Here is a 490,212-nt window from a genome sequence, read left to right as displayed (position 1 = left end):
CCGCCCGTGCCGCCCCCGCCCCGCCGGCTCGCGCTCTCCCCCCCGCGGCGAGTCGCGAACCAGGAAGCAGCCGCGCCGCATCCCCGGCGGGAGCCGCGCGCCGCCGGGCTCCAAGTTCAGAGCGCGCAGCGCGGCCTCCGCGCCTCCGAGCCGCGGGGGCGTGGCGCCCCCCCAGGCCCTCCCCGGCGGGCGGGCGGAGGCGCCGCCCGGGGACCCGGCGCTCCCCGCTGCGGGGGTCGAGCCGCGCGCCGGGAGCCCGAGGCCACCAGGTGCCGGCCCTACACGGGGGGGGGGGGGGGGGGGGGGTGCGCGGCCCAGCCCGAGCAAACACCTGAGGCGGGGGAGACGGGCCCCGAGGGCTGCGAGGTGCCCAAGGGCTGGGGGCGGGGGAGCCAGGGGCCCACGAGGCCGGGAGCCGCCCACGCCCTCCCTCCCCGGGTGAGAGGCGGGCTGGCGACCCCGCCGGCCATCTAGGAGAGGCTCTGGCCGGAGGCGGGCGCAAGGTTCCTTTTCCTAATCTTTACTGGGATGGCTCATCCCGGGTTCAGCTGCGGCCCATCCTGTTTGTGCGCCTTTCCTGCAGAGAGTAATTACACGGTTGGTGGTGGTGTGTGCGTGTGTGCGGGTTTTTTTTTTTTTTTTTTAATAGGGCAGTAGTAATGATGGAAATCCTGTCCGCCTCCTTCCCAGGAGAGGTGTGTCTTGTTGCACAAAGAGCAGGAAAGATCGGTTTTGAAGACAGTCGTGGCCAAGACATTAGGCTCTTCCTCTGCGGAGGGGTTCCTGGTCCACCCAGCCCTGCACGGCAGGGGCAGAAGATGTTCACACGCACACTGTCCCTGACACACGTGCGCTGAAGAAACCACCTCTTCTGGGACCACGCGGGGTCGTTGCTATGTTTGCCAGTCAGAGTGGGCAGCTGCTGCTCCTTCCTGCCCGTGGCTCCTGAAAGGGTCCCCAAGGAGACCCTTTCCTTCTGCTCTGCTCTACTGCAAAGCTTGCGCCCAGAGTGCCAGCCACAATCAGTTTGTCTCCCAAAAATCCTAAGCCATTGTAAGATACTTAATTACATTCTGTCCAGCAAGTCTGGTTTTCTTGGGAGCAGGTTCATCTTTCTAGACCCCTTCCTCCCGGTGCCCTCTTAAACTGGGTATTCTGCAGGACTGAATGGAGAAGGCACACTAAAGAATGAAAACAAGAACGGGCTGCTGGAGCACCTGTTTTAAAATTACCAAAACTTCCTTAGGAGCAGAGAGGCAGCACATCATCCTAATGATACCTTTGCTTCAAAAAGAGCTTGTAAAGCCAGCTTGCAAACATCCGGGGAGCTCCTATCTGCCTCAGTGCTCCAAGGGGAGAGGTCAGGTTCACCATCTGGGTCAACTTTGTTGCCTTTCTCCTCCAAAGAGCAGGGCTTTAGCTAGAAGAACCACTGAAGGATTTGCTGCTGTTGGGCTTTGGCATTTAAAGAAGACAGTCCCCAAATGGGGGGCAGCTACACAACTGCCCTGGTATTGGGATGTGTGAGACACCAGACTCTCCAACTTGGCCCTATCATTCTGCACCAGGCACAGGTGAGCAGTGCAGCTGTGGTACCTGCGCTCCTTGGGTTTACAGTCCCACCGGAGAACAAACAAACGGAAGTGACACGTGGAGGGTGCAATGAAAGAAAATGATGGGACAGTGGAAGGTGTAGGGAATGATTAGGGGAGGGGCCCCTGGAGAGACCCACAGAGGAAGTAGTCATTTATTCAGGATTCCTTGGGAATTAGGGCAATTTGGCCTACTTGGGGACTAGAGCACCATTCTCTGAGATAGGAGGTAAAGACCGTTAAGGGAGAGTGACTGAACAAGCCAGAAAGGGTGGGTCAGGATCCAACATTAAGCAAACTGGAAGGTCATGGCAACTCTCTGGACATTATCTATGGACAACAGAAGGCCTCTGAAGGGCCACGAAGCAGGGTCATGACAGGATAAGATTTGTGTTCTAAAATATCTCTCTGTGAAGAACAGATTGAAAGCACAACTACAGGACACCAGTTAGGAGGCTGTCGTAAAGTCCAGAGGAGAGAACACTGTGACTAGGACTTAGGTGGTGGTAATGGAGATGAAGATAAATAGATGGATTTGAGAAATGTTTTTGGCGTAGAATTGACAGGTGTTGGATTGAATGGAAAGAATGAGGAAGAGGAAAGTATCATGGATGACTTGCAGGAATCTGGCTTGAGCAACTGTGTGCATTGGGGAACCATTAGAGATTAGGAAACACAGAGGAGCAGATTTGTGGCGGGAGATGAAGAGTTTGATTCAAAACATGTCAAGTTTGCTATGTCTTTCATATATTAAAGTGGCAATCTGAGGTGGGCAAATGCTTTGTGGAGGTGAAGTCTGAGCTAAAGACAGAAATTGAGGAGCTATTGGTAGACAGATAGTAGATAGTGGATAACATTGCTGTTAAAGGGAAAGATAGGCATAGAGAGAGTATCATGAGAAAAGAGTAGATCTAAGACAGAGCCCTCCAGAAACCCATATTTATAAGTGGAGAGAGGCAGGCAAGAGGGCTAAGAAGCAGCAGACAGGGATTTGAGAGAAAAACCAGGGGGATATCCAGATATTGTAGAAACCCAACTCCAGAGTTTTTAAGCAGGAAGGAATTGGTCAGCTATGTCAAAGGATTCTGACATTAAGTAAACAAAGACTCAAAAGGCCCTGAGGAGTTGGCAAGGGACAGATCCTTAACACCCTTTGACAACTTCAGTAGAGATGTGGGAGTGAAATTCTGTTTGGAGCAGGCTGAAATGAAACTTTAAAGAAGTAAAGAGAAGGAGGATAGACACTCTTCCAAGAATGAGGTATAATTGGAATGAAGTGGAAAATGATTACTAAGGGGAAAGATGGAATTGCTAGATGGAGGACTTTTTTAGTAAGGTTGCATCATGCAAGAAAGGAGAGAGAAGACACAGTTCTGAGAATGCAAGAGGGGGCGGGTGGATGTCACCCTGACAGAAGTGAAGAAATGGACCTGACCTTTTTTTTCTTTAATTTTTATTACCCAATCACAAGTGGCTCTCCAAATCTGGGAGTGGCCAACTCTGTATTTCTTTTTTTTTTTTTTAAGATTTATTTATTTGTGCATGCAAAATCTAGGGTGTAGGCCAGAGGTGTTGGGGGGGTGGGGGAGTGAGAGGATTCACCAGAGACAGAGTGGGGAGCAGAACAGGCTGGCCGATCGACTGAAATATGCTGCTGAGGGGAGCAGTTGGCAAGACAGAGAGGTCTGCTGCACCATATATGGGTTTGCTCCCTGACCAGGGATTGAACTCCTGCTGCAGTGGCTGGGGATAGCTTCATAGTGCTGACACTTAACCCCTTGCACCACCAGGGAGGCCCCTGGACCTGACTTTTAAATGAAGCATTTATGTTTATGGCTTTCAGCCTGCTACCCCAAATTGCCAGATTTAAATCATTAATTTACAGTGAAGTATTTGAACACTCAAAAGCCTCAGGTGAAATGCAGGTTACTTATCACATTAGTCAAGCTCCTTTCTCACTCTCGAACTTCACCTCCACCCCCAATTTCTTGCAGGTTTTGCTTTCCTTTCTGTTTTCCTCATTTTCTATTCCTGCAACTGGCTCCTCCAAATGCCTAAGTACAGCAAACCCGACTTCCCAGATTCCCAGTTAACAGTCCCAGAGTAAGGATTTTTTTCTACAGTGTTCCAAATTCAATCTACAGGAAGACTGATTGTCTCCTGCCCCTAACAAGTGTCATTAGGTAGTTTTTGGAGGACACTAGACAATTAGTAGATAGCATGCAGGACAAAGTCCCTGTGGAAGGGATTCCCTGTCAATACAAACTTCACCTACTTAAAAGCCTTTATCCAGAGCTGGCCCTGGATAAGGACTTATCCTTATCTTTTAAGGAAGTCAGGGAGGTAGAAGCCCTCTCAGTCTATACATCCCACCCAGCTCACTGGTGGCTCATACACAATGCAATATAGCAACTTACATATCTGTATCAATTGCTTTAAAATCTGTTTCCTAGGGCCTTTTATAGCCTTGAAGTTTGTTTTGTTTTGTTTTTCTTATCACTACTACTGTTTCTTGGCTTAGTCACACTACAAACTTTGGAATTCTTTATCTACTAGGGATTGATTGATTGCTTATTTGAGTTACTGCCATTTTTCTAATTTCTTAAGGAACATTTCACACAATTCCCAATTCACTATAGAAGAGACTCTGCGAATAACACAAACAGGTAAAAAATCCCATGCTACTATAAAACGTCACAGCCTTTAGAGAGAAACTTGACAGCATACATCAAAAACTTCAAAGTAAGAAATCAGTTCTTCGCCTAAAGAGGTTCAGCCACAGCAGAATGGTTAATTGTAGAACAACAACTCAGTGGAGTATTATGTAGTTATTAAATGATGTGACAAACAACATCAACATAACTATTAAATAATGTTTAAAAGGTAGAATAAAAATATAAATATGCTATGAAGTACATAAAATACATATACCAGTGGATAGAGATCAGAATGTAACAAGCAAATAAAAACAGTTCTTAGGGTGTTGAACTTACAAATGGATAATAAAAATATTTCTCTAAAAAGGCTCTGATGACAACAATAATTCACATAAAGCACTAAAGGTATTGCTAGGCACATGGTACATTTCATCTGTCACCTTGGCAGCTACTAAGCATCAGTTATTGAGCATCCACCATAACAAACACTATTTCATTTGATCCTTATGACAACCATTTGATATCAGTGTTACCATCTGTAGTTTATAAATTAAAAAACAAGGGTCAGAATGGATAAGTAAATTGTATCACATGGTTAATATAGGACATGGTTGAGATTTGACCCATTTTTTTAAAAAAGGGATACCTAAGTCCCATCAAGGGTCATTTTATGGAAATGGAGAAGCTTTAATATCTGAGAGTAAATGAACTGTTATATTCCAATTATGGTCAAGTAATCAATGTTTTTAGTCAAGCAAGAAACAGCCTGTTGTAGTATTTCCAATTCAGGTGTAGTCGTGGCAAAGTATCTGAATGACATTTAGATAAATTGTGAATTTTGTCAGACTTCTATTGATTTTCCTTGTGGTATTCTTCCATACATATTTCTCTTTTACTACATATTGAAAGTTTCCAACCACTTTTTAAGAATATCCTAAGTACAAATTTTTATTTGATAAAAATCTCATACTAAGATTGAAAATTACTCCTAATACTGAGTATGAAGAGGGAGAATATGGAGATTGCAGCAGAATGCAGGTGGGAGCTACAGCAAAAGTGTTCCTTTTTGAACTCTCCTGCACTGTTGGTGGGAGTGCAAACTGGTCCAACCACTATGGAGAGCTGTGAGGAGATTTCTGGAGCTACTAAACATAGAGCTTCCATATGATCCAGCAATTCCACTCCTAGGTATTTACCCAAAGGACACAGAAACATCAATTCCAAAGAGCACCTGCACCCCTATGTTTATAGCAGCACTACTTACAATAGCTAAGCTTTGGAAACAACCCAAATGCCCAAAAAGAGATGACTGGATCAAGAAGATGTGGTACATAGACACCATGGAATATTACTCAGCATTCAAAAAAGATAAACACATGCAATTTGCAGCAACATGGATGGAGCTGGAAGGGATCATGCTCAGCGAAATAAGCCAGAAAGAAAAAGAAAAATACCGGATGGTCTCACTCATAGCAGGAATCTAGAAAACTTAAAAAAGAGACCGGGAAAAAGAATAACTATAAGAAAGAAAATATCAAAATCAACAAACAACTATGAACCAGAGACACTCTATGGGGGGTGGGGGGCGGTGGAAGGAGGGATTGGGGTCAAAATAAGGGGGTTGCAATTGTATGGGGAATATAAAAATAAAATTTAAATTTTAAAAATAAGTGTTCCTTTTCTATTTTCAAATATGCCAAGTTCCTTATAATGGTATGTGTACACAGTATATGTAGTGTGGCAAAGGTGAATCACAATTTCCTATTATAGATGTCCCCAAAAGGATGGAAATAGGTAAGATAGTCACAGATAGGATGACATTTCTCAGATTGGAAAACAAACACTAGTCTCATGTTGAAAGGGACATAGTGTGCTAAGCAGAATAAATAAAATCAAAACTCATCATCGTGAAGCTTCTGGATAACAGGCTGAGGGAAGATCTTCAGTGCCTCGGGCAGGATGAGATTAAGGTAGTGGGGTCTTCAGCGGCCAGATGGCTCTGACACACTGGTCAGCATCAGTGGAGGAGCTTCTGAGTGAGGAAGTGAAGGGAGGAAGCCTGAAGGGGAAAGTGTCCTACAAGGGCTGATGGAATGGACCAGCAAAGCCTCTCACACTTCTTCAGTCTTCCTCAAAAGAAGGACCTTAAATTACCATTTCCCTCCAAAGCCCACTTAAGTAAGACAGATTCCAGGGATTGAGAGCAGAGCAGAGGGACAGGCATAAAAGCAATATCTCCATAAAATGCAGTCAAGTTGGTAACACCATGTTCTGATAATTGCCTAGACGTAGGCTGGTGATCAAGAGCAGTGACTCCATAAAACGTTCCTGCCATCATTTTCTAACAGGAAAATGGAATGAGGTTAAATATTTTGTGTGTGCTGGCGCAGCAGACCTCTCCTGACTCGCCCGCTGCTCCCCTCAGTAGTGCATTTGTGTCGATCTGCCCATTCTGCTCCCCACTCTGTCTCTGATGAATCCTCTCACCCACCACACCTCTGGCCTGTACCCCAGTTCTTGTATGCATAAATAAATAGATCTTTAAAAAATATATATTTTGTGTGTGCAAAGAGAACCAACACAAATCTCTCCATGGCTGTTTTATATTTTGACGTAGCTCACCCAGTTTACTCTATCCTTGTTAGAATATTTTGATTTGGTATCTTTTCTATTACCTAAGTGCCTTTCTTAGTAAGCCTAGGCAACCTACAGGCATTCTATTAAGAAACAGATTCATGAATGTTCTCAGTCTGAATTTTAGTTTCGTGGGCTGAAAAACAAAGACATCCTTCACAGACAGTAAGAAGATAGTTTAGGGGAACCAAGGTCAATTATATTTAGTTACCTCAAATATTTCTTTGTATCCACTTTGGTAATAACAATGTAAAGCAGCATGTCACCAAATGAGGAAACACTGTCTTTTCAAACTAAAAGTGTTTAAAATGTCTTCATTTTAAATGCACAGTTTACTATGACTCCTCATTTTTAATATTTTTCTTGGTATTTCAAGAAAGCTCTAGTGATAGCAGCAAGGGAATGTGGCTTAAAATAGTAACAATTTTCTCAATACTGATGATTAATGTAGTGAATGGTAGGATGTTCCATTAATTTTTCTTATTTGATTCTAATCCATTAACAATCACAGTGATTATTAATGATGGATAACAACCAAGCTATTTGAGTTTATGGATTGTGTAAGAAACCTCTGAGAGAATAAATGATTATTTTGCTCTAATAGCATCTTTCTCTCTCACCCTTTACTGGGTTTTCTCCACTCAGTAAACCATCTTCCTGAAGATGCTCTCTGGTTTACTCAGGACCACCCAATCAATAATTCTAGTCTGACCACTGGCCATGATATTCAGAAATTTCAGAGTCCCCTGGAATTGCCTTTAGGTTGTTTGTAAAGTCCTCTACAACGGTTCTACGGTTATAATATTTAACCAGAAACTGGTTTGCATCAATTCAGATGATCTTAATATTAAGATTACTTGGGTCTTCTTGGCTTTTTTTCATAACTATAAGAGGGTGGGGAGGGCAGAAGGGGCCTCCCTTTAAATAGAATATTTTGCCAGGATGTAGCCATAACTATTTACCATAGTAGCCATTATATATTTCATAATCTATTGTTACTTTAAAAATGCAGACCATCAAATTATAGTTCAAAGGGATCCTATTTGGTATAAAATATGCAATGTATGTTGTATGAGTGTGTAAATTTGGAAAGATATAGCCCCCGAAATTGTGAACAACATTATCACAGATGATAGATTACAGTGCAGAGTCAGGCTAGTGTAGAGGTTGAATGCAGGGGCTCTGGAGCCAGACTATTTCCACTTAAATCCTATGTCTGCCTTTGCCCAAATCCTCTCTCCTATTGCTATAGGATGTTAGGCTCTACCTCCCCTTACTATAACTCAGGATTCTCATCTATAAAATGGGCTGCTGTGAGTATTACAGAAGTAATTTTTTTGGAAAGCACTTTGTAAGTATTGATTATTTTTGGGTGATAGTATTAAAAAAATTACTACAATGTTGTTATTATAGGTGGCTTTTTCTTTACCTGTATTTTGTCATTTTATCTGTAATAAAAATTCATTTTTTTAAAAGATTTATTTATTTATACAAGAACCAGGGTACAGGCCAGATGTGCAGAGGGTGAGAGGATTCACCAGAGACAGAGCAGGGGACAGAACAGGCAGACTGACTGAAATACACTGCTGAGGGGAGCAGCGGGCGAGGCAGGAGAGGTCTGTTGCTCCATGGTGGGCCGGGATTGAACCCTCACTGCAAAGGCTGTGGACAGCTTCACAGCACTGCACTCAACCGCCTGAGCCACCAGGGAGGCCCTGTAATAAAAATTTAATAGACATTTTTAGCAATTTAATCAACATTTTAACACTAATATTTAAAAAACTGAACACTAAATCACAGATAAGCTTGGCTTTAACCCTTTCAATTTATAATCATTTCCTGTCTTTCTGGTGAAACTTGAACGTTTTCTGATTCTTGGAAATGAAAAAGCAGTTTGGTGCCTGTTCCTAAGAGTTTATATTCATAAGAAGGAGGCATTAAAAAAGATCTCCTGTCTTTGAAATCCTGTTAACAAAGTGTAAATTTTCCCATCAATCATTAACATCTTTTTCAAGCAAGGAGAAAAAGTTAACTTTCTACAAAACTGATCTACAGTGAAATCCCCTACTTCCTTCCCTTTATCGCTTTCCAGACGCTGAATTCAGGCATTTGTTTTGAATACTGAAAGATAGCAAATGTTTACTCTAGATAATATTTTAGAAGAGCAAAGTAGGTAAATCAAGATATTACTGATACTCAACAGTTTTAATGAAGTTCCACTGTGCAGACCACATAATTTTAGCTTTGGAAACCAAGTAATGGTAGCAAGGCATTTCAGACTTTCTGACTTTTGGGGCAAAGTAAGGAATGGGATGGTCTGTGATTTGTTATTTTTAACAAAATTCAACAAGCCCAGGAGATACTTATTCACTCAAGTTTAAGAACCCCAGCATGAGAGTCAATAGCATTCAAAGATTTAGACTTGCATCCTCCAAGAGCAAAAGATAGCCTCAGACAGGTCACAGAATTAAATTAGAACCAAATTAAAAGCACATCGTGAAGTCCTACAGCATTACAGAAATGTTGTCAGGTCTTCCTCATCCTGCTGCTCACCTTCCCTTCCCTCTGCTTTATCCTTCTTGCTTCACACTCTGTGGCCCTCTGGGGTAGGGTATGGGTGTTCACAACCAGGCACAGCCCCCACAGTCATGCAAGAGCTGACCCCTGCCATTCAGAGAGCACTGCCTCAACTCACAGGAAGAATTTTCGACACATTCTTTTAGTTCAAATGTAATCACTTAAATTGGGATCCTACATATGAAGGGCAACTTGAAAAAATAACACCAGTTATAACAAAACAGAAAGCAGTCTGGTGGGTATAACATTAGAAAGAGAAAATAAGTTCATGGACTAAATGGGCATAGAAATACAAAACCACATATAGTACTGAGATGAAACTTGGGCTTGATACAGGAGAAAGGAAGCCAACAAAGGAATTTTACACATTTCCCCAAGTTACTCATTTTTTAAGTCCAAACAACTGAAATCAGGAAACACCTGTGCTTGTTAACATTAGTTAGGAAATGACTCTAAAAACTTGGACTCAGTTTGAGATAACTGATGGCAGGCAGTGATATCACTCCAGCGTTTGCTTCCATGTAAATGTACAAGTTATTTCTCTTAGTTAGGGTCCATTTTTGTAAAGCAATCAGAGACTTAATATGTTACATTTACGGGATAATTGTTTTACTTTTTAAATTTGGAAATTACTTGGCACTTTGCCACATGTTTGTTTTTGTTCCCATTTATAATTATCTGAAGATTGTTATAACCAAACAGAAATATGACTGTTATTACCTTCAGATGAAAACAAATATATGGAACAAACATTTGAAGATAAAGGACAAAAACACAGCCTTGTAATAAGAAGATGTATCTAAAAGGTAAAAATAAAAACACAGAAAGGAGGGGTCCTTCAATCTGGAAAACATACTAAAGAATACTAAATCAAATCTTTGTTTTGCAAATGAGCAGCCAAAAGCAAAAGTTGAGTATTTTCAGGTTGTTTCTTACACATTCCCTGGGTCTTGAGAATGTGGCCCAGCTCTTCAGAGCAGAATCTAAGCTCGAGTAAACTACTGACTCAACATGCCTTTCATTGATTTATATAAACAGCAGTATCAGTAATATTGCTTTGACATGTTTTGTTAAACAATAAAATAAAACAATAAATTATGATGCAGTTAATGATTTATATCAGTTATCTTAGAAATACAGTGTGAGGCAAATTTGCTCTGACATTTTCTTTTGCTATACCAGTTAAATTATAACCAGTGAAAAGATTATTATAGTTGTTTTTAAGAAGTTCCCAAATTGAGTTTTGTGCTGGTAAGCAACACAATTTGCATAGATCATTTTATTATCTTATAATTTTATTGAGTCCAGCTTTTTAAAATAGAAGGATATTCAAGTACACTTTGTTTTACATGAATTTTGTTTTAAACTCTTGAAAAAAATGTCTTTTCAATATTTGATAAATGTTATAATAAATCTTACAGATATTAATGATTATTATTAGTCATTGTGATTTTGGAATGTTCAATATAAAAAATGAAAGAATAAATAAAAAACATAAAATGAACAAAAATTAAATTTTTAGAAGAAAAACTTGAAATATTAATTATAATTATTTAAATGAACTTCAACTAACTGATTATTGAAGTTATAGCAAGAGTAGATAGATATCGAGCCTCCCTGGTGGCGTAGCGGTTGAGTGCTGGCTTGCAAAGCTGCCCGCAGCCCCTGCAGAGCCGGTTCGATCCCTGGCTGCTCCCAGGCCACTGGAGGAGGGTCCCACATGGCGCGCAGACCTCTCCTGCTGCCCACTGCTCCCCTAAGCAGTGTACTTCGGTCCTTCTGCCTGCTCTGCTCCCCGCTCTGGATCTGCTGAATTCTCTCACCCTCCTGTGCTTCTGACTGTACCCAGTGCTTGTATAAATAAATAAAAGTAAATCTTTAAAAAAAAAAGAAGAGTAGATAGATATCATTGAGAACAGTGATCCAACACAGAAATGAATCAAAGATCTTTCAATAAAAAAAGAAAAGTCATTTCTTGTTTTAATACTTTCTTAAGGAGTATACACTACACCAAAACATACATAAGAGAGCATCCACTTTTTGCCAAACAGAGCAACTGATACTGGACTTGTCCTCCCACTAAAAATAACTACAAATATCTGATATAACTGATTTCAGATACATGATAATAAACACTTTGGGCTATGATCCTCTAGTGAAAAGAAACATAAAGACACCTTCCCCCTCTTCAGTTTTCTGTCTAGGGGCACCAACTAAAAGGAGGCAGAATCTAGGAAACACAGAAGTCTTACTGAGCTGAAGAAGTACAGAGTTAAGGGTGGCTGTGGTCTCTGGACTTCATAAGGCAGGATATCAGAAAGGAAGGAGATGTGCAGAAGAGGGGTGCAAAGAAGACTTTATAAATGTCCTCTGTAGCCTGTGTGCAGTCTGAAACTTTATGAGGTCTAGCAGAGAATAGCTGCCATAAGGAAGGCTGCTGGGCCAAGATGTCACAAGCTATGCAGTGCTGGGAACAGGAGAATATTGGACTAGCCAAAGTGAAAGACTTTACTAAGCACCCCAGGCATTCAACTGAAACTCTAAAGAGGCCACACCTCAGGAGTAGGTGCCATGTCCCTGGGAAAGGGCCATGCCCCAGAAGAAAGAACAAAACTGAAGTAGAACTGCCATAACAAACAATTTTTAAAGGCATAAACAAATCAAGAGCATTTTCCAGTAATTTAACAGTCTAATAGCAGAAACCTCAACATCCTTTAAAGGAAGATAATTCAGACTGTATTTAACTTCCTTATAACGACATTCAAAAATAATTTTTAAAATATTGGATACATGAAGAAAACAGGAAAATGCAGCCTATAATAAAGAAAAGAGAATAAAAGCAAAAATCCGAGGTGACCCAGGTGTTGTAATTAGTAGACAAGGTCTTAATAACAGGCTATTACAAATGTGGATGCATGGGATAAGATGGATGTACTGAATAAACAGATGGGGGTATCAGCAGAGAAATAAACCAAGTGGTTATGTTGGAAATAAAAGGTAAATAGCTGATGCACAGACACACAATTTGGAGTCCTAGTAGGAAAGAATAGGGTAAAATAAAATTTGGAGAAACAATGATGGAAAATTCCTCAAGGGGCCTCCCCTGGTGACACAGCGGTTGAGCACTGGGCTGCGAGGCTGCCCACAGCCTCTGCAGCACCGGTTCGTTCCCTGGCTGCCAGCGAGGGTCCCACAAAAAAAAAAAAGAACAGAAAAGAAAATTCCTCCAGTCCGGTAGAAAGTTTAAGCCCAAAGACAGAAGAATCAACAATAATTTTTTTAAAGATTTATTTATTTATGCATACAAGAGCTGGGGTACAGGCCAGAGGTGTGGGGGTGAGAAGATTCACCAGAGACAGAGTGGGGAACAGAATAGGCAAATTGACTGAAATACACTGCTGAGGGGAGCAGTTGGCAAGACAGGAGAGGTCTGCTGTGCCATGTGGTTAGCTCTCTGGCTGGGGATCGAACTCGTGCTGCAGTGGCTGTGGACAGCTTCATAGGTTGCGTCTTAACCCCTTACGCCACCAGGGAGGCCCCAACAATAGATTTTTCTGATGAAAAAAATAAATTAAAAAAAAATAAACCTAGGTACATTATAGTCAAAAGACTGACAACCGGGCCTCCCTGGTGGCACAAGGGGTGAAACACAGCGCTATGAAGCTATCTGCAACCTCTGCAGCACGACTTCGATCTTGTAGGGCTTTTAAACTATGTTAAATCATCAGACAGATCATGAATTCAAACTTCCTCTTCCTTTTTATCCTATGAATGAATTATATGAAACCCACATACATGGGAGATAGTCATCCAGTTGACACAGCTCACCAATCAAATGCCAATCTCCTGCAGAGATTGTCTGTGAGGATTCACAGACATACCCAGATAAAATATTTAACCAGATATTTGGGTGTCACTTAGCCTAGTCAAGTTGACACTTAAAGTGAACCATCATGATCACCAGGATAGATCTGAGGCCAAAACATAAAATATGACTCAATGAATTTTAAAAGATTTAAAAATACAACATAACATAATGAAATTAGAAATCAACAACAATAAGATAGCTTAAAACTTCCCAAATAGTTGGAAATTAAACAACGTAATTCTAAATGACTTATGAGTCAAAGAAGAAATCACAGGGAATTTAGAAAATACTTTTATGTGAATGATAGTAAAAATGAAATTGTCAAAATTTGTTGGATACAGCTAGAGCAGTGTGTAGGGAGAAATTTAAATATTTATATTTTTACATTGGTGAAAAAGAAAGTTTTAAAAAGCTAGAGCACAGAAGTAAATTAAATCCAAAATAATTAGCAGAAAGGAAATTCTGAAGAGCAGAAATGAGTAAGATAGAAAACAAACAAGAAAATAAAGTCCAAAGTTGATTCTTTGAAAATTAATAAAATTTCCAATCCCAGAGCAAGGCTGAGGGGGGGGAGAAATCACACACAAATTACTGATTTCAGGAATGAAGAGGATACCTCACGCCAGATAATAGAGAAATTGATAATAGAACACTAAGTGGGTATTATGTATCATATTATGTCAAAAATTCAAGAACATATAAAAATTGAGCAAATTTCTTGAAAACGCAATATAGAAAAACTGACATGAAAAGAAACAGAAAATCTGAACAGTCCTATCTGTTAAAGAAATAGAACATGCACTACTCTGTGGTGATAGAAACCAGAGCAGTAGTTGCTTATGGAGTAGGCAACTGGGAGAGGGTTTGAGAGAACTCTCTGGAATAATGAAAAATATCCATATCATAAACTTTTTGTGGTAGCTATAAAGATGTGTCATTGGCACACTCATAAAATTGTACTCTGAAAAGGTATACACTTCATTCTAGTACTCTTTACATGAATTAAAATTTGCATCCCTAACATATTAAGCAAACCTATAAAAGTTGAAACTCTCTGAAATTTTAAATATAATTGAAGTTAAACATTCCATAAGATGTGTTAGCATCATGCCAAAATGATTCTATAGCTTTATCTGGAAAAGGTATCTTCACATTCTGAATAAAAGTTTTAAAGTTCAAATTATGCCTTTTTCTTCTTTTGACACTTCAAAGTAATTGTTATGGAACCAGCAAGAAGATGTAAGATCTTTTTCTCTGCTCCCTTGCTTCCCAGGGTGGCTCTCCCCTATTTCACCTAGACAATGTATTTTACTTGTTTAAATAAAGTTAGTCTTCCCTACTCTATACTGTGAATTCTTTGAAGAAAAGATTGTATTTTTGTCTCATTTTTCTAGTGTCTGTCATATTGCCAGATTTTGTAGATGTTCAATAAATGCTGGTTGATCAACTAGTCGAATGATAATCATAGGGAAGGTCTTTGAGCAAGAATATACCATTGTTCTTGAAAAAAGTACTCAAATATTTTCTCTTTAAATAGGATTCCCTTCCTGTTGTATGTTATCTAAGGAAGCATATTTTTCCTATTATCAAATAGGAGATAATAAATACAATGCTCAAAAATGCCCCAATTCAGGACTAAATGAAATATAGGGAGAAAAGGAAAACTATACTGTGAGATAAAGTAAAGTGGGGAGCTAAAACCAGGGACATATAGCTCACAGGCTTTGAACTTATAGGTGGGATGTTTTCTTAATAAATAATTTTTCAAGAGGTAAGATAGTATCCAAACTGTATGAAATATTTATCCTTGAAACATTGATTTTTAAAAGTCTTTCTAAATAATGTATAAATATATACGACCACATTTTATTATACCAAATAACAATGTGGTTAACTTCTAAATCTGTGTTGTGACTGCAAAGCTTTAGTTTGATTTTGGTTTTAGTGGAGTGTGCTCAAATACACATGAATTTCTAGATACAAGACTTGTGATATATAATTGACACTTGAACATCATGGGTTTGAACAGCGTAAGTCCAGTAATACATAGATTGTCTTGCCAACAGACAACCTGAACTTAAGGTATCGATACAGTACGGTACAGTAGATGTATTTTCCTTCCTAATGATTTTTTTGTAATATTTTCCTTCTCTACCTTACTTTATTGATATATTATATATCATATATAATATGTATGAGACATACAAAATATGTGTTAATCAACTGCTTATGTTATCATAAAGTATACTACTACAAACAGTCAGCTATTAGTAGCTAAGTTTTGGGGGAGTCATAAGTTCTACATAGACTTTCAACTGGGCAGAGTCAGCATTCATAACCCCCATCTGTACTATTAGCACAGTATATAATATTTAGCAAGAAGTCCTATAAAACTTAGGAAGTCTCTAAATTAGTAGGATGGAAGGAAACTAACTTAGCAGTTAGAGATATATGATGAAGAAAAGCAAGAAAGAAGGCTCCCAGTATATAGAGAACAGAACCAGAAAACGTGGTATGGGAAATGAAAGAGAAAAGAGAGTTAAAATCCTGAGAGGCAAAACTTTGCCAGGGAATATTCTGGAATACTCTGGACTGAGGCAGAGGAGAAAGAAAGTTTTGGTAATAAACTGCCCACTTATTCATAGATATCTCTATATTGAAACAGATCGACATGACAGTGTCTAGTAAATGGCTGCTAGTAGCCTCAATGAAAACAATCAAAACATGTATTTCAGAGCTGAGTTTTCTCTACAACATAGTACATAAATCATGATCTGGAGTCAAACGGCCTGTGTTCAAATGGCAGCTGGTCCTCTCATACCTGGCAAGTTACTAAACTTCTCTGTGCCTCAATTGTCTCATCTATAAAGCCAGAAAGATAACACTTGATGGTTCCTGTCCATAAGGGTTATTTTGAGGATTAAATGAGTCATTGTATGAGGAGGGCCTATAATAGTGTCTGACACACAGTATTGTTCAAGAAATATTTTGTATTGCTATAGAATGAATAAGGATTCTCTCCCTCTGAAGGAAGTGAGCACACCGAGTGGTTAGAGGAGAGTAACAGGAATCAGAACATGTACACACATTCTTTACACAATCTGAAACTTAACAACCACACTTGACATTATGGGACTTAACATTCTTGAAAGATTGCATGAGTAATTTTCACCAAGCAAATGTTTGAGGTTTTCTGACATGTTCTTTATTACTTCTTTCACAATGTTCTTTCAAACATTTACTTATTTAAGTTAAATGATTTTTTTAAAAAAATGAATATTGAAAATAATAGTCATATAAACAGAATTAGACCTTAAACCCCAAATTAAGTGAACACCATATTATCTTAACCATCATTTGCTGCATGATCTTCGGAAGCAGAAAAATATGTTCCTTTTATAAACACTACCAGGGAACACCTGATGAGGACACTACCTTGGCCGAGTCTAATGGAGAGGGTTTGTACAATTTCGGCCTCCTATTGAGCTATATGCTAAGTGCCATGGCAACCAGTGATGAAAGGGACTCACTCCTGCCTGGAGGAAATGAGTTATAAAGAATGAGTATAGGGAGCTCTCCAGTCTAGTCTTCATGCATTCATTCAGAAGATATTTACTGAGCACCGAATATATGTTAAGCACTGTGCTGGATGGTGAAGTTAATAATGGAGAGTAAGGTAAATTTTTTCATTAGACCTGAAAGGTAAATACACTGACAAACAATTACCACACAATGTGCTAAGGGCTGTAGTAGTAACCAGGAGAGCCCATTCCACAGAGGCAATGACACCTGAGATGATTATAAGAGGAATTATCCAAGCAACAGAGTAGAGAAAAGAACTGCCAACAGAGACAGAAGGCCAGACACCTGATTTTCCCATTTGCCAGGCTGAACGGTATGTCTAAGGACAGTACAGAGTTTGAAGCAGAGGAGATGAGGGCAGAGAGGTAGGAATGACACTAAATCTTAAGTTGAGCTCTTAAGGAGTTTGGACCTGTCTTAAGAGAGATGAGAGGCTATCAGGGTTAGGAGCCAGATATGATGAGATCCACATTATCCCAGAATCACTCTGGCCAACAATGAGTTGATCAGGACAAAGACCAGAGGAAAGTTAACCAATCATCTGAATGAGAGACAATCCAACTCATGGCCAGGACAGTGGTGATGTGAATGTCAAGAAGTGGGGGATGTGAAAGTCAGATAGGATGTGGGGCATGAGAGCAAGAGAGGGTAGAGCCTGACTCTCAGATCTCTGCACAGGCAAGTGCATGTGTTAGAGGCATCCCCCAAGGGGACCCTGGTTTGGGTTGGGGATGTTGAGCTCTATTTCAGGCAAGTTAAAATTAAAAGCGTCTGGGTTTTCTGTTTGGTTCCATTGGTCCGTGTGTCTGTTCTTGTTCCAATACCATCTTACACCAGTGAGAATGGCACATATTAAAAAAAAACTAGCAACAACAAATGTTGGTGAGGATGTGGAGAAAAAGGAACTCTCCTGCACTGCTGGTGGGAGTGCAAACTGGTCCAACCACTATGGAGAGCTGTGTGGAGTTTCTTCAACCTACTAAAGGTAGAGCTTCCATATGATCCAGCAATTCCACTACTAGGTATTTACCCAAAGGACACAGAAACATCAATTCCAAAGAACACCTGCACCCCTATGTTTATAGCAGCACTATTTACAATAGCTAAGCTTTGGAAACAACCCAAATGCCCAAAAATAGATGACGGCACCAAGAAGATGTGGTACATATACACCATGGAATATTACTCAGCAATCAAAAAGATAAACTCATGCAGTTTGCAGCAACATGGATAGAGCTGGAAGGGATCATGCTCAGCGAATAAGCCAGAAAGAAAAAGAAAAATACCAGATGGTCTCACTCATAGCAGGAAACTAGAAAACCTAAATAAGGGACCAGGAAAAAGAATAACTATAAGAAAGAAAAAATCAAAATCAACAAACAACTATAAACCAGAGACACACTATGGGGGGGGGCGGGGAAAGGAGGGATTGGGGTCATAATAAGGGAGGTGCAATTGTATGGGGAATATAAAAATTAAAAATTGAAAATAAATAAAAAAAATCAAAAGCATCTGAAGACATTCAGGTGGAAGAAGTGGTTATGTGGACTGAAGACTCACAGTGAAAGACATCGACATCAAATAGGTAATTGGAGTCCAGGCCACAGGTGAGACTGACTGCTCAGGGACAGCTGTGGGAGAAAGGGAGAAAGGGGAGGGGAGAGAGAGGAGGGGAAAGAAGGAGAAGGGCACTGGAGATGTTTATAAGGGAATTTGCATCCTATTTGTAAGCAAATGTTTCCAGGGATAAAGGAGACCTACAATGAGAAAATATGACTACACTCTAACAAGTTCATCAACATTATTAGAAAATTAGCAGCAGCGACTGGAAAGGGAGGGGCAGGAGTCATATTATCTCAATTGACTTAGGAACTCCACACCCAACCCTAAGTCTGAGAGGCATGATTCTTCTGTCACATAGGAAGGAACATTTTCTTAACGCAAGGGGAATTTCACATGGGGTCCTGGAATTATGTTCTGAATTTCTGTTTAGCAAATTATCCTACTGGCACATTTTGTGTGTGTGAAAAAAATCAAATGTTTCTGCTCTCATTGAGACAAAAGTGTGACAGCTTAAACTACGACATCTTAACTCTCTTCTGCAAAGCCTAGCATTAGAATGTCAGTGCTTTTCTTCTTTGAAATGCACAGTGCCATCTAATGGCCACAAATCATAAATCCAAAGAGACTGGGGAAGGATCAAAACTGAAATACTACTTAATGATAACCCTACACCCACCTCCCTCCATTCCTCTTTCCACCCTCGTTCTGTGCTGCTATAATGGTGCACAGATGTCGTGGACCATGTTCTCAAGAGCATCAACAGTGCTGGAAAGAGAGGGAGACCCCCGGTCCAGGTTCTTTTTTTTTTTTTTTAAAGAACAGATTTATTAGGGAAAGGAAAGATGCTTGCACAAACACAAGTGGGCAAAAAAGAACTGCACTTCAAAGGATAGGTTTGTTACAAGACACCTGCACAGACAGGTGGGGAGTCTTGGGACTGAGAGCTGCCAACCCCTGGTTCTCACTAGGCCGTGTTCCCCGGTCATAGTCTGGGTTCTCACCATGATGATGAAATGCGGTGCTTACATTGGAAATTTGAAATCATTGATGATCACAGGGCTGGGAAAATTGTCATGAAGACCACAGGCAAGTTAAACAAGGTGGTGTGATCAGCCCCACACATGCAACTCAAAGAGCTAGGAAAATGGCTGGTTACCTGCTCCTGTCCCGTCAGCCCCACTTCACTGTACTGACAACCTCGGCTGGCATGAACCATGAAGAAGCAAGAGGAAAACACACAGGAGGGGAAATCCAGGGCTTCGTTCTCTTTTTTTTTTTTTTAGGAATGTAATGCATACATCCAAATAAAATGCCTCAGTGGGGCCACCGCACACACACATAAAACCCCCTATTACTAGTAATAGTAGTAAAATAATAACAATAATAAAGTAAAATCCAATAAATTTCAAGATCTAAGGTTGTTCAGTCAACTGGTCTTGCAGACAACAATTTTATCTTCTCCCTGAGTTACAAATGATTGTACTGTATAGTTAACCATGGATTACACTCAAGTGAAACATGATAAAACTATAACCATAAATTATATGCCTTTTTTAATTACAAAATCACTAAAAATACTTTGGATGAAATAATACGTTCAACAAGGGCAAATATATTTTTGAAAAAGAGATAAAATTTGGGGGATAAATAGGAAAACTTGTTTTGATTTCTGTAAGAGTGATGTATGACTGTTGTTCTGTGTGGAAAATAATGATCCCAAGCATTCTCCCTGCAGCCCTTCAGGCCTGAGGAGATGATGGGACTACAGAATGAATCTTGGATTCTAGAAAAAGAAAGTGAAGCTGGCATCCACTGATTATATTTTAAAGCTATAACATGGTACATGACCTTCCACAGCCCAGCTCTGGGGTCTAAGGAGCCTTCTGTTGCTCCCACATGCCACCCAACTCTGGCAGTATAAGTGAGAGAAGGGGTGGGAGCAAGCTGGCCATGTACCACCTTAGACAACCTCCTTTGAAGAGCAGCCAAGAACAATACCTCTCAGACTTACACTTCAGCCTAGAGTTGCTGAGTCAAATTAGTCACCTTCCCTTCTAGTTCAGAGGCCTCTTCAAGGCCACATCCCTTTGATCTTCACTCTTCTGAAGCACATATTATAGAAACTGGGAACTCCCCATAAGATTTGCTTTTAAAATATCCTGCTCTAATTGAAAAGGGATTGAAAAAATATATATATATAATATGCTGTTTCACTCTTCTTTCATCAAGTAGGATATTTAAAATGACAAATATACCACTAAAATGGCATGATGTGCAAAACTGGTATTTTACTGTCTGGCTTTAAGTTCTTTGGGGAATGAAGATGACACATTGCCCTAGTTGATTGCCTTATACAAAATTGCAAATATTTCCTGAATTAACTTCACACACACACAAGCAGCAAAGTGTTTAAACAGAAGAGTTAAAACACATTATTTATCAAAGGTTTATTGTTCTAGATAGAGATCATTAGCAATGATTTTTGCAAATTGGCAGCAACAGTACTTCAGTACTAAGTTACTACTTTCCTTTCTTGTTGGATACAGATAAGACCTACAATGTGTTGGAAAGGGAGAGGAGGGAAGAGATGTGATAAGAAATGAATTACGGATAAGGCTGAGAATGTGGGCCAATTGCTACAGAGACCAACAGCCCTAAGCAGGCTTGACCACGCACCAGAGCTGGGTGGGGGTTCTGTACACATTCCTCCACTGAAGCCTCACCACCACGCTTCAAGACAGATGTTAATACTCTATCTTGCAGCTCACAGAAACATAAAAGAGGGGCTTGGGGCATTTATATTTCATCCCCTAGGAGAACCACCAGATGGTGATGTTTTCAAAGTTCTCTTCCAATAATTCTGCTCAGCAGAGTAGTCTGAAAAGCCCTCTACTGGACCTGGAGAAAAGTCTTTAGAGATCTGATATAGAACTCTTTATTTTTTCTCCTTATTTCTTTTGAAATTTTTAAAAAGCATAACATTCTTTGTTGTTTCCTCTGTTTATGAAACAATTCAGGTTTATTGAATTATTTTTCAGAAGATACATACACCTATGTAAAGGTAATGAAAAATGACTAGTTGCCTGCCCATGCAGATAAACATTCTAATGATTCTTGGTGCATCTCCTTCCAGGCTGTTTCTATGTTTTCACACACATACTCATTTGTAACGGTAATAGAATCAAAAGTGCACACGATTCCATGACTTATTTGCAGTTTGCAAAGTCTTCTGGCCTTTTCCCACATGACAGAAGCAGAGCTGCAACAGCACTGTGAATGCTCATTTACACTCTATCAATAAGCCTATCACCACAGATCCCATCCTTGTCAGTGACTTGAATTAGGGGGTATGCTCATCATATATTTGAGTGACACAAAGTTAGGAGTGATGGTTAGGATTCATAAAGAAATCAGAATATAAATCATATTCATATATGGGAATTATGGACCTAAATTAACACAAAACTAACAAATGTCAAACTTCCAACAGTGTCTATCTAGAGTCTCTCTGTCAAAACCCCAGATTTCCATTGGAGTGGGGATCATACTGACCCTGGGAAGGAGGCGAAGGTTAGGCAGGCACATTGACTGATCTGCCCACCTCAGGCATCAATGAAAAAATAAAGTATAGTCAGGTTTGGGGCCACATAAGCAATTTTGAGTTATAAATGGCCCCATAGGAACATATACAATATAAGACTCAGTATAAACATACCATTACCTGGGAAGAGCTTGGTTATCTTCTCCATGAATAGGCAGGCTCTGGGGCAGTTTCCCCAGGAAGCTCTTCCTGGGATAAGTGCTGGCATTCAGATCATGGGTGCTGCCTGGGAGGTTGACTCTTCACAGCAGCAGCAGAGGTTGCCTCCAGGTTTGCAGACCAGTCAGATAGGGACCTAGTAAGACTATCTCCTATCATTTAGAACATTTTGTTTTTTCAATGCTTTTTTAAAGATTTATTTATTATGCACACAAGAGCTGGGGTACAGGCCAGAGGTGTGGGAGGGGTGAGCGCATTCACCATGACAGAGTGGGGAACAGAACAGGTAGATTGACCAAAGTACATTGCTGAGGGGAGCAGCAGGCAAGCCAGGAGAGGTCTGCTGAGCCATGTGGGTTGCTCCCTGGCTGGCCGGGGATGGAACTCATGGTACAGTGGCTGTGGACAGCTTCACAGGCTGCATCTTAACTCCTGCGCCATCAGGGAGGCCCATTTAGAACATTTTAAAAATCAAACTAAATAAAACTCTTGGAGAAGACTCAGTGCCCACAAACCACTTCTGAGACCTTTGATCTTAGCTAACTTATTCACTAAAAAATATTTTATTTTCAGGTGTTTTGAGACAAAGTGATTTAGTCTCCTAGGCAAGTGCTGGGTGTTTGTACAGCTGGGCAGGGCAAGTCTGCCACTTTATTGTTGGGTGAAGAATTCATGTCCCCAGTTGGATAGATGGACAGCCCAAGGTGTGAGGATGCCCCTGCACCTGGAAGGAAGATATGGCACCAATCCTTCACAAGCCTGGCCTTTGATGTGTCATCTTGTTCCCCAATCTGTGGCGCTTTGGAGATCTGGGTGCTGTCCTTACCACTGTGATATTAAGATATTCTATTCTGTGGGCAGGCAGAGCTTCTGTTTTTGGAAGAAGACAGTGCATATAGCTGCAGTCAATCAGGCATTTTAGATTCCTGTGTCATCTTGGGAGGTTAATAAAGATTAGCTTATGTTTAATTTTCAACTTCCCATGTTCATTCTCATATCATCTGCAACTGTCATACAAAGGGATTTTCATATATGTACACGATTCCCACTTGTTGGTGGTATTTTAATGAGAAATTTCTCTTTTTTGATCGGCTCAGAGTTCAGTCTATCACATTTTGCCTGAGGTTAATGACTTAGTCTCCTAATTTACTAGGTATTCTATCTAAAGTACGTGTTACTTTCCTGTTTAGGAACTTGCTAATTGTAGCTTCTGGGGCTCTTGGCCAATGCTCTATACAAAGTCAGCTACAGGCATAGCTACCCCACCATTGAGCATTATGAAAGTGTTTGTCAACCTTGTGGAGCAATCTGATAAGAAAAACCTGAGAGTGTTTGCCACTTTATCAATTTTTTCATAGTTTTTGACTCTAAGAACTGAAATCAGTTATAGGCAGAGCAACATAAGCTTAATATTGACTGCTCAGGCCCACCTTCCCTCCCTTTTGCTATAAGACTCATAAGGAAATAACACTCAACTCCACTGTGTTTCAAAGTCATAAATAATGTCTCTCCGATACAGTTTTCATTCCATTTGCAAAGGATAGGGAGATGGGCTTTCTCTGGTGGACGCTTTTCTATCAAGAACAGGTAGGGCATTCATAGACAACAGATTCTATTTATTATCCAACCATCAACTTCTTTCTTATATATAAATATGTATTATATTTTCAAGCTTATGTATACCCTTCTCAGTATAAAAACTACATAGTCTATGAAAGACCCAGTGATAGTTGTTCCTGGATAAAATAGATATTTGTTCTTCAGAGATTTAAATTTTTTCAGTTGTAAACCAACACTATATCAATTTTAAAAACCTGAAGAAAAACGAATAATAAAAAATAAACAAATATTTTTCAGGCTAAAATAATTGAGGCTCTACTTGTGTATCATTGTGTGATACACACACTGCAATTTATTTCTCAAGGAGAATCTGAGCACAGACGGTCCTTTCTTTGCCCACCTCCACATGGAAGGACAGTGGCCTTCTGCCCACCATATGTCCTTGCTAGGTACCTCAGATTTCATTAGAAGTTGTCAATCCCTCCCTAGCCTGCTTGATTATTAAAACATATGGCTCTGAGTTTCACCAGCAACACTGAAATTCTGTGCTTTAGGGACTTAGCAGGGTGTTTCCCCTTGAAATGCACTTCTATTCTTTAACTATTGCAAATTTTGGGAGATGAATAATACTTATGGAAGACAGCAGTGCTCCCATTCTTTTAGATCAAATTTCAAACTTCTGTTTTCACCACAGACTCCTTGTTCAAATCATGTTTTTATCAGAAGCCCAGAGTCAGAGAAGGGAGATTGGGAAGCTTAAATGCCACCACCGAGAGGCCCCAGAGCCCAGCTGAAAACCTCCTCTAGATCCTCTAAAGCCCTTTCAGTGACTGTTCAGAGACAGCCCAGGCCCTGCAGTCCTCCAGTGTTCTACAATCTCCAGACTGAATGCTAACAAGCCAGTACTGATCAGCACACAGGGCAAGTATGGGTTCCCCAGGGGCTGGGCCAAGGTAGTGAAACATTTGAATCAGTGACCTAGATCATGAAATTGAAAGTATGTTTATTTAGTTTGATGCTATCAAACAGGGACAGGCATCTAAGTACCTCTTTGTTAAGCATCTCGGTTTTCCGGAGATGCCAGCCCTCCCTCCTCGGTGTATGGATATTCATGTGGCAAGAGACAGCTAGTTTGTTCCATTCCAAAATCTGATAACTTTTTGATAAGTTTTAAATGTTTAAGTATTTGTTCCTAATACAAAAATAAGAAATTCCTAAAGTTTCAAATAGATACTATCACGTTGTGAAAGGGAAAGCCAGCACATAAATTGGGTTCTCCACTGGGCCTTCCCCATACAGGGAGTTTACTGCCTGGGAGACAGGGATAAGGGTGGAGGGGGTGGTGGGGGGAGAAGAGAGGGGGAGGAGCATGGGGGAAGGGGAATGAGGGTAAAGGGGGGTCATGGCAGAGAAGGGTGGCCTATAGCTCAACAGATGGGCTAGTTCCTTGGACTCCGCTTTGTGTAGGAGTCCCCACCTCCTCCAGGCCTCACCCACAGTATATTCCTCCTCTCACTTTTCACACTGACAATCCAATTCAGTTTGCAACTTCCTTTCATAGATCCAGTCACAGAGATCCCCTTTTCCCTCCATGACAACCTCACCTCCTCACATTTTAGGTGTTCCTGCCGACTGAGCAAGCACAGCTACCACAACTAAACTCCATCTACAAAGTTCAGTCCACCCCCATTTTTGCTGGTTTATCCACGCACTGTCTTTTAACCTGACCATTCCATACCCAATGTCGATGCCACTTGAGACCCACTGTTACCTATCTCCCTCCCATTTTCCATTTTGACTGATCCCTGAAGCTCAACTAACCCGACTCTCCTCATATGTGACAGCACTTGTTTTCACTAAAGTCAGCGACAGAACCAACAGGCTGCAGCCAAGAGCAGAGAGTGCCTCCCTGTTTCCTGTGCCTCCAGAGCTAACGTACTCCATCACAGAAGTTTCTCTACACCTTCCACTAGGGGGTACCACCCCATAATTTTTGATACAGGAAGTCTGCTGAGCACAGTTCTTAATGAAAAATGAAGTCCAGGCAGAGTGACATTTTTTCAAACTTTTCTGAACACATGCTGTAATTTTATGAAGCAATTTAATTTGATTCCTTTTAAATAAAAGCTGGCCCATGGGCAGAGTAATAGGCAACAATCCCAAGCAGTATAAATGTATGTAAGGGAACGCCAATTAAAAACCCTGGCTCTATTACAGTAAGATAAATAGTCATGAATTAAATGAAATAAATGAGAAAACAGAGTACAGCCAGACAAGCAAAGTTATTTTTCCTTTAGTGAAAGAAATGGGCATGCTAAATAAAAGCTGGCTTCAAAACAAAAGGTTTTGTTATACAAAAATAAAGGTAACTCAAGTTTTGGGCTCCACATATGGAGTAGACTTCTCTTTGGGGTATGAGAAGAGATCTGCAGCACTCAAACCTGTTTCAAAAGTAAGGTCTTTGGTTCTTTTCGATACTACAGTCTAGTGATGAAAACACAGGGCCCTAGAATTAAGCTGGATTTTGATTCCCTGATTTCCCACTTACCTCTCTGAGGCTTTCACCAGTCTGTTTCCTTAGCATAAATCTTAGTTCTGTATCAGTTCAATGTCAGCAGTACCTACTGCCTAGATTTATGGTGTGAGAAAGACAAAATAATGTATATAAAAAGCCAAAGAGTGATTGGCCTACAGTAGGTACTCGATCAATGCTATTTATTCAATGAGTCTGTGTAAGAAAAACCTCTTGGGATGACTAGAAAAAAAAATCTTGGCATGGAAACAGATATTCAATATTATTTTGGTAAACATACCCAGAGAGATAGATAAATAATCAGAGATTAGATAAGTTAAAGCAGTTTGACCAAGGTCACACAGTCATTTCCTGATGAAGTCTAAAGTAGAACTTGGACTTCCTTAATGTCAGGCAGCATTCTGTCCTTATGCTGCTTCTCCTAGTATCTGCAAGCTTATTAGCATAACCTAGATATATTCTGTGGTTAAAAATCGGTTACTTGGCAAAGTTTTGGTGAAAGCGGCAAAATACACACAATTGTGCAACGTCAGATGCTAGCGGTGTGTATATTTAAATAACTTGGTTGTTCAGCCTCTTTCCTGCTCTTAGAAATTGATCCTAAGAAAATAATCTAAAAGAAACGACTATATGCAAAAAGATGTTCACTAACATATTCTTTGGGATACTGAAAAATGGGACATAATCTACATGCTCCAAATAGGAGACTAGTTAAATGTGGTCTTCCCATGAAAGAAATTACAGAGACTATAAAAAAACACAGAAAACATTTATTTTCTCCTTTACCTCATTCCAAAGAGAGGTAATTTAATAAGTAGAATGACCATAACTGTACTTCTACAACCAATTAAAAATTAAATATGTAGGGCCTCCCCGGTGGCACAGGGGTTGAGCGCTGGGTTGCGAAGCTGCCGGCAGCTTCTGCAGCACCAGTTTGATCCCCGGCCACCGAGTGAGGGTCCCACATGGTGCACAGACCTCTCCTGCCACCCGCTGCTCCCCTCAGCAGTGTACTTCATCGGTCTGCCTGCTCTGCTCCCCGCTCTGACTCTGGTGAATTCTCTCACCCTCCCGCACTTCTGACTTTACCCAGTGCTTGTATAAATAAATAAATAAATCTTTAAAAAAGAATAAATATGTATATGTATAAAATCCAGAAGACAAAATGGAGAAATGAAGTGATTGTTAGGTGTATTTGCATTTGGAGTGTATTTTTCTTTTATTCTGAGATCCCTTCATAATAAAGAAACATGATAAAGAATTGCTTAGAAAAAAAATGTTTCTTGATTTGTTCTGAGAAGACTTTACAGGATCCAAGTCTCCTTGCCTGCATCATGATAACATGAATAATTAAGTGAAAGACTCAAGGTCAGAACTCTTGTTAGACAATCAACTCTGTGGAACACTATGATGTCTCTCAGTCCTTGGCCCCACAGGGACTTACTCCATGAGGAAACATGACATGTCCGGGGGTCTCAGCACTGGCTCCAACAGTCCATCTCATACCAGAGCTGCTCCCTCCCAGCTTTCATGCCACCTGCTTGTTACCATCCTTAGAATCACCATTGTACTGGCCCCTTCATTTTCTTCATATCCACTAACTTGCCTGCATTTTCTTTGCCATTTGCCCTCAATACCTTAGCCACCTTCCCCCACAAGAACCCAAATCATCCTGAACCTTTATCTTACCAATTCACCCATCCCGAAGACCCCCATCCACCAAACATGTTCAACCACTGGTGGTCTTCCAGTGGGTGGCAAGGCTCCCGAAGACAAAGTCACCCAACGCCCCTTCCTGTGTCCCTCCTTGATCTTCCCTACATGTCACACTAGCCTTTCTCATCTGCCCCTCCCCCTGGCTCCATGTCAATGATCTTGCCTTTTACTGCATAGAAATAAATTCTTACATAAAAATTTTCTCCTTTTGAGCTGAGCCCAAAGCCAAGTTGCATTCTGTACCCATCCTGACTCCCTGCCCACCAATTTCAGAGGTGAGTGACCCTACACCTGTTCTCTGGACCCAGTGCCTCCTGCCTGCTCCTGCTTTGTTACCATTCACAAGCTTGTCGTCTCTCTTCAAACTTACTTGAACTTTTATCTTTCTCCTTCAGAATAAACATTTGTCTGTCATCTGTAAAGAAGCCCTTCCTCTAGAATACATGCTCTTTTGCATGATCACAATTTGGCTTTCTCCTCCTCACCCCTCCCACTCATTTCTGAAGAGTCAGCCTACCTTGTCTGCCTCCACTTCCCCTTTCCTTCACCTGACTCAAGCTGGCTCCTCCCACCCCACCACCAAATTCTCTCCACAGATGTCAAATCCAATGGAACCCTCAGCTGTGCTTAACCCTGACCTTTCTCTGTCTTTGACATTTTCTTGCCTTTTGGGATACTCCGGATTTATCTAAAAGAGTAGAATAAACAGATGTCTTCAGGTGATGTAGGGGTAGGTGAGCTGGAAAGACTTAGTTCAGGAGTTTGCATTTGGGGAGCGGTAGCATGACAGGTGTTAGAATTAAGATCTACTAGATTGAGTTTTGAGAACTGAATTCCTCTCTCAAGACTAATTTTGTGGACCCTATATCAAGCCAACTGATGACTTAATGATATATAGAAACAACCATAACAATATAGAGAATTATTTATGATTTTATCTTATTGAAAAAAGTGCAATGAATACTGGATCACACTTTATGAACTTGTAGACAATGTTGGCATTTCTTCTCTTAGGTTATAATTAGAATTGGTGAAAATAGAATTCAAGTCAGGTGGGTCTCCCTCAGTATTCTCTATCAGCTAAGGCTTCCAACCTGCATTCATTCTATTCAGTAAAATGGAATTAATTTTTCATTACTAAAATATTACTTTTAAATTTTAGTATTATGCTTTTAAAGCACTATTTGGTGCATGGATGTATACTACCTATTGGCTATTTTCCTACTTTTGTACTCTTAAATATGTCCCCTGTCACCCTGCAAATGCTTTTAGGTCAAGACCCTTTTTGGGCTTCCCTGGTGGCGCAGGTGGTTGAGTGTAGCACTGTGAAGCTGTCCACAGCCTCTGCAGTACGGGTTTGATCCCAGCCAGCTGGTGAGATACCCGCACGCACGGCGTGGCAGACCTCTCCTGTCTTACCCGCTGCTCCCCTCAGCAGTGTATTTCAGTCACTCTGCCTGTTCTGCTCCCCGCTCTGTCTCTGGTGAATCCTCTCAACCTCCCACACATTTGGCTTGTACCCCAGTTTTTGTATAAATAAATCTTAAAAAAAAATTTTTAAAGAGCCCTTTTTAGTCTAATTCTCTTCTGTCTCCTACATTGCCTAGCATGGCATTGAACACTTGGAAAATGTTTTTTAAAAAGTTATTTAGTTAAGCAAGCATTTTAACTTTCCAAATTTCAATGGGATCTGAATGACTCCTGAATGTAATATATTATTCTAGGTGCAGAAGTGTAATATAGAAACTATTTAAGTTAATTGGATTTTATGAGCTGGAGGAGAAGCAGGAATACCTCAGTACCTAGTGAGGATTTAGCACAAAATTGAAATGGCCAGACACTCTCTTGTGTATGTTGTACCAACCTAGATATAAAAGCCATAATCTCAAGGAATGTTCAGAGCTAATTTGGGCTTGCTTTACAGTAAGTCCTATAAACCCCTGTAGTTCAGTTCCTTTGCCCAAACATTCCCAACATTCTTGACTAGGGATAGCAGCTAGGTCTTTTGGGACCTTGGGTCAGGCCTTTCTCCAGACAGGTAAATAATCTGAAAAGAAAAAGAAATCTCACATAGGCCAGTACCTTTTTTCCTACGTGTGTGGTTTCTCCACCAGCAAGAGTGATATTTAAAGGCTCCGACTCTCTTAGAGTCCATGATTCTCCTTCCTAAGGGTTATTTTGTTTCAAAATAAAATTTCCACTTTTCTTATATAGACTGAGACACCTGCAGGAAAACCACTTTCTTTAAAGAAAATATGCTAGACTTTGATTGCAGGCATTGACTTCAAAACCGACTGATTAGAGTAATTCCTTGTTCATTACAAATTGTGGCTGAAAGTTGACTGAGAGGGGGGGTCCATAAGTTAACCTACAAAGACAAGAGGGTCTTGAGCCCCCATTCTTGTCGTCGGTCTCCCCCCATCCCGGCCAAAAGAGGAGTCAAAATCTGAAATCTTCGCGTCTTCAGGACCCACGGTGCAAGTCCTCTGTGGGCCTCTGTGCTGGAGGCTGCGCCTCCCTTGATTTCGGAAAAGACTGGCCCAGGCGCTCTGGAGGGTAGTACCTGAGCAAGGTATGACCCACTCAGAGGCAGCCTGGGGCTGCCACTCACTTGGGGGAGGAGCTGACACCCGAGTCACCCCTCCCAAGAGGAAACCTGAGCCGGGGTGCGCCAGGTGAGGCCAGGCACGCCCACCCGGTTCACCTCGGAAGAGGCGGGGATCCGACTTCCATTACCGGCCTGGGCGGAGCCGGCTGGGATCACCTGGGCCGAGGCGGAACTGCCGGGTCCGGCCTCTGCGACGCACAACCAGAAACTAAGAGTCACCTGTGCGGGGGCTGGAGGCGGGACCACAGCCAAAGTTCACCTGGGCCTCTGGGAACCTGACCCGGCGTAGCCCCGGAATCGCCCAGTGCGGAGGGGTGGGCGCCCCACGCTGGGCCCAGCCGAGTGACCCTCCGTCCGTCGATCGGTGCGTGAGTCCCGAAGCTGCCGCCATGACCTGGAGCGCCACGGCGCGGGGCGCGCAGCAGCCGGACAACACCGCCTTCATGCAGCAGCGCCTCCCCGCCTGGCAGCCGCTGCTGTCGGCCAGCATCGTGCTGCCGCTGTTTTTCTGCGCGGGCCTGGCCTTCATCGGCCTGGGCCTGGGCCTCTACTACTCCTCCAACGGCATCACGGAGCTGGGGTACGACTATAGCGGCTACCCCGGGACCAGCAACTGCACGGTGTGCGCCGAGGCCCCCCAGGGCCGCGCGCCGCCGCCCCGCTGCACCTGTGCCTGGTACTTCACGCTGCCCGAGCTCTTCCAGGGCCCCGTGTATCTCTACTACGAGCTCACCAACTTCTACCAGAACAACCGGCGCTACGGCGTGTCCCGCGACAACTCGCAGCTGAGTGGGGTGGTCAGCTCGTTGCGCCACCCGGCCAACGAGTGCTTCCCCTACCAGTACAGCGCGGCGGGCCTGCCCATTGCGCCCTGCGGTGCCATCGCCAACAGCCTCTTCAATGACTCCTTCTCGCTGTGGCACCAACGCTGGCCCGGCGGGCCCTACGTGGAGGTGCCCCTGGACCGCACCGGCATCGCCTGGTGGACCGATTACCACATCAAGTTCCGCAACCCGCCCCTGGTGAACGGCAGCCTGGCGCTGGCCTTCCGCGGCACCGCGCCCCCGCCCAACTGGCACCGGCCGGTGTACGAGCTCAGCCCCGACATCAACAACACCGGCTTCATCAACCAGGACTTTGTGGTGTGGATGCGCACGGCCGCGCTGCCCACGTTCCGCAAGCTGTACGCGCGCATCCGCCATGGCAACTATTCAGCCGGGCTGCCGCGAGGCTCCTACCGGGTCAACATCGCCTACAACTACCCGGTGCGCGCCTTTGATGGCCAGAAGCGCATCATCTTCAGCAACATCTCGTGGATGGGAGGCAAGAACCCCTTCCTGGGCATCGCCTACCTGGTTGTCGGCTCCCTCTGCATCCTCATGGGTTTCGTCATGCTGGTCGTCTACATTCGCTACCAGGACCAGAACGACGAGGACGAGGACGAGGAGTGATGCCCCCTTGCTTTCCTGCAAACTTCCTGCTGGCCAAATTCCAGGCGTGTCCTGCTTTCCCTGGTGGTTGTGGATAGGGAGGCCAGGGAAAGGAACTTCACTCAATTGGGGGTACTTACTTGCTCAGGTGTTTGGACTGCAGAGGGAAACATCCTTGCAAATTCCCCCCATGTCCTTCACGACTTAATCAAATTGACATGTTAGTCTTGAAAAGGCTCTAGCATTTGAAAGCAGAAGGGACGATAGAGACTTAACCAACCCTTATCTGATGAACAGACTGAGACCTAGGAGTGCTAAAAATCGCATTCAAGATCCGACTGTCAGTCATTGGACTCGAAAGCCATTACCACTGCAGTACAGTGATTTTCTTTTCTTTTTGGGGGGGAGGGCTGTGCGTGGCAGAGAAAAGCCCACAAGTAGCCTGCAGCTATAGAGAGGGGTAGGAGAGGATATATTTGTTTAAAACGTACATTGACTAGGAGGCATCACCCCCCAGCAATTCGAACACACAAGAAAGGCTGGATCAAGACCTTTGACGCTGCCTTTAACCATCTGGAGATCATGCCGATATTCCCATCAATTTGGGAATCACTGCCTGAACCAGGGAGCATTTTAGGTTATAAAAATATGATCAATATATGTATGTGGAGTAATTTTATTTAGTATGAATGTTTGATTGAGCAGCTCAACAGCCCAACCGTTCTTCATGTTGGATAAAAGAATTCATTATTTTTTTTATTGTGTACTTGAGAGCAACCATGTATTCTGTCATTTTTACAGTATTTAGTCCACTGCTATAAGACTTTAAATGAGACTGTGACCTCTAAGGTATTCTGATTAAATCAGTAAATATGGATCCAGGCCCTATTCTCTGGATTTTTTAAAGAGAATAAAGGTTGTGTTTGTCTTACCTTTGTTATCATGTTTGCTTAATTCTTCTGAACCTTGATCTTAAAGGCACAAGCATTATCAACCACTTTGCTCATTTGTTATTACCAAATTTATATTGCAGTAAGATAATCATCTTTCAGAGTAAGGCTCAGTTAAAAAGTGAACTCAGTCTTTCACTGTTAACTTCTTAAATCAGATTTGGAACTTATATTAACATCAACATGTAGTGTGAATTAAACAATCTTCACCTATTGTTTGAATTTGGTAATATGGAGTAAATTTAAAAATTTGAATACTCAGCGTTATTACAGAATGTGATTATAGCAGTCAGCAGTTTTCTCCTTTTCCATATTTTACTAGGAATGTAAATTTAAGTTATTTGTTGGATACTTTGGCCTATAGAGCGGTATAAGATTTAAAAATTAAAAATGAAAACATTTCCCTATACGGTAGCATTTTGTCTGGATTCTAGCTGGGCTTGAATTTTCATGGTGTCCTGTAAGTGCTTCCTAACTAATGTGTCTTCTGGAATGAGAAAGAAAAGGGTAAACTTCAGTGATCAGACTAGAAATGTGCTTTGATCTAACTTATAAAATAAACCACAAACAAAAGAGAAATTAATGAGGTCAGGAGGAATATTACAAGAATATTACAAAGCAGAATATTACAAGAAAGATTTTCCAGGTATCTCCACAATCATATCAACTAAACAGTTCACTAAGAGATCTTTAAAAATCAGAGACAGAATAATCCGGGATTTCCTTTATAACCACAGCGCTTTCTGCCCTACTTTAAGTCTGTTGCCCTCTTGCTGTCACTGGCAATCTTGACAATCTTAAGTTCTCAAAGAGAGCTTTCAGTAGAGTTGCAATGTAATCAAGTTCTTACGCCCTTGTATATAAGTCATCAGTTACTTTAATAATAGTAAATTCCCTCTTCATTTTCATCAGGCATTTCTCTGCACCCTAGTTTCACTTTCTGTAGCTAAACCATAGCTGATTGATTTTACATAACAAAATTTTTAAAGTTTCAACTTCAATTTGTTCCCTGTGAGAATTTCTTAGTTCTCTTCCCATGAAAACAATAGGTTTAAAAATGTCATGAAGAAGATCTTTGTGAATCTGACCGAAACACATTAAGATCCTAAAGAGATCTTACCTGAGAGCAGTACTTTGTATAAATAATCTGCTAAAATTGTGAACAGTGTTGACTCTAGGTATACAGCCATAATTACTCTGATTAAGACTAATAACATGTATTCAGGGAAAAATTCTTCCCCACTGAAATGACACCTGGCATTATGGTTGCCACCTTGATGATATGTAAATTAGGTAACTGCAATGTTCCTTTATTTCACTCATGGGGCAAACAGCTCACCACAGACTGAAAAATCCTGAAGTCATGAAACCGACATAAATGTATGGGGGTGCAGACATAGGAGGAGGAAAATTCAAAAAAAAAAAAAAAAGGATGAGGTTTGGCGCCTGGGCCACCAAGATGCCCTGAAGGCAGGGTCAGAAAGCACTGGAGCCCGCCCAGGGCAGAGCTCACTCACAGCACTCTCTGATAACAAGGGCTTTGAGAAATCCAGTGAGCGGATGGTGGCTCACCTCCTTCTGAACCCCTCAGCTTGTCTTTTTGATCAATCTGAGTGTGATTTATCTTTTTCCTTAGAAGCAAAAGGTATTACTGTCAAGAACTTTTGCTAATAGCCTTGGCTTCCACATTGAGCTCTTAACTAAGTTCCCATTTAAGTGGCTGAAACCTTACATTACTGATGAAAACTGTAAATGATGTGTCATTAATAATGATACTTAGTTCTTCTAAAAGGCCTTTGTTCTGAAAGTCCAAGGTGCTCACCACTATGTGGTCTCATTAATCTTTTCCATCAAAATGCTTGTACTTTTAGAAAGTCATCTAGACTGAAAAAGCAGAGATAGTTTCCTTTCTAATATGCTCAGTTTTGTTCAGACTTCTCCAGAATAAAAGCATAATCATCAGGTACATGGATTGCGTGAGTAATTTCAAATGAAGACTTGGTTAATTCTCATTATGATTTCAATAAGTAAAAGATATTTCCCATTTTTGATAGACTCCAAAGTGGAAGATGCAATGCTTCCTAATCATTGCTGGGTAACAGAATATAAAAGTCTTATAAATTTTTCCTTGTTTTACTCTTTTTCCTCTGATTTTTTTCCTACAGAGCTTTAGGGTTAAGACTTATCTGTTACATCAATTTACAAATAGCTGAATATATTTCCTAAATTTTACTTAGAGGTGGCAAATTAGCATATAGAATCACTTTCATGAATTTTTAAAAACAGTATTAAACATCATATATAAAAATGGCATAGTCTCCATCTCCAACCCTAACTTCTCTCCAAGCTCACATCACCTCTCTGACACACCTCAATGTCCTGCAAGTTGACACAGTTTGGCCTTTTCTCCAAACCCATTAGTTTGGGTTTGGAGAAATAGTTCCAGATGCTGAAAATGATTCCTCTGTTGCTCTCAGTCACCCACACCAAAAAATCTGAAGTGCCTCCTTGAATCCTCCCACAGATTTTTGTTCATATCAAAATGGCTATCAGATCCTATTGCTTCTCTATCCCAAATGCACTTTTAATCAGGTGTCTCTTTGTCATTACCCTGGCCCAAGAGATTGTTATTTCTCATGTGGAAGCTGGAGGAGTCTCCGAACTGAGCTTCAGTTTATTCTCCACACCTCACTCTGAAAGAGCTAGGCAAAACACTAACCCCATCACATGATCCCTTAACTTAAAAATCTCTCCTGCCTATACGTAGCTTGCAGGAGGAAGTCTATATTCCTCACAGGGCATTGAAGACCTTCATGGTTGACTCATTCTAAATCTTCGTCCCCTTTTGCTCCAAGGCCCCAACGAAGTCCAGCCATATTGAATGATTTGAGGAGGACTGAAGCGACATGCTACACGTTTGCCCTGCCGGTCCTGCTCCTGACCGCCTGAGTCTCCATCCTTCCTCCAGAGTCAGCTCCATGTTTGTGCCCTCTCTACTCTGGCAGGTCCTCCCCATACCCCCTGTGCTTGCTTCACTCCCTGTCTCCAGCCTGGCTTCGCCTTTGAGCTCATTTCATTTCTCTCCCAGAGCACTTACTGTGCTACCTAGAAATAATTTATTTGCTTATCTATCTCCACATCCAGACTGTTCTTTGAGGGCTGAGTATCTTTTTTTCTCATTCACCTTGAGGATCACCAGTGTCAAGTTGAGTGACCAGCACATGGTGGGTCCTCAAACATGTGTTGACCGACTATTAGGAAGCCAGTGATTCCATCATTTACTACCATTGAACATATTATTTCCTACCATACATTTGAATGCATAGAAAATAATTGAGGAAACAAACAGGAAGCAGAGATGGTCCCCTAAACATCTGAAAATCTTAGAACAGGGAGCGTGGTGGACACACATATATTCTGTACAGCACGGAAACACTAAGCTTAGAGACCCATTTGGATAACTGAAATGTGCAATCAGGTTTTCCTCCATAAACTGATTTGCAGAAATGAGTAGCAGATGGGTTACATTAGCCCATTGATAGGGGGATTGTTACTTTCTACTCAAAGGTAATCGGTGTCTTTCCTGTTTAACAGCAGTCATAGAATGTTCACATTTTACTTCCTATAGTATCCTACAATAAAACGTAAACACATATTGCTTTCCCCTGCCATGCAATTACCCAAGAACCCATTTAAACAAAAATAGCATTTGTGGAGAAATATCCAGAAAGGAAAGCAAAATTAAATGGAATCATAGTTGTCCCATTTGCAGGCTGGTGTTTGATTTATAACATTTGGCACATCTTGATATCTACATAATAGTAGTTTTAAAACCATAAATAATATTTTACAGAGGTCACACCATAGTTATTTAAGTTCAGGGGTTTATTTCCCTGAGCACTAAGTAGCTATGAATGAATTATGTTTAGTCTGATCTGCCACAGAAGGGCCATAAACCTCCAAGTCATAGCAAACAGTGGAATATTACTTCAATACGTCAGGAAAATTGTACATGTAAAAGAATAATGTATGATAAGGGAGAGGGATTTTTATTTTTTTTTAAAGTAATATATGTTACCAGGCAGGAGCTATAAAATTTTGTTATGTTAAACTTTCCTCTGATTCTGGAAAACAAGTTAAGTGACTGCTTTGCACTGTGGACTCTATGGCAGCGAAGCTGGTTATGGAACCAGAAAAGGGCCTGGAAAGGAGAGTCTGGCCCTGAATCAGGACATGCGTTTCCTCCTCAGCTCTCCACCCTTCGAAAAGATGAAAACAAAGAAAACCTGCGAGATCACAAGAGGTGGTTTTGCAAACTTCTCTTTTCTGCCAGCATTCCTTCCCAGTGACACCCAGATCAGAGTTTTTATAGCTCCTCAGAAGTGGGAAAAGAGAAGTTTTTAGTCCGAAGGTGAATTCACTTTGAAAACGAAATCTGGTTAAAACGTGCCCATGAAACTCTTAAGCACTTACAAAGTACCAGACAACATGCCAGATGATTTCCCTGGCTTCTCTCCTTTAATGTTTACAACCACCCTAATCTTATTCCCATTTTACAAACATGGAAACCAATTTGGAAAAAAATAAAGAAACTGGAAGATTTGGTGGCGGGGAGGGGTGACTGTCCCAGGCTTCTGGCTGAGGTGGGTACTTCAGAAGCCCCCTGACTACTCAAAATCGCTAGTGCTGTTTTCCAGGCAATGTTCTAAGCTTTTCTACCTACACTACCACGTTGTAATCCCGTGATCTAGTGAATAGATGCTCATGTGACCAGCATCTCACAGATGGGGAGCTGATACTCAGAGAGGTAGAGTTAGCAGCCTGAGGCAGCAGAGAGAGCGTAACAGGGTGGTCCCAGGAAAGGGGGAGGTTCCCTGCCCCACCCAAGGGAGGGTGGAGCTGAGCAGGAAGAGGAGATGCTGCAGAAGAGACTGAGGAAGGAAGCAGGATGGAGCCAGGAGACCTGGAGGAGGCGCATGGAGCCTAGAGACACGTGAAGAAACTGCGCTTGTCTTGTGGTCGTGGACTGGGTGACACAGATGTGGGTGAGACCCGTGGGGAGGTGACAATGGCAGCTTTTATCTTGATGTTGATTTTGCTCTTTTCCTTCCGGGCTTGTCTGGTTATTTCTGACCCTTTGCTGTGGGTCCCCACTGGAAGATGCTTTAGACTTGTGGCAGGCTTTGGGGCTTTGCTCTGGGCCAATCCCATTTGGATGGACTTTTACCCACGAGGGGACGGGTAACTTTGGGTGCTTCATTTAGAAACTAGACTCTTTGCCTTACCTGTATTGTTTCCTAGTTTTATTAAAGTTCCTTCCCATTAAAGTCTTATATGTTTTGTGCTGATGCGGCGGATGGCAGAACCCATTTAGAATAGGCAGGTTTGCAGGGTTTGGGCTGCCCCTCTCCCTGTCCTATAACAAGAGGACCACGGAGCCAGGATTCAAACCCACCAGCCAAAGGGCCTCAGTAAGGCCCTTGACTTCTCATCCTCTGCTTTTCTTTTAGTTTTGGGATTAATAACGATTAATGGTGAATATTAAGACTAACCTAATGAAGGAACAAGATTAGTCCAGTCACCCTGAAAATGAAGTCCACGGCTAGAGGAGTGAAGTGGAGGAGGGGAAATCCTCTGGCATGCACAAGACATGGAATTGTAAAGCTTCAGCAATTTAGACAGGATTCTCCAGCCGGGACACACAACTAGACCAGGGGAGCTAGCAGTGAGGGATTTACACTATGAAGAAGAGCACAGATGGGACTGCCATTTAGAAGTGGGTTAGCTCTGAGAGAGAAGGAGCAACTTGGAGCAGGGAGGGGCAGGACCTGCCCATAGGGGCCACGTGAAAAGGTTCTAGGGCATTTGCATGACAATTTTAGAGTCCACTCCTTTCCGTGTTCTTTCTGATGCTGCGACCAACTCAAGTAAGGCACAAGGTTAAGATAATCCATTATCTCCTTGAGGAAGTAAAAAAAAAAAAAAATTAAATCTAACATTTTTATTTGACATGAATAATCAAATTACCAGAGAGGCTACTGCCCAAAGCGTTGTATTTTAATTGAAAGCAGGAAGGAACACCCCTGCTAGTCCCCTGGGAATTCGGGGTTCTGATAGTCCCAGTTTGACCAAACACTGTGTGAAAGAAGCAAAGCTCTGAGTGCTGTAGAATGGAGAGGCAGTTTTGGGGATTGGAATTTGCCCCTACAAAAAACAAAGCCTCCACATCTCCTCCTTGTTGTCTTTGATCAGAGCAGAAGGAATATATGCAATCTAAGTGGAAATTAGCCCCAAGACAGAAATCTTGGAAGGGATTGAGTCCCAGTTTAACTGCCTTGCCTCGAATGTGTCACCAAAGTTAAACTCCAGGCCCAGACTCTGTGCCCTTTGCGGGCCTGAGTCGAGCGTTTTCCCTGCATTGCACATTCTGAGGCTGGGGAAGAATATTCCGCAGAACTGGGAAGAGAAGGCTTCAACTCTGCCACCCAGTCCCCCCGGACTTGCCTGTCTTGCCAAGGACTGTCACCAGAGCCAGAGTCCAGAGACACTGAAGGCAGCAGAGGTTTTTCAGTTGACGCGGGTCCAATCCGAAATGGAAATCCCTAAAGATGTGCAATACTGCCCTCCTCTGGACAGACACGGAATCACCAGCACTTTACCTCAGGGCTTCTCTGGACGGGGAAGGAAATAAATCTGCTTTTTTGCGTGATTTGTATGCACATGTGAAGTATTTGTTTTAAAGATGAAAGTTCCAGAGAGTAAATAAATAGAAATGCTTATAAATTGTGTAATAATTCTATGATGTTTAATACCTTCTTATTAATAGAAAAGGAAACTGCTATGAAAAGACTGCCGTGTTTTTCTTTCATTTTGATTCAAATGACGTAGAATATTTTCTTCAAATATATTTCTAATAGTTACTTCCAATTTAAGTTTTTTCCTCTAAAAAGGCTGTGTTTATTTTCAATCTATGTCATAAAGAAAAGATTCTTGATCCTAATGTTGAAAAAGAAAATACTGTCTACTTTGTTGTAAGCTTAGTCACACAAATAGAAAAAGACTGCCACTTTTCTTATTTTCACTAGCTAACTTTGCCAAATAGGCATGAATATGTCATTTTACATTAGAAATGTGGGTTTTTTTTTTTAAGTGAAAACTGATAAATATTGGCAGCTCCCTCTCCCAGGAACTCTATGAAATTGCCTCAGAGACTTGACATTCAGATAAATCCTGTCAATACCAGCACTTTACCAGCACAAGTATGCACTTCTTTCACCAGAAAGCCTGCAGAGTCTCTAAAAGCAAAATCCGTGTGCTCATGTAGAATCCCATGAATCACTTACACCGAAGCTAGCTCAAGTGTGGATGACTTGAAACTGCATTCTTTTCTAAGACAGATATTGAACATAAAAACAGAAATGTTTATAAAGTCATTTTGATTTTGCATATGTGAATCTTGTACCATGCTTCAATACCAAAACACATCCACTTTCATCCTAAGATACATTTTTTCCTCCATGTCTTAACATCTCTAAAATCCAGATGTGTCTCAAACTCCTGGGTTCTTACAACCATGGAATCTTAAAGTTACTGTCATTTAGACACCATCTGTCAGGCAAAGGCCATGTTGCTGCTCTGCAGTATCTGGGGGCGAAACAAAGCATTGTGTACACTCACACAGACATCAAAGATTCTGTTCTTAGAGGGATTTAAATGACTTAATCTCTGACTATGAATACATTTTAGGAGAACCTTAGCCAATTGATTTTACATGTATTTTCCCTTTTTGATGTCTGTGCAAATAGGATACATAATAAAATCTAAATAAATATAAAAGAATCCTTTTAATAAGGATAAAATAGTTTTTATTATAAAAATTCCTATTTTTTACAGAGCACAAAATTGTTAATGTAAGGAGTTGTTATGTCCTATTTTAATCGGCAGCATTTTTTTTCTCTTGTTGGTACATAAAATACAGTAACGGTACATCCTGTGATTGATGGCATCTTAAATTCAATAAATTATATGGTATAATAACAAGGCAGTGGAAAGAATGCTTCTGAATTCCAAACCAGATGACATAAGATGGCATTAACTGAAAAGGCATATTCACTCAATTTCCACTGTCTGCACCATCGATCAATTTTGAGAAGGAAATGGAATTTTTAAAATTCTCTCACTCCTCTGATGTACCCACGTATTAGAAGAATAAAACAATGTGCAGATGCCAGCATAGATCAGCCCCTCAGCCTTCAGCATCTCACTGTAATTATTGGATACAGGCCAACCAACCTTCTGGATCACAAAAAGGGTAGGTGAGAGGCCCAAAGATCAAAGCCGACACGTAGCTCATCTGAGGCCCCTGTAATATACCTCACTGGAAGGAGGCACAGGGGGAGAGAGTGTCAGAAGAGTGAGAATGTTGAAGTGTCTTTCTCAGTCCCTGAGGCCTCCTTTGGACCAGGAAGCTTTGCTGGACAGGCAGACATCACGATTTGTGTATTACATCTCCCTGCTCTCTCAATATGAGTTGTGTGTGGGTGTGTGAAGTTGATGACCAAGTATAAATCAGAGTTATTTCTGTTGACAGGAAATAAAGTTAGACCATCAGGCATCTTCAGAGTCTATATCTGCTTTCATGTTTTTCAAAGTTATAGGGAAAAGATGGCTTCCATTATGATGACTGTCTTGTCAGAGCTAAGACTGAGCCAATTCCATTCCGCCTTAGTTCTTTCCTCTGCCAGGAATGGAAACCATACTGTGATAAAAACATTGCCAAGGGAGAATTCCAAATAAAAACCTCGAAGTTGATTTCAACTCAGCTTGGTTGAAGGCTCACTTCAACCCCACCCTCTACCACCCTGCCCAAGGAATCAGGCTTTTGTTTTTCCTTCATAAATTGTATTTCTTGTTCTCTACCACCCAATCCCGCTGTTCACCTCTCTCCCTCGGCTTCATTTCAGCCAAGTTCATAGGATCAGATTTTTTAAATCATCCACAGACTGATATGCCAATGTTCAGGTCTTTAGCAGTATAAAACATACATAAAATATGAAGAATAGCAGGTTTATAGATAACTCAGGAATATTAAGCTGTTTCTACTTATACATTTGTATGAGACAATTCCTCTGCTGGCCCTTTGGAAGACAAATTTCCATCTGTCTTCATCCTGGATCCCTGTTTCAGTGCTGAGTCCAGACACAGGCTCAAGAGGCTCTCAAACAATTCTCCTGAGGATGTTTTCGCTGCAAAGCAAAACACCTTTTCTGCACCTTCAAAAGTTCCTTGAGTTTGGAAACTCTCCTACCTGTTTGCTTTGTGCAGCTGCAGGGCCTATTTGGCCCTGTACACTTCCTGGGTCCATAATTTTTCAAAAAGCTGTAATGTTCCTTAAAAACTCGTCCCCACCCTGGACTCCCCTATTTTCTAGTTCTCAGGGATCTCATCTTACAGCTTTTTCTGGATACTATTCTCCTGAGTCAGAACAGTCATGTAGCAACACTCTATGTACAAGAATGAAACAACATGCAGTTTTGTATCTTCAGCCTGTACTAATTCTAAATTCACAGATGATTTGGGATGATGGAGGTGCTTTGGGTGACAATATAGGCAAGCACTGACTTGGGAGTCAGAAGCCCTGAGTTTGTTCAATTTTCTGTCACTGTGTGGGCAGCTGACTTAGAAAAAGCTATTTATGTTTTGAATCCTCTCCTCTGTAAGTGAGGCTGTTGGACTAAACTGGATTCCTTTCCAGTGCTCAGATTCTGTGACTTGAGATTGAAATGGACATTTTTACAGTGGATCAGGCATAGGAGTAATGTTGAAGGACCCATTCATTTCCTGGCAATGTCTTCTGTCATTATTCCTATTTTCATGAGATACTACATATGGTTGTTTCACTGCAATGTAAGAAAAGACTATGGTCAAACAAATTAAAATAAAGTTTCTTTCCTGTAGGAATTTTTGAAAACTTTAACACACTAAGATGCTTATGAATCTCCAGGAAAGAGATCAAGTGTTGCAAAACCAAGCAAACATAATTGAACAAGTGCCTCTTTTTTATTCAAGCACCAATTACCATCGTGGAGACACTGGTTTATACACAAGGCATCTTGGAGATTAGTGCCCAGGGCATGGTCTCTTGAAAAGAAAGACAATTGTCAAAAGTCCCAAACATACAAGACTCCTATTATTTTCCACCAAAATTTTTTTTTAAAGATTATATGGAGGTTTATTTCATATTTGGTTCCTTTCAACATCATCTTCTAGGCTTTTTTTTTTTTTTTCAATGCTATTCTTCTTTAGTCCCCAGCATATCGGGAGAAGGGACACTTGGCATCTACAGTGATCTTAACCCTCTTCCTGCTCCAATGCCAGCCCACATGTCTCTAGCCCTTATGAACAACACACTCAACTAATATGCAAACTGAGCTGCATGGTGGCTTAGCTAAAATAGAAGGAATCCAAGTCTCTGTTTCACTGCCAAGCACTGTTCCAAGAAGTTCACCGATCTTTGAAATCAGCCAGCCCCTAAACCCACTGAAGGAGGTCAAGAGAGTTAAAAGATCCCAGATGGGGCTCTGGCAGCCTATACAATTTCTTCCCCCTCTATTGCTCATTCAGAGTGTGACCTGGACAGGTCACCAAATCTCTATGTGCTTTCAACTCCCCATTTATAAAATGTGGCTGATAAATAATGATTGCTGGGATGTTCAGAGATACTTGAATTAAAGTCATTACAAAGAGCAAATTCCCTACCTGATGTTTGTGTTATTACCATCAGAGGCCAAAGGAACAATTCAACGGTCAGAAAGCAGCTATGGATGAGAAAAGGCAGGAGTGGTCAAATGAGGTGTTCTTAGTTCTGGAGCCTCTGCTACTCAATTAAATCTGCACATTCACATAGTACAACATCTGATTTATAAAGACAAATATTTAATTAGTGGGACCTCAGGCCCAGCAATGCTACTCCTAATACACGTAACAAGATATCTTAAGCTTGCAAAACAAACCCTGTAAACGTAAACTACTGCAAAATTACAAAGTTTAACATAAAAAATGGAAAATCTTTAAATAGCTGTTTTGTACTATGTTCTTAACAGACAAAACTGCCACACAATGGAACTGTGTAACAACTAGCAGCAGGCACTCCAGGAAGATAAAATAAACTGGCTTTATGGACCCAAGGAATTGATTTTTAATGAGATTCTGCTTGGCTGTAATGGCATCCTGAGAGAGTGATCCAGTTTCCATGGCCTCTGGTATACAGTTATAAGGTGCAGAGCAAGGACTTGGTTAAACAATGCCCATGCATTTGCCCTTTAATTGTATGAGATTAAGTAAAATAAGGATGTTGTTCTAAGACACACTCCAGAAAGTGCACATGTGTATGAAACTCATGCTACTATACCTTCAGATGCTGAGATATGGGCTTGTATATTTTAATTTAGAGGGTTAAATCCCTTGAAGTTTTATGCATAAGTTTATATTTCTCTACATGAATATAAGGACTCCTAAAATATTAGACTTGACTGATTCTTTCATACCTGTAACATAGACATTTGTGTTTTTATGTTTAGTGGTAGATATGGATAAAGACAGGATAGAGATATGGCTATAGATAACAGGTAATGTAGAATTGAGAAGGAAGGGCAATATACTGGTAAAGAGCTTCAGATTATCTTGCCTCTGCCACTTCCTGTGTGCCCTAGGGTATGTTAATTAGCTTCTCTGAGCCCCAAACCTATTTAACAAGGTTGCAAAAAAGATTAATCAACACAGACACACATAACAATTTAGACAATTCTTAACAATTCAATATCAAGTGAAAAGGTAAACCTCCAAAGATTATATATAGCATACATTTTCATAAGTTAAAGCAAAGTAACAATTAAATGTGTAGGTTTAAAAATACAGCATAGTAAAACTGTAGGCAAAAAGAAAAGGAATGATAAACATAGGATTCAGAATGATGATTCCTTTAAAGGGGGAGGAAATGGAGCTAAAGAGAATCATATCACTTGCTAATGGTAAATGTTCTAGTTTGCCCTTGAGGGGTCAGTTTGCGGGTACATATTTTTTTAAAGATTTGTTTATGCATACAAGAACTGGGGTACAGGCCAGAGATGGGGGGGGTGAGAATATTCACAGAGACAGAGTGGGGAGAAGAACAGGCAGATTGACTGAAATACACTGCTGAGGGGAGCAGCGGGCGAGTCAGGAGAGGTCTGCTGCGCCATGTGGGACCCTCCTCCGGTGGCGGGGGAGCAGCCAGGGATCGAACTGACGCTGCAGTGGCTGCGGGCAACTTCGCAACCCAGCGCTCAACCGCTGTGCCACCGGGGAGGCCCTCTTGTATGATTATTTTTGTAGATGTCTCTTTTGCTGAGTCTTGGATAATACTTAGGAGTGGAATTGCTTAGTTGTAGGGTAGAGATAACTCCTTATATTTATGAGAAATTGCCAGTTTCCTAAAGTGGCTGAATCATTCCAGATCCCTAAGTTTATAACATCTACCTCTATCAAAAGGTGGTTTAAGTAATCATACCACCAGTGACCCATATGTGTCTTTTATCAAAAGGATTCCTAGGCCACACACACACAAAGATTTGAATGTAAATGACAACAGACAAATTTAGACTTGTCTGATGGTAGAATGTACAGCCAGAACAGCAAGAAGTCACTTCCTTTTTGATGCAGACCACGAAATAAATCATTTGTAAGCATACTGCTTGGAAGAAGTATGAACCTTTATCCCTAAATTATATACAATGCTGGAAACCAATGTTACCTTAGTAAAAATAATAGTTTTTTAAAGATATGGACCAAATCTACATAATACAGATATATTATTCTATTACTTAGAAAAATATGTGTAGAATTGGTAGCTAAAATAAGATGACTGGATTAGGATTACTCAATTTAGAAAGCTGAAATAGAGGCAAAAATCATCAAAATGAAACTTAAGATATAATCACCAATCTATATTCTTGTTTAAAAAAAAAAAAGAATATTCTTTGGGTGAAGTGTAAGTCTAACTCATAGCTTCCCCAGCTGGGCAAATGTCCCTTTCCGCTCTTGACTTTAACAAACTGAAAAACTTTTTTGGGGAAGGGGTGGATAGCCAATGATAGGGACATTAATTGCTGTCCATTGGCTGGTTGAATTGGGCCATAAAGAGAAAGGCTTGTCCTAGCCCCAAAGAGCTTACATCTGTTTCTCATACAGCACAGCCACCCATGCTGCTACAACCATCCTTCTGGCCAGGCTACCACTTTATTGATTTTTTTCCCCCTGCCCTTTTAAAAAGATGAAAGTTCCTAAAAGCTTTTGGAATGCAAGAATGTGTGTTTGCATGCATGTGCATGTGCGTGTTGGTGACAACAATGGTTTAGGTTAACAAACTCAGCAGCAACAAGGTAAGCAATCCAGATTTTGTGTGATTTTTTTTAAACCAATTACTCTAGGATTGTGCACTCTGCTGAACAATTAGAACGTGATGACAACGACTTAAAGATAATTAGTCGACAATGACTTGAGACCTCATTAACCCCTTTAACACCTCATGGTTTATGATTAAAATGTAATACTTGGGGATTGTTTAAAGGACATCTTGTCTACAACCAGAAGTTGTTCAGGTATAGCTACAGCATTTGCTTTTTCTTTGACATGTCTTCCATTATCTTGAAACCATTAACAATGATTATCCAAAACAGACTTATCATTATTCTGTGAGACTCAATGGATTAAGGGTTTTTGCTTTTACCCAAAAATCCATTATTTTGCTTCTTTCTCCAATAATCTCCTACTCCTATCCAGTTTTTTTTTTTTTTTTTTTAGTTAAGTGAAGTTCAAACCTTTCTTAAAGTCGATTCCTTTGTTGTTATAAACTGCATGGATTGATAAAGTTAACTGGAATTTTTACTGAAATGATCCACTTAGGAGTTTAATGACAAGATAATTGTACCACGAGATTTCACAGGTGTGTGTATGTTTAGATGAACGTGAGATATTTACAGATCTGCTGGCCTCAGGCTTGAGTAATATAATTTTCTTTTTTTTTTGATGGGTTCTCAATATTTAATAGATAGATTAATGCTGAGATTCCATCCACAATCCTCCAGTTTCTATTCAGTTCCCTGCCCCTTCCTCCAAAATAAGCACCATTTTAAACCAATAAAGCTAAAAGCCAGTGGTTCTGTTCTTTATTTCCAACTATTTTTTTTAGAAGTTTCAGTGCTTCTGGGACAATCCAATCATACTGCTTGTTAAACTGCAAATATCAGACAACATCCTAATATTTGAGAAGGCTTGACATAATCTCATTGTGATTATTAAATGTTAATCACCTATAAAATTATAATTTCAATGTCAGGGATACGTTTTAGACATGTAATCAGTTAGGCTATTTAGACATACCACCTGCGTATTTGATGCTGAAGTTTCATAACGGAGTCAAACTACTGAGTTTGTCCACTTTCAGGAAAGTGGTCCTGAACCTTTTGGAGTCTGAGGCCTGTATGGGAATATGGTGAAATCTATCTTTCCAATCCAGAAAAGGGCTCTAGTCACTTGTACACCAAATTGATTCCATTTTCAGGGACTTATAGAACCCAGACCATTATTCTCTTATTATTATGAAATCTTGGGGTGACTTTAATCTTTCAGATATATTGGTGATAACTATTCTATAAAACAAATGAAGGGAAAATGGACCAATTGTGAACAGATCATATTAAAACTGAAACAATGATCAGAGAGAACTACCTGAGTTAGAAATCTAAGGGCGGGGTGGGGGGGTTAGGGGGTTATGGGGGCAGGGAGAAGTGCCTTAATATAAAATCTGGGACAGTGGCTATTGATTGTAAATATCAATTGACTAGAAGTTCTGCACAGGTGTTTCTCACAGTATAATCTGACTCCTTCAACAGAATTAGCAGAGATGCTTGTTTAAAGCGTGTATCTCAGGCTTCATCTCAGTCAGCTAACTTGGCATCTCCTTTAATGGGGACTGGGACCCTGCATTTCAGCTTAACAGGACCTCCAGATGATTCCAGCACACAGTTAATTTTGAGACCATCTCTGTGTGTACAACATTGCAGAAGCTGAAATTGCTCTCTTATTCTTAATGTCTTTTGCAAAGCAATTTATTTATTACAGTATTCTCAGTCAATCAATGTGCAAGAAGATCTTCCAAAAACACCCAGAAAATGCTCTTGATAATTCCACTTTGGAGAGTGGATGTCATTGGGGAGAGAAGCCTTGGAAGGCATCTGCAAGCAATTGTCACTCCAAGCGCACTCACCATCAACGAGCCAGGCCTTTTTAGATTGGCCCATCACATTGTTTCATTTTTTGGTACTTAGTCATTTGTTACAATAAAAATTAAGTTACAGGGAAGGAACACTGTGACAGGATAATGGACTCCTGCTCAGAAGAAAGCAGCCTGTCTCCAATTCATCATGGTGTTTATAGTGCATTAGAAGACATTACAGTGACAGCATCATTCCTTTGGGGCAGGAAGAAAAACCAGATTGAGTGGGAAAGAGGGAGTTTTCTTCATTAACTTGGCAAAAGTGAAATAAAAATAGAATCCAGGGGTGGTTTGAATGGCTATGTTCAGCAACCGACAAGGAGAAAGCCAACAATCTCTGAGACTAACATTCCAATACGTTAAAAAATTAGCTTATTTCACCTTGCATCACATGAGCTATTTGTGGGTTAAAATGGAATGGTTGCCTGAAGAATAACAGAGAGGCATGGAGAAAATGGGCAAAGTTAAGGCAATTTAAAATGATTAAAGCCCACAAAATATTTTGCAAATATAAAATCCTGGAGAGAAACTTAATAATAATATTTGTCCAATGGACTGGGCCAAAGATATCTATATTGTCTAGGTATTTTAATTGGGGCCTGAAGTATCATTATAAAATCATAAGAAATCTATGTTCGGTGTTCTCATAAAAGTAAAAATAGTTGTTTGATGTTGGAAAGTAGTGTTTTGAAACGTAGGAGCTAAAGGAATGTGGCGCTGGGTAGGCATGTCTGCCAATTTAGACCTGGGAACTTAATAACCGTATAGTGTTTTTACTGTTATACCCTACACTAAGTTGAGAAAAAAACGAGAGGGCACCAGGCAACTTGGGATGATGGGAACAATGTCTTACTTCTATGATTTTCTAAGCTAACATTTTTCTACACCACACTTTGTATTAAAGTAAAGCTACTTCATAGATCGCAGTCTCTTTTTGGGGTCTAGTTTGCTCCTTAATAAAATCTTTAATTCACTTAAGAATCAATTTGAACACAAGCCTGTGTGGTCTCATTTTCTTTCCCCGTCAATCTGTGTTATTTCCAGGGTGAAAGGTAATTTTGACCATAAACATGGTTTCTATCACACATTTCTAATTTTAACCTATTTGTCTCAGTTTGATTTACATTGGGTCCAGAGCAAATTAACTATTGGGAGCTTTTATTGAAAATTAATTAGGTGGCTAAAGTGCCCATGGCAGACTCTGCCAGTACATGTTTCTCTCTGGGTCGCCAGCCTTCTCCAGTTAAAACACCTAGCAACTTAAAAAAAATCTATAAAACGAATGATATAATTAGTTCCAGAATGGAACTCAATCTCTTTGAAATCAGATGCTTTCTTCTAATGCTGAAGGGCCATGCTAGAGCAAGCATTTTATGGTATCAGGGGATTTTCCTGGGGTAAGAGTAGCTCATTCTAGCTGAATCATCTCACATGACTTACAAAAGGTGTCCTTGTGGTACTTAAATATAGCTGCACCTATGGTCCGCTTCTAAGTCAAAACAAGGAGAAAAAAGAAAGCTGGGTTTACAATACAGGAAAGATTAAAAAAGAAGCCACTAAGGTTGGAATATAGCCTCCGTGAAAGAGCGAGTGAAAGCGAGAGAGAGAGCGAGCGAGAACCAGGATATAAATGTGATTTATTGTAAATAGTTTCACAACATTAAAATGAGTTTTTATTTTCTATGTATGCTGCTTCAAAGAAGAGCTCTGTGGGCTCATAAAAATGCAGAGAACAAATAGGGGCCTCTAAGTCCAATTTATATGCCATGCCCACTGTGCACTGAGACACATATAATCTGTAAAATGTCAGCATCAAAGTTCCACCGAGATCGGTGTTAACCCTGACCTCTGGCCTTGCCGCCTCTGGCTGGGCCCGCGTGCTTTCTTTACCAGCTGTTTTAGATAAATGTGTTCCATTTTTAAGAGATTGTCTCAGCGTTTTTTACATGAGTAGTGGTAATATTATGAACTCTCACTGAAGAAACCACCTTTTCTAAGAGGGCTTAACAGAGGAACCAATCATTCCTTGCCCCATGCAGAGAGTAGTGGATTAATAAATATGTCATTGTACTGAAAATATTTAAACAACACTGGGAGAAAAGAGCAAGGCACACAACAAAAGGAAAGCATATTAGTAGTGTTTCCTGTCAAAATACACAGAGGAAGCACTTTATTTGGACCATTTTCTCCATAAAGAGACATGGCAGGCCAAGATAAACACAGTGAAGGAATCTGGTTTATCCCACTTTGGAGATTGGAGACCATCAGCTCAACCAAAGTTATGTGACTACAGCCAGGTTTTCTCTCTCGAGGCTGCTAAGAGAAGCCATTGACAGAGGCAAGTGAGTAGCCTCAGTGGATCGAAGTGGCAGTGAAGTGACCCACACGGTTTCTTACGTGGTTTAGTGGCACCGTTCACTTATTATAAGTAGAAAATTCAGAGCACCCGAGACAAAGTTTTAGTGTAGAGGATTTACAAAGCCAAAAATATAAACAAAAGTTTCAGTCAGTGTCTGGGACTTTTTTTCTATTTCAACGGAACGGAATGAAGTAAATCCTGAATTGATGTTTACAGAGCGCTCTCTGGGTGCAGTGGAGTTCATAATGGGCAGTAACTGTGAGGACACAGAGAAAGTAGAATGTCTGCTAAGCCAAAGAATTTAACCTCCCAGGACCAAAAGCTAGACTTCACAGGGATGGGCACTCTCGTGAGGAAACGTGAGTGAACAGAACTGAAGTGATGATAGGAGGAGGCGCGCTCCCAAAGCTTTTCTGAGGGAGCCACGCCCTGGAACCGCCTCTAAACAGCAACTCTCAGACCTGGGTGAGTACCTGGGAAGTGGAAGCTATTCCATTTCCTGAGGAAAACAAAGGAAGGCCTGGACACAGAATAAAAACAGGCCCTCCTTTTGTAGGAAACATTCAGTGAGAACCTATTCCGAGAGGAAAATGGGGCAGGAAAGCCAATTTAATACACTCCTGTTCAGCTTTTACCAGTGGCCAGGGTCTCTCACCTGGAAATTCTGGCTGGTACCCATTTTGACAAGTCCTAGAACTATGATTTGCATTATGCTCAGAATTTAGGATGATGACAGAAAATACCACACAACCCTGAGATTCTCACAACCCCTTCATATCCACATACAGTTGAGATAGGATCCCAAATTCCCACCATTAAACTAGCACAGTTTGGAATTCTTTCATGGGTAGGGTCTCACATCATTTAGGTGGAATAAGCCACAATAAGTATTTTCAACATTAAAAAGTTCCTCAAAATAGATAAGAATGTCAAAAACCACTAAAGAAGTCATTTTGAAAGGGCAGATATGCTCACTCTACGATATCATATTATTAGTAAAGCTGGCACTCCCAAATGGGTTTCCCAAAAGTATTAAGTCTACACCAGGTGAGAAGGTTGTTTTTGAAATTGATCCTGTAGAACTGTCCCTTTTAAGTGGCTGCTTTCATGAACCAGCCAGTATTTATATATTATTATAAAGATAATACCCTTACTTACCTCACAAGCCTGTTTTGAGAATTAATTAATGTTTGCCAAGTAATTTGAGCTCTATAGATGAAAGGTGGGCTGGAAATGCTAAGTAGTATTATTATTTTCATCTGTATTTGAACTTGCCTCTTATAAGACAATCTTTTTTTTTTTTTTTTAAGATAATGATCTCTCCTTTGGGGAGAAAAGGCAAAAACTGCCACATCCACAATCAAACTCTCATAAAGAGGACAGGTGTGATTATTAGGATTTGGCCTAAAGAATACATTGACACTGGCGGCACACTTCAAAAGAAAGTAGTCCCAACTCCTCAGACTTCTTCTAGGAGTCCCACAAAATGTCAGGTTCATCCTATAATCCCTCCTGAGATAAGGCCAAATGTAAAGGCCAGAACCAGTTTGTATTTAGGTGGCATATAAATATCAACCCAAATGCTGTCAATTAACCTCTTTGCTGCTGGGTGGTAATGAGTCCACAACTGCTTACAGAAGAGAATAATATTTCCCTAATCCTACCAAGAGGTTAAAGGACAATGTTGGGGCCTCCCTGGTGGCCTAGGGGTTAAAATCTCAGCACTATCAAGCTATCACCAGCCACAGTAGCATGAGTTCAATCCCTGGTCAGGGAGTTACCCATGTGGCACAGCAGACCTCTCCTATCTCGTCCGCTGTTTCCCTCAGCAGTGTATTTCAGTCCATCTGCCTATTCTGTTCTCCACTCTGTCTCTGGTGAATCCTCTCACAACCCCCCCCCCCCACACACACACCTCTGACCTATACCCCAGATCTTGTATGCATAAATAAAAAAAACTAAATATTAAAAAAAGTAAAGGGCATTGTTGACAAATTACTTTGGTCAAACTCATCGGCTTGAATAGAATTCATTTTTCCTGTTCTGCATCCTCAAGTTGAACTTTAGTCCTACTCAGCACAGTGAGAACAGTTGCCATAGATATGGATAGACTGAGTGTTGCATGAATGATGGGTTGGGGAGCCTGTCTACACCAAAAAAACCAGATTTCTCCTAGAAAAGTAGTTAAATACTCCCTGGAGGTATCTGACTCTCTCCTCTGGTAGAAATGCCCATATGGCCAGAGAAACTTAAATTTGACTACCATGAAGTTCTTCCCTCTCAAAAATTGACATATGATTGCCCATCTCATTGACATATGATAGCATTTTTTGTCATGATTTTTTTGTCTTCACCTTTAAGATTGGACATTTTCATCTAAACTTAATTGGGATTATTCTGGGGTGTTAGCAAAGAAGTTTTTAGCATTAGTAACCTATATTCAAATGATAAAACATCGGGGAGACTGAAAACATCAAGGAAGGAAAAGTGTCTTTTTTCAGCTTCTTATGCCCCTCTCTGTCTAGCATAGAGTTGCGTATATAATAGATAGTTGTGTATATAATAGATTCCATAAATATTTGCTGAAAAATAAAGGGAGGGAGGGGAAGTGAAGGAAGGATATAAGGAAGGAACCTGTTTGTGGCATACAACTTTAGCTCACTTTCAAGAATTATACCTGTGGGCCTCCCTGGTGGTGCAAGGGCTATCCGCAGCCACTGCAGCACGAGTTGACCCCTGGCCAGACAGGGAGCAACCCACATGGCGCAGCAGACCTCTCCTGACTTGCCCACTGCTCCTCTCCAAGTGTACTTCCGTCAGTCTGCCTGTTCTGTTCCCTACTCTGTCTCTCGTGAATCCTCTCACTCCCCACACCTCGGCCTGCACCCCGGTTCTTGTATGCATAAATGAATAAATCTTAAAAAAAGAATTATGTCTTGTATTCATTAACTATCATCCAAGTATACATACACATTATCTCATTGAATCCTCCCAATAACCTTCCTAAATGGGTATTAAAAGCAACCTCATTTTACAGTGAAGGACACTGAGACTTAAGAAATTTAGAAAACGTGATCAAAATTGCCTAACTAGGAAGTGACAGGGTCACATTAGAGGCCAGTGTGGCTAGGCTTTTTAATGTGGGAGGCAGAGAAATGAACTGCCTCTGAAACAGAGTGTGTAAAAAGGACACTGCAAATCAGAGCATATTTTAATGCATCAGGATAGGTGGGGTATATTTACTGGCATGGGAAACTTACTCTTTTTTAAAGCACTCACCCTCCAACAAGGGTTCCATGGATTCTGAAGATACTCTTCAGCAGTCAAGGGGAAAAGTTTGGCAGGATGTGTCAAGTTTGCTTTCAATGCTTTGCCCCCATTGACTTATCTCAAACACATCTCTTTCCCCCAGGCAGTTCTGAAAACTCAGTTTTGAAGCCCACCATATGCTTTGAGGTTTATCAGAAAGACTCTTGATCTCCAAGCAGATATATTCCTGCTTGTGCACAAAGAACTTCCAGCACTGGCAGGCAATTAGATAGAAAAGAAACAGTTCAGCTATTAGGCAGTTAAGCTGCTTTTAGAACCCATGCACAGACCATATAGGGCTCTTAAAAAATCACTTAGCATAAGTTAATGTGCCCTAGAAGAGGAAAAAGCTCAACAAAGTTTATTCCAAAAGAGTAAATCTTACAGGTTTGTTTTTAATCCAATAAAGTTACAAAGGTATTTAAAAAAAGACATTTTTTCTTCTTCCCAAGAAGCACCTCTTTTAAAACATTTTTCTTCTTTTTGTTAGCTCAGTGTCCTGTTAGTCCTCATTCATCCAGCAGGGGTCACTCTTGCCCATCATACTCTTCAGAGGCCTATGCTTGTCTATTCTGTACTAGGCACATTATTATGAGGCTGCAGAGGGAAGAAATATCGGTCAAGGCACCATACCCGAGAGACTGAGGAGAAAAGAATCTGTGGTTTTGGAGTAAGGATTGTAACGCTGAGGAAGTGGATACTTTAATAATGACTGTATGAAAAGCAGCTTTTGTGCCCATGCTTTAAACTTCTCAACCTATTGGACAAATCGGTCAGTTCCTATCGCCAAATAATTAGCTTGGTTTCACTCTTGCTGTTAAACCTGAGTATATGCCATGTCTCTCTTCCATATGTCATGATCAAGGGGCCAAGGAGGAGTTGGGCTGCATGCCTTCCAGCTGTCCAGCCACTCTTAGCCAGATGAGCATCTGTCTTCAGGCTGGCCTCGGCGGAGGCTCAAACCTTGCTAACCAGCACGTCCGTAGTGACTGTGCAAGCTTGGGTGGAAGTTATTCTGAGCCCTAACACCTTCCTCCTTCAGAACTCAGGGCACTTTGACAGGGCTGTTAGAGTCTGCGTGTGAACAGAGAGGGGAAGAGCGGACTTCCTACCACCCCACCCCTCAGCTCCTTCTCCTGAGGCCTCAGGCCCAGCCCAAGTGGAAAACAGTTGGCTGCATGGACAGCTTGAGATACCATGGAAGGCAAGAGAGGCTCTGGAACTGAGGACGGTGGTCTGTTGAGGATGGGGATGCATCAATAAAGACACACCAGAAATAAAGCATTTCTTTTTGGCCAGTCTACGTAAATCTCTTAGTGGCTGAACTCTGATATTTAGATCCAGTGTTTAAACCATTCATATTTACTTTCTCTGTATCTTGTTCTTTTTAATGCATTGGACTGTTGAAAATAGACTGGATCTTTTAAAGCACTGTGATGTTCACAACCAAGTAAGAGAGAATGCCTTTATGTCCCCTGCTCCTACCCTCAAACTCCTCCACCAAACACCCCCCACCAATGTGGTACATGTGTTACAATTGATGAACCTATAGTGACACATCATTATCACCCAAAGTCCAGAGTTTATACTAGAGCTCACTCTGGGTTCACTTTTTTAAATTTATTTTTTAATATTTATTTATTTATTTATACAAGAACGGGGGTACAGGTCAGAGGCGCGCGAGGGTGAGAGAATTCACCAGAGAGGGGGGGAGCAGAACAGGCAGACAGACCGAATGTTTGATGACATGTGTCCAGTGCTGTGATATCATATGGAATAGTTTCCCTGTCCTTTCCATTCCTGCTTCCTCACCATCTCCTGGCAACCACTGATCCTTTAACTGAATGTCCTTTAATTGGAACATTCCACGATGAGAAATAAGCCAGTTTCATACTGTAGAGGTAAAACCGGTAGAATGTGGTGTGTGTTGGCTTAGAGAAGTCAGTCTTCATGTTGGCTTAAAATCAGTGTAGCCACTGACACCATCTGGGGGGTCTGAACAAGGAAAACCTGTATGATAAAAAGGAGCAAGGACATAGACATTCCAACTCTTTTGGCAAGTATCAAATGCTGGGAATCAAAATTGACCTCAAATTATTCAATAAAGCTCCCCCTGCCCACCACTATCACTGCAACACATTATTTTCTTTATGTCCAGGCGCCTTTCAGAAGCCAGTTTCAGACTGGCTTCTTTCTCACTGGAATATGTGTTTAAGTTCCCTCCATATCTTTCAGTGGTTTGAGAGCTCATTTCTTTTTAGCACCGAATCAAATTCCATTGTTTGACTGTACTACAGTTTATCCATTCACCTACTGAAAGACATCTTGGTGGTTCCCAAGTTCTGACAATTATGAATGAAGTTGCTAGAAATATCTGTGCGCAGGTTTTTGTGTGGATCTAAGTTTGCAATTCCTCTGGGTAAACAGCAAGTGTAGTGATTGCTGATCAAATGGTAACCTTGAGACCTTTTTATCACAGACTTCACAATTGTTGGGTCAACATTTTACCTTCAATATTACAGAACAGATGCTTCCTCACATGTGGAGCTTTTGTTTAGTGGGTGACTGCTCCTGCCGCTCCCTGACTATCGCATCAATTTCTGGATTTCTGGAGGGAAAAAAACATTCTTTTATGTCAGCAGTTATCATCAGAGAAGAGGCCAGTGAGCAGCGGAGACTGCAGCTCTTGATGCCTCTCCCGCTGGAGATGTGAGTAGATAGATGGTTTCCGAAGTCATTTATCCAGAATTAGACCAAACCACGTACATAAAATACAATGCTTATAAGGCCAGGACTTCCATTTGCCTAGTGTTCATATCCATGGAACCACTGATTTATTTTAGTTTCAACTTCATATTCTGGACATACAGAAAATAATGTGTTGCAATGATGGTGGTGGGCAGGGGGAGCTTTATTGAATAATTTGAGGTCAATTTTGATTCTCAGCATTGGATACTTGCCAAAAGAGTTGGAATGTCTGAGTTATTCTTTGCTCCTTTTCACCATACAGGTTTTCCTTGTTCAGTTCTCCCAGATGGTGTCGGTGGCTACAGTGTTTGTAAGCCAGCGTGAAGACTGACCTTTCTGAACCAACATACACCAAGCCTTCTGCAGGTTGAACAGTACCAGCCAGTATCTTTGTTCTGGTCTCCCTGTCATTAATATCCTTTTTCTGTCTGACACTTTTTTTTGGTTTTCAGCAAATCATTTTCCAAAAAATAAACCAACTCCAGACTGTGTTGATGGTTGAGGTAATACGCTGAATATAAAAATGCAAGTCTCCGGTAGTTACAGGTGGGTGAGCTCTTGTTGAATGGATGAAGTTGCATTACAGATGTGGGCCCATGCACCATTCCAGGAGTGCTAGGGAACACCAGGAAGATAAAGACATCTGTAGGATATTGACTTTAGATGATAAATAATGTTGTCTGAGGATAATAACTCGTGAAAACTGAGGTATGCTTGACCCCCTTCACATGGCCCTTCCACTTCTTAGAAACAAAGCCCCAAGCTAAGCAGGGTAGTTACTGTGGCCACACATTTGCGAAAGGACACCAAGCAATTATATCTCCACTAAGCACTCCTAAGTAGCCTGTGTTTAAAAGTCATTTTGGAATCAATAGAAAAATAATACACATGGGCACATGGAGGTCAGCCTATCAATGCTGGTCCTTCAAATTATCTCTGCTGTCGTCTTCAGCTCATGGTGCAGCCTTACTTCTATTGGAGAGCATTTTATTTTTTTAAATTTTTTTTAAAGATTTATTTCTTTTTACAAGAACTGGGATGCAGGCCAGATGCGTGGGTGGGTGAGAGGATTCACCAGAGACAGAGCAGGGAACAGAACAGGCAGAGTGACGAAATACACTGCTGAGTGGAGCAGCAGGCATGACAGGAGAGGTCGCCATGTGGGTCCCTCTCTGACCAGCTGGGATGGAGCCGGCACTGCAGACTGCAGACAGCTTCACAGCGTAGTGTTCAACCACCTGCGCCACCAGGGGAGGCCCTATTGGAGAGCATTTTAAAGCCTCCTTACATAAGATGCTCTCTGGGTTATTCTTATTTCAGTCCTTCTACTAAAACATCCTTTAATCAATCTGCTTTCAAAAATTTTCAGTTTTCGTTTTAATCGATTCTTCAGGGGCTGAGGTGCATATGGATGAGAAAGACCTTGTAACGACAATTATATAAATTCCTTTATCAATTGTGTTTCCACAGACTTTTTAAAAGTGTCTCATGCCCTAGAGAAATTTGTTGTGGGGGGATGCTTTCTTTTTGGCAAGTCATCATTGGTTTTTAGTTCACCAAACTCTTGCCAGATACTGTAATGGGAGGATTAGTTTAATGGAGAGGACACCGTCCCTGCCCATAGGTGGTGAGCCCAGGCCAGAGAGCAATGGGGCATTTCAATGCAATGGGGTTGAAGGCTATGTTGGCATCATCTCTGCATCTCAGCCCAGAGGTCTTACTCCTGAGCTGCCCCTCAAGATAACCAACAGGAGTCTGCTTTTTGATGAGGCACAAACCCTAAAAAGGATCTCATGTGTCTCAAATGACAGAGCCCAAGTTCTGATGTGGTTGATATCTGAAAAGCAATGAGAGTAGTTGCATAGAGATGGGCTATGAAAGTACCTTTGGGTCTGTTCATGAGTTTTGCCTTCTATGCCTAATAGAGAGTCATGATAGTGTTTTTAAGCAGGGAACTTTTTAAAAAGATTACTTTTTCCAGAGGTAATACTCTGATGGTTCTGTGATTGTGGCTTAGAGGGAGCTAGATCAGAAGCAGAGAAATGTTTGAGAAGATTTTGTTGAAAGTTCAGGACCAAGATGAGGGTCAAGGATTCATGACTTACTAAGCAAGCTCGATGAGAACACTCTTTTTTAAAATGCAAATATGCTACATTACACTCCCTATTTTTCCAGTGGATAAAGGCACTTTACGAGGGAGGAAGTCCTAACACACCACGTGTATCTTGTCTTACTTGGAAACTCTCCCCCACTTTACTGAGCATCCCCAAGATATGAGGTCACCGACTACTGGGTGTGATTTAGGAAACAGAGACAGTTGCCTATTTACACCCCTCACAGATATGCCCAGTGATGCTGGAAAACCTCACTGGGTTCAAAACAAAATATCCACACGACATCTAACTTTTCTTTTATACTTTGTAGGCTTGGATGCTAAAGATTCTGGGCAAGATAATAGAGTACATCATCTGATGTCAGATCCTGTGCTTCCCCTCCAGAGGGATTCTCTACCATTCCATGGCCTCTTCTGCCCTGGGTGGCTGGCAGCTATAGAGGGCACCACCAGATTCCTTTCCAGAAGTTCTTGCCTGTTCTCCTATGAGCTCCTCCACCCTTGATCCCTTGGTGTTGTGGTGAGAACAGCTCCTTCAGTTAATTCTCCTCAGTTAACTGTCAAGAATTTCCTGCCATTCCTGCATTTGTATCATGGTAGGGGAAGGACACTGAGTCCTGTGGCATGATGGGTAGCCAATGAGAAAAGAAGGGATCTAGGAAGAGGATTCTGGGGTCATAGAAGATCTCCTTCCCACCTATTTTCGAGTTGCTGACTGCTCAAGTGCGGGCTCCTCCTCTGCCTCCAGCTCATGTTGCCTGAGGAAAGGCAACCTCACAGATCTGGTTTGAATTTATGTTTAAAAAAAATTCTGAGTTGATTTGTAAGCTCCAATGTGTAATTCATAAGCACTCCATCAATAGGTACTTCTTGTCTAAGTGTGTAACTTAGTAGACTCATCACAGGGAAGGAAACAAGCAGCACACCAATGTCGTCATGAGAAGGGGCCATAAGAGCATCTTCAAGGGTTAAGAAACAGCCACGCACTGAGTCGCAGGTACAGTAGGTTTACCAGAGTTTTTCTTTTGTGCTTAAACAATAAAGTAGTTGGTGGTCTGCTGGCTACAGGCTGTTACACATTCCTTGGTTTTATTAGGATAACCATAAGCCTCAAAGACCCACCCTGATGTCAGTGGCAGGTTTTATAGAACACTCACAAGTTTCTTCTTGTTGTGTTCGGGGGGTATATAAAGTGTGAGGCATAATAGGTAACAGGTTGAAAGACCAGTTGAGGGCCGACAAAGGTCTCAATTCCTGATGTGAATATTTAATAACTCCTCATTACAGGAAAGGGTTGACTACCACATGCCTCTTACTGCGGCTCCAGAGCCCACTAAACCTTTAGTTACTCCAGCAGCAGGAGGTGCTTTGGCAGTTACTTCTGCCGTTTCAAAAACCCAGAGGTCAGGCTGTACCCCATTGACTTAGAAACTGGAGAGGAACCTTAGCTGGAAACATCTCATGTTCTTCGTAGCAAGTGGCTAATTACTTCTGATACAGTGATTCCCTAAGATGGTAGAACACAGTAGGTTTGTTTTAAAAATGAACTCAAAAGCATCCCCCCAAAATGTAAACTTCAGGTGCTCATGTTAGTATCATTAATACACTGTTTGGGGGTGGGACATGTATTTCTAGTTGCCTGGGATCACTGCCTGAGGAGGAACTATAGTTAACTTTCATGACAGTGTCATGACAGAGTCCTGCACCCCTGAGCTGAAGGGCCCCCTCATAATTTTGAGGTTCTACATGCTGTAGTTTGTCCAGCTGTGTTTTGGGTGCAGCTGGTCGGGCAATGGAATTGTTCTGCATTTCCATGGCGCACGCAGCTCTACGATGGCATGCTCATTGGGGGAGGGAGAGGGTCTCATGCCTCAATGCCCTGGGGCATGGGGGAAAGGGGGTGTCTTCTCCCATTTGCTCCCAGCTTCCTGGTCTGCTCCACTTCCCAGACACATAAGAGCCCACCTGCAGCACTGTGCGGTCATCCTCACCCCAGGTGCCCTGTATCGGAGGCTAATGCTTCCACAACAACCCCCTATGAAAACATTTTTACCCAATATTTTAATATGTAGGGTAAGTATATCAAATTGACCTTAAAATCCACTCCTAAACTAACAAAATAAGCTATTTGAAATACTTTTGTTGTTTTCTTTCTTTGAAAAACAAAAAAAAAAAAAAACCCACACCAGAAATAGTTCTCCATTACTGTCTTGTTTAAAACCCCTGGCTTTTTATTCCTTTCAGAATCAAATACAAAAATCATTAGCACAAGCTACAAGGCCATGTTTGCTACCCCCTTGTCTTCTACAAATTTTCTCCTCCCCCAAACTGTAGCCACTTAGGTCGGCTTTTGGCATCTTGAGTTCAACATGCCTCAAGGTCTTTGCACAGACTATCCTCTACACTTGGAATATTTCCTCTTCATTCCCTCTATAGATTTTAGATTTAATATTATTCCTTCCAGGAGGCCCTCCCAAATGCTAGGTCAAGTCCCCTCCACCTCTCTGTTGACTCTATTGTCATTGGAAGCAATTACTAGTATAATTACTCAGTGCCTGATTCCCTTCTAGATTGTAGGCATTAGGAGATAATGGAAGCTGTATTCTAAATGCCTGGTGGAATACCTGGCATATAGATGAATGTCTAATTGCTGAATTAATTATTTAAACAAATTACAGAAAGTACAGAAAAATACAGAGGAAATTAAAAAAAAATACTTAGCCCTCCATTCCAAGGATAAAAACTATTAGCATTTCTGTGTATTTTGTTGTGCCCTGTTTAAAAAAACAAATGCATATGGCATATTGATGAACATAACTTGATGATAGCTTGAACCAATGGCCATTTAGAAAAGTCTTCTTAAAATGCACCAGTGGAGAAGAGCTTCTGGTAGAGTTATCACTATTCATGGCGCTAAGGCGGATGATGCATGGGAGATACAGATTGAAATCCACCTCCTGGGAGGAAGTTCTGGGATCTTCTAACCATGCTCCACTGTCACTTTAGTAGGAGTGTCTACCTAGACCTTTTGGTAAAGTAACAATTTCTTAAATATTTTGGAACTATGTTACCCCACTGTTTAATTTTTGTTGCTGTTGTTTTCACTCTTTCCGGGCAATTCATATTATAGGAGGCATTTTTTTTTTTTTCGAACTGGGGTACCAGATTGCCAATTTCTGGTTTTCTTTGTGAAGGAAGAAGTGTCTGGAAAATTGAGTGGGAACATTGGGATAATCTCCATTTTCAGATAATGCTGTGATTTCTCACCCTCTGCATATCTGAGCTATACCCCAGTTCTTGTATGCATAAATGAATCTTTTTTTTAAAATGCTGTGATTCCTTTGCCACAAGCACCCGACAAGTTGTGTGCATGCAACTAAGTAGAGAGAGCATTGAACTAAGTCAACAATGAACTAAGTCTACATAGCAGGTGCTGTTGCTATTTCCATCTCATCCATGAGGAGATGTGACTTAGAGAGGTCACAGAAAATGCCTATGGCAACACAGCTAGTCAGCAACCGAGCTGGAGTGAAAGCCGAGTCTGCCTGACCCCAGAGCCCAGGGTCTGTGGCACAACAGCCCACTGTTCCAGGAGGCACCCTTTAATTCCACCAAGAGGGTCAGGAACATGAGTGGACTTTACAGAGGCTTGAAAACACCTGAACATGTATATAAGTTTTGTGTGCACGCAGATTTGTATTTCCTTTGGGAAAAAGATCTTTTTGGAACAAGAAAAATACAGATTCAGCTGGATTAACAAATACAAGTCTTTGTTGACTGGTTTCCAAGTACTGGTCTAGACACTTTGTGTAATGCAATAATTTCATCCTTGCAATAACCCTGTGTAATAAGTACAATTAGGCCCATTTTTTGATGGAAGAAACTGAAACACAGAGAGGTAGTTACCAACCCAGAGTCACACAGCCCACCTCGGGTGGATGGTTCCCATCTTGGAAGTCTTCCCAGTCTGCAAGCTCATTCAGCCATTGTGAACCAATGTTCCCTTCATAGATATTTCAATACCTCCCCTGAACTTGGGATGCATCTCCCTGTTAATATACACAACCCATGTAGTAGTTTTTCCTTTCCTTGAAAGCTATTAATAAATTGATGGTGGATCTCACAATAGAGGACATCCTTGGCAACAGGATGATTCAAATTAGTGTTTCACATCTTTATAAAAACTATTCTAACAGATTGTAGTGCCTCTGGTGTGAAATTTAGACAAATTCCTAATGGAGGTAGAGTTCTGCATTAGAAGGAGGTCTTTTTGATAGAGGCAGGGATAGAAAGGTGATGAGAAAAGAGAGGGGATCCCACTGGAAAATATCTTATGTAGGGTGGGGTCACACTTTGCACTTTGCTGATCTGTAGTGTGAGCAAGTATGAATATACACTGAACTGTTATCCAGATAGACTGCACACATTTGATTGATATATAGAGATTGAGATGAATTCAATTTGGTTTACCTGTAACTCTCCATATACCTTTTAAGATAATAAGACACTACTTAAGTTGTTCCCCAATGAATTTCAGGGGTTTCTACATTTAAGAACTAAACACACTTCATAGTTTCTCCCTTTTCAAATAGAAAAATAGAGATAAGAGAGTCTGGCTACTTGTTTAGGGGAATCTAGGGATTTCATGTAAAGCTACGAAGAGACAACTTTAAATTAGCATTTTCCTGATTAAGTAACAGAGTATAAAAGATGAGAACTGAGTCTCCCCCTGGGTCCATATCAGGAGGAAGACAAAACAGGAAGCCTTTGCACTTACAACGAGAGTTCCTGAAGTCATCCACGCAGCCTCCATGACTGAAGCTGAGCAGGTATGGGAGAAAGGCCTGGAAAACACACCCTAGGCTGGCTTTGGAGAAAGGAAGATCTTGTACCTTTTCCCTGGGAATGTTAAAAATTCTGGCTGACTCCTACTTTCAGGCCCATTAAAATTCAGGAAGGAAAAAAGGGGAAAAAAATGAAATAATTTTCAAAGAGGAACAAAGACAACAAACACACCCACTCTTGCAAAAATAAAATCCCACCCCGAAAAAACCTTTATGAAATGTTTTTGATCCTTAAAAAACAGAAGGGGGTTGGAATGCCAATGGGGTGCAGGCCATGGAATGACTATAAAGTGTGGCCTTCCCCTGGCGCCCCGCAGACGTGTGCTAGCCCAGTTGGATCCCCAGAGAGGAACTGCCCTATTCTCTCTCCAGAAGAAGGAATAGAACCCATTTCTATCACTGGGCTAGATGCCACTGGGTGTTAATGCGACTAGGTGGAGTGTGGGGAATAATTTGTTCTAATTCAGTGCCTCTAAATAAGAGCCTCTCTGGAAGTTTACTTTCTAACCCATCCTCCAATGCAATCAACAGTCCTGGCCAAATCCTTCCTTCAGTCTCAGATTTCGGTTATATAAACTGTTCTAATCAAACTCCTTCCAATTCAGAACAGGATAAAATAGCCATTTACACAAACAGCTAGTGGCTTATGTAACCAGAGCCTCATACGCAAATTATGAGAAATCTGCTCACTCTTTCAGGTGCCTCCCGTAGACAATGGCAGGCGGATTCCATCACCCTGCTCTCACTGACCTGGCCAGACTTTGCTCTGCAGCTGGAAGGCTTCTTAGAGACCAGTCCTTCTGGCGTCTCTTTCCAGGTTGAGGAGTCCCATTATAGGGGGCACATTAATCCCCTGCCCCATGCGAATTCTTGTTCTTCTTAAGGAAATGGATTTTATATTTTCATATCAGGGCTAAACTGCGAGTGTGAGTTTTTCTAATGGCAAAAGCTATATATATTCAGAATTTTAAAAGATTAAATTCACCTGTAATTTCACTCCCCAGACCTAGTTTCTTTTAACATTTTGAATGAACAAATGAATGAATGCATCTTTCCTGTCTTTTTAATGCATATCATATACATACATACATGTACATATATATAGTATTTTTAAAAATATTGTGGTTATACTGGATATTGTCCCAAAATTTGCTTTTTTTCTTTTTTGTTTTAATTTTTATTTTAATTTTTTATATTAATTTTTTATATTTTTTAAATTTTTTACATTATCGTTCATTTTTAAACAATATTTGCTTCCCCCCACCCTCACAAGTTCAGTCCCCATAGAATTTCCTTCCCCAAGGCACCCGTGCACCATCACCACAGTCCCCTGTGCTCCTCCCTCCATCCCTCTGATCCTTCTCCCTCCTCCTCCCCTGAAGGATGTCTCTGATTTATAATTGTCCATTTTTGCTTTGTTGTGTTTTGTACTGTTATTATTTTTTTTACACTGATGTCTTATTTGGTTCCCCTATATTCCTGCTATAAGCGAAACCATCCAATATTTTTCTTTTTCCTTCTGGCTTATTTCACTGAACATAAATCCTTTAGTTCCATATGTGTTCCTGCAAATGGCATGAGTTTATCTTTTTTAATTGCTGAGTAATATTCCATTGTGTATATATGCCACATCTTCTTGACCCAGTCATCTATTTTTGGAAATTTGGGTTGTTTCCAGGTTTTACCTATTGTAGATAGTGCTGCAATAAACATAAAGGTACAGGTGCTCTTTTGTTTTTTTTTTTTTAAAGATTTATTTGTTTGTTTGTTTATTTATACATACATACATACAAGCACTGGGTACAGTCAGAAGCGCGGGAGGGTGAGAGAATTCATCAGAGCCAGAGCCGGGAGCAGAACAGGCAGAAGGACCGAAGTACACTGCTGAGGGGAGCAGCGGGCGGCAGGAGAGGTCAGCGCGCCATGTGGGACCCTCCTCCGGTGGCCGGGGAGCACCTGGGGATCGAACCGGTGCTGCAGAGGCTGCGGGCAGCTTCCCAACCCAGCGCTCAACCGCTGCACCACTGGGGAGGCCCCAGGTGCTCTTTTGAATCAATGTTTTTGTGTCCTTTGGGTAGATCCCTAGTAGTGGAATTGCCGGGTGGTATGGTATGAAATCTCCTTTTTTTACCCAACAACTGTCATTATCATTATCACAATGATCTCATCTTTTAGGATTGGCCAGGGCAGTGCCGAGTGCTTTATCTTCTTCACTTCAATTACCGTTGTAACACCCCTTGGGCTTGGCATTGCTATGTGGTCTTAAGTTCTGCCTTTTATCTCACTGCTATTAAGTACTTTGCTAAGAAAGTTTTTATTGGCTACTTCATATTCCCATTGTATTCTCTTTAACTCATTCCCTATTTCATAGTGCTTAGATAATTTCCATTTGCGGGGAGGGACTCTATTATAAATAATTTTGTGAGGAACATTCTCTTACATAAACAATATACTACTATTCCCACAGTATAAACCCCTAGCTATGGAATTTCTGGTTCAAGGATATGCCCATTTTGAGGGCTTTTTATTACATACTGCCAAACTGCCTTCCAGAAATGGATTTACATTCCCACAAGCTACTGCCTGATACTCTAACTGAAGTCATCATGTAGCTTTTAAAAAATGGTTAAAAATAAAGGCTGGGTTTCCCTGATGGCGCAAGGGGTTAAGACGCAACCCATGAAGCTATCTGTAGCCACTGCACCACAAGTTCAATCCCCGGGCAGGGAGCTACCCACATGGCGCGACAAACCTCTCACCCACTGCTCCCCTCAGCAGTGTATTTCAGTCAATCAGCCTGTTCTGTTTCCTACTCTGTCTCTGGTGAGTACCCCAGTTCTTGTATGCATAAACAAATAAATTTTTTTTAAAAAAGAATCTTTCTCAAACTGCTTTCTTTAGGAAAATAAAACACATGTAGAAAATGTTTAATCATCTGATTATTTCTATAAATTCATCTCTTTTTTTTTAAGATTTTGTTTATTTTGTGTAAGAGAACTCGAAGCAGGCCAGAGGTATGGAGTAGGGTGGATGATTCACCAGAGGCAGAGTGGGGAGCAGAACAGGCAGGTCTACTGAAATACACTGCTGAGGGGAACAGCGGGAGAGACAGGAGAGGTCTGCTGTGCCATGTGGGTCAGCACCCTAGGCCTCCAGGGAGGTCCTCTAAATTACATCTTTAGGGCCTCCCTGGTGGTGCAAGGGGTTAAGATTACACTATGAAGCAATCCACAGCCTCTGCAGCACAAGTTCGATCCACGGCCGGCCAGAGAGAAACCCACATGGCGTGGCAGACCTCTCCTGTTTTGCCCGCTGCTCCCCTCAGCAGTGTATTTCAGTCAGTCTGCCTGTTCTGTTCCCTGCTCTGTCTCTGGTGAATTCTCTCACCCCCCCACCCCCCCTGCATCTCTGGCCTGTGCCCCATCTCTTATATGCATAAATAAATAAATTTTTAAAATAAATAAATAAATAACATCTTCAAAAATTTCTAGAAAAAAATATTGGGAGGACTGAAATTCAGCTGTGAGTTGCTACTAGACTGATGTGATGGATTCACCCCCCAAATATAAGCCCTCTGCTTGTTTTCCCCCTTTCTGATTCTCCTTGCTCTGTAGACTCCAGCTGGCTGCAGTTTCTGACCACCAGTCCTACAGGGACCCATGGGGAGGGGAGAGGTGGCCTCTCATGACACAGCAGAAGGGAACCCATAGGATGGGAAGAGAAGGGGCTCCGGTTCAGTGTTGTCAGCAAAAAGTTCCTATACACAGAGTACATTACATTAGGCCCTTGCTGTTAACACGCTGACTAGACTTGAAAGATTGCTTTTCTGTGTCTTCTAAGCCTCAACTTTTGACCTTAGTCCTATCCTTGTCTTTGTGCTGGACTCAAGCACAAAATAACCTCCTCCTTCCCTCCCAGAGGAGCTTCCATAGTTGAATTACTTGTCACCCATGTGACTGCAATGGCCAGTGTCAGCAGAACCCTAGTCACTTTGCTACCATGTAATGAATGAAAACTGACAACACCTGACCTGTGAGGCAGAAAAGGCAGGCAGCCCCCTTCTTCTGTTTTCAGGGTAAAATGATACTTGCAGAAATTGGAGCAGGCAATGCTTTTCTTGATTTCAGATGAAATCCTGGATGGAATTTGAGGGAGGGTTCAGGAGGGCCTGTGAGTGCTATACTCAGGGATAGAAACTAGTTGCTAGCAAAATGGTTGCAAATCTTTATTTTGAAAGTTCTACTCAGGAATGTTTCTCCTTCCCCTGCACATTACTGGGGTTTATGTACCCTGGTGCTAACATATGGTTGCTCAAGTCCCTCTCTAAAACATAATATCTATTAAGCGCTATCTGTATGCCAGGCATACTTATGCATTAACCATAAGGTGTTTCCATTTGATCCTCACAACTGCAATCTTTTGACATCGGCACTCATTATTCCCACTCCCGTTGTGCAAAAGAAGAAACTGTAACAGTAAGAAGTTAGGGAACTTGAAGATCATCTTGCTAGTAAAATGAGAGGAGCGGTCTGACTCTTATCCCATGATTTTAATCACTACTCCATTCTGCCAATCGATCTAGATTTGATTTTTGTTGTAGATTTTTTTCTTCGATGTGATAAAAAAAAATCATTTGCCCTTCCCATTCTATCTGGACCTTGCTAGGGTGGCTAAGTTAAAAAAAAAAAATTTAGTCTGCTAACGGCTCATGATGGAACAGTGAGTCACCCATCTCTGTAAATAAATGGTTCACTAGAACTTTCACTGTCAACAGGTTATTGGTGGCAGCCAAGGATATCTGAGAAAGATGCGGTTGGGAGAGCCGGGCAATAAGAGGGGGTAGGGTGTGGAGGGGACCTCTCCCACTATCGGTCAACAGAGCACTCAGCATACAAGCCTAGACAAGCTCTGGATAGACTATGCAGTCCTTTATTGGCAATAGGCAAAAGTTAAGATGTTTACCTTCACAAGTAAAACAACTTGAAGCTTTAAGAATGATGACTGTCATCTGCCAACCACTGCCAAACACCTTGCTTTGTAGGAACCACATAATTCCACAGTGTACCCACACATCCAGTTTTCTGGCACATTTTTGTGATTAAAGAAAGCAAAAGAAGTTTATGACACGGTTGCCCTATACAATCTATCTGTCAGCTTAGCCTGGTAGAAACCAGTCAAAAATCACAAACCTACATCAAGTTGTCACAACCTTTTTATTTGATTGACCCTTAACACCCCACAACTGCTTTCCTCTCCTGACTCTCTTTAAGGCCAGAGTAGCTTGTAGAAGAGAAAAGATAACTTGCTAAAGGGTGTGGCCAAGAAATAATATACTCTTTGGCTTCAAGATGTATGTTTTGGTCCTGGACAGATGTACTTCAAAGATTTTAACTAGTCAGGAAGTTAGTGCTGACATGTAGAATAATATTTTTTAGATTCTTTAGAATGAATAACTAACACAGTGCCTGCCTTAGAGTGGAGGCCAATAAATGCTGGTTGGTGGAAAGGGTAAGTGGGTACTGAGGACTTCACATGGTATAATCCACCCGCACTAAAGCCTGTGCTGTAATGGGGGTAAGTCTTTAGTGGAGTCTTGAAGGGGCTCTTGGACCTTCTTGGCAAATGACTTTTGTTTTTTCAATTCTACAATCTGTATCAGTTGACCTAGGTATTTTGCTTCTCATTAAAGACATTTCCACTCCTGAGATTGTATTTATTTTGTTTAAGAATATTTCATAGGTTTTCATCAAAGTAGGTTGTTTTGCCTTGTTTATTTTTATAAAATAGACTGAAAAGAGAGGCAATGTCTCATGATCCTGTTGCAGGAGTAATGCAGACTGTGTCTGCTTGTATGCAAGCAGAGTTCCCTCTCCCAGACTCTCAGGGAGGGCTCCTGCATGCTCTAATGTACCCCTTGCCCCGTGAACTCCTCCCAGGAGGTGGGGGCAAGTTCTGTGCTCCAGATTCTTTGTATCACCTCATCTCTGGCATTAAGAGCTGCCATCTGTTGTCCATCAATCTAGTTGGCAAGGTGTGTAGCAAGATGCTCTGCTGGGGTATCATATTGTCCTCTCCCCTGGGCAGGTGGCACTCAGTCCTAAAGTCCCAGGAGGCAAAAATGAATTTCCCAAGCCTATCATGCAGGAGTCAGTGGTAAGACAGAAATAGCTTCAGAGATTTTCTTATTTCCCAACAGGAAGTTCTAGCTTCAGAACTACAAAACATGCTTGCGATGACAAGCCCATGTGCTATGTAATTTACCCCAAACACTGACTATCCTGGGAGCCACACATTCTTTTTAAGGACTCAGGTCAAAACAACATCCAATGCAAAATTGCTCAAATTTAACAGAGAGAGTGTTTTCCTAGTTCATACAGTACTGTGGTGTTTGCCCTCGTAAAAGTTGATTTTGATGCAGAGGGGTGGCTATAAAAGCATGATTAAAATGACTGAGTGAAAGCCTAGTAATCTGCTAAGTATATGAACTGCTTTGGAGAAAGTGGGAGTCTTGTCAGGAAGTAAGATCCTGTAAGAAAATCTGCTTTTAGAGCCTGCTCTTGGAAAAACAGTCTTAGCATAAGGTTTGGGAACTCCTAAGGGCCTTGCCAATTTACCAAATACATACTAAGAAACCCTGCAGAACCCCCAAAGTATCCCTGCCCTTGCAGACTTTCTTTCAAAGAGCAGAGGATGAAAATGGTCTTCACAAGGGAGAAGACCAAAGACCTGCAGAGAGGACTTTGGCCAGGTGATGGTCAACGTCAAGAGTAGTAAGTCAGCAGATAGGGTGGGTCTGCCCTCGCGGTGTGATGAGAATAGCAGCACCCTCTGTGTTCTTCCTCCCAGCTGAATCCTGAGAAAAACAACAACCTTCAATTGAGGCATATTCTACAAAATACCCAACCCAGCACTCCTCAGAACTGTCAAAGTCTTCAAAAACAGGCAAAATCTGTGAAACTCTAAGAGCCAGGAAGAGCCAGTGGATACAGGATGACAAAGGTGGATCCCAGATGAGATCCTGGGCCCAATAAAGGATATTCGGGGAAAATCTAGTGAAAGATGATTCAGGAGTGTAGTTTAGTTAATAGCAATGTACCCATGTTTCTTTTTTTAGATATGATGAATGTACCATCTACAAGATTCTGTAAGATAAGGATGACAAGATAATACCGATAGAAGGAACTGGTGAGGAGTATATGAGAACTTTTGGTATTGTCTTTGCAATGTTTCTGTACATCTAAAACTCTTCTAAAATAAAAGGTTTAGGGCCTCCCTGGTGGCTCAGGAGTTAAGTCTCAGTGCTATCACGCTATTGCCGCCATGACTTGGGTTCTTGCTGTGGCCTAAGTTCAATCCCCAGCCGGGATGCTAACCCACATGGGGCAGCAGACATCTTCTTTCTCACCCATTGCTCCCCTGTAGGGTGAAGAAAATGTCAGGCTTTTCTGCCCTCCCGCCATCAGGACAGATGATGGATCCTTGTGGTCCTGAATGCATGCCTGATGGCGGGCACCTGGAGTAGGGTGTGGGCATAGGTAGATGGGATTCACCCGGGGTTAAGACTGGGCTTTTAAGGGCGGCGTCACGGGGACGCCAGCAGTAGCCAAGAAGCCGAGAACGAAGAGAAGCCGGGAGAGAAGCAGAGAAGGCCGGAGAGCCCACATAGAGTGAAGACTTGCTGGGGGCCGGGAGGCCTGCCAGCCTCCTGGCCCCCCAGCACCCCTGCCTGCTGTGTACCTGGTAATCCCAATAAAAGACCTGCAAAAAACCACTGAGGACTCTGACTCCTCCTTTACCGGGTCTGCATGGGATCCTAGAAAACCTGCACCGTGTCCATTCCTGCCATTTCATCCCCTCAGCAGTGTATTTCAGTAGGTCCGCCTGTTCTGCTTCCCACTCTGTCTCTGGTGAATCCTCTCATCCCCCCACCCCGTACCTCTGGCCTACACCCCAGTTCTTGCATGCATAAATAAATAAAACCAAATAGTTCAAATAAAAGGCTTATTAAAAACCAGGTGGAAAAGCGAAAATAAAACGATGCACTGAAAGGATATATAAAAAACTAATAACAGTGGTTGGTACAAGGGGTGGAAATGGGTGCAAAGATCAGAGTGGGAGTGAGACTTCTCAATGACTTTTTATTTCTTTTTGAGTTATGAGCCAGGTGAATGCATTACCTGCTGTAAGAAAGAAAAGTCACGCTCTACGTCTATAGCCTGCTTAAAGGAGAACAATGACAAAGCTTAAGCTTATTAGCAAAATGTTATTTTTTTTTTTTAAATAGAGCTCTAGTGTACTAAATGAGGGCCAGACATGTGGGTATAAAGTTGCCAGCTGCAAATGCACTCCCCCACAAGGAGCTGTTTGTGGCTGCCTGTCTGGACTGCTGGATCTTGAGTGTGAAGTTTTGAAAAAGCAATTTGGCTCTGAGCAGCCTCCAGGGAGTTGGTTTTTTTTGCAAGCCTCTGGCCCTTCCTTTCAGGGTGCTGACTTTCTGTGACTGTTTATGACAAGCAGCTCCTCTCATGTGCTCTGCTGCATAGAGACTGTGTCAGACAGGAAAGGTAGGGATATATATTATAGATCTAAGTCCTAATAAATAAATTCAGAGGCAGATAGCATGCTGTATAATGGAGTGTGGGAAAAGAGCAATAAAGATCAGGCAGTAGAGTCTTCCCAGGAGGCTGGGGAGGAGGGCAGGAGCTGGAGAGACTGAACTTGCGCCAAATGGTAGGAGTCAAAGATGAAGCTGTAGTCACGGGCAGGGGAAATTGTACTAAGTTTCTCTCAGCTGGGGTCGCAAAGGCAAGACACTCTAGACTGCCTAAAGGCTGAAGACAGGGGTTTTAGGGAAACACTGTTACTTTATTTTAAACCCAAACCAAAAGTCAAATCTTTAACCCACCAGCTCTTTCCTGTCGCTTTGATGTGAATCATTTCAGGGTACTTGAAGGAATCTAGAATGTGAAGGTTGAAACAACCTTTTCTTTCTGTGTGCAGCCTCTCCTGGTGTTGGAGGATTCCTTCTTCTACCTGGAGCCTATCCTGCGTTGAAACTGTTGAAATGTGTGAGACTAAATGACCTCTAGGGTCTCTTCCACATCTAAAAGTCTGTGAATGTCTTTGCTTAGGGGGAATTGGATTTCAGAGCTTAAATCCACTGGGATGATCCAACAAGACTAGGAGATAGACTGGTGGTGCCAAATTTAAAAATGAGAGTTAATAACTCCTTTTTAAAAGCTAAAGGGCTGTGGGGGCGGGGAACAGGGTGCTGAGAAGGATAGCCTGACAGATTGAAAATGCTGTCCAGGTTTTCCAAGTCTCTTAAATATTATGGGTGTGAAGCTGGCCACTGGGAATAAAATGTGGAAACAGGAATAGATCAATTAGCTAAATCCTTGAGGTTCAAATTTCATGAACTCATGAGAGCCCTTTGGTCTTCTGAGAAGAAAGAATATATGCATGAAGCTGAGAGCTTTTTGTCCACGCAGAGTTTATTTTCTCCAAAACTCCTTATCCACGGCAAAAATAAGTCCTTGCTGAAAGACCATCTCACAAAACATTTCAGGTAGAAGTAGAATATTTTATACAGTCATATCTCCCCATGAGGAAACCCTTCCAAAGCACAAATGCTTCACACACAAAAACATTCACGGAGTTGTCTGTGTCTGAATTCAATTCTCTGGAGACACATTAGCTTGTTTGATAAGCCAGGAAGAACTGTGTTTTTGTGCAAGTGTTTTAATACAGGAAATAGGAGTCTAGTCTGTATCTTTCTACATACATGTGTATGAGGCAATGTTGAAGTAAAAATGCCACTTATTGTCTTAAGAACACAGTTAAGAGAGATTCACATGAGGATACTATACTACCAATATAAACACTTCTCTGGTCTGTGCCACACTGAATAGTATTTTAAAAACGCATACAATCTAATAAAGGTAACCCATCTGAAGCAGGATGCTGAGCCTCTGACCCCATGACAATCTTTTCCTTGGCTCTGGAGACTCTCCTTTTGTAATGAGAACACAACAGTACACATCCAATGACATGGTAAAGACCAGAGCCCATGGGGAGACGCAGAACCAGTCTGGCAACTTTTCTGAGGTGAGAAAAGGAGAAAATATCATTTTACAGAATCTACTTTTCAGAAGATGGCATTTACAATCTGCGGAGGGCCAAAATAATTCTTAGACTGTGGAAAAATACACTGGATATGAGGAGATGGGGTGGGAGAAGAGGGTGGGAGAGAAGTGTCTAGGGTCTTGGCACTGGAGCTCTGGTGGAGGGTGAGTGAAGTATGAGTACACATGGAGGGGTGAGGATGTACCCCCAACATTCCATAGTTGTGTGGACAAAGTACAAATCGATAAAATTTGAGGGGGAAAAAAATCTGTGGAGACAAGGTCAAGGGCAGGCAGTGCTGGGGAAGGAGTACCGTGGGCTGTTCTCAACCCTCCCCTCTGCCAACCTGGGGCCCCAGAGAGCTCTTAGCTAATGAGGGTGTCAGGCAGGAAGACAATCTCTGTGGAGCACTTGCATCGTAAATGTTCTCCAAGGCTGCCTTTTAGCAGTCTCTTGGGGAAAGAGGTACCTGAATCGCTTCCTTCTTCCCTCAGGCGAATATTTTCGGAAACGATTCTAGCAAGCGGAGGCAAGAAGGAAGAGGGGAGAGAGGGGGCCCAGCCCTTGCTCTCCTAACTGCGAGTGGCTGAGAAGCTGATGGACAGCAGCATGCGCAGCAGTGAGGGTCTGCAGAGGGGCCTCAGAGCCTCCCCTGGGGAGCAGAGTGTATTCACAGAACCAAAGTAGGGAAAGCATGGTTGGTGGCAGCTAAGACCTCAGAGAGGTGTCGCCCTAAAGATGCCTCCATTCCTCTCACCAAGAAGCTGAAGGGGAATAAAGGAGAGAAGAAATGGGAAGGAGGTGAGTGAGGGTAGTGAGACCCGCCAAAATTTGCCAGGACAAAGAGATTGAAAATTTTCTTAAAGCAGCACTAGTCGCAATAATATCGAACATCCAAACAGAGTACAACGATTTTGTCTAAGCTTGTGGCTGAGAATGTTAATTTAATAGAAAATCCCTAGAGAAGCAAACATCCAAAAAGACATTCCAGGAAATAAATGTCTCGTGTCCGCTAGGGAGAGGGCAGAGGACTGCAGTGTGGGTAACTGGCAGGTTTGCCAGGCCCTGCGAGCCCTCTGCTGTCTGGGGCGCCCACTGTGGCTTTGCCTGCTGTCCTATTTTCCTTCATTTCCTTCCAACTAATCCAAAACCCTCACCTTTGTCCTACATTTGAAGCCCAAGATTCGTTTTTTTAAAAAATGACCTGCCACGACTGCATGTAATTTTTATAAATGTCTGCCCTACACAAACGGCACCAAGTAATAAGATTCAAATCCCCAAAGCGACATTATTCTGCCAACTCCCCCCACCCCCTTACCCCAGACTCACCGGAGTGTGGGATGTCTGCCAGGGAAATGCAATAAAATGTGGAAACAGGAATAAATACAAATAGAATTTTTAATTCCAGATCCTTGCCTTTTTTGCTTGTTTTAATCCCTTTCTTTCCCTTCTTTTCTCATATCAGTGCACTATTTTTTTTTTTTTACCAACTTTGATTTTGCCTCCTGTGTGCATGGTGTTAATGTATCAACCCTTTGCTTATGAATTTTCTGGCCAAACAGGCTGCCTGCTCCATTAGAACAATGTCTTTTCTTGCCTTTTCTTGTCAGTGTGTCCTTCAGTGTGGCCAGAAAGTTAGTCGTTCCTTGTCCAGCTCCTCCGTGTTTCTGGTGGTCTGTGCTGTGATGCTCTTTTCCTCATTGTTGGCTTTTGTCATTCTTGCCTGGTTTTTCATTGTCACACATTTCCCTCAGGTCACTGTAAGGTGTCCCCCACCTCCTCCCACCCCCCATTCCCTGTTGTATTTCCTGCCACTAACCACTGAGCTCAAATACTGGGACACACACACACACATACACACACACAAGCTCAATGGTTAGTGGTAGGAAATGCTGCTATGGTCCAAGGGACCCCTGGAAAGGCACAGTCCTGGGGTCCTACCATGTCCCTTTTCTCCCAAACAGAATAAGTTCACCTCTAAAATGGTTGTGCCCTGGTGCATGTTCCCAGTTGTCCCCTCTAAAGGATACCTCCTCTGTTGGATGATAAGTTCCTGCTAGGAGGTGTGCACTGGAGAGGGCCACTTTTTTTTTTTAAAGATTTATTTATTACGCATACAAGAGCTGGGATACAGGCCAGAGGCGTGGGGGGTGAGAGGATTCACCAGAGACAGAGCGGGGAACAGAACAGGCAGACTGACTAAAATATACTGTTGAGGGGAGCAGCAAGCAAGTCAGGAGAGGTCTGCTGCGCCATGTGGGTTGTTCCCTGGCTGGCCAGAATTGAACTCGTGCTGCAGATGCTGCAGATATCTTCATAGTTTGCGTCTTAACCCTTGCGCCACCAGGGAGGCCCCAAGGGCCACTTTTTTTTTGATCACTCTAGACAGAGCTATAGCTAGTGGATTAAACAGGAGGGGAAAAACACTGTCCAAAACCCATGAGATTGAATAAAGGAAAAGGAAGCTCCAAATCATTCCTCATGTCAGCTAGGAAGGACAGCGCATCCAAGGATTAAAGAGACTTCTCAAGAAACACACATAATCAAACATACAATTACTTACACACACACACACACACACACACACACACCAAGGCATGCCTTAATCCCTTAGGAAAAGAAAGTACTCTGAACTCTTCCCAGGGACATGGCAGGTAGCAGATTCTCTGCTCTGACAGCCCCCCCACCCCCCTACCTTGTGCTTTCTGGCTCCTTTCTCAATATTATGACACAGCACCTCTGCCATCTCCCCATCACCTCTCACAAGCTATTTTGAGAAGGTCCCTAAATAACAAGGATCAATAGGATTTACAAATTTTTGTTATAAAATTGAAAAATATGACTTCATTCTCAACATTTTATAGTTAGAGGAAATGACAGCAACTCAAATGTTCTTTTTTTATGTTTTAGTCAACAATGGGTAGTGGTTCTTTTGAGTAATGTCAAGGAATACAACTGGTAAAGTAATAAAGCTCTAAGCTAGAAAGGAGCTAACCCATATAAAGACAACGTCTTAAGCATTCAGCTCCTTGCTGAAAGGTGATGGTGGCACCTAATGCTAAGGTTTATGACAAGGTTAAGTCTAACTCCTCCCCTGGCTTAGGAGAAAACTAGTATTAAGAAGAAATCATGGACCAGCAGAGACAGAAGTGACCCAAGGTTTTCAGGTAGGGCCTCATGGAAGCTTTGTACCCTTGCCTCGATGGAAGGAAGTAATTTAAAGAACAGCATGGCTTCTTAAGTCAGGGAGCATTGTACAGCTGTAGCTACCATGCAGCATTTGGGACAATTATACTAAGAAATATGTGTTAATTATTTGAAATTCAAATGTAACTAGGCATTCTGCATCTTATCTGGCAACTCTAATGGCACGTACCCACCACTCGCTGCATTCTGTTCTCATGGGGGTTAGAGGACAACGTTGCATCTGCTCATGAGAACCTAGAATACACCTCAGCTCCAAACCAAAGAAGGTTTAGGAAGTCCAATTTTGGGTCATTTCCAGTCACTGGGCAGTTTGCTTCATCTCTCACAAGGAAGCCTCCCATTCCACTAATTCAAAGCAGCTGAGCAGTTGTCCTGCCGGCCAGGCCTCATGGTGGAGCCTCAGGGGGGCGCTGTGCTTGGGAGCAGGAGGAGGGCACTGTGGGGACAGGGTTAATAATAATGGAGGACCTGTCTTCATGCTCTTGAGCAAGTACTCTTTATGGAGCCTCAGGTTACAAAGCCCCCAGCCAGGTGGGGGGTGAGGAGGGCTGTTGTATAGGGGGGCATCGGAGAAATCACTGCAACATTTGAGGATCAAAGAATCCAGCCTGTCAAGTGCAATGATGTTTTTTCAATGAGGAAACAAGCTCACATTTTCCCCCTGAGGCCTTAGAGACAAAGCAGAGGTTCAAGTGAAAATTTAAGACTTTCTTAAGCTGCCAAACTATGTATACGTTTCGCTTCCATTTTAGCTTTTATTTTTTTCCTTGAAATTTGGGGTCACGGGGGAACATTTTGTTCTGAGACATACTGATAAAACTAGTTAGGTGAATTTGACCATTTGGGAATGTACAAAAGCATCCATTTGATGCCCATAAATCTGATAAATGTGTTCATTTACTTAAGCAAAGCTTATTCCAATACTAAGGAAGGATGTTTAACCTAAATCTACAAGGCGAGGAAGGGCTGACAGAGGGCGTGCATGTAGCTAAGCCATCCTTCCTGTTCCTTGTTTCTGTGTGTTTCATCCTTCAAGTGTACCCGCACAGGCAGGGTCAGAGAAGAGGCTATAGGGTTGGAAGATGAGGAGAGAGGGAGGCAGAAGCCAAGAGCATGGAAAGAAGATTGTGATGAGTGAGGGGGATATCTTTTCTCTCCCTTTAGCAAATATTTCAAGTCTTGCTTCTTTGGAGGGAACCCAGTTTGCTTTAACATCATTTTCCGGAAGATAATGCTTCTATGAATTTGACCCAAAGAGAGAACAGAAATGAAAGCGAAGTCAAGGTAAGCGGGCTGTGGGCTGATGTACGGGTTCAGAGTAGTTCCGCGTTCATGTCTGTGGACCATAAACACAGCATTCGCTATGCCAGAGAAATCAACAAAAGATAAGATCAAAACTTGATCTCCATGTGGCTCCGAGGCAGGCCCAAGATGTGCCTTACCACAAGGCTTGCAGTCCTCTGTTCCAGTCTGATAAAAGTTAGGAGACTTTCTAACATACAAGAGGGATTTTTGAGAGCGGAGATTGCTTGAGGAAGATCCTAGTCAAGATTTAGCTCAGCTCTGTGAAACCAACCCTGTGTATCACAGGACAAAAGTGAACTTTTCATTCTTTTAAACTCCAGAATAAACTTCTTCCTTGTCCTGACCACAAGCCTTTCCATATCTATCAAGAAGATTCTAGTGGAATTTCCCTTAGTTAGTGGTGAAGGAAAAGTTGATGTTTCTGTTGTGGTTGAGCTGATATTACAAGAGGTTAGGACGACTTGGGGAAGCAGTACAGGGAGAAAATTGGAGAAAGAAGACACAAGATTCCTAAGATGAACTCTGCACCAATCCACCCTCCACACCATGAAATCCTTTAAATGGTTTTCATTTAAATAAAGGTACAGCAAACAGCTTGCTTTTAGCCAAGGGCTAAAGTATACATCCTATCTGCACAGCTTGATGACTTGTCACAGATGTGTGTGCTCACCTCACCACACCCAGATTCAAGGTCTGATGTTCCCCAAAGGAGCAGTCCTGACCACAGCATTCCATGTGCAAGAGTTTCATACTTTAAAATGCCAGAATAACCTTCTTTCCTGGCCTGGTCCAAGTCTTTCCCAGGGAAAATAGCCATATTAAGTTAGTTGCATTTTTAAGAATGATCTTAATTTTGTAACACAAGGCTATAAAAAAACAACTAAAAACTTTTACTTTCACCTTTGAGCCTCTCAAACCATCTCAGTGACAGTATCTCAAAAACCAGCCCTTTGCCTGCCTAACTTCTTTTAAGCCCGGAATTCAGCAAAGGGTTTCCAAGTGAGCTAAGTTGAGTTTGGAATTTGTTAGGCCCTCCATCCTTCACAAGGTCTGCAAAACTCTTCTTCCAACTGCTTGTCACTACTTCTCATTCCTTTGGTAACCCTTGATTTTTCTGACTTTTAAGAAAATCCCCAGTGGGTTTTTTTGTTGTTATTATTGTTGTTTGCTAAATTAACAACAAACGATGGATATAGATCCCAAAATAAATGTAGAGAGAAATGGTCCAGAAGTTCTTTAAACCTTGTATCACACATTTTATTGGCTAGCAGAGTGTGCCAAGAATTTTATGCCACAACCTTGGATGGAGTAGATTGTGTAGTTCCAGAGGCCCTGCTGATTCTCCTGCATGTTGAAAATCTGTGCCAATTCTGAAGTGTCTTGCTTCTGAGACTGGCACAGAAGTCTCCTATGTTACAAAAGTTGAACAGAGGTTGAGGAACAGGATCTGAATTTAAAAATATCTCCCAAAATGTTATTGCCAAATGGAAAATGAAACATAGTTGAAGCAGATTGCCTTCTTTTATTAAAAAAATGGCAAGCTCTATCAGAGAGGCAAAACTCAAGGTAGAAACTTTGATAAATCAAACACTTAAATAGCAAGCATTTATTAGACATTTGTTGTTCATAATGATGTTCAATAGATATTATAAATTTTTGTTGAGCATCCTCTAGTCAGGATTTTCCAAAGATACAAACCAAGAGAATTTATCTACATGTAAAGAGAGTGATTTATTTTAAAGAATTAGTACATGCAATTATGGGGGTGGTAAATATGAAATCTGTAGGGAAAGCTCACAGGTTAGAAATTTAGGTAAGAGGGCCTCCCTGGTGGTGCAGGGGTTAAGACACAAACTATAAAGCAATCCACAGCCACTGCAGCATGAGTTCAATTCCTGGCCGGCCAGGGAGAAACCCACATGGTGGGACAGACCTCTCCTGTCTCACCCTCTGCTCCCTTCAGCAGTGTACTTCGGTCTGTCTGCCTGTTCTATTCCCTGCTCTGTCTCTGGTGAATCCTCTCACCCTCCTCATCTCTGGCCTATACCCCAATTCTTGTATAAAAATGAATAAATCTTAAAAAAAAAAAAGAAATTTAGGTAAGAATTGATGCTGTAGGGGCCACCCTGGTGACACAAGGGGTTAAGCACTGCCCTATGCAGTGACCCACAGCCTCTGCAGCACAAGTTTGATCCCTGGGCGTCCAGGGAGCAACCCACACGGTGCAGCCCACACGGTGCTGCAGACCTCTCCTGGCTCACCCGCTGCTCCCCTCAGCAGTGTACTTCAGTCAGTCTGCCTGTTCTGTTCCCGACTCTGTCTCTGGTGAATCCTCTCACCCCCCTGCCTCTCTGGCCTATACTCACCCCAGCTCATGTATGCATAAATAAATAAATCTTTCAAAAAATGTTTTTTTTAAAAAAAGAGTTGATGCCGTAAACTTGTGCTTGAAATCCAGTCAGCAGACTGGACATTCAGGCAGGGTTTCTACACTTCAGTTTTGAGATAGAATTCCTTCTTTTGTGGGATGCCTCAGTCTTTCCTCTTAATGCCTCCAACTAATTCATAAGGCCCAAAACCTTTTTGGAGGGTAATTTGTTTTACTTAAAGTCTACTGATTGTAAATGTTGATCACATCTTAAGAATATCTTCACAGCAACATCTAGACTCACATGACATCATTATAGTAATAACGACTTAGTTCCATAGCCATGCAAAATTGACACATAAAATTTACCACAGCATCTAATTGCTTAAACACTGCTAGGTACTGTGGATGACACAAAGAAGGATTAAAAATAAACTTTCCTCAAGAAGGTTATTATTTAATAATGTAGAGAAGACATGAATGCCTTCTCTTCTCTTTCTAGAAATATGGTCAACTAGATAATCTGAAAATCTCTTATCATTTACCAATTAAACAAATTATGATCTAAACAATGATTTAAGTGATGTGTTGAACTAAAAAGCAAGCAATGAATCTATGGAGACAATGCACTAAAAGCAGAAACTCTTGGAGGCTATCTCTCCAACTCTGGTGACCCTGGGTTTTTATGGTGATGAGTGCACAGAGCCTGGGATAGGAGGTAAAGCCCAAAACCATTCCAGGCGAGTAATCAAATAGGAGACCTTCACATAACACTGGGGTCCCAATGAGTCACATGCTAGAGTTAGTGTAGGCTAGAAATAGATGCTGTGTACAGGGAGATAGCAAGGAAATTTGACACAGTACGGAATCAGCTTTCATCTATGTTTATAACCTAAATTCACTATCTCTGTGGCCTAACAACCTCAAATGGAGAACTTAATTAAAAGAAGTTCCGAGTTGGCAACAGACAAGCAAACTCCAAGTTCAACTCTTCCGGAGTTGTCCGTTACAACTCAGGATTCAAAGAATTCCCACAGATAAAGTACCAGAACATGAAATGGCAGTCATAAAACTTATAAACAAACAGGTGTTATGAGTAAGAGTCTGCAGAATTAGACCTATGAAGACTTCAGGCACTGAAATCATCAGATACAGAATATAAAATGCTTTAATATGTAATAGAAAGATGTGAAAATATAAGCAAAATACAGGACATAATAAAAATGAAAATTCTAGAAATAAAAGGCCTAAAGGGTCCTGCACACAGGAACTTCTGTCCCTGCGGTACTGGGGTCTGGACACCCAGTATGTGGATATGTTCATCCACCGAAGTTCTCTGAACCTGACTGTTAAAGAGGTTTTGTTAGAGTTCACTCTCCACCCCCTCCCTTCCTTTCCCTGATGTCAGGGGTGTTGCTGAAAGTCCCAAGTCTCCAATCACTTGGGGACCAGCCCCAGGCTGAGACTGTCTAGGGTCCCCAATCTAAATCACTTCATTAACATAAACTTGAGTGTGACTGAAAGAAGTTTATTATGAATAACAAAACACTCTCCTATCACTCAGGCATTTCAAGGGTTTTCAAGTGTTGCGTTAGGAATCAGGGACAAAGATCAAATTATGAAACCATAGTTACTTAGTTCCCACAGAACACAAGAGAGTAGCATTGCTAAAGTTCAGGTGTTTCGGTATTGTTGTAAAGTTGCTAACTGAGATGCATTTATGGATATACCTACTTGAAATTTATTGTCCAGGCTGAAACTATCACAACTATCACAACAGTGTTGTGGGAGTAGAACAACATTTGGGCCTTGCTAGCTCTGGCTTCTGCCCCAGGTTCACCACTAAGCACAGGCAGTGGTGGCTGATTGACACCCACATCTTTAACTCTCAGTTTTTGCGAAACCATGTACAGTCTCAAAAGAAATGTTTACTAAAGGTGCAAGGTCTATATTAAACTGGAAATGAGAATAACTGCAATTGAGGTACAGAATAAAGAAGAAAAGTCAAGTGCATTATGAGTTAATATTTAGCATGCATTCATTTGCAAGAAACAAGGAAGGTTGCTTGAAGAAGAACATCTATCCTTTTCCAAGCAATACTCTAGAAGGTGTTCTAAAATCTATCCGGATCAAGCAAAGGCAGCTGAGACCTGGTGACCTGGCCTACAACATATCCACCCCCTCAGTAGCATTTGGCTGCTTTGTGTTTTTGTTTTTGTTTTTTTGTTTTTGTTTTTTTTTGAGGCAATGTCATCAGATTCTGTCTGTGAGGATCATTATTTAAAAAACAGTTGAGGGCCTCCCAGGTGGCGCAGCGGTTGAGCGCTGGGTTGCGAATCTGCCCGCGGCCTCTGCGGCGCCGGTTCGATCCCCGGCTGCTCCCCGGCCACTGGAGGAGGGTCCCACATGGCGCGCAGACCTCTCCTGCCGCCCGCTGCTCCCCTCAGCAGTGTACTTCGGTCCTTCTGCCTGTTCTGCTCCCCGCTCTGGCTCTGGTGAATTCCTCACCCTCCCGCGCTTCTGACTGTACCCAGTGCATGCATAAACAAAACAAACAAACAAACAAATAAATAAATAAAACATGCCTCTATAAAAAAAAATAAATAAATAAATAACAATTGAGATTCTTTTTTACCCCTGGATAATAAAAGCCCTGGAAGATATTCTCACCCTATGACAGTGTCTAAAACAGTTGACCTTCTGAATTTGGGGTTTATTTTCTGAACACCAAATTGCATAATCCACCAAGTTTCCCATTCACATTATAGCCAAGCGTGTGGTCCACCATAGAGTGGGGGTGGGGGGGTGTTCTGCTCATTAGAGTACACGTTTTAGCTCCAATCCTGGCTTCTTTTTTAAGCTCCTCCTCTGTTGTCTTTCTTCTTTTCTTAGACATATATGCAATCTGGTAGTATCTTACATATCTCTAGAGCTTGCCTGAAATCCTATATGGCGCAAGTTTGGTATAAGTAAGGAAATGGACTGAAACAGTCTAAGATGTGTTTCAATTCTTCTATAGGATCAGGATGATGTGCCCTCTGTGGAATTTTGCCTAAAAGTCACCATCTTGCTTAACTTCTTTCCCTTCTGTGTTTTGTGGCTCCTACCTGAGACCACTTCCTTAACAAACCACAGCAGAAATATCTTTGTCTCAAATGGGCCCCGTCATGGAATCTCTCTCTCCTTCTACTTTCAAATGATACTGAGTCTCCCTGATTCTCCCTCCTAAAGGTCATTGAGCCTATCAAGTTCTTTCCTTCCCTACTGTCTCCACTCTACGCCAGATCTACCATTCCCATTCCTGCTGGGTCACGACTACAGCCTCCTGGGTTCCAGATTTGTTCTATATGAATCCATTCTCCACATGGGAGCCAAGACAAATCTTCCCAAATAAAATTGTGCTCACATCATTTCACTGCTTAGAAGTCTTAAGGAGGTTCCATTGCCCTTAAGTCTAAACTTTCAAGCTTACCAAACTCTCCAATATTAGGACCCATCCTTAACCAGTCTCCTGCCTCCCCCTGCCTCCACTCCCAACATGGTTCTTCTCTCTCCAGCCTACCTCACTTCTTTCTCACCCCAGCCTTGGGGAGTATCTGTTCACGCCTCCTGCTCCCTCTACCCATTTCTTTGGAGAAGTTATTCATTTAAACAAAGCTTCTTGAGGTCCTGTCAGGGACCAGACATGAGAAGGATCTGAGGGGTCCAGCAAAGAAGCAGACACACTGGAGCTCTCAGACAAAGGCACTTTCCCAGAGACACCCTCAGTCCACCCATGCTAAGGTGCTGACTGTGGGGCTGCTTTGAGAGCCCATCATGCCTGTCTCAGTCCCATATTCTATGCTAACTCCCTGTCCTGTGTGTGCTGCTAAGTTGTCTCTAAACTGCAACCTCCCAGAGAGTAGAGTCTGGATCCTACTCTGCAGAATCCCGAGATTGTAGTCTAACAGCTAGCTTGTCGTAGGTGGTCGGTCAATGATTATTAGAAGAATGAATTTCTCCAGTGTGTTACAAAGATGAGGACTCACATCGTCAGTCCTTTTTTGCATGAGTCACATTTGCTGTAGACCCAGATGCTAGGAGAAGCACCAGAGCAGATGCACCTGGTCCCCTTCTAAGCCATTGTTGCAGACAATCTGGATTCAGGAATAATCCAAATGCCCTTGGCCAGAAGTTATTTTTCACCCCCCACCCCAATTTTCATAACCTTATTTGTTTGACAGGAAATTTGATCCAGATGTTTCAGATTCATTTACATTAAACTCATCACCACGTGACACTATAACAGCTTTTGATGGCCGTGAAGTCCTTTTTCACAAACCAGGCAGTTGCCTTCTGCCAACTGTAAATGAGTGCAGGACCCCAGTTCTTTGCACTTGGGTCCAAATTTAGCAACATTTGGGGGAGTGTGAAGTTTGGCAATTGGGCATTCTCCCCTCCCTGCTGAGACATGGATGGGATTTTATAGACTTTGGAATGTAGATTTCCTAATGATTCAGGGGAGTGTCACAACGTGAAGGCTTAATCACCAAAAGGACAACAAGACAAGAATCCTTGTTTTTGTAATTTATTCTGTCCATTTCAAAGAGAAGTGGGAGAGAGAGGAGGGAAGGAAGGAGTTTTAGAAGCGTAGGCAATTAAATGCACACATGTGCACACACACATCCAAAATTCTTAACAAACTAACAGTGCCAGGAATGTAAATGTGCTAGTCCCTTGGCAGGCGCGGGGCCAGGCCCCCTCCTCTCTGCCCTCGGCCTGTGCTTTTCTCCAGCCCTCTCTCCTTGACATAAGGGTAGGTTTTGGCACAGAAAGACAAATTCCTCATTCCACTGAATTAACTCAACAGTGCAAAAGTAACTCAAAATGATCTCTAAGGGTATTTCATGGCTCAAAGAATGTACGAGGGTGGTTCTCTGAAACAACTGGGAATGATATCTAAGCAGGGTAAGTTTTTCCTCCTCTGCTCATGAAGCACTTGACTGTCTTTGCTCTTAATATGTGACAATTTCTCTGTTTTAAAGGTTTTTCCCTACTGTTAAGATCCAACATAGACGTTGTATCTCATTTATTCCTGAACAGCCAAAACTTAGCACACTGTCTAGTATATAGTAGTTGCTAGACAGAAATGTCTGATGAATTAATGAATAAATGTGCAACCCTACACTAACCAGAGCTTCCAGATTATTGTCCCACCACAGAGAAGTAGACAGACAGACTGGGAGATGTAAAAAGACAGACAAACAATAAGGAGCAATCAAGGGAAGGAAAGGGAAATCTTATCACTTGAAAATCGAGGAATGAGAGGAAGTAGAGAATTTTAAATAATGGAACTAGAGAATTTTAAATAATTCAAGCCAATAAGTAGCAGCGATACGTAGATTAGAGCTGCCTATCATTCTTTCACTTGGCTCTCTGTTTCCATGTTGCATTGACTTTTTATGATGGCAAATCCCTGAAAATGGACACATCTTAACCTTCTGATGATGCTGTAATTAACAGCCATTTTGCAAGAAAATTCTGTGTCTTCAACCATATTAATGAGCATTCACAGTGCTATTGGAGAGCCAGGGCAGGACCAGGGTGCCCTTGCTTAGATCCAAAGTTAATGACACTGTTTATAAAAGGGAATAAGGGATCATAATTTTTTAACTGTGTTGTTCCACGTGCGATTGGATCTTCTAAGTCAGCCCCAAAGCCACATGCTTGCTGGGTCACAGCAGTGCTCTGAGTAGAAGCGGTGAGCCACGTCTGAAACCGAGGAAAGGGTGATGTCATCCCCAGCAGTTAAGGACTGAAGGGATTACAAGATTTGAAGTGGGATTTGGAAAAATCTCTGGTGCCAAGATGATTGGGGGCTGCCGGCAGTCTCTTCCCCTGGGCTGAAACGCCTCGTCTCACTCCCCCAGATACCGTGGCTGTGTTATAATAACCGCCCTCTTGGCTAAGACGGTGACAGGTTATTTTTTGTCATTTTTTCCACTTCAAGTTTCAAGGGCTTTTTCTGAGTATCTTAATTCCCTCTCACCCCTCGCTTTTCTTCAAATCTTTTTGACAATGTTTTAGATCATGAACAATCTTAAGTGGGGAGGGCTATTAAGTGAGTGGTGCACTTGGCAACTGGGGAGCTGTGATGGAGAAGCTATTAAGAAGAGGAATGGGCCCTGGTGTTCTGGGGGTTCACTTCTGCACTCCACAGGCTGCACAGCTGTGTTTGGCTTACTTGTGCAAGTCTACCAGATGGATATTGAAATTACTTCATAAAATAATGGAACCCATCTTGGAGTGTCTACTTTGTATGAGACGCATCCTCCTAGAGGTTGTATAGAACCATATTCACTAGCTGACCTTTCTTATCACCACTGTATTTGCAATCCAGTAAAACCGATGGAAGAACATCCGGTGGTTTGTGTCATGTCCATGTAGCCAAGATGAATTATTTTCCTCAAAATTCCCTTCCTTGTTTGGTACTAGGATGACTACAGGATGAATCTGGGGATGAGAGGGCACCTGAGGTCAGGTACTTGGCACTGCTCCACTGTCACTCATACTGGCTCACCTGGCAGCACCGGGGAACCACAGGTCCTCTGGCAGTCCCTACAGCATCCCCTAGGTCACATGCCAGTGCCACTCTGGGGCAAGGGTGCCAGCTTCTCCTGCAGGGTAAACCAGGCTGAAATGGTTGAAGGCAAAGGCACACTCTAGTTTGTCCTCATGAGTTCCTGATGTCCAAGTAGGTTCCAGTTTTCCCTTGCTGTTATCCATAATCATCTTGCCTTTCCAACTACAAGCCCCACTGACCTACAGCCACTTTAGGCTCAACGCAAGAGGCAGAGAAGTGGCATCAATCACAGCCTGGCCTTGATTCCTCCTCTAGCTGCTCCTGCAGTTGCAGTGTTCTATCCCTTTCCTAATTGTCCTGTTCCACATCACTCCAGTGCTTCTGCTGTTCTAATCTAATCTGACTGCGAAGGAACATAAAAGCACATAAGGGACTCTTGGGTCCTATCTAGTGTGGTCACCTGGGACTCCTGTGCATTTTTTTCCAACAACACGGGCTGACTCAGCTGTTCCAGGACTTGGAAAATCACTTCATCCCCCTTGACTTCATGTGTAAAATGAGGGCTTGCTCTAGATCGGTGTGCTTTTTTATCCTGGTCTGATCATTAGGTTGTCAGCACAAGTACAGAACCTCAAAGCCACAGTTCAGACCTACGGAATCAGACTCACCTCGGGGGAGCCATTAGGAAATCTTTTTCTCACCAGCATCTGGTAAGATGGTCATTCTTACCATCAGGTAAAGGTGGGGCATGTTTACCAGGTATGGTAGTTTATCTGATGCCCAAGAAGACAAGAGGAAGCTGGACTTCTGCATGAGCCCTACTCATCCAAACCGTAGGTCCTGGTGCGGAGGCACGTTTTTCCACTCTGCAGAGGCTCAAGGCATCTTCTTATTCAAAGTCAGGGTTGCACACAATGTGCAAGGTCTGAGAGTGGGTCTCGGGGCAGTCGACACCCTTCCGGTTCTCACCACCGTAAGCACCCTTCCTATTGTGGCCAGATAATGCTCCCTCCAGATAATTACGGGTCTCATGAGCCTTATGGGATGTCAGGCAGCTTTGTTTCCTGCATAGAAAAAATAAAGCCTTCCCCACAAAAAAACAGGTGCACTGGTTACTCCCCATTGTCCCTCCACCTGATCCCAGATAGTCCTTCTTTTCTGACATGTTCTGGGGTTCAGATGCTGATGCTGCTAGTGCATCTCCTAATTTCCCTTGCCTCTTGTTTCTGGTTGGGTTTACCTTCAGGAGACTGGTGAATGATTGAAAATGGAAGTCCAAGTATTCCCTTGCTTTCCCCCAGTGCCCTCCTGTCTTGTGCTGAATAATGTCTCCCCTCCATCCAATTCATGTCCACCGGAACCTCGGGATATGATCTTGTTCAGAAATAGTCTTTACAGATATAATTGATTGAGATGAGGTCATATGGGATTAGGGTGGGTCCTAAATCCAATAAGAAGAGAAGAAGACACACAGAGGCAGAGTTTGGAGTGGTGCAGCCACAAGTCACGGACTACCAGAAGGTACTGGAAGCTAGGAGGCAGCAAGGAAATATTCTCACCTAAAACCTTCAGAGGAATTGCAGCCTGACAACACCCTGATTTCAGGCTTCCAACCTCCAGAACTGTGGAAGAATAAATTCTGTTTTTTAAAGCTACCAAGTTTGTGTTTAATTTGTTGTAGCAGCTGCAGAAAATGAATACACCTCACTTCCTATTTTAACTAGCCCCACCACATACACATCCCTGCCGATTATAGCTTCTATTACTCCCCCCTTCCATGGTATCTTGGTTTGACATCTTTTTGCTAAAAAAAAGGAAAAAAAATCACTGAGAAAAGCATTTGGCTAAAGGTGATATATTGGGAGGTGATGTCAGGTAGCACTAGTGAGGAAAAGGAGAAATTAGACAAAGAAGGAAGAAAATCCCAAAGAGGAGAGATTAATGAGCAGTTACCACTGTGGGTATAAGAGCCTCAATCCTACTGAACCTTCCAAGGAACACTGTAGAATCCTCAGAATCTTCTGACGATGAGATGGGGGAGCAGGGGCACTTAACCACTGACTGGCATCTCTGGTCAGGATACACAATGGGATATTACTCAGCAATCAAAAAAGATAAACTCACGCCATTTGCAGCAACATGGATGGAGCTGGAAGGGATCATGCTCAGTGAAATAAGCCAGAAAGAAAAAGAAAAATACAGTATGGTCTCACTCATAGCAGGAATGTAGAGGGATCAGGAATAAGGGATCAGGAAAAAAACTAATCATAATAAAATAAAAACTAAAATCAACAGGCAACTATAAACTAGAGACACAGTACGGGGAGGGAGAAGGGAGTAGGATCAAAACAAGGGTGGTGGGAATTTTATGGGAACTATAACCAAGATGAAAATGTATACATTGTACAAAAATAAAAAATGATATAAAAATATATATATATAAAATAGGGCCTCCCCTGGTGGTGCAGCAGTTGAGCACTGGGCTGCGAAGCTGCCCGCAGCCTCTGCAGCACCGGTTCAATCCCTGGCCGCCGGTGAGGGTCCCACATGGCGCGCAGACCTCTCCTGCCAGCCTGCTGCTCCCCTCAGCAGTGTATTTCAGTCAGTCTGCCTGTTCTGTTTCCCGTTCTGTCTCTGGTGAATTCTCTCACCCTCCTGCACATCTGACTGTACCCAGTGCTTGTATAAATAAATTAATTAATTTAAAAAAATCTAACTTTAAAAATATATATATAAAAAATAAAAAAGAGTTGGCACTGGGGCGTCCTGTGTTCAGCATTTTCGCTCTGTCCCCTGCGAGTGCTGAGCCAGCACCCTGGAACTAAGGGGGTGCCTGAAGCAGAGAAGCAGGGAGGCTAGTGCTTAGGTGGGCAGCTGTCAACTTGAAGGAAACTATTCATCTCCTACAAGGAAATTCGGATTGGGCTGAGGAAATTCAGGGCAAAGCAGCCACCATGTCTGCTGCACAGGCTCTCACGGGACTCTGGATCTCACAGGACTTCTTTCTTGTACCCCAGAAGTGGTGACTGGGCTTCCCACAGTCCCCAGTTGCTTAGCCCCCTGACAGTTGTCTTTATCGTGCTGCTACCTTTGTACCTCAGCTCTTCATTACTATTAGCAGCTGAGATTGTCTTCAAACTCTCAACTGCTTCCATTTCCTGCCAGAACTCTGACAGAGCAGGGCAGAGCCTGGGGGCTCACAGGGACTCTCTGGCTCCCCATAAGGACACCCACCAGCTCCCTCGCAGTCAAGCCCATCTGTCGCTGTTTGCCATGGAAATAGTTGTGCCAGGTGTGGTGGGACCTTGATGCCTGCTGTCTCTAATTTGCTATCCTCTCGGGGGTCAGCTGCTTCACCTTAGTGTCACCCCACTGTTGGTGATGTTGGTCAGGGGGATAAAGCAGGAGTGTTGCTTATCTAAGAAAATCCTAAGTGCTAGGAAAGCTCAAGGTTTTTTATTTTATACCTATATTAGAATTAAATTTGAATTAAAATTTTATCAAAATGCTTGGTGGTGGGTGGGGTGGGGTAACTCCCCTTTGAAGACGTGTGCGCCTATGCTCCCAAAACGTAAGGTGTTGAAAACCGATGTTGCCTCAATAAAATAAAATAAAATGGTGATAGAAATGTTTAAAAAGTACGACTATTACCTTTACTGAGAAAAAAAATTCATGAAAATAATAAGCACATGGTAACAATATAGAAGAGCACACCAAGTTTCACTCCCTAGAAACAACTTATTTTAACTTCTGTATTTGGTTGTTTTGGCAGAAACTTTCACAATTCTAGGTAGTGTGATTATTCCCCTATTTCTTAATTTATAAATTTTAAGCAATATCTATTGCCCCTCCAGTGTAAAAGATTAAATGATCTCATACCATGCCTCTCCTTTACCTCCTCCCAATATTTAATATTCGTATACTTATTTTTTATTTGTTGCCTTTGAAATTTAAGCTTTAAACAACATGATACATCACTATTTCTCACTTCAGCAACTTCATTTTGTATCTACAAATGTTTATTATAAAATATAATATATAGAATATAATAAAATATAAAATATAATATTACATATAAAATATAAGTGTGTAGGGAATAAGGTAATACCTATATAACTTCTTAAATATATTTTATATTACATTTGAGTGGCTCCATAAATAACATATAGTATTGTTAAAATGTATATAGTGCCATTTTCCTAAACATCTTATTTTATAATTTGCTTTATTTTAACTCAACTTGATGTTTTAAAAACCTATCCATGTTAATATGTGTAATCATAGTCCTTTTATTTTAAATGCTGCCCAGTCTCCCTTCTATAAATGTACCACAATGTATTTATTCAGGACTTGTTGATGGAAAACAGTAAGAGTAAGAGCAATAATAGTATTGGCTACCTACTCTGTGCCAGACATGGTTCTGAGTACTTTACATTGCTTAACTGCTATGAACCTGGAGCAATTCTCATTTATATATGAAAAAACAGATACAGAGATGTCACTTGCTTAAAATCTTGGCTGCTAAAAAGTGACCAGCTAGCCCAAGGGTCCTCTCTCCTAACCACGGTACTACTTCTCCATCTAGACTGATTCATTTGCACCACTGTGGCAGTGAAACTCTTCGTACTCACGTGTGAGCAATTCTCTAGGACAATTTTGGGGATGGAGGACAGGGACATCTTCAGTTTGCTTAGATATATTGCCAAATTATTCTTCAAAAATGTGTTCCGATTCACATTCCATTTACTTCACAACCTTCCATTTACTTCAATCAGGACTTCAGACTCCCTACTTTATAAAATGAGGGGAATATCATTCGATTCTGCCTTCATTCCTTTCTACTTTTTACCTTATGTTGGTTACATTTTACCTTTTACATGGCTAAAGTGTTGACATTAAATTCTGAATAACCTCTGCTAACTTTTCTCTGCTTTGTTCATAGGTTGACTTGAAAAGTTAAATATAATGAAAGGTATGTACACATTTATAGTTATTTAAATATTGGTCAAAAAATACCTGTGCAAGCAGTGTGCTGGGGTTGTGCTTCCTTGACTGGGCCACATCAAGAAACACTCATAGTATCAGGGCCAACATTGTTTCTTTCCTTGCAGTTAGCATGTGCTTTAAATCATGTCCTGTTTACTTGTGAAATACTTATATATATAGTTTATCCTAGAGCCTGGAATTTGTCTTTTTTTTTATTTTCATACTATTTTCCATGATCATATTCTCAGTTTCCCCAAACGCTCTATCACACTATCTCTTCTACTGAGTTGGCTTCCCCCCAAGGACACCCCTCCATTTTGAAGTCTTCTCTCTTTCTGCACAAACCTGAATTTGCCTTTAGCCTGCTATGCTGCTCTCATCCTAGAACCTTTGGTCTATCCCTGCTCTCCTGGGTAAATGTGTTACTTTATAGATTAAGGCTCTTTTTCTTTTTACTATACTCCTTTATTTTGCTGAAGTGCATCGTAAAGTAACTCCCCACAGTAGGGGGCATGGAAGATAGACCTTGTATGTCCTCACAGGTCTGAAATATTTTTTATCCTCACACTTAATAGTTTGACTGAATATGAAATTCTGATTAATTGTAAAATTTTATTCAAAGAAAAGGAGCAGTATTTGTAATGGGAAGTCTTAGTTTTCTCCCAGACTGTCAGTACAAATTTTTTAGAACAGAGCTAGCAGACTTTTTGCTCCGGGTGAGAGTCAGTTGCCAACAGTGATGTTCTAGGAGAGTCAAGGTCCATCCACATGCACCAACAGGGACAGCTGTCCAGTGGCCACTCCCCATTATCAACCTGATCATTGGCCACACCTGTTGATTCTGAACACAGAACCACTCATTGCTTTTGTCAGGCAGATTGACTCCAATCACCTTTGTAATCCTCCAGGGAGATGATGTGAGGGCTCAACTTTTCTCCACCTATTTTTATTCAGCAGCCTTTCCCATCTACATTGCATCTTAAAGAAATCTGATGACCATGTCCTTCCTGTTTTTCTCTTTTGTCATTTCCCCATTTATTATCTATGTGACTGAGAAAGTTATGTAACATTTGTGTGCTTAGTTTTTTCAGATACAAAATGAAAGATAACGGAACCTATTTTATTAAGGTTGTCATGAGGATTAAAGGAGTTAATATATGTGAGGCACTAGAGCAGCACTCCCTGCATGCATAGGTCTATAATGCCAAGTTGTTCTTGCTCTGATGGTGGTGGTGGTGGTGATGACATGTTGGTGTCTTGAGGAGGGATGGGAGTCAGGATCTTAGGCTAAAGTATGTACACAATTTACTCGGGGGCTCTGGTCTCAAGTGGAGAAAGCCCCTGGCAAATGCTCGCTTGTGATTTGCAGGCATGGTTTGTCCCCTGGAACAGTGTTTCCTAAGCCTTAATGTGCAGCGTGATTACCTGGGAACCTAGTTAAATTGTAGATTTTTATGTGGTGAATTCTGCATTTTTAGTTAACTCCCCAGTGATGCTAATGCCATCGGACAGTGTGTAACTGTTTGAGTATGCATGCTCTGGTATGCAGCTAGGTGTGTGCATGTCCATATGAAATATACTTTTACTGTGGGTCATGGTTAAAAATGTTTGAAAAACATTCTCAGCTAGTTCCACAGAGACTCTCTCATAGCAACGCCAACTTTAGAAGTCAGGGTTTCATTTTATCCAGGAAAAAGAGGGGCTCCGTACTGCTCCAAGTCACTCTGCAATAAAAGCTTGTCACAAATCCTAAATCCTGTTATTTGAGGCCCCTTTCCCACAGTGCCTGAGGTGTTACCTGGATTATCTACATTTCCTTGCTGGTTTTCCCAGCCCCAGCACTTTCAGGCTTCTGACTTGGCTCCTCTTTCTGACCACCAGAGGCCTGACATCCCGCCCCCCCTTTCCTAGGGTATCTGGTTTCACTCTTAGCTACTGGTTTAGGATTTCTCTTCCTTGGGAGACAGGGACAGCTGGGAATGTGGATCTCATCCTGTCTGGGTTTTCCCCCTGACAAGTGGAAGCAGTAGCAGGATATGAGGTGCCTGAAGACCACTCCTGATTCTGTGATCATGGGGTGCAGCCAGTAACAGAAAGAACAGGTGCAGTGAACTGGATTTTTTCACAGGCAAGTGCGAATAGCCAGCAGGCAAACATGAAAATCAGGACTATGAAGGGTTTTTGAAAAATCATTTAGGGGGAGGAATGAATAGGTGGCACACAGGGGATTTTCAGACTAGGCAAACTATTCTGTTTGATACTCAATTGCTGGATACATGTCATGCATTTGTCAAAATCCACAGAATGTCCAATACTAGAGTGAACCCTAATGTAAACTATGGACTTTAGTGCATTGGTTGTAACCAATATACCACAATGATACAAAATGTTTAGTAATAAGAGAAATTGGGAAGAGAGGTGTAAGTAGATAAATGGGAACTTTGTGTTTTCCACTCAATTTTTCTGTAAATCTAAAACTGCTCTAAAAAGTAGTCTATCATTTTTTTTTAAAGGTGGAATTAAAATGAACCTTGGGTCTTCCTGGTGGTGCAGGGGTTAAAGTCTCAGCATTAAAGCTATCACTAGCCGGTGAGGCATGAGTTGGATTCCTGGCCAGGGAGCTAATACACATGGCCCAACAGACTTCCACTGTCTCACCCACTGCTCCCCTCAGCAGTGTATTTCAGTAGATCTGCCTGTTTTGCTCCCCATTCTGCCTCTAGTGAATACTCTCACCCCACCCCACCCCAGCAACTCTGGCCTACACCCCAGTTCTTGTATGCATAAATAAATGAAAATAAATCTTAAAAAAAATGAAACTTGCAGCACTATTGTGATGATTAAAATGGATAAAACATGTGAAGGCACTAAATAAATGTCCATTACACCAAAAAAAAAAAAAAAAAAAAAAACAAAACCCAACCAACCAACTAAACAAAATCAATTACCTGTGTCCTACATACATACTTTTCTTCTCCTGCATTGCTTTCCCCAGAGGTGTCTCCTGCTGTTGAAATGGCCTGTCTCCTTGCAAACATTTTCCTATGCATTTATTTATTAAAGGGAGATAATAATTTTTGGAACCAACCTCCAAAATCTCACCCTTTTTTTCTGTATATTGCTGTCCGTGTTTGTACCCCATTTACCATGAAGGTTTTGAGGTTTATGTATCCAGGATCAGAAGGACAAGACACAGACACACCTGCTCACTGGGATGCATATGTGAAAGAAAAAGGAGAATAAGAACTTCAGACAGGAGGATCTTTATTTCCTCCATCTCTGGCTATACCTTGGGATGGGGGCGGGGAAGGGGGGTGGTTTAAGAACATTCAGGTTGATACAAAGGAAGCCCAGACCACTGGGGGAGTGGGGTTTACCCAGCATCCCCTAGTAGGGCTGTAATTTCAACCTTTGGAAGAAGTGCCTCATTTTGCTTGTAGTCGCTTCTACATGCACGTGATGAATATTTTTCTGGATGGAAACCTGGATGTCAACTTACTGAAGTGCAGAGTAGTGGGTATGTTTCTTATTAGAAGATGTAATGTGTGCATGTGGAAATAATTGTTTAAATGGAAAGATAGAAAACAAAGAGCAAAAATCTCACTACATGATTCTCACTCCAGGCCCACTTTTCATAGGTAACTGATCTTTTTGCCACTTGTTGATAGTTTTTTGTTTTTTGATAGTTATCTATACAACCCCAAAACATAGTTATACTGTCTTCTGATTTATCAGATTAAAGAAGAATCAGTTGAATGCTACTTTGAAAAATAAAAAATTTGGTCTACTTAGATTAAACGCCCTTCTAACTCTTGTTAATTTCTTTTTATTTTTAATTCTTTTTACCATTTTTATAACTTTAAACATATTGTTCTTTTAATGCAATAACATTAAATAATACCTACTCCACTGTGAAATATAAGGCAATTGGTGCTCCTATCCTTCTGTTCCCTTCTCCTGCTTTCCTCTAACTTTCTTTGAATTATTGTCTTTAAGTGACCAAGGTAGATAATGTTTGCATTCTCTTTGGTAATTAAAATCTAGTTTTACATGCTGTTTCTAAGAATGATTCAAAAAGAAAACAACAGCAGAATATTTACATTAATGATTGTGCAAATGGGCCACCTGTGTGTTTCCTTTGGAGAAGGGATCCTTCAGAGCCACAGGCCATTTCTAACTCACTTGTTTATCCTTTTGTTGTTGAGTTGTATGTGTTCTTTATATATTTGGGATACTAGGTTTTGTAATTCTTATGTCATGAAACTTGTACCAAGCTAAGGAGAATATTCCTAATACCAAGGTTACATGGATTCTCTCTCTGGAAATTTCAGCACTTCGCCTTCCTGCCACAGTATAATTACATCATTTGTAGACCAGGACTTTTGCATTTCCTGACACTTCTAATATTTTTGTTGTTTTTGAGTAAAGAAACTTATAATTGGCTGTATCATTCTGTGATAAGAAAGAAAGAGCTTGTGCAATCTCAGAGAGAGAGAGAGAGACTGTTTCCTAATTTGCAATTCACATCCACACATGACCTGGATTTTTCCTATTCCTCAGATACCTTAAAGTATCCCTATCTGATCTTTGTGATATTTCTCCTGTTCTCCCTTACCCATACTCACCTCCATTAAAAAAAGTATCTTATGTAGCCTATCAGGGTTCCCGTGTCCTGAAATACAATGATGTGACAGAGGGAATTGTAGTGAATTCATCTAGGAACTCTGCCAAATCTGATTTTTTTTCCTCTATGGTTTTAAGCTTTCCTGGAGGTCCACATATCCCAGTTTTACACTCTAGATAACTTACTCTAATTTGCTCTTTCTCCACTGGCACCCTCACACATCTTTCCTATCGAAACTGAAAACAACCACAAAATGCCCTCTACCTTGTGGCAAGGATTATTTTTGCCCTTTGTCATTACTCCACCTCAGAGTCATCCTCTAACTCTAAGAAGTTACCGACTGTATTCTGTAATACATTTAAATGATGTATACCACATAAAAAGCAAAATTTCAATACACTGGATCCACAATTATCATGGGAAAAGAAGAAAGAGCTTTTTTTTTTTTTTTGATAAGAAAAAGTAGCTGGTCATTCTGTACATCTTGGCAGGTACAAAATCAAATTTGGGGGTGGGTGGGATCCAATCCAAGAGTCTTAAAATGTCCTAGGAATGAATATCCTTCGGGCATAGCTTAATATTTTACTTCATGCCAAAGTTCCCTGAAGACCAAAGGGGAGGGGTCATAATCACAGTAAGCTCTCTACAGGGAACGAGCGCCTGGCGTTTCCTGGCTGTTTCCAACAATGCAAATGGTGTCAGTTCCCCTACATTGACTGTGGTGTTTTAATAAATCAAATTATCAAAGCCTTATAGATGTAAAAAAAAAAAAAAGAAACAAAAACAAGTGAAGCAAGCATAGTTTGCTACTCTAACATCAAAGAACCCCAAACCGTAAATCCATAACATTCACTTTCAAAAGCAGATGATGAAAAATATGGAATGAGTTTCTTAGATTTAATTTTAAAACAGCAAAAGTATGTGAAAGCAGAAGAGAAACGCTGAAAAGCAGAAACCAGAGCAGAGGGCACTTCATTTTAGAATTTTTAGCTTCTCCGGGGAGCAAAAGAGCTTATTTCCTTGATGGCTGGAAAGCCATAGGCAAAGTTTGCAGGCTCTTTTTTTGTATTGAGTCCAATCATTCAGTTCAAGTCAGTAAATTAGATACCCAGGGGGTACATAACACATTATTAAATTTATGCAAGAGCTCTGAGTTCATCAAGAAAAATAAAGAAAGGTGCTAAATGTCATGAATGATTTTGCTGGTAATCAAGCCATCCAGTATCAAATTAATTTTTAAATCACACAGTCTCCCTTTTGGAGTTCCATTCATAGTAATAAACATTGTCACACTTGTCCCTTTTTTTTTTTTTTTTTTTTTTTTGGTAAAACTCATCTCATTCTGCTTCTGATAACATCACAGAGTCTTTTCAAGGAATTGCTTTTCCCTCAAGTGCATGACCTTGGTGTGAAGTATTGCAGGCCTTGAGCCTCCAGACCGATAAGTTAACGAGGGTGGTCTACTTCAGACCAGTCTGTTTTTGGAGTGAGCAGACAGAAGGTGGGCCTGTAACATAGTTTCGGTCAAAGGGACACTGTCCCCAGCCTGAAAATCCCATAGGAGGGGTACAAGGGTATGAATAGCAATAAGAATGTATTTGTTCTTGCATTCACTGTCATGGATGCCCCTTGTCCTGCCCATTTTCCAGACCTGGTCTCCTAGGCCTTCATTGATTTGACTCGAGTAGCCATTAACAAATTCTGTCTTTTTCTTGAAGTCATCACAGTGTATTTCAGTTTCTTGTGACCAAGTCTAGCATATTCCTTCATTAAAGAAAACATTTCTTGAATACCTCCTATGTTTGACACTGAGAATGCAGACAGGCACCTGCCCTCAAACCTACTAAGACTGTTACCTAAATAGATCATTACAGTGCAATACAGGAGACAGTGCTACAGAGATGAATAAATATCATAAAGGAAGACATCAGTAATTCTACTTAGGGAACATAGGGGTTTCACAGAGGAGGCAAAACATGAGTCTGGTTCTGATGGGCAACTAGGAGTATGAATTTGCAAAACAGGAGGGCAAGCTTTCTAGCAGAGGGAATAGTACACACAAAGGCATGGAAGTTGGAAGAACAGGACACGTTTGAGGAGCTGCCAGAATGAGGCTGGGGCAGCGCCTATATGGGTGAGGGACTTTGAGTGAGATTGAAGCCACATCATGAAGGGATATGTATTCAGGGCAATGGATTGCTGTTGAATAGCCAGTAGAATGGCTAAAGCACAGAAAATCAAAAGCACTTCCTTCCTAATATACATGAGATCTCAGAAATAGTAGTGGGAAGTGGACAAACAGATGTTTCAAATCAGTCATGAGTAAATTTTCCCAAAGATCAATTCAGAAAAAAAAAATATTTTAGGCCATGTTTTAAAAATAAAACACTCGATTTGAATCACATGGGATTCCATTTTTGATGATCTACTTTATTGATCCAAAGAATGTCAAGTAGATAATTGATGACTCTTATTAGTTGCTAAAACTTGGGAATATTTCAGAATGGAAGCATTGGAAGACAATGCTCTGCAGGTGTCTCATATTTCTTGCAAGCAGAGACACTACACTGACAGCTCTTTGTTCGGGATTCCCTTTTTAATGTTGTGTGTATAGTGGACAGCTTTGGAAGGGAGAGACAGTGTCCCTGCAGAGCGAGGATGGAATACTGAACACCTGCCCAATGCTCAGTGCTGAGCTAGTCCTTATGAAAGCTAAGAAGAAGACACACAAAACACAACCCTTCCTTTCATAATATGTAGGGAGAGGTGACGAATGCACATGAAACCAGAGTAGTCAACACAATAAATAATTGAGCACTACAGTCCCTAGCAAAGTAGTTGTTTTATTTCTATTGTTTCAACGCTCAGTAAGATGTTTTGAACACTGTCCAATTCAAAGGAGTCAAAAACTGATGAAGACTCATCTGGCACAGGAATCTTCTTGAGCTGGTTACTTAAGCTGGGTTTTGAAGGATGGGGGGATTTTCATGGGAGCCAAGAGAAGGGAAACATTTATTATGAGAGCCAAGAATGAGATGGCTAAGGAGCAAATTGCTGGATATTGGTCGCCAAGGTTGACTCCTGTTTTTATCCTCTAGGTGTCTCACTCTCCCTATTGGTAAAGTCCGGGTAATAACGTGCCTCTGCCCAAGGGAGGTTGTAGGGGAACAAAGACCTGGCAGGTGTGAAGGCTCTTTTAAAGTAGAGCACACAAAAGACAAGATAAATAGATGGATTAAATCAATAGTTATTACAGCTTCGTGTTCTCCTCTCCAGACTGAATGACCCTCGGTGTCTATACCCAGGCGCCACACTGCAAGGTATGAGTCCACTCTGTTGTTCTAGGGACCATAGCATGGTTCCTGTTCTTCTTAAAGAGTGGAGCTCAGAATTCTCCAATTATAACCTGACAGGTACAGATTGGAGAGGAACTTTGACTTCTGTGGTGAAGATGGTGCATTTGTACTAATACAGACAAAAAAATGCAATGTTAGCACCATTCTCTTGTATAGTCCTGTCAACTAAAGCTCCTTTTATTTTAGTGTGATCTGCTACTATATTTTCTCCATCCTGTACTTCTGGATTCAAAGAATGGATTTCAATTCAAACTTCAATTTGCTGTCTCTAGCTGATGGCTGATACACAATGGCTTTAACATTGGCAGATGAACTCTCAAAGATGTATAAGGTGATTACCTAAATCAGACAACATCACCCCACTGGGAAGACTGGGCCATTATCCATCCACAGTCTCCTGGCACAGCTGGGCTTTTAGCAATCACGCTTCCACCTTTCTCTTCAAACCCCTCACTCCTGACCATCTCTTCATTCTCAGATGACTTTTTCTCCAACACCAGGCTGGGATTTCCTCCCAGAACACTTACAGATGCATTCATTTCCCCTGCACCAATCTTTTCCCCCTTCCCTCTGTGATCCAAGGCTGGCTTTTTATGGTGATCATTCCAATAGCCCACATTTTCTCCCCTGAGTCTCTAATATTGTTCTTTTTACTAGCTTTTATATCTCAGCACACAGAAAGGGGGGTGGAACCCACCAAAACCCAGAACATGTATATGACCTTTTTGGCTTTTTCTTAAAACCCATCTATTACGGATTGAGTATTTATGTCCCTTCAAAATTCATATTTTGGTTCCCTAACCTCCAGTGTGGCTATATTTGGAGATGGAGCCCCCTGTCTCTATCTCTACTCCCTTACCCCCCACTAGCAGGCACTCTGGAAAGGCCATGTGAGGACAGCGAGAAGGCAGCTATCTACAAGCCTGGAAAAGAGCTCTCATCGGAATCTGAATTTTCCATCACTTGATCATAAACTTCTAGCCTCCAGAACTATGGGAAAATAAATTTCTGTTATTTAAGCCTCCCAGGCTGTGGCATTCTGTTACGGAAGCCGCAAAGGATGAAGACACTGGCCCTTGACTTTCCCTCATTCCATCTGCTATCCAGTTGCCCCGTTTTGGTCAGAGCCAATTTTCTAGAAATAGTGCCCCATGTTCACAGGCTCTGCTTTCTCACTTTCCATTCATTCTTTAGCCCGTCATGTTGTAGTTTCAGTCTCCTCTATTCCGCTGAGGCTTTGCATGACCAGTAATAATACAAACCACAATGCAAACTTTCTGTACCAATCACTCCTTTGGGGCCTCCTTCCCTATCAAATGTGATACTCCCGATTTTTTCTTCTAACTTCCCAACCAGTCCTTTCAGTCTTTTTTGCAGCCACACATCCTGCCCCAAACCTTTCAGTGATAACCTGCTTTTCCTACTCTATACTTCAATACCCAAGTCACTTCAATCAAACTTCAAGTCTGATGACACTCAAATGTCTATTCATGGTCAAATTCTCCCTGTTAAAGTGCTACATGCCTAATGGCCTAAAGCGTTTGAATGTTCCTAAATTACCTTAAACTCCAGTGTTTCCAGTACTGAACTTTAAACCTTCTCCTCCTTGATATTCACCAACTCATGACCGCTATCTACCGTGTCACCAGAACCTAAAACCTAGAATGTTCCTAGGTCTATTCTCTTCATTTAACATTAGCATTTATATACTGTATGAGTATATTCATGATTAAATATAAAGAAAGAACTGAATGTTCACCTAAGTCAACAATCTGTATCATATCATCTAACCCTATAAAGTACATACTACCCCCCACTTCCCCACCCTTGATAAATAAGGAAAGAGACTCCTAGAGTTTGATTAACATGTACAGATAGGAAATAAACTTAGTACAATCTTATTTCAAAGTTCAACTGTACTTGCTGGTAGTTATTGTAAATATAGCTCATATGCATTGTTATATTTTGAGCTCCATGGTTACTACTTCATCCCTTTATGTCTAGATTATGTAATAGATTCCCAATTATCCTATTTGACTTCAGTCTGGATCACTCCCAAGCTAAGACAACCTTGCCACCAGAGCAACCTTTTAAAACCACAACTCTGACCACTACCCTTCTCTATTCAAACCCCTTCTGTTTGCTCATCATGGCCTGACTCTAGTATCTTGTGATCTGGCCACTGTCTGCCTTCCTAACCTGGCTGAGCATGCCCCGTTTGTTCCAGAGCTATTTGCAGTTCCCCAAATACGTCTAAAATTTCACAACACCAAAGTTGTACACATTTGTTCCCTGTCTCTGAAAGGATCGTCCCCACCTCAGATGTGGCAGACACTGTGGTTAACTAATCCAACAGCCCTTCCCAGTGCTCCTCTCCCTGTGACCTCCCTCTTCAGAGGCTAAATATCAGATACTCCTTGCCAACAACCTTGCTGCTAGAAGTATCCACATGGCCCATTTCTAGCCACTGAAATGCAAAAGGGAGTCTGTGGAATTTGCAAGAAAACAAAGATAGTTATAATTGATACTGCCTCCCCCCACCACTTTCCCACCACAAAGAGGAGTTTCTTTGGTTTTTGGAGCTTCAGCAGCCATACTGAACTCATGAAACCACAAAGCCCGAGGATGAAAAGCCAACACACTAAGGATGGCAGAGTGAAGTACATAAATGGATGGCTAAATCAATGTCGAGTGCCTCTGAACCTCTCATCTAAGCCACTGATAGAAATGTTACCTGCAGCTAAATGACTCTTAATTGATACATGGGTCCAGCAACCTCTACTCTTTTAAAATTCAATTCAAGGCATCTCTTCTGGGAAATAGTCCCTGCTTCTGAAGTCTGATTCAGAAGTTCATCCTTTGGGTTGGGGAGTTAATGTATGCATAATTCTAACACAGAGCTTTTCACACTTGGTTTATTTTCTTGTCTTTTCCTCTAGACTATGAGCTGTTAGAGGACAAGATATTCATGTTCCAGTGATCAGCACAGTGCCTGACACATGGTGGGCCTTTACAACCTGCTAAGTTGTAAGTTTTGATTTGTAAAATGCACTTTGAACCCCCCTTCAAATCATAAAGTATAAATATTTCTAATAATTATTGTGATCTATCCTTGAAGGTGTGAAAACCAATTTATTTGTGTGTATTTGGGCATAGAAAGTGCTGCAAGTTGAAGAAATACTCCTAGAAAGGCCATGGAGAAAGTTTTCAAAACAAAGACACTCAGAAAAAAAAGAAGACAACCCAAAGAATATGTTGGCAACAGATATTTTCTTAAAAGAAATACTAAAGGAAGCAATTTAGGCAGAAGGAATATCAGCCCGGATGGACATATGGTAATGCAGGAAGGAATGTAGAGAAGTGGAAAGGTGAACATGTGGATAAAACATAATGAATGTCTACTGTTTAAAACAACAAAAATAAAGTTTTGTGGAATTAAAGGTATATAGAAATGAAACACAACAACAATAACAAATCACCCAAACAGGGAAGCTGCTCACATGTTGTAAGAGTCTTTCACTGTCCAAGAAGTATTAATGGTATTAATTTATAGTAGACTCTAATAAGACAAGGATGTATGTTTGTAATCTCAGTGGTAACCACAAAAGAATAACTAAGGAATGTATAACCAACAAGCTAATATAGGGGGAAATGAAAAACATTTTTAAATGCTAAAGCAATATAAGAAAGGACAGAAGACGAGAATGGAGAAAAAGCAGGAATAAAAAATAAAACAGATGGGACAAATAGTAAACAAAGAAGAAGATGGCAGATTTAAACTCAGATATGCGGCCCTGGTGAGCAGACTGTTCACTCAGCAGAAAAACTTAGCCTGAGGGAGAAATAGGGTTAGCAGGGCGCAGGTGTGCAGAGGGCGACAGGGCAGAGACGGCTTGTGCCTTAAGATAGAGATGGAGGGATGAACTTTCTAACCCAATCATGAGTTTATGAGAGTGAAAGCCTCCTGTATCCTTACAATAATTCTCCTTTCTGAGCTAATTTCAGACAGTTCTGTTCCAACCTTCTGTTGCAAACAAATGACCCCTGACAAAGACAGCGGTCATGGTTAATAGGAACTGAGAAATATGGTCTCATTAGAATGGCCTCTGGGGAAAGAAAGCTAGTGTCTTGGTCATGAAACTTCTATCACAAGAATGTTTTCATATTCCCAGTTTCTACAATGATCATTTCTGGGAATTTTAAGTATTCTGGAATACCAGATCACTCCTTGTGTTAATCTTAATAGGAAGGTGGCTTTGCGTCTATATAAAAGAATACTGAAATTGGTAAAGTAAAAATGTTTCATGCTACGAAAACAAAACAAAAGGCTTCTTGGTTGATTTTTTTCACCATAACCATCTGGTTTCATAATTAATGTGTTGCCAATATACTAAAATATTTTCTATGTAAATCTTTTAAATTCTCACTGCATTTTCAATTAAAGTCTCTGAATTAAAACTTTGTAGCATGAGTCAGCAGTTAAGCAAACATGTTTTTTCCATTTCTCTTCCTTTGGGAAAACCCAGTCCCAAATGCAGAATGCCTGCCATCCTTTAGTTCTTTTCATCAATCCAGATGTCCATAATTACTCCTGGAGGTTACCACAGTGGTGTGCTGTGCCATCTGACACCATCTTTCCCATGATTGCCTAGTATGGCTTTCCTGCTTTCACTGTTCCCTATAAATACTCTCATTCACAGTGAAGAACACAACTGTGGGCTGCAGATCATAAGATCTGGAGACACCTCGTGTTCACGGTGGCTTCAGACATGGACTACCATTGTTGATCTATGCTGGGGCAAAGACATTCTTTATATCCTATTGCAGAAGTGGTTACCATTGTTCGCTGAGCTCTACTGAAGAAAGCTGGCATTCTAAGGAGGGCAGATGAAGTTCTAAAGATCACATACACAAAAGCCAGGAGGTTCACGTAGGCGTAATTTATGATGACATCCTCCAAAATGTGGCCCTTAAGCCATCACGACCTCATCAACATGTGGTTTGCCTCGGACAAATGGTCAACTGACCATCTGCCATAGATGTGGGTTTATAAACATACTGAGCTCAGTAGTGTCTGAATATCCAGGCCAGCAAGCATGGCTTTTCTTGAAGAAGCGCTTATGAAAACAGCTTGCCTCAGCCACCTGGTCACTCCATAGGCATCCTTTCCTCGGCATCTTCTCTACACACTTTATATAGCCAAACTGGTGAGGATACTGTCATATACAATTTCAGCAAAAATACTACCAAAGGCAGATAGAGAGGTCATTACCATCTGTTGAAATTGTACAGCTAGCCATATGCTGCCCTAGAGTTTTACCTACATGATCTCTAATCCTTGCAACAACTCTGCTGATGGGATGTCTTTACCCCCGCTTCACTGAGTAGCAAACCCTCAGTGGGTAACTTGGAGTGGTTAACTCACTTCAAGTCACAGAACTAATTATTTACTGCTACTGGCATGGCTTTTTAACATGGGACATTTTATCTATTCTGGATGTATTTGCTCAGGATTTGAATAGAGAATGGAAAATCTTGAAATGCCATCAGAAAAACAGAAATGACTTCTTCTTTTAAAAAGATGGAATTCATCCATTAAGATCTGGAACAAGACAAGGATGTCCACTCTCACCATTGCTTTTCAATATAATACTGGAAGTCCTAGCCAGGGCAATAAGACAAGAGAAAGACATCCAAGGAATCCAAATAGGAAAAGAAGAAGTCAAACTATCACTATTTGCAGACGATATGATATTATACATAGAGAACCCCAAAAACTCCACAGAAAAGCTAATTCAACTCATCAATCAGTTCAGTAAAGTGGCAGGATACAAAATCAACACGCAAAAGTCAGTAGCCTTCCTATACACAAACAATAAATCTGAAGAAGAAGAAATCAAAAAGACCATCCCTTTTGTTATTGAAACAAAAAAAATCAAATATTTGGGAATAAATCTAACAAAAGAGGTAAAGGACCTATACAAAGAAAACTATAAAACACTGTTAAAAGAAATAGAAGAAGACACAAAGAAATGGAGAGACATCCCCTGCTCATGGATTGGAAGAATAAACATTATTAAAATGGCCATCCTTCCAAAAGCAATATACAGATTCAATGCTATTCCAATCAAAATTTCAATGTCATTCTTCAAAGAAATAGAACAATTATTGATGAAATTCATATGGAATCACAAAAAACCCCGAATAGCCAAAGCTCTCCTGAAAAAAAAAGAAGGGAATGGAGGCATCAGACTCCCAGACTTCAAACTATACTACAAAGCCATAATCATCAAAACTGCATGGTATTGGAACAAGAACAGACATACAGACCAATGGAATCGAATAGAAAATCCAGAAATAAACCCACAGATTTATGGTCAACTAATCTTTGACAAAGGAGCAAAGACTATGCATTGGAGCAAAGAAAGTTTGTTCAATAAATGGTGCTGGGAAAACTGGGTCGCTACATGCAAAAGAATGAAGCTTGACCACCACCTCACACCATACACAAAAATCAACTCAAAATGGATTAAAGAACTAGACATAAGACCTGAAACCATAAAATATATAGAAGGAAATATAGGCGAAACACTACGTGATTTGCACATCAAAGACATCTTTACAGACACATCACCCAAAGCAGTGATAGTGAAGGCAAAGATAAACAGCTGGGACTATATCAAATTAAAGAGCTTTTGCACAGCAAAAGAGACAATAACAAAAACAAAGAGAAACCCCACCAACTGGGAGAACATTTTTGCACCCAACACTAATGATAAAGGACTGATCACAAAAATCTGCAAAGAGCTGATGAGACTCAACAACAACAAAGAAAATAATCCAGTCAAAAAATGGGCAGAAGAGCTTAAAAGAAACTTCTCTGAAGAGGAAATGCAAATGGCCAACAGGCATATGAAAAAATGTTCAACATCACTTGTCATCAGGGAAATGCAAATCAAAACTACCATGAGATACCATCTTACACCAGTGAGAATGGCACATATTAAAAAAACTAGCAACAACAAATGTTGGCGAGGGTGTGGAGAAAAAGGAACTCTTCTGCACTGTTGGTGGGAGTGCAAACTGGTCCAACCACTGTGGAAAGCTGTGTGGAGATTTCTGGACCTACTAAACATAGAGCTTCCATATGACCCAGCAATTCCACTCCTAGGTATTTACCCAAAGGACACAGAAACATCAATTCCAAAGAACACCTGCACCCCTATGTTTATAGCAGCACTGTTTACAATAGCTAAGCTTTGGAAACAACCCAAATGCCCAAAAATAGATGACTGGATCAAGAAGATGTGGTACATATATACCATGGAATATTACTCAGCATTCAAAAAAGATAAACACATGCAATTTGCTGCAACATGGATGGCGCTGGAAGGGATCATGCTCAGCGAAATAAGCCAAAAAGAAAAAGAAAAATACCGGATGGTCTCACTCATAGCAGGAATCTAGAAAACTTAAATAAGGGACCAGGAAAATGAATAACTATAAGAAAGTGAAAATCAAAATCAACAAAAAACTATGAACCAGAGACACTTTTAGGGGGGCGGGGGCGGGAGGGGAGGGATTGGGGTCAGAATGGGGGGCTGCAATTGTATGGGGAATATAACAATAAAATTTAAAAAAAAAAAAAAAAAAAAAAAAAAAGATGGAATTCAAATAATATGTAACTGTATCATCTATTGCTTAAAATCCTCCCAACTATTTCACACATCAGAACAACACCTAACTATGGGAGTTGCATACTTAAGACTTTGAGTTAATGTGCCATCAATTTCTGGCACACATATAAAAGTATCTTAAAAAAGTTTCTTAGTCTTTACATACTCTGAACATGTAGCCCCATGCCAGTGATCCTAGGATGGGATGAGAATAAATGAATGTAACCACATGGGTCATATATTTCTGGAAAATATTTGAGGGGAAAGAACTGGGGGGAAAGCTTATTTGGGGGATCAAAACCAAATTACTCAAGAAAATATTTAAAAGACAGATACATCCTGAAACAGTACAGCAAACTTTCAAAATCATCAAAACCAATGGCCATCTAAACCACACAGACCAGGTACATTGGAAGAGCAAGACAGGACTTTAAAAATTGCAGACCTAGTTGCTTAGTGTATGTTGTTTCCAAAATTTTCTCTATGGAAACCAACATTTTATTTTCAATTTAGAAAACAAGGACATTGGTAGGGCCAAAGAAAAAGTGAGTAAGCAAGCAAAAACAGATTCTTTTTACAGACTGGGTCAGTGTAGGTGTGAATACACTTGAATTTATTATAGTTAGAATAATAAAACCATTCTCTCCTCCCACTTTCAATGAAATTGCATGGGGAAATATTTTTTCACCTCCTGCAGGCTGAGATGTCAGATTTTCTCACTCTTTTGTAAGTTCTTCAATAGTCTGCCTGTGGACGGATTATATCTACCCAAGCCTGACTGTGGCATCAGGTTTCTTATCAACAACAATCTTTTTGTTATCTTGACCTTAGAGACTGATCAGTGCTGTGATTTTGTCTTCTTGATTTGGAAACTATTACATTTGTTTCTATGGTCTTTGGGCTTGAACTGACTGTTTATAACTTGCCCCCTTCTTTAAATTGTAGGTTCATTCATTCAATCAATCAATGAATAAATAATTCTTTTCCATGCTATGTAAATAAACAAAGTGACCCAAGTATAGGGCCACTGGGAGTGAGGATCAAGTAGTGGGATGGCATCTTGGAGGAGGTGACATTGGAGCTGAAAGTCAAGCATTTAGGAGAAGAGTTTCAGGCCCAGGAAACAGTGAAGGCAGAAATTGAAGGCAGCAGAAGGCTTAATGCCCTCAGAGAATAAAAAGGTGGCCATATAGCTGAAATGCAGAGAGACGGCATTCACATCTTATTATAAGAGGAAGGGGAAAACTTTGAAGGGTGTCCAGAAAAGAAGTGACAAATCTGGGGTATCTGAGGGTGGCTTTTTGTTGTTGTTTATTTACGTTTGTTTTCCATTTCTACGTTGAAATGGTCACCTTGGCTGCTGTTGGGAGAATAGACTGAAATGGGGCTAGAATGAAGACAGATTGTTCAGGAGGCTGAAACAGATGTTGGGGGTTGGGTGGGAAGGAAACCACTGGTCTCCCTTTTGGGGAAATTATATGAATATTTAAGTTGAAGATCTTTGAAGATCTGATTGATCTAAGATCCCAGAGCCTGGAAACTGTTAACTTAAGTTTTCTTCAACAGTAGAGAGCAGGGGGATTAGAAAACTTTTTTTATTCAAAAGACCAGCACCTATTATTAAAACTGTCCCTACTGAGTGTATTCTATGTGTGAGTGTATTATTACAGTTTGCGTATTTTATCAGTCCAGCAATTTTTTAAGTTGGGTATCATTAACTCCACTTTTCAGATAAAGAAATAGAAGCTCAAAAAGGCTAAACAGGACCTCCCTGGTGGCACAAGGGGTTGAGACGCAACCTATGAAGCTGTCTGTAGCCTCTGCAGCATGAGTTCGATCCCCGGCCAGCCAGGGAGCAACCCATATGGCACAGCAGACCTCTCCTGACTCACCTGCTGCTCCCCTCAGCAGTGTACTTCAGTCCATCTGCCTGTTCTGTTCCCCACTCTGTCTCTGGTGAATCCTCTCAACCCCCACCCCCCGTCTCTGGTCTGTACCCCAGCTCTTGTATGCATAAATAAATAAATCTTTTTTTTTTTTTTAAAAAAAAAAGGCTGAATAATGTATCCAAGATCTCAAAGGTAGAAATTTAAAAAGATTTTCAATTGAGATTGAACAGTTCTTTTTCTGGGGACAAAGGGGGCAGGAGAGAGAGAGAGAGATAGAGAGAGAGAGAGGTGATCAAACCATTTACATATGAGCGACCTTATACAAATTATATCATTGACTTTTGGGAAGAAGAAAGGGATGTTCTAAACATGCACTAGAAATTAATTTTAAACATTTGCTTCAATGCTTGGTTTACTGAGAGTGATGGGGGAGAGGGAGGGAATAGGGGAATAGAAAAAGAAAATGATTACGTCCAAGCTTGCAGAAAGCAAAGATTTTTAAAGAGCGTAGTCATTGCTGGGGAAAAATGAACACATAGCATTTAAGAAAAAAGGCATCCAGGAGGAAGGAGAGGCAGAAGATGAGGAGGAGGAGGGAGAGGACAGGAGGATGGAGGGACCGGAAGAAAATCGTGCCTCTTTCCAAGAGTCAGCTTTTCCAGAGCTGAGTCTCGGCTACCAAGGAAGCAACTGGAGCAGGGGACAGGGGAGCGACCTCTGCTCAGACAACTCAAAGAGCAGGAACATATTCTAGAAGGTCACAACTCATTCCCCTCTTTGCCTGTGTTTCCCACAAACAAAACCAAGGATTTTGCAAACATCGAATCCAGGGCTTTGCTGTTGCTGTTTTTTAAAGAAACAGTGACCTAGTAGAGAATCTCAGCAAGGTCGAGGCGGGGTGACAGCTCCTCGGGGCCTCCTGCTGGGATCCCCAACACCACTGGCCCTCCAGTCTGCAGGGAGCGGGCTTTTCAAGGCCCCTGCGCGCGTGAGGGCCGCGCTGGTTGCTGCAGCGCATTTGGTTTTGCTCTGAATAAGCAGACTGTCTTTGAGTCACATTTCCCTCGGTTGCTGTGGCTTTGTTTTGTGCACTTTTTTTCTGTTCAAAATACACAAATGTCTGCGGGTAGGAATGCCTTGGCAGCCCCCGTGGCCCCGTGAAAGATTCCCAGACGCCAGGGGCCTGCTCAGTGCAGATCGGAGATGCGCGCAAGCAAGGGCACCGGTTCGCCTGAGCAGGAGATGCTTCCCGAGCCAAAGCCCAGGAGCCTCCGCGCGGGCGACCCTGACACCTTCTTCTTTTTTTTTTTTAATTTAAATTTTATTTTTATACTCCCCATACAATTACAACCCCCTTATTTTGACCCCAATCCCTCCCCTCCCACCCTCTACCCCCCATAGAGTGCCTCTGGTTCATAGTTGTTTGTTGATTTTGATATTTTCTTCTTATAGTTATTCTTTTTCCTGGTCCTTTATTTAAGTTTTCTAGATTCCTGCCATGAGTGAGACCATCTGGTATTTTTCTTTTTCTTTCTGGCTTATTTCTCTGAGCATGATCCCTTCTAGCACCATCCATGTTGCTGCAAATTGCATGTGCTTATCTTTTTTGAATGCTGAGTAATATTCCATGGTGTATATGTACCACATCTTCTTGATCCAGTCATCTATTTTTGGGCATTTGGGTTGTTTCCAAAGCTTAGCTATTGTAAACAGTGCTGCTATAAACACAGGGGTGCAGACACCTTCTATCCCAGAGCTCTTCCCTGGGGCCTGGACCCGGGAGACACCAATTTGTCTTTTTTTCCCATGGCTGAGAGAGGAGAGAGCAACCTCCTCCCACCTGCTCCCCTGCACACCCTAGACTTGCAGATAAGCTGAATTGTCACAACTGCCTGCTCTCCTTGCTCATCTGGCCAAGGCCAAGGTGCAGCAGCTCTTGTCCCTTGGACGGTCCCCTCAGGATACCCTGGGACAAATGCAATGGGGAGTAGACTATGCACAATATATGTGTGCATTATCTCAATAATATAGATCACACGACCATATACAGTATGGCATGCTTCGTCCTACCTATTCTTCCCAGCATGAAAAGGTTAATTAACCTGCCCCAGGTTGTACAGCTAGTAAATGAGAGGCTGAGATTCAAGCTCAGTTATTGACTCCAAGGTTCTGCCCTTAATTTGGATTCATGAATGATTCAATAAACTCATGGAGAACCTGCTACGGGACCTCCCAGGTGGTGCAGGGGTTAAAGTCTCAGTGTTACCAAGCTATCACCAGACACTGCAACCTGAGTTCAACCCCCAGCCATGGAGATAATAAACATGGCGCAGCAGACCTCTCCTGTCTCACCCGCTGCTCCCCTCAGCAGTGTATTTCAGTCAATCCGCCTGTTCTGTTCCTCACTTTGTCTCTAGTGAATCCTCTCACCCACTGTACCTCTGGCCTACAGCCCAGCTTTTGTATGAATAAATAAATTAAAATAAATCTTTTAAAAAAAATTAAAAATAAAGAACCTACTATGTGCCAGAGAGGAAAAAGACCATTGGAGTGCTAAGACTCTTAAAAAGAGAATGGTGATGGGCCTCCCCTGGTGGTGCAGCGGTTACGCACTGGGCTGAGAGGCTGCCAGTAGCCTCTGCAGTGCCGGTTCGTTCCCACAAAATAAAAAAAAAAAAGAGAATGGTGATCCCTCTGCATCCCAAACACTGTGGAATTTGATTTATTTTAAGGTTTTGACATGTATAAGTCTGCTGAAAGTAAGATAGTAATTCAATTTTTAATTTGTTTTTCCATCGAAAAGATCTAAGTAAGTTTGAAGATAAACTTTTCTCTCTTAGCTATGCATGCTCACAAATTCATGCATCAAGTAATCTAATCTTCGATATGTTGTAAGCAAGAAAGAAGCAGCACCTCGTCTTCAAGGGCCTGGAGCTGAGCAGAGGCAGGCATGACACCTGTCAACATGCAACATTCTGAAGGGAAAGCTGAGGTCTAGGCTTCTCCCCACAGATCAGAGCTCCTGATATTCTTTCTCTCCTCCTCCCACTCCTATTGTAAGACCCCACAGCAGATCCAGAGGCCTGGAAGCAGGGCTGGCCAAGCAGGACTTCCTGAGTCATTAGTCTGGGGTTGCCCACAGGGGCTCCACAGGTGGTCTCGGCCCCCAGCGATGACCTAGGAAAAGCCAGGGGACCACTCAATGGCAGCCAATCCTCTAAGCTGCCAGCCTGTCTTCTTGAAATTGTCCAGATTTCACTTATTAAATATATTAGCCTGAAGTTAACAATTTGTGGTCATTTCACTAAATGACAAAGAATGCAATGACAAAGAATTTGATCTGACGAGAAGGTTTAACCCTGAAGTCAGGCCTTCATATCCTGACTTTGTAATAACTGGGAATGAAGGGGCTTTTCACTGAAAGCAAGTCTGAGGTGAACCTATCTTGCATTACAGAAACAAACAAACCCATCCCTTTCTTGGTCCGAACCTGCCATGTGACTCTCAGCACATTGCTTACTGCAGTGACAGCATTTTAAACAGCTGCCCAGAGGGGTTTTTAAATAGACCTGATGTAATTCAATGGTTTATAGAGCATGGGTTATCAAAATATTAAAGTTCTGAAATGTCCTTAACTAAGACCATGGCCCCAAAGAACACTCTGCGCTCCGAAGCAAAGAACAGTCTGCTCTTGCAGTGTGGAATGTGTGGCTCCTTCAGAAAACTGGCTGCTCTGAATGAGGGTCCAGAAACAGTCTCTGATGAACAGACACTTGGATGCATTTACACTCAACTCACCCGGGATCACTGACAGGGAGAGGCATGTCCAAAGTACATGAAGAATAAGAAATTTTTCCAAAACAGCTTGTGTGTATGTGCCTGAAATGAGGGCACAGTAGCTCAGATCCTAATTAGGCAACTGCAATAGTTAGGTACTGTCCTTCCATGTGAAAACATTCTCCCAGCCTTTAACAACTCAGTTCATGGAAGGTATCAACCTCCAGGAAACTAGCCAGGCAATTACTCTTTAATTGCATATCAAATCTAAGTAATCAAGAAGTTGCAGGGGCATACACAAAAAAATGAACCTGGCTAATGAAGTGCCCCCAGGCCTCTATTTTATCAAATAAGCCACAATTATGTAAACATTTTACAGCCTTAATCAATAACCCCCTCAAGTACGATGTTCTAAAAGTGCACATAAGTTTGGAATTGGAGATCAGTTCTGGTCTTCCATTCTGCTCCTTTCATTACCTTGGAGCAAGCCTCCTTTAATCCTTATGCATCTTCTCGGCCTCAAAGAGAACACCCTGAGCCAAAGGCAGCTCTCAGAGAATTCTGACAGTTTTGTTTATATCAGAAATAATGAAAGATGACAGGCTATCACATTTTGACTCGTAACATGATCATTTGCTTTAGGACTCCCTGCTAAGATTAATTTGGAGACTGGGGAGAAAAAGGAGGAAGGGGAAGTAGAAGAGGGGGTAGCAGAGGAGGAGAGGAGACCCTAAATGCTCCCCTAAAGGCAAGGAGAAGGAATGGCAACCTGATGGTTGCTTTTTCCTTAGCTCAAGGGACAGGGAGGAAAAAAACAGAGTGAATCTGTGTGTGGCTTTTACCCAGAGTCCCTCATATGCTAAATGCTCGCTGTGCACAGGAGCACTGCATTGAGAAGCAACAGAAACTATAGAAACCATCAGTGGTAATTCCTCAGGTATGAAAGATAGCAGTAAAAACCCTTTCCTGTGTGATGTACCTTCACCACTGCCACCATCTTCAGCAATCACCACCACCATCATTACCCCCACCATCTCCACGATCACCATGGGCAAATCATCACCACCACCAATAACCCCATCATCATTACCTCCATAATCATCACCACTGCTTTGACCATCACTGCTGCTTTCATCACTAGTACAACCATCACCCAAACAAAGAAGTGCAATTTCGCTGGGGTAAATGTGTATACCCAAAATCGTTTCTTTCTTTCTCTCATTCCAAACCAATTAGGCTATAGACTTCAACTTCTCTATTTTTCTCATCCTCAAGCTAAGGCCCTGGCACACCAAAGGGAAACTGAGTTTCAAGGAGAGGGATTCTTGTGAAATGTGCCTTGGCACTTGGTAGTGGGGAAGGAGCCAGGAGAACATGACAAGCAAAGGCCTTCTCTCCCTCAGATGGGTCTAAGGGAAAGTCGTATGAGATTTTGTGCTAACAAACCTGGGTGCAGAGAGAAAACACTGAAAAAACTTTTGATCTCACATAGAAACCAACACGCAAAAACTTCTTTTGAAAGAAACACAAAGGCACTAGCTCCAAGGATGCAATGAAAAGGTTTCATGTCAAAGGCTAATTTCCATCTATTGATGGTGACTTCCTGAGACTGTATTTGAAAATTTGTTTTGTTTTCTTAGGCTCAACCAGAGAAAGGAATATAAATACATCACACATACATACATGGATTCGTTGCATGTGGTGGGGGAGAGGGGAGAATAACAAGACTTTATTTTCTACCCTTTCCTAATCCCCACCAAGACATCCTATGTACTTAAAAGTCCACATTATGTATGATCATATCCTAATGCACTACCTTCGGAGGCTTAATACCATCTTCTGAAAACCAGGAAATCCATTGCTAATACATTGATTACTGATTCGTATTATCAAATCATATAAAACCAGAGGTGACTGCAACAAAGGTCTCAACACCATCAGGATGTACCCACTTTCATCTCTGTTTCTCTCATTGCTCTCCCAAACTCACTTTCTTCGTGCCACTGCAAATAACTACCACAAGCATTAGAACCACATTCATGGTCACAGGAACAGAGGAGAAAACCTTTCTTTTCCCCCACACCAGGTTTAGTTTGGTGGGGGGGATGGTCCTGGAGGAAGAACTGTGATTGGCTCAGCTCAAGTCATGGGCACATCACTCAACCATCACTTGTGGCAGAGAAAGGGCACAACAATTGGCTCTGCTTAGGACAGGTGTCCCTCCCTCAACCCATAATTGTAGACAGAGAGATGAAGTCCTACAAGCTGGAGGCTAGTCAAGCTGGGCCCTCTGCATGGGTTGAGGAGTTTGGTTTCCCCAAAGAAGAATAAGTAGTATAGCCATGGCTACTAGGGTACTCAGAATGACTTACACAGCCAGTCCAATTGGAGCTTTCTGCAGAAGTGATTAGAAAAATTCACAATATAACTCAGCTATGCAAATACTATTATTAAGAAAAATACTCATTCCTGGTTCTGAAAAACTTGCCAGTTCTAGAGACAATTTGGCAGAGACCCAGCCCCTTCCCTGCAGGCAGGGCAACTCTGAGGGGCAAACCTAGGCCAAGAGCTTCTGAAGGATTAGTTGAGTCTAGTGGCAACCACAGTTACTGTTTAATCCTTCCTCTGTTCAGTTCTGATTCCTTCACCCCCTCCCACCCCCCAATTCCACCCTCAGGTGTTTTCTGAGGGTCCTCTGCAATCAGACCCTTCCACTCTCCATCTCAGAATCTGTTTCCTGAGGACCTGAACTAAGACCCACCCAGCCCAAGTACCCCCTCCTCCATGTTCTCCTTCTTATTTTTCAAGCAGTAAACAAGTTTAGCAGAAAGAGGATGGGTTTGTCTTGGAGCCTGCAAGGGTAATACATTGGCATTTCAGAAAAACTTTCTGGAGAAAGAAAGATTACAAAAGTGGACTTACAGGGAAAAACATTTTGATAAAAGCTGGTCAAATCACCTCATAGTTTAGGTTCTACCCATGTCTGAGTAGCCCCTCTCCTAAGGGACCCCACAAGGCAACTCAGGCCAAAGAATGTGTGTGTGTGTGTGTGAGCACACACATGTGTGTGTGCATGTGCATGTATGTGTGTGTGTTTTTAAATGCCTTTCCTGGAAAGGACAGGGAGGGAGAAGCCCTTGGGGGACAGAGGACAGGCCAAGAACTAATTAATTCAGCTCTGAGAGGAAATGTGATGTGCAGATGGAGAATGAGCAAGGATTCCAGAGCCTTGAGGTCCAGTAACAGCTCTGCCAATGCCAGCAGCATGCAAGGGTCTTCATTTCTTTATCTGTGAGATGGAAACAATGACTGCCCAGCTCCTCTCTCCAGAATTCTTATGGCAATTAACAAAGATCAGGTGCAGAAATGACTCTGCTTGTGGCAGAGGTACTTCCATGACCCTAAGCCCCATGTTCCTTACTGTCACTCCTGAACACAACTGGAGTGGGGACCCACTGCGTTCCAAAGTGCTTTGGGAATAACAGTTATGTCACTTGCTGAGCACTAACAAGGGACACTTCCTGACGACAGAGCAGGGAGCAAAGTGGTGACACTTGTCTCCCATTTGAGATGACAGCCCTGGCAGAGAGTGTTTTCCCCTTCTTCCAGGTGAGGAACCTGAGGATCAGACAGTTTATCAACCCAGAACCACACATCTAGTAAAAGAGGAAACTGGTAATTGAACTAGCTTTGTCTAGCACTGAAGCCCTTAACTGCCAGCAAGTGTCTGAAACAAGTGACCAAGATGACAGCTCACAGCACCCCTTAACCGTGTCATTTCACGGCAAACTTCTGAGTGGCTGACTGGAGTCATGGAGCCAGGTTTTTCACTAGGTTTGGAAAAAGGGTTAAAAATGCAGGGTCCTATCCAAAGCACGCTAGTAACTTTCCCCTTCTGTTGCATTCCAAGCACACATGCACGTCCCGTCTGCTCCAGGAGCTGGAACATCCTTGCAGAGGCTGTGGCTTATGACCTATCATCACCTTCCAGATCAGCCTGGAAAGTAAGAAAAATATTATGTGAGAGGTTTTTCTCTCTTAAAGCCAGTCTTAGGGAACTAGCCATTTTCGGAGGAAAAGCAAGATTGTTGAAGGGCCAATACACAGTGGGTTTATTTTAGCCCGATGTGATGCAATAATAATAATATATATTTTTAAAAGTGTTGCTTAAGAAAAGGCTAAGGAGAATTGGGAGTCAGTTGGCGCGGATTTTAGAGCTGGTATGCGGCAAAGCAGGCCAATATAGTTCTTTGGGGGAAAAGACTCTAAAAAAGAAAAGAAAAAAAAACAAAACTCCCTAGGTTTGGGAAGGGGCAATAAAGCATATGAAGGTGTGTGGTGTCGTGCCAAAAGCAAAAGAAAATTTCACTAAAACCACAAACCCCGTCATATGTTATTACTTATGCTATGGCTGACAATGACTGGCACAGGGCATGAAACAATCATGTCTGGTGGATTTGGCATTGCTCTATGTTAACAGGAAACCGTGTTCTTTTGATTCCATTGATTGGTTTCCTGCCGAGGCCATCCATGACAGAGCAGGGAGTATACAAGACTATTGTCCAATTTCCATTTCTCCCGGTGCCTCTCACTTCTGGCGGGGGATGCTGGCAGCTTTCATTTGAAGTGAGCTGGTCCCAGCCTCACAATAATGCCTGCAAGCCTGGTTGGAAATGCTGCATTTAGCAGGTTGGTTAGGGAAGGAAGAAATCATTGAAATGCAGGAGCATGTATGCGTCCAAACAGCCACCAACACAGCCCCATTTGCTCAGTGGTAGAGGCTCGCATTGCATTCACTCCCTGCCATCAACATGGAGGAGCTGTGTCATAATGCAGCGGAAGGCCTGCCCCCCAAGGAGATCTGGAAAAGTTCCAGTGGGATAGACTGGCACAGGGAGAAGAATGGGAATAGAGAGGCTTCAGCTGAGCTTGTGGGTCTCCTTCCTCCTTGGTTTCAAAGTCAAAGCATCTTGAGAGGTGACAACAACTTGGTAGAGGGTACAATGGTGGCATCTGAGCCCGGGAAAACCCTCGTTCATCAGCCTGCGTCCTCTGTCAGGCCATGTCCATGTGCTGGGGGTTCTCGGTACCATCATGGATAGAATGTATATTTGATGGATGTCATGCATATTTTTCGTTGACTTGGTCTCAGGATGGGATTGGGAACAATTTTTGCTTTGGTTATTTTAATATTGTATCTATAATGAAAAAAATTCTTTTTAAAGATGATAAAGGAAGGCAATTCATGTTAATAATGGGCTTTGACTGGCCCATATTAGACCATATCCCAACTGACAGGGCATCTCCACCCTAAGCTTTCCTTTCTGTCCCTGACTCATTTGACTGCCAGCCCGATGCACGGTGTTTCTTCTCTAGCCAGAGACTTGCTGGGCTCCAGAGGCATATCCTGAATGTCTCCTAACTCTCCTGACTGACCTGGGCCATCACCACGTCACATGCTCTGTTTCCTGTTTCAAGCAAAAGTAACAGCAAATCAATAATAATTTATTTCACTTCCAGCTAAGGAGTCAAATCACACAACATATATGTGAGGTAAATTGATTACGGGTATTTACACAATCACAGATTCTGCCGGGGTGACTTAACTCGTACCTTTGGATCACTGCGCAACTAAGAGATCCTTTCTAGTCTCTGATCTATGAAACCCAAGTCCTTTTTGTCACAGCTATAGGCACAATATCTCCACTCCCCCTACACACACACACACACACACACACACACCAACACACACACACACACACACAAGCACCTAGTTCTAAGCCAAAGCCATCCTCTCTGCTGCCATCAGACTATGATCCGGCTGTTCTCTTGATTGGCCTTGGTGGGTATGTCTGGGGACGGTGTCAGCGAGGGCCAGATGGATGGAAAGAGGCCTTGGAAAGGGTTGCTGAGATCACTCCAACAGGATGAAGCTTCTTGGGAATGTACAGAAACAGGAGGGAGAGGAGAGCCCAATCCCCACCTAGTTACTGTGGCTGGGTGGAGAGTGAGACCACATGGGGGCAGCGATTAAGAGAGGAGTTGTAGGGAGAGGTGTGTGGGGCTGCACCTTCTATTGTCTCTAGAGATCAGCAGGGAGCACAGGACTGGCTGGGCTCTTAGTTGGCATTATTCACCCTCACACACACTCCTGCCTCCACTAGCCCCTGTCTCTGTCAGCCTTTAGCTGAAAACTTCATGCTGCTGTTTCTCCCCTCCCCGCCTGCCTTTCCCCTCTCTCTCTCTTTAGTACAATGTTTTGCTCCTGTCTTTAATAAAGACTTTGCTGCAAGGCTGCCTGGCAGGGAATGATTGGTGTGCGGTGATGGCTGGAGGTCAGCTGGGGGGATAGGCCCGTGAAGGATAGGCCAGAAGGTAGGGTCAAGAGAGCAGCCAGATGGCCAGAGGTTATGTGTGTGGGGGTGTCAGTGAGTTCTGACCTGAGTTTAGAGAACACAGGGCACCAGTGAGACAAAACTGCCCTCACTCGTAGCAGGAGGGCCGCCAGGCAGCCGACCGATCCTTCCTCCAGATGCTCCCAGCCTGGCCTCCCCTTAGCCAGGGTCATCCAGGTTGCAGGAAGCATCTCAGTCCTTTACCCTCTGGCTCCTTCAAGGTTCTGAGAGATGCAGCCATCCTGGTCATTTGCTGCAGCCCCTGCCTCGATGCAGCTGACTTCCGATCTCTCAGGTGCCCAGTCTCCTCCTAAGCCCCAGCTCTGCTTGGGCCTTCTCTGCACCTCAGATGGCTGTTTCCCTCTCCAGGGTTTCACTGAGTGGCAAGCTCAGACTCCTGGATTCCTATCCTTAACTCTTTCTGCTCCTATTTTCTCCCTCTACTTCCCAAACTGCTGTCTGTTGGCTATAAACGGTCCCTTTGCAGGAAATGACCTCAGAGACATTAATACAAGTCACACAGAAGTAAAGCCAATCTAGCAAGTAAAGTTTTCTGTTTGGTTTGGTTTTTCTGTTGGTGGTTTGGGATCCCTTTGGAGCTGGGACATTGCTTTTCCTGTTTCCAGACACCATTTTGGAGTTTATGACTTAACCAAGATCTGCATTTACTTGAAGAGGATTCTGAACCACAGATGAGGTTTTGAAGATGCATAATGGGGTGGAGTGATCAAGGGTCCTAAAGGGGCTCCTTAATTTCCCTCTTCCCCAATCATCCCGTGCTCCTGTCTGTTCTTCCAGGACAAGGGAGATGCAGGGGTGGGACTGGGAGCCAGGACTCCAGACCCATCTTTGAACGACTGAAGCTGGGGCCCTTGGTGGAGCCCTCAATGTCTCCTCCCTTCGTGCACTACAAAGCGCCCCTGTTGCAGCATTCCGGAGCTGGCTGTTCTGAACGTGCTTCTTTTAATTAGTCAAAAGGGCTGAATTCAATGATGATTTTGCTTTGCTATTTCATTGTCCTTCTCCTCCACTGAGACCAACCGGCCAGGACAGGAGTTTGTATTGTTCCCATTGTATCTGGTGCCCAGAACAGAATATAGATTGTCAACGGTGTTCAACAAATGCTTGAGATATAAAGGAGTGAGTGGCAGTTCATCTCTACATTCCAAATTTCTGGAATCACAGTAACAAGCAGGGGGCAGAGTCCATCTGTGCTGCCCGTTCCTTCACCACCAGAGACCCGCTTCTCCCTGCTCCTCTGAGAGATGATTCCTGCTCTTTAATGTCCTTCCTTTTTTGCCTTGTTTTTCTTTCCATTCTTGCATGTCTTTAACTCTCCTACTAATAACACAAATGACCCCATTTCCGCTCCTATTTCCAAACCACCATCCATGCCATTTTCCTTCAACTTGCCTCTGGTGAAAAAAAAAAAAATTCCTCCGAGAAATGTGACTCAGAGGTAATCAATGTAAATGTCACCCAAGGCCATAGGCAATTTCTCAGTCATGAGTCACATCCCCTGTGCTGAGAACCTTGGGTTTTCAGTCAAGGCAGAAAGTTTCAAAACCAGCCCCTGGAGACAGACACTTCCTTCTAGGGTCCATGCCCAGTCAATGCCTGCAGGAACTGTTCCTTGTCGTTCTTTGTTGTTGCTGCCCTTGGCCACATCAGGTGAAGGCTCAGGCTGGCTTCCCTTCCCAGTGAGTTCCAAGGCTGTTGCAATGGACTTAAATGCCCTCAGCAGGGACCACCAGGCTGTTTCTCCTTCCAGCTGCTGTGGCTGCCACTGCTGATCCAGGACTGGGAGACACAGCCCACAGCCAGGTTTTGCTGTGGGCTTGGGGCCAGGGCACCTGAGATTTTCTAGCTCCAGCTGGAAACAGGATTTGAAATGTACAGGTTAGGGAGGAGCCATGGCCACTGAGTTCAAAGGACTCCTTCATGAAGTTAAAAAGAAAATCTCAGTATTTAAGTCAGTCTGTTTTCTTTGCTCTTTCTCTTCTACAAGTTTGTGGAGTAAGTCTCAGCATAGGAATTTGAAAATATGAAAGAAGGAAGGAAGGAAGGAAGGAAGGAACAAATGAAAGGTAGGAGGAAGGGAAAGAAGAAGGGAGAGCCACAAAGGTGACATCGGGCACATTCTATCTAGGTGGAAGGGAACTAAGTCTGTCCCCACACATGGAAGGCAGTAACAAGTCAAGAAATAACAATTTCAGGTCATAGGAAGGTCATTGACAAGTGTTCAGATCTACAGTGAGTAGGAAATGACAGACTGGCTGGGCTTCTAACAAGCGCATGGACAGCCTTGGCCAGGAGAAACAGGCAGCATGGAGCTCAGTCTCTGGGCTGGGCGCCATCTGTTCCAGGGTTCAGACTGTAAGAAGCAAATGAAACAACCCACAGAAAAAGAATGATCCTGGCACATGATGGGCCCTCAACAAACACTAGTAGCATGAATGAATGCATGCGTGCATGAATGAATGAATGAATGAATGCATGAATGAATGCATGCATGCATGAAGTGTTTCTCAGGGCTCAGGGCACATGGGGTGCCATAGAAACACTGTTTCTACAGCCATAGAAACAGCAGTGCTGGTTCCTGAACTCATTTCTGGAAACAGTTGGCATCCCTTCCTGTTGCTGAGCTGGGGTTCGACCGGGAACTGTTGGGACACCAGAGCAGGCTGCTGATGAACACAGTCTCAGTGACCATGACAGGGGCAAGTGAAGGGTCGCTGTCTTCACAGAGAGCAATGTCTACATAATGTAAACCGAGTCAGACCCCCCTCCAAAGGAGGGATGAGGCTGCGCTGCTGGAGACTCTCTTAGCCAGCCAATGAGGAAGCAACAACTTCCTTTTACCCTGTGTCTGCAGCACAGCATGGCAGAGTCAGAACCTCCTATTTTCAAGGGCAAATTTGAAATTTCGGGTGCCCTCTACTTGGAGATGGTTATTTTACAAGTCAAAATGTGGCAGAAATGGAACATTATTCAGGCAATGCAGCAATTGCCAAAACCCTGCATTGCTCAGAAACCACCTCAAACTAAGTAAAAGAAAAAAATTTGCTGGCTTAATAAAACCAAACTTCCAGGAGACAGAAGTAGAACTGCCTGTAGGCACACTCGGACCAGGGACTTAAACACAGTCAGAACTCTTAACTTCTAGTAGTTCCAGGCTCACATCCAAACTTTGTTCCAGCTTCAGATTTTAAAATCTGTATAATGAGAATATTAACATTCCTTAACTACAGAAAACCGTGTCAGCTGAACCAAGTCTTGAAGGAATTCACAGAACACACTTGTGCACACAATTCCCATATATATCACCTATTTTGCGTGTGCCTAACCAGGTATGTTATCCTACAAGATTTGTTTTACTCTTCTTTCACACGTGTGAAATTTCTTTTTATAAAAGTTTTTATTTAAAAAAATACTCAATTCACATCTAAAACTTGCCCAAGCATCCTGATTCAAAAACACAGAACATTTCTTGAAAAAAAAAAAATGTATTGACATTAAAAAAGAATTTTGAAAGAATCAAGAGGACATGTGATATTTCCCAAGGAACGGGCATAAAGAAATCCACAATGCCATGGAAATTAAAGAAAAAAAATCTATGATAGAACAACTCTTAAGTGCTGACACCTAGACATATTGGATGAAAACAAGGCCTGAACAAATAGAAGAGATGGAAAGAGGAGCATTGTTGAGCCTGAATAGCAAACAGTGAAAAGGCAGGATGACCTTCTGCATAAGGAGACACTACAGTCTACATGCAAAGATCTTCATGGAAAATGTTGACTTTTGTAGAAGTAACACCTTCTAGTATGAGTTGCTTAGTTTGGGGATATCAAACATCCCCACCATTTCTAAAACTGGCAGCTGGTGGGGAAGCCCCGAAGGCAGATGAGAAAGCCATGAAAGAATTTCCAGCAGGTATACAAAAGTTTACTGAAAAAGACTATACATTGAATCAAATCTTCAATTTTGAAAAAGAAGGCGTCTATTCCAAATACATGTTTCAAAGGTCCTGTTTTTCAAGGATGGAAAAACAAGCTACAGGATTTTAAAAATGCAAATCTAATAACCTTCTTCTGCTACTTCATGATAATTTGTAAGCAGCAACACTCAAACCTCAGGTCTTTTTCAAGCTCTAGTGCCATCTTTATTGTAGCATTTACACATTTTTAATTGTTTAACATGTGTGAAACTGTGCTACTATTTTTATTAGAGTCTTACCTTACTTTTTTTAAAAAAGATTTATTTATTTATGCATACATGAGCTGGGGTGTAGGCCAGAGGTGCTGGAGGGTGAGAGGATTCACCAGAGACAGAGTGGGGAGCAGAACAGGCAGATGTACTGAGATACACTGCTGAGGGGAGCAGCAGGCGAGACAAGAGAGGTCTGCTGCACCATATGTGGGTTAGCTCCCTGGCCGGGGATTGAACTCATGCTAAGTGGCTGCTGATAGCTTCATAGTGCTGAGACTTAACCCCTTGTGCCACCAGGGAGGCCCTAAAGTCTTACCTTTTTTAACATCAGGAACAGTTTTTCGCTTGGGGATATTTTAATTTTAGGTGGCCCCATTTTTCTCAAAGTCCTGTGGTATTGATTTTGCATAGTGAGGTGAGGTTTCCAGAATATATCTCTTGTTATAGCAGAACTGACTCTACTGTAATGAAATATGTGAGTGTACTAGGACCTAGATCTTTTAATTCCTAAATTTCTCCCTCAACTGTTAGTTGGCTACTACAGAATACAGGAGTGAACCCCTAAACTGAACTTGGATCTTCCCTCTTAGCCCTAAAACAACCACCTCCAAGTTCTTCATCCTTAAGACCCTCAGAACTAAATCAATTATCTAGTCAACTCTACACTGTGCAGTTCCTTTTTGATGAACTCCCCAAAATCCCATTTGTGCTCCTGCAGCAACTCCTTGCATCTTCAACTCCATCAATCTTGTCCTTTCTTGAGGCTACCACTAGCAGTTTTGTCTATCTGTGTGGCTCCTATTCAGTCCCCATTGAATGAGTGCCTCTTCTCCTCCATCATCATGCAGACCCAATTGAAGCTGGTGCCCTTTCCTAGGTAATCAAGAGAGAAGCCACTGAAAGCTAGCAGAGCTCTTCTTTCACACACATTCCCCAAAAGGAGCCTGGGCTGTGGGCTGCACATCCTCCAGGACGTCCTTGGCTTATTCTTATTCTCAGTCTTGGCTCTCCTGCAGGCGCTGCAGACCTGTCTCTGCAAGAGCAACCTGAGACCAGCCCTATGGGAGGTGAGGCAAACTGGATGGAAATCAGACCCGTGGTCACCTAGAAAATCACATTTTAACCACTGACATTTGTGAAATGCTTTTCCTGGGGAATTTTATTATTCCTTCCTGAGTCCCTAACACATGTCAGAGTTTAGAGAGTTAAGGAAATCCCCCACTGAGTAAGCTTTATTTTACTTTAAAAAGTCAGTTTCTAGCCCTTCCTGTTTCTAAACTCCAGTAGCTTTGTCTACATAAGGACACCACTGTGTGGCTCCGCTAAGACAACCCCAGAATGAAAGGTGTAAATTATGTCACTCCAGTGAGGCAGGAACTTCAAAACTGTTTTAGTACCAGAGTCTAAAGGTGGAGATCAATAGATCAATCCTGAAATATGACTTTCTTTTAACCCCTTAATTCAGCTGAATTGCATGTGGTTTAGGTGCTTTTCAAAGGGATAACATTGAACTTGGCTAGCAATTAGGAGAACTGCATTTGATTTTAATGCATCCCTGGACCTCTTGGCATGTGGATGCTTCAGCTCTAAATCACAGACTGTGATAACATAATGTTCAAAAGTATCTACCACCAAAGTGGAAAATGTTGTGTTTGCAATGTGAAGGAAGTGTGTGTCTGTGTGTTTGTGTGTGTGTGTTGGGAAGGGTGGATCTGCAGAAACATTTGCATAAGAAGTGCATTCTTTTCCCAGCATGACCAGGCATATCCCTGAAGGTCAGGGTTTGGCCTAGGAACATGACTTCTTAGGAAAATGGGAGAGTTCTCTGTACATAAGGGCAAGCTTTGGTGCCAGAGTCCTTGGGTTTGATTCTTTGTTGTACCATCAAGTGGCTTGACCTTCAGGAAGTTACCTCTGTCCTCTGTTTCTTTAAGTGCAAAAAAAGAATCAGGGTAACTCCTGACTCAAAAATCATTATTAAAATTCCATGATAAGTGTAGTTTCATTCAAAAGTACTCACTGTGGTTACTTGTTTAATAGGTGCAATTCTCCTAATCATCGTATCTTTCTCACAAAGTTTTAGTGAAAATAAATGAATCGATGCACATAGGCATGTAGTACAGAGTGAGCACTCCACAGAGAAAACCTGTTCCTGACCATTTTAAACTGTATGTGACTAGATCTAGGATAACATTTGAAGGACACTCAAAAATATTTATTTCTGCTCTTTTAAAAGATAGTCCTCAATCCTTTCTGTCTCTGGCTCCAAATACAATTTCAGTTCAGGTAAATGACTTATTTTAAACCCTGAGTTCACGAGGTCATACTTGAAGGAATCATAGATGAATGTTGGCATTTATGTTGAACGAGGAGAGGAACTATGCAAGGAGGAGGAATCTACAGGAAAGACAGCCATTCCCCCAGCAATTTTCTGGGTCCTTCCTTCCTCCTCTGAGAGGGCCTGCCCACTAACCCAGGCCAGTGGTGAGCTAGTGCCCGCTCCTGTAGGCCTGCCAGAGTCAATCTTGCACATGTCTTCCCAATTCCTCTTTCAGCAATTCCTTGTTCAGGCTAGGAGCCCGATGTTGGCACTGGTGAGAATGTTTATACCATGAAAATTGGCCAATGCTATAAATCAGAGATTTTTTTCTAGATAGCCGTTTGTTAAACATTTATTAGCACATACAGCAAGCTGGTACCAGAAAGTTGTTCTCTCTTTGCAGAGATCCCTTTTCCAGACATCCCCACAGGCTAGGGACCGTCTGCCACCCCTGCTGCTGGCTTCCCTGTGGGCGCCTATAACCATCTGGCCTTCTGCAGAGCCGTGTCCTACTTTTCCTTGATGGGGGGCGGGGGCGGGAGAGGTCGATGACTCTCCCTCTTGCCACTTTGTCCTCTCAATCACCACAATGCTAACATATAAGCTGCAAAGACACTGGCAAATTTCTTTACTAATGGGGTAATAAACTCTTAGAAAGGAAGTATAGCTGAATTTCCACAGAACAAAAGCTGAAATTGAAGTCAACTTGGATATTCTCTGTGGGTCTAGGGCCCATCCTCAGAGAGAAAACTGAATTCTACCCTGGAAAACATTGTGCTAACCCTACCCATAGGAAGAAACCAAGATCTCACTCTCAAAATGGTTACTGAGAGCTGCAGTCTGAATAAATCACTCCCCTACAACCTTCAGCTGAGTGTACATGGATGTTTATTGCCACCTCTAAGCTTGGGGGGCAGGAAGCAAAGGAGATATGAGGAGATATCTATGCTTTCATGGGTGAGGGTAAATGTTTACTTTGCAAGAGTCCTGCCAGTAAAAGAGACACAGAATTTTCATAGTTACTGGTCTCTTAAAGTAAATACCTCTCCAAAAGACAAAAATTATTTTTTCAAAAATTATGCAATCTAAACCAGTTGCTATCAACTCCAATTTCACATTAGAATCTCCCAGAGAAATTAAAAAAATACTGATGCCTTTGTTTCACCCCAAGTTGGGTTTGGACTCCCTGGGTGAATCTAAATGTAATCAGGTTTAAGAACCTTTGGTCTTGGGCCTCCCCGGTGGCGCAGCGGTTGAGCGCTGGGTTGCGAAGCTGCCTGCAGCCTCTGCAGCGCCGGTTCAATCCCCGCTGCTCCCCGGCCACCGAGGGAGCGTCCCACATGGTGCGCAGACCTCTCCTGCCGCCCGCTGCTCCCCTCAGCAGTGTGCTTCAGTCCTTCTGCCTGCTCTGCTCCCTGCTCTGGCTCTGGTGAATTCTCTCACCCTCCCACGCTTCTGACTGTACCCAGTGCTTGTATAAATAAATAAATGAATCTTTAAAAAAAAAAAAAAAAGAACCTCTGATCTAAATCTACAGTGAAGGACAAGAGTTTCCTTATTGCAGGCTTGGTCTCAGTGTAGCGGGCCTCCAACGTCATGTCAAGGCCCTCGTCCTGATTACTAGAGCAAGGAATTGATCTTGATTGAAGTATTTTCATTCTGATTGCAGTAGGAGGTGATCACTAGTCCTACCAACATACACAGTTTACTTAGTCGCTGAGCTTTTCATTTTACCTAGTGACTCTGACATGAACTCAAATTTTTGACTGTAGTGTAGCTGTCCATGTAAGCACTCTCTCTTTTGCCCTGTCGTTTCCTTTTAAGGGAATAATCATGAGTTACAAAGAGGTCCAATAGAAACAAGTAGGACAAAAACCTTAAGGATCTGGTTGATCATTGCCATGGTTACAGGTAACTGTCCTTCACCTGTCTGTGTTTGCCCGTGACTGTACAAATGGAGGAAGTGTTCATACCTACCAACATCCTGACCTGAAAATCAAATATTATTGGCCTAGGTTACCCCAAACAGAATTTTCCTTGTCTTAGTCCCACTGACAACAGCCTCTGGAAATTTCTGCATCCATTCATCCCAGACCAGCAGGGATTTCTCTTCCCAAGTCCTTGCCTCAGAATTCATTCAGGTTTTCATTGAGTTCATTGGAGTCTCAAGGGGTGGCTATTTCCTTCCATGACCAGTGCAGGCCAGACTAGGAGTGAGCTTCCACCCAACAGGGAGTTGGGTGACAGGGGAGAATGGAGCTTGTTCAAAGAGCCAGAATCGGAGATATCCTACTGAAGTGACCCAGATTCAAAAGAGCCAGCCAGTCAAGTTGGAACAGAGTGTGGAGAGCGGAAATTGAAGATGGGAACCCCATGGTCTAGGAGGGTAAGTGGAGCGAAGAATGAGAGAAAAAGCTACATTCATAAATGAGCTCTCTGAGCAGCGAGTGCCACAGCACGGGACCCTGGCTTCCTGTCTCAGGAGGCTTGGGCACCTGCCCAATATGCTCTTGGATGACAGTCAATAAAATCTCTCCTTCTCTAAAAGCTGATTTCATTTCCAGGAAAAAAAAAATGAAAACTTTCCTATCAGTGTGAGGTATAAATACAGAAAGCAGATTCACATTTGTGGAGGCAAACCCAAGTGTTTTATTTCCCATCTAAAATTGAAACAAAACACCAAAACAAAAACATTTCAGTTTGGAATGCAGTCTGTTTGAGTTCTCTGAATGTTTTGAAATGGTTTGTCAGACATTCAAATCTAGTCCCCAACCTAAAGTATGTTTAGGTAATTCTTAATTATTAAAATTTTGGGTAAATTTGAGGGAAATTTTATCCATACATTGCTGATCTGTTTGCATTCAACTCATCAAAACAGTATTTAAATGCTACTTCAACAAATCTTTATAGAATCAAAAAACAGGAAGTTCTATTTTAGAAAAAAGTAAACAAATTTAAACACCAAACTGTTCTCATTTGGTGGGATTTGCCTAGACCAAAGAGATTGAATTCTAAACTTGGCAAACACAGTTCTCCCTGCCTCCTAGACTTATTCTATCATATGCAAAAAGCCACAAAGTGCTCATAGGAGAAAAATGTTAAATGTATCCCTGATTTGCGTACAAAGCTTTGTTCATATCAAACTGAAGTAGAAACTTTAAAAGCATGAAAAGTTTTTCTGTTCTTTGTGTTGTGGTTTCAATCTCAATTTCTCACGGGATGCCATGGAACTGGGCCAGTTTTATCATTTTGCTGGAGCGCAGGTCTTCAGAGCAAGAGTCCCAGTACAGATCACTGCATCAGGAACATGTTGAAGGATTTCATTCATTGACTACAGTGCCTGCAATCGCAGTAATTTATTTTGCTATAAATTGTCATGATCATAGGAACTGCCTTGTTACATTTAAAAAGAAAGTATATAAAAAAATCTTTAAATGATTTTCCCAGATAAGAAACTCATTAGCTTTCTTTTCTTTTCTCTTTAGTTGTCCAGTTTTCCACTGGGAAAGGATAATACGTGAAATGTTACCATTGCAAATACCAATGAGTTTCAGATCACTTTTAGATCAACCAGGGGACCATCGATTTTTGAATCTTTAGTCTTTTAGAAACTACAAGACATCTAAGCACAGACACATAAGATTTCAGCTCCAAAAGTAATAAGAAATGATATCAGAGGGCTGGTGAAAAGCTGGAAGGAAAGAAGACATAAAGATGATGGGTGTGAAGTAACAGATCTTTATCAGGGGTGATTTTTTAAAGCTCTAAAAAAGGCTGTGTCTTTCTACTTGCTACATAGGATATGGTGTGATTTGTGAATTGTTTGAGGTGGGGGGGGAGGGAGGGAGAGAGAAAGAGAGAGAGAGAGAGAGAGAGAGAGAGAGAGAGAGAGAGAGAGGAGAGAAGCTCCAACAATGGATCAGTGTTGTTATAATCAAATCCAATATAGTAGGTTGATTTCATCAATTGCTCTCATTGTTCACCTTTCCCCGCAGCCACACTTTGCTATGCAACATTTCACTGACCACTCAGCTGTGAGCTCTGCACCTAGACTCTGTTTTTTAATTGGCTTTACTGTGTTATAATTTATATACAATAATGTTCACCCATTTTAAAATATATAGTTTGATAAATCTCCACCATGATCAAGATAAAGAACATTTCCACCTCTCAAAAATTACGCTTATGTCCCCTGTACAGTTAATCTCATGTCACTATCTCCAGCCTCCAGGCAATGACTAATCTGGTTTCTTTTACTACAGCTTTGCTTTCTCTAGAATTTCATTTACATTGAGTCATACAGCATGGAGTCGTCAACATCTGGCTTCTTTCACTTAGCAGAATGCATTTGAGTTTCACCATGTTGCATGTATCAGTAGTTCACTTCTTTTCTTTGCTGAGGAAATATTGCAATTTGTTTATCCAGTCACCAGTTAATAAATGTTTGGATTGTTTTCAGCTTTTTGTTACTGCAAATGTAGCTGCCGCAAACATTCATGTACATATCTTTGTGTGAACACATGTTCTTATTTTTCTTCAATATCTTAAGAATTAAATTGCCAGGTCAGGTGATAAATGTGCATTTAATTTTATAAAAAACCAACAAACTGTTTTCCAAAGGATTGTACCATTTCACATTTTGGTAGTTTGTGTTGTTTGAAGAATTTGTCAGATTATCTAAACTGTTGAATTTATAGACATAAAATTGCTTATATTTCTCTCTGACACAATTTTATTCGTTGAAGAATAAATGACACAGAGGAAAATTTGCCCTTTTAAGATATACCATTCTATGAATTTTGACAGACTCACACCTTCATAATCACAACTACAATGAAAACATAGGACATTTCCATCATGATGAAAAGTTCCCTCATACCCCTTTGGAGTCATTTGCAGCCCTTCAAGTTCACGTCCCTTGAAACAATGATCTGATTTCTATCCCTATTGCTTTGCCTTTTCTACATTGTCATATTAATGGAATCGTATAATAACACAACGTATCATGCAGTTGTATGCATCAATAGTCTATTCTTTTTCACTGCTGAGGAGTACTCTATTGCATCTCTCCATGACAAGTTATTCACCAGTGAGAGAAGATATGGCTTGTTCCTAGCTTTGGCAATTTTGTAAATAAAGATATTATAAACATTTTTGCCCAAGTTTTTTGTGAAGACATAATGTTTTCATTCCATCTCAACAAGTAACCAAGAATTTTTGCTTTAGGGTTTTTGTTTGGAGGTTCTAGAAGCTACTTGTATACACTTGATGGAAGAACAGTCCGTTTCTATTCTGGAAAGGCCATCCTCGACTGAGCACACAGCTTGGGGAGGAACACACATGGAGAGGTGCGGGAGGAAGGGTACACCCACCTAGCCAGCCAGGTCAGCTGAATCAACTCTGGTGATCAGTGGGATGACAAATATTGCATCTGTCATATACTACATCTGACATATACTGCTTGATGGTTTTGTTTTGTTTTTTTGTAAGGATTTATTTATTTATGCACACAAGAGCTGGGGAAGAGGCCACAGGTGTAGGGGGTGAGAGGATTCTTCAGAGACAGAATGGAGAACAGAACAGGCAGACTGACTGAAATACACTGCTGAGGGCAGCAGCGGGCAAGACAGGAGAGGTCTGCCTCACCGTGGAGGTTGCTCCCTGGCCGGCCGTGCATTGAACTTGTGCTGCAGAGGCTGCAGATTGCTGCATAGTGTGGTGCTTAACCCCTTGCACCACCAGGGAGGCTATTTATGTTTTTTGAAGTTCTCTAGTCAGGTGCACACACACCTAGGATTGGTATGTCTTCCGAAGTTACTCCATTCTCATTAAGAAATGCCCCTCATTGTCACTGGCATTATTTTGAGTTCATGGAATCATCTCTTGAAATATCCTTAGAGGTTTCTGGAAGGTCTTTCATCATGAAGAGCCATTGAGATGAGAGCTATCATAGTTAATGGGGGCAATCAGAGCCTAGCCAAAGACAAATCCAGTTAGCAAGAAAGTGCTGGATTGTCTTAAACTATTTTCAAATATCAGTTTTGAATCTCCTCAAACCAACAGGAAATTAAAATTCATTGAAAACTCCTATATCAAGGCTTACAAATCAGAATGAATAAAAAACGAGAAGATGAAATGTCAGAATTGACTTGTGAGGTTTTGATTCATGAACTTTTCAGTTACTCCTTATCCTCTCTCTCTTCTGTCTTCCTCGGTGTCTTCTAAACTGTCCCCCAATTCATGTACATGATGCCTGGCTTTGCCCATGATTTCCACAAATGAAGTGGACAGAAAATTATCTGAATGTCCTCTGTCATTTCTTTCTCCATCCTTTTTTTTCCTCTTCTCTTTTCCCCCCTTTGCTTTCCTTTCTGTCATTAAACATTTATTTTTTAAGTACCCACTTGTCTTATTACTAGAGGTATCAGTCTTTGGGCTGCCTGAATAAAATATCATAGGTTGGGTGGATTGCATAACAGATAACTCATCTGTAAAATGGGAATTCTGATAGTATCAATCTCATATGGCGATCTGAGAATTGACGAAATTAACAACTGGGATTGAAAATGTCTGGACAATATACACTGTAAACTGCTATATTAACTAAAGTCATGTAAACTGGTATATTAACTAAAGTCATCTCTATTTATATTTATTAAATATTTTCAAAGTTGGCTACTGTGCTAATTGCTTGAGATTCAGTGTTATCTATTTGACCCTTTACTACATAAAGAATCACAGTTTCCATTGTTAAACCAGCTTAATCTAGTTTGGATGTTTGCACATAAAATGGCCCATTTCAGTATTTTGATTGCTAAATACTGTTTTCAATCACAAAGGAATTCTACCAGCAAAAAACCTAATTTCCCTTTCAATTAAAAAATTTCAATATAAAGAACAAAACACGAATCACCCATAATCCAGCGCCTAGATAAATACTGTTAAAAGATAAGCATGTACCCATCTGGGGCTGCCTGCTACAGTGTACAGGGTACCAGGCAGATAATTTTTGCAGACAAATAATTTTTGCAATGTCCCTTTCTGTATGAAATATTTGCATCACCCCAAATCAGCAAGTTACTACCATTCTGGCTAACCAATGTCAAGCCATGCCATGAAAACACACCTTGCCAGCCAGCAGAACAATCCGGTCTCTGAAAGCATGGGCCTAATAGGACAAGCCCACGAACATGAGATACTGGTTCTCTTCAGAGCATCTGGCTGACCCCCACCCCATCCCACCCCCGCCCTGTCACCCCCACCGACACGTGCACACAGGAAAGGAGATGGCACAGGGTGATGGTGACCTGAAGGGTAAAAACATGGACCCTGGTTTACAGGAGCCCCAGTCTCCAGGCTGAGACTGACTCACTTGGACCTCACATTTGGGGTCACATACAGAGCAAGGACTTCCTTTGAGAAAGGCACTGAAAGCAAAGGAGTCAGGTAGGCACGAGGCAAGGGGCCTGGGTGCTGGATCTGAGGGAGGTACTCCCTCTGCTTACAAAATTGTGTGCACCAATCCCAGAACCTCTAATTCCATTGGTGTGGAGCAGGATTCAGCTCCTGTTTTTAAAGCTGCCTAGGCAATTCTCATATGGAATCAGGGTTGAGAGTCAGTCAACTTAATAGTATTTAATGTCCTTCCATCGCCCTCCCTGGGAAGCTGAATTCAAAATATCAAAGAAATTGACCCATCACCCCACAGGTCAACACCAGAGGCGCCATGTCCTGTGTGTATCTACACTGACCCCTACTACACACCTACAGAGGTTGATATTAAGACAGCTCCATGTCCTCTACCTAACATAACCTGAGAATCCCTGTCTTTGCTATAGTTTTCCATTACTGTACCTACCATTAATCTCTCTGCTGTTGCTGGCTCTTGATAACCTTTATGCTGTCAAGAGCCAGAAGGGTGCTAATAGCTGAGAAGGATCTCAATAAGGACCCAGCATTTTTCAACCTTTCAGCATTAATCATTTCCTTTGGTTAAACTAGTTGAGACAAAACCCAGAGTGGGGCCTGCTCTTTTTTGTAATTAATGAGACTCCATGAGGAAGTGCAGGTGATGTGACATCCAGGTCTATTTCCCCATGCGGTAAATACACGCTGAGAGCAGAGGAGAGGTGAGGAGAACACACATATCTCCCTCTGCTGAGGGCCAATTATAGGGCAGGTCTGCAGACAGTCGACATATCTGGTCCAGTCATTATAACTCAAACTGGGGAGTGGATTCCTTCAAACAATCCACACATAAGAGAAGGGGAATGCCAACATGATTTTCTTTGACACTTTCCCCCAAGTTCCTTTTCCATTATTATTGCTAGAAATTCCAGAAATAAAACCACTAAATTAAGCATTACGTACATTCCTCACTGGAAGTGAATTGGGTGTGTGGGTTTTGGCTTTATGATTAAAGTTCTTTGTATACCAAAATACTTGGTGACCCAGGAAAAGCCACAGAAACTCCATGCCTGGCTTCTTTAGCTATAAAATAGGGTCAACACATTGACTTCAAAGGCCAAGCTACTAACTCTAGCCTGGATTGAGTTTTCCTGATTGGATGTTCGGATGGTGAAAGAAAGAAGCTCACAGGAGTAGGAATATCAGCAGAGTATTGGTAGGAAGCTTATAGCATCAACTAGAGAGAGTTTATGAATGGATAATTTGTAGGGATGTGGTTCAACCGAAGAGGGATGAAGAAGCATCACAAGGCCATCCTCAGGCCTGAAAGGACAAGGAGAGGAAGCAGTTCCAGGATCTGGTGAGACCTGTCATCAGAGCTGTGGTCTTCAGTGGAGGAATGTAGTCACTGCCAACCCACAGCTGGGCAGGGCAGGATGGAGGAGTAAACACACCAACCTCACTCTCCCCCACCCTGGAGCTCCTGCTGTGCCTCCCTTTGGCTGAACCCAATAGGATACGAGGGCACAAGAGCTCAACTGATGCAATCCACACAGACCAGCACCCCAGGGCATATAGCAGGGTAGAGAGGGCAGAAAGTAGATTGGAAGGGCAAATAGAATATTTAGTAGAACTAGACAAACAACCCCAGACTCCCCCAAAATGAACAAATGCCCCCAAAATATGCATCTACAATGTACAGACCTCCCTTCAACTTCGCGTCATGATGTATGACTCTTAAGTTGACTGTACACAAAGAACATGATCAATCACATACATATTCCAATGACATATTCCAATTCCAATGACTGACAGCTACTACTATTATTGAAAAGGGAGTCAGAAAACTCTACAGTCACTGATGTCAGGAGTTGGGCAAACAATTTGAAAACTGTAAGATACAGAAGCTCTTATCCAGCTGCCTCCCAACCTGTGCTACACTGCATTTCGCCCCACCTGAAATACCAAGTTATCCCACTGGAAATTCCAATAGCCTAAGCTATGGTCATGCAGCCTGCTCGCTGTTCATTTTCCTCTCTTTTCCACTCCTGCAGAGTGGAATGTCAGCTGAGTGGCAGGGAGCCTGCTCACCAAGGGGCTGGCTGATTGCTTTGGAAACCCATCCCTCTACTGGAATTTAATAAAAACCACCCACCAGATGCAGGGTGGGGGTACTGGCTCTTTAAATGATGCTTTTCTTTAAGGAAAAAAAATCTATCTGTGCCAGTAGAGCAAGAATCTAGTTATTCAAAGATGGAATAAAAAATGGTTTTAATTTGTAACTTTGCTAATTTCATTCCCCTGCTCAAAACTCTTTGATGATTATCATTGCTGAGGGAATAAATTTCAAATGCTTTAGCCAGAGCTCTGCGCCTCAGCTTTTCCTATCCAAACTCTCCTTACTCTCCTTAAATTATCCTTCTTCCATCAAAGTGATTGACTCAGAGGACGTTTGCTGGACAATTCTAGGTGTGTTCACACGCAGAGCTTTTCTTTACTTTAGACCCGTAGTTCTCAACTCAGGACAATTTTCCCCTTAGGAGACATCTGGCAATATCTGGAGACATTTATTGATTGTCACAACTGGGCTGGGGGAGGTGGTACTACTGCCATGGAGTGGCTGGAACCTGGAGATATTACTCAACATCTTGCAATACGCAGCCTCCCACAACAGAGAGTTAAGCAGCCCCAAATGTTGAAAGACAGGCTGGAGACCAGAACGGGGTGTCCTCCTATGTCCCACATCCAAATTCTGTCCATTCATTGAAGTCTAGACCTGTACCTATGGTGGAGTAGTCTCTCGTCATCCCTGGAAATGCAGCTCGTCCCAACCCAGATGTGCTGTCCCGAATACTCAGCAAATTTCAAAGACTCAGTAGAATGACGAAATGTTTCACTAATAATTTTTACATTAATTACACGTAGAAATGATAATATTTTAGATATTCCAGGTTAAATAAAATACATTACCATAATTAATTTATTTTTATTTGATTTGTGGTTACTAGAAAATGTTAGACTACTTATGTGATTGAATTCTATTTTAATAACACTGGTCTAGGCCAGGGATTTCTGTGCAGGACCAAACCATAAATATTTACAGCTTTGTAAGCCAGTGTGGTCTATAACATACTGATATCTTCTCCTTCTCCTTCTGTTCTTCCTCCTCCTCAATCCTTTAAAAAAAAATTCTTAGCTCCAGCACCCTACAAAAACAGGGCTTGGCCCCAGATTTGGCATATGGGTCACATCTGGACGGATTGTGGAGGTAGTGCCCTCAGAAGCAGCCCTTTCCTTTTGTTCTTTCACAGTGAACTTGGACTTCTCCACATCCTATACATTCTAGTTGCTGCCTTTCAGATCTTTCTAAATCTATTGGCTCCTAGAGAGGTAATACCCTCTGTTTCTAATGCAGATCCTCCAGAGACACTGGTAAGATGCCCACAGCAAGCCTGGCATGATGGAAAGTCAGTGGCAAACAAGGGTGAGACACCCGAGCTCTGGCTAGTTCCAGCAACCTCCATGACCTTCCATTTCCCTTCACTCTAAGTGGAGCCAATGGTAGAACCTAGTTCAGAGAGTGTGTGTGCGGCTCGAGGAGTGACAGGCAGATGGGGCATTCATTGGGCTAAGCTGTGCTTCTCATTATTAGCATTACTGTTTTTTCTATGAGTTATTATTAAAACTTAAGTGTTTATTGAGTTACAGAGATGAGAGAAATACGACAATGATTCTTGTTAGTCTTCTTGTTGCTATGATTATTTTTTAAAGCCCAAGTATTTATGAATTGAATTATAAAGTCTATAGAATTATGGTCTACTCTTCCAAAAATGGGATTGTTTTTCCAGGGAGTTACACACACGCACGAATGTGTATATGTTGGCAGCTCAGAATTAACAGAGTATTTTTTTAAGTTCTAAATTCCTCTCAAATGAGAACGAAGTGTTCTCCTGACCCTTCCTACACTCTATATTACTGTCGACATCTGCAACTAATTGGTGATCTATAAGTCAAAACTGTGACCAATGCAAAAAACCTTTAGCAAAGCCTGCCCGGGCTTGGCTGACCCTTCTTAATGTATTTCAGATTAAGTCTAAAACAAGCCACCTTTTAACTGTTCAACTGAGTACCAAACAGTAGCAGTGAATATTTATCAAATATCAAATAATAACATGATCAGATAACATGCTTACCAGTGAAAATCTAATTTAGAGCATTTAAAAAATTTCATTTGAATTTTTAAACCCAGACATATTTGAAAGGTTCAGAGGAATATATTGTCAGCATGCAATTTGATTGATTAAAGTAATCCTTTAAGTCAACAAAATCAAATTATGACCATGTGAATATCTTTGCAGTAAATGAACAATACTTTAAGAAACTGCAGGAAGAGGCAAGATAGTATTTTGGGAAAGAATTTGGCTTCTGACATAAACAGACCTGAGTTTGTAACCCGGCTTTGCCATTTGGTAGTTGGGTGACACTGGGCAATTTACTCAACCAACCTACGCCTCTGTTCACATCTGAGCAATGGGGAGAAGAGAAGAAGGAGACAATTGCCCTTGTGAATTATGGGGGAGAGGTAGGGAATCTTTGTGAGAATTATATGAGATCCATTTGAAAGGAAGTTTTGGGCACATTGCAAACTGTGTGTTTCAATCATTAATAACCAAAAGGCCAAATGTACAGTCCAAAACAAAATGTACAGTCTAGACAAGTGACATCTTTTTAAAAATTAAATAACAGATAGGTAATGGACTTGGTAGCCTATGTGTGTGTTTACTAACTGGCCTACATTGTGTTCTTAAAGAGATTGGTTAAATAAATCTCTGTTCTACTTACTTTGCAGCCAACTGCATACAATGCCATGTGAGAAGCAGCTTGTTGCAAATCAACAACCACATTCCACTTGAGGACTCTGTGCTGTCTTGGCAGAGCATCTTAGTTCTGGGGCCAGGCCCACCAGCTGCCAGTCATGGCTACCTGCCGCCAAATTCAGTTTCATTCGCTCTGTAAAAAACAATGGCTTTTATAAATGAAAAATGATGTAAAGAATAAAAAAAAATTAATTATTTTTAAAAAGATTATATAAGTGTTACAACAAATGTGATTACAATTCTTTAAAAATATATCAGGAAATTGACAATAAATAAATAAACAAATATTTAGGGGGGGGGGTGGAAATAGCTTATCTCTTTGAGATTCCCCCAGGGCAGAGCCTACATTTTCTGTTATATCACCTTCACTAGCTCCTCAAATTCTATAAAAGTGTATCCTGTTGTTTCCATGGGATGTGATAAAGTCAGAGACAGAAACATCATTTCTAATTACAATTTTGTTCTTTTATGATGCATATAATTCCAAAAACAGATTTGACCTGAAAAACATTTATGGATTTTTTTTTAACCTTCAATAGGCTTGAGATTAATGGGCCACAGTTCAGAATTTTTTCATTGACTTCCTGCATATCAGGAGCTTTGGGTCAGGTTATCTATTCAATACATAGCTATAGACATGTTCTTCCATCTTAGCTGCTACTTCTTTGCTTTGGATTGCTAGTCTGCGAAACCAAGTGGCCTGCCAACCTATATCTTTACAGATGCAGTGTCCCCAGAGCCAAGGGTGCAGGCCCAGTACCAAAGTCACCTCAACAGCTGCCCCTAGGACTGCTGCAGAGCAGGCCAGGCGGGGTGAGCCTGGTCTGTCCCCACCCATGGCCACCTCTGTCAGGGTCATCGTGACCTTGTCTTTGTTCCACTGCTGAATGTGCACACAAGCACGTGTGCCCCCTGCCCCTCGCTCCTCCATCCCCCACCCCTGTGCCAGAGGAACATGGCTGTTTTGTTCTGCTCTGCGTTTCCTGAGACCACTGGAGTTCTCTGCTAGGCTTGCATTCATTCTGAGCCGAGAGCTGGCCAGGCCTCAGAAACACAGAGCCGTCCATCACTCATGTTTCAGGTTTGCTCCTCAGAGAGCCGGACTTGACCACAACTGCCTTGGCACAGTTCCACTGTGAGGGAGTCACAAAACTGGCATTTAAGTCCAGAGCGGAAAAAACACCCCAAGCTTGTTCGTTTTTCTGACAGGTGCTGGAGCCCATGAAAGGTCAGATTCCAGCTCTCAGTCACATCCTGGCTTAGCCGGCTCCCGGCACACAAAGGCCTGTCTGTCTCATCCCAGCACCGGGAGTGGGGACCAGGCCAAGGGCTTAAAATGGCTGCCTGATGGCCCGCGCCTGCTGATCCATTCCTTCACGGGCATTGGCATAAATGAAGCATTGGGAAGCCAGCTGCCAAAGATGTGTGAAACAGGCAGAATGAAGAAGAATGCAGGCTTTTTTCTTATTTGTAATTGCAAGAGATATTAACCCCCTGGCAGCTCAGGAATCCATGCTCCGACATCCAGCCTGCTGTGGCTCATTTGTACAAGCCCTGGGACACTTCTGTTTCATGTTCAAAGTCTTGCCGGGCTGGAAAATTGAGGGGGAGCTTGCTCCAAGCCCCAACAAGGATGTTGGGAAATGAAGAAGCTTGTTTTCTTCCTTGCTGATGCATCAGGGATAGCTCAGAATTGCGGTGTTGTTGAAACACAGGGTGTGTGTTTAAATGCACGTATCCACATGCTTTTAACCAGGAACATTTGTTTTTGCAGCCTTTATGAAAACATCCCCAATTCAAAATGGCTCCAAGGACCTTGCACTAAGTTTCCCAATAGCAGCTATAGGCTGAAGCTCATTAACACCTCTAACTTCTTCAAAAGATGGTCACAACCAGCTCCCCAGCCTGGTTCAGTCATGTGATTCCTTCTCTTCTCCTTCATCCACCTTCTCCATAACCTTACACCAAACTGTGCTGCTGACAGGAAGCCAAAACTTATAGTGATTACCGCACGTCACCTCTGTAAAGAAATAGGGGCGATATTGATGGAGTAAGAACTTCATTTGGACCTCCTATTTAATAGCAGCTCAAAGTACCAATAAAATTCTTAAAAAAAAAAGGGGGGGGAATAGAAGACATTCATTTTGAAATATTTATTCCCACCAGTTGACAAGAAATTGGCTCAATAAAATACAACACAGATGGGAGACTGGGGTCCCGGCCTCTTGTCCTAACTATGCCATGGAGTTCCTCTCAGTCAAATGTGTTCACATCAAGGTCCTGGGGAAGATCCATGTCTAGGGAGTAGCCACTTGAACTCAGTAGCCACCACTTTGGACTCAGCCACCAATGTCTAGGAAGTTGCCACCACTTTGGACTCAGTCCAAAGTTCTCCCTCTGTCCTAGCTAAGAGAGGTCCACCTCTCCACCCCATGTGTCTGAATTGTGTCCCCAATTCCAAACAGCCCTGTTCATGCCACCTCTGTTTGTAAGGTTCCATCCCATAAACTCCACCAGCAGTTTGACTCAGTGGACTTTTGCTAGCAGCCTCTGTGAAAAGGCAAGGGATTCTTGGGGCCTGTCCCATATCCAGTCTGTAATTGAATCTCTCCATCTCTCACTGGGGAACACAAACACTTAAAACCCTAATAAACATGTTGACAATGTACCAACTATGTGTCCATGTAGTGTGAAGTTCTTTCTGGAATGGTCATATTATTTCCTCACCATTCTGTGAAGTTGGTATGATTTATCCCTTTTAATAGGAAAAGAGTCTGAAGCTCAGAGATGTCCCAGGATTGGACATAACCAGCACGCAAACCCACACAAATCTGACACAAAAGGTCATGCTCTTAGCCATATTCTACAAAAACCATGCTCTACACTATCTTTCATCCTAACTAGGGTGATGGAGAGTAAATAATTCCCAAGAATATATTTTGAAAATATAGTGGAAAACACTGGTCAAAATAACTACCCTTTATTGGGTTCTCAACGTATGCCAGGCACTGCTAGGAGCTTTGTAAATCTCTTATAACATTTCTGCAGGGTAGGTACCATGTCCTGATTTTATGCCAATGGCTTGAGACATAAGACACAAAGCAAAACCCTAAGCTTGATCCTAGACTCAGATGACCTAGGCAATGCAGCTGGACTTCATATAATTTTGGCAGCATTCAAATGACTTACTGATACACTGCTGTGCTTATTATTATTAGAAATAATAACTATGACATTTATTGAGCATTGAAGAAACTTATGCTTCAGAGTTCCCTTCTTGGTCCAACTTTGGGGATATCAGCTTTCCCAAAAATGTGACTTCTGTGATTTCCCAGACTCTCTGGGATTGTGTGCGTATGTGTGTGTGTGTGTGTGTGCGCGCGCGCTTACACATATCCTCTATGTGTGTCTGTCACACTGCAGGGAGTTTTTCCTCATTTAAACATCCATTAAAACCTACTTTGGCACTTAACACATGTCACTGCTTTTTGGCCCTCAGCTGCCTTCCCAGCAGGCCTTTAATTTGATAAAGAGGTTCTAATAACGACTAACAGAAGTCCGGTAAGTTAATTAAACCTTGTCCTTTATTTTGCCTTCAAGGTGTGCCCTCCTTGTAAAAGGCCCAAGGTTTGTGCTTGCAAATGACTTCAGACAATGTTCCATGCTTCAATGAGAAAAGTATGTCTGTCATGTCCTGGCAAGTTACACTTAAAGTCTCAATTTCAGCATCATGTCAGGCTTTAACGGAGGCCAGAAGCAGATGGAAAAAACCTCTGCAACCAATTGCATGGAAGCCAGACTTAGCAATGGAAGATGAGTTTCCTCTGAGAGTATAATGCTGAAAGACGACCTGGCTGTCATATCGAACTCCATTTATCCCATTTCTTTAAAGTAATTTGAGAGCCCAGATGGGTTGTATAAACAGAAGAGGAGGTTCCTGGGAGTTCACTAGCTTAATGAAGCCCGTATGTTTGACTCATGTAATAAGTATTTAATCGTGCTGATGAAATTCATTTAAACCTCAGCCACACACGCTGCTGCTAAAGCCCTGATAATGCCCTACATCACCCATGCTAGCAGTGCTGAAGCAAGATAGGCGAGACAGAAAGTTGGTGACATATCACATGGTAAATGGACTTTGGAGAAAAGAACAGGGGAAAAGATAATGAGCCATGAGAAGCTGACTTGCAGGTCCACTGCCTCTGATTCCTCGAGGTTCTGCTCTGCATCCACCATGGTGAGGTGCAAAAGAAAGGGTGTTAACTCATGTATGTCCTCTTCTTAATCTCTGAGCCATCAATGCAGACAGATACATGAGCTGGGAAACTTTCTGCTCTACTAGAAACCCCAATAATATAGAAATTGTCTGGACGTGCATAACAAGAAGTACTGATATAGAGAGCGATCAAACTGGCTCATTCAACTCAGCAGCTTGAACCCCACCCCAAGGACCCAAGTCTTTTCCCTGGCTCTGTTCTGCAACCCAGGATGTGTGCAGGTGTGCAATGGCCAGTTTCCTTCATGAACACAAGATGGCTGCCAGCATGACATCACAGTGGAAGGTGAATTATTGCCATTCGGTCATGTCCAATGCAAGAAAAGCCATCATTCCTTTCCTCATTAATAAAGAAAACTTTTTTTAAGGGTCCTAATCCCACCCCAGAGAATTTTTTGCTCACAAGATAATTACTGGCAGAGGGATGGAATGGCCATGCCTGACTTGGACTACTGATCCCTGAGTGGGAACAGGCTAGTGTGGTCTGGAACCAGCTCACACTGGTTTGCAACAGCTAAGAGTGTATATCTCTCCCCAGTCCTCCATTTAGTGACCTGGGGTTGGTAACTGAAAATTGGCCTTCGTGGGCATATTTGCCCCACAGGAATGGACAAACACTATGCACAAGAGTTTTTTCCCCAAGAGCCAGTGGATTTAGCAGGGTGACCTTCCTTAAGGCTGGATGCCGGAACCAAAACCAGAGTTCCTTTGGCTAGAAAGAACAGGGAAGTGGTCTCAGAATGAGCAACTAGCTTCATCCGTCTGAGACAGGCTTGGTTGCTCACATGGAAAACAGCACATGGACTCTGAGTCAGATCATAACCACTTATAAAGAGGAGAATCCAAAGTGACTTTTAAAAATCCTAGTGGGGCCCACTCAGCTAGGAAGCACTTGTTTTGTTAGTTGGCCTCATTTTTCTGTCAAAATTGAAAAGCTTCTTTAAGAAAGCTCTTGGGTTCCTTTTTGGCTAAAATAGTTCTCTACGCTTGGTGTGTTTCACAATCTCCTCAGAATCTGCTAGAACTATAGGTTACTGGGCAGTTTCTCCGGTAACTGATTCCATGGGTCTGGTGTGGGAACCAGGAAGCTGTACTTTTAATAGGCATTCTCCTCCACCCTTCAGTGATTCCAATGCAAGTTGTTCAAAAGTCATTTTTATGAAGCAAAAGAAACATCTTCCCCTTGGTAGACTGATGCAGAGAATGACAAGTTACAGATGAGGAGCAAAGATGTTATTTTGCATTTTCAAAGGATCCCAAAAAGTCAACAGAAGAATATTGTTTTGTGATATTAAAAGAATGTGAGATTCAAATGTCAGTGTCCATATCAAGTTTTATGGGATCACAGCCATATGTTGCTCACTGTCTGTGGCTGCCCTTATACTACAGTGACAGGGTTCAGCACCAAGACGGCGATCACAAAGTTGCAAATCCTGTAATACTGTCTCTTTACTGAAAAAAGTTGTCCCCACCTCCTCATTCTAACCTCTTCTCTTCGATTGAAGAACCAAAGGAATGAGGAAGACTCTGTCTACCAACCTCCTAGCACACGGGTTCTCATCTGGTTAAGTACAAGCCACTAGCCACATCAGAGCAAGGAGTCCTGCTAAGCTCTGCTTGTTTTGGCTTAGGATGGATAAAAATGGCCAGGTGTCTCTTCCTTTGACTGGTGAAGAGCTCTGAATGGTGTAGAGAGCAGGTAGTAGGGTCTTTCTTAATCATATGTCCCCCATTGTGTAACTATCGTGTCCATAGGGTCTCTGTGCACGCCATCGAGCTGACCCAAGATGGGGATGAGTGGAGAGTGGATGCAAACGCATGAAATGCATGACCTCTGCTCTCCTGGAACTTATGCTTTAGCTGGGAAGGAAATACAGAGAACCTTCAGTCAGGGCTAAAAATAGCAGTAATTCCATTTTGAAGTATGTGGCTTTTCAGAATTGTGTTTAACCATTAACTAACCCAGGTCTGTGACGTTAACGCCCTTCATGAAAGAGGGACCCACAAAGAAAAGCTTCCAGGATTGATCTTGACTATGGATTCTGGAAAGTTCCACTCAAACAATATTTGTTGGTAGACTGCCCCCGACGAGGAAGATACCTATAGCACACTCCAGTAAGAATACTCAGAAGAAGAGGCTGAATGTGGATCAAGGAAGAATACACAGAAAATTAACAAAACAAAAATTTTAAAGGGAAGAACATATCTCCATCAGACAAAAGATACAAAGGCAGGAAAGCATAGGATGGGTGGAAGGGATAGTGGGACATCTAGCAGGCCTGGATGGTTGTAGTAAGGCTGAGAAGGCAGAGCAAGTCATTGTGTAGAAGCCCCTAAATGGCAGTGTCAGAAATAAGCACTTAATTCCTTATAAAAGGGGGACAAATTTTATAATAAAATAAAATGAACAAAAGGAGCACAAATTTCAAGTGACTTTTCACAAGCTTTGACCTTGGACAAGTCATGCAAATTCTGGAGCACATCCAGGTAACCTGTTCTACTTTCTACAATACCCCAATCTGTGGGAAGTCTCTATTTTTGGTATAAAATGATAACAATGATCATTATGATTTACATTTATATAAATGTTATGATTTATAGATATTTATTTGCATGATTTAAATCTTCAGAATGATGTGATAGATAGTATTGATGGTATCCTTGTTTGATAAAGGCATAAGATCATGTGAGTATTGCACAGAAATTGGACTCTACTCCTTGTATCCTCACCTCTTTAATGATGCAATCATTAGAATTATGTTATAGATATGCATTTATTCACATAGAAATATGGTCAAAATTATGGAGTTAAGAAATTAGGTTACAGAGAACCATTCCGTGTATACCTAGTGGGGCATATCATGGAGCAGTAGAAAATACTAGAGTCAGATCATCTGTGTTCAAACCCTGGTTCTGGCGCTTAGTGGCACTGTGACTGCTATGGTGTCCCCCCACAAAAACTCTTATGTTGCAGCTTTAATTCCAGTATTTGGAGGTGTGGGTCTTTGGGGTGGCTTAGATGAGGCCATCAGTAGGATGGAATGAATACCCTTATAAAAAGAGAAAGAGACATGAGGTCTCCTCCTGCCCCCTCATGAAAATGGCCATCGACAAACTAGAAAGGGGGCTCTCACCAGATGCTGACTCTACTGCCATCTTGATCTTGGACTTCTAGCCCTTGGAACCATGAGAAATAAATGTCTATTCTTCCAGCTTCCCAGACCATGTGTATTTTGTTATAGGAGCCAAGAAGACTAAAATGGTGGCAGATCTTGGACAAGTCCTACAAATTCTGAAAGCCTCACTGTTGCCATCTGGAAAATGAGTATAATAATTTATACTTCATATGACTACTATGAGGACTAAAGGTGAGAACGCGAGAGTGGTAGCAGAAGAACAGCAGCACCCAAAGACATCCATATCCTCGAGGTTTGGGCAGCATGTATTACTTCAGCCTACACAGGCCATAACCTGGAGACCGGAGACTTCTAAAATGAGTACAGTGGTGCCTCTCCCACACTCTGTGAGGCCCCAAAGCACCCCAGAGTCTCTAGCACGCACTTGTGCTTAGCTCTGCTCACAGAAGAGGTGCGGCCAGGCTGGCGGAAGCCACCAGAGACTAAAGGGATGGCAGCCACATGTCGTGCACTGGTGGATGCAGAGAAGTGACCTGGTGTCCCTGAGACCAGACGTGTCCTGCTGCCTGGACAACGTTTGGAACTGAAACCCAGTTGACCTGGCTTGTGTCAGTTCTCCTGAGGAGGACGCAAGGGGTCTGCTGTGGTGAAGGGAGGTCTTAGTGCTGGATTGTCAGCCCTCCTTCAGCCCACCTATCAGGGCACAGCCGAGAAGGAGTCTAACTCCACAGGGTGGTCACACTTCCTCTTTGCTTGTGATTTTCTGAACCTCTGACCTCTACCTGGCACATGCCAAGCAACCCCTGTGGGCTTCAGTGAGTGAAGGTTCTTTGCCAAGGAACTCTGGCTTCCAACCTGTGAGGCTGGAGGCTCTTCCCACCACCCTCACCCCCAACTGTCTTAGCTGTGCCTCGGCCTCTTCCCAGACGCCGAGGACACCACCTCCCGGCACAGCACAAGAGCAAAGCAGGCTGACCCCAGAGCAATAGAGAGGTGGAGGCCTTTTTCTTGTTCTCCTTTTGACCTGTTGCAACAAAGGGATGTTTTAGAAAAAAGCTCAAGTCCTGTCGCTCATTCAGCACAAACATACTGGGTTTCAGGCCCCTGCTGCTTGGTAGCCACAAGGAAGGCCAGGTTTCATGACTGTTCTCTTCTTAGAGAAGGAAACCCCAGCCCCCTGGGCTTTCATGCCAAGAACTTGTGTTAAGATTTATGAGTTATTATGAAGGGAGGAAGGAAGGAGGTGCAGGGGTGCGGAAGGAGGGAGGATGGAAGGAAGAACAGGAGGAAGCGGGGCAGAAGGGAGAGAAAAACTTGACCTCATAGTTTTCAGCCAGGCTGCCACAGACTGGCGGTAGATCTGGGCACCTGACAAAACCATCACAAGAGCACCATGCGGGTGCTATGGCCAAGCACCCTACAAAGAGCAAAGTGTGCCGGCACATTGGGGGTGGCTGCTGACCAACAGCCATTATCCCGTGATGGCCAGTGTGGGAGAAATGGGCAGATGGAGCCTCTCCTCCCCTGTCATTGCCCCCATAGTTCCCGCAGTGGTGTGTAACCCACTTGTCCTGGAAGGAGGGGGCAGGAAGAGGAGAAGGGAAAATGACTGGCTCATTCGGGACCCATAAATCATGGGGAGAGACCTTGCCCAGTGAGGGTGGAGATTCTACCTGGCAGCACCCTGATGATGACCCGGGCGTCATAAATCACCAGGGCTCTGCCCACAACAGCCCTGCCGGCCGGCCCGGTACAAAGACGGTGCTTATTTCCCTGGTGCTGGGGCCGAGTCTGCCCGCCAGTAGACACCGGCCCGTTCTGTGTGCTTTCCCCTGGGCCTGGTGAGGAGAGAGCAGAGCGGGTAGCTGTCCCTGGGAACTTGGCCCAGTGACCTGGCAGAGCTGGAATGTCCTTGGCTGGCTCTTTGTGAGCAGAGACAGTCAGGAGATGAGTCTCATGATCGGATGGCTTGGGCCTGCTGGAGGATTTTCCCCAGGTTTCGGAATCATCTGAGGTCACTTGAGTGTCCTTGCTGCCCTTGTTGGGTCCCTCAGGTAGCTCTCTGATTTCTAATTGTTCAGCTCCTGCTGCATTTATTTGGCTTGATGGGCTTGCCGAGGAAGTAGACGTGTCACAGCGGATTTTAGTAGTTTGCCTCATCCCAGGCACAAAAGGGACACACTGCTGAGAGCAGAGGGCTATTTGTATCCTCGCTACACACCCTTCACGTCGCAGTAGCATCCCTGCTCTTAACAGCTGCAGCGGCCCTGGCATCTGGCAGCCTTAATAGTGCTACAAGTCTCCACTCAAATGTCCTGTCTTCTGAGAAGACTTCCATGATGCCTGCCCCACCTAATACCACTGACCATGGAGCCCTCCGTCCCTTCATTTGCAGTAAATGATTATTAGGTCCCTGCTATGCCCCCAGTGCTGTCAATATAGAAGAAAAAAAGACAGAGTGTCTTTGTTGTCACAGAGCTTACCTCTTGGATCAGAGAGACCAAAGACAGAACTATATAAGATGTCACTTCTGGTAGGTGCTTTAAAGGAAATAAACAAGAAGCTGAAAGCAAAGGATGAGGAGGAGTTGGAGAAGCTGCCCTAGGTGGCGTGGTGGGGGTAGGCTTCTTTGAGGAAATCATGTTGCAGGAAGCTGGACGGTGAAAAGGAGTCGGTGGGGCATCTCGCAGCGGGGACGGGACGTGCAGAGAAACCTGTGAGCCAGAAAGACAGAGGCCCATGCGACGCAGGGAGGCAGGCTCTGCTCTCACAGGGCTGGCAGGGGAAGGAGTCAGTTGGCAGCCCAGGCTCAGGGGCCCCTGATGGTTTGATATTTCACCTTCCTTTGGCAGGTGTTCTGTTGCTTTGTTCCATCCGTTTGCTTCCCTGCCTCCCACGCTGAGCGTGAGCCCTTTAAGAGTAGGCTTGCGTTTTGCTTCTGAGAGTATCTTTGACAGCAGCCCGGTCAATGAATGGTGAGGGATGAGATGGGCAGCTGGTCCCTGATCACCTGAATTCATTTCATACCTGTCCACCCTCTCCCCTTCCTTGCCCTGCCAAAGGAGAGAAAGAAGCCCCTTCGACTCCTCCTTCCCGAGCAAGGGGGTACAGGCAAGCGGCCCTAGTAACTGACCTTTGTCCCGAGGTAACCCTGGCACCTGAGACACAAAGTCCACAGGCCTGAAACTGCCGCAGGCTCGGAGTGCCTTCCAGCCGCTGACGACGCCAAGGGCTCTCAGCAGGACTGAGCCACTTTTACGGACTTATCCATGTCTCCCACATGTGCCCGACACTTGTGCTCACTGCCTGCCCATTGTTTAGGAAGTGTCACCGCATACGCTCTCTGGTAAAAATCAATCAAGTAATGTATGCTCCTCAACATGATCGGATCTGTGACAACACACTGATCCGATGTACACTTCTCTGTTTCAGTTCAACACATACCTTCAGAGCTTGCAGTCTAGCTGGAGGAAAAAAGGCTGTAAGCAAATACCTGCTGGGGGTGGGGGGGTTTAAATTGTGAAGATGTGGGCATCAGCTCAGTGTACAGATAAAAGGGTCAAAATTAGCTGGGAGGCACTGGAGCGGTCTCCATTCAAGAGAAAGTGAGTACAGGTCGAGAGGGAATGGTGTAGGCAAGAAGGAAAAGGTCAGGAAGGGTGCAAGGCATGAACTGTGAGTGTGTTTGGCAAGGCCGGAGCTGGAGGTTAGGGGAGCGGAGCGGGCAGTGGAGGGCGAGAGCATGGGATTATGAGGGATGTGTGCTGGCCTGGGAGACTGGAGCTGATCCTGTTGGCACAGGAAGCCCCTAAAGAGTCTTAAGTAGGACAGGGGGTGGAAAGGTCATATTTACCCTGGGGAAAGGTTGCTGGGCTGGCAGGGTGGAGACTAGAGGGGCACAGATCCACTCGGGAAGCCAGGAGATCTGCGCAGGCACTGGTGAGAGTTGCACTGGGTAGTAGCTGAGGGCTGAATAAGGAGGATTCTGCCATGTGAATGAGTTGGAATTCCTTGGACCATATGCTGCTTTGGAGATGGATGAGCTGTTCATTCTTAGGGTTCCTCTGGGGGTGGATGAAGGGATCTTTCATGGAAGCAAACACAGGGGGAAGGGCAGACTTGGCAGGATACTCGTGCTGGTTAGGGCCACTGGAGTTTGACATACTCAGTACCAGATTTAGAATTGTGCAGCTGGGGTCTTGGTCCTGGGCCCTACACTTGGGAGCCCCCACTCTAGCCCTTCCGGGGCCATGGGACTTTCTAGGAGCCAGTGGGAAGTCTGTGGGACTAGGGGGGACATGCCCACCTGGACACAGTGATGCCTCAATCTCAACCTTGCTCGGAGTAACCAGAACCTGGGCAGATCCCTGCCCAAATGAGCCCAGCTGCGGCCTCTTTCCTTATCGGTCCTCCCAAGGGCAGAGACAGGTGCACTCCTGGGCCCAGGCTATGGCCACAAGGCAACTGATTGGTGGGGTGTAGAGAAGGAGCTTGATGGGCAGCCTGGGTTATTCACACACACACACACACACACACACACACACACACACACACGTGCAAGGCCTCTTGCAGTGTGCGACAGAGGAGGGGTTTAGAAGAGCAGGAATCTCCATTTGGACCCCACAGACAACAACCTGTAGGTGTTCTGAAATCTCTTTTCTAGACTAATGACAACACCTGTAATGAATGCCAGGTGTTGACTTGACATTTGGAACCTCCCCCACATTATCATGGTCTTTCAATTGTCTCTAAGTTTTGCATAACTAGAAATCCAGATAACTGTCATGTAAGTGCACGTTCAGAAGTGACCAGGGAGTATGAATTCAGTGACATATACTAACCCCGCCCCCCATTTTCAATGGCTGTAGAGGTGACTCAGGGACTGGCTTTGTGGGTGCAGAGAGACAGAAGGGCTATGTGGGGAAGGCTGGGGCTGCCTGCTGTGAACCCAGGAGCAGGTAATGCACAAAAAGGAGAGAGAAGGAGGAAGGAGCAGGCCCTCATATGGCCCAGAAAAGACAAAGACCCACTTCACATCCCACAGGGGGCAGGGCAGGCAGGAGTGGGGTCCACTTCACGCTCAAGCCTGTGGGCCTGACCCAGGCGCCCCTGCAGGGTCTTTGTTTTGTCTCTTTCATGACTCCAGCAGCCGCTGTCCCTTGGCCTTTCCTCTAGGGCAGTGCAGCACCTTCCCCGAGGGGAGCTGCCAGCGGGCTCATGCCTGTCTGCCCACCTCACCGGCTCATCACCTTTTTAATAATCTCATCTAAGAGCACGGCCTTTCTCAGTTGTCACTTCATCTCTCCCTCCTCCAGGAACTTTCTTCTGTTTCTTTCTCTGAAACCTTATTATTGTGACTGTACAGAACACAGGGGATCGCTTGCCCAGAAATGTGCTCTGCAAAGCAAACGCAGATGGCTCTGGCTCTCGGTTGTCCAGACCCAGCCCAGCTGTGCAGCTCCCGGGGCCAGCTGTTGCTGCGCAGCGCCGGGCAACCTCACGATGTGGGGACTGGTTTAAAGGCGACTCTGGCACCAGCCAGGCGCTTTCTGCCATGGTTACCCTCGGATCTCTGCAGAATCGGTGCAGAGGCCTGGTAGGTCACCCAAGTTAGTCCCCCCCACCCCCACTCCAATGTGGGCTCTTGCTCCAGCCCAAGGGGGGAGCAGATGTTAATTCCAGGCCACCAGGCAGTTGCCTGACATCGGCGTCCCCATGGTGTTTCATAAGCCGGCCAGCTCTCACCGTTGTTTCGGAGAAGCAGGGCCTCTTCTCATTTTCCCACCCCACCGCCTTCCCTGGAAATGAACGCTCTCCCCCCCACTTGGAATCTTCTCCCAGACGAAGGAGGGGAAATGACTGCTCATATCAAAAAAAGTCAAGTGTGGTCCGACAGAAAAGGGCACACGGGCGCACAATTTCGCAACAGCCTTTGCAGTTCCTTTGAATTAGCTGCTCTGTGTTCTCCTCAGGTGGGGAGAGCCCAGGATCACTCTGTCAACAACTCTATCTATAGCAGAACCTGGGCGGGCCCGGCCTTCACCCCGGCCTCCCCCTTGCCCGGCGCACACTGACCCTGTGGCTCAGCTGTGAGAATCAATCATCTCCTTCCAGAACTCATCATTCAGCAGCTGTGGGGCCTCAGCTATTTTTATCACCCCGGGAAGCTGGTGGCCAAGGACGTGCCGGGCTACCTTTGCAGGAGGTGTTGCTGTAGAAATGAGCTGCAGGTTGTCAAAGCAGCTGAGCCTCTGCCTCAAGGTTAAATCCAAAGTGCCTGCCCTGGAACAGGAGAGCGCTTGATCTTCTCTGCCTCAGTGAAAGTGCCCCAGAGGCTTATGCTAGGGAAGCAGATGTCCCAAGGAGGGAACAAGCCAAGGACACCATGGAAGGACTTGGGATGAGAGGGAGAGCAAAGCAGGCCGGGCCTGAGTATGCATGTGCTGGGCTGCTTCAGCCCAACAGGGATATCAGGGATCGTGACCTCTGGCAGCTGGCCTCCGCCACCTGTGGCCTCAGCCACGGAGCGCCCATCTCTGCATGCCCACCCACAACCAGCACTCAGGGGTACCTTCTATGGAGCATCACCAAATGCAAAAGGGCCCCTTGCTTCTGAGCCTGCCTGTCACCCCAGGGCCCTTGCGCAGCCCAAGTTTATAACTAGCTTCTGGCTTCATTCCCAGGGGGCGGATCCTGGACAGTGTAAGAGCAGGTGACGTAAAGCTTTTTATATTTGTAAAGGTTCACCTGATACCCTAAACCAGCCCCTTCAGCACAATCCTCTGAGGTAAGTCAGTATTTTTAGTCAGTTTAAAAATAATCTGGCCAGCCAGTGTCTTGGCTGCTTGTGCACATGTGTGCTTTGCTCACAGAGTGCGGGAGGCAGCACTGACAGGGGCCCAGCAGAACAAAGAGTGGAAGACGTGTCAGATTCCCTGGAGTGTTCTCATCTCCAGAGAGGGAAGAAGGGGATCTGGAAAGGAAAGAGGAGCTCCGGGGCTTGCTAGTTGTATGCTCCTGCACCCTACGGGATAGGGGAAAGTGGAACTCGACACACTCCAGTGAAGGGAAGGGATGATGGGGTTGCTGATCTCCTTGTTCCTTTCCAACCTCCAAGGAGGGAGAGAGACAAGTCTGGTGGCTCCAGAGGCCCATTTCCCTAGTGATCTGGGGAGAAGACTGGGGATCCCAAAGCCACCCTTGTTGCTGGGGAGAGTGACCAAGCAGCATGTCCAAGGTGGAATGAGATGCCCCAGGGAATGTTACATCCCCGACAGCAGCAGGCATTGGTGAGGACCTGCTTGGATTGCATGAGCCAATGGGTGACCTTGCTTGGGTGCCCCCGTAGAACCAAAGTTCCTGAGAGATTTGCAGATAGCCGCAAAGCCCTGTAGTCCAGTCCAGCCAGCCCAAGAACCCCCTCAAGTGCCCCGGGCTCTGGGGCTGTGAATGACCAGACATATTGCTACCATGAAATAGCCTCTCATAGCCAATGTCAAATTAAAGAGTAAAGTCACTTGGCACTCTCCTTTAGAACTGAGGAGCATGCAAACTGACAATTTTTGGAGGACAATGGTAATTAGAATTGGACCTTAAAAATATTCACACTCCCTGAGTTATTTATTTGTCCTTTATAAATTTCCCCAAAGTAAAGAAAATCCAACAACAATGGAATAGTGACATGAAAAATTGTGCATCTGCTTGAAGAAATACTGTGTTATATATTTAATGATCTGGGAAAGTGCTAAAAATGCAATGCTCAATTAAAAAGGAAGAATAAAAGCTATATATAGAGTATGAGCTCTAACGTTGCTATGAAAAGAAAGGTCTTTGTTTAAGAAAATTCCTTCATAATTCACTTGCACTAGAGGGGAGACCTTGAGGGTCAGGTGTTGACAGGTACAAAGTAACAGGAGAGTTTTGGGGTGACAGAGGGTAGAAGTGGGAGTAAGGGTACAGAGAAGGGAGCAAGGAACCAAAGGGAGAACAAAGCCCCTGCAGGTGTGGGTCTCAGTCCTCCCAAAGGGAAGGGTCAGACATTCCTATGGAGGCGGGGGCACCCATAGGCACAAAAGTCCTGGTGTTCCATTTGAAGGTGCTACTGTGGTTACAAGGTAAACCCCAACTCTGTCCCCTCCTGAAAGTTTCAGTGAAGTCCACTGTTCAATAAATGCTGTGTGTGAGTGGGCACTAGGGGTGGGAAGCCAAAGACAGACAGTATCCATCCAGGGTCATGAAATGCAGAGCACCACAATGAAAAGAGCTGCAGAAGTGGATGCTTGGAAGCAGAAATCATAAGAACCTTCTGGAATTTCCAGATACATTAGGAGAGGGCATTAGGCTTCTAGAGAGTTGACTATCCCCAGGACCAGAATAGGCTGAGTGACCTCAGTGACGTCTACGCTTGTCTGTACACACATGTGCAGAGGGAAGGCATAGCACCAGGATTTCCACTGTGGCTACTCTTGGGTAGTGGGATTCTGATATTTACTTACATGGCTTCAATTTTCCAACATTTATATAATAAATATACATTTTTATAAATATTTCAAGAAACACTCAGCATAAATGCAAAGCAGCCCCATTCCATGTAACACATGCAGTATTTATCCTCTGTGAGACTTTGCCTCTGGGTCCATGCAAAGTCTTTTGGCCCAGATGCTACCAGGGGCACTGAATGCGCGTGACCTGGCTCAGCACTGGGTGCCATGGTCCCTGCCTCCTCACAAACACATCAGAGACCACATGACATCCCCAAGCTGGAGTTCCAGGCCATGCCAGATGTGACCCAGTTTCGTCACAGACCCCAGTCACATTCCCCCATCTGAGAAAGGCAGCCCTTTCCTTGCAAAGCAAAGCACAACCACTGTTGTTGGAAGGACCTCAGCCACCATCTACTGCCTTCTCTGCCTTCCTTTATCTCCTCTGTTTACATGCACCACCAAAACTTGCATAAGATATCATTTTATGCTGATATTTGTCTTTGCATATCTTTCCTCTCCAGAAACCTGGATTAGTTCTCTTTTCTTTTATTAAAAGGAAATTTTGCACATAGTAAACAGAGATGATGATATAGCTGATTCCCCACTGCACCTTTGGGTGGACAAGGCCAATATTTCTTAGAAGATAAAATACATTTATCATGTCACATTTAGAGATTTGCTACCACTGACTATGTAGGGATCTGAAAATACTTTACTGTCAGCCATTTTGAGGGAAAAGAGAGGACTGACAAAAATTATTTTCAGGGTCCTTTCTCTAGATGGTGCCATGAACTTTTTGACTGTGGACAACTTAGCCTTGGCAGAAGTCCCCACAGGCCATGTCCCCTGGTCTGGTCCCTCTATCCAGAAGGGAAAAAATCAAAATCAGTAAGGAACAAACAAGTATTTCTTATTCACTTTCTAAAAGTATCATGAACATACACATTATTTTATACTAAATTATTTCTATTACATGTAATGCTTATTTCTCATTTGCATATATTTATAATAATGTCAACATGCATATATTTACATTGTACTATATTTTATAGTATGAAAAATGCTTTCTTCAAAAGCTTAGTATTGCTTACTAAACCTTAGCAGGCTTTAAGTAAATAATTTTTGGCAGTCCCTAATGATGAGAATTTATGCATCGTTTGCACAGAAGAACTTGGAATTTTGGATTTCGTAATCCTCTCAGACATTTCACTGACCTCGAACCTTAACTAAGGACCGTTCTGTTCCTGGGAGACAACACATGGGCATTTTGAACACAGTCTCTTTAGTAGAGTGCAGCTCACGTTTGTAGAAAACAGACACTGTAACCACAAGTTTTCTCTTTGAGTCTTCCAAGACAACCATCTCTCTAGACCCATCAATGCTTTTTCCAAGCCAAGGACCTTGGAGGCAGTGGAGGGAAAAGCACCGGAAAGAAGTGGGCAGTAAACATCAAGAAGTTGTTTTGCCAATTTCTGCCTCAAATGCCCATGGTCTTGTCCAGGGTCTTCCAGGGAGGATCCTGAGCCCTGGGAAGGAAGGCGCAGGAAACAGGGGGGAGTTAGAGAAAGACCAAGCCACATTCATTCACTGATAGGACTTAGAAGAGGGAAAAAAGACACGATGTATAGGTAACAGGGGCATGTCAGAGGCCACCTCCCCGCAAGAGAACCGCTCGTGGGACAAAGGCCCGTGTTGGAGAACAAGCAGCCACCTCGATCCCCACGGTCCAGGGACATACAGAGAACAGCACTCGGACTGCGTAAGTGCTGCAATCCTCGAGGGCCTGGCAAACTTCCACTTCCTTTCCTTTCTTTTCCTTCTCGAATTCAGTTGGATGCAGGTTTCTCTGGGATTCCAGGAAATCCCAGGCCTCTAAGAAAAAAGATTGAGAGAGAGCTCCCTAATCCTTGTTAACTCTAAAATAAAACCCAACAGAGAGGACTCCTTCCTTTCATACTTCCGTAAAGATTTGGGCCCATTTAAAGTGACCGGATTCTCGCATGTGTAAGACTTGCGGCAGCACTAACCCTCTCCCCATTCTGACAGATGAGGGCACTGAGCCTCAGAGAGGGTGAGAAACATGCAGAGGGATGCCCAGGTAGCAAGTGGCAGAGGCAGGCCTGGTCCCCTGGTCTGATTCAGGACCTAGTCTCGTTCTGTGGGAGCGTGGACATCAACTACACTTCGTGAATATCCTTAGGGATATGAAAGGAGGGTGCCAGAGGCTGACATGGAAGGGCAAGAGGAAATCATGGGATTGGGGAGCCTTGAGCCACCATAAAGGAACATGGTCAATCCGAGTTAACACCAGGTACCACCTTGACTCTGCCCCTGAGCCAAGTGCTGGGAGGGCTTGGAGGAACCAGAGGAGGGGACACTCAGCTGATCAGCAGGGACAGGTCAGTGAAGTCAGAGGGTAAAGTCACTGCAGGGGTGAGAAGGGGAAATCTCAGGCTCAGCATGGGGAGTGGGAGCACCCCCGGTGGAAGACATGTGCTCTGGGGAGCACGTGCATGAGGACAGGGTTAGCCCTGGATGCCGCTGTCAGTGCATTTCACAGACCACACGCAGGTGTTCCTGAACAAGCTCTGCAGACACCGGTGACCCTCGCACCAGGTTGGACATATATTTCTTCACCTTAGTAAAAACAATGTAACCTATAGATTGGCTTCTGGGACTGGCTGTTTTTACTGTAATATAAAAATGTAAGTACTGGGATTTTTTTAAGAGAGAAAATTAAAATAAAGAAACACCATGAACCTCTGGGGCAACTCAGTGCACATGAATATGAAGCTTCTCAGTGCAAGATCAACTGCACCTCTGTCCCAACACTCAGTCCCCCTGTATCAGTCAGGATACGCTGGGGCCCACCACCCTATCCACCTCAGCCCCCACCCCATTCCCCATCTCTGGGCATGTCTTTGCAGCAGGGAACATTGCCCGTGTCAACCTGTTCCTCTTACAGGGCCCTGTCATACATCCTTCCAGGGCTGGGCCTGCTCCCCAGGAAGGACCAGCAGAGGAAAAATGTACCTCTCACTTGGGTATTGTCCTGGGTTCTGTGGCCTTCCGTTGCAGCTAAATATCTGTCTCCGTGAAAGGAAAGGCTTTGCTGGATTCTCTCCCCACTTTTTACATTCTGCAAGGAGTAGGCCTTGTGCTGGTGCTCTGGAAACCTCTGTGAACTTGGTCTAGTCTTGCCCGCACACAAATGGAAATGCCTAGATGGAACCAAGGCCAAAAGAAAGGGTTTGGCCAAACTCCAAAGAAAATAAAATGATTCGACCCCAAGGAGGCAGACAGTCCTGATTCCGGGCACACGAGGTAAACGCCGAATGGAAATCCAACTGTTGCAGAGAGTGATTGCTCAGATGGAGCAAATGTGCTGTGAAATCAGCCCTTGGAAAATCATCTGGAGTTCATCTTAGTGAAATCCAAAAACAATAACTGACTCCCTAGCCACTCCGGAGGGAGCCTCAGGAGCTCCCCTTGTCAGAAGCCCGGAAAGCCACAGCAGGAGCGAGGCCCCGGGTCTCCCTACTCTGCCCTTGTTTATTTACAAACCTGCTTTTCTTTCCCACCTCAGTTCATCCCTCAGTTTGCCTCCTGGGGAGCTCAGAGCATCCATCATGCCTCTCACAGGGCAGGGGCAAAGACACAACTAAAAAAAAGGGAAACAGCTCCACCCCTGCCTTCCTAGCCCAGAGCCCAGGCAAAGAGAGCCTAGTCTGAACCCCCAAAGAGCTCCTGCTTCATGGGTGGGTGGTGGGGAGACCAAAGACCCTGATCTGGGCCATTGCACAAAAGTTGGAGCAGAGGAGTATCAGAAGGGAGTTGCTGAGATTTCTTAGAAAATGACCCTTGGGTTGGGCTTTGCCCGTCACCATGCACGTTCTAAAATGTCAGAAGTGACTCTAGTTCCTGGTTCCTGGGGCCTGTTTCATTCTTGCAAAGTGGCCTGAGCTCATCCACATTCTCAGGGGCAGCAGCCGTCAACCAGGAGAGCTTGCACCCCCACTAGCCAGGGCCCCAGGCGTGCTCTGGGCCGTGTATACAGCCCAGCACTGTGATTGCTCCTGCAGATGACGTGGGAGCTGGGAGGAATGCAGGGATTAGCTGCCTTATGACAGACCCTTTCAGGTATCACCAGAGACAGAGTGAACAGGGGACTTTCCTGAGGATGGATGGCTCCTGTCCCCAAACCTCTTATCTGCCCTGACGCCTCCCAGAGCCCACTCTGGGCCTGTGATCTCACTTGGAAAATTCAGATGGTCGGGATGAAGCAAAGAAGTTGGAGGGAAGCATGGGAAGGAATGGGGGAATGTTTGTAAGCTGCTTAGCAGATGAAAGTGACAATGTGTCAAATTTTCCAAGCTGGTTTCCAGAATATTCTGTTAATGAGTCTTCCAGAAGCCCATCTTTTAACAACTTGAAATAGGTTTGGTTCCCAACTTTTTCTGCCACCACATTTAAGATGTTGCCACTCACAGGCCAGCCCACTCCCAGTGACCAACCATCCTGGTGCCCAATTCCCAGAACACCAGCTGCCCTCGTCCCTCTCCCCCCCCACAGGAAAATATGCTGGGATAGAAGTGAGCACGAGAAGCATTAGGATGAAGTAATCTAGAAGCCACTCTAGTTTTTTTTTTTTTTTTTTCACTCTAGTTTTTTTTTTTTTTTTAAAAAGTAATGAACAATCATTCACAGTCTCTAATACGTCGCTAGAAGGGGCAGGGGCTGCTGCCAAGGGCAGCCTTGCAGGGGCCATGCTGGACAAGGACTTGGACCTGCACCAAGCACCAGCTTCCAGTTTGTGCTTGACTCCCGAGCAGGGTTGGCTGCCCCAAGTTTCAGGGTCTGGTGTGGGGGTGCTAAAGGGTGCCCCGTCTTTCCAGGCCCGAGTCTCTGGCTTTTCAGAAGTGGTGGCCGCCCACTAGGGAGCATTTCCATTTTGTGCATTTCCACTGGTGAGAGCTGAGAATTTCCACGTCTGGCGGGGGTTGCTGTCACTGCAATCTATTTACACCACGGGGATGGCCATGATCACGTGGCCAGGAGAAGGCAGAGAGAGACGTAGCTCCTGGGTCGTTGCAGTGTGTAGATGAGGTGGAGGAAGGTGGTTGTAATGAGGCCTCGGGCTCTGCAGGGGAGGGAGGGCTAGAGAGGGAAACAGGGGAAATAATGTCTATGAGAGGTAGGATTCTCTCAGAATCTAGTATTTGCTTTCTTTGTTCCACATCTCAGGCCTCCAAAAAGCTGGTAACTTTGTTCCCTTTTCTGCCTGCCTCCAGCAGAAAATACAAGCAAAAGAATGTGTTTAACGTTGAGAGTTAAACTAGCAGTTTGCCATGCCACATGCCGCCTGCCTCCCCTCTACACACCCGGCTTCTCACGCAAGGTCTGGAGTTCCTGGCCCTGTCGCTCACTGACCTTGGGCGAGGGACAGCAAGGCTTTTATCTTAGTTTCTTTCTTATTCATTCCACATTGAAATGGTGTGAACACAGCCACCGCCTTGCTTCCGTGTAGCTACCCTGCTCCTGTGAGGTTTGGGGGACAGGAGCCAAATTCAGAAATGTCAGAGGCCAGCTCCAGGACAGCAAGGGTTTTGGCCCCCCTAGAAGAGTGCTGGGCACATAACAGGTGCTCAATAAGTGAGCGTGTGCATTGCCACAGAGTGGTGTCAGAGCCCTGTGAGCAGGAGGGTGTGCAGACCTGGCCGGGGTCACCTGCTGGGAGAGGAACCTGGTCACTCACTGCTCATCACGTGAAGTTTGTCTCATGCTTCTGGAGGCTGGAAGTGCGGGGTAGAGGCGTGGCAGGGTTGGTTCCTTCTGAGGGAGCCTCCCCTCCAGGTGTCTTTTCTTGGTGGGGCGGCCGTGTCCTCACTGTGTCGCTTCCTGCTGTACGTGTCTGTGTCCACATTTCTCTTCTCATAAAGACACCCGTCATACTGGAGTAGGGTTCACCTGAGAGACTTCATTTTTAGCCTGATTGGCTCCATAAAGCTTCGGTCTCCAACCAGGCCACACTCTGAGGTACTGGGGAGGTTAGCAATCCAACATATGAATTGTGAAGAGGAGACATAATTCCACCCATAAATTTTTCATCAATATTAGCTGTTATTGATGATGACAATCACAAGGAGAAAGTAGAAACAAAAACCAAAATGAAGCCACTAATAATTAAGTCAAAACTTTTGCTTTATTCACTCAAAATTTTCCAGTTGCTCCTTGTAGCCCAAGAGATGAAGGCCAAGTCCCTTGGCCTGGCAATCAAGGCTTTCCACGAGAAGCCTTCACCTTCTTTTCCGGTCTTCTGCCTTAGCCAATTCTCCAGCCTTCACTCAGTCTCTCCCCGAAACTTCTACTTGGGCCGTGCTCCCCCAGAAAGCCTTCTCTCCTCTTCTCTGCTTATCCAACTTCAAGTCACCCGAGACGCCTGCTGCAGGCTCTGCTCCTAGAGGGGTCTTTCTTGACATGGGTTACCACTTGGTGTCCCAACATAGTCCAGGGGCTCTGAAGAATAGAGAGGCTCTTTTCAGAGGCATAGGAAGCACCTAGAAGCCAGCAGCAACAGGAAGCCATCACCTCCCTGGGTCCTCCAGGAGCCCAGGCCAGGACCACAGCAAGACCAGGAGGAGTCTGGAGGAAATAACTCCCCAGTCTCACTATCGTTCTGCTCTCCTTCCTGTGGCTTTGCTAGCAAACCCCTTTGGAAGCCGGGGTGAGGGGCCAGTGGATACTGTCCACAGGGGTCAGTCCCAGGACACCAGAGGGAAGGGCAGCTCTAGGGGTGAGTAGGTGGGAAAACCAGCACTCACACTATCAACACAGTCTGTCCTGACTTCCTCTGACTCCACACAGCATTTTCTGTCTGGACCACTTACTTATGTGACCTGTAGCCAATCAGAGCCTCCCTGGCTAGTGAGTTCACCTTCCAAAGGGCTGGAGCCTGAACCCAGACACAGGGAGCAGAGAGCATGTAGATGCTTCCTCCACTCCCTCCCCGCCCCTCCAGTACACAGAACTGCACTTGTAGTACGTGCTTAGTAAATCAGAGCTGAACACAAACTGGGGTTTCAGAGATGAAGCGTGGGTGGGATTTGTACAAATACATATTGAAAAATCACCCGCTCTGGAGGAACAATTGTCAGGCCCATTTCCTGCTGCAGATGGAGCCAGGAGACGCTCGGGGCTTGGCAAACTGACAGCTGAGGAGCAGCCAGGGAATTTAGCAAGAGACAGAGAAAATGAGCCCTGTGGGTCTGGCCCAGCCCCATCAAAAGCAGACTCAGGGCAGAGACTGTCTTCCCAGATTCGGGGGCCAAGACGGAGTGGGGGCTGGCTCTGCTTGCTCAGGTCTGCTACGAGCCAGAGCATGGTGGGTGGGGGAGGGGGTCAGAAAAGAGGCAGATCATTTTGGAAGCTGGTGGCTCAGCCGCTATGGGCAAACAGAACTTGAGGATTTAGAAATTGACGCTTAAAGGGAGAACACGGATGTGTCAGCTGCAGCACCTGCCATTCCCAAGCTCCTCTCCTGGTAGAGACTATCTGCCTTTGACCTAGACTGGTCTGGGGCTGAGGTGGCCACTGAATCGACTGGCAGTGAGCACTCATCTCAGTGACAACCTATCCATAGGCAAGTCATTGGTGTGTATGACACTGTGGTTGCTCCCCTGCCCCACATCCTTTCCTGGCCAGAGTACCTTCCCAGTCAATTCATTTCTTTCCAAAGATTGCTCCAGAAACAAGCACGGTGCTGAGTTTTGGCCAATGGCATTTACAGGAAGTCTGATGGGGGCTTCTAGGAGAAGAGAGAATGACAAAGACTGTCTCTTTTCTTTCCCTAGATATGGTCTCTCATCATGATGCTACGGCTGCCACCATCTTGCTCTGACCTAGAAGATTAAATCAACTGAGGCTCTGAGAACAGAAGTAAAAGAATTTCAGTCTTTGATAAGGAAATTGAGGCCCTACAATGGCCAGTTTTTAAGCCACACTTTCCCAATATTTCAGTTGAGTGAGATAGTAAATGTTCTTATTATTAACTTAATACCAGTGGGCCTTCTGTTACTTGTGGCTAAGAACACTCTTTTGGATATAAGATGTGAGATGATCAGCTAGCCTTCCAGGAGCTGAGCAGGACAGGGGGCCACCAGTGGCTCGGGAGATGGCTTTAACTGTTACACAAACATTTATTTTAACAGTTGGGTGTTTGTCTTAACATCTACTAAACATATAAGTAGAATATCAAGCCCATGACACAATGTTTCCTTTTAAAATTAATTTGTTTTTGTAAACATGTGAATTATTTGAAAGCAGAGCATTAGGTAAATAATAGTACATGTGGCACCAAATAAAGTGTGGTGTATGGAATATGACTCTGAAATGTAAGCAAACCGGATCAGAGCTACTAAGACTGGTCACTACAGGAGAGGAGAGGACAACAGAAACACCACGGGTGAGAGACCTTCCACCCAACAAACATGAGGTAAGTATCTTCAGACTTGAGTCAAGCACTGGAAAGGCAGCAAGAACCAGAGGACTGTTTGCCTGTGGTCCTGGTGCTTCCAGTCTAGTGCAGAGAAGGACATTGGAAAGAACTTTATAACACATCATTTAATGACACTGGTAGTAAATTCTATGAGGGAGACAAAAGGGCACTGGGAGTGTGTATAACAGAAAGACCAGACTTCATCTGGAGGGAATGGAAAGGCCATCAGAAGAGAAAAGAACAAAATAACTCTGAAGCTGACCCCTTGTTGGCCCAGCTCAGGTCTGGGCTCTAAGAATCCTTAACATAAGATTTCGTTCTAAGAGGCTGAACTGTGGCCCTTCAAAAATTCATATGCTGAAGTCCTAACTCCTAGGACTTCAAAGTGGCTGGATTTGGAGCAAGGGTCTTTTAACGGTCATTAAAATGAGGTCATGGCGGGGGGGGGGGGGCTCTAATCCAATATGACTGTTATCCTTATTCGGAGAAAGAATTTGGGCACAGAGACATGCGCGGAAGACAGACAATAGGAAGACACACAAGAGAGGGCCACCTGCAAGCCAAGGAGAGAGACCCTCCCTCTCGGTCCTCAGAAGGAAGGATCCCTGCTGACACCTTGATTTGACACTTCCAGCCTCCAGAACTGTGAGATAATAACTCTCTCTTGCTTACGTCGCCCAGTGTATGGCGCTTTATCACTTCAGCCCACGCACTAATACAGAAGCCTGCGTGGCCTTTGTTTGTTACGACCCAACTGGCCATGAGAACAAACAGGCTTGAATTTGGGGAGGATGCTGGCTGGTTCTGGGGACTTCACAAGGTGCCTCCTTTGTGCCCAACTGGCCTCATGGTCCTTCCCCACCCTCGCCCCCACTAGGGATCCACATCAGACGCCTGCCTTCCCTCTGGGGTAGGGGATGAGCTGGTAAGGAGAGTCCCCCATCCCAGCCGGATTGTGGGGTCTCTGGTGTTCTGACTTTGCATCAGTGCTAACAGTCCAAGAGGGACTTGGGGTTTACTGCCAGGAAGAGAAACCCTAGGAAGCCAGACTTTCTGCTTCTTGGGATAGTGGGGGCAGTGGGGTGGAGCGAGATTCTCCAGCTATGACTCATGCAAGGCTTCATGGGGAAGGGAAGTTAAGAGACTCATAATGACCATACTGAAAAGCAGTTAAGCCCATTTTCACGGCAGCATTACAGAGAATTACAAACTGTATGATTTGATCCTATTTGCTACCAGAGGCGCCATGAGCTAATACACAAACTGGGCAGAGCGAGCCTGGCCCTGGCTCAGGCTGGGCACATGTGGACCCATGGCGTGAATCCAAGGCGGGGAGTCCTTGAGCTTCGCAGCAAATGCCCTCACCCTTCTGTTCCAATCCTGTTCTTCGGGCCCCTTGAAATTTCTTGGGTGCCGTACTCGGGTGGGGACACCATCCCAGCAAGTCCCAGCAATGGGAGAAGGGCAGGGGCCTCAGTTAACCAGCCTTGGAGAATGAGACCCCTGTGCTGCTGGTAAGAAGAAACCCTCGGGGCTGCTGGGGGCGCGGGGAAAGTGTCCCGATGCCGGCCACTGACTAGCTTTTCCCTTCAGCGTTTCTGCGTCTGAGCAACACGTCCAGCAGCAGCAAGGCCTGGACAGACAGTATTGAGGAAATCCTGGAGAAATGGGGGGCCCAGCAGGGAGAAAAACAGGCTCTTTCACAGAGGACAGGAGATTGACAGTGCTAAGTGGGGGGTTTGGGGCTTAGCCAGGGCCGTGCCACACACTGAGACTCGGAAGCCCGACAGACTCCCTCCAGCAGCCAAGGCTCTGGGAGTTGGGCGGTCAGTATTTCAGGCCCGCTGGTTGGCATCAGCGCATCCATCTGTCTGCTGGCATTTATTGAGTTCCAAGTGTTTACAAAGTGTATTAAAGCACAAGAGAATCTAAAAAAAAAATAGGAGTAGATAATTTTTTTGGTGTCATTGTCTTTGAGTTTGGTCTGAGTGTAAAAAGGCATCCTATGCCCTCCTACCCCCTCTTCCAAAGGTGTAAGCAAAAGGCGGGAATGGTCACAAATAAAGGAATTATTTGTTCAACCTCTTTAACTGTCCGTGAGCTCACGTAAGCCATATTTGCTTTGTACCAACCGGCCTCTGAAGTCAACCAACCAACATGTGCCCTGTGCCCTGCTGAGGATGTGACATACAAAAAGCAACCCTGACTGAGTACAGGTCTATGAGGAATTTTTTGACCTAACTTGATGATATTTGCACGAATAGCATAGGCACTGCAGGTGAGGGGCCTGGACATTTGTGAGTCAAGGAGAAGCTGTTTACTCACCTACCCTCTCAAGCCACCCTCAAATGTCACCTGTCTTACTTCTTTTATGATGCCAGAAGGAGAAAACATTTTAGAAACAAGCACATTAAAAGATACCATATTCTTCCAGCAGCTTCCATTTCCCTGCCCCCTGTCCCAGGCAGATTGTCTCCAATCTTGCCAATTATCCTGTAGTACAAGCAACATCTCCCCATTTTACAGATGTGAAAAGAGTAAGTCACTGACCAAGGCCCACAGCCAGGGCCAGGATTTCATGCAGGAAGGTATGATGACAAAGATTTCCTCCCTGCCTGCCTTAAAATTGCTCAGTGTTTCCATAATCAGTGATTACAACTAACTCAATTTCAAGAATAATAAATTTGGAGTGTGTCTGAAAGGGAGTTGAGCAGCTATAAATAAATACTCGTGTATATTTCTTTTGAGCAAGATCCAGCAAATTGCAAAGAGCCCCAGTTCTACCTAGAACGTGTTTTTCTTTCAGGACACAAGTCAGCCAGGGGCTGATGGTTCTCTGGGCAGCACGATGCCAGCAGGGAGAGGCCTTCAGCACTGTTTCCTTGACTCCAGCTGGGCAGTGACAGTTTATTCTAGGAACCACGCTGCAGAGCGTGACCGAAATAGAAATGCGGGTTTTGCTTATTTGACTCCCTGATGCTAGCTAGCACTCTGACAAAGTCCATCGTGGGCTGAGTGGCTGCTGTGATGAATCACACTTTACTGACCCTTAACGTGTCCCCAGGTGGCTTGAAATTCCAGGTGTCTCAAAGGTGACAGTTACCTTCAGAAAAGCACTTTTTAAGCACTTTTATCTCACTCAATGTGGTCAAGTTTCTAAACCTCAGTGGGCATTTAGGACTAATCCGTTCTTCAAAGCTTCGGCCGGCGTGAAGCACAGATTTTTGACTGAATGTTTGAAAGGACGAGGGTGACTGATTAAAGAGATAGGATGGAAACTTTACTCACTACATGTCCATTTAGATCCATTCCTGACTCTGATGGTCTAAGCAGATCCTAGAGATCAAGGCTGTTTCCATCATAGTCACATGCTGGAGGCTGATAAAGCTGAGTTACCGCGGCACAAAAAGATCTAGTGGTGGAAACGGAAGACATAAACAACAAAGAAAACCAAGACTTTCCCGGTCTGTCCCCACTCCAGAGCCTGTGGGTATCAGACATGCTACCAGCAGGTATCATCCCGTCAAATTAATGCAGTATTTTCCAAACTACTTGTTGCTGCTGTTGTTAAAATATGGTATCTTTAGGAAGTACTGGTGATATTAGGTGGGAATTTGTTTTCTTTTTAATGTTCTTACTTGGCAAAATAACAAGTTTGAGCTTTGTCAGGGATTGCTAAAATTTGGGGGAATTTTAGTGGTGTGGGAATCTCTGCATTAAAGCTTTGCTCTCAGAAAGTTTGCCTTTAGCAGGCAGACACTGCATGTTAAATCCAGACCGGTCGATGGGGATATGTGCTCACAGGTTCCTCAGGCTGTGGAAGGTGGGAACCCGAGTTCAGTGAGCACTGGGAGAGCTGATGAGGTGGGGGCGGGAGAAGGCCAATGTACATTGTGTTTACTTTACATTTTGGCCAAGGCTCCTCCTAGCTGCCTGTCCATCCAACAAAGAGGGAAGGAAGATGAAAATAAATCCCCTGAGGAAAAAGAAAGGGACCCGGGCAGATCACAGTCTGGAAGGGAAGTTCACTATGGATGACTGACCACTCCCCAGAAAAGATGGGTTATTATCAGGGCATCTCTTATCAGTGTTCTCTATCTCTCCAAAGTCCTGAACGAAAGGAAACTGCCTCAAAATGAAGTGAGATTGTTCCCCCTGCCTGGAGAGTTCTTCCTTCACTGTCCATCTTTTGAGGCCCAAATTCGACTTCTTCCTGAAGCCCATCCCAGCTCCCCACGCAGGCCCAGTCCTTCTTTCTCTGGGCTCCCACAGAACTCTATTCATACCTTCTGGTGTAGCTGTAGCTTCTAGTATAGCATGTCTCATTAAGTGTTTTCAAACAGCCCACTTCCTTCTTATTATGAAAACATGAGTTAAAATTTTGAAATAACAACAAACTTACGCAAAGCTCACCATGACTCTTCTAAGTAGTTTATAGGTAGCAACTCTGTTAGCCCCCCTCGATAACCTAGCAGCTCAGCCATTCAAGCAACCCCTACTTTCACAGCCAGACCAGGCCCTATCGGTCCTTCTGCTTGTGCTGCAGACACAGGGCTGGCCTCAGTCAATACCCGATGAAAGGACTGTTAAGAAAGACAACAGTTTCATTTGGATATTACAAGTGTTGCCAAATTTAGGAGCACAGGGCTGATGGGAGGTTTCTCCAGTTCCTTCATTGTGGGAACCTGTAGTTAATTTGCACAACAGTCTATAGTCATAGCTCTTGTATAAGTGTATCAATACACTCATAATTTACCAATTTACTGATCGCTGACTGGCGACAGTGGGTGGGTGTGTAATTCCATTACCACCTTGGACATTTTGAAGTCAATGGTTGTGTTCAGAATTAGCTATATGCGTATATGTCCCCAAAGCATTAGCAAATTAGTACAGCATGCCTGTGTCAACACATCTATTTTTACATGAAACTATTTACTTACTTAACTAGCTTTTGGCTTTACTAACAGCTGTTAGTACAGCAAACTGGTATTTAACAAAGCAGGAAAAAATAATAAACGATGTTGATGTTATTCCCCAAATAACTGCTTTTTAAAAACATCTCTTTGCTGGGAAGGCAAAATCGACCTGGAGAAGGTCCAGCAAAATGCAGTAATACAGTCAAGAAAATGGAATAGTTCCTACACAGCCAAGTAAGAAAAAATAGGGCTCTTTTTCCTGGAAAGATGAGGGTTGAGAGAAAACGTAGTTAAAAGTTATAACATTGGGAAAGTTACAAAGAAGATAAACATGGAGATTTGGTTCCAAATTCCAAAATAACAGAATGACTATTCCTTTCTATTTTGGAGATCAAGTTAAATTTCGGTATGGAAAAGGAAATATTGTTGCTCATATATTGTGTAGGAGCATAAACCGCAGTTAATACTCTTTACACGGTGACAACTTGGCACTGATCATTGGTTTAGCAATGGATGGATTAAGGAATCATAATAAATACAAGGAAAAAATAAGGATGAGAGTGAGAGATGAGAATAAGAAGAGAGGTGTCTCCTAAGTGGACGAAGTTCCCACTGCGGCTGATAACTGCCCTGCTGCCTGCTGTGCCTACAAATATTGGACTCAATGACCACGAATCAACACATAAACATTTCTTTGGACTTACATTTCTATACTTCCTACTGTGTTTGTGTATCAGATGTGGAATTTGATTTTCATAGTATGTAGGCATCATCCTCAAGTGGCTGGTTTCATAACATTGCTATTACATAAGAACAGTGATCTCCTACTCAAAGGCCTTACTTTAGAGGTGAGTGGTAGCCTCCCTCCACCCGCAGGACACTAGTTATGTCACAGGCTGGCTGGCTGGTCTCTTGAACATCAGCCTAAGTTCTGCTTTTGGCCATAACACATCTTACGGCCATAATGTTCCTCTTTCCAGTGATCTCAAATCACTGAGTCCCCATGTGATGCAGATGTGACAGTCATGTCACTGGCCCCTCTGTTCATAAACTCTCTTTAGCCTTGGGCTGAGTCCTGGCACCCATGCCATGAGGTTCCCAGAGCCACATGTCCTAGCACAGAGAAAAGAGGATGATGAAAGGGTAGGGACCCCTGAGTGGGTTTGGGTTCGGCATGCTGTTGCCATTCCTCTGGCTTTCCGACAGCCTTCCCTTAGCAGATAATCACATTTCACCCCTGAGAACATGTGATTTGTATTACTGCTGCAGCACAGCAGGGCAGACCTTTTTCCCATGGTCGCCAGATGAATGTGGTGTATGTCCACGGGCTAGGGGCAGCCGGCATCTTCATCTCCAAGAGAAATCTTGGAGATCTCTGCCTTAAATGGTAATTATTCTGGCTGGGGTCGTTTCTACCTTGCTTGGAATGTTTTTCCCTCCAAAAGCAGAAAATGACTGTGGAAAGTCTTGTTTTTGTTTTCTTTTTTAATAGTTTAGTAGAGGCATAGTAGCTTTGGAGATGGAATATGTGTGTTTTTATAGGCCATTATGAAAAGAACTTACAGAAACTGTTAATTATTTTTGCACACCCATGTGCCTCCTTTCAGAGACCCTCCAGGATTCAAGATCCCAAAGTAAATACAGTCTTATGTGTTCCCATACTATTTTTTTCTCAGGGTTAAAGAGAAATTGCCATGAAGCCTCTTTCTTCCAGGGGTGTAGTTCCATGTCCATGCCAAAGAAAAAACATTTAAAATTGTTTCTCAATATTAGGGTACATTATGGATATGAAATCTTAGTCCAAATCCCCTTGGTCATATAAAACATGTCACATAATTGTATTTTTGGTCGGGTTGGAGTGTTACAAAATAAATATTTCCCCATTAGCGCATACTGGGAAATGTTTGCTGACACCTACACTCAAACCAACAGGTTCCCTTGGAAGACTTTGGCAAAGAACAGGCTCCACCTTAATGAGGTGCTGGAGTTGGTTGAAAATTAAATATTAATTTACAAAAAAAATTGTTGCATCTTAAAAATTCAAAACTGAGGCCTGCTTGCGGGTGTCTGTGCCTTCTATGTTCTTCTGGGTTCTGGTCTGTGAAATGTCCTGGGTCAAGCAAGGATTGTCATCTTTTATTGGATTGCATCATTCTTTCTCTAAAGCAGCCTGTGGAAAACATCAAGCTTTTTTTTTTTTTTTTTTTTTTTTTTTTTTAATCTTTCAGAATATTTTCTTTCTCTATTTTGCCTACTGGAAAATTCTTTCTGTAACTCTTGATGTTTCATTTGACTCCAAGATATTCATAGATGTGAGGGCCACAGGAATACAAACCAAGAGGTGTGATAATTGCTGGTTCCTCTCTCAGAGAATTTTTTTTTCTTCCACGTACCCTGGCTGGTCCTTGTCACCCAATCAAGTCGCCTGGCTCTGAGGAGCCCCGGCTCTAGTTGTCAGACTAACATGTGGTGAGCACAGAAGAGGCTGTGGGCTTTCACCCCCAATGTGCCTCTCCTCACAGGAGGGTTAGAGTTCTCATCTTCAACTATGCAGGGGTTCCCCATTCTAGATCTAATGATTCCCCCCATCCTGCATCCGACTCTCAAATTATTAGCAGAATCCCCAACTGCTTCACCCACATATTCACACAGTCACTCAATTCAAAATTTTGTCCAGTTCTTTCATTTGTAAGTAGAGTGATGGTTGCATTAGTTACTGAGGCAAACTGCATGTATTTTAATCCCCTAAGGTTCTGGAAACATTTCTCTTATTTCTAATGCTATAATTTCAGGCCATTGGGGTTTGGAGGCTGACCGGCCACTAAGATTCTTCTCATCACAACACCTGCTCTGGCTGCTCTACTCAGATCTTGGGGATAGGAGTGTCCACACCACCTAGGCCCTAAATTAGTCTATATATTTTAACACCATCTAAATATGAAAAAAAAATTATTTTGAGAGATTGACAAATGAGGAACTTGACAAAATGGTCTAAAGCGCAATTAAGAGAACACCTGAGAAAAGTACGGGAAAGCTGAACAGAAGAGGAAGCCCATGCTTGATTAGCCATGAAAACATGAGTTCTGCTCCAGCCTAATATGTGCGTCCCATTCCACAATAACAGGAACACAAAGAGAAACTACAGACCATAAATCTATCTTTCGTGCATCAGAGAAGGAGGGTCAAACAGAATGAAAGAGCCTGAGATCTTCCCTGAAAGTCCCTTTGAAGAGAGATGGGACTTGTTGAGTACAGGGAGAAGAGACATTGGAGACCAGGGCAAACAGATTTAAAGAATTCAGTTAAAAGTTGTAATAAATTGCTAGAAGCCACATGTGGAATAGCATGAGAGTTGGCCCCACTAGGAGCTGCAAAGGTAAGAGGACTTCACAGTCGCTTGCAGGTCTCTTCCCCATAGCTTCCACCATTGCTTGTGGGAGGACTGACGGCAGGGCAGGAGGCCGAAGAAGCCCCTCTCCATGTTGCAAGACTATGGAATGAAAGCAACACTGCAGAGGGGAAAGGCGTGAGGGTCTGCTAATCCTAAGTGGCTTGTTCGGCCACCATTTTGTTACCTACAGTTCTAAATCCTAAGCAAGGCCAGAACGGCCTGGTCATTTAGGTACAGCAGCCCAACCCTGCAAGGTGCCTTTCAAACCAATTGAGAACACAAAGCTGGATCATGCTGGGAAGGCTATGCATCACAAGGAATGACCAGGAACGCCTAGGGGGGCTAATGACCAATGCATAAAACATATTCCCAACTTATATATCACCAGGTATGACCGGGAATGCCCAGGGGGCCAAGGACCAATGTACAACAAGGGACCCCAGAAGCTGATCAGTGGAAAGCCTTGCTGATAAGAATGAAACCATGGCTGGGGAACTAGAGCTTTATCTCAATTATAATACCAAGTCATCAAGCAGATGAGAAGTGTCTGGAGGGCAGACTCACAACCCCTGATGCTATAGATGACAGAGCACCTTTTCTAGTTTCACCCCTCTCTTTTCTCTTTGTCCTCCTTCCTCTCAGCTGATGCTGTCTAATTCTTTTATCAATAAAAAAGCCAGGATCTTGCTCTTTAGTAGCATCTTGCATTATGTAGCCTGTTTCATGACTCCCATATCTTTATCAGTGTGGTGTTGCCCAATGCAACAAAGCCACAAAGCTACATCCAGACACATCTCCCCATTAGCCGAGGGAAGGACGGTAAACTCTGTTGCACTCAGGGCACAGGTGAAGACCTGCTGCAGCTGGAGAAAGGGGCAAGAAAAAAGTTCCTGGACCTCAGATCCTTTAAGAGATCTGCTATCAATGGGAGGGGCACACAACAGTTTCTCTTACACATGATCTAAGGCAGAGTTCAACTGCTTCATGGGGAGGACATAAATTCTGATAAAGCCCCATTCTGAGACCCAGCTATATGGGTCCTGCCTAAGCCTGAGGCTATACTAGGAGAAAATACATCCCACACTCCTTAGCGCCAGTAAAAGCAACAACAATCATGAGGGATGGGGCAAAAGTATGCAGAAAGAAACTTTCTGAGGTACAGATACGTGAAGGATGAAATCTATAAGTGAAAATAAACACTAGGGCCTCCCTGGTGGCACAAGGGGTTAAGCCACAACCTATGAAGCTGTCTGCAGGCACTATAGCATGAGTTCGATCCCCAGCCAGGGAGCTACCCACATGGAACAGCAGACCTCTCCTATCTCGCCCACTGCTCCCCTCGGCTGTGTATTTCAGTCAATCTGCCTGTTCTGTTCCCCACTCTGTCTCTGGTGAATCCTCTCACTGCCCACCTCTGACCTGTACACCCCAGTTCTTGTATGAATACATAAATAAATCTTTAAAAAAAAGAAAATAAACACCTAAAAAAATTGCTCTTATACCCCAGTCAAGACCATAAACATAATATAATGCTAAAGGAATATGAATCTGGTAGTGCACTGAATAAAATCAATAACAAAACCTAGATCCAGTTCAAACTCTGACTCTATTCACTCAATCTAGCTCATGCATTTCCAGGCACAAATACCATTTACCATCGTCTTCTCTGTCCTGCCCATCTGGCACTCAGTCAAAAATTAGGAGAAACACAAAAAAGCATGAAAAAGATAATCCACTGCCAAGGGACAATGCAGTCTAAAGAACCAGACTCGGAGAAGATCCAGATGGTAGAACTATCAAGTAGGAAACTTAAAATAACTATGATTGGTATATTAGAAAGTCTAGTGGAAAAATACGGACAGTCTACATGAACAGATTGAGAATTTTATCAGAGATGAAGCCTGTAAGAAAGAATAAAATGACACTGTCAGAAATAATAAATATAGCAGCAAGGATGAAGAATGTCTTTGATGGGCTCCTCAGCAGACACAGCTGAAGAAAGAGTCAGTAAACTTGAAAATAGCCAACTGAAATAGAAAGGGGAAAAAAAAAAAGAATCCAAGACCTGTGAGATAGTATCAAACATCCTATTGGAATTCTAGACGTAGACAGGAGAAAATATGATACAGGAGATATATCTGAAGAACTAATGTCAAAATTTTCCAAAAATACTGAAAAAACATCACATTATAGATCCAAGAATCTCAGAGAACTCCAGGCAGAACACAGAAAAATATGAATGAAAAAGCAAACATAGTAAGATACACATATCCAAGATCATATTCAAATTGCTGAATATCAAAGGTAACAATACTTGAGAGTCAGAGAAAAAAAGACATTAAATAGAGAAATAGATAAGAATTTTTGCAGATGTCTCATGAGATATTAAAAGTTTACATTTTAAATAGCTTAATTGAATGATTTAGCTCTAACAGATGACTGAGACAGTAAGGAGAGCAGAAACAGAGCTCAAATTCTAAGATGTTTAACAATTTAGTGACTTCAAAGAAAATTAACTTAGCTAGCAACCTCACATCTTCTAACAAAATTATTTCTGTACAGATTATTTTAGTAAAAAACGAACTGGATAAGAACCAGTAGAAAACATAGTTATAAATATTGTTATAACTTTAGAATGGGAACGTTATTTTAAAGCCTAAACCAAAGGTGGAAATTGTAAAGGAAATAAGATTATATAAAAACAAAAAAAAATTGTAAGTGAAATAATGTTCCAAGTACATTTGAAAAGAATATTGTGTATTGTTGGTGGGTAGAATGTTAAATAAATGTCAACTAGGTCAAGTTGGTTGCTCATGTTGTTAAGTCTCTATTCTTATTGACGTTCTCTCTACTCCCATCCATTTGTTCTGAGAAAGGAATAAAGATAACAACTATAAAAATGCACATGTTTATTTTTCCCTTTGATTTCATCAGTTCCTGCTGTATTTGTCTGCAACTTTCTTGCTAGGTACATGCACATCTATGATTGTTATGTCATCTTTCACACTTTGGCATCTTTATCATTATGTAATGTTTCTTTCTTTTCCTGGTAACACTCCATTTTTGAAATCTACTTCGTCTGATATTCAGATACCCACTGCAGCTTTCTTTGGGTTAGTATCTGCATAGTATAATTTACTTTTAACCTATTTATGCCTTTCCATTTAAAAAGTATTTCTTGTAGACAATAGATAGTATTGCTTTTTTAAGCTAATTTTGCAGTCTCTGTTTTTCAATTGGTATGTTTAGACCATTCACATTTAATGTGTTTATTGAGATGGTTCAATTAAAATCTATCCTATTGCTCATGATTTTTTCAATGAGTTCTCTCATTTTTTCTTCCTGTTTTTTAATCTTAGGTTGAGATTTTTTTAAATGAATGCATTTTATTGTCATTATTTAATTTATACCTTTAAAAAAATTTTAGTAGTTGCCCTGGGATTTATAATATATATCTTAGTTGCATGGAATTACCTTCAAATAATTAGTTGCATGGAATCTACCTTCAAACAATATATTATTTCATGTGTCTTAAAAACTATACCACTGGCCCAAAATGGAGTTGCTTTAGCTAAACCCCACAGCACTAAACCAGGACAACTTAGTATCTGTTCTCCCATAAATGGAATCTTAAATCAGACTATCATGAGTCATTTCACCCGCTTAGGTGATCTGCCTGACCGAATGGTACCATTCTCTTAAGTAACTGCAATAACCAGTTACTTTTTCACTTCCTATAACTTCCTTGTTCTCCCTCTCTTTTGCTAATGAAAATCTTTCATTTGTACAGCAACACCGAGCTCCTTCCTACCTGACAGATTGGATACTGTCTGATTCATGACTTACTGAGTAAAGCCAGTAAGACCTTTAAATGTTACTTAGTGGAATTTTGGTTTTTAGCATGTGTACTACAGGATCTTACAGTAGTATATTACCAATTCTCTCCTAACACATGTGTTATTATACATTTTACTTTTGCACATTCTGTACCCAATACATTGTTTGCTCTTGACAGCCATTTGTCTTCTAGAACAATTTGAAAAATTTAAATGTAGTCAATCTTACCTTTATTTTTTCAATTTCTAGGCCTCTTCATATCTTTATTTAGATGCATTTCTGTCTTGTATCAACTTCCTCCCGCTTGGAGAACTTCTTTAACATTCCTTGTAGAGTGTACATGTGCTGGCAATAAAGTCTTAGGTTTTCTTTTCTGTATTCTTGCCTGTCATTAGGGTACAGGGGTTTTGTTTTTGTTTTTCTGTTTCTTTCTCAGTTTTACCAGTGCTCCTAGGGAAACTGTTTTTCCAAAAGGGAGGTGGGGGAGGAGACGGGAGGTTTTCATGGCCCCCTGCTGCTTTTCTCTTCTGGAGACCTGCACTGTCACTGGATTCTTTCCCTGGACTTGGATCGGGCTGATGGGATTGAAAAGGGTCAGGAATGACCACTGAGCAGGTTTTCTGATCCCATGCAGACCGGGTGAAGGAGGAGTCAGAGTCCTCAGTGGTATTTTTTGCAGGTCTTTTTATTGGGATTTACCCGGTACACAGCAGGCAGGGGTGCTGGGGGGCCAGGAGGCTGGCAGTCCTCCCAGCCCCCAGCAAATCCTCAATCTATCTGGGCTCTCTGTCGTTCTCTTGGCTTCTCTGCTCTTCCGTTCACTCTGCTGCTTCTTGTCTTATCTTTGGCTTCTGCTTCTGCTGGCATCCCCGTGTCACCGCCCTTAAAAGCCCAGTCTCAGCCCAGGTGAATCCCATCTACCTATGCCCACACCCTACTCCAGGTGCCCGCCATCAGCCATGCATTCAGGACCGCAAGGATCCATCATCTATCCTGATGGCGGGAGGGCAGAAAAGCCTGACATTTTTCCTTACCCAACAGGGATCCATGGGGAAAAGCCAGGAGGATGAAGCAAACTCCTCCCTTCTTGTATGTCATCGCCGAGATCCACACCATCAGCAGCCCACGCTCACTCTCCTCCAATTCTTTACCTACTCCAGGTTTTCAGGTCATGTCTTTTACTAGCCACACCTGCACCCAGTGAAGCAGGGGCCCACGTCCCGTGTTCTCCACAGGCCCCGTCAATCCTCAGTTCAGTCTAGTTGATTGCCCTGTGACTTCAGCCTTCTGATGGGTCCAAACTGTTGTTTTTTTTTTTTAAATAAGCACAGAGGCGACGCTCCTCAGTATATTTTTCACACCCACAGGTCATCTCAATGCCTGCCCTTAGTTAATGAGAATTGCATGGAGATGATGCACCAATGAAAAGGTGCTCCCATGGCCCTAGAGGTACATCGGTCAGAAGCCAGCTCCGCTTTGTGGAAAGCAGGAGGTCCAGCTGAGGAGGAGCGGGGTCTCCTGCCCCACTGGGCCAGTGAAGACCACCTTGAAGAGATGACGAGGAGGACATGAAACCCCACTTGGGTCCCTTTGTACTCCAAACCCTGTCTCAGTCTCCAGCCCGTCTGTCCCCTCACACTTGCCATCTGGAAGCCTGGACCTGCCCCCCTGCTGGCAGATCCCCTGTGTGATGCTCCTTTGTACCTGTTCTCAGCAGTGAAAATCATTTTTCAGCTTTTGCACGTGATGGTAACAGGGTTGAGAAGCCTCGTTGTTGGAAACAGAAAGTGTGATCAAAAAAACACCATCTAGGTGGCGCAGGCGGTTGGGCGCCACAATGTGAGGCTGTTCGCAGCCTCCGCAGTGAGGGTTCGATCCCGGCCAGCCAGCGAGAGTCCCACATGGCGTGGCAGACCTCTCCTGTCTCGCCCGCTGCTCCCCTCAGCAGTGTATTTCCGTCAGTCTGCCTGTTCTGTTCCCCGCTCTGTCTCTGGTGAGTCCTCACCCTCCCACATATCTGGCCTGTACCCCAAAACTTGTATAAATAAATCTTTAAAAAAAAAAAACTAAAAAAAAACCAAAAGACACCATCTACCCATTGTACACATGTTCACTTATTGTATGGATGGAGCCTGTGTCCATATGAAATAAAATTTCCTTCCTTCTTTCTTCCTTTCCTCCCTCCCTCCCTCTCTTCTCTCACTCACTTTCTTCCAATACAGACTTGCTGAACAAATAGCAGAATCCCACACCCCCCAACTCCCCCACCCCTACAAGAGGCAGGGCAATCATCCGTAGCAGGAATCAGCATCCCCCTGCCTTCCAATTTCAATGATTTCTGTATATTTATCAGTGAAATTGCTTACAGATATGCTGCTGAAGAACACTTTGTTTCCTTGTAGGGCTTTCTCAGATAATCCAACACTTAGAGAGGTAGCTTTTGTTATCTATACGTTCTGACAGAAAAGTTTAAGCCCTTGAGGAGTGACTAGGCCGAAGTCATTCCCAAGGAGAGAAAATGCCTTGGAGTAGGCCTGGAGCACCCAGGCAGGGGGAAACTACTTGTGGGAGCTGCTTTCAGGGATGTACTTTCCTGCCTTTGTCACTGGTTTCTTGTTGCAGTATCAGTCAGGATATCTCAGCAAGAAACTGAGGACAAAAGCCCAGGAGGAAAGCTAAGTAAAAAGACTTACACAATGTAATAAGCAAGGAACGATGAAGTGTCCTCAGGGCTGGGGTATTAGTTTGCTAGAGATTCAGTAATAAAATGTCACAGACTGGATATAAGCAACAAATTGATTTGCTCACAGTTCTGTAGGTTAGAAGTCCAAGACCAAAGTGTTGGTAGATTTGATTTCTTCTGAGACCTCTCTTCTGGGCTCACAGAGGGCTACCTGCCCGCCGTGGCCCTGTGTGGTCTTTTCTGTACACACACACTCTTGGTGTCTCTTTTATGTCCTCTTCTTAGAAGAACACCACTGAGAGTGGCTTAAGGTCCACTGTGATGCCTCCATTTTAACTTCATCACTTTTAAAGATCCTATCACCAAATATGTTTATATCCTGAGATACTGAGGGTTAAAGCTTCAACGTAAGAACTGGGGGAGAGGAACAAGATTGAGCCCTTAACATCCCCAATGAAGATGGGGGCTATTACCACCCTATGACTGAGGGAGCAATATGAAGCAGAAATGATGAGATCCAGACCCTGGGGAGGATGGCTACATGGAGAGGTCACCTGACAGGAGCTGTGCCTTCGGTAGAGGTGCAGCCAGTGGGGCCTGGCAGGGAGGGAGAGGGAATAACCACTCTGACATCACTTTTCTCCCCACTGGTGGCTGACTGAACCCAATGGGAAGCCAGAAGCAATGGGCGCCATTTACATAGTCCACTTGAGTCAAACTCCAAGGCTTAGAGCAGAGTGTAAAAGAATAGAGAGGCAAGTATAAGATACTCTGCATGGTTTGCGAATTGAACACAAAGTGCTCTGAAGTGATAGTGATTTACGAGAGGTGCTCACAATTGCCTGGCTTGTCAGTGAGAGTCCCACATGGCGTGGCAGACCTCTCCTGTCTTGCCCGCTGCTCCCCTCAGCAGTGTATTTCCGTCAGTCTGCCTGTTCTGTTCCCCGCTCCGTCTCTGGTGAGTCCTCACCCTCCCACACATCTGGCCTGTACCCCAGCACTTGTATAAATAAATCTTTAAAAAAAAACTATTAAAAAAAAACAAAAGACACCATCTACCCATTGTACACACATTCACTTATTGTATGGACAACGGAAAAAGGACGAGGAAGCAACTGTATCAATAGGGTTATTCTGAGGAGACATTTCTTCAGAAAAGTCTTCAGAGACATCTTCTCTTGGGTTGGGGTCAGGAGTGCCATCCACATTATTCAAATGGACATTAGAGAAGCATCAGGAATGACCTAGGCTTCTCCCCTCTACTCCGAGACCTTTCTAGTCAGTCCATGTGCATTTAAAGGTTTAAGGGCTCAGACATCTAGGCCTTCGTTCATGCTGCTCTCTCTGCCCATCGCTCTTCTTTTCACTGACTGACTCATACTTATCAAGAGGTATGCCCACTCCCAGGCCATGTTCTGGACTCTTACACCAGGTCATGTGCTCCTTCAGTGTGCCCCATTCATAGCCAGTGACATTTGCACCACAGCACCTGTTGGCTTGACTAAAGCAGACATGTAAAACAAAAAAGCCTGCTTGGGGGGCTCACTTTGGTATCAGGCCTTGGTCCAAATACAAAGACCAAGTCAAGAAAGTCAGTCAAAAGACAAAGAACATTCTGTGAACTTACTGTAGGAGACTCCCCTTGGAAATATAAAAGGCAGTCCAGTTTTACTGTTTTCGTTATGTGTCAGAGGACAACAGCAAGTGATAGGGGTATTTATCCAATGATTTCAATGTTCTAATGTTTTTAGGTAGGAAAATGTGAAGGTAGATGCGGGGCAGACCCACAGAGCCCTCTTAGGAGATCAGAGGATACAGGAAAGCAGGTGATGGTACCTGCTCTGTAACTACCTAGGCAGCAAACACAACACCTACCATTGTGGGTCAATAGATACCACTGCTGTACACTCCCCTGTGGGGTCCTGAGATAGTGTCCCTCCCACGCTAATGCACTCAGTGCCACTGCACGACAGCACTCCTGCACAGAAGGCAGTTTACTCCAGTGGTTCAGGTTCTGGAGTCAGTCTTCCATCCTGACGCTTACTGGGTGTGACATTGGACATATTATTTAACCTCTCTGAAGCTGTTTCATCATCTATATAAGGGAAATTAGTGCTTTCACATGGGATTGTTTTGAGGGTAAAATGAGTTAATAGCACATATTAAGCACTCAGTAAATGTTGTCTTACTTAAGTGTCAAAAGTACTTAGAGATTCAGAAGAGCAACCACCGAGAGCTGAGTTTTCAGGAAGGGCTTCATAGAACATTAAGAGACTTGAATTGGGCCTTGGGAAGATGGGTTTGGTATTCCATGGATGGTGACAAAAGGAAGGTCAAGTAATGATCTCAAACACTGGCCAAATAAGAATAACTCCCATGGCTTCTGGGCCCAGACCCTTGTTCAACTTACTTTGGTTTCTATTCCTCCATCAAGCCTTCCACCTCAGGCAACACCCCCTCCCCAGGCCCTGCTTCTAAGTCTGGTTAATTCCCCTCCTGCTTAAAGCCTCCATGATTTGCTACATGCCATGTGGCCCTCTAATTCCATCCCAAGGCTCCAGAGGTGCAGAGCTGCAAACCAGCATGATTAGCCACCACTGCTGGCTTCCCATTCAGCATATAAATCTAGTGCCTGGGATTACCTCATGCCAGAAAACTGAAATCCAAGTCAGATGGTTAAGGCATTAATAGCAGTGAGTGTTGTAAAGACTCAACAATGTGAACCTTCCCAAAATGAACCATCCTGACCTCCCTTGCGCTGACAATGCGTGTGTGACATCATGTGTAAATGAGCCTTAAATTTGAACCAGGTGCCGAGAGCTGTCTGGCGTCTCCTGGCTGCTGTATTAACCACTAACATGCACAGGGGGATTCTGAGGCAGTAAAATGGAGCGAAACCGATGGCAGTGACCAGGCCGGGTGCAGCAGCTGTGGCAGTGAACATTCACATTACGCCCACCCTGTTGGGCTCAGGCTCCCAGGCCCTGTGAGCCATATTTCCGGAGGGCTGGGGAGCCCAGGGAATTTGGCTGGCTTCGCTGGTTGCGACAAAAGCTCCTCCATGCAAATCGGGTCACTGACTTGCTTCCCAGACCAGATTCTGAGCTCTGTTTTGATTTGCATCCATGAGGTGGGATGCTGAAGCTCAGCCTGAAGCAGCAGTTAGTGACAGTCAAAGTTAATGCATGCGGGGTCAGGCGGCCTGTCCTGTGCAGGAAGGAAGCCTGTCCTGTACTTTTGGAACACAATTTCCAATGAAGAAAGCCAGCTCCAAATCCTCAGGTGCGATGATTTTTACCAGGCTGGGATCAACAGGTTACAGGATGCCTTTGTCCATCTGGCATCACAAATTCCCTCTGCTGGCCCTCTCCCCTCAGTGCCAACAGGCTCCAGAGAACACTAAAATTTAGGGAGAGAGAATTAGGTGGATCTGAGGGGTTGGGTGCCACTGCTACTATTGGTCAAGGTCTGGGAGAGTAGATGAGGAAGGGTAAAAGTAAGGAAGAAACAGTTCCTAGAAATTAAGCCTGGATAAGAGTTTTTTTTAGTCCTTATGTTTGTTCATGGTGCCCACTTCTAGGTTAACAGCATGAGCACATTAATAGCCTGTATTTTGATCAGTTGCAGACCCACAGGAACTGGAGACAGTGAGGATAGGAAAGAGGCATACAAAGTGATGGTGCTAGAAAACTATATATGCTGGTGAAAAGAAGCTGGGGGTGGGGGAAGGAGAAAATTCACCCTTCACAGATCCCATAAAGCTTCAGCTCCAAAGAAGTCCTTGCTGTTTGGGGCAACTTCTTACATCTCCAGTACTCACCAAGAGTCCTTTACTGTATTGCGAAATTGGGTAGATTTTGAGGGGGGAGAGAGGATGTAAGTCCTAGATGGAAGATATCAAAGGACTGTTAGACATATCCTTCCAAAAGGATATTTCAGCATGGTTAGACATTTAAAAAGGCAAGAATTAATACATTTTATAAAGTAATTAAAGGCAGTATCAAGTTGTTGAGGTGGGTTTTCTGAATAACAAAGCAAACAGAATTACAAGAAGTCCTGGTTGTTTAAGTCCTTCCAGATGAGCTGAGTGTGAAGTGAGGTTTTCAGGAAGAGGAGGAGCTTTGAAGGGGAGTGAGAACATAGCATGAACAGCTTGTGAGAAAGCATGGAAGTCAGAACTCCTGGGAGTTCCTTAAAATGCCAGGTATTAATAGGATCTAGGGGCATGAGGGATTTGTCAAAATTCCAAAAACAGTTCATCATGCTCCCTCCAGTTGAGACTTTGGAACAAACTGAGTGTGGTTTTTTAGATGACCAGCCTTTGCAGACTAAAAGTGCTTCTTTTCATCAAGTTTGCAGAAGAGGGTGATGGTGTCAATGTATAAAGGCAATTAACGTCCCTCTACCACCATCTTTGACCATGCCTTACTCAAAGGGCTTCAACTAAGACACTATTTTCGGTTTGATGTAAAGTCCAAACTCAGCCTGGCATCCAGCATCTTGTACAACCAAGATGCTACCTGCAGGTTTATTTCTAAAACTGTCATTTCTAAAACATTCTCGAAATAGATATTTTCTTGTACATTTCTTAATTTCCTCCCTCTCATTCTTATTTCTGCTTTATTCTTCAATTTTATTTTATCTTCTCTTTCTTCCACAAAATCTTCCTCATGCACCCAGAAGGCAGTGACCCCAGCTCTGTGAACCTGTCCAGCAGAGCTCTTATTAATGTTCTTATTAGTCATCACACGTCCTTCTCTCAAGCACCTACAAGGATGCATATGGCCAAGCCCTGTCCTTTAAGATACTATAATTCAAGTTATTGTATACAGATTACCCCTATTAGACTATAAGTGCCAGGAGTGGTTAATCAACTAAAGAACAAACACGACATGTAATGAACAATGTCATACTCCTAAGTGATAGGCAAAAGCATCTATTCCTGATGAAGCTGGAAATGGAGTTTAAGAATTTTCTTCTCATCAAAATAAAGATCTATGACTCCCTGACTTACTAAAAGCAAGTTTCTTTTTGTTTTACTCTGTAAGTGGCAACACTGTGAAATGTTTAAGTTACTAAGTCTGGGAGTGATTAGACAGTTTGGGGGGCATTTGATTGAGAAGAAAAAATCTGGGAAAACCATTTTTACATTGACATTAAAATGCATGAATGCAACTCTGTTCAGTTTGGCTAGCTAATAAGTTGAGAACTATTCTGGATGAGTGAAAGCAAAGAATTTATTTGCATGCAAATGAATGACAAATCCTTAGATGGGGGAGTCTACAAGTATTATGCTTCCCTGTTAAATGTAAATATTATGGTATAAACATTACTGATTGACTTTAGACCTAACATACAGATCAATCAAGGTTTATAATAGAATGCTGTTGTTTTTTTTTTCCCCAAAATCTTGAAATGTTGGGGAAAATTTGTAAATTTGTAAGCTGGAAATGAATTATTTAGGTATTTTTCCTTCCAACTTAGAATCAGCCATTATTGAGGAGAAAACTAAGTCAATTTTTGTTTGCAACCAAGATTACTTTTTATATATACTTCCTTCCAAATATAAGAAAATTGAAGTCAAAGAACACTGAAAGTATAGAAATTAGTTTCCAAATGCTACCCCATGAGAAAGTTTTCATTAGTCCACAATGAGGGAAATAAGGACTATAGAACAAATTTTACTCAAATCTAGATCTACTGAATTTAATAAACTGTATTTTATGTTATGGCCATCCTTATTTTTTATATGAAAGGATGACAATGAGGATAGTGGCAAGTTTTGTTTTTTTTTTACTGTCCTCTTGTCAATCAACCTGTAAAATAAAAAGTTGACAACCGTGAACATCCCCCAAATTTACTCTGAAGTTCTAAAGATCCAAAAGAAACCCAGAGTCTGAGAAATACTAGGGAATTCGGTTGTTTGATTGTCTGAGCTATATTTGGGGTTTTTAATTTAATTTTTTTATTTGGATTTTTAAAAAATTATATTTGTAGAGAGTCATATTAAAATAGAAACAGATTTCTGACACTAATTTTCAAAGGTTCCAAGTTTTCTCAAAGTCTGACTGACAAATATTTGAACATATTCCTGCTCTACTTAAAAGCCCAAATATACCTTTCTTTTGCCCAGAAATTCCTCCAAAATACTTCACAAGCAAAATAAGGATGCTGTCATTTGGCTAGCAGACGTCTCCTGTCTCGTCTGTGGCACCCCTTCGCAGTATATTTCGGTAGATACCTGCTCCCCACTCTGTCTCTGGTGACTCCTCTTACCCTCCACACCTCTGGCCTACAACCCAGTACTTGTATGCATAAATGAAAAAAAAAAAGGATGCTGTCATGAATCAGAGGACAACTCAAAGTATACACTTGGGTGCAACATTTTAAGACATAGACTTAAATATAATTTTTAAATGAATAAAACAACCTTTAACACAGTCAGTATTGACTACATACCGCTATGAGCATATGTGGGAAAGACTCCAGTAGATGGATATGTGTAACTATTAGCATGATAGCTAAGCACACTGGGGCCTTAAAGTCAAACTTAAGTTTACGTTCTTAAGTTTATTAGTCCATGGTGGTGTAGTCACACATAGGAACGTAGCTTCATAACCTCTCTAAATTTAACTTCTAACCTCTTAAATGGGGAATGTAAGTGTACCTACTTTACATTACATGAAATAACACATTTGCAGGGTTCCTGGTCCATACATAAATGGGTGTGTTCATCATTGCCATATTGAGATTGATGATCTCCCATTTATTTAAACCGAACCCTCAGATTTGATCAGAGAACTAAATAAGAGAACCAGTGTATCATAAAAATAATCTTCACTTCCCCAAAGGTGTGCTCCTTCTAGAAGCCTCACTCCCTGTGGTTCCTGCCACCATCCAACTAGAAGTAGGGTTAAGACTTCTGATCCCAAACACAAAACACCTCAGGTTGCAATAACGCAAGTTCTGAGAGCCCAGTCTTCAAACAACTAGAGTCCAACTTGATAACCTCGGAAGGTGAATCCAAGGAGAAGTATTAGGAAGTGTAGTGATATCCCCAAGATCCACTTCTTTGAGATTTAGTCTTTTGTTCTTTTTTAAAGAGAGGCATTTCCTGACAAGCACGATTGATGAATAATCAATAATAAGCTGGTAAGTCAATGAAATGACGCCATTTATCATTAAAGTTACCTGCATTTTGAGAGTTAGGCTATGTTGGTTCAGTCACATTGTCCTATGAGGACTGTCTCACAAACCTTTTGATGTGCCCACAGACACATCTGGCAGGGTTCCTCTGGCTATCTCTGTTTTGAGGTTCACTTTTTGGGAGGTTTCTGGAGCATCTGACTAGCACACAGGCTAGTCTTGTTTTGCCCCATGTTGCTCTAGGAAGGGTCTGCAACATACAATTCTGTTCACTTAAGGCATTTCCAGGATTACTATACTTGACTTTAATTAGTTTCAGGAGACAGAGGAAGGTAAATTAAAGCTGAATATCAGACATTTTGTCCTTAAAATGCCTTCAGTCACTTTCCACCCCGTCCCCCACCCCAGCCTCTAGATTCCTAAGTGCAGGCTGAGCACCACAACCCCATCACTTTGCTTCTCATCAGCTCCTAAATCCAGGTTGTTTATCACAGTGCTCTAGCTATCTCTTTACTTCTTTTTCTCCTGCCAACCCATTCCCATAGGGTCTTACCTTTGTTTTTAACTGAGGTGAAATGCACATAAAAATATAATCAACAATTTTTAAAGTACATAATTTACAGGCATTTAGTACAATCACATTGTGAAACTATAGTCTCATCTTTCATCCCCAAATAACTTATCAAGATAGTTTCTTTTTCTTTCTTTTTTTTTTTTTTAAAGATTTATTTATTTATTTATTTATTTATACAAGCACTGGGTACAGTCAGAAGCGCGGGGAGGGTAAGAGAATTCACCAGAGCCAGAGCGGGGAGCAGAACAGGCAGAAGGACCGAGGTACACTGCTGAGGGGGGCAGCGGGTGGCAGGAGAAGTCTGCGCGCCATGTGGGACCCTCCTCCGTTGGCCGGGGAGCAGCCGGGGATCGAACCGGCAACGCAAAGGCTGCGGGCAGCTTCGCAAACCAGTGCTCAACCACTGCGCCACCGGGGAGGTCCAAGATAGTTTCTTTTTTTAAAAAAAAAGCAGGGCCTCCCCTGGTGGCACAGCGGTTGAGCGCTGGACTGCAAAGCTGCCTGCAGCCTCTGCAGCGCTGGTTCAATCCCTGGCCACCGGAGAGGGTCCCACATGGCGTGACAGACCTCTCCTGCCGTGCCCGCTGCTCCCCTCAGCAGTGTATTTCTTTGTCAGTCTGCCTGTTCTGTTCCCCACTCTGGCTCTGGTGAATTCTCTCACCCTCCCGTGCTTCTGACTGTACCCAGTGCTTGTATAAATAAGTAAATAAATCTTTAAAATAAAATAAAAATAAAAAATAAAATAAGACCTTTAAAAAAATTTAAAAAATTAAAAGCAAACATTAATAATATTTCCCTTACTAAGAGAAATTCTGGTGCCAGCTGTGTTCCCACTTAAACTCTATTCTTTCATGGATACAAATCTTTTGGCATTTGAAGAAATGATACCATCAAATAGCATCTTATTCTTTTGAAAAAAGAGATATAATATGTAGGAGAAAAAATTCGTAATACATTTAAAGCAGATTTGTTCTTAGATAATGATATTTACAAATTAAATTACAGCTTTATCACTCAATGGAATATTAGCAACTTACCTGCAAATCATTCAGTAAATATATAAATTTATATGTAGGTAGCAAAGCAAATGTGAAAAATGTTTGGTTTCAGTGGTGGGTATAAGGACATATTATTCCAACTTACATGTATATTTGAAATTTTTCATAATTAAAAAAATGGGAATCACTCCATTCTTTGTTTAGATAATGTATGTATTTAAATATTTATATACATATATATTTTATATAATACATAGAATTCACAGATATCAAGATATAAATGTATTCATACACTATTTATATACTTTTTAATATTTGTTTTCTATTTTATACCATATAGTAAAAGGTATAAAAATGTGTTATATACTACGTTTTAGGAGATAAAGGGTACTCAGCACATGTTTGGTGTCACCTACGATCTTTATATTGAGTTATTGAAACTAACCAAGGCTGACAATAGAGCTAAGACTAGCTGACTTTTCTGAAACGATGATAATACAGAATCCTGGAAGAGCAACAGCAATGGGTGGCATCTTTCCTAGGAATACAACACACTGGTCACCTCCTCTCCTGGAAACAGGACACAGGTAATGGAGACAACTCTTACATGGCTTTCATCAGAGTCCTAAGAAAGATCACTAAACATACAATGAAGGAAGATGTAACAAATATTTACTGAGAAACACTTAAGTGAACCTATGGTATTAGGTGCTATAGGGGAATGTTAAAATGTACAGGACACAGTTCATTTGGGTGTTAATTACAATTGAGTCTGGGAGAGACTCAAATGTGAAAGGTTAAATGATACAACAAAATTTAAAGAGCATTTGCTACATTGCTGATAGGAATGTAAGTTAGTAAAGCCTTTACCTCTTTTTTTTTTAAAGATTTATTTATTTATTTATACAAGCACTGGGTACAGTCAAAAGCGTGGGAGATTGAGAGAATTCACCAGAGCCAGAGTGGGGAACAGAACAGGCAGACTGACGAAGAAATACACTGCTGAGGGGAGCAGCCGGCGTGGCAAGAGAGGTCTGCGTGCCATGTGGGACCCTCGCAGGTGGCCGGGATCGAACCAGCGCTGCAGAGGCTATGGGCAGCTTCGCAGTCCAGCGCTCAACTGTTGCACCACCAGGGGAGGCCCAGTAAAGCCTTTAATGGAAGACAATTTAGTAACATCTATCAAAATTAGGAATGAACATACCATTTGATTCAGAATTCTGGTTAAATGGGAAGAAATTTATCTTACTGATATGCATATGTGTGCTAAATTATATCTCTACCTATTTACAGATAGTAGGTAGAGCTATAAATAGATATAAATATAGATAGATATCACTAATTAGGGAAATGCAAATCAAATCCATAATGAGGTAGTACCTCATATCTATTTATTAGGATGGTCATTATCAAAACAAACAATCAGAAAACAATAAGTGCCAGTAAGGTGGAAAAATTCACCCTTGTGCTTTGTTGTTGGGAATTTAAAATGGTGAGGCCATTAAAGAAAACATTATGGAGGTTCCTAAAAAAATTAAAAATAGAATACCACATAATTCAGCAACCTACTTCTGGGTATTTACCTAAAAGAACTGAAAGAGATATTTGCACTACCGTGTTCATCACCATATTATCCACAAACAACTAAGAGGTAGAAACAAACTAAATGTCCATTGAAAAAGAAATGGATACAGATATTGTAGCACACTATCTCACACAATATACACAAAAAATCAATTTAAAATGAATTTAAGACTTGGATGTGATACCTACAATTATAAAATACATGGAAGAAAACATGAGCTGAAAACTGCAATACTGGCTCCAGTGAAGCCATGAGGACTCGATTATAATGGCAAAGGAAACAAAAGCAAAAATAAGCAAATGAGACCGCAACAAATTAAAAAGCTTCTGCACAGCAAAAAAAAAAAAAAAAAAAAACCCACCAGTAAAACCAAAAAAACCCACCAGTAAAACAAGAAGACATCTGACTGAGAGGATTTCTCCTGCTTGGAGAAAATATTGGCACATCATACATCCAACAAGGGGTTAATACCCAAGATCTACAAAGAACTCATACAACTCGGTGACGACAACAAAACCCCAAATATGCCAATCAAAAAATGGACAGAAGAGGGCCTCCCTGGTGGCGCAGCAGTTGAGCGCTGGGTTGCGAACCTGCCCGCGGCCTCTGTGGCAACGGTTCGATCCCCGGCTGCTCCCCGGCCACCGGAGGAGGGTCCCACATGGTGCGCAGACCTCTCCTGCCGCCCGCTGCTCCCCTCAGCAGTGTACCTCGGTCCTTCTGCCTGCTCTGCTCCCCACTCTGGCTCTGGTGAATTCTCTCACCCTCCCGCGCTTCTGACTGTACCCAGTGCATGTATAAACAAAACAAACAAATAAATAAATAAACATGCCTCTATTAAAAGAAAAAAAAATTTTAAAAAAAAAAAAAAAAAATGGACAGAAGAGATTACTAGACATTTCTCCAAAGAAGACAGACAGGTGACCAACAGGCACATGAAATGCTCATTATCACTTATCAACAGAGAAATGCAAAACAAAACCACAATGAGATATCACCTCACACTTGTGAAAATGGCCTATATCAAAGGACAAAAAAAACAACCCCAAAACACCAAAAACAAGTGTTGGTGAGGGTGTGGAGAAAAAGGACTCTTCATACACTACTGGTGGGAATATAATGTGGTCCAATCTCAGTGGAAAACAGCATGGAGCCTTCTCAAAATATTAAAAATACATATGCTATTTGATCCTGCATTCCACTCATAGGTATCTATCTGAAGAATATAAAAACATTAATTTGAAAAGATACAGGCACTCCTATGTTCACTATAGCACTACTTACATTAGATATGGAAACGACCTAAGTGCCCATATATTAAGACAATAGGTATGAGGTGAATAAAGAAGATATGGCATATATAACAATGGACTATTACTCAACTATAAAGAAAGATGAAATCTTGCCATTTGAGGCATCATGAGTAGAAACAGAGTGGGACTATGCTAAGAGAAATAAGGAAAAAGGCAAATACCAGATGATTTCACTCATTATTGCCATATAAAGAAACAAAGCAAAGGAAGAGGTAAAACCAAACCAAAACACACCCTTAGAATTCAACTGCAGAACTGAGGTGACCAGGGAAGGGGAAGACCAAGGATGGAAGGGGTCTGACCAGTGGACTGTGGTGGAGAATTATAAGCATTTTGGTGGTGGGTATGGCATGGCAATGCTCATTGGAAGACTGTGAAACTGTATTCTAAAACACAGTGCTATAAACCACCACTGCCTCAATAAAAAAGGAAAAAGAAATTATGGAACATATACACTGTGACATAGTGTTCTGCCTTTTTAAAGAAGGAAACCCTGCCATATAGGCCATAACATAGAGGAAACGCAGATATTATGCTAAGTGAAACAAGTGAATCCTAAAGGCCAAATACTGCTGGAGTCCATGGTAAGAAGTAGCTAGAATAGTCAAAGCCTAGAAGCAGAAAGTAAAGTAGTGGTTACCAGGGGTTGTGAGGAGGGAGAAATGGGGACTTTTTGTTCAGTGGACAGTCACACAAGATGCAAAGTTCTGAGATCTACTGAGCAATACCATATATGTAATTAACAACAGTATTATGTACAGAAAGTCTGAGAGAGCAGATTTGCTGTTAGGTACAGAGGGTTGCATGTAGCATGCTCACATCCATGTATGGGTATATGCACATGTTCTATATAAACATATGTTTAACTGAGTTTAGAACATAGGTGGAGGAATAGAGAGACAGTTGTGAGAGCGGTCGTCTCCACGGAGGGAAACTGGGTACTTAGGTCAGAAGCAAGAGGGAGACAATTTTGTAAATTCCAAATTTGTACAATACACATATTACCTATTTTAAAATAAAACACAAAGGTAATTTATTAAGGAATTTAAAATATTTACAGGTACTAATGATATATGCCAAAAGAATCATGTAAAGGGAGGTAGGAGTAGAGAATAAAGTATTTACAAGATAGGATCTAAGCTAGATCTTGAAGATGGGAAAGTATTTATCTAGATAGAGAGGGGCTATAAGGACATTCTGATGCATACATGAAGTCAGAATGGGAAGAGGATAGTAGAGGTAAAAAATGAAGCAGCAGGGTAATGAAAGGCAAAGTAAGGTCAGATAGTAAAAACAGTTTTTGTAGAATGCAGTATATTGTAGAATGTAGGTAAGAAAGGATGAAATACAGTTTGGGTGGCAGGAAAGAGCCACTGAGGATTCTTGAGCAGGAGAATCATACTATTAAAGCAAGATTCCAAGATTCAATCATACTATGAAAGCAAGATTCCAAGCAAGAAATAAAACAGACTGGAAGGCAGGCACCTGTCAGCAGACAGGAGTAATAGCCCAACGATTGCCCATTACAATCATCTGGGAAGTTTTAAAAATACATATTAATGCTTGGGTTCCACCCCTAAGATAGCCCAAACTTAGTGGCTTTGAAGTGGAGCCTAGATGTAGTAGTTTTTGAAAGCTTCTCAGGTGATTCCAAAGAGTGGCTTGGGTTGAAAATCACTGCACTAACCCAGGCACAAGGAGATAAGGGTAAGAATCTGGTGCCAGCAGGAGGCTAATCTAGAAGAAATTTCAAAGGAAGAACTGATATAGTTATAGACGAGAGGATCTAATGATAAACAAGACAGACAAATCCCAGTTCTTGTGAAATATACTTTCTAGTGGACACAGACAACAAATACTAAGATTTCTGGTAGTGACCTAACAAGGTAAAGTTTTATAAAGCGTGACTGCAAATTTTGGGGACCTCTTTTTTATCTAAGGAAGTCAGGGAAGACCTATCTGAATGAGTGATAACTGAGCTGAGGTTTGAGGGTGAGGAGTCAGGCTTGCAAGAGTTTTTGAAGAGACTGTGCTAACAAGGGAAAACAGTAAGCACTTGGGAAGAAGCTTGGTGTGTTCAAAGGACAGAAAGGCCTGTGTGGCTGGAGAAGTGTGAAAGATAGACATAAGACGAGGTCAGAGAGATAAGTAGGTACAGACAAAATAGGGCCTTGTAGGCCATGACACAGATTTTGTTCCCAGTGAGGTGACAAACCCTTGGAGGAAATTAAGCAGGATAGTGACATGATCTGATTTACATTTTTAAACAATTACTTTGGTGGCAGTGTGAAATGGATTGCAGGTGGCAGGAATGGAAGCAAGAAAACCATTTGCAAGGTTAGATGAAAACAGTAGGGCCGCTGACATGGGAAAACCATGGAGGGGAATAGATTTAAAATGTTGATTTCAAGGTAATGGTGCAAAAGCCAAGCAGACATGTCCCAGAGCAACCAAAAATATGGAGAATACCTAAGAATTTGAGGTGTAGCCACTGATTTGGGAGACATTTCCAGGGGGAGTTGAGGAAATGCAGGTTAGATGATATTACAGAATTATTAAAAACTTCACCTGAAAAGGAGATTAATGATGGGACAATAAAGGATGTCAGCCTCCCCTGGTGGCACAGGCGGTTGAGCACGGTGCTTTAAGCTGTCCACAGCCTCTGCAGTACCACTTCAATCCCAGCTGGCCCGTGAGGGTCCCACATGGCGCGGCAGACCTCTCCTGTCGCGCCCGCTGCTCCCCTCAGCAGTGTACTTCGTCAGTCTGCCTGTTCCATTCCTCACTCTGTCTCTGGTGAGTCCTCTCACCCTCCTGTGAATCTGGCCTGTACCCCGGTTCTTGCATAAGTAAGTAAATAAATAAATCTTTAAAAAAAAAAAGGATGTCAAAACAGGAAATAATGACTATACTAGAATGAAGATTTTAAAAAGATTTCAACTTCTAGAAAGATGACCTGACACTAACAAGATGAAATATGACATATATAGCTAAATAACAGATCTGTGTAAATACATGCATATACACATACACATACGAATATGTATTCATTCATGTTTAAAAAAAATTGAAAGCAAGAACACAAGCCTAGAAATCTGGCTGTTCAAGTGAAAAAGACTTGGAGCTTTATTTTACCACATACTTTATAAGCCTAAAGTATAATGTCACTGAGAAAAAAAGTGATGTAAAATCAAGAGTATGCTGACAGTATTTATTACAAAACCACAAAAATTTTTTCCTGGGGAAGAATACATTAATAGTGAAAATAAACTCCCATCAATCAGGGAACTTCTAGAATGCTGTTTTCTGAGCAGACTGCTGACTAGGTAGCTGAAGCAGAGAAGGGAAAAGAGATACATGGTTTGGGAACCATGATTTGAAGAAAGGCCAAGTAATAAAACTGTATGTACAAGCAAGTCAGTGTTTAACAACTTACTCAAGCTTTCCCAAAATACCATGCGACCTAACTCAAAGAAACAAGGTATATATTCCTCTTAGTTAACAGAAAACTCAATCATCAAACACTGAAGATCTTCAGTGAATTCAGTGAGCATGGTCCCAATTAGAAAGAGATTGAGCTGGGATTGAAAGTAGGTAAATTTGACTCCAAAATCTTATATGTTTGTGTGTATATACATATAGACGTGTGTACATAGGTATACCTAATTTTTCCATTAAGTTAATAATTTTCTTTCTTTTTTAAAAAAAGATTTATTTATTTATGCATACAAGAGCTGGAGCACAGGTCAGAGGTGCGGGAGGTGACAGGATTCACCATAGACAGAGTGGGGAACAGAACAGGCAAATTGGCCGAAGTACACTGCTGAGGGGAGCATTGGGCGAGTCAGGAGAGGTCTGCAGTGCTATGTAGGTAGCTCCCTGGCCAGATATCGAACTCGTACTGCAGAAGCTGTGGACAGCTTCATAGGTTGCATCTTAACCCCTTGCGCCACCAGGGAGGCCCTAAGCTAATCATTTTCATTCATCAATTTTATCTGAAAAGTTACAGTTAGAAAAATCAAAGTTGTGTATGAGTTTTTTTTAGGTGGGACGTGTGCCTCACATCTTTGGGAGAAGCCTGACTTCTACTATGCAACATGATCAGTACATATTTGCTCAATGAATTAGCCAACCCCTTTGTTTCTGTTGTGCATCCTTTCACTGATTAAACACAATACACCCAAACAAGTGAGAAACATTTCTCTGCAAATCTTATTTTTTCATATAGCATTCCATATTACAAAGCCTTTTAATCCATCTTTCTCTCCCTAGCAACTAATTTCCCTCTCCACCCATTTATTTGTCCCATAGGTGGAAAAAACTCTCACTCCCACCTGTCCACCTGGCCTTCAGCCAAGCTGAGACTTCCTGCTCCTCATAATTGTTCACTTTGATTGACAGACTGATAAACAAGGACAGAAGATCAGATATAGCAAACACATATATCAGATTATTTAGAAAAGGTGAGAAAACAAATTCTGATCGCAAGGAGGAAACCACATCCACAATACTTTTACTCATCCTTTACCAAAAGGTAAGAAAGGAAGATTATAGGAGGACAATAAATAATTTGTGTGCTTAAATAATTTCATGGTATTACGGAAAGTTCTGAGACGTTCTAAAGCCAAAAACTATGATCCCTAAATCTTTGCTAGAAGCAGAGTATACGTGCAACAGGGCTAATTCTCACACAGCCACAGATTACTACTGATATGCCAAGAAGAAAAACAGGTTAAAATTAATTGAGTCTCTTTGTTTCCAGGATCTATTTTTCATGTGTATACACTGCACTGGCAATGTTAGCACAAGAGCCTGGTGAGCAGAAATACTCTCCACACCCAGCTACCCACAGATTATCTAGTAACTGGATCCAGCAAACACACAGGACAGAGCACAGAAAAGAGAAAAAAGTATTTATTTTCAAAAAAGAGATCTTCCCAATTCATTAACATCTTGTACCATGCTCACCAATCAATAACCTTATCCCTGGTTATTAACCTCATATAACCTTATCCCTGGTCTCTAAAATGAATCCTTTCAGGTCCTATGTCTGTAGCATTACCAACCCCCCCCCCCCAACTCCACCCTCACCCATGGAGAGAACACAATTTTCAAATACAAAATAATACTGGTGCCAAGAATACACTGAGAAATGAATGTTTTCCAAGCGATCTCTGCTCACTTCACACCTCCCCACTTCCCTGAAAGAAGGCAGAAGAAAGTTCTTAAAGGTGAATGTTTATATGTAGGATAATGTAGAACACGAGATTTTTGCAAAGATAAAAATGATTTTTGGGGCATCTGAAGGCCAATGATTAGCTCATAACCCATTAAAGGCACATATAAAGTTACCCGAAAATGGGTGGCTTTATTCTCTTTTTTTTTTTTATCAGTGAATTTATCATAAAGATGCCATGGTAAGAAGAGGCTACAGGAGCAAACAAAGACAGAGAGGTTGGGCAGGTTTGATTATGTGCTACCCATCAAATGTCAGATGGAAACCGCCAGAGAATAGAGAATCTAGACTCAGGACTCTGCCTTCAAGACTTCAGTTCTACACCTAGGTTGTACTAAATTTCAGACTTTCCTTCGAGGTAGAAAATGGAAAAAAAGAAAGATTTCCAGGCCTTGGGTGTTTAAAGGGCCTTCACACAGTAAATCAACCTATTGCTGTCTTGTTTTCTCCACAGCCAGACTGAAATAATACAGCACCAGCAGAGGTGTGAATTACCCCCATTCATCTTAATGGAGTGTTAACTTCAAAGGCTTGTTTTAACTATTTAAATGCTAAGCTCATGAGTAAACATTACATTTTTAAAAAAGTACAATTTAAACATTCACCCTCAACATATGAAAGTAATTTATATTCTTAGCACTTCGTCCTTTAATTTAGCAAACAAGTCTCCAAGTGTTAGAAAAGTATATACTTTGTGCTTTACTTAGTTTTATTTTAAATAGTTATTACCTAATAAATTATGAACATTAAGCCCATTATGAGGAGGCCTAAATTTCTCAAGAAAAATGCTGAGGAGTACTTGAACATTTTTTTTTTGTTTTGTTTTGTTTTTTTGATAATCCTGGTAAAGAGGGCACTGCTTTCAGCAGCCATCTTATTAGCTTCTTCCAAGCTCACAGAAAGTTGTGACTCCAAACAGGCAACTAGATAAGGCAGGATATTAAAGTAAAATGGAAATAAACACCTTCACAAATGATTCCTCTTGATATTTACTAAGTTTTGTACAGATTGTTGAATAGGTTACTTGTCCCTTTTCCAAACCTTCTATGATCCTATCCTGTGAGCAGGTAACAAATGTATTAATTGATGCCCAGCTGTCATCACACTTAACATCTGCCCCAGGGGCATCCTTGCATCTGTTGCGCTTATGGTTATTTTGGTATTCCTGGAGTTAGATTCATTTAAGCAGCTGAACACCTATTTGTACTTCGATCTATAATTTCATAAGCAGAAAAAGAGAGTACAAGAATTAGCTTATCAGACTGATGGGCTCTGGCTGACCTGAAGTCATATGCGAGCCATGCTTGGCTATGCCCCTGGGACTATGCTAAGTGCCCAGTTCCAGGAAGGTATTAATAGAGTACAACTGGCGTAGAACTATGAGAAAGCACTAAAATCAGTGCACATGGGACCAGTTCGCCTCTAAGTGAAGGCTAAAGAAAGATTTTAAATATATCAATTGAGCAAGATGCAATATGAAAAAATTCAACATGTGTTTTCACGTCTCTGATTGAAAGCAAATTCATTTTACTGGTTCAGATGAAAGAATAGTGATAAATAACTAATCCTAATCTATTAAGATAGCCTGTTTGGGTCTGTACCTAATTTATACAAGGTCATTTAATCCTCTCAACACAACCCTGTATAATTGGTATTAACTCCATTTAATACCTATGTGAAAGTGAAGGCTTAGAGAGGTTAAGTAGTTTGCCTAAATTCACTGAGATCTGAATCTCAGTCTCTCTAACTCCAAAACTGGACCTTTTTCCATTATAGCATGTTGATCTCAAGTTGCCAAATTGTCTTTATTCAAAAGAAAAACTCAGTTGTCAATTTTTCAGCCCATTTCCCAAGTGAGAAGCAAGGTGGTACCTGCAAAGGTGTGTATTTCCATACATGCAAAGTGACACTTTGCATGCGGTTCCCTGCTTTATATGTGCACCAGGGTAGGATTACATTTTTACTGATACACCCTGGCTCTGGTAGGCTATGGAAAAGATGCTCTGCACATAGAATCCTCAAGTGGAGGAGAGCCCTAGTTTCTGATTTCCAAACAGAAACAAGCCACAATCAATGGAAAGACTGGAATGATTTATAACCTCCAAACAAAATATGATATAAATTATCAATATTTGTCTCTGCTTTCCAAGTAGAAAAGCACATGTTTTAGTGACAAGCTGCAAAAGTTCAGAGAACTTTCAAATCCACAGCCAATCATAATAGCTCTATCTCATAATGAACAACAGAGGAAAATCAGGAAAGTTCTTTAGAAGGGATTTAGAGGCAGGGCCAAATAAAATGGACTAATCCCACAGTTTTGTTATTAGTGATTAATGTTGACAACATTAACCCACAAGATTCAATTTTGTATATAAACTTTAATATACTGCTTTCTTAAAAAACAAACAAAAGATTGAGTCAATATATTTAATAACATTAAAAACTTTGGCTCGGCCAAAGATACTTTTAAGGAAATGAGAAGACAAGCCACAGACTAGGAGAATACATATCTGATAAAGTACTAGTATCTAAAATATTCGAAGAATCTTAAAACTCAGGAATGAGAAAACAAACTAATTAAAAAACAGGCAAAAGATCTGAACCTCACCAAAGAAAACAAACAGAAGGTACATAAACACATGAAAAGATGCTCAAAATCATATGCCATTAGGGAAATTTAAATTAAAATAACAATGAAATATAACTATACCTTTACTAGAATGGAGAAAATCCAAAACACTGACAACACCAAATGCTGATGAGGACGTGGAACAACAGGAACTCTTATTCATTGTTGGCAGGAATGCAAAATGTTACAGCCACTTTGGAAAGCAGTTTGGCAGTTTCTTATAAAACTAAACATATTCTTACCATACGGTGCAGCAATTGTGCTTTTTGGTATTAACCCAAATACGCTTAAAACTTCATGCAAATGTCTATAGTGTTATAGTTTATTTTTGTTTTATGTTTATGATTTTATTTATAACTGCCAAAATAATAAATGGATGAATGGATACAGTACATTCACACAATGGAATTCAATGATAAACAGAAACAAGCAACAAGTTATGAAAAGACATAGAAATTTAACTGCATATTACTAAGGAGGGAGGCCAGTCTGAAAGCTGAGATAATGAGTCCAAATATATGACATTCTGAAAAGGCTCGTAGGGAAAGGTTCACAGTTTTTGTGGATAAAGTAAAAAGATCAGTGGTTGTCAATGTCTGCATTGTCTAAGAGGACTTTCTGCATTTCTCCTAAATATATCTGTAATCATTAAAACTACCCTAAAAAATAAAGCCTATTAATTTAAAAACAACAACATCAAAAAGATTGACCTACTATATTTGAATACAATGAGTTTGTTTCTTATTTCGGTTAAAGCAGCTATATGTCCCCTTCCCTTCCCTACTCCCATTTTGTTCCACTTTTCTGTTAATAATGTTTACAAAAATATTAATGATACAAAGAAAATTTATCTCATGTACCTTCCAGACTTATTCCTTTTTGCAATGGAAATAAATTAGTCCTCATAATAGGTGGGAAAATATATCTTCATTTATTAATCCAATCAAAAATGATGAGTGCTAAACTAAAAATTCCAACCACAATTCCAAAGATGAGCAAAACACAAGCCTGTCAAAATAAGGAAAAAGATAAAGAACAATTAAAATTCTTCTTAAACCTCAACCTTCTCTAATAATGTACAGTGTAACCCAAAGTACTTTAATTTCCTTGATATAGATAAAATACTTTATTACAAAATTACAAATTCTTTCTTAGAATTCTTAAAAAACAAAACCTAACCTACCCCAAACTTTTTCCATGACAAAAAATCCTCTCTGCTAAGTTTAAGATAAAATAGTCCAGGGAATACAAAAATCAAACATGTTGATGTGCTGGAACCTTTCAGGAGGAGGGAAGAAAGAGAGAGAAGGCTATCAGATTCAGACATGAGACTGGACAACAATTTGATCCATTTTATCATAAGGACCATTTGAAATAGAAAACTTACCCACTACACCAAATACATTCCTAATGTCAGGAACATAAATAGCAAGTAAAACAATGATAATGTTGAGTGCTAGAGTGACCACAGTGTGGTGAAGCCACGAGAATGGAAAATTGGAGAAAAACATCATCATTAACGCTTTCCTTGCCTGTATAATAGAAAAAGAAACAGCTTCAATCAAGGAGGAACTGTTAAAGTCAAAACACTTGGGTAGAAAATACATGTACTGTTAGTCACCATTATATTCTTGCCCCCTAAACTACTGAGATTCCAAAAATACAGCATAAACTTCTATCATTTTTATCATACATAAGCAAAGAAATGTATCTTTCTGTGTGTGCTTCATAAAATGTATTTTGCTTTAATTCCAGAAAAAAACTTTCACATGCAATTTGTTTTGGTTGCATAATTTTCAGAATTACCAACAATAACACTTTGTGATGAAATCTCAGTGAATCATTTCATTAAATTCAACAGATAGAATAAAAAGTTTAATAGAAAAATAAATCATGCCATGTAAAGAAATAACATTTATCATTTGATTTTATATTATCTGCTTCACTGCATGTAAATATGAAAACTAGTTCATGACACTTGCACTGCTAATGTGCAGGCAGTCAGTCACATCCCACAAACATTTATTGAGTCCCCACTGCACTCCTGGGGCTACAGTCTACCCAGTGAAGAGGTAAAATATTTTAAGGCCCAATTCTCTTATTTATTTATTTATAACTGAGGTGATATTGAAGTTCCCCCATCAGGTATTACTACCATAGTGTAACCAGCACCAACTCACCCATATTCACCACCACAGACCCTTGTGCTTTCCTCCCTCTTCATTCTTCCCCTCCCCTGCCCCTTCCCCTTGGGGCTTCAGTTCTGGAGTCAGCTATCAAAGATTAGCTTTTGAGCTGGTCTTTATCTGACTGTTAATTTAGTTACTTCATATTCCAAATATTAGTGATACCATCAGTTATTAATCTTTCTCTGCAGGCCTAATTCTTTACAAACTCACTGGTTAGGGAGGGATTCAAGACAGCCACGAAGAACCATTTATACCCAAAGCTTTTGTTCACAATTTCTCAAAAATTCTTAAGATTATTATGAAGAGCAACTACATGCAGAATGAAAATCTGTTCTGCCCCTTAAATTATAATTCCAGAGCAAATAAAATATTTTGACTGTGCTTAAAAACTAGAATGTCTATGTGAAAATAAATTTACAATACACCAGAAGGAGCTTATTTTTGCTGACCTGACTTTTTCCTCTTCATGCACATTCTTTTGAAAACAGAATACAGAATTAAAGGGGGAAAAAAACCCCAAAACTTTAGAAGAACTGTAGTCTCTAAATTGGAAACAATGCTGTGGGAGAGCATAAATCTAAACTAAATCTCAAAAAGCACAAATTAGCTTAGTGGTTCCCTGTTATTTTTGTGCTTTCATGGGGCCATATGCAAGTATGAGCTCTTTGATCAATTACTTGACAAATGAATAAGATATACAAGACTAGATGTGTTTCAAACGCTCTAGTCTGCAAAGAATTAGTGTTGCCATATTAGGGAGCCACTACACTGAGCAACAAAACCTTTAAGAGTACTTACAGGGAAGTGGATTAGAGGGACTGTCAGAAGCACAGCAAATAGTATGCATAGCTTCACAGTCATGACAACAACATCATGTGGCAAGTATTTACTATAACCTTGTAGTAATTCTGACGCCACTTTGTCTGTAAAAAAAAAAAAATAAGGATCATATTATAAACTACTAAGATGTCAATAACAACAAAATTATTTTCCTTTGCACAAATGGATCTTAACAGATTTTGAATTCTCTGTATCAAATCCATCCCTGTCCTTTTTCCCTATCTATGAAACACAGAGACATTAGTTAGTATCTCCTGGAAAGCTATAATCTTTTCTTTCAATGAATTATACCAGCACTGGACAATGAATAAAAGTTCTCATTACAATTTTTCCATAATCTGAAGATTCTGAGCAACATTTATGTTGTTTTGTAAAGTGCTTTCTCACATACTACTGAATTTGGCCTCATGGTAACAAGACAGGCAGCAAAACTAAAAAAAAAATATTAATTGACTTGCCTAAGATCACACAACACAATGGGGCAGAGCTGGCACAGTCATAGACCCACATTTTTTCGGTGCCAACCAATACCTTTTCCTCAATACGACGATGTTTTTTAGAATCTCATAGTTTTGCATATGTTACCTGCTTCATCAACATTTCATGGGCAGATTCATCTTTCATAAAAAGAGAATGTAGCCTTAGGGAAATGACAGTGTGACAGTCAGTGACAGAATCTATATATGCCCCATGGTGTTCTTCCATTTTCACAATGTCATCTCCACCTGACAGCAGATGAGTGGGGGCGCTCAAGAACACTCTATGTCACTGTCTTATAGGGGAAGATCAGAATGGTGATTTTTTTTTTAAATTTAAGCATATACATTATAGAAAATATGCTTTGGATAAAAAAACAATCAAACATCTCTGTTTTCAAGGATATTAAAATTTAAAGGGGAGGTAAGATGGATATATACACATCAGTAGCAGAGGACTAAACAAAGATGAGTAAGAAGGAAATCCAGGAGACTGGAGGGAAAGGCATCATGATATAATGAGCAGCAGTTTGGTAGAGATGCTTGAACTCCGGGGCCACAAGACAAATGTTCAAACCCCACTACTTACTAGCAACTTAAATCCTCTGATTCTCTCAGTTCTTATACCTGTAAAATGGAGACTATAATATATTGACCTGTAGAATTACTGAGAGCATTAAGGGAGTTAGTATATGTGTGCTGGCATTCAAAGATGTGGGAAAGAGATCCTTTCTAGGAACAAAGATCAGCACAAGCAGAAGCTACGAGCAGCAAAGGGAATGCACATCTAAGAAAAGAAGCAGTGCAGTCGGACTACAGTGACTGAAATACAGTGTGCTACAAAGCCAAGACAGTAGTGGGTGACATGCTGGAAATACTTAAGACCCAGCAACAGTTCTTTGTTGGGTGTAGACTCAACCTGGTTGGCCACAGAGTTGCAATGACTTATAAAGAATAGTGTATTATGGTCTGAACTGAGCAGGAAGAAATACTAGCAGAATAAGAAACCCAAAACAGGGATCATAGTTAGAAGTTTACTGCCATGATCACTGAGGGTTAATGAGAATCTGAACTACACTCGTGATAAAGGAAATGGGAGAGAGACAAATTGTCTAAAGTATCAAAGACATATTTTATGCAATATGGGACTAATAGACTAAGTACAAGATTAAGAAGAGCCAGCAAATCTGGATTCTATTTCTAAATCAGTGAGATACTTGTGAGTCTTTGGAGAAATATGGCAAACTATTTTATTTCCATTTTCTGAATCATAAAATCGAGCTATTAACACTTATTGCTTAACAACCTTGTAGACTTTTAAAATGGTCTGGATATTATGCAACATTTGGGTACTGACCTTGCTCACCAGAGAACACTTTCTCTAACCTTATAATGCTTTAACCTCTGTAATCAGAGTCAATATTATTAATCTAGACACATACTTATAGGTCCCTATAATATGACAAAATTTAGATATTAACTATGCCTTGGGAACACCAGGTAAGAGGATCCCAAAGCAATTCCAGAAGCCTGAAGAACTATTGCAAATTCAAACTACATGTTACATATGTTCATGTTCTACTTTTCCAGAATGAAAACCTTTCTTCTGAACCAGCTAAATCTGTGTTCTCACTCTTAGTTGAGCCTTAGCATATGGTAAGAGATGAAATACAACATACATTCACATGTGGTAACAGTACCACACACTTCTCTGGATTCAGACAAATCTCTACAAATCATAGTAAGGACATGATGGTGATCTCTGCAAGTTATATATGTCACTGAAATCAGAAGGTTGTCTGTCCTATTTGAGCTAACATTTATTATATTTGAGCTAACATTTATTATATAAAGAATAAAGTTTATAAAGATTACCATAGATAGCAGAAAAATCACTGGATTAATCAAGAGACCTGTCACTAATTGTGTGACTGTCTGCTTCACCTTTCTGAGCTTTAATTGCTCATCTATAAGTTAAGTTTTTTTTTAAAAAAGATTTATTTATTTATTTATACAAGCACTGGGTACAGTCAGAAGCACGGGAGGGTGAGAGAATTCACCAGAGCCAGAGCAGGAAGCAGAACAGACAGACCAAGGAAATACACTGCTGAGGGTAGCAGCAGGCGGCAGGAGAGGTCTGCATGCCATGTGGGACCCTTGCCCAGCAGCTGGGGATCAAACTGGCGCTGCAGAGGCTACGGGAAGCTTCGCGGCCCAGCGCTCAACAGCTGCGCCACCAAGGGAGGCCCAAGTTGAAGGTCTTAATGCAAGCCCTTTTGATAAGGTCTCAGATCCTATAAGCAATTTCTTTTCATAAGACATAGAGCTACAGCTGAGACACTAGAAATACATCATAAAAGGTTTACCTTGGATATGATTACAAAACAAGAAGGAATTACTTTTATATCTATGTATCTATCTATCTGCCAGTCTCTATCACCTGCCTACCTCTCTACTATGTGGTTTTTCTTAAATGTTTATTTTTCCATTATATAAAAGTGGGACAAATCTGAAAAATTAGCTTTGGTGGGGAAGGATTAATTCAGACACAACAACTTAATTTGAAAATCAAATGTAAACAACCTAAATGCTCAGAACAGATGAGTTTATAATAAGATGTGGGATATATGCACAATGAAATACTACTCAGTGATAAAAATAGATAAACTCATGACATTTGTAGCAACATGGATGGAACTGGAAGGGATTATTCTAAGTGAAGTGATCCAGGAGGAGAAAGATAAATACTGGATAGTTTCACTTACAAGTGGACACTAGAGAAATCAAAGGATCAGACAAAAACAAACTAAGATCAACCCTTGAAAGCTGACCATAGATATGAGATACTGGAAGGGAGGGAGAGGGGACAGGGAAGAATAGAAGACAGAATGGGGAGGAAAGCACAATGGACTATGATGGAGAATTATGGGTGCTTTGGTGTTGGGAAAACTATGGTGGCTATGCCTGAGGGGAGAAATTCTATATTGTGAATAAACAAGGATGTTTTAAAAAAAATTTTTTTTAATTAAAAATAAAACAACAGTGGGCGCAAAAAAAAAAGAAAGAAAAATCAGTGCAAGAAATGTTTCATTCACATTATGAAAATGCTTAGTCTCTGTGGTCAATCAATGATTGGTAAGTAGGTATATCATGGATAGATGGATGTATGACAAATACACAGATATGTCAGAACTTGAGAGTCAGATTTTTCAAAAAATTCACTTTGACAAAATCTTGGAATGAAGTAAATATGAGTTGTGTGGCACAATTCCTGAAGAGGAAACAGAGTAATAAAGGAACTGATTTTGGAGACAGATAAAATTAGATTCAAATTTTCACTCATTGTTCATTAACTGCAGATATATGGCCAGATAATGCCACATATATGGACCTATACACAAAGTTGTAAGAATCAAGTGAGGAAATGTATGTAAAATATTTTGCACCTATATAATAAATGTTAGCTCAATAAATGTATTAGCATTCAGTGATCTCTACTTCCCTTTCAATCAAATGTTCTCTATAATTTAATACAGGTGAAGCACCTCATATTAATTCATGTAGCTATCTCTCAGCTACCCTGAAGACTGGTTTATCATTTGAGATTTCTGAAACATAAGGAAGAGTAGGAGGCTCTTTTGTGGGGGGAGCTTTTATCAATGTTGAAAATCTCCTAATTATAATAATTATAATAGTATTTCAGCCAGGTGAACAATTTTAATTTAGAGAGATACACAGCTATTCTGCAAAGCTTCTGCTGGGTCCCAACAGTAAACAGAATTCATGCAGGAAAGTCTTATTGAGTTCAAGTCTACACCAAAACTAACAAGCCTAAAAACTAAATATATATTTCAGGAACATTTTTTCGTAGGTGGTGATCAAAAAAGTTTAACAATTTGTTTTAACTTTCTTTAAAGTATGTCCAAAAAGGTACCATACACATGTTGGAAATAATGTTTTTCTTGATGATGTATACAAAGCTCTACCACTCTTAGCCTATCAGTATTAAAAGGCAAGAACAGAATTAGATTAATGGATGACCTTTAAACTGAATAATTACAATTTTCTTACACACTGAAAACGCTAAGGCCATACTCACAGCATATACAAAAATGTTACCATATCTAAAGTAAATCTCATAAAAGAGAAAGAAGATAAGGAGAGTGCTGAAAAATAGCACCAGAAATCGTGCAATAATCACATTAATAGTGATAATAATGATAGTAACACACCACCAGCAGTAGTACTCCTTTGTGGAAGACAACCACCATATACTGTCTTCCTTCCTAATACAACTTTTTGTAATTATCCCCATGTTACAGGTTAGGAGGTGAATACTACAAGAGACGTATCTTCTCTAAGGTCCATACCTAATTAGAATAGCTCTAGAGCTATTTGAACTAGATTTGCTGAAATTTCAAAACTATAGTCCTTTTTTTTATAAACTATAAGCTAATTTATCATTAACTAAAATAAAAAATTTCTGTATTGTTTTAACCAAAATACTTATTGTATTGAATTATAGATTTCTTTTTTTCTTTTTTTCTTTTTTTTTTCTTTTTATATTCCCCATACAATTGCGACCCCCTTATTTTGACCCCAGCCCTTCCCCTCCCCGCCCCCCACCCACCATAGAGTGTGTCTGGTTCACAGTTGTTTGTTGATTTTGATTTTTACTTTCTTATAGTTATTCTTTTTCCTGGTCCCTTATTTAAGTTTTCTAGATTCCTGCTATGAGTGAGACCATCCGGTATTTTTCTTTTTCTTTCTGGCTTATTTCGCTGAGCATGATCCCTTCCAGCGCCATCCATGTTGCTGCTATAGTCTTCTTTTGCCAGGCTGAGGGAAGGTAGCTATGCAAGTAAACACTTGTCCAAAACTTGTTAGACTTGGAAAAACTCTGGGTGATAAGCAAAACACCACTTCAAGTCATCACAGATGTCTAAAAATCTGACACTTCATAAGACTATCAACCATGAAATGCCATGTCAGTCACAGCAGCTAAGTGTCATCAAAGTAATAATAGTCATTTACTTGGAGAGTTGTTATGAACTGAAAATTGTATTCAAGATTTTGACAAACTGAGTATAATTTGTTATATTGTGTTTGTTTGCAAATTAAATAAAGAATTAAACATTTTTTCTTGTTCTAGATTTTATAAGTTTTGTTTCCCTTGAGGTTTTTTTAATCAGAAAACAAAATTAAACAAGTGGACAATTTTTCAAAAATAAATGAAGGAATATTTTTTATTTTATGTTTAAAATAAAAGTTTAAAGAATCATTTTTAAAAACTAAGGAGAAAGATTATGGTGCAGAATAGAATGCACACCTGCTGAATCGTGTGAATAAACTTTGAAGGTATAGATCTCTGACACCTAAGTGTAAAAGCTATGGTTCAACGTAAAAGCCTTTCCTTTCTCAACTTCTCTTCTGCAATTAAGATGATCAATTTCCCCAAACTTACAAATTGCTGAACTGTAGTCTAGTATATAAATTCTTAGTAGTTAACAATAAAATTAGTACTGCACATTTTTTCTGGTAGAAAGACATAATGTTCCCAAGCCTGGGGTTTTACTTAGATGTTTAAGATTTTCATATGAAGTTATCAATCTTGAACTTGATCCACATTTAAAAGAGAAAGAAAAGCAATTATTCAAAGCCTGGAGAATCACCACAGAATTACATTGAATTCTGAATGCATGCTTAAATTAATTTAGTAATGAAAGGCAGAAACAAAACCCATATTCACATATGAGATGAGCTATAGAACAGTTTACTTTGGCATTTATAATTAAATTATATACTCACCATAAAAAGTGAGGTACCCAAAAAGTGCAGATATAAAGTAAATGAGAAAACTTAATGCAATTGCTGTATTGGTTACATTCTGCATTCTTTTCTTTGAAGGCCTAATTAAAGACAAAAATGACAAAAGGTGAATTAGTAATATGAATTATATTTAAAGAAACAAATGCATCCCAAGTTGGTGAAGAGGATTCCTCAATCATTTAAAAACTAGTGCATTAATAATTATATACCAGAATTTGAAATTACACTTCTGGGAAACATTCTCAACTTAGACAGAATGAACTCTTAGTTTTTTTTTTTTAATTTATTTTATTTTACTTATTTATTTTGTGGGACCCTCACCGGCGGCCAGGGAAAGAACCGGCGCTGCAGAGCCTCGCAGCCCAGCGCTCAACCGCTGCGCCACCAGGGGAGGCCCAGTTGTTTTGTTTTAAACTAATACTTAGAATCCAGTGACAGGAGGAAAGAAATAATAACAGAGAAGTCAATTTTAAAGTGCCAGAAATAAAAAGACATACTTAATATACTTAAAATACTCCAAAATTCTACATTACCTTTGAAGTTCACAGTATATGGGCAATATTGAGGTATGACAGAGAAATGAAAAAGCCATGGTTGGTATGGCATAAGCACTCTGAAAAAAATTTTAAAAGATGAAATTGTTAAATGCTACTCAAACCCATGACTTCATTAGATAATAAACTTAGATCTTCAAAAAAAGGAAATCAATTAGTTTAAATTAATTTCATTTTTTATGAATCATCTCTTTAAAAAATAAGCACTTGTTTTTTCTTACGAGGGACAGAATTATGATCACCAGTAAACTTGATAGCTGGACTGCCTGTTTTCACCAGAATATTTCTTGGCTGACTTCCATACCGTGTTGCTTGTACTATAGTCACTACTTCTACATTATATGGGTAAGAGATAAATAATTTAAGTAAGATTAATGATATTTACACAAGATTAAAAAGAATAACAATTTAGAAATGAACTTATTATGATTTCTAGTCTTTCTTAATGTATGCATCGGGAAACTTAAATACCTCTTACTACCTTAAGCAGCAATAATAGTTAACGCTTTTGAACCTGCTTTCACCAATTCACTCCTAGGGAATACCGAAACTATTAATCACATTTTAGTATTACTATCATCTTTGACTAAGGTCTCTTTCAATGGGCATGAACATAATGCATTATAATAGACCAACACATTCTTAGAAATCTGTTGAAATACATGAGCATCAGTTTTTTTTCTTTCTTTCTTTTAAGAATATTTATGAGCCAGGGAAAGTTACAAAGCAAACAAATGTTACCATCTAAATGAACAAACAAACAAAAACCCTGTCTTTATACAATGGATGGGGATGATTTAATTTCTCTTTTATATGCTAAAAAGATTTCTTTTTAATTAACTTTAGGCTCATCAGGAAAAGAAGCTCCAGATGAGTGAAAACCTATTTTAGGACATTATGTCTCTTAAAATAAAATGCTACACTAATAGAGTTATACATGTGTGGAGGAGGTTCCAGTATCTGGAAAAAGTGTAGTATCAAATAGATGAAGAAACTTGTAATAACAGAGAAGACTGAGTTCTTCTCAAACGGTAAAGTATACATTTTCCAGATGGGAACTCCTGTCTCCTCCACTGATGCTCGGAGGCTATGGTGGGCCTGTCCCGTGTCCTAGGCTCTTAAAGGAGGCAACAGGACTTGGTCTTCGAGTCTCCACTCCAGGCATCATAAATTTCCACTTTGGAATGTCAGCCAGAAGATATATTGGCAGCGCTCAATCGCTGGACCAATGATGAGGCTGTTTAGCTACAGACCAAGGTTCTACTCACAGGGGAGGAGTTTTGATATAATTGGCTATTTAGCTTTACAAGTCCAGAGGGCAACAGGAAGTCTGTGTCCACAGAGGACCTTATTGGCCAGACCAGACGTTCAGTAAATCTGTTCTTTTAGGCAGTGGCCCATTTAAAACAGGCTCCATTTAAAGGCATGCCAAAAAAAAAAAAAGTGGCTGTTTCATAATGGGCCACCCTGTGTTAAATAATATTATTCTTCTGGTAGGCAACCCTATACTTAGCACTTTCATGAAAATTAATTAGTTACAGGTACAAAGACCTAAGAGACCCTGTTACACAAATCTCTTAAAACTTGAAATGTGAAAAATCAACCAGAAGTATCTGTTAATAACTTACACACCTCTTTGGAGAAATGAAAGAGCTTTGGTTTACAATCATCTGTTGCATTTGAAATCTGTTTAAGAGGATTGAGGAGAAAAAGAGAAACCAACAGCCATTAAAAGTCAGAATACGTCAACAAAAATGATGACTTTATTACTACTTAGCTTTCAAATGAAAATATTTTAAAACAAAGTTCCAAAATACTATATAGCTATTATTTTTTTTATTTGAAAAAGAACTATTAGTCTGATTTTTTTCTTTCTAACTTAAAAAGGAAGAAACTGAAAAAGATAAACTGTACCTGGAAGTATTGCTCTGCATAATTCAATGTCAGAGGACAAGGGATGGACCATTTTTTAATTATTACCTGTAAGAATAAGTGGAATCAGCTCTCAGCTTATGCCTTATAAAATTCATGGCAAGAAATTGATTTCAAATACATCAGCATTATTTCAATTAATTTAACATCATACCAAATAAAATGTTAGCTTACAGAAATTCTTTGCTCATATGTTTCCCCTAGTCAGAATGAGTAATCATTTAGCCTGGTCACCTATGACAGGGGAGAAGGGGAAGCAGGAAATGCTGCATATCTGTTTAGTGGGGGTGCTCCCCTACTAAAAGCTAAGAGTACTTCCATGCCAGTTGTCCAACTCCAAAAGCACCAAGGCATTAAAAAAAAAAAGTGCAATTCAAAATGGGAACATGGCGCTTTTAGTGACAATGAAACAAAAATATGATTATATTCTTCTTGGACCTGGCATTGGTAGCAGATAGAGCTATATTAATAACAATTTTGGAAACAGTCACACACAGAAATAAGTAGAGACCTTATGCAGAGGGAGAGCTCAGGGATTTCTGATGTGTAAGTGCTACCTCTCCTTGTTTTTTTCAGAATTGCTTCTGGTGAATGTGGATAAAGGTAATGAAGAATAAGAGCTAGGGAAGTCAGCTATTTTCCAGAAATAATCAATGAAAATTTTGCAGGATTTCACTCTTAATTGTGGCCATCCTGTTCCTAGACCTGCAGTTGTGGTTGTGTCAACATTACCATTGTTGTAGTTGGTTAGGGCACATAATTACTCTGTAAATGTTTGCTACAGGCTGAAACCCAGCATATAAAAGTATAAAAGGGCAAGGGAGAATAAAGGAAGCATCTATCTTTTGTAGGAGACCAATAAGTAAAAAACTATCTTTTGTAGGAGACCAATAAGTAAAAACTATTCTTATTCCTATTTGGCATTTATCTAGTTTTGTATTATTAACTAAGACATTAAAAATTTACATAGTGAAAAAACAAATCTAAGGAAAACAAAACTTTTGGGATTAATCAGTGAATTAAAGAATTACTCTTAATTAAAGCCCTTACCAAGATAAACAATATTAGTTCTTTAATATTGCTATATATGTTTTTAATATGCAATAAAACTAAATGGCCAACTTACCAAGAGGTGAGAAAAAAAATCAAAAGCAATAATCTCATGAACATTGATGTATAAATAAATAAATAAATAAACAAATAAATAAATGGATGCTCTCACCATCTTTTTTCTGATATGTTTTCTAAAAAAGGTGGGGCAGTAGCTAGACAAGAAAGGTTGTCACTTATGGAACACTCATTTTGACCAGGTACTTTGATAAGCTCTATTTGCCTCATTTTATCAGTTATTACTACCAAGCTTGCAAATCAAAATATTTCAAAACAACTCTCCCAAATGCAATATAATCATGACTTCTTCATTAATTAGAAAATATCATTAGCAGCCTTACTTTTTACTGATATAAAACTCAGTTATTAGCCCAACCCTGCAGAGATCTAGCCCGACCCTGAACCTGCATGGTAGGACAGAGTGGAGAGAGATGATGTCTAATAAAAGCAGAAGTACCGGACAGGAATGGGAATAACCAAAAATAAAAAGTAACATGGAGTCCTTGATTTCAGGCTGAAGAACAAAACATGGTAAGAAGAAATAGGAAAAGGACTAATTATGAAAACTATTTGTTCACTTGCACAGAACCCCTTCCTCTTCCTCTCTGCTCCAAGTTCTTCCCATCTTTCAAGGCTCAGCTCAAGTTTTATTTCTTTTCATATCTTTCTTTACTCTAGCTTTCAGTAGTCATTCCTTCCTTTCAGCTCCTGTGATTCTTATTCTGAAATAAATAAATCCATACATAATGATGAATTGCCTACACTGTTCTCTATTTTGTTCAATAAATTTCTCTGATATCCTATACTGACAGATCCTTAGAAGTTAAACTCCCACCATTCCATTGTACTCAGTAAAAGGAAAGCTTCTGAATAAAATCAATTCAAATTATCTTCTTGATTACTGACCTATTAAAATAGTACTTAGAATACCAATCTCTATGCATAACAGAACTTTGGAAGGAATGGCAATACACGTGTGTTCTAAAATAGAGCAAGAAGAGATAAATTTACTGAAAAAGGTAAATCCATCTGGTTATTGTCATTCTGAGCCACTACTAAAATAAAATTTAATTTTAAAATGTTAGCTATTTTATTGAGGTCAAAAATTTCTGCTAAAATTTTTCTGCTAAAATTTTTAATGCAAAATAAGGATCTGAGGGGGTATAGCTCAGTGGTAGAGCATTTGACTGCAAAATAAGGATCTGGGACAACAGGGAACTGTATAGATTCTCATTTGAATTATTTGAAGAGTGTAACTTAAGAAAATAATAGTTTTCTGGACTGAATTTTTATATTATATGTCTACAGATTTACAAACATATTGACAAAATTATTCACACTTGAAAAAATTAGCATCCTTCCAAAAAATCTGGATTAAAATATGTTTTCTTGTATTCAAAACCTAGTATTTAAGAGAATCTAAGATAAATATGACAATTAGAGTATTTTTAAAAAGGATGTCTTCATTGTCCTATCGCAGATCTATTTAACTTGTGCTCACAGGTAAAAATCTGAGCATATGGTTTGCAAAGCATTTATAATAAATGCAGAGTAAGGGTATTATTTCCATATGACTGCTACAGTAAAAATCTGTATTGAATTAAAGAGTATCTGCCATGATGGTCATGTGAAATAATACTGTGAATAATGTGAAAAATACAATAGTCATATCGATATAGCTCACCTGTTTTAAACTATTGACTATAAAAACCAAATTACTTCTACCTATGCAATGCGTGGACTGCCAAATACCTGTGAGGAAAACAATTCAATGTTATCTATACTGATTCTCTTTAATATCTATATGGTTCATTTACCTATGTAGACCACTTCTAACCATGTATATGCTTCTCAATAATCAGATTATGATGAAAATATTTGTTGCTTCCCTCTACAATGTAGAGCCTAAAAAGTATATGTTCATGAATGTTAACTAAACATTAGGTAATCATCTCACACATATGTAAGTCAAGTCATTATGCTATACTTCTTAAACTTATACAGTACAGCATGCCAATCATACTAGAGAGGAGAACGTACTCCTCTCTAGGAAAAAATTTTTCTTTGAAGAAAAGAAAAAAAATTTCTTTGAAGGTATCTGTGCAGTGCATACTTGTAAGATATTTCAGACAACTGTAGGGAGGGCAATGACTTTTATGTTAATAAATTCAACAAACAATTAACTGTGGACACATTATGTACTTTTAGTTTTAAAAACATTCATTAAAGTATAAACAATTCTGTACAATGCAATTAGGATCACTTTCACTTCATTTAGGTATTCTAAAGTTGCTTTATTATGTATTTTAGAAGATAATTTAGGCTATGTTAAAGGCATACTACATTGTTGTAACAGCTCAGAAGTCTAGCAGTTAATATGGTTTAGTTACTGACGTGCTGTCTTGCTCTTCTGGATAGCATTTTTCTTGTATTCATTTCCCAATCATAAAGGAGAGTTTAATCAATCTTATGGTTTTAAGAGTTCAATCAAATCACTTAGAGACCTATGTTCTTGGCAGGTTTAAAATGTTTAATCTGACCTAAATTGACACTTTGGTACTGATTAATAAACTGCTATGCAAAATCTTTTCAAAACTTCACACCAAGATACTATCTTCGGGATATTAAAATCTTTCTCTGAGTAGTTGAAAGGATATACTGGACATTCAAATTCTTTTATCATATTATTTTATAAATATCAAAATAAGTTAAGTTCACCATCCAATAGATATCTTCCCTGTGTATATAAAAATGAACTAATTTAAGGTAAGAAGAAATGTATTCCACATGTGAAGAAAAATATTTCTTTGCAGTAGTCTTTCTATGAGAACTAATCTATGCTAAATAAACCAGACCAGATAGAATTCAGGCAGCCTGATCTTATTAGATGTCCTCAACCATTAATACCCAGAAGCTCTGGTTTCATTGATGGAATAACAGTTCAAAATTAAGATGACTAGAATCAAACTGATTTTACAGATTAGAACTAGCCTGATTCTCATGCTTGAGTGCCCCACACACATACATACATACACACTACTATACAAAAATGAACCACTATACACACATACACAAAGAACTTTACTCATCTAAGGTTTCAACACAATTAGTACATTCTCCTCTCTAGTCGACCATAAGAGATACTGAATTTGAAGTACTGCCCTAGCTAAGACTCTTCAAAATAGATACAGAGAAGGAAATAATTTTGTGGAACAAAGTGCTTTCAATAACACATTAAAATAAAATGGGATGCCTTCCCAATACAAAACAGAACTAAAAGAAAAAAAAATAATACAATGAGTTCAAATTTAGTGAGATAAGCAATACACTGTATTTCAAACTTACCACAAGAGCAAAGAACACCATAAAGAAAAATGATAAACTACTTGTGTAGCCAAGAAATCCTGTAAAATAACAGTAAAATAAAAAGCAATTTATAAGGAAAGTGATCCTAACATACAGCTAAAGCTATACATCTTGGGCATGTTTTCTATTACAGTGTTTGGTATCTGGGGCTTAGGGTTAAGAATAACAACATTCCAACTATCTGTCACAGATCATTTGTGTAGCCCTGTAGAGCAGAATTGGAACTGGCTTACCACTAATGGTACACTGTAAGGAAAGGCTGCTCTTTAATGTTCCACTGTAAAGATTTTATTTTAGTGGGGCAGACAAAATACTACTGCAAACCAAGTAATAGGTTAAGTGGGCAGGGCTGAAGGCTGAACAACCTAAAGTATGGCCAAATTTAAAATTATTCACAACCACCACTTCTACTAAAAATGTGGTACCATGAAGTTTTAAAGCCCCTTAATATTTTCTTTCTATTTTCCTTTCTACTAAACAAATCATCTCCTCTTCTAGAAAGACTTACCTATTTTAGGAAGAAGTGCAAGAGGGAACACAATGCCAACACAAATGATAATTAGTAGTGTTTGTCCATCAAGATACCACGACCTAGTAGAAAAAACAGTCCTATTTTAGGCACAAGATTCTAGTGTTTGTGTACACACACACACACACACACACACTCGCTTACTCACACACACACCCCCAAATCATTAAAACCACCCATTAGGAAAAACTGACTTCCTTTTGTTAAAATATATTCTTGTGGGATCCTGCTATTGTTATTAATGAATTCATATTTAAGAAATATATCAAAACAATGAGATATCATTTCAACTACTAAATTAGCAAAAATTTCAAAATAAATTTATTAAAAACATTTAAAAGAATGGAAACTGGAAACAAACATGACAACTTTAAACAATGGGACTATGGGACAATCATAAAAAAGAATATTTTTCATGTGATAATAACTACTTATTAAATATAAATACACATAGCATGATAGCAATTTTTTTAAAGATTTATTTATTTTTGTACAAGAGCTGGGGTATAGACCAGAGGTGTGGGAGGGTGAGAGGATTCACAAGAGACAGAGTGGGGAACAGAACAGGCAGAGGGACCATCCCACTGATGATGGGAGAGGCGGGCGAGGCAGGAGAGGTCTGCTGCACCCATGATAGCAATTTTGATGAAAGAATTAATAAAAATGAAAAGAATCTGTAATATATTTGTAGATATTGTAACAAAGTAGTTCCATATTTTTCAGATTTTCAGGAAAGATCATGAATTACCAGTATAAAAGGGTATCAAATATTTTATATAAAGGCACTAGAATATTGAATGAAAAAGGGAAATTAAAAGTGTGATGGTATATTTTGATTGGTTTTTTTAAAGTTGTATGCACATAGAAGTATAAGAAGATATTCTTAAAATACCAAAAGCACATATTTCTATGTTGTACAATAGGAACAATTTTTATTTCCTCCTTGTTTTCATATTAATGGTTTTTTTCAGTATAAAATACATGTGTAGAAATTTCTAGAAGTTCAAGTTAACTTCCTAAGACTAGATTAGAATAAAAAGAGCAAATAATTCACAAAAGAAGTACAAGTAAATACATCTAAAGAAAATCTAATCTCTGGTGCCAATTAAAGCAATAAATAATGAGGCTGTTAAATTAAACAGGTAAAATTATTTTAAAAATAATATTCAAGGGCCTCCCTGGTGGCTCAAGGGATTAAGACGCAACCTATGAAGCAATCCACAGCCACTGCAGCCAGGGAGCAACTCACATGGAGCAGCAGACCTCTCCTGACTCGTCCGCTGCTCCGTTCATCAGTATATTTTAGTCAATCTGCCTGTTCTATTCCCCACTTTGCTCTGGTGAAACCTCTCACCCCCCCATGCCTCTGGCTGTACCCGAGTTCTTGTATGCATAAATAAATAAATCTTTAAAAAAATAAAAATAAAAATAATATTCAAGGATGAGGCTTAACTGGCCCTTCATATATTACTAGTGATCTTGTCAATTAACACTATCTTCTAGAAAAAACATTAACAATATGCAGCAAGAGTAATAAAAGTATGGCAATCTACTCTAAGAAACTAAGAAAATAATTGAAAATTCAAATAATTTTCTATGAACACAATAGTAATATAATATTAAGAAGCTGGGAGAAATCCTATAATATTTAGGTCAATAATAGCATATTCAATAGGACACTAAGTAGCTTTTAAAAAATAACAATTTAGTAAAATGAAAAATGTTAAGTCATAGAAATACAAAATACGTGATTATTAATTATGTTTTTAAAATTATTTTTTTGGAAAATCAAAGGAAATAAAATGGTAATAGTAGTTAGGTAAGAAATGGCATGTATAACTTTCATTCGCTATCTTTCTACTTTTTGTAAAGTAGCTGTCATATTTTCACACTGAAATACACACATGTGTACAACAGAGACAAAGTAAATTTCATGCTAATATGAAAGCTGGGAACATCTAAGGCAACAGGGATACTTTTACTCTATCAGGTAGCCAAGTCTCCCACTATCACATTAAATTAGGAAAAAAACACACAAAATTCCAAGACTGAATCAAGAACACAAAACATGAACGGACCAATAATAAGTAAAGAGACTGAATAAGTAATGAAAGACCTCCCAAGAGAGAAAAACTCAGGACCAGAAGGTTTTACTGATGAATTCTACTAAACAGTAAAGAAAATTAATACCAATCCTTAAGAGGAAGGGACACTCCAAAACTCATTTTCCAAGGACAGCATTACCCTAATACCAAAGTCAGAAAAGGACTCTGCCCCAAAAGGAGGGCATTATGCTAAGTGTGATAAGTCAGACTAAGAAAGACAGGTAGTATAAATCAATTACATGATGAATCCAAAGAAGTTGAACTTGTAGAATGATGGGTTATCAGGGGCTCGGATAATAGAGATATATTGATTCAATAATAAAAATGTGCAGATAGATTAATAAATTCTGAGCAAATAATGTACAACATTGTGATTATAGTTAACAAACCATATTTATACTTGAAAGGTGCTAAGAGACTAGATCTTAAATGTCATTGAAAATGAAATATTTATGTATCATGATAGAGGTGTTAGTTATGGTGGTAATCAAATTACAATATATAAGTGTATCAAATCAATACTTTGTACACCTTAAACTTACACAATGATATATGCCATTTATATAGAAAAAGAAGGCACAAGAGAGGGAGGGAAGGAGAGAAGAGCTTTCCTCTATCTAAGTTTCAATCTTTCCACCTCTAATAAAGGTTTTATGATTCATTGTGTCTTTTTTACAGCCTAATTTATAAGGGAGTCATCTCTAATGTATCTTTAATGGGTACTACTGGGTACTGACAGCTTCTTTAACAGAACAAGAGAAGGATCAACAGTAGAAATAGCACCATGATCATACCTTTCTCTTCTCCACCCTAATTTATGTCTTAGAAATTGCACATGCTGGAAGCTATAACCTATGCACAAGTAGCTCTAGCTCTAATGGATCAAAAGCTGGGCTCTCTGCATTGTGCACGTACCCTCTATTCCTGGTATGCAGGAGCTCTTAAGAGAATACACATATTAAAAATATAAAATGATACTGGGCATGTTCATCTTCTCATCAGTCTTGAGTGAGAAACAAAATGGGTACTTCAAAATATCCCTCATTAAGGAACACCTGGCAACTAAATTTCTGAAGCTGGCAAAAAGCCCAGGGCTCTATGTCTGAAATCTCCTTCCTTCTGGGATCCAATATCAGATCTAACAGTTGCAGCACCAGGAGAAAAAAGACCCAAAGGAGCACCAAAGCAGATTCCATCTGTTCTGCTGTCCCTGCTATTGTGAAGGCAGAGCTGTGCAAAGGGAGCGTGTTAATTCTCAGGATGAGAGCCTCTTTTCTCTTTCCTAAGAATAAAGGAACATTTGAAAATCCAGAACTTTGTAACTTATAGTCAACTTTGTAACTTATAGTCTGATAGTATACTTTTTTACTTTATACCATTTCAGATCACAATTCAGCCATGTCCATAGAAGCCACTTGACTATGCAAAGCACTGAACTGTGCATCTGAAAATAACTTCACCTCCTCTCAGCAGTTATCTCAGAATCATAGCTATGGAATGTGAGAGCTAGGAGAAACACCACAGATCATCTGGCTCAACAGCCTCACTTTATATGTCTGTAAAATCAGCAAAAGGATGATGGTGACCTAGTGACAGAAGCAGCAGGAATACGCTTTACCTTCCATCGTCTGAGTTTATGGTATTTTTCAGATACTGCCTCATTTATTTCAAGATTATGCTTTCTTTACACTTTGTTTTTCACAGGCTTGAACTTTAAATTCCTACAAAAAAGAACTTTATTGTAAAATATAACTTCTCTATTTCTGGCTTGACTACTGTTTATTATTTCTTTCCCTTATTAAGTTATCTTAACAAGGCCAATTACAAATACAGTGCTTTGCCATTCACCAACAATAAAGGCAATACAGTAACACGTAGTAAACTTACTATAGACTTCATGAGTATGTCACAGTCAACTGAATTGTGTTTGGCAAGGAATATTTTCCAAAGGACAGAAATGATTAAACTTACAAAATAAACCCCAATCTGAGAAATAAAAACCAATAAAAAGAAACCCCAAAAAGCAAATATTAAGTATAAATACAGATATAAATATCAATCAACATTTCAAAATTATATACTATACTAACCTTAAGTTTTTTCCTAAGGGGGGTTAAAAAGGGTGATATAACAGAACCGCTGTTTTCCTACTGTGATCTAAATATGCATTCTCTTAAAGCCAAAATAATTAGAGTAAAAAGTTTTATACTTCCTAGAAAACTTGTTTGATCTGTGGATTTAATCCTATATGATAAAAATGTTCCAAGTATGAAATATAGAGCATAAATCCTTAGCTGTATTGCAAATGCTTTGGCATGCACATGGTTTTTTTTCCATATTCTAATGAAAACCAGATTTATTTATAAGCTGCTTTAATTTCATTCTCGAATGGAATGGAACAGGAGTATCGTATGTTCTGAATTAGGATCTTACTCACATCCCATATCAATTATGTAACTCAAATGCAAGACAACTTAATTGTGTCAATCATATTCCCCTGACAAGATCATTAAATGTTAACAGAGAGCTTCCAACTTTTAACAGCCATAGATTTTAAAAATGCAAGTTATTCTATTTAAAATATAGATGTCTCATAAAATTTTGCTACAAGTATTATAGCTTCTGACTTCTAATAGTGATTTTTTAAATTAAACTATTACAAACATAAAGTCCCTCTTCAACATCTTCATAAAGGTTAATATTTTACGAAGGTACATCAAATCTCACAGATAACCCAGAAAATAAGCAGACTTGAAAAATCTTAAATACAATTTATTGTAAGTCAAATCCTAAAAGTATATAATATCTTATTGATTTCAGAAGAAATATTGCTGTGAAACTCTAGAAATAAATTGCCCTAGATATTAAGTCAATTATCATGACATTTGTTTCTTAATTATTTTACAGCAGTTTTAAAAACCAGTGATCTATCTGTGGTCTAACCAATTAATATAATTAGCCCTTTACTGTTTTTCAAAACTTTAAAATCCAAAAGAAGTTAATATATTACATTTAAAAGAGGATGAAGCTGTTAAAAGATGTTCAATTTTAAAAGATCATAACAGAGATGATGTAAACTAGCCACAGTATGTTGAAGCATACAGTTCTAGAAGCCCATTCTGACATATAAAAATAACATTTTTGTAAATTTTCTAATGTGAGATGGGAGTTAACTTTTATTTTTGCTTGTAAAACAAATGGTGAAGAACCTACAGCTTAAACTAAGTTACATCGCCAAAAGAAGTCCAATTAATTTCCTGAGTTTCTGAATATGAAATGGATAGAACACACATCTCCTTGTTCTGAGTCTAACATTCCTTATTCCACTTCATACTGGCTTCAGTTCTTAGCCCCATATTATAAAAGAAATTTATCACACAGGATTTTTTTTTTTTTTTGAGGCACAGAAGTTGTTCTCAAAATTTTTACAGCAAACACAAAAGGGATTTTTATAGAACTATTTCTTACAGCAATTGTTTATTAAGACCATAAACTTAAAAGTAGATAAAACAGGTAGCTGTGAACATCAAATGTGGTAACAAATGTGGAAATCTTATAAACTGTAAAGAACTATGTAAAAAAGCACAGTATCTTCTGACGATGAACAATCTTGAAGACATCTACCTACCTACCTTTTGTGCACCCACATTTGCTTGATGATTCCTAGTTGATCTAAAGTATATCATATTTCCCTTACAAATGTTTATTTGCAGTTGTCATAGTAGAATTCTTTAATGAAAGCCAAGTAATGCACTCTAAAAACTAAATTTGGAAAACTTGCCCTGCAATCCAGAACAAGTTCAAATACTGGAATAATACAACCAAATATGAAAGTCTAAAAGTCAGACAGGTTTTTATGTTGTTCTATAGAAATTATATTAAATACCATTAAGAAAATTAAATGGATTTTTCCTGCCTTTTCAAGTTTTTTTTCCCCCTCAGAATTCTTGTTCCATGTAGTTAAAGGAAAAGTAAATTTAATTTGTTTTTCCCATAAAAAAAGATGAATTAAGTCTTTAGAACCCAGTGGTTTTTTTTTTTAAATAAGGAGAAAGAAGGTATACTGTGGTTTAGTATTATTTATAATATCATTAAAAAACAGGAAATGAAATAATTAAGCTCCTGCAAATGATTTTTTAAATCATGCTTCATAGTAGTAATGTCACATAAATACAGTTGTAACTTTATCACTGACTTACTTTATCACCATAGTTTGCTGAGAAGTGACAGCAAAATTATCCATTTACCTCTTGTGTGTAAGACCTTTACTATTAGTGGTTTCAGCCTCCAAACCTGCCCCCAATCCAATCTTTCATATCCCCAGGAGTTTCTCCAATATTCTTCTCCAAGAGTTTGTTCATACCTGTCCTGTCCAATTTTCCTCTGCAGAATACAAGGGTACACCTGGTGCTTCACATGGCTTACAATACAATTATTTGTACGTAACAGATCAATAAATGTCTGTTGAGAGTTTTATTCTCTATGACTACTATGTCCCGGCCTAATTTGCAAGTGTCTTGAAGATAGGAATAACATTTATTTTATTTCCCACTAGAGTTTAATAAACATTGAATTAAGAAATTAATACACACAGAGTGAAATTTTTTTTTCTTACCCACTATGGTCTCCAGACAAAAATTCTGAAATAGCACCAGGGAGCTCTGTTTTAATAATGAAAAGATAAGATGACATAGCTGCAAAAGAATTAAAAATCTATCAGAATTCCATAAATTTTAACCATTTAAAGAATAATCCATACAGAAACACAGATGTCCACTAGGCCTATGACAATGTGTGACAAATTAACTCATGCTGTACCCTCCTCACAGACATACATTCACCAGGAATAGAGATAGGCCCTGCAGAGAGGAATGACTGACTGGTAGTTCATTAAGTATCCTTCATTTCCATTACAAGGAAAAGGCAAATTATTTATCAAGGTAAGAAAGGAACTTGATCATAAGCAATTTATAATTGAAATTTTGAAGTTTTTTTTTTTTTTGCAAAAACTCATGTGTTATCATCCCTTCCAAGATATTAGAGATGACTACAGCAACAATTAATACAGAAACAGAACTTTAATAAACATAGCTTATAACTTTATTTGTTCCTTATTACTAAAGACCTCCCTGTACATTTCTAAGAATCTCCCTTCCCCTTTCCCTCTCCCTCCTCCTCTCCTCTTCCCCCCCTCCCCCTACCTCTCTCCGCTGCTATTCCCCCAACCCTGCCCAACATTATGGACTTATATTATTATAAAACAAAAACAGAATGCATGAGTTACATTTAAAATCATCCTCTAAAATAGACTATAAAAGATTCAAGGGAAGGCACTAAGTATTATAAAGAGACAAAACTTACATTTTTTTTCCATTTTATTAACAAGGCTCATCTGTATTATGCAATCTAATTCTGAAGCTAGTATTATTTCTCACATTTTATCTGACTAGACCGAACATTTGCCTCGATGGTTCTGGATTTGAACTTGTTCTGGATTTCTCACATTTTATCTGAGAGAGACAGCTTTTATAGCATTTTAATAATGATTCTACTTATAATGCAGCTATTAGGAAAAAACAATCATAAACCTTTCATCATATTCTAGGAAGTGTTTTAATATGGTTACAAAATACAGAACTCATTTGTTTGTAAATACTTGACTTTAAGCTCAAATGCTTAAGTATATTGAAACCCAGATGATTTCAGTCAGAACTTCAGTTTAACAAAGTAATAATCTCTCTTACCCCCAACTAATAAGAGAGATTACCAAGAGCCAATAATAGTATGTCCATGAAGAATAAAGAGTATATTGTTTGCATGTTAATTTTATTGCTTATTTATATTTCAGGAAATATTTCATATTTTCCTTGGACCTACAAGCACTAAGTACACAAATGAAACATCAAGTCTGAATAGCAAAAATCTGAGGAAAATTGGTAAGAAGTCTCAAATAGTTTAAGAGGAAGAATGTACATTTCTCAATCAACATATTTAAAAGTATTTGAACTTCTTCACAATTATTATAGTGCTATGTGACCACTTAACCCTGGAGAATAAAAAGGATAAATACTAGGTTTTTGTGTAAATTTATATGAAGATGACAATACTTACACAGACACAATCTAGAATTTTTTTAGTAAAATAACGTGTCTACGGCAAAGCAAAATTTAGAACAGTTAAATAAATAATCACTTCTCTGTAACAAAAACATACATGTGCACATTTTCCAGTTTATGACTATTTCTTTTTCCCCAGCAGAAGCACAGCTGTTAAAGTATAGCTTTTTCCCCAACAAAAGTAACAGTGCATTTCTGCAAACTTTTTTTAGCTACAAGGCATTAAACTTGACTCTATGTGAAAAGGTGCTGTATATTACTCATACACTCCTAAAAAAAAAAAAAGTGAAATCATTTGGGGACAAAACAGAAAGAAGATTTAAATTAAACCCCCCCTCAAAAATTTGGGCTCTTTGTTTATAATACTTTTATCTATTTCAAAGAAGCATACACATATGGAATGATGATGCAAATCATGAATTAAATTTTCTGAAACTGTCCTAGGGCTACTTAAATATATCTCATAGGGAAAAAGTACCTTGAAAACAAGGAATGCAGACTTCCTACACAATGCAATTTATTATCTGCCCATCAGTCTTTTTGTTTGGATTAATCCAACACCACATGCATTTCTAAAGTTTCAGACATTCATCTCTTTCAGTAATTTTCTATTATTTCTTTTAGATCTTTAGTTGTAAAAAGCTTCAATGAATATGAGATCATATTTCTTTCTAATATACAATCTGTCATTCTTCCCAGAATTTCTATTAGCCCCTGGCTAATCATTTGATCGCTTTTATCCTTTGCTGTAGCCTTAACTCTTCGGTTTTTAAACGGGAATCCTATTTCATTAGATTCCAGTCTGAAGAATCATGTATATTTCAAGAAATACGACCTCACTAAACATATGTTTCTCTCAAAAAAGATCTCAGTATACATGATATAAACATAATAAAACATGCAAAATACTGCTTCTTTATTAGAGAATGCTGGTGCTTGTTTTAAGAGCTACAAAACCACAGAAAACCTCCACTGATTAGGTAAAACAAAGAAGAACACTATCCTCTTCACTGTCCAAATTATTTTTTCTTAACCACAAGCAATAAGACCTTCATGTAAGGACTAACACATTATATATAATACAGAGGTAAAACAAAAAAGATTACCAAATACACATACATAAAGAGAACAATCAGTTCAATAAAATACACTGGAAAGTTTTAAATATTTATAATCAATAGGAAAACTCATATATCCATTGCTTATAACCAAAATGTTCACTAGATCAAACAGCTGTCTGCCACACCTTTTGCCTCATGTCTTCTATTAATGGCATAAGGAAGTGTTTAAAAACTTGTATTAGAGACAGGTCATAAGCAGGAATTTGTAAATGATTTTTGCTGACATCAATACATAGCATAGACTCCTAATACAAGACATACCACGTTGTACTCTAAATTAGTAGCTGTAATAGCATCATCCATAAGAGCCATGGTCACAGTTAAGTAGTTCTGGCCTCCACACCACCAAAGCCAGAATTAGTGCTAGAAGACATACCTTGATGACAGGTTTCAGCCATTACAAATCATTTAGTTTCACCACATTAACTAAATAGGTATTCTTTTCTCCTTCTTTTTAAACACAACTAATAGAACTCATTTAATGGAAACTGCCCTGGGAAGGAAATTAAAATACCTGTCAACTTAACCAAAACACAAAAGTTAAAGAGTATTCTTTCAGAACCATGTGAAAAAGCAACTGATATATTAAGAAATCACTAAAATAGGGTAAAATTCGATTAGGTAATAGTAAGGTCTTAATATTGGTTGATCTAATCATAAAGAGAAACACATGAGTTGAGAGCATGAAGGGTGAGGGGAGAGAATTCAGAAACAGAGAAAAGGAGAAAGGACTCTGAGAAAAGAACCATGAGACCAGCAAACACTTTAGGTTTTTGGATACTACCTATTATACACTTGACAGTATCTTACATGATTTGTAAGTCATTTCTTTGTTTGACCTTCACCAGAAACCTTCGGGGCTTTTATTTCACAAATGAAGAAATGAAAGCTCAAAGAAGTAACTTTCCCAAGCTAAGCTAGTGATGTTGGAAATAGTCTGGCTTAAGGAAATAGCACTATTGACTACAATGGTATGGAAAAGTATAGCATGAAGAAGAAATCCACCACAGCAAAGGAAAATCTATCAAAAGGACCATTCCCCAGAATTATTCCTTTCTCATCAGCACTTAAACAAGTTGTTTCTGTATGCTGACAGCTGGGTTCAAGGAAAACAAAGATTCTCTATTACATGAAACATTAGTTAGAAGCTTTAAGAACACCTAGAATGTTCATTTCACTTTGAGATATATTTTCAGTGTATTTCATTTCTGTTCTGTTGCTGGATTAGTGAAATGACTAGTCCCAGATTCCTCCTATAAGCTGAGTTTTGCGATAGCACTCTCCTACATCTACCACTATGGTTCTACTGCATCACAGCTGTGATTGTATTTCAGAAAAGAAACTTTCCCATTCTCACAGTTGAAATATTAACACTACACTGAAATCTAAAAAAAAAAAAATAGCAATAACTAATCACTTCCCCCACAAACCCTATATTCTTATGCACTATTTTTCCTAGGACTCCATTTAAAAAAAAAAAAAAAGACACTGCCTCACTTGGAATTTGGGCCTAACAAAGCATTAATTTAGAAAATTAATGATTCTTTTTATTAAACACTTAAAATACATGGATGAAGATAAGATTACATACAGCTATTTTAAAAACAGAATTAGGTTTTCAGCACTTGGAGGAAGTTCAGCAACTTCTTAAAGGATTAGTCAGCCAGCCCAACAAAACCAATGTACTAGGGAAGAAAATAATTGTTTCCCACTAAATAAATTCAATTTTATTTCAAACATGGCTGGATAACAACTAGTTTAATCCAGTCAATGTCTTATTAACCTGGTGCTCCTACTAAATGCCCAAATGCCATTGAAAATCTATTCCTAGATTTGTACACAACAGTTTCTTTTTTTTAAAAAGGACTACTTTTTTTTAACCTCAAAAACAATATCATTTCTCTAATATGTGCAGATATGAAAATTAAATATATGGGGTGGGGAAGAGTTCCCCCATAAATCCAGGAAAATATGTATCTCTGTTTTTATTATTTACCAAGACCTTAGATTTTAATAGTGACCAGAATATTCACTCTTCTGAAAATCCTATAATTAAACTTCAATAAAAATGATTAATAAAAAATACATTGTTTTTAAAATCTTTTAAAAGTTAAATGTTATCAATAAATTTTATCAAAAAAAGACTCTCCTAAATTTTCTATACTTCTGTTCTAAAGCAGTGCTTTCTTGAATTTCTGGATAAGACCATTGTAGCTCAAAAAAGATGCCGTTTTAGCGCCTCCCTGGTGGCGCAGGTGGTTGAGTGTGGTGCTGTGAGGCTGTTTGCAGGCTCTGCAGTGCAGTTTCAATCCCAGCCAGCTGGGGGGATACCCACATGGCGCGGCAGACCTCTCCTGTCTTGCCTGCTGCTCCCCTTAGCAGTGTATTTCAGTCAGTCTGCCTGTTCTGTTCCCCACTCTGTCTCTGGTGAATCCTTTCACCCTCCTGCACATCTGGCCTGTACCCCAGTTCCTGTATAAATAAATAAATCTTTAAAAAAAAAATCAAGAAATAACTGAAGACATCTAGGATGACCAAAAAAAAAAAAGAAAAAAAAAAGCAGTTTGACTACAGATGAGCCGAGCAGCAGATGGCGCTGTAACAGCATGCCCAACCTGTTTCTCAGGAGACAACAAAAAGTACTTCTAAGATTTCACTAGCCTACAAAAAAAAAATTATAAGAATACTTATTAGTTTCTAACTTATCTAATATTAAATCATGAATGTAAAAATACTGACAATTTGAAATATGTATAGTTATCAACAGAAAATGATTTTATATATATTCTGTTTATTTCAAAATGATGTACGATTATGTAAGAGGGTTGCTGAGTTTCTCTTAAAACTTAGATTCCCAAACTGAGATGTTAATAAAAATTAGAGTAAGGTTTGTGGTCTCTGTGACATACTGAAAAATATGGGTTATTCTAATAATTTCAATAGGCTTCAGTAACACTACTAAATGTTTGGGTTTCTTTCACAATATGTAGCAGTGACTCAATCTTTAAGTGAACTAAGAATGAATGCATTATCTTAGAGATCTGTCATATGTTATAACAGCAAAATATGAATTTCACATACTCCTAGGAGCCACTCACATTTCCATGTTTTGAGTTGGGCAAGATTTGAAACCTGAAACAACACCAATTAACTTCACTTTCATCACATACTTGTAAGAGTTAATAGGACTTTCTCCGGCTTGACCAATAACGACTTTGGGTTTAATGAATGATTTCTAGGGATACTTTTGTCTACAAAATGATCTGTTTCAAGATTATGACTGTGAAACTAACTTCTTACCTTGGATTTTAGGAAAAGAATATCATGCAATACAGTGAGACTAACTATATGAAAACCATCTATACTTGTTATTACAGTTAATCATTTTAGTAGTAGCCCACCAAACTCAAACTCTCTCAGTCAGAGTTCTCTTGCCTGAAACAGCATTAAATGTTAAAACTTCCAGATGCCTCTTTTCTGATTTTGTGTCCCAGCAGTAATGACTATTGGCAAATGCCACTCTAATTCCTAAGGAAATGGATGACTGGGGGTTATCTCTGGCTCTGCCTATTTCAGGCCCCCATTCATTAGTGTTGGGAGGAGGTCAGGAATTTTTTTTTAAAGATTTATTTATTTATGCATACAAGATCCGGGTACAGGCCAGATGTGCGGGAGGGTGAGAGGATTCACCAGAGATAGAGCAGGGTACAGAACAGGCAGACTGATGAAATATACTGCTGAGGGGAGCAGCGGGCGAGACAGGAGAGCTCTGCTTTGCCATCTGGGATTCTCGCCGGCCAGCCGGGATCAAACCGGAGCTGCAGAGGCTGCAGTCAGCTTCACAGCACTGCACCCAACCGCCTGTGCCACCAGGGGAGGCCCAGGAATTGTTTTTAAGAAGTATTTTACTATATGGCTCTTCATTATGCAAATTTTCCCATAATCTTAGAATAAGAGCACTAAATTTAGTGAGTTCATTTTTTTCTATTATAAAGTACAGAGATTATTTAAAGACAGATTTTTTCAATCAGTTGGCTAGACCATATTAGTGTCCTGTGACTAACAGCACCTTACTGATCTTGGGGTGTTGGGGGAAATTGTTACATAGATTCTTTCTCAAAGAAACTACATGCTTATTTGTATATTCTGTGAAGACTTCTCTTCCCATTTGATCAGCTCTCTCTTCCTACAAGGATACCAGGCCAGGTTGTCTCTCCTTCTCTCCCTTCCTTTTTCCCATAATAAATATGCTAGTCATGAAAGACATGAATGAATGAGCAAATTACAAAGATTTATGAATTATGGAGATGTAAGGGATAGGTTTCCAATGAAAAATCCACACAACAAATATTGGTCATTTATTGACTATGCAACTCAAGATCATTTTGCTTTAAAGGTCTCTTTCATTTTTCTCATAGATTCATCAGAGGTACAGAATCTCAAGAAAACTGAACAATGCTTAAATATTACAAAGAATAAAAGAATTATGAAGCATCAATCTAAGACATATTACCTAACATAACAACACCAGATTTCAAAGTACTTTATTACCTATTTACATACCAAAGATCTAACTCTCTCCAACACTTTCAATCTTTTAAACTTATATAATTTTAAACTAAATTGTTCCATGGGTCTTCAAGTTTATTCCTGCCATTTATATAGCATATAAAATTACCTCTGAGGCAAAATTTTAAGCTATTAAGTAGAATTTAAAAATTTTTCTCAATTATTCAAATATTTCCTACTGAGTTACTCTACCAGAAGCAAGGTCAATTTAGGAAAGCAAATGAAAACACTGAGTTCCTGACCCCAGGGAGTTTTTAAAATCCTCAATATTTAATATTTTCACAGATTTTCAAATATTTACAATATTATAGCAGAAAGAATAAATGCTTTAGAAGTAGACAGACAAAGCAAGGTTTGAGTCTGGTTTTATTAAGGAGTAAAGGTAAACAAGTTACGTATTTCCTTTGAGTACTGATCTCTTCCTCTATAAATGAGAATAATACCATCTACCTTGAGGAGTTCTTGTAAGTATAATTAAAAGATCTAGTAGAATACTGTACCTAAATAGAATCTACTATATAATTTTTCCATTCTAAACAATGTACAAACTCAGACCATTTATATTAATAATGAACGTTCTATCTTGGAAAAACTGCTATGTGAACTATGTTATATATATATTAGGCATATAAGAAGTGTAAAAATTCAGCCTAGGCTACACATTTCACAGTATCTTATAAACATTCATATATTTCTGATTAAGAAAGAAAAATCAAAATCCATTTCAAAGAAGTAACATTAAATTCTATGCACAATATGTTAAAGATCCTCCAAAGTAAGTATCCTGTTTTTTCTCAAGCATACATTTCATTATCTAGTAACTGATAAAACTTCCATTATATCTATCAAGTATGTCAACCAAGAAACTATTTCTTGAGACTGATGTGCCGAGACTAAAATCTCAGAGGCTCAGACTGTCCTAAAGGGTAGTTCTAAAAACTGTTTACATTTCTGACTAAAAGCAGCTGACTGTGAAAGCTGTTAAAGCAATAGTTTCTGATTTGTTAAAGATACCTAAGGAAAGATCAAATCATCTTTTAAACCAAATAAAATCATCTTTCAACCCTCCTAGTGAACATTCCTGTAACAAAAATATTCTAATTATCTGGAAGAATTAAGATGCTTCCCAAAATGCCTTAATAAAATTTGAATTTTGGGGAAAAAAAGGACCTTAAGATCCCTATTCCCTTCCTACTCCTAACAATTAAACAAAAAGGAAAATGAAGCCAAGAGTCTGGGTAAGGGATTTCCCCAAAACACATGGCTACTCAGTGCTAAGACTGGAGTAGACAGAATTCCAGGTACCTGTCTTTCAACCCAATTCTACTTACAAAGACAATACTCTATTTCTATTATAATAAAGGAGTGACTGATGTACATGTAATACCAAAGCAAAAATCTGATATGTTTCAGTTATTACTTAATGAACTCTCAATAAATAAGCTTTTAACCAATGTAAAGAAAATCATGAGATCATTATTCTAAAAGCTTAGTAAGTACCATGAGCTTTTCCGAATTAAAAAGATAGTAAAAATTGTTATGAATGGTTCCAATTTACTTTTAAAGAAAAGGTTCTAAAACAAGCAAGTAAGCAAATTAACAAACTTAAAGAATTTATTTATCTATCACTGAATGCAGGAATCCTTTCCATGACATTCTGACAAGTCCCAGGTATTGTACCAGATTCTGAGAGTGGAGGGAAATATGGACGAGCTTACGATGTAGTAGGGGAGAAAAGCACATACAGAAATAACTTCAATCTAATAAATAACAGCACGTACCATAACAGAGTCATGTGCAATAATAATTATATACAAGATTAGAGAACAAGGAAGGAATCAGAGTGAAGAATATACAGAATACAACAGCAGGGATTGTGCCCAGGTCACAAATTTAGATCAAAATTCCTGAATTGAAAATTCTACATAAATTACTTAATAATAGTTCAACATATTCTAACAAAACATGATGGTTCTTCATACCCATATTGAAAGAATAATGAGGGATTGAAAATATCAAAGTATATATCCACAGTAGAGACATTAAATAGTATACAGTGAAGCAATATATACTTGTTAAAATAAAATAAATTATTTTAAAGCAGATATTAAAACCAGTGACACTGTATAGATTCACAAAGTAAGAGACTGGTTTTTCTGACATCTAGTCTAAAAAGTGAAGTGTTAGAGTGAAGAGTGTTTGTGTGTTAAGGAAACTATTTGGCATGGCATCCAAGACAGAATTCTTCTCATTCAATAACATATTTTTTCTATGAAATTCAAACAAAACATGAATGTTCAGATTTGCAGAAAATGGCAAATACAATTTATTGTAGGAATGTCAATTTTTGACCAAGAAACCCTATTGGAATTTGTTTTACAATACTTAGAGTAAAATTGCTCAAATCTGTTAAGTATCAGAGTTGAACTTTATTAAATGTCACTTTAAATTTTGAACTGTTACATGTAAAAAATGAGATTAAAATGTATTCCCTCCATACAATCTAGTATAAGAGTCAACTTTCTCTGTGTATCTTTCTTTAATGGCATTTATTTAGCACTCAAATTAATGGTAAAAAAAAAATTAAGACATATTCAGAATTATGTACCTTTACAAAACATACAAACATGATTCCCACATTTTAGATTTAAATGTTAAATACATTTAGTCAACAACTATCTATAGTTAAACAGTAATTTTTGTTTCCATGTGATTTTCAATATTAAGATCATTTTTCAAAGGTAACAAGATAAAAGAAAAAATTGAAAATGTATCTTATTTGCCCCCAGCTCATTTAAAATTTAAACCACTTGGTTATTTTTAACTTTTCGTTATAAGCAGACATTTCATGTTTATACCTGATTGTTTACAGTTCCTTTACTTTAGTGTCCCTAGGACACTACTCCATCTAAAGTAGTATTCACCAAAAGGGATGATCAGAGCAAAAGTAGAGGGAAAATATTTTCGAATCACTAGAGGGATTTTTCCAAACTGTACCTCTCCCTGTCAAACTATAGAAAGCCAATATTTTAGAAGTGTGTTACAGACCCAATACCAAAATTGGTATCAATGATTTAATTATAACAAAATTTAGAATCTATTGTCCTAAAAGGGCTTTAAAAAAAAATCTAAAGGATTTCTGAAGATACTTAAGCCTACAAAGTTCAGGTTTCTAGCTAGACCTGTGGTACAGCAAGAAAGCAAAGGAGGAAATCATTTCTATCACATCTCTGCATAAGTGGCATATTTTCAATGCTTACCTCCAATATTTTGAATTACTATGGTGCCTGCCACCACCACCTATAAAAGAACAAATGTATTCAGAAGATGAAAGGGGAAATAATATAAAAGGACCAGTATTTTATTAAAATCCAATAACTACTACTAAAAAACAGATGCAGAAGTTGAGTGAAGAAAAATTGGAAAGTCTGCCAGCCATTTGTAATACATAAAACTAATAATCATCACATAAAAAAACCTTTCTTTAATAGTTCCATGGTTACTATAAAGAACACTTTTGAAAGTTTTCTTGGCAGTCATTTTTAAACAGTGAAGAGTGTTAAAAAGCTAGTAATCAGTGATTATCAAAGTGCAAAAAAACTGAAATTGAATCTACCTGGTCTCATTCTTCATTTTTTACTGGTTTTACCAAATTGAGGTAGATTGCGACAGCTTGAGGTGTGTTGTGCCAATGATGTATTCCATACATGGAAATTCTATAGTCTTTTGAGTATATCAGGTTAGAATACACCAACTCTCTGAATATCCTTGTTCCAGTGACTAGAAAAACCAGTAGCAGAAAATTCTAAAGCCCTAACATTGTCATATCTGAAAATTTAAGCAAAATGTTTCAAACTCTATAATATGAGGTAAACTGGTAAAAGACAATGGGAGGGAGTAAAGACTAGTACACTGGGAAACTCCGTCCCTTTCAAAATGGGGCAGTTGCTACTCAGCTCAAATCAGATGGCAGCATATGAGAATACGATCCAGTCTAGCTACATCTTCTGATTATCAAAAAGTCAGAAATACAATTCTTTCAAAATTTCATAATCAGTTTAATATTTAAAAAGATATGAATAAAACAAAATATGCCTAATGACTAAGTTCAGCCTGCAGGCTTGCTGGTCTGTGATCTTTATCCATTGTTGGTTATCAGATGTACTAAGAGGAAATGATTAAATGATTAAACATTCTGCTTCCACTTTGGTCTTTTGATCATTTAAATCTTGGTGGATCTATATCCCTAATGTATGTTTGAAGCTGACGAGCTACTTAGGACCATTCAGTCCTGCATGGATTGGGAACAGATCATCCTTCAGATCCATCTCTACCAGGAATTTCATCAGTGGCACAGCATTTGTCTACTGGAAATAATCTAAGCTCTGGGGACCTAGTGGCCTTAGGGTCTGCAGGGTTGGGATAAAGATGGAAAATACAGCCAGATGCCTATGGAAACGTGGTATTTGTTACCTTAATGTTTTCCAGAAAAAAACCTTTGTATATCACCCCATCTAAAAATCAGTGCCAAAGTATCATGGTTATTTGAGGAAATATAATTTTGACTTTTGTACACTATCTTTCATATGTACTTGACAACTATTGCCAAATATGAAATTTGGATCTCTTTTCTATTAACATGTTATAAAAAGAAATATCAACTTAATTATGATTATCTTTCCATTTGTGGGGTAAATATAAGAAATTAAGATTTAGAAAACCAGTCTGTATTTTTATCTACGTATGTCTTCAGTTGAGTAAATAAATTTATAGACAATTTAAAAAATCTTCCTTAAAAGTTCAAAACATTTCAAAACTATTTCTTCAATTTTTGTAACAATGCTATCATATCATATCTGTATCCTATCTAGGAAGAAGAAAACTGAAGTTTCAACCCAACTGTAAACAGGGAGAGGAAATATGAAAAAAGCAAGCAAACAACAAAACAATCCTTCATTTAGTGTATCTTCCGTGTACCTACCTACTAAGAATAGGGTACATACACTAAAATGATAATGCAACTACTCTAGAGTTTTAGCTAAAGGAGACTCAACCATACATGATTTTCTTTTAGGAATGCAGGAGATACTAATATGAATAATAGAGATGACAATGATGATGCTTAGACTCAGTTTAATTTCCAATTAAATTAATTGTTAATGTAGGAAATTGATCATGATTATTCCAAACATCCTGATCTTCAGGAAAGAGAATTGTTCACAGAGATGATTAACAAAACAATTAATCCTTAAATAAGATATTCTCCATTTTGTTCAAATTTCAGTTTATTAAGTTCCCAATCATGAGGCTACATAGTGTAATATAAATAGCTCCTTCAGTATATTAAAAAACAAAGTTAATGTAAATCGTTTTCCCCTCCCATTATTTAGTTTTGTTTTTTTCCTCCCAGACTCACTTTTAACTTATAAGTTAGTTTAGCCATCTAGAAATATAGTATCCTTTTAGATTAAAAACAAAATAAACAAGCAAAACATACAAACAACAGATTTACAAAAGAAAAGTCCTGTTTGGGGCCTAGATAAAAATGGCTATAAAAATGATAGTTCTTACAAATAAATACCACAACATAATAATATTTAATTACTGATTATCTATAGAAGATATATTTCCCCTCATTCTATTCTTAATTTAATATTCCAATTACAAATGATTGCCCAATAAATATTACTGTTGTCTCTCTTACATTGAAAAGGAAAAAGCTGATTTAGAGTCAGGAGTCCTAAGATGTAATACTGGTTTTATGTAACTGTGTACAAATAGGTCCTTCCATTTCTCTGGGTGTTAAGTTCCTTCACCTATAAATGAGGGGATTGCTAGATAATCTCTTAGCACAGTTCAGCACTTAAGTACCAGTTTTTTAAATATTCATACTATAATTTTAATTCTATGTTTCAGGCTCTGTAGGGAGTTAGAAAATATAATAAAAATTAATAAGGAAAACCTAAAACAGAAAAGTGTTACTATTTTTGAAAATATTCACGGTATCACTCTCTTTCATTAAAGGTGAAACACTCTAAAACAATTAAGTGCTGACTTAATATTTATTTTTCCTTTTTTATAGGAAGGCATAGAGAGACTTCTCTTGCCCTTCATGTTCCCATCATTGTCTTTCTTCACTTTAGTATCCTTTTACTCATCTAGTTTCTTTTTTCATATATATACTTGTCTCCTTTAACTGGAAACAGAAGGGGAAAAAATGGGTTTTGGACACAGCAAGAAAGAAAGAATTTACCTTTCCAGGCAATCCAAATGCAAACAGTCCAAGATCTTCATAAGATGTCACAGCTGTTAAAAGAAATTAATTTTCATTTTTACACAAACCTATTTGTGGCTCAAGTCTCAAGGGGAAGAAAATTATTCCACGACTACAAACTAAGCATAGTATAATTCTTATGACCCAGGATAGTCAGGACTAAACACAAATAAGAAAAAAATAAAATTCTTCCTAACACCCCCTAATAAAGATAATAATAGAAAAATGTTTGACTTAATTAGGAATTTTATGTAAAGAACTTGAATAATTTTCTTTACCAAGCTTTGTAATTTTTACAACAAAGTATAATCATATGCTTAAGATTTTCAATTTTTACTTAGCAGTGATGGCTTTCATTTTTTCTAAATCACCAAGGACTCCTTTCATGTTTTCTTAGTGTAGCTCATGTTCTGAAAGATTTTCTCTTTCAAACTGCACAAAATTAATAATTATCTCTCATTTTTATTGGGCAGAAATTTCTGATTAGTACAAGGTAATCACTGTCAATGCAAGATTAGTGTAATTTTGGTTACCATCTAACAACCTCCCTACTTGACATCTATCTATGTTTATGTTAATTTGCATAGGCTGCACATGGTAAATTTGTGATTTCTCATAGACATTCTAAAATATTGCCAATAGCTCAAATATTCCCATTAACTTAGCAAACGCCTAGTAGTTTTAGAACCCTAAGTTAGAAACAACTGACTTATAGCTATTAGATAGTCAGACTAAATTTAAAGCAGAAGTGACCTCTTCAGGGGGAAACTTTTGAAGGCTTGTGGTCTGAAGGATATAGTCATCTTGGAATAAGCAGAATTTAGCAAATACCCAGGTTGTCCAAGAACTATTCGTATTGCATTAATTCAAATGGAATAACTACTTGCGAACAATCCCACTTCTTACTACACCGTAATTGCACATACTACACTGCCCAAATGTAACTTTTTATTGCCAGTGGTTTCTGAAAACTACATATGTAATATTAGAGAGAGTATGAAAGTTGTATCATACTTTAAGAGACATTCATTTTTCCAGACTACCTAACATGATGAGACTGTGTTCATGATAGAAAAAAATAGCCTTACCCTACAATTAGTAGGGCATACATTTTCTTTTTTCATTATAAAGAAGTATGAAATTACATTTTCATTCTACATGTTCAAGAAATATGGTCTCAGAAAAAACAAAAGTTAAATGGCCCATAGTAAAATCAAATCATGCATGTGTCCCACATAGTTTCATGTTCTAACTAATTGAGGACACTGGTAAAAATAAAAGCAGTTAAACATTTGTATAATCTTTTAGTTTGAAAAGTGCTAAATTTTATAGTGCTTACAATAAAAAAAAGTACACTAGCAGGTAAAAGGGCCTCAAATAGCAATACCCATTTCCTATTAAGTCAAAGATGGCTGGCTCATCATTTCCTAAAGCAAGTTTTAACATACCCTTTCAAGATATACATAAGTTTCCTTAAAATTGTTACTAAATTAACAACAGCAACAACAAAATCCCTTTATACTTACATAAACAAAGACAGCAGGGATATAAAAACAAGCATTTTTAAACAATTATTATCTTACACATTACTACAGAAAGAAAAAAAACTGAAATGTTAAAAAAAGTTTTACTTCATGAACAGCAAAAATTTAAACTTTTTTTTTTGCCAAGCATATATTTAAAATGTTAACTTTCATCCATTATCAGTCAGAAAATTTAGAAGCTTTCCAGACAGTTATTTTTGTAATGTATTTACATACTGCTAAACACAATGGGAAAGTATTGACGCAATTTTGTTTTGAATTTGAGATATATAAGTAGGAATCTTCGTGCTTCAACAATGAAAGATCTCAACAATAATCTTATTGGTAGATTTTGAATATATTTAGCACAGAAGAGAGTTATGAAACTAAACACTGATTTTTTATGTGAAATGCCAAAAATCTTTTTCTCAAACACACACATTCTAAAGTGAATTTCATCACAAAAGTTAATAATTGCTTTAATCAATAAATCTTTACTTGTTTAATATTCCTAAACACACATAGTAGTAATGTTACAAAGGGGTAAAATTCCTTTTATCTGGAACTCTTGGCATATGTATTAAGACAAAAAAGTCTCTACATGTTCATTTATATCTAACACTGAGAAGGTAATTTTACTATATGTTATGTTAGATGTATGTGAACCAGGTCTCTCCAGAAGATCTCTGATAAGACACTATGAGGAGTGAGATTAAAGAAATATCATTGCTGAGTTTTAGCATCCCTCTTTGATATTATAGTTAAATGTGTCTGTTCATTCTTAAGAAAAATTTTCCTTCCAAGAATTTAAAGAAAGGAGACTTTTTAACATTATGTATGGAAATACATCACTTCATTCTTAAAATGACCTATTTTGCACAGGTCCTAGCCATAAACAAATTATCAATATACTACTCATCAAAATTTTAGCATTTGTATGTTTATAGCAGCACTATTTACAATAGTTAAGCTATGGAAACAACCCAAATGCCCAAAAATAGATGACTGGATCAAGAAAATGTGGTACATACACACAGTGGAATATTACTCAGCAATCAAAAAAGATAAACACATGCAGTTTGCAGCAACATGGATGGAGCTGGAAGGGATCATGCTCAGAGAAATAAGTCAGAAAGAAAAAGAAAAATACCAGATGGTCTCACTCATAGCAGGAATTTAGAAAACCTAAATAAGGGACCAGGAAAAAGACTAATTAATACAAAGTAAAAATCAAAATCAACAAGCAACTATAAACCAGAGACACACTACAGGGTGCGGGGAGGAGAGGAGGGATTAGGATCAAAATAAGGGAGGGTGCAATTGTATGGGATATAACCAAAATGAAAATGCATACATTGTGCAAAAATGAAAAATGATGTAAGAATTATATAAAACAAAATATTAAAAAATAAATAAATAAAACTTAAAAAAAACTTTAGGATTTGTTTTATTTTTAAACAAAACAAAACAAAAACAAAACAAGTATAGATTGGATGATAAGCAAATAACTTTCCCATAAGTAAAAATCATAACATTGAAGGATTCAAAAAAGAATAGATATTTCAATTCCCTAAACTTACATAACTTAAACATATACTCTTAATTTTTTAAATTGAGGCAAAACTTTATTATTCCAGAAAATATAATCAAACAGCTTAATGAAGATAGTTCTAACTGTAATTTCAGACAATACTGACATACACTTACACAATCTCAATACCTGCTGTCTATGATTTTCTAGTTTTGTTTTTTTTTTAAAGATTTATTTATTTATGCATTCAAGAGCTGGGTACAGGCCAGAGATGTGGGGGGGTCGGGTGGAGGTGAGAGGATTCACCAGAGACAGAGTAGGGAGCAGAACAGGCAGACTGACTGAAATACACTGCTGAGGGGAGCAGAGGGGCGAGCCAGGAGAGGTCTGCTGTGCCATGTGGGTTTCTATGGGGCTGGCGGGGATGGAGCTCATGCTGCAGAGGCTGCAGATTGCTTCATAGTGCAGTGCTTAACCCCTTGCACCACCAGGGAGGCCCCTATGATTTTCTAGTTTATTAAAATCTCTAAATACAGGAAACTTCAAACTTTAGAGTGAAAAAGGTTTAAAGTTTTAAATGGAAACTGAGTACAATGTTAAATTCTAACTCTGCCTTCAAGTCAGCATATCTAGCTAGTCATTTAGTCCTGCCATTGCCATTATACTATTTTTATCACATGCAAAAATTAGAAGTACGTTTTCATGTCTGAAACATCATGAATATGAATAATGGCATCTGGTTTAACATTTGGGTTTTACTAAAATAAAATATGTACACACTCACCCAAATGCTTTATCTCTATATATTCATTTATTAATGGTCACCTCAACATATAAATCAAAACAATATTCTATTATTAGGGTAACAAAGATACTTGTTAGCAGTGTAAATTGGTACTGACTTTTGATATGCAATTTAAACAATGAGCTTTTAAAATATTTAAATATTTGACTCCTAGGAGCTTGCAGTTTAGTAAACATAGCTAAAATCAGAAAATTATTATAGGCACACCTTGGAGACATTGCACGTTGGGTCCCAGTGAATATAGCAATAAAGTGAGCCACACAAATCTTTTGGTTTCTGGGTGCCTAAATATAAAAGCTAGGTTTAGAGCATAGTGTAGTCTGCCAAGTATGCAATAGCATTATGTCTAAAAAACAAGGACATACCTTAATTCAAAAATATGTCATTCCTAGAAAATGCTAGCCATCATCTCTCACTGTTGGAAACATGGCTCCAACAGGTCTGCTATAAAACTTCAATTTGTACAAAATACAGTATCCTTGAAGTGAAATAAAATGAAGAGCAATAAAACAAGTTGTGCCGATAGTTGCAAACATATTCATCATGCATTACTCATATTGAAAAAGACTAAATGTTCAAAAATGGGAAAGTAAGCATATTATAGTAGACATACCTGATGGAAGAGTATGTCTTCCATCATCTTCCAGCCATTAAAAACCATAAAGTCAATATTAAGTGAAAAAAACTGAATTCACAAAATTCATTAAAAATAGAATTCTATAAAGTAAAATACATGAGAGTAAAACAAATTATGAACAAAAGATAATGATCATGTAGCCTTTTTTCTTCTTTTTTAGGGGTAGGTTCAAATATTCTTTAATAACTATAATGGGATGGTGAAACTTTACATTTAAAAACCTTGTCACTTCAATAGTGACATTTCCTCCACCAAGTGTCTAATAGGATTTATTCTAAAATCTCATTTATAAAGTGAAAGATGCTTTAATAGATATCAAAATAAGATGTGATGATCAGTCACATTACTTAATAGCACATGCCTATAAAAAAGAATAACATTAATTATGAAAATTATAAAATTAATTCAGTCTTTTACAGGAATTCATAGAGCAGTACTTGGCACAATCTTCCTTAAATAAATAACTGACTGCAGTCATTAGCAATCTATTTCAGGAAATATATTTTGATATTAAAGAAATCAATTCTATGCTTTGAGGGGGCAGAAAGGCTGTAAATCTTAATCAAGTAAATTGGGGGAAAATTTCTTCTTTAATGTACCATCAAGGCATACTCTAGTGCTATTTTGGCTAGACCATGAGTTTAGCCTCCACAGGAATCATTTGGAAAGCTGCTTCCCATGAAGTAGTGGAATATTTCCAGCTAGTTACTCGAGTGTTCTGTCTGCTTTGCATTTTTCCCTCAATGAAATAGGACAATTAATAAACTCTGGTTACAGTACAAAGACCAAGTTTCAGCAGCAGCAATATTATCTTTGGAGCTGAATTGAGGGACATGTGTTATTCAAATACAGTTCAACTCTCAGAAAGTTAGCCAATTGGAATGCACCCTTATTATTTTTAAATTATTTTCTTTCTTGTGTTTTTCATCACTTTCCTCTAGCCTTTTTTTCCTCCCAAGTAGCATTGTATAGGTTATTCATTTACTGAATATCTACTATGCAACAGTATTACCACCTCTGATCTTTCTTAATATGTATTTAAATAGAAGTTTATCAACTGTGACATGATTTTAGAGGAATTGCAGTGAAAGAAAACAGATTACTAGAATATTAGGAACACTCTCCTTTCAAATGGTACAGAGATACCTATACATTCAGGGCTCATTTCTATAACTCAAATGGCACAAAGGCTATGATCATGCATGCATAGAGAAAATGCTGAGGTCCTAATAGACCGCTGGGCTCTGCAGTGAACAGTATCTCACAAATACTACTCATTAGTTTTCAACTTTTAGACTCAACTTACAGATAAAACATGAAAGACTTAGTTATAATTAAAAAATAGAAAGTAAATATTGATGTTCTAAGCCTGACATTGTAAGGGTGTAGCAGAAAGACTGGGAAGCAGGAAAAGGTGAAAGGATAGGAGCACTAAAATCAGATAACACAACAGAGTCGAGAGATAATGTTTCAAATCTAAGCAACAAAAATAAAGCTTAAATACATTATTTATTTAAAATTATAAAATAATCAATGAAAGAATTATTGAACATAAACTAATGAAAGTTAGATGGGTGAAGATAGGATTAGTACACCCAAGTTAAATACCCACCTTTCATAACAAAGTATCAACAGAAAACATCTTAAAGCATCAGCAGAAGAACATTATTTAAACTAAGAAAGGTAAACACCAAAAAAAAAAAAAAATTAAAAACAAAAACTCTAAATGTTGCTACTCTTGGGAAATGAAACTAGAAGTGGGGAATAATGAGCAGGGAACTACTCCAAGTTGTCCTGCCTAAATGTGCACACACACCTACATACACACATATCTGTGACCATATGTTACTTTTTTTAAAAAAAGGGTTAATTTAAATATGTTTAAGGGCCTCCCTGGTGGTGCAAGGGGTTAAGCACCACACTGTGAAGCAATCCACAGCCTCTGCAGCATGAGTTTGATCCCCAGCTGGCCAAGGAGAAACCCACATGGCGCAGTAGACCTCTCCTGATTCGCCCGCTGCTCCCCCCAGCAGTGTATTTCAGTCAGTCTGCCTGTTCTGTTCCCCACTCTGTTTCCGGTGAATCCTCTCACCACCACCACCCCACATCTCTGGCCTGTACCCCAGTTCTCGTATGCATAAATAAATCTTTAAAAAAATGTTTAATACTCAGAGACTCACATCCATATTTTCCCTCCAATCCAATAATAAAGTTCAGCTTTGATACAGGAAGTATTTTCTCTAATGGCCACACAAATATGAATGAATCACTACTTGAGCAGAGCGCACACACAATCTGGCCCAGAGTTTCTCAACTTTGCTTCCACTGACATTTTTGGTTATGATAATTCTTTGTGGTGGGACATGTCCAGTGCATTGTAGAATGCGTAGCAGCATCCCTAGCTTCTACCCATTAGATGCCAGTAGCACCTCATACCCCCTTCACCCCTTCATCCTCAGTTGTGACAACCAGAAATGTCTCTACCCATTGTCCCCGGGGGAGAGAAATCAAGTCCACTCATCAACAAAAAGGATGAAAGGAGAATACCAATTCACTGAAAATGAAGTCACAAAATCAGCCTACTTAATTAATTGTGGGTCAACTGAAATCTATGCTTGCTAATCAAAATAAGAAAGAGATGAGAATATAAGTAGTTTGGATAGATGACTAACATTCCAAACAATAAACAATGCTCACTTGAGTTCTGAGATGGAAAATAGGAATCTACTGTTTTTTAGTTGGTCTCAGTTCCTGTGTGTTCTCACAGTAAAGGCATGTCAAAATACTGAATGGGATTCATCATGGGACTAAAGCAATCCATATGCTTTATATGATGCCTACACCAATGCTGGGCAAAAAAAAAAAAAAAAAAAGACTCAGCTTTGTTGACAAATGGTATGCTAGTGTTCAAATGTTCTGTAAATGTTGAACATTCTGTTTTACAAACTATATAAGACATTTTCAAAGGTAATTTTGACTATACATAATTTTTGCCTTGCATGTTGATTTTGGAACGTTCAAAATATAATCCCTCTGTAGCTCTAATACATCCATCCATTCATCACCCATGAATCCAGCTTTTATTAAATACCCTCTGTGTGACAAGCACAATTTGATAGATGCTGAGAAATGGTTTGAATATACACTAAATTTTCTGGAATACAATTACCATGTAAATCCATGCTTGGAACTTGGCCAAAACTTGTTCATCATTTAGGAAATCACATCACCAATAGCATTTGCTTTGTTTTTGCTTTTCCTTTATTTTACTGTATGGCATTATATTTCATATAAATAGTATGTTTCCTACGGCTGCTGTAACAAATTATCACAAACTTGGTGGCTTAAAACAATTGAAGTTATTCTCTTCTATAGGGTTCTGGAGACCAGAAGTCCAAAATGTTTCACTGGGTCGATATCAAGGTGCCAGCAGGGCCACACTACCTCCCAAGCCTCTAGAGAATCTATTCTTTGCCTCTTTCAGTTTCTGGTGATGGTTGGCACACCTTGATCTGTTACCCTCTCATTCCCCTCTGCTTCTGTGGTCACATTGCCTTCTCTTCTGTGATTATCCACTGTGATACATGTGTCTACATTTAGTGTCAACCAAGATACTCTCCCCATATCAACACCCTTAACTTAATGACACACACACAGAATACTTTTTTTTTTTTTTGCCATAAAAAGTAATTTTCACAGGCTCCAGGGATTAGAATATGGGTATCTTTTGGAGAGAGTTATCAGCCCACCACAGGCAGTCTCCAGGAATTTCATTTCAGATAGTAAAGGGAGCATGTTGAATTTTTTCTTTATTAAAGGAATGGGCACTGCAATGGATAGTGTTAAGATTCACTGCTCTAGGTAGTTTAAATTTTTTAAATGGAGATAACAAAGCGAAAATTTTACTCCTTGTTTGTTTCCTTATTGCTGCTAAAAATTAAAAGCCTTAACAAAGTTATAATCTTACTTTAGAAAGAGGGGCGTGGGTACTGTATTCTGCTTCTCAATGGATTCTAGGAAGTACCAAAGTTGTCTTTGAAAATAACTGATGTGTCTCAGTATCTACCTTGACTCTTTTCAACCATCTCAGTGACGTCTCACCATCTTAGCAAAAACTCCAATTTCCTTAGGATCTGACACTTGCTATCTCTTTAGTTTTATTTTCTCCCTTGTACTTATGCACTAATAATTTAATAGTAATAAACTATTTTTGGTACCTTGAATAAAATATTCACTACATGCCTTTTACTTTTGTATAAGCTGGAATAGTCTGTCTTGTTTGCTAGTCAAATTCCTTTTGAGCTCAGTCCTCCAGGGTATTTACTGACTCTTAGCCCCCCAAACCGACAAACACTCTCTCCTCAGTGAGCTATCATTGAAATTTGCACATATTTAAATTATTACACATCATAATACATTATAACTATATACTGACTTATTTGTCTCTTCTAATATAAGCTTTTTCAGGAAAGAAAGTCAATTTTGTTAATTTATCTGCCTCTTCCTGATAAAAGACTATTGAATGAATGAACTTCGATCTCCAACTTGTGTTCTAGAACATGTCCATGAAGATATACTTCACAATTCACTTATCCAAAACTGATCCATTTTTATTTTGAACCAATGCCCTCTGTTGTATTATTAGCTTCATTAGTGAAACAAGGAGGGGAAACTATGACACCAGGAGATGTCCTACATATCTTCTCCTTTTCACATTCAGACAAAATCTCCTCTCAAGTCTAATTCCCCCGCATTTTTTAACCTGTTTCCTTTATTCCCCTTATAACTGCATTGGTTCAATTCCTCTCTCCATGATTCCTACACTTCTCTAACAGCCAGGCCAGACTGTTAACCTACTCAGGTACTGTTAGTGTGAATTAGAGCTAGATGGACAAATAAGAAAGGCATTCCTCTCAAGAAGAAGAAAAAAAAAAAAGGGCTCCCATCCTTAATATGTTGACATAAACATGGCCTGGGGAGAACTAACCATATGTTTGTGACAACAACTACTCCAATGTGGAGACGGCTTTGAGATCTACTGCTCAGTTGTTATCCTGAAAATTCCATTTGCTTCTCTCCTGTACTAGATCGTCTGTTTTTTGGTTACACTTGACTTTGGTAAATGGCATCCTTCATTGCTCACTAAGATAATCTGTTAAAGTGTTGCATGTATGTCATTACTCTACCTTAACGCTTAAACAATAGTCTAGCTAGGTATAGAAATCTATATTGATATCATTTCCTCCAAGAATTTTATAACTATTGTTTCATAGTCTTCTAATTTACAGTGCTGGTGGTGGGATGTCTTCTGCCATCCAGTTCTTGATTCTGTGTATGAGAATTTTATTTGTTTGCTTCTCCTCTCTGAAAGCTTTTAGGATATTCTTTTTATGACTGGGTTTTTGATTTTTCACAATTGTGTCTGAGTATGGATTCTTTTATGATTATCACAATGGAAATGAAGAACACTTTCAATCCAGAAACAAATTTTCTTCATTTACACAAACATTATTTTGTAGATCATTTTCTACTATACCATACTATCCCTTCTCTTTGTGAAATTCCTATTATTTGCATGTAAGACCACCTGGACTGCATCTCTAATTTTCTTATCTTTTCTCTCCCATTTTCAAGCATTTTATCTTTTCCCCCTGTTCTGACATATCCTTTCTGACACATTCTTTCAACCCAACTATACTAATTTTTATCTTCTAGGGCTCTTGTGTTCCTGAATATGTACCTTTTTACAATTTCTTGTTCTTGTTTAAGGACTGACATCTCCTCTTGCTTCTCTGAAGCCATTAAATAGAGCACTTTTTTTTAAGTTTTCATCTAGTCTTTTTCTCTTTTCCTCTGAGTTTTTCAATTTCTTTTCTTCCTTGTTATTTTGATAGACTTCATATTTAGAGTAGTTTTAGGCTCATAGCAAAATTGAGCAGAAGGTAAAAAGACTTCCCACATCACCTTTGATCCCACACATGCTTAGTCTACCCCAATATCAACATCCCTCATGAGAGTGATATATTTGCTTTAATTAATGAACCTACACTGACATATCATTCCAAAGTTCAAATTTACATTAGTCTGCTCTTAGTGGTGTACCCTTTATGGGTTTTGACAAATGTATAATGTATCTACCATGATAATATCATACAGAATAGTTTCTCTGCCTTAAATATCCTCTGTTGTTCTGTCTATTCTTTCTTTCTACCCCCAATCCCCTGCAACAACTGATATTTTTATTGTCCTCATAGTTTTGTGTTTTATAGAATGTCATATAGTTGGAATCATAGGAGATACCATTTTCAGATTGACTTTTTTCACCCAGCTATAAGCATTTATATGGTTTTTCTGAGCCTTTTCATGGCATGATAGCTCATTTCTTTGTGGTGTTGACTAATATTCCACTGTCTTGATTTAACAGTTTATCTATACACCTACTGAAGGACATGTTGGTTGCTCTAGGTTACAGAAATCATGAAAAAAGCTAATACAGACATCCACGTATAGTTTTTGTGTTGACCTACATCTTTAACTCATCTAGGTAAATACCTAGCAGCTCAACTGCAGGATTAGATGGTAGCTTCTATAACTTTTCATCATGGTTTTCAGAAATGTGGATCAACATTTAACCTTCAAAATTAAAAAAAAAATACTTTTTCACATTTGGAGTTTATATTTGGATATGGGAATAACAACAAAAAAGAAGTGTCCAGAATAACTCCAAGATCTTTGGCTTGATCAACTACAAGGAAAATGATTTCATCTATTTATATGGGGGAAAAAGTACAAAAATAATAGTGCACAAATGGAGAATTTGGTCAATTTGAAACATGTTAGATATCCAAGTGGTGATGCCTTCATGAGGGCAGTTGGATATGACACTGATATTCAAGGGAATATCAAGCTAGAGGTATAAATATCAAGGTCATCATAAGCTAAGAGTGTAAAAAAAAAAGAAGAAATTAGAGGAATAGTCCTAGGGGTATTCCAATGTTTAAGGATAGGGAGAAGAAAAGGATTAAGTAGAATTGAAATATGAAGAAAACCAGAAGAGTGTGAATAAGGTGTTCCACAGAGAAGGCATTGCCTACTTACCTCAGCTACTTATTTTCATGGTCCTTCTACTGATTGATCATTACAAAATTGCATCCCTTCCTAGACAGCACAGTAAAGAGTTTCAAGATTGGATAGGAGTGGGAGATGAGTTCAGAAAAGCAATGGCAGAGTTAAATGGAATATCTAGAAAATTAAGGATAACAATGGATTCTTGAAATGACTGATATAAATTGAGACAGTCTAATGTCATTAATACAAATGATCTCAAGGTAAACAATGGTGATGATACAGTAAGAAATGGGAATGAAGGGCTGGGGAGTGAAGCTTTGACCAGAAACATGCAGAATACCAGAATTCTCATTTTTCTACTAGTGATAGTGATGCAGAGGTCAGGAGAAGAACTGTCTATGGGTTTATTCCAAGAGTGTAGAGAATTTTCCTAAAGATCACAATAAGCCAACTGTTTCTGAGATTGCAGTGTGTGCAACACCTTGCAGTTCTCAAGGATTTTGTTCCATTGAGAACTTATAGTAATAACTTGTAGCATTTATCAAGGATCTGGTATTTTATACACACACATACACACACACACAATTTTATTTCATTCTCATAACAATCACAAGAGGGAAATATTATCATTACTATTTTACAGATGACAAACTAAGGCTACAGAGATTAAGGTACCTCATGTGCCAAACTATGTCCCAAAAAAAGTTTCTGACCCTATATAAAATCTAAAATAGCAGAACTTAATGTGCAGAAATTCTTAACTTTTATAAAGATAAAGCTTTCACATCACCTTTTACCTCCAGGATAATAATTAAATTATTTCGTAAAGACTTCTGATATTCTCTTCTCTGACCAATGAATCCAATGTAAGCATGACACTCCTTAATAACAATCCAACAAAATGAGAGGAAAAATTAGCTACATATTATTCTCTAGTCTTTTGTAAATAGATAGCTAGCTTTTTGAAAAGCCTACCTCCAGAGAGAATTTTACACTGACTGAAGGAATTCAATCAACAGAAGACAGGTGCATCACTGTGTACGAAGAACCATGAAGAAGTTAGTTCATGGACCAAATAGGCTATAAAAATCAAAGAAAAAGAAAAAAAGAAAGAGAAATAGAGGTTTTCACTTTATATGTCCCAAATTTATTTAAAAAACAGCACAGTATTAGAATTTTAAAGCCAAATTTGTTAAATTGAAGAAGAGACAGAAAATTAGCATTACTGGGAAATCTTCATAAATTGAATTATTACCCCCAAATAATTGAACTTAATAGAGCAAAGCATTATAGTAATGAAGACATAACTGTCATGTAATTGATAACATTAACCTTTAGGAGAATCTGTCATGAAATAATCATTAAGATGCTAACTATCACAATTAAGTAAACATATATTTTTACACAAAGAAGCAAAATTTCAAAAGGTCATTAAAATTCCAATCAAGTTTCAAAAGGATTTAAAATAAGTATATTTAATGCTATCATTTCTGAACTTAGAATGCTGTTATGAATAACTTGTTACTTTGAGATTAGTTTTATTGCATTGTTTCCTAGTATTTATATCTGACTAATATTCTATCTAACCCAGGCCTCTTAAAAGAAGAGGCATACATTTGTAGGCTGGAAGGCCAAAAGCAGTGATACAAGTTATAGCTATGAACTACAGATCCTAAACCAGTTTGGGTTAAGATTTACCTGGAGGACTTGTTAATGATATATTTCTGAATCCTACCTTAGATTCTAGGCATTAGATTCCAGGCTTAGAAACCTCAGTTTATAAAAAGATACGCAAGTGTATCTGATGCATAAACAGATTACAGCAATGGATTTAGAACTATGTTCTTAAGAGTCTTCAAATTCTCGAGAAATACCTCTAGGCTACTTCAGTCAGAATAATCCCATTTTTATTTATTTTACATATCAATTCTACTTCTTAAAGTCTGAAAACTACAAGATCACATAGAGCATAGTGAATTCACCCACATATGAATTAAACTCATGATTCTAGCATCATAATTGACCTCATCCAAAGACAGAAAAGAATAGAGAGATAAAAAGACCAGGATGGATGGACGTATATTTGTTAATGCCAGAAGTTCTAAAATTCATATACTTTTATTTAAAAGTACTACTTAAAAAGAATTTATTCACTATGACTAAGTTACATAATAAAGTTCCAAGTGGAAAAAACACAAATACATACATATATGTATACATATACATATATGTATAACAATTACATACACTTCCGTCACTTACTTAAAAACCCACTTTATTCTAGACTTGCAAGTAAAAAATATAAATCTCCATTTTGATCATCCTACCTAGTAATAATGTATGCCCACTAGAAATTAGATTTGAAACATCTAATCCTACATGTAGATATAATCTCAAGAGGCTGTGTCATCAAACGAATCAGTATAATCAGTATATATTACCTGTCTGTATACACATACTAAGCAGAAGATGAACTGAGTAGGAAGCCACAAGAGCAACTATCAGCAGCAGGAAACTAAAATACAAAAGAGTACATGGTCATCAACCCCCACAAAGCTTCTTTTGAATGATATTTTTTACAAAACAAATTTTTTCACATTCAAAGGTTCACAGAGACTGTCTTAGAGTAGATGCAATGATCAAAGAAAGTAAGAAGATATTCTTCTCTACTTACCAAATTTTATTTAAATGAAAATATGCTGCTTTTAAAATCAAAACAGAAATTAGAAACTTTACTTAAAACAAAACCAAAATTCCCCCTTTAGCACGCTTGTCTGCTGACTGCTGGTTTAGCCTTTCAATGATCTTATAACATTTCCCTCTTATGACTACTTTTTTCCTATTCTAAGTCTTAAGAGAAGCTTTATTTGTAAAATCTCACAGACTTCTTCCTTTTTTCTTCTCCTTTTTTCATTTTTCATTAAACCACTTCCAATTATGTGTTTCTTCCTAGCATACCTTCATCTAACAATATTGAATTAGACTGCATTTCTTAGCATCTATCTAATACACACACACTCACCAAACCAAAAATTGCAGTTAACACACTTTCTAATAACACAATGTGAAAAATGTGCAAACAATGTAATAATTGGGGTCTCCTCACCAAAGGTGTGAAAATAAACAATATGAATAAACCCCTACTTGTTCTCAGGATACTGTCAGGACAAGTTTTAAAGACCTGCCCCCAATGGAGTACCTCAATATTTGAAGAAATTATCTCTTTTTGGTCCTCTTAATACTTATTAATAAGGAATAAACTGAGAGGTAAAAGTACACTTGTCAGCTAAGTGTCACAAAATAACAGTTTGGTGTCACCAGTGAGCACACATTCAGTCATATACCATTACAAGTACTAGGATTAAATATTGCCTATGGGGTCACATAAAGTTTAGAATTTCTAAAATTGTCAAAGTCTGTGAGTACACTCAAGAGTAAAATGCAGTAAAATGTTACTTAAAACTTGGTTTGATTTATCAAGAAGTAAGAAATAAAAGCAGAAAACAAATCTAAGTGAGACTCAATATATTTTAAATGTCCTAGTAAATCAGATCTGTTTCTGACAAAACAAACTTCTTCATTCTATTAACCTCAGTGCTAGATGCTAAGGGAAGGTCCAGTGCTAAAGAATTTCAGAGTTTTGTGCAGAAACCAACTTGGAAAAAGTCATTATAACAGAATGCATATACAAGTACCATGGAAGCAGAGAAGCCAGAAATGAAAGACTGGTCTAGATAGGGGGGCAGAAAAAAGAACTTAATAATAGGAGAGGGAGCAGAATGAATAGATTAGGTGTTGTATCTACAGTCACAAAATTGCTTATTACTTATTTATAAGTAATCTGCATTACTGAAACTGATTCTCTTTGGTCAACTTGACAAAACAAGTAAGAATTTCCTTACAGTTATAAACAAATATAGATCAAGTTTCCATTTTTTTAAACTAGCTGCACTTTTAGATAAACAATACAAATTATATAGCATCCATCCAAGCTACAGACTAGTACCACTATAAAATTAACAGGAAAATGCTAAAACCACTGAAATAAATTTTACTAGAAATTGTACAACCCCAACTTCTGGAATAAAAAGTTCCTTGTCTCTTTGCTTCTCAGTGTTTACCATCAAAATGAAAAGTACTGGTAAAAAGAGAAAAAAAAAAAACTTACCCAAATCCAAGGATACCAGTATTAGCCATAATATAAGCTAAGGTAAGGATGCCACTTCCCATGATGGCATTCATCAAATTAAACACTGAGAAACCAAATGAAACACCTGAGGATTGCCGTCTGTGAAACTCCTGTAAGCACACAAAAGTTCAAATTTTGTCAAGAAAAGACAGATGAGGGGGGCAGTGTCCTGCAAACCACTGGGAATTTTGTGTCACACTAGTTGCTCAACCAGATTGGTTTGTTTTTTTCTACCCTTTCCACCTCCATACTAAGTGCAACTCCAGGAATTTTGTTTCCTAAGAAAATCATCTCCACCAGCACAGGGCCCCAGTAGGCTTCAGAAAAAGCCCTGATTAACCTTGCAATTGCAAAAGATGAAGCTATGATAGGAATGTGGCGGGTTAGGAGAAGAGGGCTATGGCCTCAGCAGCATGTGACCCTGAAGAATCCCTAAATCAGCCTGGAACTGCTGTGCAAAACTATCCCTCCCCAATTAGTAGAACTGCAAAACTAATATACTTAATGAATTAAGTGCATTCATTCCAACTGCAAGAATGGTCAGGGACAACATGCAGAGAATGGAAACAACTTATGTTGCACTGGTCAGGAAACTACTGAAAACACCCTCCCCCAAGATATCATTTGAGAGCAAAGTTCCAGAAACTGTTACAGTTCAGGGACTTGGACGAAAAAGCTGAGTGCCCATTGCACAAGCTTTAGGCACAGGGAAGTGCCATGTACGCATTACTAGACCAACAATGTCCATATTACCAGGCCACCTCCACTTCTTCACTAAGGATTTCTATATTCTATATTAAGATGTTTACAGACCCCAATGACTAAGTGGAGAAAAGAAAAATCTTATGACTCTTGCGAAAACTCACATGACTGGTGGAAAAAACAGGAAGAGGACTACTACGACAGTAACAACTATGAGATACAGAACACTAAGGCTGCTCATCTAGTCGGGTCCAAGCTCGACTCAGTGTTGCACCCCTTCCACCTGAGAGTGCACCTGTGCTTCAGTTTTCCTTCTTTGGGCACGTTAACTGCTAACACATTCACGGACACTTCGCGGACCTCCTCCGAATCTCGGTTGCCGTCTGGGGTCGCATTCCCCAAGTATCAACCCCCATCCAGATCCTCCTCTCTCCCCGTGCCACCCCCCGTCTTTTCCCGCTCATAATTTGGCAGGCACTTCAGAGAAGCCCACAGGCCGTCAGCTCCGGGAAACTAGCCGAGCCCACTTACGTTGCTTAGCAACGGACTCAACTCTTCAGCCTCCGCTTCTTCGGGCTGCTGAGTAGAGACGTACCAGCCCAGCTCAGCATCGATAATCCCCCTGGGCGCCTCCATGATGCTCGCTGGCCGACTACCAGGTCCATGTGAGAGTCACTGTCTCTATCCTACCGTCGTGAGTCGCTCCAGAGGCGGAGCTGTGGGCCTGGCCCCTCCGGCTTCCCGTACCTCACCAGGGCGGGGAAGTGGGGGAACGGGACCTACTGACGCTCGGCCCTCTGCGGCGACCAGTAATGATGTCATCGAGGCCAGCCCACTGCCCGGCGGCCCATTTCCGAGCTGCACCCGGGCATGAGGTGAGGTGCTGGTCTTGGAGCCAGCTGCGGAGCGACGCCGTGGACTGGGATTGTGACTTTGGTGCCGTTGAGCAAGGTCGTCGGGATCGGGGAGGGTCGGGTGGCAGCACCCAGCCCACCCCGGGCTTTTGCCACACGCGCTGCCTGAGCGCGGAAACGTCACCCACCGGCGTGGGTGCTGACTCTAGGGTCTGCGTATTGGACAGTGAGGAATTTGTTTAATCTTTTCGAAAACTTTCAGGTAGACATTGTAGCCACATTTTGCGGGTGGGAGACCGAGACTCAGATGAAGTAATTTATCCCAGATCACATGGTTAATTGCTATATGTATTTTGAACCCTGTGGAATTTCAGTTGCTTTACAGGGTTGCAGGCCAAGATCCTTTCCACTTAAAATTATTTCTTGATATTTTAGAACGCTAAGCGAGTAACTGTTGCTGTTTATGGGACTTTGCAAAGTCTTCAAAATGCTGAAACCTAGTTATAGGCAGGGCGAGTTAACAGTAGACCATGGAACCAGGTAAAAAATACAGAAATATATGTATTGAGAACACAATTACTGAGGTCCATCATTCCTGAGTTTTAATCCTTGCTCAATCGCTTAGCTTCCAGGAGATTTTTCGGTGAATCAACCTACTTCTGAGCTTTCATTTATTCACTTAACAAAATGAGAATGTGATACTACACAACTCCTGAGGTTAATGACTGTGTTTAAAGCATTTGGCAGAGCGGCTGACACAATAAGCACTTTAAAAGAATAGCCTAGTAAATATTCCATTGATAACATGGTAAGTATAATGACCATTTCATTTAGAGATGGTTCTTTCACTCGAATTTCAGCCTTTCATATATATTGTATAGAAAATTGAGGGTGGAGAGGATTCATTGACTATTGGAAAGCTGATGGATCATTAAACCCCGACCCAGCATCAAGTGGTTTAAGGTGGAAATTTACTTACCACTAATAAAAGCCATCCCTATCCTGAAAGAGTATATTTCTCCTATATCACTAAAAATTTTAATTATCAGCATTTAGTAGTTTATTTAAACAGAATTTAGATTTTTATGCTCAAAACCTATTTATGAATATGTAAGTGAATTTGTAGCCTTACCGGTTTTTTTTTAAATGAATACTTTTTTTAGGAACTTATGGACACCATTTGGATTCTCAAGAAGACTTTTCAAAGTGAAAAGCTGTAGAATAATTGAGTCAGTATGGTTGATTCCTCTAACTTGGTCATCACTGATAAAAAACCTTAGCAAAGCACCTGGTATATTTTCGTTGGGTCAAAGAAAAAGATTCTCAACCATGTCTGAAATAGAAACAACTCAGAGAGACTCTGAGTTGTTTTCACCACCCTCTGAAGTGCGAGGAATGACAGAACTTGATAGAACAGCTTTCAAAAAGACCATCCCCATCCCAGTGCTGAGAGTGAAAAAAGAAATAGTCAATAAGTTGATGCGATTCCTTAAAAGGACAGCACTGCAGCGCCCAGGCATAAAACGTGTGATTGAAGATCCAGAAGATGAAGAAAGTAGGCTAATTATGTTGGATCCCCATAAAATGTTTACTGTTAATTCCTTTGAGAAAGCAGAACTCAATATTTTAAAGCAGCTTAATGTCAATCCACTGATATCCAAATATGATTTGGAACTAACTTATGAAAACTTTAAGTCAGAAGAAATCTTGAGAGCTGTACTTCCTGAAGGTCAAGATGTGACTTCAGGATTTAGCAGAGTTGGACACATTGCCCACCTGAACCTTCGTGATCACCAACTACCTTTCAAGAATTTAATTGGTAGGTGTGTCATAATAGTATTAATGTGCTGTATAACAATTAGCAAGTTCTAATTTTAATTAAAAAAAATTTTTTTTTAAGATTTATTTATGTATACAAGAACAGGCCAGAGTGTGGAGGGTGAGAGGATTCACCAGAGTAGGGAACAGAACAGGCAGTTTGAAGGGACTGCTGAGGGGAGCAGCAGGTGAGTCAGGAGAGGTCTGCTGTACCATGTGGGTAGCTCCCTGGCCAGGGATCAAACTCATGCTGCAGTGGCCACAGAGAGCTCCATAGATCGCATCTTAACCCCTTGCGCCACCAGGGAGGCCCATAGTTTTAAACAATTTTTTAAATGCCAGATTACAGAAGCAGTACACTATCATTTTAAAATCTTCCCTTTCATACCCCGCTTGAGGCCCACTCTGGGATACCCTTGAAGTCGTAACATGCTCTAAATACCAATTCAGGTTTTTGTGTATGCAGTTTGTAAGTATAGATTAAACTTCAATAATCAGCTTTGGTAAAATAATTTGGTGAGTTGTCATGTAGGTACACAGGACTTTGTAGGCCTTTTGGCCTATCCAAATGCCAGGTTTTATAAATTTGAGTATTTTGTAATAAAAAAATGTGAGAATGTTTAATCATGCTTTTGTTAATTCAGTTAAGTAAGTCTCTTCTGTATGTCTGGCACCTTTGTTTTTTAGCGTTCCTTCTCCTAGCCTTTTAGAGCCAGTGCTTGTGTATGTACTACTTTTAGCCCCAGGATTTAAAAAAATAGAAAACTTTTTTTATAAAAACTATTGCATTTGTTCTTACATAAATATTTAATGTTCATGCATTCTCCTGATTAATTTTTTTTCATAATGTAGAGTAATTGTCAGAACTTCTGGGAATTATTTTCAGCTTTATCATATAGTATTTTGCATGGTTAGGATTTCAGAAATATGCTATTGTGCATTTCTGTTGTTTATATTGATGACAGGGGTTGATAATACCTGGTGATAACATAATAAACACTTAAGCAGATCTTTATCACTGGGTACAAATGTCAAATTTAGGCTGTCCTGTGAGTCACTGCATATCCTAACACAGTAATGCTTTTTGGCATTCCCATTTTATAACCTGTCTGTCCAAAAGGGGCACTCAAATTTAAAGTGAAATATTTTCATACAGTAACAATTTTAAAGCTTTTACTATAGGCCTTCAGAATAGGTCTTTTATACAAAAATTTAATATCTGTTTTTACCTAACTTATGTACCTTAAAAATTGAGTTGTAATAGCTGAAGCAGAACTAGATAAAAGTAATGATTGACTAGAATTTATTGATATTATCATATTCAAAATCAGCAGCTAATTATGAGAATTGGACAAATGTGGTTATACTTCAGCATTTGTATTATCAAATACTTTTTACTGACTTATATATCATTATCTTTCCTTATGCAATGAGACAACATATAGAATCTTATAAATTGTTAAAATGCTGACAAAAAGTCAACTTTGATAATAAGTCATCAATATACCATGTCTTTGTATTTTATTATTTTTGTAGCTTTTCCTACTCTGGCAAATACTTGACATGAAGGAGATTTAAGTAAATGAACATTAAGACACAAGAATATGTTCATTTTATTTGAAAACATTTTGCTGACATTTATTTCCAAAATGGAGGCATGTGGGCATGTGTTTTAAGTATGCAGTACACAAACATTTGGTTTGAGGCTAATGGGGACAGGCTGATGTTTTAAGACCATTAATTACCACAGCACTTATATTTCTTTCCATTCTTTGCCAATTTCCTATAGTCTGGTTTTTCTGCTTATTGTTGTATTGGTACATTTTAAAAGATTTATTAAACACATAAAAATAAAGTTGGATATATCTAAATCAAAAATTTTTCTTTAAAAATGTACTTACAGTTTTTTCTGTGTTTCTATTGGAGGGTATCAGACATTAACATGAGTAATCTGTTGAAGTTTTTTGCTTCTATTATATACATGCTAGATAAAGTTTTTTTTTAAATATAAACCAATAGAAAATTCATTTCCATTTTATTTTGGAACCAATAGCTTGTATTTATTATAAATGCTTATCTCTTTTAGGCCAAGTTGTGATTGACAAAAATCCAGGAATCACCTCAGCAGTAAATAAAATCAATAATATTGATAATACATACCGAAATTTCCAAATGGAAGTACTCTCTGGAGAGGAGAACATGATGACCAAGGTATAAAGTATTTTATTGTCTCCTAGTATGATGTACATCAAGATTAATGTTTAGAATGAGAATGGATGACAAGGATTAAAAATATTTATAATAGTATTGATGAGTATGTGAGAATTTACATCTACTCTTGATGGGAGTACAAATTTGATACAGACATTTGGGAAGAGTGTCATAATATCAACATACTGCTGTTTTGAATGGGTATGTCCTCTGACCTAGCATTCCATTTATTGGAAGTTATCCGAAGGATATAATTGTAATTATGTATATCGGTTGTGTGTGTGTGTGTGTGTATGTTCATCATCACCATTTTTATAATAGTAAATAAGCAAACAAATAAAGGAATGGAAACAACCTAAATATTCATTGATAGAGAATTGATCAACTCTTACATAATAGTTAAATAAAATACTCCATTATTAGACTAGCTCCATGTTTATTAAAATAAATTGTCCATTGACAAGCAAGTTGTGTAACATTATATGTAACATAGTTCCATTTTAATTAAATATCTCTATAAATATGAACATGTATCAGAATATTAACAGTGGACATATTTTTTTATTTAGTATTGTGGCCCTTATGATCACCTATATGCTTTTCTAGGGAGCACATATTTCTTTTTTAAGAGAAATAAAACATCTAGTTCAAACAAAACTTAAAGCATGTAGGAACAAGATTCCTGATCTAAACCACTTTCTCATCTTACACTCCTAAAATACTGAAGCATACAGAATATAATAAACTTGGTTAAAGCCAAAATGTGGACCTTATGTGAAATTTTGTACCCAAGCTAGGAAACAAATTAAACACTCTGCATAATTTAGCCAAAATTTGAAATAGAAAGGCCACATAAGACTTAAGTGATGATTGTAAGTATTATACTTTTTCTCCATAGTTTAATATCAAAATACTGAAATACCACTACTACTTAAGCCCTGAACTAAATGTTTTAAATGTAACAAATCCTAAGGAACCTAAGGACTAATGATGTTACTATATTCTCTTTATGAAGTAACAAGGAATGAGCAAGGTATTTGGAGCTAGGCTATTAACTCTACACCTTATGCATGGTTCTCTGTATACCAAACTCCACTGCCTATTGCTGGTGCGTAATTGTGAGATCTTGTATAGAAGATTTGAATGTGAATCCCTTGATAACAGTGCTTATCTCAGCTAACACTAAGGCATATGCTTTAGGCATAACCAGACTGAACATTATGCATTTTGTTCACTTGGTATTGACTTTTGGGATTAACGGGTAGCAGCCCTCTCACAGAGCATCCTAAAGCTCTTAGAAACTTCAGTAATTTTACAAAAGCCTTGCACTTGGTTTCGTAAATCAACTAAAGTTTATCCTTTGGATGTATTTTATAGTAATATTTATATTATAAAATGAATGTAAAGACTGAGTATAATTTCTCTGTTCCAAACAGAATCACACTTCAGTTTACTTTAGGAACTCATGCAACATTTAGGTACAATATGTACCCATGTTGTGATTAGAAAGATTCCTGAAAGTGAATCTGGCAGAAAAGTAATTTAAGGAAGTGAAATTGAGATATAAAAGATAGCATGAGTAAAGCCAGGATACTTAGAATGTAGCTGGGGTTTGTTATTGTTTTTTTTTTTTCCTGATCTAGTGCTTCACATTAAGAAGCTTAAAAAGGCAAGTAGATTTCAGGAAAAGCATCCCAAGATATATATACCTAGAAAGACTTTTAGTTGACACAATCTGGAAACATTTTCAACTCTGAAACATTAATAATGTGGCCAGAGTATCTGATGTGGTTGAGAGGGGAAAAATATGTATAGATTTGGAATTAAGGTTCATAAAGGCAGAATACAAAAGATGTGTCTCTATTAGATTTATAGAACTGAGAATTCGCTAGCCTTTGATTCTTCACCTGTTAAAATAAGGGACTGCAGATGATATTAAGGACAGATTCTATAACTTTTAGTTTTGTTTTCCATTTTCTGTCATGTTTATGTTCTTTTGGAGACAGATAACCCCAAAAGATATGGTTGAAAGTCTTAATTTTGTTCAGGACTAAGCTTCACTGTTATATATTTAGTTAATCCATGAAAACTGAAGTTGAAGAAAGGAGAAAATAGGGCAATGATTTGTTCTACACACCGGCTCTGACTTGTGGATGTGAAATTTACAAAATCCATGAAACTCTAAAAAAATAGTAAAATACCTCAAAATTAAATGACACATAACACATCTATATATCATGCTTCTCTTACAAACTGAACACTGAATAAGGAAGGAGGTTTATTTGTTGTGTGGAAGTGTTGTTTGCAACTTAGCACTCACCTTAGCACGTGGTTAGCACTAATAACCACATAAAATTATGAATAGTGTGTTGTTTCAAATTAGTTTTTTCCACTCTCCATTAGATAACATAAGAGAAATTTTTTTTCATATAGGCCAATTAAGCCTGTCAACTGACCTATCTGAAAAATTCTTAATGTCTTTGGAAACCACTTTATGGCCCTTTAGAGTGAGGAGAGCCTTTTGGCCTCGAAGAAATGACTTTTCTCAGGAAGAAATCTCCTGTGAGAGATTAATTAGCCTCAATAATATGAACACCAGAATTCTAATTGAAATGTTTAAATGCCTAGTTATTTGCTTTTAATAGTAGTAAATTTAAATGTGGGTTGGTGGGTGGGTACACCCATCCAATATCAATGGCTAAGATTTAAAACTAATCAGATTAACAAAAAAGCATAATACTTTTTTTCAGGTTCGAGAAAACAACTACACCTATGAATTTGATTTTTCAAAAGTCTACTGGAATCCTCGTCTCTCTACAGAACACAGCCGTATCACAGAACTTCTCAAACCTGGGGATGTCCTCTTTGATGTTTTTGCTGGGGTTGGGCCGTTTGCCATTCCAGTAGCAAAGAAAAACTGTACTGTGTTTGCCAATGATCTCAATCCTGAATCCCATAAATGGCTACTGCACAATTGTAAATTAAATAAAGTAGATCAAAAGGTAAAGGTCTTTAACTTGGATGGGAAAGACTTCCTGCAAGGACCAGTCAGAAAAGAGTTAATGGAGCAGCTGGGGCCACTGTCAAAAGAAAGAAAACACTCTGTGCACATTGTCATGAACTTGCCAGCAAAGGCTATCGAGTTTCTCACTGCTTTCAAATTGCTTTTAGATGGGCAGCCATGTAGCCATGAGTTCCTTCCCATAGTTCACTGTTACAGCTTTTCCAAAGATGCTAATCCTGCTAAAGATGTTCAGCAACGAGCTGGAGCTGCACTGGGCATTTCACTGGAGGCGTGCAGTTCAGTTCACCTAGTAAGAAACGTGGCCCCTAACAAGGAGATGGTATGCATCACCTTTCAGATTCCTGTTGCTGTTCTGTACAAGAACCAGCCCTTAAGCCTAGGTGAGTGATACTGGGAGATTAAATGTAAACTGTGATATCTTTCACACATTTTTTTTTTTTCAGGCTACATAGGTATTTTATATTTTGTATTAAAGTTGGATTAGAGTAACTAAACCCATTAGATATTTCAATTTAAGATCTCTGCCATTTATCTGTGATCCAATTTTATCAATTCTAGTATGATACACTGTTCAGTGTAGTAGACTATTTCATTAAAATAATAAATTCAAGTATAAGTTAAACATACTAAAAATCTTTAAAATCCCCATATTTTTTAATATTGATTTTTACACAAGAACGGGTACAGGTCAGAGGCATGGGAGGGTGAGAGGATTCACCAGAGACAGAGCGGGGAGCAGGACAGGCAGACGACAGAAATACACTGCTGAGGGGAGAAGCAGGCACGCAACAGAAGTATGCCACACCTTGTAGGAATCTCCCTGGCTGGCTGGGAATAGAACCCAAGCTGCAGAGGCTGCGTACAGCTTCAGTGCTGCGCACAACCCACTGCACCACTGGAGAGGCCCCCCATATTATTTTTTAAAAGTATTTTCAAGGATGAGAGGGCGGGAGAGGAGGAGCACAGGGGACTGTGGTAATGGTGCATAGGTGCCTTGGGGAAGGAAATTCTATGGGGATTCAATCTGAGGAGGTGAGGGGAAGCAAATATTGTCTAAAAAAGTTTAAAAAATGATAAATCCTAAAATAAAATAAATAAAAAGTATTTTCAAATGTTAGTGTCTTACCTAATACAGGTTTTCTGCATTTGTTACAGAGACTCTTGAAGATCCACCTCTTAAACGTCAGAGGACGGATTAACCCTTTTCAGAAGGAAAAAAACCACAAACTGCTTAATTGGAAATTTTTCTTCATCTCCCCACTAAACTTTTACATAGTTAAATATAATTTGTATAATTTTGTATACTTTTAGCATTTAGCTACTTGAATATTAAACCCCCTTTTTTCATCTTTGATCTCTCACAGTTTGAGGATTATTAACTGAATTATGCTAATATATTAAAATAATTTTATAAATTATATCAAACATTTTAGTAGACAGTAGAAATACTGTCTACTATTTGGGAAAATAATTTTTGAAGGCAGAATAATTGCATACTAAAGTAGGGACGTTTAAAACTAAAATATTATTTTGCTATTATCCTTAATTGAAGAATGTAGCTGTGGTTTATATAACTACCTCTACACCACCATTATAAATAATAAAAAATGAGATTATTTAGATCAGAGATAGGCAGATTATGTCCAGCAGGCCAAATCTGGCCCCTACCTGTTTTTTTGTATGGCAGGTGGCCTAAGAATGGTTCTCATATTTTTAAGTGATTGAAAAAGAATCAAGAGTAGCATTTTGTGACATGGAAATTATATGAATTTTGAATTTCGGTGCCCATAAATAAAGTTTTACTGGAATACACCATGCTTTTTTGTTTACATACTGTCCAGCTATTTTCATGGTTAACAACAGGAGTGAGTAGTTGTAATCAGTCTGTATATGATTCACTTTTCACACTGAGCTCAACACATTGCAAATTAATAGAACAGTTACAACTCAATAGCATTTTGATGCTGCATACAGTAAGCTATAACATCTGATTTGATTATTACCAGTGTGTATCCATCCTGTCAAAACAAGAAAAGTGGACTTCTGATATTGTGCCTTTATGGCACAGTGTAGTATGAATTATTTTGATACTGTATTAGATGATAAAAGCATATAGAACTGAGCTAAAACTATATTTTGACATTACCAAATGATACACCACCGTATTCCCAACAGGCACACAACTGTCAGAAAGATTAGGTTTAGAATAGAAATATCTCAGAATTCTTCACAAAATAAAAAATGAAAATGAAGCTGCAACCAAAGTTCTCTAAGTGATTCTTGTTAGCAAGCAAGGAAAGCCACTTGCTGATGGTAAATTGTGTGGCTGTCACTGAAGAAACCCATGCAGAGGAATTAAGACTATTGATCTTTTGGCAACAACAGTTTCTCAAAGGATTGATGACAGTGGGAACAATATCAAGTCAATTAAAAAGGTACATGAATTCAAGTGGTTCTTTAACTTGTGTTGATCTTGTTGACACTGCCTACTTCTTGTTCATTTGAAGTGTCAATATTGAGTTTGAGTTACTGAAAATACATGAACAACTACAGGTGAATATTTTCAAAGAAGTTGAGAAAACCTAATTCTTTACAACCTGAAGAATTTGCTATGTTAAGTGTGAAAGTGTGAAATACAAAGACTTGGTCAGACAAATTAACAAGCAACTATAAACCAGAGACACACCATGGGGGGGTTGGGGGGGGACTAGAGTCAAAATAAGGGGGGGTGTGCAATTGTATGGGGAATATAACCAAAATGAAAACGCATACATTGAGCAAAGATGAAAAAAGATGTAAGAATTATATAAAATAAAATATTTAAATAAAAAAATATCAGCCAAAAAAAACAAAAACAAAAAAAAAAACACCTCTTGTTCTATACTAGACATAAGACCTGAAACCATAAAATACATAGAAGGAAAGTCACCCAAAGCAGTGATAGTGAAGGCAAAGATAAACAGCTGGGACTACATCAAATTAAAGAGCTTCTGCACAGCAAAAGAGACAATAACAAAAACAAAGAGAAACCCCACCAACTGGGAGAACATTTTTGCACACAACACTAATGATAAAGGACTGATCACAAAAATCTGCAAAGAGCTGATGAGACTCAACAACAACAAAGAAAATAATACAGTCCAGTCAAAAATGGGCAGAAGAGCTAAAAAGAAATTTCTCTGAAGAGGAAATGCAAATGGCCAACAGGCATATGAAAAAATGTTCAACATCACTTGTAATCAGGGAAATGCAAATCAAAACTACCATGAGATACCATCTTACACCAGTGAGAATGGCACATATTAAAAAAACTAGCAACAACAAATGTTGGTGAGGGTGTGGAGAAAAAGGAACTCTTCTGCACTGTTGGTGGGAGTGCAAACTGGTCCAACCACTATGGAGAGCTGTGTGGAGATTTCTGGACCTACTAAACATAGAGCTTCCATATGATCCAGCAATTCCACTCCTAGGTATTTACCCAAAGGACACAGAAACATCAATTCCAAAGAGCACCTGCACCCCTATGTTTATAGCAGCACTCTTTACAATAGCTAAGCTTTGGAAACAGCCCAGATGCCCAAAAATAGATGACTGGATCAAGAAGATGTGGTACATATACACCATGGAATATTACTCAGCACTCAAAAAAGATCAACACATGCAATTTGCAGCAACATGGATGGTGCTGGAAGGAATCATGCTCAGCGAAATAAGCCAGAAAGAAAAAGAAAAATACCGGATGGTCTCACTCATAGCAGGAATCTAGAAAACTTAAATAAGGGACCAGGAAAATGAATAACTATAAGAAAGTGAAAATCAAAATCAACAAACAGCTATGAACCAGAGACACTTTTTGGGGGGTGGGGGGCGGGAGGAGAGGGATTGGAGTCAGAATGGGGGGGTTGCAATTGTATGGGAAATATAAAAATAAAATTTATTATTTAAAAAAAAATACATTGAGAAAAGCAACAGAATAGACCCTATGAAAATGGAAGCTACAGATAACACAGATAAGACTGCTCTGAATTTAAATTAATGAAGTATAAAACAAAGTAAAAGAGATGCTTAACAGTCATAAATTTTCTTTGAAATAATAATAAAATTGACAATAGTAGGCAAAATAAATTTAAAAACTGACCAATATAACTAATTAAAAAATAACCAAATTAGGAATAGGAACATATAATTTTTATCACAGATATTAGAAACATTTATAGTAATAAAGATATTAATATATATCTTAAATGTATAAATTGTTCATCAGACCCATTAGAGATAAGAATAAATGCAAAATAAATAAAACAAAAACAAAAACACAATTTTGGAAAATATAATTTTAGTTAAGTGCTTGCCAGTTTCTATTAACTATATCAAAACAATATTAAACAATATCAAAATAGAAAAGTGCAATTATATGTTAAAATGTGTTAAAAAAAAAAACTCTTGTTCTATATTATAAAATTTCCATTGTACAAATTGGAGTCTTTTCTGAGTTAAGCACTTTTGGGGTCTTGGGGTAAATGCAAGGGTAATTTTGGAATTCACTTAACTGCAGTTGAGGAGCTTCCACCTAAGGACTGAAAGGATTAATATGCTAAGTAATGACATACTACAAGGCAAATATAAACACAAAGAATCTACTGGGGGAGGAGGGCCTCCCTGGTGGCGCAAGGGGTTAAGACACAGCACTAAGAAACTATCTGCAGCCACTGCAGCATGAGTTGGAGCCCCAGCCAGGGAGGTGACTCACATTGCACAGCAGACCTCTCCTGTCTCACCTGCAGCTCCCCTCAGCAGTGTATTTCAGTCAGTCTGCCTGTTCTGTTCCCCACTCTGTCTCTAGTGAATCCTCTTACCCACATCTCTGGCCTGCACGCCAGCTCTGTATGCATCAATAAATCTTTTTTAAAAAATTACTAGAGGGCCTCCCCGATGGTGCAGCGGTTGAGCGCTGGGTTGCGAAGCTGCCCGTAGCCTCTGCAGCGCCAGTTTGATCCCCGGCTGCTCCCCGGCCACCGGAGGAGGAGGGTCCCACATGGCACACAGACCTCTCCTGCCACCCGCTGCTCCCCTCAGCAGTGTACATCAGTCCTTCTGCCTGTTCTGCTCCCCGCTCTGGCTCTGGTGAATTCTCTCACCCTCCCGCGCTTCTGACTGTACCCAGTGCTTGTATAAATAAATATAAATCTTTAAAAAAAAAATTACTAGAATTTTACAAATCCCCTTCCAAGTGATGAATATGTATAGTTAAAAAAATGTTCCTGGATTGTTACCAGTGTCAGACAGTATTTGTATGAAAAGACATTTTTAAAGATGATATGGGTAGGAGTTTTTCTGGTGGCACAGGGGTTAAAGTCTCAGCACTATCTATCAAGCTATCAGCAGCCATTGCAGCATGAGTTCTATCCCTGGTCATGCAGCTAACCCACATGGTGCAGCAGACCTCTCCTGTCTCGCCCACTGCTCCCATCAGCAGTGTTCAGTAGATCCGCTTGTTCTGCTCCCCACTCTGTGGCTGGTGAAGCCTCTTAACCCCTGCACCTCTGGCCTACACCCCAGTTCTATGCATAAATAAATAAATGTTAAAAAAGATACGTGTAAAATCTCATTACAGATAACCATTAACAGTGGTTATTTACAATTCATTTTGTAATTCCGCAATTAAAAGATGTTATTCCCTAAAAAGGCATTACAAAGAAATATACTCAACTTTATTTTGAAGTTTAATTTTAAAAAGTGCCAATTTACTTTATCATTATTTAAGTACCCATATAATGTTCTCAATTTTATCTTAGTAATATTCAATGTTTGTCTCTGCAGAAAAAAATTCAAGAATGCATGTAATCTAAATTAATCAAAACCCGCAGGTCATATAAACAGATGAAAGCAATAAATAGAAGTAAAGGGAAGAAATGAATTGGAGCCCCCATTTTTTATGTAAAGGCACAAAGTCAAGTTGCTTTGAAACCCACCCCACCCCACCCCATCCTCTACAAGGTCTAGAGGATAATTCAGTCAGGAGCTTCTACTTTGAGACTTCTAATTTGCTCTCTCTACCTCCTGAGTAGAATGTTGTGTAGGGGTCAGCAAACTTTCTGAAAAGGGCATAATATTATATTACGCTTTGCAAGCCATAAAGTTGCTGTTGTTCTCAACTCTGCTATAATAGCCCCAAAGCAGCCATAGATAATACAAAAAATACTGTTTCAATAAAATTTTACTTATGGATATTTATGAAATTTGAATTTTATATGCAGTTCACATGATACAAAGTACACTGTTTTTTGGACTTTTTTCAATCTTAAATTGCAGAAACTAATTTTATCTCATTAGCTTACAAAACAGACAGCAGCTGGGTTTGGTCAGGGGTCCATAGTTTGCTTTCTCCTGATCTAGGTGAAGTGAACTAGCAAGTAAGAATAAGAAATTTTTCCCCGAGTGCTATATATTGATGTTCTAGGTTAGGATTATTAAATTTAGGTACAAATAGTGTTCTTTTTCATACATGTAAATTGATAACATTCTTGTCTCTATTTAGTCATCCCTTAATTACATAAAATATATCATACATAATTTTAATAAAAATATTTCAATGCTTCTGCTAATATATGAACCCTTCCCCTCTTTTCTTTCAGAATGGATTAGTATTTAAATCTAAGCTTTTTTGATGTAATACCTTTTGACTGAATTCTGGATGAATTCATTAGAAAATGATAGCTGGAAAGTTCGTAATATAATTTTTTAACTTTGTTAGCTTTTGACAAGTTTTTCCCACTATACTTGGATTTGGAAGTGATTATCTGATCACCTCAACACCCTAAAAGGTAGACTCTAAGTTTAGATCAAATATTGAATGAAACTGGGGAATATACAATATTAATGCATTCTGACTACACTGTAAATACATATTTAATACTATTAATAAATGCTTAAAAGGGAATGTAGTTAATAGTAAAATAATGTGCCATGCAATGGATTTCTCAGAACTTCTCTCAAGGGTACCAGAAAAGGTTACTTAATGTCACTTAAACATTAAATATCTAAAAGAATGCAACACTTGATCTATAAATTTTGCTGGAAGTCTTAAGTTTGACTATACTCAAATTTGGTTTTACACAGCTATTGTTTGTAAATTTGACAGTTTGACATTCGCCTTTAGCGTATAGACTCTGGAGTGTGGCCACTTGGATTCAAATCCCAACTCTGCTTTTAAATTGGTAATCACCTTTGACAAGTTGCTTGACCTCTGTATGCCTCAGCTTCTCCACCAGTTAAAGAGGGGGAAAATAATAGTGGGATTATTGTAAGGATTATTTATACATAAAATGTGAAGCACAGTGCTTGGCACATAGGTAAATGCTCTTTTGTGCTAGTGTTGCAAACTGTTAAAAATTTTAATTGGTGTTGATGGAATACTTGTACAGTCTTTTATCTCCAAAAGAGAGAAAATCATTGGGAAGATAGGGGAAATCCAATTAATTTACAACATTTCTGTTTAGTGAATTATCATTAGGTTTTCTTTCGATCTAATAGGGTCAATTAATAACTACTAAATTAGGTCTCGAACAAAGTATGGCAATAGGAAAGGCAAAATATTTACAATGCACTATGGTTTGAGAATTTGTCAGATCAGGTACAGGCAGTTTCCACAAAGTAAGATAAGTTAAAAAAAAGTTTTGAAAGCCTTTTTATTTTATGAAAGCCATTTAAATACATTATGCAAGGTACTAAGGAAAAAGTAATATTCTTTCTGTTTTAAAGACTGGCTACTTTACTTTGGCAGTTGAGCACACAAAGCTTTATCATAAATCCAATGTTCTCACTATGCTTTGAACAGATTTAAAGATTGTACTTAAAACACGAGATATGAGAAATAGGATGTAGCCTGTATAGTACAGATTGACTATACTTAGTATTCCAATTTTGGTTTTTTACTAACCTGTGTATATGATCTTGGCCTACTCAATTATTTAATGCCTTCATTTTCTCAATTATCAAGTATGGTTAGTATTGAAAGATGAAGATGTACTCTGAAATTAATATCTACTTAGTCAAAATAGATGGAGTTGTTACACAGATGAAGTGGAGCCACCAGGCACAGGGCAGGCAGCAGGGCAGGGGGCCAGGAGGCTGGCAGGCCTTCTAACCCACAGTGAATCTTTAGCTTTCTCTTTGGGTTCTCTCTGGCATCATCTCCTGGTCTCTTCTTCTCTGTAGTCACTTTCCACAGCAGCCGTTCTCCACCATACACCATCCTCTGTGTGACACTATCCTTATAGCCTCTGTCTCTGCTCAGATGTGCCCACTTACATGTGATCACACAATATTCCATGTGTCCACAGTCAAGCATGCATACCCTGAGCCCATGTTCCCACGTACCACCTGCATTCAAGGCTGCAGGTGATAGTACCTTCTGCATTCAAGGCCAGCAGCACAAAAGCCTATCACTTACCCTACAAAGCATATTCCAGCTTAATGTAACTACAAATCTTGTTTCACATGACTTTCTACACATGAAAGTAACAATTATCGTAATGGAGATCTGATAGGAAATCCCTTAATTTCCTTGAGAAGCTATGTCCCATATCTAGCAGTCTATGTAACTGATCCATACAAGACTGAGATGCTGCAAATATCCATCCTATCCAGATCCAAACTCTATGCAAAATCATGGGTATATTAAAAAGCCTTTGAAGTTTTAACAAAACTCCATCAGAGTCTGCAATTTACACACAGGGAAATTTTATTTTGAAAGTATCAATTCTAATCTCCAAATCATCATAAAATAAGTTCAAATTTCTATGAAAAGTGCCATTTACATAATAAATTCTATTAACTTACTTCTTTGAATTTCCATTAAAGCAGGTTAATACTCTACTCTGGTTTATCCTAAGTGTGGCTCACAGCTGGGAACTATAATACCTTGCTGAAAGTTTGTCTCACTTTCCACTGCTCAGAACAGGCACTGAGTCCTTAATATTGAGTGACATTATCACAGGTCAGGTTTTGCTTGTCACAACCTGCTGGTAGAAGGAAATATATCCACTTGTCTGAACTAGTATTAAGAAAACATTGCAGGGGTGAGGGTAATGGTGAGGGTGGGGGAGGGGCAGGAGGAGGAGCATTTTATGAGAAGAAATAATAGACTCGGATATTAACTGTAAATGTCATTTTCAAAATGGCATTTTGAAATATGTTCAAGTAAAGCAATGTAATAAGAAAACCCCACAAAACTTAATATGAAGTCTAGCTTTATTTTTAAGGAGATTTTTAACAAGTCTGTCAACCTCAAATATACATAGGTGAATTACTCATATCTACCATAAAATGAGGCTTACAACTTCAGTCCCTCTCAGAAAAATATAGATAAAAAATAAATCTTTTCCACAAATATTTATCCACTATATTACCTAGCTAAGTTCCAAAATTTTCTCTTTATAAATACTTTAACATAGCTGCTAGTGGTAGTGCTATTGTTAAACAGCCACATATGGCTATAATTTTACAAGTCTACTTTATTTTTGCTCACTCCCTGGTTCGGCTCCAAGGTCCAAAGCTCATAAAGGAGAAATAAAGGTTACATGGGCTGCCAGAAAAGTCCACTGAATGCATCCTGTAGCGCTCTGTGACAAGCAAGAGAAGAAGTATAGCCTCCAGCAAGGTCTTGTGGAGAGGCAGCTCTGACATGGTTTAAATACCTGAAACAAAACAGAAAGTATAACATTGATATAAAAAGCACATATAAAATTGGTAACATTTTAAAAGGCAATAGTAAAACTGATTCACATTTTAAAGAGGAATTCTGATTGAAATGTCCAGACTTTATAAATGGATTATTACCTCTTAAAAGGAAACATAGCAACTGTATGTAGAATGCTTAAACTAGTATTAAATTATAAAGCAAATTACATTTAGATCTAAAAGCAGCTCTGAATGAGGCTTCAAAAATAATGCTTGCTATTAAAATAGTCACTGTTCCCAATCTTCAGAACTAATTTTTTTTTGCTGACCATTGTTTGGATACTTAACTGGCTGACATGCTCTTAATAAATGAATATACAATATTAACACTATTGTAGTACTAATATTTTTACACATTGAACCAATTTCAAAAAGACAGTGTAACAGATACTACTTTTCTTCAATCACACAATTACTTAGCAATTAAAACTTTCTACCTTGACAAAAGTAGACAAACAGGTCTGAAAAATAGGACAATTCAAGCCAGAAAGGGGCAGCTTGTTAGCATGACAACCAGTACTGCTGAAAAGCAAATATTTCCAGCTTTGCTTTAATGCCTAGTTTAAGAAACCACATTGTTTCTTCAGGCCTCAGGAAGTAAAGGAGCTTCACCCGCCTTAGAATTACGGGTATAGCAAATGAATAAATCAGGTACAAGAACATTTTAATAACTTGGAAACTTTTCTACTCATTCATTCAAACTTCCTGTATGTCAAAGTCTTGATGCATGAGCAACTTATTATTTCTAACATAATAACAAGTCTGTTTTTCATTTGTATCCATGTTTAATAAGCTTGTGTGATTAAAAAATATATGGCAATATATGATGCCAAATAGAAAAAATGGTCAAAGTAAGATACAGCTCCTGGATTAGACTATAATTTATTCACATTGCCACAAATCAAGGTGTTAACTCAATTCTTTGCTTCTCTGCCAAGGGTGAGAGGGGAGAATGGAAGGAGAAGGGAAATTGGTATTTACTGAGCAATGATCTCCAAACATTTTTGATAGTATATTTATAGCAGTGAAAAATATTTGAGCATACAACTCCAAAACCTGTATACCTGTTTATAAATTATATCCACATAGTATTAGCATGTAATATACTATTAGATTATATATAATTATATATAGCAATATGATAAGCATGTTATTATATATATGTATACACACACACACAAACAAATGCTTAAGGGATGCAATTAAAAATATTTTAATAAAAGTTCTAATATACTCTCTCCCTATATCCCAAGTTACATACACTGGTGAGATGCATTTGACTTTGGACACCCCTGTTATAAAACAGTCACTGTCAAACTCTTGATAAAACCTTAGATCCCAAAGAATCTGAAAATAAGGGTTTACTAAACCTACCACATGGCCATAAATCCATCTGCTTATTACCTCCAAGGACACAATAAAGTATCAACTGTTAAGATGTGATGTATAAGAAATGAGATGTTAAATCACCTCAGATAATCAAATAATCATCTGGGAGCAATAAAATTGATTTTTTTCACTGGGAGCTCAATGACTATCACAAAAATAATAAGTAATATTTTTAAAGATATCTTGAAAATAAAATGTTTCATTCCTAGCACAAGTGTCCAGATAATTTTTATCCAAATCTTAGTGTGTAACTTTTTTTTCCTTTCATCAGACCCTGAAAAGAAAACCATAGGCTTAGGTCCAATAGCGGCTCACTCATGGCAAAATTCAAGTACCACAGTAGAACTCTGTCAACCTTAAGAAACAGCCAACTATCATAAATAAGAATTGGTCTTCATAGCCATAATACAAACCACTGTGCAACTAGTTGTTTTGATTCATCACATTTTGGTACAACTTGCTTCTGGGAAAGTTGAGTCATACCATCTCTGGCCTGGCAATTCAAACATAAACTTGCAGTGCACATACAGTTTTTATATGTTATCCTGAGAAAACTGAAACAGCTGCACTGCTGGCAAGAAAACACAAGACCACCAGTAAAATATCCAAAACAGTTGCATCTTTTAATTTATGACTGCACTGTTTCCACAAAGAGTATATAAAACAGTTCAACTTTTTTATAGGTAAAATGTAATAAATAGTCATACTCACTGATGCCAAAAATGTGTAAAAAAAAGTTTATTTAAAATGATTAATTAATTTTTGAAAACAGTATTTCTTGAATAGTCATAATCCAGAGCAATGAGCAAATATTTTAAAATCTGAGTTAATAATACTAAGTTGTAGATTCTCAATGCCAAAATGAAGTCAATTAAAATTTCTTTGCTTAGCATTGAAGAAAATGCATTTCCCTTCTAGCAATTATTTTCCCTAAAAATGTGCATGAGTATGATTCTTTAAGGAGACCTGCTTGTTTACACTGCTGTTTTTGATGTCTAGGACCATACAAAACAGTTACTGTTAAATATTTTAACTTATTGCCACCATGGCAACCTGTATTAATTCCAATTTAAAAAATAAAACATAGTTCATTCTTGTTATTCTACTATAAGCTTTTGTTTTCTAGGTATTTTAACTTAATGTTCTTAAATCCTTCAATTATTATGATACACCAAAGTATTTTAAAGGATCTGCCACATTAAAACCACACAATGAGAATTTCGTGTTCTGCCTACTTTTTCATATCAGTCCACATCTGTGTTGTTTTAATTCTTTTATGACCATTACAAGCACATCACTGAATAGGATCCCTGGGATTTTTGGCATAGGTCAGTATCATTTCAGGTACACCTTTATAAAAACAGAATGAGGAAGAAATCTTAGCCAAATTTATTTCCAAAAGTCAATCTCAATTGGATTTTGGAGCCTGAAGGTAACTACTCTATTCAGCCAATCCCAGGACAGTATTTCTGTTTTTCATGGGTTTATTTTAAATACCTGTAAATCTTATAAGCAAAAACCAGGGAAGGAAAACAAAAGGGGGGGGGGTTATTTTGATACCTATACCATATTTTTACTGAAAGCAGACTAAACTCAAAGGTTTAAAAATTAGATTTTTGAATATTTCCTTAATAAAGATTTTAAAAGGCATGTTTTCAAAAGCTGTCTGAGATAATTCCTAAACAAAGGGCATCTTATGCCCTCATTTATACTCTCTCTAAAGTTGCCCTTTTTTTCCATTACCCATCAAAATCCCTTTCAAACAGACTTTGGAGAGGGGGAGGAAAAGGATCTAAGAGGAAAGTCAGAGAGTATTAAGTACTAGAAAATCGAAAACTACACTTAAAAATTTGTTCTTGAACTCTGATTTCCTCCACTATCATTTTCTTTTGTTACATTTAGCAGCATTTGTTCTCACAGAAGGTGGTATAATTTACACTGAGTTTTACAGATTTCATTTTCTCAGTTCTTTAACAGAAGAGTGTTTCTCTGAGGTTACTCTTTTACTATCTCCCTCACTTTAAAAGTCCTATGTTGACCATCTGGCTAGAGTCTTTGAGCTCATTTTAGTGCTATTCAACAATGCTTTGAGTTCTCAGCTAGGGGCAGAGGGCAAGGGCTGTCACTCAAAACCATTAGACTCTTCCCCTCCAGTCACAACCTGCTCATGATAACCCTTAAAAACCTTGACTCCAAAAAATCAAAGGCTTTCAGAATTTACATTGAAATAAAAATGTGAAGTTCATATTAGTTTCCTCCACCTCAAATTACCAAACACTGTAGTTAAAAAAAGGGCCTCCCCTGGTGGTGCAACGGTTGAGCACTGGGCTGTGAGGCTGCCTGCAGCCCCTGCAGCGCCGGTTCATTCCCCCAGCAGCCGGAGAGGGTCCCACAAAAAAAAAAAAAAAACCAAAAAAATAAAAACAAACAAACAAACAAACAAACACCAACTTCCATAGAGTTGAAAACTTGAACTGATTCAAACTAAAAAAGGGGAGGGAACTCTAGAGAGCAAGACTCTTTTTATAAGGTGGTCAACATTTTTAAGTGTGCATTTACTGTGTCCAGAAACAGTAACATTTACAGAAACATTTACTGTGTCCAGAAACAGACCAGTTTCAAACAGTTCTGCCTCCCAATCTACAAAAGTCAAATCTACTTGCCATTAGGGGATCATCCAGCTGATCTCAGCTGTCAAGACCAACAGCTCTTATAGGAAATTTAAGTCAAAGCTATGACCATTTACATTAACTACCTGAAGTCTATCTCAATGAGATTTAAAAACAATCAGAGCAATAGCCTGCTCAGACAATTTTTGCTGAAAAGCAGAAATCTGAAAATTGAGGTTAGTGGTCAGGTATCCTAACCTAGTCACAATGTCAGAATAATAGATAAAGAAACTGTCTACAAAGGGGAATGGATGGCCATATATAAAAGGGTAAAGATTACAAATCGGACCACTGTCCAAAATTCTGAGGGGAGTTTTGTTATAAAATCACAGGTTTCATGAACTCCAACCAACAATAAGACAAACTTCTACAATCATGATGTTACTCTTCGCTTTATTATCTAGTCAGCAAGTGAAAATACAACTTTAATAGGCTAATTTTATTAAATCTGACTTTGAATTTATACCAATTTATACACTGGGAATTGAATTCACAATTTCTCCAGACATTTAGAACATCCCAATGCTAAAATTCAGATTTGGAAATTAAAAGCCACAATCGTACCCAATGGTATAGTATAGCTAAACAAACTGCTCAGATAAGCCTTTCTAGATACAACTTAAGAAAACTGCAATTTATTGTTATAAAAAACACATGGGAATTTAGGGCAGGGTAGTTACCACTGAAAGTTAATATTAACTACATAAGGAAAAAAACCTTCCTTGATTTGAATGTGAACTACTGAACACACAGAAGATATACAGCTATTTCATGTAATGCAGTCCATGGAAAATATTGTAGTTTTGGGTCTCTCAACTGATAGATCCCTAAGGATAGATTCTACCTATTTAATACAGACAAACAATGGAATATGGAGGAACTAGGTACAATGAGGTAAACTAAAAAAGAGACATGAAAAGCAATAATAAATAGTAGCCAATGGATTAAATGATTTTTCATAAACCAGAAGATGTTTCTCTCACGACAGATTACTATAATGTTTAGCTAATATCTTTTTTAAAGATTTATTTATTTATTTATTTTTGTGGGACCCTTGCCAGGGGCCGGGGAACAAACCGGCGCTTCAGAGGCTGCGGGCAGCCTCGCAGCCCAGGGCTCAACAACTGCGTCACGGGGGGGGGGGGGGGGGGGGGGCGCAGATTTATTTATTTTTTATACAAGAGCTGGGTACAGGCCAGAGGCACAGGAGAGTGAGAGGATTCACCACAGACAGAGTGGGGAACAGAACAGGCAGACGACAGAAATACACTGCTGAGGGGAGCAGCAGGCGAGGCAGGAGAGGTCTGCTGCACAATGTGGGATTCACACCGGCCAGCAGGAATCGAACCCCACTGCAGAGGCTGCGGACAGCTTCACAGCGCGGCGCTCAACCAGTTTCGCCACTGGGGAGACCCTGTTTAGCTAAATTCGGTATTGCTCTTACATGCTTATATGAAATTAGTGAAATGGTATGAATAATGCTTCTTCTTACGGATTCTTAAAGCATAATACTAATTCCTATACATTCATTCAAGATAATAACTAGGGGAGAGGGGGAAGCAAAGTTTCATGAAAAATCTAAAAATAACAAATCATATACAGAATCTGTACATGACAGTGAGGACAAGTTCACTTTTGTAGAAAAACATGACATATTATAAAAATAAATATCTCAGTTTCTGAATTTCTTAAGGTTCTAAATAGATCTAGTGCCCACATACGGCTTGCCTAATGTAATTTTTGACTATGAATTCAATGTTAGTAATGTGTGCCAGACTTTTATCACATGTTTATAAAGGCTGGATGAGTAATTTTTCTCCAAGGATGGACAAAATATCGAAATTCATTCATTCTTTCAAAAACTAAAAAAAAAAAAATTACAGAGTGGCTACTATGTGCCAGGTATTAAAGCAACTCTAAGAATAAAGCACAGCAAAGCCTCCACATTCATTAACCTTATAATTCAACAGAGAAGAAAGATGTTAAATAATGAATCTTCTGAAAAAATCAGAGTTCTATGGGTGTGATTAAAAAGAGTCCCCAACATAAAGTTCAGAAAAAATAACTATCTCATTGAATAGCTAAACTGTAGGATATGTATACATGGTGGGGAAAATGGAAAATTGTGAAGAAAACACACAGAATTTAGCAGAACTAAAAAGATGGCAAATGTAAAAGCACCACTAAAGTAGATATTTCAGCAAGAAGAAAATTAAGCCATTATAGGAGTAGCAGGATAAAAGCAGCAAAGAGAATCCCAAAACACCATCACTAACTGGTAACAAAAATAGCAAGAAAAACACAAGGTGAAGTTGGGGCTAAACTTTCTAAGACCTGTGTTTCGTTCAGAAGGAAGAGAGGTGTTAACTTTAGACTTTTGAAAATAATATCGGTTAACTCTGGAAGGCAGATTTATAATATTTGTTATATTTCTCTACTTTTCTGCTTGAAATAATTATCATTTTTAGATGCCACCTCTGTTAGATTGTCCAAGTAGAATTACTTCTTTCCTCTGAATTCTCACAGCATGCTACATTTCTCATAGGCACCACAGCTATTTATAAATGTTATCCATTTCCTGGCAGATAAGTTCTTCAATAACAAGATAAATATCAACTTACTAGACAGTCAGCATTTTAAAAAAAAATCATCCCATCTTCTAAAAAGAGAGTAGAGAATTATAAAAATCAAATCAATATTCTACTTAGTTATGATAAAATTAAGAACAGCCATCATATTTTGGCAACTAGAACTAGAGAATATGGTAAGAGTTATCACTACCAGTTATGAACCTGTGGAAGAATATGGCAGAGGGCTGTTTAGAAAACAGACTGTACATCAGTCACTGAGGAGAATGCCAAGACTTCCTGGATTACAAGATGCCCATAATGACAAAAAGAGGAGAGGTATAACGTATAGTGTAAAATAACTTTACTTAAAATGTAATTATTTGTATTTTCTTAAATGTGTGTGTTTGAAAGTTGCTTTGAAATTTTAATTCACCTCTGTCTCATATGCTGAACTCTCAGTTTGTTAACCAATTTTACACTCAAAGACACATACTATAATGGAATATAGTTATGAATGCAAAGAAAAACAAGAAATTCAAACTGAACTGGATACACCCAGAGCTAGGTATTTCGTAAAGATATTTATTTTCCATTCAAAACACTTTCTGAAAAGCTCAATTTCATATACAGGAATCTGAATCATAACAATAACTTAGACAAATCTCTAAAGCAAACAATAACAAGCAAAGACAAAGTCAAGTGGATAAAATGAGGATTTCTCCTAATTATGGAAAATTTTATTTTCCAGCAAGTAAAAACAGGTTCATAAAATGTCTACTTAAGGGACCACTAGCTATAAGCAATAAAATCTGAAAAAGTTCCAAGAGTTCTGGTTTAATGCATAACAATTTTTAGTTTTTAAGAAGCATTTTTAATATTTAAGCCCACAGAAAACTTGCACTCTCCTCCAAAGGCAAAACCACAGCATCACTTTGGGGGAAAAAATAATCCATGCCCATTATCATAAATAATGTGCTAATGCAATCAATTTTACTAAAAATGATGCTTTTCTGGAATAGAATGCTTTAATAAACTAGTCAGTTAGATGGTTAAATATCATTTGGACCAAAAGCTTCATATGTAAAGAAAATATTTTCCTCTTATTTAAAAAATCATAGCAGTATTTTTAGTATTCTGTTTTAGTTCCAGACTACATTTTTTGGCAATGTGTTATGACTCTGCATATGTTGGTATAATATTTTAAATAAAAACACTCTAATCAGTTACATATGACTTGTTTTGAAAATCATAAGTTTTTAAAGTTTAATTTTACAGAACCTACTTCAATAGATTAAAAAAGTTCTTTATAGCTAAAAACCTAAATTTCTTATTTCATTACTTTAAAAGATTAAAAGACAGAAAAAGTGCTGGTGTTTTCTTGAATTCTACCTTTACAGGGGAAAATTATTTTCACCTGTCACTCCAAAGTTCATAAAATAAGTTTTCTTATCTTTAGATCATGCTTTGGATGAACCTGGCATAATGAGTCAACAAAAAGTAAAAAGAAGCAAAACCCCAGCAAAGATTATTCTTGATATATTTTGTTCCTAACTGACCACCATTCGTAAAAACTAACGTTTTATGGAACAAGAGCTAGAACAATTTTATTTGAATGATATAAAGTAAACTGCAAAGGTATAAAAATCTTATCTTTCAAAGACATACTTACAATTAATCCTACATGTGGTTACTGAAAACAAATTTCACATTTTATAAAATAAATGAGAAAAATAGTGGGTAAAGACAGTATAGACAAAACAGTGGGGGGAAAAAACTCAGAATCCTAAAAGTGGAAGGGAACATTAGAAATCATTATCCTATAGCCTCATTAATAGATAAAGCAACTGGCATCCAGGAAAGTTAACATTTTTTTATCTTCTTGGGAAGAGTCCATTTATTCGATGAAAATTTACTATGCACTGGTATTGTGATAATTCCCCAGGTAATAAAGAGGCAAGAAGGATTTTCTAGAAAGAAGAGTATATAAAATGGTCGGAGAGCTAAGTGAACATGGTGTTTCCAAGTGTCAAATTTAAAGGACCATGCGCATCTTGACTATTTTAAAAAATATATAATGAGAACCATTAAAAATGTTAGTAGGAAAGTAATGCAATCTGACCTGAATTTTATCTCTATGAAAGACAGATTGGAGAGAGAGTGAAAAGGGAAACAAAGTAAATGATTATGAGCACCACTAGGGGCTATGACTCTAAGGATCTTAATTGTCTAATTATATGTAAGATAGAAATAAGAATAAATCGTTAACAGCTCCCTATCTTGGGCATAGAAGACAGAGGAAGTTTCGCCACAACAAGATGTATAACAGTTGGAATAGCTCTCACAAAGAAGATAACTTCCATTTAGGTACAAGGAACTGAAATATTTGTCAGACTTATAGGTAGAAAGATAGAAATGTCCAGGATCCTGTTAGAAATCTGCATTTAAATCAAAGAAAATGAATACAAGTTCATTGGATATAACAGCACACCTTTTCAATTGTCTTTCCCAGAGTCCTTGGAATCAGAGCAGTGCCTTTAAGGCACCATAAAGGCAAAATGGTAAGTAGGGTCAGCTGGAGCTGTCACCTCCTCTGTAAGAGTAGTTTTGCTTTCTGCTGTTTTATATTTTGGACCCTGCTAAATTTTGCATTTAAAAAATGATTCTTTCTTTTAAAAAGTTTGTAAACTATTATTACATAATTTTAGAATAAAACAGATTTTATGTTAGTTACTGAATATACCTTTGGTTGTGGACTCAGGAAAGTTACTTGGCTGTTAAGAGTGGTTACAAATGTGGCCTGCATTTGTAGTGGGTTGAGTGCAGCGCTGTGAAGCTGTCTGCAGCCTTTGCAGCACCGAATCCCAGGCGGCTGGGGAGATTCCCACATGGCATGGCAGACCTCTCCTGTTACGCCCACTGCTCCCCTCAGCAGTGTATTTCTGTCATCTGCCTGTTCTGCTCCCTGCTCTGTCTCTGGTGAACTCTCTCACCCTCCCGCGCCTCTGGCCTGTACCCCAGCTCTTGTATAGAAATAAATAAATCTTAAAAGAGAGAGAGAGAGGGGGGTTTTAAAAAAAAGTTGTTACAAATAATCAGGAACAATGTACAAGTGCCCAAGACAAGGAGTGGCACATAGCAAGTACTCAGTAAGTAGTAATGAATGAAACCAAAAGATCAAGGAAGTACCTCACACAATAGCAGCCTCAGCAGAGGAAGAATTGATCAAAAAGATTTAGAATGAAAAGTCAAAGGAAGAAAGAAAACTAACCATGTCACGAAACAAAGGAAATACACAGTTTGTAGGAATAAGAGAGTGGTTCCACAAGGTTTAAAATAAGATTAGGTCTATAAAATAGCTACCAAATTTTGCAATTGGAAAGTCAATAGTAAAATAGCTAAATCAAATTCTAAGTAAATGCCAAATTGCACAAGGTTGGGGAAAGAATTAGAAATAAGGGCGTGGATATAGCAAGCATAAGAATTCATCAATAGTTTGTTGTTGGAAAGGGGAAATAGTTAAAGGGCAAATTTTTTACATTTACTTATTTATATACATTTTACTTCATTTTAAACAATGTCTGCTTTTTTTCTATGGGTGTAGTCCCCATAGAATTTCCTCCACCAATTCAACTCTGATCCCTCTCCCTCCTCCTCCCCTGCAGGATGTCTCTGGTTTATAAATGTCTATTTATTTTTGTTGTGTTGTGTTGTGTTTTGTATTGTTATTACTTTTTCCCCCTGATATCTTATTTGGTTCACCTATATTCCACCTATAAGTAAAACTATCCGATATTTTTCTTTTTCCTTCTGACTTATTTCACTGAGTATAAGTCATTCTAGCTCCATCCATGTTGCTGCAAATGGCATTAGTTTATCTTTTTTCATTGTTGAATAGTATTCCATTGTGTGTATATACCACATCTTCTTGATCTAGTCATGTATTTTTTGGGCATTTGTGTTGTTTCTAGGTTTTACCTATTATAAACAGTGCTACAATAAACATAGGGGTACAATTTCCAAAATGTATGGGACACAACAAAAGCAGTAATAAGAGGAAAATATATAGCAATACAAAAGCAGTAATAAGAGGAAAATATATAGCAATACAGGCTCACATTGAGAAACAAGAAAGAATGCAAAGAAACAACCTAACCAATCTCACATCTCAAAGAACCAGAAAAAGAACAACAAAAAAACCCTAAAACCAGCATACGTAAGGACATAATAAAAATCAAAGCAGAAATAAATGAAATAGAAATGTAAAAAACGATCCAAATGATCAATGAAACCAAAAGTTGGTTCTTTGGAAAAATAAACAAAATAAACAAACAAACCTCTAGCCAGGCTCACAAAGAAAAAACTGGAGAAAACACATATAAATAGGATCAGAAACAAAACAGGAGAAACCACAACAGACTCTGCTGAAATCAAAAGAACAATCAGAGATTACTATGAACACTTATATGTAAACAAATTCAACAACCTAGAAGAGATAGACAAACTCCTAGAACAATATAATTATCCAAAGCTAGATAAAGAAGAAATAGAATACCCAACAGACCATTTATAAGCAGCGAAATTGAAGCAGTAATCAAAACACTCCCCCAAAACAAAAGCTCAGGACCAGACGGCTTCACAAATGAATTCTACCAAATGTTCAGAAATGAATTAGTGCCTGTCCTAAACAAACGCTTTCAAAAAATTGAAAAAGAAGGAATACTACCAAGTACGTTCTATGAAGCCAACACTACACTAACACCAAAACCAAACAAAGACAACACACAAAAAAGAAAATGACAGGCCAATCTCCCTAATGAACACTGATGCAAAAATCCTCAACAAAATCCTTGCCAACAGAATTCAACAATCCATCAAAGGGATAATACACCACAATCAAGTGGGATTTATCCCAGGGGCACAAGGATGCTTCAACATACAAAAATCAATTAACATAATCCAACACATCAACAAAAAGAAAAATTACAACCACATGATCATATCAATAGATGCTGAGAAGTTTCTCTGAAGAGGAAATGCAAATGGCCAACAGGCATATGAAAAAATGTTCAACATCACTTGTAATCAGGGAAATGCAAATCAAAACTACCATGAGATACCATCTTACACCAGTGAGAATGGCACATATTAAAAAAACTAGCAACAACAAATGTTGGCGAGGGTGTGGAGAAAAAGGAACTCTCCTGCACTGTTGGTGGGAGTACAAACTGGTCCAACCCCTATGGAGAGCTGTGTGGAGATTTCTGGGCCTACTAAACATACAGCTTCCATATGATCCAGCAATTCCACTCCTAGGTATTTACCCAAAGGACACAGAAACATCAATTCCAAAGAGCACCTGCACCCCTATGTTTATAGCAGCACTCTTTACAATAGCTAAGCTTTGGAAACAACCCAGCTGCCCAAAAATAGATGACTGGATCAAGAAGATGTGGTACATATACACCATGGAATATTACTCAGCATTTAAAAAAGATAAACACATGCAATTTGCAGCAACATGGATGGCACTGGAAGGGATCATGCTCAGCGAAACAAGCCAGAAAGAAAAAGAAAAATACCAGATGGTCTCACTCATAGCAGGAATCTAGAAAACTTAAATAAGGGACCAGGAAATTGAATAACTATAAGAAAGTGAAAATCAACAAAAATTATGAACCAGAGACACTTTTTGTGGGGTGGGGGGAGGGAGGGATTGGGGTCAGAATGGAGGGGTTGAAATTGTATGGGGAATATAAAAATAAAAATTATTATTATTAAAAAAAAATAGATGCTGAGAAAGCATTCAACAAAGTCCAATAACTATTTATGATGAAGGCCCTTGAAATTCTCAGGAGAGAAGGAACATTCCACTCCTCAACATGATAAAAGCCATATATTACAAACCCACAGCCAATATTATACTCAATAGTGAAAAGCTGAAGACCTTTCCTTTAAGATCGGAAACAAGACAAGGATGTCCACTCTCATCACTGCTCTTCCGTATAATACTGGAAGTCCTAGTCACAGCAATAAGACAAGAGAAAGACATACAAGGAATCCAAATGGGGAAAGAAGAAGTAAAACTATCACTATTTGCAGAAGATATGATAATATAGAGAACCCTAAAGGGGAATTTAATATTAATAAAGTGAAGAGGTTGTTTCAAGATGGAAATCTGTGTATCGTCATGTGGTAACTTAAAGTTCCAATGGAGAAGAGATTTGCAAAAGGGATGGAAACCAACTAGATGGTGTAATAATCCTGAGTTGAAGAGCAAAGAAGCTCACAGAACACAAATGACCAAAGATTTACTCAGTTTTGGGTCTGGGCCTGTGTTGTAAAGTATATCTTATAAGAAATCCAATTTGTATACAAATTTATTCCAAATAAAAACACCAAATAGACATATTGTTAAAATTCTTTCATAAAAAAGACAGGTTTTCTGTCTGTTTTAATGATAAAGTGTTCCAGACAGAGATCAAATTACCTGATTCCTCTCTTAAACAATATTAAATTTTTCATAAAAAGTATGGATTCAGATGATGGACTTTTTAGAAAGAAAGAAACTGCTACCTGTGTCTCAAGAAAATAATTCTGAACTATATAGGAGGCTATATAGTTTTCAAAATATTCCTACTCCTAAAGAAGTTTACCTTGACAAAAAAGGACACTGTTGAGACTTGAGTGAAAAGCACTTGAGCCTACAGGATGACTGTAAGTGGTACTTAGCTCTGAAACTCTGATTCATGTCTTCACATTAGCTGCTTAATTGCACTGACTGAATTTTTCATTAGCTGACCAAATACTTATTTTATTGGCTTTGGGAAACTGCGATAATCATATTTACAGTAAGACTTTTCTAAACATTTATTTCCTTAGAGTGAACAAAGACTTAACACTCCTTAGTAGCTGTGTTTGGAAGAAAACTCCTTGATTCCTCATGATATACTTTTCTATGAATAGTTAATACAATAAAATGGCTCTCAGTACTTGTTAGAAAATTTCTCATAGAAAATTATTAGTTCTAGAAACCAAATTTGAAATGCCTAGCTTACCAGAAGTTGGACAATTTGTAGTTTTATAATCCACATGGAATTTTGTAATTCTTACAGAATAAAGAAGTTAGTTTTTTGCTGGTATAAACCAATATATTCTGCAATCTTAAAACATTGCCACATGTTGATTTATTTGGCAAACATTTTAGATATTACCTATAAAACAAATTAAAACATTGTATGCTCAAATCATCGTCTCCCATTTATGGCATATACCAAAAATGTGTGTTAAGTGTGTCACAGTGAATATATTTAAAACTCAAATATTTAATTACTTTTAATATATTAATGCATGGGTAAGGGGAGTCCTGAAAAAGGATAGCAAATCACTAAATATAGTCAGGCATGTCTATGCAATAATTCTTTATTTTTACATAAAATAACATTATGTAAAACAATCAATGTAAAATGTATAACAATCAATGTAAAACAATGTAAAATAACAATATATAAATTAACAAAATAAAATCAATATAAAATAACATTATGTAAAACAACCAATAATCAAAAAATAACCTTGTCAAATGACAACAAAGAGCAGTAAGTACAACTTAAAAGGAATGTAAAGATATATTTTTCTCATAAAGTATGGCTGTGCCTTTCACATGCATATAAGGAGTCTCTACATAACAAAAAGCAATAATCAACAGCAAAAATGGTGACATACAAATATGTCTGCTGTACACCTACTCATTCCCATGTATTTTCCTCTAAAGGGATAATATTTTTAAAAGGTTTACAGAATATCCAGGTCTTATGTCAGGAAAACAGAGATTTATACACATTTAAAGAAAACAGAAGATTAAGACTGGTCTCTAAAATGCAGAAAACTAAGTACAGATTTTTAATCAACTGATGCTTTAAACTTTAAATAACTGCCAATTTTTAAACTCAGATTCAGTCAAAGAAAGAAGTCTGCTGATATGAGTTTTCCCCTAGCTTGCTTCCTTTTCTTCTTTGCTCAAGGGCAAGCATTTTAGACTGCAGTAATAAAAAATAAAAAATAAATAAATAAAGCATCTTCTGCTTTAACCATAATTTGCTGACAAAATACATGGAATGAAGAATAGATTCACAGAACTCGCAGTTTGACTTATTTTCACTTACTGGCTTCTGATGACTCATATTTCAATGACAAAAGAAAAGCAATTGATTGGGTTCCATATCAACAGATAATACAGATTAACTTTACAAAATACTCTCATATTTATTTTCTTTTTAGGCTTCATAAAAATCCATTGAAGGGGGAAAGAGGAGAGGACAATATCCTTAATTTATAAAAGCAAATCAAGGTTCAGAAGAGGTTAAATATGCCCAAGGCAGCAGATACTGTCATCTCTAGGACAGAGTAACAGAAATATGAACAAGATGATCCATAAGGCGACTACCTAACAGTGGCTCAAGGAGACATAAATGAATTATAAAAGTGAATGAGGGAACAGGACATTAGGAAAATGATGGAGAAAACAACTCTGAGTTCCTATTCCACCACAAAAACAGTGAAAATAAACAAAAGCTGTGAGAACTGTCAGGAAAAAGCTAAAGATAACAGAAAGCACAGAAATGCTAAATCAGAGAAAGAGAAGTTAAAAATGATAGCAAGGATTTGTGGCATTTTTACTTGCCCTTGGCCCATACCTCCCCAGCTCAGCAATTCACCTTCCCAGTAGAGCCAAGGTCCCTGGTTCCAGAGAAGCAAACATCATTAGCAAATTACTGTGCTTTTGGCTGTTCTCTCTGATCAGGAGGTTACCTGAAGGGCTGACACAAAGCACTCAACTTCAGGGGGGAAAAGATTACTGTTGAGACCAAAACAGACCATACAAAGCCTAGCAGGAAAAACTAGGGAACACTTTCCATGATAGAACATATTATGTTAGGTTACAAAACAAGTCCCAATAGATTTTAAAAACCTGTCATCATTCAAATTATCCTCTCTGACCATAAATGGATAAAGCTAGAAGTCAATGCAAGAAGGAAAATGGAAAAATCACGAATATACGGAAATTAACACAAACAAAAAAATGGGTCAAAGGAGCTATCACAAGGAAAATTTAAAAATAGTTAAGAGATAAATGAAGCAAAAATATACTTATAGGATGCAGAAAAGGCAGGGCTTAAAGGGAAAATTGTAGTAGTTAATACAAAAAGAAGAGTTCCAATCAAAGACTTAATGTTACGCCTTAAGAAACTAGAAAAAGAAAAGCAAATTAAACCCAAAGGAATCAGAGTGAACATGAATGAAATTAAAACAGAAAAGAATTAAGAAAATCAATGTAAACAAAGGTTGGTTCCTTGACAAGGTCAGTAAAATCAACAAATCTTTAGCTAGAATTAACAAAAGAAAAAACAGAGAAGATGTAAACAACTAAAAACTAGCTATGAACAATTTATGAAGACAAACCTAGATGATATGGACAAATTCTTAGAATCACACAAATTATCTAAACAGGTTCAAGAAGAAATAAAAATTACAACAGAACAAGCAACTAAATCAGTAACAAAACCTCCCAATAACAAGAACAACAAATTCCAGAATCAAATAGTTTCACTGGTGCATTTCATCTAACATTTAAAGAATTAACACCAACAGTCAAGTTATGAAACAACTTAAGTGCCCAACAACAGTTGAGAGGACTAAAAAGATACATAATGGAATACTACTCAGCAAAAAAAACAAAAACAAAAACAAAAACAAACCACATACACACACACCACACCTCTTGCCATTTGTGGCAACATGCATGGTACTAGAGTAAGCAAAGCAAGACAGAAGCAGAAAGACAAATATCAGATGATTTCACACATTCAGAATACAGAGAAAAAAATCTGACTGCAGAAATGAGGCAACCAGAAGGGCTACAATGGACTATGCTGGAGGACCACAGGTGCCCTGGCAATAGGTGTGGTGTGGCAATATTCATCTGAAGAGGTGTGAACCAACACTCCTGAATCATATAAATACTATATACCAATGTTACCTTAATTAAAAATTAAAATTTAAAAGAAGTGAAAATACACAGAAATGTTTTGACACAAAAACCCTTACGTATTAAAAACTTCTGAAAAAATAGAACGGGGAGGAACACTTTCTAACTCATACTATGATGCCAGTATTACTGATATTAAGGCCAAACAAAGATATCCTAAGACTATACAAAGAATTATCTTTTTATCAACACAGATATTAAAAATCCTCAATAAAATATTGGCAAGCCAAATTCAATAGCATATTAAAAGGACTGTATACCATAATCAAATAGTATTTAACCCAGGAATGCAAGGGTTTAACATAGGAAAATCAATAAACCATATTGATAAAAAAAAAGAGATGGTACTTGTACAAAAATATGATTATACTAAATGACAACAAATTTTTCACTTTAACATGTTTACTTTTATGTGATGTGTCATTCACCTCAATAAATTAAAAAAAAAAAGTGACTGTAAGTCCATTTTCAACCCAAAAGGAATTGAGGACCACTTCATTCAGACTTAAAAGTGGAAATGATATGTTTTTGTCAAAAAGTATACCATGAGGGCCTCCCTTGTGGTGCAAGGGGTTAAGATGCAACCTATGAAGCTTGCCACAGCCACTGCAGCACGAGTTCAATCCCCCCGGCCAGGGAGCAACCCACATGGCGCAGCAGACCTCTCCTGACTCGCCCGCTGCTCTCACCCGCAACAACTCTGGCCTGTACCCCAGTTCTTGTATGTACAAATAAATAAAATCTTAAAAAAAAAAAAAGTATACCATGAACATAAATTAAAAAATTAAAACCATTAGACAAAGCTTAACAGATTCATCATCTCAGGGAACACTGAATAGCAGGACAAAAAAAAACAAAAACAAAAACAGAGGGAAGGAGTGTGGAGTGGGAAATAGATTAAAAACGGACTTGTTATGATTGGTTAAGTCCCAAGTAAAAAGCATGGGTTCAGAAAATCCTACCGATCTAGCAAGAAAGATCTTACTACATTGAGTTGAGTTTGTGTCATGTAACAGGATTCCAACTGAAAACAGATGGCACACTCAGGATAACTTGAGGAAGCTTTCTTTATATAAGTACTATTTATAGAAGTGAAGATGCACAGAAATACAAGGGACAGGTCAGTATCCCAGGGCAGCACAAAGGAATTGCTACTGTATGCAAAAGAAACAAGCATAGTTCAAAGAAATCCCACCCCTGAAAGAGGTAATAGTTCAGAAAGGGATGTCTCAAAAGACTGGTGACTTTCTGTTGAAGGACACAGTGAGCAGATGGCAACTTGGTGTGAAAATAAATATGTTACATCTTGGTCTTTACATCCCCTCTTTCTTTGCTTTCTTGCTAAAGTCACCCATTGCCTATCCCATCCCAACCTGCATACAAAAAAGGATCATGAGCTATTGATGCAGTCCATATAATCTATAACCTGAAAAAAGTCAAGGGTATACAGCAGGGTAGAGAAGGGAGAAGAGAGGGTCTGAAGGCACTAACAAAAGATAGTCATCACACAAAGTATTCCTAAGTCCTACATTCCATTCATAGATCTCCAATCAAGAAGCCCAAGCTGTTAATTACAGAGGATACGTAAATAAGTTTACGGTCAATAGTGAGCTAACATTAATTTTAGGAGAAGTAAATTGAAAGTACAGCAATGATACTTTTGTGTGAATTGTGTTAATTGGTATATACATCAGTTCTGCAATTAATGAACATTAAACTGACTGTATTAAAATGTTTAAACCACTTCCAACAATCTGATTTACTTAATTTTTAAGTCAGATTTATGTCATTTCCAGGAGTTGTTAAAACTCTTGAAAGATTTTATTAGATCTGTAAATCAGCTTTAATAGGAGTTTGATGTACTTCAAAATGTTAGGATTTTAAATGTCACTTGATTCATAATTAAAATAAAATCTGTAAGTTAAGATTAAAACCTTAAGGATAGCATGGTTTATATTTACAGTTTTAATAAAGAAATTATAATTACACATAAGTGACCATGCAAATTCCTTCCCATGCACAACAAAACCAATTCATGTTCTATTTACAAGTAATATAAAATAAAACCACACTGAAAAGATAAAGGATTTAAAAAAAAACCTTACTTATGTAAATACTAAGAGAAAGCTGGATTAACATACTGCTAATAGTACATTTTTAAATTTAAAATTCATGTCATTTTTAATAGGAACAGAGAAGAAATATATGAAATAAGATTTGATAAATTTGTATGTATTTTAAAAGTAACTGAAAAGTATGTAAGGATAAATACTTGTTGTATCCCTCTCTACTAGTTCTTTTACAGTAATTCCATAAGTTTCTTTTGATAACCAAGTACTTTTACAAAAATGTGACTTTCAATGTAAGTTTAAATAGTGAGGTTTTGTTTTTATTTCCTTTTTAAAGTAGAAAAAATAGTTAATTTATTATATCTCATTATATTACCTACTGAACATGTTTGAAGTTGAATTCATAAATGTTCATAATCAGAAAATTAGTCTTCCCTGTCTTCAGTTTCCTAATATATCTGTCTTACATTTCCATCCATTTTAGAAATAAACTTTCAAAACATACCTTTTTTAATAAATATGACCCTTTGATTAATCAAGCTTAAGTAAAGTCAAATATAATTAGAAGATACCATGGATACCTTATTAAATTGATTCTTTTTCTAAGCAACTTACTTTTAAAGTATGTCAAAGACTAAATATAAAAATGTAATCATTTTGCAACATGTAATAAGAAAATAGCCTTCAATGCCTTTTTTTAAATATCAGAAGCAGGGCCTCCCTGGAGGCACAAGGGATTAAGACGCAACCTATGAAGCTGTCCGCAGCTGCTGCAGCATGAGTTAGATCCACAGCCAGGGAACAACCCACATAGCGCAGCAGACCTCTCCTGACTCGCCTGCTGCTCCCCTCAGCAGTATTTCAGTCATTCCTCCTGTTCTGTTCCTCACTCTGTCTCTGATGAATCCTCTCACCCCCAACCCCTACACCTCTGGCCTTACCCCAGCATTCGTATGCATATATAAATAAATCTTTAAAAAAATATATATCAGAAGCAGAAGGAACTTTCCATAAGCTACACGGTAATAGTTTTTTCATACACTATAATTAGTAATATAAAATTAATTTTCCATATTTCTAAAATTCTTATTTCTAAGCAACCTATGTCACAGTAAATCTTAACTTTTATCTACATAATCACTTCCATAAAATTGGACTTTATAAAATGAAAGTCTTCAATGAGCAAGGACATCTGGCTAGCCATTTGTCATTTTGTTTAGGCAAGAGTCAGTTCTATCAATAGTTACCTAAGTAAGTTAAATCGAAAAGCAAATATTGAATAATGATAATCAGGATTATATACTTCAGTAATAAGTGATAACTGGAATGTTGAGGACTATGAAAACTAAAGAATATCAGAGTTCTAAACAATGATTATAGTGCAATATCTAATCACAAAGTTAAAGCATGGTCTGAGAAGCCACAAATACAAAATGTATAATGCATCAGAGTTTCAGTTGGGATTATTTCTTTGAAGGAAAGTATCAGCATTAACTGACTCCTATACCTATGGTAGATATGCTGATAAAGATAAATGTATTTAACAAAAACCTTCCAATATTAACATGAAGAGAACAAATGATAATTATATGGCTTTTTTTTTCTCTATGTATTTAAGGAGATTGAAGGTGACATATGCTTATTTATGTCTTATAATATTGTGGACAGTAAAATTTTCTCTTTTTCAAAAAGTTCATTTTGATTATGGTTTTAATATACTTTCCCCCTTGATATGGTTTTAAAAGTACATTTTAAATTTAATTTCTAAATAAATTGTAATGGATATAAAATGGTCATTTCTGATACTGCAGACTTTTGATTTGTTAAATTCACCACTACTTATTAATTAAATACCACATTTAAAAAATCATACCAAGAGCTATATACTATAAAAAATAGGAATCAAACAAAACTAGACTACTGTAAAATGATTGGTTTTTAACAAGAATGTTTCCTGCAAACCAAGTAATTCAAATATTAACACTAGGTGGCAGACAGTTTAATATTCAGTTCTTAACAATACAGTTTCAAATTTTTCAATAGAAGCAATAAATTACAAATTCAACACTCACACTAATATTTTTTTGAAAAATTAAGTTTCTTAAATTGTTATACTAATTTTGACATTTTGAGAGACTTTGTAATATTGCATAGACTCATGATAAGAATTGAACTTAAAGCACATTCTTTTAGAAATCTCATTTTAAGTCTATCTAGCCATGAGTTCAAATAAATAAGAAAGTTTGAAGGTAAACTTCTTCCTGTAGAGGAACTTTCAAATCCAATATTGAATACAATGTAGTTTGAAAAGAGCAGTCTCCATGAGGGCCAAAAATCTATACACATAGAATATATTGCTTTTTCATGTCTCCTCCTACTTTATTGTACTCTTATTGCTGGTATTTCTCCATCATTTGCTATTTTCTCTTTTCATCCTATTCCATCTAACATCTGCTTTTGACCAAAAATTACAATATATTTGGATTAAAAAGTACAAAAGTAATCACAGTGAACAGTTATAAAAACATAAGAAATAGCATTCGGTTCTTTTGTTTGTTTTGTTTTTGTTTTGATTCTCCTCAGAGAAGCACATATGTACAGAGAAGGAACTTATGAATTATCAAAGGTGCTATTAATGCCAGACTGAGCTAAATTTACACCTTCTTCCCAGATTCCTTCCTGAAAATAATCAATGAATGAAACCTTACATCAAACTATATATTATAAATTTTTCAGATTAGTAAAGTAGATTATTGCACACTGCTTTGATTACTTTTTTCTTGGAAAACACCATTCTCTTGACATTGCAAGACACAATCTTTTAGGGTTCTCAATTTCATCAGACCAAAAAGAAAATACAAAGAGATGCCAAGGGATTAAATTTCTGATATTGTACTTCGGAATCTATTATTCAGTATTTCGGGGCTTACATATATTGTATTGTTTAATTTAGTACTCAAAACAATCCTATATGATAGGTGCTATTTTCTCTGTTCTATAACGAAGTAATTTTTTTTAAATATTTATTTATTTAAGCACAGGGTATAGTCAGAAGCGCGGGAGGGTGAGAGAATTCACCAGAGTCAGAGCAGGGAGCAGAGCAGGCAGAAGGACCGAAGTACACTGCTGAGGGGAGCAGCGGGTGGCAGGAGAGGCCTGAGTGCCATGTGGGACCCTCCTCCGGTGGCCAGGGAGCAGCCAGGGATCGAACCAGCGCCGCAGAGGCTGTGGGCAGCTTCGCAACCCAGCGCTCAACCGCTGCGCCACCGGGGAGGCCCAGTATAACGAAGTAAATTAAAGTCACAGAATGGTTAGTAACTTACCCAGCATTATTAATCCAGGTAATATAATTCCAAAAACCTACCTCTCAATTTCTATACTGCACTGTATCTTATTATTTACAAAGTAATTTCTGTATCTTGAAAGATTTTAAGATTACTATTATATTTATCAAAACAAAATTTAAAATTAGATTATAACAGCTTAGGAAACTAAGATTTCACTATTCAGAAGTGAGCATTCTCTCTGACACATGGCTTTAAAAATGGTAAATGCTAAAGCACAGGATAAGAAATAGCTCAACAACTGCATATTAAGCTTAACTGTCTTAGGAACAGTGCAGACAAAGATTCTTTTTAGAAAGTGACATTGAATATGGGTATTATATTTTCATATAATCATTAACCCCTTAAAAGAGGGGTTTAAAGAGGGAAACTAAAATGCATCTTGCATTCAAATAAAAAAGGAGGGTGGTGGGGTGGGAATAGGAGAGGGACAAGACCCAATGGAATATGGGAGAGGACTACTGGGGCAGTGGTGGTAGGCAGGGTGTGAAAGCATACATTTGTAGAAGCTTGAACCTAAAACCCCCAGAACATATACAAAATTGTAAATTTACTTTACCTCAATAAACATAATCTGAGGGGGGAAAAATTAAAACCTAAAAAAAATAAAGAAAGAAGAAAACCAAATAGCTGAAATGCCTGCACACTCCACCTGTAGTGTTTCTTTGAAACATATTAACCATTATTCAACCACATCTCTCAGGAAAGGAAATAAACCTCGAAATTTTCTAAAAATGGCAATAACATCTTAAAAATGAAATGAAATACTATAATAAGTGGAATTACAGTTCTGGGATGCCCGCCAATTTATGAACTGACACTGAACACCTATGGTAGAATTTAAGGTTGCTGTAGTTTTTCAGGGAAAAAGAAAAACTAAATATTGATCGTTAGCAAATATTTTAAAAAATACTTTAAAAATATGAATAAGAAACTAATTTGTCAATCTAATTTTAGAATGCACTTAACATAAGAAAGGTAATAAATAAAACTTATTTGAGAGAGATCATTTCCAAAAAGTTAAGCAATAATAAATTCCTGATGTCATGGATGGGAAAGCAATGGTACTAAAAGAAAGTGCCTGCACGCTGTTGGTAAGAAAATCTCATTTATTTCCACCTGCAACTGGAACCAATATCATGCCAATTTGAAATGCCAATCTGTTCTATAAGGCTACAAAGCAGAAGTGAAAAATGCAGCTGAGACCATAAAATGAATTCCCTATCATTATTTTCATTTGATATCCTCTATCAAATAAGTTACAGAAAATAAAACAATAAAGTGAGAAATGAAACGCTATCAAGTTACTGATTGAGTAAATAAAAAGTAACCTTAAAATAGTAACTATTAAGAGATTCAACTTCTTTAAAAATAAGCTGTGGGGCCTCCCTGGTGGTATAGGGGTTAAAGTCAAAGGGCTATCAAGCTATAACCAGCCACTGCAGCATGAGTTCGATCCCCTGCCAGGGAACTGACCCATATGATGCAGCAGACCTCTCCTGTCTCGCCTAGATCTGTTCTGCACTGTGTCTCTAGTGAATCCTCTCACCCCCCACCATACCTCTGGCCTATATCCCAGTTCTTTAAAAACATCGTTCAAACAGACAAAAATAAGCTGTGATTTTTAAGTACTGAAGCAAATTAATACAGGTAGAAATATATCAAATGACTGAAAGAGATTATTCCATATATATACATGATGGGAACTGGTTTAAGTTATCCAATAAAGATAGTATGGTTCTCTACAAATGAAGAAAACATACATAGAAGGGCACAGAGCAGGTGGGGAATGTCAATCTGATTCAATAAAATATTTTGTACTGCTGAAGGTATTTTTTAGCAAAAAAAGCGACACATTATATCTTAGATTATCAACAGGCATACCCAAATAAAATGATAAACCCAAAGATAGTCTAAACCCAAAGATAGTCTAATGTTCTTAGAACATTCTAATACTGAGTCAGGAAGAAATAGAAAACCTGAACAGACCAATTATAGGCAAGGAAATTGAAGTAGTAATCAAAAGTCTTCCAAAAAACAAAAGTTCAAAAACAAAAGTTTCTCTCCTCAATCAGATCACATGCTACAGGATAAATAAGATAAAGGAAAAAAGGGAGAGGGAAGGAAGGAAGGAAACTTTATGATTCTATGCAAGAAAGTCCATGAGCTTGCTCAAAGCAAAAAATAAAGACAATTTAGAGAGCAGGAAAAAAACTGCCAATTAAATATTATATCAAACAAAACTAATATACTATGAACAACTTTGGGCTAGAGAAATATTAGTAAGAACACAGCAAATATTTAAATACAAACCACCCCTTGGACAAATAGCATGTTTAATTCCAAAAATGAAAGAATAAAAATTTAATTAGCTATGTATCAAGAAGATATATAATTAATTCATCAATATTTTAAAAAATGTCAAAGTGCTTAAAATATTTTTACCTTGACAATAAACAAAGCTTCTCAGTGTCACAGTGACTCTACAGTTATAATGTATATTTTTAAATGACAAGATTATATATTTTTATATACGTCTAGGCTTTCAAGTAGGTAGTAGTACTCAACCACACTTACTAAATCATGAATATTAAGAGCTTCAGTATATTAAATGTACAACTCATATCTAACATATATAGCCACAGACAGATTTTTTTTTAATAAAGGACACTAGGACAAAAGTTGGGGAAACATCATGAATAAAAATATCTTAAGTTACATCCAATACTGCAAGGGCTTCGTGATGACAGAATTTTTTATAGTCTACCTACTTTGGTACAGCCAACAGCTGTGGCAAGTGGTGGTAGTGAATCAGAAGGAAATGTCAGCTGCACATACTCTCTGGCAGCAGAATGAATGTACTCACTGTCCCTCACTGACTTCTCTCCCTGGGCCTCCCTTGACATGGAAGGCAACAATAATGAGAGAAAGAAAGTTTGAAGCAGCTGTCTTAATCATTCAGATGCTTGTTGCAGCTCTCACACACCAAAGATTTATGTGCAAGTGTCATATTCTATAGGCCAGGCTAAAAACTCTAAAGAAGATCTATCTTTGAAATACAAAGGCTCATAAAAGATTAATATGAACTTCTATATTACAACAAACTGAATAACCTAGATGAAATAAACAATTTCTTAGAACATTCTGAGACTGAGTCAGGAAGAAATAGAAAACCTGAACAGACCAATTACAGGCAAGGAAAATAGTAATCAAAAGTAGTAATCAAAAAGTAGTAATCAAAAGTCTCCCAAAAAACAAAAGTTCAAGACCAGATGGTTTTAACTAGTGAGAGCTACCAAACTTTCAAAGATGCACTAATTTTATCCTCAAATTCTTCCAGAAAATTTAGGAAAAGGGAATGCTTCCAAATACATTTTATGAGGCAAACATTACTCTGATACCAAAAGCGGACAAGGACATTGCAAGAAAATTACAGACCAACATACTAAATGAACATGTAAAAAACCTCAACAAAATCTTAGTAAAGCAAATTCAACAAAGCAGTACAAGGATGATACATCATGATCAAAAGTGGGATATATTCTAGGGACCCATGAATGGTTTAATATCCAAAAATCCAACAGCATATCTCACTACTTCAATAAAAGGAAAGAAAAAAATCATTTGATTACATTAATGGATGCAGAGAAAGCACTTAGTAGGACTCAACATCTAATCATGATAAAAGCCCTCCCAAAAATGGGGGTAGAAGAAACATATCTCAACACAATAAAAACATACTGACAAATCCTCAGCTAATATCATACCCAATAACAAAAAACTGAAAGACTTTCCTTTAGGATCAGGTATATGACAAAGATGTCCACTTTTACCACTCAAGATAGTACTCAAAGCCTTAGCCAGAGGAATTAGACAAGAGAAAGACATAAATGGAATCCTAACTGGAAAAAAAGTAAAACTCACAATTTCCAGATGACATAATATACATAGAAAAAAACTAGAACAATTAGTAAGTAGTGGGAAGCTACAAAATCAATCTACAAAAATCAGGTGCAATATGCAAACAAAGAACTAGAAGAGTAAGAAATCAAGAAAATAATCCCTTTGACTATCACATCAAAAAATATTGAATACCTAGGAGTAAACTTTACAAAGGAGATAAAGGACCTATAAAATGAAAATTGTTAAAAGAAACAGAAGACACAAAGAAATTGAAAATATTCTCTGTTCATGAATTGGAAGAATTAACATTGTTAAAATGGCCAGCTCACCCAAAGCAATGTACAATTCAATGCAATCCCTATTAAAGCTTTAATAGCATTCTTCAAAAAAACAGAGCAAACATTACTGAAATTTATAGGTAACTACAAAATACACCAAACAGCCAGAGCCATTCTGACAAAAAAGAGAAAAGATAGAGGTATCACACTCTCACACTTCAAAACAATAAGGAATTATAAAAACAGGCACACAGACCAATGCAAAAGAATTGCAAGACCACAACTATAAACCCACATTTATACAGACAGTTAATATACAACAAAGGAGCTAAGAGTATACAATGGAAAAAGGAAAGTCTCTTCAACAAATGGTGCTGGGAAAACTGGACAGTCACATGCAAAGGAATGAGACTAAACCCTACCTCACACCACACCACACACAAAAATTTTTTTAAATGGATTAAAGATATGGATATAAGACCTGAAACCATAAAATACATATAAAAAACAGGCAAAAATAAACCTCTATAACACTGGCTTCAGAGATATCTTCAGGGTTCTCAACTCTATTAGCAAGAAAAACAAAAGCAAAAAAAAGCAAATGGCTTCTGTACATCAAATGAAACGATCATAAAAACAAAAGACACTGAATGGGAGAAAATAATGAATGGGAGAAAATCTTTGCACATTGTACATATGACAAGGGGCTAATATCCAAGAATTCAAAAAAAAAAAAACTCAGAGAACCCAATGCAATACAAAAAAAAAAAATCAAAAAATAAACAGTACAAAACCACAACAAAGCAAAAACAATTATAAATTAGAGACATACTGCAGGAGAGGAGGTGGGAGAGGGATCAGAGGGATGGAGGGAGGAGCACAGGGGACTGAGGTGATAGTGCACAGGTGCATTGGTGAAGGAAATTCTATGGGGACTACACCTGATGGGGTGGAGGAAAGCAAATATTGTTTAAAAATGAACAATGATGTAAAAAAATAAATAAATAAAAATAAATTTAAAAAATGAGCAGAAGAGGTAAATAAACACTTCTCCAAAGAAGGCATACAGATGGCCAATAGGCACATGCAAAAATGTTCATCATTACTAGCCATCAAGGAAATGCAAATCAAAAGAACAATGAGATACCATCTCACACCTGTGAAAACCACCTCTTCAAAAAAACGACCAGAAACAACAAGCATTGGCAGGGATGTGGGGAAAAGGAGCTCTCTTACAAAGTTGGTGGGAACATAGACTGTTCCAGCTCATATTGAGAGTAATATGGATGATCCTAAAAAATTTTTAAATAGGGCCTCCAGGGTGGCATAGGGGTTAAGTCACAGTGCTATTACCACTATGGCCTGAGTTTGATCCCTAGCCAGGGAGCTGACCCACACATGGTGCAGCAGACCTCTCCTGTCTCACCTACTGCTCCCCTCAGGAGTGTGTTTCAGTAGATTCACCTGTTCTACTCCCAACTGTGTCTCTGGTGAATCCTCTCAGCCTCCCCACTCAGCACCTCTGGTCTTTTAAGAACACCCCAGTTTTTCTATGCATAAAATAAATTTAAAAAAAAAAAATTACACAGATCTACCATATGATCCAGCAATTCCACTCATAGGTGTCAACCTGAAAAATACAAAAATACTAATTCAAAGGATATATTCATGCATATGTTCATTACAGCACCATGGATAATAGCCAAGTATGGAAATAACCTAAACACACAAGGAAAGATAAAGGATTAAGAAGATGTATTATATATACACACAATGGAATACTACGCAACTATACACACACAAACACACATTAAAGAGAGAGAGAGAGAGAGTCAAACTCTTGCCATTTGTGAGAACATGGTTGAAACAGGAGGGAACTAAGTGAAATAAGTCAGAAGGACAAAGACAAATACTCAATGGTTCACTCATATTTGAAATACAGAGAAATTTAAAGTGTTAGACAAAACAAAACCAGTTCCTAGAAATCTGAATGTAAAACTAAGGCTACCAGGAAAGGTGGCAAGCGAAAGTGGGGGCAGGGAAAGGGCAATGGACTATGGCGAAGGACTAGGATGCTTTGGTGGTGGGTATGGTATAGTAACATACAGCTGAGGAGGGTGGATCCTGTATTTCTGAATCATATATGGTGTTGTAATCCAATGTTACCTTAATATTATAAATAAATACTGTGACATAGCTAAAACCAAACCCCTACCTCAATGATCTCTAGTTTTTAACCTGGAAAAGTTGGGGAAAAAATCAGTTTTGATTTATCAATGCATGTTATGTTTTTATCTGACCTCAGAATGCAAATGTTTTGGATTTGAAGACTGAAACAAAATTTAGACCTTCTGGTATTAAAAGGTAGGTGCTTGTTTGAAGTTGAGAGAGAGCGGTCCCTGCCAAAATAATCCTGGCTTGGGAATCAGAGATCTTTTGGGTATAAACCTCTAATAATAAATATTTATGTCAAGATATAATTGTGAATTGACAGGAAGAGTATGGCGTTTCATTACAGTTTTCACATTTAAAATTAAAAATTTCTCAAACTTAACACAAATCTCTTGTCTAATACTCACAATACAACTTCAGAAAGCTAAAATGTAATTCAGGAAAAGGAAAAATAATATTTTTCAGGTTGAGGTAAAGTTCAGGCCTCAATAATCACAGTTTTGCTTAGAGTAAGAATTATTAAGAATGCTATACAAACATTGTTTCAAAAGTAATGGATGGAGTTCAATAATCCTTTCAATTAATGGTACTGGAACAACTGGGTATCTAAGTGCAAAAGGATGAACTTGGACCCTTATCTTATACCACACCCAAAAATTAGCTTGATGAAAACCAGAGGCCTAAATGCAAGACTTCACAACTTTCAGAGGGAAATGCAGGAGGAAATCTTCATGGCCTTTATTTAGTTAGGCAAAGCTGTCTTAGATACAACCAAAAACATGATCCATAAAAGAACAAAACTGGTCAGTTGAACCACCAAGATTTAGTATGTTTATGCTTCAAAAAGACACCCTTCAAAATGAAAAGACAAACCACACTGCAGAGAAAACATGGATACTTTACATATCTAACAAAGAATTGCTATCTGGAATATATGAAGAACTGTTATGAGTAATAATAAGACAAATGACTAAATTTTATGATAGACAAAAAATTAGAAAGAACATTTCAACAAAGAACATATTTGAATTGCAAATAAGGATATAAAAAGGTGCTCAATATCATTAGCCATTAAAGAAATGCAAATTAAATGTGCAATCAGATGCTACTTTTTACCCACTAGAATGATTACAATCAAAATGATGGGTAATGATAAATATTTCCGAGGATATGAAAAAAGTTTCCTTTATACAGATAGGAATGTTAAATGGCCTCAACACTTTGGAAAATGATTTCTATAGTCATTCCAAGGTATTTCCCCAAGTGAAATGAAAACATGTCCACACATGGACTTACATGAGAATGTTCATAGCAGCACTATTCATAACGCCTAACATGTGGAAACAATCCAAAAATACATCAACAGATAGAAAAATTTATTGATAGTATAACCACTATCAATAACACTGGCATAGGGCCACCCTGGTGGCGCAAAGGGTTAAGCACCGCACTATGAAGCAATCCACAGCCTCTGCAGCACGAGTTCGATTCCCGGCCAGCCAGGAAGCAACACACATGGCGCAGCAGACCTCTCCCATCTCGCCTGCTGCTCCCCTCAGCAGTGTATTTCAGTCAGTCTGCCTGTTCTGCTCCCCCCTCTGTCTCTGGTGAATCCTCTCACCCCCTCCCCGCATCCCTGGCTTGTACCCCAGCTCTTGTGTGCATAAATAAATAAATCTTTAAAAAAAAATAACACTGGCATATTATTCAACAATAAGTAAGAAATGAAAAGCTGATATCTCTTGAAATTTGAACCTCAAAAATAAAAATAGACACAAAAACCAATGTACTGTTATGATTACATTTGTATGAAACATCTATATTTGTCAATCTATAGAGATGGAAAGGAAATACACGGCTGGTGGATCTGGGAATGGGTTAATGGGATCTGTAAACTAACAAGATGATCTCTTGGGGGTGATTAAAAAGTTCTAAAACTGGACTGTGATCAGTTCTTAAAATCTCTCTAGGACTCTCAGAGTACTTTAATGACTATTTAATAACATTGCATTCCTTTAACCATGAAGATAACTTGCTGCCTGAGTGTAGGATCTCACAAGCATGCAGGACATATACATTTCCTGACCTTTCCTGTCTCCTCAGCCCTGCCGGGTTGGCAGCAATAGCAGTAATTCAACAGGGATACGAGAAAGATGGCTGAGGACTTACAGCAGAAAAACAGGTTCTTGTGCCTCTGAGCCCCACTGTTCCAACAGACTTTACTTACAAAACACATAGGCAAAGATAAAATTAATAATTTCAAAGTGATGGCCACAAAACATTAACCTCCAAGTGCAGGGGTTCCTAAGCATGGGGCTCCAACACACAAGTCATACATTCAGGACACTGAACTTAATTGTGGTGATGAATGCACAACTTGGTGAGTTTAGCACAACACAGTGAATCATACACTTAATCTCTCAAGTATGGAACACCAATATTTCTTTTGGTTTGTCTTCACTTATTTAAGATTTCCAAGGCTGATACAAAAATCTCTTGTGCTTAATTTTCCAAACTTCTGACTTTATAGGTTGAACTTGTGGCCTTTGCCATAGAGAATTCTCATATGATCATTGCCGTTTCACTATCAATTTGCCATTCCTGGCCTTAAAAGAAAAACTTCTTAGAAAAGTTTTTTTTTTTTTTTTAATGCACTATTTTAGAAACACTGGGTCACAGAATTCATAGGTCCTGAGATTATACAGATGCCTAATTTCCTTTTGGCTTATAGTAGGAAATAACAACAAACTACAGAGACCCCAAGTTGTAACAGCTTCATAAGAAAAGAAAAAATAAAATTAAAAGATAAATAATCAGTACTCATCTCCCAATTTTATTTTTCTAAATCAATTATAGATTTCTGTGATAACATTTACATCTCCTATAATAAATTTTATATATATTTATAAAACAGAAAAACATTAATGTTATTCTAAGAAATATATTCCACCTCTTTTTAAAAGACATTATATGCACACCTGTTATTCTCCTATCAATCCTAGCAGGAAACCACTTCTCCTCTACATCATGAGCAACAGAAAAGCACTTATTAAAACATTAATCACAGTCCATTATATTCTGACTCACTGCCAAAAATTCCCATTACATCATTGAAAATATCTATTAACCAAAACCTGCTTCTGACAAGTTACAGGAGTGCAGTATTTACAATTTAGTAATGTAAAAGTCAGTTTAAAAAGAACAGTTACACAATTGATTTTGCAGTGACAGCAAAAATAATTAATTTTTTTCCCAACATTTATTACCAAAAGACTGATTTAGCTGGTGTTTCTACTGTAAAATTATTTTTAAATTATTTCAAGTTTCACCTACCATTATTAAACACATTTACTATGAAAGTATTAAACACAGATGACTAGTTAAAGAATTTCAAAATGTGCTGAATACAACACTTTATGTAAAACTAAATTGTCTTGTGTAAATATGGGCTTTGTTTAGAGCCATGTCTCACAGGAAATTGTAGAAAATGAAAACCATCCCCATTTTTCCACTCCCACTCTTCAGGATTTATGTTTTTACATTTAAAGCCATTTATGAAGAGAAACAAAACACAGGCAACATTACCTTTGAATCAGAATAATGACTACTTTGGGCATACTTATCATGTTAAAATAATTGAACATTATTAGAAACATAGCTAAAATATATTTTGATTCTGTATCAGTATGACCAATTATCTAGTTTTTTACTAGTTGGATGTTTGAGAAGTATTAACACTGGTTTCCTCCAAAATCAGGAAGAAGAAAGATGACATTTAAGCAACAAAGTATTATGAAAAAAGCTCAGAGGTTATGGATAATTACTTCCTGAAAAGAGAGACCACGAATGCCTTATTATGATTTTACATATTTAAAGAAACTCAATAGTAGAAACATGGACAATTTTTCTTCTGCTTACTTACATTTACCAAGTTCTTAATAATGAACATAATGGGGGAAACTCAACAAACATACCTATTTTAAGAGAAATTCTTTAAAAAGCTATAAGTGACTGGACGATGATTGAGGGAGTCTCTTAGAGAAGAAAAAACATTAACTGTCTTAACACAAAAAACTTGTATGCATCTTCTTTCAAATTAAAATTTTTATAGTTTCTAGTCTTTCTTGAAATAGAAGTGAGTGAAAATTCCTAATGACTTCTCTAGTTCCATATGCTTGATACTTAATTGAGTTAGGAAAATACATGATAGAGGGCCTCCCCGGTGGCGCAGCGGTTGAGCGCTGGGTTGCGACTCTGCGGCACCGGTTCGATCCCCGGCTGCTCCCCGGCCACCGGAGGAGGATCCCACATGGCGTGCAGACCTCTCCTGCCGCCCACTGCTCCCCTCAGCAGTGTACTTTGGTCCTTCTGCCTCCTCTGCTCCCCGCTCTGGCTCTGGTGAATTCTCTCACCCTCCCGCGCTTCTGACTGTACCCAGTGCATGTATAAACAAAACAAACAAATAAATAAATAAATAACATGCCTCTATTAAAAAAAAAAAAAAGGAAAATACATGATAGAGAGATTTAAAGAAATGAAATGCATGAATTATATAAGAGTTAATAAGGAGTCGGAAAAAAGAACAAAGCTAGGTTAAATCATAGAACATGAGAACTAGCAGAGTTATTTAACCCCAACATGTTGTATAACTAAAAGGTTAAGTGCCACTAAACTACACATGTCTAATAATTTCCTAAGAACTCAATCTCCAGATTATTTCTTTCCTATAAATTTTAGTCTCTGAATATAAATGCAATTTCTACATACCTAAGGAAAATACAGTTATCTTCACTTGAAAGTGTTTTTTAAGGGAATATGAATCTTTCAGGACACACCTCAAAATAATTACCTGAACCCTAGCCTGTGATCCTGATTTCTTACCAAGGAAATGAAGAATTAATGAGTGACTGTATATTTTACAGTACATTCAATTAATAGACAAGCTATTAGTTAAAAGGACGCTTGTTTTGGTCAATGTCGTTAAAGACCCTCACTTCATAAAAACACAAACATATAAACCCAATGTTTACCTTTAGGTGAATAACATTCGTTCTACATTTTATTGCTATACTCATTATTTACAAAACTCAAAACTGCTTACACACTTAACGTTTTCTATTAAATACTCTTTGGAACAACTATAAGCAAATGATAAATGACAGGATCTACTAGCATCCTTATCTCACATACTCTTTATCTAGTTAAGCCTTCAACAAGTATTAATTGATTACAATATAAAACCCAATTAAAATATGGTCAGAGTTTAGACATTTCACCAAATAAGACAAGGATAAGACACACAGATGGCCAAGAGAAACATGAAAAAATGTTCTACATCGCTGATCACTAAGGAAATACAAATCAAAACCATGTGATTTCACCTCCTATTAGTTAGAACAGGTATTATCAAAAAGTCAAGAAGTAAGAAAGGCTAGCAAGGATATGGAGGAAAAGGTACCCTCGTAAACTGCTGGTAGGAATATAAATTGGTGTCACTACTATGGAAAATATTAGGAAAGTTCTGTTACAGGGCAACCTTAATATGAAAGGGGTTGGCCTGACTGTGGGTCCTCACCTGTGCTTAAAAGGGACTTATACTGAGACTCAACTGCAGGTACACGCAAAAAAGGTTAGTAAAAGGTTTATTTACAAAAAGGGGAAATGAAGAAAGAAATAACTCAGGGAGGGCCTCCCCGTTGGCACAGCAGTTGAGCGCTGGGTTGCGAAGCTGCCCACAGCCTCTGCAGCGCCAGTTCGATCCCCGGCTGCTCCCCGGCCACCGGAGGAGGGTTCCACATGGAGCGCAGACCTCTCCTGGCGCCCGCTGCTCCCCTCAGCAGTGTACTTCGGTCCTTCTGCCTGCTCTGCTCCCTGCTTTGGCTCTGGTGAATTCTCTCACCCTCCCGTGCTTCTGACTGTACCCAGTGCTCGTATAAATAAATAAATAAAGTTTTTAAAAAAAAAAGGAAATAACTCAGGGAGAAAGAGAGAGAGATAAATTGGTTAATGTGTCCTACCAGTTCTGTTGAGCTGGAACCCCCATAGCATGCTGAAAGACAGTGAAAACCCAAGGACCTCCAAAGCCCACATGTCTGGTTATATGCCAAACATGACTGCTTACCGTCACCCTCAGTTCCCAGCAACCTTCCCTTCAGTGGTACATTATGGGATTTGTAAGCCTTGGTGTCCTGGATATCTGGTCTAGGGTTGGGGAGAGGTCTATAAAACCTGTTTGTGGAGTTTATGCAGGACATCCTTTACCCCCAACAGTTCCTCAAAAAGTTCACAAGCTCTTTCATGACACAAACCCAGTCCTATATACATTTATTTCCTACAAATAAATTGGATTAGTGAATATCGATGAATAAATGGATGAGTAAGCAGATTATTACTAAAGCTGCATGTCTAATAATTGTTTTTTGATATATTTTAATAGACCATAAATTCTCCAAATGTTTGGTCTTAGGATCTCTTTATACTCTTAAAAATTTATGAAGACGCCCAGAGTTTTTGTTTAGGTGGGTTACATCTACCTATATTTTCCATATTTTAAAAAACTGGAAAATATTTATTATTTTAAAATAACAATTAAATCCCGGTGCATGCCAACATAAATAACATTAACACTAGTCAAAATGGATGCAGAAATGTATATACTAATATCTAATTAGATTTAAAAGCAAAGAATATTGCCAGATATAAAGAGAATCATTTCATAACAATAAAGGATCCAATAAATATAAAGATTATAAAATAATCCTAAATGTTCCTACTAAAATAGCATTTGCAGATGACATGATTATTTACAAAAAAATTCAATGGACTACACAAAAAACTACTAGAACTAATAAATGAATTTGTATGGGTGCAAACTACAATATCAATATGTGAAACTTAATTATATTTCTTCACTTCAGAAATAAGCAATCATAAATTGAAAAAAGTTAGAATACCATTTATGATAACATTAAAATATAAAATACTTAGGGATAAATCAGACAAAAATTTATGCAAGATTTGTACAGTAATATTGTACATTACCCCAAACCTGTTAATGGATTATCAAAAAGACAACAAAAAACAAATGTTGGCAAAGATGTAAAGAAAGGGAAGCTATGAATAGTGTTGATTGGATTGTCAATTGGTACACTCATAGAGAAAACAATATGCAGAGTCCTCAATAAACTAAAAACAGAACTACCATATAACCCAGTAATTCTATTTCTGGGAACATATCCATAAGAAATGAAAATACCAACCTGAAAAGATATATGCACCTCCATGTTCACTGCAGCATGATTTACAATAGTAACTTAAATGTTCACTGATGAGTAAAGAAAATGTAGCATATTCACTGTTGGTGGGAATGTCAACTGATCCAGCTCCTGTGGAAAGCAGTGTGGAAGTTTCCAGACTAAAAATGGATCTAAAAGACTAAAAATGGGTCTGCATATGACCCAGCTATTGCAGTCCTAGTATCTACCCAAAAATCACAAAAATACTAATTCAAAAGGAAATACGCACTCCTGTATTTATAACAGCACTATTTATAATAGTCAAGATATGGAAACAACCTAATTTCCCCAAAACAGATGAATGGATAAAGAAGATGTGGTATATATACATAATGGAATACTACTCAGCTATTAAAAATAAAGATGAAATTCTGCCATTTGCAGTAACATGGGTAGAGCTGGAAGGGATTATGCTAAGCAAAATACATCAGTAGTAGAAAGACAAACACTGAGTGGTTTCACACATATGTAGCATATAAACAAACTAAAAGGAAGAGACAGACAAAACAAACCTTTGGAATCTGATCACAGAATTGGGGGGGGTGGTTTAAAGGTAGTGTAGAGGATGTTCAAAGGACTGTGGTGCATGTGAACCTGCATTACTAAAACATAAATAGTGCTGTAAACCAATACAACGGTTGCTTTATTCAATAAAAAGAAATAAAAGATTAAATAGAAAGTATCAATTCCACAAACTCTGATGTTACTCATCACAAATTAGCAAAGCAGGTAAACAACATGCCCATAATGAAAGGAAATAAATGCAGGATAGGAGAGTCTAAATATTATAAAACAGCATGATGTGCCATCTATACTGCCATTACACATTAAAAAATATCTGAATGAAACAGCATCTTGCGCTCAGTCAAACACCAAAGCTACAAAGACTCAGTCAGTATTTTCTCCTACATAGAAATATTTCAGCATGAAGACCCAATGCTGGCTGGGTCATCTGATCTACATTTTACCATCTTACTGGCAATTTCCTTTTAAAAAAAAAAAAAAGTATTCCCTTAAAAACACCTTCATAAACAATGATTTATTAACCATTTTCATTCTGCCCTTCCAAAGCAGTCATTTGTTTTCCAGCTTCCAAAATGACAAGTCTTTTAACCTTGAAAAGCAGCGTGTAATTTCAGGCTATTATTTATGTTTGTTGCTCCTCTCCCTCTCAAATTTCCCTATCTCCCATTCTTCTGAAAGCAATATGACCAAATATTTATCAGATAACTTATTCTTCTGACTAAACTGACAAAAAAGCTTGGTGGTGTAGAAATCTGTAATACAGAATCCCATCCTCAAGGCCAACTCTATCAGGCAGATGCACAACCAAGCATACTAGACAATCACAGCAGATACTTTTTCATCACACCTGTTATTTGTTTCTCTGCACAACAAAATTCTCTAAAAATAATCATAAAATGAAAAATAGTAATAATGTGTAAAAGACACATAGACTTTATATAATCATGTCAGTAAAAATTTACATAAAATCTATATCATAAAGGAGGGAGAAATAATTTTATAACAATTATATTAATTTTTTAAAATGCAAATATGAGTACATAATAGACTCACATTACAGTTGCTATTTAAGATTTTACTTATGCAAAGTTTGATTAAATTTGTTATTAAAACTGATCTTTCCATATTCATTTTCAGTAGGTCACAGAGCAGATTGGTATCTTTGTTTTTGCTCATAATCAACTGAAGAATAATGTTTGTCAATTTTAATGTCAAGTTTCCTCCTTGAAGCAAGAGAAATTCAAATAGCTAGGAAATATCTTATTGATAAGGATGAATATGATAGAGCTTTATAAAATTTCTACTTCAGGAACTCCCGGGTCGCACAAGGGGTTGAGTACAGCGCTGTGAAGCTGTCTTCAGCCTTTCCAGCATGAGTTCAATCCCCAGCTGGCCAGGGAGCAACCCACATGACACAGCAGGCCTCTCCTGACTCACCCACTGTTCCCCTCAGCAGTGTATTTCGGTGCATCTGCCTGTTCTGCTCCCGACTCTTCTCTGGTGAATCTTCTCACCCCCTCACAACTCTGGCCTGTACCCCACTTCTTAAAAAAAAATTCTACTTTTTGAAAATCAAAATCAACAAAAAACTATGAACCAGAGACACTTTTTGGGGGGTGGGGGCCGGGAGGGGAGGGATTGGGGTCAGAATGGGGCATGTGCAGTTGTATGGGGAAATATAAAAATAAAATTTATTATTTAATAAAAAAAAAAATTCTACTTTAAAAAATTCAAAAATTATAGTATTGTTCAAATCTTTGTTTCTTAACATTGATTCTAGCAACTTTCAGCTGTCCCCCAGCTGAAAAACTTTAAAAACTTTAAGAGCTTCTGGGCCTCCCTGGTGGCGCAAGGGGTTAAGATGCAACCTATGAAGCTGACCGCAGACTCTGCAGCATGAGTTCAATCCCCGGCCAGGGAGATACCCACATGGCGCAGCAGACCTCTCCTGCCTTGCCCGCTGCTCCCCTCAGCAGTGTATTTCAATCAATCTGCCTATTCTGTTCCCCACTCTGTCTCTGGTGAATCCTCTCTGGCCTGTACCCCCATTCTTGTATGCATAAATAAATCTTTTTAAAAAAATTTAAAAGTTTCAAGTACTTAAATAAGAGACCAGGAAAAAGAGTAACTATAAGAAAGTAAAAATCAAAAACAACAAACAACTATGAACCAGAGACACTCTATGGGGGGTGGCGGGCGGGGAAAGGAGGGATTGGAGTCAAAATAAGGGGGTTGCAATTGTATGGGGAATATAAAAATAAAAATAAAATTAAAAAAATAAAATAAAATAAATGTATTTGCAAAAAAAAAAGTTTCAAGTACTTAAGTCTATTTCTTCACCTTTATCAGCAATGGTATATCACTGTTTACTTTAATCTACTATTTAAACTCAGGAATATATAGCGCCACATGGGGACAGGGGTGGGGAGGAGGGATGTTAGAAATAAATATTTTGTCCGAAAGGAGTTGGAAGGATTTCTAAAAACCTTCCAAACATACTCTTTCGTGAGGTTAAATGTAGCTGATTTCAGAACATGAAGCTGATTTCAGAACAAGAACATGAGAGTTCTCTGAATTAGCTTCTGTTAATAAGGTAAGTTACATAATTTGAATTCAGTGTCCTTAAATACCTTTTTAAACTATAATCATCTACAAACATCATAAAAATAAAGCTCATTCAGATTTTGAAATTTCTGTATATGGCAATGCTATATGGTACAGCAGTGAAAAAGTATCCTAAGAGACTGGGAATCTAGTCTAGTTTTACACTAACCAAACGTGTGACTGAACACAAAAGCTTTCCTCTCTAAACTCTCATATAATGAACTCATTACAGTTCACCCTTTTATAAAGAGGAAAGATGCAAGGACTATCTCTAAGGTTTTTTGTCTCACCTTTTACAGTATCTTTAGAATTAAAATTTAATAATAATAATTGCTAAATAACTGAACTAGCACGACTATGCTGACTCCCTCTAGTTTTCCTTATCACAGTAAGTGGCAGCTTTGCTACTAGAAGTAACTCTGGGAGCAACTTTTTATAAACCCCACATCCAATCTATGAAAACTTTCATAGTCTCTACTATCAAAATTATAGCCATAATCTCATCATTCTCTCGCCAACTACAACTACTGCTCCCATTTTAGTATAAGCCACTATCTTCTTAACCAGGACTGCTACACTACAGATTCCCTGAGAACAGACCTTTCTAAATGTAAATTATATGATTCCTTTGTTCAAAATTCTATGATTTCCTATCTCCTTCAAAGTCCTTCAAGTCTTGACCATCCTCTATAACACTCTATATGAACTAACTGGGCCCAGCCTGCCTCCTTATATAACAACCTGCTACATCTCTCTAACTTCATTCATCTCCTACCATTTCCCTCTGCTCCAGATATTTGGCTTCCTTTGTTTTCTTCATATATACTTTTCCTGAAACAGAGCAAACTTGGGGTGGGGGTGTGGGAGATGACTCAGTTAGTGGGTCCCTACTCTCTCAATTACTAATGCAGGACACACAGAGAGAGAAACCATAGCAGTAGTAACAACAACTGTAACCTATTATTTACATAAGGAGTGTAAAAATGTGTGTGTGTGTGTATGTGTGTGTGTGAGAGAGAGAGAGAGAGAGAGAGAGAGAAATGAATTATAGGCTGACAGGTGGTCAGATGCAGTCTGTCCTACCACAGATAGTATTGGTGTTGAAGAGACATGCATTCAAGCAGGAGTCAGCATGGCAAGATGGCAGATGGTGCACTCAGCAAAGCAAACAGGTGCCTGCTGTGTAGAGCATGGCAGGCTGCTGAGGTCTGAGGACAAGTCCCATAAGGCCTGTCAAAGAGGAGACCAGAGCTGCAGTTGTCACAGAGAAGAAGAACAGCGCCTATCCACTGCTCTGCTTTTTAAGTTTCCATGGAGCCCCCTCTAACCGAGCCTCAGAGGTTGAGTCTGGAATGTGTGGAACTCCCCACTTGGAGCTTTTCTGTCCAGTGCAGCACCACTACTACCCTCAAGCACACAATCCAGATAATGTGGGAATACGTAGTGCATATTGAGACTACAAGCCCCATAACAAGGTACCCTCATCAGACCAGCTCATTGATCCTCCAATACCCCCAACCACCTCAAGGCCTCGCATTTACAATCCTTCTATGACTTTCTCCATCATGTCACATGATTAGTTTCTTTGTTTAATTCTTATCTGCTTAAATATCATCCCATAAGAGTCCATCTCACCACCCCCTATGTAACATAGCACTCTAACCACAATATAGCCGTTCACCATCCTGCTCTATTTGTCTTCAAAGTACTAAGTACTGCTAGTCCTACCCCATTCGTGTATTTGTATTGTTGGTTTTACCCCAGTAGAATGTAAACTTTATAACAGTAGATGTTTTCTCTGCTTTGCTCACTGCTTTATTTTCAGCACTTAGAATAATAACTAGTACACAGGAGGTGCTTCATAAATATTTGCTGAGTGATAATAAAATGCTAACAAAAGTAAAGGGACTGCTAAATAATCAGCTGTTTTCTTAATTAACATGAGCTAAATACAATGAGATTTCATTTCCCAATAGAACCCATACAGGTCTATAGAATTTTACAGTGATTTGGCAGGAATCAACATAATTCTACTAATAAATTGAACTTGCCGTTTTAGGCTCTTATAAAAATCTGAATTAAAACTATATTTCATTGTAATAATTTAGATTCTTCAATGTTGCTTTTCTTCCTGAGATTAATTTTGAAATATATCTCATATTTTTTAAATTAATATTACAATTTAATACTTTTAAAGTGCATACTACAAAAGACTATTCTGGAATCAACTACATAATTACATTTCCTAAGTGACCTTGTAATCTCGTGAGCATTTACTCTAGACTAAACAGCCTGGTTCAGCTGCCCTGTGTCTGACTTTCGATGAAAGAAACTTGTTTGACAACTGCTTCAAGCAAAACTATTTTTTTTTACATGATTGCATAAAAAACATTTAAAACTTACCAGACTAGAGCCAGACTAGAACTTTAAGCACAAAGGTTCATGTTAAATAAGTGAGTTGATTTCTCATTAAAATCCCAACAAAACAGATACTAAAGACATTACACTGCCATGACCAAGAAAATACAAGTTAATTTAGTAATATATTCTTAATTATACTAAAGTATAATACATATCATATACACATACATAATGCAGTCTTTTTGTGACCTTCGTGTTTTTCCATATTCTTTGATCTCCCTATTGCCCCTGAGAGTATTTCTAAAACTAGCATGTAAACTTAAGTGACATCATCAAAAACAAAGCAGAACAAACAACTTTCCTCTATTCTAGGCAATTCATGAATAACATATCAACAGGTAAAGACCTTGACCAAACAGCAGAAATTCTTCAATGTGACTTTAAAAATCACATCTTCAATATAAGGAAAAAATCACATAAACAAGCCAACATGATACTAAATGATGAAACACTCAAAGCATTCACAAAAAACTATCAGAAACAAGAAACTACAGCTATCAGAACTACATTAACAACAGGTAAAAAAGATTCTAGCTAAATGCAATAAAAATATTACATTGAAATCAGAGATGGAACATTAAAAGAAAACAATCATGTTAATTCAGATAACTCACTCCCAGCTAAAAAGCCCCAGATATTCACCCAGGAGAGTGATCAAAATTAGAGTTCAGTAAAACAACTACATACAAAATAACAATACTTAGAAGTTTTCATATTATATTAGCAATAACCAGTTAAAAATCATAATGAAAATAATTTTGTAACAACAGCATATTGACTACGATATATTGAAAACTAATTTCTAAGTTTTCTATGAAAACTCAATAAAGTTAAAGTGCTTTTTCTACTATAGTCAGTTTATAAGTTTAAAGCAATTTTAAATAAAATCCCAAAAGAAGTGATGTTTGGTTGTTAACTACAGGATATACAGGAGTAACTGTCTTAATAAATTCTTGGTGGTTTTAGATTGTTTTGTTTGATTGCTTATTTCACAATATTTTATTATGAAATTTTTCAAATGTAAAGTAAACTTGAAGTAACTATAATGGGCCTTGTTAATTTTAGCCAACTAAGTTTACTTGAAAGAATAAATGTTTGTATTTATGCTTAGAATATTTTGAAAAAAGATAAGTAGCAAAAGGAAGATTTGCCCCACTTAAAGCAGGAAGAATTCTAAGATGGTCCCCAAGACTCCAACCGGCTTGTGTACATCCTTGCATAATTCCCTCCCTATGGACATGAATTTCACTCCTGAGATTATATTATATGGCAAAAGACTATTGAGTGCTTTGCCAATAACAATAATGGATTTGTAACAGACAGATTACTTTTACCCAGCAAACTGGTTTTTATCAGTGTTGTCTATAAGCCATAAAATAAAACTGATAGGAGCTAATAGAAAATAAGAAACTTTCTTCTAATTACTATCAGGTTCTAGTCAGCTGAGTTAATTCAAAACTATCACTATTACCACATTTTTTTCCACTGCTGATTATGTAATACTAGCTAAATAATCTTATCATTTGATTAAGAAGGACTCAAGATATTAACCATCACAATTTACATCTATTTTTTAATTTAATACCACAGAACTTATCAGTTATACGAATAGAAGAAACAGAAATGACCATACAAATTTAGCTAAAACACTATACCAGAAAGAAACAAGAGAAATATCATCAGGAAATAGATTAAAATTTTATTCTACAGACTTTTGGTAGCAAAAGATATTGTTTAAATTTATAATTAAAGAGTGTATACCATTTCAATAACACACTTTATATTATAAATCAATAGTTTTTCCTTCCTTATTTCTATAATAGATCCACAAATGAACAGCTAATATTACATAACTCACTTATATCTGCTTAAAACAGTGATTATATATGAATAATTTGAAATTATGAATAAAAATAATAATGGCACATATTTATGTCAATTAATAACTTTTCTTTGGTGGGTGGTAGTAAAATATTAACCAGAAAGCTGGCTGTTTATTAAAAAGACATTCACATGGTGCCAATCAATGAAACTTTACTAAACTAACCACTAAAGCCGTTGTCGGGGGAATTTCAATTAGCAGTTAAGTTTTCCCAATGCTTACTCCCACTGGCACTAAATTAATAAAACCATGTTTATATATTGCCTTGAGCAAATTAGAATAGTGTTGCCAGTTCAGTCTGTACTACAATTATATATTCAAAATACCTTCCTAATCGAAAAATTCTCATTTATTCTTCATCTACTTCTCAAGTTTCACTAACTTTATAAAACATCTCAGTAACAGCCACCTAAAATCACACAGCAATGAACTTTTGACTTCAACCTTTACCCAAGTTATACAAGAAGACAATAATATAGAGTTCTTCAGAGACCAACACCATATGTCACCCACTCCCAAAATTATGTAATTGAAATTATTTTGGAAGTGCTTGCATCCACAATTTTGTACCCCCTGAAGTGAAGTTACAAAGTTTACTCTTCTTAACTTTATCATGTTAAATAGATATCAAAGAAGATAAAAGAAAATGGAAATGACGTATTTTATTGATTCTCTATTTGCCCGTAGAGCAATTGAACTTGTTTCCACTGTAGAATAACATAACATTAAATGGAAAGTTGGCTACAAAAGAAAAAAAAGAGCAAAATAGAAGCTACAGGTTTGGGGGAAGAGGGAGAGCCCACTATAAAGGAATAAATGGGACTTATTAGGTGCAATCTTTTAACAAAGAGATGGACAACTCTTGGGGCAGATGTTTAACTTTGGTCAAATGAAGTTTGTATTTCTTATATCATGATAGCACCAGCTTTGATGATATCAAATCATTCTCTGAAAAATCACTTCAAAGAGTAACTTCTTCAGTTTCTTAGATCTAGATTACTAAGAAAAAAAGAAAACATATAGTTTTAAATAATAATTCCAGACCAAAAAGTTCAGCAATAATTAGTCACTAAAAATTATGCAAGAAAGAAAGGAACTTTATAGATAAACAAAACCATCACCACTCTGCTGTTGGAGAAGGACAAAGTTACACGTCACAAGGGAAAGAGTAGGAAACCAATTGTTACCTGCCCTCCCCAGCCCTACTCTGACACAGGCAAATGCCTTCAACCACTGAGAAAAGGCAAAAAACCTATATTAACACGAAGAGGTCTGGGAGAAGGACATGAAACTCTCTTATACCCAAGAACCCCATCAACATAAGGGAGAGTTTACTTATGGAAGTTGGGAAAGGAAAATACAAACCCACCTGTACGCTGAAGTAGGAAAAAGAAGTTCTTTGCCTCTGTGAAAGAGGCATATTGAGAAAGCAACACCCTGAGGCGTGGGCACATAGAATCCCTAAAACTAAAGTTGAACAAGAGAGCCAGGGCTGGGACAAGAGAAATCCCATTGCTCCCAACATTAAGACTTATTCCAAGTAAAAACAAGAGAGGTATCGAGAAAGAACCCCTTTGTCGCTCAGCCTTGCAGTACCTGCTGAAAGCTAAGGATAAGGCAGGAAAATTGAGAAAATCCCTCTAGCACTCCAGGTCTCATACTAGATATGAAATGGCAACAGACAAGAAATGAAAGAATCTGAAGTTTGGGGCACAATGATAATACTAGAACAACAACGAAACCCAAACAAGTATAAAACTACAAACTTAATACTCATCTTCCTATAGTAAACACCTGACAGAAAAAGGAATATTAATATTTCTGGGCATTAATATCATTTATCTCAGTCTCAACTGTTCTGCTGTACAGACTATACAAAATTCAAATAATAATTACAACAAACACAAGAAAACAGGAAAAACAAATCCATAAATAACACATAAAATAATCAATAGAAGCAGACCCAAAGATGTTGAGCTATCAATGAGGAACCCACTTTAAAATAACAATGAGTAATAAATTAACCTAAATGAAAGAATAAAAAAATTAATAATCTAGAGAAAATATAACAGAATTTCAGCAAAGGGATGGAAATTACAAAAAGGAATAAATGGAAAATGCTATATATAAAAACTGCAACATCAGAAAGAATTCTTTTGATGGGCTTAGCAGAAGGGAAATAGAAGAATAAGTAAATGTAAGGCTAGGACAAGAGGAATTATCCAGACTCTCAGAACACAAATTTAAGGAAAGGTTGAAAAACAAAACAGAGCATCCAAAATAAATGAAAAGGTCTAAAATAAGTGAAATCAGAGTCCCAAAATGATTACAAAAAGAAAACAGTAAGTAGTCCTACATCATTTCAGAAAGTTTTATTGGAAATTTCTAGTTTGGAAGATTTACATTTAATGTAATTACCAATCAATTTAAGATTAAATCTACCCTCATGTTATTTGTCCCCTAACTGTCCCATTTCTTCTTTAATTTTTACCTCCCTCTTTCTCTGCCTTCTTTCCATTAATAAAATAATTTTTAGTATCTCATGATTTTCTCTGCTATTGACTTGATGACTATCCCTCTTTGCTTTACATTTTTAGCAGTTGATCTAGAGGTTTATATTAAACATCTTTAACTTACCACAGTTTTCTTCAAATACTACTATACCACTCCACAAACAGTGTTTAAAAACATTATGGCAGCAGTTTTCCCCCCTTCCTATCCTTTATATTATTGTCATACATTTTACTTGCGCATTGTTATTATGTATGGCCATTTCCTTGATCTTTAAAGTATAATTTCGATGACAAATTTTTTGGAAAATGCAAAACCCTGAAACAGAGGAGTACTATTTTAAGTATTTTGCCTGTATGGACATTATAAAGCTTTCAAAAGAATTTATTTTAGTCTTAATTCTGGCACTCACTAATCTAAGAGATGGATAAATTTCTTTATCACATAACTTTTTACATCATAGCCAGTAATTCTGTCTGTCTCCTCAAATTTCAGTTTTAGTATTTAGGCCAATACTGGTAACTTTATAATCTCAAACTCAGAAAGGGTTTTAGATTTTGTTTCATATCCCCGTATCTTCGTGCTTCTGTGGTAGAACTTTAAAAGAATACAGAACTAAAAAACAAACCTTAACATATACCCAAAGCAGATAAGTAAATTATCTATCATATTAATAGTAATTTAACCTTGCAGTCCTTGTGCTCATATGTTAATATAACATACATTATGCTCAAGATTTTGCTTCTGGTTTTGAAGATACATGTGGGTTTTATCTGTTTTATCTATATTTTTTTTCTGTTGGGTCTTTTTATTACTTTTAATTATGTGACTATACTGAATCCATTAAAACATTATATTCTTTACACGGTTTTTTTTTTTTTTTTTAAGATTTATTTATTTATTCATACAAGCACTGGGTATAGTCAGAAGTGCGGGAGGGTGAGAGAATTCACCAGAGTCAGAGCGGGGACCAGAACAGGCAGACTGACGAAACACACTGCTGAGGGGAGCAGCAGGTGAGACAGGAAAGGTCTGTTGCACCAGTGGGACCCTCGCCGGTGGCCAGGGATCGAACCGGCACTGCAGAGACTGCAGGCAGCTTCGCAGCCCAGCACTCAACCACTGCACCACCAGGGGATGCCCTTCTTTAAACTGTTTTATTTTGTTAAGAAACAATGATCATGTTTTCATTCAATTGCTTAGGATGAGAAACCAGACCAAGATATGACTTGCCAGTACTTTTCAAGTATACAAATATACCTGATCCTTTGAGGCAGACTGTGATCACCTATATCACTCACAAATACCATGGTCTCACTTTCAAAACAAATCCATATAAATATGGCTTTTGATTCACTGGATCAGCCTTACATAATATCTTTTGACAAAATATATTTTGTGTGGGCCTTCCTTGGCAGTACAGCAGTTGGGCGCTGGGCTGCGAAGCTGCCCACAGCCTCTGCAGCGCCAGTTTGTTCCCTAGGCCTACGGCGAGGGTACCACATGGCACAACAGACCTCTCCTGCCACACCCGCTGTTCCTCTCAGCAGTGTATTTTGTCAGTCTGCCTGTTCTGTTCCCCACTCTGGGTCTGGTGAATTCTCTCACCCTCCTGCACTTCTGACTGTACCCAGTGCTTGTATAAATAAATAAATAAATCTTTAAAATATATATATATATTTTTTTTTGCGGCTAATTTCTCATAAATACAGTTTCATTACTGATAGCAGACAGTGAATAAATATGTCTTTTTCATGGCAACAAGCACAATTGTCACATATGTACTGGCAGAGTACTAATTAAATTAAGGCCCAATTTCTAAAAAAAAAAAAACAATTCACTGACAGTGAGCTGAAAACTTACAGCTATTTCAGTATGGCCATCAACAGTACATTTGGAACCAATACAACTTATTCCCAAAAGACCTAACAAGACTATAGAAAATTAATGTATCAACTTATTATTAGGCACCATTCTTTTTTCTTTTTTAACAAAAGAGCACAATTCTGTTAACTCAAAAGTTAAGAATGTTAGCTAAAAACAGCAATCACAAAGCACTAAAACTTAGCTCCTCAGCAAGAAGTTTTTTGGGCACTTACCCAAGTCGTCCTAGCATCTCAAGTTCAGGAACTTGTGGTCCACATGATTCTATTTGCAACGGTTGGTATTCATATAAAGCTTCTTCAAGTTTTTGAATAGGTGCTGATGAAATATGTTGACCCTGTTAAAAAATGAAGAAATTCATTATCTTTGAATAGTCTTACTTATTTTACTCACATTAAAGATGAACAAAATTCTTCATGTTAAAAATAGTATCCATTGTGTGTACCGTTTCATGGGTACAATTTATTACAGAAACCCACCTTATATAATTAACGTAAAGTCACAGACACAATTTAAAGGAGGAAAACCAAATCTGTCATTAAATTCAAATTTAGTCTTAAAGAGTACAGTAGTTCAATGTAATGAAAGAACTCAGCGAATATATAAGCATAGTCTATCCTTACATGTTTTTGAGACCATCTAAGAATGTAAACAGACCGATAAGTTTTGAGCTCAAAAGGTACCAATCAAACACCTGGAACTACAAATAAACCAATCAGGCTTGAACGGTGATAACCTTGAAGGGAATATAAGCCAGGGCAGCAGTCAGCATGAGCCCATTCATCAGATAATATTCATCAAACGGCTTCAGACACACTTTTCTGGAGTCTTCAAGACCTTCCCAGACCTCTACATTTGCTCACTGCTTAAAACTTCGGTCTGACCACTGTTCCTGCCTCTGGCCCTGCCTCCAACATTGCCTGATGAATGGCACTGTTCACCTTTGCCCAATGTTTCTATAAGAGTTGTCTGCCATTAGCTTATGTCTGGCATCTCTAAGAGCTATAACATTGGTAATTGGTACATCTGGCTCTACCACGTGCTGATTAGTGCTGACCTGTAACCAGCAATGCTCACTTATGCCCAGGCCCTCTGAAAGCCGTCCACCACTTCCGATTCTCTGGCACCACATCCTAGCACTGCTGCCTCTGGTGCTGTCCAGTTCAGTGTCTGGTGCTGTCCAGCCCAGGCTCTGGATAGCTGATGCTGCTACTTCAGTGCCACCTCAGGAGTAGGCTGAGGTGTGATCACCTACAACTGCCACTGTAAATGGGATCCTGGCCCCACAACTTACTGACATACCACCAGCTATTGGATCAACTTGAAAGGACAATGTTATCTTGCATGAGCAGTCTTTGCTTTGGGCTCCTGGATACTACAGACACTATGTGTGGTAGAATGGCCAGCCATTGGTGGTGGCCTGAGAAACTCCTTTTCCCCAATTTCCCCTTTGTTAATAAAGCCCATTGTTGTTTCACCCTGAGCCTAAGTCATGTCCTGCACTTATAAGCACACAGTTGAGGATCCACAAACCATGACATCCCCCAGGCTTTGCATGATTTCAATTTCATTGGATAGAAATATGAATGAAGAGTGACAACAGGTGGATACCAAAAAGTCACTGAATTGTACTGTTTGAGTGATTTTTATGGTAGATAAATTATACTGTGAAAAGCTGTTTAAAAATACAAAAATTTTAAAATGGTGGTTGATATCAATTCAACAATGCTGACCATTAAATATCCAAGTCGAAATTTTCAGTAAAATCGGCTAAAAATGTAAGATTAAATCAAGAGAAATTTAGCTATCATCAGCATCAAAATGAAGATAGTGATGAGAATAAATAAGATTTTAGGCACTGAGTCTTCAAATATACCCACCTTGAAGTAATTTATGCATATTTTGCTAACTTTCAAAAGTATAACAGAGAGACCCTTCCATTTTTTGTTATTTTGCCATTATAAATAATAAATAAATGGCAAATTACTTAGGTCTGCTGGAAACAGTACTTTTTAAAAAAAAATTTATTTATGCATACAAGAACTGGGTACAGGCCAGAAGTGTGGGGGGTGAGAGGATTCACCAGAGACAAGTGGGGAACAGAACAGGCAGATTGACTGAAGTACTCTGCTGAGGGGAGCAACGGGCGAGTCAGGAGAGGTCTGCTGTGCCATGTGGGTATCTCCCTGGCCGGGGATCGAACTTATGCTGCAGTGACTGCAGATAGCTTCACAGGTTGCTTCTTAACCCCTTGCGCCACCAGGGAGGCCCCTGGAAACAGTGCTTCTAAAACCTTGGAGAAAGTCGCTTCAACAAATGGTGCTGGGAAAACTGGACAGCAACATGCAAAAGAATGAAATTAGACCACCATCGCATACCACACACAAAAGTTGAACCAAAATGGATTAAAAACTTGGATGTACGATTGGAAACCCAAAAATACGTAGAAGAAAACATAGGTAAAACACCCTTTGACATTGGCCTCAGTGTTGTATTTGGGGACTTGACTCCCATATATATACAAAAGCAAAAATAAACAAGTAGGAATACATCAAACTCAAAAGTTTCTTCACAGGGCCTCCCTGGTAGCGCAAGGGGTTGGGCACAGCAATATGAAGCAATCCGCAGCCTCTGCAGCATGAGTTCAATCCCCAGCCGGCCAGGGAACAACTCACATGGCACAGCAGACCTCTCCTGTCTTGCCCGCTACTCCCCTCAGCAGTGTATTTCAGTCAGTCTGCCTGTTCTGCTCCCCCCTCTGTCTCTGGTGAATCCTCTCACCCTCCGCATCTCTGGCCTGTACCCAGCCAGCTCTTATATGCATGCATAAATAAAATCTCTTAAAAAAAAAGTTTCTTCACAGAAAAAACACTATCACTAAAACAAAGAAACCCTCATGAAAGGGAGAATATATTTGCACATCATACATCTAACAAAGGGCGAATATCCAAGATATACAAAGAACTCATATACTTCAAAAACTACAAAAACCCAATTGAAACATATAGGCAGAAGAACTAAACAGACAATTCTCCACAGACTAAATAGAGAAGGTCAATAAGCACATGGAAAAATGCTCATCATCACTTATCATCAAGGAAATACAAATCAAAATCAACATAAAATACCATCTCACATCTGTGAAAATGGGCCATATCAAAAAGCCCAGAAACAACAAAAGTTAGTCAAGGTGCGGAGAAAAAGGAGAGCTCATACACACCGTTCATGAAAACGTAGACTAGTCCAGTCCATATGGAAAATGGTATGGCAGTTTCTCAAAACATGAAAAACAGATCTACCATATGATTCAGCAATTTTACTTCTAGATATCAACCCCCAGAATGCAAAACCACTAATTTGAAGATATATAACCACTCCTATGTTCACTGCAGCACCATTTACATTATTAAAGTTAAAGAAACAACCTTAATACCCAAAGACAGATGAATGGATTAAGATGATATGAATGGGGCCTCTCCGGTGGCGCAGCGGTTGAGCGCTGGGTTGCGAAGCTGCCCGCACCCTCTGCAGCACCGGTTCAATCTCCGGCTGCTCCCTGGCCACCAGAGGAGGGTCCCACATGGCATGCAGACCTCTCCTGCCACCCGCTGCTCCCCTCAGCAGTGTACTTCAGTCTGCCTGCTCTGCTCCCCACTCTGGCTCTGGTGAATTCTCTCACCCTCCCGCACTTCTGACTGTACCCAGTGCTTGTATAAATAAATAAAAATAAATCTTTTTAAAATAAATAAATAAGTAAATAAATTTAAAGATGATATGAATGGATTAAGATGATATGTATATACAATGGAATACAATGCAGCTATAAAAAAGGACAGAACTCTTGCCATTTGCAACAAATAGCTAGAACTAGAGGGAATTATGCTAAGCAAAATGAGCCAGGAAAATGGCAAATACCACATGGTTTCACTCATTGTATATAGAAAAATAAAACAAAGGGTCCAACAAAACCGAATCCAAAACAAGCCCGAGAAATCTGATTGTAGAACTGAAAGTACAAGAGGGAGAGGGGGATGGTGAACAGCAAAAGAGGAGGAGGTCCAACTGATTATGCAGGCAGCCTATGGGTGCCTTGTGTGATGTATGGCATATGGTAACAGGCATCTACAGAGGCTGAACTATACCCCTGAATCATATACAATGTTGTCAACCAATCTTACTTCAATAAAAATGAATTGCATATGGATAACAACAACAACAACAAAATATGGCTAGAAGGCTATAGACTCAAGCATGGCTATAAGCATGGTTTCCAGAACAAAGGAACTTTACAACTCTTCTTAAATTTGAAGATGCTTATGCTTGAAACAAATCTAAATTCCATCTAGGCAAGAGATGTGCTTACATGTAACTCCTGTTGACAAACTGAATAAAAGTAATATGAGGAATGTTTACTCACACCCATGGAATCTGACATGGTTCATGCCAAATTCTGAAGCAACCTTCCTACTAAGTCCATTGGACACAGAATCCATAAAATAATGTGAATCCCTCAAGGATTTGCACTTTTTGAAAAACAAATAAATGAAAGTGGATTTGTTCTCTTGTTTAAAAAAAAAAATGATGCTTGAGGGTGAAAATGCAGTAAGAAGAGCAAAAGTAACTCATGCAACCTAGGTAATATCCACATTCAGAGGAGAAAAAACCACCTGCAAACTCCACACTCAGTAGTGTAACTAATGTCTTCACTTCCCTGGAGTGTAACAAAATGGAGACCTGTTTCTCTTCTAAGATAAACCTTAGAGTCCTGGATTATAGTTCAATCACTCTGTTAGTCAAAAATTTTCCATATTCCCAAAAAATCTTTCCAAGATTTTCTAAAAATCAGCTTGTTTCCATGTAGAAAAACATACAGACATTTGAAGAACAATACAAATTTGTGATGACAAAGGAAATTAAACATGGCTGTAATTTTTAAAACTTGATCATTATATTAATACACACACTCATCTAGAAAGCAGCAAATCATATAGAATAACATGACTAAAGAAAATATAGTTGTCTAATAAAAATAATAGTCACAAACTTAATTATCATTAGCATACGTTATTGAAATAAGCAATAAAAAAACTACCAAAAATGAAAGTACCCTTTCAAATTAATAAATCAGCATATAATTATCTGTTACGTGCCACAAAAGAGGTTGCAATTCATAAAGTATTAGCAATTTAGGATGATTCTAAACTCCTTTATAACACAATTATAAGATTCATAACACTGTAAATTTTTGTCTTAACTTTTATTTGCGAGCTTAGTCTCATCTCAACATATCTGCCAATAATCCTGTATGTTTGTTTAACTCTCTTTGTACAGCTGTAACATATCTCCCCCATTAGATTTATAAGACCTCACATCCACTGCCATGCACAGTGCCTGACACCAAAGAATTGGCTGGTGTTTTGCTGATGGAACGAATACATGAATGTATGTAAATAGTCATCAGGTGAGAACACTGGAAAAGCTGTAAAAATGGGGTGCTAGGTTTCCAAATTCTACACATTTAAGAACCCTCTTACTAACCATAAAGAACTAAAGTTTATTAATCAAAAGTACTGTGAAACTTAATCAAAAGTACTGTGAAACATTAAAGTACAGCTTCTCTATACTTTAATATTGTTTTCTTTCATTTATTCATTATAGAGTCACTGGATACTTTTTATCCCTAGGCTGGAAATGTGCTTCTAGCCATTTAACAGTTCATTTTAACAAAATTTCAGGTAACAAAACTTTGTGGTTATTCTGTTGCAATCACCACCCATTCAACATAAAAACTATTTAACACTGACTATATGCCAAGATCTGAAAGCACAGCAGTGAACAAAATACTTACAAGCCTTTGCCCTCAGGGAGCTTATAATCTAATAAATCTCTTTTCAATGGGAATTTTCCCTTTATTTCTTAGAATTATCTAAATGCAAATAACCAGAGGATGAAGAGGAAAAGGAGGATGGTACAAGAGGACAAGAAAATGGAGGAAGAGGAAGGGAAAGGGAGGGAGAGAGGAGGAAAGAATAAGAAAGAGAGTGGTGGTTGTTTTCATAAACCAGGTCCTAACACATGTTAAATTTATCAAATAATGCATTACATTACTAAAGGAACTAAAAACCAGTATATTTCATTCTTCTTAAAGCATTAGACCACTACAATTCTAGTGGTTATTTCCAGAAGACCTTCTAGAAAATAAATTATTGCTGAAATACTGTTTCCATGTTGGCAAGTATTCCAATAATTTAAATATTTATGTAAACATTTGTACATGTATTTTGTGTGTATACGCATATTTTATACACGTTTCTATCTATTCAAATGTATTTATACATCTGTATATGAATTTTAGTTCATATATACTCATGATTTTTTAATGGGATAGAGAATACTCAAAGATTATATCTGGCACTGCCTTCAAGCTGTTCATTCTAAGTAGTGTTTTTTGCTTGCAATTCAGTTGTTTTTAGTTTATTTTAGGACCATGCACATCAATTTTTTTTTTTTTATATTATGCTGTTCTGGTCACTCTAGGGTGATATCAGTCTGTCATCACTGCAACAGCTGCATGGTAACAACTTCCTGGTAGCACATAATTTCATGGTAAGAACAATTTCTTTCCTGCCATAAAAAACGATTTTTCTAATTTCTTTCAAAATTTATGGTAAACAGCATAAGACAAATGAGGGTCAAGACCTTGCATTGTAAGAGGTAACTATATACTTATGTTGGCACTGCTCTAAACTAAAATGAACTCAGGTGATACAATTTCTGTGAACTTCATTTTCATCCTCTACAATGGGGGTATAAGGAGAGAATTGGGGAACCAGATGGTCTTCTAGATCTAACCTGCTATGATTTCACAATCACTAAGTTAAAATAAGCCACAATGTCAAAATATATCATAAAAAAATAAATGCAATTTTCTTCATATTTAATGTAAAATAACTTGATTTTATATATTTTAGGAAAATAGCCAGTTGAAAAAGAAAACAAACACTAAGTCCAGATTCCCAACTCCTCACAAGAATCGCTGGACTACATTCCCTTGCTGAATCCATGTTTTCAGAAAGAGTAGAATTTTTAAAAATATATAATTGATTCTTCTAAGCATTCCAGTACTGACTTATACCCCCCAAAATAAGCCTTTATGAGCATTTCATGTTTTTAAAATGTAATGCTAGGAATTTGATTATCAATTTTCCCAAAATATTTCCTTCTCAAAAAAAAAATACACACACAAAACAGGCTTTTTTGGTAATATGAGAGGTTTCATTCTGAATACAATAAGAATACCACCATATTTTTCTAGCTTGTTAGTAATAATCAGTTCATATTCTTAAAAGTCAAAGAATTTCTGGAACTATCAAATTACAACCAAATCCTATAAAACATTGTTGAAAGGATAGAAGACTTGAAGAGATGGGAAGGTATTCAATTTTCGCGAATTGGAAGAATTAACGTCATTAAAATGGCTATATCAACTAAAACAATATATTCAGCGCAATCCCTATCAAAATCCCAATCACACTCTTCACAGAAATAAAACAAACAAAAATACCAATGAAATTTATATGGAACTACAAAATACCCCAGACACACTATCAAAGTAGGGGGGTGCAACTGTATGGGGAATAGAAAAAGAAAAAAAAGAAAAGAAAAAATATACCCCAAATAGCAAAAACACTAGTGAGAAAAAAAAAAAAAGAACAAAAATGGGGGTATTACACACCCTAACTTCAAACTAGACTATAAAGTGACAGTAATAAAAACAGCTTGGTATTGGAATAGAGATCAGTAGAACAGGATTGAGAACTCAGAAATTAAACCATACACATATAGACAGTGCATTTACAACTAAGGTGCCAAGAACTAACAACAGAGCAAGTAACATTTCTTCAATAAATGTGTTGGGGAAACTGGAAAGCTGCACATAAAAGAATGAAATTAGACCACTATCTCACACCATACATAAAAAGTAACAGAAAACAGATTAGAGTTAAATATAAGATGCATAGAAGAAAAACATAGGTGATGTACTCCTTGACAGCAGCCTTAGAGATATGTTTGGATATTCTACTCCTAACAGCAAGGGAAATAAATGCAAAAATAAACAAATGGGACTACATCTTTTGCTGTTCTGAACAGCAAAAGAAATTTGCATCGAAACAAAAAGCCACCCTACTGAATGGGAGAAGATATTTGTACATCATATGTCAAACAGGTGGTTAATACTCAAAATATAGGAAGAGCTCATAAAACTCAACAATTGAAAAAAGTAACAGTTATAAAATGGGCAGTAAATCTGAAATAAATGCGTGGCCAAAGAAGACATTCAGATATCCAACAGGCACAGGAAAAGATGTTCATCATCTCTTAATGAAGAAATGCTTTTGGGGCCTCCCTGGTGGCTCAGCGGATGAGTGCTGGGTTGTGAGGTTGCCCGCGGCCTCTGCAGCACCAGTTCGATCCCCGGCCTCCGGGCGAGGGTCCCACATGGCGCGCAGATCTCTTCTGCCACCCACTGCTCCCCTCAGCATTGTACTTTGTCAAGTCTGCCTGTTCTGTTCCCTGCTCTGGCTCTGGTGAATTCTCTCACCCTCCTGCGCTACTGACTGTACCCAGTGCTTGTATAAATAAATAAATATTAAAAAAAAATAAAATAGCAATTGATATTTAAAAAAAAAAGAAATGCTTTTGATTTGCCAATCATATCCGTTTCTATAAACAGATATGGGAGAATGGCTATTATCCAAAAGACAAGAAAACATGTGCTGGAGAGGATGTGAAGAGAAGGGAACCCTTATACACTGTTGGTGAGAATGTAAACAGGTGCAGCCATTATGAAAAGCAGCAAGAAGAAAACTCAAAAAATTAAAAATAGACATTCCATACAATCCAATTATCCCACTTCTGAATATTAAGCCAAAAAGAGCAAAAGCATAAATTCAATGAGATATATGCTCTCCCGTATTTATTGTGGCATTATTTACATTAGGCAACAGCGGAAACAACCTAAGTGCCCATGGAGAGATGAGTGAATTAAGAAGATATGGTATATATACACAATGGGATACTATTCAACTATTAAAAAAAGAAAAGGATGAAATCCTGTTATTTGCAACAACATCACAAAGTTATGTCCAGCAATTGAATGGAGCTAGAGGATATTACGCTGAGTGAAATAAGTCAGACAATGATAGACAAACGCTGTATGATTTTTGCTTTTATGTAGGAATACAGTGAAAACAAAGAGATGAATTAAATAAACAAAAATAAACCTCTGGACTATAAGACCAATTAGTGGTTACCAAAAGGGAAAGGGGAAGGGGAGTGGGTAAATTAGAAGGGGGATGATGGTATAATGAAATGTCAGAATTGGATGTTTAGTGATAAACTTAATGGGTTATATACAAATATTGATTCTCAATGACACACACTTGGAACTTATGTTATAAAGCAATGCTACTTCAATAAAAAATAATATCTAAAAAATTTTAAAATAGCATTTCCATAAATTCTTTTCATTGGTATAGAACAAATAGGGCTCAAATATGAACTAAATGTAACAATATCTTTATAAATACATAATTAGTTTTCATAAAGACCAAGGTCCCAAAGTCAGGTGAACACGAAGTATAAAAAGAGGAACTTTTTTACCCTCTACTTTAATCTATTTTGTTTATAATTGTATTCATATAAATTTGCCTCCAAAAAAATTCAAAAATGAAGACAAAAAAGGAACTAAGCTAGTTATCTCTATCTCAGCTAATTCTATACCCATATAACACCCAAGAGAGATCTAAATGTTTTCTAAAATAGTCCAAAATAAGACAAGTGATTGACTTAAGGTCAATATACCTATATTGTGAAGCCACACCGCACACATGGATTAGTTCCTAAAGTCAGCGTAATGCAAAAACTAGTCAAAATAAATCTTTAAATTCCTTTAACCCATAAAATATTCTATATATTGTTCTGCACATATTGTATCTCTTTATATAAATCCAATTCAATTTGTTTTTCCTCCAGCATTAGAATAGATTATAGTTTATTCTATAGAAAACCAGAAAGTGGTTTGCTTTTGGCAAGCGCCTTATTCATTTATTTTTTGTTTGTTTAGGCACAAGAAAATGATTCTTTGCTATTTGTCTCTTTAGCTTGGTGTTGTTTTAAACTTTAGTTGAATTCAAGTAAGTTAAATGTATGTATGATATGGCTACTGAACATGATAGATATATGAATTTTCACTCAACTGAATTCATGGAAGATATAAGTTGTGAGCTGTAAGGAACTGAAATGGAGGTGAAGAAAGAACATTTCTACTAAAGGAACAACTTCAGTACTGTAGTAAAAATGAAAGTCAGAATATAAATGATAGACTAGGGATTAAGAAAGTAGATAAACTGAGAAAACCCAATTATTGTTTTCATCAAGTTATAAGATAAAATATAAATCGGGACATATAGCATTTTTAAGAAAATGTATGATCCAAGGAAGGATTCTGTTTGTTTAGCTTTTGTTGTTCTCGATTTCTCCTTAAGTACTGATAAATAAGGCAGTGTTGAAAAGTATTATTTTTACATTCTTTCTCTGATGCTTGTCTTGCTACTTAATTGCCATTTGTTGCCAAGAGGACAGAGTGTTCAGCAAATCATATCTGTTTCTATAAAAAGATCAGAAAAGAAAAACATCAAGACTACTTCCTGAGACAAAACCTATCTCCTTAAAAGAGTGCATTTAAATTTAAGAAAAATGGTATTGTCAGAAATTTTCAGCATATAGCATTTTAGTTCATTATTTGTTGTAGTAATTACAAAAATAGTTTCTAGGAAAGACTTCTAATTTTGGCACTTTAAGTGATCTTTTAGTAAACAAAATAACTTATACATAGGTCTAAATTTTGGAATGTGACAAAATAAGAAAAATATATAAAGTTCTCTGCAAATATTGCTTTTAATATGTAAGCAAAACAAAAATATAAAGATTAGTAGTGTTCTGAGGTAAAAACATTTTTTCAGTGTAAAAGTAGCAAAAAGCTTCCTTATACCATAATGGACTGAATAATTCACGAGGTCATAGTTTATTTAGCTCTAAATCCTCTGTGTATTACAGTGTTACATATTAGGAATGTTTCATAAATGAACAAATGTCTTGTAAGGATTCCTATTATCCCACTCCCTCCTATCCCCTAATTCAATGCCATCCCCTCAAAAACATAACAAATCACCTAGTTCAACTTGAGGTCATTGCAGAAAATAAATGAACTAAGCCAAACTGTACTAACTTTATCACTTTTCTGTCCTAAAGGAAAACAACAAATACTATGAGTACCCTAACCATCCCAAACTGCCTTTTCCACAACATATAAACACCACCACCACTGTCATAAAACCATCATCCAACTATGATCTATATATTCTAATCACAGAATAGAACAGAACTTTTATAAAAGATGCTGACTCTCTTTTCGTTTGCAATTTTACATCAAATGTCATTTACTGAAAGTCATAAAAGGAATGTGATTACTAGCAGTAGGCTTCCATGCAAACAATAGAGAAATATTTATTAAACACCTATATGTGTCATGAATGGTGCTAAGTATATACGTGCACTTAAGGTATTATTTGTCTAACTTATGGGGAAAAAACTGACATTCTGCAGGTCAACAGACCAACTCTGATTTTAAGCCCTATACTGCCAGAATCTACTCTGTACTTTCCTATTACAAGACACAGTGTGAAAATTTACTTATCTAAATATTTAGTGAATATCAGGCACTGTGAAAGTATGATAGAAAGAATATACAACTAGAACTTAGTGTATTTTCATGAGTTTAACAATAAATATTTACATTTATTAAACATAAATTAGAAAATACTCATTGTTTTAAGAAATGATATATCAAGCAATTTTTAAATTAGTTGCCCTAGTTCATTATAACATATAGCTCAATTTTACTTTTAGAAAATATGCACATTAAACTGTTCCATATACATTCAGACTTGAAAATTTCACCTATACTAAGATACCTGCTTCATGCTTTTTAGATACTCTCACAGTTCAATATTTCTTAATAACAAGCAAAAATATTATCTTCTTCAAACAACATACAAATTGATGACTTATTTATAAGCAATGTAAACTGAATACATTTTGAAATGTTAATCAGAAAGACTCAACTAGAAATAAAAACTCCTAGCAATATAAAAGTAACCTACTTTCCTAGAAGGTTGACAATAACCAATCCTTTAAATCACATTTTACAAGTTCATTTTTCATAATTAATAGATGTTTTATGTTTATGATGTGAATTATAAAAGCAATGCAGAAAACCACAATTTGGGTTAATTTTTCATGCAGTAACATGTTTATAACTGAGCATAAATGCTGTTTCCGTTAATACAGGAGTACATTAGATCCCCACTTTATGATAGGTCTACTATCGGAGCAAATCACTTTATGATGAATCCTTCCCTATATTAAATGATAAATTGCATTATAATTTAATATTCACATTACGATGGGGGATTTGTGGGTGGTGCATCTGAATAACTGTTAGCATATGACCCAACAGCAGCTTATTTATCTGCTTGACAATCTTTTGTCTTGCAGTCCATTGGGTTTTTTTAGTATAGAAATGTTTTGATTTTTAGTCCTTATGTAACCTTTCATACAAGTGGTTGCTACTGAATTGTGTAAAATATAGTGCTAAACTGTAACCATGAGTCTTAAAGAGTATTAAGGAGAAAATTTCAATTATATTTAAACAAGAAATTGGCATGAGCATAGTCATAGTGATGGAATGATAGCAGAGCAAAAGCAAAGACTCCTTTGGTTCCAGAAAACCTGAAAAAGAGGAAGGCTTATCAGGTCCTCCAAGTCACCCAGACAAAGTAGGGACTTGTAGAAAAGGAACAGAGGAAAGTTTCAGGACTCAGATTTAAACTACTAGAATGATTCCTACATGATTCTAGGCAGCAACAACATGATCAGGTTTGCCTCAAACGATTAGATGTGAAAACTCATGGCTAAGAAATGCCAGATAAACATTCCTTGGCCATTATTTATTCATCTGAAGAATTGATGGGGTGAATATAACGGTGTCAGAGGACTACTGCAAGATTTCACCTGGAAAAGATTTTCAGTAGTATCTTTGTCAAAGTGACCTCTCAGACCATAAAAATGCTTCTTACAGTGGAAACTTAGGTGACCTTGTGATTTCTAAATCTGAAGTCTGTCCAGGAACTCAATCTTGAAATGTCATCAAGCCAAGATCAAGAATAAGACTACCCTCCGATAGACAACACATTGTTGGAGGAGCATGTGGGAGAAATTTGGTGTCATCTACTTGGAAGACTTCATTCATGAAAATGCCTTCAGGGGAAGTATTTCCAGGTGATCTCAAGGTTCTTGTATCCTTTCCAGCTTTTAGTGGCCTCGCATGCTTGAGACTTCCTCAAGGAGATAAGGCTCACTTGGCCATCTAGGTAAACCCATCAATCAGTTCATCCAGCAGCTGAACTAAACCCAGAAATTGGAGATGTTCAAGCAGGCACTTCTCATCACAGCCCAGTTCCAAGTAAAAATTTCCTGTGTGTTTTCTGCTGTCTTTTCTGAAATAAGCAAAGCACTGATGCCAAGGAGGGAATCCTGCTTTGTCATATCTTATATCCTTGGGTATGGTGAATGAATAACCAAGCATGTGTACAAGAAGGTGTGGTCAAAGCCCAGGGACATAGTTGAACTTGGGGGTTTCTAGGGTCTTGTTTTGGAAAGAAATTAAAATATAATTAGAAGCACACAACAAGAATAAGGAGGGGAAAAAAGGAAGGGAGGGAGGAAGGAAAGGAGGGAGGCAAGAAATCATACAAAAGCATGATGGTGTAAAAATTAGTGAATTGGTACAAGAATTTGGTTTTGTCCATGTACTCCATTAGCAAATTCTAACTGATTTTGAAACAACTTTTTCCAATTTAAATTACTTGTTTCTAATTTCATCTGTTTAGCAAAAAATAAAAATGAAATTCTTGGTGTTTTTATTCTATTATATAAATTAGTTTTATATAATAAGCTTAACTATGTGCCAAATGTTCAAATTATGCCATATTAGAACAAATTATATAGTATCAACATATTGTTGGGTTAACATCATGATATTCTCACTACATGATCATTTCTGCAGAATGGATTAATTCTGTAAAGTCTGTACACAGACTATCACATAAATCACTTTACTTTTTAAACTTTTGAAGTCCTCATGAATATGTAAATACATGTGAAAATAAATAAAAACTGAAGTACATTTAGTAAAATAGTACCCGAAAGGACGAATAAAAATAGTATGGGAGGGCCTCCCCGGTGGCACAGCGGTTGAGCATTGGGTTGCGAAGCTGCCCGCGGCCTCTGCAGTGCCGGTTCGAACCCCGGCTGCTCCCCGGCCACCGGAGGAGGGTCCCACATGGCGCGCAGACCTCTCCTGCCGCCCGCTGCTCCCCTCAGCAGTGTACTTCGGTCCTTCTGCCTGCTCTGTTCCCCGCTCTGGCTCTGGTGAATTCTCTCACCCTCATGCACTTCTGACTGTACCCAGTGCATGTATAAACAAAACAAACAAACAAATAAATAAATAAAGCATGCCTCTATTAAAAAAAAAAACTTTTAAAAAATAAAAAAAAAATAGTATGGGAGACTTTGTTGAGCTTTGAAGGCTTTCTGGAAGGTAGAGATTTGATAAAAGTACTAATATTCTATCAAGTTACTGAGAGGTGCTACTAACAATCAGCTACACTTTCTGAAGCATAAAGTTTATTAATGAATCTCTGTACTGAAACTAATGACTGCCTACTATTTTGATTATTATGAGAGAGAGATCAAAGGGAGCAGGGAGGAAATAATAGAAAGGAGTTGGGGGGGTGGGGGGGCAAACAGTCATTCTATGACCAAATACAACTTTAGGTAAAAAACAACTCCAAGTAAGTTCTGCATCTACTCAGTCACTTACTTATATGTTTTCCGGTGTTCTTTATACTAAACTAAAGCCTATGTTGGCAAGAGTCATGAGTTTTATACTCCGTCCACTATTTCTGAAATAATTCTGCTTACCACAAATATATGAATGTATTTGTGAGAAACTTGGGGGAACAGTCATATTAATATAAGATAGCATTTCTGTTGTTCATTTTGAACATTTCAATCATAAACTCAGGAGAAATATGGTTTTGGAGGCTTCCCCCTCAAATCAGATTTGCCTTTTCATTAGAATGGACCCACACTCCCCTCCCCCTACCCCCAGCACACTCATAAACACACACCCCTGCATACTTTGTCCTCCCACAGTCACATTCTACTTTCATTATATGTTCTCAGCACGCCTCACATTTTAACAAACATTTAAAAAGTCATTTTTTCAAATTCAGGTAATTACTGTAAGAGTGAATTCAGTAGTTCTTTTAAAATATGCTGGCACAAGGTACCAAAGATACTGTTTTGAATCCATTTGAAAACACAGAAATACATAAAGATGAAGTGAAAAATGTATGCGAGGGTTCTTTTCATCATTTTTCATTATTTTAATGTTCTAAGTGAATATTAATTCTTAACCAGGTTATACTATCTGTTCGACCATGTTTTTAAAGTTGCTTTCATTCAACTGTACAAGCCTGTGACCTCCACAATGACCTCTACAAAAGCAGTTGTGCACTTAACTGTGGTGCAAATCCTCACAGACAAGTTGAACCTGTTCTTTTTGGCACTGAGCCCTTGTGCTGAACACACAGCTGAGATTTATTATAAAAGGGAACTAAGGGGCATTATTGCACAACATTTATCCTTCACATATAACCAAGTATAATCTTTTACAACCTTTGAGAGCTCTTAAATAAACATATCTTCTTTTAATTGCACAAAAAGCTTCTTATTTGTCACCAATCATAGCATATTGAGATTCATTTTACATTAGGAAAAAGCTAGCATACAAGCATTTGTACTAAGAATTAAGATTGTCTCAATATTTATTCAAAAGTAATAATACTTTTAATTCTCAAACCTAGGACAATTACCTGCCTTGCTGTCTTTAAAAAGGTCAATGCAATGAACTAATTAATAAACATCTGTTTTCAAGGATATATAGGTTATGTAGGATATATAGGTTTAGAAAAATCCTACAGCACTCTTACAAATCTTTCAAAGTCATTGAGAAAACATTAACTTTTACTTTTACACCATTTTGTGTTTTCTTTTTAATTCCAAAGTTCAATTTTAATTTTCTTTCTCATAGCTCTTTCAAAACATTGTCCATCCTAAACAATTTTAACCTGGGCTCTGATGTACAAGACTGCTGCCAGGTTACTTTCTCAATTCAATAGATTTGATACCCTGAGGGTAGGAGGAATTTAATGAATTCTAAGAAGTATCTCTTACAATAGAAATTACCACACCATTTAATTCTTCAGTATTTGCCAATTGATTTATCAATTACTTAGTTGCCTCCTTGAAAACAAAGAAACTAAGATATAGGCAAAAAAATTCTATCCTGAAAAGGCAAGTTCAAACTAGCTTATCAGCTAATTGCTCAACATAAAAGAAACTAAAATATGTTGATTCAGGTGACTATTTCCTTGCTCTAAAATTCTTCTAATTTTTTTATTACTATTAAGTGTATGAACATTTGAAAATGCTTACAGACCTTCGGTAAGGGTTGGAGAGAAGAAGATTGTTTAATAAGTATAGTTTCATTTTATAAGATGAAGACTGTGGAAGTTGATGGTAGTAATAGCTGCACAATATGAATATACTTACTATTGAACTAAACATTTAAAATTATTAAGGTGACATATTTTGTTATGTGCATTTTATCAAAATAAAAACTGTAATTAAAAAATTTCAAATATTGACTGCTGAACTTATTTTTTAATAGTTAAAAAAAAGCATCTAATGATACATTTTTAGGAATCAGAACTCGAACGAAACATGTTTATAGATCACACCAAATACATTTTGTGAGGACATTCTCTTATTCATCATTAAAACAGAAAACATTTTTCATCAAATACGTACTTTCAGAAAAAAACTAATTGGCATTACATCTTTAAACAGATATAACTAGCATGCAAAGAAATTACTAGCCAATTTTATTCATATTAGTAATCTATGCCACATGAGGTAACATAAAAAGGTGATGAGAATAACGGATCAAACATGTAAAAATGCTTCAAGACCTGATCTTACACTTTGTTAGAACTATGATCTTACACAATGTCAACACTGGTAGTATTTTTTAAATGCCTAAGCCTTCTAATTCATTTTGAAATGCATGTGCTTCAAGATTTCCATAACATCAAAACTACTCATGATGAAGTCATAACTATAATTAAAAATAACATCCAAAGAACCCATGGTTGCAATGTCAAGAAGGTTAACCTCCAAATAACTTAAAGCAGCTGTAAGAACAATCTAAGTCCCCACTTTGGCTCTTCACACCACAACAGCTTTCCTATCTATATTTCTTCTTTCCAGCAAGAATATAAGCATATGTTCTATATGCCAATAACTCCTATTCTTTAAAATTCCCTTAGAAAAAACTCAATGTTAAGAAACACAGACCTTGGAGTTCACAGAATCAAATGCCTTGTCTACCTTGAGCAGCACTGTTTAACCATGCCTCACTTTCACTTATAAAATTAAAGGATATAATAAAATAAAATATATTTAAATAGCAGAGTCTAATGTCCATAGAATGCTACCAATAACTTTTTTAATTATTATTGTATCAAAAATCTTCTTCAGGAAGAGGAAAAGGAGAAATATTTTGTACCATTTCCAGTCTCCTGTTGACTGCCACCAGATAAAATCACCAAAAGCAACTGCAATCATCAACATACTGTTATAGGGCAGGAAGCCCTGGGTACCACCCTATTACAATATGAAAGGTAACTTTTCAAAAGACTGCTTGTGAAAGTTAGAAATCAAAACAACTTCTTACAGAAACAAAACTTTGGTAATAGTAAAATGTTAGGCTAAGGATATGTAAAACACATTGTCTTTAATTTCGTCTAGAGCCTGGCAGTAATACAGAAGAGAAAAAGAAAAGTTTACTTTTCTCTTTCCTGGATGCAATGTTGTTCTTTGGGAACATTATAAAATTTCTGAAATTTTAGCTATTTCCCATTTACCTTTCACATACCTATACAGCACAGAGTACCTTTCCCTGGCATTATATGTCCCCACAACGCTGTAACACTAAGCACCTAATTGAAAACACTCCACTCAAACATACTGACTCCCAACGTGCTCCCTGGTCTTAAAGTCACCAACCTGCATATACCACAATCAAAACTTCCTGGTATCACTTAAGGTGTTAGGAGGAAAGAAATTACATTGCATGATTTTGCTTAGTGGACATCTGGTTTTTATTTAGATCATTATTGCTTTAAAACGAACATTTGTAAAACACTTTTTTCTGGAACAAAATGTAAAGCAATAGAGTTGCCCCTTAAAAACATAGGCTAAGAAATATTCACTGAACATTTTGTAACTTGCTTAATGTTTCTGAATTTTTAATAAGTATCAACAAACGATCTGGACTGTATTCATTTTTATATTTCCCATATATGAAAAAAAGTGTCTCAAAAAGTATTAACATTTTCACAGTGATTCAAAGTAACATGCAGGAATTCCATGATGAGGAACGGGAATGGTACAGAAGTCCTGGGTAAAATTTGACTATAAATAGTAATATTCAGAGAATCTCAGAAGTAAATGGGCTATGAAAGATCATCTGTAGTCTTTTACTAGTCACTGGATTTTTAATCCCTTCCATATCTCTAGCTTATGGCTAAACACCTCACAGTTTACAAATACAGTTCAAAGTACCAAAATAAAATCCTACATATCAAGTAGCTCCTACAAAACATAGTATTTTATCTTATAAAAATTGAACTAGAACTTCTCTTTGCCTTCTTTGTCTTATAGGACTTTCTAGAACACGTGATTCTTAATGAAAAGAGATTCTGTGCCTGAGAAAATGTATCATCATCATGGTAATACAAAATAAAAATTTATGAAACTTCCTTAACTACAGTATTGTTTATCAAGAAAGCACCAGATTGTTTCTCAACTATTATCCAAAGTTTTCACTTATTCTACACTGTTAGTTTCTGCTTCCAATTATTTGAACTAATGAGCAAATTAATGTTTATTTTGTCATACATTCACCATTTAGTAACTGCTTGACAAAAATTCCCATAAGATATGAACCCAATAAAGTATGGAACTACTTTTAGGGTTTCTATTACCTGCAAAATGAAATTAGTCTTCAAGCCATTTTATTTTTTAGTAGACTATCATTATTTGCTATTAGACTATAACTTAGAACAAATCATTCTCCCTTTATGTTAAGACTGCTCAAAAAAATCTGGAATAGTCTATATTCAATTCTAAAATTTACCTTATTGTTTGGAGTTAGTTACTGAATCACTTCTTACCACTGTTGTTTGCTCCTTCACTTAAAAAATTCAAGTACTATATCATTTATGGAGAAACTGATAGGTTAAATCCTGAAAACAGCTTATCTTTATGATTAATAGTATCTAACAAAATCAGACTGTTCTCTAAGATTATTTTCACTTTACTTCATTCACACATATACCACACACTGCAAGACATACTCCAATGCATAAGGTTTATATTACTCCAAATGAATATAGTTATTTGCCCAATTCCCAAAAGCATTAACTGGTAAGTACCAGAATTTTAAATTGACTCAACTAACATCAAAGCCCTTAACTGCACATTGCTGTCACACTGCTGTCTTGCCCATCCTCTGTAAAAAGGCAAGAAAAAAAGGTCCCTTGGTTATGCCATTAAACAGAATGACAGGAGGTTGCCCCATTACTACTCATTCTCAACTCAAATGATCCTACTGAAACATGCAAGTTGCTACTATATAGAACACAGGAAATAAGCTTGATAACATCTGATAAAACATACAACTTAGACAAAACTAGTAACAATAACGAAAAGGCATGTAACATTATTCACCACTCAAGGATAAGAGGTCTTACACTAGCAATAAGGAATTACAATTATGGGCCTGCTTTCTTTATATATAAATCAATAATAGAGAAATAAAAAGACAACTTAACAGAGCCCTATCACTATCAATAGTCATCATTTAAGAAATTATACACCAGGGCAATGTAGGAGCTTCTACCATTGATAATATGGTTGGTTCAAGGACTAACATTACTTCCTATATCAAATTATTTTTCCTGTTTTCATTTCCAACTCCTACTTCGCATGCTTAAATAAAGAAACACTCTGGTATAATGGAAAAAGAATTAAACTGAAGAATGTGAAGGAGCACACTCATGCTGGTTTCTATTTTCCTGCTGGATTTAAGCAAATGTAACAATAAAAAGGGGGAAGGGATAAGATTAATGATATTCCTGCTACATGTTTACACACACCTGCATTCAATGTATAAAATATTCCTCATTCAGGGCGTTCCTGGTGGCACGAGGAGTTAAGACGCAGCCCAATAAAGCTGTCCACAGCCTCTGTAGCACAAGTTCAATCCCCCGCCAGGGAGCTGCCCACATGGCGCAGCAGACCTCTCCTGCCTCGCCCGCTGTTCCCCTCAGCAGTGTATTCAGTCAATGTACCTGCTCTGTTCCCCACTCTGTCTCTGGTGAATCCTCTCACCCCCCCTAAATCTCTGACCTGTGCCCCAGCTCTTGTATGCATAAATAAATCTTAAAAAAAAAAATTCCTCATTCAAAAGTTCTTACCAACATAATTACAGACATAGAAATATAGCACCATAGGCATTTTAAAACCACTCACTGGGGCCTCCCTGGTGGCTCAAGGGGGTAAGTCACAGCACTATGAAGCTATCAACAACCCCTGCAGCACAAGTTTGATCCCCAGCCAGGAAGGTGACCCATATGGCACAGCAGACCTCTTCTGTCTGGCCCACTGCTTCCCTCAGCAGTGTATTTCAGTCAATCCACCTGTTCTGTTCCCCACTCTGTCACTGGTGAATCCTCTCACCCCCCTGTACTTCTGGCCTGCACCCCAGTTGTTGATGCATAAATAAATCTTTAAAAAAAAAAAACCCTCACTGGGCCTCCCCGGTGGCGCAGCAGTTGAGCACTGGGTTGCGAAACTGCGCGCGGCCTCTGCGGCGCCAGTTCAATCCCCGGCTGCTCCCCGGCCAACGGAGGAGGGTCCCACATGGCACGCAGACCTCTCCTGCTGCCCGCTGCTCCCCTCAGCAGTGTACTTCGGTCCTTCTGCCTGCTCTGCTCCCCGCTCTGGCTCTGGTGAATTCTCTCACCCTCCCTCCCGCACTTCTGACTGTACCCAGTGCATGTATAAACAAAACAAGCAAACAAACCAGCAAACAAATAAATAAAGCATGCCTCTATTAAAAAAAAAAAAAAAAAAAACCCTCACTGTGTTGACTTTAGATACATTCTGAAAAGTTCATTCTCATTAATAGCATTCACTTTTAGATCAAAATATAATTTAATAAGAATACTTAGGAATTTTAAAATGAATGTCATTTATTTGTATTAGCACATTCAATCTGAACTTATTTTGTGATCCTCCAAATATAATGTAAAAGTATGATTTGAAAAAAGGTGCAGTTATTTATCTTATAAAAAAAGCCCTAGAAATGATATGTTCAAGCAACACAATCTATAATTGTGATTATATTACCTAAATAATTTGCTATTTTTCAAATATAGCATGTAGGAAGTCAGTAATTCGCAAATGTGCAAAGTATTTCCATGTGCTTAACAAAAAAAACTGTCCAAAAGAAATAATGCTTACAGACTTTTTTTTTATTTTTATTTCTCTACCATCTGTTTTAGTCTTTTTTGCTTCTTGGTCCGCTCACCTTCTTTCTTTCTATTGCCTGCCTGTTCTCACAGTAACACTTCTAAAACAATAAGGCAGCAAAATTAGACACCCAGTTGGGAACTCTACTCCCAGATGTCATTTGACAATGACACAATCCAGAGCTGAGTATTTACGGACATAAACTGCTAAAGAACCAATACATGCCTCAATGCAAATACTTTAAAACCTTTCCTAAAGATAATCACCCAATATTCTCAAGGGAAGAATATATTAAGATCATATATTCCATAAGTAAAGTTAATACCTTTGATTACTGACTTAGTTTTATTCATGTATTTTATCTGACAATACATATATTATAGGCATATAAGGGTGTATGTGTATAAAATCTCATGAAGTGGGACAAAACCTGAAATCAAAAGTACATAATGCCACAACCTGAAATTAAACTAAAACACTGTGAATATTTCTCACTAGCAAAGATGCTTTAATAGTCCTTCCTCACATAGGTATTACTGAATTAGAGGGGCTATAAAAACTTGAAAACTAAAGCAAATATAAAAAAGATAAGTGAAGGCTATACATTTTTAAAACACACTGAGAACGTACGGAACTTTCTTTTAAAACTCCCCTTTTTATACTAAAGTACAAAAGGGGGTGATAAAATTAGGAAAACTAAAACCCTAGCAGGTCCTAAAGGTGCAGAAAAACAGACAAAAAGAAAATTATGAAAGTAGCAACAGAAAAATGGCTCACAAATATAAGGGAACCCCAAAATACTAACAAACGACTTCCCATCAGAAACCACAGAAGTAAGAAGTAGTGGGATGATATATTCAAAGTGCTAAAAGACAAAGACTGTCAATCAAGAATTCTATACCCAGCTAAATTTCCCAATAAAGTAGACAAAATAAAGACAACCCCAGATAATGACTGAATAATCTATTGCTAATAGATGTGCACTAATGTGTGTATATATACATAAATGGCATTCAAGATAAATAGAAATGGAAATGAGTTGCCAGTAGCTACTCAAATTCTTGTAAAGAAATAGACACTAAAAAGGTAACAACATAGGTAGATATAAAAGGCTTAATGAAAACATTTCTTCCTCTTGTTCTCTGATTTTAAAAATAACTGCAAAAAATGGCGAAACTATATGGTTGGGTTTATAATATAATATATGACAATAGTACATAAAGGGAAAAGAAATGAAGCTATTCTAGATCAAAGATCTATATTACTGATACTGAATTAGTATTAAGATGAAGAAACTTATAATCAAGTAAGATGCATGGTATAATTCAACATCAACTATCAAAAAGTAATTAAAAAACTCTACATAATTAAAAATAGGGATTAAAATGTACACCAGAAGTGTGTCCATTTAACACAAAAAACAATAAATGAAAAGAGGAATATAATGGATCATGGGCTATATACAGAAAACAGATATCAAAATAGTTGATGTAAATTAAACTATATCAATAACTACATTAAATAAGTTAAATACACTAATCAAAACGCAAAGATTATCAGGTTGGAAAAACAAGAGCCAACTATATGCTGTCTACATCAGACACACAATTAGAATAAATGACATAAAATAGACTGGACAGAAAGTGTGGAACAAGAAAAAGTATGCTAATAACAAGGATGAGAGAGTTAAAGTGGCTATACTTCAGACAAAATAGTTTTAAAGACAAGAAATGTTACTGAGAAGAAAAATACCTTAAGATGATAAAACGGTAAGTTCATGAGAAAAATCTAACAACTATAAACATATACACATCTTAACAAAGGAGCCCAAAATTATATGGAGCCCAAAATTATATGGAAATACCTCACAATAAAAAATATACTGGGGGGCCTCCCCAGTGGCACAGTGGATTGAGCACAGCGCTGTGAAGCTGTCCACTGCCTCTGTAGCACGGGTTAGCTTCCTGGACAACCAGGGAAAAACCCACATGGCACAGCAGACCTCTCCTGCCTCGTCCGCTGCTCCCCTCAGCAGTATCCTTGGTCCATCTATCTGTTCTGCTCCCCACTCTGTCTCTGGTGAATTCTCTCACCCTCCTGCACCTCTGACTGTACTCCAGTTCTTGTATAAATAAATAAATCTTAAATAAATAAATAAATAAAATATATTGGGTGATAAAACAATTATCAATAAATTTAAAAGGACTGGACTCATACAGTGCAAGTTATCCAACGACAGCAGACTTAAATAAGAAATCAACAGCAAAAGAAAATTCAGCAAATCCACAAATAATTGGAAATTAACAGCATAGTTCTAAATAACCCATGGTCAAAAAAGAAACTGTAACATAAATCAGAATATATTTTCAACTTCATGTAAAGGGTTGACAAATATTTTAAGCTTTATAAATCATATGATCTTTGTCATAACTACTCAACTCTGCCATTAAAACATCAGGAGACAAAGACAATACCTAAATGAGCAAGTATGGCTATGTTCAAATAAACTATAGTAACAATAACAGGTGTTAAGCAGGATTTGGTTTTCAAGCTGTAATTGACCCACCTATGCTCTAGAGATCTGCAGAATGATGTCCATAACTTTTGCCTGGATAATGATCTGCACTATGAGAGTGCAAACTACTCAAGGCCAAGAAAATAACCAATAAAATAAAGAGCGATAGGTCAGACAATTCCTAAAGATCACACAGGACCACAATATTTCATAATCTCAATAAACAAAGTGAAAGGGCCTTTTAATATACAGGGCATCAGATATATTCCTCAATATGGACACCTTGAAAGTGGAGCTAAATCAATCTAATGTTAAAGTCTGCTCTTGCATAACCTAAAAATATTTAAAAGCAATCCCTGCAAGATCTATCAGATTACTGGTAACTTAACTGCATCCCCAAGCAAAGTCTGACAATATTTAATGGAATAACATAATAACTAGGTTTCAAAAGCAAGGCAGAAATATATGATCCATACCAGTAGGAAAAAAAAACAATCAATAGAAGCAGACTCAGAAATTACAGATGATGAAATTACCAGACAAGGACATTAAAACAGCTATAATAAATTTGCTCCATATGTTCAAGAAAGTAAAGAAAAAACATGAGGAGGACAGAAATGGAAAATATGAATAATACCCAACTGGAATACTTAGAGATTTAAAATACGTACTAACTGCAATGAGAAATACAACAAGTTGGACAAACAGCTGATTAGACACTAGAATAGTAAATACTGGTGAACTTGAAGGCACAGCAATAGAAGCTATCTAAAGCACAAAGAAAATAAGACTAGAAAAATAATTCACAAAACACTGTTAAAGTGTCTCATAATATCAAGCAGTATAACTGATATGTAATTAAAATCCTAGAGGAAGATGGGGAGAAAGGAAAACAACATAAAAATATGTGAAGATAAAATCAAATTTTTTCCAAATTTGATGAAGGTAAATTTAAACCCAATCATATCAATAATTACTTTAAAACAATAAGTAAAAGGATTATCACTTTTTTTTTTTTTTTCACAAAAATTTATTTTATTTTTTTTTTTTTTTTTTTTAAATAAATTTTATTGTTATATTCCCCATACAATTGCAGCCCCCCCATTCTGACCCCAATCCCTCCCCTCCCGCCCCCCTAAAAGTGTCTCTGGTTCATAGTTTTTTGTTGATTTTGATTTTCACTATCTTATAGTTATTCATTTTCCTGGTCCCTTATTTAAGTTTTCTAGATTCCTGCTATGAGTGAGACCATCCGGTATTTTTCTTTTTCTTTTTGGCTTATTTCGCTGAGCATGATCCCTTCCAGCGCCATCCATGTTGCTGCAAATTGCATGTGTTTATCTTTTTTGAATGCTGAGTAATATTCCATGGTATATATGTACCACATCTTCTTGATCCAGTCATCTATTTTTGGGCATTTGGGTTGTTTCCAAAGCTTAGCTATTGTAAACAGTGCTGCTATAAACATAGGGGTGCAGGTGTTCTTTGGAATTGATGTTTCTGTGTCCTTTGGGTAAATACCTAGGAGTGGAATTGCTGGATCATATGGAAGCTCTATGTTTAGTAGGTCCAGAAATCTCCACACAGCTTTCCACAGTGGTTGGACCAGTTTGCACTCCCACCAACAGTGCAGAAGAGTTCCTTTTTCTCCACACCCTCGCCAACATTTGTTGTTGCTAGTTTTTTTAATATGTGCCATTCTCACTGGTGTAAGATGGTATCTCATGGTAGTTTTGATTTGCATTTCCCTGATGACAAGTGATGTTGAACATTTTTTCATATGCCTGTTGGCCATTTGCATTTCCTCTTCAGAGAAGTTTCTTTTAAGCTCTTCTGCCCATTTTTTGACTGGATTATTTTCTTTGTTGTTGTTGAGTCTCATCAGCTCTTTGCAGATTTTTGTGATCAGTCCTTTATCATTAGCGTTGGGTGCAAAAATGTTCTCCCAGTTGGTGGGGTTTCTCTTTGTTTTTGTTATTGTCTCTTTTGCTGTGCAAAAGCTCTTTAATTTGATGTAGTCCCAGCTGTTTATCTTTGCCTTCACTATCACTGCTTTGGGTGATGTGTCTGTAAAGATGTCTTTGATGTGCAAATCACGTAGTGTTTCGCCTATATTTCCTTCTATATATTTTATGGTTTCAGGTCTTATGTCTAGTTCTTTAATCCATTTTGAGTTGATTTTTGTGTATGGTGTGAGGTGGTGGTCAAGCTTCATTCTTTTGCATGTAGCGACCCAGTTTTCCCAGCACCATTTATTGAACAAACTTTCTTTGCTCCAATGCATATTCTTTGCTCCTTTGTCAAAGATTAGTTGACCATAAATCTGTGGGTTTATTTCTGGATTTTCTATTCGATTCCATTGGTCTGTATGTCTGTTCTTGTTCCAATACCATGCAGTTTTGATGATTATGGCTTTGTAGTATAGTTTGAAGTCTGGGAGTCTGATGCCTCCATTCCCTTCTTTTTTTTTCAGGAGAGCTTTGGCTATTCGGGGTTTTTTGTGATTCCATATGAATTTCATCAATAATTGTTCTATTTCTTTGAAGAATGACATTGAAATTTTGATTGGAATAGCATTGAATCTGTATATTGCTTTTGGAAGGATGGCCATTTTAATAATGTTTATTCTTCCAATCCATGAGCAGGGGATGTCTCTCCATTTCTTTGTGTCTTCTTCTATTTCTTTTAACAGTGTTTTATAGTTTTCTTTGTATAGGTCCTTTACCTCTTTTGTTAGATTTATTCCCAAATATTTGATTTTTTTTGTTTCAATAACAAAAGGGATGGTCTTTTTGATTTCTTCTTCTTCAGATTTATTGTTTGTGTATAGGAAGGCTACTGACTTTTGCGTGTTGATTTTGTATCCTGCCACTTTACTGAACTGATTGATGAGTTGAATTAGCTTTTCTGTGGAGTTTTTGGGGTTCTCTATATATAATATCATATCGTCTGCAAATAGTGATAGTTTGACTTCTTCTTTTCCTATTTGGATTCCTTGGATGTCTTTCTCTTGTCTTATTGCCCTGGCTAGGACTTCCAGTATTATATTGAAAAGCAATGGTGAGAGTGGACATCCTTGTCTTGTTCCAGATCTTAATGGAATTGCTTTCAGCTTTTCACCATTGAGAATGATACTGGCTGTTGGCTTGTCATAGATGGCCTTTATGATGTTGAGGTATGTTCCTTGTATCCCAAGAATTTCAAGGGCTTTTATCATGAATGGGTGTTGCACTTTGTCGAAAGCTTTCTCAGCATCTATTGATATTATCATATGGTTTTTATATTTCTTTTTGTTGATGTGTTGGATAACGTTGATTGATTTTCGGATGTTAAACCATCCTTGTGCCCCTGGAATGAATCCAACTTGGTCGTGGTGAATTATCTTATGGATACATTGTTGGATTCTGATAGCTAAAATTTTATTGAGGATTTTTGCATCAGTGTTCATTAGGGAGATTGGCCTGTAGTTTTCCTTTTTTGTGTTGTCCTTGTTCGGTTTTGGTATTAGTGTAATGTTGGCTTCATAAAACGTGTTTGGTATTGTCCCTTCCTTCTCAATTTTTTGGAAGAGTTTGTGAAGGATAGGCACTAATTCGTCTCTGAATGTTTGGTAGAATTCATTTGTAAATCCATCAGGTCCTGGGCTTTTGTTTTTGGGGAGGTTTTTTATTACCATTTCAATTTCGCTAATTGTAATTGGTCTGTTTAGGTGTTCTATTTCTTCTTTATCTAGCTTTGGGTGATTGTAGAGTTGTAGGAATTTGTCCATCTCCTCTAGATTGTTGAACTTGTTTCCATATAACTGTTCATAGTAGTTACTGATTATTCTTTTGATTTCTGCTGTGTCCGTTGTGATTTCTCCTCTTTCATTGATGATCCTGTTTATTTGTGCTTTCTCCCTTTTTTCCTTTGTGAGCCTGGCTAGGGGTTTGTCTATTTTATTGATTTTTTCAAAGAACCAGCTCTTGGTTTCATGGATCTTTTGGATTGTTTTTTTAGTTTCAATTTCATTTATTTCTGCTTTGGTTTTTATTATTTCTTTTCTTCTACTGGTTTTGGGGTTTTTTTGTTGTTCTTTTTCTAGATCTTTGAGCTTCGAGATTAGGTTGTTTCTTTGCGTTCTTTCTTGTTTCTTGATGTGAGCTTCTATTGCTATATATTTTCCTCTTATTACTGCTTTTGCTGCATCCCATACATTTAGGATATTGGTGTCCTCCTTGTCGTTCAATTCAAAAAAATTTTTAATTTCTTCTTTGATCTCCTCATTAGTCCAATGGTCTTCCAGTAGTGTGGTTTTTAATCTCCATGAGGTAGGAAAGTTCCTTGCCTTCTTTTTATGGTTTATTTCTAGTTTGATGCCTTCATGGTCAGAAAAGATGGTTGATATGATTTCAATCTTGGTGTATCTGTTGATGTTTGTCTTGTGCCCCAGTATGTGATCGATCCTGGAGAATGATCCGTGTGCGCTTGAGAAAAATGTGTACTCCGTTTTTTTGGGGTTTAGTGTTCTATAGATGTCTGTTAAGCCCAATTGCTCTAGGTCCTTATTTAGAGCTTTAGTTTCTTTACTTATTTTTTGTCTTGTTGATCTATCCATTGTTGATAGTGGTGTGTTGAAGTCTCCCACTACGTATGTGTTTTCTCTGATGTCTGTTTTCAGAGAGGACAACAGTTGTCTGATATATTTTGGTGCTCCTTCGTTTGGTGAGTATATGTTAATGAGTGTTATTTCTTCTTGAAGTATTGTCCCCTTGATCATAATGTAGTGACCCTTGGGGTCTCTTTTTATCTTTTTGAGTTTGAAATCTGTTTTATCTGATATAAGTATAGCTGTTCCTGCTTTCTTTTTTGGTCCATTTGCTTGTAGGATTGTTTTCCATCCTTTAACTTTGAGCCTATTTTTATCTTTTGTAGCTAAATGTGTTTCCTGGAGACAGCAAAAGGTTGGGTTTTGTTTCTTAATCCAGGCTGCAACTCTGTGTCTTTTTATTGAAGAGTTTAGTCCATTTACATTCAGAGTTATTATTGATATGTTAACATCTGTATTTGCCATTGTGTTTGTCTTTCCTTTGATTTTATTTATTTATTCTTTTAATAACTTTTTTTTTTTGGCCTTCTTTCATTGTTATTCGTCCCTCTGAGGTTCTGGCTTTAGGACTCCTTGTAGTATTTTTTGGAGTGGGGGTTTAGTTGCAATGAAATTCCGGAGTTTCTGTTTGTCTGGAAAGGTCCATATTCTTTCTTCAAAGAGGAAGGAGAGCTTTGCGGGATAGAGTATTCTTGGTTGGCATCTGTTTTCTTGGAGTCTGTTGACTATGTCCCTCCACTCTCTCCTTGCCCGTAGTGTTTCTTCGGAGAAGTCTGATGTCAGCCTGATTGGTTTTCCTTTGAATGTTATCTGTTTCTTCCCTCTTGCCAGCTTCATTATTTTTTCCTTGTCCTGGATTCTTGGGAGCTTTACTATTATGTGTCTTGCTGTATTTTTCCTTTCGTCGTGGAAGTTTGGTGTTCTTCTTGCTTCTTGTATATCAATTTTCAGCTCCTTCTTCACATTTGGGAAGTTCTCTTCAATTATCTCTTTGAATATTTTCTCTGTTCCTACATCTCTCTCCTCTCCTTCTGGTATTCCTATAACTCTTATATTTCCTTTCCTCATGGAGTCAGATAGTTCCCGAAGTCTTTCTTCGTTCTTTTTCCTTCGTACTTCTCTTTCCTTTTCTGTTTTGGTTCTTTTTATTTCTATGTCTTCAAGATTACTTATTCGTTCTTCCATTTCATCTATTCTGCTTTCATTGCTTTTCCCAGAATTCTTTAGTTCTTCCATTAATTCTTTGATCTCCTGCATTTCTTTTACTTCCCTCTTTAGGGACTCAATTTCTTTCTTCTGACCATTGTTTTCCCTCTCTAGGGACTCAATTGCATTCTTCTGATCGTTGATTATTTTTCCCTTATCATTGTTTTCCTTTATGACTTCTGTTAGTTTTTTAATCACGGCAATTTTAAATTCTCTTTCTGGAAGGCTCAGAAATTCTTCCAAGTTATTGTCTTTGCAATCTGGGGGCTGGCTTTCTTTTTGTGGTGTGCTTTTTCTCTGGAGAGTTGCTAGGTTGCGTGTGGTTCTTCTCTTCCCTACTGTCTGTTTTCTAATTTGCCGTATGCGTTGGGACAGTGTGTTGTTGGGACTGGCCGGCATCTTGGGTGGGCTTCTCTGTTCCCCTCTGGTTCTTCCAGGAGTCATCTGTCAGTTTCAAGCAGTCTTTACTGGAGAAAGGTCCCTGTTCTAAAATGCCGATGTAGGGACACACTCCCCTGTGCGCCTGGTCTGCCCCGGCGGTGGGTTCCTGCTCCCCTCTGGGCTTGGACTGCAGGCCAGAGGGGGTCTGGCGTGGGCGAACTTCCCCCGCTCACCTCTGGCTCCTGAGGAAGCCTTCTGCAGGTAGTCTTTACTGAAGAAATGTCCCTGTTCTAAAATGGTGATGTGGGACACACTCCCTGCGTGTCTGGTCTCAGGCACACTCTTCTGTGCACCTGGTCTGCCCCGGCTGTGGGTGCTCGCTCTCCCTGTGGGCTCAGACTACTTGTTCGGAAGGGGCCCGGTGTGGGCAGACTCCCCAGCTGGCCACTAGCTCCTTCAGGAGCCTCTGCTGGCTTCAAGTCGCTAGGTGGTGCCAGAGATCTCTCCTAGAGCCCTTGGGGAGCTGATTTTCCACCCCGTGGGACAGGGAGCAGAGCGGGGATGGTAGGGTACACCTCAACGGCTTTGGGGTGCTGTGTCTGCCTTGTGCCCCACCGTCGTGGGGAACCCACTCCCCTAATTTCGTGCCCCGGGTCTCTGTTCCAAAGCCCTCAGTTCCAGGATGCGGGCTGTAGCCCAGATCAGTGGCGCGGGAATGGCGCCTTTTGAGTCCAGCTCCCTTGCCTGGGCGCCTTGTTCCTGCTCACTCAGGGAGGGCCTCCGCAGTCTTCCCCTAATTTCGTGCCCCGGGTCTCAGTTCCAAAGCCCTCAGTTCCAGGACGCAGGCTGTAGCCCAGATCAGTGGCGCGGGAATGGCGCCTTTTGAATACAGCTCCCTTGCCTGGGCGCCTTGTTCCTGCTCACTCAGGGAGGGCCTCCGCAGTCTCCCCCTAATTTCGTGCCCCGGGTCTCAGTTCCAAAGCCCTCATTTCCAGGACGCGGGCTGTAGCCCAGATCAGTGGCGCGGGAATGGCGCCTTTTGAATCCCGCTCCCCTGCCTGGGCGCCTTGTTCCTGCTCACTCAGGGAGGGCCTCCGCAGTCTCCCCCTAATTTCGTGCCCCGGGTCTCAGTTCCAAAGCCCTCAGTTCCAGGACGCGGGCTGTAGCCCAGATCAGTGGGGCGGGAATGGCGCCTTTTGAATCCAGCTCCCTTGCCTGGGCGCCTTGTTCCTGTTCACTCAGGGAGGGCCTCCGCAGTCTCCCCCTAATTTCGTGCCCCGGGTCTCAGTTCCAAAGCCCTCAGTTCCAGGACGCAGGCTGTAGCCCAGATCAGTGGCGCGGGAATGGCGCCTTTTGAATCCCGCTCCCCTGCCTGGGCGCCTTGTTCCTGCTCACTCAGGGAGGGCCTCCGCCGTCTCCCCGCAAGCCTAGGTCGCAGGCGCGGGGACCTGGGCAGCTGCGATCCGGTCCGGATCCGCGCCGCTTTCCGCACGCAACCTTACCGGGCGGCCGGGGCTGTGTGCTGGTGCTGGTCTCCTCCTGGGGGGCGTGGCTCTCTTTAATGGCGTCTGGAGCTCACCTCCGCGGCGGATCCTGCAGGGTTCGCCTCTCCCGTTCACAGGGTGTGGTGGCTGCAATAGTTCCTTTCCACTCACAGTCCCACTTGCTGCGTCCGTTTTTCTTGTTGGCCGTTTTGGTTTGTTGCTTCCCTCCTTTCTGCCGGTCGGTCGGAGAGTGCCGACTTTGTGGGCGGGGGAGGGGAGCAGGGTTCTGCGCTTCCCTCCCTTCTGGTCCTCTTTTATGGCAACTTTTTTCTTCGGGCAGTTTGCTGGAGTCGTCCGTTTATCTTCCGTGTCCCAGTTCTCACTGGGACCTGCCGCTTTTCCTCCCTATTAACTTTTTTTAATGGGAGATCTTACTCGCAGCGTCTCCTCGCCGCCATGTTGCTCCGCCCCCTCAGGATTATCACTTTTAATGAAAAGCAAGATCCAACTGTATAAGGTATTTAAGAAAGCAACTCATACCATAAAAATAATAAGCTATTAATACCATAAAAGGTAGAGTGGTTATATTAATATCAGAAAACAAAGAATACTACCAGGAATAAAGAGGGATGGTTGATTGATAATAAAAATGTCAAAGTATAAAGAGCATATAATAATCCTACATTTCCATGCAACCCTCCCCACATAAAAAAAAAGGGCTTAAAAAATATATGGTGGAAATTATTAAAACAAAACCCACAATTATATTGGGATATTTCAACACAGTTTTCTCAAATAATTGAGAAAAATATCAGTAAGAAAACAGAAGACTTAATATCAATTAACTTGTTTAAAATACATTCATAGAACACTCTACCCAGAGCAGGATACAAACTCTTTCAAGTTCACAAAAACATTGCCCAAGATAAACCATACTCTGAGAAAAAGATAGTCTCCACACATCAAAGAAATTAGAAATCACCAAAGTATATTTAAAGTAATTAAATTAGAAATCAAATGCAAAAAAGGTATTTGAAAAACTGGAAATTTGAAATTAAACAACAATTTCTAAATAACCCATAAGCAAAAAAAAAAATCTATTAACAAAAATTACACAATAATTTCAATTCATGAAAAGGAAAACACAACTTTGATGGTCACATGAATGTACTCTACATTTTCCAATTACAGAAGCATAGAGGACCAGAGTTCCAGTTCTTGTACTGTGACCGTCCTCTCCATAAGTGCAACAATGTTATGACGTTCACTGTTTACCTATAACCAATGACTAAGTGCGGCAGGAATACACAGGTAGTTCCATACTCAGAAGTTGCAAAATGCCTCTGCCAGAAAACTTTGCCAGAAAGACTCCCCAATTGCCTTGCCCAACTTTCCTCAGAAATATACTGTAGTCTGAGGCAATTCTATCCTACCTTTGTTCATTCTTCACTTGGAGTCAGACCTATATCACAGTCAGCTGAAAACCTCCTATTGATCCTCATTTTCTTATCACAGGTACTTCGCCTAAAATATTTCTTGTGCGTTTAAATCCATCTTGGTAACTGCTTCTCAGAGGACTTAAACTATCAAAACAACATGTCAAAATGCATGAGATGCAACTTAAGCAATGGTTTCAAGAACATCGATAATATCAGAAAGATTTCAAATCGGTAATCTAAGTTTCTATGATTAAAACTAGAAAAGCAAACTTACTATTTCCCGCCTTAGAAGAATGAAGGAAAAACAGAAAAATAAAACAAAATAAAACCTGACTTATCAATAAGTTGATAAACCTCTACCCAGACTGATCAGAGGGAAAAGTTACTACTAATATCTAGAATGAAAGAGGGACCGGTACTAGAGATCCTATAGGAATCTCTTAATTTATAAGGAAATGGTCTTTCATACCTTTGCGTAATAGATCCACTACTTACAACTCTTGATCTCAGAAGCCACTAATAAAGACTCTTACTTAAATTATAATACAGCTCAAAGACTGTCTTTTTAAGGATATTTAATTAAGTAAAATCTTCCAGGAATGATGAACCCTACACTACAATGAAACCAAAATAGAGTGTGGGTGGGAGCTCCAAGACTACCACTGCAGCATCTAGGAAAGGCTCTGAAAAGAACAAGCGTAAGAAAACAGCAGTATGTTCATAGTTCTATCTACCAATGGTGGATGAAGATAAGTTTTCAGAAGCATTCTCGGTAAAAATGGGAAGGGCTTCTAGCACAGAAAAATGCTAAAGGAGGAGGGGTAATGACAAAACAAGAGTGTACTAGAAGACGCTATCTACCAATTGTATATGTTTTAATAAGTTAGAAATTGTTCAAAAATAACTTATAACCTCTAATTTTCAAATTCAGTTATAACACCATAAGGTATGGAAAATTATATTCAAGTATAAAAGGAATCTTTGGTGGAAATAAATTGGAAAAGAACAAAATAAGAAACAAAATTATATAGGAATTATTTAACAAAAACAGTCAAAAAGTAAAAGCTAAAAGTATTTCCTACTACCACTCCTTTATAATAACAGCCCTACAAATATTATTAGAAGAACAGCAACATGAAAACCAGAGTTAACTCAAGACAGTATAATACTGTTGGGGCCTGATAAAATTACAAAGGAAAAATAAATGTTTAGCTAAAAAATTAAAGTATCACATTGACAATCACTGCAGGAATTATTTGGTCATGGACAAGTACAGATGTAGCTGATTAAGAATGCCAAACATTTACTACATCCAGGCTTCCCAGGAAATACTGAATCTCAGTCCTAAGCAAACATACACACAAAAAAAGAATTTATTTCAGCATTTATAAATATCAATTGATAAACTTTAACATAACAGATTATTAGTAAAAAGCTCTCACAGACATGCAAAAAAAGGATCTTTGTATTTGAATTTCATACATAACCTCTTAAGACTTTTTTTTAAATTACATTTGATAATCTGTGAAACTTCATCTGAAGAAAATTCCTGGCTGGAAATGATGGAATGAATTTTGCTAAATTCACTCTTCCCCATTCTACTGCTCCCAGTGCTCCCACATATCTATTTTATGCCTTCTTTCTTCCTTCTACCCTTCTTGAAACTTAGTTTATTGAGGCTTGTAACAGTATTCAAAGTACCAAGATGATTCATTTACTTTGGACTCCTTGGTGCAAAGTCTCAATGTACTTAAAAATCAATACCATATAGTCAATTTATAATGTAATTTTCTCATCCCACTTAGAAAATCAACTTCCAATGAACAAAAACATTCACATAAAGAGTACTAGAAAATATGTAGAACCTGCAAGACTTCCTTGGGTATAAATCTCAGTTCCCCCCTTTAACAGAATAATGAGATTGGGGAACTTATTTAACTTGAGTCATGTTTCCTCATAAATGGTAATACCACTATGAACAATACATGAAAGTTGTAAGGATTACACGAGAAAATGTTCAGGAAAAGCTTGAAAAGTCTCTTCCTCTTTGTACCCACTTGACAAAACACAATATCTGCAACACCAACAGCTAACTTTGCCTTGTAAATGTGACAGGAATTTGATAAAACCCTCCTAATCTTATCATGACCAATGTGTCTTTCACTGTTTCCATATTATAATTTAATTAGTAAATCTATAGATTAGCTTTACTGGTATTTAATAACATAAATTAGTACAAATGGGGCTAAAAAAATAAAATAGAGTTGTCTATTTTGCTTATTTATCCAAAGAACCAGGTTTTGGTTTCACTGATCTTTTAAACTGCCCTTTTGATTTTTACTTCACTATTTCCACTCTAATTTTTGTTACTGTCTTCCTTACAGTGGATTTTTATTTCATTTGTTGTTCTTTTTCTAGTTCCTTAAATCGTAAGGTTAGATTATTTGAGATCTTTCTTGTTTTTTGATGTAGATCTGTATTGGTACATTGCTCCCGCTTATTACTGCTTTTGCGATGCCCCATAATTTCTGGTAAGTTTCCATCGTCATTTATGTTCTCCTCCAGGTAGATCTCTTTTGATTTCCTCACTAAGAAAATAGTAATTGTGTTAGTAATTCAGTAGCATGTTTTTCAGTCTCCATCTATTTGAGGTTTTTACCATTATCTTTTTGTTTTTGATGTCTAGTTTGATAGCATTGTAATCAGAGAAGATATTTGATATGATTTCAATTTTCATTTGTTTAGTGACCCAATATGTCCCATGTGCACTTGAAAAGAATGTGTATTCTACTTTTGGGTGTACAGTGCCCTATAAATTTCTTTTATGCTCATCTCATCTAACTCTTCATTTAAAACTGTTGTCTCCTTTTTGATTTATAGTCTGGTTGATGTGAGGTGTTAAATCCTCTACTAGTGTGTTGCTGTCAATGTCTGTTTTAAGAGTGAAAAGTTGGTTTATATATTTTGATACACCTTCATTTGGTGTCTCCACACTAAAATGAGTATGGAGTTCTTGATGTATTACTCCCTTATTACATAATGATCACCCCTATCTCATTACCATTTTTAGGTGGAAGTCTTTTATCAGATAAAGGTATGCCTGTCCCACCTCTCTTGGGCTACCAACTTTACCATGAGGAAACAAACTCAGAAGATTAAAGTATTATCATATCCACAGATACACTTAGTAAGTGATAAAGCTGGAACTTAATTCCAATGTATCTACTCATGAACATATTTTTTCTTCTATGGTATACTGCCTCTTAATTCAAAAGCTTTGATATTCCCTAATATGCAGTGCTCTTCTTTCTATTATCTGAAGATATGTCAATACTTTGTACACTGTAAGTTTAAAAAGATCATGAATATCTTCTATTATTTAAGTACCCACATATCGATGACCATATAAAATGAAGGCAAAATATGCCTCTGCCTTCAAGATGCTTATAATCTAATAGCTAACATACACCAACAAAAAGGTTGGCAACACTAAAAAAAAGTAGCTGAGTGGGCAGTTGTGAGGAGAAACATGGATGGTCTGAGTATCTCATAATAACAAATAATTGCATTGCTTCCTCTTGTCCCTTGGATTATCACTGTCATCTATTTCTCAAATACATACAAGCAAACATAGTTGAATACACGCTGGTATTATTTGAAACAAACTAGTATCTGTTAGGTCAGTTAGGATCAAGAACAAGTAAAGTTTTAATTTTACCTTCACTTATTCCTTCTCTGATACTTTTCCTTTATGTAAATCTGATCTTCTGACATACCATTTTCATTGTCTCTAAAAATTTCTTTTAACACTTCTTCCAAGAATGGTCTAGTGGCAAAAAATTCCTTCAATTTTTTTCTTATAATCTTCATTTGTCCTTCACTTTTAAAGAATAATTTTGCAGAGTACATTATTCTAGTTTGTGGTTTTCTTCTCTCAACACCTTAATTTCACTCCACTCTTCTTGCTTGCAAGGTTTCTGAGTAGAAGCCCAATATAATTCTTACCTTTGTTCCTCTATAGGCAAGGTGTTGTTTTCCTCTGTCTTCAGGATTTTTTCTTTATTTCTGGTTTTCAATAATTTCAAAATGATATGCTTGGTGTAATTTTTTGGCATTTATCCTACATAGTGTTCTCCAATTTTCCTGGCATCTGATGTTAATTTGGGGGAAATTCATGGTTGTTACTGTTTTAAATATTTTGTCTGTACCTTTTTCTCTTTCTTTCTGTTATCCCCATTACACATATTATACCTTTTGTAGTTGGGCACACAAAGGATATATTTAGGTTTTTTTGCCAGTCTTTATTGCCAGTGGTTTTGGTTTTCAAGGATTCTACTGATATATCATCTAATTCAAAGATTATTTACTCAGTCACATCCAATCCACTAACAAACCCATCAAAGGAATTCTTCATTTGTCACAGTTTTTTTTTTTAATCTCTAGCATTTCTTTCGGTTATGAATCTGTTTTTACATGATGTGTACTTTATCCATTAAAGTCTTCAATATGTTAATCGTAGCTGTTTTTTGTTTTTGAGGGACCCTCACCGGTGGCCAGGGATCGAACCAGCGCTGCAGAGGCTGCGGGCAGCTTCAAGCCCAGCGCTCAACCGCTGCGCCACCAGGGGAGGCCCGAAAGCTGTTAATTTTTGTAGTCAACTTTTACTTCTTGTTGAAATGGAGTAGCAAATTAAAAGCTTCTTACACGTCATATGAGAACTCAAAAGTCTGAATTTTCTTCTAAGAAACATTTTTCTGCACTCTAAGTTTAAAAATTTTACATTGACTAAGAAAATATAAATCCTAAACCCCATATCATATATAACAAAATTGTGTTATATAGTTTGAAAATTATTTATTACTCTTCACTTTCCTCTAAGATTGCGCATATTCACATTTCTAGATATCTAGTCTAGATCAGACAGTTCTAAATACCTTTAACCTTTCAGCTAATCTGTAAAAACCAACAAAAAATTATAAAGTATTATCCTTGAAATGTATCCTTCAAATAAACAATTAAAAAATACAGCTTACCATTTTGATGCCTGTGGAAAATGTCACTGGTTTTACAGGTTTAGGCTTCTCTAGCTGCATTTCCAATTGGGCAGATCTATCTTTGTGCTGAGCCAAAAGCAGAGCAACAGGGAGATCAGAACTCTCCTAAAAGAAAAGTTAAAATGCAATATGAAAAGTTAGAAAGGAAAACTGAAAGAGCAACAAATCTTTTATTTTAAATTATTCTTGGTCATAGCATTTGATGTCAACCTAAATACCCATTTATAGAGAGCATTTTACAAAAAATTTTTAGATTCCATAATAGGAAAAGGCTGTTTTAAAAATAAATCATAAATCAAAATAACCTGTAGAGGATATTTTTACAAAAAAAGGATATTTTTACAAAATCCACATTAAAGACAATATAATAGGCTCTCATTTCATCTAGCAAAGCCCAACCATATTTATTAAAATAAAATAAATTAAAGGATAATCACAAAGAGTAGTAAAAAGTACTATAACTTAGATCAGTTGTTTATCTAGGACTATTCTTTTTACCAGTGAAATCAGACCAGTTTGAAATTGTTTCCCATTAGATTTCACATGAGGCTGTTTGGATATGATCTTTGTTCTGTTTTGTACAATGGAACTATTGTTAGGTACAACCAAAAGTATATTTCTTGTCTCATTTACTGACTTATTTTTAGAAATTAAATCTACATTTTTTGAAAAATAAAAAGTGATGGTAACCATCTTAATATTTTCTAATGATACTAAATCAGGGCCACTATGAACTCGAATATGCACACACATTAATAACACAAGCAAATTACTAATTCTTATATGTAGACTGTTGTTTATCCCCTTAACACGAAGTTCTCTTACAAGTTTGAAGTGTGTGGAGCTAAGATCTAAACTAAATGATATCCAGATTTTTTCCTGTCTAAGTTGTCAGTTAAATGAGAACACAAAAAACATATGCAAAGGGAGGTCAGGACATAAGGAGATCACATTCTCTCTCTCTCTTTCTCTCTCTCTCATAAGGAGATCACATTCTCTCTTCTCTCTCTCTCTCACACACACATACACACACACACACACACACACAAATATATATGTAAACAAAAATAAAGGTATAAATACATTTCTATCTTCTATAGTAAGGTTTCATAGCTTTCAAATGATCTACAGGTTTTTTAAAATAATAAATACCCAGAATTTAATCCTGAAAAAAAAACTCATATTGTTAACACTTCACAGTATGAAATCAAACAGAGTAGAATCCAATTTTCTTTCCAAATGTAACAATTTTTTAGGCACAAATGTGCTAATTATTATATTTAAATAAGTTGTTTTAAGATTGTAGTAAAGAAGTAACTCAATTAGGGCCTCCCCGGTGGCGCAGCGGTTGAGCGCTGGGTTGCGAAACTGCGCGCGGCCTCTGCGGCGCCGGTTCGATCCCCGGCTGCTCCCCGGCCACCAGAGGAGGGTCCCACATGGCGTGCAGACCTCTCCTGCCGCCCGCTGCTCCCCTCAGCAGTGTACTTCGGTCCTTCTGCCTGCTCTGCTCCCCGCTCTGGCTCTGGTGAATTCTCTCACCCTCCCGCGCTTCTGACTGTACCCAGTGCTTGTATAAACAAAACAAACAAACAAACCAGCAAACAAATAAATAAAGCATGCCTCTATAAAAAAAAAAAAAAGTAACTCAATTAACAGTTAATGTAGTTCAAAAGAATTATTCTGTAATAAATCTGTATCTCAAGACTTTATAACAGAAATGTTTCACAAAAGCAATGCTACAAATTTTAATTTTTTAAAAAGTAAATATAAGAACACAAATTTGATTTATAAAATATAACCTTCCAAAGGAGAAAATTCACTACAACCTGACTTTAGCAATAATGAAGGATTTGAATGAAATATACTATAAGACTATACTTGAATACCTTTCATATTCTACAAAAATTAGTGATGTATTACTACAAGTATTACTATGAATTCCTGTAGATATTCAAGATTTATATTAAGAATTTTATAATAGGGCCTCCCCGGTGGCGCAGCGGTTGAGCGCTGGGTTGTGAAGCTGCCCGCAGCCTCTGCGGCGCCGGTTCGATCCCCAGCTGCTCCCCGGCCACCAGAGGAGGGTCCCACATGGTGCGCAGACCTCTCCTGCAGCCCGCTGCTCCCCTCAGCAGTGTACTTCGGTCCTTCTGCCTGCTCTGCTCCCCGCTCTGGCTCTGGTGAATTCTCTCACCCTCCCGTGCTTCTGACTGTACCCAATGCATGTATAAACAAAACAAATAAATAAAACATGTCTCTATTAAAAAAATAAATTAAATAAAATAAAACACGGGAAAAAAAGAATTTTATAATAAAATATAAAATCAAAGAACTATTTAAATGGCCTGTGGTCTAAAACATCTTTTAAAAGCTATTTTCTTTTGATATCTAGAAACTAATAGAAGAAAAATAAATTTCCTAGGCAAAAAAGTTTAAGCATTGCTTCCCAAATTAAACTCTAAGTGAATTCAAATATTTTCCATAGTTGACATTTATTCTAAAAAGTAAAGTTTCCTGTGTAAAATCAAGACAAGTGCTCACTGCTCACTGCTCACTTCAAAAAAAGTTGTTAATCAGTGATGGTACATGGGTGAATTAGTGGTGGGAATTTCAAGGGGAATATAACCAAGATGAGAAAGCATACATTGTAAAAAAAAAAATGAAGAAAGAAAATAACATAATGCCACAAAGTTAAAAAAAAAGTTGCTAATCAGTACCTGGGCATGTTGTTTTTTTTTTTTTCATTTTTTAATTTACCATCTTTTTTGGTTTTTTTTTTTTAAATAACTTTTTTTTTTAGACTTTTTATTTGTACAATAGCTGGGGTGCAGACCAAAGGCGTGGGAGGGTGAGAGGATTCACCAGAGAAAGAGTGGGGAGCAAAACAGACAGACGGACTGAAGACACTGCTGAGGGATGCAACGAGCCCAACAGGAGAGATCAGCCGCACCATGTGGGCACCTCCCTGGTCTGCCTGGATTCAAACCTGCCGGTGGTGCAGCACGTTGAGCGCAGGACTTTGAAGCTGTACCTGGGCATGTTTTCATCCTCATTTCGTTTTCAAATAAAAGCACATGAATATTCAAAAGTCTTTGCAAAACAACTAAAATTTAATAAAAATAAGTGTTCCAGGCACCTAAAACTAAAATAAATTGTATTTATTTCAAATCTGACTTATTCCAACTTATCACTCAAAACTTTGGAACTGAAAAATCTTTGTGACTGTTAATATAGACTTAAGCATAAGCTTTAACAACAAAAATAGAGACTGAGTAAAATAAACTACGGGAAACACACATGCTCTCTGGAATATATAACATGCTGGCTCAATCTTTCAAAGCTTTTTCGTTCTTAGCTTTCCATTTTTACCTTGAAAGTTTCCCTAACCTACATTAATTGCCTAAAGGTACATTGCTTCATATTTAAAGAAATGTAATAAGACTGCCTCTAATACTCATTAAAAACTTTACAATGACCATTTTTAAAAGATTATTTTAACTGACTTTAGGTAAGCCATCTGGCAAACAATATTTCTAATAAAAATCTGCTACTGTGTTTGACAATATTAGCCAACACAAAATTTAAGGCAATAGCTGATGAGAAATTTAAAATAGCTTCCAAACTGTTAAACATTGAATTTACAGATAGAATTAAATAAATTGACTTTTTAAACAATATGAAAAATACTAAGCCATAAGCATTAAGGCCATAACATCAAAATCTTGTCACATACAGTATAAGAATGTCAATGCTTTTTAAAAGTTAAAAAGTGACTTTTAGTACAAGGATCAAACCAAAATAGGGGGGAAATTATAAGTAGTACTTGTTGCCAAAATTAAATCCAGAAAATTCTAAGATTGACACTTCTAGACTTATTTACAAATGTCAATGACATGTTTAAATAAAATCTAACACACGAACTTACATAGGAAAAAGAGATACAATGTATTCTTTTTTAGGAATCCAGGAAGATAAAAGGAAATTACTTAATAAGAACTAAATGTATGTTAACATGTTAACAACATAAATTTTAATAAATATTCACAAATTAAAATAACAAAATATCTTCAAAAATAAATTTTAAAATGGAAACCAGAAATTCAACCAGCAGTGGCATTCTAAACCAATCTATTGTGATTAATTGTTCTAATGAGTACAGTAAATTGCTAAGGATTATTTAACCACTATGTTACATGATCTAAAAGTAAAAAAAAAAAAGTATGTGCAGTAATGACTTGCAGGTGAGGAAAACAGGAAATGGGGGGTGGGGTTTCTCACAAAAACCAATATTAACTCCAGATTATACACAATGTACAACACTGGCTATTTCACATCTTGCTTCATGCCCCACTGAATTAAAGGGGTGCTTCATGCCAACAGCAGTTCAAAGAGGCAGCAAAACAGAACTTTTGAAGACTAAAAGATATAAGAATATTTGCTATGTAAAGCTAGCTAACCTCAAAATAAAATCTAAAATCCTTGATATTAGATGGAATGGTTTTTAAATATATTTTCCTTTCTCCTTAAATTCTCTATTTAGAATTAACATATAGAGACATATTACCAAAGAAAAGTGTGTTCCTCTTTGTATACAATGATGTGGAAAAGAACCTTCAATAATTATAAGATCAATGTTTACTTATTGATTCTTTAAGTTTTTAATTTCTCACAAAAATGTCTACAAAAATGTAAAATACAACATGGGTCATTTCAACTGTTAAAGTCATACCTGCCACTTAATGGTTTCAAGAAAAATTAATATAATTTGCTAAGGAAAACACCATATCCTATTTTATATGCAGTTGTCCTCATTTTTATTTTTATATTAAATTTTCTTACATCATTGCTCATTTTTAAACAATATTTGCTTCCCCCCACCCCCTCAGGTGTAGTCCCCATAGTTTCCTTCACCAATGTACCCTTATATCATCACCTCAGTCCCCTATGCTCCTCCCTCCCTCCTCCTCCCCTGCACTATGTCTCTAATTTATAATTGTCCGTTTATGCTTTGTTGTACTTTGTACTGTTATTATTTTTTTACACTGATGTCTTATTTGATTCCCCTATATTCCTACTATAAGTGCAACCATCCGGTATTTTTCTTTTTCCTTCTGGCTTATTTCACTGAGCATAATTCCTTCTAGTTCCATCCACATTGCTGTGAACGGCATGAGTTTATCTTTTTTGATTGCTGATTAATATTCCATTGTGTATATATGCCACATCTCCTTGATCAAGTCATCTATTGTCCTCATTTTTAAAACCAAACTTACATTCTACTCATACAAAGTAGACAGGGTTTTTATAATAAGCATCTTCTGTCTAAGCCCCATTTAATGCCTCTATGCTTACTTTTTTCCTTACATTCTCATCTCACATACACATTGAATTCAATCACAGAATAGTATATCTATCATACCATGGAAATAAAAGCATATGGACAGAAAAAGGAAAGGAAGAATCCTAAAAGGCTTTCGCAGAGGAGGTAATGTTCTAGTTGTGACTTCACCAGTATCACACCAGGTTGTAAGCATAAAATCACACACTCTCAAATCTATGAAACACTTCACGAACCTTGATTATTTATTACTCCCATTATCAAACAATGTTGACTACTGAGGAACTATTAGCTAGAAAATATTAGTAACTTTCAAAACACTGGCATTTCTTTTAAATACATTCTTTTTAGAGATGAAATCTTGCCATTTCTGACAATACGAATGGAATAGGAGGGGATTATTCTAAACAAAATAAGTCAGGAGAAAAAAAGACAAATTACCAGATGATTTCATTCATATGTGAAATATAAAAAAACAAAGCAAAGGTACAGATAAACAAAACCAAAAAAAAAAACAAAAAAACCACCTTGGAATCTGACTGTAGCAATAAGGCCACAAAAGGGGAGAAAAGGACATAAGAGCAAAGGATGGAGAGTGCCCAAAAGACTGTAGTAGAGAGTTACTGGTACTTAGTTGGTAGGCATAATGTGGTAACATAACACTTATAGATGTGAACCTGACATATAAAACATAGTAAACCAATGTTACTGCAATTAAAAAATTTAACTACAAAAAAAAATATTTTTTCTGGGCCTCCCCAGTGGCGAAGCAGTTGAGCGCTGTGTTGCGAAGCTGCCCACAGCTCTGCAGCGCCGGTTCGATCCCTGGCTGCTCCCCGGCCACCGGAGGAGGGTCCCACTTGGCGCGCAGACCTCTCCTGCCGCCCGCTGCTCCCCTCAGCAGTGTACTTCGGTCCTTCTGCCTGCTCTGCTCCCGGCTCTGGCTCTGGTGAATTCTCTCGCCCTCCCACACTTCTGACTGTACCCAGTGCTTGTATAAATAAATAAATCTTTTTTTTTTTTAAAAAAAAAAAAAAGGTAGTTTCTCCCTCTTAAAAAAAAAATATTTTTTTTCTCATGCAAAAATACGAAATATAATTCTCAGAATAACTACTCACTTTAACATGGAGTCCAAACACTTGAAAATATTCTAGTTCTTAGAAAACCAGTATTAATCGAAAGAAAATAGTCTGAAAGCATGTATTATAGTCAGTAAGCTTAGAAACATAACTTATTAGTAGTAACTGGTTTATATCAGTTATAATAATACCTTTTCATCTGAAAATATTATGGACAGTGACTTTCATTTTTAAAGTAAATGAACAAGTATTTACATCAGTACAAACACTGTAGACATGCCACCTAAATTCCATTATCCAGCATAATAAAGTGGAAAGAAAGCCCCCCAACAATACTAATAATTTTTATCAAAATTAGCATTACTACATACCAGTTCATCTAAAAAAGCCTGCTTATTCTTCCTTTTTAGAATTTGCTGCAGCTGTTCTTCTTTTTGTATATACAGTCTTCTTTGTTCATTTTCTTGTCGTTCTACCTCTAAAGCTTCTTCCAATTCTTCTTGTTCCCGAGTCTAAAGCGGAAACATTTATATATGACAGGGAATAAATTTAGTGATCGAAGTCAATCCTATACCAGATTCTGATACTTTCCTTTTTGTAAGCAGGAAACATACCAGTCATTAGTATTTAATAATGCAGCAATTCTAATTTGAAGGAATTAATGTTTGTTTTATTTTACTTGTACATGTTACTATTAAAAAGAAAGACAAATAGAACTAAACAAAGTACACAGAGCTCAGCTGCAGAACTGTGCCTAATAATTTATAATTATTACAGACAGCTTCAAATCTTCCATTTTAGGGAATTTAACAAGGGAAACCTAACAAAAATATTAGTTAATAATCTCTATGCAGAACTATTGATTGAAACACCCCACTTAAAAGATAATCCTCAATAAAAATTTCCAGCACATATAAGGTAAAGAAAAATTATCACAGTACTTAGCTTCTTTTTACAAACAAATAAACAAAAATATTTATGATGCTAGAATTCCAAATAGCACTCATTTGAGGTAAGTTTTAACAAACTGAAGTTATTTTCTACAAACATACATTTTAAGAGTCCTCTTTGTGGACTGAAAAATTAAAAATTCTAAGCAAATATATAGATAGAATGAACTACAGATCTATTCACTCCTTTTTTGGGGTTTCTTAAATATGTTTTTGGGTTTTTTGGAGTTTCTTAAATGCTTGTAGGCTCTGCAATTTATTCCAATTCTAATTCATACTTATAAGCAATATTATATCTAGTCTTTGCTCCTTAAGTTTTATGAATGAGAAATATAGTGAAATCTGAATGGCGACTCTTACTCTTGAAAATTCTGTAGTACATTTTTTATTCAACTGAACACCGAGAATTTATAGCACCTCAAGGTAAATACAGAGTGAAGGGAAACAGCATAATAAAAGGTTTGAAGCTCTGTAACATATGAATTAACAAGGACCTCAGAGAAAAGTATGGTTTTTGTAAAATAATATTTAAATCCCTCTGTTAGGTGTTTTTCCCAATTCACACATTAGATAAACTCAAAAACAAAAAGCTCTTATGCAAAAGATATTTTATTTTAACCTCCAACTCAGTATACCAAAAACTGATTCTCACATCTGGCATCCCAAAACCAATCATCCTCCTATATTCCTTATTTCTACTTAGTTAATACTAACATCTCAGTAAATTCAAGCTGAAATCTCTTCATTACAGTTCACTGATTTTTGTTTACTCCCTCTTCCACTCCTCTCAATTTCCTTTCAATTAAATCAGTTGCTAAATCCTATTAGTACCTAACTATAATTTTTAAAACTTTTCCTCCTGTTACCCACGTTGCTACTCAGGTCCCCAGTGAAAAAAAGAATTCAACCAATCTAGAAGAATTAGTAGACTAAATGTAAAAAATTAGGAACTATGAGGGCTGGAAAAGTGAACTACTTGACAAGAGGCTCAAAGACATAGAATAAGCCTCCTAATGAAACTATAACATATATGTAAAATATGTGTTTTCTATAGTATATATCTTTTATATATTTATTTCTTCTTATATAAAAATAATTAACATATAAGCATTTAAGTATGATAAGTGTTAGAGAGGTATACCCAGGGTACAGTGGAGAAAGAATTGATAATGTGGCAAGTTCTCCTTGCAATGAGGGAGGGCAGGTAAAATCACAAAAGACTTCATAAAGTGTGCTAAGGATTGAATGTATACCCCCAAATATATGCTGAAGTCTTAACCCCTGGTACCTATAAAAGTGACCTTACTTAGAAATGGGATCTTTGCAGACATAATCAAATTAATATGAGATCACACTAGAAATCTGCAAACAGACACACAGGGAAGAAGGTCATGGAAAGCCAGAGGCAAAGATCAGAGTGATGCTAAAGGTGTGGGTAATCACCAAAAGCTTGGAGAGGCAAGGAAGGATTCTTCCCTAGAGATTTCAGAGAGAAGACGGCACTACTGACACCTTGACTTCAGATTTCTAGTCTCTAGAAGTGTGAGAGAATAAATTCCACTTGTTATAAGTCAACAAGTTTGTGGTAATTTGTTTCAGCAGTCCTCGGAAATAAATACATGGTGATTGAGCTGCAACTTCAATCAGTAAGTACCTCCATTGGAGAGTGTCAGAAAAGGTGATTTTATGTGCCTAGCCATGCAAAAGAGTGCTTTTTTCTTCTTTGATGCAACTCTACTGTTTCTGAAATAATAAGACTTCACTTTCATAAAGAAAGAAAAAGCTAGTTGCTAGCTCAGGTTAGTAAAAAAGCATCAGTCATGCAGTTAATCCATATTTTCTGGACCAGTTGAGAGCTCTAAACAATGACATTATAGTTACTGATTTATATTACTAGCACCATCTTTAAAAATGTAATCCTGGGCCTCCCCAGTGGCGCAGCGGTTGAGCGCTGGGTTATGAAGCTGCCCGGAGCCTCTGCAGCGCCGGTACAATCCCCGGCCTCTGGCGAGGGTCCCACATGGCACACGGACCTCTCCTGCCGTGACTGCTGCTCCCCTCAGCAGTGTATTTTGTCAGTCTATCTGTTCTGCTCCCCACTCTGGTGAACTCTCTCACCCTCCCACACTTCTGACTGTACCCAGTGCTTGTATGTATGTATGTATGTATGTATGTATGTATAAATAAATAAATAAATAAATAAATAAATAAATAAATAAATAAATCTATAAAAAATGTAGTCCTATGTTGGTATGTTTATGTTAACACCAAATATCTGGTGCACAATGCTCTGCACAGAATAATCAATTAACAAACAATAATGAATTATTGACTAAAACAGTTACAACAATTATACAAAGAAAAAATCTAAATAACGTCATTATAACATGCATGAAATAAAATGTGTTTGTTTTATTCAATAATTTCCAGATTATAAGTTCTCGCTTCAAAATAATACAACTAGCCAAAAATAATTCTTTCATTGCAACTCTTAGTATTATTTCCTAACTTAAAACTACAAATGAAAAAAGCATTCACCTGAAAGGAACAACCTTCCATTTTTTAATTAAATAGCATTCCCGTAACAAGTTACCTAGGCAAACATATTTTGCATGTATTCTTCTGATGCACCCAGGGAAGTACGCTGGCAAGAACAGTAATTTTTATGGTACAGTGACACTCTCAGAAATGACACAACTTTCTAAGGAAAACAAGCTGGGTATGAATGGAATGAGAACACAGTATTCATTCCTTGACAGTTTTATGGCAAGGAATAAGTGCATAAAATGAAACAAACTGAAAGGAGGGAGCTCTTCTAAACACACAATGAAAAGACAACCTTTTGATCCAATTATACTTTATCATTTTTACCAATGATTACATATTCTTGATAAAGTAATTCGTAAGTGCTTATTTCTGCCTTCCTCCAAAACTAGGAAGTCAAGTTATAACAAAGAAATGATAGCTCAATTGTATAAATTAGACAATTAATTAAATATCTGTATGTGCACAAATATTTACTTCATAAAAACATCTAATTAATTTTACTTCAAAACAAATATCAATATGAGAGCAATGAAAACAAAAATGAATTTTTATTTGGCAATGTGGCTATTCCAATAAAAATAAAAATAAAATAAGTAGAGAAATAAAAGTAACAAGTAGAGAAATAAAAAACAAGTAGAAAAATAAAAACAAGTAGAAAAATAAAAACAAGTAGAAAAAAAAAAACAAGTAGAAAAATAAAACAAGTAGAGAAACCAAAGTTAAGCTTAGCCTGCTAATGATTTCCTCTGATTTAAAAATGAATTAATTTTAGTTTGAATAGTTTCTCTGTTTTCTTTATCTCTTTCTTGCAAGCTCTATCAATGTCAATCTGGGTTTTCCCTCCATTTTTAAATGCAAAAGAAATTAATGTTTAAGCATAAAAGTGAGCCTCTTATTTTATGACTACTGTTTAAACAGCAGAGACAAAATTAATGTTAGCAACACCTACCTTAGGAATCTATTTCCTTAAAAACAGTTAACCTTAAAAGTTGTCTTTCCTACAGTAATGTGTTACCTTTCTTAGATGCCTAGATACATATGCTAGTATTTCAGTATTTGGATAAGTTAGTTGCACATACAACTAACTCTGAAGGAAGATAACTTTTTAAAAGATCATGTAGAAGCACTTATTTCTAATACCAAAGAAGGAGAAAATGCTTAGCAACCAACCAGTTTTAACTTATTTTTCTGAATGACATCTTTGTTTTCCTTTTGGTATATCTCCATTTTCTTTTTGGTATTATCCAAATCCACATTGTTGCTCAAGTTGAAAACTGCATCAGAAAGGAAACAATGACAAAGAATACAAAGAATACAATTTTAACATAAATCTTGAATAGATAATAAAAACCAAATATTCATCACAGAGACTTCTTAATTCATCAGTTTGGCATTCCTCACAGTACTGTTTGTGTCTTTTTACCCACTCCCTATTTTAGGGTCTAGTTCTAGAGTTCAGCAACTATGTTCTCTGAGACAAATCTAAGGAAAACCTGCAGAATATCACACAGTATACCTAAATATACAAATTACAAGAGAAAACTTAAGTGTTTGCCATAATCATATCAGATTTGACATGTATAGTCCCTATTTTAACTTTAAGAGCACATAAAAAATTGCTTTAATTTTTTAAATAAAGAATAAATCTAACATATACTATACTGGTCAGAATCAATATTGAAAAAATCTATGCCTGAAAAATTATCCAGAAGAATAAACAATATATTTCTGCAATTTATATCTAGCAAAAACAGATTTTATTCTCATTCCAATGATCTTCAACATGGCTAGACACAAAGTGGTATTAACTTCCAAAACTAGGTAAGAGTTGAAAAGCATGAACTAGGTAAGAGCTGAAATTTAACAGGGAAGGTAGGGATAAACTGGTCAAACCTCAAATTGAAATAATTTCAAGAAAAGTTGCTGAGTCATGTTCAGACAGCTGATAAATGTTCAGTGAATCAGAACTGTCTTTTCATAATTCTAACTGAAAATAATTTGTATTATAAACACCTTACTCCTTTCTAAGCTTACCGATATAAATCAAATGGCTGTTATATGTTATAGTACTCTAAACAAAAGGAAAAAACTTTTGGTGTATATATAAATGTACATTATAAAGTAACACTCCATTATTCCACTCCTTACATATGTTTGTATCAGCCTGTTCAAAGAAGGATCCATAGGTTAAGACTCTCCTGGTTCCATAATCCAACTCAGACCTCCATTGGCTTTCTCTATAATCTTTCTCCGTCCATTATTAGCCCTTCTACTCTTTCTCAAATTACTTACCATTGCTTCCACTGCTTGTCCTAAACAGGTTTCATCAACCCTAAATAACTCTGTTCTACTCATGTTTCCACGTATTCTTTCCCTATCTCATTCCTTCCTTTAACTAACAACCATCTGAAAAACAGATTTAGATTTTTGGATTACTGAGGTCTATAAGAGTTGAAAAATAACACTGAAGGCCCGACATAAGGTTATCACTTTAGTTGAATATAGCCAAACATACTCAAGATACCAGTATGGTCCATCTGATGTCATTTTTATCTCCTCAGAAATCTAATATATATCAAACATCAATTTTTTCATAATCATTGTTGAAAATCCAGGCTCATTTAGAAATACAGAAAAAAAAGAGGCAATCTTAAATTCTATTATATGCAATTTTAAAACTCTGGAAGAAATGAGTTTCTCTCATTTCAACAAAAACCCTCTCTATTTGTCCAGCTTTTTACCCTCATTTGTTTGCCTAATGTGATCTTCTCGAAATTTTACTTGAAAAATATACACTACAATGGTGCAAGGGTTAAGACGCAACCTATGAAGCTATCCACAGCCACTGCAGCATGAATTCTGACCAGCCAGGGAGCAACCCACATGGCACAGCAGACCTCTCCTGACTCGCCCCGCTGCTCCCCTCAGCAGTGTATTTTGGTCAGTCTGCCTATTCTGTTCCCCACTCTGTCTCTGGTGAATCCTCTCACTCCCCCCATCCCCCATGCCTCTGGCCTGTACCCCAGCTCTTGTATGCATGGGTAGATATTCTAAAGAAAAGAAAAGAAAAATACATTCCACAGAGTGTATTATATATTTGCATATACCTATGTATGCATGGATAGATGGATGCATGTACTATCTCTACATCCTTGAATGCTCACAATATATGACCTAATATTCTGGTAATACTTATCTACCCTGTATAATCATTTTCAGTGTGTATATATATATTTATTTATCCACCTACAGAAGGACATGTTGGTTGCTTCCATGCTCTGGCAATTATGAATGTGTGTGTGTGTCTGGACCTAATATGGGATCTCTTGATGGTAGATCCCATGTTTGATTCATCTTTACCACTTCTGGTACTTAAATAAAAAACTTCCACTACACACATATTAGTATGGCCAAAAGCCAGTGCAATGAAAACAATAAATGCTAGCAAGAACGTGAAACTACAAACAGGAACTCACTGTAGTAGGAAAATGGAATAGTCACTTTGGAAGATAATCTGACAGTTTCTTACAAAACTAATTATACTTTTACCATATACATAACAATCCAGTTAATCACACTTGTGAATATTTACCCAAAGCAGCTGAAAACTATGTCCACATAAAAGGCTGCACACAGTTGTTTAGGGCAGCTTTATTCAGAATTGCCAAAACGTGGAAGCATCCAACATTTGTCCTTATGTAGGTAGATAAATAAATTGGTATATCCAAACAATAGAATATTATTCCATACTAGAAAGAAATAAAGTTGCAAGTCATGAAAAGACATGAAACAACCTTAAATGCATATTATTAAAGAAGCCAATATGAGATGGTGACATACTATATGCATTCAACTAAAAGACACTATGGAAAATGCAAAACTAGAGAGACAATAAAAAGATCAGTGGTTGCCAAGTGCTAGGTAGAAAGGTAAACAAAAAAAGCACAGAAGATTTTTAGGGCAATGAAACTATTGTACACAATACTATAGGGTGGATGTATGCAAAATACATTTGCCCAAAACCATAAAACACATAAAATCAAGAATAATCTCTAATTAAACTATGAACTTTAGGCCATAGGGTACATCAATGTATGTTCATCAATTTTAACAAACTCACCACTCTGGTGGTGGATACTGACAGTGAGAGAGTCTGTGCATGTGTGGGGCAGGGAATATGGGAACTCTATACTTTCCACTTAGTTTTGCTATGAATATAAACTGCTCTAAAAAATGAAGTCTATTTTTAAAAAGTGGGTGATGGAAGTGACTTTCCATCTAGTAAATGCTTAATAAATACTTGCTGTCATGAGAGGAAAAAATAAGCCAATGTTCAAATTCATAAGTATCTTTTTAATTACTAATTACAAATTAATATCTAATTAATTAAAATTATCTTTATAATTACAGAATTGAACTATACAGAATGACAAAGTAACAGGTACAAAACTACCAGCAAATAATCTTGGTTTATTATGGTATAAATCTATTGAAAAGTAAAGGTAATAAAAGTAATATCCTATGTTGAACTCTCCTAGGATGTTTATAGCACTTTAAGAAAAAATTCATTTTTAAGTTAGACATTTTACTACTGATGAACTAAATTGTTCATTAAGTAGACCCAGAAACAAATAAAGTTAAATTCTAAGGAAAATGTACAAATACATTTTCTTTCTTTTATGCTTATAAAAAACTGTGATGAATTTCAAGAAAGTAAAATAAATTATTTCATATTTTTAATTTAGAAAGCAATGTAAATAGCAATATAACAGATGCAATAAATAATAGACATCTCTTCCTTTAAGAAGAAGAAAAGAACCATCAAAGTGGATTACTATTTTTAAAAGTTTTCAGATGAAACAAGTCTCATTCACGGCACAATGAATCAGGTTAGTATAATAGCCTTGAAGAAAAAGAAATAAAGACAATTTTTTATAACAATCATTTTGCCCTTTATCTGATTACTGGTTTAGCTCAGATGTTGACCTGCCTTTAGTCAAGTATTAAAAGCCAACAAAAACCTATTGTACTTTCTGAAAGATTTAATGTTATTTAAGTACAATTTTGAAGTCTTTTTGACATCCAAAATTTATAATTAAAGCCCTTGGGACTTTCTCACCCTTTTAAAATAAGCATACACTGAACCAAAAGAATAATCTGTTTATTATGAAGCAAAGAACAAACCTTTGAGATAATCCCTGGGGTCAAAAGGAACAAGAATTTTTATGTTTAGATTGTCATAACCACAAAAAAGAGGCTATTGTTAATTCCATAAGAAAGTTTGTCTTCATGTATGTCCCTTCTATAATTTTATGCCATTTTTGAAAGTTGTAATATCTTTAAATGTTTGTATTTGTGATATTAAAAGGATTCTTCATGAACTATGTAACAAAAATTAACAAATCTCAATTTATAAACCCTCAAACACTAACTCCCTACCCACCCTACAAAATCCACTCCTCTCACTCTAAGCATCTTCAACAGGACCCTACTACCTGCAGGGTCAAATTCAAACTTCTTTAAGATACTTCAAAATATGGCCCCCATTTACTGTTTTCTCATTTTCCACTATTCCACCATCAACACACCCATGGTCTAGATTAAGACCACTGACACCACTCTGAAACTACCAAGCACGTTCACCGGTTCATTCAGAAAAACTGAGATTCAAAAAATGGCTCCATAATTTGCAAACAATGTGTTCTTAGGCACAATACTTAAGCTATCTGTGCCTTTTCTACATATACAAAACAGGGATACAAAATACAAATCTCTCCCAGAATTGTGAAAATTATGAGGTGATCAGAGTACATCTCCATGGGGCACTTCGTAAGTGCCCACTAAATTAATGGTTCATACTTTTGATTAATACAGAGATAGTCAATACAGATGTTGATTATCTAACAAATCTAACTAACCATCTATAAAAGCACAAATTGAATATAAAGTAGACAGCTTTTGAGACAGATTTTTAAAGGAGGCTTTATTTAATAACAAAATCAGAACAATGACACATAACCGAGTGGGGGAGGTACACCCTAACAAGCTTAAAAAAGGGCTTAAAGCTAGTCTTTCCCTCATTTCAATACACTCTACCCAACAAAAAAAACAATAAAAAATATTACCCATTCCCCACTTTTTAATATTTCTATGACTACTTCACAATTGTGCAAGATCAGAAAATTTTAATTCATCCTTACCTGCTCTTTATACCTCACTTCCTCCATCAAATTAGTCATTTGAATATTCTATCTCAAAAACATCACCTTTATCTGTTCACCTGCTACTACTTACTTCAAGCCTAATTACTTATCAAATTGTTGTACCGACCCCTTAAAAAAGACTTATCAGTTTCAAGTACCTCCTGTCAATATTCCACATCTTTATACCACATACTATCCTGCTGACTCACTATTGGCTATAGAATAAAATCTTATCTGACAGCTTAATTTTCAGGGCTCTTATTAACCCAGATCCAGTTTGTTTTTCAAGACTCATTTCTAGTAATTCCCTAAGTTCTACCTATATACAATAGATGATATATTTCATTCTCCAACAAATTCAACACCCTTGCATCTCTGTGACTTTGTCTTCTGCTGTAAATATTCTTCTACCCAGCAAAATCCAATTTAAGATCAAATTCAAATACTACCTCTTAACTGAACTTTACCAACTATACCTCTATTTCACAATGTTGAACTGAACTATTTTGTTATCTGTATTACTGTAACACTTTATCTTTTTTAAGATTTATTTACTCATGCATATAAGAACCGGGGTATGGGCCAGATGCATGGGAGGGTGAGAGGATTCACCAGAGACAGAGCGGGGAACAGAACAGGCAGACTGACTGAAATACACTGCTGAGGGGAGCAGCAGGTGAGACAGGAGAGGTCTGCCCCGCCATGTGGGATTCTCACCGGCCAGCCAGGATCAAACCCACACTGCAGAGGTTGCGGACAGCTTCACAGCACTGAGCTCAACCACCTGAGCCACTAGGGGAGGCCCTACTGTTACACTTTATAAATAGATGCCTCTACTACTTTGACATTATAGTTAAATTAGTTTACATAATTATCTCCCCCTTTAAGGTCTGAACTTATTGAAGGTAAAGATCATATATCCCCAGTAAGTAAAGAGGTTCACATAGAACAATAAATATTTGCTGAATTAAACTGGTAAAGTTAATGGGCCTCCCCGGTGGTGCAGCGGTTGAGCGCTGGGTTGCGAAGCTGCCCGCAGCCTCTGCAGCGCCAGTTCGATCCCCGGCTGCTACCCGGCCACCAGGTGAGGGTCCCACATGGCGCGCAGACCGGGCTGCTCCCCTCAGCAGTGTACTTCCGTCCTTCTGCCTGCTCTGCTCCCTGCTCTGGCTCTGGTGAATTCTCTCACCCTCCCATGCTTCTGACTGTACCCAGTGCTTGTATAAATAAATAAATAAATATAAAAAAAAAGAAAAAAATCTAGGATTGTTGAGAGAGGTCTATTTTTAAAAAATAAATAAATAAAAAAAAATAAACTGGTAAAGTGAAAATTGCATGTCCCTGAGCCTAGGTCGTAAACTTCATCAATATTTTCAAATGTATTAGAAATGTTCTTCATCCAACATGATCAGAATTATTAGTTGATTACTTAGAAAAGTATGCTAAAGGAGAGAAAGAAACACACACAGAGACTACATAAACATTTCAATGTAAAACAAACATAGTATGTGTACAGTTATTCTCTGACTTAATGACATAAAGCCAAGGTCTAGTCTTTATAATTAGTTGTGCTTCTATCTTAAAAAAAAAAAAATCACACCTATTGTCTATATTATTCAGTTTTCATTTTTTCAAAGTGGCCCAAAAACCTGAGAAGCGGCATCCTACTAGAGCTTAGCAAGTTTTTTCCTACCTTAAAAACTTACAACTAAAATTAAATAATTACAATAACAAGTACAACTGGCATAAGAAATTTTGGTTATCAATACAACCAATTCTAGGTATATTACTGAACTATTATTAAGCGAAGTATAGGGGTATACTTTAGGATATTGTCTAATAAACAGGATTCATCATGCATTCAGGGCACCAGTCAATACATTTTAAGGAAGCACTGGGAAATAATGAGTTATTCCAAGTAGTCAATTAAGTGGAGGCTGGTTAAGAGACTTTCAGTTCACCATAAATGAAGATAGTCCTTCATGAATATACATAATAGCAGAATCGCTTCCAAATTAAATGCTCTGAGCCACAAATTCCTTTATCTGGTAAAGATGATATCACAAAAGTATAAACATTAAACACATACCTATTTCTTCTACTTCTTCCAGGAAATCATTATATTCCCTTAGACTAGGAAAGTCTTCTTCTCTTTTATTGTATCTTTAAGAAAAGACAAAAATTAACATACACAAATCATTTGCTTTCAATAGTATCTAATTGGTTTGTTCTTATCTATTTTATACAGTATTTTTTATTATATTAAAAACTGTTCACTTGACACCAGGTTTGTAATGACTCCAAGAATGTTGTTCTTTAATTCTTATGACTACAGAAAACAGAACCAGGAGAGAATGGTACAATATATAAAATCTTTCTAAGACTTATGGAAAAGAAAAAAAAATTAGGACACTGAGGAAGCTTAAATAACATCTACTACTGAAAATTATGATATTGCTTGCTTATTTTAAGTAGAATAATAATTAATTTTCAGAAAGCTAAAAGAAAATTCAAATGAGACCATCCTATTTTTTTTTTTTTTGAAACAGCAGTTGGAATCTAAAGAATGCTAAGATCAGGAAAATCTGCAAATATAGTAATGACTTTGTGAAGTATTAAAAATCTATAGGACTAGTGATAAAAGATAATCTGACACTACCTCCAAAAAGCCAAATAAATAATAGCAGAGCAGCATGGGACATTCAAAAAATAACACTAGTTAGGTAACTAGAAACATGCTGCTAAAACAATGGTGACCAAGAATAAAACATGTACCACCAAAAATAATAACAACAATTGGAGCATCACTGAGAAAAAATAATTAAAGTATATATTAACAAGTCAGACATGAAAGAAACATCAAGGCACTATAAGAAAGCAAAATAATATATATCACCATTTGCAGATGATATGATAATATACATAGAGAGCCCCAAAAACTCCACAGAAAAACTAATTCAACTAATCATCAGTTCAATAAAGTGGCAGGATACAAAATCAATATGCAAAAGTCAGTAGCCTTCCTATACACAAACAATAAATCTGAAGAAGAAGAAATCAAAAAAACCATCCCTTTTATTATCGAAACAAAAAAAAATCAAATACTTGGGAATAAATAGAACAAAAGAGGTAAAGGACCTATACAAAGAAAACTATAAAACACTGTTGAAAGAAATAGAAGAAGACACAAAGAAATGGAAAGACATCCCTTGCTCATGGATTGGAAGAATAAACATTATTAAAATGGCCATCCTACCAAAAGCAATATACAGATTCAATGCTATTCCAATAAAAATTTCAATGTCATTCTTCAAAGAAATAGAACAATTATTGATGAAATTCATATGGAATCACCAAAAACCCCAAATAGTCAAAGCTCTCCTGAAAAAAAAAGAAGGGAATGGAGGCATCACTCTCCCAGACTTCACAAAGTCTGGCATCACTCTCCCAGACTACTACAAAGCCATAATCATCAAAACTGCATGGTATTGGAACAAGAATAGACACACAGACCAATGGAATCGAATAGAAAATCCAGAAATAAACCCACAGATTTATGGACAACTTATCTTTGACAAAGGAGCAAAGACTATGCATTGGAGCAAAGAAAGTTTGTTCAATAAATGGTGCTGGGAAAACTGGGTTGCTACATGCAAAAGAATAAAGCTTGACTACTACCTAACACCATGCACAAAAACCAACTCAAAATGGATTAAAGAACTAGACATAAGACCTGAAACCATAAAATACATGGAAGGAAATATAGGCGAAACACTACATGATATGCACATCAAACACATCTTTACAGACACATCACCCAAAGCAGTGATAGTGAAGGCAAAGATAAACAGCTGGGACTACATCAAATAAAAGAGCTTCTGCACAGCAAAAGAGACAATAACAAAAACAAAGAGAAACCCCACCGACTGGGAGAACATTTTTGCACACAACATTAATGATAAAGGACTGATCACAAAAATCTACAAAGAGCTGATGAGACTCAACAAAAACAAAGAAAATAATCCAGTCCAGTCAAAAATGGGCAGAAGAGCTAAAAAGAAACTTCTCTGAAGAGGAAATGCAAATGGCCAACAGGCATATGAAAAAATGTTCAACATCACTTGTAATCAGGGAAATGCAAATCAAAACTACCATGAGATACCATCTTACACCAGTGAGAATGGCACATATTAAAAAAACTAGCAACAACAAATGCTGGCGAGGTTGTGGAGAAAAAGGAATTCTCCTGCACTGTAGGTGGGAGTACAAACTGGTCCAACCACTATGGAGAGCTGTGTGGAGATTTCTTGACCTACTAAACATAGAACTTTCATACGATCCAGCAATTCCACGCCGAGGTATTTACCCAAAGGACACAGAAACATCAATTCCAAAGAGCACCTGCACCCCTATGTTTATAGCAGTACTATTTACAATAGCTAAGCTTTGGAAACAACCCAAATGCCCAAAAATAGATGACTGGATCAAGAAGATGTGGTACATATACACCATGGAATATTACTCAGCATTCGAAAAAGATAAACACATGCAATTTGCAGCAACATGGATGGAGCTGGAAGGGATCATGCTCAGCGAAATAAGCCAGAAAGAAAAAGAAAAATACCGGATGGCCTCACTCATAGCAGGAATCTAGAAAACTTAAATAAGGGGCCAGGAAAGAGAATAACTATAAGAAAGAAAATATCAAAATCACCAAACAACTATGAACCAGAGACACTCTATGGGGGTTAGTGGGCGGGGAAAGAAGAGTTTGGGGTCAAAATAAGACTGTTGTATTTGTATGGGGAATATAGAAATAAAACTTAAATTAAAAAAATTTGAAAATTTAAATAAATAAATATAGAATAATTAAATATAAAATAAATATAGAGGTAAAAGACATCTAAATTCTATAATGTAGAAAAGGAGAGTAAAACTGTGACCCTCAGAACAAGTTTAAGATCAAACCATCCAAAAGAGTACAAGAACAGTCATCTACAGAACCGTCAAACAAAAACCAATAGAAGAAACACATAAAACAACGGAAATGTAACCTAAACAAAAGATGCAAGAAAGACATAAAAAAATTTAAAAACAAACAAAATAAAAAAATATTAAAGATAACGAAATGGCAAAAAGCACTATGTCTCATTAATCACCTTAAATGTAAATGCTTTGAATTCACTAATGTAAAAGTACAGAGTAGCCAAGTGGATTTCAAAACAAAGTGCAACCTCCTGCTATTTATTAGATCTTACCACTAAAGGACTAGCTCAGACTTAGAGTTATAGACTGGAAGGCAATCCTACAAGCAAATGGCAATCAAAAAAGTCAGGAACGGCCATACTCAAGTCATTTTTTAAAAAATCTATTTACCACTGGATAAAGTAATAACAGAGATAGACATTAGATATGATTAAGGGTCTAATACAACAAGAAGGAATAACACATAACATCTACTAAATGATGGAGCACCAATTGTTAGTAATTATCAATAGAACTAAAGAGAGATATTGATAAAATCACAACAATGTAAGGAGACTTAAATATGCCACTTACAATTATAGATAGATTAACACAGAGAATAAATAAGGAAATAATAACCTTAAATAGCTAAGCCAATTAGGCTTAACAGACATCTACAGAACACTCCACCCGAAAACCAATGCATATACATTTTATTCAAGTACACATGGAACATTTTCAAGAATAAATCATATGTTCAGACACAAATTAATTATCACTAAAACTAAGAAGACAGAAATCACACCAAATACTCCTTCTGACCATAATGCCATAAAAGTTAGAAGTCAACTACTTAAAAAAAAATCTGTTAAAGCCTTAAATATATGGAATCTAAATAACATGCTGTTTAATAATTGTTGAATTAAAGAGGAAATTAAAGCAGGAATAAAAAAAAAGAAAACTAGAATACAAGTTATCAGAATTTATAGGACACAGCAAAAGTAGGCTTAAGGGTGGGGGTTAACTGAAATACAGGTCCACATTTAGGAAGCAGGAAAAATTCCAAATAAGTTACTTAATATCACACTTAACACAATTTGAGAAAGAGGAACAAGCCCCAAAATTAGTGGAAAAAAGGAAAGAGTAAAAATTAGAGCAAAAATAAATGAAAAAGAGACCCAAAAAATCATACAAAAAAAAAATCACAAAATCAGTAAATATCTACTAGGCTAACAAGACAGAAAACATTTTTTTAACAGAATTAGAAATAAAAGGGGAGGGCCTCCCTGCTGGCGCAAGGGGTTAAAACGCAACCTATGAAGCTATCCACAGCCACTGCAGCATGAGTTCAATGCCCGGCCAGGTAGATACCCACATGGCGCAGTAGACATCTCCTGACTCGCCCATTGCTCCCCTCAGCAGTGTATTTCAGTCAATCTGTCTGTTCTGTTCCCTACTCTGTCTCTGGTGAATCTTCTCACCCCCTGTACCTCTGGTCTGTACCCCAGTTCTTGTATGCATAAATAAATAAATCTGTTTTAAAAAAAAGTAAAAGGGGAGAAATTACCACAGCTGACACAGAAATACAAAGGATCTTAAGAGATTATAAACAGCAATGTGATAACCTTAAAGAAATGGACAAATTTCTAAAACAATACAGTTTAGCAAGTCTTAACCAGGAGGAAACAGAAGAGCTAAATAAAACAATCACAATCATGGAAATTGAAACAGTAATCAAAATTCTCCCCCAAAACAAAAGCACACAGCCAGATAGCTTTTACAGCCTTCAAATTTCAACTTAAATATGACTGCTTCTCGCCTCACCTGATATCACTGATACCACAGTCAGTTACTACTTCACAGCATTTTTATCAATGTATGACAACATACTTTGTTTTGTTTACCTATTTTATGCTACTATACTGTAAGCCTTATGAGTCATAGTTGGTTCTCATTTTCACCTAGTGACTAATACATATAAATACTGTGTTTGTAAACAATAGATACTCAATTTAAGTTTGTTACTTAAATTAAAAATAGCAAAAAATTGTGAGGCCATCAATCAAGAGGATCTATCTACTCTTCTTAAAGTTAGATAATATTAGTGGTTTTCTAAGAACTTAATAAATTTTGTGGTGCAAATACACAGATGAATTTGTACTTAATCAGTTGTCAAACAACACATTTCTATCAGAAAATTATAATAATAACTGCCAAATTAAATTAAAATGATTGTTAAAGTTTTGTCAAATGAATCATTCAAGTAATAATACTTACATCTTCAGCACTTTTTTCCGAATCTCAACCTCCTTATCAACAGTCGGATCTTCAAAGAGCTGTACCCTAAAGTTGCTTTTTCTAAGAGGAGTACCACACTCAGGACAATTTCCAGCTCCTCTCACAAACAGTAAATCCACACAACTTTCACACCTATAAGAAAAACACAAAATAAGTTAGTATTCAAGTCTACAAGTCTTTATATAGTTTGACTGCCTTTTTTTGATTGTTTTAATGGGGAGTATGTTTTTGGTTTTTGTGTTTTGTTTTGTTTTGTTTTGAGGCAATTAGTTGTTGCTAGCCAAAATTTTACAAAAAAATCTTTTTGGAAAAAAAATGTTCCTCTTCATTTGGAGCCTGCTTTTCAAACAATACCATTTAGTTTGAAAAATTTACAAATTGGGGCCTCCCTGGTAGCACAAGGGGTGAGAAACAGCACTGTGAAGCTACCGGCAGCCACTGCAGCACCGGTTCGATCCCCAGCCAGGGAGGGACCCACATGGCGCAGCAGGCCTCTGCTGGCTTGCCCGCTGCTCCCCTCAGCAGTATATTTCAGTTAATCCTCGTGTTCTGTCCCCTACTTTGTCTCTGGTGAATCCTCTCACCACCTACACTCTGGCCTGCACCCCAGTTCTTGTATGCATAAATAAATCTTTAAAAAAATAAAAATTTACAAGTTAAGACAAATTGAATTGGAGACTAGGAGAATTCAGAGGTAGCAGAATAGAAAGAAGTCCAAAGAGACATGTGAAAAACAGTCCATGGTAACCTCCATTCTCAGTCCAGTATCATCCTAAGAAGTAGGCAACAAAAGTCTCTGCCAGGAGCCTTTAATTTAGAGAGCATACCACAATTACTAAAATGGACTTTTTTTTTTCCCTTTTGGTTTTCAGCTTTAGAACTTTTTCAAAATTCAGTAAGCAGTCGGGCAAATGAAAACTGTAAGGGAGAGTTACTAACTGAACAAAGTCCATAGGTGAATGGCTAAAGAACTGAGAATGCCCCAGGATACATGGAGAAAAAAAGAAAATCACCACAGCTTCTGCCCTGAGAAATTCTAGAAAAAGTGGCTACTTACTAAAGTTGTGATGAGTTAAAACTGGCTGCCCAAATCCTGTCTAGGTAAGGCATCTCTCTCCTCTCTTCACGGGTAATGCAATTTTGGGAAGAGTCTAAAACTTCCTTGAAATCTTCTCTGTACCAGATCCCCAGGAACTTGACAGGATCAGTTCTCATATTGTTTTAGGTGAGTCCAGGTCCCAGCCAATCACCTCTGCCCTGCCAACAGCTCCATCTTACTAACCAAGACTAGCAGGATGAAAGTCTGTCTAGAAGAAAGAAGCTCCTTTAATAATTTCATGGTCTTGAAATATGTGCTACTGGAAACTTAGAACACAGCACTCAGGCAATACAACGATGTAGCGTGATTCATACTTAAATATTTGAACAATTTAAACAGCTGTAATCTTGTCTGACTCCAGATATGTTAGAATCACACTAGTTCCAATCACTCGGTATATGAGTGATTGTTTGCTTCCAAGAATGCTAGGAATATTTACAAACAAAATCTTCTATTCTGAAGAATTAGTGAAAATTTGCTTTAAAACCCCACATCCTCAGTCATTACCTATTCTCAAAGATAGTTTTATGGTTTTCTTTTGTTTCCAAAAATCAAAATGGTGTCCACACTCTCTCTGAACAACTTTTATTTTCTTCTATCAAATTTAACTGCTTATAATTATTTGCCAAGATTTTTAATCAATCTGTTTTACTTTTTCAAGGGGAATTTCAGTAATTATAAAATAGATTAGCTGATTTAGAAAAAGATCAACAATCACAAACTATATTTATGACTTTCTTTGAACCTTGCACAAAAGTTACTTAGCATTCTAAAAAATCAGTGCAAACAAGGCTCCACTTCAAACCTGGTCCCCTCTGCTAGTCTCCTGACATCTGAGCCAACCTCTAACTGCCATCACTCCTTTTTGAATATTACAATCCAAATTCATCTATTTAATGAATGAATCAGATTTTCTTTCCTGTAGCCATGATCAAGCAAGTCATTCAAACTATGCTAACTTTGGCACTAACTGAAGAAAGTATATAAATGGTTAGCTCTTGCAACCATATGTATAGAGAACAATACTTTTCTTCCGACTTTGAAAAGGGAAGATGTAGAATTAGATCAAGTTACTTGTTTACTTCAAAAGGTAATCATTATTCATCAATCCCTACAAATAGTATAACAAGTGCCATAAAACAGAGCTAATTTATATCTATTAGACCTTCAGATATTCAAACCTTATAAAGCAGACATATAAAGAATGTGTTAAAAACTAAATTAGAAATATAAAAATAGTAAGGTCTAGTGGGCCTTAAGCCAACACAAAAGAGTAGGATAACATTTTATATATTACAAAGAGGTTTTCTGAAACTCTTACCCTTCAACCTTTTCTTCTTGTAACTAGACCAGGTAGTAGGTTAGGCATTACTTCAGGGAATCAGAAAAGAGAAGAAACACATGCTTTAAAGCTGCAGTCTCGGTTTAAAACAGAAACGTGGGGCTCCCTGGTGGTGTAGGGGTTAAGTCTCAGCGCTATCACCACAAATGTCTGAGTTGATACCCTGCTAGGGAGCTAACCACATATTGTGCAGCAGACCTCTCCAGTCACACCAGATGTTCCCCTTAGCAGTATGTTTCAGTAGATCTGCCTGTTCTGCTCCCCGCTCTGTCTCTGGTGAATCCTCTCATCCCCCAGCACCTCTGGCCTATACCCCAGTTCTTCTACAAATAAATAAATCTTTAAAAGAAAAACAGAAATGATATGGAGAATACATGATCTCTCCACAATAAAGCCATTTTTTTTCTAATCCTGAAGAAGGAAGAGAACCAGGCTAGGGGAAAGAAAGAGTGGGGAGTTAAGGTTAGGTTTCACCAAGATGTCCAGAACAAGTGACAACTTCTATTAAGGAAAAAGTGTATTCCTATACTAAATTATTTCTTAATGTGTGCCAAAGTCTAAAGGATAGGCCTTCCCAAGATATATCACTTTGACATGTGGTTTATTTCTAGCTAAGTTCAATAAAGGCCTTGCAGGCTCATGAAAACTTATTACTCTTTTAACTACCAAAAAGAATGAAAACTGGAGGTATTACCATGAATTAGGATTTTAATCAGAAATAACCTTTCTATCAGAAAATTCTATCTACATGGCGGGTCAAACATCTAATGACAAAGTATCTGGTCTGTGTCATAGGAGTCACCCTCTCTTGATCATTTAAGTCTACCCCCTTTCTCCTTTTAAGCCCCAGGCTCTTATTCTGTTCCTAAGCACAGGATATATACCCTCAATTTGTCCCACTGGCTTTACAATTTACCTCCATGTAGATTCACTATATATATGTAATTAATTTTCATTTTCTCCTAGTACCCTTTCTGATATTAATTTGATTGTGTGACCAAGCCCAGAACTTAGAGGGGTAGAGGAAATTTCCTCTCTACCCCAATAGGGAGCAAGCAAGATAATTAAACTCCATGGGCATGCTTGAAAAGGAGTCCTATTCCTGGTCACTCCAAAGTTGATTCCATGGATGGAGGTATTCCTTGACTAATTTAAGAGAACAAAGGCAAAGATCCATGTCTCCTACCCTGTAGCCCAGGTAAGCATTAAGTTGTAAATTTATGCCACACCCTATGTGAAGCTAGAGGTTAGAGTTGTTAAGCATCAGTATCTGTAGGGGAAGTCTAGGAAAAAGGACCTGAGGGAGCCACAACAAGTAATAAAATGCAGCCAAAAGACAGCCAACCAAGTAGGGTTTCTTAACTGAACAGGAGCAATATTTATTGGATGTAGTCGGACATTATATGGAACCAACTAGTGCAGGGGCTGCCTCCTTGGAGAAATGACTTCCAAGCAGCAGACACTCTGGCCTCCAGCTGCCTTCACTCTATGTAAGTTCCAGGAACTCAGATATAAGAAGCAAAGAAAGGAGAAAGCTCAAATTAACTGGGAATCATACTGATGTGAGAGACAAAATAATCTGGTTTTATTTGCACTTTCCATTCTTTAGGTCTTGCATGCTGAAAACAATTCAAAGAGAAGCCTATGGTTTTGAAAGATAAAAAACAAGTGAATACTTCTGTTAAAGAAAAAATGTATTTCTATAATACACTGCTTCTTAAACCCATGTGGACTGAAGTCTATAGGGTAGAAGCTGAATATTACAAGGAAATTTTTTCTTCCAAAAATATGCTGCCGGGCCTCCCTGGTGGCGCAAGGGGTTAAGCACCACACTGTGAAGCAATCCTGGAGCCTCTGCAACATGAGTTCCATCCCCGGCAGGTCAGGGAGCAACCCACATGGTGAAGCAGACCTCTCGCCAGCTGCGCCCCTCAGCAGTGTATTTCACTCAGTCTGCCTGTTCTGTTCCCCACTCTGTCTCTGGTGAATCCTCTCACCCCCTCCCCTCACATCTCTGGCCTGTACCCACTCTTGTATGCATAAATAAATCTTTTTTTTTTAAATATATACATATATATATATATATATATATATACTGCCTATGATTCTGTGCCAGTGAATACTGATGCTAAGCCTGTATTTTAGACAATTAAAATTTCAAGTATCTTAATTCAACTAGACTATTTCACAAAATCTTTAATTCTAACTCAATGAGAAAGTTTTAGAGCTAGATGACTTAAATAATCTTCACTTAATTAAATCAATAAAAAGTTATCAAACCTAATAATGAAATATGTTTAGAAGTCAAGGAAAACTACTGTTGTATTTTAGAAAAGGCAGTTAATTTACAAATACATTTTGCTCCAATACTAGCTTACTAATAGGCAACTTGGAACTCAGAATACATTTTCAAAAAAGAAAGTTGTTTTATGTGATAATTAGGTTTTCAACTAAACTGACTCCAAAAATAACAAGGTGTGCATGAGCGTGTGGCAGTGTTGGATGTTAAGATGTAGTTTTGTAAAGGCTCAATTCCCCTTCAAGGAAATGGTTGAAGAAAACATGGTAGAGCGTAGCTGGAAATTGAAAGGGAAGCCCCGAACACACTAATGGGGTTCAGAAATAATACTGCAGACTAGAAGACTGACAAAAATTGTATGAATAGTAAAAGAAACACACCATGACCACCAGGGGCATTGAGGGCTTTGGAGAATTTAAAGAGAGCAAATTGCCAGTATATCAAACAGAATTGTAACTCCATAAGGACTATAACTATAACTCTACTTTGAGAAAGACAGGGGCAAATTCAATTAACACTATGATTTCCAGAAATTCAGATCCTACATTAAGCAAGATAATCATCTTTACTTGCACAATGATTCAAAGGAACTAAAAATATATTTACCTAATTAAGTCAAAAAAATATTCATAACTACTGAAAAACCTATTAACAGATTTTTCCCTTTTACAACTACATATCTATGGGGTCAGATGATTATCATATATTTCAACTAAAACAACAACAGATTCACCACAAAGCAGACAGTCATCCCACTTTGACTCATCATCATCCTTCTCTAACACCTTTGCTGGTCCAGGCAGTTTGTTTTGTAGGATGAATCAGAAAGTTATCTCTCAGAGCCTGAACTCCAGTTATCATTCTCTTTATGGTTGTGGGTGCTGTATTTAACATTTACTATAATAATATTCTCAAGAGCACCAAGAATGTTCTAGTGCATTTCTTAAGTGCCAGATATATTCTATCCTGCCCCCACTATGATGATGATCAGAGTCAATTACTCTTGCTATGATGGTGACTCCTTTTCTTCCCTGATGACCTTTTGGCACAAAGTAAGCAGACAACAGGCATGATTTTTAATGTAATAAAGCTCTTAGTGTGTTTCCTAGTGGGACATTTCCTTCTCTGGTCTTACTATTCACCACTATTCCTATCATCATTTTTGACAACCTGAACATCCTCATAAAGAAACTAATCATTATCCTAGGTATTTAATTCTTTGACTTTCCTATCCCCAATGATCTCCTGCCCCATTCCACTTAAGTTACAACCCTCAGACCATCAACTTTCAACTTTGTCATTATCAGTAGATACATCTCTTCTGGATTCTCTATGTCTACCATTTCACTTTGTGAACCCTCTTTCTCCCCTTTCAGATAACCTACACTAACTACCAATACCCTATCCTCTGACCCCACAATACCTCCCATTCACTGACCCTACTTTTCCACATTTCTTGCCCTTTAAGGTACTAACTTACACAAGCTTAGCTTTCAAAAGTCAAGAATTATAATCAACACTTTGCAAATACACTTAACTCACTTGCCCTTCACTCCACTGTAATACACAGCCCCCTCCCTCCATGCATCTGTGACTCAATCCATCTATTTACCAGCCCATACTTGTATCTGAGCAGTTGAATTGTCCTGGAGAAAACACCTCCTAACCTTATGGACTGATTTTACTTTATAATTTATCACCATAGACCTCACATAAGCACTCAACACTGCCAGATACATTCTACACTTTCCAAGTAGATTTATTTTCCCAATTTCTCAAAGAACTACTTCATACTTTCCATTCTCGTCAGACTTCCACACTTCCTAGTCATCTCAGTCATACTATCAGTATATTGGTATGAGATGTGGGGGACAAAAATCACCTCATATTTAAATACCAATTCCATCAACCCATTTCTTTAACCATATTATCTACATTCCTTTATGCTAAAATTTAAGAAGTATCCCTTTTCTTACCAGAGGCCACTTTTCCCCTCCATTTGTGCTCAGCTTCCCTTTCCTTAACCTCTACTATGGTACTTTAGTTCAACAAGTATCCCTTTTCTCCAGGATTATGAATTTCTTCCTCTCCCAAATCATTTCTATTGGTCTATTGGCATATGAACACACTTTAGTATCAAACATCTCTTTTGGTTTTTTGTTTTGTTTTGTTTTTTAAAGATTTATTTATTTATTTATTTATATAAGCACTAGGTACAGTCAGAAGCACGGGAGGGTGAGAGAATTCACCAGAGCTAGAGCAGGGAACAGAACAGGCAGACTGACGAAATACACTGTCGAGGGGAGCAGCAGGCGTGGCAGGAGAGGTCTGCATGCCATGTGGACCCTCACCGGCAGCCGGGGATTGAACCAGCGCTGCAGAAGCTGCAGGCAGCTTTGCAGCCCAGCGCTCAACCACTGCGCAGGCCCAGTATCAAACATCTTAACACATACATACACAATTTTTTAAATAAATTTTATTTTTATATTCCCCATACAATTGCAACCCCCTTATTTTGACCCCAATCCCTCCCCTCCCCGCCCCTCACCCCCCATAGAGTGTCTCTGGTTCATAGTTTTTTGTTGATTTTGATTTTCACTTTCTTATAGTTATTAATTTTCCTGGTCCCTTATTTAAGTTTTCTAGATTCCTGCTATGAGTGAAACCATCCGGTATTTTTCTTTTTCTTTCTGGCTTATTTCGCTGAGCATGATCCCTTCCAGCGCCATCCATGTTGCTACAAATTGCATGCTACCACATACATACACAATTTGACTCTACGTTCCTTTCGAGCTAACACCCAATATCTCTATTCCCCTTCTCAGCAAATTTCCTGAAGCAAGAGTCATCTATTTCTGTCTTCATTGCCTCTCTTCCCATTCTCTCTTTAATTAACTCCTTCTAACTCATCACATATATTCCTGACTCACCTAAAACAAGTCTCAAGAATTTCACCTCAATCTTGCCAAAGCCAAGTTAATTAACAGAGAATTCTCTGTCCTCATCCTAAACTACCTCTTAGCATCATGGAAAGTAGCGTTTTGCTCTATCTGCTCCTCCTCCAAAGTATTCTATTTCAGTAAAGGTCACCATCCACCCAGTTGCTCAGTTCAAAAATCTAGAAGCCTTCCATGACTTTTCTCTTCCTAATTCATCACATCTAATTTATATCAAGATCAAATGATTCCACATTTAAAATATGGACTAAAATACAACCACTTTTAGCCACCTCCAATTCTACAAGCCACTGTCACTTATTATCTGAGTACTGCTAAAATCTCAAAAACTCTCCTTTCCACTATTGCTTCCAACCCTTATTACCACCTTCCCCCGAATTTATTCTGTATAGAACAGTCACAACAATCTCTTTTAAGGGGAAATTAGCTCATTTCACTCTCTTGTTCATGTCCCAGTGGTGTATCAAATAAAACTGTTTAAAATACAAATGTTTTACTATAGCCTAAAAGACTATATAAACTCATCCCTACCTAACTCTCCGGTTTCATGTATTTCAATCTATTCCAACTTCCTTTCTTTCCTACAGCAAAAATAAATTTAGAAACAACCCAGTGTGCCCATTTACCAGTAGAGTGGGTAAGTAAAATATAATACAGTCATGTAATAGAATACCACACATCACTAGAAATTAATAAACAAATTAATAAACATGGATGAATCTCAAAATCATAATGTTGGACGAAAAAAATTTTAAAAACACATATAAATTGGAACCTTTGTCAATGCTAGTGGAGATATAAAATAGCACATCCCTTATGGAAAACAGTATAGATGTTCCTTAAAAAATTAAAAGTAGAGGGGCCTCCCTGGTGGCTCAAGGGATTAAATCTCAGCACCATGAAGCTATCCTCAGCAATTTCAATCCCCAGCCAGGGAGTTGACCCACATAGCATAGCAGATCTCTCCTGTCTCACCTGCTGCTCCTCTCAGCAATGTATTTCAGTGGAGCTGCCTGTTCTGCTCCCCACTCTGTCTGCTGAATCTTCTCACCCCCGCACCTCTGGCCTATACCCCAGTTTTTGTATGCATAAATAAATAAATCTTTAAAAAAAATTAAAAGTACAATTACCATATGATCTACTAATCTCACTTCCAAAATATCCAAGTGAATTGAAATCAGGATTCCAAAGAGCTATCTGCACACCCATGTTCACTATGGCATTATTCACACTGACAAAAAATGGAAGCAACCTAAATGTCTATCAGTGATTAAATGGATAAACAAAATATGTATATGTGTATAATGTATACATACAAAATATGGATTCCATTTTATGTGTGGAATCCATACATAAAATGGAATCCAGTTTTAAAAAGGAAATTCTGCCATATGCAACAAGACGGGTAAACCTTAAGGATGTTCTGCTAAGTGAAATAAATAAGCCTATTAAGAAAGGACAAATAGTACATGATTCCATTTATATTAAATAACTAAAGTTGTCAAAATCAGAGAAACATAAAAAAGAAAGCTGCCTGTCAGGGGCCAGGAGGAGGTGGTAGCAGGTGATGAGTGCTAATGTGTATAGTTTTCGGTTTTTCAAGATGGAAAAATTCTAGAGCTCTTATGCACAATGATGTGAACATATTTAATACTACTGAACTATATACTTAAAAATGGTTAAGATGGCAAATTTAATCTAGTGATGGCAAATTTAATCTATGTGACTTTTACCACCATGAAAAAAATCTTTTTAAAAATATCCATGTATAATACATATATTTACATAAAATTCAAAACTAATTAAAACCAAATAATGGACTGCTTAGGGAACCACAATATATGATAAATCTATAAAGAAATGAAAAAATGATTAACATAAAATTCAGGGTAGTAGTTACCTCTATAGATGAATAAATATGATAAAAGAGTCATCAAAGTTATTGATAATACTATATTTCTTAATCATAGCTATTTATTACTTATTAAGTTATACATATTATATACATGCATTTTGTATACAAAAAATTTAAAAATATGAACTCAACTTTATAAGCTTTTTTAAAAAAAGATTTATTTATTTATGCATATAAGAACTGGGGTATAGGCTGTGGGGGGCATGGGGGTGAGGATAAGAGGATTCACAGAGATAGTGGGGAAAGAACAGGCAGATCTACTGAAATACACTGCTGAGGAGAGCAGCAGGCTAGGAGAGGTCTGCTGCACCATGTGCATTAGCTCCCTGGCGGGAATCCAACTCATGCTGCAGGGGCTGCGGACAGCTTCACAGTGCTGAAACTTACTTAGCCCCTTGTGTCACTGCATAATGCTGAGATTTATTAGCCCCTTGCACCACCCTCAACTTTATAACCTTGGGGACCAAGGTAACTTTTTGAAAGTACACATGGCATTGCCATCACCCCCATTCTGTTATAGAGGAGAAAGACAAAAAAGGGTTTGTAGGTGGGCCTCCCCGGTGGCGCAGCGGTTGAGCGCTGGGTTGAGAAGCTGCCCGCGGTCTCTGTGGCGCCGGTTCGATCCCCGGCTGCTCCCCGGCCACCGGAGGAGGGTCCCACATGGCGCGCAGACCTCTCCTGCCGCCCGCTGCTCCCCTCAGTGTACTTCGGTCCTTCTGCCTGCTCTGCTCTCCGCTCTGGCTCTGATGAATTCTCTCACCCTCCCGCGCTTCTGACTGTACCCAGTGCATGTATAAACAAAAACAAAGAAAGAAAGAAAGAAAGAAAACATGCCTCTATATATATAAAAAAAAAAAAAAGGGTTTGTAGGAGGTGAATCACAGCATGGTTTAAAACCCGAGATTTCTTCATCAATTGGATCTAGCTGAATGCTGGCTGAGCCACTTACTGGTTTTGTTACCTTAGGCAAATTAAGCTTAAAATCTCTTAAGTCTCAATTCCCACATCCATAAAAGGAAGATACGAACTGTACCTACCAAGTAGAATTACTATAAAGATTAAAAAAGATAATGAACAAAGAGTAGTCAGTACTATGCCTAGGACACAGTAAGCATTCTTTATACAAGCAGTAGTACTTTTTAAAACCTTCCCAGGTTTTTCAAACTCCCTTTTGCCCCACTTCCATTTGAAAGATTTTGTGGTTATCCTGAAGGGTTAGAAAAATTTCGTTCAGACATATAACTATAAAACCCACTAGAAGTTTTCCTAATGTTTTCGGCCATATCATTTACCAAAAAATTAAAAATTGAAGGTGGCCCCAAAAAACCAAGAAGAAAGTCATCAAATATGTAACTTCAAAATTTAAAATATCATTAAAGACAATCATTCTATTTTTAAACAGATATATTCTGGAACTCTTAAAAAATAATATAGTACTTTATAGTCAACCTCAAGTAGGTATGTAGTTATAATTCAAAAATTGTTCTTATTTCAAAATCACTAGAAAACCAAGAATGATCTAACAGAAAAAAATTACCATTCAGATTATTTTTTGTTTTTGTTTTGCTTCCCCCAGCTATAGTCTCTCTATATATATTTATCTTAAGTTCCTTTATATAGGCCCCCAAACTGGTCTCAGTGCTCCTTAAAGCACAGTGTATCAAAAAGAGATTCCAGAAGGATGAACTGTAGTGAAAAGAAATACTGGGCCAGACTAAGACTGTAAGCCAGTCAGACAGAGCAAGGTGTGTTAGACTCTAAGATTGTGCAGGAGTAATTTGCATCTACCAGAAACTCACAAAACCGTAAGTCACAAATCCACAAAGCACAAGGGTTTCTTGTACATATTACCATTGAAATGCTCCTTCACTCACCTCCCAGAATGTAGTTTAAGGTTTATATTGCATTCCCAATCCAAAAGTGCATTGTTAACACCTCAAGACGCATATGGAAACCATTTCCCTGATCTGTTCCTATATTAAAAATGTTTACTATAAGAGAAACAGATCACTGAACCCACACTTTAACAACTTATTAAAACAAAAACTCTCAAGCCTGATTAAGCTACATTGGTTTTATTATTAACCTACAATTCCCCACACTTTCTCCATATTATCTGAAAACATTTCCTATTTCTTTAAGAATTTATTCTCATTTTGTATTGTGTCAAATTTCAACTGTAAAATATTTGAAGTTCTAACAAGTCTCTACCCAATATATTTTGTTAATAACCAAATTACTACCTATATTAATAAATTGCAAAAATATATAATCTAAATAATCATGATGCAATTTATTGCACTATACATATACATTGCATAATACAATTATTAGCAATTTATTATTTGTCCTATATCTGAAAGTATCTCAAGAAGATCTGAAACACGAGATAGGTACCAAAAAAAAAAAAATAGGGGTGAACAGTGTGTATTATTTAACAGATATAATCCTTTTAACATTAGCTGATTATCTTTTTAGCATATCATCAAAAACAAATATTGGAAAGTTAAGATATTCAGTTAAAAAGTCATTTTCAAATTACATTTCTACTTTTGTATACTGAGATTTAAAATAAATATAATTCAAAGATTACAGGTTTTTAATTACATAAATAAGGGGAAAGACTGCACACCTAGTGAAAGTTATATCCAACCCCTACTAAGATCACAGTCATTTTACAAATAAAGTTCCAAATTTTAACACAACACAGGGTATCTCAGATTGGTCAGAGGCATAAGTTTTTTATATTCAGTTAAACCATAGATAGGAGCAATCAGCAATAAACTACTCTTGTTATGCCTCTATTCTGCAGTGGTCATCTTAATTTTGAGAATGCTCTAATTTTTTAAATGTCTTAAACCGTTCTGTATGTTATTTACTGCTCTTTGTAGTCAATACTTTCTTTGAGCAAATGACACAGTATCAGCCTATTCAGTTAGTTATATGCCAAACTCTGGTACAACCTCCTGAACTACCAACTCTCAATCTCTCATTACCTGCACTGGCCCCTTGATCTCATCCAGACCTCCAAGCCTTTGATACTTCCTTTTTCTCCTAATTACAGCTCACTCCTAGTTATACTACCTTTCATAATGAGCCTAGACTCCACGACCCACAATTTAGCTACTACCGCTTATTATTTGCCTGATTATTTGCTTATATATTCCCTTCCTTGTTCCAGAAAGGATTTCACTGTATCTTTAAAATTCCTTTCTTCACCTAATCATCAAAATCCCCAATGTGAGAATTATCTTATACTTGCTGTTACCCTCATAGCCAAGAGAATCACCAAATCCTTTCCATTTACTTCCCAATATGCTCTGTCTCAATATTCTCTACTTTCTTCAATTTAACTCTAATGCCTTAAGATACCCTCTTCACACTCATCAATATAATACAAGAGGTAACAGTATGAGTTCTAAAACCAAGCAACCCATTAACTTATAACCATTTGTAATAAACTATTTATTAGACTATTTGACAGCTAGCAAGCAGCACAAAGTCATAGGAAAATTATCTTTACTATCTGATAAATAGATAGGAGAGGCTTCATTAGCAATTTCATCACTGTTAATGCAGATATAATTACAAAGTCATAAACAAGGGAAAAGAATGTACTAAACAAGAAAAGAGACAATTTAAGTGTATATAAATCTATAAACCTATGCTTATTTTCTATTTTTAACTTCTACATTACTGTAATAAATACCATGTACACATAAACTTTTCATATCACATATACAGTAGTTTATATATATATATATACAGTAGTTTAACAGATATCACACGACTAACAACTTTCATAACAGTATAAAGACAATAATTTAGCCAGGTTTAACTGCATTAAAAAGTGAACATTAAAGACAATAGTTGTGTATAGCTAGCAAAACCAACCGTTTTCCATGCTGGGCAATGAGTCAAATATCTCAAACTGTCACCAGCATCTGCATTTAAAAAAATCCAGAGAATAAACAATTGTCACTGAAAGATAAATCCATGCGACTATATCTCTGGAGCTTAATCTAAATTAGTTTACATGAAGCTAAATGGCTTATTAATTGACCATATCTAAAGCAGTTCTTTGTTTTGACATAAGCAATTTAATCATTTTTTCCATCATTGTGGATCTAAAAGGTATGTTAAAATGTTATATACTGCCAGGTGGATTAATATGGATGTATTAGAGTATGCTTACAGTAATACTGCTTCCTGGTCATTGTAATTCTAAATTACAGAAAATAGGTTTAGAGTAATGGTTCTGCTCACTTACTACTCACCAAAAATTCTGAATTTTCACTGCTTAATGACTTACAATAAGTAGGAAAGCAGATGACACAGTATGTTCATAAATTGGAATTTAACCAAATGAAACTCGAAGTCAGAATTAAGGTCTCAAACCTTCTAAATTACAGTGGAGACAAGTAAACAAAATATCTCATGGAGGTATGACAAATCACTCAATCACTTTGTACCCTAGTTTATTCATCTATAAAATGGGAACATAGACTAGATACTTTCTCTGAGATCTCGTCTATCACAAAGAGCACATGATTCTAAGAAATTAGCATATATGCACATGCTGGAAAAATTATAAGCCATTCCTCTTTAATTGCTCACTTAAAAATGACGTAGGCTAGGGCCTCCCTGATGGTGCAAGGGGTTAAGATGCAGCACTATGAAGCTACTCTCAGCCACTGCAGCACAAGTTCAATCCCCGGCCAGGGAGGTGATCCACATGGCACCGCAGACCTCTCCTGACTTGCCTGCTACTCCCCTCAAGCAGTTTATTTCAGTCAGTCTGCCTGTTCTGTTCCCCACTGTCTCTGGTGAATCCTCTCAGCCCCCACACCTCTGGCCTGTACCCCAGTTCTTATATGCATAAACAAATAAATCTTTAAAAAAGAAATAAATAAAATGATACAGGCTATAGCTGTTCCATTCACTAAAAAGTAAAGTACCAACCAGCAATGCAGCAATGGCCATTCCACTCATAAATTAGTGATAAACAAATATATCTGTGCTCATTAGCACCAATAAGAACTGTGCAACTTAACTTTGGATATGATCTAACTTCACTAATTAACTTAATCTAAATTTGCAGCTTTAGTGCTTTAAAATAAAAACCTGGGCCTCCCCAGTGGCACAGTGGTTGAGCACTGGGTTGCAAGGCTGCCCAGCAACCTCTGCAGCGCCGGTTCGATCCCCGGGCCCCTGGGTGAGGGTCCCACATGGCACGCAGACCTCTCTTGCCGCCTGCTGCTCCCCTCAGCAGTGTACTTCGTCATTCTGCCTGTTCTGTTCCCCGCTCTGCCTCTGGTGAATTCCCTCGCCCTCCTGTGCTTCTGACTGTACCCAGTGCTTGTATAAATAAATAAATAAATCTTTTTTTAAAAAATTCTATTAAAGGCCAGCAATGAAAATAATAAACAGAAAATGTGAAAAATATTCTTTAAAAAAATAAAATAAAATAAAATAAAAACCTACTGTCTCATCCATTAAACTATACTAGATGAATTATAAGGTTCTTTTTTGCTTTAAAAGTTTATTCATTAGAATAAGTTACATCTATATAGTAACTGATAGACTGAAGTGCAAATTGGGCTAGAAGAAACATGTTCAGTTTGTTTCATATTTTGCTTATATTCAATACCATAACTCAGTAAAAATTTCTTGACAAATAGTTAAAATTTATTTTTTGGTGAAGCATAAAGCTCTTCTGTAACAGGGAATACTTCCCACCTTAACAACCCAGCATATGGGCAAGAAAAAGAATTGTCAAATCATTTTCTTACACTCAAAATGCAAAAAACTCTGGTTATTTCTTTGTGCTCTTTGGAGAACTTGCCAAAGCAAAGCTGCTTCTGAATGAGAGCACCCAGACTGCCATCATGAAAATCAACAACACACCTGGTAAGAACACAAAAGACTGACTCACCTATGTGGAATCCATTATCCTTTGAAAAAAGCCCAAGTCTGGTACTGAAGGCCACAATGTACTTTCTCTCCAACAAGAGGGGAATGATTTTTCCTTGTCCTGCTTTCCAGCTGTCCAAAGAATAAATCTCATACTAATTGTAATCTGACTCTTTCACAAAAATAAGAGGTGGATAATGTGCTTAAAACAATAGCTATCTCATACAACTGTATTTTTACATTTTCTTTCAGGCTTTTATAATTCAAAAAAGCTAAAAATTTTTAAGCTAAAACTTTAAACAGTGTATTTGCTTAGAGCACAAACATCAAGGAAAATGCCTCCTGTCTGCATTCTTACAGTCACATTGGAGACTTGCTGCTAAATACAAATATAAAAGACAGTAGGTATAGCTGTGATTACATGGAGTTAAAGCCAATTACAGTCTTTATTAAATCCTCAATGTTGCAAAGCTGAGTGTGGAAACAGGCACTTTTATGTACAGGAAAATCAACTGGTGCACTTTATTTAAAAAATCAGAATGAGATATCAAAATTTTATGTTTCTAAAATTTCAGCAATGAAAGAAACTTTCCTACAAGAAATTTTAAGTGCTAAACAGAAGGTAAAGTCGTACATGCTGAACTCAAGATCTATCACTATCTGAAAAAAGCAAGGCAATAGTATGATTTCACTTGTACAAATACCAGTTAATATGACTATATCATTTCATTTATGTATAAGTTTATATTATCTACTTCCACACAGCTATATTATCTAATTGCATAAAAGAATTTATATGCAACTGTATCTTTCACATTCCAGTTTCTGTTGATTTTTAATGTTGTTCCTATCTAAACTGGCTTCAGTTTTCTGATCTTATTTAAATAAGATCTAATTAGAAGACATATCCATGGGGTAGCATGATCCCCCTAACAGAACAAAAACTCTAAGTAAATAGAAATAAATGCTCTTATAAGTAGGAAAAAATCCTTTTTAAAATCACAGAATGATTATAAAATCTGTGATATAAAAGCTTTTTAGGAGACAGGATGATGCTTGGATATAAACAATGAATATAAACCAAGAATGACTTCCAGACTTCTGATTCTCTGGTATACTTGTTGGTGACACTACCCACCACCATCTGAATTATGCTGCCCAAAGGGCTCCAACAACACTAGTCATAACAACTATTGTACTGTATTGTAACATTTTGTTTATTTGTCTATCTTCCATACCTATGAGAACTCAAGGCAAATGTTAACTTATTCAACTTTGTATCATCACCTCCCAGTACCTAGGGAATGTTAAAAGAACAAAAAGTTTGAAATGAGTAAAGCAGTAGACTTAGAACACTGAATAGAGGACCTCCCTGGTGGCCTAGGAGTTAAGTCACAGTGCTACTTGAATCGGCAGGAAGGGAGCTAACCCACATATGGCACAGCAGACCTCTTCTGTCATGCCCACTGCTCCCCTCAGCAATGTATTTCAGTAGATCTGCCTGTTCCGCTCCCCACTCTGTTTCTGACCAATCCTCTCACCCCCGCATCTCTGGCCTACACCCCAGTTCTTCTATACACAAATATAAATAAAATATTAAAAAAAAAAACAAAAACACTGACTGGAAGACGGGAAAACATCTAAAACACAGGAAATGCATGAACAACACTCCCAATTTCATATTCTGTTCCTGACCTTTTTTCTCTATATATTCTAGGATTGAGGATAGAAAGACAACCCCCACGACTCACCACCAAAATTTCTAAGACAGATAAGTATACAAAAATTTGGAGAGTACTGGGACTCCTTGATGGCGCAAGGGTTAAGCACCACACTGTGAAGCAATCCGCAGTCTTTGCAGCAGGAGTTCAATCCGTGGCCAGCCAGGGAGAAACCCACATGGCGAGGCAGACCTCTCCTATCTTGCCCACTGCTCCCCTCAGCAGTGTATTTCGATTGGTCTGCCTGTTCTGTTCCCCACTCTGTCTCTGGTGGATCCTCTCACACACACCCCATCCCCCATATCTCTGGCCTATGCCTCAGCTCTTGTATGCCTAAATAAATAAATCTTTTTTAAAAATTTGGAAAGTATTAAATGAAACCAAGCTGCACTCTGTTGCCTGTATTTTTCTGACATAATCTAGGAATAAGAAGACGGAATTCCAGGAAATAAAATCTTACCCTAAAACCCCAAACTCATGGCTGTTGTCTTGCTCAGCAACTTATCAGGGAAAGCATTTCCAATATCATACCTCCACTGATTACCAGAAAATGTCAAATATTCTCTCATGGATGTGTGCAACTAGACAGCAAAGTAAAAATCCACAAAAACACTGCAAAACTTAGAATTTCACATTGGCTTGAATACAGTTTATAAATTGATATAACCTGGAATAATAACCAAAAATTGAGGCTATAGCTAATTCAGAGTAATAATTTAACAGATCAGTATGTATTTCCACCTTTAAATATCAATTCTTCTAAATATAACAAAAGATTCATTTCAAATAGGAAATTTTCAGCTTCCTGAAACACTATGTCTTTTATCTAAACAATTCCTACATTACCAGAAAGTTGCATGAGTTTACCTAAAACTGACTAGTCAAATAGCTTGATGGTGCTGAGTGAAATTTGAGTCAGTACCTACAGAACTCACAGATAATGACATTTAAAAAAAAAAAAAAGGTCCAGTCCAGATTAAATAGTTATAACAATGCTTAAACAAGTCAAAACTAAAGAGCAATTGTATAATCAGTTCTTCTTCTTTTTTTTTTTTTTTTTTTGGGGTGGCCGGGGATCGAACCGGTGCTGCAGAGGCTGCGGGCAGCCTCGCAACCCAGGGCTCAACCGCTGCGCCACCAGGGGAGGCCCTGTATAATCACTTCTTAAACCATTTATCTCCAAATACAAAAGTACAACCAATTGTGTCCAAAAATCTGCAAGGGCATTCACACATTTTAAAGGAAAATTACATGGTATTAAAATAGCCAGGGTTTTATTATATAAAACATACTTTTATATCAATAATTAAAGTTCCCAAAACACTACAGCTTTACACCACAGTTATACAGCCTGAAAGAGTACATGAATGACAGCTTAGTGAGTCAAATTATATCACCCCAATAATACTAAAACTTTACACTTGCTTTATTTTCATTTCAATTGATTTCTAATTGGAAAAATTTCCTACCAGTGACAGCAAGACATCCTCTACCTTAACTGTTAAAAGGTGAGCAATCCATAAGACATTATGAAATATAGGAATGTACTATTTAAAGAACTCCCTTGGTGATCACTTCTGAACATTCAGCTTCTTTAGTAATGGGAAAAATCACTTGTTAAATCATCTGCTGTATAAGTTCAGAATCCCATCTACAAGAAGACATGTTCCAAGAGTTGAGATATCGTCTGAGAGTAACTTTTCCAAAAAATTAGCATATGCAAAAATGAACAGGTTCTATTTTAAAATTTTTTATATAACTCTTCCTATAATTTGTCTTCAACAAATGTGTATGCTGGTTGTGTGCTGGCTGAATATAATTGAAACTTTTCTTATTAATACAGATTCCTGGGGCCTCCCTGGTGGTGCAAAGGGTTGAGACGCAGCACTATGAAGCTATCCGCAGCCACTGCAAGCACGAGTTCGACCCCAGGCCAGGGAACTAACCCACATGACGCAGCAGACCTCTCCTGACTCGCCTGCTGCTCCCCTAAGCAGTGTATTTCAGTCAATCCACCTATTCTGATCCCCACTCTGTCTCTGGTGAATTTCACACCTCTGGCCTGTACCCCAGTTCTTATATGCATAAATAAATAAATCTTAAAAACAAAAAACAGATTCCTCATTATGAATAGAGGTTTCCAAAACTATACTATATGGAAATCAACAACACCTAAACTTTCATGTCAAATTCCATTAAATAATCTATCAAATCACAATGAAATAAATAAAATTAAAAGTCTATTTCCCAAAAAGGACAAGTATTCTATTCACAGGCATTTTATTATCATCTATGACATATACCATTGAATACATATTTACTTGTACAAATTCACTTAGGTTTTCAGCCAAAAGAAAGAGACTGAGAGATATTTTTCAAAAGAGTCCATATCACCAGTCTTCCTCTCAGTTACTGTGCAACTATGCTCTATAGTAAGGATAAAATGGGAGCTGTCACTCAACTATTCTCTCAGTTGCACTCAGGCCCAATGCCTTTTCAAGGATGAGCATCTTACTAGAACTATATGACAGCTTTTAAAGCAATTTTTCAACACAATCCTATAACAAAACCAATTATTTCACCTGATATCAGCTGAGGGAAACAATGTTTTGTTCTTATGCTGGATGGAAAATTGGCTGGGTTGGTCTTAGTGAAAAAAACACTTGTCCATATTGACAATTTCTGGTCTTCTCAAGGGTAATTCTTTCATTAACTTAAGCTTTCTACGTCGCACAAACTCAGAATATAAATTCCACAGGAGAATCAACTTCGCTATAACACTTATAAAAACAAATCTATAAACAAAATTAAGTATTTTTATAAAGCATTACCTCCTAAAAATGCTACTCTCTACATTATCATAAATTTTAATCAAGACATTGAGTCAATGATAGAAAATTTAAAAGGTTCTCACTAAAAGCTCTGAAAAGCTTTGCATGATAATAAAATATTTACCTCCGTAATTTATAATTACAGTAAACATTATTGAATTTCCCCTACATACTTTACTTCTGAATCAGTTTATATGCCCCTGAAAAAGATCAACATTTCTACAAATGACAATGGATTATTTGACATAGGTGCTAAAAAATCTTTCCCTAGTATCATTTTCAAAAGTCCCTAATCCTGTACAAGTTTTGATAATGTCTTTTGTTTTAATAAAGCAATTGCTATCTGTTGCTATATAACAAAATACCCCCAAACTTAGCACCATAGAACAACAAAAAAAAATGATCTCATACAGTTTCAGAGTGCTAGGAATCCAGCAGCAGCTTGTCAAGATGTCAGCTAGGGTTGCAGTCATCTGAAAACATGACGGGGGCTATATAATCTAATTCTAAGATGGCATACTCACTAGGCTATTGGCAGGATGTCTCAGATCCACAACACATGGGCTTTTCCATATGGTTCCTTAAAACACAGAAAAACTCTTCTTCCTAAGAACAAGTAGTCCATGAGAAGGCCACAGAGTTTTCTATTGAAGATAGGAATGGGGGACAAAGTTTTACGAGGGACAGGGAAGGGGACATGATGACCATAAGTCAAGAGACATTTGCGTCAGCAAAGTATTTGATGTTATCACAGGCAAAGTTATCCTGAGACCACCATGGAGATAGTCACGTAATCAGGTCAACAGAGACGTAGGCATCCCCGGGCCTGCCTCGTGATAAGGGCTATAGGTAGTCAAGGCATTCTCTGCTGTGATTTGTAGATAGCAAATAGGTCACAGTTGTCCATGAGTGGCCAGGTAGTAGCTAGCTCATAGGAACCCACATTCTATGATATAGCTTTGGAAGTGACAATAGTGTTATATTCTATTGGTCACACAAGCAACTCTGATACGATATATGAAGAAATTACACAAGGGCATGAATACCAAGAGGTAAGGATCATTGGGAGTCTCTTGGTCCTTAACAATGACAAACCTACAAATATAAGGTTGATATGGTTTATATGTATCCACAAATTTTCTGATACTTATCTCATCAAAAGGTGAAACCTAGTTCCTTCTGATACTTATCTTATCAAAAGGTGAAACCTAGATTCCCTCCCCACTAAATGTGGGCTGTACTTAGGGCTCTAACAAATAGAATATGGCAGAAATGACAGTGTCAGATGACCAGAATCAGTTCATAGAATACTGGAGCTTCTGCATCTCTTTCCTCTCCCTTGAATCTTTCATTCCAGGATAAGAATACTACCATGTTGTAAAGAAACTGAAGAAACTCTTCAGAGAGGCTCAAGTGGCAAAGAACTAAGACCTCCAGCCAACAAACATAAAGAAGTGAGGACTTCTCACAAAAGCATATCAGCAAACCTTAGAAGTGTAGTCTCCCTTCACAGTCAAGTATTGTAATGGCTACAGACAGCCCAATATATTCTTGATCATAATCTCAAGAGATACCCTGAGCCAGAAACAACCAGCTAGGTCATTCCCAAATCCTGACCTTACAAGAACTATGAGATAATAAATGTTTATTGCTTTAAACCTCTTGGTTTTTGAGCCATTTGTTGGACAGCAGTAATTAACCAGTATAATAGAATAACATGATTTCTTACAAAATCCATCACTGAGTCAAAAAGTAAAATAACATTCTGCAAAGTTGGTCCAACTGTTCATGGCAACAGTTGCCATTTAAGAATTCAGTCAGAAGCAATTCAAAAAGTGAATGAAAATTGAGAGAATTTTGCAATATGTAAGTCTAAGCAGTCCTTAAAAATCAATAATATAAAGAAAAACAATCCTATAGGAAAAAATAGGCATGAAACATGAATAGGGCATTATATAGAAAGGAAACATGTGATCGATAAACACTCTAAAAAATATTTAAGCAAACTCACAAGGAAATATATATCAATACCTCAATTTAAAAACAGCATTACGTATATAGAAAAAATTATGAAGATAGTGCAGAATTCTAACAAAACCTAGAATCTAGACAACATAACATTCATAATGCCCAGGATACAATTCAAAATTATTCAATATCCAAAGAAACAGAAAATGTGACCAATTCTCAAGGAAAAAGATAATCAACAGATGCCAATCCCAAGATGACCCAAATGGTGAAATTTGCAGACAAAACTGTAAAACAGCTTGTGTTATTACGCTCCATGAGATAAAAGTAAACACACTTGGAATGAGTAGAAAAAAGTTTAAAACAGAGAAACGATTTTTTTCCCATGGAAATTTCAGAACTGAAAATATAACAGTGGAAATTTAAAAATGCACTGGATTGACTCAATAGCAACATACAGATGACAGAGACAAGAAACACTGAATTTGAAGACAGATCTACAGACCTTATTCAATCAAGAATAGAGAAGAAAAAAGATAATATCAAATAGCCTAATAATATACTATTGAATTTCCAGAAACAAAAGACACAGAGATTAAAGGAGAAAAAATATTTGAGAAGTAATTATCAAAAACTTTCCAATGATAACAGACATAAATTTAGAAATTCAAGAATATCAGTGCACTACAAACAAGATAAACCCATGAAAAACATTCCAGAACATGTCACAAACTGCTGAAAATGAAAAATGTAGTCAACAAAAAAATCTTGAAAACAACTAAAAATCACACACAGGAGCTACTAATTAAAATTCCCAATGATTTCTCATCAGAAATTATAGAGAACAAAAGATAGCTGAACAACATCTTTAAAATTTGAAAGAGGTCAGTTCAGAATTATACATCAAGCATATAAATCCTCAGGAAAGACAATGAAATAAACTCTCAGAAAAGAAAACTAAGAGGATCCATTACAAACAAACCTGCTCTACAAGAAATGCTAAGAGAAATCTGTTGAGTTGATAGGAATAATACCAGAGAGGAAACTCAGGATCTACACAAAGAAATAAAGAGCACTGGAAGTGGTAAATATGTGGTTGTGGTTATATATAAAAGACTTCTGTTATTATGAAGACACATACAGATTGAAAGCAAACGGATGGAAAAAGACTCGTATAAATAGTTATTATTTCTCTTAAAAAGTGCTTCCTTAGAAATCTCCCATAAGAAGGCTGAAAAGGCTATTTACAAATAGACTTCAACACAAAGAGCACTGTCAGAGATAGAGAAGTTTGTAATGACTAGTGGGAAAACTCATCAAAAGGATATAACATTTATTAATATATATTTGTCAAAAAATAGAGCTTCAAAATACAAGAGAAAAACTGATAGAATTAAAATAATATTTGATTCCACAATTAGGGTGAGAGAATTTACTTATTTATTTATTTGTGGGACCCTCGTCGGTGGCCAGGGATCGAACTGCCGCTGCAGAGGCTGCAGGCAGCCTCGCAACCCAGTGCTCAACCGCTGCACCACCAGGGGAGGCCCTAGGGTGAGAGAATCTTGCTAATCTTGCTAAGAAACTGACGTCTCTAGACAAAAATTAGTAATATAGAAACTCTGACCAGTAATACTAAACAACCTTATCTAATTGATTTAGAGAACATTATAACCAATGACAACACAGAACATACTCTTTTCATGTCCACATAGTATATTCATCAAGATAGACATATACCAGGCTACAAAATAAGTCTGAAATTTCTAAATCGTGTGTGTGTATGTGTATGTGTGTGTGTACTCTCTGACCACAAAGGAGAACAAAAAGATGGCTAGGAAATACAAAATATATGGACAATTCTAATTCATGTATATAAAAAAGAAATCCAGAGCCACTGAATAATTAAAATAGTAACAGAAATCAATGAAAAAGAAAACTGAAAAAACAGTAGAGAAAATTAACAGTGAAAAGCTGGTTCTTTCACAAAATCAGTAAAACTAATAAATCTCAACATATAAGTCACAACATATAAGTCACAGAAAAAAGCAGAATGTTGCAGATGCAACAGTATGTCACTTCCAAGATTAGATTATAAAAAAAGCAATGGCTGGGTCTCCCTGGTGGCGCAGCGGTTGAGCGCTGGGTTGCGAAGCTGCCTGCAGCCTTTACAGCGCCGGTTCGATCCCCGGCCACTGGGCGAGGGTCCCACATGGCGCACAGACCTCTCCTGCCACCTGCTGCTCCCCTCAGCAGTGTACCGCCTCAATCTGCCTGCTCTGCTCTCCCCTCTGGCTCTGATGAATTCTCTCACCCTTCCACACTTCTGGCTGTACCCAGTGCTTGTATAAGTAAATAAATAAATCTTTTTAAAAAAAAAAAAAGCAATGGCTTCCAACTTGTGGACTTAAGATAGAGGATGCTGCAATGTGATGAAGCAACATTATGGAAAATGACCAGGAAAGCAAATCTTTTCAGGCCTGCTAATAATTTTGTGAGTAGATCTGAAAGCTGAGCCTTCCTTGGTAAAGTCTGGAGATGACTGCAGCACCAGCCCTTACCATGACTGCAGTCTTGTGGGAAACCATGAGCCAGAACGTCCCACCTAACCCACTACTGAATTTCTAACTCACAAAAACTGTCAGATAATGTTTGCCATTTCCAGTTACTAATTTTGAAATAATCTGTTACCAAAACAACAATAGCTAATACACAATAGAACCAGCATTATAAAGCCAAAGTTATTCTAGTATCAAAACTTAACAAAGTCATTACAAAACAAAAAGTTACAGACCATCCAAGCAAAGATACTTAAACTATTAGCAAACCAAATCTAACAACATATATTAATAATAATACATCGTGACATGTTAGGGTTAAGGCCAGAAATACAGTAATGATTTAGCATTCATATCTCAATATAAAAATTCATCATTTTGACAGAATAAAGGAGTAAAACCATATGATCATTTCAAAAGATTCAGAAAGACTTTCACAGAATTCAAAACTAAACTAAGAATAGCTAAAGAATTTCCTTAAATTGATGAATGGCACCTTCCAGGGAAAAAAAAAAAAACAATCATAACTAATATGATAATGGTGAAACACTGAATTTCATCCTTCTAAGTCCAGGAATAAGGCATAAATGTTCATTTTTCACCCCTTCTACTCAGCATTACTGTAGAGAATCCAGCAATGCATTAAGGATTAAATAAATAAATAAAGTGAAACTGTCCTATTTACAGATGATACAATTGTTTACACTGAAAGTCCTAGGGAATCTACAAATGAACTACTCATGCTTTGTTGAGTTTTGATATTAGATTAACTCTGGCTTTATAATGCTGGTTTTATTGTGTATTAGTTGCCTGTTTCTTTATAACAAATTATTTCAAAATTAGTAACTGGAAATAGCAATTTAGCAAGATAGCACTTAATATACAAAAATTAACCATATTTTTCCGTAACAGTTGCAAATAATTGATAAATGAAAATTTTTAAACATCATATCAAGTAAAACTAAAATACAAATTACCTACAGATAAACATATATTGCCTAAGCCCTCTACACTGAAAACCACAAAGCAATGCTGAGTAAAATTAAATACTTTTAAATAAGAGATATATTATCAAAAGATACATTCACTGATTAGAACACTTGATGGTCAGATGGCCATTCTATCCAAATTTAAAAGCAATCCTAATTAATATTCCAGTGAATGTTCTTACAAAAGTTGAGAAACTGATTCTAAAATTTACATAGAAATGAAAATGGGGCCTCCCCTGGTGGCGCAGCGGTTGAGCACTGGGCTGTAAAGCTGCCTGCAGCCTCTGCAGCACCAGTTCAATCCCTGGCCACCAGCAAGGGTCCCACATGGCGCACAGACCTCTCCTGTTGTGTCCGCTGCTCCCCTCAGCAGTGTATTTCGTCAGTCTGCCTGTTCTGTTCCCTGCTCTGGCTCTGGTGAATTCTCTCACCTTCCCGCACTTCTGACTGTACCCAGTGCTTGTATAAATAAATGAATAAATCTTAAAAAAAAAAAAAAGAAATGAAAATGAACTACAATAACCAGTCATTTTTAAAATAAAACAAAGTTAGAGGTCTTATACTACCTACTATCAAGACTTAACCATAAACCTACAATAATTTAAATAATATATACTGGTAAAGATAAATATAAATTAGTTGAACAGGGGCCTTCCTGGTGGTGCAAGGCATTAAGACGCAACCTATGAAGCTGTCCCCAGCCTCCGCAGCACGAGTTCGATCCCAGGCTGGCCAGGGAGCAACCCACATGGCACAGACCTCTCCTGACTCTCCCGCTGCTCCCCTCAGTGGTGTACTTCTGTCAATCTGCCTGTTCTGTTCCCCACTCTGTCTCTGGCGAATCCTCTCACCCCCCACACCTCTGGCCTGTACCACAGCTCCTGTATGCATAAAAAAAAAAATCTTTAAAAAAAAAGAGTGGGGGCCTCCCCTGGTGGCGCAGCAGTTGAGCGCTGGGTTGCGAAGCTGCCCGCAGCCTCTGCAGCGCCAGTTCGATCCCCGGCTGCTCCCCGGCCAGGAGGAGGGTCCCACATGGTGCGCAGACCTCTCCTGCCACCCGCTGCTCCCCTCGGCGGTGTACTTCGGTCCTTCTGCCTGCTCTGCTCCCCGCTGTGGCTCTGGTGAATTCTCTCACCCTCCCGCGCTTCTGACTGTACCCAGTTCTTGTATAAATAAATAAAAATAAATCTTTAAAAAAAAAAATAAATAAAAATAAAATAAAATAAAATAAAATAAAAGAGTGGAACAGCAGAATAAAAACAGATCCACACTTAGTCAATTGATTTTTGACAAACAGCTAAGGCGTCCAAAAAGGGAAAGGCATTTCAACAAATGGTGCGGGATCAACTAGATATCCTTGTAGGAAAAAGAGAACACTCTGACCTCACACCATACATAAAAATCAATTCAAAACAGATCACAGATCTAAAAGCAAAAACCTAAATTATAAAACATAAAAATTAAACATGCCTGCATACTACACAACCCAGTCATCTCATTCTTAGGTATTTATGCAATAGAATCAAAAACATATGTTCACACAAAAACTTCACAGTAAAGTCCATAGCAACACTTCTGCAATAGCTAACAACCAAAAACAAACCAACTATGCATTAACAGATAAATGGATAAGCAAACTAGTTCACCTGTGCAACAGAATATTACTCAGTAATAAGTGAACCACGGATACACACCACAACATAGATGAATCTCAAAATAACTGAGCGAAAGAAGCCAGGCAAAAAATGAATACTACATGATCTTATGTAAAATTACAGCAAAAGCAAACTACTCTATGATAAGAAAAAAAAATCAGTTGCAAAAGCAATTTTTTTAAATTAAAAATAGAAGTAGAAGGGGGCCTCCCCGGTGGCGCAGCGGTTGAGCGCTGGGTTGTGAAGCTGCCCGTGGCCTGCAGCGCCGGTTGGATCCCCGGCTGCTCCCTGGCCACTGGAGGAGGGTCCCACATGGCGCGCAGACCTCTCCTGCCACCCGCTGCTCCCCTCAGCAGTGTGCCTCAGTCCTTCTGCCTGCTCTGCTCCCCGCTCTGGCTCTGGTGAATTCTCTCACCCTCCCGCGCTTCTGACTGTACCCAGTGCTTGTATAAATAAATAAAAATAAATCTTTTAAAAAAAAAATAGAAGTAGAAGGAATAGATTACAAAAAGGCAAAAGGAAATTTGGGGGGGAGGTGATAGAAATATTTGTTACCTTAATTGTGATGACAATTTCATGGGTGTATAAATATCTCAAAGTCATACACATTGAATATGTACAGATTAATAAATGTCAATTCTGCATCAAGAAAGTTGAGGAAAGGGCCTCCCCTGGTGGTGCAGCGGTTGAGGGCTGGGCTGCGAAGCTGCCTGCAGCCTCTGCAACACCGGTTCGATCCCCGGCCGCCGGCGAGGGTCCCGCATGGCGCGCAGACCTCTCCTGCCGCCCGCTGCTCCCCTCAGCAGTGTACTTCTGTCCTTCTGACTGCTCTGCTCCCCGCTCTGGCTCTGGTGAATTCTCTCACCCTCCCGCGCTTCTGACTGTACCCAGTGCTTGTATAAATAAATAAATAAATCTTTAAAAAAAAAAAAAAAAAGAAAGAAAGAAAGTTGAGGAAAGCAATAACAAATAAAATGAAAACAGTAGCAATTATCTACAAAAATTCTAAATGTACACTGCTGGTTGATATTTATCCTATAGCTGTACTTGCATGTACACAAAGATAAGGACGTGCACTAAAAATTATATTAAACATCTAGAAACAATCAAACTTTCCATTAACGTGACAGATTATTCAGTGCATTTTTAAAAGACCGAATACTCTGCAAACGTAGAAGTTATCCAAGAGATACTATTAAATGAATAAATTAAGTTGCAATGAGATTAATACAGTACAATCCCATTTGTTTGTTTTAAAAAGAAGTGCATATGTGTAGAGATTACTAGCTGTGATTACAGCTGGTTGACAAATACCCTCAGCAAACTTTAAATTCTCTATTATTGAAAATATTTTATAATTTTTCAAAGAATTGCTATATAACAGTGAAGACTGACATTATCACTCTTAATAATTATAATAGAAAGTACCTAATAAATATTAGCTAGTATTTGTCAGGCATAATATGCCAAGCATTTGGTACAAATTACTTTGTTTAATCTTCACAACAATCCTATAAAGCAGATTAGTATACTTTATTAGATCACCATTTTAGAGATACGAGAATTTGGGGGTCAAAAAGCCTTTACTGAAGGTCACATAAATAGTAAGGATTTAACTCAATGATGCTTTTATCCACTGCACCAAAATGTCTCTCTGTAAACATAATATAGAGGCCAAAAGCCCACAAATGTACACAGCAATTGAGAATACAGTATTAGTAGTACGAGTATAATCCAAAAAAGCACAGATTTAAGTTTAAGTCTTGTTTTCGGTAAGGGAAAAAAAGACTTGGTATTTATATATGTATATAATTCTTGCTTTCTGTAAAATATTTTATAAATCAGTACACTTTGGTTATACATTTTCAATAATTTTTAGTTTGTTACATTCTAACTGCTACAAATAATATATAAATGCCAGCTTCTAATCTAATTCCGAATAATATAAACTCAAAATACATAAAGCAAACAAAAGACACAAATAATGTATTTCCCAAGGGGAAATTACAGCATTAAACTTACACTAGCAGTGGCAATTTATTATTATTGACACCATTCCTACTATAAATTGTATGTTTTTGCATTTAGTTGCAGCACATTACATAGATTGCTTTTTGCAATTAAGCTTCAAGAGGAATTAAATATTAATGAATGTGCCCGATACAATTATGAGAAATAAGGCAGTCACAATCTGAATAATGCAGAAACATCTATTGCAACATATTACATTTTAGATCTTTGAAATATACTTAAAACTACTTAAAGAGTAAAAAGTTTTTATCTTTAAAATCTTACTAATCAACCTTAATTTTCTGAAAGAAAAAAAACTCATCCCCTTTGCTCTTAATTGGTCTGGAAGAGAAAAAATATAAAGAATTTTTATTTACTAATACCATAGTCTATTAAATTTTAATTCATCAACAATGTATTCATATGACTGACAGTATTACCATTTTCATAAAATAACATGTACCTTAGCATAAACATGTTCCATAAAAATCATATATACAATTGATTTCTAGCTAATTGTTCATTTGTGTGTGGAGGCACACATACAAGAATCAGAAGTTAAAATCACAATAAATGATCTGTGAAAGTAATTATGTACAATTTTTTCTTCTATCAAATGGTTCTTAATATCATCTTTTCCATAAAACAAAATACACATCTTAAAACTATCTTAAAATAAAACTAAAAAGAAATACAAACATTAAAAATATTTCTAATGCCAAAGAATATAGAAACATACCCTTAAACGGTGCTCATGAAATTCCAATAGATATCAAAGATAAAACATCTATCTGCCATGTCACATATCACAATCCTATTACTTTGTAAACTTCTCCCCCCTTACTCCAACCTTACAGTTGGAAGAAATAAAATCAAATAAATCATGTTTTAGTAACATTATCTGAAACACTACTAAAAACTGATGCTATGTTTAGAGACAAATTAGTCACAGCTGGAAAGTAAACACTTCAGAATTACCAGTGAAGAAATTATACTTAACATTGGTAGATTTCAAGCTGTTTACATTTTAATGGAGTGAATTGTAAGTAAATCAGAGTTAGTGCTACATGCTGTTTGCTTCAGTTACCTGAAATTAGAATAGCAGGCTCATTAAATATATATAAATCAGTGATGCAGAGGCACTGCACCATATTGATGGAGCCGTCATTAATTTTCAATGAGATAGCCACTATCATATTTGTGCTCTAAAAAAACTTGAGTTATACAACCGTTTTTCTTCATCTCAAAATTTTGTTTTTCACATATTTTAACTTAGTAAGTGAAAGGAAATACTCTAAAACATTGCTACTGAAAACCATTAAATTTTACAGTTTCTTGTCTTCTTGTATGGAATATACATGTACATATATACATACTTGATACACAATACATCAAAAAATAAAAAATAATTTTGAGTTATCCTCTAAGTCATTTCATCAAATAAATAATAGATTTAGCCTTCCTAACTTGCTTATGATTACAGCTCAAAAACCCAGTACTAAAACACTGCTTATATATTATAAAAGAAAAAGATATGGCAAAATACAGGATTGGTAGAAAAATCATTAGGAATGTTTGAAGTTTTTTTTTTTTATTTAAATTAGCATCCTAAAAATTAAAGATAAAGTTGTTCTAAGTTTGTCAAACTGACTGATAATATGTAGTATTTTCATTTTTTTACATACAATGGACCTGAACTGTAATCTGGTTATATTACATAAATAGGAATTTTATTTAACAAACAGGATCAAAATGTAATTGAATAACTCCAAACTGGGCTTTATAAAGAAACGAGATGGAGTGAGTCAGGTGGACAATAACCATATAACCTCTCTTAAACTTCAAGGGGGAGTACAGAATAGAACTAAAAAATTGACTGTTAAGCTCCTTCTAATTTTAAATTAACTGAGTCTGCCAACTTCCTATCAATCCTTTTGACAAAACAAACAGCACTTTGTAGCATGTACTCTCGCACAGGTTTCTACCCTCAATCTGACAAAGTAGACATCTCATCCCACTTTCCTAAAGGGGCTAATATAAATCTTTCCCCTTCAGGTACTGGTCCACAAAAACATTTTGCATTTGAAAGCACCTATACATTTTCATTCCCTTGATGCTAACAATTTTTTTTTTTACTTTAGTATATACCCAACCAAATTATTTGTTTCCACAAAAGCCCTTTTCCTAAATCAGCAGAATAATTACAGGATTTCCAGTTTCTGTTTCTTCAATAGCATTTTTTAAACAAATATCTGCTTAACAAATAGCATAAAGTCTACTTTCATACCTTGAATACAATGAATACTATAATAATTCCAAACTTCCCTTTTCTTTTTTGTATAGGAGAGAAACTGATTTCCTTTTAATGACTCAAAAGAAGAGCTAAAATTCTATTAAACTAATTGGGGACAGAAACCACCTCTGCCCCATTCCTTGTGTATGCCCAACACAGGGTTTTCCAAAATTGCCTGAGCACAAGACACAACCAGATAGCTAATATAAGTACAAGGTCCTTCCCTGGAAGATCTGTTGCAGGGCCCAGAAATTTGCATTTTAAATATGGACCCAAGATAATTTTTAGGATGAGGCAAGTTTTAGAATCAGAGGCCTAGAAAATTATTGTGTATGAGAAAGACTGCAAGCATTTATTAGTAAATGCCAACAACTAACAAATTACTGCTGAGTCTAACTTTTTTTTAAATGGACTTAACACATTTGAAACTTGAAGAAAATCATTAAAAGTCTCTAGATTTAATTTTTATTCAATTATTTTCATTCTATTTACTGTCTCAAAGCCCAGCTGCTAGATAAACAAGAAGTGAACTGTCAAAAAAAAACTCCTGAAACTTAAACCTGAAAACTGTATTTTTTTTTTTGTATTTAGGATATTGAAAACTATAGTTGACTACAGAACAAGCTTACTCTTAACCTGAATTCTTAAACATATTTGAACTGTACTTCATCTATTCCTCACAGCAACCCTGTGAGGTATAAGTACAAGAAAGAAAATAAAGGCTTAAAGAAAATGATTAATTTTCCCAAAATCATACAGCTAAGAATAAATACCAAACCCAGGATCCAGACAGTCGGATTGTATTTTATACTTATTAGACATAACATGTTATGGCCACAGCAGAAATAATGCACTATTAAATTAATAATAACTTTTTTATTAATAATTCATAATATTAACAGTTAATAATAAGGCAATGATTATATTAATTCAGTCTGTAATTATACTTATATCTCTAAAGGAAACTAATGTGCTACACTTTCAGGTTCTTGTGGAATAAAATAATTTGCACTAAAAAATAAATAATTTGTATTTCAACAAATAAGTTTGAACACCTAATAGATGGCTTCATATTACCTGTTTTAATCTTGGAAAACAAATCTGATAATATAACTTCCAGAGTAAGATATCCATGAAGCCAAAGTTCCTATGAAACTTTATGATAACTTCAGGCAAAACTTCAGAACAAAAGGTTTCCTCCAAGACAGTAAATATATATGTATAGTAAACTAGTGAGCAGATGAAATTAATCTTTAAAAAGGTTTCAGTGAAAAGAAAAGTATTAAATAAGAACCTACTGGGAATATGGAGATAAATATAGATGTAGATACACACACACACACACACACACACACACATACACGAAAAGCACAAGAAATAACAAAATTACCAAATATTTGGTGATATAGTTTTAAAGGACTACAACATTACGTAACAATCAATAAGGAACAAAAATGAGTATAGTAGCACACACAATTCAAAAAACTAAAATGAAGCAGTTATTTTTTGAAAAACAAAAGAAATACGTATTACAGCCATAAAATAACCAATTCAGAGATACGTATTCATTCTGTAAATAACATGTTGGGAGGAAAAATTACATATACTGAAAATAGCTAAATTTAATATCTTTTTTTTTTTTAATAGAGGCATGGTTATTTATTTATTTGTTTGTTTGTTTGTTGTTTATACATGCACTGGGTATAGTCAGAAGCGCGGGAGGGTTGAGAGAATTCACCAGAGCCAGAGCGGGGAGCAGAGCAGGCAGAAGGACCGAAGTACACTGCTGAGGGGAGCAGCGGGCGGCAGGAGAGGTCTGCTCGCCATGTGGGACCCTCCTCCGGTGGCCGGGGAGCAGCCGGGGATCGAACCGGTGACCCAGTGCCCCAGAGGCCACGGGCAGCTTCGTAACCCAGCGCTCAACCGCTGCGCCACCGGGGAGGCCCTAAATTTAATATCTTATGGAAGAGTTTTATTAATGGTATATGGCCACAGGAAAGACTAACTCTACTAAGTGATTTCCTTAATTGGAAATCTTCTAATGAAGTTATTGGCTTAATTGTTATTAGCCAATCTCTAATTGTCTATTAACTTAACCAACTTTAAGAGAAGCTAAAAAATTATCAATTCTAAACAAATGAACATATCAGTTAAAACTGGACAAGGCAAAACTAGGACCTAGGTTTTCTAACTTATGCTTCAATATTCCTTCTACAACTCAATGTGTCTTCAGATTATTAAAACACATGGGAAACCAACTGTTACATAAGACAAAAACCTCCTTCAATAAAATCATGAGGTCTTCACTGTATTTACCATTCAAAAAATGTCTTTCTGCTAGAGTTTTTCTGCAGCATTATGTTCTAATCAATTTCAAAACACTCCACTTAAAAAAAAAAAAAAGGATGCTGGGCCTCCCCGGTTGCGCAGTGGTTGAGCGCTAGGTTGTGAAGCTGCCCGCAGCCTCTGCAGCGCCAGTTCGATCCCAGGCTGTTCCCCGGCCACCAAAGGAGGGTCCAACATGGCACGCAGACCTCTCCTGCCGCCCGCTGCTCCCCTCAGCAGTGTACTTCGGTCCTTCTGCCTGCTCTGCTCCCTGCTCTGACTCTGGTGAATTCTCTCACCCTCCTGTGCTTCTGACTGTACCCAGTGCTTGTATAAATAATAAATAAATAAATTTTTTTTTAAAAAAGGATGCTTATAAAAGTATCAGAAAGAGTGAAAAAAAATCAGAAACTACAAAGAAAAGGAAATATTCAAAGGGCACAAGCAACTGCCAATTCTGTTCAATTTCTAAAGAAAATGAACATGTACAAAGTACTGCGACTACAGGATACCTCAACAATAGTAAGGCTAGCTTTTCCTAATAAACATGATGAAGTAGCTGATGCCAGACTTGCATTCCCACTATGAAAACCATAATACAAACAAAATGCATGAGACAATTTCTTTACAGACATTAAACAACAGGCAACACAAAGACCATTACGATCCATCAGAAATGGGAAACTCACAAAGTAAGCCCCACAATCACCTCAGTTTTCTACCTAGAGACGATTTCCAGGTAGCCCAGGTGGCCCAACAAGCTAGAGTTTAAGAAGGTTGTGCTAAGGCAAATAAGCAGAGATCAGAGGTTAATGCAATTGATATGGCTGACATTTGCAAGGGAGAGGGCCCAGAAGTCTGTGCAGGAAACCACTCTAAGTCCTTAGTCAAGGATAGGCTACATACATACAGGGCAAAACCAGTCAGGCATAAAAGAAAGTGGCTGAGAAAATAAAGAGTAGTTAAGAAGTGCTGGGGATACTTCGGGTGTTTCCACCCAGCCAGAGTAGAGAAACCACATTAACACCTTATTAACACCTCAGACATCCAGCAGAGATACAAAAAAAAGGTTTAAAATAAGAGTAAGGACCACTTCCTAGAATAAGACTTAGTCTAGATCCACCAAACAAAGCCTAAAATAAAGCCTCAACAGTTTTGTAAGTTTAAAAGTTTGGAGGTTGAGTTGCACCAAAGTAAGGAAACACACTGCGTTTTCCACAGCTCCATCCCAACTAAGAATAAAACAAAGTTCAGTCAGTTCAAGTTCAAGGTAAGCAGACAATAATTGAATTACCTATGTTTATTAAAAACACACTCTTCAGGGCCACCCTGGTGGCGCAAGGGGTTAAGACACAACCTATGAAGCTATCTGCAGCCACTGCAGGGCGAGTTTGATCCCCAGCCAGGGAGATACCCACATGATGCAGCAGACCTCTCCTGACTCGCATGCTGCTCCCCTCAGCAGTGTATTTCAGTCAATCCGCCTGTTTTGCTCCCACTCTGTCTCTGGTGAATCCTCTCACCCCCACACCTCCGTCCTATACCCCAGCTCTTGTATGCATAAATAACTAAAAATAAATCTTTTTTAAAAATTTAAAGGAAAATTCATTTAAAGAACTAAAAGAGACATGGTCCTAATGAGCATAGATAGGAAATCTAATCATAAATGAAAACTATAAAAAAGAACAACATAAAAACCTCACAAGTATAATAATGAAAAATCTACTGAATGGGCTTACCAAAAGAGTGGAAATAGCGAGTGAGTCAGTGAACCTGAAAATGGATCGGAGGGAAAAGACATTGAATAAAAATGAACAGTCCATAGAGCAGTATCAAGAACCTGTCTACTTGGGAGTTCCAAAATGAGAAGAAAGTAAACACAGTATAGAAAAAAATCACTGAAAATTTCCACATAGATGAAAAACATACTTATATATCCAAGCTCAGAAAACGAATGTATGAATACAAATAAAACCACACCTAAACTGAATACCAAAACTGCTAGAAAACAAAGAGAAAGAGAAACCAAAGAAATAGAGATCAAAAATACGAGTGACAGCTAACTTCTCATCACAGAGATCAGGAAACAACATAATATGGTGAATTGCCAATCCATAATTTCATATTCAGCAAAAACAAGCTTCAAACATTAGGGTAAAATAACACTTTCAGAAAAACAATATCTGGGAGAATTAACCAACAGACCTGCACTACAAGAAATGCTAAAGAATGTTCTGCAGTTAGAAAGAAGTCAAAACAACCATAAAATCAGATCCAAAGGAAGGAAGGACACCAAAAATGGTAAATGGGTCAGTGAAAATAAAAATCTATTATTTCACCACTTTACACCCACTGGTATAGTTTAATCAAAAAGACAGATAATAACAAGTGTGTTAACAAAAGATGTAGAGAAACTGGAATTCTCAATCACCACTGGTGGGAATGTAAAATGGTACATGTAGTCACTTTGGAAAACAGTCTTACAGTTTCTCAAATGGTTTTACACAGTGTTGGTTATATGATACAAGAATTATACTCCTAAATATGTACCAAGAGAAACAATATCATTAGTCCATACCAAAACTTCAGATGAATCGCTATATAACTCACATTATAAATATTATAGCATTGTTTACAATAGTCAAATAGTAGAAACAATCAAAATATCCATCAACTAATGAATGGTTAAATAAAACTGCTATATATTCTTAAAGTGGACTAGTATTCCGTGTCAAAAAAATGAAGTCCTCATACATGCTACAACATGGATGAGCCTTGACAATACTATACTCAGTAAAATTCAATCCCAGGGAACCATATATTGTAGAATTCCACTTATATGAAATGCCCAGAATAGGGAAACTATAGAAACAGAATGTAGATTAGTGGTTGCTATGGTTGAGAGGCAATGTGGAGGAAGGTTGGTGAAACCCTAAGTGGTGAAGGGCTTCTTTGTGGAGTTACAAAAAATGTTCTAAAATTGATTGTAGTAATGGACACAGAGTTCTGAGAATACACGAAAAGCCACCAAACTCTTTATTTTAAATGAACAAATTTTATAGTGAATTATGTTTCAATAAAGGTATTTTTTAAAGATTTATTTATTTATGCATACAAGAACTGGGGTACAGGCCAGAGGTGTGGGGCATGAGATGATTCACCAGAGACAGAGTGGAAACAGAACAGACAGACTGACTGAAATACACTTCTTCTTTTTTTTTTTTAAAGCTCCTTCTTTTTTTTTTTTTTTTATAGAGGCATGTTTTTATTTATTTATTATATTTGTTTGTTTGTTTTGTTTATACATGCACTGGGTACAGTCAGAAGCGCGGGAGGGTGAGAGAATTCACCAGAGCCAGAGCGGGGAGCAGAGCAGGCAGAAGGACCGAAGTACACTGCTGAGGGGAGCAGCGGGTGGCAGGAGAGGTCTGCGCACCATGTGGGATCCTCCTCCGGTGGCCGGGGAGCAGCCGGGGATCGAACCGGCGCCGCAGAGGCCGCAGGCAGCTTCGCAACCCAGCGCTCAACCGCTGCGCCACCGGGGAGGCCCTGAAATACACTTCTGAGGGGAGCAGCGGGCGAGTCAGGAAAGGTCTGCTGCGCCATGTGGGTAGCTCCCTGGCTGGGGATTGAACTTGTGCTACAGTGGCTGCGGACTGCTTCATAGTGCTGTATCTTAACCCCTTGCGCCACCAGGGAGACTCTCAATAAAGTTTTTTAAAAAAAAAAAACTTTTTTCCTACATTTTCTTTAAGACAACTGTTTAAAACAAAAATAACAATACTGATTTATATTAAAAGTAAAAAGTGAAAGATCGGCATAAAGGATGAAAAAGGTAAGTAAATGAAATTATATTTTTCACATTTGTGAAGTATGAAAATAGAAAAGTAAAAAATTGTGAGTGTCAGATTGATTCTAAATAGGACAATAAGGATGTACATTATTATATCTAAAGAAACTACTAAAAAAATAATAGTAAAATAGTTACTGCTAATAGCTCAATACTTTAAAATATCAAATTAATTCAAAATAAAGCAAGAAAGGAACAAGAACAAAACACAAAAGGGACAAATGGAAAACTAATGGACTTAAACCTATTGATATCCATAATTGCATTAAAAACAAAGGGAATAATACATCAATTAATGAGATGATTGGATCAGATTAAAAAACAAGACCCAACTATGTTCTGTCTGCAAGATATAAGACACAACTTGGTTGAAAGCAAAAGAATGGAAAAAATATATACCATCAAATAGTGAGTATAAGAAAGCTAACACAGGCCTCCCTGGTAGCGCAGGCAACCGGTTGAGCACAGCACTGTGAATCTGTCCACAACCTCTGCAGCACAGGTTCCATCCCGGCTGGCCGGCAAGAATCCCATATGGCGCAGCAGACGTCTCCTGTCTTGCCCGCTGCTCCCCTCAGCAGTGTATTTCGTCAGTCTTCCTGTTCTGTTCCCCACTCTGTCTCTGGTAAATCCTCTCACCTTCCCGCGCATCTGGCCTGTACCCTGGTTCTTGTGTAAATAAATAAATTTTAAAAAAAGAAAGAAAGCTAGCATTTCTATATAAATACCAAAAAAAAAAAATCAGGACAAAGAGTATTACAAGAAACAAAACAGGACATTTCATAATGACAAAAAGGAGAAATTCATCAAGTCATAAAGAACCTTAATATTATGGGTCCAATAAGAGAGCTTCAAAATACATATAGAATGACTGAATTAAAAAGATAAATTGACAAATCTACAGTCATAATTGGAATAGCTGATAAAATGAATATACAAAATAAATTAGAAAGGATATAGAAAATCTAATACTATCAACCAAACTGGCCTACCTGATATTTAAAATGTACTACACCCAACAGCTGCAGAATACACATTCTTTTCAAATGTACATTGATTGTTCAACAAGATAAACCATATGCTGGACTATAAATAAGTTTTCAGAAATTTTCAAAAGACCAAAATTTTAGGGCCTCCCTGGTGGCGCAAGGGGTTAAGACACAGCACTATGAATCTATCTGCAGCCCAAGTTCAATTCCCAGCCCCGGAAGGTTACCCAACATGGGGGAGGCAGACCTCTCCTGCCTCACCTCAGTGTATTTCAGTCAGTCCGCCTATTCTATTCCCCACTCTGTCTCTGGTGAATCCTCTCAACCCCCCCCCCATCTCTGGCCTGTACCCCAGCTCTTATATGCATAAATAAATAAATCTTTTAAAAAATAAAAATAAAATTTTAAAAAGTAGATTTTCCTCCAACAGTAAGAACTGAACCTGTTGCCAACAGTCATATGAATGACCTTGGAAACAGACACTCAGGTTTGAGACAGCTCTACTACAACCTCATGAGAGTCCCAGAACCAGGATCAGTCAGCTAAGCCTGATTCTTGGAAAATGTATAAAATAATAAATATTTGCAAATTTAAGCTTCTAAGTTTTGGGGTAACTTATTACACAGCAATAGATAATGAATACAAATACTAATGCTAAATAATAATACCTGCAGCTCTCATTTAAAGATGTTCTTTATTGTGCAAATCTTTCATAGCCTGCCAAATAAATCCTGTTTTAATTCCATTTCCGCTTATCACCCATTATCATACACAAATAAAAATTAAAGTATGACAACCAAGAAATATCAAACAGACACTATGTGGCAAAAACTGTACTAACTACCTCCAAATAGTTTACATATTTTTTAATCCTCATTGTAATATAGGTGGCAATATTATCTCTATTATACAAATAACAAAAATGAGGCATAAGTTATTACTTTGCACAAAATCACAGAGCCTATAAGAGTAAAGAATTTTAAATGTTTGTTTTTTAATCCAAAGTACTATAATTTTTTACTCATTATGCTCATATTTCAAGTTTAAAGGACTATAGAGTGTGGTGTGTAGAGGCTAGCAAATAAACATCAGAATGACTTAGATGATTCTTAGCACTTATGATAAACAAAAAGGACTAGGGATGCAACAAAAGCAACTTCAAACTAAAAATTATTTTACAACTGTCTAATAAAATGCCATTTATTTTACCAAAATTACATAATCTATTAAGCAGCAATTTCTTCCAGTAAATTACATTTAATGTATTTCCAAAAACAAATTACCTTTCCTTGAGCACAAACTATGAAAAACCTAATACAGAAAAGCAGAAGAGAAACTGAATGAATCTCTGTAAAAACCTAATGGTCTATACTATTAATCTTAAACCATTCAAGCATAATTCTGTATTTCCTCTGCTTAATAAATAAAGCAAAGGGAAAAAAAGCACGAGTAATTTGACCATTAGTTTGTGACAGAGAACACTCTGACCAATTTCTGCCCTTATTCCTCAAAACCATCGCAACCTCCCTCCCCCCAAAAAATGGACATTCTAAGCGTCACGCATCCTGTGTTCTAATTCTAGCAGGGCCCACTTCGAGCAGTCTGTTTCCTGCTCTGTGAAATAATGATACTAGTAACTACTTCATGAGGTTGTTGTGGAAATGAAGTGAGATAATTGATGGTAAAGTGCTTAGAATAATCCTTGGCACATAACATGCACTCAATAAATGCCACCCATTCTCATATCTCCAAAGTTAACTGCCTAGACCCTGAATTTTCTCCACCTTAATGATGAGACTCTAGCTCATCAGCACAGGTGGGCATACAAATTGGGTTTTCCAATGGATTCACACAATAAATATATTCATATATGAGCCATTTATTTTCATAGTACTTGCGCTCTTCTGAATGAAAAGCATTTCGCGAGGAACTGAACACTTCAATGCCCTCGCACACGCTTCGGGCCGGCGATACGTGTGGAATTCAGTTAACCACACGGCCTGGAAATACAGTTGAAATTTTCAGCGGCAATGGAAGGGGAACCTGCCAAACTACGTGCCGCATCTGGCAACCGGCGGTCGAACGCAGGCCAGACTCAGTCGGGGACAGAGGCTACAGACCGTTTTCAGAAACAACTTTCTCTTTCTCTCCCCAAGGTCGAAACCAACCGGGCCTCTCTCTGGGGAGTCGAGGCAAAGCATTTCCCGGCTCCCCCCTCCCGCCCTGCGCGTCCCATCCCCAGGGAACGCACTGTCGCCCGACTCACAGAGTGTGTCCGCACACATTCACCATCAGCTTCAACGAGGGGTTCCGATATTTGGTGGTCTTACACCGGGGACAGCCCTGATCGTCCATGGCGCCTTCTATCCTACGAACTATAGCCAGCGAGTGGTTCAAGTCGCAGCCACAGCCGCCACCAAGCCCCCTCAGACCCGAGGCCAAGCGGCTTCCTACCAACAGGCGCTTGGCTGGGACGGTCCTTCGCGTATGAGCACCGGCCGGGAGCGAGGAAGTATAGCACAAAGGTTCCGGCAGCGAGTTCTTTGGTCCCGCTGCTGCTGCTGTGACTTGGTGTTAGTTTCTAAGATAAGGTAATACCTTGGGCTTGGGCGGAGGGCGTTTGAAAGGTAAACTGTACACATAGTTTTCTCTCTATGCACCTAGCTGCATTTTCAAAGGGCTGTGTCACAACTGGGAACATAAATTCCATCTTGTTAGGTGTGGAATCGTCATCCCTTGATTTCTAAGATTTTTACCGTGTACATTTTCGGTAATTCAAATTAGCCTTTTCTTTGGAACAGTTTGATTAACCTGTGCTTTATACTTCTCCGTTATACTTGCAGACATGCAAGCTCCAAAAATACTGTGCATTCCCAGATATAAAATGTGGGAAAGTTATCTAAAACAGAAGTCTCTGTGCCAACCCTAAATATTACAGATTCTTACTAAATAGCAGAATATTTGGAGTCCACTCTGGAAATAACAACTGTCAAAACTGTTAAGCATGCTCCCACCTTTAATATATTTTACTTCTCCATCCCCCCTACCTCCCACCAACCTCCCACCTCCATCACCCCCACTCCCCACATACCCCTCCCATCAAAGACAATATTTCCAAATACTGAGGGGAGAGGATATCACACAAGAATATAAACTTATTTCATGATTTCTAAGATGTGAGCGCCTGGCTCTCTTTGGAAATTGTAAGCCACACACAAGGCTGCAAAATGAATTATGTAAATACAGCTCTCTTAGATAACAAAAGGCTTCCTGCAAGGGACACATTTTATTCATCTTAGTAACAAGGATTTGTTGATACTTATTGAATAAGTACATGAAGAACAAATGATCATCAAATAATAGTGTAATATGAAAAGAATTTTATGCCAAGCACTACCATATGATCTGACCCAAACTCAATGAAAAGCAGGTATGCCATTCTTCAATGAACCCACACAATGAATACCAGCTGTATACACTCAGTAATTTTAACTATTCATAGCACTTTTGCTCTTTTCTATAAAAACATAAAAAGGAAGAGTCCAACTCTCACTTTTTTAATCAATGAACCCAGTAGGCAAATCACAGTGTGGAAATACAGTTGAAGTTTCCATGAGTCACAGAAGGGGAACCTGCCAAACAGCTGGAACGTCACATCTGGAAGCCAGCAGACTAACAAAGCCCATGACAGTTCAGGGCTTATATTATTATGTAGACATCAGGGATCCACCTAGCAAATAAAACATGTCATCTGGTTGAAAATAATATTGTTCCTTAACAGAAGCTAACCAAATGTAAATTTACTAAAATAGACAACACCAAATGTGCTGACCTAGAGGCTTATATTGCTACTATGGTCTTGTTGAAAGAAACAATATTCAAATCCATTACATGACTCAGAGAGAATCTAAGAATAAAAGCAAGTTTTGTTATCTTTATATATTATTTGAACACGAAAGTTATGGTGAAAGAGTGCATTGTCAGGGAGCAATTAAAATTTTAACCAATACTACAGTGAAGTCATTCGGTTGGCACTATTTCTTATTGCCACCACAGTGATTTTAATCATATCTTTGAACAGGATACCCCAACTACTTTGTGAAGTCATTGCTTTTTCTTTCTCTCAAACCTTGAGGACAAAAAGCAAAGATTGTGAGCAGGAAAATTCTACCAGTTTTCGGGCCTCCCTAGTCACCTAGGGGTTATGTCTCAGCGCTACGATGATGGCCTGAGTTCAATTCCCGCCAGGGAGTTAACCCACTTATGACTCAGCAGACCTCTCCTATCTCACCTGCAGCTCCCTTAGCAGTGTATTTCCACAGATCCACCTGTTCTGCTCCCCACTCTATCTCTGGTGAATCCTTTCACACCCATCCCACCCCCACCAGCCGGACCTCTGGCTAATAGCCCAGCTTTTCTACACAAAAATAAATAAAATCTTAAAAAAAAAAAATAGAAAGAAAAAAATCTACCCACTTTATCCTTTACCCAGGTTGGAAATGACTATCAGAAAGCCCTGGTAACAAGAACTGATTTGGAACTCTATCAGACAAGCATACAGTTGGCCCTTCCTATCTAAATTTTCATAATCAACTATCCACAATAACGGAGGCTATCTGTTGGCTGGGTCTGTACTGAGAACATACAGACATTTTTTTTCTTGTCATTATTCCCCAAACAATACAATATAACAATTTACAAAGATGATTTTAAGTATATGGGAGAATGTATGTAGGTTATATGCAAATACATTTTACGTAAGAGATGTGAGCTTTTGTGGATTTTTTGTGGTATCCTCAGAGATCTAGAATCAATCCCCTATGGATACCAAGAGACAATTGCACCAGTGGAATATAGGCAGTAGAAAGTAGATTTTATAGCTTTGGGCTCTTCCACCAAGAGAGCTGAATTCAAGTGCTAACTTTATGATTTACTAACGACATGACCTCAGGCCTCAGTGTTCCCAAATATTTTGAGGATACTACTTGTTAAGTTTAAATGAGATGTTTTGCTTACTGTGCTTACCACAATACCTACCACAAAATAAGAGCTCAATAACTATTGGTTATTACTAATAGTAGTATGAATACTGTTAGCCATCATAGTATCTAAAAGGGCAGTGTAATGGAAAGAATCTCACTTTCTCTTAAATCAAACCAGACTTTGGTCAAATTACTTAATCTCCCTTATCTCAGTTTCCTTCCCCAATAAAATACATTTCATAGAGTTGCTGTATTGATTAAACCACACGATTTATAAATGCATAAACACCCTACTATAATGCCTGGCACATAATAGATACACCTTATTACTGGTAAGTGAACCAGGAACAGAAGAGTCAGGAAGCGTTGAGGAGGAAAGCCCTGAAGCACCAGACTTCTGATACAAATGGAACCTCAGCCTCTGTAAGAAACTTCTGAACTATCAAGTTTCTTCTATTTCTGAAAATAGCTGCATCCCAACACTGGACCAATTGAGTCTATTCTCTTTCCAAATTCACTCATCCTCTAGCATTCCCATCTCAGTTAAGAACGGATTCTACCTTCCTAGGGTCATGGATCTAAACTGGAGACCCATCCTTACCCGTCCCAAGGCTATGAACCCAGTTGGGTCATTTGTGTTGTCCTTTGACTAGAGATAGCATCCTTCCTCCATCCTTGTGAGAAACAGCTCCTCCCCCACAGGTCTGTGTGGTTGGAAGGTGACTGTCAATCACAATGCTGGCCCTCTGGCCTATGAACTGGTCCCTTATTAGACCAACAGAGATCTTCCCTAGGATTTTTCAATTTGGTAGTAAGAGAAAAGCAGCAGAACCTCTTTGATGAAGCTGGAAAATGTCAACTGGGATCTACCTGGAGCCAAGGTTCCATCCTTCTAGTGAAAGCCCCTTTGAAAAAGGAAAACTAACTTATGAGAGAGGCAGAGGCAAGTGAAATGAGACAATCGATCTTCAAATTCAACCAGCTACATTCATGTTCTTCACATTGTTTGGTATCATGATCCAATAAATTTACCTTTTTGCCTAGGCAAGTTCGAGTGGGATTTCTGGCTCCTAGGGAAGTTCATATTACCACAAATCACAGAAAGACAAGAATGCACTAGAACCCGGAATTCACTGTCACCTGTGAGACTTGCTCATTAGCATCTTCCATGGGCAGATGACCCAGTCACTGAGAACTCCCAAGCATTACTACCAAGACCCTCTCAACCAGTCTTCTCTATTTTTACCACAGCAAACTGAGCTTTTAATTCAAAATCCTTCATAATTTGGCTTCAATGTGCCTTTTAAATTAATCCCCCAGCACATTTTTGCATAATATCCACATTCCAGGCAACAAATTTAAAGAATAACTCAGAAATACACACACACCTTAGTGGTTCCAAGCTTTGCTCATTTCTCCTTCCCTCTGTCTCTAATGAACTCTGTGTTCTTTCAAAATTCTTGTCATTGAAGGCCCAACTAAAAATTCACTCCCATTGCCCGCCCCTCTCAGAATGAGTCACTTTGTCCTCACCACTCCTGCCTATACCCTGTATTGTAGGTACTTGTGAATGTCTTATTGCTCCCACCAGATTTTAAGGTCTTCATGGTCTGAAACCTCAATATATTCATCTTTTTTATCATTCAGTACCTAATGTTAATACCTTGTATTTCAGAAATGTTGACTACATATCATTCATTAATCAGTAGTGACTAAATAACAGTGGACCACCTTCTTTACCTGAAAGAAAACTTTAGAACTTAACCTCATTAATAGTATCAGTACACAAGCTTTATGAAATAGAAAGTGCCCACTTAAAAAAAAAATTATAAGCCTTCTCTCCATCTTTTGGACAAAGTCAGCCTTAAGAAAGGAAATCTCTTTTTTTGGTGGTAACACCATTAATACATCCAAGCAAAGTATAACATTTTGTGCTAAACCAGATTTTCTTCAATATAATAAAATGGCAAAAGATTGCCACACACTTTCATCACTGTTTTCAAGCAAGAGGGGAAAGATACAAAAACAAGCAGCTTGGTTTTCCGATGTTCTTTACACTCATACAATCCTAAATCAACTCTTTTCCCAAATCACTACACAGATTTAGAGTACATATTAGCAAAGCAGACTTGACATTCACAGTATGGCAGAGATAGAAAGTATAAGTAAGTATTCATTAACCATATAAACCATTCAGCAAAACTGGTGTGCTGAGATTAACTTCACATGCCCTCAAATCTCGTATGCTGTTCCAATGTAGCTGACCATGTTTCAATAGAGAAATTCCAGTCCACTTTGAACTACTACCAGATTGAGCTGTAAATTCAGTCTGCTAAGAACTCCTGTAGGAAAAATCTCCTTCTAGGGCTATGGAATACCAATGTAGCTACAGGCTGCAGATTATCATAAAAATAGTTACTTCCATATAATCTATTAAAACTGGTGCTCTACAAGCAAATACACAGAAGACATGCAGAAGGTCAGTATATCTGATTTTCCTAATCAGTACACTAGATTTGATTGACAATAAATCTAATGAAGACTCCTATGACCTGAACTAGGATATAATATCCAAAATAATTATATATAAATGATATAATCCTATAATATAGTCAAATGAATTTTCATTAGGTTTTTACAATTGAAAAGTTTCCTACTTCGTACTATCAGGAGGAAGGTAACAAATATTTACCAAAGATTAATTACGTTCCAGGTGCTTTTTGGCACATCTTATCTCACTTAAAACTCATAATAATCCTGTCCACTTTTGATAGTCTAGAGGCTAATAAATGGCAGAGCTAGGATTAAACTTACATCTAGCTAGCTGATCTCCAAATCCATATCCTGTCCACTAAACCACACTACCTCCTGTCTACTTAACTCTGATAATATGTTTTAAAAATGGAAGGAACTAAATGCAGTGTGGTATCCTGAATTAAGTGGTGGAAGAGACATTAGTAGGAAAAGTGGTAGATCCAAATAAAGCCTAGAGTTCAGCTAATAGTATCACACCAATGTTAATTTGTTTGGACAAAGCTACCAGTATGATGTAATATGTTAACATCATTGGAAACTAGGTGAAGAGTAGATGGAAACTTTCCATAATGTACTCTTTTTGCATTTTTTTCTGTAAGTCAAAATTATTCTAAAATAAAAAGTTTATTTTTTAAATCAAGGAAGTTATGAATCTCAGGTACTGTCCTGAAGCATGATACCTTACTAGATATTTCCAATGAGGTGGAAACACATGGTTTCTTTCCTATGATTGATTTTAAATCTACCAAAGATGTAAGTACTGGCTCCATTCGGGTAGTATAAATGCAAGTTAAGTCCAAAATCAAATCACCTCTTGGCTGACAAGCAATAAAATGCAGCCCGTCCATGAAAAAGAAAACCTCACCAAGTTGATCATGACAGCAGATGACCTACACAGCTGCTTTATGATATGCTGAAGTAGGCATTATGAGTAATTGGGAAGCAGAAACAATACAAGGCTATCCTGAAATAAAAGTTGGGCTGATATGTTAAAATGTAGATTTTGAGGGAAAACACCAGCAGGAAGACCTACAAAAGCAGTGACAGGTTCATCCTTTTTTTTTTTTTTTTTTTTTTTGAGTTAAGACCTATGCAAATCATGAAGGAAAGAGGTATGACTGCAAATAATAGCAAATTCTGCTCCCTGGCACCTCACCTGGAACCATGCGTTTCTGTGCTATGGGAAAAGGTTGCTGATTCTGTACTGATCTCCAAGGCACCTGCACATAGAGATGGTGTTTCTACCAGGAATATCACCTTCAAATAATTTATTCATACATTCACCTGGAAAATATTTATATAGAGACTTAATTTCTATACTACTATTATAATATAAAGCTTAGATCTCTTCCACACGACTTACTCGTGATAAACATATGGTTAAATATCCTATGCTACTAACTAAATATGCTTAGTTGCATTCATATCCAACTCAGTTGGCTTGCCAACCCTCCGGATGACTTAAGGTTAAACACATTTTCTTGAAGACGTCTTGCTTTTGTCTTCTCCACGAGCTATTTGTGCAGTTTACGGTTTTCAAGCATTTCCCCTTGGAATTTGAGTTTACTACAAATGCTTTCACCTTAGAACACTCCCTAGTGCCTTTCTATTCTTGACCGTTTGGAAGACAAAACCCTTGATAAAGACATCAGAAAGGGAGGTAAAGGAGAGAAGAGAGATACCTGGAAAGCTTTGAAACTGTTCCCTTTGAAATTTTGTCATCTAGATGCTGAGGGTGGTCTCTTTGTTAAGACTTTAGCATCCAGACCTTAAGGCCACACCACTAATATTCCCTTTGGAATCGGAGGGACTCTCTTTGAAAGAGCCTGTTGTCCAGTGTGAAGGCCGCATTAGTTAATTTCCCGCCCAGCAGCAAGGCCTGAAAAGAATGCCGAGGTTTCCCTTCAGGTATAGGTGCCTGGGGGTCAGGGGGAGAGGGAACGGCGAGGGGGTGGAGTGGGAGGCGGGTGATCGACAGGGATAGAAACCGTGTCTCCTCCTCCCTCTGAATGCGAAATAGCCAATGAGGCGGCTCGGCCGGCCCGGCCCGGCCGCCAGTGCCATATAGTATGCAGCAACCCGAGGAGTCACGTTGGGGGAACAGCAGAAAGCAGCTATCCTTTTACACTACTTTGCTCTAGCAGCTATCTTAATGGTGACTGCGTGGCCGGGGGGAAACCTGATCGGCCAGATCCAGCCGAAACCGGGAGGGAGGGAGTGGGCTTTCCGGAGGGGGGAGGTGGGAGGGAGACGAAGAAGGAGGAGTAAGAGAGGGGGAAAGAAAGAGGAAAAGAGTGCGAGGGAGTGAGGAAAATAAACAAAAAATGTCCTCTTCCTCCCCCACCGGGCAGATTGCAAGTGCGGCGGACATCAAGCAGGAGAATGGGATGGAAAGCGCCTCGGAAGGGCAGGAGGCGCCCCGAGAAGTGGCGGGGGGCGCGGCGGCGGGGCTGAGCCCGCCGGCCCCAGCCCCGTTCCCCCTGGAGCCGGGGGACGCGGCGGCCGCGGCCGCCAGGGTGAGCGCAGAGGAAGGGGCCGCGCCGGCGGAGCGGGCGCAACTGCGCGCGGAACTTCTGGGCAGGCACCAGCTCGGCGCGGCCGGCGCCGCGCAGCCCCCGCTGGCCTTCTCGCCGGACCACGTCGCCTGCGTGTGCGAGGCGCTGCAGCAGGGGGGCAACCTGGACCGCCTGGCCCGGTTCCTGTGGTCCCTGCCCCAGAGCGACCTGCTACGTGGCAACGAGAGCCTGCTGAAGGCGCGGGCGCTGGTGGCCTTCCACCAGGGCATCTACCCCGAGCTCTACAGCATCCTCGAGAGCCACAGCTTCGAGTCGGCCAACCACCCGCTGCTGCAGCAGCTCTGGTACAAGGCGCGCTACACCGAGGCCGAGCGGGCGCGCGGGCGGCCGCTGGGCGCCGTGGACAAGTACCGGCTGCGCAGGAAATTCCCCCTGCCCCGCACCATCTGGGACGGCGAGGAGACGGTGTATTGTTTCAAGGAGAAGTCGCGCAACGCGCTCAAGGAGCTCTACAAGCAGAATCGCTACCCTTCGCCCGCCGAGAAGCGGCACCTGGCCAAGATCACCGGCCTCTCCCTCACCCAGGTCAGCAACTGGTTCAAGAACCGCCGGCAGCGCGATCGGAACCCCTCGGAGACCCAGTCCAAGAGGTGAGCGCCAACTTTCCTCCTCTCCCCCCCCTCCTCCCCCCACCCCTACCCAGCTTTCTTTTCCTCCGAGTGCTCGCAAACATGGCGCTTACCTTCCCCACCAGCCTGGTCCGGCTGCCCACCTCTCCCCGCCCCCACCTCTCTCCTCGCCCGGGGAAGGGGGGCGGCGGCGGCGCGAGGCGGGGGAACCCTGCCTCCGTCCCCTCCCCCACCCCTCCCCCACCCTCTCCCCCCCAGAACTTTCTGGTCGCCCGCCTAGGACTCAGTCCCCGCCCCCACCTCGGCTGGTCACTGCTGCCCGGTTTCCCACCCCCATTGCTCGGGCTTTGAAGTTGCCACTCTCCCGGGCTCTGGCGGGGAGCGCGAGCGGGCGCTGGGAAGGAGCTCGCGCCGCTCGCCGAGGCCCGCGGAGGTGGCCGGAGCGGCCGGGGACCTGCCCCTCCGCGGCGGTCACGCTGCCCGGGCGCGCGCGCTCCCTGGCCCCTGGGGTTCGCCTGCCCGCCCCCCCCGCCCCACCGCCCTTCGCTGGAGGTCGCCGAGGCCGCTCTGGAGAGGGGAGAGTGTGGTTGGGGGCCAGCCACCCCAAAAGGGGTCTGAGGACGTCGAGGTTTTCTCTGACAGAGTTAATCATTCACCCTGCCGACCATGGCTCCTGCGCGGCCGCGGCAACGTGGGGTGTTGGTGCCGCTCGACTCCACTGTGTTTTGAAACCTGATTCTGAGCTCCTTCGGATCAGATTTCAGCGCCGCGGGGGTAGTGGGGCTGCGGGGCTGCTTCCTCCTCCCCCCACCGGCCCCCCCTACTCTACGAGGCTGACCCCTTCCTAGGACGGTTGTTGCGGGGAGGGTTTGGCTGGCATGGGCGGAAAAGGAATGGGGGCGCTATCACCTCCTCACCCCCCTTGAGCGCCCACCCTGGCAAGTTTGAACTTTCGGACTGGCAGGTCTTTTTGCCCAATTAGTAGAAAAGAACAGGTTTTTCAACGAGTTTATGCGTCCTCCCGACTCAGACACCTGGGGTGCGTGTCTGTCTGTATTTTTCGGAAAAGTAAAGTAAGAAGAAGGTCACCTAAAGTGCTGGTGTCGTTAGCCCCGCGGGGATAGGAGAGAAAGAATCCAAAAGTGGCTGAAGGCTCTGCTTTGGGAAGGAATCTGGGAGGTGAGGAGCCCGCCTGGGCCAGGCGAAGGTGATCACCCTGCGCATTCCAGAGCCCGCCGCGGCCCGCCCCGGCCGCTAGCGCCCCTGCACCCCTGCACCCCTGCGGGCCCGACGGCTCCCGCGCCGCTCTCCCGGGGCGAGGAGGGAGGCGCTGCGCCCGAGCCTGGCCTCGCTGTAACCAAAACAAAACGCACTCGACGATCTGTGTGCATCCTTCCGCTGACTTGCGGGGAGAGCAAGTGGAGGCGCGTCGGGGGCGCTAAACTGGCTGCCCCGCGGGCCGCTAGCGGCTGGGAGCCCGGATCCTTGGGGCCTGGGACAAGAGGGTGGGGAGCGGGTGCCCCACTCAGACCTGCTGACCTGCAGCTTCCGCCTCCCCGCCAGCGGGCACGTTCCCTGGATCGCCCTTGCCACACTCCGCTAGCCTAGCCCCCCAAATCCACCCCGTCAACTCCAGACCTCCCTCTCCCCTCCCCCCTCGCAGTTGCCTGATTTAGGCCCCCCTCCGGATCTACCTCCCACCCGCACCCGGGTGAGTCACCCTCGCAGACGGCGACGGCAGCTCAGACTCAGCTCGTAAATCAAAACGCTTTCTGCGCTCCTGGCCCCGCAGCCCCAAGCCCGGGTAATCCCCTCCCCTCTGCTTGAAAGTGAACCGACCGCCGGGCTCTGCGGAGATGTTGGGTACTCTGCTGGGTCAAGTCTTGCCACTCTTCCAAACTGCCACTCTCTCCTTCTTCCCCACCCCCCAGCCTCAGACCAAATGGGGAATTCCCAACACCCCTCTCCGAATTTGGTATGTCCCCCAAGGCCCCCCAGTTGGGGGGCCAGGAACTGAGTCCCTCTGGAACTGAAGGACTGAGGTTACTGGGGAACGGGTCTGAGGCCGGTGAGTGACCCACACCCTTTCCCTCCCACCTCACCAGGGCACTGGATGGTGTATGTTAAATAGGCCCCTATGGCTTCCTTTGGATTCAAAGGCGACTGCACATAACTGTTCTTGGGTTGAAAGTGCCTTTCCTACAACAAGGACAGCCACTTTGTTGAAAGAGAGAGTTGTCAGTCTGGTGGAGTAGAAGTTTGGGAGCAGGTGAGAAATGATCTCTTGTTAACTAACTGGCAAACAAAACTGAACCCTTCCCATCTCCTGCTTCTTTAGCAGTTTCATCTACCTTCAAAATCACACTAATCTGAATTGATTGGAGGGGAGGGGAAGGTGTTCTGAACGGGAAACATTGACTATTTAATGTATTTTTCCTGTGGTAGCAGCCTATTTAACAATGATGCTATGAAGACATTTGTACAATTCTCCTGTAAATCTATTAGCTGAATTCGCATTCTCCAGCTCTCTGCACGTACCCAAAATGTATTAGTAGCAATTTATTAGTAGTAAAAATGAGGTATGAGAGTACGTCTTACCAGATTCTCTAGTCATTCTGCTGAGAGGTCTCATAGTTTAAACAGGACTACAAGACACCTTTGCTGTGCTTTCTTTAAATACTGCCTTTAATGCGTTTAGAGACTGGGTCTCCAAACAAATGGCGCTATGAAGAATGTCATCCTCCCTGACCTTCAGATGTCTTGATCTCCCCCTCTCTGTAGTGAGTCCGATGGCAATCCCAGCACTGAAGATGAATCAAGCAAGGGACATGAGGATTTGTCTCCACATCCACTCTCTGGTTCATCTGATGGTGTCACCAACCTCAGCCTTTCTAGTCATGTGGAGCCAGTATATATGCAACAAATTGGAAATGCTAAGATATCATTAAGCTCTTCTGGAGTTTTGTTGAATGGAAACTTGGTACCTGCAAGTACTTCACCTGTCTTCCTTAATGGTAATTCTTTTATTCAGGGACCCAATGGAGTTATCCTTAATGGATTAAATGTGGGAAATACACAGACAGTCTCACTGAACCCACCAAAAGTGGCATCAAACATTGTAAGCAATGGTATATCCATGACCGATATACTGGGGTCTACCTCCCAGGATGTGAAGGAATTCAAAGTCCTCCAGAGTTCTTCAACTAACTCGGCAGCCACCACCTCCTACAGCCCCAGTGCCCCTGTGTCATTTCCAGGGCTGATCCCCAGCACTGAGGTGAAAAGAGAAGGCATTCAAACAGTAGCTTCCCAGGATGGTGGCTCTATAGTGACTTTTACTACACCCGTGCAAATTAACCAGTATGGCATTGTCCAGATCCCCAATTCCGGAGCAAACGGCCAGTTTCTTAATGGGAGCATTGGATTCTCTCCACTGCAGCTGCCTCCTTCTTCAGTGGCAGCTTCACAAGGTAAAAGTCCCATTTGGTACCATAATGCACCCATGAATCTTTAGTCAGCAGCTGTAAATGACGCATTTGGTGAGAGCTATAGATTGATGTTACTGTTCAGATACCGAATCGGCTGCCACAGCTACAGAATAGCCTTTAATTGTAATATCCAGCTTGCTTGATTACCTTGCATCATGGGGATGGGCTTTTATTTTCCTAATAACTGAATGGAAAAATACGTTCATAGCAAGTCCTGCCAGTTCTACAATTATAGAAATATGATAAGTCAATAGGTGCTTACAAAATAACCATTGCCTGACATTTTAAGATTAAAAATTTATACTATGGCTAAGAACACAAAATTAGTCGAGCAGTTGGTAAGAATACTCACCCTTCACCTTAGCATCATTATTTGACCAAAAAGTATTTTAGAAGCAAAAGTTGAAAAGACTGGATCAATGTGTTTAATTCCTATTACCCCTATAATCAGGACTAACAGATCCAAAAGAAATTCAAAAAAATATGATTGGATTTCCATTGCTCTTTATGTATATTTGTCCCCAAGGTGTATGGGTTTATTTATGAAGGCAACCCTAGGCTTTATTTTGTGTTTTTTGCGTCTTTACTGAAGGTAATTCTATAGAGAAAGCACTGAGCTGAATTTAGGAAACCTGAGGCTGACATGCTGGTTTTTCTCCGACTTTAAACATGTCTGGATGGCTCTGTGTCATTCTCTCTATATAGAAATAGGAATGGTTAGAATTTGACAGAGGATGTTGCATAGGTCCTTGAATTCAGGAGTGGGAGATACTAGTGTACACATTTGCCTTAAAGATCAGCATCCTGTAAAATGATTTTGTCAAAAAGATCAATTTTTGCACAGCTCTTCTATTTCCACTATTACAGTCTACATCAGCTTATTTGAGACCATCGTGGAAAAACTGTTGTGGAGCGAATTTCATTCTGTACATTTGTTTCTCTTTAGGTAAAAATAGTAGTAAAGCAAGAGTCCTGCAACACACTTCATTTCTTCATTGTTCTAAATTATGAAAAGGGTTGAGCTAAATAACTATCCAAATTAGGACAAACATATGCAAACCACAGGGAAAACCAAAGTGCTAAGTTTTACATTTAATAGCTCTAACCCCTTTTTCTCTCATCAGAAAAATTTCTAAAGAGTAGGTAACATTTTAAGAACAACAATTTGAATAAAAGGCATGGTATTTATGTGGGGGAGGGAAAGAAAAACAGAAATACTTATAACATAGTACCTAGAAAAGTGGGCCTCCCTGGCGGCCCAGGGGTTAAGTCTCAGCACTATCAACCTATCACCAGACACTGTGGCCTGAGTTCCCCTGAGTCCCATCCTCTGCCAGGGAGCTAACCCACATGGCACAGCAGACATCTCCTGTCTAGCCCGCTGCTCCTCTAAGCAGTGTATTTCAGCTGATCCGCCTGTTCTGCTCCTCACTCCTGTTCTGCTCCCCACTCTGGCTCTGGTGAATCCCCTCACCCACTGCACCTCTGACCTAGACCCCAGTTCTTGTATGCATAAATCAAAAAAAAGTAAATCTTAATCTAGAAAAGTGCTACAATAGAAAATTATTATAAACTAACTGATAGCCGATTTTTAATCGAACATTTAATAAGAATAGCATTTTCAGTTAAAATAGCTAACATCAAATGACAGGAATGTCAACAGTAAATTGTCTGGGTAAGTTGAAAACATAATTTTAACCCAAATGAGTCTAGGAAGCAACATGCCTTTATTTTATAGTAAATGTGTATTGTAGTTCTAAATACAGCATTTGGAAATTCAGCCTTTCTGAAAAACAGTACTGAGGCCTTTTTTTAAAAATGTCTAGATGCAAGGTAGATTATCTTTTTATAGCTAGAATTTATTTGGAAAAACAGTATCACCATCTTTTACTCTATAATCTGAGAAAATATTCTTATCACCATTATGACATGCTTTGCACCTTTGTGATTTTAAAATTGGAAATTTTTTTAATGGTTTTGAAATTATTGTTCAATTTACAATTCAATTGCAGTTGTAATTTACAATTCAACCCAAATTACAATTTACAATTCAATTGCAGGTGTGAAAGCAGATCACATCTGCTTTTTCCCCTTTATTTATACATTACAACTTCTACACATTCAGAAATGTTATATTGAATAGTACTTGGAAACATTTAGAAATACTGTTTATATTCAATAGCAACTGGGAAGAATGTTGCATCTATTATATTATGGCTCTATCAAAAATAATCATTTTGTAAACAAGATACTGGAATGTTTTCAAACTAAAAAATAAATTTTTTTTTCTGAATATGAATATGCATTTTAAAGTTCAAACATCAGTGTTTGAATTTTCTAGGGTTTTTTGGTTTAAAAGCATTGCTTTGCTTAAAAATATCTGAGAGAAATAAACAGCCCTGTGACATTTATTTATCACTATAGGAGTAATATAATCACAGTTATTCTAATAATTCAAGAAGGGATATGTTTTAGGTAAATTACCGTTAACATTGGGCTGTTTTCTCAAAATAGTAAAGTTTACTGAACATCTAATCCATGGTCAGAGTAAAAGTTACATCTGGATTATTCTGTCACACTACTCCCCCAGACCCATCTTGCTTTCAATAGCGAGGTCATTACCACCATTTCACTACATTTATATAAAGACTCAGAAAGAAAAGGGTAATGTTCAATGCTGGGTAAGGGGAGGGGGAGTGTCCAATTCATCTGCTTTGGCTGAGTTACCTAATTGGAACATCTCAGCTTTCTCTTTCATTTCTTTTTTCTGCTTCTGGTCTCTGCAGACCATATAGTAAAAGTCTCAAAGACAAACCTTTTAAAGATGCATTAGCTCCGGTTCTTTATGTTATTCTAAATTTTGAAAAGCACACTTTATTTTTACTAATTCTCACTACAACACTGAAAATTAGGAAGTGACATAAAGGGGGGAAAAAGCCTATTGAACGTTTTATTGACTTGACATTGCTTTGTGGTTAGTTTGGTGAAAGTTTGCAATTTGTCTATACAGGTCTATACAGTTAACTTACGATTCAGAATAACTTATTTTAGGTAATATTTTCTACATTTCTATCTATATTTTATATCAATTACTGAACTTGTCCTAAACAAAACCATTTTATTTCATGTTTGTGTTTTCTAGTTTTGTTAATTAGCAATAAATACAAACTAATTGAGATACTGTAAGTCAGAAATAATGAACCAGAAACAACTGAAATTATTAGAACTTGGGGAATTTTTTTTTGCATGCTTGATTTCTGAACCAGTAGTTCTCACTCCCACTTGGTCATCAGAATTATTGGGGGGGTTGTTTAAAACTGCACCTATTCTGGGACTCACTGAATTGGACACAGGAGTGGAGCCTAGAAATCTATAGTTTTAACTGCTCAAGGTGATTTAGCTGAACCTGAAAAAAATCATGTGTGTTAAAAAGTAACTTTTTTTCTTTGCTTATCATTTCCATCAATGACACACTGTACTTTTTTTTTTAGGTAATATTTCAGTAAATTCAAGCACTTCAGATGGGAGCACATTTACAAGTGAGTCTGCCACAGTCCAGCAAGGAAAGGTTTTCTTGAGCTCTCTTGCTCCCAGTGCAGTGGTTTACACTGTTCCTAATTCAGGCCAGACTATAGGATCTGTTAAACAAGAGGGCTTGGAGAGGAGCCTTGTATTTTCTCAGTTGATGTCTGTCAACCAGAATGCACAAGTAAATGCAAACCTGTCTTCTGAAAATATCTCGGGGAGTGGCCTCCATCCACTGGCCTCCCCATTAGTTAACGTATCCCCAACTCACAATTTTTCCCTAACTCCCCCTAGCCTACTAAATCCCACAGAGCTAAATCCTGACATTGCTGATAACCAGCCAATGTCTGCACCTGTGGCAAGCAAATCTACTGTGACATCTGTCAGCAATACTAACTATGCAACTCTTCAGAACTGCTCCCTTATTACTGGTCAAGATCTCTTATCAGTCCCCATGACCCAGGCTGCCCTTGGGGAGATAGTTCCAACAGCTGAAGACCAAGTGGGTCACCCTTCCCCAACAGTCCACCAGGATTTCGTCAGAGAACATCGTTTGGTTCTACAATCAGTAGCTAACATAAAAGAGAATTTCTTAACAAATTCTGAGGGCAAAGCAGCAAGCAACTTAATGATGCTGGACTCCAAATCCAAATATGTTCTAGAGGGCATGGTAGAGACTGTCTGTGAAGACCTAGAAACGGACAAAAAAGAGCTTGCCAAGCTCCAAACTGTCCAATTGGATGAAGATATGCAAGACTTGTGAACTTCATTTCTCTCCCACCCACCCCCTTTTTTTCCTTGGCAATAGGGGGCAAACCTTTTCACAAAGCCCTCAGGACATAAAGCATTTTCCCATTTGAAGAGAAATGCTAGTTTTGCAAGTAAATGCATTCAAGAGACTGGATTGATCTACATGAAGATCACAGTTAAATATGCAGAAATAGAACTGCAGTACTGCAGCTTTGTCCACATAATGTTCTCTTTTAAATAGAGACAAAGGAACAAGTTGAAATGCATCAAGTCAAAGTATATCATTTTGTTAACATAATTTTAAGGTCAAATGGGAATTGATAAATAATTTTTTAATTAAAAATTATACACCTACCAAAAACTTAAATGTTGCTAGAGAGCATTAGAAACAATATGATTCTTTTTGTTTACTTTTACTCCATGGGCATTGATAAGATTAAGAAACGTAAATGGTACTCCACACTATATTCTAAGGGTATATTTTTGAATATATGCTTTTCTGTTTTTCAGCATTTTTGTGAAAGTCTTGGTTTGTCTCTATACATTTCCAGATGTGGTTGCTAATAGTTCAGTGTGGCTGAGAAAGTTTGCAACTCCACTAAAAACTCTGAAACAACAGTATGAGTGTAAATATATTAGTCCTATGAGCAAGGATTTGAGTAATTACAGTGAATTTTATTTATGCTGTATATGTTTCTCTTATACTTCTGACACTATGAACTGAAAAGAAAAATGTTTTCTTACTGTTTAATTTATTTTTATTGTTTGAACAGGAAGTGAACATAGTTATTTCCAACAAAGTTTTACTTTTTGTAGGATTTTGAAAGTAATGATTTTTATCAGGAGTCTATTAAGGTCCATATTAATAACACTGAAATAGGAAACCTAACTCCCAATATTGGAATTTTGGTACTTTTTTTCACATCCTTGTTCTTTATTTAGCCACTCTGATTCATTTAAGTATGTTTTCTATAGAATTCTATGTGCCTTTTTACCTTGTGGCCTTTTTATTGTTCTTACTAAGGTACAGAGTATCAGCAAAAGCACTGATGGCTCTTTTCTACTCTCTAACAGGGTTAATTTTACCATGAAATTGCTTTAAATCTGAAGAACTTAAGTTTCACTTGTATTTTTATGTATGTTTATGATACAAATGGATGAGCAACTGATTATTGATGCATTCACTACAATGAAAATAACAATTATAGACTACCATGTAAAATCAACTCTGTAGTCTCTGACAACTATTTAAAGCAAAGAATATGTAAATTCTTTCGAGCAAAATGCTCTCCTGTTGAAACTTAGGTCTCAATGTTTTAATTAGTTGTTACATGATGACATATAACTGTTGTTTGCACTATATTATCATGTCTTGGAAATCTTTTGGGTTTCTGTAAGAAGCTTGTTTGATGATGTTGTAAGCTGTGGTTATAGATTTTATCAGGACTCTGAACACAAGATGTAATAATGCAAGTACATTTATGTAGTGAGTAAAGAAAGCAAGAAAAATGAGAAAATGATCTTTTCCGAGATAACTTAAAGTTGAACATAAAGAAGTCACCATGCCTTGCTTTCTTTAGGATCAGAACAAGGGTCCACTCTAGATGCCCATCAGCCTGTTGAACATGGGCCGCAGAGGATTTCACTTTTGTTGTTACTGCAGATGGAACTTGCAGGCATAGCTGAAGAGCCCTATGAAGAATTCTTCTCCCATCATTTTGATAAAGAACTTAGATCCCATTTTTATCAAATTAGTGAATGTTTCTAAACTGCTGAAACTAGCGTTCTTTGTTTTGTTTTTTTTACAAAATCAGTTGTTTAGAGTTCCTTCCACTCCACTGCTTCTTATACATCTTTTCCCTCCTTCAGGTGTGCTGATTATGTTACTGAGAATAATTACATGGTTGTATAGTGTAGTTTACATGAAAATGATGTTTTCCACTTGATTGCTGCAGATATCAAGGTTTGTTAGTTATTTTAAAATAACCCATCTAATATGGGAAATGGAAAGGATTAAAAAGTTATATATGTTATATATATAACTAGAAAAGTTTTATATGTCTTCCAAAAATATAAAAAGCCTCTGTTCTATTCAGAGTTCTTCTTTTTTTCCTTTAAGAAAAAGATAGCACAAAACTTAAGACTTGCCTAGGAAATCCATTCATACTCAATGTGATGTAATTATACCCCTATAATTACTCCAGGTAGCTACACAATATACCAGGTAAGAATCAATGCACATTATAAAGAACTTATTGTTCTTTACTATTCTTTCAGTAAATAATAAGGGCCAGTTGGTATGTAGCCCATATATATGTGAATGAAATAAGATAAACCCCATGATCTCCTTGCACAGAATTGCAAATGTTTCTTTTTTGCAATACCAAGAGCCAGACTCAGAACCCTTAGAGTTCATGTGGCAGAATTTCTCTCTTACATAAACCAATGCTTGAAGATGCTGCAAATGACCCTGTAATGATTCCCCAAAGGGGAATCGAAATAGGGGTTAAGTAACTCTCCCTGCAAACCCCAATGCCTGCTGCTGGCTGTGGAAATTTTGGTGTGAGCCTATCTATGCACTCTATCAGCCAGAATTTGGCATTTAGCTCTTAGTTACATCTCGTAAAGGACAGTCTGTCATTTAAAGAAGGTGCATTTGTTCCTCAATCAAGCAAGAGCACCTGTGTTGTACTGTTTTATATCTCATGTATATTTATAGTAATAAAAAGACTGAAATGTACACGTTTTTGTGCCTTTCTTGTGTTGTGAAAGGCAGGTAGACTTTATAGCCATAGATAAAAATCCATAGTTAAGTTGCACACTGACCTTAAATCTCCTTGTATATGCCCTTGCATCTTGCATGTTTTTTAACATGGCTTACTGGGCATGTGTTGCAGCTGCCCTGCTACATGTTAGACAAGTGTGCGTTAAGACATAGTCAAAGGTTATTCATTCTTTAAGATGTTTTTGACAAGTCATCTCATGGTAAAGATATAAGTAATTCAGGAAAACTGGGGAAAAGAAGTACATTTTGCAAATATGTTTCAGTCTTCCTAGAACTTAGCTGATAGAGCCTAATGGTTACTTTGTATCTAAATGATACAGTTCATGTTAATTTAATGTTACCACCATACATTTTATTAATCAAAATTATATAGCATGTGACTTTTGGCTTTTCAGGGTTCTCAAATTTTTTTATTCTTTTGTTGCATGTACTGTATGTTTAAAAGGCAACCAGTTATATACTCATTATGGTTTTACTGTGCCTTACATAAAGAAGAAATCTATACAGAATGTATGTCATGGGGTGGGGTAACAGAGTCTTTACTGCACTGTTAGGTGATGGCACACAGAGCATGTCCCAGAACATTTCTGTGCTTAAATTACCCAACCAAAGAGATCTAAAGTATGTATGTTGTACTGTAATAGGGGTTTATGCCTGGACAATTAAGTGTTTTATTTGTTTTCTGAAATGATGTGAACTTATTTTTCTAAACACTATGCTAAATAAACTTTATATTTATACATATCTCGTGTTGAAAAAGTTATTTAGCCCTTGGGAGTTGAAGAACAATAAGGAAAAAAATTCAAACCCACCTAAACAAATTGGCAAATATAAGGACAATAAATACCATTTTGGACAATAAATACCATGTTGATCTTTGTATAAAATTAAGCAATTCATTTAACTGTACTACTTACAAAGAGCTAAATGATTGGATTTCATCTTTCATCCTGAAAGGAGAGAGATGTGTCACTGCTTTGGATGTCCCAAAATCTGAATGTAGTACTCTATAAGGTTTAATGGAATTAAATTGAAAAGATCAAAGACCTTTCGTCGCTAGCCTTATTGAAAGCTCACTGCACCTATCTTTAAAGCACTGCCATTAACCAAAATCTACCAGTGGTTTGACTTAAAGGTTATGGACAGAGTTGCATGAGGAAGACCTGGCCTTGGTAAAGTTTGGTCCTAATTTTAAAGTTAAATGATGTCTATGCTTCCCACACTGCAACGAAGATGAGATTAGGTAATAGTCTCCTAGGTAATAAAGTAGATTGGCACCAACTGTACAATGATACTATAATGCAACTAGTAAATTAAATAAAACCCCTTCAAATGCAATTCAATGTATGATTCCATCCCATTTTTCTAATTTTCTAGAAATGATTATTTAGCAGAATTTATTTTTTCCCTTAAATAATAAATGTGGACATTTACCTTTGCATATCACCATTTCTAACAATAATAGATTGTAAATAATTCAGATAGATTGAGATAATAGATTCAGTGCTATAAAGAAAGGAGAAAGTGGGGGACCTCCCTAGTGGTATAGGGGTTAAAGACAGTGCATCAAGCTCTGCCAGCCACTGCAGGACAAGTTTGATAACCCACATGGCAAGGCAGACCTCTCCTATCTCACCCACTGCTCCCCTCAGCAGTGTTTTTCTTTAAAAAAAAAAAAAAGAAGAAAGAAAGAAAGGGGGATGTGAGGGGCCTCCTTGGTGGCACCAGGGGTTAAGACGCAACCTATGAAGCAATCCACAGCTATTGCAGCACGAGTTCGATCCCCAGCAAGAGAGGTGACCCACATGGCACAGCAGACCTCTCCTGTCTCAACCATTGCTCCCCTCAGCAGTGCATTTCAGTCGATCTGCCTATTCTGCTCCCCACTCTGTCTCTGGTGAATCCTCTCACACCCCCACACCTCTGGCCTGGACCCCAGTTCTTGTATGCATAAATAAATAACTCTTAAAAAAAAAAAAAAGAATGACATCGTAGGAGGTAAGTGTAAATTAGGATTCTTTGTCATAAGCTGTTGGATAGAAACTACTTCAGGAGCTCTTGAAGTATGTGTGGCAGTTTGTCCCCAAGTACTCCCAGACCTTTGTGCTCTCTGAGTCTTCTATTTACTCTGCCTCCTGGTGTTAACCTTAGCTTTCCTGCCTCAAGGGTGACTATCACAGTCTGAACTTGTGTCCTGTACTCCAGCCTCCAGTCCTCTAACTGTCTTATGAATATTTTCACATTGTCACCTATGACTTTACATATGAAAAGTTAAATTATTTATTATCTCTGCCCTAAGTCTGTTCCCCACTTGGAAATGAAAGTATAGAACAATTAACTCATAATTGTGTGATGTGTTAAATGTCATACTTCAAGAAGGTATAAATCCCTGTCTAATCTTAGAATGGAGTGGCCAAATAAAAATCTGAGATTCACTACAGAGTGTCTACTCTTCTTTTCTTCCCACCCCCTCCATTCATTCACTGCATCTCTCCAACTCCGTTCTTGTACTGTATCTATATTTGATTCCATCTGTTCCATTTCTTGGGTCACTGCTATAATCTAGGCACATGTCTTTTCTCAAATGAGTTAATTCAATCACCATCTACCTGGCATCCCAGGGCCTAGGCCTCATTTCGGGCTACATTACAAGTATATTCAGATAGAACTTTCAGAATTCAAGACTCCCACTGCCAACTTTCCAGTTTAAACACTTCAATGGTTCTCTGTTGCCTAGGAAATACCACTCAAACCCTTTACCATACACAGCGCCCAAAGTCCAGGCACTACTTCTCTGTTAGTCACATTTCTAGCCACATAACACTGTTCCTTCCCTAAAGAGACCAGATTCTTTCTTACCTTCCCCATTCCATGACTTACTAGACATCATATCCTCCAGGCAACTCTGTTCACCCTCAAAAATTGAATGGCACATGATCCATTCTATGATTAGACAGGTATTTATAAGATTTTTTTGATTTATTTATTTATGCATACAAGAACTGGAGTATAGGCCAGAGGTGTGGGGGTGAGAGAATTCACCAGAGACAGAGTGGGGAACAGAACAGGACAACTGACTGAAGTACACTGCTGAGGGGAGCAGCGGGCAAGTCAGGAGAGGTCTGCGGTGCCATGTGGATCACCTCCCTGGCCAGGGATTGAACTTGTGCTGCCATAGTTGCAGATAGCTTCAGAGTACTGAACTTACCCCCTTGCGCCACCAGGGAAGCCTCAGGATTTGTAAGTTTTTGAAGTGTGACACTTAAACCCATCACTGCAATTATGAGTCAACTATTCTATACTTTCATCTTTGTTTCCCTGGTATTTAGTATAGTAGTCAGTTAAAAATTATTTGTTGAGGGCCTCCCTGGTGGCACAGGCAGTTGAGCGCAGTGCTGTGAAGCTGTCTGCAGCCTCTGCAGTATGGTTGAATCCTGGCTGGCCGGGGAGGTACCCACATGGCACGGCAGACCTCTCCTGTCTTGCCCACTGCTCCCCTCAGCAGTGTATTTCAGTCAGTCTGCCTATTTTGTTCCCCACTCTGACTCTGGTGAATCCTCTCACCCTCCAGCACATCTGGTCTGTACCCTGGTTCTTGTATAAATAAATAAATCTTTAAAAAAAATTATTTGTGGAATGGTGACTCAAACAATCATCCATTCCTTCAAATCATGTTCACTTGCAGTAAATTAGCAAACTTCATGGCTAAATTGATTACAGTACTGTTCCTATTTAGAGCACAAAAATAAATCTATACATTTTGGGATAGAGCCTGAGAGTGGTTCTTGAATCTTCTAGCTTCTACTGGATGTTCTTTATGGTAATTATTTTCCTTACTTCTCCAAGGTTTTTCCACTTAGTCCAGATGATAGAAGTTGGCTAAAGTTTGACAGACAAGCAGAGCATTAGCAAAAATGTACTCACTGGGACTTTTTAGATCAATGATTCAAAATAGCAGTGATGTACAGAAAAGCTATTTATACTTATGTATAGATATACTTTCTAAAAATATTCTCTCTGTGGATATATTCATTACTTGTATTTGAACTAGCAGATGTCTAAAGAGTCTATGTGGAATAGTAAACAGAACCTAGAGTTTAGGCATCAGGGAATCTGGATTCTAATCAGCTTTAGATATGGGAAATATCAGCTCACCTCTCTGGGACCTACCTTTTTTTAATGGGTATGTTGGATGTTATTATATTTGAGATCCATGTAGTTGTAAGAAAAAAGGTTAATAAAGGAAATCAAATAATTACAGAGTGAAAGTACACTGAACTGTCAAGGGCTGCAAATGTAAGATAAAACAATTGGTATCAAGTCAACAGCCTGTGAACCCCCTCAGATGGTATTTTTTAAGATTTATTTTATTTATACAAAAACCGGGGTACAGGCCAGATGTGCGGGAGGGTGAGAGGATTCACGAGAGACAGAGCAGGGAACAGAACAGGCAGATTGACTGAAATACACTGCTGAGGGGAGCAGCGGGCGAGACAGGAGAGGTCTACTGCACCATGTGGGATGCTCCATGGCCCGGCAGGGATCGAACCGGCACTGCAGAGGCTGCGGACAGCTTCACAGCACTGTACTCAACCGCCTGCACCACCAGGGGGGCTTCCCTCAGATGATTTAACCGTGTAGAGCTAGGTGAGGTGCCCTGAGGTCTGCTTCCATACCTTTCCACCTTCTTTACTGTGTAATCTTTGCTTCCTAATGGGTCTGCCCTTCCCTCAGGCATTGCCCTACATCCCCAAGTGCCTTAAATAATAGTCTGGGTGTGGTATATTGATCCCAATGCCCCATCTGTAGGGAATTTGCATTTTAAGGAATGCTTTTCTAGGTGCTAAATAGGCGAGCTACAGTAATGACTGACAAACTGGATTAGTAAAACTGAACAAAGTGTTCCTATTTCTAAGCACAGAAGGCGTGTGTATGTGTGTGTGTGTGTGTGTGTCTGTCTGTCTGTCTGTCTTTGGGGAATGGGGAAAGAAGGATGAATGAGCAGAGAAAAAGAGATTGTTGCCATTTCCCTCTGTGTGTCTCACCACTTTCCTGTTGGGTATGAAGGCACAGGGAATACAATATGAGCTGTGGATCCTCTGAAAACAACAGTCTAACAGCGTACTTTTCCCTACACCCTGTGATCCAGAGTCTGGGACACATAAATTAAACATGTGGTCAAGATTGGGTTTATGTGGGAAACTGAATTGGGTCTAAGGTAGGAAACTAAGAGAAAAAAAGAAGAAATGAGGAGGGAAAACTATTTATCAGATACTTGAAATCCCTTAAAGCACACTCAAAAATAGTAGCCATTGAAATGTTAAAAACAAAGTATTCCTCTCTGTTTATCACAACAGACCCTCACTTGGGACCTACAAAAAATTGTTTTTCAGGCCTCCCCTGATGGCGCAGGCAGTTGAGCAAGCGCTGTGAAACTGTCTGTAGCCTCTGCAGTGCGGGTTCGATCCCAGCCGGCAAGAATCCCACATGGCGTGGCAGACCTCACCTGTCTTGCCCACTGCTCCCCTCATCAGTGTATTTTAGTAGATCTGCCTGTTCTGCTTCCTGCTCTGTCTCTGGTAAATCCTCTCACCCTCCTGTGCATTTGGCCTGTACCCCAGTTCTTTTATGCATGAATAAATAAATCTTTAAAAAAAAATCATTTTTCAGGGGCCTTCCCTGGTGGTGCAGCAGTTGAGCGTTGGGCTGTGAAGCTGCCCACAGCCTCTGCAGCACCGGTTCGATCCCCGGCCGCTGGTGAGGGTCCCACATGGCGCACAGACCTCTCCTGCTGCGCCCGCTGCTCCCTTAGCAGTGTATTTTGGCGGTCTACCTGTTCTGTTCCCCGCTCTGGCTCTGGTGAATTCTCTCACCCTCCCACGCTTCTGACTGTACCCAGTGCTTGTATAAAATAAATAAATAAATAAATCTTTTAAAAAATCATTTTTCATTATATGGCCTATTAATAAAACTGCTTTTTAATTTTTTTCTGTAAACCACCTTTTTGCTTTTTCTTAGTTAGGTTTTTCCATAAAGCCAAAGTAATTTTTTTAAAGAAAAGGAAATAGGTAAATGCAACCTTTGAAATAATATCCCAAATCTGATCATATTACCTTATATGCCTGATGATCATATTACTTTCTAAGCACACTCCCCAGAGGTCTGGGTTAACATAAGTCATAGATGTTCCCCATTCATCTTCACTTATGTAAAGACTATGGCAACGTTCATTGGAGATTTGAGCTCCCCAGTGCCAATTTTGTGAAACTTAAATCTTGTAATGCCAATACATTTGTACATAAATATAAAAACAGGTCTGTGGTTTGGGCCTCAGTTCTTGTCCCAGAGGAGCAAAATTGTGCTAAAAGGCCCATTTCCAGCCTTTAGAAATACCAGGAACTCTGAAAATCTCCAAAAAGTCAGCTTTGTTGGATAGGCTTGTTGAATTTAAACCAAAACCCCACTGTATTTATACTAAGTTCTGTGCTCCACACTGAGGATTCAAAGATATGCAAATGAGTCTTTAACATCTAAGAGCTAAGTTACTGGATTCATACAGACATTGACCAATCCATGCTGAAGTGCTAAAAAGAGGTACATACATGTCTAGAAGAATTGTACAAGGCCCACAGACTGCATGCTCTGGAATGGGTAGGATGTTAAAATGTATACAGTGCTGCTTGTCAACTGCATTTCAATAGAACAACTCAGTGAAAAAAAAAAAAAAGGCATAGGTTTCCCTTTAGTATATTGTCTATGCAGCTCACATCTTAGAACAAAGATGTAAACAGGAACTATTCCCCATGAGTTTGGTAGGGGCAAATCAGCTCAGTTAGCATTCCTTATGCTAGCACAGATTTTCTTTTTTTTTTTTTTTTTTAATTTTAAAAAGGCATGAGGGCCTCCCCTGGTGGCGCAGTGGTTGAGCGCTGGGACTGCGAAGCTGCCCACAGCCTCCACAGTGCCAGTTCGATCCACGGCCACTGGCGGCGAGGGTCCCACATGGCGTGCAGACCTCTCCTGCTGTGCCTGCTGCTCCCCTCAGCAGAGTATTTCGTCGGTCTGCCTGTTCTGTTCCCCGCCCTGGCTCTGGTGAATTCTCTTACCCTCCCACGCTTCTGACTGTACCCAGTGCTTGTATAAATAAATAAATAAATATTTAAAACAAACAAACAAACAAATAAATAAATAAAAATTAAAAAAGGCATCAGTACTCTACTCCCACCAAATGGTTAGTGTGATGAGGAGTGTGATATACCTAGAGAAGAAGAGAGCTGCTGGGCCATCAAAGTAATCACTGTCCACTGCAATATATTTTCAAAATTCTCCATGAGCATGTTATACTTGGATAATCAGGAAGACAGTTTTTTGCATTGTTTTGTTTTAGGAAAAATGTTTTAAAGAGAAAAAAGAATACCATATTATGCTTTTTCCTTCTTGAACTAAGGTTTAGTGGTACCTCTGAACCTCCTGTAGGCCTTTAAGTCACTTCAAAAGCATTATATTTACCTTTTAATTAGAACATGAATTAACCTTGTTCACCCTTAAATGGCCTGATGAAATAGGTTCCTGGAATCCAACACCTGGCTGTTTGCTTTCTTTTCCCCAAGTCACTTTCCAGGCAACAGAAACACAGCTTGAATGTGAGTTTTATCCTATGGTTTGAATTTTTGGGTGAGGCGCCAATGCAAAGGTCCTGATTTCTACATCATTGCTCTCCTGAACTGGTCAAATCTGAGTTTATTGACCTTCACTGCACAATACAAAGTACCCTTGTTTGCTTTGGCTGCCCTGAGAAGCAAGAAGTCCTGTCTGAGTTTGCCTTCCACTGTTTGGTTTGCTAATTCTATTGTGTATTTTAGTCACTTTCTGTACACATCACTAGACACCTTTCTTAATGACTCATTATTTCAATGTTTTAAAAAAAGATTATATAATGTCTTTTCCTTTCTTATTACTTAATTCACTTCTTTCTGTAAAATTACAAAATGAGGCAACACCCATAGTTAGAATATACATTTGGGGGCCTCCCTGGTGGCACAAGGGGTTAAGCATCAGCACTATGAAGCTATGGGCAGTCACTGTAGCATAAGTTTAATCCTGGGCAGAAAGTGACATACATGGCACAGCAGACCTCTCCTGTCTTGCCTGCAGTTCCCCTCAGCAGTGTATTTCAGTACATCTGCCTGTTCTGCTCCCCACTCTGTCTCGGTAAATCCTCTCACACCGCTGTATCTCTGGCCTGCATCCCAGCTCTTGTATGCATAATAACTAAATTTTTTTTTTTTTAAATAGAGGCATGTTTTATTTATTTATTTATTTGTTTGTTTTGTTTACACATGCACTGGGTACAGTCAGAAGCGCGGGAGGGTGAGAGAATTCACCAGAGCCAGAAAGGGGAGCAGAGCAGGCAGAAGGACCGAAGTACACTGCTGAGGGGAGCAGCGGGCGGCAGGAGAGGTCTGCGCGCCATGTGGGACCCTCCTCCGGTGGCCGGGGAGCAGCCGGGGATCCAGCCGGGGATCGAACCGTCACCGCAGAGGCCGCGGGCAGCTTCGCAACCCAGCGCTCAACCGCTGCGCCACCGGGGAGGCCCACTAAATTTTTTTTTTTAAAAGAATATACTTTTTACAAATTTATCTCTAAGTCCAGCAGAAACAAATACTATTATACTAGAGAGAGGACAAAAATTACACAACATTATAAAAAGTTGAAGATGAAACTCATTCATTTTAAAATTTTTTTTAAAGATTTATTTATTTATGCATACAAGAGCTAGGGTATAGCCCAGAGGTGGGGAGGGGGGCTGAGAGGATTCATCAAAGAGAGTGGGGAACAGAACAGGCAGATTGACTGAAGTATACTGTTGAGGGGAGCAGTGGGTGAGACTAGAGAGGTCTGCTGCACCATGTGGGTCACCTCCCTGGTCAGGGATGGAACTCATGCTGCAGTAGCTGTGGATTGTTTCATAGTGCTGACGCTTAAACACTTGTGCCACCAGAGAGGCCCCTTTTAAAATTTTAATTGTGGTTAAATACAGATAATATAGCAATTTTAAGGGTACAGTTCAATAGTATTAAGTACATTCACTTTATTTTGTAGCCAATCTCTCAAATTATTTTCATCTTATAAAACTCAAATAATATACTTATTAAACACCAGCTTCCAATCCTTTCTCTCCTTAGCTCATGACAACCAGCCTTTTACTCTCTAACTCTGTGAATTTGACTACTCCAGGTATTTCATGTAAGTGCAATCATGCACTATTTGTCCTTTTGTGACTGACTTATTGGTATATTACCTTAATTTTCAGCCATTTTGTAGCATGTGTCAAAATTTCATTCCTTTTTAAGGTTGATTAATATTCCTTTGTATGTATCCACATACTTTGTTTATCCATTCATATGCTGGTAAACACTTGGGTTGCACCATCTTTTGACTATTATCTAATTCCCTTCCCCTCTTTGTTTTTTAAATTTATTTAGGGCCTCCCTGGTGATGCAAGGGGTTAAGCACCGCACTATGAAGAAATCCACAGCCTCTGCAGCATGAGTTCGATCCCCGGCCGGCCAGGGAGCAACCCACATGGTGCAGTAGACCTCTCCTGTGTTGCCTGCTGCTCCCCTCAGCAGTGTATTTCAGTCAGTCTGCCTGTTCTGTTCCCCACTCTGCCTCTAATGAATCCTCTCAACCCCATATCTTTGGCCTGTACCCTGGCTCTTGTATGCATAAATAAATAAATATTTTTAAAAAATAAATTTATTTATTTATGCATAGAAGACCTGGGGTACAGGCCAGAGGTGCAGGGGGTGAGAGGATTCACCAGAGACAGAGTGGGGAGCAGAACAGGCAGACTGACTGAAATACACTGCTGAGGGGGGCAGTGGACGAGGAGGGAGTGGTCTGCTGCGCCATGTAAGCAGCTCCCTGGCCTGCCAGGGATTGAACTTGTGCTGCAGAGGCTGCGGATAGCGTCACAGTGCTGTGCTTAACCCCTTGCACCACCAGGGAGGCCCAGTATAAATATTATTTTTACGTAATTAAATTTGCTATTGAATTATACTGCAATCACTCAGTAGAATAAAAGTCTGGTATATAATGACTGCACTAGACTGTAAGCTCTCTAAGGGTAAGGAGTTCTGTTTTATTTCCTTCATTGCAATTTTCCCATGGCTTAGAACAATGCCTGGCACTTAATAGATTTTCAGTAAATATTTGTTCAATGAATGAATGAAATTTAAACTTGTGTTTTAATTAGTGAGAGGAATCAATACCAGTTTGCTGATTAGAGAGCTTTGTGTTATTCCATGCTGCCCTCAAAGATACTGACCATTTTATTTATTTCTCCTGAAATTCCTAAGTCCTTATAATAAAACACACCTAGTTCCTTGGTATAATCTCAAAAAATTAGAGGTAATGTACATTTGCAAAGGCTAGAAACCATCGGGAGAGACTGCAAGGTGTGTCTTGTAAAACTACAATACCAGACACTTAAAAGTTGTAGTTCAGTAAGTCCCAAAAAACTTTCCAATTCTGTGTCATTTTCTCCCACTGTACATATGAGGACACCAGGCTTCAGGGAGTTAAGTATCTTGCCCAACCAGAGAAATGAAAGTTTCAGGATTTGAACTCAGACATGCTTCCTCCATGAAGAGCATTTTTCAGTCACAACCATCATCAGCACTTAACAATAGGTGAGGGAGGATCTGTTGCATTAAAAGTCAGAAATAGCTAATTCAAATCCCAGGGCTAGTGCTGATCAGCTGTGAGACTTTTTTTTTTTAGATTTATTTTATTTATTTATGCATACAAGAACTGGGGTGTAAGCTAGAGGTGTGGGGGGTGAGAGGATACACTACAGACAGAATGGGAACCAGAACAGGCGGATCTGAAACACTGCTGAGGGGAGCAGCAGGGAGACAGGAGAGGACTGCTGGGCCATGTGGGTTAGTCAGCTCCCTGTCTGGGGATCGAACTCGTGCCTCAGTGGCTGGTGATAGCTTGGTAGTGCTGAGACTTAACCCCTGAACCACCAGGGAGGCCCCAACCCAAACACTTAGCAAACAGGCTTCCGCATAAAGAATTTCCCATGACAGCAAAGATAGAAAATGATAGGTAGAGCTTTATGAGGTTCAGAATAGATCTGATACAATATTTTCTCACAAAATGGAGTGAATCAGTGATTCCAAATTTAAAATAACCTTTGGCAAAGAAAATTGAGTTCAAACAAATAACTGTTAAAGAGTATTAAAAAATTCTCAAGTAAAACATATATTCACCTAAAGTGAACATGTATTTAAATACTGCTGCTATTTGTACTCTGATACCTTGGAGTACAAATAACTTGTCTAGGTTTAAAATAGTTGAACCAAAAATGGATGAATGACAACTCCTTTCGATGCTGTTTTCAGCCCAGAACATTGTGGGCTTGGGGTATCAAATGTGTTGCTTTCCCTTTACATGCTCCATCACTGCCTCTAAAAGACATTCTTTATGTTGAGGTATCAATGTCAAGTGGGACTTTCAACCTCACCAACATGATGTGTGACCCAGACACTCTGAGGGTGATTGCTGAACCAGGTCACACTTTCCTTGCCTTGTGGTAACTTCCGTTTGGGGCCTGTTGGTGTTCTTTCCTACCAATAGACCACAGTCAAAATTATCTCCATCCTCAGAGATGTTCTAATAGTGTTGAATCGCAACTGTTCTAATAGTGTTGGTTCTCAGGAATTTCTGCAAATTTACTAATTTCATCCCCACTTATCCTCTCCCCAGGTTCCAACTCTGAAAACTAAGTACTCCTAAATATGAGTAACAATTGTCAGGACACAAAAGATCCTGCTATAGCTTTCACTGGGGCCCAGTGGGGGCCTACTTGGCACACATTTGCATAACTATGTTTGGCTTCTCAAGTGATGCTTGAGAACAAAAAAGAACAAGAACAATCTGTATAGAGGGGTCTTGATACTTTCAAACAGAGACAATATTTAAATGCAATTTATTTGGTTGAAGTCCCTACTAACCAGGGGATCTCACCACTAACAATCAGGTGCACAAGCTCCTGTGCATATTCACATGCCCACACATGTGCATGCATATACAAACACACACACACACACTGTAGGGTAAATGAAGATTGCTCAGTCTTTTATGCTGCTCACCTCTGTGACTATCACCTGCAGCCTTGAATGCAGGAGGCACCAAGGTGCTTAGGCTTGGGATTATGCATGCCTGACGTTGGACACTTGGAGCATGGTGTGGGCATACGTAAGTGGGCACACCTGAGCTGAGAGAGTGGTTATAAGGACAGTGTCACAGAGGACAGAGTGTGACGGAGAACAGCTATGAGAGGAAGAGACTACGAGAGAATGCCAGATTGCCCAGGGAGAGTAAGGATTTGCTGGGGCACCTGATTGCCACACAACAATTGGCATAGAAAGATCATTAAAGCCTGAAAAAGCCACTGAGGGCTCTAGACTCTCCTTTACCCATGTACTTGAATCAACAGAGAAACTGCCCTGTGTGTTGCTGGCTGCACACACACACACACACTCACACACACGCACTACACACACCACACACATCATACACACTGTGAGCTAGGTTTAGACCCCCCAGCTCAGACTGTAGCTGTTTCTATGGACTATGATTGTTTATACTCTAATATTTCTCTTTAAAGGACTTGTGAGAGTCTAAAGATTTGAACTTGATAAAGCCTTTTGTGAATTCAATATTACAATTGTAGAGTACAATTCAACAAACAAAATTTAGGCTTTGTGGGGGACACCAAAATTAACCAGAAAGCTTTTGTGACTTAAATTAATAAAATATAAAAGCAAGTAGTTGAAAACTACTACCCAGCATCTTTCTGAATATACCAGTCTTTCGTGTTTGAAGCACATGCTTTGAATAACTCAAATCACAAAATTACTAAAACATAGCATACAGGTTATGGGTTCTGGATCTTCAGTCAGAGCAGACGAGGACTTCAACCTGTTGAAATAACTTTTTAGGCCCAAAAGGAAGCTGCTCCTGCCCTGGCTGTCACATCAGCAAATGGAAACTTAGATAAATTTTGCATTCTTAGGCCCTACTGGTGGTGCAAGGGGTTAAGCACAGCACTGAATGAGGCTATCCTTCAGCCTCTGCAGCACAAATTCCATCCCCAGGCTGGCCAGGGAGCTACCCACATGGTGCAGCAGACCTATTCTGTGTCGTCTGCTACTCCCTTCAGCAGTGTATTTCAGTCAGTCGGCCTGTTCTGTTCCCCGCTCTGTCTCTGGTGAATCCTCTCACATGCACCCTACCCCCGCCCACTGCAACTCTGGCCTGTACCTCAGTTCTTGTATGCATAAATAAATAAATCTTTAAAAAAAAGTTTGCAGGCCTCCCTGGTGGCACAAAGGGTTAAGACACAGCACTATGAAGGAAACTATCCCCAGCAACTGCAGCACAAGTTCAATCCCTGACCAGGGAGGTGACCCACATGGTGCAGCAGACCTCTCCTGACTCTCCCACTGCTCCCCTCAGCAGTGTGTTTCAATCCATCTGCCTGTTCTGTTCCCCACTCTGTTTCTGGTGAATCCTCTCACCTCCCAAACCTCTGGCCTGTACCCCAGCTCTTGTATGCATAAATAAATCAATCTTAAAGTTTTTTTTGCATTCTTGTAAATGCTTCACTTCATCAGAAATTAACTCTATGCAGTCAACCAATCCCCAAATGCCAAAACAACTCTGGGCTTTCTACTTACTTCCTTGATCCTTATTCATTTTTTGTTCTCTCTTCTTCCTTGTTCCTTATTTTTCATCATATAAAATCTTCCTGCCTTCCACTTCATTTTGCAGTTCTCTGGACTCTGCATTGGGGACTGCCTGCTTCATGAAATGCTAACTAAAGTGTGATTGTATCACTTAATTTGTCTTCTTTAATCATTATAACAGGCCTGACCTGAAACTTGGTGGAGGTGGATCCTCCTTGATTCACTTAGTACTTGCTAGATAAGGTTATTGTAAAGATTAAGTAAGTAAAATAGTACAACAGGGCCTCCCTGGTGGTGCAAGGGGTTAAGCACAGCACTGTGAAGCTATCTGTAGCATATGCAGCACAAATTTGATCCCTGGCCATCGAGGGGGCTACCCACCTGGCGCAGCAGACCTCTCCTGACTCGCCCACTGCACCCCTCAGCAGTGTATTTCAGTCAGTCTGCCTGTTCTGTTCCCCACTCAGTCTCTGGTGAATCCTCTCATGACCCCACACACACACCTCTGGCCTATACCCCAGTTCTTGTATGAATAAATAAATAAATCTTTAAAAAAAAAAACAGTACAAACATTCATGAGCGCTTAAAAACATCAATTGCTGTGGTCTTGCGAAATTTAGTGCTAAGATATTTTAGTTCTACAAACTACAATTAAAACTCCCACCTGTGCCACTGCCTTCCGTCTCTACCACAGCAAATTACTTGCTGTTTTTTCACAACAGTAGATATTTTTCATCGTAGACATGCAAAATGTTCTAAAATGCAAAAAGGAAAGAATAATTCAATTAGAAAGACTCAGTCTCTTGTTAGTGTCATGATATTTAAACATTTAACTCAAGTATTGATTCCTTTTGCATTTAAATCAATTTTAGATGTTAACAATGGTGAATCTAATTGCTAGTGACCCTACAATTAACACAAGAACACAAATCATAGACATCAAGTACTTATTAAAGTCAAATAACAGGTAATTTTTTTCTCTTAGTTCTTTGAGGTTATTGATCAAACCCAATGTAATTTCTCTTTCTAAATGGAATTCCGGCTCTTCTGTGAGAATGAGGAAGTTACAACATCCCCTGGAAAGGTCTATCAGATATCCCTGACTGGTTAGGAGGAAATGAAAATTAAACATCACAGCTGAAGCACAGATGGGTAACTGAATAAGCTGATCACCCTCTGTTTTGATTACCATATTTGCTAGGGCTAAATGCCTAATCTGTGTTTGGGAATGACAGTTACTCTGGGAAAAGAAAGGAAGTGAATAATCCCAGCAACATTGAGATGTGGTTGAGATTTATCTACATAGAATCTAGCCATGTTTGGGATACATTGAAAATCTTGATCTATTAAAAAATTTCCAGAACTTTAAAAAGCAGAATTTTCCTCCCTGTCAGCACTCAGAGAACTTTTGAAATATATAGAAACTCAGCAGTAAATGGAGGGGATACAAATGCAGCGCATAAAGTCCCAAATTCTAAATGTCTTTTCCACAGCCACATTCTCCTGTGATTAGTCTATTTTCATTTTATTTTATTTATTTTGTTTAAAGATTTTTTTTATTTATGCAATACAAGAATTGGGGTAGAGGCCAGAGGTGTAGGGAGTGAGAGGATTCACACAGCGGGGAACAGAACAGGCAGACTGACTGAAATACACTGCTGAGGGGAGCAGAGGGCCAGTCAAGAGATGTCTGCTGCACCATGTGGGTATCTCCCTGGCCAGGGATGGAACTCATGCTGCAGAGGTTGCAGATAAATTCATAGGTTGCATCTTAACCCCTTGCGCCCCTAAGAAGGCCCTAGTCTATCTTCATTTTAAAGGAAAGATATCCATTGAATCAGAAACTGGATGCTGGTTTTGAATAGAACCTATATCTTTGCATGATGTTTATGGTTTGTAGAGTCCTCCTCCAAGCCTCTTTCTTTCTAACCCCAACTAGTATGAATTAGGTCAAGTTAAATTGATGAAAGTGCTTAATTATTCTCTCTAACTTTTCCTACAGTGATAAGCAAAATGATCAGTAATATGGTTTATATTAGGGTAATTTACTATATCATAGTACTCTTCATTCCTACTAACCTCCAAGATTAATTCACAATATTTCACCAAATATACTCATAAAATGGGTTGATTATTATATTATTATATTGATTATTATATTTCCTATTATAGTGGACAGTCATTGCTTATGTCTTACTCTTCAGATAAAACCAAATGAAAGTTGGTGCATTGTGTTTGGGTGCTGATGCCCTCACCCCCAACTCCAAAGATGGGCACATGTATCGGGAATGATGGAACCAGAGCATGGAGTCCTGCTGCCCTCGGTCTCTGGTCCCCTCTCACTATCATGCAGTAGTGGCTTTTTCCCCCAGACCAGCTTGGAAATATAATTTCTGAAGAAACTTAAGCAGTCTATGTAGTTTATTTGTGCAATAGCAACTTTTATTTGTGCAAGTTGACACAAGAAATAAAATTTCAGTTTAAAATGGCCTACCAGGAGCCTCCCTGGTGGTGGAAGGTATTAAGACACAACACTATGAAGCTATCCGCTGCCACTGCAGCATGCGTTCAATCCCCAGCCAGGGAGCTACCCACATGGCACGGCAGACCTCTCCTCTCGCGCCGCTGCTCCAATCAGCAGTGTATTTTAGTTAGTCTGCCTATTCTGTTCCCCACTCTGTCTCTGGTGAGTCCTCTCATCTTCCCGTGCATCTGGCCTGTGCCCCAGCTCTTGTATGCATAAATAAATAAATCTTTTTAAAAAAGATAATGGATTTAAAAAAATTTAAGATTATGAAAAAGGAAATGTTAAAAAAGACGAAAGGAAAATAGGTCAGAAATTCAGATCTACATAATAAAGGAAGAGCAATAGAGAAGGTAAAATAAAAACTTTTCTTATTCTTATTTAATCTAAGAGATAAGAGTTTGTTCAAAATAATAAAAGCAACAATGTATTTGATGAATAGAGCCAACTTGAAAGAAACTGTGGAGGTAGATATAAAATGAATAAAGGAAAGTATAAGGGCACTAATTTCCTCATCTTTTCTAGTAGAGAATGAAATTTCACTAACTAGTTGATGAATCAGGAAAAAAGAAGTTTATTTTTGTAAGCTATAGAGCAACTTATTGAATAATTAAAACTGAAAAAAGGGTACAGGGAAAATGAGAAGTGTTAAATGTCTAAACTTCTCATCTCTTTCAGTGAAGGAAGTCAAGAACTCCTGACAATTGATAAAACAATAGAGACAGCATATTATTTAAAGTACTAAAAATATCATGAGCACTCAAACTAGAAGTGTTCCAAGACAAAAATAGATAGCCAAGATTTCAACTCAAGAAGTCAGAAAAAGGGGCCTTCTGAAGGGGTGTTGCAGTGGGCACAGTGAGTGCCGCGCTGTGAAGCTGTCCGCAGCCTCTGCACTACGGGTTTGATTCCCGGCCGACCAGGGAGATTTCCACATGGCACAGCAGACCTATTCTGTCACGCCTGCTGCTCCATTCAGCAGTGTATTTCAGTTTGTTTGCCTGTTCTGCTCCCTGCTCTGTCTCTGGTGAATTCTCTCATTCACCTGCACCTCCGGCCTTGTTAAAAATAAATAAATATTTTTTAAAAAGTCAGAAAAAGAACAACAAAATAATCCCAGGAAAGTAAGCAGAATTAATAAAAATGAAAGTAAAAACTAATCAATAAAATTAGCATTATAAGTAAGATAGATATTTTCGAGGAAAACAAATGATTGAAACTATTTTTAAAAGAGTAATAGAATAATAATAATAAAGAAGAGATTGTCAAAGGCTCAGAGGATTTTAGAAACATTTTTTTTCAAATTTTCAAGGAAAGAAAAGAAAGGCAAAGAAAAAAAGAGAAATGAGAACTTCTACTTTTATCACATTTCTGATAACAGAAACTGTCAAGGGAGACATTGAAAATGAAAATTAGACAATGGTTCTTAACCTGCATTCATGATGGAACTTCTATCTATCTATCTATCTATCTATCTATCTATCTATCTATCTATCTATCATCTGTCTATCCATTCAACCCAAAATTTATCTAGATGTTTACATGTATCTATATATCTGTATCCTTAATACATATTAAATGATATGTGATATGTCTTTCAATATATTTATATGTACAAAATGGGACTTTAATTCTAAAGAAAGGGTACAAAGTTTTCATTATATTTTCAAACATGCCTGTGACCTTCAAAAAATTCATGACAATAGAGCAATTACACCAATGAGAATAAATATGTCATAAATAAAATCTTAATGAAATGACTCCAGCAATGTATTAAAAGCCATTTATATAATGATCTAGGTGATTTTACACACCAAAAAATTGAGATAGTCAACACAAGTAAATCTCCTTTAATTACCATAGTGATATCTTGGGAATATAAGTTTTATTATTTTTTGCTTTTCTCTGTTTTCTAACTTTATTACAATGATTAAGCACTTTTTTTTTTTTTTAAAGATTTATTTATTTATTTATACAAGCACTGGGTACAGTCGGAAGAGCGGGAGGGTGAGAGAATTCACCAGAGCCAGAGAGGGGAGCAGAGCAGGCAGAAGGACCGAAGTACACTGCTGAGGGGAGCAGCAGGAGGCAGGAGAGGTCTGCACGCTATGTGGGACCCTCCTCCAGTGGCCGGGGAGCAGCCGGGGATCGAACTGGCGCTGCAGAGGCTTCAGGCAGCTTCGCAACCCAGTGCTCAACCGTTGTGCCACCAGGGAGGCCCCTATGCACTTCTTCTATAGTAACAAGTTTATAAAAAAAAAAATCTGGGCATCTCCCTGGTGGCCTAGGGGTTAAGTCTCAGTGCTATCACCACTGCTGCCTGAGTTTAATCCCCAGCCAGGAAGCTAACCCACATATGACACAGCAGATTTCTCCTGTCTTGCCCACTGCTCCCCTTAGCAGTGTATATCACTAAATCTGCCTTTTCTGCTCCCCATTCTGTCTCTGATGAATCCTCTCATGCCCAGTACCTCTGGCCTTCACCCCAGTTCTTCTATGTATAAATAAATCAAAAAAAAAAAAAAAAAAAAAAGGAAAGAAAAGAATTTCAAGTAAATAAAGCAAATTTTTAAAAATCTGATCACATATTTAAAAATCACTACTGGTAGTTTTAAAAAAGCAATTTACATATATTATATTCTCTATCGGTAAAGGAGAAAATACTTGTGAGCAAAAAAGGCATTTAATGAATCTTAACAGAATAAACTTAACAGAACTATAGAAGCTAGAAATAGAACACCTACCTAACGAAACAAAACAGCACAAAACTTCATATCTTTCTTAGAAAGGTAAATATTAATAGCACTCTAACATCAGGAAAAAGATTAGGATGCCTCTCTTGCCGATTTTATCCAAAGTTTTTATGGAGTTTAAAGCTAATCCAAAAAACACAGGACAGAAAGACATCATAGGTAGAATCACATGAAACTATCTCTTTTATAGGACAAAAAGGTCTAATATTAGCAATTTCTTATGGCTTACCATCAAACATATTTGAAGAGAAGAGATAGGTATCATTATTTACAGATGATATGAAGTCAACCTATGAAATCCATGGGAATAATAAAAAAAGTTACAGCATATATGAGAGTAAAGAGGCCTCTTCAGTAAAGCGGCCAGATAAAACATAATAGCTTTCCTAGATTCCTAGTAGTAATCAGATAGAAGATATTTTTACTTTAATATAAACTATGTTTAAACATAGTTTTATAAATAATATAAAAATTTATAGAATCCATAATAGCAATAAAAACTATTAAATACCTAGGAATAAATTTAATAAGAATTTTGCAAGACATGTTAACAAATTTTAAAAACTTCCCTGAAGGACTTTGTATTACCACAAAATGGATGGCTTTAAACAACAAAAACTCTCTTGTAGCTCAGAAGGATAGAAGTCCGAAGTAAAGTTTTTAGCAGTATTGGTCCTTTGTGGAATCCCTGAAGGAGAATGTTGTCCCATCTCTCTCTCCTAGTTTTCTTTTTAAAGATTTATTTATTTATTCATACAAGATCTGGGGTACAGGCCAGAGATGCAGGTGGTGAGAGGATTCACCAGAGACAGAGTGGGGAACAGCACAGGCAGATTGACCAAAGTACACAGCTGAGGGGAGCAGCAATGAAGGCAATAAAAGGAGACAGGCAGGATGGATAAAGTAAGAGGAAAACAATAGAAAGCAAATAGAAAAATGGTAAACCCAATTTTACTAATAAGATCATTAAATGTATGTAGATACCAGTTTTTTAGAGAAAATTAGATTATAGGCTGTTCATTAGAAACATAACTTAAACATAAAACACAGATAACCTAAAAGTAAAAAGATGGAAAAAAGACATTGTATGAAAATACTAATTGAAAGAAAAATAGTATGACTACATTTATGAGACAAAATGTACTTTTGGGCAAGAGTGTTATTAAAAATAAAAGACATTTCCTAATAATAATAATAACCCAACATAATAAGAGTGTTGGCTTTTATTAAGACTCAACAAATTAAGACTTTTATTAAGACTCAAATCCTAAATTTGTATGGATATAATAACATATATTTAACATACAAAAAGCAAAACTTAAGTGGAGAAATAGACAAAGTCAGTCATCATTGGAAGATTTAATAAACATCTCCCAGTAACTAAAAACAAGAAGACCAGAAAGTCAATAAAGATGTATTTAAACAACACTTTTAAGCAACTTGACCTAATTTATATGTATAGAACACTATACCCATCACTGCAGAATACACATTCTTTTCAAATGCACACCAAAGATAGACCATATGCTGGGTTGTAAAGGAAGAATTGAAGAAATTTCAAAGAACTGAAATCATACACAAAGCATATTCTCTGACTACTAGAAATATATCATATTAAAGCATTCAAACTTCTAGAAGAAAGTATAGGAGAATATCTTCATGACTCTGCGGTAGAGGAAGATTTCTTAAATAAAATACAAAAAATACAAATTGGAAAAGAATAAAAATAATGAGACAATTAAAATGAAGAATTTTGTTTATTAAAAATATCCTGTGATAGTGAAGAGGGCCAGTTACAGACTAGCTAAGATAATATTTTCATTATCTATCTATCTATCTATCTATCTATCTATCTATCCATCCATCCATCCATCTGACAGAGAGGCTATATCCAGAATGTATAAAGAGCTCATATAAATCAAATAGGACGAAAAAATAAAACCCACAAATAGATAATTTAAAGAACAGGCAAGAGTCTTGAAAATTCAAATTCAAATATAACATTCTCACAAAAGAGAATTTCAAACAGACAATCAGAATATGACAGTCAACATCATTTTCAGGGATGTACAAATTCAAGCCACAAAATACACACGTGTGTGTGTATGTGTATATATATATATATATATATATACACATACACACACATACACATATATGTCTCCAATGAAGTCCATGCACAAGAACTTCCATTTTTTTATGCCAATTTATTGAGATAGTGTTTGTTACTACAAGAATTTTCTCCCTGGCCTGCCACGGAGGTGACCCACATGGTGTAGCAGACCTCTCCTGTCTCATCTGCTGGTCCCCTCAGCAGTGTATTTCAGTCAGTCTGCATGTTCTGCTCCCCACTCTGTCTCTGGTGGATCCTCTCACCCTTACACCTCTGGCCTGTACCCCAGTTCTTGTATGCATAAATAAAAATAAATCTTTAAAAAAGAGAGAGAACTTTCTGGAGAGATGGAAATACTTTTATCTTCATCTAGTTATTTAGATGTATATATATGAAAAAAATCACCAATTGTATACTTCAGATTTGCACACCTTCCTATCTCATTATATCTATTTTAGATACAGCTTAAAAGATGATAAACTTCATTAATAAAATTAAAACATTAAATTACCTGTATTTCCTTAATGGGACTGGCCAAGATTAAACTGTTTGGATAGGTGTCTGGGGAAGGATACTCTGTTGTACATTGACAAGAGGATTGCAAAATGGTCTGCATTTTTGAAGGATAAGGTAACAATATACACCCAAATTTTAATATATGTAGCTTCTGACTCAGCAATTTCACTTTACTGATTTACTCTTATGAAATATTCACACCAGTTCTCAAAGATATATGTTTAAAGAAGTCACAGAATCATTGTAAGACAAAGGGGTTGGAAAAAAGAAACATGCTTGTCAGTCACAGAATAGTTAGATAAATTTTTAAAATCTAAGAAATATTTTATAGCCATTAAAAAGTTTGAGATACACACACACACACACACACACATAGCCTAGAAAGGAGAATAAAACTTAAAAACTGTGTAAACAAAAATGGGAAAGCTTGAGGTTCTGGTCTGCATTCTACTACGTAACTTTTTCTCATTCTACTACATAAACTTTTTCTCAGTTTCTTTACTTGTAAAATACAGTAATAATATTATTCCCCATCATCTACTTCACAAGTAAGGATCAAATATAAGACACTCTTTGAAAAATAGAAATCATGATAGAAGTACAAAGAATGATTCCTGCAAAACATTCTTTTGCTAACTAAATCTTTGTTTTTCTTAAATCTCTATTCAGTGCAGATTTCTTTTCCCTATCATGTATTTAAACCAGTGTTTGTCAAAATGTGGGCAACAGACAAATCGCCATCAAAAGAAATGTGGAGAATTATTAAAAACTACTGAACTCAGTCCAAACCCTACAAAAATTTTGGAACCCATAATCTAAATGGAAGTAGGCATTAAACCATCTTTCCCATTTCACTGAAAAGAGTTTGGGCTGAATTCCAGTAGTGGGATCTGTCCATAAGGTTTGCCCCCACCCCAAGAGTCAAATAGGCTGGTAAAGTAGCACAAACGGTGACCCCTTTTACTCAGCCACAGCAGAAGCCAAAGAATATTCAATGAAAAGAACAATATGATTGCCACTTTGTAGACAAACATGAACCCAGTTTAGCTTTAAGGATTGTAGCTGTTGGAAAACACCATCTCCTGGGCAGCTGCTTTGATTACTGTCCCCAATTAACTTAGCAGAGTCTCAAAAATAGAAGGCAGCCTCTGTTCTGTTATATAATAAACAGTTCTTTATTTGAAATGACAATATTTACTTTTCCTATAGTGAACTCCAGCAGCTTACTAGGCAGTGGGCAAACAGTAGAAATGCCTAAAATGGAAACTTGAGAAAGCAGTTTAGCTAGTACAGTTTACTCTAACTTTCTACTTGACCAACAAGTAATTAGAAGATCCCCTCCATGTTTCTCTCACATTTTATACAGGATGGGGGGAATCTATGTGACCACTGTGACCACTGTATGTGTCTTTCATATTGTGGTGGGTCTTGAACATGTAGAACAGAGAGGAGGAAGGGAGTTCTCCAGAAATCAAGTGTTTATGCAGAACTGGGGTTGTCCCATCAAGAATTTTTCTGGGGGGGGGGGATTCTCCCTGGTGGTGCAAGGGGTTAGGCATCAATACTATGAAGTTATCTATAGACATTGAAGCATGAGTTCGATCCCCAGCCAGGGAGCTACCCACATGGCGCAGCAGACCTCTCCTGTCTCACCTGCTGCTCCCCTCAGCAGTGTATTTCAGTCCATCTGCCTGCTCTGCTCCTCACTGTCTCTGGTGAATTCTCTCACCCGACGCCCCACACAAAACTGACCTATACCCCAGCTCTTACATGCATAAATAAATAAAATAAATCTTTTTTTAAAAAAAGAATTTTTCTGAGGGATTCTACTTAGAGCAATAGGATCAACCTCTAGGCTTCTTTCAACAGCAGAGTCTAGTTTCTGTGTTTTCATAACTTTGTTTTCAAATGATCTTTAAAAAGGAGAAATATAACAAATTATGCTTTTGATCTTTAGTATTTAACCTCCCCCTTATGATCAAGGAGCTGTGACTTATGTGATTATGTCCTTCATTGTAAAAATCCTTTTTATACCTTTATAAACAACAAATGACAAAAATTTCAGTGTAGACAACTATCTGAACTTCCTCTTAGATTTTGTTTTCCATTCCTTCTTCTGTATTGTGGCAACTCCCAGAGCACCTATATTTCTTGAAAATCTTGGGGAAGGAGGACCAAGTTGGTTATGCTATTCTAAAGGGATCAGGTGCTTGAAGATGTGTTTCTAAAATCTTTCAGTTTTTAAGGTGGCATTCAGCAAATAGTAGTTGCTACTTATCTTTCTCCTCCCCACCCACAACCTGTTCTTCAACCATCACATTTGCTAAATCTTTGTTTCTGGGGCTTAGATTTTCTTCAGAGATTTTACTTTCTTGTCTCATTCTCCTGGGCTGGTGTAATTTTCTTGCTAACTCACAGAGAAGAAACAGCCACTTAAAGAGTACAGTTTCCTATCTAATTACTAGCTAGAACCATTTTAATTCCTACAAAATTTCTTCAGAAACCCAAAGGTCCTCCTGTCTTCCCGCCATAAAAATCTTATCTTTCAAAATCATAGAGAAAAGTAAATCCTGATTAGGTAAAAATTTGAGTGTACACTATTCCTACTGAAAGAACCTTCCATTTTTTAAATGTTCCTACCTCAAACAGCGTGAATGTTTAATTCTTAAAGAATAACCCACTAACCAGGTGCATTGAAATTATATGGGGTGCTTATTATAATGCAGAGTCCATGGTTCCACTTAAAGTCCAGGAAATTGGGGCCTCCCTGGTGATGCAAGGGGTTAAACATCAGCACTATGAAGCTATAGAGGCATGAGTCTGATCCCTGGGTCAGACCCACAAGGCATAGCAGACCTCTCCTGTCTTACCCACTGCTCCCCTCAGCAGTGTATTTCAGTAGATCTGCCGGTTCTGCTCCCCACTCTGTCTCTCGTGAATCCTCTCACCCTCCCACACCTCTGGCCTACACCTCAGCTCTTGTATGCATAAACAAATAAATCTTTTTTAAAAATCCAGGAAATCAGGCCTCCCTGTTGGCACAGGCAGTTGAGCGCTACACTGTGAAGCTGTCGGCAGCCTCTGCAACACAGGTTCGATCCCGGCTGGCCAGGGAGAAACTCACATGGCTCAGCAGACCTCTCCTGCCTCACCCACTGCTCCCCTCAGCAGTGTATTTCAGTCAATCTGCCTGTTCTGTTCCCCACTTTGTCTCTGGTGAATTCTCTCATCCTCCCGCACATCTGGCCTATACCCTGGTTCTTGTATAAATAAATAAATAAGTCTTTTTTAAAAATCCAGGCAATCATAATCTGTAGGGGTAGGGCCCATTTTTACAAATGCCTCAGTTGTGCCTACTAAAGTTTCTGGAGCATTGCCCTCAAGATTAACCAAATCCTTAATTTTCTGGAATTTCTAGTATTTCTTCTCTTCAATAAAGGAAAGAAAGCATTGTAAACATTGGAAATGCAGGCCAAATCTTGTCATAGAATATGTATTCTATTGTAACCCTGTTTGTGAACACTTAATAGCTTCTCTGTGGGACAGTTAAGCTGTAGTAATTACCTCATGGTTTTGTAATCTGTGTCTCCTCCCACATGACATTTGCACCAACTGAAACTATGGCTAATTTCCAATGAGGATGGAAAAACTACCAGATCTGGATGGACTGTGCCACTTCATGTTACATTTTTTTTTCTTGGTAATATAAAGCTGGGTATGAGATTTTTCATAAATCTTAAACCTGAATTATAGAGTCTAATTATAGAGTCTAACTTAAGGTCTAACTTTATTTTTTACACGGGTTCAGTAATCTAAATCACTTTAATCACAGATCTCCTTATTGATAACTGCTTTTTTTGATAAATTAGGAGGATCTAGGATTCATAACACTTAGACCTAAACTTCTTTTGGATATAATGCCATGGACAAATTATACCTCTCTGCCATATTTTTGTGATAGGGATAATCACTCTTTGTAACAAAGGAGAATACCTTCCAAAGTTCTAAGAAGATAAATGAGATCAGGCTCATAAAATGTTAAAGTTTCTTTAGTGAGGGATCCTATAAAAAGTGTAAATTATTAGTATTCCTTTTATAGGCCTTTAATGATTTATCGACCTGTCAATGATGACTCTGCCTCTTGAAATACTCCACTTCTTGGTTTTTTGGCTTACAGGAGTGATACAATTTGCTTTTAAAAATTCCTGGAGTATTTTTGGGAGATTCAAATTTTGGTCAAAAACACAAAAGCAACATTACCACCCTCCCAAATATACATAACCATCCTAAGACTATAGTGTGCCTCTTTATCTCAACTTTCCATTCACTAGATTATTGACCTTACTAAACCATTTGGGTCATCCAAACCTCAAGTGCTTTGGGTTAGCTAAAGTATCACAAAGTCCACCAGCTTATTAGCAGTAAACCCTAATGTAGGAAAGTGATTAGAAATAAATTATTTACTTGATGTCATTCTTGCTTGTGAAATCATCCCAACCATTTATAGTTTCAGTTGCTATTATGCAGACGGTTCTTTTAAATTTTTGCTTATCCCAAATTACAGATTTTTGAGACTTTAACTGGAAACCATGTAAAAGCCAGCATCTATTTGCATATCACAATCATTAAATTCCTTAATAGTGAGGAATCCCCAGTTGGCTCAAAAGAGTATTCAAAAATTGTTCCAATGCCTTCAATTTGCAAACGGGAGAAGGAATGTTAAAATATGAATAAGTCTACTATTTGAAGGTCATTATCATACATAATTGTGTCAATTTAAAAGTTTATTTTATGAGGACAAAATATGTAACTTTCATATAAAAGAAAAAATGCTGAAAAAAACATTAAAATCTGGGAAATGTTGATAAACAGATGAAATGGATTTACAGATACAAAGAAGAGTGAGTAATACTTGTAATGTGTGCTGAGTTGCTCCTCTTGAACAGTAGTAGGTCCATATGGAAAAAAAAAAGCTACTGGAACTAAGTAAATGACAAATCACTATTGAGAAGTTCCTTGTGGAGCTACATGAAAGAAAAATATTTATATCCATCTTGACAGTGGCTACAAAGGGATCTGGGGATAGTTCAGTTGCTTGGGTTTGGTTGACTTCATTTCTTGAACAAATTTGGGCATTAAACATTCACAAATGTTCCAAATATTTTCTGAACAAGGAAGTGAGATATTAGTACATTTTTCTCCAGTGTTGTAGCTACCATTATAGCAGCTGTCAGTTAGCCTTAACTTTAAACCTTATAAAAGGATCAATATATTTTGATTTGAGAGTTTCCTCCACATGGTAAAAATAAAATGTGAAATTTCAATAATTGGCATGAAAAATTTTAGTACATTTCCAGAAACTAGAGCTTTTACATAATATGGAAGTTTTAATGTTTTGAAGGTTCGGTCAATTATGTAGTGTACAAGAGTGAAGCCTAAATTACCCATTCAGAAGGGTAACTCTATAGCCCACAAGTCTGGATCCATGTATGCAGATGGACAGATACACTTCATTTCTCCTGGGAAGTTGAGTTTTAAAAAGCTATCACTCCGAACAGATGGTTTTATGATTGCATGAAAAGGAAAGATGACAGAGTTGCTATAAAAAAAAAAAAGTGAGATGCTTTTTTGAGTATTAATAGATGAAAACATCGCAACTTAAATGAAGATGTGAATCAAAAATGTTTAAAATTGCAAATTAAAATCTTTTGCAGGAGGTTTGCAGCAAATGGACACCCACCCAGTTTGCAATGAGGGCAATGGGAGGCCCAGACTTTAGCTTATTAAAGATGACCTTTCCCCTCTCTAAAATTTCAAAGCTGACGTTTCAAGTGCTGAGCAGACTGTGTGCCATATGTAACATGACCTCAGTTCCACTCTGCCCGAGCACTGATGGCATCACTAATGAGAGGTGAAAGGTCCTTTTCTTGCAGCTTTTTCAGAAACCCACCAACTCTTGCTTGTAGCTCAACCCTCCCCCTCCCCTTCAAGAGCAATGTATTTAATACACAACCTCAAACATTTTTATTACAGGTCGATTTGCTTATAGCAACAGCCAAATGGCAGGATGTACAATCACATGCAGAAGAAAATATTTATTTTGACTCAGAAGGCAAGGGATTAAGAGAACATTGTATTAACCTAGCCTTTCATCTATGTTTTAACGGGAAATTCTCCAGAGTCGTCCATTGAAGTTCCATTTTTTTTTTTTATAAAGAGTATCAAAGACCTTTAGGAGACCAGGTGTGTGTTTATCTCAGAGGAAGAGAAAAAAGGAAGAAATTATATTAAGGGGAAGACAGCATTCACAAAGCTCTTTCAGAAACTGCAGAAAGATGCATGTGCAGGAATTTGTTTCAGAAATTCCTACCAGCCTCCGGGCCCCCCTCTTTTCCCCCCCCTGCTGCTTGGAAACAAAATAGCTTTTTTCCTAAGCAGGTTGTTATCATATTCATGGCATGGTCAATTTCCGTTTGCCAAGAAAATATTTAGGCTGATCAAAGAAATTAGAAAATCGGATGAATAGAAACAGACGTTCCCACAAGAGAAGCGTTTCTCAATGTGAAGAGACAAGCGGATTGCAGCCCACCCAGTCATTCTTGCCAAAAGCGGAACTACAAGGCCACCTGGATTCTGCTGGAAGGTCTACGAAAGAGTCCTGTCTCCCCGGGAAATTCACATGGAGATGGCAGCTTGAGGTTCTTTGGTGGCGGACATGTAAGGAGTGATCGGTCCTACTGTCTATGAACGGAAACAGGAGGGCCTTTAGCTACTTCCAGTTATACAGAAGGGCCTTTCAACAGATGAGTGAGTTTGGGGTTCTTTTGTTTTGCTTTGCCTAGTTGATTATAAGTCTGGAAGACAAGAATACATTATCCTTTGTAGATGACAGTAGAGAAGGATATAATTCTGGAATGGAGGGTCAGCACTTTCTGCAAATTAATATAAATTCAGTTTTCAGATGTGTGAGTGAGGAATGATTCCCAGTGGTTGTTCCGAGACCCTCTAGTCTCTGCGTGTGCACCACGGTGAAGTGGTGACAGAAAATGAGGGTCTTCCCCCTTCGTTGTTCCTGCACAAGGCGTGCCCAAACCAGGCGAGGCTGCTTGCTGTGGCGCTGGGATGTGAACTATTGGTCGAACCGCGATTTCATTCCGCAGGACTCACAGAACAGATAAGCGGGCTCTGCTACCAGAAAATGGGATCCAAAACCTTCCTCCCGCTCACCTCGGGGCAAATTGGAGCACCTCACTCGCTAGTGTAGCGTGGTCGACGGTACCCCGACACCTCCAGTTTTCCGAAGGAGAAAGCGAGGGAAGCATGGCCCCGAAGGAAGACAACTGTGGGAGAGGGGACCTTTTTGGGGGGCAGGGGGTGGAGTACTAACAAGGGCCTTAGAAGGCTCCCTTCCTGCCAGTCCCTCTCCAGGCTATGAGGCGCTAGCGAAGCCCTGGTTCACCAAGAGGTTCCCGGACAGCGGGCGGAGAAGCCGCTTTGCTACCCCAGCTCCTACCCGCTGCGCGCCCCTCACCTTAGGGGCTCAACCCGGCAGGTTTTCTTTCTTTTTTGTTTCGGTTCCTGCCGGCGGGGCCTAGATCCTTTGCCAGGAAGACAGCGCCCTCTCTCTCTCCGGCCGCGCCCGCCGCCAGCCTGCCACCCCTCCCAGCTCGGCTGACCTCCACACGCCTCCTTTTCACCCCCGCCTCCCGGCCGGGCCCCCTCCTTCCTCAAGCCCCTGTGCCTCTCCACCCCAATAACCGGCAGGGGAACAGCCGAGACGCCGCGGGGTCCGAAGCCCGCACGCGTCCGGGCGGCCGGGCCGGCTCCGCGGGAGCAAGCGACCACAGCCTGCAGGACTGGGCGGAGCCGTCGCCGGCGCAGACGCGGCGCCGGAGAGCTCTCGCCGGCCCCGGGGAGGGGTTCCCGGCGCGGGCGGCCAGGCTGGGGTGAGGCCCGGCTCCCGAAGCCCCGCACAGCCCGCCAGCGGGCGGGGCGGAGAGCACGCGGCGCAGGGACCTCTGCCCCGCGCCAGCGCTCGGGGACTTGGCTTCGCGTGCGCACCTGGCAGAGCCGCGCGAAGGGACCCCAGGAAAGGCTGGAGAAACCTGGCCCCAGACCTGCTTGCGGGTGATGGGTGGAGGTGGCGGGTGTTTGAACTTAAGTAGAGACTAGGAAAACTCTTGCGGCCTTGCACCGAGCTCTGCAAGCACCCTTCGCAGTCCGCGGGTGCCTGGAAGCCTCGTCCTGCCGGCTTCCCAGGGGGCTGAGCCAGATGCAGCGGCGGTGTTGGAAACGTTGCTGCCACATCCAAGCCGAGGAGGGTGGGCGAGACGCGCGGAGGGGCAGGGGTGAGTGGGCACCTTCCCAGTACCCTCCACCCAGTATTTCCCCCACAGCTCAGAGGACTGGTGCTTCAGACAAATGACGCGCGAGCCATTCGGGAACAGAGGCAGTCGAACATCTGTCCGCGAAAATCTGGATTTTTGTGAACCCAACAATGTACTTGTGCGGGAATGCAAAAACGTTTCCCTTGGCGTGAATTTACACCGACCTAGACGCAGGCCTGAAGTGCTCCAATTTCCCGGAACCCCTCTTGGAGCCGGGGAGCCACAGGGGGAGTTTCGCCTCGCGCTGACCCGGCTGCAGTGCGCAGGCGGCTCCCAGAAAGGCACTAATTGAGTCACAAACCACCGGCCGCCCTTAACAAGCGATCCATCTCCGCAGCTCTGCGCCCAATTTGTCCGAAGCACTTTCTTCCGCAATTCAGAAGCATTATCTTGTTTTTAAAAGTATCGTGGCAGAAATGTGGCAATTATCCTAGGCTCGGGTTACGCTAAATGGCTTTAGGCTGAGAAAAGCAAGTATACAAATGCTGCGAACGTGCTGATCGCCTCGCTGCCTGGCCTGGAGCACGGGTTGGGGAGGCCAGCGAGATTTCGGCCCGGAGAGGGAAGGTCCGCGCACGTTGACCTCGGTCCTCTCTCCCTATGGCACCAACCAGAAAGAAGGGTTGGTTGGGCCTTTATCCGGAGAGGGTAAGGATTTCCTTAGAAGTTGAGAGAGAATGGGGTCTTAGCTGGCCAAGCTTCTGGCCTGGGCTTTGGGTCAGAAACAGGTTGGAAGCTTCAGGCTAGGCTGGGGTTAGGCTAGACAGGTCAAGGGTCAGCAGGCAGAGAGGAGGAAGAATCCAGTTGCTCTTCAGGACTGCTGCACTAACTTTGGGGAGCAGAATGGCCTGGTAAACAACCGACTGGAAAGAACTGAGAGAGGCTCCTGCGCTAGGCGTAGGCCTGGCCAGTGAGTCCTGCGGATGCTGAAGCGAGCGCTGGAGAGGCCCAGAGATCTGGAGGCGTCTCCGCACCAGGGAGAAAAAAAAAAAAAATCTAGCGGTCTTCATTTCGGTCCGCCAGGGTGAGTTTGGGCCTGGACAAATGGGAAGAAAATAAAGTAGCAAAAGACATTCGGGCGCGAGGGTCGGCGATATAGATGCCTGCTTGCTCCAGCTGCCCAGCCCACAGTGGTAGCCACGCTGTGCGCGTCTCTTTCTCCTTCTGCTCAACCAGCCCCCACATCTTGAAATAATCAGCAGCGGAGAAGGGACTCGTCCCCCTGGCATCTCAGGTTAAAGAAGGAGGTCCAGGAAAATGTGGTAGAGCCATTACAAGAAACCCGAGCCGCAGTCATCAGGGACTCCAATTGCCATCGCATTAGGATTGATTAGAGACCAGCAGTACCGTAATGACCCGGAAAGAGGGGCAGCCGGGGATTATTAATATCAGAATGTGGCGGGGCTGAAGGGAGGGAGGGAAGAGCAAAGTGGGGAGGAAAAAGTTTTAAGTTACTAGGATTTATATGTAAGTGCAGGCTTACCTGAGGAAACCGGATAGGCAGTGAATCACGCAAACAGTAAATCTAATTGCATCTAAAATTTCACGAAGCCTGATTTTTTTTTTTTTTGGAGGGGAGTAAAATTATCCTGAAAACCAGACCAACTACATGTAGTTTTATAAACTTAATGTGAGAATTTCAGTGAACGATTCAAGGAGTAGTGCTGGATGTCCACTTTCCTTACAAAATCTGGAGAGCGCCTTTTTGAGTCACTTTAGGTCTTCTTTCCAGGGCTTTGGGGCAATGGAATGGACTTTTTTTTGCAGCATCTGCAGAAGAATAAGCCAAATTTTAATTGAAACAGGGATACCTGGGTAGTGATTTTTGTTTTTTTGTTTTGTTTGAGACACCAACGATTAGGATCCCTAAGAGATGTAGAGAAGAGAGTGGTTTGTCTCCTTTCTTGGACTATGAGCCAAAACAAATCAGCCCCTGATGGTCTGGGCTGAAATGCAGCTCACTGGATAATTAACTCCATCTTTCCAGTCCACCCTAACTGTTTATTTAGTGTCACCCTGCATTACCGTCACTAGCACTTTCCTCTGAGCAGGAGGAACTGCAGGCTTTCACCTCCCAAAAGGAAATTCTTTTTAGCTTAGACAGATGCTGTATTCAGGACGTGCATTAGCTGAGAAAAAAAAAAAAGTTGATTGGAAATTCAATGGAAGATAAGGACTCTTGGAGAGTATCTTTTTGTTAACTTGCCCTAAGGCAATATTAGTAAAGGGAAGTGGGAGCAAGAAGGACTTACATCCTGAAGAACTGATTGTGATTACACTTTCCTGAACTTTCTAGAATGGACTTAGCATGTGATGTTCAGTGGCATCTTTTAGCTCAAACGTGAAGGTTGGTTATTCCTGGGCCTAAGCCTTTGCAGAAATCAGCTGAAGTTGGCCTTCCCTCCGGGTTGCCAACTCACCTTCTCCCATCCTATCCGCGGGTGGCCCCACCTTTCGACGCCGCGGCTCAGCTTGCAGATCCCCACCTATTGAGCCCGACGCGCTTCTGCACCGACTTCTGCGTCTACTCACGCGCGCTGCCTGGGTGCGCAACATCAGCACGCTAAGTCTGCGAACCCTCACGACGCTCTGATCCTGGGCAGAAAGAAACAAGCACAGGCTCGCAGAGCCTTGAGGAAGGGAGTGAAAAGGAGAGAGGGGAAGAAATAGAACCTCAAAGAGGAAGGGAGCTGGGAGGGAGGGGAGAGAGAGAAACAGACCATAAAAGAATGAAAGAATAAGAAAAAGGTTCACACATTCAGACAGAGTATGAGACCGAGAATACTGTAGCAAAAGACACCAAGGAGAGACACACTTCAGAGAGAGAGAGGAGAGAGGGAGAGAGAGAGAGAGAGACTAGACGTGGGGACACACTCAGAGGGAGAGAATAACCCCTCCAAACACACAGCCTCCCAGCTCTCTCCTCCTCCAATGTGAGCTCCCTCTGGGCGGCGTCTCTCAATCACTTTGCTTTTCCCTCTCTCCTTTCCCGACCCCAGTACATGTAGAGACTGTATTTTCAGAAGCCAGGCAGGCGACAGGGATTTTAGAGCGAGCCGGGCTCGCAGCCCTCTGTTTGTCCAGGTTTGGGCGGGGGGCGGCAGCCTCCCGGCATCTTGGGCTGGGGCCGCATTTTCGCACCGAAGAATAGGGAGGCTCTCTGCTCGCATTTTTCCCCCTTCCAGGAGAAAATACCCTCCCCCTTCCCTCCCTCCATACATGCATAAATATATTAGGGGAACAGACAAATCTTCATTGTTCAGAAAAAAGCCGTGGAGGCTGCCTGGCTCTCCTGGCGGGGCTGTGCGAGGCTGGGAGGGGGGGTGGGCGAGGGAGGGAGGCCGGAGCCGCGCGGATCCGGTGTCACGTTGCAGATTCCCACTAAAGATAATGAAACGTGATCTATTTTTCAGAACAGCAAGTGGATGGGAAAGAACCTTGACAACACAAAACTCATTTACTAATGGACTGGTTTTGGGTTTCTCTTCTCCCGGTCCGCAAATCGCCCAGCCTGAGCCCTCGACCTATTCAGACCTCGCGGGGAGCGGCGTCCCCCTGGAGGCAGGTGGGCGACCACTCCCGCCCGCTCCCGCCGGCTCCGGCCGTCGGGGCTCGGGATCCCAAAGTTCTAGGGCACCAGGAGTTTCAGACTAAGCAGAATAAAAAGAAGAATGCTGTCACTTCAGCCAGGATTTGGGGGGGACTCCGCACTATCCCAGAGCCAAGGCGCTTTTTTATTCAAGAAACATCTCCCGAAGATCTTCCCTTCTAAATATCCTTAGGATATTTGTCGTTCTCGGTGGCAAAGGAATTCCAAGAAAGAGGACCCACCGCCCCAGAGCATCTCGTTCCAATACAAAGAGGAAATAAGTTGATCTCAGCCAGAGGTTTTAAAAACCAAGGCCTTAAGTCAAGGTACCCAGAACCCCTGGAGGGACTAGTGCCTCCGCGTAGACCTTCCCAGAGACCAGTATCAGCACTTGGAGGTTACCTGTACCTCCGCACGCAAGAGCCCAAACCAGCATCGGCCGCTGGTGGCCAGTCGCGTTACCCTCGGGAGTCGCGATGCGGCGAAAGCAGTAGCTTGACTGGCTCGTTCCCTTTAAATCCGCGACGCATCTCTGTTTTTCGTATGATTTGCATTGACAGCAAAGGTTTTAAGTTACTAGAACAACTCAAACCTTTCTGTATGCGATTTAAAATGGATCATTTGGTTTATGTGGTTTGTAAATTCATGTCATTTTACTTCTTTTAGTGGTTTTCAGTGAAAGGTTCCATTTTGGGAAACCTTATATATCTGAGCCAATAATTAACATTTATAACAATTGGTTCCCCTAACCAAGGGATCGAAATAGCAGGTAGGCTCGTTGGTACAAAACGAATAGCACTTTCCCTTTCTAATTACGTGATCTATTGGATGAAAAGCGAGGAGAAAGGCTGGCTGGCCCGAATGTGGCCTCCGAGGATGAACACTACTTCTCACCAGACCGGGAGCCGATGATCACCACATCTACATGCTTGTCTTTTCAGTTGCTGCCAACTTCTAGTTTGTACAGGTTCCTTTTGAAGAAAGATGAAAAGAAATAAGCAGGGAGATCTGGAGGAAAGAAGGAAAAGATCTGGAGAAAGGTGATCATTTTGGTGCCTAATTGTTATCTCTACTTCCCATCCTACCTTGTAAATTTATACCGATCTTATTGTCCTAGCTAAGGCTAGTTTCCTTACACAAAATTATTAATCATAAAGTACACCCTTACTCAACTTACCATTTGTCTTTTAAGAGCCATGGCTGTGCTTACAGAACCTCTCCCCACCCCCACATATACATTGTCATTCTGCACACTTGCTCCAGACGTCAGGGTATTAACTGATTTTTAAAGCTGAGTTTAAACCTCCGTTCCGGTCCTCACACAGCTGCCATGTCAATAAGGACTGCTCCAAGCAGAGACATTCCTTCTGGCAGGACACTGCAGACATCGTGAGCACTAAAATAAGATGGTGAAGGAAAATTACCGGACACAAGGGCTTGGACTCAGTCATGCCAGACTTCCAGTTTAGAAAGTAAGTCACTGGGCACACCATGTGGTAGGGACTCTTGAAATAATTGCACCCATTAAATGCATTTAAAAAACTATCCTAAACATAATGAAATAGAGTCTGTTTCCAAGGTCTAATTGCATGGGATACTACAGAGTTTCAAGCATGCAGAAAGCATTGTCTGGAAGTTCATCAAGAGTCTACTTGGAATCTCCTGAGAGGCAGCTAGGAGGTGGAAGCCATTCTGAGTTTTAAGTGTACATTGCAGGGTGCACTGGACTGGGTGCATTATTTTAAAACCATATAAATAATACAAGGGGAAACCCACATAGCACTTCTCCCACTTATGTCTCAATATACAAACAGTTCTGTGGTGCTGGGCTTTGGCTGACGGAACCAAAACATATTTAAAGAAGACAAGCGAGTTTAAAGAGTCTAGAATTTGTTCTTTGCATTCACTAAGAGGGCACATTCAAATCAAAAGCATTTTTGAAGTGTACTTAAATTCTGTTTTGAACTTATCTAATCAGAGATAAGTATAGTCATAAAGTTACTCTTCTCCCACCATTCAGCTTTCCTTATCTCCCAGCATTGTTCTTATCTCCTGACAGTCTCAGCTACTGACAATAGATTATCTTTGTTTAGAGACGCTAATTGTTTTCAAAATCTTTTTAATAATTGCTTTGGAACAAGGTGCGCAAATGAGGCTTAAGATAATTACAGCCTCATTTGTTTGTGCAGTTTTACTAAGCATTCTCCAAACACACACAAAACAGCAGATGATGGGACTGAAATTGCAGATCTCTCATTCCCTGACAGTAAAAAAAAAAAAAAAAAGCCAGCACTGCAACACACACACACACACACACACCACACCTCTTTATTTAATCTTCTTTGGAGCCACTGTTGCCCTCACTTTGAAGGCAATGTCCCTCTTAGATCAGGGCAAGGATTATGTTACAACAGAACTGCTATTGGAGCCGGACACAGTTTTATTTAATTTACACCCTATCCAGAGTATTTCATACGAGGGTCCCCAAACAGTTTTGCTAATAGCCAACCAAGTACAACTTCTTGGCATTCCTCTGTGGCAAAGGTGGTCTTGGAAAACGCAACTGTGCAGATAGGGAAACTGAGTCCAGAAGCCGACTTTAATCATAGAACATTAACATACCAAATCACAAATGAGTCCTCCTAATCTCTAACTGCTCAACATCTATGCTGTAAAGTCTCTCCACTTGGCCCCATCAGTAGCAGCCCTTTGAGAAAGGGGGAAGCGCTCTCCCTCCGGGAGTACTTCTGTCCTTTCGAAGTTGGTGGGGCCTGGGTGGCGGGTGTGGGGTGGGAAGAGGGGAGTAGGAGTGAGCGTGGTGGAGAGGAGGGAGGGATGCAGCGGAGGTTAGGTTTGGCTCCTGGAGCTGAAACCAGTCGGGAGAGAAGTTACTCTTCACGCGGTTGCAGCCCAGAGCCCAAGACTGCTCTTGTATTATTTATCGCGTTCCATAAGCTATTCATCAATGCATTATTTATTCATTCCAACATTAAGGTAATTAAATATGAGCTCACCGGGAAAGGACAAGTCTGCAAGGGACCGGAGTAAGGAGAGGAGGGGAATCAGAAGGTCTGGAGTCATTGATTTGTGCAGAGATGTGCGCTGTTGCCCTTAGGTAGCCCTGGAGAAGGGGCTCACATTGCAGTGTCCTAGCGCTCTCACTCACACCCACTCCTCCGCCCCCGAACAGCTCGATTCTCCCCCGACAACCCCCCCCCACCCGTGACTTCCCACCTACTGGGGGGTTCTCCTCCTCCCACCACTACCTACCCCCAGCCCGGCTCCGCAGCCTCGCCCTCCCCGCGCCGGGTGGCGTGGCCTCTCCTCCCGGCCGGCGGCGCGCAGGCTGGCCAGCCCCGGATAGGCGCCGCTTGCAGCCAATCAGCGCGCCGGGGACGCTGCGCGCTTTAAGGTCGCTGCGGGGAGAACAGAAACCAAGTTCCCCGGCAACAAGCAGCATCCACCCGGCTAGAGGCTGGAGCCAACGAGGCCCAAAAGGCGGCGGAGTGAGTCGATCGGTCGGTGTCTAGCGCGCACTCCACTCCACCTCCTGCTCCTCTCCCGCGGCTGTCCACCCCCAAGTTTCGACTTGCTCTTTCGCCTACGCAAAGCCTAGGGAGGGGGATAGGAGCAGCCGCGCCCCCTCCCTGAGGCCGCCGCCCCCAGCATTTCGGCTCCGTTCGCTGCAGCGTGCGCCCGGGCAGTGCGCCCCGGCAGGCCCCAGCCATGTCGATGCTGCCTTCGTTCGGCTTTACGCAGGAGCAAGTGGCGTGCGTCTGCGAGGTTCTGCAGCAAGGAGGGAACCTGGAGCGCCTGGGCAGGTTCCTGTGGTCGCTGCCCGCCTGCGACCACCTGCACAAGAACGAAAGCGTGCTCAAGGCCAAGGCCGTGGTCGCCTTCCACCGCGGCAACTTCCGCGAGCTCTACAAGATCCTGGAAAGTCACCAGTTCTCGCCACACAACCACCCTAAGTTGCAGCAACTGTGGCTGAAGGCTCACTACGTGGAGGCCGAGAAGCTGCGCGGCCGGCCCCTGGGCGCGGTGGGCAAATATCGGGTGCGCCGAAAATTCCCGCTGCCGCGCACCATCTGGGACGGCGAGGAGACCAGCTACTGCTTCAAGGAGAAGTCGCGGGGCGTGCTGCGCGAGTGGTACGCGCACAACCCCTATCCATCGCCTCGAGAAAAGCGGGAGCTGGCCGAGGCCACCGGCCTCACGACCACCCAGGTCAGCAACTGGTTTAAGAACCGGAGGCAAAGAGACCGGGCCGCGGAGGCCAAGGAAAGGTACGCGGCGCGCTTCCCGCTGCTCGGGCGACCCCGGGAAGCCCTCTCTCCCCCTCCGCCCGGTCCCGCTCCCGCAGGCACCCCCGCTGCATCCTCCCGGCCGCCTGGAGCCGTTCCGCGGGGCGGCGCCCGGGCCTCCGCGGCCCTGCAGCGAAAGTTCATGAACTCTGAGATCGCTTGCTAGGATGGGGGACTTGTGTGATTTGAGCGCCGGCGCGTGGGTTTCTTGGGGTGTGCGTGTAGGGAAATATTGGCTCTAGGTTTGTCTTCCTGTCTCCCTGCCTGGTTGGTGCGAGTATGGGGTAGAGGGTGATTTTTCTAGATGAACTGGAGAGGAAGAGTTGGTTGCTATTGCGAGGAAAGGGGTTCGGTAGGGCTGAGGGTCTCGAACCTCTTTCCTCTTGCTTCCCCGAGGGGTGGAGCTGGCCTGAGACATCTCCTCTGTCCCCACCTCGCATCTGTTTTTCACTCCCTCACTGCTAGTAGGCTTTGGAGTGAGAGGGCACTGCTTCATTCTGCGCTGGCTGTACAAAGGGAGGACTCTTTCAAAAGAAATTCATACACAAAAAGGGAGCTTTGGGAGAGTTCGCGCTGCATTTGCTCCGGCGCCCCAGGCCCAGAAAGGATTGCCTTTTTTTGCCGGGCTTCGCGCGTGGTCCCGCTTCGCGGCGAGTCTGGAGGGCTGTCCGCACCGCCGACCGCGGGCGCGCTGAGGGTCTCCAGGAGCGCGCTCTCAGCTCCCCGGAGCGCAGAAGGCAATTAAAAAAAAAAAAAAATACAAAAAAAAAAAAAAAAACCAACCCAAAAAAAGCCTTGTCTTTGCCTCCAACCACGAGCCAACATCCCGGGCCACCTGGCCGGGCTCCATCCTTCCCCTGCAGAATTCCCGACCGTGACAGGGAAGAGCTTTGGGGAGGCGGCCGCCGCGCGGATTGCTCTCCGGGAGGCAGAGGACTTTGGGGAAGACTGTCTCGGGCTTTCTTTGTTGGCCTCGGAGCCTGGGGCCCGAAGATGTCGCCTCTGTGGTCCCCTCTGGGTGGAAAAGCACAGAGCTTGGGTAAATGCAGTTGAAGTGGGCTTTCTGAGAGGGACTTTGAGGGCAGGGGAGAGAAACCTGGAGAGAGATCGGCGGCAGGCATGGAGGGGAACTGTGCTCTGGAGGCGGGAGAGGCGAAGGCTTCCTCAGAAACCCTGAGGTTTGCTAGTACCGAGTGTGGTGCCCGCGAAGGGGGACGGGGACTATGGGGTTCCAGGGAGACTTCAGTTACAAAACGGCCGTGCTGCAGCCAGGCCCGAGGGCCCACTCCCTGTTGAAATCGGAGAGACTGGCTGCGCTCCCTGTGTTTACCCAGGTCACTGGGCCGCTTTGGCCGCCACTTCCCATGACCTGTCCTGTGTCTCTGAAACCGCAGCCTCCGGCCAGGGGGGCAGGGGAGCTCGACATTTAATTGTTTCCTCAGATGGGAACAGGGCAATTGACTTGATTCACCCCAAACATCTGTGCGTTGGGTAACTGTCCCCTGACCGTTTTCTTCATCACCAGCAACCATTTGCTGGAAGAGTTTCACACTTAGTTACTGCTAAATGCGGTGCTAGTTGAGAGATATTTAAAAAGAGCTGAACAAATTTTAAAAGATTTTGTGTGTTTCAAGTAAGTCCTTGTGGTTTAACTTTCTAAAATACGCCAGTAAAGGACCTGGCTCCTCAAGAGCTGTCTCCTGGCTCCCCTTTCTCCAGTCTCCTCTGCTTCCTCACTTACCCTAGGACCCTTGGGGTGGGTGGGAGGGCAGGGAGCCTCCATTTGGGTCAATGACTGATTGCACAATGGCCCTTTCCTCCGTCCAGCTTCCCTCCCTCCATCTCACACTTTTTTAACCTACTTTTTTTTTTTTTTTTAACCATATGGTGTTGTCCTCTATTTCTTAGGGAGAACACCGAAAACAATAACTCCTCCTCCAACAAGCAGAATCAACTCTCTCCTCTGGAAGGAGGCAAGCCGCTCATGTCCAGCTCAGAAGAAGAATTTTCACCTCCCCAAAGTCCAGACCAGAACTCGGTCCTTCTGCTGCAGGGCAATATGGGCCACGCCAGGAGCTCAAACTATTCTCTCCCGGGCTTAACGGCCTCGCAGCCCAACCACGGCCTGCAAGCCCACCAGCATCAGCTCCAGGACTCCCTGCTCGGCCCCCTCACCTCCAGTTTGGTGGACTTAGGGTCCTAAGTGGGGAGGGACTGGGGCCTGGAATCGAAGCGGTGACTAGGGACACTTGTAAATAGAATTCAGGAACATTTTTTGCAGCTTGTTTCTGGGGTTCTTTGTGCATAAAGGAATGGTGGACTTTCACAAATATCTTTTTAAAACTCAAAACCAACAGTGATCTCAAGCTTAGTTGCATTCTTCTCTCAGACTCTTTCTACTTTTGCATTTCCCCTCCCAGTACAAAGATCAGGAGAAAAAAAAAAAAAAACCCAAACAAACAAAGGCACCCAGCCCCCAAGTCTTGGTTTTGGACAACCCTTGTGTCTACTTCAGTAGCCTGTCTTTCTTTTCAATGAATGGGAATTACAAATCAACTGAATTTTAATTATTTCCTTTTAGTTTATATATGGAAAAATGTTTGGGAAGAGGAAAAGGAAATGAAAGAAAGAGGAAAGAGAAAGAAGTCAAAATAGTAAAATAGTGAAATTAAGAGCCTCCTGTCTGGGAGGAGCTGGTTGCATTCTTAAGGTGAATAGGAAAAATATGATCTCATAGCCTTTTTTGATGAGGAAAATTAAGTTTACATTTTTCATACTTAGTGTTAAGCAATTTTACGTAGATTAAAATGAAAGATCAGTATTAGGGGGAAAAACAAGTGCCTAAACGTCTTAATGCTCTCTATGTGAGACAGTTAGAAATAGAAGTGACCATTAGTAACACAACTATTTTTGTCAAATTTAGTGGTTTTTTTTTTTTTTTTGGTTGTTGTTTGTTTTCTTGGGTTTTTTGATGGCAAACTTAAAAAATGTACCAATGTGAAAAAACACTTTCCTGAATGCCATGACTTCTCATGCCCCGGAAGCTTTCATATCTGTAGCCTGCTCCTGTGAAGGGTTTCTCCTGTTCCTAGTTTCTAGCTTGCAAAAATATGTGACAAATCTGGCAACCTGGTATTTGTTACTAAAACAGCATGTGTTTTCAGGTTTCTTTTCTATTGTACCTAAACCAGTCTAAATTAAAACTTAGTAGAACACCAGGAGTATGCTTCTGTTTCTGAAAGGTGAGTTGTTGTATTGTTGTCATTGTCCCCCTCCCCCTTTTAACAAATAGTTTTCTTTTTTCTTAATGATGGTTATGAAATGCAGGGTACTTTAAAGGCCATCACTTGAGCCCAGAGTGGTGACTGACTTAATGATGTGACAAAAAAGGAGTGATTTTAGCTTTGGGGTATTTATTTTTATTATTTAGATATGCAGTTTTGTTTACCACTAGCTCTTCTCCACAGCATTTATATATGTTAACTCAGCTCTTTTGTATTAACAAGTTTATGACAAGACTGTGAAAGAAAAATAATTTATCTGCTTGGGGGAAAAAAGGGAATTAGAACAAGGATAGCAACATTGTGAATTAATCTGTACAAATAGAAAGCAGACCAGCAAGATAGGAACTATGCAGTACTGCCGAGTAGTGTCCAGAAAAATCCTAGTAATGATGTAGGCTCCATATTATTTTTGCCTGGGGCAAAAATGATGTATCTTTGTGTTTAGCTTTTAAAATTAGTGAAACAAATGGCATCATTTATTAAAATTCTCAGGATAACAGGATTGGCTTGCTTGTGCTTTGTAAAATATTGTTCCCCAGAGAGAGTCTATTTGTTTTCAGTCATGACAGTTTCATAATTTCGATTTTCCTCCATCTGTAAGTGTCACTATCAATATATTCATTTCTTTCTTACCTTTCCTTGATCTAGGGGAATGAGGTGTGGAGTGTGTGTGTGTGTATGTGTGTGTGTGTGTGTGTGTAGGGAGGGGATTAAGGCCTTATTTTGAGGTTTTCTTAAAATGTCAAATGCATTTGACTGAGTTCAAGGGAGAAAGGGTCACTGTACTTAACTGTAGTCACTTTTACTTATAAAGTAATTTTTCCGCTCAGTGATGGACAGATGTGCACACAGCCGCTTGGAGACCATCATTTGGATTGGGAGCTCAGGGTCCCAATCTCCCTTGTTAGTGTTTTGGATCATTAAGTTGGTGTTTATTTAAGTCACTAGGGTGTTTATTCTCCACGTCTTGGGCCACGGAGAAATGCCACCCTCTGCAGGAGGGGCTCTCACAGGGGATCTCCGCACATTCTTCACATTCACTCCCCAAAACAAACACCCTGCACAAAGATAGCTTTCAATGACCCTGACAGGCTTCAAAGGACACCGCGGAAATCTCCCTGGAAAATAAGGAAGGGCCAATTACTTTAATTTCTTACATGCCCTCCCTTCCTACTCCGATGCCTACCCCCTGCTCTTCCAGCTCTGCTTAGTATAATTTTAGACTCCTGGAAGTTCTGTCTCCCTGGGTGCCCCGGCCCACTTCCTGCTCCCTTGGTTGGTGAATCTTGGAAGTATCTACAGATCTGGCGCTGAGCGGAGCAGGGGCCGGTCCTGTAAAAAGCCCTTGTGATTACTGCTTGTAAACTCGTTAAAAGGACAATTTTCTGTCACAGTCATAAACTCTTTGTAAAACCCCTGGCACTCGATCCAGAGCGCGCATATTCCAGATGTGTTTAATAAGAAATTGCACAATATGCCCCCCTCCACCATGCTCGGCTCAGTCTGGCTAAACCAAGGACAAGCAGGAGGAGGTGAGAAAGCTGGATATTACTTTGAATTTTCTTGGCAATCATTTTAGTGCAATCATTAGGGAGAACTAACCATATTTTTTTTTCCTCGAGGAAATCTTCGAGGACCAGCTGTTAAGGGACCTCCAATTTACCTTCTCTGCGTCGCAGTTTAACGGAATCAAAAGCCACTTCGCGTTTCTTCTCTACAGATTTCATAACGATAGCCAAAACTAATGAACAATGGCTTACAACTTAAGTGCTTTTTAGGATGAATTCCTTCAGCACTTTGCCAAGTTAGATGAAAAAAAAAAATACAAGGGAGAATTTTTTTTTGACGTTTTAAATCTGATCACACGATTGTTCGGGTCCCGCTGCCTGCTGGACTTGACCTCTTGGTTGAGGACGAAGCTTCCTAAATCCCTGGAGGCCAAGGGGCTTGGCCGGCGGTTCCCGAGTTTTTGGCTTAGCGTGTAGGGACTCAAGAACCCCCCCCCCCACCACCACCAAGCACCACGAGCTGCAGGCAGGGAAAAAGGCGCCGTTGAGGCTGGACGCCGCTGGTCTTGAACCTATTTTTCTGGCAAGGACAGCTAGGTCTTGACCCCAGCTGGAGTGGAAGCTTCCAGGAAGAGGCAGTGGCCTTGATGTTTTTGGGTGAACTCTGGGTTTGCTGGGCAACGACCCTTGCCACACCGCTCTCCCCCGCACCCTGAGGACCAGCCAGGTACCTGGCCCTGAACCCAAGCGGAGCCGTCCTCTCTGCGCCACTGCAGCTCCCGCAGCCCGAAGGGGCTTCCCTCCACCGCCGCCCCCGCGCGGAAGTCTTTGGCAGAAGCTGCAGGCAGAACTCCAGGTTGGGGATCCAGAGGCTTTTGTTCCGCGCGTTTCCGGCTAAAGAAAACTAGGGAGCTTCTCCTACCACCCGCAGACTCCGGAGGCGGGTCTCGCCACTTTGCGCTCCCCGGGCGCGGGCAGTCGCGGCGCCGCGGCTCTCTGCTCCCTGGCCCCGCGGGGCGGCTGCCAGGCTGGCCTCCCCGCACCAGGCAGGAGGCCGCGACCAGAGCTTCGCGGGACAATGCAACTACCCTGGCCTCGGCACTCCAGAGACACCTCCTCCGCCTAAGTGGGGGTTCCCTCTTTGCGTCAAGCACCTGAGATCCGCGCGAGGCACGTGAGCGGCGTGGGATGCGCGGCGGCGGGTTTGGAGCAGGCGGGATACAGGCGTGCGGGATGCGCGCTGCTCCCCAGCCCCGCAGGCGGGAGCCCTCTCTGGCTCGCAGACCCGATGTTAGGGCCCAGAGCAGCTGCATCAGGTCCGAGCCTGGTTGGGAGGCGGCCTAGGCCCTGCCACCCATTCCCTGCTGCCCTTCCTGGCGGGTCTCCCGCTTGCGTTCGACAGAGGGGTGCCAGGCAGAAAAGGTGCCCCTTCCCGGGTTGGCTGCTAGAACTTCAAGGACAGAGGATGAGGCCCCAGTGTCTAGAGTTGGGTAGGATGGGGCGCCAGGTCTTCTTTGGCTGGGCCCGGTGGGGCGTTCTCCCTTTCTTGCGCAACCAGGGTCTCAGTACCCGCCTCTCCTCTGCCCTCCGCCAGGCGCCACAGCCGGGAGGCACCGGTCCAGGCCCGCAGAGAGCTTCTGGACAGGGCGGGGGCGGAGGACACATCCTGCCCTTTTTTGGTAGTTGAGTGGCTTTGGCAGGAACAGGTGGGTCAGGATTTAGGAAGTAGAGTTACTGGTGGTCCACGTTATTTCTTTTTCTTCTTGAGTTTTCCCCAGGAATAGGAGACTAAAACCTCTCCAGAACACGTTCTCCAGCCGGCCAAAGCCAGCGGAACCGTGCCCACGTCTGCCCACTTCGCACCTGAGGGGCAATTCATGCTGAGGGTACCCGAGGGCTCAGGCCCTTGGCCTGCAAGCTCGCTCGGCTGTGTTAGGCGTGGGGGTGGGGTAGGGGTGGGGGGACCTCTCAGCATTGCCAGCTCGGGTTTCCTCCCCCTCGTCTGATTGAATCCAGTAGTTCCACCTGGAAGAGTCTCTCAAGCGATGAGTGAAACATGAAGGAATGAAAAGAATCAAAATCTTGGGCGAATTGTTGGCTTATCGTCTATGCAGAAAAAGAGCTGGTCTGGAAAGGCCGCGTTTTCTCTAGTTTTAAAAACCAAGTGTGCACATATAGCTTCGCTCCAGCTGATGAAATTGGAAACTTGTTCTCCCACTGAGGACGACAATCAGTGTTTTAGACGCTGTGGTCCTTTCAGACAGCGAGGAACAACACTGCAGTAGCATTTAAAAACAAAGAGAAAGAGACTGCTTGAGGCGCGTGGCCGCCAGCTTCTTCCCCAATTTGGGTTTCAGCTTCTCTCCTTTTAACTTGTTAACGGACAGCCTAGACTCCAGTTCCCCAAAGGTAGAACAAAACCACCTGGAGGTTTGCTCCCCCTACTACTTTGCTACCGTGAGTCTCCCTCCCCCTCTCCTTTTGGGAAAGTGCTCACTATTGTTTTCTTTTGTAATGGCTTAAAACAGTCCTAAAATCACATTATTTTCTGTGATCAAACAGGAAAATGCAGAAAGAAAACCAAAAACTTAAAGCCAAAACACTAACAATCTTATCTTTGAAAGAGAAAAATGTCACTTCAGATTTCACAGACTTAAATGTACCTGAAGTTGCTACTCAATTGTAATTAATACACCACGAGGTGCTATTGGCTGCTCTCCCTTCATCACTGTCATTAGGGGTTGTCATTAAAAAATAGATAAGTAGAAAGATAGATTCTGGTTCTTTAACTTACCATAATAAGCAGGCATGGAAATGTACACCAGCTCCCTCCATCTGGTCGTCTGAACTTTCCACTCTCCCTAACTTAGAAGATAAATCTTTTATGGGACTAAACAGAATCATTCTAAACAGAATCTAAACAGAGCTAAACAGAAACATTCATGGATTAATACAAGGCAAATTTATTTTAATTTGCTATATAATTTATTTTAATTTGGGATTTAAAATTGATTTTTAGCTTTAAAAATGCCATGACTTATTTATAATAGATACATGAATTGTTAAAGGGGTAGTGGTGGTTCAAGACCTGAGTTGACATACTTCAGGGGTTTTAAAAGAAAAGACAGTTCTATACTACATATTTTTACTGACATAAGCCATTGAGTTATCTTAAGATTCTTAAGGGACATTGAAATGTTCTTTAACATTTCATTGAGCTCATGAGTCAGCATCCCTGATTTTAAAAAAATCTGCAGGAGGAGAAAGCAAACGGTACAAAAATGAATAATGATGCAATATATATAGAAATAAAAATAAAAATAAAAAATCTGCAGGTTCCAGCCAGCAAAACTTTAAAGCCAACTTTCTAAGTGTTATTTACTTAATTTCTTAAGTATTTTTACAAACTCCACTTTTTTCCTTTCCCCCCTCTTAAGGCATGATTGTAGCAGCTTTGCAACACTTCAGTTCTAATTCGAGTTGCCAATTATCCAAATGATCTAAATACCAGGAAAAGACAATGGGATTGTGAAAAAAATAACAATCTGACCAACCCACACAACTGCCACATCTTTATTTGACCCTTGCACAGATATTATATTTAAATTTTAAGTACCTGTATGCAGTAACGTTCCATTTAATTTTGCAGTGTGTGTGTCTTGTGTGGTTGTTGGAACAGAAATCTACAGAGCTTGTCCAGAAAATGCACTTTTTAAGGGTGAGGTGGCATAATCTACAATACCTTGCAAAAGGCAATTTTACCTCTAAGTCAAGAAGGTAGTTAAAAGAAAGAAGCATTAGCTCTATATTTATTTAGAATGCCAGGAATGAAAGTAGGTAACAAGCTTAAAAATAAATAAGTAGATAGGTCAATATGTCTTAGTATCTATGAAGTGAAAAGAACATTTAAACAATTGAAGCCTTGTCTGTCTTCAGAGATGTGTGGTGGATATTTTCTATGCGTTGCTGATGCTATATAAACATAACATGCTTCCTCTGAAAGTCAAGTCCTTGATTTTAATTGAAGAATAATATTGCTCAGGGCTCTACCTCTGAGTACAAATAGCTAATCTAAGAAAATCAGTTCTGGGAATCTGGAACCAATGGCTGTTTTAAAAATAAACAGACAAAATCTTCATAAAAAAAGCCAGAAGGATTATTTTTACATACAGTCTATCTCCTCATTTCTTACAAAAAACCTTTTATGAAAAACTAAAAGGTTGAATGACAATATAGCCCCCTTTCTAAATTTCTGTTAAAAAAATAAGTTTGATTTAAGATTCCGGAGATGTTCTGGTTAACTTATTCAATATTAATATGTCACAGAAGCAAATCTGTATGCATTTCCTTTTTCCTTCTAATTATTTTATTTTATTTACTAGGGAGGGAAGAGATATTGGAAAAAGAAACATAGAATAAAATAAACAATAAAGATACAATTTAAAACTTGTATTCTTATATTTAATAAGTAGCAGGTAAACTGTAGCCACACAAAGAAAACCAGTATACTAATCTTTCTGCTTTAGTTCAACTAAAGCAAGAATTACATTTTTAAAAATTATTTTTGGGTAAAGTCAGGAATGAACTGAATGAGAAATTTTGATATCATTTGACTTTCTAATACAGAACCCATTATGGATGCTTAAAATAGGTGACTGAGGTTAGTTGGGGTGAGGGGAAGAAACACCCATTTACAGAAATTTCTTGGAAACTCATGTAGGAAACTCATTTTTCCTTTGATTAAGATCAAGTCCAACTGCATTCACATCTAGGCAGGAAGAGGCTGGAATATACCTAAATTCAGAGACCACACCTGGAGCTCCTTTCAGTAGGTAGAACCAAGGTGCCCTGAAGATGCCCAATTCATCCTTGGTTCACCTATGTTCCAAGTCCCACAAAGATGGGAACCTTACAAAGTAAGAAATTACGTGGAGTGGGATGTAACGATGTTCACTGCAGATCTCATTTGTCATAACTCTGTGTGTGTTGGTTTTTGTGTGTGTGTGTTTTGGGTTTCCTGAAAATGTATTTTTAGTTCCCCAGGGGTATGAGAAAGAGTTAATTTGTTTTGTGACAGGTTTCACACTGTGGGCAGGTCTGCCAAAAAGAAGAGGAAACAGAGAACAGCTCTATGATTAATTCTACCTGTTTTTCCCATGAGCGATCACCTGCTCCAGGGGTCATGAATAGCAGGTAGCTCTGCCTCTCCTGGGCTCTGAGAGCTTCGTTTGTTTGGTGACAGCTGAGTGACAAGGCCTGAAACCCGAGCCCATCGCCCGGCCTGATGGGGGGATAAAAACCCTGGATGTTCCCTCAAACATTTCAGGAAATGAAAGTTGTAACGCGATCCCTCCTGCGCCCACATCTCCCCCACCAAACACAAAAGCTCAAAGGAGCCTTCTCGGATTGAATTCGGCCTGGAGTTGATGGAGGGAAAGCGGAGCCTGGCGCTGAGTGGGGGGTGGGGGGGTCGGGGGGGGGTGGGGGGTGGTGGACAAGGGAGAGGGTTGGGGCTGCGGCTGGCTGGCAGGCTTTCTGAGCCTGGGAAGGAGAGGAGAGGAGAGCAGGCAGAGAGCTGGGGGCTAGAGGCCGGGCGTCCCTCGGGGCCGGCTTGCAAGCGGCGTCCCAAGCGACCTGTGCCTCCAGACAGCGTGGGCCGCTGCCGCCGGCAGGGTTCCATCGGTCTTTAGGGTCAAGCGGGAGTGTGAAGCAAAACGCGTGGCCTCAGGCCCCGCGCTGACCCCTGCCGGGTAGCCTGGGCTCTGCACTGGGGCCTGTGGCCGCGGGCCGCGGCGAACCCTGAGTCCAATCTTTGTTACACTCTTGCCTGGTGGGAGACCGTGGGACCCCTCAACTGGTTTTGGATTGAGGTGTCCCTTCCTACCCGAGCAGAGACAACGTGACCAGCCTCAGCGTCCACAGCTCCCAGGATCCTGAGGCCTAGAAGCCACGACAAACAGGCCTCACTCAGCGCCCCGCGCGCACGCGGCCTCGGGCATCAGTCAGCAGCATCCATCTCCTTCCAGCCTCACCCACACCGGCTGTCGAAGCTCCTCTGTGGCTGCGAGTGGGGCGGGGGTTGGGAGTAATGGGAGAAAGGGGAGCTGAGAAATTGAGGCTCTGACCTCTAAGTGGCTAACCACCCTTGGGTTGTACTCTCCTGTCAATCACCATGCCCAGCACGGGTGTAACCACTGGCTTGGTAGGAGGAAGTATATCCAAGACCCCTCCAGGCTACTTTTTCTCCTGAACCCACACAGCTGCGATTGCTTTGTTTTCTTACAAAATCTTTTTTTTTTCCTTTCTCCATTGGTTCAGAAGGCATCCCCAAACACCACTATCAGTGCTCATCTTTCTGCCCAAACGTCTAGGGAAATAGAGAATAGAGAAAATGTAGACACGTGTAACAAAACTGGCATGGGAAGCAGAGAAACACGTTGCCGCAGACCCGTCACTTGCACACACTTGCAAATTACGTGACATTGGGCCAGTAACCCAACTTCTTTAAGATTCATCAGGGAATCTAGGGATACTTCAGTAATGTGTAAGCTGTGAAAGGTACTGTGAAGCTTAAATGAACTCAAGTATTAAGTGTAAAATGCTTGGCACAATAGACATTTAATGAATAGTGGCTATAATTATACATGCTTGAAGCCTCCATAGACTTGCACAAAGCTGCCTGGGAAAATTCCCATGATGCTAGAGTTTCCCGTGAGGCCAGATTATGGTCCTTTCCTCCTTTCATCTGGGACACTGAAAAAAAAAACAAAACAGGTTATTCTTATGGATACCTAAAGTCTGATCAGACTTTGGGGGTAGCTGGAATGTTTCTTAAAGATCTGATTCTATGGGCCTCCCCGATGGGGCAGTGCTTGAGCGCTGGGCTGTGAAGCTGCCTGCAACCTCTGCAGCATCGGTTGGATCCCCAGCCGCTGGCAAGGGTCCCACATGGCGCACAGACCTCTCCTGCCGCCCGCTGCTCCCCTCAGCAGTGTACTTCGGTCCTTCTGCCTGTTCTGCTCCCCGCTCTGGCTCTGGTGAATTCTCTCACCCTCCCGCGCTTCTGACTGTACCCAGTGCTTGTATAAATAAATTAATTAATTAAAAAAAATCTGATTCTAGAATCTAGAAGTTTAACTCCAGTAATTTAGTTCCAGAATGATATTTAAATCCACAATACTTGGATTATATCATCTCTATTCTTTATGATTTCAATGTTTTAATAGATGTGATCATATGTGGTAGAAATTCATTGATGAAAAATAAAACCCACTTAAATGTGTTTGAAAATGACAAATTACTTAGAAGGGAACTAAAGCATTAAGTTGAGTAGAGAATTTAAAGCCCCACCTAAATGTGTCAACAAAACTGTAGAATATGAAATTACTTTGAAGATTTAATGCCTTGTTGATGTTAACATAGTGCTCAACATAATAACACCTGGTAAATATTTTTTGAGTAAATGCATGGGCTGCTGAAATGACAGAGAGTCTTTAGATAGAACATAACTCCCAGAGCTGGAATTTTGCAGGACCCTCTTGGGTACATTTCTTCTCTTGTGACACTCTAATGACCACCAGAGATGAATAGCTCATTTTGACATATCACACCTCCTTCTCTGATTTCAAGGACTTTTTCATCCTGAATTATTGAAAGCAAAATGCACAGCTGAAATTTGCTTGTGTCAACAACACACACACACACACATACACACACACATCTGGGATTGTGTGTGGCTTTACTGATAGGAAGTACAACCCTGGCAAAGATAAATATAAAGCCTAGAGAGTAGGTGAAATGTGCATGTGATAGGTGTCTCTAAGAATGGATTCCCATGTACCTCAGTAAATTCACAATAATTTCATTGTCATTAGTGGAAGAAGCATTCTGTAGTCAGTCCTTTGGTACATTTCCCCAGCATCTTCATTTTCTTCTAAAGTATTTAGTCAAAACTGTATAGTTTTAAATTTTTAGTTTAGGGTAATTGATCAATTTGTAGATAATCACTACACATGAGCAAGAAGAGTTGAACACTTTTGTTTAAAAAATTCTTTTTTTGTAATTTTATAATTTTTTAGAGATTTATTTATTTATGCATACAAGAGCTGGGGTACAAGCCAGAGATGGGAGGAGGGGAGTGGTGGTGGTGAGAGGACTCACCAGAGACAGAGTGGGGGACAGAACAGGCAGACTGACTGAAATGCACTGCTGAGGGGAGCTGCAGACGAGAGGGGAGAGGTCTGCTGCACCATGTGGGTTGCTCCCTGGCCAGCTGAAATCAAACTCCTGCTGCAGAGGTTGCGGATTGCTTCATAGTACGATGCTTAACCCCTTGTGCCACCAGGGAAGCCCTAAAAAATCCTATATTAGCAAAAAACAATTAATCATTTATAGGAACAATTACCAGTTATCAATCGTATTTTCTTTCTACATGCCTTATTTGGCTAGACACCTTTAATTGCAGGGTACATTCTTTGCTAATATTAGAAGAAGAGCACTCCAAATCTTTAAAAATAATTATGTTACCCACACAAGTTTCTTGAGTAGAGGGAACAGATGCATATTTAGAAATTTACAAAAAAATCTGTTATATACATTTACTCTGCTTCATGAGGTCTGCCTACAGAATTGCAGTTGTCCATACAAATGTTTATTTTTGGCAAATGCACATTCTAATATTACCTTTATTTGCAAAGTAAAGATTTGAATGTAAGCAGTACACAAACAAATGGTTAGAAAAAGTAGAAGTTCAGGTCAACTGCTTTTAAGAATGTGTTTTATGATCAGAGAAACATTTGGTAGGAACTATGACTATATTACTGCTAAGTCATTTGCATATTGTGAAATGATTTGCATAGTGCCAGGAACAGAAGTTCTCAGAATTATGCTTTTTGCCACTGCTTTTAACATGACTGAAATAAAGAAATATGTGGTGTTTTTTCTTTCTAAATTGTTCCAGCATCCACATGTTTAGAAACACAAAAATATGTCCATGTGCTTGCTCAAAAAATAAAGAGAAATAAGAACATTTTATGCTGAGGAATAAGTTAATTTAAATTAGATTAAACTTTGCAGAGGGTGCTTCAAGGAGGTTTGGACAGATTCCAAGTTTTAGCATATCATTCAAGAAATGAAAGACCTCAGGGTATCCAAAAGGCATGTCCGCTCTAAATCAGCTTTAGTTTATTTCAAATAAAAAATATATGACTGAACTTGAAGACTGGATAAAGAGGGGAGTCTTATTTCCACTCTGCAGCTGTATAATAGTGAAATAAAATAAGTGTGGAAATCAGGTCTTTCAATTTTAGAATTTCTCTAAAGGATTTATACATAAGTGCTGAAGCAGTAGTTCCTGTTCAATCACTTAACCTTCATGAAACTGAAAGACTTATTTGTCAATAGCTCAGAAGTACAGTAACTTTCTTTCCACAGAAAATTAGTTATAGCTAAAATGAATTAGCCCTCATAGAGTTCTTAGAAGA

The 490,212-nt window shown here is 39.1% G+C and overlaps 6 protein-coding genes across 8 annotated transcripts; 4 read left to right on the top strand and 2 right to left on the bottom strand.

Moving 5' to 3' along the window:
- Window positions 1–31,039: 31,039 nt before the first annotated feature.
- On the top strand, window positions 31,040–32,101 carry TMEM30B (transmembrane protein 30B; the record flags this gene model as incomplete). Its single annotated transcript, XM_084241033.1, has 1 exon — window positions 31,040–32,101. One exon carries the CDS (start codon window positions 31,040–31,042, stop codon window positions 32,099–32,101), a length of 1,062 nt encoding a protein of 353 aa, XP_084097159.1.
- Window positions 32,102–198,427: 166,326 nt separating this feature from the next.
- SLC38A6 (solute carrier family 38 member 6) lies at window positions 198,428–251,601 on the bottom strand (the record flags this gene model as incomplete). Its single annotated transcript, XM_084239558.1, has 16 exons — window positions 198,428–198,508; window positions 198,684–198,778; window positions 198,888–199,032; window positions 200,488–200,612; window positions 206,814–206,914; window positions 207,368–207,447; window positions 209,021–209,074; window positions 209,303–209,368; window positions 213,776–213,834; window positions 214,305–214,387; window positions 221,046–221,124; window positions 231,497–231,536; window positions 234,490–234,542; window positions 248,516–248,589; window positions 250,243–250,373; window positions 251,497–251,601. The coding sequence occupies 16 exons, from the start codon at window positions 251,599–251,601 to the stop codon at window positions 198,428–198,430; spliced, it is 1,371 nt and encodes a 456-aa protein (XP_084095684.1).
- Window positions 251,602–253,133: 1,532 nt separating this feature from the next.
- Window positions 253,134–260,072, top strand: TRMT5 (tRNA methyltransferase 5; the record flags this gene model as incomplete). The annotated part of the gene is made up of 4 exons (XM_084240040.1): window positions 253,134–253,638; window positions 255,724–255,848; window positions 258,599–259,253; window positions 260,029–260,072. Exons 1-4 carry the CDS (start codon window positions 253,149–253,151, stop codon window positions 260,070–260,072), a joined length of 1,314 nt encoding a protein of 437 aa, XP_084096166.1. The 5' UTR covers window positions 253,134–253,148.
- An 8,271-nt stretch (window positions 260,073–268,343) lies between these two features.
- MNAT1 (MNAT1 component of CDK activating kinase) lies at window positions 268,344–419,137 on the bottom strand (the record flags this gene model as incomplete). 2 transcript variants are annotated; one of them, XM_084239683.1, is made up of 8 exons in its annotated part: window positions 268,344–268,571; window positions 316,391–316,512; window positions 354,668–354,793; window positions 361,477–361,617; window positions 365,773–365,876; window positions 372,895–372,968; window positions 378,048–378,200; window positions 419,049–419,137. In XM_084239683.1, the coding sequence occupies 8 exons, from the start codon at window positions 419,135–419,137 to the stop codon at window positions 268,451–268,453; spliced, it is 930 nt and encodes a 309-aa protein (XP_084095809.1). In that variant the 3' UTR covers window positions 268,344–268,450. The 2 variants fall into 2 exon arrangements, with proteins under 2 accessions (XP_084095809.1, XP_084095810.1); XM_084239684.1 differs by lacking the exon at window positions 354,668–354,793.
- Window positions 419,138–426,623: 7,486 nt separating this feature from the next.
- On the top strand, window positions 426,624–435,220 carry LOC311175870 (homeobox protein SIX4; the record flags this gene model as incomplete). The annotated part of the gene is made up of 3 exons (XM_084241032.1): window positions 426,624–427,465; window positions 430,226–430,914; window positions 434,424–435,220. The coding sequence occupies 3 exons, from the start codon at window positions 426,624–426,626 to the stop codon at window positions 435,218–435,220; spliced, it is 2,328 nt and encodes a 775-aa protein (XP_084097158.1).
- Window positions 435,221–475,360: 40,140 nt separating this feature from the next.
- On the top strand, window positions 475,361–478,141 carry LOC311175669 (homeobox protein SIX1; the record flags this gene model as incomplete). 2 transcript variants are annotated; one of them, XM_084240657.1, is made up of 2 exons in its annotated part: window positions 475,361–475,920; window positions 477,847–478,141. In XM_084240657.1, 2 exons carry the CDS (start codon window positions 475,361–475,363, stop codon window positions 478,139–478,141), a joined length of 855 nt encoding a protein of 284 aa, XP_084096783.1. The 2 variants fall into 2 exon arrangements, with proteins under 2 accessions (XP_084096783.1, XP_084096784.1); XM_084240658.1 differs by having other exon boundaries at window positions 475,361–475,861; window positions 477,847–477,867.
- Window positions 478,142–490,212: the final 12,071 nt, after the last annotated feature.

This window comes from Talpa europaea (genome assembly GCF_964194135.1).
Source record: "Talpa europaea genome assembly, chromosome: 8".
NCBI lineage: Eukaryota > Metazoa > Chordata > Mammalia > Eulipotyphla > Talpidae > Talpa > Talpa europaea.
Note: the sequence above shows the minus strand (reverse complement) of the source record. Positions and strands in the feature narration are given on the sequence as shown.